At 41.5% G+C, this 432,368-nt stretch overlaps 7 protein-coding genes and 2 long non-coding RNA genes across 64 annotated transcripts; 6 read left to right on the forward strand and 3 right to left on the reverse strand.

Annotated features, from left to right (window-relative positions):
- Nucleotides 1-318: 318 nt before the first annotated feature.
- Nucleotides 319-14,708, reverse strand: TM2D1 (TM2 domain containing 1). 2 transcript variants are annotated; one of them, XM_083509813.1, is made up of 7 exons: nt 14,432-14,708; nt 13,104-13,177; nt 12,501-12,609; nt 11,325-11,416; nt 8,581-8,654; nt 3,915-4,033; nt 319-1,189 (listed from the first exon to the last, which is right to left on the reverse strand). In XM_083509813.1, the coding sequence occupies exons 1-6, from the start codon at nt 14,590-14,592 to the stop codon at nt 3,923-3,925; spliced, it is 621 nt and encodes a 206-aa protein (XP_083365939.1). In that variant the 5' UTR covers nt 14,593-14,708; the 3' UTR covers nt 319-1,189; nt 3,915-3,922. The 2 variants fall into 2 exon arrangements, with proteins under 2 accessions (XP_083365939.1, XP_083365938.1); XM_083509812.1 differs by having other exon boundaries at nt 13,104-13,173; nt 14,428-14,708.
- Nucleotides 14,709-15,177: 469 nt separating this feature from the next.
- On the forward strand, nt 15,178-169,956 carry PATJ (PATJ crumbs cell polarity complex component). 29 transcript variants are annotated; one of them, XM_083510248.1, is made up of 46 exons: nt 15,182-15,483; nt 16,357-16,537; nt 18,470-18,525; nt 18,616-18,782; nt 19,342-19,536; nt 20,487-20,626; nt 22,093-22,288; nt 22,777-22,905; nt 26,456-26,677; nt 29,653-29,743; nt 29,879-29,967; nt 31,133-31,274; nt 32,529-32,669; nt 37,226-37,302; nt 39,679-39,735; nt 40,785-40,919; nt 42,669-42,836; nt 45,820-45,945; nt 63,773-63,982; nt 66,850-66,969; nt 68,764-69,114; nt 70,040-70,127; nt 70,314-70,446; nt 71,210-71,281; nt 74,618-74,795; nt 75,629-75,739; nt 76,875-76,946; nt 83,043-83,157; nt 108,355-108,551; nt 115,564-115,655; nt 126,010-126,082; nt 129,506-129,598; nt 134,414-134,485; nt 136,104-136,218; nt 136,978-137,108; nt 142,703-142,786; nt 149,283-149,476; nt 150,713-150,860; nt 151,065-151,151; nt 152,553-152,670; nt 153,760-153,800; nt 154,478-154,600; nt 156,839-156,943; nt 160,741-160,844; nt 165,460-165,583; nt 167,864-169,956. In XM_083510248.1, the coding sequence occupies exons 3-46, from the start codon at nt 18,504-18,506 to the stop codon at nt 168,008-168,010; spliced, it is 5,595 nt and encodes a 1,864-aa protein (XP_083366374.1). In that variant the 5' UTR covers nt 15,182-15,483; nt 16,357-16,537; nt 18,470-18,503; the 3' UTR covers nt 168,011-169,956. The 29 variants fall into 29 exon arrangements, with proteins under 29 accessions (XP_083366354.1, XP_083366374.1, XP_083366378.1 ...); XM_083510252.1 differs by having other exon boundaries at nt 83,046-83,157; XM_083510228.1 differs by lacking the exon at nt 129,506-129,598 and having other exon boundaries at nt 15,178-15,483.
- A 9,316-nt stretch (nt 169,957-179,272) lies between these two features.
- On the forward strand, nt 179,273-190,958 carry LOC310710046. Its single transcript, XR_014527757.1, has 4 exons — nt 179,273-179,453; nt 186,021-186,093; nt 186,246-186,389; nt 190,846-190,958. It is a non-coding gene; the product is annotated as an uncharacterized lncRNA (long non-coding RNA).
- Nucleotides 189,534-249,824, reverse strand: KANK4 (KN motif and ankyrin repeat domains 4). Of its 7 annotated transcripts, XM_083510260.1 has the most exons (11): nt 249,706-249,824; nt 241,981-242,049; nt 213,967-214,053; nt 209,287-211,290; nt 206,714-206,825; nt 203,301-203,525; nt 201,635-201,722; nt 200,159-200,378; nt 196,366-196,508; nt 195,207-195,407; nt 189,534-192,005 (listed from the first exon to the last, which is right to left on the reverse strand). In XM_083510260.1, the coding sequence occupies exons 3-11, from the start codon at nt 213,980-213,982 to the stop codon at nt 191,904-191,906; spliced, it is 3,111 nt and encodes a 1,036-aa protein (XP_083366386.1). In that variant the 5' UTR covers nt 213,983-214,053; nt 241,981-242,049; nt 249,706-249,824; the 3' UTR covers nt 189,534-191,903. The 7 variants fall into 7 exon arrangements, with proteins under 7 accessions (XP_083366386.1, XP_083366384.1, XP_083366388.1 ...); XM_083510258.1 differs by lacking the exons at nt 241,981-242,049; nt 249,706-249,824 and adding an exon at nt 231,009-231,571; XM_083510262.1 differs by lacking the exons at nt 241,981-242,049; nt 249,706-249,824 and adding an exon at nt 231,009-231,545 and having other exon boundaries at nt 209,287-211,287.
- A 1,074-nt stretch (nt 249,825-250,898) lies between these two features.
- Nucleotides 250,899-265,384, forward strand: USP1 (ubiquitin specific peptidase 1). The gene is made up of 9 exons (XM_083510286.1): nt 250,899-251,368; nt 252,328-252,560; nt 254,097-254,226; nt 256,200-256,295; nt 257,188-257,348; nt 257,876-258,573; nt 259,741-259,911; nt 262,008-262,209; nt 264,325-265,384. The coding sequence occupies exons 2-9, from the start codon at nt 252,391-252,393 to the stop codon at nt 265,043-265,045; spliced, it is 2,349 nt and encodes a 782-aa protein (XP_083366412.1). The 5' UTR covers nt 250,899-251,368; nt 252,328-252,390; the 3' UTR covers nt 265,046-265,384.
- Nucleotides 265,385-266,562: 1,178 nt separating this feature from the next.
- DOCK7 (dedicator of cytokinesis 7) lies at nt 266,563-384,161 on the reverse strand. Of its 18 annotated transcripts, XM_083510205.1 has the most exons (53): nt 384,047-384,161; nt 383,636-383,708; nt 373,478-374,764; nt 365,392-365,497; nt 351,516-351,691; nt 350,656-350,724; nt 347,678-347,807; nt 347,353-347,565; nt 346,565-346,650; nt 343,435-343,501; nt 341,518-341,667; nt 338,500-338,580; nt 338,103-338,268; nt 336,782-336,924; nt 334,011-334,104; nt 332,642-332,804; nt 314,489-314,606; nt 313,459-313,529; nt 311,509-311,647; nt 310,455-310,556; nt 310,148-310,234; nt 309,730-309,961; nt 308,520-308,684; nt 307,704-307,873; nt 305,503-305,595; nt 303,886-303,975; nt 301,784-301,879; nt 300,423-300,563; nt 300,141-300,254; nt 299,336-299,506; nt 298,050-298,189; nt 296,420-296,589; nt 295,067-295,221; nt 293,995-294,177; nt 292,903-293,038; nt 291,501-291,597; nt 290,771-290,788; nt 287,321-287,417; nt 286,976-287,110; nt 286,560-286,712; nt 285,716-285,874; nt 284,870-284,970; nt 284,587-284,779; nt 283,867-284,010; nt 282,574-282,705; nt 280,795-280,809; nt 272,512-272,646; nt 270,979-271,068; nt 270,227-270,463; nt 269,559-269,702; nt 268,557-268,663; nt 267,394-267,561; nt 266,563-267,062 (listed from the first exon to the last, which is right to left on the reverse strand). In XM_083510205.1, the coding sequence occupies exons 3-53, from the start codon at nt 373,513-373,515 to the stop codon at nt 267,020-267,022; spliced, it is 6,423 nt and encodes a 2,140-aa protein (XP_083366331.1). In that variant the 5' UTR covers nt 373,516-374,764; nt 383,636-383,708; nt 384,047-384,161; the 3' UTR covers nt 266,563-267,019. The 18 variants fall into 18 exon arrangements, 17 of the variants coding, with proteins under 17 accessions (XP_083366331.1, XP_083366333.1, XP_083366336.1 ...); XR_014527730.1 differs by lacking the exons at nt 383,636-383,708; nt 384,047-384,161 and adding an exon at nt 278,197-279,722 and having other exon boundaries at nt 373,478-374,746; XM_083510207.1 differs by lacking the exon at nt 305,503-305,595.
- Nucleotides 287,424-290,485, forward strand: LOC310710053. The gene is made up of 2 exons (XR_014527765.1): nt 287,424-289,066; nt 289,688-290,485. It is a non-coding gene; the product is annotated as an uncharacterized lncRNA (long non-coding RNA).
- Nucleotides 316,736-328,453, forward strand: ANGPTL3 (angiopoietin like 3). The gene is made up of 7 exons (XM_083510363.1): nt 316,736-317,375; nt 320,136-320,246; nt 320,862-320,973; nt 321,634-321,747; nt 322,346-322,441; nt 326,111-326,383; nt 328,219-328,453. Exons 1-7 carry the CDS (start codon nt 316,887-316,889, stop codon nt 328,401-328,403), a joined length of 1,380 nt encoding a protein of 459 aa, XP_083366489.1. The 5' UTR covers nt 316,736-316,886; the 3' UTR covers nt 328,404-328,453.
- Nucleotides 384,162-384,285: 124 nt separating the features above from the next.
- On the forward strand, nt 384,286-409,308 carry ATG4C (autophagy related 4C cysteine peptidase). Of its 4 annotated transcripts, XM_083510365.1 has the most exons (12): nt 384,302-384,534; nt 385,172-385,236; nt 388,148-388,278; nt 390,330-390,413; nt 391,557-391,790; nt 392,819-393,149; nt 395,254-395,324; nt 397,373-397,509; nt 399,177-399,255; nt 399,964-400,040; nt 403,113-403,232; nt 406,698-409,308. In XM_083510365.1, the coding sequence occupies exons 3-12, from the start codon at nt 388,203-388,205 to the stop codon at nt 406,866-406,868; spliced, it is 1,380 nt and encodes a 459-aa protein (XP_083366491.1). In that variant the 5' UTR covers nt 384,302-384,534; nt 385,172-385,236; nt 388,148-388,202; the 3' UTR covers nt 406,869-409,308. The 4 variants fall into 4 exon arrangements, with proteins under 4 accessions (XP_083366490.1, XP_083366492.1, XP_083366491.1 ...); XM_083510364.1 differs by lacking the exon at nt 385,172-385,236 and having other exon boundaries at nt 384,286-384,534; XM_083510366.1 differs by lacking the exons at nt 385,172-385,236; nt 403,113-403,232; nt 406,698-409,308 and adding an exon at nt 401,989-403,093 and having other exon boundaries at nt 384,301-384,534.
- The last annotated feature ends 23,060 nt before the right edge of the window (nt 409,309-432,368 follow it).

Genomic DNA, 432,368 nt, shown 5'->3' on the forward strand with positions numbered 1-432,368 from the left:
GAATAAGAGAACAGACACTGCTTCCATAAGTAAAACTATGAAGTCAGTAACTGAGCTCACTCTTTCAGCAACTCGTTTAACAAGTGCTGATGTAGGCTTAGAGACACAGTGCATTCCCCTCTTATTTTAGCTCTTATGAAGTGGACCTGACTTTAAACAACAGTTAAGACTTTCCAGGTGGCAACAAAGCTGACAAAAGTGAAATTGCCAACGGTAGTTGTGCTGAAATATTAAGAGACTTTTTATACCTCTCTTCATACTGGGAAAAGCAAAAATGCTTTATGGTTGGAAGAAGTGACAGAAAGAAGACAAGGGAAATGACAGCAATGACCATTGTTTATATTCCTCACAAACAGCAAGATGAAAATGCTACAAACATTTAGCTCTGAATTGGGGAGAGGGACAGTGATGTAAGTGTTCCTAGGGAACAATATTCTTATTCTGTTGAAGGAGGTGAGCCAAGACACTTAAGCTCCAGAGAACCTTTAACACAGGAAGCTATTTATCATAACAAGCTTGGTTGAGACTGCTCCCCATACTGAACCAATTAGAGTAGCTTATTTCGTCATACTTCATAACTTGCAATGATAGGTTTCCAAGCCTGGCACAGTGCAGTAATTGAATTTTGATCAAACACACATGGCCCATAACCCACTATGTGAAACTTTCAGAGCAGTTCGCAGCTTTTAAATATCCAGTCAACTTGTTGCCAAAAGTACAGGATGTACTTGATGCAAGGGAGGGAGAGAATGAATGAGCTGGAACTTGGTACATCTGTAAAACAACATTTTTTTGTCTGACTTTTCCTCTTGCTTTTAAAGAGCAGTCAGGAAAGGGATGCTGAATCTGAGGTCATTTCTTCCTGCCTTTACTTTTATGTTCGCACATGCACTTTTCAGAGTTTTTATGCAATTTGTATTAAGTCCATTGTGCAGTAATTCATGATGCATTTTCCATAATTTATGTCCATTGTTTATTCTTATTTAACAAAATAATTTAAAAGGAAAGTCACTGTCCTATTATTGTCGGGGCTATGGTTATTGTCAAAACCATGGCCTGTGTATGATGAAGCTGTCTTCTGCTTTTTGGCATGGGCAGAGATGACGAGACAACTGATGACACAGATGCTTCCATCAAATCATGTCCTTTGAAGGCAGACCCCTTCCATTAGTTATTGTTCAGCTGAACTCTGGAAGAAATCAAAGTATTAAATGATTAATTCCTGTCAGTGGGAAAGCATGAGTGGTTCCATAGCTTCCATGAATGAAAGACAGTTTGTGAAGCTGCCTCTTGTCCCACAGGAACCCAGAGCACAATAGTAGCCTCTTGAGTCCCCTTTGCAACAGCACAGTCAAACACACATCCCCCTCAAAGCCTGAACAACAGCTGCCCCCCATTTGCAGCAAGAATGGAGCTTGGATTTTCTTCACTTTTGTTCTCCTTTCTGCTCCCTTTCATAGGACTAAATTTCTATACGGCTGGTTATAGGATAGACATGAGCTGCATCTTCTCTTCCAACCACACCTTTTATCTATGTTCATTCCCAGCGCTTGTCATCAGGATACTACTGTAGGACACAGCTGCTGCTGGAGCCCCATGGGTGGCAGCTAGGTTAGCTGACTTCTCAGCTTCTTCCTCTTTGCTCTACGTCAGTCTATAGTTTAAAGCAGGGATAACCACTGTGGTGTCTCCAGATATTGCTGGACTCTAGTGAGCATGACCAATGGCCAGGGATGACATGAGCTGTAGTCTGGTAACATCTGGAGGTACATGCTGACAAACTCTGACTTAAAGTATAGCTAAGCACATTAAACTATTGCATACACTAGAGATAAACACCAGTAGCAGCAAAATGCATATGTGAGCTAGTAGACAGCTGTAAATCACCTACTTCTTGTCACCTGGTTGTGAACCAGCAAGGAAATAAACACATTTCAATGGCAAACTTTTATACACTGGAAAACAATGCAAATGAATGGTATCCTTGGTACGATTTGTAATTGCAGGATACAAATACATTCTGATCGCTTGAAGTTGCAAACTTGCATGCCTGCAAACTTACAATACAGAAGTTTAATATGGAAATCATTGAATATGATCCTGAGAAATATCTGTCGGCTGTTTTCAACTTTATTCGGAAACCACATGGCACCAACTGAGCCAAAGAACTCACTGGCTTAGCACAAATGAGCAAATGTGTGGGTTCCTGGTGAAATCAGTCACTGTGCTCCTCCCCAGTCATTTTGCTCCTGCCATAAGCTGCGGTCTGGCTTAGGGTGCCATCTGAACCTGGGCTCATGATTTAGCTCTCCCCGACAAACCATGAGCTGTAAAAACCATAGGACAAACCTTAGTTTCAGTTTGTGATTTGTCTAGAGACAGCTAAGTCATGAGCTTGAGTTTGAATGCTAAGCCAAACCACAGCTTAGCACAGTAGCAAAACAAGTAGGGAGGAACAAAGTGGCCATGATCTCTTCCCTGGGAGCTGGCACATTTTTATAAAGCCATGCTGTGCCGTAACATGATATGTGAACCAGACCACCGGGTGGTACATGAGTCCCATGTGTGTTTTCAAGCCTTCTCCCTATTTCATATAAAATGTGCCTTTTCTCAGTGCATAAGACAGACCTGTCAGGAACATAGGATGTCACTCTAGAAAACTAGAATTTTTATGGCTAGTTTGCTTCAGTTGTCCCATGCGCCTGTTTGAGGGTAAAGGTACCACGAGGATATGAAAGTTAGCGGTACCAGCATGCTCAGTTAAAGGATCTCAGGTGACTTGGGTGGCAAGGATACCTGCTTGAGATCTTTAACTGACAAACTTTCCTTGAGAGCTGCTGCCAGAGTAGACAATATTTGTGAAGATGAACCAATGCCAGTTCATCTATATGCCAGTTTCACGCATATAAACAGCTCCATTTGTGATTGCAGAAAATATATATAGGGTTTGAAGGTCTAGAGGCAGCCAAGTCATGAGCCCTTTCAGTTGCCACACATATACATGTGTTGGAGTGAAAGCCAGGGTATTGGCATATTAATTATGAAACTAAATCAAATTCAGAGCACAGCCATTTTCCATGCTATTTCTTAATTTTACTTTTGCTAGTGGGAAAACTTAAAAATGAACATGATCCCAATTTGATTGCTGTGTTACTGAACAATTCAGTTGTACATTTAAAGTACATGTTGCAAACTTCTTCAAAATGGGATTTATATAGTAATTATACTAATGGAAGATAATCTTTGAAATTGTTGAATAGTCTAGAAACTTGATGCATCAACACAGCAGCAGACAATACTATATAGGCTTTCCTTGTAGGCTAAACACAGACAGGATCAGTGCTGAGCTTATAACCTGATCTTTGCAATGCACTTGTTTCAATAGGCATAAGGTATTTGGTTATGGGGTTTGGCTCCACCTACAGGAAAGAGGAGGCAAAATGTGGGGTAACTAAACATTGCTTTTGCCAAAAACTGCATCTTGCTGTCTTTTCAAGTGAGATCCACCAATATTGGCTTGGTTCACTGTGGAGAAGGTAATGAACAGCCTCCTCTGCCACTGTTAAGAAGAGAATCACATAGTTTCTACCTTCTGCAAACCACAACACAAATGAGAGTTTGGAGTCTTTGCACTGCTGTGTGTTCTTATCATAGGTGAGGGGAAGTTGCATGTGATGGGTGAATGCAGTTTTGAACACTAAAAAGAGATACTCTTGCATTAGTTACAAAATTCCCAAGAATTTGTAGGGGGTTGGTTACAAAAAGATCATGGAACTGTGCAGTTATTCTGGTTTTCTGTTACATGACAGGAAACAAGCATTCGACTCCTCTGTGCCGTGCATACTTCATTTTACAAGAGTAATAGTTATTAATCAATTAATGAATTTTTAACATACCCAAATCAAGGCACTTACTGGCATGTTTAAGGGTATATTTGTGGTTTTCTGAATGTCTCATTAGAAATACTCAGTCTGGTAAGTCTTGCTCCATAATAATCTATGATGTAACTAGAGCCATCAGAAGGTCCAACGATCTAAAAGAGAATGCATTACAATATATATATATATTTAAAATCATTTTGAACAAAAATAAAACAAAATACGATTTTGAACAGTATATATGAAAAGGAATCTATTAAAACCATTACCCTAGCCCAGCAAGACATAAAACCTCTAATTAGAGCTAAAACTACTTATTAGAGCTTATTATTCCAAAACAAATATGACTGGAATTCTCTTTTAAATGTTTGTTGGGTGACTCATTTATATACTCTCCCTGCCCAGAACCCAAGAATGTTTACAGGCAGTCACCCATCCAGGCACTAACCAGACTGAGACCTGCTTAGTTTCAGTCAGGTGGTGGGCGCATGAATCTTTAGGTGCAGCTGGGACTTAGAAGCAAACAAAAGCCACAAGATTCCTACAGGAGAATATGCAGTAGCATGTATAAATTGTTATAACACTGCTGACATTTTCTGAAGTTTCAACAATAGGGTGGAAATCACACTACCTTTACATGTGAAGACCGACACATATATTTCCACAAACATCTGTGTTTAGGAAATTCAGAAACACTGTTTTGTGTTTAAAAGAACCAGCTCTTCAAGTGTCAAGCACAATCAAATGTTTTTACTAAGCAACAGTTTCAGCAACCATTTAAGGCCATTTAGGAAGTAAATACATAGTGCCAAAATAATCTGGAAACATTCCCTTTGGTAAACATCCTTCTCATCCTCAACTTTCTTTAATTTAATATAAAAGCTGACCCAACTGAAAATCCGATCTTTGCATTAAAATGTTTAATTGGCAGGTGTTTACAATTCATCCCAGAAACCTCACAAATTCATTTATGATGGCAACATGGAATTTCAAGCACATTGTTGTAATGGATTGAGTTCAGTATTATATAGGATAGGCTCATAATTACAGTTCCCCCTCCCATGCTGTGAAATTATGTTCTAGCAGTTTTAATGTCACATCAGTTTTACCTAAATGCTAACATAGCTGAACAGAGAAGCTGAGAGGAGCCTGAATGGGTAAATTTAAATCAGGGAGTTTAATGTCTGTAATTCTATATTGTATAAAACTTCCACAAACATGTATTTCTTCCTTTGTAATGGCAAACTGAGAAAAGTGTCAATACATGAAATTATTCTGCCAAAACTCCTCTTGAATCCATGAGTATTATATTTCTGGCGTACAATAATTTTAAACCTTTAAGGTTATTTTTAATCATTAGCTGGCAGGTCCAAAACTCATCTATTCTAAGCCCCACTGCTGAAAAAACCAAACCCCACAAACCCTTCCTGTATTTTCAGCCAGAGAACTGTAATCGCTGGCAGCTAACGTCCAAAAATTAATAACATACCTTCCAAGTGTCAGAAACAGAGTGGAAATGTCTGTAACTATGCTTCATAGCAACCTAATTGTTTGGTCCTGAAGTTTAAGTTCTGACACCCCAGGTTTCCTTACAGCTATACCTACCCTACTAGTATTACACCTCTATGTTTTATGATATTGTGGTTCAAGAAGAGGTGTGGAATTTGAGGGTAGAGCAAATCCCTTCAAATGAATTGAAGTTGTTTCTATTTTAGCTGTAAGCCACCTTGAGTCCTTGTCAGGAAAAAAGGCAAAGTATATATATTAAAATAATAGTATTATAATACGTTGTTTGTCTTAAAAAATTTAACAACATGGGTGGACCTGGTTGGTTTTTGAACTTATGTACTGGGTTCTGGGGGGCTGTACAGGAGCAGATCATATGAACGAAAGTTTGGTTCCAGTAAACCATGATTATTATTATGCCTAGGTCAAATATTTTAATGAGAAAGCATAATTGGATACAGGGATAATTCTTCCTACAATTCTAACTTTGAGATAAACACTGTGATGGGCCCTATATCTTCCTTTGAAGATATGAGTCTGGATGGTTGACAGCTCTCTGATAGCAGCACCAACGGGACTGCAGATGAGCAAATTATGGTTCTCCCAATTCTAATTAAAAACAAGGAAACAGAGAGGATTTATCACTGTGATCCATTCAAATCTGTGCTGGAACAATACAGATTTTTTTGTTTAATTGGGACTGGAATAAAATATTACTTCCAAAATATTACTTCCATTCTTTTGGGGTACCTTTTGATTGTACAAGTTTCCTGTTCAGAGTTTAAGAGTTACCTATTTCTCTGTTAATTAAACCAGGAAGCAACTGTTCAAGGAAAAATGCCCCAGTTACAAACTATGGCATGAAAGGGGAGTGTAAGATATGAACTGGGTACTCAAGTTTGTAGTGAGTGATGTCTTCACCCATTTTCCACTAATTGCCCACGTGTGTGCCTTTGTACTATATTCTTGTTACATTACAAGATTATTTTTATGTTAACGAATGTTTTCTTCCCTGTTTAGAGATAGAAGCCTTTGTTTGGGGCAATTAGTTTGAGAAAGGAGAGTACAATCTTAGCTAGAAACCAGGTGGTTTCAAGGATCTTCTTCCAGGCTTGGGCAGAATTTATAACATAGTTCTGATAAGGAAAGCTGAAAGACTCAGAGTTGAAAGTAAAGGAAGAGGCACAAATTTTAAATATTGGGTCAAGGCCTAAAGTAATTAAAGAGTAATTTTAATGAGCAAAGTATTCGGATTGTGTCAGGAGATTTGAAATGAGAGGGGTTCTATTATTAGTGAAACCCATAAAGAAGTGGACTTTACCAAGGATGGGGCTTCTCTCTCTCTCTCTCTCTCTCTCTCTCTCTCTCCTGTTAGTTTCTTACATTTAACTTAATTGGCACCCCCCTCCTCAACAGCACATTCCCTGCAGGCATGCTGGCTTGGTGGTGTGGGGAGATGGAGAGTAGGTTGTCTGTTTGCTAAGATGAGGAAATGTGCTTCCAGGAGTAGCTTCATAGTTTTTCTAGGGTTTTTCCTTTTACATTCTATTTTTTATTTTCCCTAAACCTTATGAATTATTTTAGCTCAATATTTCCAACAGAAACCAGTAGCCCTCACCATAGCAATTCTTGTAGATATAAACCTTTGCTTAATATTTTCCAAATTTAAAGTCATTTATTTGCTCATTATTCCTTAAAGCCCTTAATTCTGTCTCAATATTTGGGAAACACATATCTATGTATCATACATTTAATCTACTTGCTTTAAAATCTTAAGTAACTTTTTGTATATTGTTTCAGAATACCTTTGTAATAAAGTGAAACTTTCCTACTGTTTTTGAGTTAGCTAGACTGCAGCGAGGGTGTTAGGATAACTGCTTTCTTATATTTTATTTTTCATTTATAATTTCTTGTTTTAATACAAACACTTCCTATTTCTTCTCTTCAGCATTTGTAGTAGCCCCATTATTACATCTATTGTAGTATGATCACTTTTATGTAACTTTCTGTTTATTCATATCATGCTTTTGTCATTTTAAATGGATATTTACAATTTCTCACAATGTTCCAGTTATTTAGTCTTAATACATTTTTAAATTTACTTTCTTTTTGTGTGGTTCTGGCTCTTCAGTCATATAGAAATATGCTCCGTGGAGCATATTAATGCAGATTGAATATAGAACCTATTATTCATACTTGCTATTACATGTCGACCAAGAGAGCATGAGGTCAAGAAATAGTGAACATCAGTCAGATAGGTAAAGGTTAAGTCAACATTTTTAGCCGGCTGTTCAAGCTGAAATACGTGAAGGCTAAATCAGCTCATATGATTTGGCAGTGCTTGGTTTAGATCACATAGCAAAACATGCATTTTGAGACTAGCAGATACTGTGGCTTTATCTTTGTGGTTCTCAACTATATACAGACAACTCCCTATTTATGCAGGGGTTGCATTCCAAGGCACTGTGCGTGTTGGCGGGATGCAAGTAAGTCCGCCCTATCCCCTTCCAGTGCTGAAAATGGTGTGCGCATCAGCAGTTGCGCATGGCTTGAATGTGTGCAAATGGGAGAGTTGCCTGTATGTAACATAGGTTTTAAGTAAAAATTAGGTGACATGGGTCTATAAGCTGACTAATACTACAACAATGGAAAGCAAAGTCCTCCCAGTTATGGAAGATTGGCCTCAGAATATAATAATCTGAATATGTAATCTTGAATAAATAAAAGAAATCTGAAATCTAGGAACCTGTCTCACACACTTTTCTGGACTGCCAAGCCTCATATATTTTATTAGTGTTTTTCCCTCCTCTGCACCCGCCTCCCAAATGATTTCACTTTTCCCAGCAGTGACTAAGGTATGGAAAAATTGTGTTCCAGGGGCCTCTTTCAGAAATGATACAAATATTTCATTGTTATATAACTCCTACTATTCAAAAATAAATTAAATGTTAATAAACTAGAGCTGCTGGAATAAAAAAAAAGTAAAACACATTCTTTAAGAAATAGAACAGCCCTATAGCAAACTGCTTTTGAAACTGAGGAAAGTTTTAAAAGCAGTTATTGACATGGCATGGGAATCAGCTGTTCAGATGGGGGGAAAGGAGAATTCTGCTGGGCTAGCACAAGTCCCTTGCGGAAATCTAAGTAGCTTTTTGGATCCTAGCCAATGTCTTTTATTCTGATGTTGCAAGCTTACCTGCATGGAAATCAGAATGAAGTCTATTAAACTACCGATTCCACAAAATCCTACTGTGCAGAACTTTAATAAACCTGTGAATTAAGTGACAATCATACATTGAAGAGCATAAAAAGGTTTAGAGTGTTAGTTTTTAGACAACGATATATTTTCCTTCATAAAACATCTTTCAATTCCTTAGCAGCCCTTGAGTGTTATCCTGAAGAAGAATATGTGTAGCCAAGAAGTCATTTTTCAGTGCTTACTTTACACATACACCCCACCCCACCCCACCCAAATAGAATTTTTGTAGGGAGAGATGTGGCTTTGACTGGTACACTACAATTAGCAAAATACGGTGGGTAACTTGGAATGGCCACAAACAAACACAGGGTGATCTCCAACTAAGTAAAGAGTTAGACCCATTGAAATCAATAGACTTAAGTGACTTAAATTCATTGATGTTCATTGGTCAACTCCAAGTATGACAGTAGATATCACCCCCAGGCTGTAAATTTAGACAGCTACATGTAAATGACTTCAGTACAGAAAGTATAAGGGGGAAAGAAAACCCTCTAAACTAGCCGCTCTGAGCCTGGCCTTGGCTGGGGAGGGCGGGGTATAAATAAAAATTATTATTATTGTTGTTGTTGTTGTTATTATTATTATTATTATTATTATTATTATTATTAAACTGATTGGTCGGGACTTGCTCCCTGATATTATGGAAGCTGGCCGTTGAGAATTTTATATTTATCTAATGCTAGGAGTCCGTTTGATGCTATGGTCAGGTCCCTATCCAAACAGCTTCCAATCCAAGACAAAAGTGATAAAAAAGAACAGTGTTAATATAGTAGCAATGTTGTTGTAATTTAGGAAAGATTTGGAACAAACTACATTTGCTTACATGGGAGAGCAGAATGTTTGTAAGCATTGTAATAATACACTGGAGTCCCAGAACTGTCTATTTGTCTAACATGAAGAAGAATGACAGACTTAATGGGTTGTTATTCCATTGGGAAAAACCAAAATGACACTCTATAATCTGAATGGGTTTCACTCCAAATGGGTACATGAGGATTGCTACACTTATAAAAATATGGGCAAATAAATAATTAAAACATCTTTAGCCAAGCATATAAAAGCACAGGCACCACTCCTGCCAACAGTGTCTCAAAACAGCAAGGCCAGCTACTACCAAAATATTTACTGGCAACAGGGAAAAAATGCAAAAATAACAGAAAAGCAACATGTGCCAATTCTTTAAAAGATACTTGTCTTCTACCTCTATAGCACTTTCTACTGAGGCAACAGTCAGGGAAGTCTTCCTGTAGAGCTGTTTACATTTTAGGGACCTGACAGGCGCCTTATATGCCCAAGTACTGATGTCTGGCAGTACATTTCATGCCAAGACAGAAAAGCTTTTCTAATGTGGAGTCATTTTGTGAAGACAAAAACCATGATAAAATGGCTCTAAGAGATTTTTTTTATGATTCCACACAAGTTAATATCTCTGAAATGTCTACTAACCTATTTTCTAAGCCTATGATATTCACATGTGAATGAATTCTGTTTTTAAATAAACGTTTCTTGGACTGATAGATATTTTCCTAGATCCTTCTCAGTTTTGTTGTGTATGTTTGATAGGGTGCTGCCAATCATTTTGATTGCTGGTATCAATTGGGACAACACTGATTTATCCTGACTTCATCTCAAGCCATGAAGAATCCTAGAAGGAACATACACACACACACTTGCTCCATCAACTCCTTTTAACTCCTTGACCTTAGTGAAGCATATGAGTGGGTGTTGTCAATCACATTGGCTGTTTTTGTTGTCTTTTACCCTGATTCTTTTCAAAAGTCCTATTTATTTGGATAAATGAGTATACAACCATAGCCTCAACACACTAAACTCAGTGGCATTTACTCCTAAGCAAGCATGCATAGTATCAGGCAGCTTGTTATACTAAAACCATGATTATTTTTTTACCAAGTTATGGATGTTTTCAGACAAAGCCTAAGCCAAATGACTTCTACCAGATCACATTGAGGATCAAATACCAACTCATGTTTCTTAGTAACCACAGTATTAAGACTGTGGAATACTCTAATTTTACAGGGTATACAGCCAAGAAGGGTATCAAAATGACAAAAGTAGTTTAAATTTGGGAGCAGGGAAGAAAGGAGACAAGAAAGAGGATATTTAAAGCTATGTGATTAATGTAGATCCCTATGAGGATTATAGGCAAGATTGAGGGGCATATCATGTGAGTAAGTTTTCAGTGTGGTCAAGGGCAGGACAGACTAAGGGGCTAATGCCTGACTGAGAATTCTCTTAAGAAAGGCTGCTGAGGGCAAGAGGAAAAAGCCCAAGCATTTATTAAGTTCTCTTTTTGCTCTTTGATACACAGATGCCTAGGAAGCAGGCATGGCTTGTAAACATGGAATTCAATGGAGAAGCTTCACAATGTGATCTGAAATGACAGGCTTGTGAAAAATACTTACTTTTAAAATATGGTAGTTGATTTGACTAGCCTACCAACTGAGTTTTAATGCTTATTCATCATATACATGGCATAAATTTAGGTCACAAATTGTACTTATCATTACTTCACATTCTAGCTGTGATCAAAAATACACATACATCATAATCTTCAGTGTAATCATCTTTGTTTGCAGTATGAATGGCACCTGCTCTTAATACTGCCTTGATGCATAGTGAGCCATAGCGGTGGCCTAATACTAAGAAGATAAATCACTCACCTAATGCAGGATACCCTAGATAAAACCTATCTGCTCCCAGCCATCCAAGAAATAAAGACAGAGCCACTGCTACTTTGTAGGAGTAACCATTTCTAGAAACAGGAGAGAAATGTGGGTGAAAACAATTTGTTAAATCAAACCACCTTGCCCCAGTGAGCAATCTGACCGCTAAATTCTGAACTAGCTGAAGTTTCTGAGCTGTCCTCAGAGGCAGCCCCCCTCCCTATAAAATCTAACCTATATGTTATCAGAGATAGACAACAGAAGTTAGGCTACCTCTACCAAGATAAGGGTGCATTTGGGCCAGCAGCCGAAGCTGATGGAAGGCACTCCATGCCACTGAGGCCACCTGAGCCTCAAGGAACAGCAATGGAAGCTGTTCTACCTGCTCCTTCAGAGAGAGTGTAACCCCATCAAGAGCAGGCAACCTCTCATACATCCAGTCTAAGGAGTCACCCACTTAGCAGTGTCTAAGTCTCTGGATTGAGCTCCAGTTTCTTGGCTCTCATCCAGTCCATTAACAAGGCAAGACCTTAGTCCAGCATATCCACTGCCACACCTGCAAATGTAAAGGAGAAGTAGAGCTGTGGGTTCTTAGCATATTGCTCACAACATACTCCAAACCTCTGGACGACCCCACTCAGTAGTTTCATGTATACATTAAAACAACATGGGGGATAAAATCAAACCCTAAGGACCGCAAAATGAAGCATCCACAGAGCCAAACAACGCTCTCCAAGCATCACCCTCTGAGAACAACCATCCAAGTAGGACTGGAACCACCACAAAACAGTGCCACCCACTCACAACGTAGACAGCCACTCCAGAAGGATACCATGGTTGATGGTATTGAAAGTCACTGAGAAGTAAAGGAGAATAAACAGGGACATATTTTCCCTGTCTCTCCCCTGACAGAGGTAATCATACAAGGCGACCCAAGCAGTTTCTGTGCCAAAACTGGGCCTGAACCTCTTAGATGTGAAGCAGTTTTACTACAATTTCTTAAAACTGACGTGTTACTCCTCTACACTCCTGTCATAGAGCTGAGAAGGAAGAGGGCTAAATCACACTTCAGACTAAGGAGGTGGCTGAAGTATATGAACAATTTTATAATTAATTTAGCCAAGCTTTACAACAAGTGGTGGCATTATATATTGAACAAAAATATTCACTTACACGTTTCGACACTCTATAGGCTTGTAAAATCCAATTTCCTTTCCAGTAAATTGGGTTTCATTCCCAAAGAAATTCTTGCAAGTAATATTTGGTGCTGGAAGACAGCCGACTGCGGGCAAAAAAAAAAAAAGCATTCTGCACTAAACTCCAGGGAAAGGCCTCCAGGGAAAGAACAAGTGAAATAAATATATGCATGTTTTTATCAAGACAGCTAATACTACACATAGAAGAATGCAACTGTACTACAGATTTAATATAAAATATTTTCTGGAAAAAGTGGAAATATACAAGTTAAGTTTTCTGAATTAACATTATAAAGTAATGACTAGCATGATAAAATAGTTGAACAAATTTCTTTGCACCTATGACACTAGACTATCAAGGTGCATAGAAGGTTGTGGACCAAAGATGTTGACATACCGCTGTAAATAAATACACCAATTATGCATTCAATTATAAATTGTGCCATACGCAGTGTTACTGATCACCACTATACATGATCAATATGGGGGTGCGGGAACTAGTGTTTATCATGAACAGCATTTAGTCAAATAATATGCACCAGTAGCTAGACTAAAAGCATTCTATTGCCATACTCCTTACCATATGCAGTGTGATTTGTACAGTTCAAAGGTTCTTGTGTTTCATTGTCTATTTTAGGATCTTCACAAATATATGTTTGAACAATTAAGGAAAACAAATATAAACTGAACTCCCATGTTAAGTGTTCAACAATAACAACACAGTAAATTACGATAAAATGTTTTATCTGCCTAAGATTTTACAGGCGGAAGTGGCCTGTTTTCCTTCTTATTACTAATATTTTGGGTATATAAACATATAAACTTTGCATTTGAAAAACGAAGTGCTTAACTAGGCTTTACAAGAGACACAGAGTTTCCTGGTATTTATCTATCTCTTCCTAATAATGCGAGACAAACAAAATGGAAGAGATCAGACAATCATATAATGGTTTAAATAAGCCAAAATCTAAGGAAGATTTTTGCTTATACCCAGACAGCCCTTTATATGAACTATAATTAAACCTATTCAGTATAGTTTCCCATTTTATCCAATCCAGCAAATAGCAGTTAGCAGTTTCATAACAAATTAAGATGCTATTAAACTATGGTTTAAAAATATGTTATTTAAAACATAGTTTAACATCCTGGCTTTCTTGCTCTGCTAAAACAATTAAATGTTGTACTTTTATCCACAACAAAATATGACCCAGGAGCCGCAGATAGGCGGCCCAATTGTTTAGAACAGGTGTGGGGAACCTGTGGATCTCTAGATGTTGCTAGACCATCCCTGACCACTGGCTGTGCTGGCTGAGGCTAACAGGAGTTGGAGTCCAACAACATCTGAAAAGCCAAACTCTCCATTCGTGAACTAGACTTTTTTCTGCTTAATTTTATTAGCATTCCTTTAGTCCAACACATCACAGATTCAAATAAAGTGATTGTACTACATGTTACCCCAAAACCATTTCAAAGACATATTAGCACAGCGACAGGCAAAAGAGGAGTCACTACTCTTAGCCCTTCCCCTACTTAGGGGGTCCTTTACCTTTTACTTAGGTTAAATATTTTTTCTACACCTGTTCACTGCCTGATGTCAGATAGCCTTGCTTGATGAGGTCACTTCATGAGGTTTAAACATGTATTTCCCCCCATATCTTGCCACTTTGCAGCTGCCACTTTTTTGTGTATGGCAGAGCTACTGTGCCCCTTAAGACTACAAAAGATTCAACAGGTGTAGCTTCTGCCCAGCATGCAGCTGAAGTGGTTCGAAGGCCTCACCGGGTGTTTGAAATCGCAGGAGCTCTGCCGGGAAAGGGGGCAGCCCCACGGCCCTCCCCAACCCATTGCAAGGCCCATCACCATGGCAACCAGGCGCTGCTGGGTGCCCTCTGCACAGCTTCAGGATATTGGCCGACTCTCAGGTCTTCGCACTTCAGAGAAGAGTCGCCGCCCGCCGCGCCCTGCGCCGCGAGACAAGCCAAGCACAAGGTTCCCAAGGACCAGAGCGCGATCACGCCGCCTTTTTTCCTCTTGTTCCCTGACAGCGGCATCTCCTGCCAGGCGGCCATGTTGGAAAACGAGCCCCCTGGTCAGCTGACGTTTTCGCCCTATCTAGTAGCGTCGACGCTTCTCCCGAAGGGCCGGCGGGCCTCGAAATGGGGCGGAAGAAGCGACGCTGTTCTTTCAGGGAAGCCTTCATTTTCCCATAGCAAAGATGGCTCCCGCCCGCTTTCCTCCCCGGTAAACGGACAGGCGGCGAAATGGGAAGCCGGGTGCCTTTTGCAAAGATGGATGCTTTTCTAACAAAGCTGCGAGAGGAAGCTCGGCTGCCCTTACTTAAGATGGATCCTTTTGAAGCGCGGAAACTTGACTAAAGTGTTCAGCCCCATCCCAATCTCAAAACGAAAGCGCGTGCGGTGGTCAGAGGTTGATAGGATCATAAAATAAAGGTGAATGTAGAGTATGAACAAAGGATAAAGCCAAGCTCACAAATTAATGCCTGTGTCATGTTATTTATTCAACTTATATCCCACCCTTCCTCCCGAACAGGGTTTCCCAAACTTGGGTCTCAAGCTGTTTTTTTGGACTACAACTCCCATCATCCCTGGGCGCTGGTCCTGCTAGTTAGGGATGATGGGAGTTGTAGTCCAAAAACAGCTGGCGACCCAGTTTAGGAAACCCTGCTCCCGAAGAAGCCCAGGGAGGCATAGAATCTCTTCCGATCTCGTTGATAGGTTCCTCTCGCTTCCATCCACAGTCTCAACCTCTAAAGGCTGCATAAAATAAAATAAAAAGCTAACGGGGTTCTGGGGTCTTTCACCGAAATTAAGCAGTTTCACACGCACACGCAAAACGGATATTTGTATATCATAATAAGAAAAAGCTTCACCTGCTGAAAATTTCTGTTAGGTATTTTTTAGGTCCAAAGGGGTGAAGAGGTTCACTGGCAACAGAGATTGGTAAGCATGCATTTAAATGTTTTAAACTAATTTTATAGAATAGAGAAGAGTATTGTGTGGTAACTAAGGTTGCAGTCCTAACCATGTCTATTCAGAAGTAAGCCCTACTGAATTCAATGGGGCTTTCTCAAAGGTAAGTAAATTTAGGATTGCAACCCCACTTCCCTGCTTCTGGTTTCACTGCCACTGGAGGCTCAGGTGCTACGGACCCTTTTAGACCGAGATGACTTGCCACCGTACTCCATGCTCTACCAGATTGGATTGTGTCCATGTGCTCTACCTGGGGTTGCCCTGGTGAAGGGCAGGTAATAAATAACAGCAAAACAATACTTTGCTAAGAAGATTCTTATAACTAACGTGAACTATCCTGGAGCTGAGAATGCATCTCTGAGACACTTGGTTGCCTGCAACTTCATTATTTCCTGTCCGTTTAGGAAAAGTTTAAAAACTATTTATCCCGAGTTCTAATAATAAGTAAAAGCCAAATATGACTTGTGTTTGTTTTTTTCAACTTAAAAAACCCATAAACTGACTCATTTCTTCATGCTTGGGGCTGAGCATATTGCTGGTTTCATAAACAGTTACTGCTAAACCAGCTGGATTCTCTTTCGCCACTGCCGCGTATTCACACGTGTCGGGAATTAATGGCGCGCTGGCGCCTCTCGCTTATCTCCCCTTCATCTTGCTTCTCTTTCACGCCCCCCTCAACCCCTGGATTATTTCCTTCTATGTCTCTCCCCACTTCTTTATGTGCCTTCCCCGGTGCCTTCACCGCGGCCCTTGGGCTTGTTGGTTCACACCGCGCGGAAATCAAGTGGGGCGAAACCTCGCCGCCTGCTGCCTGCCGCTCTCTCTGCCTTCCTTCCCCTCCAGATCCGGACTCTCCCGGCGTTGCTTTCCTTGCCTAAGGCACGGCTCCCCCTTGCTGCCAGCTTCCTGTGTTGCAGGTGAGGCGCGGCTCCAATCCAGGCTCTCGCTTCCGCCCAGGTAAGAGCGAGTGGAAGATCCGAAAGAGGCAGCCGTGGCAGAGCTCTCCTCCCTCTGCAGAGACCAGGTAAGAGGGGGTCCAGGAACAGGCAACCCTCTCCTCGCCCCCTGTCATTTGCGGGAAAGAGAAGCAGCGCGCAGCCGCTGGAAAAGCAACCGGCGGGGCATTTACAGGGCGCCCTCCACTTACTTCCTGGATGTTTCTAAGTTTCGTCGAAAACACTTGTCGCACTTCGGGCTGGGCTGCTTTGCAGAGCCCTGAGCTGGGATTTAAATCTCTGTGGGGTTTGTTCCCAGTTCGTGCTTTCCTTCTAATTATCCAAGGCTAAAAATATTTAATAACAACAATAAAAAGATGGAAATTCTATTTTTAACTGCAAGCTTCCACACCTACTGGACTTCCTTGTTTTGGCCGTGGCGAGGGGTTTTGATTATTGCATGGTGGTGGCCGCTTTGGGAGTTGTCCTGTTTAAAGTTTGAACATAAACAGTTTAAAACCTAAGAAAGGGTGGAGGAGAAGCGGTGAAAAGCTATTTTCGGCCTGGTTGTAGCTCTCAGTCATGGCGCAACAGGTCCCACACCTTGGCCCCTGACTAGCTGCTGCACCTTGCTTGAGTAGTTCCTGCCTCTCCATGTCTTTACACAGCCTCTCTGGTGGGGCTTGTGAGGCCACCCACAGGTTGAGAGTGGACACACCTGTACTGACCTCACACCACCTGTTTCTGAGGTCTAGCAGCCACCTCTGCTGGTGGAATTTGAGCTTTGTGTCTCTCTGAGGACAAGGGGCCCATCTTCCCTGTGCTGCACCACTGTCTACAGTGGGCAGTGGCAACAGCACCGACGTTGTCTTTCTACCTCTAGGGCTCAGAGAGTTGCCTGCCGATGGCAGTTGTGTCTCACTCTCCTGACAAAGTGAGCAAGTGGAGCGGCAAGGAGCCTCCCCCCTTCTCTTTCTTGGTGACCCTTTTTGTGTTGCGCCTTCCTCTAGTTGCCCCTTTCTCTGTGGCTGGTGGCACAGGGAGGGTTAGGTCCAGCAGGGCTTCCCAGGGTGAGCGCTGCTTCACATCTCCTGTCATTTGTGAACTGCCTTTGGGCAGCTTCGTGGAAGAGACTGGGCCAAGTGGGTCTGTCCAGAGAGAGAGAGAGAGAACCTAAGCTGTTGCTGCCTCTGCCTGCTCTTGGCAGTAAGCAGATAGGATTGGATGCAGCAGGCATGGCTCTGCTAAGACATTTGCCGCCTAAGGCAGAACAGCAAAGTGTGCCCTCCCGCAATCCATGCACATAGTAGCCACAGCCAGTTAAGTTTATTTTGCCACTCAAGGCAGAACAATCCCCAAAACCCCTCTCACCTTCCCTGGCAATAAAATGCAATAGTAATAAATTAAATAATCATATGAAGCCTTTTTGTGACACCCCAAACCAGCTGCCTAATTCTGCTGCCAATGATAGGGCTGGCTGCTGTAGCACCACTTGGAAGAGTGCCAAAGCAGGGAGGCCAACAGTAATCCAATGTGAATTTAAACTCGCATAATGGGAGAATATGGCAGGGGTGTAAATTTTTGAATTTGCTGGGTCCCTTTTATGTTTATGTGTAGCAGGAAGCTAAATAGCCACATGGATAATTCTTCTCAGCATTGTTTGTGTTATGCTAAATAATAATACATATTGGATAATGCGTATTGTTTTGTGGCTGGGGAATTTTTTTTCTTTTAAATGCTTTAGGCTGCAATCCTGACCCCTGTTGTCTGGAAGTAAGCCCCACTGAATTCAATAGGACTTGCGTATTAATGGATATGGTTAAGATTGTGCTGTTAGTGAAGAAACTGTATTTATCACAATAGTAATCCCCCCATGAACTCCAAACATTTTGATTGAATGTGGGATTTTAAAAAGCAGCTTTTGAGAATGGTTACAGGTATTATGTGCGTGTGTGACATCTTTGCTCCACAAAGAAACATGTTGACCTCAACTTAACTTGTACTTTTATTTTAAAATGCAGATTATTTTGACTACTGCAGCACAGATAAGCCAACATGCCAGAAAATCCTGTTGCAGGTAGGCATCTCTGGAAAAGAATCTCTTGGTCAAATAATCAAATATTTCAAAGCAGGTGTTTAATGTGTGATGTTTTATGGAATCCCACAGATAAGCAGCAGGTGCTGCGGATTCTGGAGCGTCTGCTATTGAAGCTACACGAGAGAGGAGACACTTCACAGATCGATAATCTGGCTTTCCTGTACAATACACTCAAGAACCCCTTGTTTAATCATATGCTGACTCTTCAGCAGTCAATCAAGCAACTGAAAGAACAAGTAAGTTAAAGACTGTGAAGTTTAGCAATGCTGGTGGTTATGTTTGAGGGATGAATTAATGAAATATTCATCGCTGACAATGTTGTTTTACACTATATATCTGCTTGGGGTGAATGCTGATCTTTTGTCACTTCTATGGTAAATTTGTCATCATTGTAATCTATCATGGATTTACTAAATCTTTCACTAATTGCCTTCAGACAATTACGTTCTATGTCTGGGTTTTCTGCCTCAAGCAGAGGGTTGGATCCTGCCCTGGGCTCCTTTTGCAGGAAGGGTGGGATAGAAATTCAGTAACTAAAATAGATAATAAACAGATGACCACAAGGCCCGCCCCCCACTCTGTGATTTGTTACTAATATTATACAAAGGTTTAACATCAGAGGCCAAACTTCCGGCTATCGTGCCTTGAACCTAACATCTGAAGTTTTCCTAGAGGTTTTCCTACATTTGGCCACTCCTGAGATAAATAAGAAGCGCTCAATGCATTGACTCACAAATTAACTGGCTGAAGAAACAATTCTTTGTGCAAACAAATGTCTTCCCTTGCTATCTACAGCTCGCTTACATGCCTCCAAATCGTTCAGTGGATTTTGATTTTACCAGGAGAGGTTTGCTGGTGTTCGACGCGGATCAAAATTCTCTTGCTAATGGAAACCTTTATATGACTTGCAACCAAAACAATCAGATGACTCCTCTAGTTCCAAAGGCTGGAGTTGATGAGTTTAATTTGGCAATCCAGAGGATGGCAAAGGTATGGCACAACACCATTGGCAGACTAAATATATATTGCTCATCCCATTAAGTCCAAATGTTTCTGGTTTTAAAGTTTTACATTTGTACAGCAAAGCATGCAAGTGTATTTTTTTTTTGGGGGGGTGCATTATAATTGTATAATGGTAAGTAATAGAAAGCCCATGTTCTAAGTATTTTTTGAGCAGGTTATTGCCAGACCTTGAATTTGTGGCATTTTCTTCGATTCTTGCATGCATTCAATGTTCTTTTTGTAAAAACTCAGGAAGTGTGTAGTCATCATCATCATCAGCGCTTTTTTTCTAAAAAAATGTTTAGGTGTACTCTCATTTTGACTCAAGAAAATCACCATTTTATAGTTCAAATCGGGAAAAATAAATACAGTAAATTGACAAAATTACAAAGATTGACAAAATGTTTAGGGGTGTGCGTACCCCCAGGAAAAAAGCACTGATAATAATAATATTGATACCCCACCGATCTGGCTGGGTTTCCCCAGCCGCTCTGGGCAGCTTATCTAAAAACATAATAAAAGCATTAAAGAACTCCTGATACAGAGCTGCCTTCAGATGTCTTCTAAAAGTTGTGTAATTCTTTATCTTCTTGACATCTGAAGGGTGGGCATTCCACGGGGAGGGCACCACTACTGAGAAGGTCCTCTGTCTGGTTCCCTGTCACTTTGCTTCTTGCAGTGAGAGAACCAGCGGAAGACCCTCGGTGGAGGACCTCAATGTCCGGGCTAAGCGATAAGGGTGGGGACTAGTTTAGTGGTTAATTCCACTATTCTATGTAAGGTTTTTATTTTGTAATGACATCAAGTTGAAGCCATACATGAAATTTGGTTCTCAATAGGCTTTGCTTGTTTAGTAGGTTTTTTTTGGGGGGGGGATGTATTTTAAGATAAATGAATAGAATATTGTAAGTTAATTGCTTCTATTTTTCATTTATTAGGGCAGGCAAATAGAAAATATTGCAATAGAGAAGCCATTTAATGGAGGCCTTGGATTTAGTGTGGTTGCTCTTAAAAACCAAAGTCTTGGAGAACCCGGTATCTTTGTCAAGGAAGTTCAGCCAGGAAGCATAGCAGCCAGGTGAGATTCTTGTTTCATATTGTCAAAGCTCATAAAAATAACACGAATTGAATAAAGGGTATGACATTCTTCATGCTGTTCTTTAAAACCATTGTTCTTAAATACTATTGGCATTGCCAGGACCCTAGAGTTGCAAGACAGCCAAGAGTTGTCTTGTCAAATCTCCTTGTTGTAAGGCAGGACATCTTGCCCACCAGCCTGCCACAGATTAGTGCAGTGTTTCCCAACCTTTTTTGGGCAAAGGCACACTTGTTTCATGAAAAAAATCTCGAGGCACACCACCATGCCAGATGGGGAAAGGTCACTTTTTACTTATGTAAAAAAAAAATAGAAAAATAGTAACAGCATAGAAGGTAATGGTTAGGCTAGCATCCCTCTTCCAAATATGCTAGGTTTTTATTTGCAGGGACTGTTCTACATGGGAAAGCATTCAGCACTGTCATTCTCCCATCTGCCATCTGAATTGGTACTATTCTGGGTCAACTTACTCTGCTGCGTGTGTAGATGAAAATGGCACCAAGTGTGGGGGAGGGGGCAGAACAGGTTTCAGATACAGGATATTAAGCATACACATACTTCAGATTGAACTGGTTGCTTGCTTTGCAAGTTTTCATTTCCCAAATGACTGCCTTGGCAAGCGCAATACCTACCAGGCTCAACGCCGGTCTCGCGCTGCCGCTTCCCGCGCTCTCAAGGACCCGGGAGGAGGAAGGCGTGAAGGGAATCCCGAAGGCGCGAAAACCTCGCACATGCGCAGGCCTTCCGCCTGCGACAGCCCAGTAGGCCGGCCGAAGCGAGCGGCGATGGGATGTGGGAGGGAGCTCGCTTGCCGCCCCGCGTGTGCCTATGTGGGGCACGTTACAGCCCCGTGACGTCAGCGCCATGCAGGCAGCCAGGCAGGCAGACGGCGAGAGCCCCGCGCTGGGCGGCCTCTCCTTGCCGCCGCCGCCCCGCCTCTCGCTGCCCGACTCGCCCGCCTCCCTCCCATGGCACACCAGGTAACGTCTCGTGGCACACTAGTGTGCCGCGGAACACCGGTTGGGAAACACTGGATTAGCGGATGTGAACTGGACACCACAGTGCACTAGAAGCAGAGTACAGGGGAAGTATGGACAGCTGCCTGCCAAAGGTGGCTCTGTATAATGAAAGCAGATAAGCCAATACTTATAATAATGTTGAGCATTCATTTTAGACTTGAGCAGCCAAGGAGCCCCATCATGATTCCTGTGATTCAGAAGGTGGGCGCTGAGATATAGTGGTCACTTTAATGAATTTATGAACAAGTATGATACAAACTAGGGACAACTCATGCTATTCTCACTATGCTGCACCAGCCAACCACAATACTATTAGAGAAGGCAGTTCTGTATCCCCCCACATATCTGTGGGGGGTGTTTGTGTCCTTGAAAACCTGTTATGAAGATGCTGGCATGCTCTTCTCAAGCATTTTGTTTGCTTTATCCAAGGGATCAAAGATTAAAGGAGAATGACCAAATACTGGCCATTAATCACACCCTGTTGGATCAGAACATTTCCCATCAACAGGCCATTATATTGCTCCAGCAAGCCACAGGTTCCTTACATTTGATTGTGGCCAGGGAGCCAACCCAGAGAAGCAGTCGGACCTCAACCTCCTTAAGTGATGTTAATTCACTTGAAATGGTAAGTTACAGCTTTGCCAGAATTGAGTTTTGAATTACAAACATCTTAAAACACATTGTACAGTGTTTACAATGCTCGACAAATTGCACTGGGGCATTTAACTCCGTATGATTAGTGTCTTTGTCTTCTACACAGATATAATGTAGATCAAACTAAATATGCAATAAAAAAACATATTCCTAGATGTATGTGTCAACTTGCAACTCTCTTGGAACAACCTTGCAACTTCAAATAGAGTTGAAAAAATAAAAAAATTGCTTTGTAGGAAGTAACTAGCTAGTAACCCATTGAGTTCAAATGCTATCTCCTGTGTTGTTCTATAAACTTTTTGTGTGCTGTGCATTCTTTTTTTTAATGTTTATTAAATTTCTATACCACCCTTCATCCAAAGATCATAGGACAGCTTACAATATAAAAACATAACCATACACACTATTGCAGCCCAAAAGTATCATGATAAACAGACTTTCATCTTCTGTCTCTTCCAGATCAATTGGGGCCATGTTGAGGAAGTAGAGCTGGTTAACGATGGCTCAGGATTGGGTTTCGGAATTGTAGGAGGAAAGTCAAGTGGCGTAGTGGTGAGGACTGTTGTCCCTGGAGGTCTGGCAGATAAGGTAACTGGTTTGTACTCTGTCCTTCTTTAAAACAAAACATCCAATAGTTATCAGTTGGAATTTCAAAGCAAGCTAAGGTGTTGTATTTTAAAGAGTGGCAGCTGCTGGTGGTGGCTGATTGATGCAACCGGTTGGAGACCCCTTGCCTAGCTTAACCTGCACTTCCTTTCACTAGACACTGGAGAAAGATGGCAGAGTTATACTCATCTCTTTCCATTTCTACCTCACTCCTGCTGTTAGCAAAGTGAGTGGCAAGCACAATCCTAGCCGTGCTGCTCATTCCATTGTGGGGAGAGGACAGTAATTGGGCAGAAGTGCTGACTCCAGTCCGTGGCCTTTATTTCCACATGCCTATAATGATCAAAGGGACGCGGGTGGCGCTGTGGGTAAAACCTCAGTGCCTAGGACTTGCCGATCGTATGGTCGGCGGTTCGAATCCCCGCGGCAGGGTGAGCTCCCGTCGTTCGGTCCCATCTCCTGCCCACCTAGCAGTTCAAAAGCACCCCTAAGTGCAAGTAGATAAATAGGTACCGCTTTATAGCGGGAAGGTAAACGGCGTTTCCGTGCGCTGCGCTGGTGCTGGCTCGCCAGAGCAGCTTCGTCACGCTGGCCATGTGACCCGGAAGTGTTTGCGGACAGCGCTGGCTCCCGGCCTCTAGAGCGAGATGAGCACGCAACCCCAGAGTCGGTCACGACTGGCCCGTACGGGCAGGGGTACCTTTACCTTTACTTATAATGATCAAAGAAGACTGATATTATTCAAGACTCAAGAGTCAGCATCTATAAAAGCAAAACTAAAGCTTGGGCAAGGATAACTAATTTTAAATGTTGACAGTGTCTGTGTTCCAAGTCAGATGAATGGTTTTTCAAGTATGCCACAGTAAGAAGGGGAATTTAGAAAACATGTGCACCATTTGGATCTAAAGATCAGTAATATGTTAACCATTAGACTTAAAGCATTGAAGAGCAGCAACACAAAGCTGTATTCATGCATTATGCCAAACTCAATTAATCACTACATGTACTAACAGCAGTGAGTTTGCTCCCATCCTCCCTATTTGTCTTCCTAACTATTATTATTAATATTAATTAAATTTCTATACCACCCTTCAAAGATAACAGGGTGGTTTACAATATAAATATAACTATCCCCCACCCTCTATTCACAGAGGTTTCCTAGCCAATCAGATTTTGATTCTATCAACCTAATTTGCAGCACACAACACAATAGTTTACTTAGAAACTGGAAGTTGGTTGGGATATTGCTGTGAATGTGTGCGGCCGAGGCTTACCAGTTGTTCAAAACTAAGTTTTGGTGTTGTTTGTGAATGCAGCAAGGAAGTCTATAAATGAATCATATTTGTTTTGGTGCCTACGGAACTAATACAACTCTCCGGACTTTGCAAATCTGGAGCGTTCATGCTTGAGATTCCCGAAATAATAAGTATGAGTTCAAATAGGAATACTATTTAATTATGACATGAAAATTTCAGTAATTTTAGTGGCTTACATAGTTCCCTGCATCTCCCATTTTTATCTTCACAACAACCCTGTGAGGTAGATCAGGCAAAAAATAGGATACAGGTCTCCCTAGCTTGATTATGCCAGGAAGATACCTACATGATCATAGAGTTGTGAATCTTCATGCAACAACCCAAATTGCTTTACAGGCTGTGGGTTTTGGAGTCAGCTGACTGTGCGCTCTTGATAGAAATTGAGACCCTATTTTTTTTAGAAATTATGAACCTCTTGTGCTTCCATGTCCATCAGCTGGCACTAAAGGATGCTACACCTTTTGGGATTGGCGTTTCAATGCAACTTTGACTAAAACTTGCTGCCTCTAACCTTGTGGATACAAAGAGGGCTCTGTTTCATTTTATTAATATTAATGTACGGAAAAGAGACAGATTATAGGATGTGTTCCAATTCATAATATAAATGAAAGTTGGGAGACTTGAAGAGTTGAAATTTTAAAAGTTGGCTGTTCTGCCCCCTCTACAAAACTGTCTGTTATAATGAATGCTTTTCTCTTGTGCTTTTGGAACACCTGTTTTGCTGTAAGGAACAAAATGTTTTGGCATCCAAAAGCATATGTCATACTGTCTTAATTTGCAGCAGTCTTGAGTGACTAAGAATAGGGGTACAGTACAAAAAGGAGAGTAATTGTGTTAAATTTGGAAAGAAAAGGAGGAAGAGATAATGGCCACATCCAAACCCTGGCATAGGGTGAACATGTTGACTCCCAAGGAGAGGATTGCACTTTCTTTGCTCATTTGTGGACTTTTTACCTCAGCCAGCCAGCCAAGCCAAAGTTTGGCTTAGTGTGTCATCTGAACGAGTGTTTGTGGTTAAGGTCTCTCTTCCTTACCCATGATTTGTAGCCAAGGTTTGTCCTGTGGTTACGGAGAAGAGACCTGAGTAACAATCCCAGGTTCAGACAACATGCTAAGAAAATCTTTGGCTTAGCTGCTGTTCCATGCTGCGCTAAGAAGCCCCCAGAGAGGAACAAAGCAGGTGTGAGCTCCTTAGTGGAAGCCAGCACGGTCCCAGGAAGCCATACTGTGTCTTGCCTTGACATGAAAAAAGGCCACTGACTGGAAGAGCCAGCACTGATATTGAGACATTGTTTGCTTGGGGAGTTTACTTTGGCAAATAGCTGCTCACACAAACAATCTGTTCCACATGGGCAGTGTAATAGCAGAGGACCAGCTCATGGGAGATCACACCAGCTACTTCTGTGACAATCTCTGATTCTTGCATGCATCCATCTTGCAGAAGTAACCACTCTATACTTGTCTGAGCCGCTCTTCTGGTGTTCTGGAGCTCATGTGTGGATGGTTGTTCATGTAAAGTCTGAAAAATGACATATCCACTAAATCTGAATTATGAACCTTTGCAGAAGCCAAAATGTTCACTTATGAGGGGAAAGCGTATCTGATTTTTTCTGTCAAATTCTCCATGCATGCCTGGCGGTCTATGGACTTGGGTTTGGTGCTTTGTCTTGAGACATTATCTGAAATGTTTTACTCGCAAAAAAATGATGGTTTAAGACTCACTCCTATAATTTATTTACTTTTCCCGAGAGTGATCTTGCTTGTAAATATAGTTTGGTGGAAAGTATGTAGAATTCCTTAAAAATAAATGGTCTTGCAATGTGCATGTGGCGTTTAAGATACTTTTTTTCTAGAAGCACTAAATCCAAACCCCTCCATTTGCTTTTCTGTTCAATAGACCAGTTTCTTTTGGAAGTTGCAAAACTACAAATATTTTTCTGTAGTAGTTTCTTAATCCCCGCCCCCTTGCCCTTATGAAATAACCAAAGTAGTGGCTGATGGTGCAGTAGGTTTAAAAGAAATTTGATATTTAATATTTGACTTTTTCTTTTCAAAGTAGCATTTGGTTTAGCATTGTTTCATTTGATAGCATTTTGCACGGTCTGGAGGCATTTTGGGGGGCGGGAATATGCAGTTATAGTTTGGCAGTGCCTAATTATACTTTAGTTGCAAATTTTAAAACTATGCAAAAGTAAAGCCATGTTTGCTACTCAAAGGATGGCAGACTCAGAACTGGTGATCACATCTTGGAAATTGGTGGGACAAACGTGCAAGGAATGAGTAGCGAACAAGTGGCTCAAGTGTTACGAAACTGTGGGAACCGTGTCAAGATGGTTGTTGCAAGAGACCCCACTTGTGAAGTAACAGTGACACCGCCGACCCCTGTAGCCCAGCCTGTTGGTATGCTGTCTCCTTTTCATGACAGGCGATTTGGAATGGTGAGTATCTTTGCAGTTCTTCCACGAGTTGCATTCTGCAAATACATGATTGAAAACTCTGTATAGATCACAAGATTTCAAGGCTATAATTGCCTTCTCAAGGTGCATCTCTGCAAATGTTCCAAAAATAGTCACTACCACCTCCACCATCACTCACCTTCACTGTAGAAATCCACAGACTCTCTTGCTAGATTATTTACTACTTCCCTATAGCTGAGCTCCCTTCATTTTCTAGAGCTGTTCCTTCTGCCTCAACTGGACATGATTTCTTTGAAGTGGATGCCCTTGTTAGGGAAGGCCTTCCCCTGAGAGGCTCACCTAGCCCTGATAACGGCTGTTTTATATTTGTTGGGCAAAATCCTTATTCTCTCAGGTTTAATGTTCTTTAAAGTATTGTTAGATTCCCTTTTATTTAATAGCCTCATCTTTTGTTGTTAATCTTATAAACCTATTTGTGATGACCAAATTATGCGGGATAATCTGTTCTACCTGAATAGCTCATTATACTTGTGACCTATGTATATATAGGTGTATATATAAATATACATGGGGGGGGGGGAATCTGACCCTCCTTACATATTTGGTTTATAGCCTATCTAAAGGTTTGGGAAAGTTAATAAAATGTTAAAAATCAGACTACTTAATTAAATTCATCTAACCTCATGGTTCCCAATGTGGGGCACACGCCCCACAGGGGGGCAATTAGATTCTTAAGGGGGGCAATTCGAGAATGAGTTATTAACAGTGAATGGCCTTTTAGGCTTCCTCCATGTGGATAGGAGTTCACTTTTTGAATAATGAGAATTATATGTCACAGTAAGGGGGCATCAGGATTTTAGAGATTCTTATGGCCAAAAAAAGTTGGGAACCACTGATCTAACCCCTATTGACAGTCCCCCAACAGAGCTGCTTAACCTCACCTACCAAAAACAATGCAAATGATGGTATTCAGACTTTAGGAATAGATCCAAACTTAGTCATAATGCTTAGAGAGTAGACCCATTAAAAGAAATGGGACCTAAGTTACTCATGAATGATGTAGGACTGGCGTCACATTGATTTCAGTGGGTCTAATCTAAGCACGATAAAGTCTGGATCCAGCCCTTTATTTAGAAATTTATCCAAAGGGAGGTTTGGCACTTGACACAGCCCTCTGTTTTAAGTTCCAGGGGTAATGTAATGATGTGCTAGAGTCCTTGTAGCCTACACTAATACATTTGCTGCTAAAAATGCATCTTACAAATATGGTTTTAACAAATCTTTAATTTTTGTCACATTAAAGTGTTTTGTTTAAACAAAAGCCCTTCTCAGTTTTGAGTAATTAAAATAAACTAATGCTACTCAAAGTATGCAGGAGGTCTTGAAATGTAAGCAAAGCTGTGCTCGTATTCCATCTGTTGCTACTGTGCTTTTTAGGCGTGGAATATTTTCAGAGATCTCTCTCCTGCCCTGTGGTTTTTTTTCACTGCTGCTGCTTCTGTTCCTTCTCAACTACTACAGTGAGATATTTGGGGACATGGCTCTTAGAAACATGGGTTTGTATTGTGGGCCCTGCTGCCCCACAGTTAGACAGAATGAGATAGCAGGCCACTGCTTTGGGGAGACATGAAAGGGACAGCAAATTGCTATGTAATTGTCCACTCATTATTATGACAATTTTTACTGTCAGGGATGGGGAAAGCTGCATGTGGGGTTTTCTGCCTCAGGTGCCAAAATAGATTTGCTGGTTGGCCTTGGGTACTATGAACATGCCTCCTGGCTAGGGAAGAAGCATTTGCGGCTCCATTTAGGGCTGTAAAATACTGGTATATTGGGGGTGGCCCTGGCTGAGGTGATTTCAGTTTTTGTACTCTGATTCCAAATGCATTTTAAGTCTAATGATGCCTCTGGAGAATAATGAAACATTATTCAGATGAAAGGAGAGAAGGTGTAATCTCGGCCCCAGTGCCATTCTTCTGACTTAATCACCTTAACCTCAAGGAACTCCGTGGTGGACCCAAATCAGTTGCTTGCTAGAGATGGAGTTTGTTGAGACTCACTGCAGCCTCTTCATGCAATATGATTGCTTTCCGGCGTGGACTGAGAAGTTCAAGGGAGCCAGGGTGAGGCAGCTGGTTTGGGATGTCATGTCAGGCAGCAAATTTGTACGCCATCCAGGTTTATTGCATTTTTACTGCCAGGGGAGGAGGAAGAGGCATCAATAACTTCTTGACTTTGTGCCCATGCTGCTGTAGCCTTGAGATAGTCTTCTGGATCAACATGTTGGACGTTTCCTAATACCAGGACCTTACATATATGATTAGTTAGAAGATACCTAACTACTTTAATTGAATTGCACTGTCACTTTGTTCTAGGCTGTTAGTGGCAGTGTGGCCTTGCGGTTGATTATTTTCTTCCATCTTTGCCCTCACTTCATCTTGGACATATCACATTCTTGCTTATCCATTAAATTAAATCATATTGTCCCATATATGTATGTAACCACTCTTTTACAGCTATTTTCACCTTTTGTATCCTGCTTTGGACAAACTCGTGTGCCTTTCTAAGGTGGCAAAATGCCTTACTGCGTTCGCCACCTCAATTTTCCGTTGGCGAATTGCATATTTGAAATTACTCCTGTGCGAAAAGCAAATGTCAGAATTTATCATGGCTCCTTAAAAACCTGGAAGAGTATTGGATCCTTTGACTATTGCATAGGCCTGAGCTAAGTCCCACTCCTTTGACAATCTGCTGCAGCCACTGGTAGGAGCAACATGAACACTTTAGAATAATTCATTTCAGTACTGAAGCTATGAAAATAGCAAACCTCTTGTGGACTGAGATTGCAAAAGCATATTGCCCTTGGATTCTGGGACCGAAGAAGCATCCTGTTGGGAGATGAGTTATGGGAATTCATGGCAGAAGCTGGAGAAGTGCTTAATACAGATGTTTATAATCTAAAACTTCAAGCTTCAAAACATGCTTTTATTTCCTAGGAAAATGAAATTCATGAAGTTCAGTTGACTAAGAAGGATGGACAGAGTCTTGGTATAACAATTGTTGGCTATTCAGGAGTTTCTGATACAGGTGAGTTATATGACATTTTCTCTTTTGCTACAGAAAGCCCACAAAATGGACTCTTTCCTGGAATCTGTAAAATTTCAACGCATTCGAAATGCAGAATTAACAAGTAACAGTGTTCTTTTTCTTTTCTTTAAGCAGAATCTTCAGGGATTTTTGTCAAAAACATAATACCTGACAGTGCTGCGGAACACAGCGGTCAAATAAAAGTCCATGACAGAATTATTGCTGTAAGTTTAAGTCTTATTTTTGCAGGCTGTAGAATCATACTTTGCAAAACATTACTGGTGTAAGATCTGAGAATGTTAGGCATAAAATAATCTGTTCCAGATTATTTGCTGTCTGATAATCCCCTTCACATGCCGTCCATCAAATGCTAGTGACTTTTCCCTTATGTAAAGCTTCCCTGCCAGCAAAGTACATTCAAGACCTATGTAGTCTGTGCTGTCCACATGACTGCATCAGTCACATGCAGCTCCCTCCCACCACTCCCTGGTGGCTGCAGCTGCATACAAATGGCATGACCACTGACCGCAAGTTCACCTCTGCAGAAAATGCAATGTGTGTGATAGTATAGGATAATGGCTTGGATCCTCACGTTCCTTCTGTGAAAGGAACAGAACTCATATTTATAGAAAGGTACCTTTTTTTTGACTCCCTCTTTCCACTGCCGTTTCTTGACAGTCTAATCTGGGGGTTGAAGGACTCTGGGAAATGCTATAGAGTATGGTGTAGAGGAATGCAGATAGATGGGAAGCTGACAGATGTCAACTTTTCCCTTGCCTGTGTACAGTAGTACCTCAGGTTAAGTACTTAATTCGTTCCGGAGGTCCGTTCTTAACCTGAAACTGTTCTTAACCTGAAGCACCACTAGCTAATGGGGCCTCGCGCTGCCGCAGCACGATTTCTGTTTTCATCCTGAAGCAAAGTTCTTAACCGGAGGTACTATTTCTGGGTTAGTGGAGTCTGTAACCTGAAGCGCATGTAACCCGAAGCGTATGTAACCCGAGGTACCACTGTACTTTTATTTAAAAAATCCAGAACTCTTAGTTGCAAGGATCCCATATAATCTGAGAATGTGTTCACTCATGCACACAGTCTCGCAACTGACCAATTTGTGTTGTGTTGTGTTATGTTGTGAACTCCCCTGTGATGAAGGGTGGTAAATAAATTTAATAAATAAGCAAATAAATTGCTTTTTCGTGTCTGGGTTGATAGGGAGCCCTGTTGAGCTTAAGTCATGTTATTTAATGTGAGCAATCAGGCTCATCTTCGGATTTTAGAAATGCCCTGTAATGAGCCTTAAAACTGGTGTTATCATTCAAGAAACTTGCTTTCTGACATGGATTTCCATTTAGAAACCAATTGTATGTGTCATACATGTCTATGTATTAGGTCGATGGGATCAACATTCAGAATTATACCAACCAAGAGGTGGTGGAGGCATTGCGAAATACAGGCCCGATTGTACACCTGGCGTTGCTTCGAAAGAAACCATTGTTTCCTGCTTTCTCTTCAGAAAAAGGCTTAGGCAGAGGTAAAGCTCTTCTTTAACTATACCTAATGTTCTTCTAAGCCAATGCAAATCCCTTGGCATTTATTTCACTGAACACCTTGGCATTTTTGTACTGGTGGTACAGTCTTATTTATTTACATGACTGGTCATTCCTGCAGAACCAGTTCATCCTGGTCATGTTCTTCCACTCTTCTGAGTACATTCTTAAAGGTTTTATGTGGGACTTCACTTGAGGGTAACCACGGTTACTACAGATTGCAGCAGTAACTCAGATCATATGCCAGTTTATACACACACACAACTTTATTTTTTCATAACAAACAAACAAACAAACAAACAAAAAGAAACATCAATAACAACCCAAGTTCTTGTGTTCAGGAGGTGTGGAGGCAGCCTGCCTTTGAAGGAGCCACGTTTGCAGCTTGGGAGATGCTCATGGATTCAGCTCTGTCACTGGAGACTCAGGTGCCCTCAGGGGCTAGGAGTATTTAAAGCCCTAAACAACTCGGGGCCCTACAAACCTGAAAGTCTCATTCTCTACAGAGCCCCTCAGGTGCTAAGATTGGCTGTGTGGTGGGGCCCTCTTAGTATTTGCTCTGCCCTCAGAAGTGGTGGTGGTTCAGGAGAAGGCATTCTGTGTGGCGGAACTTGTTCCCCACAAAGGTTAATCTGGTAGCTTTATTGTATAACTTCCGGCAAATGCTGAAGACACAACTCTTTACCTTGTCTTTTGACACTGGAAGTTTTGGGGTTTTTAGGAGCTACCTTTTGTGATTGTAAGCTATTTTAAACTGTTTTAATAGTGTGTTTTAACATTGTAACTTGCTCTGGTACCTTGGAGTGAAGGGTAGGTAATAAACAACAAAAGCAACATACTCCAGTACTGAGAACATCATTGGTAATCTGTTAGTTTTGGGGCCTTTCAGAAATTAAAACATAAACAACAGAGCTCTCAAAATGCTATAATGTGGTCCAACTAACTATATTTACTGTGCTAAATATAAGGTACTGATTACTGTGGAACCATTTATCTTCCTACAACAATGTTATTTTTTTCTTTTCAATCATAAGCATTCTAATAATTTCTAATAAATTCTGGAATAAATAATTTCTAATAAATTCTACTCTTTTAAGAACTTCTTGGGGTGAACAAGCCCATTTCTTTACTATTTTGGTAGGTAGAGTAGAGAGAGCTTGCTATCTAAAAGGTTATATAAGTACACTTCTTGCATACGATCCTTGGATTACGCAATTGACTGGAAACTTTTGGAACAGTTGCAGTGCAGCCAAATATGCCAACCTTATCCTTGGCTGGTGTCGTGGAGACTGAGACTACCGTAGATAGTGATAACGAGGAACTTCTAAAGCAAAAAGACAACTCTGAAAATGAGAGGAAGCAAAAACGACATGCAGTTGGTAAGTGATATATCTTTGGAGGAGACTTTTGCTACACTAACCTTCTGTTTGCCAACCATATCATATATGGTCTTTAAGTAGTAGTAGGACAAATGAGTGTCAATAGAGGGGGATATTGAGCAATTAATTTTAGTAGCAGCCTAATTTGGCCTAATAACAGCAGGATATTTTTTGTTGTTGCACATTAAAAACTGGGTCTATTGTTTTTGAAGCTTTGTATCTGTACAGGAGACGCATTATGCTGCAGTTATAGAATTGCTGGAACCCTTGTTTTCTGCTGCAGCTGACAAGTTGTGATGACTTCGTCAGTTTTCACCGTATTGGGGCATTCACAGGCTAATTGGAATGATTTTAAAAGAAAATAAGTGGTCTGTGGCATGCGATTCTACATCTGTAGGCTTGTCATTTCGTAAAATTTTATTTTATTACAGAAGGGTAAAAACCATTTAGGATACAGGAATGTAAAAGTGTTTTCACACTGGTAAATATATTCACTTACCTTTCGTGCTTGAGAGCTAAAAGCAGTCATTTCATTTCAAACATGGTTGATACTAAAACACTGTCTATAAAAGTTCACCCTGGAGCAGAATTTAATGGCCAAATTAAATTCCAAAAATAGGTGCTTATATTGGAAATGCTGACAGGCACTTAATTATAATAGCACTAAACTAAAACGCCCCTAATTTAATGCCCTGTCTAAACTCTAGAAACGCCTTTCAAACTTAATGTAAAAAGTGTGTTTTATAAAATGTCTTTTTTCTCTAGGTCTGATTGTGCTAAGCTTTAATTCAAATTCCTGAATAGATTTAAACAGTGGTGTGCCCTAACAGCTACAATGATGTTGGTACAGTCAGTGAAATATAATTTAATATGATGTTTGCATGAAACCCTTTATTGGGTTCTAGCCGAGTACCTGAGCATCTGTATGATGCATTGGTTAGAATGATAGAATTGTAGATTGGGAGAGACCCCAAGGATCATCTAGTCCAGCCTCCTGCAATGCAGGATTCCTGCCCACAGCTGTCCCTGGATGGGCTCGAACCACCAACCTTCTGGTTAACAGTCAGATGCACTGACCCATTGTGCCACAGACTGCACTTTGCCTCTGATCCTGTAGGTCTAAAATCCCTTTGAAGCCATCCAATTGGTGGCAATTACTACACCCTGTGGGATCAAATTTCAAAGTTTAAGTATGTGCTGTGTGAAGAAATACTTCAATTTGTCTGTCCTGAATCTTCTACCGTTCAGCTTCTCTGAATGACCCCAAGATCTGGTCCAGAAAAGTTATCTGACCCCATAGTGGACTGCACCATTATTTCAGAGCATCTTGGTTGGGGAGTCTTGACAGGTGTTCCAATGGTTTAACTCCTGTCTGGCCATATTCAGAATGTGGTTGAAAGAGACGCTAGTTCAACTCCATGTGCATTGACCTACGGTGTCATAAGGCTTGGTGTTACAGACAATGTTTTATTAAGAGCTACATGAAGCCACATAAGTGTAGATAGGCATGCAATTTAAGGATGCTTACCTAGAGAGACTTTGCAACCGTATGTCTTCAGTTATATGTTTCCATATTTCAGAGCGTTGTGTACACAAAGCTTCAATGGCAGCTAGCTTACAATTCATTTAATAAAACTGCACACATGTTCTTCCAAAAGTTTACATAGGGCTGTGTAGGAAAGATAACACTGCCTTCAAAGGAACTTGCTTTCATAAAAATGAATCCCATGCAAGATTCTTGATACAGAATCTTGATATAGTTCAGTAAAAGAAATAATCTTAAATTTCACTGTGGCCTCGCAGAGATCTTTTGTTTATTTATCTTGGACACTCAGGGTCATGCAAAAGGCACAATGGAGTCTTAGAAGCTCAGTGCATCTGAATAAATTATTACCAGGTAGCAAAGGTAAAACTAGCCTGTGTCATTTGGGAGGCCTCCAAAATGACACTTTGCTCAAATGTTTGAAGGATTATCAGTGAAGATGAAATGCATGCAATCCAATCCCTATGTGTGTTTTTGCCTGGAAGTGAGTTCTGTGGGATTTACTTTCAAATACATGATTTCTACCTTGATATCTTAGGATGTCATTAAACACTATACACTGACATGCTGTGGTGGTTCTCTGTTTCTAATGAAAGCAAAACCCATTCTCTTAAGTTAAAGACTCAAGACAAGACTGGCTGATTTTCTGTTCAAACAGATCATTCCTGCAGTAGTTCTATTTAATGTGACATTGTATGTTTTAAAAACATAAATAACAAAATAATGCATGTGGTTTTAGATGGAAAAGCATTAAAGTAAGTGCAGTATGCATTAGGATTTCAGGAACATGGAGTGCGGCTCATATGTAATGTCCTGTTACTTGTCCCAAATGGTAACAAAATAAGCCATAAAATAAAATAGCTTGCGGTAAACTTATCCTCCTGTTGGTGCCACTGTTACTTGAACTTTTCTGTCTGCCTGTGGGAGTTTTTGACTTCTGCAAGTTAAATATTACTTAGGGAAGGAACTTTTTATAAGTACGCTGAGCTTCTGGCTGGGGTCAAATGCAGGGCAGCCAGCCATTTTTATGTTGTCTAGCCATGTCAAATTGTCTTACATGGCTGTAATACCGCTCTGGTTGCATAAGTAAGAAAGCTGAAAAGATATAAATGTCAAGATAGCCAAGTTCCCATGGAAGGCTGGTTCAGAACTGAAGCTGAAGTTCACATGGCTCACTGGCCTGATTAAGCTAAGCAAGGCTTTTATAATAAGAACTCTAGGCCTGCCTAGTCCATCACCCTGTTCTCACTGTGGTCAGTCACAGTGGCGTAGCGTGGGGGGTGCAGGGGGGGCCGGCCGCACCGGGCGCAACATCTGGGGGGGGGGCGCTCGCACTCGCAGCTCTCTGCCCCCTGCTAAAATCCATGGGTTAGGGGGCGCAAATTACTTGCCTTGCCCCGGGTGCTGACAACCCATGCTACGCCACTGGTCAGTCAGATTCCTATGACCAGCTTGCTAGCAGGACCTGAACAGAGCCCTGCTCTCCCCTTTTAGGATTCTCCGCAACTGGTATTCAGAGGTACTTCCTCTTACAGTGGAGGTAGAACACATCAGTTGCTAGCCTCTTCCATGAATTTGCTCAGTCCTTTTTTTAAAGCCATCCAAGTTGCTGGTCATCACTCTTGTAGTAGCAAATTCTATACTTTTAACTATGTGCTGTGTGAAGAGGTTTTATTTTGTGTGCCCTGAATTTCACAGCATTCTGCTTCATTGGATGGCACAGCTTCTAGCTTTATGGGAGAGGAAGAAAAATGTTTATCTGCCTATTTTCTCCGTACCATGCATAACCTTATGCACCTTCCCCATGTTCCCCTTATGTACCTTCCCCCTCCCGAAAGTCCCCTTTCCTCAAAATGGATTTGCTCCAACCTCTTGATAACACTGGGAAACAAATTTTTTGTAGCACTGATACCTGCAGTTGTTCTAACCTAATTTTGACGTGCTGATTTCATATCTGAAGTTGGTTTTGTTCTTGAAGAAGCCATGGTCTGATCTGAAAAATACAAATGTTTAGGTTACAAAACTATAAAAATAAAAATTAAGTTTGCAAAACATTACCATGTGGTTAGGGTAGATCAACGTGTCAGTATCCACTTATCCCCAGTGTAAATATGACATATTGGCAAAAGTCGGAAGTTGAAAGATAACTATAGCACATACATGAAAATCAATTTCAGATTTGAAATCAGCATTGAAAGAACATGTAAGAATAGTTGGAAAATCTCATGCAACAGAAAATGGAAAAAAAATTGTTCCCCAGTGTAATTCTTGTTGCTCTTTTCTGCACGTTTCCCATCAATGCAATATCCTTTTTGAGGTGAGGCAACCAGAACCGTATGTTGCTACGTCTGCCAAATGTATAAAGTTCGTGAGTGCATTCTGTTGATGTAGTCCTTGATGAGGAGTTGCTTCAAGTGAATGATGGCCCAGTCAGCTTTTATAAATGTCAACTGGTCCTTCTAAGTTAATTAAACTGAACTTTGCAGCCAAGTATGATCAATTGATGCAGCGAAACAATGCAGCGCCCATGTCTCATTGACAAAACAATTGCTGTCCTTACTTTAGAAACAAAGCAAACGGCTTTGGATGATGCTTTGTTCGCCTGCAATGTTCTGCTCTACAGGGCAGAATTCTACAGTTTTCCTGTATGCAGGGTTAGCAGCGGCAGCTTACTGGCTTACCAAAACTGCATGTCGCAGCTGCTTACACAGATTGGGGAGGGCCAAGACTGCAGGGACCTTGGCAGGAGCAGGAATGGCAGTGGAGCCAATCCAGTGCTCCTGCTGCTATTTTTGCAGCTGCAAAGCTCCCTGCTGCCTTCTCCCTCCCCCCCTCGGCATCAGTACACAGTGTTGGGAAGCTAGGAGTGCACTGCCCTCCCCACTACTGTCCCAGGGTAACACTCTTCTTGTACATGGATGTAGGTATAGATATGTTGGTGCTTTATTAATGTGCAATGGGGGGGGGATGCATTTCTCAAGATCTGGTCTTAAATTTTAATTGTTGCATCTAGGGAAAGCTCCAGAATTGCCAGAAAACAAATTAAAATCCAAGTGGGAAAAACTGCTGGGACCTGACTTTGAAGTTACGGTATGCGTTTGTTTCTGTGTTTCTGTGATATATATTTAGTGTAAGTTTAATATTCTTTACAAATAAACGAGAGTGATTATCTTCTGCATTTCTAGCTACAAGTTAAAAAAAGCAACCCCCCAAACACTCAAGGTTGTAAACAAAACACAACATTTAGAATGTTGAGTAAAACGTTATTACCAAAGACGTGAATGGTGTGAAATATACCAATAGAAGATGCAACAACAGCAATCAAAGTTCAAACAGCGATACCGGAAGATGTTCACTAGTAAAGGGAAGGCTTTGTTTCAGTGATGTAGTCAAGGGGGGACTGTAGGAGAATGCACCTCTAGGAATATTTTTCACAGCAGGAGTGATGGCATTGTCTGCCAAAGTGCCAGGGAGTTTGATGGTGCCAGATGATCTTCCTTTAGAAGGGTGTTGCTTCTTGGCACCACAATTTAAAAGGTCCAGGTCTTTTCTGCCACCACCCTTCCGTAATTCCCCCAATCGTGGCTGTCAGGCAGATTCGTACGTATGGAGGAAATTCTTGCAATCCAAGGCTATGTAGAGTTTTAAATGTCAAAAGCACTTCAAATTGAACTGAGATGCAAATTGATTGCCAGTGCAGGCGATAAAGAATTGGAGTTGTCTTAACCCCATCTGATCAATTCAAACTATTTCTCAGTGCTGCTAGCTACCCACTAGATATTTCTCCTTTTATTTAAATGATCAACTAAGAGCTTTCTCTTCCAATAAATAATGCTCTATAGTTGATTGGACTATTTGAAAGCAATTAAGGTGACCCCATGATAATCAGGTTTTGTCTACCCTTTTTAAATATATATATGAAACTAGTCAATTATTTTTCTAACCCCATGACTGGAGGTAGACAGTAGTTTTGTAAGTAGCTTTTTGAAACTATACAAAAACTTATTTTACTTGATGAGGAAGTGGCATCATTAATTTAATTATCAGTATTATATCTGCCTTACAAATATTCTGGGCACTTTACAGATTATTAAAACAATGCACAATGTTAAAGTGCTGTTATTATCTAAATTTCTGAAGTAAAATAGTCTTGTCTGAAAATGAGCAGCAAGAGGTCCCAGCAGACATCTCTCTTCAGCGCTGTTTCAGATTTTGGTGACACAGCTGAAAAGGCCCTGTCCCACCTGTGTTTCTGATGGTGGGGGGGGGGTAGGGTCTGATGAGCAAAGTGTACAGTACAATGCACCGTGATATCTCTCATTTAATCTCCGCGCATTTAGGCTCTAATGCAATTTAATCTCTACGCAAGCAAGCTCTCAAGTAAAAGTGTGTGTGAATTCAGTTTCAACCACCGCTGGCAATGCATTGACATTCCAGAATTACTGCTGGTATGATTGTTTGTTTCAAGGTGGTTTAAAAGAAATTGTTATTATATCCTTATTTTACATGGGATCCCTGGTCGTCCCTCATCCAAGGAGCTGACTAGATCTACACCTGTTTCGTGTTAGCAGTGCTGAACCTTCAGATGTGCCCAAACCATTAAAACGACCTGTAGGGTCATATTCTTATGTTTATAGGAGCAGCACAACTGTATCCATACACCACTGTCCTAGTAATATACATGTAGAATAATCCACACTCTCTCTCCTCTCCACAAAGGGGCATTGCTATGATTTATCTATTTTACATCTGTTGTACACTTACCGTATTTTTCGCTCTATAGGACGCACTTTTTCCCCTTCAAAAATGAAGGGGAAATGTGTGTGCGTCCTATGGAGCGAAGACGCCATAGCCCGGCGACCCTCTCCCGGCTGGAGAGGTAACGCGGGGCTATGGCAGGAGCCTCCATAGGCGCGCGTCACCTCTCCAGCCGGTAGAGCGCGCGCGGGGCTAAAGAAGCCATAGCCCCGCGACTCTCTCCCAGCTGGAGAAGTGACGCGTGACTATGGCAGCAGCCTCTCTACTGCGCCTTTCCGCTGCTCCCTGACCTGCTCTTTGGGGCTGGTGGTGGGCTTCCCCCCGCCAGCCCCAAAGAGCAGGTCGAAAGGAACCTGAAGCCTGGAGAGCGAGAGGGGTCGGTGCGCACCGACCCCTCTCGCTCTCCAGGCTTCCAAGGTAGCCGCCTGAACGCACCTTAAAGGGCACCTTGTTTTAGAGCGGGAAAACAAGAGGGGGGAAATTCTCCCACTCTCTGCGCAGCGCCTCCTGCCGCTTCACTGAAAGGGCGCTGGGCAGAGAGCGGAAGAATTTTTTTCCCTTGTTCTCCCCCCTCTAAAACAAGGTGCGTCCTATTGTCCGGTGTGTCCTATGGTGCGAAAAATACGGTACTTTGTTTAGATCACTGACTTTGAAATAAATATAATGCTTTAATGAGTACCCATGGAATTTCTCCTTTTTAATCTTTAGGTTTCAACTGTGGACATGCCAATCACAGATGATGCTGAGCTACAGAAATATTCAAAGGTATTGAGTTGTCCCTTTTTCTATTTCTGTAACACGTTGGGAGTGTAAATAGATATAGTGAACCACCCACTTAGAACTTACTATATTTGAAAGTTTGGGCAAATTCCGGGATTGTATCTCTCTTTATGTGCTGGACGTGAATTTGTCCCAACAAGCTATTCTGTCCTTCCTTTTTCAAATGATAGTCTGTGCAGAATTAAATATATTGGTTAGATGTCAAGTACTGTATTTAGCAGCTTTGCTCTTTGAAATGCTTTGTGCCGATGTCTTGGCTTATTGATTGCTAGGACAGGAGTTGTTGAAGAATGCAAGCCAGAAACATTTTTTTTGTAAATCAAACCTTCACCTTGACTACCAGCTGGGAGCAACACAGGCTGCAGTGTAGACTTTACTGTAAGAAGCTACACGAAGTTAGTATGCAATCTGCAAATGGACAGACCAATGCCAACTCGCTTTGCTGGATTTCATTTGACCAGCTACATCTCATCAGCCTAAATAAACATATAACTTTCTTGATCATCTGAGATTTTCAGGTGATGGGCACTGGCTTCTGCTTTTGGTTTTCTGCCACTTGGCCATCTTGTCCAAACCTGGAGCTGTGGGAAACATTTATTATGGTTATTTGAAACAAACCTCCTTCAGAAACCAGAGTTGGATTGTTTGAATCTCACAATATTAACCACATTTTGTCGACTCCTCCTTCTGGCTGCATGGGAGGAGGAGAGGGGAAGGTCGAGCATGTAAACCCAGGTGGAGGCTCACGTTTCACTGAACCATAGTTTAATGTGATGTCTGAATGCAGCCATTAGACATTAAGCAGTAAAACTGCTGAAGCTATAGATAACACTGCAGAGGTGTGGTCTATGACCCTTGTTTTGAGTTATTTAAATCTCAGTTCTCCAAATCTATCAGTTGACTTCTGTCATCTAGCATGTTCCCAAGAGGCCCTGTCCCTAGAGATCCAAGTCGCTGGAAAAGCTGATAAAATATCATACCTTTTGGTTTTTTACCAGCTGCTACTTACTCACACACTGCTTTGTTTTCAACAGCTCCTACCTATTCACACAATGAGACTGGGGGTGGAACTGGATACATTTGAAGGACATCATTATATATCTTCAATAGCTCCTGATGGTCCGATTGCCAAACTTGGTTTATTGCAGTTGGAGGATGAACTTCTAGAGGTAAAGTTTGTAGACAATACATTGTATGTAGCCGTGATATTTAGTCACATTCCAGTGTTTTACTTGTGTTCATGTGGGTGAGACTCATCAGAGTACCTTTCTACATAGCTACAAAGAGTATTAACAGAAATTAAAGCTATGAGGGGAGGGGAGGAAAGTATGTGCTTAACTCTGGCAGTCTTAGGCCTTTGGGTTTTCCATCTGAGATGCAAGCAGTTCCTCCTTTAAATCATTTAATGCGCTATGTCACAAACTCATGCCCATCAATGCAGTTTGTTTTTCCTTTTGTGACATTCATTATAGGAAATGCTGAGTGCCAAAGGTTTAAAGGACATGGGGGGGGGAGAAATATATTGAGAATCAACCAGAACTGTAGTATGGAAGTAATAAAGCCTTGCTATGATTTAATTGTTAGTGAATTATTGTTATATAAGCCTGGATTCTGTCTATACATTACTTATCCAAATCCACAACTATGTCCAGAGCTTGTGAAACATTTCTTTCATCCCACTTCTCCAGTTTTGAGTTTTTTCAAAAAATAAACTGGCCTCTTGGTTAAAATATACCCCCTGTTAGCCTAGAGCACATGTTAAAAATTAACCAGGTTATGCACTCCATTAAATAAAAGCTGTAATGGGCAGAAAAAAGTAACAAACTCACAATGAAAACAGCGCTGCCAAACCACTGATATAGCAATCGAGAGACAGGCTGTTGGAATTAATAAGATATGCAAGAGAATGCCCATTGACTAAATAGGAGTCAGTCCATAACTACCATTCCTCCTCTTTGCTGTCCTTCTCAAGACCATTGTTTTGTTTGGAAATTGGCCACTTAGTAATAAGGAAGGAATAAAATGTGTAGAATGAATATGATTCAGAATTATGACATACAGAGAAGGGGCATTGCAATCCTATTCAGATGTGTTTCACCCTGTGAGGAAGGTGTATATGAGTCTTAATTTTGAAAAGAGGATTGGCTACAAATGTGATAATATATATAAATAAATGTTTGAGACTGCTTTAAGAGTTTTGCTTTGAACTGGTGTGCTGGAACTGGAGGTGAGGCTCAGTCAGGGGTGTGAAACCTTTTTCAACCCAAGGATTTCATTCCTTTTGGTGGGTGGAGGAACACATGGCAGTGGTGGATGGGGCCAGGGGCAAACGTGGATGGAACGAAAGTGTGATGCTTAGCCCGTAGGCTACCTTCCAGCCACACAGAAGTCAGAGGTACCTGCACCATCTACTCCAACCTTACGAGTGGGAAGAATTGTCACATATGATTCAAGGACATGTTGCCAGCCAGACAAAAAGGCTCAAGTAAGGCCGAGAGCAGAGCTGATGTTGTCAGGGAAGAAGAGGCGTGGCCTGGGCAGGTGGTGGTGTTAGAGTCCCCAGGGTCAGATTGAGAGACTGGGGGAAGGAGGTACATTTGGCCACTGGGCCTGAGGTCTCCCACCCCTGAGATAAAAGCAACTGATTACTTACTCCTTTCATGCATGCAAACACACACACACACACACACACACACACACAGAGGGAGAGGGAGAGTAAGAAAAATAAAATTAAACCATAATGCATCACAGCCTGGAAGGACCAAAAGGGCAAAGATCCAACTCAAAAGGGATAATAAGTATTAATTCATACACATATTCCCTTTACAAATATTTATTTAAAAAAATAAAAGTATGATTTAGGGTGGAACCAGATCAGTTGTCTTCAAGTCCATGTACGTTCTCATTTCTTGTCATAGGTAAATGGTGTTCAGCTCTATGGAAAATCCCGCCGTGAGGCAGTTTCTTTTCTTAAGGAAGTGCCTCCTCCATTTACCCTGGTTAGTTGCCGGCGCCTGTTTGATGATGGGACAGAATCCTTTGTGGATGAGCCCACAGCCATTATTGCTTGCTCTCCAGAACCAAAGGTAAAGCAATAACATTTTTAAACATGAAAAGAAAAGGGGAAGGGGGTGCCAACATATGTACCTTGAGTTTTGGAAGATAATGGGTTGGATCCAGATGTGGCCCCATTGTATTCAGTAGGATTTAAATTAGTCATGACTTAAGCTAGAAATATACCTTCTAGTAACTCTCCTTGCCTAAGTGGTAACGGCTGGGGTAGTTGCAGTTGAAAAATGTAGTGGTCTAAAATTGTAACTACTTCTTATTGGCCCTCTAGGCTCAACTAGGAACCAGGTACTTTTCAGAATGCAGTCGTACCTTGGTTTTCAAATTCCTTGATACTCAGACGTTTTGGCTCCCGAGCGCCGCAAACCCAGAAGTGAGTGTTCTGGTTTGCGAATGTTTTTTGGAAGCCGAACATCTGACGTGGCTTCCACTGCTTCTGATTGAGTGCAAGAAGCTCCTGCAGCCAATCGGAAGCCACACTTTGGTTTCTGAACTGTTTTGTAAGTTGAACGGACTAAATTTGACAATCAAGGTACGACTGTATAGAAGTGTTTGCAAGACAGGACAGGGATTGACAAATCAATAGTAGGAATGGAAGAAAGATGATGTGGGAGAGGAAGGAAATGGAGGTACTGTTGAAGCACTATAAACTCATCAAGGACAATAGTAGGTCAACCAAAACAGTCTAGACCTGAGAAAGTGGTTGAAGGGTTCTAGTTTTCTGCTTCATTTCCCTCTAATTCCATTCTATCCTGGTTTTAAAACTCTTGTGACTTCCCTTTCCTGCAAAAGCCCTGTTAATTGTAGTGTTTTGTAAGCAGACAGAGGGGAAACCAAACACTGATGTCAGGATCCAAAGTGTAAATGACTGGTGATTTTTTAAAGTTCCATTTAGGTGACAGTGACAGCCCCATCCAAAAAGTGAGGAGACCCTTTATAAGAGCATTTCAGGAAGCTCAGGAGCTACTACTGGAAGAGAGAGCAAGCACAGAAGCATTTTGCTACTCCCACACGGGCTTTGCTGGATCACAGCCTGCAGTTCCAAACATTCCACCAGGGGAGTCATATATCTTCTGTGCATAGTGCAGAAAATGATAGTCACAGCCTCTTTTCTTTTTTGCCTTTTCTCAGTGAACAATGAATCTGATCAGAATCTGAAATTCAGGCTTCAATGCCTTGAATTTTATGAAGCTGAGTGTGTGCTTTTGAACCAAAGCTACAACGGTACTTTAACAAATGCATCTTCCCTGAGAGATATTTCATGTTTGTGACTTTACTACTTTCACTGTAATTGGAAACTCCTAGTGGCTTTATCTAGGCAGGTAGCTGGAAACATCATTGTACTAATGATACAAGGTATGTAAATCAATGGGCCGACATGCTGACGGTGTACATCCCATTCATCATTCTTCAGTTTAATAAGGGAGCAAAAGCTTTGAATTATACCTAGTCTCAGCTTCCCCATTAGCTGATTACTTCCATCTTGTGAACAAAGGACCTGATGCAAACTGGAAGAATACAGTTTGAGTTTAAATTTTTTTCCAGAAGTACAGACCTTGTCTTTCAGTGTTCTGTAATAAAGTAAACTTTTGCTTCTGGCTCCATGGCTCCATAATGATGTATCTTCTTGATGTACCAGTGTCCTGCTTTGGATAGCTTCGTGATTAAGTTAAATGTTCCATTTAACTGGCAGTGCAGTGCCAATATACTTCTACGAGTTTATCAGTGGCCACTCAGATCTTTTAAAACAATGGTTTTAAATTGTATAAATTGTATAAATTTATTTGTCTCTGAGTAATACCACAGAATATGCTTTCTGACTCTATTTACCTTGTTCTTATTATGCGAACATCCCTGAAATGCTGTGATGAAGGGCAGTGTATAAATTTAATTAATAATAATAATAATTGTGTTACGTCTAAGTCAGGGATTGTAGTTTGTTTCGCTTCTAATAAATCACAGATAATAAGCTAAGAACGAAACCTTGGCTACAGATCGCAGTTTATCTGGAGCAAAGCCAAAAGCGACCCCGAGCTCAAATGTAGCACTAAGCTAGGGATTGTGGTTTGTTTCTATGCAGTATGAGTGGGGAGGAGCAAAACAGGCACAATTAATTCATGCATGGGTACTGTTATGCTTTTTGGCTTACCAAGCCTTGGTGAGGTCTTCCTTTTTTGACCCTGTACAGTGGTACCTCGGGTTAAGTACTTAATTCGTTCCGGAGGTCCGTATTTAACCTGAAACTGTTCTTAACCTGAAGCACCACTTTAGCTAATGGGGCCTCCTGCTGCTGCTGTGCCCCCAGAGCACGATTTCTGTTCTCATCCTGAAGCAAAGTTCTTAACCTGAAGCACTATTTCTGGGTTAGCGGAGTATGTAACCTGAAGCGTATGTAACCCGAGGTACCACTGTACATGTTAAGTCTACCTTCACGTATACAGACTTTTGGTAATGGGACCTCTTTCAGATTTTCAGTGTATGGAGTCATAGCATTGCCTTTCAGAATCTCCAACTAGAAGTGCCCTTGTTTTTCCACTGAAAGCCTTGTGGGATCATGCGGCTGAATATTTTATGGCCTTGTTCCTTTGTGCTTTTGCCCTTACTATTTAAAACTATGAATTTTGGATCGTTCAAAGCACTTTACAGATAGTAATCCTTGCAACAATCCTATAGAGAAAGATGGCATGCAAGATACAGTGGCCACCTACAGGGTTCCTGGCAAAGTTAAGTGTTGACCCAGGAGCCTCCAAGATCACAGGCCATACTCTTAGCTTCGTTTGCATACCAGGTTTATTTTATTTTTTGCTTTCCTCTCTGTGCCCTTTTACTTTTATGCATCTAATGCGACCATTGAAGGTTAGCGACCTTAGCTCAAGTGAACTGAGCCAATATCTAGTTTCACAGAATGATTTAAATTCTAGTCCAGGCACCCTCTTCAGCTTCCATATGATGGATAAATTTATCAACAGGGGGAAAAAAGCTTTATATCTTATTTCTCAGGTGAAACAAGGGGAGGAAGAAGAAGAGGAAGAGGTGGAGCTAGAACTTTGGTCTTCCGAAGTCAATGTCATTGAACTTGTAAAAGACACTAAGATGGGCTTAGGATTCAGCATTTTGGACTACCAGGTATGCTGTGCATTCGTGATGATTAATTGCCTTCGATCCTTATTGCATTTACGGTTGTTCCTTAGTATTCCCTTTACGTTTTGTTGACATGATCTTTGCATCTTAGCAAAGAGCTGAGTTGGTTCTTTTGCAGTTTTTGTTTTTAGTCTCAAGAACTTTCTGTGTAGATACATGAGCTGTTTTTAAATAGCTAATAAAAACTACTATCCATTGTTATGGATTGGTGTGGTGAAATAATAATAGGAAGAAGAAGCAGAAGAAGAAGAAGCCATGATTTAATAAACAACAATAATAATCTCTAAGAAGCATGCTTTGGCTTCTATTTCTAGTTCAGAAGGGTGCAGTATGTGCTTCTTGGTCTGCCTCTTGCCTACTGCCTAATCTTACATGGTCCACAATATTCCCTCCCACTGATCAGCTGTGCTGAGCACTGGGGAAAAATGGGTGATGCTATAAATGAACATCAACTTTTCTCTGCAGTCCTGCTTCCTTTTCTCCTCCCTCTCTCAGTTGTTCACTTCCGCTGTTAATGAGCCGGACTGGATTACTTCGCACAATTTATAACTCAATCTGAAAAATTGCTTTATTCACAATTAAAAGACTGGGATGTCTTTATCCAAGTAGTTTTTTTCCAGTATTGTTTAGGGACATCAGGCCTCAGAAAGAACCCCTTACTTGAAACTTTGCAGAGCTGTTGCAAATCATGATATATATCACTGGGCTATACAGGCCAATGGCTTGACTCAGTGCAAAGTAACTTTGTTTGGTCATTGCAAAGCAGGGTATTACATTAGCTTCAAAAATTGCTATTATTGCTGCTGTATGAATACTATTACATAGTTCAATAGCAAACTCAAAAGTTTTGAACTGGATTATTTATTTCCTGTTCCGAGGAATATTGTGTTATTTTTTTTATGGAAAGAATAACAAGCCAAAGGAAAGCTTTGTGTTATTTAGGAGAAAATCCTGAGGACAATAATAGAATTTCAGAACTGGAAATGGCGACATCAAGTTTGAACATCATGGCGAAACAGACTCCCTTTTAGAAATCTGTAGCAAAGAATGTTCTGGTAATTACAGAAAGCTTGTGCACAGTCTCCATAAAAGCTCAATTTTGTCAGCGTAAAATGAAAGTTGTTGCATTTTGAAAATAGTTGAAACTAAAATTTGTCTGAGCAAAGTTTACCAGGAATAGAAAATAGTGTATGCTGCTGATGTCATCAATATGATATTTTTAAAGGCTCCAACTAAGGAATGTAGTTACCGGTAACTCTTTGCCGTAACACATTGCATATATGAGTGCTGTCTAAATGTTTTTGTTTAATAAGACAAATATGTCAAAGGATATAGAAATCTATAATACTTTTACAAAATAAGACACAAACTGGGGATGGATTCAAGACAAATACTTGAGACGTGCTTGTGAAAACTTTTTTTCCCCCCTTGACATATTTTATGTTTAGGAGGGGGTCCCAAATGTTTACAGTATAGCTACCTACTATCCTTTGCAGAGGGCAATAATATGCAGACTTGCTTTTATATTTTTGTATGATCAGAATTAATGGAGGCTTTAATAACAGTTTTTATTTACTTACCGATGCAAATACATTGGCAAGGAATAGGATGCAGCTAAATTTGAATTATTTGAAATGGGCTGTAAGCCATTTAATTTTAGATCTTCCATCATTTTAAGATATTGGTTTATAAAGTGCAGTGTGTCCTTGCTGAGCTACTAAGCTTTTTATGGTGCATATCTATTAATGAGGTATATTCAGTCACAGTAACTCTTTTGATAGGCCATGGGGGAGGGGGGCAAATTAATATATGCAACTAGAATTGGCCCTTCTATAACAGACTGGAGTGACCCGTGGAAAACTAAATTATTGCCTTAGCCCAGGAATGGCTAACCTGTGGCCCTGTAGTTGTTGTTGGACTATAGCTCCCATCATCACTCACCACTAGCTATGGTTGCTGGGACTGGTAGGAGCTGAGAGTCCAACATTTTGAAGGATCACATGTTTTCCATCTCTGACCTAGCCCGTGCTAACCTGACCTCTGTAGTATTTTGCACTTGCTTCTCCACTTCCATCAATCTGTAAGCCAGCCTTCATCAACACAGTGTTCTGGACTATAAAACAGGGGCTGATGGGAGTTGTAGTCCAAGAGAAGGCATCTAATAGGCAAAGGCTCTCTAAGTCTACCCTATGATACCACCTTGGGTGTATATATTGGATAATGCACATAATAGCTTCTCTCAAAAAATTACAGGCACTGCTTTTCTCTCTCCTTCTCAGCCATATTCTTACAAATGCTGTTTAATGTATTTTTTATTAACCTCTTCTCTTTCTTCCTCCCCCTGGTCTGTAACCAAGGTTGCTTCCACACAAGGGCCCTTTGGCGCTGCTGAGGCACTACCGTTTTTGCAATCAGCTGGAAGTCTTGGTAGCAGTAGACCATAGATGCTTCTTGGAAATTGGAATGATTGGAGGGTAGGGATTTCCCTGAGTCAGGGCTCTGAATAAAATGTTTCTTTTCCAGCTTCTAGGGACTATTGGAGGAGATGCTATATGAATGCAGTCACAGTGATTCTCATGACTGCATAGCTGGGGCGGGGATGGGGGAACATGGCTAATGGCTAATCAGTGAAAACAAAATGAAACTACTGGGTGGAAATTATTCAATGTTAGACACTATTCCTGGTGTATCCTTGCAGCCATATCCTTGCTGTAGATGTTTATGTTACCTCCAGATTAGATGTTGTAATTGCTCTATGTGGAGCCACATTTGAAATTCAGCAGCATAGCTTTTGACTGTTATTACCTGCTCTAAGCATGTTTAATGTTACAAGCTACTCAGCTGATTACTAGTCTCAATTCAAGATGGCGGTTAAAGTACTGAGCATTCAGATTTGGGATAATTCAGGGAGCAGCTCTGTTATGAATAGCCCATGTTTTCAAGAGGGTACACAGTACTGGCACCTCTTTGTTGTTGTTAAAAAGTGTGACACTTCCTGTAACAACTTCATTGTTAGTACCAACACCTATTTTTCTATTAAAAAGCAATCTTTGACCACCTAATGAGATCCTATGATAGATGTATTTGCCTTCAGATACCAGATTGATATCCGCTAGGAGCAGGGCTGCCCACACAATTTCAACGTGTTTTCCATGCCAGCTAGCTCAATTGCAACATTTAGATATTGAGTTGATGTTGCTGATTGGTCAGGAATTTGAAGTCTGAAGGGCTATGAAGTATTATATTCTGCTTCTGTTTTCAGCAGCGCTTTTATTTTTAGTGGTTTTAGTATTGCTATGGTTGTTTAATATAAAAACATGGCAAAACATAAAATGTTTAATTTATTTATGCTACACTGTAGCCGTTGGTCTTTTGGGCACTCCTTGTAAGCTGTAACTTGGCTGGCTCGTTCTGACTTTTCCGCACAAGTACAGACATGCACTCAGCCAAAGACTGTTTTGTCTGTACGCTGTGGTGTTTGTGTGAACTGGGCCATCATATCAGACAAAGTTAGACAGAAGGAAGGGTGGCTACAGAGAAACTGCCCAAATGGAAAGGGTGGACCATATGTTTTGCCTCTAAAGCTTACTGGAAAAAATATCTGCTCTTTCCAGCAGCATTTGCAATATATCATTATATATTAAAGTGAGTAAATGGCATCCGTTGTGACATTTGTATGGCCGATAACTTAATTTAAAAGTTTTATACTGTGTGAGATAATTAATGAGCTCTAATATCTCTTTGCTGTAATTACATAATAAATCACACACAGTAAAACTCACTTTTGCAAAGCAGGACAGAGGTTTATTACTGGGAGAACAAAGGCCATATCTGAGGCTTTCTGTATTTCTGGAATTCTTAGCCGTTCCTCACTCGTCTGCCTTTTCCAGTATTCTGCTCTTAACTGTGAGCAATACCAGATGAGCTTTTGGAAGGCGAAGGGAATCCCAAAATGGGTGGTTTGGGAATAATTTGCCTGTAGGCTTTAGTTTTATAGGGATGTCAGAAAGAATCTGCAGTTGTTTTTCCCCCATTTTGCATAAACATTTGAAACGTTCTTATGGTTTAGGGTGTAATTTTAGTTGCTGGACAGTTGGCTGTCCAGCATGTTATGTGCATGACCTCCAAAGCTTCACACAGGGGAAAATGAGGACTTGCCTGCAATGTGCCTATTCCTGTGGCAAGGATTGTTTTCCTGAAGGCTCTTTGCTCTCCGGCATTATTCATTTGCTTAGCAAATTTATTGGGGTGGGGATAAAGTCGAGAGCACGATAGTGGTTCTTTTGGCAAAAGAAATAATGGTAAATATAGGATACTATCAATTCAAAATACAGTGGTACCTCTGGTTATGTACTTAATTCGTTCCGGAGGTCTGTTCTGAACCTGAAACCGTCCTTAACCTGAGGTACCACTTTAGCTAATGGGGCCTCCTGCTGCCGCCGCACAATTTCTGTTCTCATCCTGAGGTAAACCCGAGGTACCACTGTACACCTTGGAATCAGCAGTGTGTGAAGTGGCAGGCTATGTACTGCATGGTACCTTAGGGTTTCATGCATGTGCCATTACTGACATGTTCGCCCAGCTGGGGATGCAACCAGCTACCCACTCAAAGGGTTTCACTTCTAGAGATAAGGATGCTACCATTTCATACTGTGTTTTAAAAAGAAAAAAGAAACAAAACATTCTCCCTTAAGGGAGAATGATGTACCAGGGGCAGGGATTAAAAAACAGGGGATGTTCCTGATAAATAAGGGGTAGTTGGAGGAGAGGTGTATGTGCTCTCCTTTGTATTGGATCATTTTTTTCAGAGAACTCCCTTTCTATATCAGTACTCTGGGTCCTTCATGACCTCTAGGAGGAAAGAAGATTGCTTTGGCATAATTCTGGATTCATCGCTGTCATGGAGGCATGGGTGATCTCCATGCCATGGAATGTTTTCTACCTGCTTAGGCTGGTGACCCAACTCTGCCTCTGTGTGGGTGAAAATACCTTGCCAGAGATTGGCAGGGCTCTGATGAATGGGTGGCAAAGACAAGGGTGGTGGAGGAGGCTGACCCAGGAGAAGAGGCCAATGATTTATGAGGTTTGGTGCCACCTGTGAGGCAGGAGCCAGGGTGGGAGGAAAAGGAAATGCCCAAGCAGTGTGAGGGAGGGAAGGGGGTGCAGGGCATGTCAGAAGCAGTGGTCTGCGGTGTAGGAGTAGGAGGACTAGACTAGTCCCCAAAATGTTCCCCTGGCACATCCTTCCAAAAGCCTGGGAAGCTTCTGTCCCCCCCTTAGGGAGGGAGGTGCAATGGTTTTGGAAAAATGACCTTGCAGGCTAAATTTGAGCCCATGCTGTGCCTAATTAGGCCTGTAGCCCTATGCCTGGATTGTAGTATTTTCAATGGGAACAGTTTTAACATCTTCGAGCTTGTGATTTGCTTTTAGCTGATGGTTTCTTCACTGTTTATTTATGTTGACTGATGTATTTTAAAAGTTTTATGTTGTTTCTTTGGCATGTTTTTGTCTATATAACATAAATTGCTTTGGAGGCATTATTTGTGTTAGGTGACCTATAAATTTTAATTTAATCTACTGAACCAATAGGCCAGTTGATAACTCAGGATTTTTGTGGTGTTGCAAGATGCAGCACAAACCTACATCTGCTGGTTCCCCCATGCCTGGTAATTAAATGTGGGATGGTGTTAAATCTAATATTCTGGCCAAATTCTAGGTTGAGTAATATTCTCTGGCTCCCTTATTTTTTCTCTCCACCATTCTGTTTGGATGAGTAGCTCACCTCCTAACTAACTTTTATGTAGTGTTGCTGGCGAATTCATAGATGACTTCATTTTACTTGATCTGTAGACTTAAAGTTATTTTTCATATGAAGTTCATAAAGGGCTTTGGACAGAAGGTGCTGTAGAAATGGATGCTATTTGCCAACAGTATGCAAGTGTTTTGCTTATTAGTAATCTTGGTAAAAATCTATTATTTACCATACATTCCACAAAATGGAGTCTATGAAAGAAAACAAGTCTCTAATGAGCAAACCTCAAAAATTAGAAGTTTGGAAATCAGATATGATGCAGAGTGGAGTTTCAATCTCTGGTCAAGAATAAGATTATAGAACTGGAAAGATAAATGAGCTTTTTTATAAATATACTTTGACCGCACAAATGTGATATGTAGTGCTCTTACTGTGTGTATGGTTTGGCAAGTTTTCACTTAGTTTCCAGCCTAAAATTCTAACGATTTTCCCTAGTCTACAATTTTAACAGCTTCACATTTGTTTTTATTCAATTTCTGTCCGATCAGATATGTTAAAGGCACTATCCTTAATGTATGGAAAACTAAGCTCTGTGGAAAATGCATTTAGCTGTAGGATTAATGGTAAAGCCAGGTATATTATCAAATCATTCAACATAATACAACACCAATCAATAATACTTGAAACACTGCTGGGCTTGTTTCTATCACTGACTAAACTAAAGATGGTGGGGATTGAACCTGGAACTTTTCTGCATGCAAAATTATTAATAGGCTGATTTATGTTTTTTAATGCTCTTTGGTAAGATCCTCTATCCCTTGCTCTGCCCAAGTTCCAGCTTTAAATCTCTTTGTTAACCACACAGTTCTCTAACATCTTTGCCCTTATATAATTGGGATGCGGGTGGCACTGTGGTTTAAACCACTGCGCCGCTTGGGCTTGCCAGTCGGAAGGTCAGCGGTTCGAATCCCCATGATGGGATGAGCTCCCGTTGCTCAGACCCAGCTCCTGCCAACCTAGCAGTTCAAAAGCACGCAGTGCAAGTAGATAAACAGGTACCGCTCCTGCGGGAAGGTAAACGGCATTTCCTTGCGTTGCCTTGGCTTTGCCAGAAGCAGCTTAGTCATGCTGACCACATGACCTGGAAAAACTGTCAGCGGAAGCGGACAAACGCCAGCTCCCCTGGCTTGTAAAACGAGATGAGCGCCGCAACCCCAGAGTCGTTCGCGACTGGACTTAACTGTCACAGGTACCTTTACCTAATTATTAGCATAAGGAGCAGAGGTGCCATTAAAGCATGGAAGCCAGTCTCGTTCACACCATACATTTAAAACCACCATTTTAACAGTCATGGCTTCCCCCAAAGAATCCTGGGAATTCTAATTAGTTAAGGGTCCTGGCTTCACAATCCCAGCACCCTTAACAAAGTACAATTCCCAGGTTTCTCCAGGACTTTTAAAGTTGTGTAATGGAGCTTTAAAAGTATGGTGTTAACCTTTATCCTTTTTCAGTGGTTGATTTGTTGCTTCCATTCCCCCCCCCAGTCAGTCTGTCCTGTCTATCTGCACTTGTTGCTACTAGATGCACATCAGGGATGCAATGTTCTTGGGATCTTAGGCTGGTTCTACTAATTTGGTAACTTGGGCAGTATCTTTTTCTTCCTAGGCTTCCTCAAGTGAATAATATCAAAAAGGATATAAAACTCAGAGCCAAGGTTTGGCTACTAACTAATGGATCAGTAGTTGAAACAAGCGTTCTTCTTTCCCTTGTTAACGTTCCAGGTTTTATAGTGTCCGCGGCTGGCTTTAGGTTTGCAATGTCAAAAATCTCATCCACTGGTTTTAGATTTGTATAAAATTCTACAAGGACAGCTGGCCTGAGATTTTTCAGGTCTGCAGGGGGGAGGGGCAGAAAAATGCCCAGGATAGGATATGGAATATCACCAAAGGAAGTTCTGGCCCGAAGGGAGCACACAGCTTGGATGGAGGAAAGGCGCAGGTGGTTTTAGAAAAGCCTGTTTGAAAGGATGGCTGGAAGATATTCAGGAATTGATTCTAGACAGAAGAAATGGATTGAGTGGAAAGCGATTTTATTCTTGAGGTATGAAAATAGCCCTGATTTAGCTTGAGTAAACTGGCTTTTGATCAGGGTGGCCGGTGAATGTTGGATCAAATCCACTTCATGAATCTCATGTTCCAGCTTGGTTTAGTCATGCCTATCCTGGCAAATACCCCAGGTACTTTTTCTTCCACCTTTCAGAAACAATCTAGCAAATATGTGACGGCTGTTTTAATCATTACATGCCCTCTGTGGAGAGGGCGGCAACATCCAGGTGCCCATTGGGCCTGGTGGGGCAGAGGGCATGTCACCAAATGATAGGCAGAACCTATCAAAGCTGGAACAAAATGGTTCCACAAACCCATTCCACGTTTGGCAGAGTGGTAGGATTTGGAGAGAAGTAACTTCCCCAAGAAACTATGTACAGGCTGCGGTCCTATACAGGCATCTCTTCACTTGTGCACGATTGTGTATATAATTAAATAATTAAATAGTTTAATCCATACCTGGAAATGGAATGAGAGAGCTGGAGAGAGGCTGAAGAGATAGCCTGAAGAGGACTTCAGTGAGGGCAGAGAAGAGTCTGGAGGCACAGCAGGGCTTTTTCTTCAGGCCCCTCAGCCTCCCCACCTGGTAGCGCAGCAGCAGCAGCACTCCTGCCGGCCCCAGAGTTTCAATTCCAGTTGTGGATATTTTTTGTACAGTATTATTATTATTTTGGAGAGCAGTATTTTGGAGAGGGAGTGGCAGAGGTCATTTAAAGGGTGTTAAGAGGGTGTTCCCCACTTATGCGCATCACGCACCGGAACGTAACACCCACATAAGTGGGGAGTTGCTTATACATGCTTACATAAGAGTAAGCCCCAAGGAACTCAATTGAACCTACTTCTGAATAGTCCTGCAGAGAATTGCTCTGTATAGCCCATGAATACCTCACTTTCTCAGGTTGAAAAGAAAACCAGGTTCCCACTTCTATACAACAATTAAAGTTGCAGAAGCCACCTGCCTAGTTTTGCATCTGACCATCCTCTGTCTCTTACGTTTGCTCAGTTCATGCTTTCACTTGCCCCCCTCCCTTTCTAAGATTGCAGACTTTATGCATCTTTACATGGAAATAAGCCCCAGTGAGCTTGGTGGGATTTCTCCCCCAACAGATAGATATATAAGACAGGGTTGGGGAACCATTTTGGCTCCTTGGGTCAGATCCTTACCAACATCTGACGTGCACACCAAATCTGACACGTGGCAAGGCTCCCCACCTGTCAGTCATGTGACATCATTGTAATGAAACATAACTGACAGACGGTTTTGCTCTGATCTTAAAAGGGAAGTGGGAGGTGGCTTGCAAATCTCATGTCAATCTCAAAGACTGACAGATATCACTTTGATTTGCTGGTGTTCCATGCAGCTACTGCTTGCTATATATAAACACTCACACGTAGGCAAGCTCTGCAGAATAAGTTATGGCAATAATCCAACACTATCATGCCACTACTTAATACTTCACTTGTGTTGTACTTGGGACTATTGGTAACATGAACAGCAGTTTTAAACCACACATTTTTTGGTGAAAATCAAATACGTTGGTCCTCTGAATGAATGAATTTGGGGATTTCATTCGGCAAATGTACATGGTTAACAATCTCTCCCATAGCAAACCAGTCCAAATGATTACCAGATTAAAATAGCATTTGAACATCTGCCACAGGAACACCAATAATTCTATTGTTGCTGCTTTGACACCAGTTAAATATGATTTCCGAAAGCATCTGTAGTTGGGCCAAGTGGGATTGCCAATCTTGGCAAGGATTAGGCTCCTGTTCCTGAGGAGTTGCTTTAAAGTACAGCGTGTCTCCTTGGATATCCTTTTTTACTTTAGTATATATACTTCTTTCAGTTAGAAGGTCTTTGGTTTGAGAAGAGGGTGGATGAAGAAAATTTGAAAAGGTTATTTCAACCCCACAAATCGAAACTGGATTTTAGGCCACCAAGTGAAGAAAGGAAAGAAAGAAAAAATGTTAGGACTAGGCAATGATTTTTGCCAATTCTCCCTGCAGTTATTTTTCTTCTTCTTTGTGTAGTTTCTTTCTCTGGATCTTTACTGACATTTTCTACAACAGAAGTCTTGATTAATGCCAGATGTATAGAAGCGTATGAAATTCATTGCTGTACTCGCCACTGCAGATCAATAAATACCCATGTTTTATTTTCCAAACGCTGCCTTCCACTACTCCTAAAACACCCTTCAGTTTAACAACTTGAATACATTTATGCAATTTAGGGTTGTATCACTGTCATGGTGGTAAATCATATTCTTATATTCTTATCTAGAGGGGCTGGCTTCTGTTCACCTTGTGGGTTTTGGGGTCTGCCTCTCCCCCCCTCTCTCATTCCAAACTTTTGGAGAAGAGTAGGCTTCGTTGGAATTCCCTGTAATTTGTATTTCAGATCTGTTGTCTTCAGTGTGAGGGCTTCTTGTTTGCTTGTTTGTTTTCGTGACAGGCAGCAGGATAGACATTTTTGTAGATCTGTGTCTGATTGAAACTGTTCCTACAAAGTCATCTTCCATAAAACAATCTTTCAGTAAGAGTGGTGAAGAGATCTACTACTTCAGGATAGACCTTGCCCTTGTTTATTCCATGTAACTTGCTTTTGAAGAAGCAACAGCAAAAACAAAGTTGGCCAATGAGGGAATTAAGGATGCAGCTTACTGGCTGGATCCAGTTTTCCTGCCCCAGATATATATGATATATCCAGATATATCCTCCTCCAAGGCCTCTATATGGTTACTGCTCAGAGTCTTATACCTTGGGTCTAACTCATGCTTGTCAACTGTCCTGCTTTGAGCGGGACATCCTGGAATTTCAGGAGCCATTCTGGCTTTTGATTATCTACTGAGATGTTTGTTTTGGCTTCCGCAAGGGCGCAGCCCCAAAATACACCTGTTTGGGGGGGGGGGCTGTGAGCCCTGAAAGATGTGTGTCCCTATTTCCCTATGTGGCATGTTGGAGGGCATGCTACCTTGAGAGGGGCTATGCACTGACGATCATTGCACATATCTCATGGAACACCATTGGAGGATCAGTGTGCTATTTTTTAGCTGTATTTTATTTGGTCTGCCTTCATGCAGTTAACTCTGCATGTAAGCAGGAGCTGCTGGAATTCACTGTACACAGCAGCTACCACAGAAGTCTTTATGCAAACCAGTCCTTACTTTGGGTAATTTTGATAGGTTGTATTCAGTGTAGCACTAAGCAAACTGTTTTGTCACTGCAAGTATTTCTCCTTGCACATTCTTCCCCCCTCCCTACAACATGTTCCCTAAATCTGTTCTGGGGTTTCCCCCAAGCCTCTGGAGCAGATTTGGGAATTGCATGGGGGTTGTGCAGGGGGAGGAAATTCCATTGCACTAGTGCTAATCCTTGCGCAAGAGCAACAATTTAATTGAATATCACCCAGAGACTTCAGGTGGCTTTGTTTGTACAGTGGTACCTCGGGTTAAGAACTTAATTCGTTCTGAAGGTCCGTTCTTAACCTGAAACTGTTCTTAACCTGAGGTACCACTTTTGTTAATGGGGCCTCTTGCTGCTGCCACACCGCCACCGCGCAATTTCTGTTCTCATCCTGAAGCAAAGTTCTTAACCCTAGGTACTGTTTCTGGGTTAGTGGAGTCTGTAACCTGAAGCGTCTGTAACCTGAGGTACCACTGTAATCCATTTGTTCCCTGCCTTTTGTCTAAGGAACTCAGGGCAACATAAAAGGTTCTCTCTTGCAACAGCCAATGTGGAGTAGGTAATGACTCTTCCAATGTTAGAGGTGCACTTAGTGGAGACCTGGGAGAGGAGCTTTTCAATCCAGGTACCCATATAATGGGACTCCTTTTCCAGAAAGATTCAGTCAGCAATTTCTCTCATGATTTTGAGATGGTCTGTTAAGACTGCTTTATTTTGCCCGACTCTGGCTCCCTGTTGTGCTGATGGTGATTTTCTTGTGTTGACCTTGTTTTAATGACTCTGTGTCATGCTCTCAGATTTTTATTGTTAGATTTCGGTACTTTGCAATATGACCTAGCTGCTACAGAGCTTTGACTACCTATATATCTCCCTTCCGCACAGGCTCTGTGATGAGGACTGCAGATCCTCAGCCACAGAACTGATGTTCAAAACAACTTTTGGAGTGACCACCTTGAATTTCCTAGCAATTCAGGATGTGGTCACTTGCAATATTGTGATTTGCAGGTGCTTTTGCAAGACTACTTCACATGTAAAAACTAAAATTGCCTCATGGTGCTCCAGCCCTGTGTCAGTGCTGAATTGGTAACATTATAGAGTTTAAAGGTTTCTATGAAGAAAGGGTAGGAGCTTTGTGAATAAAATGGAAAATACGCAACAGGGTTTGAAGAAATAACTTCATAGTTTAATTCTCTAAATGATGTTTTGCAAAATGTAATGCATTTTGTGAGCTGTGATGTGTGTTTCTCTTGGCTCTGCAGTGCAAAATGTGTGGCTTACACAAACTGACCCTAACAAAAGTGTTCTGGTGGTAACTTAAAATGGTACAGACAAATGACTCTGAAAATGTATTTGTTTTGGTGCCTGTTAGCTGTTCTGTTCAGTGTTAGTTCTGATATATTTATATTTGGGTATTTTTGTGGCAGCAGGTATTTTGTGACTTCATTATGCCAACTTTCCTCAGAAAGCTGATTTGTCTGAACCCGGAGTCGAAGGAGTGCCAAAGCTAATATAGTTGGAAAGCAAATGGCGAGAACTGACTTATCTGTGGCATTTTCTTACATGTGCTTCTTAAAATGGCATGTGGTACTTGTTCTCAGTGAACGAGAACTTGTTCTCAGTGAAGGTGTAGTTACAGAATACAGTGGTACCTCGGGTTAAGAACTTAATTCGTTCCGGAGGTCTGTTCTTAACCTGAAACTGTTCTTAACCTGAGGTACTACTTTAGCTAATGAGGCCTCCCGCTGTGGCAGCACGATTTCTGTTCTCACCCTGAAGCAAAGTTCTTAACCTGAAGCACTATTTCTGGGTTAGCAGAGTCTGTAACCTGAAGTGTCTGTAACCTGAAGCGTTGGAAACCTGAGGTACCACTGTAATTAGGTGCTGCCAACTGTTCCGGGTCCTGGGCTTACTGGGGCAATTCAACATAGTAAAGATCAGTGCTATTTTTTTCTGGAAAAAGAGATGCTGGAACTCACCACAAACACCTCCCTTGTTCTCTTATAATAACAATGGCTCCCACCTGAAAGGTGCCGGAACTCCACCCTGTTGAGTTCTGGCTGAAAAAAAGTACTGGTTAAAGAGAGATACTGATGATTCCCAATAAAAAATGGAGGGCACAATTGCTGGGGCTCTATCAGAGTTTGTTCCCCACACTGGGGGTGACTGGGAATAGAGTCACGATCAGATAAAGTTCACCTTCTCCTCCATTGCCCTTCAAGGATCTTGAGTCTTCCCCAGAGACGTTTAGCTATTGAAGCTGCAGTCATTGCTACTCTTTCCACTTCCATGTGAGCTGGGTTTCCTAGTTGGGATAACATTAAAGCAATCTTCATTCTCAGAGTTTCCGGCTCCACCCTTGGACCCAGTTGGCGGTGGCCACAATGCTCCATCACCAATTGCACCATACCCTAGCAGAGCCCTCTAGGTTCCTTTTCCTATTCCTTCTGTTGCCTTCTCTCTTTATTACACCTTTCTACCTTTCTTCCACTGCTCATCTTGATATCCTTTCATGCTTAACTCCTTCACTGGCCTGTGCCTGAGCCCACCAAGGTCCATCCATCTTGTTTTGATTTCTCCTGCACTGCCTTGAGCTGTCACTGAGGCCCCTTCACTTGCAGTTTCCTAACCTTATGGTCCACTGTCCTTTCGTAATAATGAAAAATCTTAATCTGATGGCTAAACAAATAAATCCTCCCCCTGCACACATACACGCTTTTTGGCTAAGAGCATCAGATGCATTTAGTGATGGATCTTGTTGCTGGTCTGTAAGTGCCCTCTGTTGGCCAATGCTGAAATATCTACTTTAGGTCTAATAAATCCATCTTATTGTTATGGCTCCTGGGCACCTGATATTGATAATAATAATAATAATAATAATAATAATAATAATAATAATAATAATAATAATAATAAATTTATTATTTATACCCCGCCCATCTGTCTGAGTTTCCCCAGATATTAGTCCTACACAAAACCTGCCACCAGGTTCAGAAAGAAAATGAAATCTGGTACATAATAAGCACTGGTAACTGCAGAACATGCCACTGTGCTCTAAGACCTTTTTATTTGCTTTTGAAACTATTTGGGAATAATAAGTGAGATATAGGCTTGAAGGACCAAAGTAATAACTTTTTGGAAACTTTTTGGGTGGCTCGACTTTTCATACCAAGTGGGCCACAAGAGTAAAAAAAGGGGGGGAAAGGGAAAAAAATTAAAGGACCCTTGAACGGTTAAGTCCAGTCAAAGGCGATTATGGCACGCATCTTGCTTTCAGGCTGAGGGAGCCGGAATTTCTTCACAGACAGCTTTCCAGGTCATGTGGCCAGCATGACTAAACCACTTCTGGCTCAACAGAACACCGTGATGGAAGCCAGAGTTCACGGAAATGTCGTTTACCTTCCCACCGCAGTGGTACCTATTTATCTACTTGCACTTTGGGCATGCTTTCAAACTGCTAGGTTGGCAGAAGCTGGGACAGAGTGACAGAAGCTCACTCCATCACAGGGATTTGAACTGCCGACCTTCTGATCGGCAAGCCCAAGAGGCTCAGTGGTTTAGACCACAGCGCCACCTGCGTCAGCATGGAACCTATGGACTGCACGTTGCTTTGTTGCGTGGGGGTGATGGGGGGAAGGTGGGCCAAAATGTAAAGCCCTCTCCCGGCCCTTGTGCTACCTTCCAAAAGCTGGCTAAGTGAGGTGCTGGCAGGGTCCTAGAGGCCTCCCACCTTCTCCCCAAATCTGGAAAACAGCTAAATAGGCTTTGGAAATGAGGCAGGGGGACTCTACTTACCTGGCTTTGGAAAGGCTAAAGGGGTGTCTGTGTGTGTGAAATGTTGTTGGGGGCTGCTAAAAAAGGCATTGAGGGCCGCATGTCAGACCACCCTGATTTAGATTGTGCTCTGAATGCAAATTCTTCATTTTTAATAATGGAGTGTTCTTGTTTTGTGTATATATTTATTAATTTAATACATTAACACCCTGTGGGTGAAAAACTGGGGTATTTGAACAAAAATGTGGCTTTTGAATCTTTTATTGCTTGCTTTATAAAATAAACTAGATTTGTAGGTTTTTCTCCTTCAGCAACTATATTGCCATCCAAACCTTTTGGGGGACAGACCAGTTTCTCTGTGCAGCAATATGCCGTTTCTAGCTGATTGATCTTTCCCATTATGTAGCTTCTCTTCTCTTCCTATACAAGAGCTCCCTCTGCTTGAGAATGGTAGCGTAGTTATAGCAAATGCATTCTTCATTTTATCCCCTGAATATTTGTATGCTTCAATTCTGCTCTTAATTAGATTTATTATTATTATTTTATTTTTGGAGAGGGTAGATAATTGCTGACTCACCTCAGAACTAATAGAATTTGGCTTCCACATCCCTTTACTGTCTCTTTATCCTGAAATAATAACTATAAAAGGGGCAGTTTTTGTTGAAATTAGGTTCTTGGAAAACTATGCTGAAGTCAAGATGCTGTTGCTTATTATACCTTGGTCTTTCCACGGAATAAAAGAACCACTCTCTGTTTATTCCTGTCACATTGGTGAATGTCTGTGTCTACTGTTGGGTGTCTTGATTTGGTTCCCCAAAATATTATCTGTTTGCCATGTGTCCTTTCTGGCGGAGATGACAATGTACAGTATTGTAGAATATCTGAGTAGCCTTGCCTGCCATGTTTTTCTTCCAGTTCTTCTTCTTTTTAGTCATATCCACATTTCCTTGTTGAAATGCATGTGCTCTGACACTAGTCTTTGCGCTCTTTCTCCCCTCCCTTCGTGACATTCTTATTATCATTTGGCAAACCTTGTCATTTTGCTGCTTTTCCTTCCAGAATTTTTCAACTCTGTGGCCCAAATAGTAATGGAAGCCTTCTGTAGATGTACATATATATATATATATATATATATATATATATATATATATATATGCAGGTTTAGGTGTCTTCGGGTGTCTTCCCATGTAAGAGTTGGGGTGTCTAGGCGACGTTTCGACGAGGTCTCACTCGTCATCTTCAGGCTGGTGCTTTCGGCTTCTTGTTACTGGAACAGAGCAGGATCTCAGTGTTTGAGTTCCTATAAATACTGTTGAGGGGGTGTGGTGTATAGCCTCCAACGTTCTGGGCAGAGAGGAAGTTCCCAGGTTAGTGTGCCTTTTCTTCTTTTGTTCCTTAATTACTTGAGGGATATCTTGAGTGATTTCTTGAGTGATATTCTGAGTACCACTTAGGTGGGTCATTAGGTGTGGATTAGTTGCTAAAGCTTTCGTGTCTTGACCTCTTGAGCTTGTGAAGAGTTTTTCTGAGAAGATGGCTGTACTGCACTTAGTTGTGCTCTGGCTTGGCTTCGTGTATAGGGGCGAGCTGTGGTTTTGTGCCCTGTGCCAGCCAGATCTGTGTAGGGATTGCAGGGGGGTGCAGCATCCGGAGGTGCCACTATGGTTTGGCTACTGGATGGTGTCTGTAATTTATCTGTGGAGAGGGTCTGGGTTTGGGTCTGGTGTGGTTGATTGGTGATGGCGTTCTGTGTGCCTCTGGTTCTGGTGTCGGTTTTTGTGGGGAGGGCTAATTTCCAGATGTCTGGCAGGCGGGACGTGTCGTCACGCTTGTTCATGTTGTGAGGGTGTTTCTCTATCTCGATGGCTTCCATGATTATTCTCTTGTGGTGATGTTCCATGTTAAAGAGCAATTTGGAATCTGCAAAATTAATTTCGTGTCCTGTTTCTTTCATGTGTTGGAAAAGAGAGGAGGTTTTTTCTTCTTTTTTGACGGCATTCTTGTGTTCTGCGATACGTGCATTTATTCGTCTGTTTGTTTGTCCAATGTACGTGGCTGGGCAGACTTTGCAGGGTATTTCATAGACCCCTTGGTTTTCCAACTGGATTTTATCTTTGGGGTTTCTGAGGATATTGGCTATTTTTTGGTTGGTGCAAAAGGCTGTTTTGATATTGTGTTTATGGAGGATTTTGCTAATTTTATCTGTAGTGCCCTTGATATAAGGAAGGAGGGCCATGCCATTGTTTTCTTCTGTGTCTTGGTTTTTGGGGGGTGTTTCTTTTTGGATTAGCTTCGTAACCCTGTTTTGCTGGTATCCATTGGCGATTAACACATTTGAGAGATTCTGTAACTCAGTTGTCAAGTGGTCTTTGTCAGCCAGGCGTTTGGTTCTGGAGATGAGAGTCTTGGCTACGGAGTTTATTTGTGCAGGGTGGTGGTGTGATTGTGCATGTAAGTAGCGGTTGGTGTGTGTTTTTTTCCGGTAGATAGTGTGTCCTAGTGAGCCATCAGGTTTTTTGTAGATTAGGACGTCAAGGAAGGGAAGTTGGTTGTTGGCTTCTATTTCCATAGTGAATTGTATTTTGGGGTGTAGGCTGTTGAGATGTGTGAGGAAGCTATCAAGTAATTAAGGAACAAAAGAAGAAAAGGCACACTAACCTGGGAACTTCCTCTCTGCCCAGAACGTTGGAGGCTATACACCACACCCCCTCAACAGTATTTATAGGAACTCAAACACTGAGATCCTGCTCTGTTCCAGTAACAAGAAGCCGAAAGCACCAGCCTGAAGATGACGAGTGAGACCTCGTCGAAACGTCGCCTAGACACCCCAACTCTTACACGGGAAGACACCCGAAGACACCTAAACCTGCATTCCTGTACCCGTGAAAATCTACGAAAGCAAATATATATATATATATATATATATATATGTTGCTTGTATGGAAGCAATCCTTCTATCTATATTTAAAAATGACAGTTTCTTTTGCTTATTTTTCAGGACCCCTTAGATCCAACCAAGGCAGCATTTGTGGTCAGTTCACTGGTGCCAAATGGAGTGGCTGAGCGTGGTGGCGAACTCTTCCCTGGTGACCGTCTGGTCTTTGTAAATGACATGTGTTTGCACAATACTACTCTGGCAGAAGCTGTAGAGGTGTTGAAATCTGTGCCACCAGGAAAAGTTCACCTTGGGATCTGTAAACCTTTGATGGTAAGGGTTGGTCATCTTATGTTATGTAACCTCCCAAATTCAGCAAAACTAGTTTGAGTGGAGTTTCCTATGCAACCCAGCTGGGGCTTGCAAGAAGCAGACCAGACCTGACCCACTAAGTTCTTGGAGCATGGCATATCTTATGAAGCGGTGTGCTGAAGGTCAAAGAAACATTTTTCTTTTATATTCTTGGAGTGAGAGTTGGAGTCTTGTTGTATACTAAAGACTTGTTTGGATTTCTGTCTCCCATTTATTTTAGAACTCACCCTGTTAGCTGCAATGCAGTTTGAAAATTCAGTAAAATATACAACTTAGATCCATTGATTTCAGTGGCTCTAATCTGGGTTTGACTTAGTTCAGTGCCTCGCAGCGTGAGTGATTTTAAAGCACAGCAGCAGCCAGGCAAGATAAAATTGCAGGCAGTAATGAAATCAAAGTCGTGTACAAACAGGAATGTCTTAACCAGTCTCCTTAATTAAAAGAGGATGCCACTGTTGAGAACTTTATGTTTAGGATAGCACATGATTTTGGATTAATAGGATTCAAAATTCTGACTTTCTCCAGGCAAGATTTTTTTTTTAAATGGCCTTTCTTGTCATCATGCAGTCTTGTCCACTTTTACTGAGCTATTTGTTCTGAATCTTTTATGTAGCACAAGTACTTCTGGTGTAGGATGTCTCATGCAGTCTTTTTCTCCTGTGACACAGGGCAATTTGGGTTAATCTGTTCAAGAATAGAGAGAGTGCATTGCTGCACAGATTACTGGCATAATGTTCACTCTCTGATGATCAAATAAACCACTTTGCTCCTCCATTTGCACCAGCACAAAATGGAGCTAGGAACTCATAGTTCGCCATAGCTTCCCATTACATTCAAGCTGAGAAACTGTGAGTAATGGCTTCCAAACCAGCCAGGATACGGAGCCAGCTTTAAGCCATTGCTTGTTCCAATCACACTTTCCCAGCTCGGATATAATGGAAAGATATGTGATACAGTGGAAGGATAAAGTGCACATTGGTACAAAAAGTATTAACTTGACCTACATATATATAGTTCTGGACTGTGAACTGGCGGTAAATGACCAGGGAAGCTCAGAAGGTTGGCCCAGTGTGCTATAGCTATGAAAAAGGCAAAATCAGTGTTAGGGATCCTTAGGAAATAAAATTGTCAGTATAGTACTCTGCTATTATACAAATCTGTTGTCTGACTGTACTTGGCACTGTGTACAGTTCTGATTGCTGCACCTCCAAAAGGATATTGCAGAGCTTGAAAAGGTTCAGAACACAGAGCTTAGACCAGTTCCCTATGAGGACAGGTTGCATTATTTGGGGCTTTTTAGTTTAGAAGAAAGGGTGATAAGCACCTAGGAACTTATGAAATTGCCTTATATTGAGTCAGCTCATTGGTCCCTCTAGTTCAGTGCTGACTCTCAGCAGCCCACCAGAATTCATCCCAACTCTGCCTGGGGAATGAATCTAGGACATTCTGCGTCCAAAGCAGATGCTCTACCACTAAGCTGCAGCCCTTTCTGAACACCTTGGCTACCATTTTCATAGAATCATAGAGTTGGAAGAGACCACAAGGGCCATCGAGTCCAACCCCCAAGACTACAGTTTTCTACAGTTTCCCCCCCAAGACTAGTAGTGGGCAGTGTTATAAATGCCAGAAAATAGACAGTGTAAGGCTGTCAAATTAATACGGCTCTGAATACCAGTTGTACATCACAATATAAATAAATAAGGTGACTGCCTCTGCTCTCGTGTCCTGCTTGTGGACTTCCCATAGGCATCTAGTTGGCCACTGTGAGAAGAGGATGCTAGACCAGATGGGCTTTTGGGGGCTCTTATCATTTAAATGTGGCCAATGTCAGTACAGTCATACCTCAGGTTGAATGTGCTTTGGGATGAGTGCGTTCGAGTTGCGCTCCGTGGCAACCCGGAAGTAACGGAGTGCGTTACTTCCAGGTTTTGCCGCTTGCACAAAAGTGGCAAAAAGCAATGTGTGCGTGCGCAGACGTGCGGTCGCTGGTTACGTTTGCTTCTAGATGCGAATGGGCCCCCAAAACGGATCCCGTTCGCATCTAGAGGTACCACTGTATATGCATATTGTTTATTGGTTACTTACTGGCTTTATTGTTCTGAGTACATCTTCTATGTTCTTCATCCATATGGCTGTTTATAAAGGCTCTGATATGATTGGTTCTGGATTTGATGGTTTTTAACAAGCTGCACCTTATTATATAAGCTAGATATAGGAAACTAGTAATATGTATGTGTGTATAAGAATACAGAAAAATATAGTGGAATGTGAGGAAAACAGCAAAAACAAACAAACCAATAAGCCAAGCATATGGGCAAGATAAAAATGGTACCCAAACCCTTATGTTGCACTAATTTTATTTCTTATACTTTGGTTTATTGCTTTCAGTAAGTTACTACATAAATAAAGTTAGGAAAAACAGCAGGGCAGTTTCTAAGCTCATCATCATCTATGATTTTCACTGGCCTAAGCAAAACATATTTACATAGCTTTAACTTTTTAATCAAGTGTTTTAAAAGTTTGTAATGCAGTCAAGTGATCCTGGAATAACTGATGTTGTAGACTGCCTAAGCTAAATACTGATGGACCTTGTCAGTCCCCTGGATAGGAGACCACCGAGAGCCCAAGTATAAACAGGACATTTAACATTTTACAATAAAATTTGTACTCTGTACTTTTCGTATGACTTGTGTCTCTTGAGTTTACTTTCTGCATTCCTCTGGCTTACTTTTCAGCTGTGCCCCTCTGCAAGCTAGTTTCTTGCCATTCTCTTTCTCAAAAAGTTTGGCCATTTATATTTTCCTGATTAGTGTCTTATTTTTTTAAAGGGAGGAAATAATCAGCAGGGGACCTCTTCTACTGTGGATCCCAAGGGTATTGCCAAAAGTTTTGTATTTCAAGAACCAATCAATGATATGAACTCATCAAAATGCCTTGAAGTTCCAAAGGTATTTATTGACTGTTTCTTTTGTTAAATTTAAAGTAGTGGTGCATAGAGATTTTTTTTAAAAAAATGGTGGGGAGCACGAAATGTTTCCTGCTTCTATCAGGAACTGAACCTTTTCTCTAGATCAACTCTGTTGTTGTTGTTGTTGTTGTTGTTTAGTCGTGTCCAACTCTTCGTGACCCCATGGACCAGAGCACGCCAGGCACTCCTGTCTTCCACTGCCTCCCGCAGTTTGGTCAAACTCATGTTGGTAGCTTCAAGAACACTGTCCAACCATCTCGTCCTCTGCCGTCCCCTTCTCCTTGTGCCCTCACTCTTTCCCAACATCAGGGTCTTTTCCAGGGAGTTTTCTCTTCTCATGAGGTGGCAAAAGTATTGGAGCCTCAGCTTCACAATCTATCCTTCCAGTGAGCACTCAGGGCTGATTTCCTTAAGAATGGATACGTTTGATCTTCTTGCAGTCCATGAGACTCTCAAGAGTCTCCTCCAGCACCATAATTCAAAAGCATCAATTCTTCGGCGATCAGCCTTCTTTATGGTCCAGCTCTCACTTCCATACATCACTACTGGGAAAACCATAGCTTTACTGTACACATCCCTAAATAATCTACTCCGATCAATTCCACTATTCCAGAGCAAGCAATTTTTGGGATGTGAAATTTATGTATTCCTGGTGTATGTTCAGAATGAAAAAAAGGCTTGGCCATCCAGTGTTCTTCATAATGTTCTCGTGAATGTTGTTGTAGGTATAACACTAGGCCTTGAGGGTAAATTTACTGTGAGGTAAATTGAATTGCCTTGTGCTTCTTTTCCATATACAGTAGTCTCTTTCTGTCCCTGCAGCATAGTATATTAATTGGAACCCCACCTCCTTTTGATCTGGCCCCCAACTTCATTTTATAGACTAAAACAGCCAGGTGAAAAGCTGGCTCAAGGCCTTCCTGAAGTAACAGCATGAGAAGACTGGTAGGAGCATCTGGGAAATAAGGGATATCCCCATCACTGCTCCATTCTACTCCTCAAGTTGCTCTCAGCATTCTGTTGATAGAGTATATGTGCATATGAGAAGAATAGTAGAACACAAATGAGCACCTTTTTTGGCTACATATAGGTTAACAATTTGCAGTGAGCCCCTCAGGCAAAATAGGCCTCCTTCTTGCTCCCGTGCCCCATAGCCTTATGTGTTGCAGCATATTCTGACTTACTTGCTATTAATACTATGGCCCTGGTCCTACATCATAACCAAATATTTGCGCTCATTACTTTCTCCTCTGTTCACGTGCTTCTGTTTCCCTTCCTCATTTTTATAGCAGCTGTAGTTTGCTGTGACATCCAGAGTGGAATACTTCCATTCCAGCCATAGTTTTCAGCCTCTGAACAGAAATGGAAACGTTTAATTTAATCTGGCATTAAAAGCAAGGAACCTAGGGGGACCTACTTCCAAGTAAACATGCATGGAGTTGTGCTGCAGTCCCATCAAATTCCACATGTCCCTGGAATTCGCCAAAGCTTGCTTTCATTACAAATTCAGCCAATAGAAGAACTTCTGTACTTCAGTTATTTTTAATACAAAATAATGTTTTATGTATGTGTTTTATTGTACAGTTTCATTTTTCTAATATTGTGAAATTGTTTTATAGATTCCCCCCCCCCCCAAGATAGGCAATAGTTGTAAAATCTAAAATGTTCCCAGGATGCAACTATGATAAACAGTAATTCTCCACCCTCCTTCTTTTAAAAGGGCTACTGCAAATCTCTACTTTCATTTTTGTATTATTATTATTATTTAATGCAGGACTTCAGAGCTGAATCTTTCTCTAGAGAGGAACTTGTGGATGAACCGATCCTGCATTTGGGGAGGCAGTTTCAGCTTGCACAGAATGAGATGGATGCTGATAAGGAGTCTTGGGAAATGCATGAGTTTTTGAAGCCTGCAGAGGCTCATCTTGGTGAAGAACGGGAGATGCTGGTGGATGATGAGTATGATGTGGATCAGGATTATTTTGGCTATATGCCACCAGCTGTAAAAGAGCCGGCTCCATCTACTGAGATCCACGCTGAAACTGGAAGGCATTGGGCAAAGGAGCTAGAGCCTCCTACCATGGAAGAACTAAGTTCTGACATGGGCCTTGGTGCTGCTAAAGAGGTACATCTTCCTTTTTTCTTTGCATATACAGTAGCAAGAAAAGTAGAAACAAGTTTTAATTTGAAGTATGAGGATGGGATAGGGACGCGGGTGGCGCTGTGGGTTAAACCACAGAGCCTAGGACTTGCCAATCAGAAGGTCGGCAGTTCGAATCCTCGCAACAGGGTGAGCTCCCGTTGCTCGGTCCCTGCTCCTGCCCACCTAGCAGTTCGAAAGCACATCAAAGTGCAAGTAGATAAATAGGTACCGCTCCAGTAGAAGGTAAACGGCGTTTCCGTGCGCTGCTCTGGTTTGCCAGAAGCGGCTTAGTCCTGCTGGCCACATGACCCGGAAGCTGTACGCCGGCTCCCTCGGCCAATAAAGTGAGATGAGCGTCGCAACCCCAGAGTCAGTCACGACTGGACCTAATGGTCAGGGGTCCCATTACCTTTATGAGGATGGGATGCCCCCTGTTCGTTACGGATATTGCTGGGGAATTTTCTGTTTGAGGGCAAACTCAGATATCTAAATCAGGGATGGTGAGCACAATTCCCTTCCAGGTGCTGCTGGACTTCATCTCCCATCATATTAGCTGGGGCAGATGGGAAATGGAGTCCATCTGCATCTGGAGGGACACAGGTTTAACTAGCACAGATTGAAGCGGTTGATTATTTAGACAATTAGGAATTTTCGCAATAAAGAGGCTTACATGATATTCTGCAAGCGTAATGCTACAAAGTGTAAACAATGTCAGCTGCAATAACTGTGGTTTTGGGCAGCAGGGTTCAATTAATGGTCACATCTTATGTTCATAAGAACATGTTATTGAATTAATTTTAAAAGTTAAGTTTCCAGTAAACTCAGCGTCTCTCTGCAACATAGTGCAATGTCAGCAAATTTTCAAATTTGAATTGCCTGGTTTTTCTCTCTCCCATTTTCACAGAAGGCTAAAGAAAATGGAATTAACAGTTCAGGGTTCCCTGGAGCATCAGAGTACAGCCAACCAAATACTATCTTGGATGGTCATGGAATGAGTAAGTTATCATCAAATAAATAAATAAATAAATAAATAAAAATCAGCTGGATTTATCTTTCTGCCTTTATCGCATTTAATTAATGCAAGATAAGTCAGGCTAAACATAAGATGACTTTGGTCACTATACCTTTTTGTTCTCAACGTCCGCATCAATGAACGATAACTGATCTCTTAATTGTGCCAGGTGCCAAGATGCAAAATGACACGAAAGCTCCTCTATGTGTTGATGATGATCTTGAGAGAAATAACCTGAAGACTGAAAATTGTGACCATTCCAGTGCCATGGATTCTGCCTCTCTACAACTAGGGCTGCCAAGGTATGGAAGAGACTCTCAACTTAAAAATGCTTGCTTATTGTCATGGAAGGTATAGGAGACACATCACTCACAAAGCTGTGCAAAAAAACTTTGTTGTCTGTCTTAAAGAATACAAGAGCAGAACAGCAATGGGAAACTCCTGACTCCATCCAGATACAAGCAAGTCCCATGTCACCAAGTAATTACACTGTAGGCCTGTTCAGACATTGTTCCTGAGCACATGATCCATGGACAGGGATGGGCATGCTATCCATATCTCCATCGCATAAAGCCCCATACGCTTAGTCTGTGGCTATCCCTGTGTTGAGTGGCAAAGGTCTGCAGGAAGATTTACTGTTATTCACTTGAACATGAGTAGAACCCTCCACACAATTGTGTGAGGTGTGTGTATATTTGAATATACTTTGAATATTCACATGTTCAGACAAATACTTGAACATCTCCTGTATACAGTGACACTATGCACACCCTTATTTTGCCTGAACTGAAATAAATAACAAGGCAGAACTATTTTCTTCAATGGTTTTAGCTTTATTAAAGAGGACCTGGATTTCTCACCCTGTTGTGCAAAGCCAGAGTGTGCTCACTTCCAAGAGCATGGAAAAATGTAACTATTAACTGATAAAAGATGTATCTGTTTTGTCCGCTGAATATCTGTTGTAAGCGAAGATAAGGTGGTAAAGGTGTGTGAAGCATAAAGAATGAATGTTAGGAAGCAGAAAAGTGTGGGAAGCTAAATTTTATTTTTATTTTACTTATTTAGTGAATTGCCTGAGAGAGAAGAAGGAGAAGGAGAAGAAACTCCAGTTTTCAGTCACTGGGGAACACCGCAAACGTATGTTGATAAATGTTTCAACATTTCTCCTGCCTTAGAAATTATTTGAGGCCTTTTGGCGTGGAGTATATGCTTGCCTTAACTTTTCATCTTTTGCCAGTGACTGTTTGCTTGACCGTTTAGTTAATCCATTCATGAATAGCACTGAGGTAGTTGTGATTCCAGCTTTGCTAAATACTACGGATACAATTAATGCTTAGCAGATGTCCTGCTGAAAAAGCTTTATTATATCAATCCTGTTGTTTTTAGAAACTTGCCAGTTTTCCATTGTAGTTAAATTATCAACGAATGTTGGTTCACCTGTGTATTCCTACATGCAGGTTTTGCTATCTAGGCATACCACTTGCATTCAAAGCTCCTGGTAGTCACAAACCTCTAAATGAGGGCAAGTTCACACATTAGGGTTTTTTTGTGTCTGTGTCCCTAAGGTGTAGGCCCTTAAAACACATGTATTGTGTATCCAGATATGTAGAATACTGAGATGTATTTTGATTAGGCTCTTAGCTTATCATTGCTTTTATTTTTGAAGTTTTTAAATAGTTGTTTTTACTGATAATCTCATTGTTTTATACTTCTTATCAACTGCTGTGAGGTTTTTCTTATAGTTAAGCAGTATATATATATTATTAAATAAGTACGTATTGTAAAAGGTAAAAAAAGTAAAGGATGGTTAAGTCCAGTCAAAGGCGACTATGGTGTTGCAGCGCTGATCTCACTTTCAGGCCAAGGGAGCCAGCGTTTGTCCACAGACATATTTCTGGCTCATGTGAACAATATGACTAAACATCTTCTGGCACAACAAAACACCGTAACGGAAGCCAGAGCCCATGGAAATGCCATTTACCTTCCCGCCACAGCAGTACCTACTTATCTACTTGCACTGGCATGCTATCAAATTGGTAGGTTGACAGAAGCTGAGACAGAGCAACAGGAACTCACCCGTCATGTAGATTCAAACCAGTGACCTACTGATTGGCAAGCCCAAGAGGCTCAGTGGTTTAGACCACAGCACCACCCGCATCCCTATAAATATTGTAGAGGTCCATTCATCATTAGCTATAACTCTCTATTGAGCTTACACTCTCAGTGGTGAACTGTATTTTGTGAAGTGGCTCTATAGCAATGCTTGCCCAGGGCTAGATCTAGACACATCAAAGAAGTGTTTCAGTTAAACACGTTGTTAACTTTGTATGAGAAATCAGGTTGGAAAAAACGGGCCTCCACAGCACCATCTGGTTTCACAGTGTTATTATAATGCTTATACAATGCGTACGGGATGCGGGTGGCACGGTGGCTAAACCACAGAGCCTAGGGCTTGCTGATCAGAAGGTTGGCGGTTCGAATCCCCGTGACAGGGTGACCTCCCGTTGCTTGGTCCCTGCTCCTGCCAACCTAGCAGTTCAAAAGCATGTCAAAGTGCAAGTAGATAAATAGGTACCACTCCAGCGGGAAGGTAAATGGTGTTTCCGTGCGCTGCTCTTTTTCGCCAGAAGCGGCTTGGTCATGCTGGCCACATGACCCAGAAGCTGTACACTGGCTCCCTCGGCCAATAAAGCGAGATGAGTGCCGCAACCCCAGAGTCGTCCGCGACTGGACCTAATGGTCAGGGGTCCCTTTACCTTTATACAATGCATATTAAGTGCTTTTTCTTTTCCAGTGTAGCTGAGTCCCAGCACTATTTAAAGTAGCTTTACATCCAGCTGCTGCAAGAAGAGAAGAGATGTGTGTGCATGCATGCTGGGCTTTTTGTGTCATGCACTTATTGGGATACTTATGAGTCTATCTACTAAATCCCCAAAATTTGAGGGAATCTATAAAACCCCGAGGGCCTGACAGGAAGTGCTGTTGAAAGAGGACTGGAGATAAAAACAATGACAAAATGCACATGGTTCTGAAAGATCTGTACCTCTGCATCTGAGTGGCAAAAACAGATTATTATTATTATTATGCCTAGTTTGCCTTTCAATCTGTGTGGATTTGCTAGTGTTTCACAAAGCAACATATGCCTGCCAACTTACCCGAGTTCATTTCACCTGGATGTTGAATGACGAGTTCTAGGAAAGGAAGTAGGGAACAGACTTTAAAGATACCCAGTGGCATAGTTAAAATGATAAACTAGTTGATGATGGCAACTGGACAGCAGTTTTTCTTTCTGGGCTTCCCAGCATATGGCCTGCATGCTGAATGCAGCTGGCAAAGAGCTGAAGTGCAGGGTTGTGTGTGCATGTATGAGCTCCCTAGTGGTTTAGCTGGAGTTCTCAAGCGCATCAATCACAACTTCCATTGGAAACCCAAGACCTGCAGTCTGTGCTTGGATGCAAGTCTTTCTATTGGCAGTATGGACCAGTGGAATAACTTTAATCTAACTGGCTTTTGTCAGTACATCAGATTCTGTTCTGGCAATATATATTTTTTACTTTAAATGTAACCCTACTAGGTGTGTGGTGTGGTGTGGTGTGGTGTGGTGTGGTGTGGTGTGGTGTGGTGTGGTGTGGTGGTGATGAGGGTTCTCCGAAGTATGGATATAATAAAAGTGTAAGGTCTAGATTTGTTAGGCATTGTTGACTATTGTAAGACAAGCAAATCCGGCACACAAAGAATGGGTTTCATTTGGACTGCAATAGAAGTGGACTGCTTTTTTATATATATCCAGAAGGTTACAGAGCAGTTTCTAAACTAATATATGGGATAAAAGCCAATTGGAGCTGGGGAGTAAGATGCTAAATAAGAACATAAATATAGTGGGTATATCAGTAACCTGGTAGAATGAGAGAATCAGTGGGACAGAGTTATCCCTGAATGCAAACTCTATGGAAAGGAGAGAGAAGGGCATATTGGGTATGCTGTTACTATAGCGAAGAGTGGAAATAATGCAATACACAGAAGACTTAAGAGGGAGTAGGTTGCTGTACTAGGTGAATATTTTGATCTGATCAAGCAGGGTTCTTCTTGTTTCACTTTCTCATGATAAAATGCAGGAACATTTCCTTTAAATTAGTTTCCAGCAAGCAAATTCAGTTGTTGCTGTCATCTGGCTTTTCTGTTGTTCGTAGGACAGGGGTTGTAGCATCATCTCTTATAACATCAGGCCTTCTGGAATCACTGAGTGGGTTGAGTTCCCTGCTTTTGCATGTTTCATCAGAAGGATACTGAGACTGCTTTTCAGCAATTTCCACCAGGCTATAACATAACATACAAATCGCTTCTCGTTTTAAAAGGCTTATGTTACACCTTACAAAGAACAATATGTTTAGATTAGCATCAGGACTGCAGAGTGAAACAAAAATCACGTAACTGAACCCTCTCATGTTCAAAGGATTGTCTTACTCTCTACAGTGTTGAAATTTTTCGAGAACCCCATGTGCCACTTGGCATCAGTATTGTTGGCGGACATACAGTTATAAAACGCTTAAAGAATGGAGAAGAACTTAAAGGTATATTTATCAAGCAAGTCTTGGAAGACAGCCCAGCAGGCCGAACAAAAGCTCTCAAAACTGGGGATAAAATACTTGAGGTAAGTTCAGACAAACATCTGTATCTTTAAAAAGTTGAGTCTGTACACACCTGTCTTAGCTGTATGTGTTCAAGCATTAAATGCATATTTTGAACTGGAAATCAAATCAGCCTTAATTGTAAGTAGACATAGTAAACATTCATTTGTGAGTTCAAGATGTATGAATTCAAGATGTGTAAGCTGAGTGTTCTGTATTTGCACACGTTGTTAATATCTGAAGGGTGGGTTTGCCCACATCTCCACATGGAGATGTGTGTGCTCCTTAAGCCTATGGGAGAGAATGCAGAAGTCCCACTGGAGGTGTTAATACTATGCATAAATACAGGAAGTGCAATTTAATACAGGATTCCTGTGTTCATGCTTTCTGTATATGTGCATATCACTAGTGACTGAAACTACTCAGACTCGCCAAGTCCAATTTCTGACACGAAGGCAGATTCTCAAATATGCATTACTTCCTTCCTCAAAATGAATCCATGTGAAACATGCCACTTTGTCAACGAGAAGAAATCAACCATAAGGAAAGAATGTCTTAGCAACGCAACCACAGTTGAGGAAGAGAGCCATGTGTTGCCAGGTTCCTGTCCAGCTACTGTTTCTATGCATTTTCTTATGCCTGCATGTCTTAAGACAATTATTTGTCATAGACTGAGTACCGTGCTGATTTGATTAAGGACAATTTTGAATCACTCATTTAGTTAAATATATTTGCTATAGTAAACCTCTTGGTGACCTTTTTTTGGGCGCTTAATTTTTACTGGCTGAGAGCTTCTGTTGCATCTTGTACTGTGAACAGTGCAGAAGAGCATCTAAATAGGCTTCTTGCTCTGCAGGTGTCCGGAACAGACCTGCAGAATGCAACCCATGAAGAAGCTGTGGAAGCCATAAAAAATGCAGGCAACCCCATAGTGTTTGTTGTTCAGAGTTTGTCTACTCTTCCAAGGGTAAGTTTCGTTCCCTGCTGTTGAAGGTGTGTGTGTTTTTAAAACAAAAACCTGCATCCTTTTTTTTTTTTTTTAGTTTCCTTCTCATGTTGTCCTAGAACCGAAGGGTTCAAGGTAGATGGCAACCTTCAAATACAAATTCAGCCAAACAAATACAGCATCAGAATGTAAAATCACCCCATACCTACTTCCAGCAGTTAGGAGGTAGCCCAAGACTTGAATGAGTCTCTAGCACAGAGGTGTGGAACCTCTGGGTTTCCTCAAACTAGGAGACAACTTCCAACATTCCTAATGGACATTGTGACTGTGGGCTGCTGGGAACTGGAGCCCAACATCTGAAGGATGACAGATTCCCTATCCTGGCTCTAGTGGAACACAGTTTTCTTTGTGTGTTTGGTACACAGTTTGTATAGTCAAGAGTGCTCACATTTGCTCTTCAAGAAATCCAGCTTCCGATTAACCAACTGTATTCTGAACTATCACTCATTTTTCTGTACCTCCAGAATAATGATTTTGATCCCAGGTCACCCTTCCATGAATGGGAGGGTTCCTTCCATCGGCAGGAGGACTTTCAACCTCCTTGTAGGAGAGCTTTGATTTTCTTGTAACAAAACTGAGCTCTGTTCTGGTACTGAAAACAAACTACTGGACTGAATGTATGCTCCGGTGAACCCTTTCCTTAGTTCTATAGTGCCTCCATCCCTTGCCTTTGTTTTGCATTTGGCTCTGCTTGGTGGATTCCAGGGTTTGCGGGAACAAAGTATATCCCTTGAGCCTAAAGTCTTTCCAATATGTACTAAACAGAAAATTTGTTTTCCGAGTACCAATCTTGCATAGCCGACAAAGGGTTTCCCCAAGCCTGCTGATATCTCCCTCTTTTGTGTGGATCATGCAATTTTGTAGAGTAAAACTTTAGGGGCGGGGATTTAAAGGCGCAAGGTAGCTGCCAAATGAGGACTGAGCATGCTGAGTTGGGGTGGAATGGGAAGCCAGATGGGGAGGGAGTGATTTGTAATATCCTGCAAGACAAGATGGCTGTCTAGAATCCTGAACAGGAGCTTCTCACTTTGTTATAGGCCCCCAATTGTATGGAATAAATGTATAAACAATGTATTTCTTTTAATGTATTCAGCAGATAGTTTCCATTGTGAACCCCAAGAAAAATAAGGACCACAAAGTTCAAGACCCAGAGGGAGACTGTGGAAAGGTATTGCAGATGCTATCTCTCACTTACAAAATAAACTTCGCGTAGCAATGCATAATACAGAAGGTAGTTTTTTTCCATTTTAAGACACAGGGAGAAATTCCTTTAAACACAAGGATAATATCTAGAGATTTTGTGTGCCTGTGTGTAGATTTGCTTGTATATTTGGAAAGGCAAATAAAAATATGTATTTTATAGTTGCAATTGACCTTTACTGCTATTCATAATGTCATGCAAAAAAATGAGATAACATTAAAAGCAATAACTCAGTAGCGGCTTAATTAAAAAAGAAATGTGGATTAATGTTCATATTTGAGTGAGTCACAAAAAACCAGTTTTGCTGAAGAGGGGGAGGTGTCTATATTCAAGCCATTTGCAACTCAATCCTATGCATGCAAGTCCCACTGCGATCAGTAGGTGTTACTCCTAGGTAAGTGTAGGGTTCCAGTCTTAAATAAATTTTTGCCTTTTCAGTTAAATGTTCAGAGTGAACCAAGAAAATGCATGGGCTGATTTTTAGGCTCATAATTTGACCAATGTAAATAAGTCTGTAGATTTGACTCCAACTAGTTTTTAACTCTAGAGGGTTTGTGTGTGTGTTTCCCATTGGGGGAAAAACAGGGATGGCTAGATCAGTCCCAACATTTTATGCACTCCAGCTGCCATCACAGGGAACTATACCAGTCCTCAGAGTACGTTTTGGGATTCATAACCTGCTCCATCTGCCTTAGAGTGGACAACACAAGCTAATATCTGACCAAGCAGAATAAAAACGGATTCAGATTAAAATAGTGTTGAAATTTCGTGGCTGATTTTCATTCTCTGTAGCAGCTCATCTGAAAAAAAGAAGAAGAAAAAAACCCCATCCATTTGCAGTGTATTACCCTTTTAACCTTCTAGATTCCCGATCGCTGCATTTTTACAGTTCAAGAGCCGAGTTCACTAATCCTCCTGAAAGCTGTGAAAGATATCTCTTTCTTTGCTACTATAACTCTGTAAAATGAAATGCATGTACACCTTTTCATGTAGGCGATCAAGATATAAAATAAAACATAACAATTTAAGACATACTCTGCTTGCCTACCAATAATGGATTTTTTTCCCTTTGGAGATTTCTGTATCAGAGCTGCATCAGAAAATCAGAATATTGAACTATTGTGTGTTGAGCCTATGGGCCATGTTTGGTTTCAGCCCAGATTATCATTGCTAATTACTTGAGTCACTAGTGATTTTCTTCCTCTTTGTATTTTTAGAACATGAAAATCATTTTTTGGTAATAACATATTTGCTATATTTGACAGCTCATTCACAAATGCAAAGGTTTAAGTGCATGGGAGCTGGTAGAATCCATACACTCAAAGCTTGCTTAGTGGTTATGCTCCGCTTTGTTTTTGGCAGGGGAGGAAGTTAGTGGAAGATTGAGAAGCCACACCCCAGTAGATGGTCTAGTGGTGGCAACTGGTCTCTGTCTTTCTCTCCCTCTCTTTTAAAGTATGCATGCAGTTCTAGTGTATATAACGTTTGTAGCCAGGATGTGTTTATATAAATAACTGTAATATCCAATTTAGGATAACATCCACTACATCTGATCAAGTAGACTCTGGGCCATGAAAACTTACACCGTAATCAATTTGTTAGTCTTTAAGGTGCCACAAATTATTTTTTTCTGTTTAGTGCAACAGACTAATGCAGTTATCCCTTTGGAAAGTCCCTAAAATGGTAACTCAGGATTCTTTGATTTTAGGTTAACAAGCTAACAAACTTAACAAACTAGTAGATAAACTATTCCTGTGTTTACAGTGAGCTGGTAAAGATGAAAAGGCAATCAAACTATTGCTGGGATTGTTCCAATAGAACTGGCATACATAATGAATGAACATTTTGAAATTACTAGTAGCCAGAATCCTATTTACACGACCCACTCCAGCAGAGAGAGTTAAATGTGTCACATTCCTAGGCACCGGCAGTAGTATTTTTCCAGTCTAGGCTGCAATGAAATCAGCCATGCTTGTTCAAGGTGATGATTTCATCCTTTGCCTCTGGGCTTTGGCTCATTGTAAATACAGAAAGTGATCCAAGACATTTCATTCGACAAGCTATTAACAGCCAGAGATAAGTACAGATTAATTTGTATGTTTACCTCGTATTGTAGATAGCAGAAAGCTATGTGAGCCTAGGCTATGGAGGTAGATTTAATGCCACAGGTGAAAAGACATATATCCTGGTTCTTCATCTTCTGAAGACAGAAGCATTTAAAAAGTAGATTATACAGAGAGGGAGGGAGGGAGGGAGGGAGAGAACTAGATATCCAATTGCTAACAAAGTAGTTCCATTAGTGCAAGGACTTCTGGCTGTGCAATGGGACTCCTCTCTTTTCTCTCCCTGCCTCCCCATCTGTTCTGTCCCCACCCCCCAGCTTCCAGAACAGATTTGGGGGAGGGTACAGTAGTTGTGTGGGGGGAGAGAGTGGAATTTGCATTGCCTAAATGGAAATACAAACTAACGGGAAAAATTAGACTTCAAAGAGACCATAAGTTTTTGGAGGATTGGGAAAAATTTAGAGAGTATTTGAAAACTACCGTATTTTTTGCACCATAACACTCACTTTTTTCCTCCTAGAAAATAAGGGGAAATGTCTGTGCGTGTTATGGAGCGAATGCCTACGGGTGGCGGGGGGGATCTGCTGCAGTCGTGAGCAGAGGATCCATGGTTCCCCTTCCTTTCCTCCTTCGTGGTTACAAAGCATGGATCCACATGGATCCTCAGGATTTTTGCATTGGGCTACTCCAAACTCACTGTCAGATCACATGTCTGTGGCCACAGCATGAACCACAAAAATCATATATCCACTATTTCGTTTAGAATATTTTTTTCCTTGTTTTCCTCCTCTAAAAACTACGTGCGTGTTATGGTCTGGTGCGTGTTATAGAGCGAAAAATACGGTATATGTGAGGAGAATACAACGCTAGTGTGTTTTAAAGAGGCTTTGTGAAAAGTGAGGAATATCGCAAAAATGTAAATAAGGATATAAAGAAATTACTTAAAGGTGATACTATATATTAAGAAATGTGTAAATAGGAGAATTATTATGGATGACTGTCAGAGGAGTGGAGGGAGGTTCTACAAACTAAAATACGTGATGTGGAAAATGGAAAGATGGAAGTTTTTATAGAAAATGTAATAAAAAATATTTGCAAAAAAATAATAATTGTTTCTATGCAGAGCATGGGCTCTGCTACTAATTTACAACCATTCCCTGTAGGTAAGAGAATAATTGGCACTTACCCATGTATATTAATAGGCTAGTACATTGAAGCTCCCCAGCCTTCACATAAGATTTCAAATGTGACCACAGGTAAATAGATAGCGTCAGTGGTGATGCTAGACATCAATTCAGGGGCCCTGATTTCTATTGAGGAGGCTCTGAACTAGGCCCTGTGCCACCTCTCATGCCCCATTTCAATTGTGGCATCACCTGCAGTGCCCCTGACTCTCTGTGCCCAAGGGGGACCGAACTGGTTGTGCTCCCCTAAATCCACCTGTGCTCCAGGAATCTTTGATTTCAGACACACACATTCATCACTTGATGCTACCATCCCTGATACCTCTGTAGGAAATTTCAGGGCATGAGAGGCTACACTGAGAAGATATTTTCTGCCTGATCACTAAAGAAAGTCCATGGATCATTGCTCAGTTTCTATCTACATTGTGTACATCAAATCCATGTCCTTATAGCAATGCCAACTTCCCCTTTCAACATTTGGGTATTCCCAAGCTGCCAGTTAAGAAAGCAATTTTATTGTGAAGATGCTTCTCAAGCATTCCCCCCCCCCCCAAATCAAGTTTTAAATTATCTTCCATGAGCCTTGCGGGTAGAAGTTGTACTGTTAAATTATGCAGTATTCCTGGCTGTTCATAACAGGAGCAAAATGTGGTTGTTCTGCTAATGGTTTCTTTTTTTTATTATTGTAAGCAGTAAGCATTCCTCTCCATCACTTAAGTTCTAATAGGGCACACGGGCACATAGGATTTGATTAAAGGCTAATGGCATACATGAGTTTTGGAGATGGCATATGATTAGAGATCTCACTGACAAAATCCTACTGTGCTGAGTCTTGTGCGCTAAAATAGAAGTCAAGTATATGTATAATAATGCATGTTACAATAGGCTCCTAGTCACAGTCCTGAAGGATCAGCTTTGCACTAAAGCTTATATAAAGTCATGAGAATCTGTTAGTTAGGTTTTTATCTGGATTTTCCATTGGTACACCCAACTCAACTAACAAATTATAACTGCACAAAGTAAGTATTTATTAGAATAGCAGCCCATTGACCCAACCATCACTCTGGGCTGGAGCTCCTTCGGTTTTCAAATGGAGTTTACCCTGTAGAGCCAAACAGGAGTTACAGCCTGGTGAGGAGAAATTTCAAGGTGGAAAAAAATGGAACCTGCCATTGTAACTCATTATAACTTGAGACTCCCAAATGCATTTTAGTTTTAAGTACATGAGATACCATTTATCCTTAAAATTCTGTTGGGCTTTGGTAGCAGATATCCTTGCACTCTACCCAAGCAGTCTTATTTTCTTCTAACGCCTGAACTTCTTTATATTGCTCATGTGATTGAATGGTTTTCATTTTAGAGAATGTTCAGCTTTGCTTGTATTTTTGTTGCTATGAAGCTTTTTTTAACAACAAGGTAACATTACTTTGGTTGGGACGCAGGTGCGCTGTGGGTTAAACCACAGAGCCTAGGACTTGCCGATCAGAAGGTCGGCGGTTCGAATCCCCGTGACGGGGTGAGCTCCTGTTGCTCGGTCCCTGCTCCTGCCAACCTAGCAGTTCGAAAGCACGTCAAAGTGCAAGTAGATAAATAGGTACCGCTCCGGCGGGAAGGTAAACGGTGTTTCCATGCACTGCTCTGGTTCGCCAGAAGCGGCTTAGTCATGCTGGGCACATGACCCAGAAGCTGTACGCCGGCTCCTTCGGCCAATAAAACGAGATGAGCGCCGCAACCCCAGAGTCGATCACGACTGGACCTAATGGTCAGGGGTCCCTTTACCTTTTAACATTACTTTGGTTTAGTACCTGCTTTTATTTTTAGCTGAATGAAATTTGTTTTATATATATACACACAAGAAAAAACCACAAGCTGATTTAGAATCATATGTATATTAATATAAATGCCGATGTTTCATACAAGATTGTGACATCCTTCAAGATGTTGCTTTTATTACAGGCGTTGGCAGGAGGTGGGGGTGGGGATCTTTCAAAAAAATGGCATGTGGACCTTTGGTAATCATTCTCTCCTGTAGAAAAAGGATTTTCCGGCCATTTGCGTTGCTCTCATGACATCTGGTACTTACCATTTGTTTACTAAAGTGCACCAAGCTATTAGCATTGTGATTGCATGAGATGCAATTGAGCATAATTCAGTAAAACTGTGCAGCTAAAGAATGATTCAGTTACTTGGAGCCAAGGAAACAGATGCTTGGATGCGTTTGCTGCAGTACTCCTGAGCTCCTTTCTTTGGGACTGATATGCACCACTATATGCATCATTATCGAAAATGCCTTTATTTATGTGAGGTAATGGAATTTTATTGAAAGTTTTGTAATGTATAGCGTATCTGAAATGGAGATGAGCTCCAAGTAAAATATTGTAAGCTATAATGCCTGTAGAGCATTATCAAAACAGCACATCAAAAAACAGATTTGTTTTTAAAAGGATTAAGGTTCTTGTCAAAAAAGGGGGGGATGTTTTTAATTGATGTTGTCAGCTAAGTAAGGTAAACCTTGCTGCTATCATGGTTTTGGTATGTATATTGATAATGAAGTCCTTTAGCGGGGTGGGGTAGTGGTGTTCGTTCAGAACACGCTATGAAATCCATGTTCTGCATTTTCTGCTCTTTGGTTCGGATTTAGAAACATAGTGTGTGGGGTGTGTGTTGTTTTTAAAGCAGTCAAAAATTTCACTGAACCTGAAGCTTCTGAAACTTTTAAATCCAAGATATGCTTCCATAAGTGATTTCTTGAACTGAAGAAGGAAGCAACTCTGAAGGTTTTCTCCATAATGTGCTGAGCTTCCCTTCTCTTTCAGAAGAAAAGTGAAACTCCACCGCCCATGAAATTGCCACCTCCTTACAAAGAAAAGTCCCGCTCTGAAGAGACAGAGGAAGAGGAGGAGGAGGAAGAAGATGACACTTACACAGATGGTGAGTTGTCTTACTTAGTTTTACTAGAGCGACTGAATTTCTGAATAGGTTTGCTCTGTATAGAATGGTGCCTTCTAAAACAGCATTGTTGTGTGGTAAGCACATTGTAGAACGGCAGTTAAATGTTGCCAAAGGGAGTGGCCATAGCTCTGTGGTGGAGCATCTACTTTGCATGCAGAAAGTCTCAGGTTCAATCCCTGGTAAGGTTGGGAGAGGCTCCTTTCTAAAACCTTGGAGAGCTGCTGCCAGTCAGTGTAGACAGTGCTGAGCTAGATGGACCAGTGGTCTGACTCTGTATAAGGCAGCTTCCTGTGTTCCCATGATACTCTTTATTTGAATGTGAAAAAAAAATATATTTTTCACTAAGCTCATGAAAACGGAATTGGTCCTCTGAGGTAGATGGTATCCATAGATTAATATCAAACGTAGGCTTTAGTTTCTCTTATTTATGTAGCCAGTGCTGAGGATTGTTTCACTGAATGTCAGATCTTGCAGATTTTAGCTCGCTCTGGTACCAAGAAAAAATCAGGGAGTGCTTCCTACTTGTTTATTTGTTTTGTGTGGGAAAGCAAGCAAGCAGCAGGGGACATAGTGTGAGTCTCTTGCTATAACAAATGACTGTTTTTACTTAATCGTTTTGCATTTGTGGGGTGGGAAGAGAATTGTAGGATTGGAAGGAGTGATGGTGGATGGCTTAGGTATGTGTTGTAGGAAACTCTGTATTGGCCATTTCCCTGCATTCACTCAAAAGCTCCAGCAGCTGCTGTGTGGGGCAGGGTGGGTTGATCTGAGCCATCTGCAGTTTCAGAGTTGTTGTCAGCATCCATCTACCTCAGGAGACAATGGAGGAGCGCACCTTTAGGATTAAAGTCAAGCCGTTGCAGAGTTACAGTGCCTGCTGTGGAGTATTTGCAGAAAATGTGTGTGGCTCTGCTCCCAACAAGCCCTTTGCCTAGCTTAAATTCAAAATATATTGAATTCAGGAAAAAATGCTCCTGCTGTTGTTTTTCGCTTGCTTTTTTGTGAGTTTGTCAGTAAATTTCTAAAATGAAAAGTTTGGGCTCAGACTTTGCCTATTGGGACATAATATTGACGGATTCCACATCCTGCCCCAAATCTGGAAAATACAGGGTGGCGACTATTTTGCACGGGGATTCTGTTCCTAACTCCCATGTGTGTCAGAGGAGCACGTATAATCCTGCCATGTTCTGCATCACGTTCTGCCCTCTTCTGGGTCCAAAACGACCCACACGTCCACGGTTGTGCATCAATTGGATGTATGGAAAATATTTGCCACCTGTAATAATAACCAAAGATCACATTGTTAAAAATATAAAGAAACTTGTAACAAATTCATTGCATATATTGCCAACGAGCCCACGTGGGGAGGCAGTTGATCTGTTGACTGACAAGGACGTCAAAAGTATGCTAAAGGAGGAAAAGGAGTTTGACGTTGACTGACTTGTTTGCTTCGGTCTTCACAGCAGAAGATGCATGGTAGATCCCTTTCTAACTTTCTGAGGAAGCAAGCGATGATCACCAACTCCAATGACTTCAGAAAAAGATTAACAAATTCCTGGCAGACAAGGCTATCAATGGTTACTAGCCATGAAGGCTTTGTTTTGCCTCCAATGTTGGAGTATTCCTTTGAAAACCTGTTACTGAGTATCACAAGTGGAGAGTGCTGTTGCACACAGGTCCTGTTCGCAGATTTCCCAGAGGCATCTGGCTGGCCACTGTGAGAACAGGATACTGGTCTAGATAGGCTTTTCTTATCAGACTGCAGTTCCCATCATCTCTGACCTTGCGTCATACTGCTGGTTTTGACTGGAGTTGGAGGAGGTTCACATGGTCCTTCTTTTAGAGCAGGCATGGCCAAACTTGGCCCTCCAGATGTTTTGGGACTACAACTCCCATCATCCCTAGCTAACAGGACCAGTGGTCAGGGATTGTGGGAATTGTAGTCCCAAAACATCTGGAGGGCCAAGTTTGGCCATGCCTGCTTTAGAGGGTCAAGCAGTACCATGTGACTTATAAGGCTTATTTTCTGGTCAAACTAGTTTCCATTTTGCTAGTGGTGCACACGTTGAATCCCTATGCTAGGTTCCGAACCCACAGCAGATTCAAATCTTGACACAGTTTTGGATGAATTCCCATCTGCATGTTCTTTAAACCACCTCAGGTGGCCTAATAATAAGCCCATTCTTAGATATGTTTTGTTTTGCGGAAGAAATCTATAAAACCATGTTCTTCTGTACATGACACAATACAATAGTATGTATATTTTGCTATATGTTTATATGGATTTGACCAATTTGACCATGTATTAGTTCACAGACACTTGACTTGCATTGACTGTGTGGTAATGTTATTGAAGAGTGTATCTCCAATTCTTCCTTTCTTTGGACAAGTAGGACTCAAAAGGGGAAGGGGAAAATAATTTGATCGATGGAAAAAATAGCAGTATATATAGCTATCCTAAAGTGAACAGGAGTCTGTAGTTAAACACTACCTCTCCAATAGATGTCACTGCAGTCACCAGCAAACATTGCTGAACCTGATGTGGACAAGGCAAAATAACTTTAGAAACCTCTCTGAAAAATACAGACTTTCGATATTTAATTTTTGTTCAGTTATTGGATTTTCTTAACGTACTACAAAATGTTTCATTCTCTCAATAGTGACACAAAAGCAGGGTTGTAAGCAAGGAGCTTGGGTTTTAATTTTGATGCTGTGCATTTATCTTCATGTGACGGATTTTTGGAAGCAATTTTTTGTTGGCATTGTTCCTATTCTTTCTTTCAATGACCTTTCCCATCATAATGACCTTAAAGGGCGGTGGAATACAAGAATATATTCCTGTCCAATCATGTAAGATTTCATCAAGCATGCACTGTCACGGTCTCTGTAGTGTGACATGACTAAAGTACCAGTGCACAGATTTTTACAGCTGCTGAGGCAGTGTTGGAACCCTTAAAATGTCGTCCCCTAAAACTATTTGGAGAGTTGTAACCAATAACAACATTTTGGCTCTTTCCCTGTTAATACACTGAGCAGATGGTATGTCAATGAATGTACACATGCCCATGTATTTTGGGATGGGGGGGCAGGGAATCCTAGAAAACGTTCTTCAGATTCTCCCCCTGCATTTAGAGCAAATAATATATAGGAAATCTCAGTGCTGAATGACTGTTATGCAGGCTTGTGATTAAATTTAACTGCTATGAAAAAGCAATATTTTAAAAATGATTTAAATGTCTCACTTTTCCTGCATTTTACTGACAAGGAATTAAATGCCTTATAATCCGCAGGGCAATGATAAGAATTTGGACTGGATCAATGTCAAGAGAGCAGATAGTTTTGTTTCTGGGTTGCAGACATGATCCTCTGCTGCATCTCCCATTTAATGCGAAAACCGAAAGGTAATACTTATGAAACTCTGCTAGGCTGACAGGCGTTCATTGATGATTGGAACCAGAAACATGCATTTCTAAAGGCATGTGACTGGATGTCATAAACCATTTTGCTGTAATTAAGAGCGGGTCATTTAGAATCACATCAGCTGTGTAGCTAGCTGAGGAGGAAAGGGGCAGCATTGTGTATAAATTGACTTGTGTTTCGGGACAGGGATGCCATTCGAATATTAGTGATTTCCAGCAGTGCAACAACACAGCAGCAGCAGCAGCACTAGCAGCAGTAGAGCGTCAGTGGGTCAGATGTGGGAAGCCAGGGATTTTCTTTCCCCTGCTGCATAGTTGTGCCGGCAGTTTTGCTGACAGGCGTCACTATTTGGCTTGTGGGCAAGCCTGAAATTAAGTATAATTGATCACATCTCACAATAGAAAGAGGACTGACAGCTTGCCCTTAAGGCGAGGGAAATCTCTCTGTCAGGCCCAAGGTCGTCAGAAGAAAGACGAGCTCCGAGTCTCTTTCTGTCTATGTGTGTGATGAGGATTTGAGCTGCTCTCAGCATCTGAATGTTTGTCAGGAATGCAGATACCTTGAAGTGCATAGCGATACAGCAATGGTACAAGGGGGTTTCCCAGGTACGTAGCAAAGTATCTATCTATATTGTACTTATTTTCAGCAGCTTGTTTTCTGTATTTAATAATGAGTGGGAATTAGTAAATGAGAATAACAGCATTTTATCTTTTCTTTTCTGAGTTACTTGCATGTAGCAAGGATTGATGGCTAGATGAATTCTGGTGTTGTTGTTGTTTTTTAAAAATGCATTTGGCTAAGTTTTAAGTTTGAAACCATTGATGAAATCTATTTGAGTCAAAACTGAGAGCATCATAAATCTTTCACAGTTGCTTATAATGATCAAACTTACTTATTTGTAACCAAACTGCATTTTTAAAATGTGAGTGCAGATGGTGGTCCTTATGTATTTTGCCTTTGTTTAGAATACAATTTTAAAAGCTGCTGTTGAAATAACCAGCATTCAGCATTTTCATTGTGTAAGGGCAACAGCATGCAAGTAAACAAACAAACAAACAAACAAACAGGCTATTTCCAAAAAGTGTAGCTATACTATAACGTTATTTCTTACTTGTTGGGAGGTGTGATATACTCTCCCTAGCCACATATATCGTGAGTAGGTTTCAAACATTTTGTATGAACTCCCACGTGTGTGTGTGTGTGTGTGTGTGTAAAATGCACACATACACAAAAGTCTCGGGTCTAAATATGTTACTCTATAAAAGACATGACAGTAATAGTTTGGTATTTTTGACACCTCTCTTTTTTCTTCAACCATTCCTTTGCCAAACACTGCATATATGGAACTTGAAGCTCTTTATTCTGTATACAAAGAGGTAGCTTTGGGTAGCTACAAAGGAGGAATCTCTTAGGGAAGCAGCATCACCGAGGAACACTTAGCATCACTGCAGTGACTTGCAATTAGAGAGATGACATAACAGGTGGCGAGGAGAGGGGGGTTGTGTGGGCATTTGCCTGATCAGGGATAAATTATAATATCCCACTAATGCATTCCAGAGGCTGCTTTGAAATGTAAGCTGAATGCATGGCCCCAAACAGCATCTTTTTAGCAGTACCTGTTACAAATAACACTATGGCACTGCAGAAGGAGTAAGAAACATCTGATCTAGCCAACCGGCACAGCTATGAAAATTCTATTACAAAATTTTTGCTGCATGTCTGTTTTTGAATCTGGAACTTTTGTAAATGTGAACAGTATATAATCTGTTCAAGGCAGGGAAACTTAATACCTGCCCAGCACCTTACTGTGTTCTGCAAAACCCGTTGCAGAATATTGTCTGTAATTGCAGAAATTTGCACATTATCTCTCTGTTCATGCTTTTATATTTCCTCTGAAGCTGCTGCTGCTGCTGGTGTTGTTCAGAGGCAGGTTAACAGATGGGGTTAGTGAAGACCCCTATACTAGACACCACAAGCTGGGGATAACAATGGCCTCATCTTTTATGGGATACAGCTTCATAGAGGCAAATGGCATAGCATAAGCTCAGCGTCCCATTTCTGACAGCCCCACAGAACAGTTAGCTCAGCCCAGGTTGCTGAGTCGTGTTGGGAAATCACCACAGCTGTGAAAAACTCATGTGATTCCACCAAGGGGGTCCCTCACCCGTGCCCAACACAACTGGGACATAACACTGTTGCCAGTGGTGTGATGGGGTGATCCGTATCCACAACCTTAAGGAGGCATCACCTGCAAATTCCATACATTTAAGGATCACACCTGTTGACAAACAAAATATTTGTTTTTGTTAACAAATAAAGATGACCCCCAACCCCCCCCCCAAAGCACAACCCCTGTGATGAAGCAAAAACCCTGTGACCATGGTTGCTAACACTGGGTCCGGAGAAATTCTGGACTACTTTACTCAGTACATGTTGCACCATGTTTTAGAAGAAGTAGGGATGGGTGCCTGGGGAAACAACAGCTGCCCCATTTCCTCTTTACCAGATCATCTGGAGGAGTGAAGTTCCCTCCATGGTCTACTTGGGCAGAGGAAGCTGATCCCTTAGGGCAAATGGGTCAATGTCCCAGCAACCTCAGCCTTCTCTCAGCCAGCCTCCACCTGCCTCTCTTCTTCCTTAAGCTAAGTCCAGAAGGTGGCACTGCCTTTCAGCATCCTTCTCTTGCTCAGTCTCAGTGTTGCCCCTTGCAGAATTCAGCAGGGAGCAGGAGGCGGAAGATGGGGACAAAACTAAGAATTAGTTGGCTCCACCTGCCGTTAGCTTTGGCGCCACCTGCTATTTGGGCTCTCTGTCTTCTGCCCCACCAGTCCCAATGTGTATCAGCCACCCCTGGAACCTGGGTCCCTCTCTCTCTACCAGCTCTCTTCCGATTGGTTAGGAGAGAAACATAGAGGCCAGCTGATAGGAAAGGCTGCACAGGCAGTCAATGCCCCAGCTGCGAGCACAAAGAATGCAACCTAGGTTTCTTTAACAATTCCGTATCTTGTATCTCCAGTAGTGAGTAGATGGGTGGCTGTTGCATTGCTTACTCTCTCTTTTTTCTTGGCCAACGGTCAGAGAGGTAGTAGTCCAAGAACATCTGATAAACCACCAGTTCCCCAACCCTGCTTTAAGCAGTGCTAATAATTCCTATAGCATTGCAGTGGGAGAGAGCCATGTCTATATGGCAGGTTCCTGTAATGTTGGTTGAGCATGGTGGCGTGCAGCTGGGAGCATCCACAGAAAAGAAAGTTCCTCTTGGTCCCCAGGATGCTTGCAATGAGAATCTGATCATGGAGACTTCAAAGCCTGTGGTGGTTCTGCAGCCATGCATATGGTCACTGGAACTCCTGCAAATTATTACAGTAATCTGTTTGTGGACTGTAAGTATGAGAGGTGTAAGCATGTTTCCCAGAATAAGCTCTGTGCAGTCAATTTCCAATAGATAGTGTACACACTCCTCAAAATTCATTTCAAGGGAGAAATAGTACAAGTACTGTGATGTTTTGGTAGTTCAAACATTTCACTTTACTTAGGAGTTTATTGTTCTGACCCAGGCAAATCATTAGTGATTGTTCTATGCCTGAAATACAGGTTACTGTCTGCAATCAAACTGATTGAAATAGTTTCATATTCAGGGCTAGACGTCCTTACAGGGCTGTCCTATGCAGGTTTATTCAGAAGCAAGTCCACTCAGTTCAATGTGTATGGCATTGCAGATATACATTGGGGGAAGAATGAAAGTAGCATTAAGCAGAATGAGCTAGAATCCAAAAAGCATTACGGTAGGACCATGCAGTCTTGTGTGCTAAGTACTTTTCTTGGGTTTGTTCCTCTAGAGATGTTCATATGCACCTCCCTTCAGTGGAGGCTGATCCACTGGGGCCAGTGGAGAACTGCTCCACCATCCTCAGCCACCCGCCACCTGCCAGCCTCTCTGCTTACAACTAGTCCGGGCTTTATCTGCCTCTAGCTGTGGCTGCATCTACTGTTGGTCTCCCTGCCTTCTGCCTTACCAGTCCCCATGGGCACCCACTAATCCCCTTTCTAAGAACTTATTTTTAAAGCTGAATAGCAGGTCTACTTTTCTGAGGCAATTACTCTTTTAGCTTTTCCTCCTTTTGTGAACTTTTTGGCACTGTATTTTTATTTTTTAGTCAGGGGAACAGGGAGTTCTTCAGAACATTAGACACAATGCACTTCTTGTTCGATTTGTTGATCACAACTGAAACAAAACTGAAACAAAAATTATAATCTGCCCAAAGCTAAAACTTTCTTAAGATTCCTCCTTAATAAGCCATTAAGATGTGTTCCACCTATTCAGCTGTGCAATAAGATATGACAAATAAAATGTATGCTTCACATTTTCTTGGAAGTGAAAAGGTTTGGAAGTGAATGCACCTGACCCTTATAGTGTTTGTTACTGGGCTTGTGGGCTTAGTTTAATCAAATAATGGATTCTACTACAACAGTGCTGGCATTTAGTTTTAATTTTTAGACCTGATGCAATGAATAAGGTGGTGTAGTTTTTGATTGTGTATGTTTTATTTTATGTTTGACCATTTTTCCTTACACAAATCTGCTCTAGTGCTGTTGTTTAGAACACACAGAATATACTGTTATGCTGTCCAACATCTTCTTATGTATAGTTCTGGAAAGATGACATATGTTGAGGGAGAGTTATGCTAATATTAGAGGGAGATCTTTCAAGTGTGCCTCAAAACATTGCTTTTTTCTCCCAGTGATGTACCACAATGATTTCAACTCTTCCATTTATAATTAGCGACTGAAATGGCTTTTATCTGACAGCAGAAAAACTTTTATGCCAAAACTGATCATTGCTCCCATCGTATTATGTTCACATAATTTAATAAGCTATGTTATTTCTGCCTGCATGTTGTCACTTGAGTCAAGACAGTGATCAGAAGTAGAATTTTCAATATGCAAATAAGTTAATAATGAATTCTAATTCTCAGCTGCCTGGCTTTTGGTGGTTTAAATAAAAGAAAACTTATTTAAAAACATTTCAAGTCAAAATTGTTCTAATATGCATTAGACTATAAGATGTGGCCCTCCCAGAGCCGAAGGGATGCGACAAACATGAAATCCGAATTAATAAAGAATATTGCCGCCCGAGCTTTAATCGGTTTAGATCAAAGCTTCCTTAAAATAGCTAGGTGAGGATTTGTACAATAGATGGTCCCTTTGTCCCTGTAGAGGAAGGACAAGGAGCCCATGGATCTTTAGAACACAACATCACCCAGAATCGCATGAAAACAAGAATTAGGTTGAAATCTCACAAGAATTCAGATAGGCTGGATACATGGCCTGATTAAGGTTGGCCCCTACCTTGAGAAGTGGCAATTGGATAATAGGGAGGCAGGTATTTCCCTTATATGTATTGTGGGTGCTGGTTCATTAGGGCCAGTGGGGTACTGCTCCACCAACTTATTCTGCCTTAACCTGCCTGATTTATGTTCACTCTAGGCTGGCAGCACTGACTGCCAACTTCCTTAATCTCAGTTGTTACCATTGTAGAACTCTGCAGGAGGGGAAACTAGATTTTCTTAGCTCTACCTGTTATTGGCTCGAGCTCTGCTTATCATTGACACTGGCTCCACCTACCATTGGCCTCCCTGGCTTCCCCTTACTAAGTCCCATTGGGAACTTGCCTCCACTGCTGGTTGCCCTTCATGAGGGCTGAGGAGAAATTTTCCATGCTGCCTAAAATCTGGCATGTTTTCTGCTTTTTATGCCATTCATCTTAATTTTATTAGCACAGATTGCCTTTTGGACTGATACAGCTGAACATTTTACTAATTAAACAAAACCTGTTAAGCAAAACTCCCAGCAGCATTTTGTGTGGATTGGTGTGCCTTAAAACCGTACCTTGGATTTGCCTTGGGAAAACTTTTTCTGCTTGCTCGTCTGTCCCCTTTCCTCACGTTTTTAAAATTCCTCCTCCTTGAAGGAATCCAAAATTTCAGTGGTGAAGCATGAAATGATACACTGTGGCCTGGGCTATTAAAAGAGAGGGTTCTTTTTAACCTTAAACAGCAGCAGCATGAAGTATTGGTGCTTTTGCTTTAGCATTCATTTGGGAAAGCATAAAATGAAAATGTGCTGCTGAGCTGTTAATAGCTTTCCTTTCAATATTATTGAGGGATTTGTATCTCTTTTGGTGCTTCAGATGCTGGCAGGTATGTGTAGGCTACCCTGAGCAAATGAAAAGCAAAATTGCATTAAACACATGGCATGTTCTGCCATTAAAATTGGTTCCACAGGTTGTTGTTTTTTTGCGCTTTTAGTCAAAAGCCTTTCATCAAGTATTTTGAGGAGCATCTTTTCTGAAAACAATTAGAAGTAATGATGGAGCTACACAGGGGATCAGTTCCTGGATGTAACCTATACAATAACAAAGGTCATATTGCAAATTTGTACAGCTCAGTATTTTGGGAAGTGTCATGTTTATGTTTTTCAGCGTGATGGGTTACCTGCATTACAGCAGAATTAAAGAGTGATTTCAGTGCAGAAAGACAATCTGATACTAGATTGTGAGAGTGCTGCTGGATCAGAGCAAAGTCCTAGCTAATCTTGCAACTTGTTTCTTTTAAGAAAAACCAGCCAGATGCTTCTGAGAAGCCCACAAGCAGGGCATGAAAACACTCCTTGCGGTTCATCCCACATCACAAGCATATAGATGCATGCTGCCTCATAACCTGATGTTTACAGTGGGCTATTTTGGCTAATAGCTTTTCTAATATCTATTTACTTCAGTGTATAAACCTGCCCTTAATGAAACAGATCCCTGGGCCGGTTAGAGGAGAATACCAAACAATTAAAACTTTTTAAAACGGTCATTTTATAAGCAGTAGTGCAGTGTACAACACTAATGCAGCTGGTGAAGCACACATCTAATAAATGGTCGTATCGTCTCCTCTCCTCAAAACATCTGGCTAAAAGTCTTCACCACAGAGAAGGGCCTTTCTTTGATTTCTTTGTGGGGCACCACTAGGTTCAAAGAACATCTAGCTTAGGACATGCATTATACCCTGAGCTCCATTTCCTCCTGTGTAGACTCCATGTTGAAGAGAAACAAGTGGCAAATTGCTTGCTTCTCTTCAGCCTAACTTCCAACTATGGTTGGTGAGGGTTTATGCCTCTGTGTTATTGTCTGCTACCAACATGCACATCAGGGCATGTTCCAGTTGGACTGTCCCTTCTGCACGAGAGAGATGTGGTGTTTAAAGTGTTGGTCTACCACCAGGGGGACCGTGATACTTTGTCAGATAGCTCACTGGGTGACCTTGGGGAAGCTGTGAATTATTGAACCAGTTTCTGGAGGTGGTTATAGGATGGACAAGGGTTATAGGATGAGACTTAATCCAGTTAGGGCAGTGGGTAGGGAAACTATCTTAAGTTGACTGGAGGTTTACAAGTGGTTTTAACTAGTGTTTTACTCCTCCTAAATGAACTAAGTTGTACACTGTATGGAAATCTTCCTGGACTCAGTGCTAACTGGGGAAGCTCAGGTAGTGTCCAGGAATACCTTTCTCTAGTTTAGTCTGGTACACCAGCTGCAGACCTATCTGGAGTAATCTGACTTTGCCTCCGCCTGTGATGTCCAGTGTGGCCTAGTGTAATGCACTCTATATCCGACTTTGAATTTGAGATGGTGTGGGATGAAGCCACCCAGTACTGGGGTTGGGGGTTAGGCATTCATTCCTCAATTTAAAATGCTGGTTTTAACCTTTTAAAGCCTTCAACAGTTTGAGTCTGAGCTAATGGAAGCATCATCTTTATCCATATTATAACCACCCTGCCCTTTTAAGATTCACAAAAAGGGGCTTTCTCACATGACCGCCTTTGAAACAGATTGCTGGGCCTCATACCTGTGGAATGCACTCCCATCTAGGGTCTGCCAGGCCTGGTTATTACAGGCCACTAGGAAGCCTCTAAAGATGCATTTGTATTTCTTGAGTTACATTTCATTAGACTGCTAATGGCTCTTAGTAGCACTTTGGGGCTAGATATTATATATATATATACTTGTTTTAATTAATTTTGTAGGTTTTTTGTGTGTCTTTCATTCTTTGCCATAAACTGCCCTTAAAGGTAGCCTGAAATAGTTTAAAATACTAATACAGTGGTACCTTGGTTTAAGAACAGCTTAGTTTATGAACAACTTGGATTAAGAACACTGCAAACCTGGAAGCAAGTGTTTTGGTTTGTGAACTTTGCCTTGGAAGCAGAACATGTTTCGCTTTCTGTTGAGTGTGTTCCATTTGTAAATTGAGTCCCCCCGCTGCTATGGGAAAGCACGCCTTGGTTTAAGAACGGACTTCCGGAACGGATTAAGTTCGTAAACCAAGGTACCACTGTAAATGCATCACCATTGTTGCCTTACACGCTTGCTGATGCTCTGTGGAGAAAGAGAAAAATTATGACAAAATCTATACTTTCCGCTATTGTGTAGTACTGCCATGGCTTTGGACCATGGCTTTGTATCCTGTCTTGGACCGTCTCAGACTATTTGTATAGAGAGGATACTGACTGCTTGGTGCTCTCTGAGCAAAACAAAGAGCTCTGCAGCATGAGGAGCACTGCAATGCACTGGTTTTCATTTGCTTAAGTTCTCAATTCTCAACAAATGGGACTTTGCGGAACATGTAGTCCTATGCAATAGTAAGGGATGTGTCTAGTTATTTGTGATGAAGTTTCATTCATTAAAAAGTAATTCTGGTAACAATAATATTGTGGTACCTTGGCATTGAGGACACCTTGACCTACATAGGGCTTATTGAGTGATTACGCCAGAACGCACTGAGATTTCTCAAGGATGACAGACATGGGTCATTAGAAGTTATACTGCTTGGCAGATGGGTATGTCTGCCCTATTGTTGTCTTTTTACATGGTCAGAAATGTTTACTCCTGGTGAAGTGTTCATAGATATTTCCCCAGGGGCAATTGCTATGACACAAAGCAATGACCAAACCCTTTCTGATTTCACAGAAATATAGACATAACATTGGTAAAATTGGGCCCTTTTTGGTTGATCAAAAATCTAAACTGCATAGGATAAAATAGTCTGTAATGTCAATTAGTAATTTAAAGATAATACAAACTGTTGACTTACAGAGAACCCTTCGTTTTATTTTCATCCTATTTCTTGGCATCTCCTTAGTCCCCCAAGACAGCTCACAACATCAATTTAATTCAGTATGCAATTGCTTTGGATGGTCCTTGTGCTCTGAATATGTAATCTTACGTGTTGAAGATTTCTGTGCAATTCAGAATCTCGTTTTCTCCTTAAAACTACTCATTGGTGAATTAAATAGCTTAATACCTCTGTCTCTACAAAGTGATGATGAATTGTAGGAATCATATATGGGCTCTCACTGTTTAATTTGGGAGGATTTTGCATTTCTAGCTCTTAAGAATGTATTTGAACTTTTGGGGCAACCGTGTATGTGTGTCTTTTTGTTCAAAATACTCCTCCTCTCAGCTCAATTCTGCCCTTGGAACTGCTTATCCAGCTGCTTATGTCATTAATGCAGGATTTTATCGGGGGAAGGGGGATGTCTTCATCATTCTCATATTTAATCAGTGCTGTCAGGATGGTGATCAACAATCAGCCTGCTCTGTTTCTTTCCTAATCTACCTAAAGCCTCTGTCCCTTTATTAGCAGTGAGGAAGTGGATAAGAAACATGTAGGCAGCTCTTTTCCCAATGTGTACAGTATGGTGTAGTGGTTAAGAGTGGTAGACTCGTAATCTGGTGAACTGGGTTTGATTCCCCACTCCTCCACATGCAGCTGCTGGGTGACCTTGGGCTAGTCATACTTCTCTGAAGTCTCTCAGCCCCACCCACCTCACAGGGTGTCTGTTGTGGGGGAAGAAGGGAAAGGAGATTGTTAGCTGCTTTGAGACTCCTTAGGGTAGTGATAAAGCAGGATATCAAATCCAAACTCTTCTTCTTCTTCCCAATTCCCTTATTTTAAAGTATGTAGCACTGCAGGGTTTTTTGATGGTGTGGAAGCTCTCTACACTCAGCAGTTGTTACTCTGCATGAATAACTAAATGCCCAGAGGAGATGGGATCAAAGGGTAGGTGTGACTCCTTCTTCATGCAGGAAATCTAGACAGACCACCCCCAAGAATTGGTTGTCTAGTCTTCAGAAAGGTAATAGTTAGATTGTTGAACTGCTCCTATAGTCAAGAAGGTTGCCTGTACCACGCAGATGTTGTGGTTAACTGAGTGGGTTAATGCCTAAATAACTTAACTTAAGCTCATTAGCTCTAATCCTGCCCTCTAGGACAGTAGAGAATGTGGGTTGTACCCATGGTTATTTCTACTTGGACTGGACCATTGAAGTTATTAGGCAGGACTAACTTAGGTCTATGCATTTCAGTGAGTCTGCTCTTGAATGGAACTTAGTTGGCTACAACTGTTGTGACACTCCCTGGGATATTTGAAGAATGCTGTCATGACTGTGATCCCACCCTTCAGTCTTCTTTGCTCCAGGCTAAACATACACAGCTCCTTCAAACCTGCCTCATAGGATTTGCTTTCCATACTGCTGATCATCTTCATTGACCAGTTCATTTTGTCATTCTTAAAACACAGCACCCAGAGCATTCTTGCATTGTGACAGTTGTGTTGATGCTCACAAGCAGCCAGCTGAACAGCTAAATATGTAGGAGATAGCAGCCCTCCTTAGGAAAGGAAACGTGGTGGAAGCGGGTAGTCGTGATGATGAGCGTGCTGCTTCTTGTATTTTCTGTCACCTTCCAAGTCACAAATGGTGACTGCCTTCAAGCCTGCCTGGCTTAGGTCTTTCAAAGCTTGCAATGGCATCCAGAGGATGCATTATTCCTGGTTCTGAATTTTGTCCTCAGATGTCTTAGAAGTCTGGTGCCAGGCAGCTGACCTGTTTGCAAGAGCAGCAAAGGCCCACTGGCATTTGACCAGGTGGCATCAAAGAGGCAAGAAAGGCAGAACTGTTAGGAAGCAGACGAGATGGTGTTCACAACCCCATTAAGCAGACAGGCCTTTCGTGAAATACAGAGCCACCAAACACTCTCTGGTTTGTGTCCCTGATGAGAACAGTGAAGAAAGTATAATGTCTTAATTTCAGGGTCGTGGATTTGAGTCCACGTTGGGCAAAATATTCCTGCATTGCAGGGGGTTGGACTAGCAACATGGGTAGGCAAACTAAGGCCCGGGGGCCAGATCTGGCCCAATCGTCTTCTGAATCAGGCCCACGGACAGTCCTGGAATCAGCGTGTTTTTACATGAGTGGAATGTGTCCTTTTATTTAAAATGCATCTCTGGGTTATTTGTGGGGCATAGCAATTCGTTCAATTCCCCCCCCCCCAAAAAAAATAATAATCCGGCCCCCCACAAGGTCTGAGGGACAGTGTACCAGGCCCCCTGCTGAAAAGGTTTGCTGACCCCGGGTCACTAGCTGTGATCCTTGTGGTCCCTTCCAATTCTACAATTCTATGATTCTGTGACATTTCCCACCTCCCCACCCTGCAGCTTCTAGCTTTCATGCTAAGGGAAATACATTGGGTCACAGTGCCCTGTTACACTGCAATCCTGCAAAGCTCAGAGAAGTGAGAATCAAACTCTTGTCAGCTTCTTGTCCATCTCAAGAACGTTTCATCAAGCTACTAGCACTGGCGGAGGAACGGGGGTGGGGAGTGCACTGCCCCCGGCACCATTGGGGAAGGGGGTACCATCACGGCCACCGCCCCGGACATACGCTGCACACCCTCCCACAATGCCAGGTGCTATGCCCCCGCAGGCGCCACGCCCCCAGGACGCACACCACGCCCTGGGGATGCGTGCCAGCCACGCCCCTGTCTGCTCTCCACCCCCGGTGCCAGAGCATTCAGCTTCACCACTGGCTACTAGGCAAAAGTATCCTGGATATATGTTGTTTTTTTAGTAACTTCCAAGCATTTGCTGATTTTATATTTGGGAACAACTCATGAGCCTTTGTGGGAGGACAAGTGGTTCCATTATATTTTCTGTTTTACATTCTTGTATGCTACTTGTATGTTCAAGTCACAGGGGTCCATCTGTCCTTTTTTAATTGAGGTGCAGAAATCTCGTGGTGTGTATTCAGTGAGTGGGAGGAGAGCAACATAAATTGCCTTTTCTTGGGTTAGTTACTTCTTTTGATAGTTGTCAAGATTTTTTAATTCAAATTTTGTGTTATCCTAAGATAAGGTTCTAGGAGATATTAGGAAAGATGAACAGTTCTGTTTCTCATTGTTTCGGTGCTAAGGAAATTCTAAACCCCAATTTGTTAAATTGCATCTTTTTAATATGCTCCATTTAGGGACTTGTAAGCTATAATCAGAGAATTAGATGCACTGGCTTCACAGCCCTGTGATTAGCCCTGTGCTCATTTCAAAGAAGTGAAACTAAGAAAGGTATGAATCATTTGATACGCAAGATTGGTCCTGTAATTGTGCATGCAAGCCACACATTGAAGGTGGATAAATACTGAATGAAGAACGTGAAATAGCAGTGCTGTGATTCCATGCCCCTTGTCTCTCTGCATGGAGGCCTGGTTATTGAGGCAGACATGTCAGCCCACTTATGCTCATTAACATAGGTCAGAAAATTTCATAAATTAATACATCTTACCTTAACTTACCTCCAGCCCATTGATATTAGAGAATTTTATTGTGGTCAAGTAGGATTCATTCATTTCCCTCAAATGCAAATTAGAGTGATCTAATGAGATGATACAAAATTTGGGGAGGGGCAGAGCGGTATCACATGGATAAATAGAGCTCCAGCTACTATGCCATTATCTTCTTTCAGTCTTTAATAGTAGTCAAGAATGCCATCTTGCATAGCAAATGTCTATCGTAATCCAAAAGCACAATTCTTGGTGATTGTTCCCTTTTCAGGAGCTTGGATAGAGTAAGGAAAAGTAGGAAACTCTTGGAGCTGCCTGGCTTTTAGGCGTATTCGTGATTTAAAATTGTGCCTTCCACATTCCTGATCCCAGCTGAGCACAACTGTAAAAAAGAGAATATAATACAGTCTAAAGAATTTAAGCCCATGAGGGCTTTCAGTGTGGGCAGGTACCCAAGAAGTTAGTTAGTTAGTTAGTTAGTTAGTTAGTTAGTTAGTTAGTTATTATAAAAAAGGTAAGTCTCTAGCCCTCCTGGATAGAAAGTTACTATGCAAAATGTGCAAGTACCTTCTAGGCAATTGTGTGAAACAAAAGTGATGTGGCCGCCTTGTATATTATTCCTGGTACTGAAGAATGCTCCCTGTTGCTACTAGGCAGCAAAAGCATCACTGTGTGTATGATCTCCATAACTGGGACTAGCAGGACATAGCTGACTTCCCATGGTAAGCATTAGTTTGTCATGGGTGGTTGTCTTATGCCCCACTCCCTGTGGTAGCCATTTTGTGTTACATCCCCTGTATGGCAGCCATTTTGTGGCTGGCATCCCCAGATCTGCATCAGAGTTCAAACTGGGACCAGTAGTCCAAAAAGGTTAGTGACCTTGGTCTAAAGTCTTGCTATTCTAACTAATCATAATAAAACACAACTGTTTGGTGTGTTGTTGTTTTTTAAAAACATGCTGCACTTGTCCAACTGCTGCAAAAGCCTTATCTTGAAAGCAGTTCAACAAATACCAGAGAACTTAATTTTATCTTTTGTTTGAGAGATCATGTGACTTGGATGTCAACATCACAGTCATCCTTTACATATATTTTTGGAAGTAAGTCCCAGTCAACTCAAAAGCTTTTCATCAGGCTACAAAAGTCTTGCTGCCGTTGTTGCTAAACATTTAACATTTAAGTTATTTTGTCAGAATCAGGATTTATTTAACTATTGTAAGGCTTTAAAAGTTATGTTTGGCATTCACTTGTTTTCTGCTTCTGAGCTATTAAGGCACATTCAGAAATCTATATTTTTATTACGTGTTTCAGGGTTAAACAAGGCAACATGAAGCACAGACTGTAGATTAACCCAGCAAATAGACGCAGAAAATGTTAAGAGCAGCACAGTAACCTCTTTTGTTTTTCTTCCATGTTTGCTCTTCAGAAACATAATTACCTGTCAATAAAACTGTGAATCAATGCATGAAGGGAGGAGAACACCTTTTGCTCGTGTTTATCTTTTGAGAATGTTTGCTATTCCCAAATGTGATGCTTTAGAAAATGATGCTTCAGTGTCTGACAAAATACTTCTTTTGCACAATTTGTCAGTTGACGTTCATGTAAGCCATACCATTGACTAGATATTAAATAGCTCTAATAGCGCTAAGCAAAACAAAACAAATCACTCAATATCCTTTCTGCAATGTAACAACAGAATTGCAATTGCCTTGTGTAAAGTATCTGGTAATGAAAACAGATAATGGAATTCTTTGCAAAAACAGGTACTAATTGGCTTTCCATTGCTTAAGCAGAATTCTTAAAAAAAAAAAAAAATTATACCGCCGAAAGAGGAAAAGGAAGCAAAAATGAGAATGATGGGATTTGAAAGTTGTCTGCAATGCATTTGTTTAGGCAGTAGATATTTGTACAGAATGATTGCCTGATAATGTGATCCATGGTAAGATCTAAAACCAGCAAGCTACCCTAGGGTTAGACAAAGTCCGCAGGAAAATCCAGATGATCTTTGTCTGTTGATTGCATAACTAACACAATGCATTGGCAGGGGGCAGAACCTCAGTTAGCTATGTATTTTTATTGACTGGGGGGGGGCAGCTGCCCCTTCCTGGCTATGCTCATGACATCATGACAGCCCCAGGATTTGCTTGCACTCTGACCTGTAATTTAGAGGACAGAGTTGTCCTTCAAGAGGTATCTAAGTGTTATGTACTGAAGTTCTCACCCTGGGCCAGCAGGGGGATACTGTAGATAGTTTTCACTCAGGTCCACATATGCAAATAAGGGATTGAAAGTGACATTCAGTGATTGGATAGTTACAGAAAATAGTTACAGTTGCATTGTAGTGGAGCTCTATATAAGCAGGCTGACTGAACCCTTCAGTTCAGTTCTGTTCTGGCCTGTGAATAAACAAGAGCTGTTTGAAGAATCGCTGTGTTGTCTGATATGTTCACCCACAACTTAACATTAAGCACTGGTAAGAGGAGGAGCTTGTTGCAGTCCAGACCTTTCATTATTCTAAATTAGAAGCATTTAGCTCCAGCTGGAAGAAACATTACTTTTAAAAGGGAAGCAGCTTGTCAGCATGCATAATGCAATCTTCATACTAGGCCTGCATATATCAAGGTTTCAAGAGCATGCTAAGTTTATAGTTCCCTGCCTCATCCTGCTAATCCACTCTTGCTCTGTGTAACATCTAGCCTGATAAAGAGTTTTTCAACTCAAAAGTCCACTCACTATTTTGCATCATTTTTGTTGGTCCTACTAAAGTTACTGTCCAGGGTGCAGGTTTTGGAGGGTTCTTTCCTTATGGACCAATGTAGCTTTGTTTTTGTAACTAGTATAGTCCTTCACACAAGTGCTTAATCAATTTTTTCTTTGGGAGGGGGGAGAAAGAAATCTTATTTGTGTGCAGATTTCTACACATTGCATACTACTGCGATATACACAAGTTTGATATGTGCTGGCTGAGTGAGTGAGGAAATGGCCAGAAAGCGGTTTCAGTTTTCCTTCTGATTGCTCGAGTCCTATCTCAGTGAGCAGAGTGTCTACCTGCAGCTTTCCCTTGGTTTACACTTCCTCATTCCGTATGCATTGCCTTTCTTGCCCCTGCAGATTAGAATGCCAGTACCTGCATTCTACTCCACTACTTTCCTATGCCATTGTGTGAATATCAGGCTCTGTCCTCTGTGCTTGCTGCCTCCCAGACTATGAAATAGAGCGGGATGGCTAAAAGAAACTTGAGGATTGGATAGGAGCAGGGAGTACAGGGAGAAGCGGGCAGGGGACTATTTTTTTTCTCATTTATTTATGCCATCCAACTTTTTTTTCTGATACTGGGCAAATAGAAAAAATAAGCTAGCCATGCCCTGCTTCTTTCAGGTGTGTAAATGTATTAGCAGCATCCGTCTATTTTTTCTTTAATTTTTCCAAGGCTTATCTTAGACGGAACATTAGGCTTGTGTTGAAACATTTGTACATATTTTGCCTGTTCAATAGAGTATTGAATTCAGACTCCACACCAGAGTTCATAAGCAAACTAGTTTATTAACATCATTATATACAAGTCCATAGCTGAGTTCTTAATACAGGCTTTCAGTGGTGTTTGTTGAATTCAAGCACATAGAATTAAATGTGCGTTGCTCACTGACGTACAACCAAATACCCCCTCCCCCAAACACATACTATTATTTATTAAATTAAGTGTCACAGAAGGTCCCCTAATATAACTTTGTATGTAACACATTTTAATCAAGGCAGTTAGATCAATTGTGTCATGCTGTGTGGTGAGTTATTAGCTAGAGAAATAGCAAGTGATACACATAAATGCATTTTGAATCCAACTTCAAGTTACAATTTTTTAAAAAATGAAGAAAAATCCTACTCCTGTAGTCTTGGCTTTCCCTCCAAGATGTTTCAATGGAAGCAGTAATTCCATTGAGGTAAGATGCAGCTGAGGTCTTTCCAAAGTTCAGGAGAAAATACATGTTATTTTTAGCACTATGTTCACAGCAGCCCTGATCCAGCAATGTAGCCCATTGTCTCTTAACTGTATGAACCTTCCAATTCCTTAAGATCTGTTTTGAGAACCATTTCCAAGTGCTTTCCCAAAAGACAGATGATGATGATCAAAGATGCTGGTATCTTGATAGCGGCACCTCAGTTGTGGAAAGCTCCTAAAAAAAACCCCACGCCGGCGGTATATTTGATTTTTTTAACTTTTAGGTGCTGTGTAAAAATGCTGCTAAGTTTCCCAAGCTTTTTATTAGAGAATTCCATTGCTGTATCAACGGTTACTATACCCACAGTTTACTGTTACTGCTTTTATGATTCTTTTCTTTTCTTTTCGTTTCATTTTTAATTGCCGCTGCTGTTAATTATTGTGTTGTTGGCAGCCTTGTCAACATTTTGTAAGTTGAAAGGTGGGATATTATTTAAATAAAACAATATCTGATCAGCACTTAATATTTCAGGGGAAGAGTCACTAGCCTTGCCATGCTGCTGTTTCAGCCTTGTTGTTTGGGGAGATGTGGCTGGATAGATCCTTCTGCATGGAAGTTGTATGCCAGGAATTTTAAATATTTCAAAAACAAAAACAAAGTTTTCCAAAACAGCAGAACAGATTTGGGGAGAAGAGGTTGAAAAAAGCAAGAACGAGCAGTTGAATAGGAAAAAAACAAGAGGCATCAAACAGATAGATGTGGTATGTTTGCCATGATGCTTCAGAGTTAAGTTAGCACATCAATAAATCACATGGGCACCAATGACATTTACGCGCTCACACACACCAGACAAACAAACAAACAGCCAAATCGCAGAGGTGTGTAGGGAAGTGGTAAGACATTGCTAGCAATACGAAAAGTTCACCCCAGTGCATTTTGTCTCTGTTCCTGGTACCAGCATATATCCCACTCAGGAAACGGGCTCCCACAATATTAAAATCTGTTAAAATCTGGCCTGAAGGTGCTATTCACCAGCTGCAGGACTGTTTTGAGAGAACCAATTGGGATATTTTCGATAGTTCAGACCTGGAGGAGCACACGGCGGCAGTTCTGTGCTATATCAATCACTGCACAGACACTGTCACAGTAAATAAATCCATCCGGTTTTACCCCAATCAGAAACCCTGGATGAATAGAGAGGTCCAGTGCCTGTTGCGGGAAAGGAACAGGGCTTTCAGGTCAGGCGAGGTGCAGCTTTACAGTGTAGCAAGAGCAAACTTGAGGAGGGGTATTCGACGGGCAAAATTGGATTATAGGCTGAGGATTGAGGATAATTTAAGGAGCAACAACACAAGACAGATGTGGCAGGGGATTCAGCATATTACCAACTACAAACCTAACCTTGGTGCTGTCGACGGTGACCCCTTGCTGGCAGAGGAGCTTAACCTCTTCTTTGCTCGCTTCGAGAAGGAGCCACCTGAGACGCCGGTATTACAGCCACCAGCCCATAGGGGCCCCTCATTCACGGTAGAGGAACATGAGGTGAGACAGGTTTTGAGGATGGCGAATCCGAGGAAGGCGGCTGGACCTGATGGCATCACTGGAAAGGTGTTGAAGGGCTGTGCGGATCAGCTGGCGAGGGTCTTTACTAAGATCTTCAATAAGTCCTTACACCAGTCTATTGTCCCACCCTGCCTGAAGTCGTCAACTATTGTCCCTCTGCCTAAAAAATCCACAATCAGTAGTTTGAATGACTATAGACCAGTTGCACTGACTCCAATCATCATGAAGTGTTTTGAGAAACTGGTGCGCCGTCACATTATTTCCTGTCTTCCATCAACTTTTGACAACTACCAGTTTGCATACAGAGCAAATAGATCCACAGAAGACGCCATCAATACCACTCTCCATGCTGCTCTGTCCCATCTGGAGCAGCCGGGGAGTTATGTGAGGCTGCTGTTTGTGGATTTTAGCTCTGCTTTTAACACTATCCTCCCCAATAGACTGGTGTCCAAGCTAGAGGCGATTGGACTCTCCAACTCCACCTGTCTCTGGGTTTTGGATTTTTTGTCAGAACGTTCCCAGAGGGTTAGAGTAGGGTCACACATGTCCACAGCCCTTAGCCTTAACACCGGCTCACCACAGGGTTGTGTGTTGAGTCCCCTGCTCTACACTCTCTATACGTATGACTGTACAGCCATCTATTCCAGCAACAAAATCATCAAGTTTGCTGATGACACTACGGTGGTAGGGCTCATTTCATGAGGGGATGAGTCCGCCTATCGGGACGAGGTGGAGCGGCTCTGTGTTTGGTGTGGAGAGAACAATCTGGCTCTTAATACGGCTAAGACCAAGGAATTGGTGGTGGATTACAGGAAAAAAAAGGCGGACATTCAGCCCTTGTATATCAACGGGGAACGGGTGGAGAGGGTGGCGGAATTCAGGTTTTTGGGAGTAGCTATCGATCAGGGCATGACTTGGAGCGCACATACCACTGCTCTGGTGAAGAAGGCCCAGCAGAGAATTTATTTCCTCAGACTTTTAAAGAAGAACAATCTGAGTGAGAGACTGCTGGTGTCCTTCTACCGAGGCTCCATAGAGAGCATTCTTACATACTGTATTTGTGCTTGGTTCTCCAGTTGTACAGCTAGGGAGAGGAAGGTGCTCCAGAAGGTCATAACCACAGCCCAAAGGATTATTGGTCATCCTCTCCCATCTTTGGAAGAACTGTACGGTTCCCGTTGTCTTAGGAAAGCAAATAACATCCTGCAGGATTCATCTCACCCGGGACACGGTCTGTTTGCACTACTGCCTTCTGGCAGGAGATATAGAAACATCAAGTCAAAGACAAATAGACTGAAAAACAGTTTCTATCCAAGAGCTGTGGCCTTTTTGAATGCTGTAACTCGATAGTGTGACCTGGGAGTTTGATGGGTGTGGTGTGGGTGTGGCTGGAATGTGGTTTGTTTGGTTGTTGTTGTTGTTTCGCTTTTGTTGTTTTAAGGGATGGCATCCAATTTCGTTGCACTTTGTGCAATGTTGCACTTGTGTAATGACAATAAAGAATCTATTCTATTCTATTCTATTCTATTCTATTCTATTCTATTCTATTCTATTCTATTTTCATGGTCTAGTCACTAGACTCTAGTGCACAGTTGTATTCTACATACGGATTACGAGAGCAATAGATATACTAGGTAGAGGAATACCTGAATCCCACACCCCAAATGACAAAGTCATGTCATTTGAGTTCTGAACAAGCACAATAAAGCCACTGGGATTTAGGGAAACGTCTTGAACAAATGAGCAACAACTGCACAGCCTATGGCAAGGCCTTTTATAAGCAATTGACAACCTGAGCACTTTTGCACGTATAGAAGGGTAGGGGACAAGAAGAAATAAGTGGAAGGCATTCAACTGATCCTTGTGTCTTGGTCCACATTCAGCCTGCGAGATCTTCCACACTCTTTGTAGTACAGATGAGTGCAGACATTGGGTTTCTTCTTTCCCATTTCTTTCCAGGGGCCCATCATCTGGTATCGTTCACTGTGACAGTGTACTATTTATCTTAATTTCCTTCCATTCAGTAGACTAAACAGTGAGGAGCAAGAAATGCCTTTCTCATTAGGGGGTGAGCTGTCCCATGCTTCCAGCGGTTTCACGCCTGCATCTGTCCATTTGGTCATTAAAATAAGCTTACTCTTTCCAAGTTTCATATCCTATATGATTGACCTAATCATCCATTTAAGAAAAATGTAGCAAACTCTCAAAATTGATAGCCATCTTAGTAGCTGTTCTGAGCTGATACAGCTAAGTACAGGTTGCAAACCTAAATAGAGGTGGAATCTACACATATAAAAACCGTTCTTTTTAAATGTATTTTTTTAAAAAAAATACATTGAATTTTCCATAAGGCTCACCATTACCATCTAGTGTCATATTGTATATTGCGCTTAAAACGTTTTATTTGCAGCTGAATAGCTGAGTCCTAAGTCCCATTTCAAATCTTGCCACTGTCACTGGATGATCTTAGGCATGCCACTAGATGTTCAGTATTATTCTTCCCCCAACACACACTTATGAGCAGTATCGGGATAACTGCAATGGCCTACAGAATACAGCAATTGCAATAATTTTACTTATAAAATCCTTTATCCCAACTTTTGGTTCTTAAAAGTAGCCTTGAGGGGACCGATTAAACAAACAAACAAAACAAACCACAACATATAATCTTAAAAGTCATTAAAACATAATCAACCAGTGTGTGTGAGAGAGAGGCATCTGAATATCTAAACCATTGCATAAAAGCATTTATTTATGTATGCATTTATTTACATAGTTGGCTTGCAATCGCTGCAGGCCTGCCAAAACAGAAGAGCCACAGTGTATCCTGACACAAACGCACACCCTCACACCTTCTTCCAATGTAAACACACACACACACGAAAATAGAAATACTAGCTGCTCCATACCATGTTATTTCATAGTAAGCAAGTTGTTCTTGTTTTTTAAGGACAAATTTTGCTTTCTCTAGGCACGAATGGATGCAAAATAGGTGGTGTGATAATTTCAGGTTGTAAATGCAGAATTAGTTTTCAACTATTGAAACATTGTCCTGTGGTTTGATAGCAATGTCCGTCCTTTAATTTGATAGTTACTCCTCTGTCGAGCTGTTCTTTGGTCTGCTGTTGCTATAGAAACATTTACTGTTCACAGTTAACATTGTACAGCACCGCTAACCTAGTCTCCCAGTGGAACAGTTGTACCTCTGACAGCGATGCAGGCTTAATGTACAGTTCTATATTTATGATCTCATTTCTTTCCTTTGAATGGATTAATTGCTTTCACCTTGTGCTGTTACTGGATGCCACTTTCAAACAATAGTTCAGACTGGGCTTTTTTTAAAAAAGAAACCAGGACTTAAAATGTTGTGGAACAAAGCACTCCTGTGGTATAAAATACAAGGCATATTGGGGTCAGCATGGGCTGATGCAGTACATAAAGGGGACAGTATGCAGAATTCATCCATAATATGCTACCTTTTTAGTATTGCGTGACTAAATTGCAAAACTAGAAGCTCAGGAAACAAATGGAACAAACCAATGAGTTGCACTGAAATTACTTCCCTAAGTATTGTGTGTTTGTCTCTCTTCTTTAATAGAAAAAATCAGGCAAAGATATGCAGATCTGCCCGGGGAATTGCACATTATTGAACTTGAAAAGGACAAGAATGGACTTGGACTCAGCCTGGCTGGCAACAAGGACAGGTCTCGCATGAGCATCTTTGTCGTGGGCATCAGTACAGATGGCCCTGCAGGGAAAGATGGAAGATTACACACTGGAGATGAACTTTTAGAGGTAAGAGTAATCAAAGGAACCCACTGTTGAATTCAAACTAATAATGCAACAGAATTGCCACCCCCACTTCAAAGAAGTGATTCAGATCCTATGACTCAGCCCAGTTTTTTTAAGATTGGTCTTTCAAGAGACTGAATCCTATGAAACATTTTCACATATGTGGAGCCACTTATAATAATTCTTCCAGAAAAGAATCTTTTATTTGGAGCGGCTATTGTACATACAACTTGACTTCAACTGGTCCAGTGATTTGAAGGCTTAGTAAGCAAGCTAAAGTGTGGTGTATTTAGATGGGGGCTACTGTTGGTCAAAGAGGAAGGGAATGCCATAAGATTTCATTGATTGTACATCCAGTGGCCAGAGAGAGGTGCGCCCATTCTATGCAGCCCCATAGTTACATAGGATTTCAAAAGAAAAGTCAAATTAATTGCAAGAGTTTAAAAAAGCTGTTGGCTGTGAGTGTGAGCTGACAAATTCATGGCTAAGAGCATAGGAATGTGCCTTATACCAAGTGAGATTATTTGTTCACCTACACCTGTATTGTCGACCCCAGGGGTGGTAAGCCTCCAGCCTGTGGGCTAGATTCGGCTCATATAGCTGTTTTTGGCTAGCCACACCTACTTGTCACTCATGTGACATCATATGACACCAAGTAAACCCTGTTTGGGATGGTCACAGCTACCAGGGAAGAATTGTTTGATGTTTTATTGTGTTTTTATGTGTGTTGGGGGCCACCCAGAGTGGCTAGGGTGGCCCAGCCAGATGGGTGGGATATAAATAAAATATTATTATTATTATTTGGGAAGGTGCAAGTGTTTGCTGGCAGTGGGGCTTGCATTTGACACTGTTTAAATTCAGGGCCAAATGCAAGTCTTGCTTTTGGGTGGAGCCAATCCATGCCAAAGGCAGTGGGGACATGCAGTCAGCACAGAATTTAGACAGCACTGAATGCAATTCCCACTGCTAATAAACAATTAGGAGCTTATGACCAGAAGTGCAGTCCCAACTTCCTTTGCAATGGGATCTGCATTTGCTGCTGTTTCAATTCACTAAAGGCAAGTCCGCATGTTTTTGTCCAGTGGGCTTAAATCCATCTAATATCATATGACAGGTGCCCTCAGAGGATTTGACCCGCTGGACAAAGGTTCCCCAACCTTCTGACTCTGACTTTTACTAGCTCTCCTGGGCCTCCAGCAGGTTTTTCCCAACCTTGTTGCTTGAGCCTCTTAACAGGAAATGCCAAAGATTTCACTTAGGACCTTCTGCATACAAAGCCTGCCTGCTTCCACTGAGCTAGGTCTCTCCCACCTTAGCCACAAACTCACTAGATGGACTTAGACAAACCATTCTTCTCTCATCTTCAGTCCCCATCTGCCCAGAAGCCTAATGCTAACCTACCTTACTGGGCCATTGTAAGCATTACTGGGGTAATATATGTGAGGTAGTGTGAATACTTGCATGTACCCCATGAATAGGAAGTAAATAGTAGTTATAGTTGAAGAAGATGATGATGATACAAGAACGTTATATCTCACAGTAATAATTTGTATTTTTAATGCAGTATTTCCTACTTGGTGACTTCACAGCTTTGGCAAAATAAAAAAGGATGCCTGAGGAAATGCGAAAACAATCTAAACATTTGTCAGTGCCTAGGGATCCTCTAATTACATGCTTCTGACATAATGTGTAGATTTGTTTTGATGTAAAATATTGTTGCCTTTCTCTCTGCTGGAATGAAAAACTATTAAAAGTCTGTTTCACTCATGAAAATGTGACAGGCAAATTTGGCATCTCCTTCAATTCTTGTGATGTTTCATATTTCAACAGGATGAGATTCTCTCACTATAAGGTTTAAACTCTGGACAGATATAACATTGTCTTCATACCCAGAACAGAGGAGAAGACTGACCATTACTCACATGTACTTTTAAAATTAACTAAATAGAGCCAAATCTTAAAATTGCTTATCCCCCAATATTATTTTTTTGTTAGTGGGGGCAAAAAACGTGATCAGTTAGGTAAGGAGAAGACAGTTTGTAGCAGGGATTAATATGAGGCTCAGTTCGAGACCTATTTTACTGTGCAGTTAAAGCTGAGGTATACAAAATGATAATAATAGAGAAGTGGAGGCTTAAATGTCTTCTCCTGACCATGTTCCCCTGGAACTGAGGGTGAAGAGTTTCCATGTGAGAATCATTGTCTGTGGTAGGTACAAATTCCTCTCAGCTTATAAATGAATAAGTGATTCATCTAGATCAGCAGTGAGCAACCTGTGGTCCTCTAGAGATTGTTGGACTCCATCTGCCCCAGGCAGCATGGTTAATTGTTAGGGATGATGGGAGTTGCAGGTTCTCTGTCCCTGATCTAGTCAAAGGTTGCATGCTGTAAAGAGGATTCATTTATTATTATTAATTAGTATTCTTGGCTTAATTGAGGAACCCAAACGCCCAGGTCCATGTTGCTTAGATCTGTTTTCACACAATGAACCAGAAACTGGTGGCAGCACTGAATGAAGCCTACTAGACAAGAATAAGAATTTACACTGGCATCAGTTATCTCACACTACCTTAGGCTTTTCAAACCAATCAGTCATGAGAGAATAGGAATTCTGATTGATGAACCCAAAGGCACATCTATTCAGATACTCATCAGGATGCTCATCAGCAGGAGACTGTATAGTTTTGAATTCCATCTGAACAATTCGGGAGCTTTGCCCTGCAATGCAGAGGGAAACCTAGTTGTTTGTTCAGTTTTTAGAACCTGAACCATTTTAGAATGATATCTCCTCTGCTGAAAGTGAGTAATAACAGAAAGATTTAGCATATTGACCAAACACCTCATTCAGATTGATTGCTGAACTTGGGGTGCTGCAGGCCCTACTTTCTTGGAAATCCAGCATTTGTAATCCACTTTCAACACCAAACTTCCTGACATTTCAGCTGCTGTTGTGCATTTCTGTATCAGCTGGATTTTAATAGATAAGTTATCACCATGGTATAGGAACATGCTGAGTACAAATCATTTTGAGAAGGACTTCTTTTGACAAAGAGGCTGAATATGTTCTGTTTGTAAGGAAGTAACTAGACAGGGTAATAAAAAAAATGTAGAAATTATTTTGACCAGCCTTACATTTTTAAAAAAATAAAGCATACTGCTTTTAAATCCAGTTAATTATATTTGGCTTATCTGTTGAGCTTGTATAATATTAATTTTTGCTGGCAGAACTGCTTGTTGTCTTTCAGCTGGAATGGTCACACTAATGAAATGTGATCAACTTAAAACATAGGTGTGCTGCATACTCTTGGAAAATAAAGACAAAGAAAACAATCATGGGGGGAAGGGGAATCTGTGGCCCTATAGATGTTGTCCGGACCCCCAATTCCCATGAGCCACAGCCAGCACAGCCAATTATCAGGGAAGGGAAGGGACCATAACTCAGTGGTAGAGCATCTCCTTTGCATTCAGAAAGCCTCAGGTTTAATTCATGGTGTAATCAGGTAAGGGTATCTGGTATCCCACCTGATACACTGCAGAGCCACTAGCAGGTACGCAATATTGAGACAGGATGGACCAATGATCTAGTTCAGCTTAAGGCAGCTTCCTATGTTCCTCTCAGAAGTCAATAAGTTTTCTTGAGTTCTCAGCCTAAATGGAGTGGGGGCTTTTTAAAAAAGGAAGAAGAAAAATATCATTTTCCTCTGGAGACAATTCTCCAGCCCAATCCCCTTCCACATCCTGACACGTAAGCTGTAATTTCCTCTTCCTTAAATTTCACTCGTTAGTTTTCATTACCTTCTGTACCTCGTCCACCTTCTGCGAAATATTTATGATGTCACCCTCCCACCACTAAGAAATTGCTGCCTGTTAAGGCTTTCCTTGTGTTAAATGTTATTTTAGGCTTTGTTAATAATTTAGCCACTCTAGTTCCCTAGTTGGTAGTTCCATTTATTTATCTTACTCTCCCATGAGCTTTGCTCTTCCTCCATGACCTCCCTCCCGTTTATCTGTGTTTCTTGTAATGAGCCTAGAGCAGCAGATTTTGTCATTACAGTAAGTCATGGTTCTTTCCTATCCCTACACAAAAGCTATGCAATTGGAGGTTTTTATTAGTTTGTGGGAAGGGGAGAGAAGCCACAGGTTGGGTTTGTGTTTATGATTTATAAAGTTACTGTTAAAAATCAGTAGATTTGCTTATTATTACTATGCTTGTATCCCATCTATCCTCCAAGGAGCTATAGTGATATACAGTTTTCTTCTGTGTTATCCTCACAAAAGCCCAGTGAGGTAGGAAAGGCTGAGAGACGGTGACTGGCCCAAGAATAACTCTGTAAACTTCATGGCTGAGTGGGGATTTGAACCGAGGTCTTTCAGGTCCCAGCCTGGCAGTCTAACCAATAACCCGCACTGGTTGCATTCTACAAGCATAGATCAATACTTATGGTTGTTACTGGAAATGTCTGCACCCCGAAATCCAACACTGAGGCACTCAACAGCTGTGTTGAGTTGCCAACTTATGACTGTCCAGTAGTGCCAGCTCAGAGCAACTGTTAGAGCTTGAATAGACTGAGCACTGGTATGATCTAGCAGGTAGGTGTTACCTTGCTGTTCATGGGATATTCATGGCATGGGTAGATGGTAGAGGGTTTCTAACTTAATTTGGAAAATGGACTGTAGTACACAGCTTAGCAATTTGTGGCCACGCATTCCAGCTGGTGACAATTGGAGAAAAACAGTTAAGTTGCCTAAATGCACAAGATTTGTAAGGGAAAGCTCAATCTTGCTTCATGCGGAGGGCTGCCTTCTTCACATGGAGACAGACTTCTGTGACAGTAGGCAGATGGAGGTTAGCACTGCCTGTTTTCGCCCTTCATGCATTTTTGCACAATATCTTCCTAAAATGCAGTTGTGCTTTAAAAAGACTCCTGTAGAATACTGATCTGAGCTTCTGAAAGGGAAAAAGAGTAATGTAAAGTAAAAGTCTGATATGGTTTGACACTGTAATAGGTTCACAGGAAATGTGATTTCTACTGCCTCAATTCTACAGTGTGTGCAGTTTCTATCTCTCTTTCATTCTGTAGCTTTGTTTGAAGTGGTAGACAATGCAAACTATGTTAATGCCACTAAACGTAACTCCCAAGGTTGTTGTGGCATAATTGTTCCAATTGATAACCAGCCTTGCCCACATGGATAGCTAATGCCAGACTAAAAATGCAGAATGTGAATATAAAATACATAATAAAATGAAAACAAACGAATAAGTCTCCTCCCATAAACACGTTTAACATTTAGAATGTTTTCTCTGGTTGAAGAGATTTTTTTTCGCCTGGCACCCAAAGATATATAATTAAGGCACCAGGTGAGCCTCCCTGGGGAGCGCATTCCACAAATGAGGAGCTATGGCAGAAAAGGCCCATTTTGCTACCCTTGGACCTCTCATGGGAGAGGCATGATTGTAGGATCCAGGTCAGTTCATATGGGTAGGGCTGGTCCTTGAGGTATTTTGGTTCTGAACCGTTTAAGGCTTTATAGGTCAAAACCAGCACTTTGTTGGGTTCAGAAACTAATTGTCAGCCAGTGCTTCTTTCTTCTTCTTTGGTGTTCACTTGTAGCGGAGTAAGATTGTCTTCCATGAATACGGTCTTAAAAGTGTGTCCGTAGGTGATTGTGGAGGCCAATTCTGGATCCACACGTCCTTCCACAGTGGGGACATAGGTTTCTGGGTGGGAGTTCATCACAGTGAGGGTTTGCCAACCATGCCTTCCTCTTAGATCATTTCTCCCTTTTGTCCTGAGTTTGAGGATCTTCAATGTCCATGACACCTTTGGTATAGGCTGTTCTCCAATTGGAGTGCTCACAGGCCAGTGTTTCCTAATTGTTGGTGTTTATACTACATTTTTTTATGGTTTGCCTTGAGAGAGTCTTTAAAACTCTTTTGTGACCACCAGCATTACACTTTCCATTTTTAAGCTCAGAATAGAGTAGTTGCTTTGGAAGACAATAATCAGACATCCGAACAACATGACCAGTCCAACGAAGTTGATGTTGAAGAATCATTGCTTTGACACTAGTGATCTTTGCTTCTTCCAGTACACTGGTATTAGTTCGCCTGTCTTCCCAAGTGATGTGTAAAAATTTTCAGAGACACCATTGATGGAATCTTTTGAGGAGTTCCATGTTTCAAAAGTGAACAGTAAGGTTGGTAGTGCCAGTGCAGTTAAGCTAGGAGCAGTATAATATGCTCAAACCGTCTTGCCCCAGTGTGCAGCCTGGCCACCAAATTCTGCATCAGCTGAAGTTTCTGAACCATCTTTAGAGCCAGCCCCACATATAACAAGTTGCAGTAATCTAACCTAGAGGTTACTAGAGCATAGACAACAGTAGTTAGGCTATTCTTGTCCAGATAGGGGCACAGCTGGGCCACCTGAGCCTCAAGCTGACAGCAAAGGATACAGAAGTACCCCCAAGCCACATACCCACTCCTTCAGAGGGAGTGTAACCCCACTAAGAGCAGGCAACCTCCCATCCATCTGGTCTAGGGAACTGGCCACTAACAGTGTCTCAGTCTCTGGATTGAGCTTCAGTAGGACCAGAACCAAATGCAAAATGATGCCACCCAGCCATAACTCAGACAGCCGCTCCAGAAGGATTTCATGGTCAATGGTATCAAAAGCCGCTGAGAGATTGAGGAGAGTAAGAGACACATTTCTCCTGGCCATCTCCCAACAGAGGTCAAAGCAATTTCTGTGCCAAAACTGGGCCTAAACCCTGTTGGAAATGGACCTAGAAAATTAGCTTCCTCCAAGAGCAATCAAGGAAAATCAAGCAACACAAACAATCCCTCCTTGCCTATTTCTTTCACTTTCTCCTTTCTTGCTATTGAAGATAAGCTTCATAAAAGAAGGTTAGGATATTCCCTTCAGAGTTATTGATGGTGTAATAAAATTAGAAAACAATACTTAACCTTTTGTTACTGTTTAATTTGTAACTGTCTCAAATATTCTTCATAAAACAGATAAATAACCAGATCTTGTATGGAAGAAGTCACCAGAATGCTTCTGCAATCATTAAGACGGCACCATCAAAGGTCAAGCTGGTATTTATACGGTAAGAATGGCATAGTCATTAACTCTTGTGCTCATCATTAGTGGCCTGAACTTGGGGGAGCTGCAAAATGAGAAAGATTCAGTATTCAAATGAAATTGAGGGCTGCTGAAGTGTGCTCCATTTGTCACACAGTTCCCTTTCTTTCATTTTCCCCCCATGATGTAACCTCTCATTCTGGTGGTGCCCTCATCTGAGTCTACTGAAAACTGATATGTCAATGCCTCGAAATTAAATTACTTTCACATTTTAGCAAGTCATGGAAGACCAGTGTGATAGATTAGAACAGAGCACAAGGTGGTTTGGTAGAAGGCAATCCAAGTAAACAGAGCAAGCTCTTCTTCAGTTTAACGGAAGATCAGACAATATTAAACTAACTGGATATTGTGTAACTTCCTTGAGCAATTCAGGATCCAAGTAGGAAGGGAAAACAACTAAATGAAAGCAGACTCTCGCCTTTTTCATATGTATTTCATGACTGCAAAAGCAGGAAATTCTTCTCATATAAGCCAAGCCTGATTCAGAGGTGGTGAAGCTGTGGCTCTCCATATATCACTGGACTCCAACTTGAATCGTTCCTCACCTTTGACCACACTGGCTTGGGTTAATGGGAGTAGGAGCATGGCTATATCTGGACAGCTACAACTCCTTAATCCACTGGTCTAGGCCATATGTCTGGCTTGCTGTGCGGAAATAGAGAGATCCTGGAACTGGAAACGACATGAAAATAGCCTGACACCATGAGGGAGGCGGAATTATCTAAACCTAATTCAGTACACAGTTGCTCCAGTTTGGAACAGAAATGGGGAACCTGCAGCCTTTTGCCTAATTTCCTGTGATTGGGGGGAGCCCAGGGGACAGAAAGTGGGAGGGAGAGGAGAAATGAGGTTGGGGAAATGAAGAAGGTAGAAGGAGAATGGTAAAGCCCTCTGTGGTTAGTTCAGGCCTCTGGCAGTAACCAAAGTCCCTCCCTCATCAGCCCATTGGACTTGAAAGAAGGGGGAGAGAGAAGTCAGATGGAGAGAAGAAAAGGGAAGGGGGCTCTGCCTACTGCAGCCATGTGGCCCCTGACTTTAGCCCTAAAGGGAATGTAGCATTCAAGAGAAAAAAGGCTCCTCACCCCCAGTCTGGGGGTCTGAAATCCACAAGGACAATTTGTGTGCATGCCATTTATTTGCCTTTGTTGCCATATTTTGATTATTACATATATCCATTCAGTTAAAGGCAAGGCAATCAATGTACTCTAGCCAGCAGGTATAGTGTGTTCAAAAGAAGGTTTCCATTTCCATGGCCTCAGCTGGATGGGGAATTGTGTGCATAAACAGGTCCTGTGCAGGCGGCTAACCTTTCAAATCAGGTAGTTGGGGTTGTACACATGGAGACCTTTCAGAAAGACCCCGCCAATCAGCTGTTCAAGGAGAGGCGCAGGGGGCTCGTTTTTTAATGGTTCCCTCCTGCTTCTCCTTCCTTGCCAAGAATCCGGCTGGTGGCATTTTAACCTTTTGAAAGAGCTCCTTACAGGTGGATCTGCTACTCTCATTTATGCAAGCTCAGTTGGGTTGGTGCATTAATGCCTATGCTGCTGGGGGGTCCCAGAAGTGATAAGAGAGCACAGGAGGCCATTGCCTAGCAACTGAATGACCAGGTTTGGTTTTTTAATTTGTGTATATTACACAAGCAGAAAGGAGGAAAGACAAGGTAGCATTGGCATGATACGAGAGAAAGCAGGTGCGAGAAGAGAAAGGCCTGCTGACCTTAGGAGTACATCTCTCTTTAGCTCTTGCCCTTGCCATTCCAGTCCCTGGGCAGCTCTTTAAAGCAAGGAAAATAATTCAAGCTGGCAACAAACAGGAAAGCCAGCATTTCCTCATGGGCGTCCTGTCCCGTTTCCCCACCTGAGGCAAAATGGGAGTTGCCCCTCCTGCCCCTCTGCCATGCCCCACTTCCGCTGCTACTGTGTCCCAGCTCTCACTGTATTCGGTGGGAGCCAGGGTGCTCCTCATAGTGTTGCCACTCACTCAGCTTCTCCACCCAGGGGTGGGGAAGATGAGCAGCAACGCTGCATGCCAGAAGTTCTCTTGAACTTCCACCGCTTGAGGCAGGTTCTTCACCCCACGCCATGGGTTCTAGGAGTGGGGAATCTGAGGCCTGGTAGCCAAATGTGGCTCTCTAGGCTTCTATCTGGCCCTCTCCTCCACACAGGCCTCCTCCCCAAGCCACGCAAGGAATGTGTCCTTGCTTGTCTGGATGGAGAGGCGCATATTTATAAACCTCTGACTTTTCAGTGGCTGTATAATCACTTACCCTGTCTGCTTTTTTGTCACCCATCAATAGCATGTGGCCCTCAGAAAGTTGCCCCCAAGGGGATGTGGCTTTTTGGCTGAAAAGGATTTCCCCATCCCTGCTCTACAGGATTGGAATCCAGCTTCGTTACTAAAGCCATGTTTTGCTTTTACTGCTACAATACGCTTTGCTGACTGTGTGTTCAGTTCAGCTTTTCGCATATTGCCTAATTAGATTTTAGACCTATGGCTGGGACTATTGTTTTATTTGATCTTTTAAGAAGGTAGAGTGCCCAGCAGATTTTTAGGTGAAGAAAAAAGTATTTGTGACATGTTGGTTTGGATGTAATGATGCCCTGGTGCAAGTGAAAGATGCTTGTGTTTGTGTGGAAATGGAGAAGGAGAGAGAAGAGCAGGGGGTCTCCATTTTCTACCAATTTTTGAAAGTGACAAACCCTGTGTTGAATCAAACACCATTCTGAAGGGTCTCACTGACCCTCAGGAGAGGTGTTCCAGGAAGATGAGGGAATGCAATTAGACAGGAAAGTCCGTTCTGCTATGTGAGAACACCACTAGCAATTCTTAGGATCCATGTTATTATTATTTGGCCTTTGCTGATAGTGTGACTTGGGGACAAATGGCAAACTAGTTGGTTGATTTATTGCAAGGAAGACCACTTGAGGACTTTTGTCATCACTTTGGCTGGTAGCTAAACAGCTCACATTGCAGACGGGATGCCTCATCAGTGGAATGCAAATAGGTCGGCTGCCACGGGGTAAAGGTAGGCAGCGGACAAGCATGATGCTATTACCTGATAGATGTGGGAAGCATTTTTTGAAGCATAGTTTTGTATATGATCTGGTATGACATTTTGAAAGAGACTGGGGAAAGAAATTAGACTATACATGAGAGGCATGGGAATATGGTGTATGGAGAAGAAACTGAGAGGTGAAATATTGTAGGATGTATAGAGGACTTAAGTTCGCTAGGAACACCAGCCAGCCAAACAATTAAGCATGTCCTTTAATCTCTCCCAGACCTTACTTTTGGCTGATCTATATCACCGCAGGCATGAACTTACTAAAAGGCTTCACTTTACTCTGCCCTTATCACATCTGTAAGGCAGGGATATTAATACTGGCTTAGCTTACAGTGTTGATGTAAACACCATTGGGACAATTTTGTGAGGAGGCTATCGCTGTATGTAAAAAAACAACACCTTTTTTAAAGCAAGCTTTGATGTCCTGTGGCAACCAACTACAGAATTAACATGGAAATGTGTTTCCCAGTTTTAGGATTTGAAACTATCACTTGTTCAGATTCTCTCTTCTTAGTTGGATATTATGGAATGGTTTCCCCCTCAAGGCAAACAGATTTAGTTTGGCTGTGGCATGTGCCAGTGACTGTTAAAATCTGTTGCCTATGCAGTTAACAGTATGATTTTCTATTACATATTCAGCCAATTATCAGATTTTGCAGTACAGTATTCTGAAAACCATCATGGACCAGCTATTTCTGTAGATGCTTGTCAATTTTTAATGCGTATTTTATACGTTTCACGCTGGTTTGTAGCCAGAGTGGTAGCCTCATCCCCATCTCAGAATTGGGTTCATCTATACTGGTGATCAAGAGTGAAAATGAAACCATCTCCATCCTTGGTTTCTTGTGTAGTATAGGTCAGGGGGAAATTGACATCCGGGGGAGGAGGATTTCTTTTCTTTTTGGCATTTTTGTAAAAAAAAAAAAAAGCTGAAAAATTTTGGAGGTTTCCTAAAAAACGCAACAACCTTTGGGGTTTCCTGGTTTTTACTTTTTGAAATATGGCAACCCTATGAATACTGAAGTTTGATTCTGGTACCCACTATTTGTTACTGACCCTCCTTTCTAAGAAATATAAGCAGTGACTAAATCTATGCTCCAAATACATTATAAGTGAAAATCAACCTTAGAGTCACTGTGACTGGATCTTAATGTCTCGATAAGTTTGACCATATGTGACTATGGTTGGAGAGCAGACCCAGTAAAATGAAAAATTAGTTGTTATCCTTGGCAGTGCATGGCAACCAGAGGAGATTAATGATCTTGCTTTCAGCCTCTTACTTTTCTCAGTTACTGAAATTAAATGTCGTGTACAGCAGCTCACTCTCCATTACTTAATTGCATTTGAAAATGTGTCTGGGAAAAGCTGCTCAGACGATAGAAAAATCATATATGAAACTGGATCCAAGTGGGGTTGGCGATTGCCCTGCTCTTCAAAAGATTGGATTGGTTTATTTAAATAAATATAAAATGGGGCCAATGATAAAGAATGGCTAGTCTTGCATAGGAATTGCGGTTCTCTTTTCCTCCCTTTCAATTATTTAGACAAGAGTCTAACAGATACTTGAATTTTACATATATATAATATCAGTGCTTTTTTTCTTTAAAAAATGTTTACTCTCATTTTGACTCAGGAAAATTCAAAATTCAAATTTTATAGTTCAAATTGGGGGAAAATAAATACACTAAATGGACAAAAGTACAAAGATTCACAAAATGTTTAGGGGTATGCGTACCCCCAGAAAAAGCACCATATAATATTATATATTATACACACACATATATAAATAGCCTTTTAGCCCTAATGAGGGCCCTCAACATAAACATAAACTTTAAATTTAAAAATAAATTGGGTTAAGAACAGAACATAAAATATTTTAAAACTAGGAGGAGTGGAATCAAACCTTTATATATCAAAAGGTGGGGGGGGGAGTTTTGTCCTACTTGCCTTAAAAGTAAAGCAGTTCATAAGCTGTGATGAATTAGATCTCTTAAGAACCCCTCTCGCTACTGATGGTATAACTCAGGAAGTTTTAGGAAAGGAAGGAGGCAGCTGCAGTGGCTAAGGTCGTGGCAGGGGGATTTCAGTTTTCTCCCTGACTCAGGAAGGGCATTTCACCAGTTTTGGGGTTTTAGCTGCTCTGGAAAGAGAGTGAATCTGCACGTTGGAGCCACATGTATTCTCAGCTTGATTAAATCAGCACTATAAAAATTGATAATAGTCACTTGAGTTCAGGTTGCCTCTACCATTACAAATTTCAGGTACGAAAAGTACTTTTTGTGAATGACAGGTCTGAAGGAGGCCTAAGGACCATTGTGTGTGGTTATTTGTTCCATTTTGTATACTTGTGTGTATTAAAATGGTGTGTACTTGGTTAGCCCCAAGGTTTTGTTTTGTTTTTTGTAAACCACAAAACTCTGATCTTAAAAGAAACTCTTTTCCTAATGTCTTCGGTACCTTAAGCTTATTAAAGCATGGGATTGCCACTCTTCCTTGTTTTGCTTGTTTAGATAGATGAAGCATCTATCTATTTTAACAGCTGTTAAAATGTAACTTTGAAAAATGTGACATGAATTGATAAATTCCAAGAGAATACATGGAAATCTTAGGATTTAAATAATAACAAACCAACTATTGTAGATAATTAACAATGTATTCATTATACAGATACGTATGGTCTAAAATACTGAACCACAGGGTATAATAATAGCTGGCACTTGTGATGATAAAATAGGCAAATGAGATACAGTTAAATTTGAGAATATAGGCACTTGGATGCAGAGATCTGTAAAGCAGAGCTCCAGCAATAGATCGAAGGGGTTAGGGGAGAAGTTGAAAAATCTGCTCTGGAGAATTGACATACCATCTGCAACGGTGCAGGATGTGGCCTGGGGACTGAGAGGAGGAAGAGGAATTAGTAAAAAGTGCCTCCACCATCCCTTCTGTCGGCAGAAGCCTCTACCAGAAAAATCCTAGTCGCTTCTGCAAACAGAAGGGACATTGCCATTAACTGAAGGATTCTTTCTATTTGTGGAGGATCTCCACTGGATCCAGTTCGAATTTTAGTTCCTCCTATTTTCTGCTCTGTGGCAGGCCACCTGCTTTGTTTGCAGAATATTTCCGGGTCCTATCACTGGCATCTTCAGGTAGGGCTGGAATTTACCATCTGAAATCCTTGAGAGCTGCTGTCAATCAATGTAGATAATACTGAGGTAAATAGAACAATGGTCTGACTTTGTATAAAGCAGCTTCCTGTGTTCCTGTACTTCTGAAATAAACCCTATATATTCCATTGTATTATGATCCTTTAGCTGACATGCATATTCACACACTTTTCCTAGCATATTTCTTTAAATGAATTAAAACCTGGGACTTTTTGATGGGGGCTTTTCACACTTCCACCTGGAGATAAACTATAGCATTTGGTGTCTGTGATCATCATTTTACACATGGGAGTCACAAACTGATTATGAACTTGAGAAACTATAGTACTACTGGGAATTGAAAGGCTGTGGCAGATGGTTGCGTTTGTGCTGAGTTTTTATTGTCATGCAGTGTAATTCCAACATTGTGTTCAGGCCCCCTCACTGGCCTGCTTTATCGTGAAAGCGAGGTTGCCATTACTTTCCATTGTAAAATAAATATATTCTGTTTTACAGCTGCTGAGATGGTAGTACAAAAGTCCATTTATTTATTTTCTGTGGTGCCGTTTAAAACAAGCCATTACTTTTGAAGCAACCTCCTTTGAAGCAGGACTAAAGTTGTGTTGAATATGTACGGTCACAGCAGGAACAGATTATGTGCGGCAACCTCTTTTCACCTAGTTTTCTTTCTTTCTTTTTCTCTTACCTCAGAGAGAGTGGCTTTATATGAATAAAAATTACCATCTCTTTCTAAAATTGCCTGTGGTGCAGATTTAATGGTGATGAGGAAAGGCAGGTGGCAGAGGTGTGCTTAAAAATTGCTCAAAACAATGTCCAGGATCCAAAGGGCACTTGAGGGTGGAGTTACTATGCATCATAGTGCATCATAGGGAGCCAGTGTGGTGTAGTGGTTAAGAGCGGTAGTCTCGTAATCTGGGGAACCGGGTTCGATTCCCTGCTCCTCCACATGCAGCTGCTGGGTGACCTTGGGCCAGTCACACTTCTTTGAAGTCTCTCAGCCCCACTCATCCCACAGAGTGTTTGTTGTGGGGGAGGAAGGGAAAGGAGAATGTTAGCCGCTTTGAGACTCCTGAAGGGGAGTGAAAGGCGGGATATCAAATCCAAACTCTTCTTCTTCTTCTTCTTCATGCCCTACACAGGACTTCTTTTGGAAATGGCAACCCTGTATTGCATTGTCACATCATGCGTTTCTCTGTACTCAGTATCATTCCTTTCAGGACTGGGGAAACAACTTGTGTAAGCCTTCCTAAACATTACTGTGCAAAGGTGCTGCACTGATATCTAGTTGCCCCCTGAGGCACAAGCTTTTCCCCCAGCCTTTAAACTGCAGCTCTTCACACTCCTTCCCTAAGATTAGGAGAGGCTGGGGAAAGGGAATAGCTTTGCTGTATGTGCAGAACTCACCACAAAGCCTTCTTGCTGCCTAAATCAAAAGAGAGGACTTTTATAGAATGTCTGAACTTGTTTCACTGCTTACAGATCTCCTCATTAGAGGCTGCATCAAGTGCTGCGGATGCTTTATGCTGATTTCCTTGTTACTTGTGCTGATTAGCTGTTTTATATATTTTTTTTAAAAAATTAAACCCAACAACTGGCAGAACCTAAATTGGCACCAGACAGAAATTACCAGGGGTTATGGAGCTTTTAGATATGCTGATTAATTCTCATCAGCAGGAGCTACATCATAATTGGTTTGTATGCTTGGGAAAACAAAAGGAGCTAGAAAATTGCTGTTTAACATGCTAGACTGTTTTAAAGGGAGGTTCTTGGAAATGTGAAGTACAGCTGAGTATCATTTATCTGTAAGAATATTCTGTGGACTTCTGTATGCATTGTTCAAATATTGTCATTTCTGGATGCCCAGCCCATCAAGTTTTGTGCTAAACAAGAATATGAGAGGTTGAAAGTAGAATATTGATGGCCTTAATCAGAAACTGTTTCTATCAACTATATTAGTACATCACTACAATGCTTCCCCCCCCCAAAAAAAAATGTTTACGGGTACTCTCATTTTCCTACTCATATTGAAATACTGCCCCTCATGAGATTCACAAAATGTTTTGGGGTATGTGTACCTCTGCATCCCCCCCCCCCGAAAAAGGCACTGCATCACTAGTTATTTGAAGAAAATGCATCAGTCCTTGTTAGGCCACTTGCGGGGGCTTAACTTGGCAATCCAGTGTGGTATAGTAGTTAAAGTGTCAGACTAGGACGTGGGAGACCAGGGTTCAAATCCCTCACTCAGTCAGGCAACCTTGGGCCCATCACAGTCTCTCAGCCTATCTGAGCTTGCAGAGTTGTTGTGAGGATGAAATGGAGGGGGGAGAAAACTATGTACCCCCCCCCTTGAGTTCCTTCAAGGAAAGATGAGATATAAATGTAGCAGCAGCAGTAGTAATCCTTTTAATTTACAAAGTTGTATACTTCATTTAAAATATTTTTATATGTTCTTCATTACAAATACAAATCCAGAGGGACTTACAAATCAAAACAAATCCAGATGCATCGCACTAGTACTATAAACAATGTGGATAGTTACAACCAGTCAAATAAAAAAATATATCAGTGCTGGTACTTTAGGCCGCCAAAAACTTGGCCATGTCTTCAGCAAGAATCGAAAGGTTAAAGAATAGGCCTCATCCATATCTCAGAGGGCAAGGAGTTCCAAACTAGGTGCCACCACTGAGAAGGCTTTCTTCCCATGTTGCCATATAGCTCAGCTAAGAAGGGTTCCCCAGCAGGTCTTAACAAGCAGGCAAGTATAAACAGGATAAGGAATTCTCCCAGGTGTCTATTCCCCAGATTGTATAGGGTTTTGTAAGTCAATAGGAGTACCTTGAAGTGGTAACATATAGAGAGTATATTTTCTTTCAGAATTGGTATTGCGTATTTGTGACAGGACACCCCAGATAAAAGTGTAACCACCATATTTTGCACTATCTGAAGCTTTCTTCAAGAACAGCCCCACGCAAAGCACCTCCAGTCTTGAGGTCTCTTCTTTCACTGTGAGCTTCTGGAAATCACAAGCGGGGTGTCTGCTGTTGACCTCAGATCCTGCCTTTTGACTTCCCATAGGCATCTGGTTGGCCATGATGAGCCATGGGCCTGGTCCAGCAGGCTCTTCTTACGTTCTTATGTACTTTGGCAAGGCCAAATGTGGTAAAAGGCACTTCTTGCTGCAAAGGACACTTGAGCCTCCAGTGATAATGGCTCTGATGGCACTCCCAGGTCACATGCCAGTTCCTTCAGCGAGAGTGCAACCTGTCCAGAACAGAAAACCTCCCCAATTTCCAGACCTATATCTTATCAGGATTTATATTCAACTTATTGGCCCCCCTGTGACCCACCTCTGTATCTAATCACCAGTCCAAGACCTGCACAGCCTCAACTGGCTTAGTTGTACAGAGAAAGATAGCTGGGTATCATCAGCATACTGATCACACCTCTCTCCAAACCCTCCAATGTGCACTTCCAACAGCTGCAAATAGATGTTGATATAAACAATTACCGTACAGAAAATTGATGGGAGCATAGCGTTCTATGTAAACGTTACAAGAGAGAGCAGTATTGAAAGCATGGTTGGAAATAGCCATTGGCAGGAAACATAAGCAGGAAATTGATGTGCCTCTAGGTAGGCCTGTTAAAACAGTGTGCTGGCCAGCCCCACTGGGCAATAGCCCTAATCATGCTATAAGTGGTGCTGGGTTATTTGCATGCAATTTAAAATATGGAAGCTTTCCAAATTACAACGCATTTCCAATGTGGTTCTTAGTGCTAAACTTCTTGCCCCCTTGTTTTAAGCAAAATAAAGAGACAGATGCATTATTTGGTCAGTATCTAAATGCCTTACATTTTTACAGGGCTATGTATTTTATTGTGCTGAAGGTGCATTTTTCTTGCTCTTGCTAAATGGATCTGGATCTGGTCAGTGCATAGTTGGGAGCCCACCCTGAAATTCTCTGTATGCCACCTTAAAGGAGGATTATAAACGCAAGAGATAACTAAAATAACCAATAAGAGAAAATGAAGATGTTTTTGCAGTTTGTCTAATGTATTGATTCCCTCTCTTCTCTCCTTTGCTCGCTTTTCAGCAATGATGATGCATTTAACCAGATGGCTGTTGCTCCTTTCCCATTACCCTCCAGCTCCCAGTCTTCCATTGAGGTAAGATACTTTCTGATTAGTGTTTCCTAAATGAAAGCAATTAATCATAATTAGCAGATTAATATAAACCATGGCATTCATCTAATTAAACTCTACAAAAAAAACATTCAGCAGAAGGCCAACAGAGCATGAATTCCCCTTCATAATGCAATAGCTAGCATGGTTCACTGTTGTGCACGTCTGTTTGCATTTTTTCAGTGATGCAAAATCAGCTCTATTTAAGTTTGAAACATTAAACACAGAGATGAACTATGCTGAAAACCTGATACCTGAAGCACTTTTCTCTCCCAAAACCAAGGACGGAGCACTCCAGTTCACACAGGGGCACCTTCAGTGTTTTTTGGAGTGACATCCTTGGGTCTTGTTGATGTATATGTGTGTGTTAAAGAGCATAATGAGAACAAAGGGGCTCACTGTGTAGGTCAGCACAACCTCTTTATATGAAGTTCTGAGACAAATAGGCAGCAAATTCAAATGATACAGTATAGGTGTTGTGGACTCCAAGCATCTACCTTGTCCTCTCACAGCTGCATTCTGTAGAAGCTCCTCATAAACAATTGTCTTGTCCATCAATACCACCTGGGCATTGAGTCTAGGAACACATACCTTCTGAGACCAGCGCTCCAGAAAGGGCCAAAGCCTCCATAACATTGTGCCTTCAGAAACTGTTCCAGCTAGGCAGCCCAGCAAGATACTATGGCTGATGATATCAAAAGCTACAAAAAGGTTCAGGAGAACTCACAGGATTGCACTCCCGCTGTACATTCCCCTATGTAAGTTATCCATCAAGTTGACAGCCATATCTTTCCTAACTCAGTTGGAAGGCAGGCTAAAACAGATCCAAATAATAATGAGTTTCGTTCAAGACTGTCTGGAGTTAAAAGGCTGCTACTCTCTGCAATACCTTTCTCAAAAATTGTAAATTAGTCACCAGGCAAACACTTGAATCCAAACTCTCCAGCTCCAAATTAGGGTCTAATTATCACTTTTAATGGATCATGCCATCTATTAAAACAGGAACCTTCTATCACATTGTTAGAGTCAACATGACATTGGAGATAGAGAAATATCAACAGTGGTATTCCGTTGCATGCCAGAGCATCAGGTAGAACTTTTCATCTTGTGCAGAATTGAGTGTGAATTTTCAAGGACAATGGAAAGAGTTTCACTTGTACTTATTCCTATCCAAACGTAACAACTATCGTCAACAATAGAACATTCTTCTTCTGGGCTTAATGAATATTAACAATTCATGGATTCATGGAGTGGATCCAGAGGTAGACCTTGCATATGTCCATAGAAAATGCAGCTGTTGCATGTGCCTACAAGCCCTCTAGGGATGTGGGTGGCGCTGTGGGTTAAACCACAGAGCCTAGGGCTTGCCAATTAGAAAGTTGGCGGTTTGAATCCCTGCAACGGGGTGAGCTCCCGTTGCTTGGTTCCTGCTCCTGCCAACCTAGCAGTTCGAAAGCACATCAAAGTGCAAGTAGATAAATAGGTACCGCCAGAAGGTAAATGGCATTTCCATGCGCTGCTCTGGTTTGCCAGAAGCGGCTTAGTCATGCTGGCCACATGACCCGGAAGCTGTACGCCGGCTTCCTCAGCCAGTAAAGCGAGATGAGCGCCGCGACCCCAGAGTCGTCCGTGACTGGACCTAATGGTCAGGGGTCCCTTTACCTTTTACCTTTACAAGCCCTCTGTCTCCAAATAGTGCCATCCACAGCACAATCCAGACAATTGGAAAGCCAGGGAAAAACCTAGGTACACAGCAAATAATTCAAGAAAATGTCCCAAGCTACAAACTGCAGGTCACGTTTTGACCTCTTCATACAACTACATCTGGTCTTATGCCAACTTCACATTTGAACCTCATTGAGTTGCCTTTGGGAAAACCACCATTTTGGACAATGGCCAGTTTCTTCCAGCATCCATTGAAAACAAAACAGTATCTGACTCATAGAGAAAGTAGGTTTCTAGAGTCAGGAAACCCTGGGATTGCTGCCAAACTTATTTGGAAGCCAGGCCAAAAAGATAGTGTATGTATATTGGTGAAATATCATAATATGGAATTCCAGAAGTTTGATAATGAGCATCTATTATTTGCCTTTTGTTTTGACTTGCAAGCCCAATGATTATGCATGGTTACTTTATAAATAAGAGAAAATGGTGTCATTGGTCCATGCCCTCTTCAAATACACTTGTTCTCATTTTTATTATAGAGTTGATTTTCTATCATAACCCAGGAGTAGTGTGTCACTTTCTGGATAATTACTGCTTCCCTGATTTTTTGATTTTATTTTTTGTTGCTGAATTGATGTTCCCTGGTATTTAGTCAAATATTTCCTTCTATTATCCAGTTCTTCTGCTTTAGTTTCTTTGTGATTTCTCACTCTATACCATTTTTTTTTCAACTTTGTGTGTCTTTTATACCCAAACAACATTATTCTGGTAATGACTTGGTGAAATACCTAACATTATGCAGTTGCATAGTTTAATCATGTTGCAGTACACCAACGGTTTTTAAAATGTTACTAAAGATGTGGGGTGTGCTGGTGTTCTGTGCCCTGTGTGTGTGTGCAGCAGAGCAGATTTCACAGGGATAACTCTAGAAAGTCTGGCTTTGAAGGCTATGGATACTTTCCAGTTAACTTGAATGGAAGATTTCATCTTCTGAAAACCTGTTATTTTTCATCTCTGTTATTTATAAGCTGCCTTTCAACCAAAATTGGTTCCCAAGGTAGTTTACAGAATTTTAAAAACTTACATATATTTAAAACCAACAATAGAACTTCAGGCAGAAAACTAAACCATAACAGCCAGTTAACCATTGCTGTTTTATTAAGAGTTTGAGAGTGCACAGAGTGTGGTTCATTTGATGCATGTTCAGGATCTGGGATTTATTAAACTTCCCGGGAATCTCAGCTTCCTTCCTTCCTTCCTTCCTTCCTTCCTTCCTTCCTTCCTTTCTTTCTTTCTTTCTTTCTTTCTTTCTTTCTTTCTTTCTTTCTTTCTACTGAGACACATTTCTAACTGTTGTGCTGGTGAAAATGTACTGTATGTGTGTTCTCTGCAAAGGAGTGAAAAACCAAAATACTCAGTGTTTTGTACCTTATTCTCTTCCTACTGCTGTTTTTGGTTCGTAACCTCTATACAGCATGCTTTTTGTGGGAAATGTGCCATCTAAGCCAAGGCTGAGATTGCATTGAAGTGACAGAAAACAAGAGTGATCTGAATGGTCATATGTGGATATTTGTGTTTCCAGAGCCTTGTGGACTATAGCCCAGATGACCAGTTGAACACTGTTCATGAAAGCAAGGCTGATTTGTTGAGTCTCCCTCCAAAGAAATATATTCTGTAGTTTTATTGTTAAAATCTTAAGTGAAATTCACATTCCTAAATTGAAAAACAAAACTTTTTCACCAGGACCACAGTACCACCGAATCTGCAAGTGGTGAAGAAGATACCAGTTGGGAATTTCTTACAAAAAGCTCAACGGATGATGTGTACACTAAACTAGTAAGCATGCGCTGCAAGAAATATGCAAATTTCTTTACAGAGTCAAGGTTCCAGTAGGGGGGGAAAAACTTGAAAAGGAAAGAGAAGCAGGAAATGACATTGGTGCAGTTTTGCACACTGTACAGACCAGCCCCAAACAACAGAGAAACTATAATTGAATTTTGGTGCCCTATATGTGTGTTAGAATTGAACCTTGGATTCTCATATTGGGACGGGGCAAACAATCAAAACCATAATACTTTTGGTGAGTGTAAATTAGACAGGGTAAAATGATGTCAAGCTGGCACAGAACCATGCATGGCATTGAGGACCATAGCTGTTTAGAGATCTTGCTAAGTCCCTCTTTATTTCCACTCACTCAGATTTGTATTTTCAAATGTATAGCTATAACTGCTAGAGCTAAAAACTTGACATTTGAAAAAGTTAGTGAACTGTGAGATTCTCAAGATGATAATTCAGTCTCAATTCTGAATTCAAAAAATGAATTCTGCTGTTCTGAAACTCACATCATCTCAACCCCCACCACACACCCCTCTGCTAATGAGATCTAGCATAAAGTTCCTAGTAGTGGTTTGATAATGCCGTTTATTCCCTGTGGAGAATGTTAGAGAAGAGAGAGAGGCCTGTTGACGGGCCCTTCTGCATGTCCAATGCGGTAATCTTGAGAGGCTTTCCTTCAAGTGCTTCTGCCAACTGAGGTGAAGTGGTTGGTTACCAGAGTGAGAACCTCCTCAGTGGTGGCACCCTATTTGTGGCATTCCCTGCCTGCCCAAAGAGGCCTGGCTGATGTCAGTATTGCTATCCTTTCAATGCCAGGCACTTGTGCACTCTCAGGCTTTTAAATGTATTTGTCTTTTTAAGGTATTGTTGTTTATATTTTATTTATTCGCTTTATTATCTCATTTTTGTGAACTGCCCCAGAAAATTTGCTGAAGAGTAAAATACAAATATTTTGAATAGATGAATTCACCCACCTGGCAGTCAGGAAGAGTGGCACACATCTGTTCTCTGGTAATACTGAGGAAATACATTTTTACATGGATGCTTGAGTGCCTCAGCTGTTCAGCATGCCAATATATTTCAACTGCTTTCTATGTCAAAGCAACTTAAGGCAACCCAATCATGCTAGGCATACAGTTATGGGTATTTTGTATTTATGATTTAAAAGAATAGTATAAAATTCTTGAGATTTCAGGAAGCCTTTGTATGTCAGTGTTCTTTCATGTATTTATTACAGCTATTTATATCCCATTTTTGAGTCTGCAAATCCTTTGACTGCTGCTTATAAGCAACACCAATGTGTATTTTGAGAAGGGGAGGGGTGAGGAATGAGCAGTATCACCATAGAGCAAATTATAAGGAGGATTCCTAGTAGGCAGCTGGTGGTAGACAGCCTCATAAAAGGAGGAAACAGTCCAGCTGCAACAGGAACGGGTTCCTGATATTATCTCTGGCTGCCTCCCTTGCTTTTCTGGAATCCTTCCCACAGGTAAGTTGACAGTAGATGGCTCTGTGGGGGAAGGTGCAATCCAGCGGGAACTGCAGCATGCATTTAATGTTGTCCCTCCCCACAGGCCAGTTTGTGCCAGTTGCCCACGTAGCTGGAGCAGCCTGTGGAGACTTCTTCACCTCTCTGTCAAGCTCTCTTCCCGTTTGACAGATTTTGATCCAAAGGGTTTAAGGCCACCCTCGAGCAGGACATTGGTTGCTTGCACTGTGGCACACAATGTATGAGAAACTGATTGACGTGTCAGTCTCTAAATACCTTGATGAGACTAAAATGAGAATAAGTTGGAGAGAGTAGAGAGCAAGCCATTTCAACACACCCCTGCTTTTAATTTGTCAAAAACCCTTTTTGAGACTAGTAATAGGTCACTGTTGCAAGTCTTCAGCTACCTTCTGCATACTAAAGTTTTCTGCAAATGGAAGTGGTTAAAGTACAGCAAAATGCTTTGGATTTATTTCCTCAGCATATCAAATATCCTAATATTCAATCTATAAAAGTACTCTTATAGAGCAGCTAACAATAGACACAAAACGATTAAAATTATGGCAGCACATCTGACCATAGACTGGTAAAACTGGAGTTAAAACTGATGCCTGGGAGACTTCTGTGTTTTAAAAGCTTTACCTGGCACGAGAAAAGGATGTCAAGCTGCTCACCACTCTGGAAAAAAATCAAAATCCAGGGTGAAAAGACCCTCCCTCTGGTCTACATTTGTTTTACCTTTGACAGCAAAAAGGGACTCCAGAAATGAGAGTTAGGCTAATAGCTACAGTACAAATGCCTAGAAATTCACTATGTAGGCTGGTTTTTCTGTTTTCTTCCTCTGCACACAGCCTATTTTGCATTACTATTCGAATGTCGCCTTCTGAGTGGCTATATTCAGACATAACATTAAATTTTAAAAAATCAGTTCCCAATCTTGAACATTTTTGTCATAATATGTTAGTCTTTTATCCATAATCATAATGGGAAAATATGATGGAATCGAGGATCACAAAGGTGGGCTTCAGGAAGCAGTAATTTATGTGAAGCTGGACTTTTCCATTGTTGGCTTGGGAAAGTAAAAGTTCCCTCCATGCTGGTGCAGCTTGGACTTTGCATAGGTGGGTTGTAGGAGCTCTATGCTCATAGACGCTTGAAGAAGACAATAGAATGCTTGAGGAATTTGACTCTACAAAAAAAATTGATCTGATTTGCACCTCTCAGATGTGCAGATCAGAACTTAAGTATTTTTTATGTCGTTCTTCCCTGAATTTTATGAAACAGTTTTCAGCTGAAACACACATACTCACACACACAGTGATAACATTTTTTTGATGCATTTATCACAAAGTGTTTTGATTGCATACATACTTAATTACAAATGTTGTGCAGTTGTTGTTTTATTTGCAGAGAAATGTGGAATTGGGATTGAATGGATTTGGGGCTGAACACAGACAAGCAGAAACAGATCAGAAATATAATGATCTATTTATCCCTAGCAGCTATTAGAAAAAGTCCCTTGCAGGCTTGGGGAACCTTATGGCCTTCCAGATGTTAGACTCTGACTCCTATCAGCCAAGTCACCATAGCCAATTATCAGGGTTGATGGAAGTTGCCAAAGGTTTCTCCACCCTGGTCTGCTGCTAGTCTAAGGCATCTGTTCTTGGGTCCTTTAAATTGTAAGCGATCACCTTCAAAAGGACCCTGAACTTGTACATGCAGAGACAAATGCAACTGCAGCTTTCATTCACAGTTTATATGATACTAGAAGAAATGCTGTGTTATGTATTAAAAGTGACCCAAGAAAATGTTTTGTTACATTTTGAAGGGTATACCTTTGGTGCATTGCACAATAAGCAAGTGATTTTAAACCTTCCGTGTTGACTTAACAGGGAAATGGCATGAGTGATAGCTCCAGTGTGGTTTTTAGATGTGTGTTTTTACTTTGCTTCACTATACATACAGGGTAATCAAATGTTCTGTTCAGCAGGAGGCTTTTTCAACTTGATCACTATTAAAGCTGAAAGGTGCTTGTCCTTGAATCTGCCCTACTGTCAAGCATCAGCTGAAGTTGATGGCTTCAAAGGAGAGATTCATACTAATATTTCCCGATATTTCTGTGACAAATAAAATACTGATGAGCACACAAATCCAGTGGGGTGTTTTTATTTTTCAGCAGCATAATCTGTCTCTTTAAAATAAAACCATGTGTAATACAGTATTGGAGGACGCAGCTGGCAGTGTGTGGGAAATAAATGTTTGAAGGATGTTTTCCTCGTGGCATCTTTGCAGTATTTCAGCTCAGCCATTCCTCATAATACTAAACATCAATTTTTACCTTATCTGCTTTGTCCCACTGTTATGATATTTTTTAAAAGCAGGTGAAAAATAATGCTTTCGTTGGCAGGACTTTGGTTTGAATAAGCATACTGTATTCAAAGTCTGGAAGTTATGCTATGGTGTCTCACGTTGTGCTTCAAAAATGGGTGCAATTTGCTTATTTTGTGAAATAAGGAAAGCCTACTATACACAAGCTACTACAAAATTGCTATCCCTTGAACGTTGGAAGTCTACCTCAGCCTCCTTTAATGTCTGATATTTCACCAAACATTTTTTACAAGCTTATTTTCTGGACCATAAGGGATAAATGGGTGTTTCTGTTATTCTTCTGCAAAAGGTAATATCTTAGAATGACAAAAACAAAATTCACTTATTAAAGGTGTAACTGCAGAAGCACAGAAAATATCACAAACATGGTTATCACATTTAATCAGACAAATTAGTTATATTTAGGTTTGAAGAATTAAAGGTAGCATTTTTTGCAGTTCATCTTAAGTTGTGCATTCTTGTCCTTATTGAGGCATCTGCATTATAAGCATTTTGTGGTAGTTTTCCTACAGACACAGTAGCTATCTAGTTAGGGTACTTGGCTGTGTTCCCAAAGAGTAAACTGGATTTTGATTGGTCTCACCCTAAATGGCCTTTTCTCAGTTTGGCCTGCTGTCTAAGAAAATGATGACAAGGTAGGCCTTCAGGGGGACTTAAATGTAGTAAGAGAGGTCTAATCTTAAATGAGCCACATGAAAAAGTAAGCAATATATTCCTAATTCTATATGATACTAAGCTTCACCTGAAGAGCGTTTAACACGGACCAGTAATCTATGTGGTCTACATGTGCATTGAACTGTGAATTGAGTATTTCAGTTTGGGACGATTTATTTCAGGGAATGAGGGCTGCGATAAAACAGGTTACACTTGAAAGTGTGTATCTTTGCACAGGTCTTTGCTTTCAGATAAACCTTTAATTTGGGGGTTGTTTTTGATAGGATGTCGGTGGCAAGCTTGACAAGCAGGTGATAGAGAACCAGCAAATAACAGCAGAGCAACCTACAGAAAATGTATGTATTATACTCCAAATGGTTTCTTATTCATTTATTTTATCATTATTAACAATTTATTATTATTCTTATTATGTATATGTGCGTCTGGTTTAACATGTTTCTCAAGGTGATTTACAAACTTAAATGTAAAAATGAGAGAGAGAAAAAAACAATGGAAGAGAAGGTTTTAAAAAATTACAAACAAACACCTAAGGCGAATATATTTTTATCCACTTAGCTACAAGCCTCCATCTTATTAGGATTAAGACTGTTATCCCTCTTTCAACCAACCTCTGCATCTAGACCTCAATCCAGGGCCTTCTCAGTCCTTCCTTATTCAGGTGTCAACAGAGAAATAGTGTTTGGTAACATCCATGTACTGATAACACCTTACTCCAATTTTCCTTTTGACAGCTCTCAATGACTTCATCTCGTTCTTAAATAGCACTGGAGACAATGCAGTGCTCCATGGCACCACATAGGTCAAAAGCCAGTGGGGGTGGTGAAATAGGAGATAAGGTTGCAACTGTTGCAGAACCATGGCCCCAATCTCTCATAGATGGTCCAGGAAGATGCCCTCCAAAGCTGGTATGAGGTTGAGGAGGAGCTGCAGCATAGTGCTCCTTTTCCCTCTCCCTCATCCATCCATGTAACGAAGGCTGATTCAATCCCAAATCTGGATTTGAAACCAGATTAAAATGTCCCCAAATAATGACTGCAATCCTCTTGAGTAGGACCTTGCACTCAAAGGCCATATTTACAGCTGGACAGTAGTTGTTTGCTATTTAGTTCAGGGTGAGTTTTCCTTTCAGGGAAATGCAAGACATTTATCACACCCTGGGCTCACCCATTCATGCCCCTTCATGCCCCTTCCATCTAGCTTTAATGAGCCAAGAAAGGCAAGGGTGAAGAGGGCACATCCTTGGGCGCTTACTCCCAAGCATCTGGTCAGTGTCATCAGGCTGCAAAACCCAAAGCTGATACCACAAAGCACAGCTGACTCAGAGCTGCATCAGTTACGGCATCTAGCTCACTACAGAGGTGAACAACTTCTTCCTCAAAATGCCCAGCAAGCAAATCACAGAGGGTTTCTGGGGTGTCCTGGGCTCCATCACCAATATAAATGTCAAGACTTAAGAACCGTCCTGACAAGCTCCATTGCAAATGGTTGAAAGACATGGCAACAGAAGCAATGAAATGGCCCCTCTTTGTTGCTTTTACTACCACACAGTAGGTACAGTTGTGGGCTCTTGTAGCAGACCTCTTTTAGCTCAGAAAAAGTACACTTTTATTTAGTTTATAATAGCAAGCTTTTAAATGACCTTGTAAAACAGCCAGAAATAATAATGGAAAACATGGAATTGTTGTAAAACACTTTCAAGATTTTACCAAAGCTCTTAAACTTTATGGTAAATAATGTTTCAGTAGTATGTTCTCTGACCGAAATTTTTGAAATTGCAGCATCAGAGGTAAGTAGATTATTACTTCTAAAGTTGTTAGATGTTATTTTACGCTCCCCACTTCTGATCTATATAAAAGATCTCTCTGTACTGTAGTTTCAACTTCTTGTTTGGGTTTTAGGAGGCTTAACAGTTCAATGTCTTTGATTTATCCCCCCCCCCCTTTTCCCTTCCAGTTTCGTAACCAATTAAAGCAATCAAAGTCTTCAGCAGTAATCCCTATCAGTTTACACAAGATATCCTTGGCTCCGGCACCTTCTTATTCTCCAGAGACAGAGTTCACCAGCAGAAGTATGAACTTCTTACTTCTATCTGAAGAATACCTTTCATTCAATACCAAGCTTTTTAGCATGATAATAGCATGCAGTGTTTTCTTTTCTTTTAATTTAAAAGTCTAGATTAACAGCTACAGTGCCGTTTACTTTTACATGCAATTGATTTAATGTATTTTTTCTTAGAACATTTCATGTAACAAACCTGTTTTATCTACCACCTCCTTCTGCTGCATGGAAAGACCAGGCGTTGCTGTCCTCCTTCACTCATAAGGATGATGCATGAGCAATATAACTGCTGAGATCAGGGCTCAGAAATCTCAGCCATGCTAATTCTGCAATCACCAAAATTCCATAATGTATTAATAAATAACAGAGGTTGCTACAGCTGAGAATTGTGAACTTCTGTCACACTGCTTGTATGAATAAACCAATATTATGAGTAAATAAACTTGTCAACAGCAGTGAAAAGCAAGATCTTGACTGCCCTTCAGGTAGCAGAAGATCCAGAAGAGGATCTGATGTGTGAGTGTGAGCGAGCATGTGTGTGCAGCTAGATATAACGAGTGCCCTAGCTTATCAGAATGGTGTGTCACCTTCCCTAAACGTTAACTTGCATGTGAATTGTGAAATTGCATCCAAAGCAGCAGACCTCAAATCACAAGAATTTGATGCAGGTGCACACCAAATTTCGACACTGAGTTTATTCCTCTGCAGCTTCTTTCTTTGTTTGGCAATGGTGCTTTTGTTCACTGGTACATTTTATCATTTGTTGCAGGTGGCTTTCCGCTTCCTCTGGTGGATCCAGCGACATGCCCAATAGTTCCTGGACAAGAAATGACTCTGGAAATCTCCAAGGGGCGATCAGGCCTTGGTCTCAGTATTGTAGGAGGAAAGGATACACCACTTGTAAGTTGTTTGGTGGTTTTGGAATACTATTTCAAGTTTTGCATGAATCTCAAAGCTACTCCATTTTTGGTACAATGAAAGAAAGAAATGTGGAAATTCCATAATACATGTTTGACATGTACGCTTGGGTGTTCCTTTAACAAAGGACACTGGTGGATACTAATATAGCCACAAATTTAATGAAAGCATGTCATGACCAATATGTATGAGTACATGTATGATCACCTTCTTATAGTCTAAGCATTCTCTGTTGTGCATGTCTTTAAAACACAAGAAGCTGCTATTTTACTTATTGCTTATATATTTAGCTTATTTCCCACCAATTAAAAATGAATTCAATGTGAATAAAAAATGGTAATTTAGGTAGATACAGTAAGCCTTTAATGTTCTATGCATTATGAGTAATGCAGAGATCACTCCAGCTTAGCTTTTCCTTCTTCACAAATCTTTGACTTGCTGTTACACCTGAACTAATTCAATTTTGGTTACTTTTGCTCCAAACAAGCATTTTAGTTGCATTTTAGTAAGTCAAGAATAGACCTTCTCTTCAGTAAATGGTTTGTTTGAAGCAAACAAAACAGAATTCTATTACAAATACAGAATTAGCAGAAATTTCAGTGTGAAAAGTTATAGAAAATGAAGAATACACTCCATTTGATTGGGGTCTTTCAGCAAATATGGCTAGGAAAGCAACAGCTATAATTAAAATGTATATGAGAGAAAGCAGCAGTCAATATACCAAATCACATAACCTCATTTCCTTGCCATCCTCTTCGTAAGAGCATTAGAAGATTGCTGCTGGAGCAGACCAAAGACCCAGAGCCTAGCGTCCTGTTCCTACACTGGCCAGCCACATGCTTATGGAAAGCCCACCCAAAAAAGGGATGAAGGCAATAATTCTTTCCTGCTGCGATTCACTAGCAAGTGGTGTTCAGAGTCATGCTGCCTCTGATCTTGGAGATAGTATATAGCCATCATGAGTATTAGCCTTTGACAGCCTTATCCTCTATGAATTTGTCTAATCCCCTTAAATCTATCTAAGTTGTGCATAAATTCCCTTAACGCAGCATAGCTTAACCTTAACTGTACACACTATGCACTTAGCTTGATCTGCTGTTGCATATTTGATGCTTCCTTTTTCTGATGAATGTTGAGTACCAGACATGTGCGCTTAGATTTTCTCTTAAGTATATGGTTAAAAGATAGGGGCAGGAGACTAAATATAATAGCTTTTTTCACCAAAGATAAGCTTTTGAAAGTGTGAACTTCAGTATCAGTGTCAAAATTGCATAAAATCACTGGAGGTGTAAAAACATACGTAGGTTCTTATTAGAAATATGTGAAAACTGTTCCCATGGATTAACAGATTTCTTCATTGAAAAATCCCTTTTTGAAAGTTTGACTTTTATTGTCAAAATGCAGATTGAGAGTTCCTATCTTTGGATGATATTACTTGGGTATCGTTGGGCTTTTTACAAAATAATCATGCTTTGTACAGGAGAAATGAAATTTCTACCAGCTTCCTGTCTGCTGCCTCCTTGCTCTCCACAGGCATGTCTCAGTAGACTGGAAAAATATGGTTTTATTTTTTGCCCATTGTTACGTCATAAAGCTACAGTTTAGCAATTTTCATCCTTTTGAGACCAGGGGCCAACCCTCAGTCCAAACAAGCATTTGGGCACCAACTTCTTAATTTTTTAAAAAAAATCATTCATTTGTATGATAGGAATGCTGTAGCTACGAGCCATTTTAGGTCAAGCTGCAACCTGGTATTTGGCCTGATTCACCTGTTGAAGACTGAAGTATAGTTTGTACAACAGTGAATCCATACAGCTATCATTAGGCTGTAGGACTGGATCTTACAACCTTCATATAACAAGGGAGGTCTGAAAAGCTGGTTGTAAGAGAAATCCTTCTCCTGCTTTGTGGCCATTCCAGCTGCATTTTTCACTATTCTTGTGAAAATTATACAGTTATGGGAGCATGCTTAATAAAATTTAAACTGCTTTTTTATTTCGGTAAATGCATTAGCAATTTGACCACACACCTTCTTCCTGTATGCAGCCTTAAGCATTTTTTTCATTCACCAGTAATTTGTACTGCAAATGAATCCAGTGTTCTGTAAATATATGATCACTCATTGCATAGAAACAAACCAGAAGTTTGACATGAGACCGTGACTTTTTGCTAAAGCAGAGTGGTTGTAAATACTGTTAGTGGGACTGCAAAGAAAGAAGCTTCAAAAAAACCCAACTCCATCCATATCTTTATCACAATACTTGCTTTCAGGCAAGGATATTAATATTTCCTTTTTCTGTTGTTGGTGTTTGGTAACAGAAAATGAATAAAAAGAAGTTAAAAAAAGAAAAAGAAAACAGCATTGCATAGAAACAAACCAGAAGTTTGACATGAGACCTTGACTTTTTGCTAAAGCAGAGTGGTTGTAAATACTGTTAGTGGGACTGCAAAGAAGGAAGCTTCAAAAAAAAACCAACTCCATCCATATCTTTATCACAATACTTGCTTTCAGGCAAGGATATTAATATTTTCTTCCTCCTCCATGTCTCTCTCACTTCATGTCACCTTGCCCTGAGTGATGTAGTGCTATTTCATTTAAATGTTTTTTAAAACTGAGCACATTCTGTGACCTCCTGCTGACTGCTCTTCCTGTGATGAATAACTTTATACAGAAAGCAAATTCCATGTTACTGAATAAATGAAACCTGTTCATTTTCATTAGAATTAGCTCTGAAAGCCACTCTGGAGCATTATTTTGGGTAGATTTTACTGTTCCTATCACATGCTTATGTGCTTAAGACTCAGTAAAAACTTGCTAAAACATATTTATAAATCACTATTTCGTTGAAAAGATCAAAGCAGGTAACAAAAATACATAAACCCATACAGTAAAAACCATATAAAGAGGTTAAAACAGACATCAATTAACTATTGTGGAAAGATTTATTCTTAATTGCCTGCGTAGGACTAGCAGTGGCTGGGGCAACCCAGTCAGATGGGCAGCAAATAAAATAATAATAATAATAATAATAATAATAATAATAATAATAATAGCAGCAGAATACAGAAGTTGTCAGCTGGCCTTTAAAAGTTGAAACAGAAACTACCTGCTTAATCTTTCTTGGTAAAGCTTTCCACCGGTAGAGCCAGTTTCCATTGGGAGAGCCATTATATCCTAGTTATAAAGGCTTTGGGTCTTCTTGTTGTCAAATTAGCCTTTCCAGCTCGGGGAGTGACCAACAGTGCTCCTGCAGATTATCTCCACAATCAAACTAGGATATAATGGTTCAGGTGATGTAAATTATGTAAATCAATGCAAGGACCATGAGCCTGTCTCAGTAGTAGATGAGCAGCCTGTGCAACTTCCAAATCAGACCCATGGGCAGCCCCACATAGAACGCATTACAGTAATCCAGTATTGAGGTTATCACTGCATGGACCAAAGTGGCCAGGGTATCTCTGTCCAGGAATGGCTTTAGCTGGTCAACGAGGCAAAGCTGGTAAAAGTCGCTCCTAGTCACCGAGGACATTTGGACCTCTGGTAACAACGATGTAAGTAGGAGTACCCCCAAAGCAGCACACCTGCTCCTTCAGAGGGAGTGCAGCCCCACCCAGAACAGGTACCTTGTATAGTTCCCAAATGTGGGAACCACCCAAAGAGCCTCCTTCTTCAAGCATAGTTTATCAGCCCTCATGCATTCAGATGCCAATCCAGAGCTTTCACACCCTTTCCTGATTCCAATGTTATGGAGAAATAGAGCTTTGTGACATGAGCATTCTGGTTGTCAAGAATCTTTTTTCTACCTGTTGTACCAAGGATGGGACACAGACAGCACTCTCAATTTATGACCTCATAGGCACTCCCTAGTCTTAGAAGCAGTGCTCTTATTGATGCAAGCTAGAACGATGTTGACCTTGTCATGACACAGCATGCTTTTGATTGATGCTCAGTTCTTTGCTCATTATAACCCCTAAACCAACGTCAGAAATGTGGCTGCCTAGACATTTATTCCTATTTTATACTTGTCCCTGCATTTCTTCCCATATTCTTTCTTCCTGCCAAATTTAACCTTCTGTTGCTATCTGCACAGCTCTCCGGTTTTTAAATACAGTTTTTGAATTCTTAGCTTATCCTCCAGAGTATGTGCATCCTTCTCAATTTTGTATGGCTGGTTGTTAAAACTGATAGCTTGGGAATATTCCGTGGGAGTATGTGGCATTCCATTTCAAAACAAATGGCATTGCTGGTGAAATGATAAAAAATGTGCTGTTTGAAGTGTTCCCCCCTCCTTTTGGGGGGGGGGTGTCTACTGCTGACAATAAGTGTATATCACTGAAACATTCCCTAAAGCAACATCTGCTGCTGCTTATATTTTCCAGCCTTGGTAATAAAGTTAATATATTTTTCAAATTCATTTATTGTGGTGGATTTAACTTGCAGCCACGCTGTACAAGGCTGAACACCCCTGTGAAGGCCTTAAAACAGCCATTACTCATAACACCATGGTTTTAAATTATATATTATAAGTTTATATTAAATTATAAAAGTTAAGCATGTAGGACTGAAAATGCAAGTTGACTTGGAGTTCAGATTTCACTCATGCCTAGCTGTGTATAATATGGTGGAAGTATTACACAGAATAATTAGCAAAATTATGGCTAATGTTAGCCAAAATCTGGATTCTTGCACTGAAAAGAGGAAGAAACCCCCTTTTACCTTAGTGGCTGTGGCAGATATAATGCTGTAATAAAAATACACAAGCGTGTTAAAAATACATGTAAAAATGTCCAGTCATTGGTGCTGCCAAAATGCTCAGAAATAGTAATAATAATAATAATAATAATAATAATAATAATAATAATAATTTATACCCCGCCCATCTGGCTGAGTTTCCCCAGCCACTCTGGGCAGCTAAATACCACCCAAAACATATTGGTCTGATGCTGAAATGCTGATAAAGTTGGTGTCAGACGGGCCTCTCTGGGGAGAGCATTCCATAGACAAGGAACTACTTTAGGGGAGAAATGTTATTTCATTGTCACCCACTGGATCTCCTTTGCACAAAGAGCCTCAGATGACAATCCTAAGGTCTGAAATAATGTCAAAACCAGCACTGCAAATTAGACCCAGAAACAAATTGGCAACCAGTGCTGCTAATCACAGTACACCTTGAGGCTATAGAACTGCATGTTCCATTCAAAGTGAATTGCCCATCCTCTTTCAACAATATTAACCCTGATTAAAACTTACTGACCAGGTTTCCACCTTAACAAATACATGAAAGCATGGTATGAAGCTGGTTAAAGTTGCCCACTATGTGGTTATAGTTGTTCTGGGGAAATGTGTGCCTCTGTGAGTGATCTTGCAACACGCTCGGTATTTTGCCACAATGGTTAAGAGATCATCAGCGTAATATATGTGGCTGGGGCAACACAGTCAGATGGGTGGGGTACATGAAAATGACGATGATAGGAAAGGTCACAGTATTTTCATGTCAGTTCTGCATTCTGGACTGTGGTCTCGGAACTTACTTTTAATATATAAGCATTGATACTGAGATTATGTGTTCCCTTAGGATGCTATTGTAATACATGAAGTTTATGAAGAAGGAGCAGCTGCTAGAGATGGCCGACTTTGGGCTGGTGATCAAATCCTTGAGGTAAGATTCATTATTTAACTCTGCAAATATTTCTATGTTCCATACAAAACCAATATTTTAAGAGGGAAAACCATGCATTGTACAAGAAACATGGCTGAAATAATCAACTTCTAAATCAACTTCTAATCTAAATAATAATAGATAATGTGGATTTGATCTACTTCTGCATCTACTTAAAATGTTGAGATCCATACGCATCTATTGATCAGATTTCTTTAACATTTTGTATTTTAAAAAATACATATGTATATTTATCATATCGCAAATATATAAAATACAGGCTAAAACATATGAATGCAAATTATGAACATATTGTAAACATACATTTCATTGCCAAACAACTTTTTGCTTTTCATCAGATATGCAACAGCATTCTCATGTTCGATTTAAAAATTTAGACAGTAGGCATTAGTGTCATGAGATGATAAATGTTATATTACGTGTCACCATATGTCACAAAATTATTTCTATTTACCATCTTTCTTTTTGATGAGCTGTCAGTTTAGCCACTGATAACAAATCCCGAACTTTATTTAACCAGCCCATTTTAATTTAAGTACAGTGGTACCTCAGGTTAAGTACTTAATTCATTCCAGAGGTCCGTACTTAACCTGAAACTGTTCTTAACCTGAAGCACCACCCTAGCTAATGGGGCCTCCTGCTGCTGCCGCGCCGCCAGAGCCCGATTTCTGTTCTCATCCTCAATCAAAGTTCTTAACCTGAAGCACTATTTCTGGGTTAGCGGAGTCTGTAACCTGAAGCGTATGTAACCTGAAGCATATGTAACTCGAGGTACCACTGTATTTAAAACTGTACTTAAAATCTTGTATCTATTAACTGAAATTAACAGAAGCTGTTTTTATCTTCTGTAACTCATCTTCATAGCAACTGAGAGTGTGTGTTTTTTACAAGCCACTTTATGAACATTACTGATTTTTCATGTGTCTTGCATTAAGATGTCAGGTAAGGAAGGGTTAAGAAAAAAGCTGGCGTTTGATTGTAGCTTAGAAAAGAAGTCCATTCATGATGGTTGCAGAGTGGATAGAAGTACCTCACTGTCAAGTCAAGAGAAATTCCCAGTCCACCTATTAGGGCTTCCATGTAAGGAGGTTAGAAAAACATTGAGGGCTGCTTGGGAATTACTCTTAACAGCTCTTTCACCGAATGTTTCTTGTTTTGGCTGCTATTCTTAAATAACAGCTGTGTATCACAGTAATGTGTCATTAATAGCAGAATGGACATATCAACCAATAGATTGTTAATGGACCATACAGGAAACATGTCTGCAGACCCAGGTGCAAAAAGCGTGTGCATATGGCATGGCGCAGGGCCAGCCAAGGGTAGAAATAAGACACAGGACATCAGTATTGAATTGAAACTGGCCACAACTTTTATTGATTACAGCTGTAAGTAGGCTTTGATGAAGGCAATGGGTATCAAACAACTCTCCTACTGGTTGATTAAAAAAACCCACCTAGATCGAGAGTCACCCTATGCCATACATCAAATTAGAGTGAACCCATTAGGGCCGTCACCTGGAAGGGTGCTATGGTCCATCAGTGGCCATGTGGACTCCCAGTTCGCTTTGGTAGGGTATACAGTAAGCTAGTGATCCAACCCAATGACTCACCTGCCCAAAGTTATGATGACTGCTCTGAGGGAGGCATAATCCCACAGCCCGGGCAGTTGTCTGCAGGAACAAAATTATTCCCTGCTCCCAAATTCAGCGATTGATTATTCCATAGCAAGGTCCACCCCACCCCCAACCTGCTCGCTCAACTTTGGGTGGACTAATCAGAAACAAGGCAGGTGGATGCGAAATCCTGCAATGATCTGAGCAGGGAGGCCTATAACTTACAGTGGTACCTTGACTGTTGAACGTATTCCATTCCGGAAAACCGTTCAACTTCCGAAACATTCGACAACTGCGGCGCAAAGGGCGGTTGGCAAAGTCAATGGAGAAAAAAAGAAAAACATACAGCAGAAACTGTTTGACTTCCAGGGCGCGTTCAAAAATGGAAGCAATTACTTTTGGGTTTTTGACGTGTGAAAACCAAAACATTTGGCTTCCGAGACGCTTGAAAACAGAGGTACCACTGTATAATGAATAGGCAAGCCTGATTGAAGCCAGAACGGCTGCCGCAAGCACACCCCTCAGCTCACTATGATTGGCCCATTTAAATGGGTGCACCAAGCGGTGTGGCCCTGTGGAGAGGCTCTGGTGTCCCCCAATGGCCACATTGTGCAAAATTTGGCCCCAAGACTGGGCCGTATCAGACCACAAACTGCCACTCCCCTGGAGTCTCAGGTATGCGGCCATTGCATGCCCTGGTGCTTGGTACAGTTTGTGGCCATTAGAACTCATCTAAGAATTTAGTGTACAGCACTACATTCATTTAAGTTTTATTGATTTGCCTTGTCAAAGCCAGGCATATGAGCATGGATGTCTGTATGCACATGAACACGCACACATCCATGATGTACATACACACCCATGCCTCACCCCATACTTTCTGGTTACAGTACTTATAGGTAGCATGTCTTTTTATTTTTCTCTGAATTCACAAGTTGCGTGTGCATGTGCATATTTCTTTTCACAGTGCATGTTTGCACTGAGATCTTGCAGGTTGTCAGGTGTATGTCTGAGGGACGCGGGTGGCACTGTGGGTAAAAGCCTCAGTGCCTAGGACTTGCCGATTGAAAGGTCGGCGGTTCAAATCCCTGCGGCGGGGTGCGCTCCCGTTGCTCGGTCCCAGCGCCTGCCAACCTAGCAGTTCGAAAGCACCCCTGGGTGCAAGTAGATAAATAGGGACTGCTTACTGGCGGGAAGGTAAATGGTGTTTCCGTGTGCTGCGCTGGCTCGCCAGATGCAGCTTTGTCACGCTGGCCACGTGACCCGGACGTGTCTCCGGACAGCGCTGGCCCCCAGCCTCTTAAGTGAGATGAGCGCACAACCCTAGAGTCTGTCAAGACTTGCCTGCACAGGCAGGGGTACCTTTACCTTTACCTTTAGGTGTATGTCTAATTGCTGCAGTTCACACATACTAAAGTCTTCAGCAAACACTGGCCCTCCATCTCTCTATACTGCAGAGAGCAAGATCAGCGCAGGCTGAGCAGGCTTTGTGGCTCATTTTATGATGAAGGCTAAAGTTATTTTTGTACGGAAGAGGTTCAACAATAAAATCGGTTATTGGGTTTCTGTTGCATATTCTCCACTGTTTCCAAGAGAAATCATGTAATCAGTGGCATTGCGGTCCTGGGATGAAAACAGGGGATGAGACACCTGGATAATAACTGGCAACATTTCAAGGTGAAATCAAGTGCTAGTCATCTAAAGGAAGCCAACATCCACGTGCCTTATAAAAATAAGGTTCTTAATTTTGCCTGGTAGGCAAGAGGGTGGTGACCGATAGGCCAAAAGATTTGGAAAGATTTATGTTTGGAAAGATTTATTTTAAATGCATCATCAGAAAACCGGTGAATGCATTTTGGTTTATAAAAAGTATAAGCTTAATAGTATCAAGGGCACATTATACATGAATGAATTATTGAGAAAGGAAAATACTATTACATACAATATGAAGCTTACAATATGCAAGATTAAAGTTATCTACAATTTAACCATTGCTGAGGGCTGCAGTGCTCCACCAAAACTCCACTAGTTAAAGTTTACTGCATAATCCCATCTATCCTAACTACATGGCCTTTGAGTTTAAGAGAAGAACATAGCTACCAGACCAGAGTGAAATTCCGGGAATCAGGCTCTTGGGGGCTTTGATGCATGTTACTAGTTATCACTTTGGTGTCCAGGGTAAATCAAACAGAAAATTAGTCCAGGTAAAAACTAAAGAAAATGTTTAAAAATAAAATAGTGAACCTGACTCTGTTCATTAAACTGAAATGTTTTAACTGTAGCATTAGTTTTAAGAGCAATTTAAAGTTGCAGTGGTGGTCTGGTGTGCCATCTATTGGAATCTAGAAAAATTATTCTCTTATGATTCAAATTATTGAATTGCCTAAATCTTAACAGAAAAAGAACACTGGTTTCGAATAATGGCTAAACAGCTATTGGTATATGAGTTCTAACATGTTTACAAAAAAGAAGAGTCTTAGCCCTCCACATTGTAAGCAGATATTAAGTCTACATCCCTCTATTTTGGTGGCTAGTGTAAAGAACAATGGGAAATTTGCATTTTCAATGTGGTCTCAGAATGGTATGTGGAATTTCTAAGGCATCAGCTAGGGTTAAATAGACAAGTCTATTTCTGTCCAGTTTCAGTTTTGCTGACACAGAATCATAGGTCCATTCTGTCCAGTTGTGTGGATTTTTTAAAAGAATACATATAAAGTGTGCATTTAAATTGTATCCATTTTATATGCACTTTCTATGTAAGGGTAAAGGGGACCCCTGACCATTAGATCCAGTCGTGACTGACTCTGGGGTTGTGGCGCTCATCTTGCTTTATTGGCCGAGGGAGCATGACTAAGCCGCTTCTGGCGAACCAGAGCAGCGCACGGAAACACTGTTTACCTTCCCGCTGGAGCAGTACCTATTTATCTACTTGCACTTTGACGTGCTTTCGAACTGCTAGGTTGGCAGGAGCAGGGACCGAGCAACGGGATTTGAACTGCTGACCTTCTGATCGGCAAGTCCTAGGCTCTGTGGTTTAACCCACAGCGCCACCCGCGTCCTCACTTTCTATGTAAAATACACTTTTTCAATACATTCTCCCCATGAAATATCCTTTTTTGTGAACATTCTTTGCATACTGAAACCACATCACAAAATCTAGAGAAGTTCACAATCTAACTGGAAGTTGTGTTCTGATCAGTGACCAAGTTTGGGAATGTTTGAATGGGCTGGTCCACTGTGAAAAGTGGACCAATCAAAACCATCTTCCATCCCTGTGACCATTTTTTTTTAAAGCAGGTAAATCATTGTTGCTTAAATTTATTACCCACCCTGGGATCTTAGGATGGAGGGTGGGTGATTGATGGTGATAATTACTCTATATTTCAAAAAGGAGTCTACTGAATAGACTTCAGACATGCTGATTTTGTACTATAAAATGCTAGGAAATTTTCCCATAGAACTCGTAACGGGATCCATGGATGATATGTTCCCTAATGTATGCTTAAAAATTCTTACTTCATCAGAAACTAAAAATGGATGCTATGTATGTACATGACCAAACATTTTTAAAAATGGTTATGCTTCAGATAAGGTAAACATAAAGGTAACTGACCACATTACAGAGTACAGTGGTACCTCGCAAGACGAATGCCTCGCAAGACGAAAGAGTTTTCCGTTTTTTGAGTCGTTCCGCAAGACGAATTTCCCTATGGGCTTGCTTCGCAAGATGAAACGTCTTGCGAGTTCTTGCGAGTTTGTTTCCTTTTTCTTAAAGCTGCTAAGCCGTTAATAGCCGCTAAGCCGCTAATAGCCGCTAAGCCGCTAATAGCCGTGCTTCTCAAGACGAAAAAACCGCAAGACGAAGAGACTCGCGGAATGGAATAATTTCGTCTTGCAAGGCACCACTGTACTGTTATAAACTGGGGGAGGGGGCAAGGATCCCCTAAACTCCTGGCTGCTAGATTCTCCCCATAATTCCTGGATTTATTAAAAGTTGGAATTAATCAAGGTTTTATTAAACTGTGCCAAACTCCGCTGGATTCATCTTATGCTAATGAGCCAGGCCAGCCTGGGATAGCCAGCTGAGTGTGGGTTATAAGAGGAACCAAGATATTAATGTCTGAGCTATTGACCCATCCAGAAAGCTGTTAGGAGGGTGAAGACTATGCCAGACCAGGAGGGGTGGAGCCCCTCCTCCAGCTGTGTGTTAGTGGGAAGAGACAGTGAGGGTTTAAAGGGTGTAGGATTTCAGTTTGGATGATGTAAGCTTAACGGGAGAAATGTGAGTTTTGCAAGCTGGGTGGGGGCCAGAGCTCAAGGTGGGCTGTCTTGTTTTATACTGCAAAGAGGGTCAGACACAATGTTTGGGATCTGAGGGTGCAACAGTGGAAGGAACAGGACCCTATTGGGATATGAATGCTCTGCACTCTCCATCTAAGCACAGGTTGTGTATATGTGTAAATAACCACAGATTCTGCTGTGCCTCATTGTCCAAAAGGAAACACATACCTGGTGCCTTGCAGCGTTTGGAGATCAGGGTGGCATGTGACAATAGTATGCTAGAGGACACCTGGCCTCTTCTAACCTTGCTTCTCTATAATTGCAACCTAAAATGAAATAATACAATGAATTGTATTAATCAGTGAACAAGAATGACTAGACTAGTTCTGGGATTTTGCAGTGGGACTCTTTCAGACCTCCTGGCTACATGATTTTGATCATGAAATGCTGCTAAAGTGTTGCTTCCTTTATTCATATGACTTCTTTAACGATAGAAATTGTGATTTGTTCTGAAGTATTACTTTGCTAGACTAATTAAAATCCAATAAGCAAAGAATATAATATGCTTCTGTTTTATTCTAGGTTAATGGCATAGACTTGAGGAATGCCAGCCATGAAGATGCTATAACAGCCTTGAGACAGACGCCTCAGAAAGTACAACTGGTTGTGTATAGAGATGAAGCTCATTATAAAGATGAAGAGAATTTGGAAATTTTCCATGTAGACTTACAAAGGAAAATGGGCAGAGGCTTAGGGCTAAGCATTGTTGGGAAACGGTAAGGGTTACACTTAATCATAGCTCTGTGTGCAGAACATTACAGAGCCTTGTCTTCTCTTAAACTGAAGATCCCTCCACAGAATAAGCTGCAAAGATTATGTGCTCTTTCAGAACAGGTGCAATATTTGTAATGGTTGTTACACCTTTAGTTTTTCTACAAGTAGAAAGGTGAAACATGCAATTAGATGCATTATACCTGAATCTGATTTTCCTTTTACATTTAGGAGGACAAACGTAGTACCTGAGAGCTACTGTAGTGTAATGACAGCTGCCAGTCAGAATGTCACCTCAGCTTCTGACTCACGAGGCAACCTTAGGCAAGCTGTTAACTCTCTCAACACCCTATCTAAAATATGGAAGTAATAATGTTGACCGCCGTATATCAATTTCTGAGAGTACACTGATAGCAAGAATGATTTAGCCACATAAGAAAACCAGTGTTTTCATTTTAAGACGAGTGTGTGGTCTGATGAACAAGCATTAAGAGGAATAGTTTAGTCGGTAGACAACATGAGACTCTTAATCTCAGAGCTGTGGGTTCGAGCCCCACACTGAGCAACAGTGGGTTGGCCTAGGCGATGCTTATGGTCCCTTCCAACTCTATAATTCTGTGATTCAAGTAGCTGCTCCTTAAAACTCAAGACAGGATTTGCATTGTGTTGCTTGTCCTGGGTAAAGGTAAAGGGACCCCTGACCATTAGGTCCAATCGTGACTGACTCTGGGGTGATGGCACTCATCTTGCTTTATTGGCCGAGGGAGCCGGCGTACAGCTTCCGGGTCATGTGGCCAGCAGGACTAAGCCACTTCTGGCAAACCAGAGCAGTGCATGGAAATGCCGTTTACCTTCCCGCCAGAGTATTTATCTACTTGCACTTTCACGTGCTTTCGAACTGCTAGGTTGGCAGGAGCTTGTCCTGGTTAGCAATATCTAAATGCCTATATTCCTAGGAATTGTATGTACCTTTTAACAATTATTTATTTGCTTGTTACAGTTATATCCTATTGGTTAATAATAATAAAATCCACAACAGAAAATTACCAGTATACATAGCACATTAAGCAGTAGTACAACCATAACAATAAAATAAGAACAGATAAAAAGTCTAGAAAGGGGGGGTATCATTAGATATCTAGACTAAAATGCAGAGCAACAGAGAACATACAATGTGCAAATTGTTTTTAGAAAATATTTTTAGTGGTGCAGCAATGCCTGTGTTTCTTTTCAACTGTTAGAAATGGAAATGGAGTATTTATCTCTGACGTTGTAAAAGGAGGAGCCGCTGACCTTGATGGGAGGCTAATTCAAGGGGATCAGATCTTGTCTGTCAATGGGGAGGATGTAAGGCATGCTTCACAAGAGGTGGTTGCTACAATTCTTAAGGTAAGTGCATAGTGTATTCTTGAGCACTAAATCATGTTTGCAAGGCTTCTGGAAACTGATTTTTTTTTTTTTTTTACATTACCATGTGGTTGTGGTTTAGGCAAAAGTATGATTGTTTGCATGGGGCTGGGGGTAATATATCTAGGGGGGAAATTAAAAAGCCACCAGGGTGTAAATCCTGTATGTTTCTTTGCATATCCAAAGTGTGCCCAAGGGCTTGTACAACTAGAGATTGGACGACTGAAAGCTGGATCTTGGCTGTCATCACGGAAGACATCTCAAAACAGTCAGGTTAGTGGCAGATGGTGCATTAATAAGAAATGGGAAGCTGATGATATAAAACTCAGGATGTGAAGATTTGACCTTGTAATTCTGGAAATTGGTCTTACAACCCAGCTATAGTCGTAACCCAGAGAGTCAAGCTTGTTGTTTCAATATTTTGGGTGACCCAGATGTCTGTGTATTAACCATTGGACAATACCTTAAGAGACAGAAAATGGCTTGGCATTCCATTTCATAATACATGGGCAATTTTACTGTGCACTTGTACTTTTAAAAAATGAAATCAATAATTGCACCGACAGGCTGAGAACAATAGATTTTGTTTTCACTTTTATCTTGCCCTTCGGTCCACTTGGAGCCACCAATGTGTCTAGCAAGCTTTTCAGCAATAAAATATGTGGGAAACAGTTGAAAAAAGTCATGTATCAACATTATGCAAATAACATGTGCCAATAATAAAGAAAAGGCTGTATTGTATTCTGACTTAAGAGAGCTGGCCAGCAATCGCTAGGATTTTCACAGGAAAGCATGGAGATTGTTAACTAAGTCATTTATCACCAGTTCCTGTTTCCGCTTGCTGTCATTTTCCAGTCTGTGTGCCCTTCTGTCGCAGACACCCAGGTGCCAAGCTCTCATTTTGTTTCACCTGAACTGCTGCACTGCAACCTTCCCAGTCAACATGTGTATTATTCCTTTGCCTTATTCCCTGCTAGTTTGAAGAGAACTCTAGAGAGCTGACAGCTACTGCTAATGAATTCTCCATGCACCCTGAGGAGCACTAATCCAGATTCTGCAGAAATTTCATTAGCACTCTGTGGCCTAAAAATCTGTTTAGCTAGAGGAGGTTTTCAATTTTTTCACACACAAGACTGCACAGCTAAAACTTGGCAGCTGGGCACCAGATTTGGTTGGCGAATGAAATGTTTCGGTGAAACACTCTTGCTGTATTAGAACACATAGGAGTTCTAACCTCTCAAAGCTTTCCTGGAGTTAAGAAGCCAAGCAGAATTGTGTTGTCTGACTACCATCCAGTCTCTTTGAACCTTTTTTAAACACACAGATGTTGGGCATCCATATGTAAAAGAAAAACAAGTGCTTCCATGTGATCATGTGACTTATCTGTTTAACATTAGTGTCAGCAGCTGTCTGTTAGTAGCACAGTCTGTCAGTGCTTCTGGAAGTTCTCATCCAATGTTGTAGTGAGGGGAGCAGGTTGCAGATATTATTTATTCATTCTTTAGTGAGGCCATGGATGGATACTGGACAAGAAAAGCTCTGATAACTTCCATTTTGGATTTCTGTAATACATTGTGTGGGGGATGGCCTTCCAGAGGACTGGAAGCCTCTGCAGGTACAAAATACAACTTGGTTCCTTCCTTCATCCTTACCGGTTTTGCCTTTGCATTTCAGATAAGCCAACACAGTGCTCATAGCCACTTTCACCCTACATTTGCTCCAGTTATCTCCACTTTACAGAATTTTGTCAGCACTAAGAGGTCGTCTGCTGATTCCTCTCACAGAAACTCAGGTATGGGACAGAACCTGCAAGCCAATACAACCCTGTGAATTATGCTGAATGTTCACTGCCATCTTATTCTGTTCATTTATAAAACCTAGTTAGGTATTTACTTCTGTATGTAGCAAGGAAGCAATTCTTAGCAATAACTCCTAAATATCAAATAGTCCTGTGAAATATGGAGCAGATGATTAGGAGTTTTTAATGTGCTAATTACAGTTTCTCACATTGTATTTGAAGTGGCCCAGGTCCTGTTTTTCCTTTTTTGAGTCCACTTTGTGCAACATCTAAAGTTGGCTGCTACCTACTAAGGTTCAGGGCCCAATAAACTACTTAATTTGTAACTTAATTGGCAACTTAATTGGCAACTGGCATATCCAACTCATTTCTAAATACTGAAGGAAAAGCCCAAACAGACTTTAATTTTTCAGCTATATGGTTCCCCCCCCCCCAATATATCTGCAATTAATTCTAGTTATGAACGTTTTAGTGTATGTAGTTAAGCATTGAAAGGTATTTATTTGGGGTGTGCACTCGCCAAAATATAAGGTAGCAGACTTTATGCACTCAGCAAGAGCTACTACGCTTGCACATTTCACCCATCGTCAAGAAAACCTATAGCTCATTTTTAATCTCCCAATAGTGATCAGGGCGGAGAGCAAAACAGACCCCAAACTACATTGGTCAGCCTACGAAGCACTTCAGATCAGGGCTTGCTGTTTTCCAAAGCACTGAATTAGGTTCCAAGGCTTGCAGTTGCACACCCCTAGTATTTATGTCATTTGCAAGAAACCTAATAAAGCAAAAGTTAGGCAAAGGACACCCATATTGTATCACCATCTCTGGGCAAAGATATGCAACAGTCACCTTGTGTCTATTGGGGGTATACACTTGAAAACACTTCAGTGGATAATGGGTTCCCCACTTCCATGTTCGGTGAATGGCAGGCACTAAGTCCTTTTCCAGTTGCATAATGTATTTCTTGCTCTGGCATAAACAAGCTTTTCATCAGTGATAATTTTGAAACGGCAACCAGGGACTATAATCTCCTGATGGCATTATCTCTTAATTACAGAAGCTAATTGTTCATTTCTTTATTAGTTGGGACAGATATGAGCCCGAGGACTGTGGAAATAACAAGAGTGAGTGGCTTTTCTTACTTTTCAAAGCATTTAGTTCTTATTTTAAGTGAAAGGAGCTACATACGGTTCTTTCTGTGTGTAAAAGTTAGCCGCGTTTGTTTCTTTAAAAAAAACAAACCCAAAACATTTCTATATTTGTTTCTAAAAAAAATAAATGTTCAGTTTTTATTTGCAGATTTTTATTTTTTTTAATGAGAGGTGATGAACTCACTTTGGGCTGTATGTGAACATGGGACCAAAACAGAGTTTGGCCATTTTGCTGAGCCATCCTTAGTAAAATTATATTAATACCTACTAGTGGTGTAGCAGTCAGATTGTATAGTTTTATTTGTTGTGGCCTTTGTATGTGATGTATGTGCCATCATCTTGCCGCAGTTTATGTGCATGAGTTGCTACCAAATTAAGGGTTCTGTGGATCAATAGGAGTCTCATATAAAAGAACCAGTGACTACCTTTAGGTTGTGTCTTACTTCTCCAATTGAACAGGCTTTCCATACACACATAAGGATTATCTCCTGTACTTAGTTGTTGCTAAATCAATATTGAATGATGCACAGGAAATTGCTAGAAATTTCGCATCACTGTCATGCTTGGTTTTATTAATTACTAAGGCCCATGTGTTAAATGTCTTGAATGATGTCAACACAAATAGTTATGTTGCCAACCTCTCTGTTAAGGGTCCAAATGATGCTCTTGGTATCAGTATAGCTGGGGGCAAAGGAAGCCCATTGGGAGACATTCCAATTTTCATCGCCATGATTCAAGCCAGTGGAGTAGCAGCACGTACACACAAACTAAAAGTAAGTGAAAAAGATAAAATTATCCATATATATTGTCTTTATTTTCTTGTTGCTGATTTTATTCCCCCCCCCCCCCAAGAAAACTGCAAGGGTTATATATTGTTGGATATACTCTGACAGGCATTTCCATTCTATTTCTAATTGTGAAATGTGCTTCTTTCTTTTGATTAGCAAAACCACCTGTGTCAACTACTGTGAGTGATTGCATAACAGTAATAATAGAAAATTGCCTTTTAAATGGACTCTGGTTTCTGGAACCAAGGGTGTGAGTCATGTCATGCAGTCTGCCATTTCAACAAAGCAAGGAAGCTGAAAGAACACAAATTGTCTCTATGAATTTCCTTAAAACCCATATGGATTGTCTTGTGCTAGATCCACTGGCCTGGCTTGTGCTTCACATTAAACCATAGTTCAAAGCAAACTGTGATGTCATGTGAACAAGCAGTTTGCTGGTGCACACTGCTCAGAATTTCCCATCGTGTTGCACCCGTGATCCTGCACTGCAGGCACAGCAAAGCCAAAGCCTGGCTTGTCATGTCACATGGACCAGGACTCATGTTTCCTCCAAACAAAACACAAGTATTGTTCTTGGCTTACTGCTTGTGATTTGGCAGTTTGTTTCACTCACATTAAATTATAGTTAGTTTTAAACTCTGGTTTAAGATGATCTGCAAACTGGGCCATTGTCTGTCTTCTATGTACCTTCCTCTCTGCCTAACTCTAAGAAATATGATTGCTATTTGACCAAGTATTTGGTGATTGAGAAGCCACTTCAGACACTTAAAATGTGCTCAACACTATGTTATTTGACTTTCCTGATGAAACGTGTGTGTAGAGAACTTAAATTGTGACCCGGGACATCCACGGGTACAGCCATAGGTTCAGAGCAATTATTTCTGTCATTGCCACCATGTATTTTTCAGCTTCTGCAATCATAGGAACTCTTTCCAAGTCACAGCAGCTGTTTTGGCAAACATCCCAAGCCATGGCACAGAATACACTGGGTGGCAAAGATCCTGAATGTCTTACTTGGCCCTAAATGTTTAGGGTATTCAGTAAAGCTATGCATAGAAATAACCTCTTTATTTTAAAAAAAGAAATGTCTCCCGTGGAAATCCGAAGCATGTTTTGATTGCCTGAAATGGCTCCGAGATTTAGTGCCTACTATTTGGTTAATAGTACCATTTTATTTTTATTTTTGAAAGTAGAATATCTCTGTAGCTTTTGTATCAATATACTTAACTGTAGTGATGTAAAGATGCAAGTATAAGTACCACAAAGATTATGGTTGCCTAAAAACAGCAAGATAAGATATAAGTGCCTTCTTTCCTGAACTGTTCATGCACTCTCGCTAAAAGAAAAAGAGCTTGCAGAGAGGCATTTCAACTGTTTACTATACAGCCCTGGAATTCTTCCCACTCAGAAAACAACAACAACTTATCCTGGGAACATGGGGAGCCATATTGTGTGCACCACTGGTACACATATGTACCCTACAGCGATTTCCATGATAGCAGTAGTACTCTACTCTGTACCACATGTCAGGGATGAATTTGTGTATAGGAAGAAGATTGTATGGGGACACAAGCTGCCTTTTCACTGTGTGAACTGGCCTCAAGACTGAACTTCATCTGGATCTGCTGTAAGACTGTTTGGGTCGACCTGCTTCTTTAGGTGAATGCTAGAACTCTGTGTGGAGGTGATGAGGCCAGTGATAACTGTCATGCCATATATGTCACGCTTTATTTGAGACAAATGGAAAATTAAACAGGCTGTTGCAGAAAATTAATACTAAACCCTATATCTTCAGTAGTAAGTATTGGTTCCTATGTACCCCATTGACATCTGTGGTCACAGATATACTATCTACCAGAGATCATGTGATTTCTCCCATGACGCTGCATATAGAAAGAATGTGCTCTTGTGCACCGCATGCATGTGCTTGGACTGCTATAGGCTTTTGCTACTTAGGATGTGTTTTGGTGTAATTCTCTGCTTCCAAAATTTATCAGTGAAGTAGGAGCTCTTTGTTTGTGTTCTACTACTTCCAGGAGGAGTGTTTTATCCTCCCTATGAAAAGTACTCAATGATCAAAACATAGCAGATCTCTATTGTCTTTCTATAACCGGGAAGCATGAGTATGCAGAGTCAGAACTTGCAAGAAACGTTGAGCTTTCTTCCAATTTTCCTTAATGCCAGCAATTTTTCTGTAGCTATTGTACTTTTTTTCCCTTTTAGGTTGGCGATCGGATTGTCAGTATTAATGGGCAGCCTTTGGATGGGCTGTCTCACGCTGATGCAGTTAATCTACTGAAGAATGCTTTCGGGAGCATTATCCTGCAGGTATGATGATAAATTGAACATGCGGCTGCACAAGGATAGATAAATGGTGTTTTTAAAGAAAAGGCTGAGCATCAGTGGCGCAAGGCATCACAGCACGGCAAGGCTCTTGCTGATTTGAATTATGCAAGATGAAAGCAAGAAATTATTTCATTCAAGAGTGCTTTATTCTTGTCCATTCACACTGCGAACATGATCTTATAAAACTGAGGGGGAGAGGGAACGACTTCTTCCTGTACATGAAAAATCATCTAGGCTTTCAGTTTCTGTCACTTTTTAAACAAAACCAAATTCCCTCCTCTTGCTACATAGGTTTGATGGAGCTGCCCATCATGTTAACCTTATTTGTTCTTCAAAGCAGGAGGGGGCACAAGAAATAGCATTGCTTCTTTTGAACTGCTATATATGGCTGGTTATCAACCAAGTGGCAGTACTTGGATAGTACAATTGATCTATCATCTTAATTTGGCAGGAGGAAGGGAAAAGGTGTGTTATCTAGTAAGATGCACTCCCTTCGTGTTTGTATGGAAAAGCATTTATTTTCTTAGCAGAGCTAATGAACATGCTTACAGCTCATCTAAAAATAAATAAATGGGCATGCTCTTAATAAAACTAAACTTATTTCACAGTGTTGCCGTGATAAAGGGGTTGAAGGGGTTGGGTCATACACATTGCCCTAAGGAAGGAAATAATGGGGCAGGGAGTTAAACGCTTTTAAATACCACACCACCACCCACTCCCAGATTTAAGCAATTCACACAAGCGTTCATTCTCAGCAATAACCCATATGGAGGTGGAACCATAAATATTATGAATGCATAGCAAAACAGAAGAAAGTCAAATTTCTAATTCACTGGTGCCACTCCACAAGAAAGAGGAATGCAAAACCACAAATTCCAGGAGGAATATAAATGGGATTTAAAAACATCCCTAATCTGCCCCTGTTCTAGTTCTTGTCTTATCTGTAAATGCCTTTGCTAGTGCAATAAATGGTAAACTGACAAAATTAAAGCTGCTATCTGAGGTTATGTTAGACTCACTCCATATAGTGAATGCTGCCATGATTGTAGCCAAAATGGGGCCCACTGGAGAAGGAGATCTATCAGGATTCTCAGGGAAACCCAAATGTTTGCAGAACTTTACAGAATATTTTTTTAAAAAAATGTAAGGGGCAAAACTCCATTTAAGAAAAGAGCCCAAAGAGGGCTTTACATGCTCAGTAGCCATGCAATGTAGAATGTTAGTTGGAAAAGAAAAATGGAAGTGACTTTGGGGGAGCATATCCATATCTGCTTTATGTAGATTTTGTTGAAGTTAATCTGATAAGGTAAGGCCTGCCTGTGCTCAGGGCAATAGGTTCTAATAATAGTAACAGGTTCTAAGCAAGATTTTAAAATATTGAAACTTGGCAAATTAACAAAAATAATTTTGTTAGATACAGCCAATCTAATGCAACTGAGGTCGCCATTATCACCACATGAACAAGCCCAGAATAAAAATCCCAGCCGAAGTTGGATGGTGAACTTTATGAGCAGATGCCATAGTTGTTAATAAACAGTGAAGTGACATTTGTTTGCATCTTTGAAAGTTAATAGAAAATAGCACTGACATGAGCTGGGCGTATGACCATACTACTGCTGTCAACCAGAAGTATTGTGATTATACCTACACTGTCCCCAAAATAAGAACAGTATTATTTTAGAATGGCAGGAAACCAGATTCTATGGGGATGCAAGATTAAATATACTTGCTCATGACATGTCTGTTACTCATTACATGTCTGTTATATCAACACTTCCAGAAAAGCAGATTGTTCAGTTGTTCATCTTTTAAAAGGCTACCTCTCCCCCCTGCAGTATGGTTCTTATTTAATAACAATTGACCTACAAAAATAATACAATGCACATATTTTAATTGATTGATTGTTATTTATTCACTTTCAATTTTTGCATTAAATATGCATTAAAATTAAAATTTCTACCAAAAAAAATCTTTTTTTGTAGAAAAGACATTTAAGAGTCATTGTGCAACTTGTCTTGTTTACGTTCCTGTATCCAAACAGATCAGCAAAAAAATGGATGTGATGAATAGGAAATGGTTATATTTCATTTTAAATAACTGTACTTCTCATTTGCCCATTGATGAATCCACACCACAGAAGTGAACTCATCCTATCAATTTGATAATCATGAGTGACACATCATTAAGTAATTCTATTATCTGCTAAACCACCTCATAGTCACTGGCTATGAAAGGTCAGATAATTGTATCCACCGGTGTGGAAAGCTTTATAGTCGATATATCCTGGGGCAGGATGGCAAAGGAGTTTGTTAATGCTGTTTGCAAATGGGAGATTAGGATCCTGGGGGAATATTTCATCCCTCCTTGCTGTTTGGATGCTGCTAGTTAATTTAATCAGCTGTCTGCAGGTGTAGTAATAAGATAAGGGGAAGCTTTTTGCAAGGTTGTTGAACTTTGATATGCTCTTACTGCCAGCCACAGATGGCTGAATATAGATATGTCCTCCTGCCAGGTTTTGCTGTTGTTTTTAACCACAAAGCACGAGCATTTTAGCTGTTTTCCCTTTCTACTGGAAAATTATAGTATTATTCTACCTTATGAGTAAGGCAGGACAAGCATATAAAATATTATCTGCTGTTTAATCAATACACTGTGATTCTGAAATCTGGACCATTTATGTTAAGAACACTGAGGGTTAGGATATCAAAACTGGAATATGCCACTAGATTTCTTCTCTTACGTGACCCAACTTCACTCAGAGGAGAATGTAGCCTTTTATTAGCTGACTCAGTAATATTAATTGGGTGAAAAGACATGCTGGCTTCTTTTAGAGATGGGCATGTTTCACCATTCTTGCATTGGTTCATCTTATAAATGAACCGACCTATTACTCCCCAGTTGGTAATTAGCTCAATTTATGGCCAAACCAATCCAAGTTTTCATGGAAGCAGCCTTCAGCAAAACAACACAGATGCAAAAGAGTAAAATTTGGAGGGGAGGCAAAGAAAACCCCCAGAGAGGACTTTTGGCCAAGACAATCTCCTGTAGGAATGGTCATTTGACACCCAGCTCCCTGTAGTTAGATAATTTTCTAATGCTGTTCCTCTTCTTCGAGGTAAGCATTATTGAGCCCCTTCTTGATTTGCTAATTTTTGTGTCCAAAAATAGCATGTGCAAAAAGCTTAATTCATCCTTGCAATGAATACAGGTAAGGCAAAAGGGGTAGGAGTTTAATATGTTCATCTACTTGCCTTCCAAGTCTAGAAAAAAATAAGCACCATACATGTGTGCATTTATACAGGCTGCAGTCCTATAGATGCTTAACTGGAAGTAAATCTCATTTAACTTGGGGGATTTACTTCTGGGCAAACATACCTTCTTTTCTTTTGAAAAGCTGAATAGGGCTAAATCTAGACACAACAAAAAGTGTTTCTGGAAAACATGTTGTAAACTTCATAACGTTGGCTAACCGTGGGACTCCACAGCGCCATCTGGTGTCACAGTGTTATAACACATATAAAACACTTTTTCTTTACTAATGTAGCTGAGTCCCAGGTTATATAAATGGCTTTCATTAGCCGCCTCTCTAGGCACAAATGATGTCTTTATCCACTTAGCTTTAACAATGCTACAGTCTTGAGTGCTTCCACAATTCACTCATCAGTTAAAGTTCCCTTTTAATTAGGAAAAGTGGCTTTCTAAGAATACAGAATTTGCTGCTTGATAATATGCTAGCTAAGATATATGTTTAGATTTGTCACTTTCACTTTGTCTTGCAGGTTGTAGCTGACACCAACATCAGTGCCATCGCCAGCCAGCTAGAGAGCATGACTGCTAGCACTAATTTTAGCCCACCTACAGAAAACCATCCTGAAGACCCAGAGTAAGTTGTGCTGATACTTAAATTTTCTAGAGGAAGCAAAACACTGCCCTGAAGAAGTTGAGAATGCTCAGTTTAATGGCATTGATATTTGGATTTGCGATCAGTTTTAACAAATTACTTTGGACTTTGAGCATGCATTATAATTTGTCCCTTGCTTTCTATAGCTAAAAGGTTTTTAAGTTGCCATAACAATTTGAGCTTCCATAACTCCAAAATTTTGAATTCCATGCTGTTGTCAAAAATTGCCATTAGTTAGGTGCAGCAGATGGTATGGCTGCTAGTGAAACTGGTTGAATGGTTTAGCTGGGGTGATTTCATTATGGTATGTTGAGAATCAGAAAGTATTTGAGGTGTTGGTGTCTAAATCTTGGTTTTCCCCCATGTTGTCTGAAATAATGGAGATGCATATAAATGGATTGTAGAGGGGGGTGGATTGTAGCTTAATACTGTACACATTGTGAGATTTTCCAAATTCGGTGGGATGAAAGATTTATGCTACAATCTATATACCATCTTACTTGGAAGTAATCAAACTTAGTGGGGCTTACATTTGAATAGACATGTACAGTATCAGTCTTCATGCATAAATCTAATAGATTGTCATACCAAGGGCAAATGATTCTTTTCTCTGTAGTCAAGATCCACAAATGCACTGGAGTTTTCCCTGTAAAATGCCACCCTGTCCATTTGATTGAAATAATTAGGGAGTCCAATTGTGTTTTATAAGCTGGTCTCCAACCGTAATAAATTATCTACTTCTATTCTATTCTACTTAGGGAGTCTTTTTCCTTAATGTACCTCTTGCCTTATGCATCTTACTTTTGCTGCTTCCTTGTGAAATCTTTCAGTCTGAATAATGTCAGGGTTGTATTTATCCAGTGATTCTGAATAGGTATTGCACAATGACGAATTTTTCATACAACATGTGATCTCTAGACCTTGTGAAAGGAGTGGAGGGGAGGAGTACCGTATTTTTTGCCCTATAGGACGCACCTAGTTTTCAGGGGGGGAATCAAAGGAAAAAATATTATCCCCCCCCCCCCCGCAGCTCTGGGAGCAGTGGACAGGCTGCACGCAGCCTGTGCGCTACTCCAAGACCTTCTCCCTGCTTTTCCCCCACCTGGAATTCCCCCACCTCCCGCAAAAGCCCACAGGAGCCCCACGTGACTCCTGTGGGCTTTTCGACCAGGAGGGAGAAGGGACTGAAACGGCCAGTCAGTCCCTTCTCCCTCCTTGGGGAAAGGACCCCAAGAGCGGCACGCTCTTTAAAGGGTGCGCGGCTCCTGCGGGCTTTTCTAGGAGGTGGGGGAATTCCCCCACCTCCTAGAAAAGCGGCGGAGCCCCTTTAAAGAGCGCACGGCTTTTGCCTGCTTTTGCGGGAGGTGGGGGAATTCCCCCATCTCCCGCAAAAGCCCGCAGGAGGGAGAAGGGACTGACTCGGCCAGTCAGTCCCTTCTCCCTCCTTGGGGAAAAGCCCCCAAGAGCCGCTTGCTCTTTAAAGGGTGCGCGGCTCCTGCAGGCTTTTCTAGGAGGTGGGGGAATCCCCCCCCCTCGTAGAAAAGCCAGCAGAAGCCGCGGAGCCCCTTTAAAGAGCGCGCTGCTTTTGCGGGAGGTGGGGGAATTTCCCCATCTCCCGCAAAAGCCCAAAGGAGGGTTGGGGAGTAGCGGGAAGGCATCGCACACCTTCCTGCTGCCCCCCATCCTCTGGGGCTGGCAATGGGGGAAGCGCTGCTTTCCCCACCGCCAGCCTCAAACCCGGGTTGGAGAGTAGTGGGAAGGCGTCACGCTCCTTCCTGCTGCCCCCCATCCTCTGGGGCTGGCGATGGAGGAAGCGCTGCTTTCCCCACCACCAGCCTCGAAGCCGGGTTGGAGAGTAGCGGCAAGGCGTCGTGCGCCTTCCCGCTGCCCCCCATCCTCTGGGGCTGGCGATAGGGGAAGCGCTGCTTTCCCCCACCGCCAGCCTCAAAGAGCAGACTCTCCTGGCTTCAGCAGAAGCACGCGAAGCCTCCGGAGCGCAGGCTTCGGAGGCTTCGCGTTGCTATCGCTGAAGCCAAGGAGTCTGCATTCGCCCCATAAGACGCACACACATTTCCCCTTCATTTTTAGAGGGGGAAAAGTGCGTCTTATAGGGCAAAAAATACGGTATATCAGCAAGAGAAAGAGAAAATCAGTGGGGTTTTCAGTTGCATTGCGGGGTGGGTGGGTTGGACCTCAGTCTCCTACCTTGCTTCTTGCCCTTCTTCATGACTAAAAGAAGCCCTATAAATTAGACATATAAGCAACTATGCAATTTCCTACATGGTATGGGTTGTACCATTCTCCTTTTCTTAGTATAGACTTTGGGTAGGGGTCGCTGCTCTTTTTAGAACTTGGGTAGGGAGTATCCTGCCTGTATGTCAGTAGACCCAATGATACATCCCATCTCTATTATTTTAGGAACAAGGGTTAGATATGCTTTTGTTGTTCAAGAGCACCTGTTGAAATGCTTGGCTGTCCTCAGCCTCTTCCCTTGATAGATTATGTAAACATTTTTGTTTTCAGCTGCTAGTCTTGAATATAATTGCTAATAACACAAAAATATGCAAATGTGAATCTTCCAGGCTGCCAGAAGATTTGGAGGGTTTTATTATTATTATTATTCTGATTGACTTGTGACAACCAATCCTCCTGAGTTTCCTCCACTGATGTGTTGTCATGTTGATTCTGCTCCTATCTGGCTACGTTTTCGCTTGAGCTGAGTTATGACAACTACAATTCCAGATGATCTGCCCTTAGAGAAATTAAATGAAGAACAGCTTTGCCCACTCTTCCTGAAAAAGCTTCTAGATGCATGCTCCATAAAGTTTCTCTTTGGCTTTACTTTTAGTCTTTTCTCCCCTTTGATTCATGATAACACCAGTCACCAAAACTCAAGTTCAGATTACTCTTTGCATCTGTTTCATTGAATGGTGCTGGGTTATTTCTTATCAAATGACTCCCCAGTCTTCTTGTAAACATTCCAATTCAGCAATTGGTGTTTTATCTATTTCCTTAAAAGGGGGGGGGGCTCATTTCTGCTGTTGGTTCCATTGCAAGTCAGATGCACATCTCAAAACTTCAAGATTTGTGGCTTGCTGAGCTCCTCTCCAAAGGGGGCTGCCCTGGTATTATTCTCTTCCACATTGGTCGTGGTTAAACAAATACAGTGGTGCCTCGCAAGACGAAAAGAATCCGTTCCGCGAGTCTCTTCGTCTTGCGGTTTTTTTGTCTTGCGAAGCAGATTAGCACTATTAGCGGTCTTAGCGGATCAGCTGATAAGCGGCTTAGCGGATCAGCTGATAAGCGGCTTAGCGGCTTGGGAAAAAGGGGGGGGGAAAAAACCCCGCAGGAACTCGCAAGACATTTTCATCTTGCGAAGCAAGCCCATAGGAAATTCGTCTTGCGAAGCACCTCCAAAACGGAAAACCCTTTCATCTAGCGGGTTTTCCGTCTTGCGAGGCATTCGTCTTGCGGGGCACCACTGTATTGGGACTGTCTTCTCTCATCTGTAGCTGCCATCATTAGTAGCTTCACTTCTTAGATAGTGAGCTTCATTTTAAAATACATATACTGTGGAATCACAGGGCCACAAACATCTTTCATACAACCACTTTCCTTCCAGCCTGGATGTTCTGAGTAGCAATTCACTTCAATACCATTCAACAATCTATAGGTTAGTCCTTGCCTGCTGTAAGCAGAGCACAGGATTCTGCTAGATATAATTGTTTTCAAAGGTACATGCATCAAGCAAAGCAAATCACTTATGCACTCCTGCTATCCTAGTGTTGCCAACTTTTTGTGAGCTTTCTTCATGCCATGGTTCTCCTCTGTGAACAACTAAAAACATCAGTTTCTAGTTTTCACTGATGAGAAAAAGTTCAACTGGCCAATGCCTACCTCTTATGCTGCTGTCAAAAGCATATGGAGTCAGAGGTGGAGGAAACCTTAACAGCTCTATTATAGGTCAACACTAGGCACTTCCTGAGGCCCATACTTCCTGAGGGAAACTCAGCAAGATGGGTGGGGTATAAATTTACTATTAATATTATTATTATTATTTTCTCCAGCAAGGAACCCAGTGTCAACCTCCTCAGCCTCCTTGATGTCATTGTCTGTTTATTTGCCCCCTCACAGCATGTAAGCAGTGAGAAGACTGAGGAGGTAGACCAGTATCCTTCACATGCCTTTGTTAGAGTGGAACTTTGGGAAGTTGAGAGGATTAGGCCCAGAGGGAAAGTGTAGTGCAAAGGATTGGACAGTATTGCCATCAGTGAGAAGGAGGGGTCTCACTGAGGACATATTTACAAAGGTCCTTCAAAAACCTAGAGCCAGCACTAGTCTCACATAGCTAATTCGTGAGAAAGCCCAGTAGCTCAGTGGTGGAGCGTATCCTTTGTGTACACAAGATCTGAATTTCAGACCTTGGCCTTTCCAATATCAGTGCTTGGAAAGGCTCTTCTGCCTGATACCCTGTAGAGCTACTGCCAACTAGATCAATACACACCATTGATCTGACAGTGTGCAGCCGTTTCAATTAGGTTACCTTTCCACTTATTAAATAAGCTCTGTTTTAAGTGGCATTTGCTGTGTTTTCCAGATCACCTCAGCCTAAGATTATTGTGTTGGAGAAAGGCTCAGATGGATTGGGATTTAGTATTGTAGGGGGCTATGGAAGTCCCCATGGAGACCTCCCTATTTATGTCAAGACCATTTTTGCAAAGGTAATCGACAAGAAAAGATGAACCTATGCATGTATCTTCGCTGCTTCAAAATACATTTGTAACAACTAATTTCATTTTAATTTGATCAAAGCCACTCTTTGATTGGGGAAAGTGGGGGGCAGTCTGTGAGTTTCCATATCTTGGAAAATTGGAACTACACCCCCAGCAGGCTGTTGCTAAAAAAATTTGAAAGTTGTCTATTGACTAGGTGAATGGATGTCATCAACTGTGTACACACCATACATTTAAAGCACATACCCTCCTCCAAGAGTCCTGAGAACCATAGTTTAGCTCTCACAGAGCTACAGCCCACTCCCCACCCTTAACAACGTACAGTTCTTAGCAGGAAAGGTTCTTGAAATGTAAGGTGTGTTTACAGTCATCCTTAAAGTTCAGCTTTTATCACATCAGAAAGGTGTTGGGCTCTCAAGCTCTCATTTTTGGAATGAAGACAAGTCCTTTTCCTTAGATGCTGAAGGCCCCTTTAAAAGCACCAGCCTGAGGTCCAATTCGCAATTAATGTGTGATAACATGTCAAGCTTTTTTAAATAGCAGCTGTGGGGAGGAGCTGATCAGAATTGAGATCTCAGCGCATGGGAAAGGGAGGCTTAACTCTGGTACCAGTGCAAATCCCTTCCTGAGCTACTGGAGCTACTGTTACCAGGAGAGAAGTTTACACAGCTGCTATTTTGATTTTTCAAAGCCATGCATTTTAATTACAGCCGTGCATTTATCGTCACTCCTAGTTCACCATGATACCTCTGGTATCAGGTGTATCCTTTGTTCCTCTCCCACTTAAAGATTCAAATAAGTGTTCACGTACCTGTTTCTGGGTGTTTTACTCTTTGTTGATCTGGTGTATCATATTCTTTGTTCATTGCATTATTTTCCGTATTTTCATGTTTCTTACTCCCAACTGAACAGTTTTGGGCATTATATGACAAGGTTGCATCAAATTTTATGCACAGCCTGTTGTGCATATCTTGTTTCAATCTTTGCTTAGATGTGCAGAATCTGAAATGCGAAACAGACATTAAAAAAAAAGATGTCTCTGTCAAGAAATTATAAACGGACAGGCATGTGGAATATTGGAGAGCTGAGAACATATAAAAATGCCCACAATCAGTTTTTTTAAGAAAGAAAAAACTTAAAAGGGGAGTATTAGAAAATGGAACACTATTTGCAATCTGGTTAACACAGCTTCAGGTACTTAGTTTAGACATTAATTTAAAAAAAAAAAATCAGGAGTCCTGCCATGGCCACCTGGAATGCTATGCTTGAGGGGGGCTCCTGTTGTGACCTAGCAACTCAGCAATTCACCCAGCAACTGACACAAATAGTATACATCAGTTATCTCATCTTGCAAAGCTGGCAACACTGACCTACTTGGCCAGCATTGTGTTAGTTTAAAAAAAAAGTGGGGCAATTTTACATCATCAGTTCACATTTTCAACAAGCTGTGTGTCTGTGATTTGAAGCCGTGTGTGCAAATCTTTATCTTATGATGCATGACTTATTCCTTCCAGAGTTCTTATGTGGGCTATCAGTACACATCTTTTGAAAAGTGGTGCTTCTGCTAACAGCAGCCTGCTGAGTAATAGTTCAGCAAAGGAAGTCGCCCTCACCCTTCCCTAAAAGCAGAGGGCCAGCCACTGTGTGGCCGATAGCAATCTCTGGAAAGCTAATTCAGCAGCACAAGATGCGGGGTGTGAATCTCAAAAGGACAACTTTATGGAAACTTGGTACTCGTTTAGGCAATATGCAAGAACTAGCCCACACAGTGAGAGGCTCCCAGAACTGCATCAGGCCTTCTGGAAAGATCTCATTTCCAAACACTGCATGGCCCAGTTGGCAGCCAACCAGGTCTAGAGCAATTAATGTGTGCCTCTATACCATTGATGGCATATGGGACACATACACCTACATGTGCACTTGATTTCCTCTTCAATCTCTTTATTACAGTCAGTAATCAGTATTCAGTTGATTTGATCTGGTTCTGTTTGGTTTTATCAAAAAAGAACAAAAATGGCAGGGAGTACTATTGACACGCCTAATCTTGGAGGTGGGGGCAGTCTGGTCTAGAGCAGAATCTTCTCTCCACCCCTTTTCCTCCTCATCTGTGAAGTGTTAATGGCCACAAATGCTCCAAGAAGCATTAATAATGTTAATGGAATGTCACCATTGAGGGTGGTTTGTGTATGTCTCTTTTTATTCTTCTTTAATTAAGCCCCTTCAAATTGCTTGGCCTCTGATGTGCCATTTCTGGTTTTTTTTTTTCAGGGAGCAGCTGCAGATGACAGCAGACTGAAGCGTGGCGATCAGATTTTAGCAGTTAATGGAGAGACTCTGGAAGGCGTGACTCATGAGCAAGCTGTAGCAATTCTGAAGCGCCAGAAAGGGACTGTAACACTAACAGTGTTGTCATGAGATTTTGCTGCAAATTCAATCTGGGCTGGATGCAATTTATTTCTGAGCATTGCTAGAGCTGCTATAAAACAATCCTGTGTGGGATGAAAACCCAACTCTGTCTAAATTTAGCACACCATTAATCATGTCGCCTGTGCTGTTTACATCCATTGTAGATGTTCGTTTTGCCTAGTTATTGAAACTAATTGTGAAATCCTTAAGCCCACCCACCCCCATTCATCCCTGGTTTCCTTTGAATGTGCTTCCTGGCTCCTGCTTTGCCCAGAACTGCCATCAACCAATAGGAAGTAAAGTCACTGAAACAAAAATTAGCTTATACACAAGAAAGAAATTAGCTTATTGTTGGATCCCATCTCATGCACAGAGATAACTACAGAGTGGCTTTTCATTTCATTCATGGTTTACTTACGTTCATTCTTCCTTTTTTCAGCCATTCCAGAAAACATTAAAAATGTAATTCAATTACTGCTGTTCTAAATGATGAAATATCAGATTCTCCCATGGGAAATTAATTGTAAACTGTGTTCTAATCATGAAATGTCAACCCTCCCTGTCTAATCTCTCTGGATAGATATTTGTAAGTTAGTGGCAATCATGACAAGTCAATTTCAGCCTCTCCTTAGTTTGTGTGTGCCATTGTTTTAAAGGCTGGCTCCCAAAAATTATTGAGATGGATTGGCATGAGCCTTTTGAAGGGGCTGTCTCGAGGGAGCTGGTTCAGTGATAGGGATGGTTTGTACAGTATAAAGCTTAATTGCACAGAGGCAGAAGGAAGCACCTTAACGTGAAATAGGGCTACGTATTATTTATAATGACAATATAGCAAAAGAAACCTAGTGGCTCAAGTTAAATTTATGTAGTACAATGTCATTGTCAGTAAACAAAGTGACAATTTTCTATCTAAAGCCTGCAATTTCTGTAGAATGTATGTAAACTGTATGATACAATTAGAATGCAATAACATTCATGTTGATTGTATATGTGCTCAAAGGTGACACAGTAATCAAAGAAAATGTGATTTTGTCTCGTTAAGATTATTGTCTTTGTTTTATGTGCTATGTTTGGATATAGCTAATCACAAAGTGCTTTAAGCTACTGGAATACTTTCATGGGTGTTCCTTGAATAGTGCCTGGAAGAAGATTTTAAAGGATTTCTACACCTCAGTGTGCAGATTAATGCTAGTAATATTTCTAAGAAATGCTAAGAAAATGTCCCAGGAAGAAAACTGAAGAACACTTTAAAGGCTGGAGGCATTCTCTTTGATAACATATGCTGAAGTTCACACTGCACACCCATAATTAAACTTGAAAAAGCATTTTAGACTTGTTTAAGGATTGTGACCAAAATCTGTTGATCGTTCTAGTTTAGTTTTGACCAAAAATGTGTAATTTGACAGTTCCCAACCATTCTTTTGAATTTGACCCCAGCTTTTGCCCTTTTATGCATATGTTTCTGATATAAAGAATGATGATCTTCTATAACCGAGATATTTTGCACTCCCTGTGGCTCAAGGCAGAGATCACATGATTGCTGCTTGTAATTTGCACTCTTCTGTGTGCCACATATAGTACTGCCAAAAACTGCATTGCAACCTGCAACTGAGCTGGTAGGGAAGTAAGTGCTATATGTAAAAGATAAAAAGGCACAATCTGCTAGGAAGGTCTCCTTGCTTTGAGCCCCGTTGAGATGAATGGGAACTGTCTGAACATGGTGTGAGCAGGGCTTAAGGCAGGAAAACCTCCCAATGGATTGTGCCTCAATTCTTTTAATGAAACCTGCATTATGCTTCTTCTTTTTTTAGTATATGGGCTTTTGGTTTGTTTAATAATGCTGATTTCTGTGATATGGGCGGGAGGTAACAAAACATATAGTTCATTTATGTATGGCAGTAAAATAAAATGTTTTACGACTTCCAAAGATTTGAAATAAAATTCACTTGCAAAAAGTTGGAGGAGTACTGGAGCAGAGTCAATATTGCACCAATGCACAGAAGCCTAACTTTATCTTAGAAGAGAAAAGATACATCCCAGATGACATTTTTCCTGGAACAAACGCTTAAAAATGAGTATCATTTGGGAGCATGGGCTAAGGACTGTTGATTCTTAGCAATTTTGTCCCTTGCTAAGTTGTAATTTTTTTTACTTGTTACCCGCACTTCACACTAAGGTCCCAGGGTGGGTTATAGCATTAAAACACAAGATTAAAAACAATATTGTATCAAGTTGTTATAGCAGGCCTGTGAGGGCGTCAGAGCAAGGCTCTCTTGGCCAGGCCTTAAACCACTTGCAATCTAGCCATCAACTTTCCCATTTCATTGCTTGCAGGTCTCTGCCATACCAAGGTGATCTACATGCTCCACAGTGAAAGCGAGGCCAGTCACATGTCACGTGTTCAGCATAACTTGCCATCCCACAGTGAGACAAGAGCCTCAACAGGAGTGCCAGCCACATTAGCTGGGAAATCCCCCAGGGCATTCAGGAATCCATCCATCTTTGAGGGTAGACCATCTCAGTGGATCCCCCACCATTGCAGAGTAGGATAGCTATATTCAGCCCAAATCTCATCATGGGATTGTCCACCCTCAACACAGCAAGAATATAGTGGTACCTCGGTTTAAGAACAGCCCTGTTTACGAACTACTTGGTATAAAAACTCCGCAAAACCAGAAGTAGTGTTCTGGTTAGCGAACTTAACCTCGGTCTACGAACAGAAGCCGAAAGGTGGAAGGGCACCGGTGGCAGGAGGCCTCATTAGGGAAAGCGCACCTCGGTTTAAGAACAGACTTCCCGAACGGATTAAGTTCATAAACCGAGATACCAATGTGTTATCAATCTGTTCTAGGGCATATCTAGTCACATATGCTGGACCCTTGGAAATTACACTGAAAACAGAAGAAAGCTAAAACTGCTTTGTAGGCAAATGTTATCTTGCAGCCAATGGCAATAGGAACAGTTTAATGCAGAACAGATTAAGCATGTAATCTGTTGAAATAAGGCCTCTGGCCAATTTCAAGATCAGCAATATGACTCCTCATTAGGTAATAAGCATGGCCCCCCCTCAAGGAACTTCTGCCTGCTGAAATATCTCAGAGACCAGGTGTATAATGTTAAAAGCATCCAATCTTGATAGTTTTTCTGAGCAGCAGGATCCACCAGTGCCCATTTTAAAATTCATTTTTCAAGTGCTAAAACCGCTGTTCATGTGACCAAGTGGGGCTGCCCTTTAGAGTGACACTGGCATGCTCTTTCAACAGTCACACCTATATAGCATATGTTCCAGCTATCCATATCCTTATGTTGGCTTTTGGAACTGCTTTTGCAGGAAAACAAAATATTTGTATGAGCTGGTGAAATTGCTACTCGCCCTGTGCTTTCTGCTGATTAAACAGGGGGGGGGGGTAGCTAAGAGTGTGCCTGTTTTTCCTACAGCCTTACAAGTCCTACACCTACAAGCAGTTTGATAGAAGGAACGGAACAATACAAATCAAGAAAAGATAAGGAGGATGGCAAGAATTTCATTGCCAGGAAGCAATTATTTCCACTATGTGGCTTCAGAAGCAGAAGCTTGCGTTGCAAGCCCCAAGTTTATATCAAAGGAAGACTCGGTGCCATTTGAGGGGCATATCATAGGCTCTCCAAGCTGAGTTCCTGCTTCAAAAACACACCCTTAGAGATATTTTCCACATTGACCTACCTCTCTTTAAGATCACAAAGTGGGACGACTTCTCTATTATCTTCAACTTCTTATTGTTAAAGCAATCTTATTCTATGAAATTGAGTTGGAAGAGCATGCTCAGCTGAGACAATTTTATCTGTCTTTATAGCTCTGTGCTTTCGCATTCTTGCCAGATAAGCAGGAAATCTACCCATAACTCTCCGGTTATGAGCCATTAATGTTCTCTGCGGGTCTATCCTCTCTATCTTGGAAAGCAGGTAAAAAGTGAATATATTATTACTGCAGCGCAAAATGGTCTTGGAAAGATATATTTCTTTACTGGCAAATCAAATATAATCACCGCTGCCAGGAACCCTGCCAATAAGCCCATTGCTTTACAATTAAAGTGTTGGAGGTTTGCAAGTTCCATGTGGACAGATTACGGTGGCCATATTTCCATATTGCCAGTCCCCCAAGGCAACCACGCAAAAGGCAAACTCTTCGACCAGTCAATCCTTTAGGACCAAGGTGGCAAGTGAAGAAAAAAGGACTCTCACCAATGCCATCTTGGCTGCGGATGCAGTGATGAAAATAAATCGGGGGCCACCTCTAACCGTCCCCTAGCCCTGGCGCATCTGCCAGAGCAGCACACAGGAGCAAGACTCCACAAGGGCTGCCTAACCGAACTATAGCTTAGGGCCCCACTCTCTTGGCGGCCCCCCAAAAAATTAAAGGAAAAAACTGGATGTACATTTCTAAAAAACAAATAAAAACCTACATATAGCAACAGTGTTTTGTGTTGTGTAGGCTCCTATGATGTGAGTAACGTGCCCCGCCTGCTAGCCTGCTCCCTAAAATATCACTGGTTTGCTCATTTCTATATAAAGGTTGCCTACATTCTGCATGGACTGGTTGTGTGGCAACATGTGCAAATGGCTTTAGATACCAATTAGGTCCATAAATTACCATATAGCATATATTGAACACAAAAAACAGTGACAATTTGTTGTTGACAAAGGACAGCTGGACATATAAAGGGCCCCATTACCTTCAGTAGCTTAGGGCCTCATCAAACCTAAATCCAGCCCTGGCTGCCTCACATTGCCGCAGTGGCAGTTGGCCACGAGGAGCTCTCTGACAGGTGATGGAGGGAGTCTCCCTTCTCCTCTGCAGCTGAAAATGGGTCAGAGGGTGAAAACACAAATGTCCCACGGTGCCAACGGGGCAAAGCAAGGGAAAACGCCTGGTGCCCTTCCTCAGAGAAGAAGGAGCGACCCCTGGCCGAGAGGGCGATAGCCTGGTGATGTGGAGGTGTCTGGCACTAAAACCCAATGCAGCGAGTGAGAGGAGTGGGGTCGGCAGACGAAGGAGCCTCTGGCTTTGTCTCACAGACAAGAAGCGGCACTTGCCCTCCCAAGTGGAGAGGGAGGCAACAGCTGCCCCCACAAGGTGTGTCTCAGCGCTCCTTGCTCCCCTGCCCCCTCTTCACTCCCTCTTTCACGCATTCCTCCTTGTTGAGCTTTTTCTGGTAATATCTCCCCCCAAAGTTAAAGTTTGGGGGGATTTTAAAAGCATTTTTAATGCTTTAAATGGCCCTACTTGCCATATGTCTGGGTTTTACGGACATTCTGTCAATTTAGCAAAAATCCACCCGGATGCCATTTTTCAGCCCGATTCCCAGATGTGTCTGGGAAACTCCAGATGTATTGCAGCCATAGGATGGATGCACTTAAAATTATTTTAGGATTATATTCAAGAGCAGCAAGTGTTGCCTGAAGTCACTAGGTTTCCCACAAATATCTAATTGGAGGATAGAATTGTTTCAGTAATATACAAAAAGTGGCATAATCAGTGAACTGGTATAGGTCTTGTATGTTTGGTGCCCTCTAGTGCCAGGTATCCATTATGAAAATTTGTGCATTGAATTTATTCAGTACAGAGCAGAGGCTCTTAGAAAACAATGAAGTGAGCTTCAGTCCCCTTACCTCTAGGTACCTCAGGCCTGGTCAGTGTGGTGTGGCTTCCTTAATATCAACCATGACCCAACAGACACTTTGTGACTAGCAGCTGATGTGCTTTTATTGACTAATATGGTATCAGGTTTGGGCAGTAACTAGAAGCATCCCACCTTTGCAGCTGTCATTACCCCTGCATAACAGCAGCTGCTTTGGCCTTTGTCAGGGAACTGACATCAGAGGCACGGGAGAAGGAGAGGGTCTCTGATTCTGCAGGAGAAGGTCCCAGCGCTAGGGGGAGACTCAGCTGGGAAGAAGGGGAAGAGAATGAGTGTAACACCAGGGATCCAGGAGAGCAACGGGACAGGGAGGTGCAGGGGCTCCAGGACTCTTCGTTGGAAGTTAGTGAGGAGAGCCCAAGCACCCCACTACCCACGCCCACCCTGCGCAGGAGACTCCCACGCAGTGAGAGGCGGAGACGATTAGGCGTCAAACAACTCTTATGTTGGCAACGCTTTAAGAAACGCCCACAGACAGATTCTACGAGTGACTAAGGGCAGCCACGCTTAGATGGGCAGTGCAGTCCGGATGGTTTAACCAGGCAATCTAATACTCAAACGGAGCAGGATTACGCACGAGTAACTCCCAACCACTACAGCCTTCAATTCAGTTTTTGTAAAGATCAGTATATGACCATTTTAAATGAATGAATAAATGAATAATATTACATTAATTCAATAAGCAAGAGTGGCTCATATGCAGGCTGGATACATCCCACAAACATTGTTATTATTATTATTAGGATGTGGGTGGTGCTGTGGTCTAAACCACTGAACCTCTTGGGCTTGCCAATCAGAAGGTCAGCAGTTCGAATCCGTGCAACAGGGCAAGCTCCCATTGCTCTGTCTCAGCTCCTGCCAATCTAGCAGTTCAAAACCATGCCAGTGCAAGTAGATAAATAGGTACCACTGTGGCGGAAAGGTAAATGGCATTTCAATGTGCTCTGGTTTCTGTCACGGTACTCTGTGCGCCAGTAGTGGTTTAGTCATGCTGGCCACATGACCCAGAAAGCTGTAAGTGGACCAACACAAACTCCCTCGGACTGAAAAGCAAGATGAACACCGCTACCCCATAGTCGCCTTTGACTAGTTTTAACCATCCAGGGGTCCTTTACATTATTTATTAGTATTATTATTATCAATCATCATCATCATCTGGCACTTTCAGCTATCTCAGATGCTATTCACAGTGTGATATAAAAAATTGCCTTTCCCCCCCTCAGGTTTTGAAAATGAAACTGTTTAAAAGCAAAATATATGTGTCACTTTCAAGTTCTCGCTGACCACCATACTGCCTCTTGAAGAGATTTATTGCAAAACACACTTGTGCCTCAGACACTGCCCAGGCCTCAAACCTTGTAGTGTTCTGTGAAGGCCTTATTGTTAGGCAGTGCTGGCTTTTATTATAGAGCCATATGTGAGGGTGTTGAACTTGGGTTTTGCCCGTAATGAGCATCCATTAAAAACTCTTACCAAAAAATGGGGGCAGGGGAGTGCTTACTCTGATCTGCTTCTAGACATGCCCAGCAAAAGGAAGCATGTTTTGAGTTATTTAGGACAAAAACCCTAAAGTATGCTGTTGTGCACACCAGAGAGGAGGCAGCGATGCCTTAGCCCACTGCACATTACCTGTTTGGCATTTCTACACCCAAAACACACCCAAACTCTGCTTCATTAAGCTGCCTTCTGCACATATGCTGTCATCAGTGCTATTATTCTAGAAAAATAGCCTCGGTCCAGTTTACCTGAAGGAGCGTCTCCACCTCCATCATTCTGCCCAGACACTGAGGTCCAGCACCGAAGGCCTTTTGGCGGTTCCCTCGCTGCGAGAAGCCAAGCTACAGGGAACCAGACAGAGGGCCTTCTCAGTAGTGGCCCCCGCCCTGTGGAACGCCCTCCCACCAGATGTCAAAGAAAAAAATAACTACCAAACTTTTAGAAGATATCTAAAAGTTTAGGGAAGCTTTTAATGTTTAATAGGTTATTGTATTTTAGTGTTTGTTGGAAGCCGCCCAGAGTGGCTGGGGAAACCCAGCCAGATGGGCAGGGTATAAATAATAAATTATTATTATTGTTATTATTATTATTATTAGAGGTGCCGGAACTCACCATGAGTGCCTCCCTTGTTCATTTACAGTGGCAATGGTGCCCACCTGAGAGATGCCGCCAGAACTGAGTTCTGGAGAGTTCCGGCTGGAAAAAAGCAGTGGCTGTGATTCACACATTCACAATGGCTGTCTCAAATTTACACACCTCAGCTTAACTGCGCAGTAAATGTGGCTTACGTTTTCCTTTCTGATTGAAGCTTCTTTGAGGGGAAACGCATCAAGCAGCCGTGAAACTACAAGGCGGCTCTGAAACACTGAGTAATGTCATGGGTACATGGCTTTGAAAGCCAGCAGTGGGAGCATGCTTGACCCAAAGTAAATGGCAAAGTGTACATAGACAGAGACTAACAGCAAAGCAAGGGCATTCTTGGTGATGGTGCCCTTGTGAAACGCTCTACCAAGGAGAACAATCAATTCCTCTTGCCCTTTAGGAAATGTGTTTGCGGTTGGCTGCGGAGCTGGAGTGTTGTTTTTTACGGAGTGTCAGTTGGCCTCTGTATGGGTTGTATGGATAGCAATTGCTAGGTTTTAGTGCCTGGGAAAAGTGGTTCTTGATTATTTCATATTTGAATTACTTTTACTGAAAATTGCCTGAACAGTGCTGCAAGAACCTACTGGCATATTTTATTTTAACAAGTATATTCTGCTTTTTGCCATGAAGGTCTCAAAGCAGCTTACACAACAATATCTATTTACCAAATAAATACAATTAACTGGATTGAGAAATCTGGAAGGCGCTATGAATAAATACTAAATCAGACTGGTACTGCCTAACAGTCAAAGGTATGCATTTGGGTGCATAAACTTTATCCATAATTGAACATAATTTCAACATAATTGTGGATAGCAGGTTTTTGTCAGTTGGAATAATAAGATGTTGTTTTCCCAGGCCATTTAACCAAATGTGTGAACAGAAAGGAATTCAACAAATGTCGGATTCCAGCAGAATGCCAGCTAAAATTTAGTGAGAATGCTCTTTCAAAACAATCCTCCTGTAAGACGGAGGAATTGCATTTTCTGTTGTCAAACATTGATTGGTGTTTTGTTCGTTCTTGTTCTCTTCATTGAATTCCATGCTTAGCAAATGGCTGTGGAAAGTTGATGTGTGTGGGGGCTTTTATGTGAGACACTGAACTGAAACATGAACAAAAAGTTCTACTATGGACCTTTAAATTTTAAACCCCAAATATAGTTTGGAACCAGGCTACCAGGAGAACCACCCAATACAAACCTGCCTGGGAACATAAGAACATAAGGGCCTGTTGTATCAGGCCAATGGCTCATCTAGTCCAGCTTCCATTCCTCGCAGTGGCCCTCCAGATGCTTGTGCGAAACCCGCAAGCAGGAGCTAAAAACTTTTCCCTCCTGTGGTTTCCAGAAACTGGTATTCAGAAACATATTGCCACCAGCCATGGAAACACAGCATTAAGATCTGTTTCAGAGAGAGCCCATGCACAGTAGACGGGGCCTTTTCGGTGGTGGCCTCTGAGATATGGAACTTCCTCTCCACTGATGGGTACGCAGTCCCACTTTTAGCTAGTTTTTAAAACTTATTTTGGATTGCTTTAAATTATATTTCCTACATTTCCAGATGGTTTAAGGTGACTGAGCCATTCTATGCTGCTGTTTTGTTTTTTTGAATTAACTTTTTATTTTTTAAAAAATGATGCAGCTGCCTTTATTAGGAAAATAGGAAGCTGACATACGGAGTCAGCTCATTTCCCCACCTAGCCAAGTATTGTCTACCCTGGTTGAAGATACTTGCACCCCAGTATGGTTCCGCTTTATCACATACACAGCACAGCAGGACAATGACCTCCCCCCCACACACAAAAAGCATACAAATCAATATGGCTAACCGGACCCAACAACCTACCCCCCTACTTACAAACAAGTCTCACTGCAATCAACTGAACTCTACCAACCAAGCTCAGGACCCCCTAATCTCTAGCAATAGCAACAAAAATAAATAAATATATGAACAAAGGACCTGCCTGTGTGAAGCTGACACAAACCCCTACACTAACACTAGCCAACACAACAACAACAAACAATACCCCCATCTCTCTCCCCACAACTGCAAGATATCTATGACAAAAGTGTCTCTCACTAAACGTAAATGAACTGTGAAAAAGACTCTTTGAATGGAAAGTGGACACAATAGATGTACCTTTCCCTGTTTGTTTTGTAGCACACACAAAAAATCCTTAATAAAAAAATAATAATTAAAAAACGAAACAGAACTGTAGAGCTGGAAGGTACCACAAGGCTCATCTAGTCTAACCTTCTGCAGTGCAGGAGTTCTCCAGGGTTTCAAAGAGAAAGCTTTCCTGACCTACCTAGAGGTGCTAGGGGTTAAACCTAGGATCATTTTGCATGAAAATTTTACTGTTCTCTTATAATGTTTGGTATTCCCCCCCCCAATATATTTTGTGATCATATAAGTAACGTTGTAAGGGCTATGCCTAAAGAGGCTGCATATAACTGTATAGATAGAAATCCATATCCTGTTAAGACTGCAATCCTAGAATGATTTTGTGGGAGTAAGTCTCATTGAATCAAATGGGGCTCCTTTTTAGTAGACCAGCATAGGCTTGCACTGCAATAACCTTTTAGCCCTGCATCTCATTCTTCGGAAATTTCAGTAGGTGGAGCAATAGACAACATTTTACACAACATGCACCATTTAGTACAGACAAGCCACACAAAACAATTGCATACAAAAAGCATCCTCGGCCTGGTGAATTAAACGGATAAACTGAAATCATAGTTTTTCTTCTTCTTGGACTAGTGTTTGCTGGTCAAATTGTATGAAGACTGCACATGCTTACCAAAATTAAACAATGCCACCCTGGGGTTTTCTTCACCCTCTAATTTGATGACAGGTTTTAGTGGACTTGAAAGCTTGCACACTCCTTTTGTGTGCAATTTGATAGGCCTCATGCAGATTTTGGACTTTTTATTATTGGCCAACACAGCTACCTTTGCTTTTTACCAAAGAAGTTCAATAAAAATAAGAATTCAGCCCCTTTGCCTGGCTCATTCTGTTGACAAAGACCAAAGCACCAAGTTTTAGCTTATTTAAAATCTGTGTCAATAACGCTTTAGTTTAGTAACCAAAGTGCACATCAACATGACACTATTTGTGGAGATTGGATGTTCTTTTTCAGGATTATGAACTATGAAGATTAAGAAGCCCTGGCCTACCTGGCAGCAAGTCCAACATCCAAAGGTCCGGAAACACAGTCCAGGGTCAATCCAAGTAGCCAAATCTGAAGCCCAGCAGTCAGGATACAGCCCAGAGTTAAACCCAAAGCACAGTCCCAAGCCAATGTCTATCAACAGGGGCAGCAGAGCAAACACAGCACCTCAGCTCTGCTTCCCTCTTTGTATGCTGATTGCAGCATCTGTGTTTGATGAGGCTTGTGACCTTCACCTGTTCTGAGTCTACTCAAGCTGAGGAATCACATAGCGAGCCCCACCTGGCCAGCTAGGCTGCCCCAGCCTCCTAGAGAGTCTCTGCTGCTGCTGCTGCTGCTGCTGCTCCCTACGCTTCAGAGCCTGGCTTGTTTGTGGAGACAGGGGCCCCTCTGACTCTGGTGATGGGTCTTGCTGCTCTGGTTCCTGTGCATTGACCTCCGTCCCTTCACCATCGCCTGTCACCCTGTGAGTACTTCCTTCCCAAACCATCTGGAATAGCTCAGTCGGTAGAGCATAAGACTCTTAATCTCAGGTTTGTGGGTTCAAGTCCCATGTAGGGCAAAAGATTCCTGCATCGCAGGGCGTTGGACTAGATGATTCTCATGCTCCCTTCCAACTCTACAGTTCTATTATTTTCCCATCCTCTGCTTGCCCCAGTGTGTCCCAGTCCTGGCTACATCCCTCCCCCCCCCCCCCAAAAAAAAACAGCTACAGGGGATGGGATTGTTGTGAAAATTCTGGGTGGGTATTCACAACAGCACAATTCAGAAATAGCTAAGTGACTAGGTCCAAATGGTTTCAATGGATCTCAGTCTCATCTGACTTTTTCTCAATTGTCCTCATAGAGTATATCAGCCAACCTTGGGTGGTGCAGAGTCTCTACATTATATACGTAATGCTTGGGAACAATCAACTCATAACTCCACAATGTGGTTAGGCTACTTCCGCAATAGTTATTGTTTTGCTCCGAATCAGTTTATTAATGAAAAGGGGGGACCCTTTGGAAATGTGTTTTAGCTGCATGATGTGTTGTCAAAGTGCATGTTCAGTTTTCACTTTCGAGGACTTCCCCTTCCCTCTTGCACAGTGGACAGCTTTATTCTTCTTCAACAATTTAGATGATGATGTCAGCTGCAGACTTAGATTTTTTAAAAACAAAATCCTGCTGACTAAATACATTTCTGCGCTGTAAGCCAATAAACATTGATTTCTGCAGATGGGAGAAGCCAAGAGATATTAAATGATAACATTTTGTTCGTGATTCTGTGATAGGACCTGGAGAGATTTATAATTATTACCTCTCCGTCTCACTATTATCTTATTTAAGACCCCAGTGTGTGGTGTCGTTGCCAGGCAGCATCCACCATCCTGAGATATTTTCATCATTGCTATTGACCTCTTTAGATCTTGAAAAACATTAATAACCTCCTTTTTCCTGGATGGTCTCATGATCTTGGCATGGACCCTGACTTTGGTATGAACCTTATATTGTATGCATTCAGGTGCCGATTAGAGGCAATCGTTGCTCCACTTTTTATTATAAGATGAGGCTTGCTTCCACATGCATGAAAATTATTTGATGTATAAGTTCAGGAAGAGGACCCGTAGCACAGTGCCAGAGCAAAGTACTTGGTTTCTTGCCAAGGTTCAATCCTTGGTGGCGATGGCAGGATCTGCCAATTTCGGTTCTCTCAGTTTCTCAATCTTAAATTCAGTTTTCCACATTTCTACTTCAGTTTCCAAAGCGTTTTGATTAAAAAAAATCCTCAGCATTTTAGTGCTAATTTCTCCTGATAAACACATTTTTGTATCCAGTTTTGACTAATGTGCACATTTTTGCAAGCATCGTCTCCTAATGTATTGCATTTTTGTATGTTATTATCACTAATGCAAAAAAATTTATGCACATGCATCCCTAGTACATTATATGCATTCCTGTAAACACCGTTTGGCTGGGAAACTGCATCAGAAAATTTGGATAAGTACAAATTTCAAAGGTTGGCTGTGCAAGTTTGACAGATTTGGCTTTAAATGCAAACTGTATGGAATTATTCCCCCTTCACTAGTATGTAGCTGAGCCACAGGACGGAAGACTTGGTGACCTGCTTAAAGGAAGTGGAGGCCAAGGATGGGCAATCTTTTTTTCCCCCTTCTTCTGTCAAGAGCCAAGCGTCCTTGGTGGTAATCTATCAGAGACTACATGCTAGTGGTGGGTGGAGCCAGACCTGAAAGTGGGTGTGCCCTCTCTCCCTCCCTCTGTACTCAGCAAAATGCCAAGGGAGGGTCACTCTTGCTGAGGGTCTGAACTGATTCTTTGTAGAGGATTTTTGAAATTAGCCCAAGTCATATGAAATTAGGCTGAGGGCCACAACATGCCCACCTCCAGTGTAGGCCTTGCTGTGATGGATGAACCGATGGTCTGCCTCAAGATAAGGGAGCTTTGTATGTCCATGTGATGTCACGTCACCTGGTCACTAAGCGCTTGATGACTTACCAAGTCATCATGTATGAATTGTCTCCAGTTGAAGACACCATGTTTGTGGTGTTGTGGTGCACAGGACCTGCTTGTGGTAGTATAGCTTTAGGAGGTTCACACACAGACACTTGCCATCTGCCGCTTGATATGGCAGTCATCAAGTGGAAAGAAGCTCACTTTATAATCAAGAATATCTGTGTGTTTTCTGTCTGTTTGTGGATGCCAAGACTCTCATTTATGTGATACGGCCCTACAAAAGAACTGGCTAAATTGTGAACTGAAGTAGAAAAAAACCACCAGATGCTGTATCGTCCTATTCTATCAATGGGCCTTGACGCACAAAGCCACTGGCAAGGATTGCGGCTTGAGCATTGCAGTTGCTTAGGTGGTGCTAGAAAGTTGTTTCTCCTCCCCTGTCATTTTTGCTGTTATTTCCTGAGTGGAAAGAATGCTGTTGTTATGCTTTAAAATACACTGGGAAGAGAAGGGGCCAGTTTCTGTTGTTTATTTTTAAGTCAGAGGCCCTGCCATTCTTGCCTTTTCCGTGGAGTCTAAGACTCAGGGAGACCGCAGAATAAGCCGTGGATTGGACGTTTGCATTCTTGGCATATCTTTGAGTTTATATCATGACAGCTTGCTGGAGGAGAGCTCTTCCATTTCAGTCTGCCCCCAACCACCCTGCCTGCTTTTAATGAGGGCGTCTGGTGCTTCCACCCCTAACCCCTTTCAGCAAAGCAGATAGGGGGACCTTCTGGACAATGTGGCTGAAATGTGTTCTGTTCATCTCAGGGCTGTTTCACATGAGACATTTTGTACTCAGTTTTAGGATATCCAAGAATGCATACATGTTGTGTCAGCTACGAAGTGTGCATGTATAAATGAAAGGTTTTCTTTTCAAAATATTGGCAAGTGATAAGCTGCTTGTGGTGATTTCGAAGCGAAGTAGAGCAGCCCATAGCTATGACCTTGGCTGCATACACACCATACACCCCATCCTGCAAGAATTCTGGGAAATGTAGTTTCCCCCCTCACTGAGTTACAGTTCCCATCACCCTTGACAAACTACTTTCCCCATTACAGTGGTACCTCAGGTTAAGTACTTAATTCGTTCCAGAGGTCCGTATTTAACCTGAAACTGTTCTTAACCTGAAGCACCACTTTAGCTCATGGGGCCTCCCGCTGCTGCCGCGCCGCCAGAGCATGATTTCTGTTCTCATCCTGAAGCAAAGTTCTTAACCTGAAGCACTATTTCTGGGTACAGTGGTATCTCGGGTTACAGACGCACCAGGTTACAAATGCTTCAGGTTACAGAGTCCACTAACCCGGAAGTAGTACCTCGGGTTAAGAACTTTACCTCAGGATGAGAACAGAAATCGTGTGGTGGCAGCAGTGGGAGGCCCCATTAGCTAAAGTGGTACCTCAGGTTAAGAACAGTTTCAGGTTAAGAATGGACCTCCAGAACGAATTAAGTCCTTAACCCGGGGTACCACTGTATTCTTTTGTGTGAGGGGCAGTAAATATGCTTTAAATTTATGGTGTACACACATCCTTATCAAAATGGATGTTAATACGTATAACTTTCCTTCCTAAAAGGAAAAAAAATACGCAAGACAGGACACTATATCTCTGTGTACAAACAACACACACACCATACAATTTTAAAGTCTAAGAAAAAACCATTTTAATTACCAGAACATTGCAGATGATGAGAGGTACATTTTATTACCTTCTTTCTGTGCTTTTCCCAATAAACACTCTCATCCACAAAAGGAGGTATTGACAGACTTTGGGTGAAGGAGCAGGGCTTTTTTTCAGCCGGAACTCAGTTCCGGCACCTCTCAGGTGGGTGCCATTGCCATTATAAGAGAACTAGGGAGCCATTCTTGGTGAGTTCCAGCACCTCTTTTTTCTATAAAAATAGCACTTTGCAGGAGTGCAAATAATATTTAGAAAAGCACCTCAAGGGAGGCATACATCCCCTCTCATGAAAGCAGACCAAGGAGCCCAGTTGCCACAAAATGCTGATTGGCTGTTGGAGGTAGAGGGGTGTGTGTGGGTGTGTGTGGGTGTGGGTGGGTGTGTGCGTGTGGGTGTGCGCACGCGCTGAGGGATAGATGCAAAATCACAATGGGGAGGGCGATGGAACAGAGTACTTGGGAAGAGGGCAAGTTCCAGTTAACAAGCCATAACAGGAAGACTTCACAGTGCAACATTTTGTTGCAAGTACTACTTGTTTTGTGACCAGTCCAGCGCCAGAGATCTGCACATAAACAGAACTGAATGTTCCTATTTCAGTACTTACTATACAGATGTGCATCTGGGTGGATATAATATATCTCCATTGCTTTCAGTGGAAGGCACTGTCAGCATCCTGTTTAAATGTGCCTACCTACCAACCATCTACATTCTTGTGCAACTAGTCACCTATTTGTCTCTGTACATGGTTTCGTTATTGGATCAAGGTATTTGCTATCTGTCACAGTTACGATTCTGTAACATTTAGAATGGTAGAATTCTGAGGGTCATCTGGTCCAATCTCAACTAAGAGCATCAATGACAGAGGGCCACCCAACCTCTGCTTGAAAACCTCTATGGAAGGAGAGTCCACCACCTCCCAAGGGACTCTCTCCCACTATCAAACAGCTCTGTCAGGAAAAAAAAAATAATTCTTTCCAGTAGCACCTTAAAGACCAACTAAGTTAGTTCTTGGTATGAGCTTTCGTGTGCATGCACACTTCTTCAGATACCACACTTCTTCAGATACTTCTTCAGGTATCTGAAGAAGTGTGCATGCACACGAAAGCTCATACCAAGAACTAACTTAGTTGGTCTTTAAGGTGCTACTGGAAGGAATTTTTTTATTTTGACTATGGCAGACCAACACGGCTACCTATCTGTAACTCTGTCAGAAAGTTATTCCTGATGTCTAGTTGAAGCCTCCTTTCTTGTAACTTGAATCCATTGGTTCGAATCCTACTCTCCAGAACAGGAGAAGACAAGCTTCCTCCATCTTTCATGTGACAGCCCTTTAGATATTTGTAAGCATGGAACAGATGTATAAATTAATGTGTAATTCTGACAGTGTGGCTATTATTAATCCGCAGTACGTAATGTTGTTGCTGAGCCATTTGAACTGGTGAAGGCTATGTGGTGAGCAAGTCATCATAAAGATACATTTAAAACTGATAAATTACTTCTGCTCCTCACTGCACAGAGAAGTTAATCTACAGGACTGATGGGCCTATAAATAATCTTCAATGAGCTCCTTCCCATTCAGTGTCTAAATTGTTGTTGCTATACAGCACAGTATTAAACTATATTTCTTTAGGAATCAACAGCCTTGGCAACAGAACTTGCCAAACTTGAGTGTTTACACTGTCTTAAGACAATAACTGGGATTTTAGACAGTTCTTTTCAGTTCTTTTCAAACATTAAATCAAACTAAGTAAACGATGTGTAGAAAAATACTTTAGGTTAGCGCTTCTCTAGATAACAAAAGGCTAAATAGTATCTCTGAAGTGCAAATAAAAACTGCATATGTAAGATCAATATAAAGAATTCTAGCATCTCCAGTTGACATCCACAGAGTTCCCTTGTTCTCTTGGAATGGCACTGGCGCCCACCTGATAGGTGCCAGAACTGAGTTCCTGGGAGTTGCCCCTGAAAAAGCCCTGGTTACAATATTAGGTTGCGCTACAATATTAGGCTTACATAATGCAAAATTGAAGGAGGCCATTCAGATGTTGTTAATCATCATATTATAGACTGCATAATTTTATATGAATGCAAATGCTATAATTCTATTTGATGCCCACAGGCATTTCAGAGTATAATAAATAACCAGGATGGCAAGAAGTATATTTTAAATACTTTTACTACCGTATTTTTTGCTCTATAACACACACCCGACCATAACACGCACGTAGTTTTTAGAGGAGGAAAATCCGTAGGCATGCCACCCGTAGGCATTTCCTCCATAACACGCACAGACATTTCTCCTTACTTTCTAGGAGGAAAAAAGTGAGTGTCATGGTGCAAAAAATACGGTAATTGCTTCCTGAAAATATCTGAAAACAAGCAAATGCTACATTTTTCACATGGACAGAACACGGAATTCACTTGTAGATTCCGGTTTTAGAACACTAAAGTAAAATTTGAAAGCTTGCATTAGATGTCCCTTAGCTTGTGAAATGCAAACATTAAGATATGATTTTAGAATTCTAGCACTCGAACAAGTACAGGCACATTCAAAAAGGGGCCAGCAATGGATAACTTTCTATTGCAACATGAAGCTTGTTGTTTTTTACATCAAACATGTGTATAACCACAGGGTCTTGATGAGAGACTAGGTTTTAATGCTTTTGTTTTCGGGAATCAGTCCTGTAGGTTTTTAAAAAATAGAATTGTGCCCGGTGGGTACATTTTAGGTTCGTAGGCCTTTGCAGAATTAATATTTATTTAGAGATGGCAACCACACTATATTTAGCTATTATATATAGGGATGCAATCAGATGGATTCTTTATATTTAAATTTGAATTTATTTTTTTCCCTTTAGTGACTCTAGAGAAATTGCATCAGAAGTTCGCTATCAGTGGGTTTTGACAGAGGAATTTGGCTACTATTCACAAGTTTGTGGTTGGTGGACTGTAAACAGAGTGCCGCATATTCATCTGCAAGCAAGGAATTTATTTATCTGAATAAAGTGAACGATAGTGTATTTTGAATTGTCAGTCACTTTTACTAACCGTGAATTTGGCTTTCCTTTTTTTTACCATTCCAGAGGAAATGGAAGACATTGCTAGAACTTGAACTTCCATTTCTTGAATGGAGCAAGGCTTTCCTTCTTCCTCCTTCTATCTGCAGTGACCTTGGGCTCCCTGAAAATCTGCTCTTGAGGGCTGGCAGGTGCATCTGGAACAGCATGGTAGGTTGCATAGGGGGGATTCAAAGCAGAGGGTGCAGGGAGATTACAAAAAACCTGGGGACCCATCCTTGCATGAACAGAAGCAACTTCCACTCATACATCTTCATCATTAGAATCGAGCCATTGGCAGCATTCATCCATCATAACCAGAACAAATAGATGTTGTTTTTCTATTTTCATGTTTCCAGTAAATAAGGGTGAACCAAAATGGACCAATGAACTGAGTTTCTACCAGGATTTAACAGTCAGATATGCTGTGCAAATTCATAGACTCCTGATCAACCTGGAACCAGCTTGATGTTGATGTTTCACTTTTGTGAAGTGAAGCCACCATTGGTCCATCCAGCTGACTGGGGGCATCTGTCCAGGGTTTCCAGCAGGAGTGTCTCCTGGCCTTAGCTGGAGAGGGGAGGGATTGAATCTGGCACCTTCTGCTTTCAAAGCATGTGAGCTACCATTGAGCCGTGGCCTTTCCAAACATGGCATTTTCAGCACTGTTTTGTTTTTACATAGCATACTTTTTCATTTATCTGACGGCATTATATAGTTTTATGAATTGTAGGTTTTAACCAACAAAGTTCTGCTCAGAATGGATCCCAGTTAGTCATGCCCACTAATTTCAGTGGGTCTACTCAAGAGTACAATTGAAGCTCGATAAAACCCTATGCCTTTAATCAGACTCCGAGTAGACCCATTCACAAATTTGCCATTTGTGAATTTGAGAGGATCTTCGATTCTCTCTCTAGTTTATTCATTATGAAATGGAATATCACTTTAGCTGCCTCTCTGTCTCATTTTTTTTGCTTGACTGTGTTGGATCCTCATATGGTGTTTGTAGGCTATATCCAGCTTTGTGGGTCCCAGGTTTTGTATGTGCCTCCTACCAGAAGCCCAGGCCTTGCTATTGATAATGGAATGTGAGGTGGAATGACCTTCTGTTGCTTTAATGATTACAACAGACTTGTGTGTCTCTGTGTGTTTTTCCTGGAGGACAGTAATGAAAGGAATGCTCAGTTTGAGCCCTTAAAAAAAGGGCAAGGCATGAAGTCCTGTTTTCTTGAGGGTATTTGGGAGTTGTGCAACTGAGGTCTTATGTGAAGAGTCAAATATTTTTGCCCCTGAGCAACAGAATCAACTGCAACCATTAGCTCCATACTTGGTGCTGAAACAAGTATTTTTTGTGGGATCACTTCCGACTGAAGGTGTGGAGGAAAGTGAAGAAAGAAGAGGTAAATAAGGGGCAGGGTGGTGCAGATGGAAAAGTCCATTCAGTTGTCAAGAGCATTTTAATTTTCTTACAAGTTCTTTGTAGAGATTGTGTGACTAATGGAAGCCTGTTTTATTTTTAATGAGGGCTGTTTAATAAGAGTCTTAATTTTTTAAAAGCATCTCTTCTCTCTGCTTTGGTCACCATTATTTTACCTCAGAATGCACCACATATAAGTTTATTTCGACAGCTCAGCTGGATTCTCAAATTGATTTTGTGCTTCTTTCAGCCCTACAGAGCTGGACCATTAATTGATTACCTCTCAAAGCCCGTGACTGCTTTTATCAAACCTGGCATTACTTAACTATTTTATAAAGTTTCCCATCAATGCAATCACGACAGACTTACACAGATTTAAAAAGAGGCTCTGTCAACTTGTTATATGACTAATTTTAATAGTAATGTACAACAAAGTTCACACAAGTCTCATTCTATTTTTCCTGGAAGGTTACTATAAATGATAGTGTCGGTTCATTTAAAGCATTGAAAGCCGGACGCAAAACAGTTTTAAAAAACCCCAAATTACTTTCAAGGTTTATTGTAGATGGGAGCTCCTTTGTTGTGTGTGTGTCTGTGATCCACACTCAAGCTGCTCAAATGTGATGTGTCTCACTTTGCAGCATCCCCTCTCCATCCCATTGCTGCTAAAAATAAATTTCTGCCTATTTTCTTACAGAAGCTGTACCTTAACAGGTGCATGCATGCAGAATCGAACAAGTGTAGCTTTGTTGCATTTATGACTACCATGCCAAGAGAGCTAATGTCATGACAGAGAAAAATAGAGACCCTGTTGTGAAAGTATTCATTTTTTAAAAGTCGGATAGAATTGCTAGGTACATGTCAAATCCCAACATATGTAATACTGGTTGGGTTTGCAAGTAATGTCCTGCGATGACAGTGAATGGTGCTAAGCCTTGGGGTTGAAAGTCTTCCAATCTCCCCTTTCACATGGCAGAGGATTTGCCACTTACAGTTTTATCCTAACCATTGTTCGTTGTGATGTTCAAACCTGGGAAACTATTATTTGTCAAGTTTCAGATCTGTTAATAAGGCAACCTATACAGGTTATGGATTTGTCAAAAATATAGTTTGAAAACAAGCCACTCTCTGAAAGTATAGCTTGATTCCGAACTGCTCTCACTAAACATAGTATTAAAAAGCCTTTGCAGTTCTCTGGGTTTGAATGTCACAGGGAACAATGTTTACTTTAAAATAAGAAGTAGCTCCTCTTCTGGTATGAGAGATATGAGGGACAAGCACACAGTGGCGTAGCGTGGGGGGTGCAGGGGGGGCCGGCCGCACCGGGCGCAACATCTGGGGGGGGGCGCGCTCGCAGCTCTCTGCCCCCTGCTAAAATCCACGGGTTAGGGGGCGCAAATTACTTGCCTTGCCCCGGGTGCTGACAACCCACGCTACGCCACTGCAAGCACACAAAGCTGAGGTTGTGATTGCCACAACACATGCACATAATGGGAAACCATAATTTCCCATTATATCTGGACCCAGCCACTGAGTACCATAAATGGCTTTGTTACAGGGCCAAATTACTTATGATGCAAGAGATCAATGATCAGGACCACTGCATTTTGTTTAATCATTCAAAACAGCCAATTTGATCAGGGAAATAGTGCTGAGGGAAGCTCCTCAGTGCTGCCTTTTTCTCCTCAGAAAAGCCCTAATGCTTCCTGCACATGACCACATCATGCTTGCTATGAAGACATCATGAGATTTTCTTTAGCTTTGCCCTAAAGAAATGTGTGCATGCACTGAGAGCTCTGCGACTTTCTTCTTTGAAGAAAAGAACCCTATGCTTCATCCCACACTGTTAATGTAACACACCTGATTTTCAAACGTAGTTCGCCATGCAGCAAAGAAGACTATTTTACAGTTCCATTTATTTGCTTAAAATGATGGGTCATTGCAAAACATTGCTCATAGCAGAGACAGCCCAAATAGTTAAGCAAGAGTGATCTGACATGCACGCACCCGAGTTTAACTAGTTTTCAGCATAACATTTGCAGGATAAATTTGAGGCAGAGAAGCTAAGCAGATGCATATTACAGCAAGTTAATGAGGATGAACTTTAAATTATCACTTTGACAAAGCTGCTGTTCAAAAGAGAAGGCTGCACTGGAAATGAGGAACTGGTTGCACCGTTTCTGGATTATGGAAGGTATTTTTGTTATTCATTGTGGTTGAGCAATGGGAATTTGAGGGAGATCTTCGTATGTGTGCATTGTAGTGAGTTCTGGAAGGCTGCCAGAGCCCACAGAAGAACTCTGCCTACCCTGTGGGTGGAAGGTTACTCAATAAATGAAACAATATGGCAGATAAATTAGCACAACAGATTTCAATCTCCCAAGTTTGGGATTTCCAGCATTTCAGCCTGATGAAACAGATGTTTGCCCAAAAGGCACCTTCCATATGAAGCCATAATCAGAAATAGCTCTACAGAACCTAATTATGAAAATATCTTAAACAATAATAATTCTCATGAGGAAGTTTATGATCAAGTCATTTTGTTCTACATACTTAGCTAGGTAAAAAAATGAAAAAGCACACTGTATCTTAATTGTGCCCAAACTTCCAGTGAGAAATATACTTCAAAGCTTTCTCTTGGCTGGTTAATTCAAATTCAATTAAAAAAAATGTAAGAAAGCCATATATATGATAATTCCAAAGGGATAAAAAACAAGATGGTTGTGCTTTGTGAATATACAGGAAGTAATGTGTGTGTGTTTGGATCCAATACATTCAACTATTTCTGTAAATAATTAGCTATGACTTCTTGCATCAGAGCCATAGAAACCAAACACAACCAAGATATATATTGTACATAATCTAGCCAATCTATATTTGTAGCTGTATGCTGAGTAAATGTTGACTGCCGGTACTTATAGAAATCAATAGTAATAAATAGCACAGTACAACTTACAAGTTAACTGAGACATGCGTTAAGATAGCTGGTTACAAACAACACTCATTATCTAAAGTTACTCCAAAAAAGTATTGCTTTACTGCTGTGCTTGTAGACAAACTGGAAACATCATGTGCTTTAAGAGATATATGCTGGACTTTCATTTGAAAAGCAATATCTGTTTTCACAGCCCAACCCAAAGATGTGGTACCAATGCCAAATCAATGACTATGTGATGCTGTCGTGCTGTGTATTCTTCTTCTTTGTCTCAGAACATCTGCTATCCACAGTGGTGGGCGACAAGGAGAAACAGATAGGGCGGTGATGCAAGGTCAAATATTGCATAAAATGAGACACTCCTGGAGAAGCATGGCGTAATGGCAACAGCACAGTTGGATCCAAAGTTCTGTCGATGAAGTTCTGCTCATGCAATGGGGATCTCTTGAGTCTCAACTCTCAAGTTCTGCTGCGGTTGTCAAAGCCCCTTTGACAAACACATCCAAAGTAATGTCTCTTGTAATGACTGCTGAGGTACTAATTTGTGCCCTTGTACTGGGATCAGGCCCAGACCATAGCCGTAGCCCAACAGCAACCATCAGTGCTACTGCATTCTGAGTTGTCCCTGATGTGATGCTCTGATGCAGCAGGGGGAAAGGCTGGTACTTTCTTACAGAGCAATCAATGGGCTGTGCAGCAACAACAGGCTTAGAACAAAAATAAGTGAATCAGAGGAAGATTTACTGGGCAGGAAGGAAGACTTCCTAGTGTTACCTTATTCACAAGGTACAGAGAATATATTTGAAGTTAGTACAAGCTGACACAGCATCAGGCTATCAATAAATTTAAAGTATCTCAGAATTGCTCCGTATTACTTGTACCTTCACTGAACCTGGGCAGCTTTGGTGTGGTGGTGATGTCATACCTGAAAGCACATTATCCTTTATGCCCTTGGTCTTCGAAAATGTAGAACTATGCCCAGGGCCAACCTAGTTGCTTCCCTGTAGTTATTCAAGCTTTGAGAAACAAAAAAAGATAAGCTCAAAGCTGAAGAAGAGACAAGACAACTTGACTTGTGGAAGTAATTACTATTAAGAAAAGGCAAAGAAATAATCTAACCATTATTTGTGCCACTGGTCAGAGGTTAAGGCTATAAAAGCAGGTTTAAGGGAGTGACTCATTCATTAGAAATGTATGCAAATAGCTGACATAGTTCTGCCTTTCCGTAAGGAGAGAAATCAGCAGTTATCAGCTATGATCATGGGCATATAAATTGGTTACAGAGCTGGGTAAAATAATGAGTCTTTTGTTATCGGTTTCCCATTCCATCACTTTATGTATTCAGAGACCGACTGTGCTGTATGTGGCTCCGAAGGAACTCTGCAATTTCCGTGTGGGCAGATTTCAAAGCTATTGACAAAGCAGAATTACCAGCCTACATGAAGGAGAGAAAAAAAGGAGATTATTATTATGCCAGCACTCTACGTTTAGACTTAACGTATTTTTCCGTGTATTAGACGAAGTTTTTTGACTCAAAAATCATGTCAAAAAACTGGACTTGTCTTATACATGGATAGTGGCATGGGGGGGGTAAGCTGCGGGCTGCCAGTCATCTGGTTGGTGGGCGTGCAACTCCCCCCCCCATGCATCAGTGGGAAGTGCGTGTTTCCCGCAATGGCGTGGAGGGGAAGCTGCCAGCCATCTCCCCTCATTTTCTTTAAATTTAGTCCCCCCAAATAGGGGGCGGCTTATACATGGGGGTGTTTTATACACAGAAAAATACGGTAAGTCTAAAGCTGTACATACTGTTAAATAAAGAGAAGAAACCACCACCCACATTTATAACAACAGAGCACTTTCTCCAAAGGAGCAAGCACATTATTTTTTCTAAGCTATGCCTACACACTGCCCAGGCTTACGCCCAGAGAGGTCACTTTGGTGCTGCTAATGCAGCAAAAACAATGTGGAAAGCAGCAATTAAGATTTATTGCTCCCTGCAGCCACAGCAGGCGCTGTGATTCTCCAGTGGTTTGACTTCACCTCTAGAGGTGCACTCCATTGTCTCCTGAGACAGATGGATGCCAACAATGGCAGACTTTGACATAAAGACTCCCAGCCCATTGGGTGAGATTTCGTAGCAATTATGAATCAGCATCTTTCAATGGCAGCCTTCCGGATTAGGCATTTGAAGTATTGCAAACAATCACATTTCACTTTATTGACCCTACTTTTTGGCAGACAGAACACAAGGCAAGTCTCATTTTGCAGAAAACAAACAAAAACCAAATACAAAAACCCCCAGGTCTTCTAACAGTACAGCAGAGTGAATTGCTCATTAACAGAGCAGGTCCTTTATAATAGCATATTAGCACTAAATTTCATGTGGAATCAACACGATGTTGATGGTCTCCAGTTGCATCCGTGTACATGCAGTTAAAAGCTTATTGTAAGTCACAGCCCTGCTTCAAGAGTTGTTTGGCTTGGAAATTCTGCTTAAATACCAGGCCGTTTCACTGTGAGGCAAAGCTTGATGGGACACATCTGGATCCAATTAATTATAGCATTTTCTCTAGTTTCTGCCAGCATAAGTAAACCTTTCTTCCTGTGATATAAACTAAACAATGGAAAGAGATAAACTGCTGCAGATTTAGTCTACCTGGGGTACTTTTCATATGATTTGAATTCACGCCACATCAGATCAACTCAGGATAAATTACCTAGAGATCAGCTTGGTAGGTTTTGACTGACACTTCCCTAATAATCTATTGGTCGGGTGAAGAACCTATGGCCAACTGGGCATACTTGCTCAGGTCGATGGAAACTGCAGTCAACATCTGCAGGGACATAGGTTCTTCATCCCTAATCTAAACATTAAAAAGCCTAAATTCCCAGTTGAATTTTATTAACATGGCAGGGCAGCCACCCGCAAAATACAGAAGGAAGTGAAAGCCAGACTGGTTCACATTGACCTAGACTTTGATTCAAATTCTTGCTAAGCCACAGAATTTCAGAGACAATGGATGTTCTGAAAGCCCTGTAAAAATACAGGAATAGAGAGCCTATCTGTTGCTGTTAGTATTTATTAAAAACTTCCTCAAATGACCAAAGTGTTCTTTTTTAAGCCTACACTAATTTAAAGAAGTGGCTGTTAAGTAGTAGTCACAACAGGAGAACTGTGGCCATGTTGCGGAAGTAGAAGGGAGACCAGTACACACAAAATAAATCTTAAACAGGCCACTTCTTTTGTTGAAAGGGCATACAAACCAACTGGGTCAGGGAGGTCAACCAAACCAACTTGCTGTATAACCACAAGTTGGCTGTGTAAATCATCCATAGGGCAAGCTGAAAACTAACACAAATTGACTCTTCTCAAAACTGAGACCTCAATGTTCAGTATTTATTGAATAGTGGGTAAAAGGAGAATAATTTGAAACTCCCTGCTTGAGTCTTGAAGAATCTAAAGAACCCCTAGAGCCATTTTAAGCCCATCTCACACCCCTTAGGTTGAAAATAATATGTTTATGCCATATTGCTACTCACATTAATTAAGATTGATCTAAAATTGCTCTATCCAGTTTGGATAAAATTTGCTGTATCCTCAGCTCTGTGCCCAAGAGTTGTGGCAAACAGAGTACAGTGGTACCTCGGGTTAAGAACTTAATTCATTCTGGAGGTCTGTTTTTAACCTGAAACTGTTCTTAACCTAAGGTACCACTTTAGCTAATGGGGCCTCCCGCTGCCGCCGCACGATTTCTGTTCTCATCCTGAAGCAAAGTTCTTAACCCAAGGTACTATTTCTGGGATAGCGGAGTCTGTGACCTGAAGCATCTGTAACCCGAGGTACCACGTATCTTGGCTAAAAATAGGCCAATCATTGACAGAGGTATTTTCTTTCACAGCCCTGCAAGGAAACAGCAGCTAGCAACAGCTCATGAGGTTAGGTTTTAAGTGTGAGTGGGAAAAACTGGAATGCCATTGGCAAGGGTAGGAGGAAAGGCAGGCACAAGCTTATAAATGCGAGGAGATCCAGTCCCAATAGCAACTTAATTGGTTGACCTATAGACAAGTGCACAGCTTGGCAAATAATAATAAATGGTATCATCCCTCAGTAAACCTCTGCCTGTGTGTGAGGCAGCACCCTGTTAACCTTTGCTCAGTTTATAAGGAAAATGAGACAGGAATCTCATTTGCCTTTTAAGGAACAGTAAATTTCACCTTGAAATTTGTATTCCCAGACCAGAGCATGCGTCCCTGTACATCAGTCTTGTTGTATCATGTGCTTTGTAGTCAACAGTCACTACATACATTGTTCTCAAGCAGTTTTTGCTCACTGTTGTACTGCACCATGGGATCCGTAAACACCATAATGCTGTGTCACAGTGAGCAAAAGTTAGGTTAGGAACTACACTGTTTAACAAGGACCCTTGTACAGATCTGACAGTCAAGTCAAGAGCAGCTCTGTCAGAAGAAACCTGAATTTCTATAAGGTTGCTAGCAATTTCAGGAAAAAACCTCATTATTGGTTCCCAAATTTTATGTTAAAACTCGTTTGAGATAGTATTTAACAGCATGCTTAGTTTTAACATGGTTTGAAATTGCGGGTCCTTATAATTTGGCAAGCATTTATTTCTCTCACCTTGTCAATCAATGCAGCATCACAACTTGGATGGGTCAAGAGAAGCTTCACAATTTCGATGTTACCATACTGAGAAGCAACCATCAGTGGTGACAAACCAGCATCATCCTGAAGGTTTACATCAGCGCCACATGACAACAAGGCTTTCACCATATCTTCTCTATCATGGCTCACCCCCAGAATTAAGGCAGTCTGGCCTCCCTAGAAAAGAATCAGAAGCAAGAGAGAGAGAGAGAATTAGTTTTTGTATACTATTTCTTATTCTCTCAGTGAAGAAAATCACCAACATTTGTAGCCCGATCTTTAAGGAGGAAAATGGTCCAAGATGGCGAAGGATATAAGGAAGACATGAAAACATGGTGCACTCCGATTCTTTAGTGAATGTTGTACTCCCATCTCTTCATTCTCTCAAAGCTATTTTTTGTGTGTTGCCCAATCTCTGACGAAGCTTCAGAGTTGTGGCTGCCATTTTGTTAAATTATGGGAAGGAAAAAGATTAGAAAAAAAGCTCATAATCTCCCTGTTGATAAATATATGTAGCCACTCTAAGATAGCAATGTAAGATAAGCCGATGAAATTTTGTTGGTCTGTAGATATGAGCAAAATAATTTAGCCAAGTCTGATACAGGAGACCCTGTTTACAGCACCAACCCTCTGAAGCAGATTTTGAGGGTAAGCAGAGGTCTGGAAAAGAGGATTAGATGAATTCATGGAGGACAGGGATACCAATGGCTACTGAGATCTTATGATGAAGGACTGTGTGTAAATCAAATACATGCATACTAGCCATGATGACTACGCTCGCCTCCACAATTGGAGGCAGCAATGCTTCTGATCAGATGCTGGAAACCATGGGAGGGGAACAAGCTGTTGTGCTCAAATCCTGCTGGGTTTCCCACAGGCAAATGTTCAACCACCGTGAGATGAGGATGCTGGACTGCATCAGCCACTGGTCTGATCCATCAGGCTCTTCTTATGTTTTATGTACTATTACAAATATTGTGGCATCTTGATCATGTAAGCAAAGACTGACATTTCAGCACGATAGCATTAAAGTAATGTTTTATGAGTCCAGATACCCACGATCACTTTTTTTATATAAAAAAGCCTTTTGGTGTCTGTGACTCAAAACAAAATGTAGCGACACATTTCAGCATACCTGACTTGCCCGTATATTAACATTGCCTTCTTTCAAGAGCTTCGTGACCACATCCATTTCTTCATCGGTTTCTGCTGATGCAAGTGGTGTGATCATTACTGCTGTATATCCAGCTTTGTTTTGATGGTCCACATCACAGACACCTAAACAAGAGGCAACATTTTTCATCTATCTATATGTACCAGGAGTCAAAGAAGCGCAAGACACGTGAAGCAATATTCTTATTTAATTTACTTGTATCTCAGAGATCAGCCTTCACCAATGCGTAATCCTCCAGATTACAATCAGCTCCACAATGAATGGAAATTAGCTTGCTAGGGCTGATGAGAGCTGTCCTCCAAAACATTTGGAGGACACCGGGCTGGCAAAAGGTTGCCATAGACAGTGCCTTACAGTGCAATCCTATATGTGTCTACTTAGAAGTATGCCCCATTGTTTTCACTGGTATTTATTCCCATGTAAATGCGTACAGGATTGCAGCCTTAAACACATAAATATTTATCACGAATCTGTTTGGTAAAAAGACAATCAGCAACAGATTGTACAGATAACTGTGAAGACCAAGACTTTGATTCATGTTCCTTAGGCTTTGGGATGTATTTTCCAGAGCTAAGCAAGCTTCCTGTTAGAGCAAAGACTCTGGAAACAAAATATGGAGAGGTTACGGCGACAGAAGGGAACACACTTCTTGCATTTTCTACAGCTTCTCAGAATATAGTCAGGACCATGCATGCCTTCTGTAACCACGACCCCGTTTGCACAATTTGTTATGCTGGAATAATGATGATTCCACTCCCTTCAGCTTTTGACTCGTTTGGACAGTTTAAGGGAAAAGACTCAAAAGCTCAAATGGGATAAATGGCAAAATCAGGGGCTCAATTCAGCTCATTGTCACACCAGAACAAGGTCCATTCTACATTCACTGACAACACTGGCTGGGGGGGGGGAGAGGTCATTGGGCCACTCATGAAGCAATTTCACCAATACTTTACTGATAACTGCATCAGAAAAGATCCCTACGCCAGTCTCGGAAGGGGGAAATTGGTCCTAACAACACTTTCCTCTCATCCCTAGAGAAATTTGGTGGCCTGTATATGACCCAAGACAGTTTATAAGGGGATAGGCGTGAAATACCTTGGTTATGGAGAATGATATTTTATTCAATATGCTTTGTACTAAATATGTACACTATGTGTTGGATTTGCTAGAAAGGCATATGGGAACAGGAGCTGGCTACCTTGGGAGAAAAAGGGAAATACACATTGATTAGCCCTAGCCACAGATTGCTCACGTGGAGGGCATTAGCATGATTACTTGGGGTGGGGTTGTGCCCTTCACGCTGCCATTGATGTTGCTTCCTCTTCCTCAAATAGCCATGTGCGTCACCCACACTTGTCTGAAGAGAAACCACAGTATTCAAGTTCTTGCTCCTGTGTGGGGCCTCTGCATTATCAGGACACCAGAACAAGCAGGTTCTGGTGTCCTGAACAGCCTCTGTTCATGCAGAGGCCCTACACACACCTAGGGCAATGCACGGTTGCTTCTGGAAGAATTCCTCAGGGCAGGGCTAAAAGCATTCCCCGCCCCTGGTTCCATGGGTGATGCCCAGCAGGCAAGTATAATGCATGAATAAGGCTATTGTGTCTGGCTTATGATGAGAGTTTTCCTCAAACTCCTTGGCATTAGACCTTGGCTGTCTTAACTTCAAAGGAAGATGTAGGTGTGCAAAAGGAAATAGGTGACTAAAGGATGGAAAAGAAACTGGAAGAAAGAAGTTCAATGGTAGAGCACATACTTCGCATGTATAAAGTCCCAGGTTCAGTGTCTTCTCCAAACAAAAGATCTCAAGCAGCCGGGTTGGCAAAGACCTCTGTTTGGAGAGTTGCGCCCAGGCAGAGCAGACAGTACCAAGTTTTTTCTTAAGGTTTGCATCATTGCTAGAACTCCAGGGCATGCTATTATTTTCCTTCTTTCATAGACTTGAAATGAGTTAGTATTTAAAACTCAGTGTGTAGCTTTGAATATAATTGCCCGGGGGCATCTACCAAGAGAACAAAACAACCTTGTTTCAATATTCTGGGGTGGCTTGGAAGTCTTAGTGCAACAATTGATTTATAGACACATATGATAATATGCCATTCTTCTAACATTTTACAGGTTGTCATGCCAACCAGGAAATCAAAGAGCTTCTTTCTTCTTGCTGGAAAATACATGCATGTTTACTGGATAAAAATCTTGTAGGACATTTTACTCTTTCACATCTGACCTGACAGGCCAACCGTTTAGAATGCAGTTTTTATTGCTGAACTCTAGCTTCCCATTTCAGTTTAAAAGTAGCAATCCTCGATTATGAAGTACAGTCATGCCTACTGTGAATGTTACAGCATAGAATATTTCACAGTCCCCGTCCCCCCCGAATTTTGGGTGAGGGGATGTGAAGAAGAGCCTGTGTTGGAGCCCTAACTCTGGTATGCTCTCGCGCCTTAGAGGTCTGTAATTTTCTACCACAATTTTTGGGTTTCAGGTGTCAACTGAAAACACTTTTGTAACTCTTTTGCAATCTGATGAATAGAAGATTACTTCCTTAGCAGCAATGCATGCATCTGTGTTTCAATTACTTGCTATAGTAGGTGTTGTTGTTTTTAGTTTGTACACGTTTTTAGCTATGTTTGGATGCATTTTGCCTAGATATTTTTTTTTAATGTACATCACCCCGAGTTCTTTTTGAGGAAGGTTGCATCTATAAGTATCCTAAATAAATAAACAAACAGAAGTCAGCCACATCTATATTTGAGGGCTGATTGACCCTTTATATAGTAAATATACCTACCACATATATAATTTAGATCTAACTGCGTAAATGGCGGGACGCAGGTGGCACTGTGGGTTAAACCACAGAGCATAGGACTTGCTAATCAGAAGGTTGGCGGTTCGAATCCTCGTGACGGGGTGAGCTCCCGTTGCTCGGTCCCTGCTCCTGCAAACCTAGCAGTTCGAAAGCACGCCAGTGCAAGTAGATAAATAGGTATCGCTCGGGCGGGAAGGTAAACGGCGTTTCCATGCGCTGCTCTGGTTCGCCATAAGCGGCTTAGTCACACTGGCCACATGACCCAGAAGCCGTACGCTGGCTCCCTCAGCCAATAAAGTGAGATGAGCGCCGCAACCCCAGAGTCGGCCACGACTGGACCTAATGGTCAGGGGTCCCTTTACCTTTACGTAAATGGAAATACAGTGCATCTCAGCATAGTGTGACCTGTGTGCCTGCTCAGTGTGCTATCTAGGGGCTAACTGTTGACGGGCAATTTCAAGGCCCTGTTATCCTTTCCTCTAACACTCTGTCTTTCAACCCAATTTCGGTTGAACAGGCCTTCAAACAGAAGACTCCTTCAGGAATGCTTCCAAGCTTATGCCGGCCATTAAGAAGCTATCCTTCTGTAATCACCAAATTCTGATTTTACATTTTTATATGGTTTTATGTATGATCGTTGTCAATCATTATGATATTTTAAAAGGATTAATGGTATATAAATATTTTTATACACCAAAGGAAAATAAGCAGAGAGCAGTAAATCAGGATACAATGCTAGCTCCCCCTTTGCTACGAAGTGTGGACAAGATCAAAGCATAATGCAGGGAAGCCAGAGAGAAGATTACTGCAATTAAGGGAAAAGAAAACAAGTACCCAGTTGGGCCGTAAGAACTGAGATTGAAAAAGCAGTTTCAGGGAGAGTGTTGAAAGCAGAACAAATGGACATAATTTTCAGCTCCGAAAAAGCAATTAAGGGATTCTTACCTGTCTCTAAAAGAAGCTTCACAATCCGAAAGTTGGAATGAGAAACACTGTAATGAAGTGCTGTGTTGCCATTCCCATCAGCCAAGTTCACAATTATATTCTCTAACTGTGGATGAATTGCCTCAACCTCTTGGAGGTAAGCTGCCACAATTTCAGGGCTGGAGGATTTCCTGCTTGAGATTCGGAACCACTCCTGGCAGATGGTGCTTAAAACGTGCCTCTAAAAAAGAGACCGACAGCTGATTTAGTCCAACAATGAGGGTATTCCAAACTCTTTAACAACGTTTTTGTGCTTGAAACTCACAGCCAAACCATTAGTGCCTCCCATTCACCTCTAGGGACCAAGAACGTTCTCAGATTTCAGTCCATATAGTAACTTACTGCTCTAGGTAAAAACTTCCTCCATGGAACAGCACTGTGAGATGCCAAGATGAGATGATAGCTCTTGCCAGAGCACCTCTGCTAGATCTGATAGGAGAGTTCAACAACATCTGGATGGCTGCATGCTCCCCAGCCTTGTTGAATCTTAATTCTATTATAGTTTAATGTGCTGTTCCACTGCTTGGGCAGGCTGCAAAAAGCAATCTATAACTGAGACATAATAAATAAATCTATGCATATTTAAACTTGCCTTGTTATGAAATCCTGCTATGGTAGCAGACCAGCACAACATCTTTTCAGTAGCTACTGGACTGATTTGAGTTTTGAGAGATGCAGTGTTGTGGCCAACTAAGTGTAGACCCATTGAAATTCATGAACTGAAGCTAGTCATATCCATTAATATAAATGGGCTTACTCTAAGAATAGCTAATGTTGAATACAACCCAGTTAGTAACACTGGATACAATCTAGCAAAGAGCATTAATACACAATGCTGCACACTCCAAATGAATGGGAGCCAACCATGTAGTACAGAGAGGGCTAAAATCTAGAAGCCCACAGGTTCAAGCTCAGTCTCCTTAGATGCCTACAGATGTAACCTTTTCCCCCCAAGTTCTATCCTGACATCTGCTTTGTGATGATAAATGCAATGGGTTTAAGATGTGGAAAGGTTTTATTATGGTTGATCGCTGCAAATGAATAAACTATATAAAACAAACTTTATTTGGGGAAATGTGTCTTTTACTTCCCTACACCATTTATCAAAACTAGCATTTCATTAATTTAGATTTTGAAAATAGGGAATTCGAAGTTAACCATAACACATCAGTGAAAAGCTGGTGCTAGTATGCCAGGGACAGCTCGGTCAGTAGAGCATGAGACTCTTAATCTCAGGGTTGTGGGTCTCAGCCCCACATTAGGCAAGAGATTCCTGCATTGCAGGGGAATGGACCAGATGACCCTCATGGTCCCTTCCAACTTTACAATTCTATTATTCTCTGAGTTGACCATTAACCAAAAATTATCACTGAGAAGGTTCTTAAATTAAGCTGAAACAGAGAGGTGCTCAAAATACAACAGGAAAAACATCAGTACCAGTAATTTGTCCTTTGTGGTTCTTATTTCTGGCAGGTGTTTGCTCAGGATCTGGCATCCTTTCAGAAAATCTGTAGAGGGTTTAAATCTGAAAACGAAAAACATCTTTGTGGATTCACTGTAAAAATAAAATGTGCAAAAACACAGCTTCTTCTCTTTTTTAAGAACAAGATTAGGAAAAATAAATGAATACTGATGGGGCAAGGACCTTATAGCAAAACTGCTCCTCTGCCCCCTACTACTATTCAATAACTCTCTTTTTTATATGCAACTACAGTGGTACCTCGGGTTACAGACGCATCAAGTTACAGACGCTTCAGGTTACAAACTCCGCTAACCCAGAAATAGTACCTCAGGTTAAGAACTTTGCTTCTGGATGAGAACAGAAATCGCGCAGCAGCGGTGCGGCGGCAGTGGGAGGCCCCATTAGCTAAAGTGCTGCTTCAGGTTAAGAACAGTTTCAGGTTAAGAACGGACCTCCAGAATGAATTAAGTTCTTAACCCGAGGTACCAAAGTATATAATTGAAAGGAGGCTAATGGGCTGCCCACTTCCTTATAAACCATGTATTGAAAAGGTACTGGCCACAAGGCAATACATTGTTAACTTAAGACACTAGATTTAAGAATGGTTCATTTTGTGGTCATTATTTCTGGTATGTAGTGTGGGCAGTATTAGCTTAGAACACTGGTAATTTCCAGCTCATCAAGGCCTTCCCCACCCCCAAGGCAAAGCCTTTCCCCACAGAACGACAGGCCAACCAAGGGGTGTTGTGGGAATAAAATGAGGAGGGGGAGAGTTCCTTGAAGGAAAGAAGGGATATAAATGTAATAAATACAGGTTACTTGAGAAACTACCCTGTTTCTTATATACCCAAAAGGTTACTGTGTTTTGCATTAGTGTTTCTCTTTCAAGTCTCCAAACTACCAGAAACCCACTCCACTGTAACTCAGAGCAGGGCCTCCCGTGTGGCCGCCCGTTGTGTTCAACTGTGTCCCTGTTGACATACATCAGGGGTCCATTATTTGTACTTTCTGGAAACAACTGATAGCATTTTTGTTTCAACAAGCTCTTGCAGCTCTCTTAGGTGTACATTTTGTGTTGCTTTTAAACCAATCCTTTGTAGTGGTTGTTTCGGTTTTAAAATTTATTTTTAGCTGGGCTTTTTTGTTTGTTATGTTTGTAAATCACTTTGAAAAACAAGCAGAAAATGATTCATAAATGAATAATCATAATACCTTGTCTTCAGTGTTAATTCAAATGCCTTATAGCTCATAACAACTTGGATTTTATTAATGTTTCTCTCAAATACATTATTACACCTGCTGAAAGCAGAATGGAACAGAAACGACCTCTGATTGTCTGCAGGAATTGTACATGTTCACATTACGTTCCAGCAGCTTTGCTGAAACACCAGCTGCATCAAGCACTTCTTACCCCTAAACTGTGCCAGCTGGTCATTACAAAAGCAACTGTTTAGGAATTGGGGCCCGAGTTTGATTTTCCCTCTTCCCTCCCTGTTTGTGTGTGTGTGTGATTTTTTTATTTATTTAGATTTTAAGCTTGCAGGCAGGGGCTGTTAATTGATTCCATGTAAGCCACTCTGGGAGCTTTTAAAGCTAAAAAATGGGGTACAAATGCTCTAAATAAATAACAAGAACCATTACCTGTCTGCCTTGTGCTGTGTGCTTGGTCGTGTGGTTCCCTCTTGCACTTCGGGGTCTTCTTTCCTTGCGTAATGGGCAGTTCCAGAAGCTCTTTGTTCACTTTCATTGCCATCTTCACCCCATCTATGCTCATCATTGCCACACTTTCTCTCAGTCTCACTATCTGAATTCCCTTCTGAGGAGCTTTCTTCACAACTGGAATCTTCACTGGATGTGGTTTCGTAACTGGATGAGGACAGCAGGCATTATTCAGCGTTCCTTCTGTCCGAGAACCAGAGAGCTATAAGCAAAATTGGCGGGCCCTAGGCCCAAAACCCTCTTAAATTTGAAATCCCAGGCTGTGCAAGCCAGGGATTTTTATTTTTATTTGCTGGGACATAAGTAATCTCAGAAGCATGCAAGTTTTTGCTAATTCAAAAGGAATTGGCCTCTTGTAGGAATGGTGGTTTCAATAACAATATTATTGCTTGCTTTCTAACTACCATGACGTGACTCATTCATAATAATACTTTTATGGCTCTGTGCCATAAATGTGAGATTGAGGTGAGGTGACATTGCATAATTTCCAGAATGGGGATTATAGGCACTGATGCCAAGGGAAGAACCTGGCATACAATTCTACATGACAACTATGCACATGTCATTGACATCTTTCTCACTGCAAGACTAATATTTAAAACCAATAGCAAAGCAATATTGGTGTCTTAACAACTCTTAGCTTTCTGATTTATGTCCCCAGCTATGACACACATGTTTAATGCTTCCATTACAATTAGGAGCATATATCTGAATTCTACTTTACATTGTTTTGGAAAGTATTGTCCCTAATTCAGGGAATGATCCACAAACTTGCGCTCTACTAAGAGCTCCCCAGCCTTTTCACTCTAAGCTCCAACACATTTGAAGACCTGCTTCCACATCGCCCAGCAGCTGTGAAATAACAGTTAAAGCAGCCACAACAGCTCCTGGACAGAACTGGAAGCAGATAGCCACTGTACCTAGGGATGAGGGATATATGTAGTGTTGTTCACATTTTAATGCAAAAATATGTCATTTTCACCTCTATAAACAATACAGTACACAAATCAAAATGCAGCTATCCACCAAATTTGTGCTTCTTTGAATTCTGCTGTTCAGTTCTCCAACTATATGTGTACAAAAATGCATATATTTGGGAAAGCACATGGAAATACTTATATTACTGAAAATAGCACACCAAAAATGCCTTATATTAGGGGAAATTGTATACCAAAATGTGTGTATTGGGAGAAATACACAATAAAATGCTGGTTTACTATTGTTTTTAATTGCACACTGATGCAGAAATGTGGAGAACTGTCCCTTAAGGCTGGAAAAATGAGAAACTGAAAGAAATCAAAATTAAAGATTCATTCATCTCTATCTGTACCTGGCTGGTGAGACTGTTATAAGTGGCCAAAGGTTGTGTTGGAGATTGTTGCATGGCTATTATGTCAAAAAACAAGCCACTGGGTTTGCTAAGGTTTGGCTAGGTATTCTGTTAGTACTACAGATTGGGGGCCATCCCCTTCAGGATGAATTACATTGCTTTTTCATTTTATTCAAATACATTTTCTCCCATGTAGAACTTAAAACATTTTACTAGCATTAGTGCATTTTCAAAGTAAAATGATAAAGTTACCACCTATATATCAAAGCACTTAGAAGCCAATGGTGACTGTTTGCTAAATCACTTCTAAGGGTTGTCCCTTTAAAACTACTTTACCAGATGCTTAGGGAAGAAAAGGTGTTAGTCCTCACTCTCAAGATTTTGACCTGAGATGGGGAGGATAGACTATGAAATATACAGGGCACAGACACCAAACAAGTATTGTAATATTTGTAGTGAAGTTTGGGCAGGTACAGATGCCCATGTGGACATGGACTGATAGCAACATGTAGACATGCTAATAATCTGTTTTAATGATTTGTGATATATTTTGCATTTTATGAATGTCGTATCATTGATATTGAGCTGTTCACTTTTTTTTTAAAAAAAATGGTAGTATAGAAGTTTTTTGCAAATAAATTAATGTATTTAAACACATGGCCACAAGCTACCTTTGATTCCAATATTCCACCTTTCAAGGAAGTTGCAAGCGATTGCAGCATTAATCTACAGCTACAAATGTCCGGCTTCCTACATGGTTTCTGTCATGGCTCTGTGAGTTTACAAGCAACTACTACACAGCAAACAGCCAGTCCACTTGGATTTGGAACTGGTGAGGAGAGATGCGCTAGGCAGATGGCAGAAGATCTGGTTTACAGGGAAGGTGGGCGAAGTTGATGAATATTTCTTAAAACCAACTTGCCTTTTGCACCAGAAACCAAGAGCTGTGGCGTTGCCTAGATACAGTGGTACCTCAGGATGCGAACGGGATCCGTTCTGGAGTCCCGTTAGCATTCTGAAGCAAACGCAACCTGTGTGTGCGGGTTGCGTTTTGCCGCTTCCGTGCATGCGTGACATTATTTTGACCATCTGCGCATGCGCGTGACGAAACCCAGAAGTAACGTGCTTTGTTACGTCCGGGTCGCCATGGAGTGCAACCCGATAATACTTAATTTGAAGCACATTTATCCCGAGGTATGACTGTATATGGAAGCTTAAATTAGCACAGTGCCTTTACACCACAGCCAACCATGGCAGTAGTTATTTAAGATTGTGTGCCAAACAACATTCTAGTAATGGGAAGCTGAGTCTTCTGAATAAAAGGTTCACTGGCATTTTTTTTAAAGTCTATTTGTAAAAGAGAGTAAAAAAATATCTAAGTTCAGATAGTTTTGTTCTTTCTACAGAAATCGAGAGAACTCCAAATTGCAAGCTAGTTCCAATGATTTCCTGGCTTTTGGTGTCACTGCTTACTGTATGTCTGTTTCCTAGCCTACTCACTCAGTGCAAAGGTTACCATTCCTTTTGTGAAGTTTGTGGTGATTTTCAGCTTTCGTTTATATTAGCGTAGTACTTTTCAATACTTCTGCTAACAACCTATGTCATGGGTAGTCAAACTAAGGCCTGGGGGCCGGATGCGGCCCAATCACCTCAATCCGGCCTGCGGACGGTCTGGGAATCAACATTTTTTTATGAGTCGAATGTTTCCTTTTGTTTAAAATGCATCTCTGGGTTATTGGTGGGGCATAGAAATTTTTTTTTTTCCTTCCAAAATATAGTCCAGCCCCCCCCATGGTCTGAGGGACGGTGGATCAGCCCCCTGCTGGAAAACTTTGCTCACCCCTGATACATCCTAATGCTTCCTCCAGCCTTTTGCAGCAATCTCGCCAACATCAGAATGGAGAAGGAATGAATGTGTTTAATACATCAATCTTTTCTTTTGGCATACATTAAAAAGTAGCATTATAAATGACAAGGCAGTTTTGCTTCTTCCATTGATGCTTACCCACCATTTACCCCAACAAACTGAAGGTTCTTTTTGGTGCCGTTACCTCCTGCATGGAAACCAGTGTCCTTCTTTTTCATTATAGATTTAAGGCTTGTGCTTGGAGAAATTTCTAATACAAATATTGAAAACATAGAACATCAGAAATGTTGTAACAGAGTTGTCTTACTTAACTATATAACATACCTTTAACAAACTGAACATGGTAAATAAGTCCCCCTATCTATTGAAAGGCTGATCCCAACACCTCGCAACTCCTACAGCAGTGGCTTTTAATATATATATACACACACACACACACACACTGCTTGATTGTAAAAACAAAAACTCAAAAGCGGTTCACAACGTGGCTGTTTTTAAGAGGCCTATATTGTCTGTTAGTTCTTCTGTTTGATTGCTTCATAGACTTACCTACCCTACCCTGGTTGGGGAAGGGGGGGGACACCAGTGGTTGGTATGATGCAGCAGCCAGAGAAGACTCCCCCAATCCTGGGTGCCAATATGTTGTTGGATGCCAGTTTCCATCAGTACGGTCAATAGTCAGGCATTATGGGAGTTGAAGGCACAGATCCCTCAACCCAGCTTTATGGCCCAACACTGAGCAATGTCACATGCATAACTGCAATAACATTTATTTATTCATCATTACAAAGACCCATCCCCTTCCCAAGCTACAGCCATTTTGTTGGTGCTTCTATTTTGTTGAGTGTGAAGATGGAATTGACGGTCAGTGGAGTTAAGGGAAGGTGATAGAATAATGTGAAGGATGGAGCAAAAGAATAGGGGTACGTCAGTTCTCCTTCGCTGTGCAAGAGGGCAACAGGAATTTGTAGAAGTGGATAGGACTTTTTCTCAACCACCTTGGGGTCCTTGTTGGTGTTTGTGGAGGACATTCCCATTAGGTTTCCAACATTGCCTGGGCCCATTTTATATGTCCGTGATGCTCAACTCATTATGAAATGTAGTGTTCAGAGGAAAACAAGACAAAGGGAAGATGAAGACAGTGTGGAGAATAGCAGATGGCTCAGTTGCCTCAAGAAACTTAAAATGGAGGCCAATGATGACTCTGCTCTGTTGATACTGCTGTTTAAATATAAAGCTTATATATGTCAGTCACCAACTATCATTGATTTGACTCAAGATGAGGCATTGGTATCAGTGTTTGCCCAGATACTGTTGTCATCAGTTTGTGGCTGTGGTATATGGAATGGCAACTCTGAGACACTTTGCAATATCAGTGTATGGTTGGCATACCTTCCGACTCCACCCTCTAACTAGACTTCCAGTCTGAGCTAGCTGAACTGGTTCAGCTTAAATGTCATCAACTTGGGTCGCTTGGGATTCAGTGAACATAGGACTCCATTGCTTCCATGACATAAAAAGAGAGGATGAGGATTGAGGGTGGATTTAATGTTTTCCAACTGAATGGAAACAAGTGCTGTGCATTTTGAAGAAGGCACAACTGTAATGGGTCGTTTCAAAAGATTGATAGCTTGGATTAGTCTGTTAGGTTGATTTGGCCCTAGAAACTGAATGGATCCCAAAACATTCTTGTGGGCATACTTTGTGCTACTCTGCTGATCACAGGATAGAATCATAGAGCTGGAAGAGATATCAAGGGTTATCTGGTCCAACTCCCTGCAATGCAGGAATCTCAACACATGGGTCTCCCATCCAATATGAAACCATACTGGATCCTTCTTAGCTTTGCCAATGTGTTTGTAGTTTTATAAATTGTGAAATGGCTCAAAAGAGTTGTGTCCAAGAGTTCTCTATAACTAATGTGGGAATAGACAACTTTACGGAATGAGGAACTGAGCTTGTTGAAAGAGGACAGGTGACATTAATGGCACTTACCTTATGACAGAGCTGACTAGTTGCAGTTGTGCCACAGCAATGGCAACTTTTTCCTCCACCGCATCAGATATCATATAAATGGCTGATAAATTCTACAAAGAGGTTCATCCATGGTTTTTCCCACCCTCAGTAAGTGATGTGAATGGCAAAGAAATGAAAAAAAGGGAACTATGTTGATACAGCAATGTGAATATTTGCTGTTCTGGGTTTGGGCTGAAAAAACTGGTTGACTCTATTCATAGAAGCCCTATGCACCTTCTTATGAGCAACATGGAACTAGATTGTAGAAGTGCTTTTCACAAACCTATTCCAGCCATCCCTGTTCATCAGTTGAGAGGATGTCATCCATGCCTGTCCATACCCATTATCTCTTACTATCACTATGAAATTGGTTGTATTAATATGATGCCATGCATTTAAGTGATGCTGGATGATATTTTTTAAGACATAAAAAATGAATTTGGTTTCTAAACTTTCATATTTCCTTAACTGCCACATTAAGTCCTGTTTACATTAAAATAGTGCTTTTCAACAACATGGAAATGTCACAAGAATATTTCTTTTAGTTTCCCTTGTTTGTTTTGGTAAAATGAACATTTTTATTATTATTTTGAAGTAGCAAACATGTTTATTTCATTCAAAATATCTCAGGTGATATTCCTGACTAGCTGCAATGTAAGTGGAAAGGAAAGAATGGCTTTGCCAATATTATTTACCCAACTGTTGATACTGTGTGTTGGAATTTTCCTTGTCTGTCGGCGTTTGTGTTGAGTAGGCAGAGAGCAGCAAGTTCAAGGAATTAACAAGCTGGTTCTGGATGGAGCTGAGCTTTGAGGCGGGCTGCTTAATGGCACTGGCGAGTTCTGGGTACCCGTGTTCTAGGCATGTCCACTGCTCTTGCAACAGATCCTGGATTTTTTTAACGTATTGGCCTACGATGGGATCTGCAGGCGAATTCTTTGGTTCTGGTTGGGTTTCCTCCTCATTCAGCTCCTGCTTAAAATCTTCTTCAAAAAGGCCTTCATTTCCTCCTGCCTTTGAGCCAACCACCTCAACACCTGAGCAGCTTTCTTCACCAGCAGCAGAGAACTGTGTGTCATAGTTGCACACTCCCTTCTGGTAGTTGTCATTATCAATGTGTTCATCAATCTTCAGTTCATTGCAACTTAGCTCAAGAGGGGAACGATCATTTTCCTGTTTCATTTCTTTCTGCCTCTGGAAAGATGGACGGTCTTTTTCTCCAACATCAACACTTGTCATCTCATGGTGGACATGGAACAGCTTCCTATGCCCTTCCTTTATCTGCAGATTCTTATTATCAATTTCACAGGCATCACACCCTATTGATTCCATAGGCACAGTGATGCTTACATTAACCCCTTTGTCAGATGCCTCCTTAGCTGCCCGTTCGGTATTCACAGCAGCATCATGGTACTGGAGGGCAATTTTGTCCTGCTTGCACGGTCTAATTTCTTTGGTACTCTCCCCACAGAGTTTCTCTTCCAGTTGAGCTTTGGAACTTGCCAACATTTCAATGCTCCTCTCCTTGGCCTTGATTTCCTTATCCTGCTGCTTCAAGACTACTCGAATCTGCTCAAGTTCTTCTGTCTTGTTGTTCAGCTGTTCCTCCAGAATAGCAATATGCTGCTTTAAGGCCGTTATCTTGCTAGGTTCTTCAGAGAGCAAAGGCTTGAGGTTTATGTTTTCTTTCATCTCTCCAGTGCCAGGACTTGTAACTTCATCCCCCTCCGGTAGTCCTGCTGTAACTGTCTCAGTTATGGTGAGCTCTATGTCTTCCTGGGTCTGGCTCTCAGGGCTGTATTCCAAGGCTCTGAAAGTGGTCAATTCACTTTGGATGGATGGCTGACAAACATCTGTCTCCGTTGCATCACATTCCTCTTCTCCGCTCTCAGCAACTGCAAGCAGTTCCTGAGATACTAAATGCTGGCTTTGCCATGAGGCACTGGGTTGTATTCTCTCCTTTGTAAGCTCTGGTTGTCCCTGGTCTAGCACAAGCTTAGCTGTTGCTTGTTGCCTCGTAAGCTTCTCAGTATCGTGGATGGCCTGACTGATTTGCTCCTTTACATTTTTCAGATTTTCAGGAGATCCTTTGGACCAATCTGAATCCAGTGTTCCCTTTACAGGACTAAAATCAAATTCCAAGCCTTTCCCGTCAGAAGACGGAAGGAATGCCAACGGTGGAAAAGCTTCTGGCTGCGTTTCTACTTCTGAATCCTGGCTTGGTGGCAGCGTGGCAGGCATACTAGATGCCCTCAAAAGCTGAGGCCTCCCTCTACAGATGCCAGTCTCCTCTTCAAGGTGCGTGGCATCTTGCTTGACAGTCTCTATTAAAAGGGCCTTTTTTCTGTAGCTTGGCTCACTTGAACGGGTGGCTAAGGGCAACGAGTCAGTCGATGTGACAACAGGGCTGCTTTCCTCTGCCCCTAAGGAGGCCTTCCTCTGTGTAAGGAAGCTCTTGTTTGGGGCTGAGGAGTAGGCCCTTGATCCATTTTCTGGAAGGCTGAAATTGCGAGGCAGCGTGCTGAATTTTGGGTGCTTTGCCTTCCTGTGAATAGGAATCCTCTTGATAGTATTTCCTTTCTCAATGTCATCTACGTACTTCAGGAAGTCAAGATCTAAGTGGAAGCCATAGGGTGTTTCAAGAGAATAGGGGCTTTGGGGTGGATCTTTATCCTCTGGTTTGGACACCCATTCATCTGCTGACATAAAATTAAAAAATTAAAACAACTGTAATATCAAGAAAGTCTGATGTCTGAAACCACTTATAATTCCTACCTCACACCCCTGATAGAAGTCTTTAGCCACTTAATTCTCATAATGGAAAAAGACAATCTGCTAAGGTCACTCTAACCTAACTAACTAGAAATTACAAGGGCATGATGCAACCTGAAGTGACGCAGCCATGTGCTTGAAAAAAGGAATCAACACAGTCTCCTTAGAAGACTGTGGTAGCTCAATGGCACAGCACCAGGTTGGACTGGGAAAAGTCCCTGCATGACACTCTGGCAGGCCTCTGCCAGTCAGAGTAGACCAAACAGAGTAGCTAGATGGAATAATGGTCTGACTCAGTATAATGCAGCTTCCTGTGTTCCTCCTTTTCTGGCTGGCCATCTGGTCATAACACAGAGTCCTACAGACTCAGCCACTTTCTGACCTAGTGCCCAAGGAGCTCCACTCACAAGCATCCAGTTCTGCATGGCATAATGTACATACCAAGGGAAGGCGGGGAAAGGAGGGAAGAGGGCTTCTTTTAGCCCTGTGCCCATCTCTTCCAGAGCACATCACAGTGACTATATGGAAATGCATAGTTTCCCATTCGCTGTGTTTCATCAGCATAACCCTCTACCATTAGGATGGGGAGTTGTGAATAAAGGATATGAAAGAAACAGATGAATGCCAGATAAGGCGGTCCCAATATTCTATGGTGAGGTCCCTATGGACTTCCCCAAACCCTCTCCCAGCTGTCTCTAAGGCTGCAACAGCATAGAGCCACTGCAGTATTGCTGAAAATCAGCCTATATCAGCATGCATACTCCCCCCCCTTTTTTATTGAAATGCTGGCTGTAACTCCAGGCACAACTGCAAGGCAGTTTCACTAAATCACTGTGCAGTTAGCCTCTATCCAAAAGGCAAAAAGAGGGGGGAAACATGGCTGGCAATTTGTCATCTGAGACATCTCTGTACAGTCAGCTTAGATATATAGTCCCGAAGAGGCATGGGCAAATGTATAATCTTGTTTTCAAGGGCTGAATCATGTAATTGTACCACCGAAAGTCATCAAGAATTTGCTAAATAATCACTCTACTTGGTAATTATGTAAATGACAGCTTTTGCAATCCACACAACATATTTGCTTTAAAGTCTGCATGATCCTAATGTATAATAAACCTTTACCATTACACTCAGCATCACTAATATATTCAGCACTGGCTTTCAAACCATGTCAAATGCTTTAAGACATGCATACAAGGTTGATCTGGAAAAGAGCAAACTGAACAGATTGGTTCCTGGGAGTCAGCCTTGGTCTCCCTTAAATATATATAAAAAAATGCCTCTGTGTGCACACAAGTTCCCAGGCTAAGAGCTTGGTGCTTTTGCACAAAACCAGACAGAAGGGAATCAGGAAAAGCAGCTATCTTCTTGAGTGGAGCTCAAAGCGCTACTCTTGCTCAACAGACCTCATGGCTCAGTTTACTTTTCATGCTTAGGTATGTATAAGACCCATGAGCAAAAAGTGAGGAGTGGCCCGAATACATGTTGTCTCAGGCAACCATATACTGATTCAGGGGCAAACAAGATGTGACATTATTGACATTGTTTGGCCTTCCATGGTAGCCAGCAATGACAGTCAGCACTGTGGTGTGTAAGGAAGGCTTTTTATCCTTTGACCCCACCACTGTCTGGGTCTGAATTGGGACTCCCTAAATTGCTGTTCACAGTTCGAGGAAAGTTGACCCTTGGCACCAAATGATTTGAACAACATGGCATGTATTTTGGCCTTAAGAGTACAGGACCACGTAGGCCAGTTCTGCCTGCTCTGAAGTGCGACAGCTCTCCGATATCTGTGGTAGAGGTCTTTTTCAGCCCTGCTACCTCAGTCTTCATAACCAGAAATGTCTGGGATTGCAGCTGGGAACTTACGCTTGCAAAACATGCACTCTCCCACTGAGCAAAGGCCTCTCTCCAATGGAGAAAGTTATCCCCCAGCCCCAAAGTACTGAAATACTCCTCCTGCTTCCTCTTATTTTTAAGGGGTGGTGCTGTGGTCTAAACCACCGAGCCTCTTGGGCTTGCCAATCAGAAGGTCAGTAGTTTGAATCCGCATTACGGGGTGAGCTCCCATTGCTCTGTCCCAGCTTCTGCCAGCCTAGCAGTTCAAAAGCATACCAGTGCAAGTAGATAAATAGGTACTGCTACTGCAGGAAGGTAAGCGGCATTTCTGTGTGCTCTGGCACTCATCATGGTCCTCCGTGTGCCAGTAGTGATTTAGTCATGCTGGCCACATGACCTGGAAAACTGTCTGTGGACAAACACCGACTCCCTCGGCCTGAAAAGTGAGATGAGCACCGCACCCCATAGTCACCTTTGACTGGACTTTAAACCATCCAGGGGTCCTTTACCTTTAGGGGGAAAGGCCATCAGCTTCTCTCTGCAGGCATAAGGTCCAGAAGCAGACCCCTCCTGCAAGAACCCTATTTTCCCTTTGCACTTACAGATTTTGAACAGAGATTGGGTGAGTATTCAAAACTGGGGCCTGAACATTTTTAAAAGTCTAATTCAAAAAGCATGAGTTCTTTAATCGTTTAGCAATTAACAGAAAAATGAACAGTATAAAGTTTCTGCCTTTCAATTAAGGTTAAATTCTGTATCCATACCATCTGTATTCTCCATAATGATGACTGCTGTCCAGACCACAGATGTCAAGCCATTAGTGAAACATCATCTGAAGACATGTAGTCCACCTTAAAAAAAGAGGAGGGGGTGGAAACTGTTAAACAATACAATTATAGTTATTTCAAGACCTAAGCATCACACTTCCTTTCGATTACTTCTTTATGTACAAACTGCTCACTTCACCAGAATAATCTATTTTTAAACACAGAGCTATTAAGACAGTTTCCGTCTGCATGGAGTGAAATTATTATCCTTTGAGTCCTTATCCAGTAAGCACTTCCAGGCATCTTTTAAATCAATGTTTTCTCTTCTAACTGTAACAGTTCCTGCTCTGAAGACACGGGCATATCGCTATCAGATCATTTTTCACTGCTAAGTAACAACACACAAGACCAAAGGAAATTCAGAAAGAAATTGGGGAGGTAAAGGGAGGGGAAGATGGAGGAGAGGAAGAAACACTGAGGAGATGCATGTTGAGTAGAAGTTGAGGTGATAAGTAATCACTCATCTTATTACTGTTGGAAGCATTGATTACTCTGGGACATGGCCTATAATTAATGTGCTGTGTACTACAGCTTTCCTAGTTTAAAAAGCAAGGTGGGGGGGCCGGAAGAGAAACTAATTATAGACATGACAAGATATTGCCAGGGTCCTTCCCTAGGGTTCTACCTCAAGCAGCTGATTATAGACACCTCTAAAGGGCAGCAAACTGACAGATATTTCAAATTCCCATTTATAGATGAACATCCATGGATATGTATTAGCTAATATGAAAGCTGATGTAGGTAGTTTTGGAGAATAACTAGCCCCTTTTTTGTATGTGTTAATAGATAGGTCTGGATACAAAAAAACAGTTCACACATCACAGTAAATCATAATTCAGCCTTTGCTAACTTGATGCCTTCCCAATGTTTTGGATTACAATTCCCATCAGTTGTGCTGGCTGGCGCTGATGGGAACTGTAGTCCAGAAGATCTGAAGGTTGGAGAAGGCTGCCAGGTTTGGGGGAAATAAGCAAGCAAGCAAGCAACAACAACATATGAATCAGTCCTTAGACATGACCATTACTGCTTACATTCTTGTTTTTCTGCTAACAAAGCACACATACCCATGTCAATACAACAGACTGTGGCTAACCCTGACTTTTGCCATAAAACAAGCCCCCATGCTTGTCAACGATTATTCAAAAGATTTAGAAAAGCTTCTGTGGTGTTGTCTCTGCTTAGTAGCCATGTTTTCAGCAGTACTGCTAGGTTCCATAAGTCATATACATCAGTAGAAATAAGTTTCTGTGCAGGATTATCTGAACAGTGTGTCAGTAGAACAGTACCAGGAAACCTTCAGTTTAAACTCTAGACAATCATTGTGTAAGCACAAGTGACATCTTTAATTTTAGTGGACATATCCATTTGAAAATATGTTCTATAAAATAAGTATATATACAGAAAAGGATATAACAAAGATGTAGAATATGTGTATCAATTAGATGTGGAAATTGTCAACATCAAGCAGGCTTTCTTTATTTGCCTTTGCTTCACATTCACAAGGACATGGTTTATAAAGACAGCTGTGGTTTGCTTTATATTTGCGTCAACTGAAGAACAACAGGTAAACTGAATCTAAAAATCCAAAACATTCAACACCATGTCAAACTACAGTAGAATCCTGTGCATGTTTACTCAGAAGTAAGCACCGTATTATTCATTGTTACTAACTCTCACCTATGCACATACAGGATTAAGTTCCACTGAGCTGGCCGCAATGGTTTGCCACTTCCGAACTGACAATGCATAGAGTCACTAAGATCAATGCCTGTTGCATTCACTGCAAGGAAGGACCCTTTGATCATTAAGAAGCATTTAAAAACAGTATTTTGAAACCAAGATCATTTCTCCCCAGTGAGATGACAAGTTAATGCATTCTCGTTAAGAGCTATTGCAACAGCTTTCTGATACTGCCTATCATTTGCAACTGCATTGCAGCAATTTAACTCGGCATTTCATTATTGGAGTTCAAACTGGCAGTTAACAGAAGTATTTGGCCAGGTTACCTTCATATCCTCCCAGCTGCCAAATCAAAAGGAAGAAAAGAAACCCAGACAAGCCTTCTCTTTCTAGGAAGCGCTCCAAACACTCCTGAAAAGTCCAGAGTTACACTGGCAAAACATGTAGTCACTCCAGCTGCTAAAGAGTTGGTCAGCTGACTAATGACCTTGCTTGAAAAGCAAATACAACCTTTGCTGTGATAACACAGAAGGATGCAAATAGAAGTCGTGTTCAGGCATGGTAAAAACATGGCATTTGCAAGAATCTTCATATACTTTCCAAAGAAGGATTGTCTTATTTTTGAAGCTCCAAGAGAAACAAAACATCTGATTAACTCCCAAGAGGAAATGCCTGAACCAAGTTGTGAAAGAATTATCATATTTTTTTTTTTGAAAGGATTATTTAAAAGGCTGCCAATAATTAACAGTGGCAGAAACATAAAAATTATTTTGGGTAAGACAAGCAAAGCCTGGTTCTACCTCATATCACAAACCTTCCCAAACAGAAACATGATTATATTGTGCATTAATATTCCCTCAGAATTCAGACACTGTGGATTTCAGTAAGTTTTATAGTCTAATAAAAAGTTATGGATTGCAGCCTTAATTAAATGTTCAACTTAGTGTCTGATTTACTTGTAGTCTGCAAGTATTGCTAAAAGGGCAAGTTTTATTTTCTGAATTAAGAACAATGATAGATGCCACATTGATCTGCCTTGTAGCTGTAGGTCTTATGTAGGTAGAAAAGTTTGTTTTAACAGCTGCATGGCAGGGTTAGGGTTAGGGAGCTTATCCCAGCATGGAACTGTTTCACCTGCTGGGCTTCTGCCTAATACACTGCTGTCAAAAGGTACAGGACAGCAGGCAGAAAAAAATGCCAAGTAATGGCATAGGAAAGTAAAAGCAGCCCTGCTGGAAAAGGCTATAGCTCAGTGGAAGAAGGGCAATACAGTGGTACCTTGGTTGTCAAAATGATCCATTCCGGGAGTCAGTTTGACTTCTGGAACTGTTTGAAAACCAAGGCGTGGCTTCCGATTGGCTGCAGGAGCTTTCTGCACTCAATCGGAAGCCGCGTTGGATGTTTGGCTTCCAAAAAAGTTCGCAAAGCGGAAAACTCACTTCTAGGTTTGCGGCGTTCGGGAGCCAAAATGTCCAAGTACCAAGGCATTTGACAACCAAGGTCCGACTGTAGCTTATTGTTGCAAGATAGGTTGTGCACTCAGAAGGCCCCAGATCCTATCCCCAGCATCTCCTGGTAAGGCAGGGAATGTCCATTACTTGAAGCCCTGGAAAGCTGCTGCCAGTTGGTGTAGACAGTACTGTACTGAGCTAGATGGGCCAAAGGACTCACTATGTATAAGGCGGCTTCCTGCGTTCCTACGGATCAAGCCAAAGGTCCATCTAGCCCAGCTTTCCGTTCTCACAGCAGTGAAGCAGATGGCTATGAGCTCTCTCTTGCTTGTGATCCCCAGAAACTAGTATTTAGAGGTAATATATAGCCATCGTGGCTAGTAGCCATTGATGCCTTGGGAAAGCAATACAGTGTGTTCATCACTGCTGGGACTGGGACCCTTCCCCTCTCACAGATGTTATTAGAAGACACTACCTCATGTGTGAGAAAGAAAATGCAACTTGTGAGGCAAATGATCATCACTGCCTCCTCCACCTGGTCCTGCTGTACAGCTCCTCTCTTTGAAGGAACTAAATGCACCTTTCAAAAAAACAAAACAAACAAACTGGGAGGGAAAGGGGTTCTAGTGCAGTTTTCAGTCATGGCTGGTTGCTTTTAACCTTTTCAAAGACACAGATAAATTGGTTTTCATTTTCGTTTCTATTTGTTTCTCTCCCCCGCCCCCCAATCTTCAGTTTGGTTCTCCCCGTTTCCACCTTAGTTTGCAAACTTCTTTTAACTACTGTATGAAAATTCATGTGCATTTTCCTATGCATTTCACCTAGCATTACTCTGCAATTTTGCCTAAAATATACATTTTGTTTCCAATCAGCTTCCCCCCAATTTTGGGACATTATTTTCACTAAAATAAGCATTTTGTGCGCACCTTTCCTTAACATATGCCTTTTTCGGGGGGATGCATGTTGGGTTGGACAACTGCACTGCAAAAAATTAGAGAAGTAGAAATTTTGAAGGATAGGTGTGTTTTGCTGTGTACAGTAAGCCCACCACTTACGTGGGGGTTACGTTCTGGGGATCATGCCTAAAGCTAAAACACATTGGGTTCAATGGTGAGTGGGATTGCCAAAGTCTCTCCCCCCCCCCCATGCCACCCCCTTTCACTTTTTTACTTTTTGCCAAGAGCATAAAGTTGAATGTGCACACGTTAAATGTGCATAAGTTGTGGGCTTACTGTATTTTATTTGGGAATTGCAAACTGGGTAGGTTACCTAAACAAATTTCCCTGCTATCCCTACTGGCCAATGCTACAGACAAGACAGCTGTCTGGACTAGATGGGGACAAGTGATCTCAACCTTTGTACAACGCAGAGGTTGGCTTTCAGCCCCAAATATCAAAGCCTGCATCTTAAGTGACAGCTTTCTGCTCCAACAAAAAACCAACCCATAGGAGGCAAATTGGAGATAAGACAGGCACACTTGCTCCAGAACCTGAACACAAGGCAATGGGCGTAAGGGTGGGGCACTGATCCCCAATACACAAAGCCACTTTCTGAAGCCACAATTATCTGCTTGTTCAGAAAACCATTTCACCGGAAGCAAACTTGTGATGGCAAAAGACAACTTGCGCCAGAACCTGAGCACAAGGCAGAAAGGAACGTGCAAAACCATCCCTTCAAAGCAACAGAAACCCATTTCACAGGAGGTAAAATGGTGAAGCTAAAATAACTTGTCCCAGAACCCAAGTCCAATGGCAGAGATGGGCTCTGATCTCCAACACACAAATACAATCACAGTATCTCTCTATCTCTCTCATGATCACCCCCAAACTCTGTTTCTCACATACCCAACTGCCAAACTCCCTGATGCCAAACAAACAAAATCAAGTTTGTTCATGCTACTAAATAAAAGTAACAACCACATTTGCATTTTAAAGTCACACTGACTACACTTTTGGGGGTTGTTTTTTTAAATAGTGTGAATGGAAAGCAAAGTGAAACAGCTTTGATTGTCTTATGCTACAACATCATGGGTGATTCTGAGTGTTAACGGATGCCACAGCAAAGATGGTTGTTTGCGTAGAAGTGAATTGGGAGCCCAAGAGTTTATTCAATGCACTGACCACCATACGTTGCTGGTTTCAGCTTTCAACAGCCCCAGCCAGCATGGCCAAGTGCTGGGCTGGGGGAAGCTGCAGTCTATAACAGTACCTGGAAGGCACCATACCTAGTAGAGATGCTAAATAATAACAGCAGTGTCCCATTCTGAAGAGGTTATTTTGGCTGAGGCTTCATATCTTCCTTGTTATACCATCAGTCTACAGAGAACCAGTGAAGACATTGAATCTGTGCAGAAGGACCAGAAAAATCAGCAATGCATCTGTTGTCATTACTGAGCATTCAGCAAGATTGATTTTATACCTCAGCTGCAGTTCAATGAGTAGCATCTGTAAGAGCAGGCAGAAGTGGGAGGAAAGCCCTTTCCAGAGTGATCCTGTGGTTTAAGGAGACCCACTTAAAACCCTGCTGACTAGTTGTTCACTAGCCACCTCTTGACTAGTTGTAAGCAAGGAGGCAGGCAGGCAGGTGGGGTGGAGAGTTGGCTGAGGTTGGTGGGGCAGGGTCCCCATTAACTCTGCCAGTGATGGCAGCTGTCGCTTACAGCAGTGAGAGGTAGTAGGGAGAAAGGGGTACTGTGCCACACTGCTGCCCCTGAGCAAGAGTGGGCTCTGCCAAACCACAAAACAGGCCAGATTAACAAAATCAAGGAAAACATGAACATGCCTTATCTGAGACCCAAGTTGGACGAAAGACCTGACTATTGGCAACGGAGCTTTGTGTGAGGAAACTGAACAAACAACGTCAAAGTGTCACCACACCGCTTCCAAGATGCAAAGCACACTCAAGTCAGCTGCCAGTTTTTGAGGCTTATTGTTGGGGTCGGTGGGGGAGATCTCATTAGAAGGGGAAAGATTTCATAATAGCTAATAAAACTCGCCAAGGTCTAGATAATGCTTCGATTGTGATCTGAGAGAATATTGCAACAGGAGGTGTGCCAGAGTTCTGTCAAAAGGCTTTCGAGGTGAAACTGAACCCACAACGTTCCGATTTGGTTATCCAGTCATGTCCTACTTATTTTAAAAGTACTGTACACCTCTTTTGGATCACGAAAAGGTCATGGGGGCAGGAAGAGGAGGGTTAAGCACCTCCTCCTTTGGTGCCGCTGCTCCAATTAAAATTTGAGCCCTCAAAATTGCTTTGTAGTAGTACAAATGAAAGCAACAAGGGGAATGGCTCTCTCAAGGCATATTGTCATTTTGGATTGAAATTCTAGATGTATTGAAATGTACTGTTGGCCTAATGTAGTCCATCTGGCTACAGGAGCTGAGGTTCAGGGATCCTACAAGAGGAATGTTATAGCTGGACAGGCTCTAGGAAGAAATCTTAGGCGCCTGGAAACACAGCTACCTCAGCCTTTACCCACTTTAATCTGACCTCTCGCCTAGTCCATCCACGATTCCTTGATCTTCTTTCCCTACTGTGAATTCTGCAAGGAGATACACACACAGCACCAAGTGTGAGTGCACATTTGCAGATTGATCATTGTCTATTTTGCGAGATGAATTACTTAAGTAAAAAAACCAAACCCACACAAACAAATAGAAAGCCAGCTGCCAAAACACTTGACGTTTAAAACTAAACTCAGCAATCCTAACCTGGCCTAAATGGCCGACTGAGCTTTAGGCTGGGTCAGGTAGACCCGTCCCATGGAGGATTAAGATGCTGAATCAACAAATTCCCTTCAGGAGCAGGATTGCGGCATCTCAACAGGAGCTAATTATGAACTCCTTCCTTGTGGGCATCAACTAGTGAGCTGGCAGTGGAAGGACCCCATGGTCTCCTTTATGCTAACCATGCCTTCTGTCATGAAATAGCATTTACGCCCTCATCGTCCTTTGCCAGCTATCCTTGTGTGATCTAGCATCTTCTGTTTAAAGGCTCTCCAAAGAGCTGGTCTAGGTAGGTGGTCCAGATGAACACAGAGCAGCAAAGCAGAATTGTCAGCAAAAGCCACCTATCAAATGTAAATGCAGACTCTGGGGGAATATATGCAGTACATACTTTTGAAATCTGTTTGGATATACAGATGTGTACATAATGAGTTTTCAATCTGTCAAGTGAAGAACAGGGAGAAGAATTAGTTATGCAGGAAAGGACTCAAATGATACAGGATGCATGAAAAATGCACACACTAAGACTAAAGATGGGATTTCATGCAAAGAAGCAAAGTGTTGAGAGCTAGTTTAGGCTTTACAGAAATCTAAAATTGCTGCCTCTAGCCATGTACATTGACTTCAGTGACTACAATTAAAAGCTTGAACTACATGACATTGTGTTACTTCTGTCTGCCTGAACATTTATTGACCTTAACATTTGGGGGGAAATTAATGATTCCCTCCCTTATTCTCATCATGCTATATTTTGCTCAACTAAACTACTTATTATACAGCAAAGGGTTGACTATTAGAATATACCATTATATGATTTACATATGGGCCTGGATAGAAAACTGAATGCTTTTTGGTTCCAGTACCTTAAAGGATTATTAGGTTCAACTGACTGCACTGGCCAACAATAACTAGTTTACTTCTACAGATGCTGCATATTCACAGCTATAGAAAATTCACAGAATACCAGACTATTCGCTGTGATGTGTACATGCACCTAGAATTCCGAGGGGGAGGAATGACAGCACAGCATTCAGATAGTAATTTCCCATGCCCTGTGGAAATAGCAAGTACTTTTTCCCAGGGACGCTGCTGTACACTACATGGGGAGACAGCTGTGTGAGATGCTTTCGTGTTTCCATTGGCTGAATGATGGAGGAGCAGCACAGGCTGAAATTCTGCATTGGCATTTGATTAATCACCCTTTTATGTGCTATCCAATAATATGTGCAGAAACATGACAAAATAAAAGATTTAAAACATTTAAATGAAAATATTTTCTCTCTGTATAATAAAAATGTAAGAATGTCATCATGAAGTCTCCATTGGATGATCTGTAGTGCCGCATCACAATCCTGGGTTTGCATGAAGTCTGGGAACAAAAGTCTGGGAAATTAAAGCCACTCACACTCACCCATCAGGCTTGAGAACCTAGGCCAATATTCTCAGTAAATAACACAGTGCAAGACCTAGATATCCCACTGCATCCAGAAACCATTATGTTGTCAGTTAGCCCAACCATCCTCTCTCATTTGAGCAGCTGTTGTTCAAACCAAGACCTGCAGTGAAGCATCATTTCCTCCCAAGCATGTGGGAGAGAGAGCTGGGCCACTCTGCACTATCTGCCATTTTAGAATCCTACATTTCAAGTCCTGCCCACCCGCTTCCATACAGCAGCATTTTACTGGTCAAATACTGTTCTGGAGCCAGGCAGAGAAAGGTTCTCCAAAGCCTTTAGTATACAGAACTGGAGGCTGGGGCTTTTTATTTATATACTGCTTCATTGCCAAGGTGGTTTGTAAGCAGCTTACAAGTATAAGACCAATGACAAAACACACATAACAGTCTCTCATCTCTGCCGTGCAAAACTGCTTGACTGACTGACAGCTGTTGCAATCCTTTCAAAGAGGAAGGCTGTCAGCACTGGAGTGAGGGGATATCTCATCTTCTTAACAGTTGGAAGCCTTTACACACTTACACACACACACACACACACACGCCAATCCTGTGCCTGCCAGGATCTGACTGTAAAAAGGCATATATCTACCAGCTGTAATGATAAACTCAAACCTCTCAGGTGTTTTGACAGAACTTTGCACATACTTTGCTTTTAAAATCAGATCTCCGTTTCAGTCAAGTGGAACCGTGACATTGCTGGGAGGATCACTAATAATATAAGAGCTGTTTTCTAAAGGCAGTATCAGGTATTCAGGAATATGAAGCAAATCCTTTGGTGCAGAACAACCTCCTCTGGAGCATTTGGATTCAACTTCACAGTGCTGGTCCTTTTTTTTAAACTTCTTATCCATGTAGGAAAGTTTTAATTAAATCCTGAGAGGCAAAGAAGTGTACAAACAATGCAGAGGTCAGTCAGCCCGCAACTGAAATTTGCAAAGAGATCATATTTTTCTTTTTCTCTTTAAACGACTTCTGATTTTGAATGCTGTGATAGCTACTATCTTGTCTCCCATCAAAAGAAAGTATTTTCTAAGGGATATGAACTGTTGCTTGGCATTTTCTCCACAGGAGTTCATCTTCTCTCTTGAGTTGAAAATTTGCAATCAGCGTAATGAAAGCTTTATTTGTCCTTTTAAGCTAGTGATAGGGAACTTTTCCAGCTCCAGGTCTGTATTCCCTGATGGGCAATCTTCTGAGGGGCATATCCTAGTGGTAGGTGTGGTCAAAAGCGGGGAAGGCAGTGTCTGTGGCATTATTACAGGTAAGATATGTTCAAGCCTGGGGGGGGGGGGGAAACAACAACCCCACAATTAAGGGCATGTATTGGGAGCAGTGAGGGATATGGCCTGGGGCAGAGGGACGGCCTGGGCAGTCAGGAGGGCTGGATTTGGCCCCCAGGCCTAGAGTTCCCCACCCCTACAATAAGCTAACATGAGAGATGGATTTGGTTTTTAAAAACTTATTTATAGATTTACTGAGTAATCTTATGTATAGGTAAAGGTAAAGGTACCCCTGCCCGTACGGGCCAGTCGTGTCCGACTCTAGGGTTGTGCACCCATCTCACTTAAGAGGCCGGGGGCCAGCGCTGTCCGAAGACACTTCCGGGTCACGTGGCCAGCGTGACAAAGCTGCACTGGTGAGCCAGCACCAGCACAGCACAAGGAAACGCCGTTTACCTTCCCGCTAGAAAGCGGTACCTATTTATCTACTTGCACTTAGGGGTGCTTTCGAACTGCTAGGTGGGCAGGAGCTGGGACCGAAAGACGGGAGCTCACCCCGCCGTGGGGATTCGAACCGCCGACCATGCGATCGGCAAGTCCTAGGCACTGAGGTTTTACCCACAGCGCCACCCGTGTCCCATAATCTTATGTATACTTATCGAAAATTAAAACTCATCTGTTCAATGGGACATTGGTGAGGGGGTTTTGGGAGGGGGTTATTTATTTATCTATTAGATGTATATACCACACTTCATCATAAGTTCTCAGGGTGGTTCACATAATAATTTTGATTAGTTTCATAAATATGAAAACACATAGGGTGTTATTCAGCTAAGGTTTACTCACAGCAGACCCACTGAAATTAAAGGAGCATGACTAAGCTAGGGGCATTAATTTTAATAGGTCTACTCTGTATAAAAGGTAGTTTGAATACCACTCATATGATATTGCAAAACAAACACAGCGTTTCAGAGACTTTAGGCACATTAGTTAAAGCTTCTGCCCATTATAATTTCACCAGTGTTTCAACTTGAGAGTATTTTTATACAGAGCATACACCACAAATTATTCCTTTCTTTTGCCACATAAGGTTAAATACACCACCTCTAATGTTCCAGTTAAACTCTAGACTAACAAAACTCTTGGAGGCATAGAAGGGTTCCTGAATTTGAGACTCCCCCAGCACTGCATGGACTTCGTGCTTTATTAACCCATGAAATAAATTTCCTTGGGCAAAGATGCCCTTTAGTTTCTGCCATTATAAGGAGATTAAACAAAATTAAATAAATCAGATAAGCTGTGAGCAATTATTCCATACAAAGTTCTGCGTTAGAAGGCTCACTCTCCTTGACTAATACTGTTCTGAAGTTCCTTGGACTCAGTGCAACAGCTGAGTTGGACTCTAGAGCAAAGGTGACTTGAGAAACTTCCCTCCTATGGCCCCTACTGATATACTAGAGAAGTAAAGGTTTAGAAAGAAACCTCCTTACAGTTATCAGGCAGCTCCTGCAAGATGCTTTCACATGGCTATCCTTTGCCCTGTGTACCGTTTTGAGTACCGTTTTGAGTACTGAACTGTTTGGAAATTAGTCATGAAACATCTGTCACAGCCATGTGCCAGATGGGACACTGATAGTGAGAAGCAAACAATGGAAGAGATTTCCAAGGAATGGAACTGGTGTTGCTGTGATCGGCTACTGCCTGTGTGCTTACTTCCACACTCCTATTCAACCCACACATTTGCAGCATGTGCAACCTGCACCATGAGACTCCTCAGTTGCGACTAGTGACTACACTATTAAACATGACAAGCCAGAGATTTTAAAAAATCAGCCCCTGGTGATAAGCTATATTTATCACAGGGCACTCCTTAAATTTCTAAATCGTTGTTGTTGTTTGTCTATGGACCTTATGAGACTTGGATAAACAAAGCTGGCTGCTGTGTAATTAACTCGGAATACTTTAATGCGAACTCAATTACTTTCAAAATAATTGGCAAAACCTCCACTGAGTCCACAGGCAGTTAAATAGCCATTTAACAAGGTGGCAGTAATGACTATACACAGCCATCCATTTTTGACTTAAAATGCCATTTTCTCCTTATACGTAGGGCTGCTTTGATTGAATGTCTTCTGAGCAGATTCTCAGGCATATAATGCCCCTCTCCAAAATTCTGAGGGGGAAGTGTGGCTAAATGCTTTGTAGAAACAAACAAACCAAACCAACCAACCAACCCCTGACCTATCTCCCATTAGGATATAGTTTGCAGAATCATTTCTATATTTCATTATGTTGCATCCTTTAACAGGTTCTGGCAAAGAGAAAAAGCAAGGCATTTTCTAAAGAGTAAATCATTAACCCACTGAAGTCAACGACAAAGCTCCCATTGACTTCTCTGGGATAAGAACTTGGACGTCAGACAAAGGCAACCTTGCCTCTCCCAAACTAGCTTATCCTTTAGTCATATGTAGCCTTGAGTGCAGGTCAACACCTCCCAACACACCAAATGCTGGGAGAATTATGTTTTTACAAAGCTAGACAAAAATGCTATTTTGTTCACACTGTGAATTGATGGCACAGCAGAAGTTCTGTTATGCAGACAACTGGAGAACAAAGTCTATAATAAATATGCAACATTGAGTGGTTTCCAATGAGCTTGTTTTGTGTGGTTGATACTTAGATTCTGCTGTCCATCATGCACATTGTTCTATGTCCTACATATGGCAATCCAGCAAAGTTAAGACCAACAGGTAGAACAGCCTTCTGACCTTGGGCTCTCCCCCCCCCCCAATGTTTCTAGCTACAGCTTCCATCATCCTGGCTGCTGGCTTGGGCTGAGGGGGACTGGAGTCCCAAATATCTGGTGGGCACCAAGTTGGGGAACACTTGTCTGGAATGATCCTCTGTCTGTCCCCATAAACCTTAGGTACAGTATGTGAACACCTTTGCAGACGTGGCGCCTGCTTTCTATGAAAATTAGTGGTTTGATGGGTATGACTTCATAATTTCCATATTGTGATCGTGGAACAAGACAAAAGCAGAAAGGCATATTCATCATGTGGAATAGTGGAGGTTGAGGGGGTGGGGAAACAGGCCTGCAAACCTTAACCGTGTGTGTTTGTTTTTTAAGGAGTCACTTGTGACCCAAAAAAGTCTCCACAGATAGTTCAGCCTAGACCTGCGAAGTTATTAAAAACTGAAATGAGTGTTTGATTTAACATGGGCATTTTTTATAACCTCTGCGAATAGGTTTTGAGAATCTAACACCTGTTTCTGCAATCAGCATTTAAATGCTAAGGTGCCTCCATTTGAGCCGGTGCTATCACACAGGTTTTAGACTAATTTGTGACCAGAATTAAGTGCCTCGTCTTTAGCTCGCCCTACATGTTTCATGATGATTAATGGCCCAATTGGTTTGGGATGGGAGCCACATATATCCTGCTCTGCCAAGTGGAGACTGCCACTTAAGGAGGCTGCGCTTTGCTTATTCTTTATCGGTATTCGACTCACCAGCCGACATTTCCTTGTCTTGTAACCAAAATGGTGTCAAACAGACATCACCAAGAGATAAAGGTTAAAAGACAAAACCCAGCCCACACCAAATATCAGCAAAGGTCACTTCCTAATGACCGTCCTCACTGAACATTCGTTCTGATGTGTTTACAGTAATGTTATATGACACATGACAAAGCCTGTGTGGTGTAGTGGTTAAAGTGTTGGACAAGGACCTGGGAGACCAGGGTTCAAATCCCCCCTCAGCCATGAAGCTCACTGGATGACCTTGGGCCAGTCATTGCCTCTCAGCTGACCTACTTCCCAGGGTTGTTGTGGGGAGTTAATTGCAGAGGGGGAGAACCAGGTATGCCACCTTGAGCTCCTAGAATTGTATCAGGGGGAACACTGTACCAGGGAGAATATGAAAACAAGGCAGTGAAGAAGAAAAAAATATTGATTTGTAAGCATACTCTTAATCTCTTAATTCTGAGAAATTTCTTAATTCCCCAGAATTATGTTGGTCCTACACAATGCTTTGAAGTAAATTGTTTATTCCCTCATTTGGCAGATAACCGCACCTAAATATTTTGGCTGAACAGGCTCTCATAGGCCCGAGAGTGTGGGAGGTAAACCTTTCGTAGGAATCTGAATTTCTCAACTCTGAACTCTACAGAATGTAGTGACCCAATTCGGACTTGGTGTGCTTCAGTTCTGCTCTCCTCAGTTTGTTCACACCCACCCAGGCTCACTTGTACAAACAAGTCTCTATGCAATCTAACCAAACTACTTCTCTCACAAACAAGAGAAAGGAGGGGGGAATGGTACAGTCATTCCACTTCTAAACGCTGCAATATAGCAATGAAAGGCAGCGAGACAAGTACTCTCTATTCATAAGCATGCATTTAGGTTTTGGACTACAGATTATTTGCCAGCTATATTTTTATGAAGCCGTTTTGAGTCCTGTGGAGACTTCTTGACTTCAGAGAAGGAATGGAAGAGTGGAACCTGATTCTGCGGAGGGACCCAGTGGTCTGGGAGGTGCTGACCCATATCGTGAAGAGGCACTTGTTCAGAGAAAGCACACACCCAAGCGTTGAGGGAGAGCCGCCTAACTAGGCCTCAGCTCCACTTGCGGCCAGTGAAGTGCTTCCCACCCCCAAGGAAGCCCCTGAGCCTAGAGTGGATAGTGAGCTGTCAACTGCTCCCATCTCCAAGAATGCATCACTGGTTGCACCAGCGCAAATGGACCCAGCCTTCTGACAGAAGTGCCCGCTTGCTGGCCTGATCCCATGCCTCAGTATGTAAAACACATAAATGGCTGTGCCTACCCCACTCTCCAAAAGCAGAGCTCAGGAGGCATGCCAAGAGATGGGATGGTGTCTTTGTAATTTATGACAATCTTTGTAACTTAGAACTCTGATTTAAGCGGCGGATTTGCACACCTTGTAATCAGTTTTAGAAACTGAGCTATGAAAGCTAGGAGCTAAATGGCACCCTAAACCTGGGTTATGGGCGCAACAACGGAATGTCTAGGCACACTTTTTTTATATAACAAGAATACAAAGCTGAAAATGAACTGCAGCTAAAATATTATGTTCACTTTTCACATGGTCTAGTCCTTCCCCTACCCACCCCCCCTAATATTCTTAGGAGGGTCTCTTCTCCAGTCTTCAGAGAGTAGCTGGAAGCGGGGAGGCAGAAAAAGGTCCTCCTTTCCTTCCACTCTGCAGTTTTATTCTGAAATCTTAAACACAGTACTGCGCCCAGAGCTCAGAAACTGCTCGCATTAATGAAATTCCCTGTCGCAAAATGCTCCTAGAACAATGGGAGTTTCAAAACACTGCTGGTAACCTGACCTATGTTTGGACTGTGCAGCGCGGCCATCTTTGGAATAACACCCTTAGTAGTAACCAAGCCACGAGTCCCAAGTCCTGGTTGACTAGTGGGAGCCTGGACAGTCTGGAACAACAGCACTAAATCAAGGGTGGGGAACCTCATGCCCAGAGGCCAATGTGGCCCACCAGACCTATCGCTGTAGCCCTCGGGAATCTTCCCAGGCCGTGTCTCCTGTCAGGCCTCATACAGTCTCCACAGGCCAGGTGCTTACCAGCCCTACAATAAACCCTCTTTGAGTGCTTTTGCCTGGCTGGGATGCATCCCTGAACTGCGCATATGCCTATTGCTTGGGAGATACGTGTATACGGGTGTGAGTATAGAAATACCTGAATTTCACATAGCTGGAATGCAGCCTATGGCAGAAAGATAAGAGTCACATCCAGTGTTCCATCTACTTTTATCTCGAAACAGGCCCTCAAGCTGGACAGAGCGGCTTGCAGGACCATATGCAGCCCTCAGGCCTGAGTTTAGCCGCCCTTGCTTTAAAAGGTAAAATATCTGGAAACTCAAGGAAGCTTTTCCTTCTCCTGCAGCAATAGCTAGCTATTTAAGAACATCTTTTTTTGTTTTCCTTCCGTATTCCATTCTTTAAAAGGAAGCGTGTGCTTCCCTTGCCCCACCAGTGCAGGAGCGCACATCTCTGGTTTCAACAATAAATAAATTAGTAAAAGAGGAATCAGGCTTCCGCGAAACAGCCGTAATACTAAGAGGAAACTTGCCATCCCTCTGCACATCTGCAGAATACATTAGGCTGGGAAAAGAAACCCCTTGGTTTTGGACAAAGGAGTTAAAAAGAGAACCGGAAGGGAATTGTGAATCCCTTGGCACCTATCTGTTCTTTGTATGAAGTATCAGGTATGTAAGTCGCTCTCTGCCCCTGGAACAGGTAACCTATACGTTAACATAAATAAATGCCAGGATGCTATCAGGAGGGAAGAACTGAGGAGGCGTGTCTGACCATCAATAGTTGTAAGAGTTTGCTATCCACGAATGAATCCAATCACACAATACCTGTGCTTTCAATTCAAATAAAACAGCAATTACATCAAGGGAAGGGGATTGTGAGGTTGTTTCTGACATGTCTATGATTCTATGTCAAAAATTAGGACATGTGATGTAGCCCCGACTCTAGAAATTATTTAAATCAGATACTCTTCTGGAGCCTTCCCAACACAAAATCACTGGTATTCTAAATACAACAGAACCTGCGCATCTCCTCACAACTAGACACTTTAAAGACACATAAGTCAAATGGGTGGGGTGACTTGCTGAGGAGAAAGCACTCTGTGCTTGCTCAGGAGCACTCTTTCTATCTTTCTCCTTTCATGCCTCTGAGATCTGAGTCCCTACTCTGTTTAAACCGATCGGGAGGAGAACCCGAATCGAACCAGCAGACAAACGAGCTGAGCAAGGTAAAAAAGAAAGGCACCGACAACGGGAGATCTGCTGAACTCAGCAAGTGACAAGGAGGACCCATCAGTGGCGCTGAGCTGCGCTTCTCTTAAAGCGCCGGGCTTTTCCTGTCCTTGGTTTTCAACACGGCAGGGACAGATTACATTTCTTCCCTTTGAGCATGATCCTGTAGGGGGCAGCCGCTCCATGCCAGGAAGCGAGCACTTTGGGAAGCAGCAAACTGCCCAAGGAAAAAGAGTCCTTATCATCACCATTCATCATGATGATGATGATAATTATAATAATAACAATAATAATATAATAGAGCCTCAGTTCGCATTTCTCCGGATAAACCGACTCGAAGCTGCGTTCTCGCGCTGCGCAGCTTCAGTCCCGCCACCATCGACTCTCCCCCAAATTTCTTCGCCGCACCCACACCCCCTTTGAGCCTCTTGCTCTCTCTCTCCCATCCTTATTTCTGGCCAGCCTGTTCTAAGATCGGAAGATCCCGGTCTCTTGGCGATCGAGCCCCGGGAGCAAAATGTTTTTTAAAGTCCCATTGGTCCTTTGCAATGGGGAGGCAGCAGCAACGGCAGCCCAGACCTTGAGCTCTGCCGGCGCGGAAGCGAAGGCGCACAAAGAAGGAGGCAAGTTTCCTTTACCTGGGCCCCGTGGCTGGGACTGCAGCTGGCCGGAGTGAGCCCCCCCCGGCCGCGCCGAGGTGGTGTCCGCCCGGGGCTCCTTTGCCCTCCTGCGCCGGTCGGGGTTGGGGCGGCTGCTGCTCCTGCAGCTCCCTTCCCTGGGCCGGCTGCACAGCGCTCTCTGGAGTCCGGCGAGGTGCTGGAGAAGCAAGCGGGGCTTCTTTGCAGAGTTTATGAGCCTCCTCGCTCGCTGCAGGGGAAAATCTGCCCACAATGCTCTGGCGTTGCAAAAGAGAGAGGGAGACGCTGCCCCCTCCCCTGCGCTGCTTCGGCTGGCGCGCACAGAGAGCCACCTCTCGTGATCACGTTAAAAGGAAGCATTCGAGTGTCCTATATGTGTGCACGCATCTCCTTCGTGGCCGTTGGGCTTACGTGTGCTTATTTCGAAGTGAGCCCCGCGAAAAGCCGTGAGAGCAAAGGTAGTTAGGGCAGAGTTATTGGGGCGGGGCGGGCTTCGCAGATCGTTCCCTCTGACCTTTCCTTTTCTTTCTAGCACTTCTTGCCCGCCCTTCTTCACCCCAAGGACTTCAGGGTCGCCTCTTCATTCCTCGCATTTTTAACCCTGTTCCAACAACAACCTTGTGATGTAGGGCAGGCAGAGAGACGGTGACCGAGCCAAGGTCATCCAGTGGTTTTTGCGCCTAAGGGGGTTTGAACCGCATTGCTGCCCTTTCTTCCTGCTCGTTTTCAAAGTGCATTCTGGAGATAATTTCTATCTAGAGGCTGTAATTTGCATGCAAAGGTTCGGAATACTTCAAACGGTGACCGTGACTGCAGACTTTAATTGCAGCAAACAGAGCTCTATTGTGATCCAGAAGTCAATTGTCTGGAATACAGTGCTGGGGTTCATTCTTGGAAGGTGTAATAAATATAATGACAATGCTTTTGAGCATGAACAGTGCCCATATCTAGGTCCACCTCCTTTGGGATTTTCACACACCTTTTCATATAGTATGTGAACTGGCTTCTTGCCAGCAACAGTGGAAATTAAACCAGCTAATATCTTTTATGGGACAAACATCTTTTGGCATCTAAGTACTGTATGCAAGTTTTGAAGTTACAGAAGGCTTCAGCAAACAAGATTTTTCTCATGTTGTATATATATATTCCATCTGAAACAATATGCTCACGGATAAGCGCTTCTTAGAACAATAGTGCCTTAACCGTGTCACTACCAGCTTCAAAGCTCATAATCCGGCCAGAGCAGGGAAACTTGATATCGGTGTATGTAAATATTTGGAGAGGATAAAATATGTCTGAGAAAATTTCAAATCTCACCTTTATACATGGATATGTTTCCAATAGGCAGGAGTCCATGCTCAGCCATGAAGCTCATTGGGTGACTACGTCCAGTGTCCTTTTTGCAGCCAAAAGTACTTCACAGGGTTATTGTGAGGATCTCTCTCTCTCTCTCTCTCTCTCTCTCTCTCTCTCTCTGTGTGTGTGTGTGTGTCATTGTGCAGGAATAATGGGATATGTACAGAACACAATGTACTTTTTTCAAGATTTGTTTTTTTAAAAAACTGAGTTAGGTTGCAGTCCTGTACACATTATACTTTGAAGTGTGTCCTATTGAATGTAGTAGGATTGGCTTCTGAGTAGACAGACACAGGACAATGCTCTAAGTACATTGTTGTCAAGCTGGGGTTTGCACATGCTAAAAGCGCATTCAAAGCACATTATTTCCCTCAAATAATTTTGGGCACTGTTGTTTGTTATGTGTTTCTGCTAATTGTAACCCTGACTGCGTTCAGTCCACACTTACTTCATTATCCTGAAATTATCCTTACCTGATAATTTCCAGGTTTAATGTAATCTTTCCAGGATCTAAATGCCACTTCTGGGAATCTAGTGGAAGTTTGACACTTTTTTCTGTGTTATTTGATCCGTTTGCAACCTTGTTAACTTGGAAAATCCTTGAAGTTTTGCAGTGCAGTATCACATGATGAAAGTTGGGGAGGTATTCTAACGTTGCATTCTTTCCTGCCATTTAAAACTTAGTCTGACATGGTAAATCAGAAAACCACAGTTCCGTAACTCAACAGGTACTGTAGTGTAAAAAGAACATGAGAAATCAAGACAGAAGCTCTAGCGTTATAGCCAATCTGAATGCAGCATTCCAGCAACCCTTAACAAACTACAATGCCCAGAATTCTTTGAGGAAGTGGGTTTTGAATGTGCTTTAAAGGTGTAGTTTGCACACAGCCATTCACTGATGAATGTTGCAGAATAAAACTACAATGGATGCTGACCCTACACTAGGAATATGCTTCTACTGTGGTTATGACCAATTAAGTATATGACTATTCTTATTTATTTTATATATATATGAAAATGTATAAACTGCTTGTTCATAAAAATATCCCAGAATACAGTAGAATGCCCAAAGAAGCCTGTGAAACAACAAGCTTTGTTAATACATGGTAGGTGAAGTAGCACCATCCATTTCAAGGAAGCTTTCATAGAATTGCATGACCCATGTAAGGTCACAGTATTGTCATTTCATAAGTGTTGTGCCATGTAGCAGAAAAGTGGTTGGTGCAAAAGCTTAATGCCATGGTGTATTAGCCCAGCACATCTTTGGGCCCCAATACATGCATGCTATGACTAGGAAGCTTAGGGCCAGCACATGCAGCTGCCATTGTGGTGAGCAATGGGCCATCTGAACTCCCTCTCCATGTGCCGAACTAGAATTCCAGAAGTCATTGCAAGACAGTCCTCTCAATGTTGAGGAAATATCCAGATATTTGCCTAGCTATGTCCTTTCTCCATGAGCAGAGGGGAGAAGAGAGCTACCACAGATCTTTTCAGTGGCCAGTACCAAACTGTGAGGGGGCGGGGTGGGGTCCTATAAAATGGCCCACACATTTTCCAAGCATCTTTGGATGCCCTCTAGTCTGTCTACCCTTTCAAGTAGCCTCTAGGCTTTAACAGACTGGAACACGGACCCAAGCTATCATTGCCAAACATATGACAAGTAGGAAACATCTTGAGATAGTTGCCTCTTGCCATTTCTAAATCAGTGATTATTTCAGCTGCTGCTGCTTTTGGGTTGTCTGGGAGGGGTGGCTAACACCCCAGAGGACAGGATCACACTTCAAAACGACCTTGACAGATTAGAGAACTGGGCAAAAGCAAACAAGATGAATTTTAACTGGGAGAAATGTAAAGTATTGCACTTGGGCAAAAAAAATGAGAGGCACAAATACAAGATGGGTGACACCTGGCTTGAGAGCAGTACATGTGAAAAGGATCTAGGAGTCTTGGTTGACCACAAACTTGACATGAGCCAACAGTGTGACGCGGCAGCTAAAAAAGCCAATGCAATTCTGGGCTGCATCAATAGGAGCATAGCATCTAGATCAAGGGAAGTAATAGTGCCACTGTATTCTGCTCTGGTCAGACCTCACCTGGAGTACTGTGTCCAGTTCTGGGCACCACAATTCAAGAAGGACACTGACAAACTGGAACGTGTCCAGAGGAGGGCAACCAAAATGGTCAAAGGCCTGGAAACGATGCCTTATGAGGAACGGCTAAGGGAGCTGGGCATGTTTAGCCTGGAGAAGAGGAGGTTAAGGGGTGATATGATAGCCATGTTCAAATATATAAAAGGATGTCACATAGAGGAGGGAGAAAGGTTGTTTTCTGCTGCTCCAGAGAAGCGGACACGGAGCAATGGATCCAAACTACAAGAAATAAGATTCCACCTAAACATTAGGAAGAACTTCCTGACAGTAAGAGCTGTTCGACAGTGGAATTTGCTGCCAAGGAGTGTGGTGGAGTCTCCTACTTTGGAGGTCTTTAAGCAGAGGCTTGACAACCATATGTCAGGAGTGCTCTGATGGTGTTTCCTGCTTGGCAGGGGGTTGGACTCGATGGCCCTTGTGGTCTCTTCCAACTCTATGATTCTATGATTCTATGTTTTGTGATATGGTTCAAACACACAGAAAACACTTTTTAAAAAAATCTGTCCTATTGCCAGGCAATAGTACACACTTAAATAAATCAGAATATGAAAACAAGCACTGTTTGCACCCAACACAACACACGGTTCACACACTTACACTGAGAATCTGACAAGACATGGCCTTGCTTGGGCTTGTGTTGTTCCAGCAATGCAAATGAGACTGTTAGGTATGCACTCTGTTTTGCTCTTTGGCCTTCTGTCTGCTCCTGGACAGGAGACACTTGGCAGTCGTATAGCAGTGCTCTCATTAATGCAAGATCAGGTTCCCAGACACACCAAGTCCCACTCATCAATCTTTCTCCTTATACTGAAACCAGCAATGCAATGCTACTCCGGTGCTAAGAGCAAGATGCCCTAGAAGGGGCAAATTCATCCTTCCCAACTTGTTTCTCAGCAATAAACTATTTATGGCTAAAAATACGTTTTCTTTTCTCTTCTGCAAATGTGCTCCTGAGTCAATCCACCCAAGATAGTTTCACAAGATATACAGCATTAGTTGGCCCAGTTATGCAACAAAGGTACTATTTCCTAGACTTAGGTGTTGCTGGTGTTCTTGCAAATTGAACATGTGAGGTTAGATTGCTATGCAAGCTGCAGGAATCAAAGAGCAAAGCTTAATAAAACAGAAACCAAAGATAGTAGAACCTGAGGCTCTTGAGCCTACAACCCTCAGATTGTCATGAACTGGCAGGACGATGGTGAGGAGGAGGAGGAGGAGGAGGAGGAGGAGGAATATCCTGGCGAGGGATGAGGCTGGGACTGGGACAAACCAGAGCAAGCAGGGGATAGGGAAGGAAGGACTTTACTCACAAGGTGATGTAGGACGGCAAGGGGATGGCTGTCAGTGCACAGGAACCGGAGCAGCAGGACCCATCATGAACACTGGGCTCTGAGGTGTAGGGAGCAGCAGGAGTGGCGCTGTAAGAGGCTGAGGTAGGCAGTAGCCCACAGCCCAGCTCCCTAGTTGGCCAGGTGGGGCTCGCTAACTCTGGGAGGAAGTGTGTGATAGGCTCAGAACAGGTGAGGGTCACCTGCCTCATCAAGCCCAGATGCTGCGATGCTGCAATCAGCATGCAAAGTGCAAAGAAGGAAGCAGAGCTGAGGTGCTGTGTCTGCTTAGCTGCCCATGTTGAGGCACTTTGGCTTGGATGCTCCTGGATTTCTCTGGGGTTCTGCTTTGGGTTTGACTGAACTGTATGGTGATTGTGGAACTTCACACTTGGCTACTTGGACCTGGACTGTGTTTCCTGGACTTTGGACTTGGCTTGTGTGGCTGCATGACCCCCGGATTTTGGACTTAGGATGCAACATTTTGACTTGCTGCCAGGTAGGTCAGGGGTTCAAGACACAGATTAAGAGTCTGATGCTTTACCGACTGAGCTATCATTATGCTTTTTAAAAAATGCAAGAAAGTGAGAGTTTAGGATTGAGAATAAAGTAGCCATTTGCACTAGTTTGCAGAGGACAGGGTTGTTACTGAAGGATTGTCTGACCCAAGTCTGGTTTAAATATAATTCATCAGAAAAAAAAGGAGAGCAGGGTCATTGAAGTTGTCCATCAACAGCTGGCACCTAGACAACAAACTGAACAGGCAGGCAGTCTCTCTCTCTCTCTCTCTCTCTCTCTCTCTCTCTCTCTCTCTCTCATGGTAGATGCTAATTGTATTCAAATCTGTGTCTTTTTTTCCCTTAGACATAAATGACCACCCTAAGTATTATATTCAGAAAGAGAAGAAATATTGTCAGTTTGGGAGTAAATCATACAGGGGTTTACTTACAACAGAGAATAACTTGGGATATTCATGTGTTGTTGTTTTTAAAAATTAAAATTAAAAAGCTGTTTCCTTCATTTTTCAAGCTATGAGCAATACACTTGCAATGACCAATGAGCATTTTTCAATTTTTTAAATATACAGCCAATTCCAGATGCTTCAGAGGTAGTATGCAATATAATTTGTGTGGTTTATCTCCAGCTTTTGGCTATCTGAGATTTATATTTATTCAAGGATAAGATCAGAGGATTTGAGCCACCACCTCTGCTGCTTGGTGAATGTGCAAAAAAGGAAAAAGATTATAATCTGAAATGTTAATGGAGAAAACAAAAAGTGAACATTGCTTGAGAAGGTATAGTGGATGTTTCATACATCTCAAGCTGGCTGGATTTAACACTGATTTTCACTTCTAGTCTGGAGAAATAACAGCAGCAGAGGTGTAAATTTGAACTGAAGCACTGACAAATATTTGACATCAATAACATTTTCTGACTACACCTACAGTTACTCAGGTTTAGCTGCTGTAAGGCTGTATATGCAATACTGGCTTAAAATGCAGCTAGCCCTTTATTTCACAATTTGGTTGGGGGCAGAGAATGCATCCATACTCCCAACATAAGATTGTGAAGCTCTGTACACACAGTTAGCTACAATCCACATCTGTCATGGAAAATACTGTGTTCTGATGAATTTCCCCCCAAACCAGCTTTGATCTGATTTGAAAACTTCAGCCATATAAGGACATCCATACCCATTCTCTACCCACTGGTGTGGGCAGTATTAAGTAGTGGGTGGACATAGCAGACGACACAGAGATTTCTCCATGTAGTTCTTTATAAGTAAGCTGGGACTGAAGTGAACAGCAAACAGCTCAGCCGGCCTGCTTTTATAGGCAGCCGGCTGTCAACATTGTACCAACAGCAGCCCAGAGTTTCCCGCCTAAATTAGCTTACCTGGACCTGAGTGAAAACTATATACACAATACCCCCTGGTGGCTAGGGTGAGTACTTCAATACATAACAGGCAAACATCAGGTGACTTAGAAATACAACCATACTGACTTCACTGTGTTTTTAGCCAGTAATGTGTGCACAGTCAGCATTTCAAAATAAACTACAGGGTAGATACAGGATAGCTATGGGTTGTGGTTAACATTGATTTTTAATTTTTAAAAAATATTATTTATTTATTAAACTTCTATACCACCCCTCATCCAAAGATCACAAGAACACAAAAATGCATACCATAGTAATCAACAAAAACAAGATCCCTTCTCTCCCCCCTCCCAATTTAAAAGGCCCTAGATTGTTTAATTAGTCAAAGGCCTGAGAGAAGAAGAATGTTTTTGCCTGGCGCTTAAAATTAGGGTTGCCATATGTCCTCTTTTTCATGGGTATGTAAAATGAGAGTCACCATAGCGATCCAGATCTAAAAGTAGAAGTCAGCAAAGGTGTCCCTCTTTTTTTACTCTTCAAAATATGGCAACCCTACCTAAATATACGTAACGAAGCTGCCAGGTGAGCCTCCCTTGGGAGAGCATTCCACAAGTGAGGAGCCACCACAGAAAAGGCCCGTTCTTGTGTTTCCACCCTCCAGACTTCTTGTGGAAGAGGCACACAAAGAAGGGCTTCGGATGATGGCCACAGTTTCTGAGTCAGTTCATATGAGGAGAGGCTGCAAAGTAAATGGGTATGTGTAGCACAGCCTAATTGTCCTTATTTTTCAACGTCCTCAAGGGCAGATTCTCAGGCATCCTTTTCCAATATAGAAGAAAGATGGGAAGAATAATGCGAGTGATTATTTTTCTTCTGAAACATGCATTGAGAACTTGCCATGTTGAGCAGATGGGGCAGAGAGCGGGAAGGGTGGTGGCAGTACAGTACACCTTCTCACAAGGCCATCCTTACCTTATATTTTATGATAGTTCTAAGATGAGTATTAATCCATGAGTCAGATAAAGCAGTATTTCATCAAACAATGCTAGCAGGCAATGCAATGTGAATTGGAGGTTAAGGCTGAGTCCCACGCCTGCACTTAGGCAGTATTTCACCTTTAATGAGATTACCTTCCAAGACCCCTGGGGCCTAAAGAAATTAGTAGCATTTAGTGATCTTCTTCAGCGATAGCTCTGTCTTTTGAAAATTAAAATTGATTCTTATTGTCTTGACATGTGAAGATCCAGAATGTGCACTTTGACCTTGTATGTCTAGGGGAGCTGACAGCAGATGTGGAAGCAAAAGCTCTTATATCACCATGAGCAGATTGTGTGTCTCAGGGCCCCAAACGCAGAGGAGGGTGATAGAAAATGGGTACGCTCTACCAGGTTCTAGGGGAGCGCAGCTTGGGCTGCAAGCCCATTACTGTGAAGAGAAAAATTGAGGCTCAATGGTAAACCTTGCTTGAGAATAAGTATTCAAATTCCCCCCACCCCGTATTTCCAGCATCTTAGCTGGCGGAGAGAGGAGAAGGAAGTTTAAAAAAGAAAGGAAAGGAAGTGGGATGAGGCTGGATGTTTTGAATGTGGGAGGAAAAAGGGAAGGAAGTGGGTTGGTTTGGATAGATTGTGCATAAAAAGAAGTAGGGTCCATCTGTTAAAAAGTGGGATGGCCTGCTGTTGTCCTTCAAGCATTGCCTGCATCCGTATGGGGTGTCCAGCTCTTGTGAGATTGTCTGGAGCCAATTTGCTTGCACGATATGCAACCAACGCAGACATGGCCAGCTACGAATATAATATCAGGCAGTCAGAAATGCAAAGAGCACAAGTAATGGGAACTAAAATAGACTAATCAATCCTTCCGTTTTTCAAATAGACCAGGATTGGAAGGGTGCCTTTGTCTGTTTAACTGCTGTTTTTGTTCCACACAATCATTTTCCTCTATAATGCACTGACATGAAGAATGTGCTTTTCCCATCACAAATGCAGTTAGGAGCAAACCTGATCTATTTTTGCTTTAAAAGTTGTGTTTGAGGGCCATTCAAATCAAAGTCGGGTAGGTTATAAAAAGAAAGAAAGCCAAAATAATATACACTGAAAAGAGAGCTTCTGACTATCATATTTAGAGCTAATACTTTTTCTTACTCCACGTCACGTTGGCAGGTAACCCTGAAGGATTTTCAGTTTGACTTGCTTATTTGAATATCTGGTAATATTTAATTTGTAGGATAATGTTTTCTTGGCACATCTGTGTTCTCTCTCTGACTCTGGAAGACTGTGGTCTGTATGTGTAAGTGGATTTAGGAGGAACTAGTGCCCCAGTCTTGTTAGAGAGATACTTCCAACAATCCAGTCTTGTGTGAAAACATTCACAAGCCAACTCTCAAAAGACCAGAAACTGTCTAACTTTATTTATTCTAGGTAAGCCTTGCAATCAATAATTTTATTTTTCCTTCCGCTTGTGGACTTGGATAGCTTTTAAAGCATTGTGAAGTTCTTCATGTAAACTTACTGCCAAACCAATTTACCTGGAGTTGCCAAGCTTTAAAAACCATGTGAGCTGTTGTGTGTATACACCAAATGTGTATACATCACACATTATATGTGTATATACCATATATTTAAAGCACATTACCCTGAAAAAGAATGCCAAGAACTGTAGTTTACCCCTCACAGAGTCATCAGCACCCTTAAACTACGGTTCCCAAGATTTATGAGGTATTTGCTTTAAATGTGTGTAATGTATACAGCCATCAGCCATGTAAACACCATACAAATAGTGCTATGCACTTAGAAGAACGCAGTGTAACTCTGGAATGTGAGGGTTCTTTCCTATACAGTTGTACCTTGGATACTGAACGCTTTCCAATTCAAACGTTTTGGCTCCTGAACGCCGCAAACCCGGAAATGAGTGTTCCAGTTTGCAAACGTTCGTTGGAACCCAAACATCCGACACAGCTTCCGATTGGCTGCAGGACTTTCGAGGTACAACTGTATTTGCAACCCTCAGCCTCCAAACTTTTGCATATACTTCAGTGGGATTAATTCAGAGCAAGTGTTTCAATGCTATGTTTTAAAATCCTTCTTTTAGGAAAAATGAGTTTATATTTCTCCCAAAGTCATTTTCAATTGCCTTTGTTTTAGTTCCATTTTCCAGCTCGCAATTTATTTTCATCTGGTGCTCAGCGTGCAAAGGTTTAAGATTAAGGCTGTGCATATTTCCGTCTAAAAACAGAATGAAAAATTAAGCAATATTTTGCAGGCAGACGTAGCTATTGATAGATGTCTCGGAGAAATTGGAAACCAGCATGCTGTACCTCAGCCAGACAGAGTGATATTTATATTTGTTATAAAAAGCTATTTCATGAGGAGCATGTATTAAACTGAGCACATGGCTATACCGTTCAGAATTGGCTGAAGAATCTGAAGTGCAGTTATAACGAAGTCCCACTAATTTCAGTAGAACTTTCACCAGTTAAAATGCATTTAAGATGACACATTGTGAGCTGCAACCTTAAATGTACTTGTTAGGGAGTAAAGCATGGCCGATAATCGGGGATAATGGGAGTTATAGCCCAACAACATCTGGCCACAGCTTTCCCATTCCTGCCCTAGTCTAAGAGTCATGGCTAGCTACCAATACTTTGGTCAATGCTTTCCTATCTTTGTGCTTTTTTACATTATAGTTTATAAATACAAAACCAACAGCTTATAAAGTACGTGGAGAATAACAGTAGCAAATACAAAAAGATGTATGACAAAAAGAGCAGAAGGAAAAACTAGTGTTACTGTCTTCTCTTGCTTCCTTGAGTGGTGAGAAGTTCCAGGGGCAGCACTATGGGATTCATTTTAATTTTGACAAGAGACCACTGCAGACAAATGGTGCCTTTGTAGTATTCCTTCCAATTATAAATATACAAGCACAACACAGTGGAGGCAGACAGGTGCTCCTTTAGTGGGCAACACAGCTGCTAATTCTGCATGATTCCCAGAGAGCAGCTGCTGCTGCTGCTGCTGCTGCCCTCTCCAAGGCTGCAACACCTCTGCTTAGCTAACTCCAGCTGCCTCTTCTCAAAATTCTAACTGGAAAATGCTTTATTTTACCTAGCACAGTCCTTGCACTGCGCTGTCTCCGATTCCAACCCAATTGGGGATTTTCCCATTCAGGGAACCATCCACTGGTACTGAGAACTGTTAAGGTTCTTAAGTCTCTGACAACTACTATGTGACAGTTCAGACAACTCATCGTGGGAAAACTCACCTAACGTCATTGCCCCTTCCAAACGAGGCTTGGCTGCCATTACTGAAATGGATCACACTTGCAAGTTTCCTGAGGAAAAGAAAATTAGACAAGTTAACAAGAATTAAGAGCACACAGGATAAATAATATATTTAGAAATGCGTCTCTCTTCCTTCAGGTCAGATTCCCTTTAGTGAATGAAAGACAGCATGTACCCCTTCCACAAAGCCGTTGCCCCAAACTCAGGTACATGCTTGCACAAGATCGATTTTTCTTCAGATAGCAAGCTTCTGTTCTGTCACTCACCAACATAAATTAGAATTTCTCCGACAATGGGCTCTCCTCATTATGTCATCAAATTTCTAAAATGGAATTTCACTAACAAGTAAGGTTCTGGAGGTCCATTCTTAACCCTGAAACTGTTCTTAACCTGAAGTACCACTTTAGCTAATGGGGCCTCCCGTTGCGTCACCACACAATTTCTGTTCTCATCCTGAAGCAAAGTTCTTAAATGAAAGTACTATTTCTGGGTTAGCGGAGTCTGTAACCTGAAGCATCTGTAACCTGAAGCGTCTGTAAGCTGAGGTACCACTGTACAGGCATTCAGCAATCAACTTGTTTTTTCCCCTCTCAGCTGATCTTGACTATACAAATGCTTGGCATTTAAAACCTGCAGGACATTTATTCCTAAGTTCTGTAATGTAGCCTCAAGCCCAACCCTTCTGCTGTAGAGAGGTTATAAAAAATAATAACCCTTCTAAAAAAAACCACCACTGCAAAAATACATTTCCTCCTATTGGTCACAAAAAGTTTTATTTGTCTGTGAATTCTGCTTAGGCTTCCTTTCAAAATGCCAGTGTAGTTCCAGGTGTGTTTTTTTAGATGTTACTTTCCCAACAGCATCTTTTGTCATTGTTGACAGGTACGTTTATTTTTGTTCTAATAGAGGAATTCTCACCAGTCTCAAATATGAGGATTCAGAAAGATGATGATGATAATAATAATTTATTATTTATACCCCATCCATGTGCCTGGGTTTCCCCAGCCACTCTGGGCGGCTTCCAACAAAGTATTAAAATACAGTAATCCAGTAATAAAATACAGTAAAGATAGCGTACGCTATTCAAATTATTAAAAATCTGTTTATGGTCAGCCAACGCTATTTACTTGATGACTTGTACTTCTGTTTGTGGAACAAATTTGTGTTAGTAGAGACTCCTGCTTAGGGTTGCCATATTCCCAAAAGTGAAATGGGGAGAAATGTGACTCTAGGCATATATTCATGAAAGTTCCAGTAAAATTGTTTCCCATTAAGGTGATTATTTGCGGGGGTCTTTCTATCCTAGGCCCAGAAATGGGGGGTGGGGAGAAAAATGTTCCTTATTACTGGCAATAAAGAGTCAAGGTGCACCAGGATTTCTTCACATTGTGAACTCTCAGCTGTCGTGTGTAGGGAATTCCAGAAGCATCTCCATCACTCAGAAAGCAGAACCCTGACTGGCAGTGGGCCAGGATCCAAAACTAATTCCTTAAGCCAGGTTGCCTTTTCACTTGCTTCTTTTGAAACAGCAGCCCCTAATACCACATGACAAACTACATTTAAAATTGAAGGGTCTTGCTGAAACAGTGTGTGCTACTACATCGGGATAAGATTGAATCTCGGAACCAAACTATTGAATGCACTTGCATTGTCTGAAACATGGTGGTGCTCTATTTTTTTGTTATCATCTTTTCTGTTTAGTTCAAGCTATACGATTGGGTTAGCTTGCTTGTATCATTTTATACTATGTTTCATTTAAGTTGTTAAATTACATTAGTGTTGTATTGTTTTTATACAAATCCAGGTTAGTTTTTTGTATTTATTGATAATATGTTTATGTACTTCTGTTTCTAATACATTCTTGGAATCAATTTTATTGTTTATATGTTGTGAGCCACTTTGGGCACAGTTTTGTAGAAAAGTGGAATATAAATAAACAGATGATGATGATGATAAGTTGTTTAAAGGAAGAGGTGTCCACTGGCTTAGAATAATGTACTAGCCCTTTAGATCCTGGTCACGGCTGCATACCCTCCAACATTTCTCCAATGAAAATAGGGGCATCCCATTCCACAATGTTAATTTTACTATTTATACCAGCACATCTTACAGAGTTGCCCCAGCCACTCTGGACAGCTTCCAGCATATATAAAAACATAATAAAACACTTTAAAAACTTCCCTATACAGGATTGCCTTCAGATGGCTCAGGGCTTAGAAAATTCCATACCCTCCAACATTTATCCAATGAAAATAGGGACATCCTAAGGAAAAGTGGGACATTCTGAGATCAAATCAGAAACCGGGACGGCTTCTCAAAATCAAGGATGTCCCTGGAAAATAGGGACACTTGGAGGGTCTGTGGCTGTTAGAGCAATCCTATACATGACTATACTGTACGCAAAACTCAGAGAAACCAAACCTACATAATTTGCCCATTCCTGGCTATCATGCACTTGATTCGTCTGAGAGATTACTGAGAAAATGTGTGTATCTTTTTTTGATGTACAACTGAAGTGTGCCTCTAATTTACTTTAATGCGAGGACTATGCTGCAGTTAGGGACGCGGGTGGCACTGTGGGTTAAACCGCAGAGCCTAGGACTTGCCGATCGGAAGGTCGGCAGTTCAAATCCCTGCAACGGGGTGAGCTCCCGTTGCTCAGTCCCTGCTCCTGCTAACCTAGCAGTTTGAAAGCACGTCAAAGTGCAAGTAGATAAATAGGTACCACTCCGGCGGGAAGGTAAATGGCGTTTCCGTGCACTGCTCTGGTTCGCCAGAAGCGGCTTAGTCATGCTGGCCACATGACCCGGAAGCTATATGCCGGCTCCCTCGGCCAATAAAGCAAGATGAGCGCCGCAACCCCAGAGTTGGCCACGACTGGACCTAATGATCAGGGGTCCCTTTACCTTTTTATGCTGCAGTTATCCAGTTTGAAAAATGCTGTTCTGTAGTATTAGTACAGTATTGCAAATTAGGCAAGTGCCCTTACTATTTTGTTTTACCACCATGCATACTATTTAACAGCTGGTTCTTGTCTTATAAATTGTAGACCGTTACATGAAACAAAACTTCCTGCATTAGCAGAACTCTAGGAGCAAAACAATCTGAAGGCATTTGATCAGAAATTAGGCTACTCTGCCAAAGACAAATGGATTTTGTCACTCTGGCACTTCAGGAAAATCAGAGCATTTTGCAGTCTTTCCAGCTGTGCGGTCTCTACCTAGTGTTGAGGCCTCAGAAGGGAGGTTAATAAAGGAACATATGGTATGTGTACAATTTGCACAGTGTCCACCATAATTTTGACAATGCAGGAAGCCTATTAGATTTATAGGTTTAATGTTGAAATACCCTGGGGCCGAAGTAGGATTTTAAATAGGCTGGGGTTTCCATGGTTTATGTGAAGCAGAGAAATAACTAAAGGTTGCAGGAGACTCTTGCAGGGGTAATGCTTTGTAATGGAGACTCCTTTCAGCTCCTTAAAGATTCTGCCTCCCGGAAAGCTGTGCTTTTCAAGTGCTGTGTGTGGTTATTTTTGGCAAAGTATATGGGGAGCTTTTGGTTTTCCAAGTGCAGTTATTTTTGCAGACTGCAGTTATAAAGTTTATAGAATTAGAGCTGGTTTAATCTTATCCATCCATACATTTTTCATTGCACATACCGTAAGCAGGTTTGCTCCCTCCACCACCTGCTTTCTGATGCTGTGCAACAATTTCTGCTTGTGCAATGGGACTCCCCACGCATGCATCACACCCTCCTCAGAGTGTTAGGGGAACTCCTAGAACCGATTGAGGGGATACACAAGCAAAAATCCTTGCCCTGTTAGAATGAGTGACTTAGCACTACATGGGATTCCACCCTATTTGTATACAGTGGTACCTCGGGTTATATACGCTTCAGGTTACAGACTCCGCTAACCCAGAAATAGTGCTTCAGGTTAAGAACTTTGCTTCAGGATGAGAACAGAAATTGTGCTCCGGCGGCGCGGCAGCAGCAGGAGACCCCATTAGCTAAAGTGGTGCTTCAGGTTAAGAACAGTTTCAGGTTAAGTACGGACCTCCGGAACGAATTAAGTACTTAACCCGAGGTACCACTGTATTTTATCAGGAATAATTTCATATCTGAAAATGCTGATACTTTTTTTATATTTCAACTGAAACCTCTGTCCTGCAGCTTCTAGTGTGCTAGGCTTAGGAAAGCCAAATGAACTTTTTTACACAGGACAAGCCCTCTATTTGAAAGACTGTCAGGGGATAGTTTTCTATTTGAAAGGTTCTCTAGCCCAAATGTGGTTTAAAGATAATTATAAGAAGGGAAGCCTTAGTGGTTAGCACCTGGACAGCCGTGGTGACATGTACTCTGTTTCTATTACAGAAATTATTTCTGCATTTGCATCTCTCAATAAGTAAATTGGTACATGCAAATTGTATTCGAAACTACATCTTTTGGGGTGATGTGTACTCTGTCTCCATTGATTCTGGAATAAGATATATGCATGCAACCTGAATGAACACATGTGAAACTAACATAGACCAGAAATAGATTGATATGTCTACCTCTATTGCACACAATTGTATATGTTACCATTGGTACTACCTTCTTACTTAAGTATATCACCTTGAAGCAAGTTTTAGGGTTTACTCTGAATCTTTTTTTCCTAACTAAACTGCAAATACAAGGTCAAGAAACCCCTGATAAACCTTTACTTTTTAAAAGTATTTACCTTTTCTACAAACCGCACCCAAGGTAAGCATTTTAGTTCTTAGCTTCTATATTTAAAAAATGAAATTGACACTCAGGATCAGTCTTACATTGTGTAGCATGATGGTATGTGAATCTGATGTATCTGTTTCATATTGAATATGAAATATTTACAAAGCTACATCCTCATCTTATGGGGGATTTCATTTTCCTTATATAAATCCTGTCAGTGAAAAGGAGTTGCAAAAAACAGAAGCCCTTATAAGAAACAATGTCTGTGTAATATGAAAGCCATCTTATGAGTAAAGTGGGGGGAAGCATAACTCAGGGCTTCTGAAGATGTGTGTGTGTGTGTGTGTGTGTGTGTGTGTGTGTGGTCCATCTTAAATGGAACAAGCCTGTGTTCCCCAGATGTTCACTTTGTCTTGCCTTTGACAGGTTTACAATACTGTATTTAGTTCTTTTTTCTATTGTAAAATAAAGGTGCCATTTCATCACTCCGTTGTGTTGTATAGAACTCTTTAAAAGCACAGAATGTCAGAGAAGTCACTGAAGACCTTCAGCAACCCATGTTCTGAAAGGAATAACTTATCTCTTCCAGAACTCCAGAGGGCCAATTCACTATTTACACAGTGTTTTTCCCAGTGAGCATTCTAGGGTTATCTAATGCACAGCCTGTGACTATCCAGTCCCAAAAGTTTTTTTGGGGGGGTGACTCCTCAATTTGTCATTTAAAAAATGCTGCAACAACAACAGCAATAATGATGATGATGCAGCTGCTTCAGTGGGTTATATGTTGTGATGCCAAGAACACTCCAAAAAAAGTCTGTGTTTTTGTTAAAGTGCTGAATGCTCCTATATGTCCCATGCTGTGATGTCAAGTTTTTTTTTGTGGCCCTCCAAGGCCCCCACCCTAACTTGTCTATTAAATTGTTTCTTTCTGAATGCTCTCATGTGCTTGCCCTGTTTTGATGCCAAAATTACATTTACTGACCACTCCTGTGTCCCCTGCAATGATTCTGATACTATAACTTTTTAATGACTACCCCTTCTTCCTCCACCTCCTCCTTTGGTGATCACTCATAGCCGAGTAAGATTGTCCTCCAAGAACATGGTCTTAACAGTGAGTCCTTAAGTGACTCTGGAGGCCAATTCTAGATCCACATGTCCTTCCACAGTGGGTACATAGGTTTCCAGGCAAGAGTTGAGGGTTTGCCAAATGTGCCTTCCTCTTAGCTCATTTCTCCTTTTTGCCCTGAGTTCATGCTTCCTCGAAGTACATGACACCTTTGGTAAAGGCTGTTCTCCAATTGGAGCACTTGCAGGCTAGTGTTTCCCAGTTATCAGTGCTTATGTTACATTTTTTTAGATGTGCCTTGAGAGCGTCTTTAAACCTCTTTTGTTGTCCACCAGTATTTCGCTTTCCATTCTTGAGTTGGGAATAGATTAGTTGCTTTGGAAGACAATAATCAGGCAGCCACACAACATGACCAGTTCAACAAAGTAGTTGTTGAAGAATCATTGCTTCAACAATGGTGATATTTGTTTCTTCCAGTACACTGGCATTAGTTCAGCTGTCTTCCCACCCAAGTGATGTGTTAATTTTTCGGAGACACAGTTGATGGAATCTTTCGAGGAGCTGGAGATGGCGTTTCTAAGTGGTTCATGTTTCACGAGCGTACAGTAAAGTTGGTAGCACATTAGCTTTGTATGACTACCCCAATCCCCTCATGAGTGTATCATTTAAAAACAATGAATTCCTATGTTCCAACCATACAAGTATTTATATGCCACTCCCAATCCATGCCGAATGGTAGCAAAATTCCAGAGGGTTCCAGGTGCTCATCCAGGGTTGTGATCCATGCTGTCAGTGTATGTTAGGTATGAATGAGAAAAAAGAAAGTAAGTCCTGAGATGCAGGGTAGATACCCCCTTTCAACTTTCCCTGTTCCACAACATTTAGTTCCAGTAAAAAAATAATAATAGTAAGCTGAGGGACATAGTGTGATGATTCTGGCTGCGGTTTTAAATACAGTACACACACAATATGAGCACCATCTAGTGGACACAGTGAATATCTGTTTAAACAAACTCCCATATCCAGTTCCTACCTTTTTGTCTTTGATATACTGTACCATTCTTCCTATTCAAGGAACCCCTCACAAAGGATATACTATTTTCTCGATGCATGATATTGGAGTTTACACTTGTCAGAAATGACTGGGTCATAAAAGACACCCCCCAAAAAAAACCCCAACAACCCAAACTAGGGGCCCATTAGATTCATGTTTTGCTTAAAATGGAACAAAACAGGTTATGACTACACATCACGTGTTCTAACACTAAGCAGCTTTCCTCATCCTGGTGCCCTCCAGTTTGCTGAGGTTGATGCGACTTGTAGTCCAAGACATCTGGAATACACCAGGTTGGGGAAGGCTGCCCTAGACCAAAGTAATTTCATCAATGCATCAAAGCAAAGGGATTTTCAGTTGGTGCTCCAGTGCTCCAGTTATCAGATTCACCTGCCGTCCCTTAATTTGGCAAAATACAAGCCCAAGTCAAAATTTTGAAAATACAGTGGTACCTCGGGTTACATACGCTTCAGGTTACAGACTCCGCTAACCCAGAGAACAGAAATCGTGTGGCGGCAGCGGGAGGCCCCATTAGCTAAATTGGTGCTTCAGGTTAAGAACAGTTTCAGGTTAAGAACGGACCTCCGGAACAAATTAAGTACTTAACCTGAGGTACCACTGTAGTATAAGGCAGTGTTATCTGATAACTTTCTATTTACCTTTTGAAAAGGCTTTCCTATTCAATTCTGATATCAGTCCCCACCCGAACCTATGTTGATCAAACTATTCTGTTGATCTTCGCACTATTATATCAACTGTTTGCCCCAGCAACGTTCCTCACTAAAGTTTCTATGCCTTAACAGTCTGCATGGCACAGAAATGGCCAACTGAACATTCCCCACAACAAGGCTGTGAAAGGGAAATACTGGGACTTACTATACATTCGTTTTCTTTAGGGGATGAAGGGTATCCTTGGATATATGGGATCCAATGCCATCCACCTGAGAGTTCTCAAATAACTCAAATGTGAAATTGCTGATCTTCTAAAAGGTGAGAAGATTGTGGGTCTTCGATTCTAAACACTTATAAAACATCCTGCCAATCCAACTTCAAATACAGGTCAGGACACTGTTATCTCCCTATTGCTGGGGCCTGAATGTTGAGACCTGTGAGGGAATGGCTAGTCACAAACAAAATCCGATTAATACTGAAGATTAATTCCTGAGACCGAAAGAGAAATTTACAACAATCCTGCAAAGTAGTACAGTGTTGAAGTCCCTCCGACTCCCTGGTGGTAGAAAGGCAAGGCTGGGTGAACGGCTTGCGAAGCTGATCGTAGCAGCAGCCCCGGTGGAAGGAGGGAGTAGCTGTCTGCACTGGAGGCAAGTTGTGTAATCAAAGCCATCGCCCTAATCCTGTTTTCCTCCTTCTTCCCTGACCCAAAGCAGTTTTATGAGGGCATATTCCAGCCCACGGGGATCTTTTCAGTCTTACTACTACCAATGTGTCGGCTTCCTTTCACAAGTTTCCGTTAAGGAAAGAGTGGTTTGATCTCTTTTTTTAATTGTTGCGAAGGAGTAATTTTAGCCTTAGGCCAGGTATTTGGCAATGCCGACTGGGGCTGATAGGAGTTGCAACATTTGTAGGACAGCAGATTTGCCAAGTTGGTGACTCCCAGCTCCTCCTCACTGCTTATTTTCTGATCATTACTGGTTTGCCTTTCCAGCACCCCAGGGCGCAGCAAATTACTGTAGTCAATTGCATTGCAGATGCTCTTGTGTCAATTTGATGCAGATACTTCTCGCCTTCACTTCCGAGAAGCCCAAAACGAGCATTAAAAGTCAAAACGGAAATCGCCAGCGCGTGTGAATCTACACTTTTTTTAATAGATCTACGACTCCACCGAGTTTCCCCTTTCGCGCCTTTTTCTCTCCCCTACGTTCCTTCAGGCCTCTGCGTCCCAGCAACCGTTACACTGTCACTTTTAAAAGAGCACTCTGCTTTTCTTTTGGCCTTGGGGGTAAAGTGATTGGCTAGTCAAAGCAGGCTGCGATTGGTCAAGCGACGGAGCAGGGTGGGGCCGATTCGTATTTCCTTTTCTTCCATCCGTCTCCTCTTGGCGGCGGGCTTTAAGCTTTCCAGCCAGGCCTCTACCGTTGCACGCGCGCGTTTCCGCGAGGACCCTTCCGAGCTGTCCAAGCCACCCGCCTGAGCCCAAAAGAACGAGGGAGGCAGGGAGGCAGCGATTTTGCTTGCACCAGAAGCGGGGGCGAGCCCCAAACCAACTAGGGAGGCAGTTTGCCGAACTTTTCACCGCCTCAGCGGGCGGTGACCGTGGCTATTATCAAACCGGCATCCGTTCAGGACAACCCCCGAGTCGCCGGGCGCGAGAAACGCGGTGGGGGAACGAGGGGTCCTGGCGGTGTGCAAAACGCGCCAAGTTTCCCGTCGTGGGCGGGTGGGTGTGTGACTGAGCTTGGAGGGACCCCAGATCCCCTCAGTCTATAGAGCAGCTGGGGAAGGGGCTATTCCGGGGCAGCGCCCTCCCGCGCCTCGCCCACGGGGACCTGGCCAGGACGAGAAGATGTAGCGGCGGCGGGTGAGGAGATGCGGCGGCCGCGCCACCATGAGCGAGCGGGCGGGGGCGCGCGTTTCTTTCCAGGCGACGGGGGGGGGCAACTCTGCCTGCTCTTTACCGCCGCCTCGTTCCCCGGGGGGGGGGGGGGTTCCGAGGGAACGACTGCGGGCCGCTGCTGGTTCTCTGTCGCTTCGAGCCGCAGCCCTGCCTGCCTGCCTGAGTGGAGCTTCAGGGAATATTCCTTTTCACCCTTGAGACGGAAATTAGTTGTGAAGTGGAAGGCACGCTACGGAACTCTCCGCTGCTTTTTTTTATTTGGTCTGTCACGGGCGGAGCCAGGCTTCGTGTGGAAAGGGGGGGGGATGCAGAACCTCAGTTAAGTATTTTTATTGATTTTGGGGGTAGTTGCCCTTCCCCCCCTTTCCCTTGGCTCCGCCCGTGGCGTCTGTGCAGGGGGAGCGGGTCTGCCTGCTGCCCTCCTATGGAAGGTTTTCTCGGCTTTCGGTTTTCATCCTTTTCGCATCAAGTGCCGGGCCGAGAGTATTTTGGGGGGGTCGTTTCTCGAGCTGCCCTCAAAACTTAGGGCGGGGCGGAGGGGGAGATGCCTCGGGGTTGTGTACCGGAAAAGTAACGACATCTCGACGTTCTTAAGTCAAGTACCTGGGGCGATTTGGGGCTTCACTCTCCAGTAAATAGGATTTCCGCCCTGGCCGGTAGCGTCAGATTCCTGCACTGTTTCGCTTCTCCTTAACAACCCAAAAAAACAGTTCAGAAGCCGCCGGCTTTTAATGTCTAGGTCAAAGGGAACTTTGTATTAAGCGGTCGCAGTTTTGAGTTGCATCGCGCGCTAATCAAAGCGCAGTTGTGTTTCCCGGCCCACTTCGGCGTGTGCTCCAGTTGCTCTTGTGAAGCTGTGTCGTCACAATGCACGCTGCCGCTTACAAAACATACAAACGTGGTGTTTTATATGCTTTTGACAGGCATGACTACAGGTTGCAGTTTTGTTGCGTTCGTCCGTCGGAGTTCTCTGGTGAGGGGGGAAAATGCCAGGCGTGCTGCCCAGTGACAGTAGCGGGCTTTCAAGAGGCACCCCCACGAAAAGAAGCAGACTTTCACTGAAGTTCTTTCAGAAAAGGGAAACAAAAAGAGCTCTGGATTTTGCAGAATCGGCAGAAAATGAGCAAAAGACTTCAGAATATGAATGTTCTGAAATGTATGTAAGCATTTATTTTTCAGTAACTCATCACAATGTGCAGAGAACTTTTAAAGGCATTTTGGTGGATCTTCATTTCTATATTTGTGTTACAGTGTATGCTTAAAGTTCTGTATCTTACTCTATCAGTTATGCAAAATCTTACTGGCTGTTCTTAATTACTGTAACTACACATATTTGCATTGGCTTATGTATATCCCAGCCTTCAGTTGGCTTTTAATGTTTTCTAACAGAAGACTAAGACTTTCTAACAGAAGACTGTTAACATAACTGAAATCAGTTTGATTACTGGCATTCTATCTTGGTGACAATTTGTTTTGTATATAGGTAGCATTACGTACATTCTATGCTAATTGAGGGTAGAACAGGCATAATACAACCCAAGTTTAAGTTTTCAAAACTCCATTGAGCCCAGTGGAAGAGATTTAGGAATGTACTAGACCTTGAACTTTTTTCTGTCAAAGGACTTAGCAGAGTTGGATAGAGAGCAGAGTTGGATACATAGCCTGCTTTGGGTGGAATAACAAAAAGTGAACTGTTTGTTTAAAACATTAAATTTGGTAGAAAGGTTTTAAAGGATACAGGCCTAAGGATATGTAATGGGAAGTAAGAACTACTGTATTCTGTGTGATTAACTTCTACACACAAGATTGTGCTGCACACCTTCATTCTTGATTGCAGGTTTCTTACACTTTAGCAGGTTGTTTCCATATGAGAAAATACTTTATTTTTTTAAAAAAATAGATTAAGGTGTCAAAATGGAAAACTAATTCAATAGGCTGCACTAGGAATAAACTCTAAATCCTGGTCTAATTATGACCATACAGTATATTGTTGGCCTAATACTTCTGTGAAAACGGGAGCTTGTGTGGGATAATAATACTTTAGCCACTGAAAAATTCCTGGCCAGAAAGAAATCTGTTATGTTGTCAAGGAAAACACAAGAGTTATCAATACCATTTTTGTACTTATAATTTTTGTACTTTAATTATCTTATTGTACAGTTAGAGGTGGCTAATTCGTTATTTTTGGAGTGTGATTTTTATGTGGTACCTCAATAGTGGTACTCACCCCGTCGTGGGGATTCAAACTGTAAACCTACTGATCAGCAAGCCCAAGAGGCTCAGTGGTATAGACCACAGTGTCACCTGCGTCCCTTGCTCTGTCCCAGCTCCTGCCAACTTAGCAGTTCGAAATCACACCAGTGCGAGTAGATAAATAGGTACCTCTGCGGCAGGAAGGTAAACGACGTTTCCGTGTTCTGTTGTGCCAGAAGCGTTTTAGTCATGCTGGCCACATGACCCAGAAAGCTGTCTGTGGACAAACGCCGGCTCCCTCGGACTGAAAGCGAGATGAGCGCCACAACCCCATAGTTGCCTTTAACTTGACTTAACTGTCATGGGGTTCTTTACCGTTTACCTTACTACATATAGCAGGGATTAAGAAACAGTATTTTAGTAAAAAGTCAATTTCTAAATTTAGAAGACATCTTGCACGTGTGTATTTTGGAATAAAATATCTTTTTTTGTATGACAGTGACCAGGTAGTTCCTGCAACACAGCCTCTTTCACCGTCCCCTATCTGCTGTGAGAAGAAAGACAACATGCTACCTTTTGTGGGCTTGAACAATCTTGGTAACACATGTTATCTTAACAGTATACTTCAGGTAAGTTCATAACAGGTTAAAAATATAGTGTTGTCTAATTTTGTGTGAATTAAGGGAATTAAAAGCTTACTTGGTAGGTATTTACGTGTGCTGCATGGAGGAAGCAACAGAGGAAAGAGGCTGTAGAGAGCAAGATTTTTACCTTTGTCTTATTGTAGACCCATTGCACAATATTAAAATTTATTTCATTCCATATATATTCCATCTTTTGTCATGGAACCCACGGCAGCATACTGGTGGTTCCCAGGAGTTGGTGCAGGCACTGACCAGGTTTCAGGACATGCTCATAAGTTGGGCAATTTGCTTTTTGTTATAATCATCCTTTTCCATCTTATGTCCTGATGGACATAAGTTGTGTAACAAATACATTGTACAAACATTGAAGGTATGTGGCAGGCTGTAGGATATTGTTTTCTTAGTATGGTTTGCAAAATATTAAAATGAGGTGTATTTGAAGAGGCTGTACTATGAGTATAATCCATAAAAAGTCAAGCCATTGTCTTTTAACTTCACATTTTCAGAGGAAGTGCTTTAAAAATACTTGCTTTACCTAGCTCAAAGGGAAAACAAGGAAAACTAAACATGAAAACAACATTAAAACCATAGTACTGATAAAACCTGCAGTAGCTTGACCCACTATGCCTCCTTTGTCCAAACATCTACTAGATCAAAACAGTTTCACCTGCCTATTGATAACCAGGCCTTGTCAGGAGATTGGAGTTCCAAAATCGAAGCAGAATGATTGAGAAAACTTGGATACACAAGCTATGTAGCATAGCTTTATTTCTGTTTGAGTTTGTTTGGTTTTTTGTAATGGATGTAACCTTAAAAAAATAAAAATAATATGAGAACTTTGAAGCCAGTATATGGCATTTAGAAATAATACTCAAACAACATGAATGAAACAGTGGGGCAGGGGGAAAGTTCTTAAGAACCAATGTACTGTAAAACACTTAAAAAAAATAACAGTATAGGGTGGTACCTCTAGATACGAACGGGATCCGTTCCGAAGCCCTGTTCGCATCCTGAAGTAAACGTAAGACGCGAGTGCCCAGGTCGCATTTCGCTGCTTCCACGCATGCACGTGACGTCATTTTGAGTGTCTGCGTGAGCGGCGAAACCCGGAAGTAATGCACTCCGTTATGTCCGGGTCGCCATGGAGTGCAACTCGAAAATATTCATCCCGAAGCTACTTCAGCCCGAGGTATGACTAATCAGATTTCAGAATAATCAGATATCGTTATGACCACCTGTCTTTTACTATTAACACCTTATATACTCAGCAATTTATTAAGGCCTGACACTCGTTCATCATAGAGGCATATGTTTAAGATTTATATTGACAGTTTGGTTCTGTCTTATTTTGCAACAGATATATATTTAGACTTATTCACTTCTGTTTATCTACAGTTACATCTGTTGATGCCAACTTCTAAATTTGTATCCTATTCCTCCAAGGAACTCAAAGTGGCACATGCATTGGGTCATCCTACATTTATTATCTGCAAGTTTGGGTCAAACTGCACAATCAAATCAATGGCTTAATAAACTAGTTTATTAATGAGTGGCATAACCCTTCCATGCCCTTTTGTTCTACCCACTGAGCAAATGCCTAAGCAGTTCAATATTCTGTTCATAAAAATAGGTTTCTGTTATACATGAGCCTGGAAACCTATGGTTAATGACTTGTGAGGATATTAAGCTACGGTTTGAAGTTAGCTTATTATCTTGGCTTGATTGCAAAGGTGTTATATATACCCATAAGCCACGATATAATTTTTTGTGAATCAGGCCATCTAGCGGTTGGTCCAAGGTCAACCGGTGTCCTTCATGACTTAGCAGGGATTTGAAAGCAGGCCTCCCTGATCTAAGCGAAATACTCATTCTGCTACATCACACAAATAAATAGCTAAATATGTGTTTCACGAATTCTGTTTTCCTTCATTGTACTGCATGCCTTGTTCCTATTTTAGGTGCTTTATTTTTGCCCTGGCTTTAAGACTGGAGTGAAACAACTATTTAATATAATTACAAACAAGAAGGAAAGCTTAAAAGGTGACACTGATGAGGTGAGAACATACTATCTATTATTGGGCATATTGTACATAACAAAAGTTAGTATATCATGAGTTCAATATAAACAAATCCTTCCATTGGAAGAAAGTTTATTTTGAAAGATGTCACTTCTGTAGCAGGGTAAGTTAGACTCGGCATGCCTTTAGAGGTGATAGCCCCATTAGCACAAAGCAGTTTGCATTGAAACCACTTGCTATAAGGCTGGACGGTGGGTGGAAACTCAGTTTTAAGTGGTTTGGATGCAAACCACTTTTATGTAATGGAGCAAGCCCCTCTGAAAGAGCACTAAACCTCCATCAGCTTATTGATGCTAACAGGTAGCCCTACTTGCAAAGGCGTTTTAGGGAACTCATTTTAGGATCCTGATTGTTCCATAGTAGCTGTCTATACCTGGTGTCTTATGTGATGTCAGATGTGGGGCAGGCGAACATGGTTTGCAGGAAATGACCTTGTGGGTAAAAGTAGGACATCTGAATGCTGGTTGTTCCTCACCCTTGTTTTAAGACTAGTCAAATGTGTTCCAGGATAGACAGATGATGCCTTATATGGTATCTTTTTATATGGTATGGCATAGAATTAGGACTGAAGCACAATGAAGATTCATTTGTTAATGTACTTCTATAGTCACTTTCAGACAGTAAAAGGGTCATTTAATTGAATTCAGTCTTTGGCATTAAGTAAATAACAACCTAATATCGGTACAATGATGATAACATTGATACATTTGAAATTTTGTATCACAGAATCATAATAGCTTGAGCTGATGTGCAAAATGAAATTAAACACATCAATATTATGAAAAAGGATTATAAAATTATGTAACTAGCTAAAAAGGCAAGAAAATTAACTTTCAAATGCAAACACTTATTTTCTCTGTCTTTGTAGGGGGGAAGTAAAGAAGATTCTCTTGCAAGCTATGAATTGGTCTGCAGTTTACACTCTTTGATTGTTTCAGTTGAACAGCTTCAGGCCAGCTTTCTCTTAAATTCTGATAAATACACAGATGAACTTGCAACTCAGCCAAGAAGACTACTAAATACGCTTAGGTACAAAAGATGTGTTTCTAACTATTTCTGAAGCAAATGATATGGAATATTGTAATTTTCTACAGAAAGACAGCCTTTTAAGTTTATTGAATTATTCCTATTCACAAATATGTTCTCCAGCATCTTCTTACAGTAGATGTGTTCATTTCTAGTCACTTTATAATGTGAGATAGCTCAGCAACAATGCAGATTGAACCTGATCTGTGATCTCAAATCAGTCAAATTTAAATGACTAATAGGCAAAAATAGTAAATTATCTGTAATATACTAGTTTTACAAAAATATATCTCCATAATTCTAAATACATAATAGCCTGCAAAACTGAGAACTTCATGAAGCTGTACATCTACCTCATTTTAATTTTGGATCCCCCAAACATAGCGTAGTAACTTGAATTGTACTTAAAATGTGTTCCCAAGAAGGGCACCTGCCAAATTTGGTTATGCTCATGAATCCCTGTCTAAACTGTGTCATTAAGCTATTTTTTGACTGTGTATATTAGGTAATGTGTTGCATTTTTTTTAAAGGGAACTGAACCCCATGTATGAGGGATACTTGCAACATGATGCCCAAGAAGTATTGCAGTGTATATTGGGACATATCCAAGAAACATGTCAGCTGTTGAAGGAACAACTGAAACCCAGATCACTAGAAGAGCCCACAGCTGAACTAAAGAAAACTACTAATCAGGATATTGGCAGTACTGGTATTGTTGAGGAAGATGTTAGTTTGATCTCTGAGCAAGCTATTGAGGACAGTGAAGATAAAACTAACGGAAATGCAAAAAGAAAAAATGATACAGAGGATGGCAATGAAAAGAAAAAATCCAAAGTTTCCAAAGAGAAAAATGGAATAGAAGAGAATCAGAGACGGACCAGGTCAAAGAGAAAAGCCCTGGAGGAAAAACTAGAAAATCAATCTGAAGCAACCATTAAGCATTGCATTGAAAATGAAAATACAAAACCAACCCATAAAAAATCCAGACTTCGATTAAATTGGTTAAAATCTTCAAGCAAGCAACCTAGCATTCTGTCCAAATTTTGTAGTTTGGGAAAGCTGACAACAAACTTGGGGTTCAAAGAGCCTGTTAAAGAAATAGAAAACTCTGGATTCACAGACAGTTTCCACAAGTGTGAAAATGGCAGCCAAGGAACGGAAGACTATTGTGATCCATCATCTATTGAAAGCACTGTCGAAAAAGAAATTGAAAAACGATGCCAGAGAGGTTAGTCTTATGAGTAACTTGTGTGTGTGCCCAGTTTGCTGAGATCACCTGGCCACATTTTTGTGTTTTCATTAGTGGTAGAAGAGATGGAACAAGTCACATGAATTGCCTCCTTGGCTTGGCTCTTTTTTCTTTTTTACCACAGTCGAGCTATGAGGGCTGTACATATTTTGTGGCTTATATAATATACAGTTGTATATTATATACCAGGGAATAAGCATCATTTAACTCAATGGGCTTACTTCTGAGTAAACATTTTAGGATAGCGCTGTAAACCTAGGAGCAAGACTACTAACCCAACCATGTTTCATGGCTGGGTTTTGTGTCTCACTTTCTCCTGACATTAACTATGCATGGTGGGACACAGGGTGGAAAGAGATTGAGATATGTTTAGTTCCAGCAGTGTAGCTTTCTTGTAGGGCAAAGCAAAGATGGCTGATACTTGCTCTAAGCAAGCAGAACAGTGGCATATTGCAGGGCTGGGTTAACTAGATTTGAGTTGGCAAATATAACAAGCCAAAATGTAATACAGCGAAGGTCAGTGTTTTAACATTTCTAATACTTCTGGATTTAACTTAATGAAAATTAAATCAATAGTTTTTGTATTCTTTAAAACAAAAACTGAAAATACTGGGATTTCTTTGTAGGGGTAGATTGGTAAAGTTCTTTTTTAGATGTAAGAAGCTGCCTAGAATGGTTAAGCCTGTATGCTAAAAGATCTTTTATCTTGCCCTATGGAAAACCATTTCCTGCATAATGAATGATTCTTCTTCTCATACTCCTTTTTGAGTAAACATGCTTAGGGGTGTGCTGGTTGTATCTGAAAGATAGGACTGCAATGACATTAGTGAGTTCAATGTCAAGAATGTACCCCCAGTGTAGTGCCTAATAATTGAAGTTCCTAATAAGAACTACATTGTTCATATGGCGTGGGATCTAAAGAGATCCAAAGAGCTGTGGATGGAACTTCCTGCCTTGGTATACAGTTTTTGAACTATACTTTGGAGCATTTCCTCTTGCTGCTTCAGCTGCTCAAAGATACGGGATTTGGAGAAGTAGTGTCATATGCAGTACGAGGAGCTGCAGTAAGATGATGAAATTCAGAGAACTCTGTTAATATCTATTCAGGAAATAGTTTAACCTAATCTGGTATGTGCTTTACCTTAGGTTCAGAGTTAGCTGTCTTCGATTTAGTGGAGAGACTCTTCCAGGGTCAGTTGGTATTACGAACACGATGTTTAGAGTGTGAGAGTTTCACTGAGAGAAGAGAAGACTTTCAAGATATTAGTGTGCCAGTGCAAAAAGAAGAGTTCTCAAAAACAGAAGAGAATTCTGAAAGTAAGTATAAACCACAGTAAATTTTAAGTATATCTGTGATTCACATGCCTGTGTTTGGTAGGAGTATGCATACTTTACTTGCCAACTGTAGTTAAATTCTGGGTGTACATTTCTATATATAGTTTTATTATTTTTTAAGTTGTATCTGTTACGATATTGAAGCAATGCAGCCGCGAGCTACTGCTAGCTTGAAAGCAAAACATAATGGGAATATTGGGACTGTTCCGTGGGAAACAGAGGGACAGTCAATTCACAGTGCAGAGGGCACTGGAATTAGCTCAGAGTGTAATATGAGCTGTACAGGAAGTACAGGAGGAGTTTGTCTCTCGGCTGTTGGAGTTTGAAGAGAGCAGTCACGTTTTCTGTAACGCTGCAAAGACAGAAATAAAGGCATGTAAATACGTTTCTGTCTATCTCTTTCCCCTGCCTGGGGGGGCAGGAAAGAGGGGGGGGTGTTCTCATGCTGAGAAGGATCGCCTATTGCGACCTAGCCTGTATCCTGCTGGGGAATGCAGACAGGGAGGTCATCAGGAGATCAAGCCGGGTGCCTGGAGAGTTGCCAGTTTCTCCTGATAAAGGCTTGATTCCCAACAGTATCCTGACAACTTGTCACCTGATGGGTGCTGACAGACATTACCTTCTAAAGTACATATGCAACCATTTTCTTGGAAACAGCTTTTTCCCAGCTTACACTTGATGCCAAGGGTGGGGCAGGTGGGCATGGTTTGGGGAAAACAGTACTGTGAGTGAAGTTAGGATCCCTGCTGGGCCTAATCAGGCCCATGGGCTGGAGTTCCCCTTCTGTGCTGTAGATCAGCTAGTGAACACTCTGCTTGATGAAGGAAATTCAGAGCTACAGCTTTCCCCCAGCAGAGATTGCTATTCAGCTCTCAAGAGCAAGGGCCCCTTCCCAGTAATTTTGTTCCACTGTCAAGCTTAAATGTACAGTAATCTTGTAACTTAAGGTCACTACTTTAGGAAACAAGTCTTTGCCCTCTTCTGTATGACAGCCCTACAAGTATCTGGTTGGTTTGTTACATTTTTCTTAGAATGTTTTCATCTGCTGATTTGGTTGCATTTATGTGCTTTTTAATTTTTTCCATGGCATTAATAAAATGTAAGCTACCTTGGAAGATGCAGATGCATTAGAAGGATACGGCATAAGTTTTCTAAATAAATATGTCTTTTCTCCAGGTGAAACATACCTAGTTTCTCCAACTTTTTCTCATAGGCTTTGTTTTCCATATTTCATTATCCTCCACTGAACCAATTCCAATTTGTTTATATGCCCTTTAAAAGCACAACACCCAAAACTGGACATAGTACCTCAAATGTACAGAATAAGGTGACACTGTTATTTAGAAACTAAGATTCTTTGAATACAGCCCCAAAATTGCATTAGCCTTTTTGCAGTTTCACCACACTGATCAAACCTTCTGAGAGAAGAAATAGGTGTGTGCCAGAGGGGTGGTTGTGTGAATGTGCTCAGTATGGTATTTCAGTTGATGGCTATTGTTATCCTATAAAACAGGCATAGGCAAACTCGGCCCTCCAGATGTTTTGAGACTACAGTTCCCATCATCCCTGACCACTGGTCCTGTTAGCTAGGGATGATGGTAGTTGTAATCCCAAAACATCTGGAGGGCCAAGTTTGCCTATGCCTGCTATAAAATGTCCCCATTCTGGTTGCTTAGAAATGTGTGATCATACCAGTCTGTAACGTGCTGAAATGAAGCATGGCAATCTACGTAAGACACATACTTCCTATAATACAGGTCTTAGTTATATGGAAGGGTGCATGGCTCTAGGATTCTGCAGGTTTCTAGGATGGTGTTAAACCCCTTCCCCACCTTAAAGAAACTGCCTTCTGTTTGGTTGTGCTGAAGTATGGAGATTAGGAATTGGCTTTGGAGAGTCATGAGATCACAGCAGAACATAAGCTTTGGAACCCTGATGTGTAATTCTCTAGGATTCTGGCACTTTTAAAAACATTTGCTCACATGTCCTGCACTCATATTATCGTGGTCAACAACCTGATTTGTATTTAACTGCTTACAGTATTGGGCAAACTAAATATAAGCAACTTTCTTTTGTAGTTTCTCCAGATCCCAAAACAGAAGTGAAGACTCTGAAGTGGGCAATTTCCCAGTTTGCTTCAGTGGAGAGGATTGTGGGAGAAGATAAATATTTCTGTGAAAACTGTCGTCATTACACAGAAGCTGAACGCAGTCTTCTGTTTGACAAAATGCCTGAAGTTATAACCATCCACTTGAAGTGCTTCGCAGCTAGAGGATTAGAGTGAGTATAGTGAATAAACCACATTGAACAACCTGACTACTGGAAGTAAAACTGCACAAATATAAAATAATAAAATGGAACCCACATCAAGTGAATTTAACTTCTGGAAAGAAGAGCATGAACTATATTGTTAGGTATCCCAAAATATACTGTTGAGATTGTGCTTCCCATGGAATTTGCACAGTAGCTCAGTTCCTCTAAGCATGAAGGGGGAGAGAGCAATGGGACATATCCTGCAGCTTCTTACATCCTTACAACAAAGATATACACTCATGGGGATCTTGTGTGATCAGTGTTTCTGAATGCAGGGAGGGAAGATACATATAGGTGCACAAAGACTTCCAGAAATGGTGTGCCTAAAATTATTTGTTCTTGCCACTACTTTTGAAATAAAAAAAATTTAGTCAGACCATATGGGGTGTTAAAAGTTTCCAGCTCTTTCCAAATTATATGCATGCAAATATCCCTCCTATGGCAAGATCTGCCAGCACAAGCAGCTCAGGATGCAGAAGATCTCCCAATCCTAGTTTAGTTTAGCCTGGTGTAAGTTGCTTAACCCGCTTGAGCTGAAGCTGGTGTTTGTCCTCAAAATGGGGTGTAATGGGGCAGGACTAGGGAAGGCTGGATTCTAAGCTCATACAGCTCAGTCACATGACCTGGCAACCTACTGTAGAACACTTATTTTTAAAAGGCTTGTTTTCCCTCAACCAGGTTTGGCAGGAGCAGCCCTGCTGCTTAATGGAGTTTGCATCTGGTGTAATTTTACAGTGGCTTAATTTACATCAGCATGCTTCCAGAGGATTGCTCCCTTAGTGTGCATGTACCTTTAAGCAAAGTCCTCCTTCTGAAATAAAAGTCATGTGCTTCATTGTCATTACTTTGGTCACAGTCAAGTACTTTCTTGTAACTCACGCTTTGTTGGGAAAGCAGCCAATATTAAATTCTACTCACCTGGTGATGAATATTTTCTTCAACAGGTAGACCGTGCTAAAGCAGACCTAAATACTACAAAGTGTACAGTTGTCTAGAGAAATAAAAATAAATTAGGCAATAGTACAATAATAGTATTTTATGTAAGTGTGCCTAAACTAGCAAGCACCCCATTAGCAAGGAAAGACTGCTGGGTAGCTTCCTTGATTACTTCTAGGCACGGTGAGAATCAATTGTCTTGGCTTACTTGCCATTATTTTTTCACTAGTTGCAAACTCTCAAAAGACTTAAGTGATAAAGATCTATCCACTAATTAATGTGTGTTAGAATATGTATCCTATTCTTCCCACTGTTTCTTGTATCTCATGGAAGGTCTTAACAAATATTTTAAAACAAGTATCTCTTCCACTGTAGTCCCACATTAAATCTATTTAGGTCATGTTCATAATACATAAAATATATTGCCAAATAAACCCTGTTCTTAATTTTCCACTATTGTATGGCTTTTCTTGCTATTTAAACACCAATCAGCATATAATTATAGACTATCTTTTGTAAGCTTTCAAACATTAGATACCTCAGGCAAAAACCAGTGGATTGTAATAAAAACAAGGCAACCAACAGTTCCTGCTTTTATTTTACTGGAAGTTTAAGTGTAAATTAAAGGCATATCTGAAATTGAATTATCTATTGAGTGGATTCTCTCAACTGTCCCCAATATGAATTTCACTGTTGCGAAACATGAAATTATTTTACAATTTGTAAGTGCAAAGAGATGGGGGGAAATTAGCTGGTGTCTTGTTGTAATGCTTATTCAGAAATACCTATGCAAATTGCTTACCTATTGGGCTGTCTTTTGAAATGCCTAATTGTAAAAAAAAAAAATTACCTTTGTAATAGTTTAAAAAATGAAAAAAGTTGCTGTTGTTCAGTCACTTGATTTGTTACAGCAAGAAATTAAGTACAGTATCTTAATATGTTGGAGATCTAAAAGCTAAGCACTAGAGTACCTCATTTTGGTTCAAGGTTTGCAATATTACTTGGTGATAATGCAAATTTAAGAGAATCCACGTTTAAGAGTGACTGATATCCTAGAGCAAAAGGAAAGCAAACTAGCTGAATTTTAAAATTTAAAAGAGCTGTGCAAAGTGACAACATAATCTATTTATTACATTTCTCCCCAAGGTTTGATTGTTACGGTGGGCTGTCCAAGATAAATACTCCTTTACAGACACCTCTCAAGCTGTCTTTGGATGACTGGAGCATAAACCCAGGCAACGAAATATATGGACTGTTTGCTGTAGTGATGCACAGCGGTATTACAATCAGCAGTGGGCACTACACAGCCTCTGTTAAAATTACAGATTTGGATAGCTTGGAATTGGACAAGGACAATTTAACAAGTGATCCATTTTGTAAAATTCACCCAGAGCCACTGAATGAAGAAGAAGCAAGAGCTGTCACTGAAGACTATGACAACGGTGAGGTCTCCTTTAGAGTCAGTGGAAGTGCTCAGCCTAACAAAGGACTGAACAAAAAGAATATAGAAGCTGTGGGGCTTCTTGGAGGACAAAAAAGCAAGCTGAACTGTGATTTGCCAAGCAACAAAGCAACCCATTCTGAGATGATGGCTAACATAGTCACTGAAACTAAAAATGCAGAGCATAGCCATGCTAAAGGAGTTGCGGAGTTTGAACGCTGTGAGCAAACTGATCCTGCTATTGGACTAGAAAATAAAGCAATGCATATAATGCAGAGCTTGAAAGAGTATGAGGGGAAGTGGCTACTTTTTGATGATTCCGAAGTGAAAGTTACAGAGGAAAAAGACTTTCTCAACCTTCTGTCCCCCATTTCCTCATCTACATCTACTCCTTACCTGCTGTTTTATAAGAAAATTGTAGAGTGAGGTTGTATTTTAACTATGTAAATAAGTTTAGCACCTGATCAGCACTGAAGAGCACCTATGAAGCTACAGAATGATTCACCAGACTAAGATTCTGTAAAAATGAGATGATTTTTTTAAAGTGGGTAATTATCTTTATAGATTATATACAGATCATAGCAATACAAACCTGTATATATAGTCTGTTGAATAAAATGCTTTAAGAGCACAGTAGCATTTAAAGGTGGTTCTAATTTCGTCACACTACTCATATTCGCTCTCTTTAAAAATAAAGTTATTTGTACTCATATTCTAGAGTGTATAGTTGATATAAATAAATCCAATTGCTTTTGCAAACAAAAATTTTTTTCTTTATTTCTAAAGCCACAAGACCTGAAAAAGCAATTGCTTCTTTTGTGCCCTTACCCTTCTCCATTGTTCCTCATATAGTCAAAATATGTGGTGGGATGCTCATCTCAGTTTCAAGGTAGGAATGCATACATGACTTGGTGTTTCAGTTTTATTTCTGAGTTCAGGTTAAGCTATTTTAGTATAAATATTTAAACTACTGAAATTTTTCTTTAAAAGATAAGCATAGCTAGGTACCAATACAGAGGGTTCCAGTTTCTATGGACCACTTCACATTTTAGGCATGCAGTACTTTTGAAGGCAACAAATGCATGGGTTGCATAAGAGAGGTTTGATTGGTTGGTACTTTCTATTGAATGTACATGTGATGCTAAAACTAGGTTTGCTTTTGTGTAATCTGTGAACTGAATTTTCAATGTACTCCACTTACCTTAACACTATTCTAACAGTAGTGGCTTTTACAGATTTCATCCCTTTCAAATATGATTTGTAATTGAACACAAGGTGGACTAAAGGTATTTTTGGCTAAAGGCAGTTACAACAGTTTCCAGTATGATGGTATAGTTTTCGAAGAGAATCATAAAATTTTGCAGTAGGCATATCTACTGAGAAGTTAGTCACTGCTTTAGAGTTTTTTCTCTGTATTAAGTGGTTTACAAATGTTCGTCAATCAACTGAATTGAATTGGGGCTTACTCTCAAAATAAGGGGTTAGGATTGCAGCCTTGATGCTGAACTAGCAGTTTGCAAAAAACAGGCATCACTGAAGCGGTAGTAGTGTTATGTAATGAATACATCATGTGAACACCCAGTCTACTTTATACAAGTTCTTCCTTCCTGTGCAGCATCCTTTGCTGAAGCCAGCTTAGCCTTGCAACAGGAATGAAAGAGACGAGCTACTTATCACCTCATGTCTGCTTGAAAGCCAAAAGTCCCTGCTTCACTTTCAGTGACCCAAAACAGTATTTGAAACTGGAAATTAGCGCTTTAGAAATAGGTTGGCTTTTGTGGACCCACATATCTCCAAGGTCATCCCAGCATTTTGAGGCACAAGCCCAATGTAACCATAGCCACGTGACACAAAAGTTTAAAAATGAAAGCATTTTGTACTTACCTTTCTCTAGGATCTTTTTTCACACAAAGATGAATTTTAAAAGCTGGCACACCAAGAAATAAAGTGTAAACATTCAAATATTTAATGGTACCATTAAAATAAACACTGCATTAAAAATGGTTTAAATGCATTTGCAAATGCTCCTAATATAAAATAAATATATGAACTAAAACAAAAACAAATTTAACATTAAAGAATGCTATAAATAATGGTTGATGCATTTGGAGTACCTCTGAATATTAAAAAATGTCTTAAAAAACAGTTGTGTTTACAGTCTCACCAGTAGTTTGTATACTGCTGCCATGGGGTTAAAAAAGGTTTGAAGTCTATATAATAATTCAGAAGGGAAATTTGGCCACTTAACACTTCCATGTAAATTGGTAAAATGTATGCATGGTGTCCTGAACAAAGTCCAAAGTTTTATTTCCAAATAAAACTTATAAAAAATTCCCGGTGTTGATGACACTGCACTCGTTTGTTCAGTACCTTAAAATTCTTAAGTGTATTTTAAGGTGCTCAGATGTCCATTTTGCGAAGGCTCATTCTGCTGAAGGAATCTCTGGGGAGGAAAAAACAATGTGATAAGCTACTTCCCAAGCTGAACACCAGAGTCTGGCGGTGAGTAATATTCTGCTACACAAAGTGTTTGCATGTGAAGCTATAAAATTAACTAGTTCTCCTATCGGGTGACTAGAAGCCTAAGGCTTCTAGTCTTCTTAAGGGTGAGAAAGAGGGCTTGGGGCCACAGATATAGGGGTGTTAGTAAAGTAATTGTAATGATTTTATATCACTACAGATAGGAACTTTCAATTTGCCTTCCCATGTACTTTTCCTATCCAGGAGACCTTTTAAAGAAACATTATCAAGAGATGTTAACATATAAGAATTACCTGTGGCAAGCAGCAGGAAGAACCGTCTTGTATAATTGGGGAATTTTTCTATTGATCAGGGGCTGAAGTGCTTCCTTGAGACGGTGGTAATTTCTTTCAAGCTCCCGCTGATACTCTTTTTGATCTGGACCAATCAGGCTCTTGTTCTTGCGCAGTGCATCTTCACACCTAGAAAATAAAAAAATTCAGACAATAGGAAAGTGACCATAGTCTACCCTCTTGGAGCCAGCCAGCAGCATTGTATCTGTCTCCTTTGCGTACACTCCTTGGGTCACAACACTAATTGCACTTATTTGGAAACATCCGAAACTTCCAACGCAGAGTGACTGCAATGCCAAAATTGGCTTTCACACAATAAACATCTGTCTTTCTGTTCCTTGGAGTAGATGTCTCCAAGTCATCCTAGAAATCTGATTTCTCTAAAACTGTCTAACAGTATTTAAAAAGAAATGAAGCTACTGCTTCTATACCAAAGCAGCTGGCTATACATGGTTCTCCAACATGTATATAAATGGTAAATACAAAGCACTGTCAGGTTTTCTGTGTTTCCTTGTTTAACAGCAGGAAAGTGCTCACCGTACATGTCCAGAATGCCCCTTGCTTAGAAAAGAAAAAAGGGGACTGCTCCTGAAAGTGCGTCAGCATTCATGGATCAAGGCCAAGACGTGCTGGAAGAACATCAGTGCCACCTAATAATGCCAAATCTGTTGTACGCCTTAGTTGTGCTTTTTTGAGGAATGTAGGATAAAGTTTCAAGGAATTTTCTAAATTATGCAGAAATGAATTAAGAAGCAATATACAGTATCTCAGAAGTCAGACACCTTGCAACTCGAACGTTTTGGCTCCTGAACGCCGCAAACCCGGAAGTGAGCGTTCTGGTTTGCGAACAATCTTTTGGAACTTGAATGTCCGACACAGCTTCCGATTGGCTACAGGAGATTCCTGCAGCCAATTGAAAGCCATGCCTTGGTTTCCGAATGTTTTGGAAGTCGAACGGATTCTGTTCGACTTCCGATGTACGACTGTACATCGGGGCTGCATGGTGAGAAGGGACTAAAGTAAGTAATCAGACCTGCCACAAGACAATTGATCAACATATCTATCATGATCTTTTTTAGGACAATTAAAATGGGGAAAAAGAGATGTTCATTGAAACACAATACCTTTTTGTGAAGTCTTTGAAACAAAGCCGTAGTTTATTATGGTGACGGAAGAGCTTAGGATCGTTGGGTATCTCTGATAAGAAAACCTGTGCAACCTCTAGTGGTCCCTTTAAAGAAGAGGCAGGTAGTGAGATACTTCTGCAGGGCTGGCTACTGGAATCATTTCACATACATGGAAGACTCCATAGAATTTCTTTAGGCTGTCTCCCCACTAGGACCACACTCCACAACCTCCCTTCTCTTCCTCTCTACGTGGACATTTATGCAACTGTCAAGGAGAAGGCAGAGCTGCACAAGGATTGCTTTCAAATGTTGCCTATAGCAGCTCTAAGGATGCATACAAACAGATCTCAAATTAGGACCCACCACACTCTCATTAAATATGTGTGGCTCCCTCCACACAATGCAGTTGACAGTACTTAGCAAAGATTCAAATACTGATTCGGTCTGACGCCTACCCCTACTTGTTGGTGGGCACTGACCTCTAGTTTTTAGGTATCACATAGACATGTTTACCTAGGAATAAGTCCCATTGAACTCAACAGGGCTTTCTTCGGAGCAAACATGTATTATGTACTGCTATTCAGTGAAATGTCTGCCTTTAAAAAAAAAGTGAATCTTTTTTTAGAGATGTTCTGTCCTGGGAAGGGGAGATTACTACATCACATGTTCCATTCAATCAAAAGTGTGCACCTCTTGCTTCTGCTGTTAACTCACAGAACCACTTTGCTTCAGAGAGTAAAACTTGGCGAATGTGCTTCTACACACTCAAATTACTTGCATTTGTACACACTCTGTTAGCCACTACTTCAATAATACTGTCCTCTTAGTTCTTCAATACAAAACAAGTTATTTATATACACTATTATTACTGTTTATATGCAATATATGTTCAGAACCCATTTTTGACAATGTTTTTTAAAATAAGCAAGTCTTAATGGTTGTACTCATGGACCTTTGCGATCAAGACACTGACAGGACCTACAGGTTCTGTATCCTTACCTGATTTACCGTTGTGCCTACTGAACCTTGAAGCACCATCTGGAGCATTTTGGGATCTGCTGGATCTTGATGTGTTGCAAAAGCCAACTCTTGGGTTTTCTTTTGCATATCCTCAATGGCGACTTCAATTGGTGTCAAAATGATCTAAGGAAACGAACACAGGAAAATTTAAGAAGAGCATCAGGGATTTCCCTTTTCATTGTGATTACGAGAAAATTTAATTTAGACTCCTAAATAAAGGGAGAATCAGAATTGTAGAGTTGGAAGGGACCCATCTAGTCCAACCCCCTGCAGTGCAGGGATATGCAACTGTCCCATATCATGCAGGGAATCAAACCTGCAACCTTGGTGTAACCAACTGAGCTATACAGGTGTGTTGATTTTTCTTTTTCCCAGTTGCTAGATGCAAAGTACTACCGAAAAAATTAGAGCAGTTTCCCAGCAATAGTAATCATCAGTATCAAAACCTTACACCTGAAATAAAAGCTCCTCCTCTCAGGCTTTTGCAGTAAAAGCAGCTTTGTAAATGCATCTAAAACATATGCCAATCAATAATCAGCAAGCTGAAACTTTACTGAGCGCATTATTTTTTATGTTAATCATTCCCCCTCTATTTCTGGCATTTCTGCCTCTTAAATTTACAGTTACCATCCCTGTTCAGGGCTCACCTCCTCCTTGTGAATGACATTAATCCGGGTTTTAATGTAAGGGAATGCATGTGATGTCGTGAGGATGGTCTTCCTCTTGAACTGTTCATGCAGCTCACCATGAGCTCTGCCATCCAACGTAAAGGGTGTGCAGTACATGAATCGCCGCAAGTTGTAGTTTTTGTCAAAATAGGTTATCCGGTCCTTCATTTCGTACGTGTCAAAGTAAGGCTCCACGTAAGTTATCTGTATATAGGCCTGGGGCAGAAAAACAGACTAGTAGGAATACACTGCAGAATAGTCACCAGCCAACTAGCAACCGCGCATGGCCCTCATTCACTCGTGACGCTGCTCCTGCTGCAGAATTTTTATGTTTGTGAGCGAGCAGCAAGGGGCATCAACCAAGAGACAGAACAAGGCCTACACCAGTGGAAAGCACAAGCTTGCTGCCATTTTGTCCTCCGCACTCTGAACTTAAATCTGAGAGCCAGTTGCAAAGATACAAAAGTCGGTGAAAGCAGACAACTCTTGCCTCAGTCTCCCTGGTGAAAATTGTCTAAAAACTGATACCTGATACCTGTATCTAGACTGAGAGAGGCGTGTGGATAAGGTCAGGGAGATCCTGAGATAAATGGCCCTAGTGCAGCATCATCTTAGCCACTCAATTTATTTTCTGGAACCATAGTGTGTAGCTATGCACAAGCCAGGAACAGGGGCACTTCTCACACTAGATACAGGAATGTCCAACTTGATACTTATTTTTAGCTTCTTACCTTGTTGGCATCTAATTTACATTTGTCGACAGGGTTAGAGTCCTTAATCACTTCGACAACATCTTCACCAAACCTTTCTCCATAAAAACCCTGAAAATGATCAACAAGATATTGTAAAGTGCAATCTGGAGCAAAGTTTTAAAGGAAGGGTTGGCACATAATGTTAGCAGAATCACATGAAAAACAGGACTATGGCTGTGGTGTGGGCTATGCCTGCATAACTTTGGGGAACAATTTTTTGGGGGGGCAGGAAAAATAATAACGTGGGGGGGGGAGTCTGCCTCTAAGTATTTTGTCAATGTGGACAAATCCCATCATTTTATCATACACTGGACAGTGTGTGCAGCAAAACAAGTTTAAAAGACCACACATTACACACTAACACACACACTAAGCCAAGATATGAGTGAGCTTTGTTCCCAGAGTGCAACTGTTTTGTTCTTTCATTCATGAGTGTAACGATTTAGTCTTAATTAACAGTAGTTAATAAACTATATATGTAACTCTCTTCAAGCTGAGAAACTATAGTTAATGATTCCTAAACATGCCAGGGTCCTAAGCCAATGTTAAACCAAGGCTTTGTATTCTGGCTTGTTTGGAAGCTCGAAACCATCAGTTCCCAGTTGGAATGTAAGGGGAAACTATAGCTAACTGAAACTTCCTGACTTGCACGAAGCAAAAGGTGAAGCCGCCGTCTGTGGGTGCATGAGGCTCATTCACATCTCAGCTTATTAAGCCAAGGTATGGTTGTCTGAATGCAACCCCATGGCTGAGAACTGGGCTAATCTTGGTACAAGATAAACCTGAGCCTACATTTACCTTGTGGAGGTTTAAAAAGTAAAGTAAACAGGGCTCCTATCTTTGATTGCTCTTTGTGAATGATTGGAAATTACTTGGCCTGAAGGGTCCCTTTCACCCATGTACTGAGCCACAATCCTATTCATGGCTGTCTTGCATATGTGAATGCTACAGCTTATGTGGACAGGACCAAAGGTCAGGTGAACACAGGTTTTTGTTTGTTTGTTTGTTTTGTTTTTTTGCAGGGGGGGGAAATAAAGTAATCCCTGAACTTGACTCTTTTTATAATTACAATTACAATTATTTATTACTTATACCCCACCCATCCAACTGGGTTGCCCCAGCCACTTTGGCCAGCCCTCCAACACATTAAGACATCAAACATAAAAAGCTTCCTGATAAAGGGCTGCCTTCATAAAGTTGTGTAATTATTTACTTATTTGACATCTGACGGGAAGGCATTCCACAGGGAAAGGGCCACTACCAAGAAGGCTCTCTGCATGGTTCCCTGTAACCTCAATTCTCATGATGAGGGAACCACCAGAAGGCCCTCGGAACTGCACTTCAGGGCCTGGGCTGAACGATGGGGGTGGAGATGCTCCTTCAGGTATACAGGGCCGAGGGCTTTAAAGGTCAGCACCAACACTTTGAATTGCATTTGGAAACATACTGGGAGCTCCCTGAAAGCCCATGTAACTACAGGATTGTATTTTAGACTTGCCGAGACCATCTCACCTCTAAGCGATGAGAAATTTCAGCCAATTTTGTTATGGCCGGTTCCTTGTAAACGAACTCTTGTTCATCGAGGTCTCCAAATTTAGACCCATAAAAACCAACACGGAAGTATGTACCAAACATCCGCTTACCATCCTAGGTGCAGAAAAACGAATAGCATTTCAATACAAAAGCCCCGTCACATCTTTTCATTGCTTTTAACACTCCCTTTGAACACAATGCCATGCAGGAACAAACAAACCAACAAGTCGGACTAAAGAGAATTGTAAACCAGTTACAGCAAAAAAAGGGGGGGCACACTAAAATTTAAACCACACACTTACGAGATTTATGGGAAAGCTAGCCTCAATCATGCAATGGGATAAAAATCAGTAGCTCGGCATAAGAACGGGACCACTTTAGCTAGCCTAATAGGTTTAGAAAGCAATGCTGGCAATAGTCAAGAAAGCAACCTTACAGAAAGGAACACTGTCGTGGCTATTTGCTTTCTTGACACTGGTGGAGCAGCACAGATTTACCACTGGTTAGGTTGGTGTCACTCTGAGTTTGGACCAAGCCAAATTTCCAACACCTAGCGGGTTCGGATCACTCAAGAATCATTAGGGATTCTTGCTGGACTTCACAGTTTACTTGCATGCTTCCGTTCTCTGGGACTGTGGCCTAAAATATGGCATGGACTATGTCATCACCAGAGCAGAATGCTGAAATAATAAATGTGGGGAATAATTGGTGTTATCTAATTTGCTCTTTGCAGCTCATCATTTAAGAAAATGGGAATAAAATGGGTTTAAGGGGTGGAGACGGTGCCTTGGATAGAATAACTTTCCCCCGCATTTGGTGTGTGGACTGTGAGAGACTGCACAGTGGTATAGCATTATATTGTCACCACATCATGCCCTCTCGTGGTTTCTTCTATATGTGATGGCATCAGTGTGATTAGTGCTATGGAAACTAGACTACCGTATGTTTCATTCTGTTCTCTAATAGAGATGAAAGCAGGATCAGGTGGCAACCACTAAACTTTCCTGTAGCCACAGTCCATGAGAACATATTTCGCATGCTGCTGTAAAATGTTAGTGCCACTGGGATCTCTTGTTTTTCCAATGGTACAATTTGCAGAACAAACACTGTAAAGGAGACCTGGTATCGCATCTCCATGCAACTGTATGGATCACTCTGACAATTCACAAATTTTCGAATGCCAATCCATCCTTTCTGCTAGGAAAGCCTCCCAGCTTCCTCTCCCACTTTTCTTTTGGGAGTCTTTGAGATGCAGAGTCGTGTCTCAACTCTCAACCTATTCACACCCCCTCTATAGTAGGGGAAGTGACTTCCCAGCGATTCAAAACAGACAAGTTGTTTTGAGCACATAATTTCTGGGGTGAACCATAGTGCTAAACTGCATTCTTCTGGCATATACAGATGCTCCTGTATTAAGATTCCAAGCAGCTGCTTCCATTTGGCTCAGTGGTAAACTGAGCCGTCTGAACACACCCAACACTTGTGGCAATAAAACTGGGAGGTGGTGCACACTTATGTGGAAGGCAAAAATGTAAACTGAAAGATAAGAGAGCAGCAAATTGTTTGAAATGGAAGCCACCAAATCTGCAGTTTCTTTCCACCAAGTCACAACTGAAAGAATTCACACTGCATGCACATAGTCACAAATATAAGCTGAGAAAAGTACTCCAAATGTTCACCTTTACTCTCATGGCACAGTTATGCTGCAGCACTCAGAATTATATATAAAAAAGGAGCAATGTGATGCACTAGCTGTTGAACTTTGCATCCCACCCTATCCTTGGTGTCTCTGGGCCAGTAACACGTTTCAAAAGATGCTTAACAGGAAAAAAGAAGAGGATTAAAATAGATAAACAAAGCCTTCCTCACTAGCTTCCAATTCTAGCTTGAACAGAAAGGATGGACAGCGATTTGGGATAATGCTCTGGGGCCTGGGCCCGGGGGAAACATCATCCAGGGAGACCGTGCAAGAAGAAATTGTCCACCTATGTTAACGGTCAGGATGGGCACACAAAAGAGAAACAAAAGCTCTAAGAACATACAAGGATAAAACTCTTTAGGGCCTCGTAAGTCATAATCTGCGTCTCTAATTGTTACTGAAATATCAAAATGTTGGTGTAGGTCTGGGAGCAACAGTAACCCATTCCTATCAAGTGGTAGTAATCCTCATCTTCATCATTCCCAGGTGACGATGAATCCCCAGGTCTCAGGTAGCGTGCATTATTACTACAGTCAAACTTGGAGAGCACAAAGACATTTCTTGTGGTTGTTATTTTGTAACCTGAGAAAAAAAGTGCACATTCTCTAAATGGAGTTATCAAGTACAGTGGAAGCTTGGTTCCCGAACGGTTTAGTTGCCGAACAAATTGCCCTCCAAACGCTGCAAACCCAGAAGTGTTCCGGTTTGCAAATGTTTTTCGGAAGTCGAACATCCGACGCGGCTTCTGCTTGAGTGCAGGAAGCTCCTGCAGCCAACTGGAACCTGCACCTTGGTTTTCGAATGGTTTCAGGAGTCAAACAGGCTCCCGGAACAGATTAAGTTCAAGAACCAAGGTACCACCGTACTCTTTGGGTCCACCAGTCCAGCAAAAGTCTGCAGACTTTATGTATTGCATTTATATGCCACTTTTCCCTCCAAGGAGCTCCAGGCTAAAAGGCAGAGAATGGCCCAGAGTCACCCAGTGAGCTTCATGGCCAAATGGGGATTTAAACCTGATCTTCCAGGTCTGATATTTCTGACCCTCCCAGATCATAGAGCCTACCAATCAACTCAGTCTTTTCTGGATTCAGCTTCAAACACCTTCTCCACATCCCTCCCTATATCCTGGACAGACACTGCCAAACCAGAATTTTAGCACCCAGGTTGATTAGAGAAATAAATAATGCCATCAGGACACTCCATTTTCATGATGTTGCCCCATACATCCAGCAGAATAGGATGACAGAGTAAAATGCTACTGGACCTTATAGAAAAGGTCCTGAGAAGATGAGGAGTCACCACCCCTTACCATTCTCTGACTGCCTAGCCTGGACTACTGAAGAGCAGTCCTGCGAACACCTGCCTATGCTTGCAATAACGCCAACCTCTCATGTGACATTGCTCTTCAATGACAGGTAATCTGCTGTGGCCATAAACAAAGATTCTGATAGTTAACTAGATTGGTCAATACCCAGGACAGAAACTGGAACAGGCCCATGAACTGCCCAAGGGAGGTGGAAACAGCTAACGGACTACTTACACGACCCTAAGGAAAAAGTAGAAGTTGCAGAATGGGCAGGAAGTCAGTGTTGGGAAGACTACAGATTAATTTCCCCAGTCTTGGAATAGTAGCACAGACAACTTCAGTCTGTGTTAATCCCAACTGGCCTATATAAAAACAAGGTTGACTCAAGTAAGCTACCAGAGTTGACGTCCCTCAGCATATCCTCTATACCAGGGGTCTGCAACCCGCGGCTCCGGAGCCGCATGTGGCTCTTTTACACCTTTGCCGCGGCTCCGGGGCGGATACTAGCGAGGGGAGGAGGCGCATTGTGCGCCCCGAGACTCCCCACTGTGGCGGGCGCTGTACTGGCTGTGACGTCGCATGGGGGCGGTGCGTGCGTTAGTCACGCACCGTCCCGACGTCACCTTCCCGCCCGCTGTCAGATCGTGGCTCCGGAGATATATTTGTTTTAAATGTCGCAATGGTTTTGCGGCTCCCAGTTTTTTTCCCCTTCGGAAACGGGTCCAAGTGGCTCTTTTTGTCTTAAAGGTTGCAGACCCCTGCTCTATACCAGTGGATGGTATCAAGTTTTCCATGAAAATTGAGAAAGACCCTCAAACACATTTCAGCCACTCTGATGTCCTCTCTAAGTTAAGTGCCTGGGTTGCATTTAAGCTTATATTCATAATTATATGTGTATCCTACAACTGTGGAACATTCTTCTCTCTCTCTCTGAACACTGGTACCTTAAGTCTTTCATCCACATAAATGCACTTACTGTTATTCTCAATGACAATCCAAAGCATTAGAAGTCACTCAGGGCCACTGTGTACATGATGTTTCTTGGACAGTGATATTGCTTCCATTTGCAGGGGAAAGGCATGTACACTGACCGCCATTGGCAGAAAACACACATACTTAGCTTGGCACATGCAGTGGGAATCACAGCTGCTTCTGAACACACACAACATGTGGCAAAATAGACAACACGTGCATAATTCACTTATGAATTATGTGCATCATAAGAACCTTGTAGGAAAGTGTAAAGTATGCAATGTTCCGTAAAAGCGACAATGAACTTGATAAAAAAGACTGAAGGACAACAGGTAATTTTATGGCTGACAGTGCTTGTCCACACATGAGCAGGCACCTTCTAAATCTCTGCAACTCTCTCTAGGCTTTTAGAGAACCCAACTTGCTCTCCTGGAGACTCCCCCTCCACATATGCCACAAACTTTAGGGTTCTCCTTGATTTTTGTAATAGGAAAAGTAAGCTGTTTGGCTTAGGCAGCATTGTCTGCTAATTGCGCTAACTTCCATTAATAATCTTGGCAACATCATGAGACACTTAAGGAAACTTATGTAATGAATCAAAAGTACTATTACGACAGGAGTTTCAAATAAATAAGCATCATTCTAAGCTTTAACAATGGTCACCTAAGACAAATTAGGAGGTGGTGTTTATAACGAAGGTTCTTTCCATTTAGCTTCCATTAATTTGTGGGGAGGGGAATGGGGGGGTGTTGATGGATCAATGCCTAGGAAGATTTTGGGGAAATGTCAACCCAGAGCATGCTGGAATGTGTGCAACACAAGAACCAAAGCACGAAGTTCCATTAACAACAGGCAAAAGATGGGGACATCAATAACATCATATGTCATCATGTTATTGTTCCAAGTGTGTTCTGAATACATGAAGGCTCTATAATTTTGCCCAAAGGTTTTCGCAGAAATCAAAACCCTTGCTTTCAAGCAAACAAAACAAATTAAAACTCCATGGTCTTTGTTTCTGAGAGGTGCTAAAATGCAGTTATGAGAAAGGAAGTTATTATAAAGCATTTAAATCTATTATTTTGAGAAAAATAATAGCTCCTTGGTAGGCAAAGAGAATGAAGGTGAACACTGTAGAGTCATTACAGAACTGGCAGAGCAGGTATAACAGCCGTCATGACTTATGAAGGGTTCATAATATGTTGTTATGCATGGTAAATATCTGTTGGGTACAAAGTTTTAAGAGGCTCCTTCTGCACATGAACCAAAACCTTTGCCAACTGGATTTACTTAGCCAAAACCAACAAAAATTGTCGCCGAATTTGGCCCTGCTGTTATCCACAGGGAAGTGCAAATAGGCCCAAGGCCGTCTGATCAGAGTCAATAATGCCACATTTTTCATTGCAGTGAAATGGCTAACCCAGCATTTGAATTCGTAACATCAGAGTTGAAGAAGCCAAAAGGCCTACTTAAGTTCAACCCCCTTTCCATGAGGAAAAACCACTCCTCCACGAACATTTAACTTTAGGAGTTAGCTGGGAAGTTTTTTCCATACAAACCTAATTGGGATTGATTTGTGTGGCGTTTCATAAACCCCTGAGCTGGCACAAGTCATTGGTAAAATGAAATTATTGGGGGATGCCATGGGAGTTTTAAAAAAAAAATCACCAACAACTTAGTAGGAACTTACCACAACAGACAATAGTAAAAGTGGGGAGTAGGATCAGCAACCAGGGCAATAGAGGAGAAAACAGAAAGTATTTTGATTAGGGAAAATCCAAAACAAATAAGCAGCATTTGGCAGCAAATAAACAAAACAAAAAAAGTATTTTAAAAACTGGAACTGGGTAAATAACATGCAATGGGTATTAAAAGGCCACACAGAAGGAAAATGTCCAGCAAGAGGAAAGTTCAAGTGCAAAGCAGTGGACAAGAACATAAACCATGGGTGTGTTTTACCATGCAATAGAACATTACTGAATAATGTTAAAATTGTAACTGATGACAGGATATACTTCAGGGGTCGATTTAGCATCACACACATTGATCAGAAAAGATGCTCGCAGGCTGTCGTCCCATTAATGGAACAGCCACAAACTGCCTTTTGCCATGGTTTTGTGCCAATTTTAACACCGCCAGGGAAACCCTTCGGGGGAGGTGAATCATGGTGCAGTTGACAGAAGCAACCAAACTGTATGGGTGCCACTTCAAGCAAGCGCTTGAGCTAAATGGAGAGTCTGTGTGACATGAACTTTGCCTTTCGGTTAAAGTGGGCATTGTAAAAGGCTGCACATGCTTGGGCCAGCTCCCAGGTGGTACAAAAATGCACACCGGCTCCAAAACTGATTTTGGGTCCCCAAGCCTCTCGTTGCAGATGGCGGGTCATGGAATTAGCACTCTTGATATGACATGCCTTGATGACGTTTTGACTTGTCTGTAATTGCTCTTCTGAACCAAAGCTCTAAACAAGAGAGCCGGACTCTTATCTGATAGAGCAACATAATCAGAGAAAATCAGAAGCAAAAATCAGCACTTGTACAGCTTTTGGGGAGGTGGAATCCAAAAACTATTCACATATTTACTAACAACAACAAGAGAATGCAAAACACACATATTTCAGCTACGTACCAAATTCTTAAAATTCCTTACAAAATTGGTCTGCGTTGGTGTATATAAAGTATATGTATTTGGAAACATTTCTATTGTTTTTAAATGAGGATGGAGGTTTGATTGGGACATATTAGACACAACTGTAAGGAAATTAGAAGGAAATTAGAGGTACTCCCACTGAAATCAGAAGGGCTTACCTACTTAAGTGCCCTGTATCACCAATTATTTCAACGGGAATCTGATTTTGGATGAGTTCACACAGAGCTTTATGCCATGGTTAACATAAGCCGGGGTTTCTAAACAAAAAGCACACCATGGCTTATTAGCATAATTTGCTTGTGGTTAATAAACCATGATTAAGCTGCTGGGCGGGGTTCAGGCGAGAAAATTAAACCATGATTTATTAAACCATGTCTTAGTGTTATGTGCAAACCATGCCACTCTCAAGAATGTGCCTGTCCTGCGACAAAAAATGAAGGTGTCCGCCTTCAAACTTATCTATTTAGTGTCTTGGATATTTGTTGCAGTATTTTCCATTATAACTATTTCTCAACAGACAGCCATCTTAGGCCGTTGCAGCAAAAAGAACCAAGAATCTTGAGACGTCTGAAAAATAAATGTGCAAGTCTTTAAGGGGCATGATCATCTAAAAGGCAGTTGGGCTGGAAATTTGCTCAGTATGATGGGCCATATTAGAACCATATCAGTAACTTCCAAAAAGCTAATCAAATAACACAAAAGGGGTCTTTCTGCTTTTTATCAAAGTCTAACCACAAATCTCAAAGGCAGAATTCTAAGGTTTCGGAAGGTAGTGGACTGTCCAGGAAGCAAGGGAACTGTACAACCTCTAAGCTTGCTTCATGAAGCTTAGGAAATCTTTTCAGCAAAACAAAGGCTGAGGCAGAGTCCCTATTTCATATAATTATCTGAAAACCCTCCCACAATGCCAGATGAAACTGGCATTCTTATACAAGCCAGGGCAAGGTTGGTGGATTGTATCTCCCACAAGATCTTCAAGGATTATTTTCATGGTTTGGGTCCAGACATACATCAGAATCAGCTGTATTAGGTCACTGAACAGCTGCAGAGGAATTTGAATTTTGTACATCTCAGAATCAAAACAAAGGACTCTATCTTGGCACCCAGTTGAAGACCATTGACCTAATTCTTAAGAGATTTGAGAGCTGGGACTAAACTCAAGTTCATTTCACTCTTGCTCAGAGCTTAATGTAGCAAAAGACTATTAATACTACAGTTATACGTTAGGATACGAGTGAACGTCTTTCTAACGGGAAACAGTTTTTTGCATTCAAGGTCTTTGAGCATTAGAACTTAAATCGACCCCTGTGTTGGGGGGTGAAAATATGGTAGGAAGAAATGGTATTCTGTGTCAATATTGATGAGAAATGGAATACAAAAATAACAAACTAGTGATGGTAAAAAGTGGCTCATTCACCAAAGAACCTCATTAGTGTCATAATACAAATGCATTCATGCACTACCTAAATTGTCTAAAATGACCACAACAGTTTGACTGGTATTTCTTTGGTTAATTAATTCAGGTCAATAGCAGACAGCAACAGAAATACCCACAGCTAGCACATGTGGGCAAAGCATTGGCAAGAGTCATCATCAGACCAATCTATTAGTGTTCTTTACTAACTAAAACATTACCTACCTCCCAGCCAGTACTCTGTGTAATAAAAAGTAAAACAAAAAAACAAAAAACAAAAAGGTATGTCACAGGAACAAGACCAGCTCCTTTTCAAAGGCCAAAACACAACCATCAACAATAAGGTGCTATCCACTTGAAATGGCTTAGCTGCCACACATTTAAGTTAGCCTTTCGTTTCATAGCCCAGAATCAATATTAAGTATGAAGAAGCTCCATTATTGGGCTCTGGAAATCGAACGTAAATGCAAATCCTCTGGCAATCGGAAATTATTACATTGTATTCACCATTTCAGCCTGAAGTTCAGCCACTGAAACCCAGGTTAGTCCTGCTGGAGGAATTTAGTTTTTGAGCTGAACGGCATGCTGTGGAACACAATTGCAGTTCCCAAGTAATGAATGGCAATTCTCATTTTGTGTCATTGTTGTTTATATCCATAAAGCAAAATGCAAACCATTCTTCATTTGTGCTTGAGTTCCAGTTAAAAATAATCATATAGCATAACCAGTTGTCCAAACAGTATCTCCCTGCTAAATTCAGGAAGTAAAAATGTAACCAAAATGGAAAATAATAGCCTCAATCTAGCAGAACCTCTGGAGGCCCTGCGCAGATGCAAATGCCCTCATTTATCAGTATATGGCCAACAGCTGGCTGCAATTTTGTGCCCAGGCACCCACTGTTCAGCTTCAAATCCTGGTTTCAAATGATTAAGGGGGCATGCTTAACATTAGCTTTCATGTTAATTAACCATGGTTAAATTCAGCTGGCGTTAGCCTGAACTGTCTGGGAATGTGCCTTAAGTTTTGCTTAGAGTCTAATCTGATCCCAGCTGCTGTGGTGCCAACTTGCCCTTGATTTGGCCCCCACATACCATAGAAAATTTAGCTGTTGCATTCATCAACATGGAAGAAGCAGGACCGCATTGAGTCACATGCTCTTCTCTCGGTATCCACGTGTGCTGCATGAATGTCTGCAGAGAGGGGTCCTTTGTCTCTATAACTATACATGCGAAAACCCCGTCCCACCCCAACATTCGTGCTGTAGATGCAGACAACATGGCAGGGCACAGACTGGACTGTGTGAGATGGGAGAGGGCTGCTTGCAGCAGCCTCACTTCTTCTTCCCTTGCTGATGAACATGGGAGCTTTAATGCCCCCACTGGGCTCTTCTCTTGGCCCATGGAGCCATCTTTCAGTGACACTTCCAGCCCACTTCTCCACACCCAAAAGTAGGGTCATTCATCACTACGCAGCCTCTACAATGCAGGTCATGGTTTGCACAAGCAGAGAGATGTTGCAGCACCAAAAAAGAGATACCTGCCAAATAGGTAGCTCAAAATGCAAAAGAGTAAAATTAAATCCCCAGGCTGTCCATCTATGTATAGCTTTGGGCTGCAATATTATACCTGCTTACTTACAGCTAAGTAACTCAATGGGAGTAAACAGGATTGCAGTATGAAAACACCTTAACTACAGTTTCACATGTTGTGAAGTCAGTCTCTAGCCTGGAAAACACAAGTAGAGAATGAATTTGTAGCACACTACATGATAGTGACCTGACTTAGGTGAAAGGCTCTGGAAAAATTAGGACTGATCTGATCGCTCTCTTTGCCTAGTTTTGCTGATTTTTTACACTTTGCAATATTGTCCACAAGGTCTCCATATTTTGAATGCTTTGATGACCTGGAAAATAACTGCCATTGAGGTTTCAATGTAACTTGAAGGGAAAATGACACAAATACTTTTAAGGATCTCTGCGCTGCAAGCAAGAGCCCAAGTCATTACCTGATGAACTATTTTGGTGAATGCTTCCTGGAGTTTACCGTGAATTGTGGCAAGCTTCTTGGCATCTCTGTTAGCTTCATGAATTGGAATGAGGATTTTGTAAACCTCGTTGACTGCTTCGTACATGCCAGCCTACAAAACAGTGTCAATGTCAGGCGGGTCTATCGATCCATCAAAAAAACAGACATGCAGCAGCCTGAGTACAACATGTTATTAAAATGCTTATATTACAATAATGAAATTAAAACACTTGCTTGGGATTATTTGGTTACTGAGATGGAACAAGTAATGCATGATATAAGTATCAGTCGTGTGTTAGACCTGTGCAAATGTACATTTTGCCAAAAGTTTGCAAGACTCCATGCATCAAAGGCCAATTTAAACTAGATGAATACTGATTTAAGACTCCCAGCTCATGTGCTGGTCCATGTGTGAAGGAAGCAGCTAACAGCCTATGTAGCAGCTGTGCTGGGATGCCAGCATGTTTGCTTCAGTCCATGGAATGAGAGCCTTTTTAAAGATTATATAAAACTGTGTTCCAATCCACAGACAGAAGTTTCCTAACACTACAGTCAAGGCCAACCTTGATGACACAGAAATTTGAGGAACTGTAGTGCTGAACAAGGTTTCATAGCAACTTCTGAATGCACATTCCAGTTGGATCCTGATTTAGCACAGCATGTTGGAGAACCAGCTTAGCCATGATCCCAATGGCACAAAATATGTGGGCTGGTTTGCAAGCAACTTGAGTCAATGCTGCTGCCACTTAAACGACTGAATTCAGTGCAGCTGAGCAGCTGAAATGCAAATACTGAAGTTTCTATACTTTTCATTGTGCATTTGAGTTGCACCCAGTGTTTACTGACATGCAGAACGGGTGGAAAACTATTTTCCGGCCTGCATTCCCACCTGGAAATTCCCTATTCCAGCTGTGAGTGTGGCCAGAGACAAAAGTGGGCGAAACAACTGATGTGATTCTCACCTGTGTATGCTAGGCTGTATTCAAGCCAGAGGTTTCTATGTCCACATCCCTCCCTCTCTCTCCATTCAAACAAACAAGAGGATTTATCGCAGCTCAAGAACACTTGAGAAGAATGCCGAGCAGAGCAGGTGAGAGGTGGGGTCCAGGGGGAGGGGCCATGTTATGAGAAGGGGCGTGGCCTGGGGATAATCCAGAGGTCTGCATTTGGCCCTCAGGCCTGTGGTTCCCCACCCCAATGCAGGACACTGATCGTATATACTATGCAACCATAAGGGAGTACTGTACTAGATACATGTATTAAACTCTTCTACCATGGAGAAAGAGGCTGCAGCTTGCTCCAGCAATCCAACCAGACCTGCTTCAGTAAAATACTTTCCAGAGCATATTCCTTCTTCATCTGGTGATACGACATCATCAGAAACTGCAGATTCTTCCAGGACGTTTGAGGAGATGTTCTGAGGAAATATATAACGTTTACTTTCAGCAGTTACAGTTCCAGAGACACTGGAAAAACAACTATTTAAAATTCATTCATCACCAGGTTCAGGCAATGCTTTGCTGCAAAGTCTGAAACCAAAGTAGCTTCCATTCTGCCAAAGTCCTACTCTAATGGAACATAGTAACATGTAATTAAACTTTGGTTTTTTGTTTTTGCTCTGCAGAATGTTAATTTGAAATATAGGTTTACCCACAAGGTGTTCTTTTTCGGGGGGAAAGCCACTGTACCAAAGACCTATCCTCTTTGAGAAGAAACATGAAACCAAACTACTTTAGGAATTATTGGGCAAGTAAATAAGTATGGCAAATTCCTTTGTACATGGCCGAAATTAATAACAGAAAGAGCTTTTAGCTAATGTGCCTCCAATGTATTGTACCAGCAGCCAAAGTGGAGAAATGCAATTCTATCACATGAATTTTTGGGAAATGTTCTTTTAATATAAACAACGCTATGTTTTCTGGGGGGCTTACATCATTGCTTTGTGAAAAGGCAAGAAGCCCAGCTTTGCGGTTTTGTAAACAAAGAGCATTACCTGAAATGTAACGCATCCTACGGGGAGATATTTCCGATCCTCAAGCATGCTCAAGTATTCAGCCACGAGTCCTGCAGAGTGGACCAAACATTGTGCGGACTCTGCATGATTGCTTCTCTCTGAGTGTTTCCCAGCCATGTTCTGTAGCCAAGTGAGTCGTAGGTCTGGGGAATTCTGGTATCCCTTGGCAATTCTAGTTTTCAAAAACCCAGGAGAGTCACATCAGTGTACGTTTACTTACTCACATTTTCTTAAGACGGCAGAATATCCAGTGAAACTGTACCTGTACATCAAGTCCACCAGCATCTCTGGGTCTTCTTGGTGCTCCTTCATCTTAACTGTATCAGACAGGATCATATGGAGGTTGAACACAAGATCTTGGACCTGAAATGGGAGGGAATGAAACAAATATTCTGCGCAAAACAAGTATTTGTTGGTTACTTCGAATCTGTGTGGCAGGAATTCAAATGCGAAAATCGCTTGCCATTGTTCATTTTTTAAAAAATGAATCCTGCCAGGGAGACATCATGTTCCCCTCCATCATTTCTAATTTTGCATTTGTCACCAGTCAATATTTGTTAATTCTGTGTTCATTCATTCATCCAGCAAAGTTGGACTGAATTATTTGAGTGGATGAGCAGTTTCTTAGAAATGTCGAGTCAGACTTCATTTTTTGTTGTTGTTCATTTCACCATTTAATCTGTCTGATTTAGAACTTTAACACAATTATCTATTGTTATTTTATGTGAGGCATTTTTAGACCAACTTTCATCAGATTGGATTTCAGAGTGATGCAGAGCAACACAAATACAAAAGAAACCCTCACCACAAAAAACAAAAACAAACTAGGGCTATCCAATCTGATGCCCCACAGATGTTGCTGGACTTCAACTCCCATCAGCCCCAGTCAGCACATCCATTGGTCAAGGATTATGGGACCTGAAGCCCCCCCCCCATCTGATTACATTTTCATGTATCACTCCATGTTCACATTCAGGTTTTGCATCATCAGGAATTCCAATATGGGTCAACATCCTACTGAGTCTAAAAGCAAGTAAGCTGAAAATTGTGGGTCTTAAGGAAATAAAATAACCCATACTTATCTATGTCAAGTACTATTTCTCCTAACCTGATCAGGGAACGTTGTTTCCCTTAGTTCCAGGTCCTCTTCAGCATAGGTCAAAATGGTTTTCAGAGAACGTCTCAGAAACTCCTCATTAAAATTCTGAGATGTTCCTACTAAAGATGAGAGTGACATGGTCACCTGCATTTTCACTCTGGCAAAGTTCTGAAACAAACAAGCAAAAAATTTTTACTGTGCCAATAACGTCAGGTGACAACACCAGCTTAATAGGCATCGCAGTCCCAAACCAAAAAGTACAGCAAACATTTGATTTTCCTGAAGGGGTCTGGCCAGAACTCCATCCATCAAAATGATTAATTTATAGCTGAGTTGTTTAACTCCAGATTAAAGTGTTCTCCTTTAAAGACGACACAAGCCTTTTGGTCCATGTGTGACTATTCAGATTTAAAATATATGACCCTCAAAAAAATCAGTGCTCCTCACTTGTCTTCTCTTGCACCAGTTTGGATTGGCATTGCACCCCATGCTTGCAGAAACACTATACCAGGGGTGGGTATCTTCAGGCCTGAGGCATCAATGTGGCCCTCCAGCCCTCTCTATCTGGTCCTCCAAACTCCCCCGCCCCCGGCCCTCACTGGCCCTGCATCACCCTCTGCATATTTTGGCTTGGATGGAATGTGTCCTTGTGTCTGGATGGAGGACAGAAAGGGATGTGCAAGTGTGTGCAAAAGCTAGCCTACTGTACAAATCTAAAAATTAGATTTGTTGCTCCACCCACTTTTGCCTCTCACCCTGCCCACCACTGGCATGCGGCTCTCAAAATGCTGTCCAGAAGAAAATGTGGCCCTTTGACTGCAAAAGGGCTTTCCCACCCCAGTGCTATACTTACATTCCCAATCTCAAAGTTCTGCCTCATGAGGAGGTACAGGGAGGCGCTGGCATGCGAGCGTATGGTGCCGATGCTACTGCTACAGTGGCGCAGGAGTCGGAGGCATAAGTCTGCACACTGCTCCGTCTCCTCTTCAAAGAGCAGTTCTGGGAACTAGAAGGACAGCGTGAGAGACAAGCATTCAGCAGTCGTGGCTGCACCCCAAACGCCAACACAATGTTGAATTAATTGCACCACAATCATCGTGGGCTCAACTTGACCCAGCTGCATGCCCGCTCCCAGTAAAGGAGGCCATCATCAGCCGCAGTTTGCTGGCCACCACTGTGGAGGTCCAACACTTTCCAAATCAGAAAACAAGTTGAATACTGAAGTGAAATTGTAACTCCATGCTGCCCTCCCATCCTCAGGACACTCACCTTTGACACCAAGGCCCTCTGCGTAGCAAAGCAATGCTGCAGGTAAAGAGCGCTCTGGTTGCAAGCCATGCTGTGCAAAAGAACCTTCAGCACTCCGCCAAGAATGCTTTCCTTGGACTCGGTCACGGAGACTGTCTGTAACCAAAGACAATGGAAAAAAGAGAGGAAGTCAGCTTTAGGGCTGTTGCAGACAGAGGTCACAGCAAAGGGAACATGTGCAATGGAGAGAGAATGGCCACTTCAGAATACACTTTCTACAGGGGGCATTGCTAGTCTTGCTCACTATCCCTTCTTCAGGCATTCAGAGCACCGGGAAGGTTGTAAAATGGCCTTTATCATCCTCACCTGGACTACTATCTCCAAAGTATCCAAAATGATCAGATTTGCTTCCGTTGCCAAGTTGCCATCGATAAGAGCCTCGTGTTCTATCTCAGCCCGTGATCTAAAAAAGCATTAAAAATAAAATTTCTTTGGAGAAGCGAGGAAAAGAAACTTTTTGTTGCAGCTGGAAAAATAAGATTGCTTATCAGATAATCACCATGCTCTAACAGAACACTTTAGCAGCAGGAACCACCAAAAACAGGCTCAATACAAAAGCAGGGATGGGGAATCTCTGGCCCTCCAGATGTTATCAGACTCCAGCGCCTATCAGAGCCCAGGCAACATGGCCAATGGTCAAGGGCCTCTGCCTGTGATCCCAGAGATCCACCGCCAATCAAAGCAGATATTACTGGGCTGGATGGACCAATGGCTTACATGATATAAGAACTTTAAGATGAAATAAAGCTAATAATGCTTGCAACAAAATGAGGAGCAGAGTAATAAAAGATAAAGAGAAAAAGGAAACCACATTAGCATGTTCGTGATAAGCTTGGGAGTACAGTGAGAGAAAAATAGCAGTGGGGGACCCATGGCACTCCCAGTGTTGTTGGACTACAACTCCCATCATTCCTAACTGTTGGCCACAGTGGCTGGATCCTATGGGAGTTGGGATCCACTGACATACAAAGGACCACAGGTTCCCCATCACTTGCTTAAGGAGATGTTACGTTAACAGCTGAGATAGTGTGTGTGTGTGTGTTTGTATTTTATAAGAATCTGATGAGACGCTTGAAGATAAACTGAAACCACTGCACTATTAAAAAATTTCAGTGGGATTGTTGCACTTGCTAAGTTTGTAGGAAATTATAGTCTCCCAAATCTTATCAAACCACTTCTATTCAGAAGGTTGCTTGGGTCCCTACTGTGCTACCAGGCAAAAGCCTACTAAAACAGAAGAGACTTTCAACAACATTTTGTGATGTGGAATGGGGCAGCTCTTCAAAGAAAAATAGCCCACTGGATGGGCAAACAGAGACAAGGTCTCAGGAAGCCCTCTTCTCTCGAGAAACCAAGAGATTTTTCTTCCATGAAAAATATATGATCTATGGCTCCTCCTGGACATGTCTGAGTTGGCACAACTGAAGTAGTTCTTTGAATCCTAACTAACACGATTTGTATATATCCTCCCTTTCATAAAGGGTCTTTCCCTGCTAATGGTGCCCACTGTTTCTTCATGAAAGCCAAAGGATTAAAATTACAAAGTGTGCTGCAGAAACACAGTTTGCTAAGGGAAACTAGGGCTACACTGAAGAAAATGAGTATCTTTTTATTCATCTTTACATAAGTGAAGACAGCATGGCACTTTATGATGTGAACACATGGTGGCGCTAAGAGAATAAATTTCTGGAGAACATTACTAGGTAGTAGGTACCAGTGGAAATGTCTATGTGATGTATGAAACGTCCTGCTGATGTCCTGCTGTGCTATAATGCACCATACATGCTTCCCAAAAGCCGGCAATGATCTGTCATAAATGGTAGCAGTACATGCTACTGTATGCACCAATCTGGAGCAGGCAATATGCACTGCTAGCAACAGACCAACCAACATCATTTTTACTGGTGCGGTGGGCGGGGGCACATTGTTGGAAAAGTGGAATTTAGTCCTAATTATTCCACTTGACTTCCACTGTAGTATGTGTTGGAAGCTGGCCAGAGTGGCTGGGGCAACCCAGCCAAATGGGCAGGGAATGATAATAAACTAATAATAGTAATAATTCAATTGGTCAATACCATAGCTGTCAAGTGTCCCTTATTTGAAGGGACAGTCCCTTATTCCAGCGCTATGTCCCGCTGCTGTCCCTTATTGATGGATGTCCCTTAAATGTCCCTTAAATGATGTCCCTTAAATTTCAAAGGAAGCAGCTCCTCTCCCTCCCTCCCTCCCTGCTGGCCAGGGAGGAGGGAGGCTCCAACTGTGTTGCTTGGCTGTGTTGCTCACCCAATAAGAAGTCTAAGAACGACTGGGGGGTGGAGCTTGCATGCCTTGTGCGTGGCTAGTTAATGCAAGCTGAGAGGGTTTTTGAATGCTGGACGCCATTTTGTTGCATGTGCTGCTGCAAACATTGCAGTGCAAAGCCAGGCCAGGGAGCCATCTTAAGTTGAGGCTGCATAGGCCTTGTGGTGCATGTGATTCAGATTCTATTCAGTTGAACCTCTGGTTACAAAGTTGGTTGGACAGTGTTCTCGAAGCTACCAGCATGAGTTTGACCAGACTGCAGGAGGACAAGAAGACTGGAGTGCCTGGAACAGGTGAGGCTGCTGGTCCCTTATTTTGGCTGCTGGTCCCTTATTTTCAAGGCTGCTGGTCCCTTATTTTCAAATCTGTAAGTTGACAGCTATGGTCAATACTAGCTGCCTGCTAAAAATCCTACTAGGAGCACCAAGCTCCTCCTTCCCTCTAGGGGGGTGTGTGTGTGTGTGTGCGTGCGTGCAAGGGCAACTTCTATTGCAGTCCTTACATGAAGAGAAATCTTCTGTAGAGCCTGGAGATGGCAGGGCTTGTACCTGGGACCTTACTACATGCAAAGCATATGCACTACCACGGAGTCACACCTTTCCCACATTTTACCACATTTATTTCTGAGCCGGACAGAGCCTTTGGCAGAAAAGGAGAAAGCTGTCCAGGAGCCCAAAACACGGTGATGCATCAGCAGGCTGGACTGAGATCTTGCACAAGAATGAACATCTCCTGGGCTAAATCTGTTTTAAGGGCACTGTCCATACACTCACACTGTGCTAGGCAAAACTGAATTGTACAGAAGGCAGTGAATGTCCTGGTCTTGCAGGTGCTGCAAAGGCTTTGAAAAGGAGAGTGCTCTAGAATTCTTAAAAGGAGATCTACAGATCTCTATTCCTGCCTACAGTTTATACGCCATGTGACCTTCTTGCATTTCGGCTGGTGGACCCTTTAACCAAACACCTCCAGAATTTTTACCGGGATCAAATTAAGACTACATCAAAAAGATGTAATGTTAATTGGACTGTCAGGGAACTGCAATTTTCACACCAAAATTCAGATGTGCCCAGCACTATGGGGGGAAAAGGGACACCCTGTAGCAGCATATACACACACACCCTCACACTTCACAGCCACGTCATGTTGCAAAAAACAAACAAACCCACAGACCTTCTGCAAAGCACCTCAGTCAAACAAAACCTGCACTCAGAGCCTTATTAGAAGACAAAAAGCATGCCAAGCAAAGCTGCAACCGTAAGTCCTACACCTAACCAACACCCCACCCCAACCATTTCAAACCCCAGCAGGCACTCGTACAACAAAAGGAACCACTGAAGTCACAGGCAGGCATACAAAGCTGCTGCCAAGCGCCAAAAGCCAGAATTGCAATAGCAAAAGTACAAACGCACAACAGGGGGGGAAATTAAATACAGCAGTACACCAGTGCTACAGTACCTGGCTGGTTTGTGGCTTCTAAAAACACAGCACATGTGGGGAAAATAATCAAAGTGATTGATTAGGGCAGGAGAGGAGTCAGCTTGGAGAACTCCAGAATGCTCTAATGGAGTAAGTGACCGATGGCACACATGCAATTACACCTAGTTACTCTTGGCTGCAACTTAAAGCACCCTATAGCCGTCTTATCAGTGCATTGGTCATCTTCCCTTACAGCACAATCCTATACAAGTCTAGTCAGGAGCAAGTCCCATTGAGTTTAATGACACTTACTACCAGGGAAATGGGTGTAGGATTGCAACCTCTTTTTCTTTTAAATAAACAACACATGTGTGTGACAGCAGTGTTCTTATGAGGTTAGTCCTATCTCAGTTCAGGTCCAGACCTGCTCATACTGTGAGGAGCAAGGAGCAAGGCAGTCCCTATCTTGGCCAACTGGCCATTTCAACATTAAAATGTTTGGGTACCAGGCAGAGGGCCTTCTCGGTAGTGGCACCAGCCCTGTAGAACGCCCTCCCACCAGATGTCAAAGAGAAAAATAACTACCAAACTTTTAGAAGACATCTGAAGGCAGCCCTGTTTAGGGAAGCTTTTAATGTTTAATAGGTTATTGTATTTTAGTGTTCTGTTGGAAGCCGCCCAGAGTGGCTGGGGAAACCCAGCCTGATGGGCGGGGTATGAATAATAAATTATTATTATTATATTATTATTATGGGTAAGGTAGCATTACTTGTCAAGTTTTTCCGTGTTCTGTCGCCAGTGAGTCATATCCTTTCTCCATCTCAGGTTCTCTTGACTTCCAAAGGCACTCCCGGAAGGACTTCTTTCTGCCAAGCAAAGGTTTTAAAAAATTGCTTTTAACTTTTTTATCTTTGACTGCTGCGTTTGATGAATTAAATGAGGTATCATGACTACATCCTTCACACACAATGAATGGTTAACCTCACATTAAATGATTATTGCACTTCAAAATTAATTATCATCAGTGTTGACTAATCCTTTCAATACGAAAAGGAACCAGCTTCCAAGCAAACATGTGAGTAAATCAACACTATCTACCAAAAGAGGAGAAGGAAACCTTTTTCAACTGGAGGGCTACATTCCTTCTTAAACACCCTTCCAGGGGCCACACACCAGGGGTGGACCAGGGGCCTGAGAAAAAAAGGGAGCCGGACAACAGATGTAACATTTCCCTTTGTACATTAGGCTACATTTCAGTCACACGCACACAAAATGTGGAGGAGAGACACTGGTTTTACACATACACACCCCCATCCAAATACAGTGATACCTCAGGTTACATACGCTTCAGGTTACATACGCTTCAGGTTACAGACTCCGCTAACCCAGAAATATTACCTCAGGTTAAGAACTTTGCTTTAGGATGAGAACAGAAATCATGCTCCGGCAGCGCAGCGGCAGCAGGAGGCCCCATTAGCTAAAGTGGTGCTTCAGGTTTCGGGTTAAGAACGGACCTCTGGAATGAATTAAGTACTTAACCCGAGGTACCACTGTAGTAAGAGGAACCATCAAAATGCAAGGACACTCAAAGAAGTGCGGAGTACGGTCAGTGAGAGCCAGGGTCCTGAACGGGGCATCACCTGGAGGGAGCCTTGAGGGCCAAATATACAGGTTTGAAGAGCTATATTTGGCCCTCGAGTCTGAGGTTCCCCACCTTTGTTCTGTAATATCTCATTAACACTATCAGGATAGTTTACTATTCATAAATTCAAGACTAGCTCAGTATTAAGGAATGTTGCATCACTGACTCCAGAGGGCTCCACTGCAGAGGGCTCAGTACAACCAATGTTTCCCCTGCTCTGTCAGAGTAAAGGACTGCTGGCATGGGGCAGCTTTCATGAAAAGCAGACAGAATCACTGCTCCTATACAGGACTCAGTTGGAGGCCGACTGCTGCTGAAGCAACATCCAAGCTCTGCCTCTTTCTGGCATTCAGCCTGAGCCTGAACAAGGCAGATTTGCTTTGCTTGGCCTGGCTTGTCACTGCAGAGGTCAATGCTTGCCGGAGGACTGCGGCCCCTCTCCCTGTCATTCACACAAAGCTGCCTTAGCACAGTGCATGAAGGGGCCTCCCATTTCAGCCCCTTCGGTCAGGGGAAAGCGTCAACTTACCCAGCTGTCCCCTGCTTCGCCGTACCATTTCTTGCCTCGCCCCAATGCTGCCAAGTATAGCTTCTTCAAGCTTCGCTCTCATGTCTTTTGACTTCTTAAACGTCAGGCTGTTCATTCTTTCAAACACTTTCTTACCCTGAACAGTTCACAAGAAAGAGGACAGAACATGAAACAAGAGTCAGTCCTTTTTAAAAACAAAGAAAGTCCATTATAATTTAATACACAAATAAAGCAAATTATTTAGGCAGCTTCCTATATCTAACACAGAATTTGCAGTATCCACAAATTCTACTTCTAATCTTTCTTTTGGGAGAAGCTAAGACAGTTAAACTTGCTACAAAGTGGTATATATTTCTAGCGTTCAGGGCTTCTTTTTCAGTCGGAACTTGCCGGAACTCAGTTCTGGCACTTCTCAGGTGGGACGCCACTGTCATTCTAAAAGAATGAGGGAAGCATTCATGGTAAGTTCTGGCACCTCGTTTTCCAAGAAAAATAGCACTGGTAGTGTTGAATCATCCTATGTTTGCTTTCTTGCCTATCCTTGGCTAACTAGAGAACTGTGAATCATGGAGAAATTTGAATCAATCAGTTGTTCCTTCAGCAAAGCAGAGAAAGACCCTTCCGAGCAAACAGGGAGGAGATGGTACTAACTCATTGGCTCTCAAGAATGTTCAGTGGGTACAATCCCAAGCAAGGATTGTATGCTGAGCAAAGCAGGGCAAAGACTCCAGAAGCTCAAAAACAGGAATTTAGTTTCCCTTTCTGATGGGAATTTGGTTTGGTGGAGACTTAAAGGGTGAGAAACACGAAGGAAACATTGTTAGAAGATCTACTTTTAACTGAGTACTGGTTGTGTGGTTCTGAATTCAGCGGCAACCATTTTGTGTGAGGGTGCTGTTCCTGACCCTTGCACATGTTGGCGGAGCATGAATAAGCCTACCTCGCCCTGCCCCATTTTCCGGCCACTTCTAGGCTAGCAGTGACGAGCATGTGCATGATCGCACATCAATCGGACACATGTACACTGCTTTCTGCCTGTACCGCTTCACTTCTCTGAAAAACATGAGCGTAATTGTCTTGCTGCTACTATACCTTGTATTCGAAGCAAGAAACACAGAGGTAGAGCAAATCCAGTAAACGATTAAGCTGCAGCACAGAAAGGTCCGTGAACCATTTTTGTAGGACACTTTCATCAGCGTTCTTCAGGACCCACAAGAGGCAGATCAGAAGGTTCCGACTTGACTCGGCTGAAAATGTTGAATGCTGCCTATTTGTCTGAAGGCACAGGAAGAACTAGTTAGAATCAGGACCACTTCTTCTGCTTGGAATATTACTCAACCAGCTACTCTTCTGTTCTTCTGGAAGGAGTCTGGTTGAATTTATTTTAACTATTAATTATTATTATTTGTATGTTTTATTGTGCTTTAAATATTCTATGGGGAAGCCAAATTATATAAATATTAACATTATTGTAATTATTACACTGTTTTTAAGTACTGGCATAGCCATGAAGTGGATCACTGTGAACTATATATCACTTCAATTCTATCTATCTATCTATCTATCTATCTATCTATCTATCATCTGCTTTCTTAAGAAATATATTTAAAAATGGAATAGAAATACATTTAAAATTAATTAATTAAATAGTTTAGTTAGTTTGCTACATTTAAACCATTGCTTCACACTGCTATCCTGAAGTGATTTGCAATAATGAAGTATAAAACACAAGATTTTTTTTTTTTTTTAAAAATATAAAATGCTAAGCCATCTAAAGGAGCACACAATATCCACACAGGATAGACATCAGTAGGCACCAAAATACTCAAACTGATTGAACAGGCCTAATGCAAGTCCTCTGAATTTTAACTAAAAATACATTCCCCCCCCCATGTGTTTCACAATGGAGAAGCGAGGTTTTAAATCTTGATGTGCAGCCAAAGAGTTTATTATTACACCACTATCTCCCAGGAACAGAGATAATTTTGCTGCAGCGCAATCTATCCGTCACCTCCTCCCACCCACCCTCTATGTTCCAAGAGAGAGTAGTGCTGCCATCTGTTCTGTGATCAGGACTGCCACCCACTCTTGCTGCCTTGCAAACACGGGACATGCACATTTGTCTGTTCACGGGCGTTCTAGAGGAAAAAACACTTCTCTGTACCGATGATGTTAGGAGAAAACTGCTGGGACGGGTGAGTTGCGGGACGGAGGTTCCTGCAATAGCCATGGCAACCGTCTGGCTTATCATGCTTCCACCCTCGCTCTCATAGTCCTCCATTGCTGTGCAGCTTGGCCGTCCGCGCTGGTTGTGGTTTTCTGTAGAGAAACAAGCCAGTCCCAATGAAGCACCACAGCAACAAGGCTATCCCACTCCGCTACCACCCTCCCAAATTTGTCCCCTAAGTATTGTTTAACTTGGAGGCTAAGCAGTAATAACGCCTTTCACACTGGACTGCAAGCAAGCAAGTAAAGCTATGTTCAAGGTACACTCATAAATTATCTGGATGTAAGTGTAGCATTGCCTCTTTCCCCAGGTTCAGGATATCAACCATGAAAACAGTTTGCTAGGGGAAACATATGAACCTGCCTCCTTCTACAGTCCAGCACTGTAGGTTTGTTGTCAGGAGTTGGTATTGTCAGGCAGCTGCCAAGGCTCACATTCTAGCTGGTGTCCCACTGTGACCCCTAGAGATCCCTAGTTCCCCTCCTCTTCCTTGTTGCTGTTGCCTGTTCCCCTGGCCTCCTCAGAGCAAGGAGAAGGAAAAGTATACTCCTGGGCTATGATACAAACTGGGCCCAGAGATCTAAGGGAATGGACACAGTGGCAGGAAAGTGGACTTCTTGCTCAAGGGCCTTTCAAAATCTGGGACCAACACCGATTCCATACAGAAAATTTATAAGGTTAGGTGTGCTTAGCTTAAACAGCAGAACTGTATCTTGTACTCTCAGACTGTTAAAATACTGGCGTACAGACAAACCCAACATTTCAGTCAGTGAGCCCAATCAATTATCATCTTGTATGAGGCCCACTATCCACTAAATATCTTTTTCAGCAAGGCTTTGAGAGGATCTGATTAATTGGCCCAGATCTGACTGCATCTGCCATTACAGCTCAATTGCTGTGGGTTTTATTTTTGTTGTGCTTTATTACTGATGTGACTGTATTCCAACTTGACATTACATTTTGATGAAAAGGGGGGGGGGTGTTAGAAACCTTTTAAATAAAATAAGTAAGAACTCAACATGAGATAGCAACAGGTCAGTGGAGAAGACATTGGCACACATCCTGTTCTGTGTAGCTTTGGGACTACGTGCAAAATTTGATTGCTGATGCAAACTCCTGAAGATTTAAGGACTCATTTCCTGGATGTCACTTAGGAATCCCTTGATTTGTTTGTTTGTTTTAAGTTACTTGTTCAAGTGAAAGACAGCACTCAGGCAGCAGCACAACATGTCTGGCAGTTAATCTGCCATTTTTCTTAATGCAAAAGGGGAAAAAAAGCATACAAAATACCTGTGAAATCATACAGCTGGGGCACACTCTCCATGATCACACCAATCAGAGGCAGGTACAGTGTAGCCACCCGGGCCTTTACCTGTGGGTCAGAGTACCGTGGGTCGGAGTCATGGCTGGACAGCAAGTTGTGTACCATGTTGATGACTTTCTTATGCAATCCAAACAAACTGTTAAGATACGAGTAGGGTTGGAAGGATTAGTTAATAGTTTTAGAGCAGATAAGACTTGGTAAACACACACCTACACCAACACGCTTACTGATACCGCATTTGTCTGTGTGTGCAGTGTGTCTTACAGTTGCACACCTGTATTAAAAGATGCCAGCGTTTTGTCACCTGCAGTAAAGTGGTAAATGAATCACGGTCATGGAGATGGCAATTTCACGGCCCCTGGTTTAACCACTGAAACAGGATTTGTTCATATGCAAACCCTTTAACATTAGCCAAGTGGCCCTCAAATGTGTATTTAGCTCCTACCACCTTTGCAGCAGCTGAAGGTGTGAACCAGTTTTACAGAGGCTTCTCTCCTGTCTCCACACAGATCAATGGAGCAAATGCTTTTCAGTCAACTGGCATAGTGAAAGTAATGGGTCAATAAGCAGAAGGACGACCAATGGTAGTTCCCCCAAAGCCCAGTCAATGGGAGCAGGGGCTGCTTATAGATGCCCCTACTGTTCCTTTTTCTCCTGCCAGCTATACATGGTTGCTATGGCTCCCTTAACACTTCCTGCCTCTTTGCTCCATTTTGTAAATTTCTTATCAGACTTCTGCATCTTTGCCTTAGTTGCTGCATCCAGAGTCCCTGGTGGCCACAACAACTTGAGATGATCCGGAGGTGCGGCTTGCAACCTAAATATCCACGTGCTGGAGACTACACACATGCAAAGAGGTGCTTTTATTTACAAGGCACTACAACAGGCTGCCTGGAAAATCGGAAACCATGTTAAAAACACAGACCACCTATTTGCCAGATGGGGTTATCTATAACATAAATGTAAGCCAATTACAGAGTTGCAAATCTGCCTGCAGATTTGAGGGCAGGGACCACACACCCCTGTGTAGATGGGGTTAACGGAAACGGTTGGATTTTTAATAACCTGCATGAACACAATTAGTTTCAAAGCAGAAATTAGTGTCCAGGTCTTTGGCAATTAAATATTAGTACTACCATGCTTTGGCTGTGATCCAGAGCTCCATGCATCAATAGGGTTCTCATTGACTCTATGGGTTGTAACCTGCTGAAATCAATAAACCTAAATTAGCCATGTCCATCAGCTTCAGTGGGTCTATGCTCAGTAGAACTAGAACTGAATTCAATCTTGTGGTAGATGGAACACCATGAAAGTGACTATGCTTATGGAGAAGCCCACGCTCTCACTCTGTATACACATGGTTGCCTCATAATACTGATATAAAAAGGCTGCTCTGGTAGGAAAGATCTTTGGATAGCAATCAAAGCAGAGGTGCTGATCTGGAGAGCAGCTGGGACTTGCGGAAGAACCTGTTTCCTTCCTTTTCCCTCTAATATAACATTTGAACGCAGCCCTGCCTAAGGCAGAATTCTGTTTGTGAAACATTAGATCTCCTTTGAATTATTCCATCCCGCCCAAAAGAATTGTAAAACTCACCCTTCTGCGTCAGGATCTAAAATGACAGTCAGCTCAGTAAGCACCAGGCCTGACAAGTAGTGCTGCTGGCGGAAAGGCACGGACAGTTCAAACATATTTGCAATCTTCTGGTCCTGGACGTTCGTCGAGAAACCAGAACTCTGTTATGGAAACATTTGTTAAGTTTTACTGTATGTATTTCAGACTGCAACGTGTCGACTGCATTGTCCTCCGGACAGGTTACATTTTATGAACAAACCATTTGGTAATCCTATAAATGTGGCTGGAGCAACCGTAAACAAGAGTCTTGTATAACATACTTAAGACTTTTATTTACAGAACTCCGAAAGACTCCACATGCACTTTGCTAAGCTCTCACAAACACTGCTCTCTATTTTTCTGTATTTCCAGTAAGTGAAGCCAGAATTTTCCCAATTCATGAGCTACACCTCTGAATATAGAATCACAACCCTATGATAAAGTTTTTTCCATCCTCCTCCTCCTGCTCCTCCTAACAACTTAAATACAAAGTCAAGGAGCATGAAATATACAAGCTGTATACAGTTACACACAGCTTAAATTATCTTCAGTACATATAGTATACCTGCTGTGAGTTACGTTTTACTGTTCCAATAATGTGCGGTATTAAAATGTGCAATATAGATTTGCTTTCCGTTCACCTTATTTAATTTGTATGTAACAGGTAAGCTTGGTCATGAATTGCACGCGGTTCACAGTCTTTCAAAAATTGGAATTATCTAAGCTCTACAGCATTTTGCATAGAGCATGTATGTTGCAACAACCACAGGAGACAAATTCCCTCTATTTTCTGGGGAAAAAAATAATTATTGTTTTTAAGTGCAAGGCTTATAATAAGAGTAAATCTGTCTTCTTCTTCTTCTTACCCAATAGTTGATCACAACGGGACACGACAACCACAAGTGGCAAAAGGTGACTGGCTCTTAATTATCATGGTGGACACTGACCTTAGGATGCTTGGTGAGTGCTGTACCATCTAGTCCTCTGCCAGTCAACCTGGCTGGCTTTATCCAGTAAAGATAGAGGTGCTATGTGCAAAAATGGTGCTTGCCTTTCCCTAGGAGACTCTCTATTCTCCTGGTTGTCCAGCACCCATATAATTTAAAGCACTTTCCTCAGTCAGTCTGGATGCTGATTACACAAATGAGCACCAAAGGATAACCTACATTCAAAGCAGAAAAGGTACCCCATTCTACAAGTGCTGCCACCACTCACTGGGTTGTTCTTCCCACAAGGCAAGCAATGTCTTTTCTAGGCACCCTGCTCACCTGAGATGTTGCGGAAGACACGGAAGGTGACGGGGATGCCGGGGGTGTCAACAGGCTGCATGGTAAATTCAGAGTAACGTAGTGTTCATGGCTGCAGACGATGCGGAGGAAATCCAACCTCAAGGACACAAGGGTGCTCGGGTTGGGTAAGGAATAAAGCTTGGATGACACCTTGTAAAGACGGGGAAAGCACAGTTAAAGAGTTACAGGCCACAAGAAGCCACTGCCACACAGAAATTACAGCTACAATTAATCCTGCTAGACTGATGACTGGCAGCAGCCACAAGGACCACATAACACGCCCTAAAAGACCTACATTGGCTCCCAGTACATTTCTGAGCACAATTCAAAGTGCTGATGCTGACCTTTAAAGCCCCACACAGTTTCAGCCCTGTATACCTGAAGGAGCATCTCCACCCCCATTGTTCAGCCCGGACACTGAGGTCCAGCTCCAAGGGCCTTTTGGTGGTTCCTTCACTAAGAGAAGTGAAGCTACAGAAAACCAGATAGAAGATATTTTGGTAGTCGCACCACCCATTCTGTAGAATGCCCTCCCATCAGATGTCAAACTGGCCCAGTGCCCTGGCCTCCCCTGAAAATGCCATTGAACCAGCCTCAAATTGACAACTGAAAGTGAAGCTCCTGTCACTCCACCAGTCATGCTCTTACGAATTCTGCTCCAGAGATGAACTTTCCTTCTGCTCCTACCCTCCTTCTTTCCCCTTCCCTGCTGCAGTCTCCAAAGATTCTCTGCTTTCACCTCATGCCAACCCATCCCCACCTCTTTTTTATCCGGAGACTTTACCTGTTTGTAGTACACCTTAGTAAGGCTGAAGACAAATCCTCTGTCCATAACAGTGAGTAGATCGTTTAGGAAGAAGGCTAAGCTAGTGTTGAGCCTTTCAATCATTTCAGCATCCTACATTGGGGTGGGGCAGAAGGGAATGAAAGGAAAGGAACAGAGATAAACACTGAGGCTTCATGCTAAGGCCCTCATCCAAGAATCTGTCTTGCATCATCTGGAAGTTATCGTTCAGAATCAGCGGTTAAAATTTTGACAAGAGCACGGCTGAACTTCTTCCATTACCTTCTGAAACCGGGAGACTATATCACTGGCAATTGTGCTGACCAGAGCAGCTATGTCATCCATGAAGCGCTCCGGAAAACGATTCTTCCTTGGAGCATCGAGTTTGTCAGCAAAATACAAATGATGCACCATACTTTTTACCTGGAGGGAACATATATTATAAGTTGCAGTCAGTTGCAAGGGGAGAGGGTGGGGAGGAAAAAAAAATCAGCCATGGATAGATAGCACTGTGATTTGATGCCTTTCTTTAACACAAACCAGTCACAGCAATAGCTACAGATCCATCCTGTTTGGTGAGGGGCAGAATTTTCACCTCTAAACATTTCCTGGTGTTTCAAGTGGGGCAAAATACATCCTGTCCTCTCCTTTCAAATTTCCTTTTTGTGCGTGTGCCTGCTCCCAGCCCAAGCTGCTGCTGCGTCTTCTGAGCTATGCTTTCCCTTTTTATTTCTTCTTAAAATTACACAGTAAGTAGGGCCATAGCTCAAGGGTACAGCATCCCATTTGCATGCAGAAGGTCCCAGGTTTAATCCCCAGTATCCCCAGCTAGGGCTTGGTATGTACCCAGTCTGGAATCCTGGAGAACTGCTGCCAGTCAGTGTATGCAATACTGAGCTAGATAGACCAAAGGTCTGACTCAGTATAAGGCAAACTTCCTACATGGTGAAGTCAAAGCCCCACATGGACAATCAGAAGACCTGTTCCCTGCCTTGCCACAATGAAAGAGTGAGCAATGAAACCGGTGCTGGATCCAAATTTTGCGGGGCCCTTGAATAAGAGGCTTTCAGTGGTATCTCCTTCCTGAGTGGCCTTTCTTCTCACCACCACCGTCACTGCTCTCCATTCACTCCTCCTCTCACTCTGGGCCCAATCTGAAGCACTGGCCAGAAGGAAGATGAAGGCTCATGGCACTGCCCACTCGGGGGGAAACAAGTGAACATAAACAGATAGTAGATAACAGGGGCTGGGCAATAGGCCCTCTCCTGGAATGTAGTTCTTGGTGGCACCTAACCATGCTGACCACCATCACCCACAGCACCCTGAACGAAATGGCTGCAGCACAGAAGGCCAAGTCATGGAGCATTCTCACAGCTGCCTTCGCAATGGGGATGCCCCCACAAACATTTCTCTACACTCCTCTGAGCCCCTTCTCATCACTGAGGGGATTCTGCAAAACTGTTTTTGAGAAGCCGTCTGCCACCCTCCCCTCCAAAGTCCTGTCTCATCTCTAATTCACACTACCTAGCGGAATTATTCAAGGGCATTTCAAGCGTTGCACTAGCACAAGCACCTGGGAAATCAGTGGAATTAAGGTGAAGCAGGAGAGAGAGAAAATGAAGCAGATTTCCTTGTTCTCTTACCATAAGTTCAAAGAAGAACCATGCTTGCTGGAGAGCTGCCTCACGTACACTCCCACTGCAGACAACCCACTGTAAGGCCAGTTCTTCATGAAAAAGCTAGCCAGATTCAAATTCACATTCGGTATCAGTTGCATGACAATTTTCAAACACACAATCCATTAAAAAAAAACCCACAACAGTAACAATGGACACACAGGGTTGGTGTGGACATAATACTAAAGCATTATTAGACTTAAGAGAACAAGTCTAGCTTCCCTTAGCTAATATGATCCCTCCCCAATGCAGATATATAGAGGAATCTGGAAGCTTTTGATTCTGTTTTTATTATTATAATTAAGCAAAGCTTGTTGTGTCATTCTAACATGGATGAACTGTGGTTAAGTCTTAACTATGGTTGATAGAAACAAATATGAAGTTGGCTTCTTTTCCCTAACCATAGTTAAGATTAACCAGTTTAAGGTTTGAATGATGTATTAAACTGTACTTAATCTAAAAAGTGGAAGCTTCTAGTCTCCTCTTCACAGGTATAGTGGAGAAGTGGAGAGTCCAGGGGGAGGCCAAGCTCATTCTCATAAAGCTAAATCATGGTTAAGCATTTATGTCTGAACACAGTCACAGTGAAGGATGAGAGTAAGCAAAACAATGAGTGTGAAGGGAACAGCAATGGTAAATGTGCTTTGATGAAATACTTGGGGAACAACATCAGACCACAGTGTGTACTGTGTGTGAGAAATATTTCACATCACCTTGGTCCAGAATTTTATTATCAGTGTTGTTGTTTTTTTAAAAAAAAATCACTCTCTTTCCCTCAAAATGCTTGCTTTAGTTTTAAACATTTTGCCTAGCCTTTTCTTAACAGAATCAAGAAAAGGAGAACCTCGACGGTACACAGGATGATACCTTATCAAAGCAAATTTTAATTTGCTCTGTGATTCTGGCAAAGATGATAAACATAAGGCACTGGCTGAATAAATCATCACGAGCTTCTCTCTTCTGGTTCGTGAATTGTTGCCTTCCCTCTTGTTTTTCTTCTCTTGGCACCACAAAGGGGCATAAACAGCTAATTATGTAGGGATGTTTTGCTGTTTTGTTGAATCAGGCTTTCATAAGGAAGTAGTTTATTCCTAAGACTGGGGGAGGTGAGAGGGACACTGCTGGAGTGAACATAATCATGCTATCACAGTTGCTTCTGACAACATGCTCCTCTCTCTCATTTTGATCTTGCCAGAGGGGCGTAAGACAGAACAGCAGAGGTTGGCTGGCCATTTGACATGTATGATTTAGTTGAGATTCCTGCATTGCAGGGAGTTGGACTAGATGACCCTCAGGGTCCCCTTCCAATTCTACAATTCTGTTATTCTATGAAACCATGAGACCCCTGCAACATTAGAACAAACACTTCCCTCAGAGGTGTTAAAAATGCAATTTATGCTTTGGCATGTAGGTAGAGTGCTGCTGAAGCTAAATGTAAGATACAGTTCTGAAGCACAAACAGCCTCCCGGAAGAAGATAGGAGGCAGAGGAGGGAAACAGTTCATCCCTGGAGGGTGCTTGACAGGAAGGAGCTCCTGTTTGTTCCTCCCCTACCTTCCGTTGCGGTAGGTGGAAAAGACCTGCTTGGGGAGGTTCCTAGCAGGCTAAAAGTTTAGCAGTGCTATTATCTCTTCCCCTCCCTTAGAAGAAGTAAAGAATGAATGGGAAGGATGATGGAAAAGATGGCAGGAGTTTTTTCTGGCTCTCTTTATTCGCTCCAAAACTTATGAAAAACCAAGACAGAAAATGGCCAGTGGGAGCCACTGCAGAGCCCACATTTCTTGCGCATCTGCTTAAATCTTTGTACTATTCTTGAGAGAATTGTTTAAAATTGGAGAGCGGAACTCTTTTGAAACCATAAGTGGATCTTCTGAAACATTTTATGACAGCCTGAAGCCCTGGCGTTTAAGAAGAACTGAGCAACCTTGGCTCTAAGCTGACTCAGCACTCTCAAAATCAAGACACAAAGGCAGGGAACCCACTAAAGTGTGATGGCTTTAATGGTTTATAATGACTTAAAACTTCCCTGCCTTCCATACAATGTTTAAATTGTCTTCACTAAAATCTACCTTTTTAGTTGGCAACCGTCCTGTTAATGTTTGTAAGAAACTTGACGTCTCTGTGTGCGAAGACATACGATTACAACTTCGGTCTGTAGCCTACAGAGTGGGAAATGAATGAATGATGACAGCACATTAAAGTTGGTTGCGGGTGACATTTGCAGTTTGGGGGCTACGCACATCAACAAAGTAAACAGAAACATCCAGGTATCAAATTCTTTTGTGCATCTAGTCAAATAAAGGCCCAGTCCAGACAATCATTTGAGGAATCATAAGTCAAGATTTATGAAGCTGGGAATGAGTGCAGGGGGCAAGCATCCTTCCCCTCCACCTCCATCCAATTTGGGCATTGAAACCATTGAACGAACATCCACATTGTGGAATTCTGGCTTAATGTTCATTAGCAAATCGGATCTAAGTCAGGATATGATCTAATTCCGGCTTATTTTCCTTGTTCGTTAACTGACATTAAGTCAGAGTTCCTCGGTTTTGATGCAAAAACCAGGATTTTTACACCAAAGCTGTCATGCAGCATGAGGAGAAGAGGGGAGAGTAGGGGAGCTTGACCCTGACTTCATAAGCCATGGCTTACAAAGTCTCAAATGCAATAATCAAGTGCAAAGTTTTTGCATAAAGGTATGTATTGTTGCAAAGCACGAAACTGGTGTGTAGCAGCATTATAGTCTGTTGACGTGTATATTAAGAAAGCAGTATACTTTAAGATATCAGCGCCATTCCTTCCAGCTTAAACAAATGTGGGGTTCTTACCTCCAAAGTATAATCCAATACCAATGGTTATTGCACTAAACGTGACTTTTTTGATTCTTAAATCTGGTTTTAATTTTGACGGCTTTTTGACTAGAATGATGTTCATTTCTATCAGATTTGTTTGGGGTTGAAAAATGTTGTTTTGCTTTTGTAGATAAAGCTGAGAGGTATGTTCAACTGACTTCAACCCATTCATTTGTTGGTACAAATATCCAATAAATCAATAATCATGCAGTGTTAAGAAGCAAGCAGCTAAGGTTATAGTGTCAAGACCCTACACATTTCATACTTTGCAACAAAGGTATCTCTTATGACACCCCCCACAGTATCCAAATGTTATTAGCTGAGATTAAGATCTAACATATACAACAATGCTGTTTTAATTGAAGTCACCAATTCACATGACAAAAGGAGGAGGGGTGGATGAGGAAGAAAAATGCATTATGAAAATGGTAAAAAGGAAAAGTGGCATGTTACCAAAACAACAACAACAACAACAACTTATATTTGGGGCAGGGGATTCTTTGTACATGTTTCCATTAGGAATATGTGTCACCTAACATTCAGAACTTTTGTAGAGGTAGATTATAAAGAAAGGGAGAAAGGAAATTAAATTATATAGCATCATCATTTCACAAACCCAAAAACAACTGAAATACAAAGCGAGGACAAACAGTGGTGGCAAGTGGGTGGTTTTTCATGCAGTGTGGCGGTGGTGGGGGTGGGGAATGAGGACATGGAACTCTTCAAAATAGATAAAGGCAAGTCAAGAAGACCACAGTGTAAACTTGGGGGGATAAGATGTTCTATAAGGTAATATTAGCCAAGGCAAGAAGAAAGCTCTAATGTAGACACCACCTGTGTAGTCTCTGCACTTGGACTGGGGTTGGATCCCCATGGGGCAGCTTTTGGAGCACCAGTGTTTACCCAGGAATTGGAGCGGTCTAAGCCCTGGGCATATAACAGAAAGCAGCAGGGAAAGGAAAGAAATGTTACATGTTGCATGCCACACAGTACAGGAAAACGCAGAGAAAATCAATTCCTTCAAAGAAACCCAGAGTGTATTCCATACAATTAGTACTGTTAAAACTAACTACGTTTCAGTCCAACGGGTTATTTCTCTCATTTCCTCATCACACACGCGCTCACATGCTAAAAATATGGATGTCTTCAATAAAGGGCATCTTATCAAATTTCCCTACTTTTTATTGATTTTTAAATATATATAAGAAAATCACTCTCATAAATATGTGTATGATGCTGTAACTATAGGCCCAGATCCAAATAAAGTCAGTCACACTGAAATTAGTGGAACTTATAAATGAGTTGCAGTTAAACTTGTCTTATAAATTTCAATGAGATTTAAGAGCAGCTAATTTTGCCTGAATTTGGGTCATTGATTACATCTTAAAGAAACCATTTTTGTGGGTTTTTAAACAAATACAAGAACCATTAAACATTTATCCAGCAGTACATCTAATGATGTTTGTTGTAGCCATTGACTTTAGACATAAACTTACATATTCAATGTTCAAACGTATTACTTAACATAACCTCTCCACTGAGACTATTGAGCGGTTGGTATTTTATCTTATTACTTCAAAGAAAGTAGCCTCATTAGGCCTCTCTTCACCAGCTCAGAGTAATGAAACCTGTCCACATACATTTCTGGGCACACAAAAATCGGTATCTGCACACAGATGCACCCAAATTACTGTTTCAAAAGTTTCCTAGTCTCCTGCAAATTGCTACAGCCATCCTGTTGGCATTTTATACTTGGACCAAAGGTCCCTGAACCAAACATTGGCAGATAAATAATGAATAAACAATCCAGGTCTCAGAGTCAAAATTTATAAACCATGAAGCAATATGAAAGCACTCTTAGGAGTTTAGAAACTTGCAGTAAATAAAGTTCAACAAGCTGGGGCAAGAACAGTCCTGCAATCAAAATTTCTGTGAGATGCAGTTTGTGGTTGGTTGGTGTTCCACCTGCCTTTTAAAAATCCATTGGCCAGTCTGAGTGCCAATCATGTCCTTGTATTGTATTCCTCCTTCCACTCCCCCAGCTCCCACCTCAGACTCCCTCACCCCCTGGGTGCAGGGCAGGAACTGGAATAATCCAATCCATAATTTGGACCCAATCTATATTTTTTTCTAAAGCAAAACAGGATTTCAGAAGCATAGCAAAAAGCCCCAAATCAGATTTTGGTCGGGAAAGAAATCATGACACTTCCAAAGCAAAATTGAGGGTTTCCACTGATTTTGATGTGCCCAGAGTTTTACAATATCTCTGCCAGGCTGTCGCATTACTCCTTCCAGCTTATTAAAAAGCAGAATATGTTTCTGTAAGAAAGCTTCTATCCATTTTTATTGCCAAATTACTCAAGGCCAGGCAGCTCACATAAAACTTATCATATCCAAGGTAAATTCCATGTGCACATCACTCCCTCAGGCATTTCACAAAAAGGTCAAGGTGGTTTAATTAGCAAGACCATCAAATGGATACTTAAATATTCTGAGCTCTCCCAGTCAAAGCCTTTAATGTTTAATAAGAACAACACGTGTCGCTTTTTGGGGTGAAATGGTTTTTTTTAAAATCATTCAAAAATTATTAAATTCCTTGGTGCTTCCATTTCCATCTTGCCCTTTTATACAAACGGGGTGATGACTTAAAAAAATAAAGTGCCTTCGATTGATTTTTCATGTAACTGGGTGTAAAACGCTTTTAAAGTGGCTCATAAAATAATTTGGACCGAAAGGAAAAAGTAAAGGTCAGAAATTCACAATGAAAGAGTCTGCTCTTTCGTTGCCTTTGTCCTTGTACAGGTAGAGCACCTTGAAAAGTAACCTGCTTACGACTGCAAACACCCTTTGAGCGCTGCCTTCCTGAACAAGCAAGGACATCACGGCACATTTTAAAGTACAGGCTGCATCCAATTGAGGGCAGATAACACTGCCTGGACCTCAGTGGGGTTTGAAAATGTAAGAGATTAACTACCTGAATAGGGTTTAGGAATTAAAAATAATGGGCTATCACCCTCAGCTAAGTGCAATCCTACCTTACTCCCGATGATTGATCGGACTTCATCATCAGGTGAGGTTGGAGTGCCAGAGATATCTGGGTTGCTGTTGCTAAGGCTCCTGGAGCGATTCAAGTTTAGGCTTGCTGGTCTGACAGCAGAACGAGCCATGGTGGCGTAATGGACTGATCCTCCCAAGCCACCTGAACCTAAAACAACGAAGCACAATATAACTCAACAAGGCAGCATGAGGCAGAATACCGCATACCAAACCAACACTAGTTCCACTTCAAGTACCAGTCATTTCCACAGCTTCCTCAATGGCGCTGTTGGCAGATCCCTTGGGTTCAAGTCATCCTTTGTGTTGCCTTCACTTCCCATCGGTCTCTGAAAATGATTGCCTTTGAAGCTTTCAAAGGAGGAACTGGAAGCCTCAGCTGGTATGGAATTCATACACTGCCTTCATCAAGATGCCTGCACTTACTCAGTGGTGAGGAAAAGAGCCTGAACAGACGAGCCTTGATTCAACAAACAACAATGGAAGGGGGATCTTCCGACACCACCCACTCCAGCTGAAGCTGCTTGTATCCCATAGAAATATGTTCCTTGAGGTTGTGGGACCACTCAGCATGGGTGGACAGGAGATGGAGAGCAACTGTGGGGAGGTGGAAACTGGGAAGCATTAGGGACTCTGGTGCATCCAAGCGATGGTTGTGTGCACCGCCCTTTTTGCCAACTAACTCACATGCTCTCTTGCTAAAACTAGACTCAGCCTCTGACAAACCCCAAGACAACTAACACCTGGAGAAGCATGCCCCGCAGTTCCAACCTTTACCCCCCAAAAAGAGAACTTACCTGAAGATGGCGAATTGGGAGAGGTGTTTGGCAAGCGAAAAACATAATAAATATATGAGGTGAGGAGGTTGTTTCTGCCATGCTGGTCTTGGTTTCCTTCAAGGTTTTTGTGGAGTCTGTTTACAATAGAGGCCATGGCTTCAAAAGACGCTTGACCCAGATTTACTAAAAATAAATAAATCAAGCAGTTCAGCATTTATCAATATAGGTAACCTCACTATCACAACAGCTTTTTTTTTTTAAAGCTAAGACCACATTCATTTCTCATGAAAAACCTTTCCAGAGTAGCTTAAGTATTATGAAATTTAACCCTTAGTGGGGAGAGCAAACACTTGATTTATTAAGTCTTTCTAGGATGCTGAATAGTTTATATAGCATAAATTATAAGTTCCAACAAGGAATTGGGTAAGAAATGGTTCAGGCAACATGCCAACCAGAAAGAGTGGAATCCAAATTGGTGCACTGTGGCCACAAAAAAGTTTTAGATGCAGCAGAGGTGTTTGCTAACGGAATAGAAAGAGAGATAATTTTTGTCATTTCTTCCTTCCTCTATACTTCCCCCCATTCCACCTTCCACCCTGTTTTGGAAGATCTCTCAACTGCCTGAAGCCGATTTTTTTAAGGTGCTAGGAGTGGCAAAAGGAAAGAAATTGCCTCTCCTCCTCGTCCATTAATGGACACCCCCACTGATCAAAGGACACCAACTAGATATCACTAACTGTTGCAGTCAAAATGTTTAGCTCCCTTCCATTTCAATCCTCTACCACAGCTAACAAGTATACATAAGGGATACATATGAAAAGGTATTGAGATGGATGGGGAAGTGTAACATGTATCATAACTGGCCAAATATAATACATTGTTGTCCCTGGGATGACTTCATAGTAATTTCAATTATCTGCACTACAGTACAAAGGAAAAGGCACTGAACGTCAAGCCAGCTCTGGCATACTCTACTGAGAGTAACACAGAAACACACACATGGTGAACGCCAAACATCTCCTAATTCCATTCATTGAGACTTCCAATCAATGATGCCCCCCCCCCAAATGTTACAGGTGAACAATGAAAACATCCTTGAGCATGTCCACGAAGAACAAAACGTCAACATGTGATTATGGCAGTTTAAAGTGTGGATGAATTAATGCAGCAGGGAGGGTTCTCTCCAAGGTCTATCATGTTTTTAAAAACCCAAGCATAAATAAAATACCTATTTGGCCAGCAATGATAGGAGGTCGTACAACCAAGAGGATCAGCTTGTCAAGCAAGAGATGGAGAAATCGCACCACAGGCTCCAACTGAGAGGAATTCAGTGCCGAAATACTGCTCTTCAGTTCGTTCTCCAAGTTGTTTTCCATAATTCTCATGTCGCCTATCCGCACAGGGAACATGTGTTCATCCAGGGCATGAACAAGGGCAAAGAACTTGTCAAGGTAAGGGTCCTGCATAGACAAAAGTCCCAACAAAATATACTAAGCCGCATTACTTCAAAAGCGAGTTATATCTTCTATCTAAACAAAAAATACATTTTTTTTCTGTGAGAGAGAGAGAGATAGGAAAAATTATATCCATTCGTATCTAGATTGGACTGAAGCCTTTCTCATGTAGGGACTGCTATGAATACATACCTGTGTATGAATAGATGACACAGCAACTATTTCTACATTAAAAACTCCCTTATGGTTATCTACCCACTTCATTCCAGGCAGGGGCACCTGAGGGTGGGAGGAAGCAAATAATAAAAGCATTCAGGAGTCTGATTACAATGACAAAGCAGAAATAGCAATTACAGATAGGTCTAGCAAAAGCAGGCATTCCATTCAGTATTAGACATGGAAGATATGAACATCTTTTAAAGCTTGCTGTCTCAGAAAGGGATCAGAGTATTTCAGATGACTACTGCTTAAACTGTCATTAGCACAAGGAACTACTGACCTCTGGAGAGAGCACAGAGTATGCCTGGGGTGGTTTCTCTAGCGAAACAGGGAGAAGGAACTGACCGGTTTTCAACCGTCCATTCTGAAGCATTGGTATCCACTGTTAACGGGGGAAAGAAGGCAAAATATCTCATTTGTACACAGGGTATGTCCAATTCATCCAATGTAATAATAATAAAACTTATCTGAAGGTACAGGATAAGAACAACACACTATCAGAATCACAAGGATTTGGGTTCAAGACTGCATGGACTTTGTGTTGAGTGGTATAGGCTCCAATTGTTACCCTAAAACAGGGTTGCAGGCCACAATCCCAGAGGCCCCCAGGTTCTCCCTAGGCCATGCCCCCTTTCCCCAGGCAGTGCCCCTCAGTGGCCTTGCCCTGCATCCTTCTTAAATGCCTTTGCCTTGCTCATATTAGTCTCTGAATGGTGATAATGCCTGTATGGTGCTCTGATTTTTGCTGTGCTGGAATGGAGTCTACTGAACAAAGGCAAGAAACATCTGTTGCTCCAGAAACATTTGGCCCTGGCCCCACCTGCCCCATGCATGCGCCCCCCAGAAGGCTGTCCATGAGGTAACGTGGCCCTTGGTTTGAAACAGGTTCCCTACCGTTGCTCTAAAAGGAAGAGGCGGAGGGAAATATAAGACTAGGAAATGGAAAGCATGAAAGGAACGTTTCAAACTAAAGTGGGAACACAAAGGTTCATTTTTATAGAACGAAACTCAGAATAAACCCAAACTGTATTATTTGCAATCCACAAGAATATATCTTTCTGTCCACCGCCAGCTTGCCTCTGTTCTTGTTCCCAATTCTGAGTACCACAGTGGGTGGTCACTTTCAACCTAGTCACACGACGCTGAGCTCTCAGTGACATCAAAGAGTCAGAAATTACTAGAATACAGAAATAACCTGAACCAAACAAAATAAAAAAAAATCTGTGGCTCTCCTCCTCCCTTCCTGTTCCCAGATGAAAAATGAAAGGAGTGGGGAGTAAAAGGGAGAGAGAGGATTTGTGGGATAAATGGTTTGTTTCTCTGTGTGCTTTTACCGTGTATCCAACAGGCGTCTCCAGAGGAGTATTTTGTTTTTGTTGGCAACTGACATGATAAAAAGTGAAAAGCAGGTGGTGGTGGTCAGTTAAAGTAGCAGGGAGTTTAATCTTGATTTCTTCGTGAAAATCAGGAGATCTGTTTTGAGATAAAAAAATTCATCTGTAAGTATAAAGCTCTAGAAGCCTAGAATACAACCATGCTTAACTGCCTGCCGCTCTTCTGCATTTAAATAGAATCTTCTGGTGTGAGAAGCATAAAGAAAAAAAGAAGAATTCATAATTCCCACTTAGTTCCTTAATTCAAGAAAACCAAATTCTGGAAGACCTTCAGGTGAATTTAGCATTTCTAAGATAAGAGGCAAATCTTGGTTTAATGATACAGGAATGCTATTCTTTAAATATTTAATGGCCTGCTTGTTCTCTCTTAGCAAGTTACAGACAGGGAGGCAAGCTTGAGAAACGGTAAACCACTACAGTACTTAAAAAAACCAAAAAACACTGCATTACAGTAAGATAAATGTACTCATGACTCAGCAAACATCAGAAGTGCTTTGAGCACCTTCAAAACATATCACAGCACTCTGGAAAATTCCTTGCCCTGCTCCCCAACAGCATCAGCTACGAGCTCAAGGAAGAGAGCTGGACCTTGTATGTGATGAACACCACTTTGGAGACAGTGTAAATGTTCAGAAATGCAGTGCAAAATAAATGAACCCAAACTCTTATTGGAGCCGAGCCAGTCTCAGATTGTGCAGATGAGCACCTTTGAAGCCCTCCCCTGCTCCCAGTGGGGAGGGACAGGGTCCTGGGAGCCTCCAATTTTTGTTGGCTGCTCAGCCCTGGCTACCTAAACCCACCAACATTTACTGACCCTTTTTTCTAAGTGTTTTGCTAGAAAACTTGGCATGCCACCAGGATCAAGCTGCATTTGATTTAAAAGTCAAAAGAATGACAAATCCCCGAAAAAGCCAAATAACATATAAATGAGATTTGGACACTTTAAACCTTAATAGGATTTGGGCACTTTGGCCTCAGTCCTAAACCACTTTTACCCTTCATTGGGCTCCATCCAATATATTCCACTATTAATAGCTTGAAGAGGAAGACAAAAAATCTGGACATAATTACAAGAAAAAAATATTCCTAACAAACTAAATAAACCTTAAACCCAAATAAACTGAGCATTGGGTCAAGTTCCATTTATGAATGGAATGTCTACCAATTGCAGGATTTAATTTTTAGATGTACTGAATATCTGATTCAATAAATAAACAAGCAAGCAAGCTCAGTGCCTTTTGAAAGACAGACCATATTGCAAGGTTATCTGTTGCCAGGACTTTTTGAATTTGGCATTCCAAAGCGTAAATTTCAATGAAACAAAAATGTCAGATTCTTCATCCAAAATATATTGTGCATGATAGTACAATACTCATATTTTAAAAGTTTATATATATATACACCATCCTAATGGGTAGCTTTTCTGTATTTAGTCACAGCTTTTGCTTACAAACAACACAGTGAAAGCATTTGTGCCAAGGTGGTGGTTGGTTTCATGAAACGGAGAGCACCTGAGAAAAAAATCCTACATAAAGACTGCTGCAGTGTTCATGTATTTGACATGCCATGCTTCCCATAGGATTCTTAAAGAAGTCTAAATGCCATGTTTTGCACCAGCTGCCAATCAATACACATAGTGATAAAACCATTATCAAAAAATGGCATCTCTATAAGGTACGGGTCGAATATATGTATGTATCCCACATTACATTGTCCATAGACCAAGAGGACTGCAGAATCATCAAGGCCTTTGTCACTGTTTTGCTTTATACTTATAATCAAAAGCACCATGCACCTAGCTATTGGTACACTATTGTAACCACTACTGTCTTGCTTCCAGTTGTAATTGCATTATGCACATAGTGTCACGTGACCTCTTTTACATTTTACCTGTTATGATACACAACAGCTGTATATGCTTCTTTCGAAAATTCCGCACAGCTGGATTTCCCAAATATTACCTGCAAAAGGAAATAAAACAAGACAATTTAACATTGCTTTTGAGTTCTAGAAGTTAGGCTAAGAGCCAAGAGCCTTTACCAATATCAGTGAAATGTCGGTCAATTTTGCCAAGGCAAAATGAACACCAGAACCTCTACTGGTAAGACTACATTTTATATAATTATGATGCACGTCAGTTTAAACAATGATTACAAATGGAAAACAGGCAGGAGGTGATTTGGCTGGAATGATGGTTGCTACAATTTCATGAGAGAGGCGATTCCATTTCTCTGCTGCACATTAAGCAATGTTGGTTGTATGAGCATCGTAGAAAAGAAATGGCAATAACTACATAAGCACAAGCCCAAACGCACCATGAAGTTTGAAAGGTTAGATTAGGCTTGTGTAGGGGCTCATGATTATGGCTATCCAGAAAAGAGTTTTCTCAGCAATGGCCACTCAATTGTGAGACTTTCCAGTTGAGGGTCCTTTACAATGTATAAAAGACCTTTGAAGACAGCTCTTTCCTCACCAGCTGTTAGCGGGTAACATTATCTTGAGGATTTTGTGCTGTGGGTCCTTGGATTTTAATGCTGCTTTTCTCATTTGAAATGCATGGAGCATTTTTTTCTCCAATTCTTATCTTTTATTTGTATATTCTAATGTGTGTAAAACAATCTTAGATGCTGTGGAAGCCACTTTGTAGCGAAGACTTCTGAAAAAGTGGGGTATAAATTTATTCAATTAGTAAATAAATTGGAGGACACAAGATGTCATAAAATAACATGTCATGAATATTTAAATTTAATATGAACTGTGCTCTATTCTTGCTGGGCCTGCAGAAAGGGTAGGAAGCAACATTGAGTCCAAAGCAGACTACTCAGGCTAGATCTACAGAACGCCACATGTAGCAGGCAGCCAACACCTGAAAAACAATTAGGGCACAAAAGTCAAAAGCAAACACACACACACACCATACCGGCATTGCGTTACTTGGATCCTCTCCAAACATAAATTGGACTTTTACAGTGATATTCCGAGCAGATCCTTGACGGTTGGCAAAGTTAAGGCTTTGAGGATAGACATACAGAAGGTTTCTGTAAAAAATAAATGAATATTACATAATGAATACTGCATCATACAACAATGAAGATATACCAAAGTGTCTTGGGCATCAGTTATAAACTTTGGAGCAATGTAGCAGTGTGTTGTGTGAGGCCAACGATGCACATTATTGCATCTTTTCTGCCTGCTTTCTTACACTTCTGAAACATAAAAAATGCAAAGAGAAATCATGTAAGAGAAGTAGCCTGCAAACAGCAAGGGAAAACGAGAGTCAGAATGCATTATTTCTCAATATATCTTTGCCCATTTTGACATGACGCGTCTAAGTTTTACCATTTGGCTTTTCACAAACTCCCAAACACAAAACATCACTGAGTCACTTGCTACAGATCCTCCACCAATGGTTTGGCATATACCATATTCCAGGCATAGGCAAACTCAGCCCTCCAGATGTTTTGGGACTACAACTTCCATCATCCCTAGCTAACAGGACCAGTGGTCAGGGATGTTGGAAGTTGTAGTCCCAAACCATCTGGAGGGCCGAGTTTGCCTACGCCTGCCATATTCCATATTCCACTGAGCCACAACTTCCCTGACTCACCACGACACTTCATTCTCAATGGGTTGCTTCCAAAGGCTCATATTCTCCAAATAGACAGAATCTCCCTCTGTCAGAGGAAGGAACCTTCTGTTGTCAGTAGCAGATATACCTTTGAATCAAACCCAATAGACTTTGCATTGTTCTTGTGCTACACAGAATGGTGGACTATAGAGCCACATTATCTTTCTGCATTCCATACACTGCAGCAAGCTGAAGTGAGCAGACAGGGCATTCTTTCTGTTTCAAAGGAAGACCTTCATGCTGAATTAAGCGCCGGAATTTCATCCCCATTGGTCATCTGGCTTAATCAATGTTCTCTTTATTATTTCTGCAGGCGGCTGCTGAAATACTTCTTTTTCCCCCTTTTTTGTGGCTCTCCTAAATTACCTCATTCTGGCATGAATACATTTGCTCCTCAACGTGCTTTTTCAAATAAAAATGGATATGAAAATTTACTTTAAAATGTACTTTTCTCATAAAACTTTCATTAAGTGTTATTAGTAGCTTAAGAGAGGGATTTAAATGTATTTGCAAAGCCAAGCTGTGTGATCCCTATATTAAGAACAGTGTTCTTCTGGGGACTCATATTGGTACTGGCCATTTTTTTAAAAAGGACTTATGCCCTTTGCACTCTTCTTTGGTGATATTTTCTCTTAAGTACAGGTGAGGAACCTTTCAATCCAAAGTGAAACTGTTTCGGTTAGAAGGTTAAAAGTTTCCCCTTCTGTTCAACATGCATCTATTTGCTTTAAAAAGCTCAGCAAATAGAATCCTGCCCTGGGGTTAACAGTGTTGCAAGAGGAAAAGAAACGAAGAGTTAAAACCCCACAACTTGCATCCAATAGGACAAACTTTCTCGTGACGATCCTGGAAGTGATCCTCTTTCTTCCTTGTCTTTGCAATGAATTATCTCTTTAAAACCCTACACTCCTCATATAGCAGTCTGCCAGTGCATGGTATATTTGGTCATAGGTATGACCTTCTTATAGTGTACTCCTACACATGAACTTTTCAGAGTCTTATAAATCCCTTACAGCTTTATATCCCCTTTGGGGTTCAATGGTGTCCTATGGAGGGAGGGAGTATGGAGGGAATCACTTCTGCTTGAACAACATGGTGGCCCCCTTCCTAATTTGCATATATGCTCCCTTTTCAGCCTTTACTATGATCCACACGGATGCCAACCACCAAGAAGGAATGATGGGTCAAACAAGGAGAGATCAGTAGTCTCAGGCTCCCCAGGCAGCCAGGGCAAAAGAAGGCTATGCACCGCTGAAGGAGATCAAGGTGGAGGCTCAGTACCATGCTCAGTACTCCTGTAGCTGAGGCCAAAACATACAAGTTGTCTCAGCAAGGTCCTTGAGCAACTGGTCAAATTTTATAGAAGGGCTAGGTAGTCACTGATACTGACTAGAAGCCTCATCACTTAAGCACTGCCTGCAGCTGATCTCTCCTCACAGCTGATCAAAAAAAAGGTCCGTGTCATAAATGGCTAGTCAGGTTGGTCTGTTTGTTTCGATGTCCAAAAAGCCTAACAAGGACACAGGTTACACTCATTTAAGTTTAATGATCAACTACCTCAACTTGACTTTTCAGGTCTGAGCAGCATATATTTATAGGCAAACTAAGTTGCAAGGACTATCACATAGCAAGGCTAACAGCAGCTTGGAAAAGCTTTTCTTTTCCAAAGGCTATCATAAGCAGAAAGAAAATGAAAATAATACTAGTATTACTCTTTGTAATTTCTCTAGTTGTTGCAACAAGAATAGATGGAGATGAGTTTTCCTTTGTTCCAGAATCTCCTGAGCCAAGGTTTGCTATGCTACATGATGTGCAATTACTAGCCAACGGGCTGCTCCAGCTTGGGCGTGGCCTTAAAGATTTTGCCATCAAGACCAAAGGCCAAATGGATGACATCTTTCAGAAACTTCACCTTTTTGATCAATCTTTTAATGAAATCTCGAAACAAGCCAATGAGATAAAAGAAGACGAGGAACAGCTAAAAAACACTACTTCTATGTTGCAAGTCAATAACGAAGAGATAAGGAACATCTCTGTGGAGCTGAATTCCAAGATAGAAATACTTTCACGGGAGAAGATTCAACTTCAGGATAAAGTAGGGAAGCTGGAAGAAAAAATAACCAAATTGTTTCAGACCCAGATTGAAAATCAGGAGCCCGAAGAAATTGCAGCCCTTAAAGTAAGTAGCAGGTATGGAATAGATTTAATATTTCCAAAGTTACCTGAAATGGTTTCCAGGCTACTAATGGAATCCAAAGCTCCAAAGTCAATTATGACCTTGTTGCACTAATATCAGTGATGTAAAATATACTTTACCTAGTGGCTGTTTCATACAGTTTTGCTTTGTTTCCAGTGATCAGTAAAATTAAGATGCTAAAATGTTTTTAAAAATTAAGATGCTAAATTAGATCACTCTTTGGGGAAGGAATAGCCAAAAATTCCTTTGCAAATCAAGCCAATTTGTGTTCAAGTACAAGTGTATTGGAAAGTACAGTACAGTATAGGAAAATGTTCTGATGCCTTAGAGCAGTACTCTCCAGATGTTGCTAGACATCACATTGACTACTGGCTATGCTTGCTGGGGCTGATGGCAGTTAGGAGACCAACAATATCTGCAGGCACCATGTTGGATACCCCTGCTATGATGATAATAATTTTATTATTTATACCCCGCCCATCTGGCTGGGTTTTCCAGTGCAAACATTTTCCAGTGCAAACTGCCCTTGTTTATGCACAGGAATGTTTTCCACTTCAAACATTTCCAGGAAAGCCACATCACTGCATTTTGAGGAATGAAATGAACGTAGCTATCAAGAAAGCAACAACTGGTTCTCTACTGTAAATTTGTTCCTAAATGTTTGTTGTGCATTTATGTAAAATGTATCCTGTGGTACAAGGATACTTCATGACTTTTTCTTCTTTAATTAGTTTTTTGGAGGAGGATAGTTTTGGATCAACAGCAAACTGCACGGAATATCTAGGGAACTAAACAATGGCTCACATATGCTCTGTGCTTTACCAAAAAGCAACCAGAATGAGATGAATTATTTTAACAAAAGCCAGGGATGGTCAGTGTTCTAAACATGTAAGCCACATGCTTTTGCGCCTAGAATTTTTTTTCTGGAAAGTCCATAAAGGAAGATAATCAGAGTACCCTGGTGGCTGGAACCGCTTCCCTTTCATAACATAAGACTATGACATAGGAAAGCCTCATTTATTTTTAAATATTGTACTTTTCACAGCTTGTCCTTACAAAATTTAAAACAGACTGCTGCTTTAAAAATAATAATTCCACAATCAACACAACGAGTAACTCAGCTGCAACTGATAATGTATCAACCAAGTGCCAAAAGCAACATCAGCAAAGCGGCAAAAGATCACGAAATAATTTAAGCAAAAAGCCTAGAAAAATGAAATGGTGTTCAGCTGCTGCCCAAACAATAAATGCACAAGCACAAAGCATACATTTTGGGGGCAGGATGTTTCCAAGATATGGCAAAACTACTAAGAGCAGTTGGAGCAGGGCCTCTCTGATGACAGTTCACTGAGTAACTTTGTACAAGATGGTCAGGTTTGTATGAGTTGTTGTTGCTGCTGAAGTAGAAGGAAATGGCTTATGAATTCAGCCAGCCAGCCAGGGGAAAGGAAATAGAAGACAATCGGGACTCAAAGGGTAGGAATGAATTAAGAGTTTCTCCACGATGGCCAGCAGTGGTGTACACACCAGTACGAGAAGGGTGCATCAGGTGGATTCTCAAAGACTGAATTCCTTAAACTTCCCTTTGGATATCAAAGGTCCTTTCCAGCAAAATGACTGCTTTTTTAGGGGGTGAGATGGGGTGGGATGCCGAAACAGATAATAAAAGCAAGTCCCTGACAGCAGCTTTGCTTCAGTTCCAAGAAACCAGCTCTTAATCCATTGCTTTTTTAGGGTAGAGTACAGGATCCATAGATTATGAAGCAAAACAGGATTATTGCATGATTTGACTATACAAAACCATCCCTCCAAATAAGATTGAGGATATACCTTCTACTTCTGTTTAGCATGGTAAGACAACAGCCTTTGGTGAAATTGGCTTGCACTGAGAGGTGCCCTTCTCCTAGCAGAAAGCCTCCTGCAAGGACCCTAAATCCAAAGAAGCTCTTCTATCAGCAATATTTTACACAAAATCTCTTTTTGTAGCCTACTAGAGCACATATGGGACGTGGGTGATACTGTGGTCTAAACCACAGAGCCTAGGGCTTGCCGAGCAAAAGGTGGGCGGTTTGAATCCCCGCGACCGGGTGAGCTCCCATTGCTCGGTCCCAGCTCCTGCCCACCTAGCAGTCCAAAAGCACGTCAAGTGCAAGTAGATAAATAGGTACTGCTCCAGCGGGAAGGTAAACAGCGTTTCTGTGTGCTGCTCTGGTTCGCCAGAAGCGGCTTAGTCATGCCGGCCACATGACCCAGAAGCTGTCTGTGAACAAATGCCGGCTCCCTCGGCCTACAGAGCGAGATGAGCGCGCAACCCCAGAGTCATCTGCGATGGGCCTAACGGTCAGGGGTACCTTTACCTTTAGAGCACATATACTACAAATCCAAATCAGGGGTGGAAAACCTGCGACCCTTCAGATGTTGGTGAACTTACTCACCAACCGCTTTGAGGGGTTTTTCTACAATAAAGCAGTATATACATTTTATGAAATAAACTTCAACATCCCTCAGCCACAGCCAGCATGGCTGATGCAAGTTGTAGTCCACCAAAATCTGGAAGGCCACAAATTTCCTATGCCTGGATCCTCTGTACTCTGCATATTTCTCATACTGTAAAACACTGACTCCACACTGAAATACATCAGCCAGAGCTTGATCAAGAGTTCATGGACCTGCACTATTAAATTTTCTCCTTCTGCTTCATGGTCCTTTGAAACCAAGCCACTGTTTATGCTCTCCCTGCAGAACTTCGTCGAGCAGCAGGACAACCACCTCAGATCCCTTCTCAAAAGAGTTCAAGCGCAGCACGTTCAAATTGGCAAACAACAGGAACAAATAGAAGACCTGGAAGAGAAGGTAACATTGCTGCTTTACCAATGACCTCCTCCAAATCAGGGCAGTCTTTTCAGGGATATTAGGTGAGTTTTGAGACAGCTGGGAACTGAGAAAGAGGTAAAGGGTGCAGAAATTGGGAGAAATAAAGAACTGATGGAAAAAGTACAAACTACTGAATAAATAGCAAAGTGGACAGGGAATAACTCATCTTACACAATGATTTAATAATTTCAATACATTTCCATCATGCTCTAAGATAATTTGTGGACACTATGTGTCTTTGCTGTGTATTCCCAATGTAGCTCCAGGATTGGAATGGAAAAATAACATTTCCTCGTATTTCAACTTGAAAAATTCCGAAAACACTTCCTTCAGCTAACCATCTTTACCACTCTTGTGGTAAAAGAAATTGGGCACGCCCCACACATGACTGTAGAAAGGTATTGGGGAGGGGGAGTGCTTCATTCTCAGGAATTCTCTTGTAAAGATAAGAGGTCTCTACCATCAGTAAACCACTTCTCTCCATTTTGTTATCTCAATATATCTGAGCTCCAAAATATCAGTAGATGAATGATGAACTTTACTAACTTTACTAACAAAAAACAGACTAATAATAATAATTCTCTGTCTCCCCAGCTAAGCAGCCCTGGTTTTCAAGACAACACACAGACTTTATTCCCCTTGAGAGAAGAAAATGAAACAAGGCAAACTAAACTTAATACAACAGCTAAAGTTCAAGATTACAAAGGTAACTGCCCCTGTGGAAGAAGAAGGAAACAAGTAATCCTTGTGTACAATGTCATCTGTGAATACTGTTCTAGTATACATTTTTCTATGGGTATACATCTTTGAATGCCACACTGTTAAATTCTCTTTATTACTGTTGTTGGAAAAACAAGTGTGGCCTTCCACAACATGTTGCAGTGTATCCTCCTTCTGAAAAAGGAAAGCTCCTATTCAGGCTTCCAGTCATCCATTCCCTACAAGTAGGACATTCTACTCTTTCTCCTCCCCACTCCCTGCTCAATTATTTTTTCAACTGTCGCTGTTCATTCTGTTGTTAACAAACATGCTCATTTGGATGCTTTGATGGCGTCTGTCCATTTAGGTTTGTTTTATTTTTAAAAGCTTATTTCTGAAAGCCACAAGTTTTCCCCAAGCATGCCAATACTTCCTTCTTGTTTCTCAGCAGCCATTTTGGTTGCCATTTTGTCAGCGCTCACCAACTGGATGGGATAATGTGACATATTAAAAATAATAATAATAATAATCAAAGGAATGATTCACAGCATTCTTTATCATCCATCATCATCACAGCACAATACTGAGTGCATTTCAGTGTGCCTTAAACTCACCCCGAACGACTTTAGTCATGCATTTGTAACTTTTAAAATCTTGTTGTTCTTAGGAAATGCTACTGATTGCATGTGGATATACAGCAGAGGTGAAAGATCTAGTGGCATTTATTCTATTAAGCCCAGAGGATCTGAGGCTTTTAATGTCTACTGTGAAATCAAAGCAGGTAAGTCCAGCTACACCAGGGACCATCTAATTCTCCTGCTAAAAATCATTATGGACTTCATTTTCTGCCCTGAATGATGTTGAGTGTTCCATTAGTGAAACATAGGAAGTTACCTTATACTGAGTCAGACTATTGGCCCATCTAGCTCAGTATCAGTTTAACTACAGTTGGTCAATAGTTAACTACAATTACCAAATAAAAAAATGGTGCCGTCAGTAGGATCAATTACTGTATTTATGTTCCAACTGGGTCAGGTGAGGAAGCCACGACTGAATAATCATCACAATTAAACCTCTTCCAGCAGTGGACAAGTGGCATGGACAACTTTCACACCCATGCATGAAAATTCCCATGGGAGTAAATTCAATGAATACTTTATAAATATTGTGTGTGCGCGCATGTGCACACCTGTTCCCCCCATATTTAACTGCATTAAATTTTTCTATATTTAACTGCATTAAAAGCATTAATGGGGGGAACAATATGGACTGGGCCTATGTTTGCTGCAGTCCAAAACTAGGGGGGGGGGGCAATAAAGCAGGTAATATTTATAGTTTATAGTTTATAGATAAGTTTATTTGTCTTTTTTCATACACAGAAAGTGCATGGACAGTTATTCAAAACAGATCTGATGGATCACTAGATTTCAACCAAACCTGGGAGAACTATATTAATGGATTTGGCAACCTGGATGGTAAATACATTCTCTTACATTTCCCTAAATAATTGAAGTATTTTTATGTGCTAAAATAGCAGTTGACTGTGGTTTATGAAAACATCAACACATTAAAGTAAGTGAAAAATACCTTTGGGAGAATAAGGGATGATTCGCTTTTGCTATTTTGGGCATGTTTTAAACAGGTTAGCTTTCTTCACCCCCATTGTTTTGGTTTGAATTGGTGCACAGTAAACAGCTTGAGATTCAATCTACCCTTGGACTAACCCACAGAGCCTCAAAGGCAGGATGTCCCTCTAAAGACCAGTTTGCTAAAAGCACATGCAAGATGGGTTAACAGAAAATAAGTTAATCAGAATGAATAACCTGTCAAAACTGGGTTTTATGGATAGATCCTAATATACCTACCATTCAGATGTTTAAAATACATACACAATGTAGATTAAGAAAAATATACCCTGCACTTTAGATACATATCCACCTTCATGTTTACATTTACAGAACATTTTTGCTTAGGGCTTAAAACTGTTGACTGAGTCTATCAGGCATTTGACTGATGCAGATGACCTGTACAACACCAAATTGAGATGTACAGTTCATGTGGATGAATCCAAGAATTTAGTTGATTTATGGACTGCTTGACAATCCCAGTCACCACCTTCTTCTATCCTGTCCTCACCCCACTATAACCATGTAATACAAGGAGAGTCTTGCATGGCAACCGCTGCAGTTCCATGCAATGCAATGCAAGATGGGCAAGGCTCAACCTGCCCATTTCACAGAATCACCCTCTTCAGTTTTCACAATTTACTGCACCCTTTTGCAGGCACAAGACTTCCCTCTGTGTTCTTAGTGTGAAGCTTTTCCCTGGCACTGGCAAAGCAGCACTGGCAGCTGCTGTGCTATTATCAAGAGGTAGTGCCTGCTTTTGTTACTTCAAAAACTTTCCAAGTTGAGTGAGTGAGGAAGTATGTAAGGAGGCAGTTTCTAGGTGTCTAAAATACTGTATTAAAGCACTAAAGATCTGTAAACATAGCAACGCAGACAAAAATATATTTCTATATCTCAATGTTTTTTGCAGAAAATATTGGACCAAATGAGGCCAGAAAATACTCAAGAACCTTTACAGCATATTAGAATTAAACTTCATAATATACAGTAGAAAAGCTGCCATGTAGTGACTGATACAACAGGCGGTTTTCATGCATATCACACAATGAATAGCACTGGGTCAACATAAAGCTCAATGGGTTTCCGCTGAAACAAAATCCTGGTTTCTAAACTTAACCAGCCAATCATCCCATCAGAGGACCAGGCAGAAAGAAACCACCCTTATTTGCACTGGTTAATCATCCACTTGGGACACCAAGGTGCAGGCTAACAGACATATCATCCAGCACACTTTGCTAAAGGTATGTTCCAAGCTGCTTCTACAGAGGTGCTAAAGGGGTGCAAGAATTGAAGTGGCAACCCTGTTTGGCCACCAGGACAGGGAGCAACATATATTAGCAATTATCCTGTAATCACTTAGTGAAGTCCTGAAATATTTTGGTCCATAAGTAGTTTGATTGGCTTCATTATCATTACTCGCAAAACCGTAATTTCAAGACTGCAAAGTCAATTTTATACACCTAGAACTGGACTAAACTAACCTGGTGCACTAGTGGAAGCCAGTGAAAGAACTCATGGTGCAACGGGCCTCCTCCTCAATCTGCTCTGGGGGGGCGGGGGTCAGGAAAAGTCCCAGAATAGTGTGCAAGCAGAGGAGAGGGGAGATTCTGCCTGGAATGCAGAAATGTTTGCGCTAACAGAACAGTTGTAATAGCAAGGTCTTCAATTCCACCCCTAGCATCTAGGGATGTCTCAAAACATCTATTCTTCTATTACTTACATGAAGTTGAATAATACAGTCAAATCACTGGCCCATCCAGCAATGGCTCTCCAAGATCTCAGGCAAAGAGCCATTTCCTACTATTGCCATCTGAGATCCTTGTTACTAAAAACTCCTGGGGAGTGAACTCAGGATGTTAGAGATGCTAAGGAAATGCTGTTATCAGTAAATTATGGGGTTTTCTATCTGTTATTTGATATGTAAAGCAGACATGTCTAACATCAAAGACTCTCTTCTTAAACCAGACTGTATTGGATTCCGACCAAATGTTACTGGATTCCAACTCCCATCAGTCCCAGACATCATCCAGCAACATCTGGCGGGCCAGGGGTTTCCCATCCCTGCCCTAAAATTCATTACATAGAAAATATTTCCACAAAATGTGGCCCACCATGAGTTTGATGGTTTGCAGTTCACTTGAACTCATGGACAGTTTGTTCCAAAGAGAGGTAGGGGAAATCCAAATAAATTTAGCATATGCAAAAATGTCTGAACGATCACAAGGTCTTCTTAAGGAAAAACTGCACATGTAGATTAGCTCAAAAAGTCGTTAAGTGCCATCTCCCCATTTCCTCCCAGCTGGGACCTGTGTTATATAATTTGCATTGAAGACACAAACAAGCTCTGTGCAACTTCATTTCCTCCTAACAGCTACAAATTGTTTTGGCATTCCCATAGCTTGTTACAGGTATTTTCAGTCCTTCTTATATTAATTGGAAACTATGGTAGCTCCATTTATGACATAAGATTGGATTGTCTATGCTGTATGAAAGTCCCCGCAACAATATTGTTCTCAATATGATATTTTGCATTTTTTGTTTTTACAATAATGGTCTTCATTAAAAAATACTGCCCCCTAAATAACGCTCAAGCACCTGGTTCACATGACACAGGAAGCCAAGCTGTGGTTCAAGAGTGAATCTTCCTTTTTTTAAAAAAAAAGAGTTCATAAGGTGAAGTTTTCAATACTTTTGAAATTGGAGCTTTAAGAAGTGCTGACTTGGGGAGAAAGTTGATAATTCTTTCCCACAGCAGCAAAATCAAAGTTGAAACTGAGATTTCATCATTACATTGTATAAAGTTTGCCTGGTGGTGAAATCTGAAACATAAATGCAAAATTACATGTTTGTTTTAAAAGGGTACGTTTTATCTTTTCCGCTATTTCTTGTTCAAATGTCCTCTCATTTACCTTTGCCAACTTGGAATGACTCCATTGGCCCAACTTTAGTGAAAAAATGCCTTAATGTAGTTATTCTGGAAAAAAGGTAGAAGAAAATACAACTATTTTTTTAAAGTAGAATCCAATGTACACTTACTTCTAAGAAAACATGCTTAGTTTTGCACTCCATGTAATTCACTTAGAATGTTCAATTTAAATGTGCTGTGGTAAATGACACTACCTAAACGCCTATTAAGAGTGCATTCCTTTCTCATGGCTGACACTCCATTTCCATTGCAATTAAATTTTATATATGCCACTCGCTTCACTTATCAGAGAGATTCATTCACACACTTTTGTTAAGTATGCCTTGCATTATCCCTGGCAGACTCTGGCAAGCTGCAAAGTTCCATTCCGTTCATATTTAGTTTTAGTTTCCTGTTTTAATTGATCATTAGTGCATAATCTAAAAGTTGTAAACAAAAAAGAGATATCTCCAAGAGAGATTATCTGAAAAGTTCAAGGGTTCCCAAGACTCAGGTTGTCTGCTTAATTAACCGAATTAGTAACTCTAACTTGCTTATGTCTTGCCATCAGCCTACCCTAATAGTTCGGTCTGTGCAACTTGTATTTTCAGGAGAATTTTGGCTGGGCCTACAAAAGATCTATTCCATTGTAAACCAAGGTGACCACATCCTGCGTATTGAGCTGGAAGACTCAAGAGCTAACCAACGTTATATTGAATACACATTCACCATGGGAGGTTCAGAAACAGACTACACTGCTCTTCTCTCCAGGATTACTGGGAATATCCCTAATGTTCTGCCTGAACAGAAAGAAGTGAAGTTCTCTACAAAAGATCACAACAGCAACACTGAAAGAAAAGTCAACTGTCCAGAAAACAACTCAGGTAGTCTTTTTTGTACAAGCTGCTGCTTTAGTTTTTCTCATAAATCGGGGGGGGGGGGGAATACATTGTGGAAGATATAGCTGAAACTTTGTCTACAAAACTTATATATTCCCTGTTCTGAAAAATGAAGCATTAGGAACCAGAAGCAAATTCTGAAGAACAACTGGGTATGTTGGGTGAAACACTGCACATCTAAGTGGTCTATCATGTTTAGAAACAAACTTATCTGCACTCAGAAAGCTAGCATGTCATAGACACTACCTTTTTTGCCTCAATATGGTATTTTATAAATGTATATTTAATATAGAGGAGTATCCAGTTGTGTCAAGGGGACGCGGGTGGCGCTGTGGGTAAAACCTCAACGCCTAGGACTTGCCGATCGCATGGTCGGCGTTTCGCATCCCTGCGGCGGGGTGCGCTCCCGGCGTTCGGTCCCAGCGCCTGCCAACCTAGCAGTTCGAAAGCACCCCCGGGTGCAAGTAGATAAATAGGGACCACTTACCAGCGGGAAGGTAAACGGCGTTCCGTGTGCTGCGCTGGCTCGCCAGATGCAGCTTGTCACGCTGGCCACGTGACCCAGAAGTGTCTGCGGACAGCGCTGGCTCCTGGCCTATAGAGTGAGATGAGCGCACAACCCTAGAGTCTGGCAAGACTGGCCCGTACGGGCAGGGGTACCTTTACCTTTTTATCCAGTTGTGTAATTTTCCACATGCATTCTGTACTATCTTGGAAGGCTACATCTCATCAATCTCTGAACATGTGAATCACCCTCTAGAGCACGGATGGATAAGCCCTCCAGATGTTGGTGTAACTCCCATCCTCTCTATTGGCCATGCTGGGTGGGGCTGCTGGGTTTTGGAGACCAACAACATCTGCAGTGGCACGGGTTCCCCCATCCTTGCTCTAGAGTTTCTCTCCCATATATTTCTAGTCCCCAACTGAACATCAGGCAGAACTTTAGGAAACAGAAATAGAACTAAAAAGTGAAGTGATCTGGCAAAAATCTAAAAAGAGAGAGCATAGCACACAGGAATAACAAACTGGTGATATGATTTCCTGTAGAGCACCTCTAAGTAAATCCACAAGAAGTGCTGGTGTTCTATACACTTTCTTCTTAAACCAGGCAAAAACGTTATTCTGAAATTCCCTTTTCTGCCCCCTCCAATGTGGAAAATTCAAATTTGCAGCATGAATCAGTAAGTTATTTTAATTCATTTGCAGTTCAATCCTATTTATTTTACTTTCTCTAATAAATGTAGATAACTATGAAACCGTATAAAGTTCACTTCTGAGCGTCAGTTTTACAGAGAATATAAGTGTTTGAGATAGATAGGAGTGCTGTGGGGGGTTTTAAATCTGACACTGGGTAATTAAGTTAAAACAGAATGAGTTCTTTTTAAAAAAAGAGAGGTGGCATTTCCAGGTAGAGCTGAGAATATCTTCTACTGAAATGCTGGAGAGGTAATGCCAATGTAGACAACTCAGCATAGGACAGCTTCCTATGTTCCTAGAGAGAGGGGTGGTGGAAATTGAGGATTTGTGACCCAATCTGGAGGATGTGATGACAAGCTTCATAGATGTACAGTTCTTCCGAGTTCCCTTCCCCCCGATAAGCAACTCCTCATACCAGGCAGCTACTGTTGATGCTACCAAGGATTTTGAGAAGTGACATCAAACACGGCATGAGAAGAAATGTGAGAAATCCGCCTCCACACATGGAAGCCACTTCTAGTGCCTAAAAGGGGGGGGGGTCTATGAACCACACCCTTAGTCCTTATGATTGTACTACAGTGTTGTCGCTATCAATTAAATGGTGCTTATAATTTCATCTTCAGGTGGTTGGTGGCATACGGCATGTGAAGAAACAAACTTGAATGGAAAATATATCAAGTCAAGTTCAAGAGGAAAACTGGAAAGGAAAAAGAGAGTGCTCTATTGGAAGCCTCAGAAAGGAAGGCCCTATTTTATCAAATCAACCAAACTGATGATACATTCTACAGATTTTGAAAATTTTGACTGAGCATCACCATTTGGAGTCTATCTAATAAAGCACATTATACCTTTGTTAGAGCCAAGTGAAGGCACTTTTCAGTACTCGGGCGAAAGAATTCCATTGTACCTTAATGATATATTTTTTGTTTCTGTGGCCGCCATATACAAAAAAACAGTATGGTCAAACGATGGGCAGAGTAATGGAAATTGAGAAATGCAGCCAGTTTTTTAGGATTGTTGCTGGCTCTAGAAACCCACTGCTAGCAAGCTTTCCTTAGCTTTCCTAAGGATAGCTATATCTGAAGATGTTTACCATACCAGTGGGAAGGAAGAAGGGAAGGGAAAAGCTTGCCCCAGGTAGGGCTTGAGCTTCCCTACCTTCCCTCCTTTCTCTCAACAGCAGAACTTGTACTACAGGGGAGTTAGGAGAAGCCAACATTACAGGGAAGAAGCGTGGCAAGGAGAAATCTTAGGGCTGAAAGGAAATATGATGCACAGGACAGCAGCTCACCAGCTCACCTGATTTTCCTAGCCTGGACCAGCCTGTATCACCATAGAAGAGAATTCAGTCACTTCATTTTGATGGCAGAAAATAAGCTACTGCTTTCAGGACACATTTAGGGGGCCATAACCTACTACCGTGGATCTCAATGTCACCATAGGCATGGGGGAAGGCGTTGCCCTTTAGAGGAAAATGTCACTGTTCTCTGTTCAAATCAACAGCTTTCATGGATCTCTATGGAATGAAATAAACAGGGTGCAATGCAGTTCACAGCTTAGGGGGAGCAAGACCTGTCTCTCTGAATGAAGGCTGAAGTCGTTTGTATGAAGAAGAACAGACATGCTTTTTACTACACAACACCTGTGACCTACTATAGCTGGTGCACACCTCTACCTATATAAGAGTTTCCACTGAACTGGATGGCACAAAATAAATCTGGATTTCATTCAAGTGAAGTGTAAAATTTGATTCTTGCCTAGTAGCTGCCCCCACCCCAGTGACATAGAAAAGTGCACCCCCTTAACTTCTCCTCTATAGAAGAATGTCTGCCATTCAACCCTCCAGAATTTAGGACATCACTGTGGTGATCGTAGCCTCCCACAATTCCTTGCACTAGCCTCTGCTGAGAGAAGGGAAAGGAAATGAGCTAAGCCATGTGGACAAGAATCAATGAGCTCGAGCGAAGTATTAGGGTTGTGTTCTCCCCTTTCCTCCTACCATGTAGTTGGGAGGACTTCTGTCAAGTTTGATTTCTCTTTTACATGTTACACTTAATGCATGGCATGCAGCTGTGTCTGTTTCTTCTTCTGAAATCTAGTATTTAACCCTTTGAATTTCATTGCTGAAGACACAGTGAAGTATCTCTCCCAGCTGCTGTGGAGTACCTCAAATAAAGTGTCATATTGCAAATTTATATTAGATCTGCTGCAGGCCTCAAAGCTTTGAAAATCTTTACGCTGATCCTCTGCTTGGATCAATGACATTTGCTGAATAAACAAATCTGATATCATTTACATTAGCAAACTCATGACCCATTTCTAATAATAAGGAATTTTTCGCTTTTTAGTAATGTAAAATAAAGATCCACATCCATCACTTTTAGAAATAGATTTCCCTCATCAGTGGCTCACCACCGCTCCAAGAAAAAGCAAAGTATCTTTCATCCCAGTTATACAACAAGGCCCTCTAAAGATTACATGACTGTATTATACATATATTATTTGGTAGCACCGTGTCCTTGGGAAGACTTTTACCTGCCTTGATTTATTGCACACTCCCTGATGGTTGGCTGACCACAATTATTATCCCTCTGCCCTAATCCCTAAAAATATACTTAGTTGAAAAGAGACATGGAATTGCCTTCCAAATTCTCTTCCTGATTTGGCATTGAAGTTAATTAAATTTCTCCTTGAGAAACAAGAAATTTGGCCTGTTCCCAGAAGAACAGTCAGGTTTTAGAGAAAGCTGTTTCTGCGATAAAAGAATTTTCAGTTATTCATACGTGATGGCTAAATACAGTTTTCAGAAATATAACTCTTTCCAGCCTTCATCTACTGAATAAAATTAAGCCTCTCAACATAAAACCAAATTTGGGAGAAATCACTTTTCAGCTCAGTTAAGCTGTTGAGGGTTGTTGCTTGTTTGTTTTTTGGCCTAGAGTTTTGTGCTGCAGTAAATCAGATTTGGAGAACCTCTTCGATTCCAACTTCCAATATTGTTAGACTCCCAATTTCCATTGGGCTAGTCAGCATGACCAACGGTCAAGAATACTGTTATGTATTTATATTGGTTCTTGTATTGTAAACCACCCTGTGATCTTAGGATCTGAAGGGTGGTATAGAATTATTTATTTTTATTTTTATTATTAATGGAAGCTGAAATCCAACCACATCTGGAGGGCCATAGCTTCCCCATCCCTGCTGTAAATTATGCAGCAAAGCTTTTGGAAGCACGTCAGCTCTGGAGTGGCTTAATAACCTTGGTTACAAAAGGATATCATCCCAATGTAAAGAGACAATTATAGATGGTAACTTCACAGTGCCTAACAAACTGAAGTTCAGTCTTGATTTTTATAGCATCAATAACCAAAACGGATGGTGGCATGCCATGAAATCGTGTGCTTTACCCTGCTCTTATGATATACCTCCATCCAGGCATTCTTGCAAATGGCATCAAACCAGACCAGACCAGGCCATGGAGACATCTCCTATGTGCAAGTGGCTAAATGTGCAAGTGGTTAAATGTTAATCAGGCCTCAGTTTTCTTATTACAAGCAGTTCCCCAAATGAAGAAAGCTTCTTCAGACTACTCTAGCACTAGATTAGCTAAACAGAAAACAGAAGGACTTCCAAGGAAGGAGTCAGATGATTGCGGAGTGTATCGATTCTGAAAGTTCGGTGGGAGCAACTGTGAAAGGAAAGAAGCGCTCTCCAAGATGGAATCAGATACTTGTCTAGAGAGCTAATATATTGGGAAGGAAATGTCCATATTACACAGCATTATAGACCTTGAGCTTGTTTGGAGGTTCTAGCAGGGGAGCGCAGCTATCGTATACCCTTGACCGAAGAACGGTACACTCCTTCTTTCTGGGATGGTCGTCCTCTTCCACCGAGCGCGCAGCTTCGGGAGGGACGCACATGGAGCGGTGAGGGAGGAAGGGGACACCTGCCTAGCCAGCCACATCAGCCGAATCAACCCTGGCGATCAATGGAGTGACAGGTGTCACAGCCAGATCGCCCTCACATCTAGCATTATAGATACTACTTGAAGGAAGCGTCGATGTCCATATTTTCATATAAACTATCAAGTGGAACACAGCAGTCTTATGCCAAACAATCCAACATCTATTCCACCACTGCAAGGGTGGACACCTGAAAGGGACTCTCAGGATCTATTTATGGACTCTTCTATAGTGCAATGCTATGCACATTTATATGACAACTAAAGTATGTATTCAATGCAGCATTAAGTAACCTCCCATGAGTGTAAGTAATTCCACTTGTGCAACGGGACTGTTCTCCTCTTTCTTCCCCCCCCCCCCCTGCATGCCCCCTAAAACTGTTCTGGGGATTTCTCCAACCCTCTGGGGCAGATTTAGGAAGAGTGGTGGCACACATGGGGGGAAATGGAAAGACAAGTGTAAATTCTTATGCTGATGAGACAGTTACTTAGCCCTGCACTAGGTACAAGCCTGTGTCGTTATAGATTCAACAGGGCTTATTTCCAGATAAGAGCATAAGATTGTAGCCACAGACAGATAAATTAGGAATCTGGATGAATTGTTAAAATATAAAATTCTAAACAGCAATTATGAGAACATGACAGATAAAATTTAGAATTAAACAAAGCAAAGATGAATACAACACTAGGAGAACATTCCTAGAAATAGGAATTGAAAGACTTAGGGCATCTACATTTATTTCATTTTTTACCGGATTGTTTGAACAACAGGATAGCAACCAACTAGTATATCTCATGTAATCCTCTGAATATGCACTAAACTAAGAACTGGTGACTCTAATCAGCTTCCAGAAATATGAAAACAAAATCCAGAGGATACAGGCTATTGTGGATTTACTAAATGAGAAATTAAAAAGCTTCCCCTGAAGGCTCTTTGTTCTCTGAGCAATTACCTGATTACTGAAAGTGTGATTATCCTGAACAGACTCATCAATCTCTGTGTGATCTGCCTCAATCACTGCATCTGGATGAAAGAGAGCACCATGCACTGTGTGAACTAATTAAAATCTAAATTCCACTCTTACCTGTATGTTGTATTTGGAATATAAACATCCCTTGCAGGAAACTCCAGGATCTCTCTTGTTGGTCGTACTCTGCTATCAGGGTAAAGTTTGACTTGCAGCAACTCTGGCGTTAGACAGTAATGTGGGTTTTCTGGGGCTGGAGAAATGTCTATCTTCAATTGAGCTATGAAGAAAAATTAGCAGTGTAACCAGTCTGGTAAGCAACCATTTGCCTGGCTGCCCATGATGAGTAACAATCATCACCAGGTGGTGAATCAGGAAAACTTTACAAAATATGGTCGTTTTTTTCCTTTTAGCCACCAAGTTCTAATGTTGCTTTGCATAGGTAGGCAGGCATCATGATATAGTGACAGTGTTGGGATAATATAGTGTTATCGTTTGTGTGTGTAGTGTTAACATAACAATGTTGCTGCTTAATCACTTAAAAAATATGCAACTTCTAGTTACTAAGTAGAGCTACTGCTTTGGAAAACAAGAAAATAATGTTAACACTCTTCTTTTTATTTATTTATTTTAAAAGCGTGCCTTTAAATATTTTCTTGTTCTGCATTAAAAAAGTAAGTTTCGCTCTTTCTGAAAGACCACTTGCTCGTGTATGTTTTAATAGGAAAACAGGTAGCTGCCTTATGTCGAGTCTGATCACCGGTCCATTAGCAGCCTGTCTGATCACTGGTCTATCTAGCAGCCTGCCACAGCCAGGTGCTAAGTCAGGAAGAAGAGCAGAAATAACTTTCCAAGATCAACACCCAGCCTTGTGTCAAAAGGTTAGTAAAATTGTTTTAAGATCTGATCAGTTTGGGGGCTTTACTTGTAACACCTATTTGAGTTTAATAGTCAAAAGGCAAGAAAGTAAATATTCACAATTCTTTTCCAAAAGAAGGAATTTGGCGTGATAGCAAACAATATACTGGAAGGTTAGGATTGTCAATCCCCAGAAGAGGTTTTACTTGCTTAAGGCATTGTTGGAAAAATAATTGCTGCTATCAAGAATGACTCATAAGGCCTCTCAGACTTTGTTCCTCCTGGGGGCCGAAATCTGAGTCGTTCAGATCCAAAAAAACCCAAGGGAGCCAGCCACATAGACAACAGTTTCAGAGGAATAGTGGGAGAAAACGAGATTAATTTGTAATATTATTTTTCTAGTTCAGCACTGATGAGCTAGGGAAAAACAAGGAATTAGCTCTCTGTCCAATGTTTGAATCTCATGGAAGCTACTCATGTGTTATAAAATGGTTTACTGGACCCACATACAGTACTGTTACTGAAAAACAAAATACTTAAGCAGATACAGAAACAAAATTGAAGCCATGGTTTAGTGGCTACTAAACTAAAAAAGGCCTCAGCCTTCTCAGAAAGATCACCAAAATACCTGTGATAGGCCTCAACCTCCGTAGAACAGAAGATGGCCTTCTCATATCCGCAAGAAACTTATACAGGTCTTCATCACTCAGGCGGTCACCTTCCTATTGTTAATTAAAAATAAAAGCATGCAGTAACTTTCAACTGTGTTCTTAGGTAGAAAAAACCTTTCCTTTTGCATTCTTTATTGCCTTTCATTATATTCCAAGGTTTCAAAGAACTGCCTTTATAATCAAATAACCACTAAAGTGTTGTTCGTGATGATTTGTTTAAATAGCTCTTCTCTGTTTTAAATTATAACATATTCATAGCTAGATGGGATTCTCTTTTTAATTGCAATCAGGAGTAATTACAGTAAGCCTCCAATATATAAAAAAAGGCCATAATGATTTCAGGATGGAGGGAACCACTAATGCTCATTTTATTCTCATTTTATGTTAAGCAAGGCATATAGCTCTGACTTCTCTGTTCAACTGATCAGAGCAACTTCCTTTGACTTAGTAGTTATACTCCTATCTGACCAGGAAGAGAATCAGAACCAGAGCCTACAAATGCACTGCAGAGGCTCTAGCAGCAAAACTAAACTACAGTATTTCTTCCTTTACATTGCAATAATCAGACCACATTACAGAAAGTTTTTATTGGGTGTTCATTGAGACTGCACTGAAGTAAGTGGCCTTAAAAGCTGCAGTATGATATCCATCTTGATTGAAGGTAAGAACACCAACAGTTTTGCTACAGGCCTTTCGTACCCCCTTTGCATGTGAATCATAGGGGAAGGGCCACAGCTCTCTGCTTTGCATGCAGTAGGTCCCAGTTTCAAGCCCCAGCATCTCCAGGTAAGCCTGGTAATGCCCTTTGGAGAGCAGCTGCCAGCCAGTGTAGACCATATGGAGGTAGATGGACCACTAGTATGAAGGCAGCTTCCTATGTGTTCTACATGTAGAAAGGACTTATGCTACTAAAGTCCACCTCAAGGTTGTGCAGCTTCCCCTGGCCCCATCCTATGTTAACTGTAGATGCCTGTAGGCGACAGCTTACATGGGTAGACCTCTATGCAAGCTGTTTCTGTGCACAAATCGGTTTCCCTTGCAGACATCCACACCTAACACATGCATGTTATGGTAGGGCCAAGGACCAAGGTGAACTCACGGCTGGGCCCTGCAGCCCTTTCTATGCATGATGCCTCTTTCTGCATCCAATTTGTTTTCTAGAGACCGGCGCAAAGTGGCAAACTTAAGTGATAATAATGAAGGGCTGCAGTTCCTAGGTTGCTGGGCAGAAATATCTACTCTACCCTTCTCATCAGAAATGAGCTTGTGTCACACTGCCCTGAACCACTGCAGCTTATGCTAGTCAAGTTGCTAATTAGTTTGATATCTGCTAGTAACGGGAAATTGCCCACTGTGAACAATTTCATTCCCTGCAACCTATTAGACAGTGCACATTATTAAAGCGGATTTCCAGTATAATGTACTGTTTAGGGATGGTGGGAATTAGAATATAATGCTGAGAATATAGAATTTAGGTCAAATGTAGTTACTTCAGCAGCTAGCGAGAGTGCTAGTTAAGTAAAAGAGGAAAAATAAAAACCTTGGTTGATATATACTTTATTTAACAGTTGCCAACATGACCTTGGTTTTAAAATACACACACAAATATTCTAGATTTATCTTTCTTAATCCTAGCATGCTGCTTATGGGAATCCTGACCTGACCCAGAATCTCCAAGTCCTTGTTTTATAAATCTCTTAATCTGCCTCCTTGCAAAACCCAAGGTGTAGTGGGAGTATTAATCTGGGTTTTTTCAGATCAGTAGACCAAGGTGCTGACCACCTTTGCTGGTATTGTGGTGTTGACATAAAGAAGCACCAATTTTGCATAATCTATGCAGAGCCTATCTAAAATGTCCTGAAGTGAGCTGGCATATCTTCTCCCGATACCCTTTACTTGTTGCCCATAACATGTAGTTTGAATTTACCTGTAACATGTGGTTTTAATTTATTTGTAACACTGGTTGCACCAGTGTTAGAAACTGAGATATGAAAGCTAGGAGCTAAATGGCACCTTAAACCTAGGTTATGGGTGCAACAACAGAATGTCTAGGTGCTTTTTTTATAACAAGAATATAAAGCTGAAAATGAATGAACTGCAGCTAAAATATTATGTTCATTTTTCACATGGTCTAGTCCTTCCCCTGCTCACTCCCCTAATGTTCTTAAGAGGGCTTCTTCTTCAGTTTTCAGAGAGTAGCTAGAAGTGGGGAGGCAGAAAAAGGTCCTCCTTTCCTTCCAACTCTGCAATTTAAATCTGAAATCTTAGGCACAGTACTATGCCCAGAGCTCAGAAACTGCTTGTGCTAATTTCCCTGTCGCAAAATGCACCTAGAACAATGGGAGTTTCAAACACTGCTTTGCACCAACCCAAGAAACCAACTAAGGGATTCACTGACCCTGGTCATAAACTTCTCTTATTTATTTTGTATTTTTAGCTTGCCCATTCTGAAAGCTCAGTGTTACTTTAAAGCAGCTGAATTGTAATACAATGCGAGATGCAATAAAATTGCAATTTAAAAGCATACTGTATCTAGCACACAGCATTACAACTTCTACAACCAGGAGAAAAGTCATTAAGTGATATCCCACAACCACCAGCAATTTTCAAGTGGTTCACAAAGGGAAAAGTTTGGGAACCACTGGTCTAGGGCTAAAAACTCCCGTGCCAATCCCTAAAGTGTGAAGACAGTGATGTAATGTTACTGTGAGAATGAATCGTGTAATACCTGTTTAAAGAAGTTTGTCACTGTGAGGGTAGCTGGCCTAAAGTTAGTCAGGTTGCAGGCTTCATCCCCACTCGTTGTCCTTTCCAAGGAACGCCTGCCGACAATGCTAGAATTCCTCCTCTCTGACCACGACCCTTTGCGTTCTTTAAGAAGGAAAGCAGGAAAAAAACAGAGCCAAAATAAAGTCAAATAACTACATTTGTTTTAGGAGCCAGCATGTGAAGAGAACGGCAGTTGCTTGAAATCATGAGAAAGGAAAGACGGAATGGGTGGTTAATGCTAAGACAATCGCACTCCTGAGGCATTAGGAAACAATGAAGCACAGCTGAATACTTCTGCTCCTCTCACATCAACCATACCCCAGTGCCTTGTGCCTATTATGAAAGTCTTTATCATGTGGAGAATTATGTTTTTCTCCTACTGCAAAAAATGATGAAGTTGGCAGTTTTGGGAGGGTGGAGGGGATGAGGAAGATGCTGAACAGTGGTTTCAGATGAGCTGAGCGGCTCACAACGATTAATCCACTCCTTTGGAAAATGCTCATCAGCCTGAAACACTCTCTCAGACTTAGTTCTAGAGAGCATAACAGATGGTTTACGAGGAAAATCCTTGAAAGATAAACCTATTTGTTATTACAGGCTTGTCCTTTTTCCTTTCACCCCATTACCGAGGCTTGGGCAAGGGAAAAATAGGCAAAGCAAGCTGATAAACACATATTGTGCACCAGGCCCAAATGCAAACCCTGAGACGTTAAAAAAAAACAAACCAAAGTAACTATTTTGTTGGATCAGAGTAGTGATCCATTGTGGCATCCTTTCTCCAAGGACTGAGCAAAATTCAAGGTGCCACAAAGATGGGGCAAAATAGGGGAGGCTAATGGCAATCCAGGAAAAGCAGCAGCTTTAAACACAATTTAAAAAGAGATAGCAAGAAAGCATGATGGATAAATAAGAGAAGGCTGTAGAAAATACATAGAGCAGAATGGCAGAAGAATGGGACAAGGAAGGAGAGGCGCTGAAAGCAGCAGAGAACATTGGCCCCTGACATTCAATTAGAGAAGACTAAAAAGTTAGGAATGGTGCACATACTACCATCTTCTATAGAACTGTACCACCCCCTGGAACGGGCCACTTTTATTTCGAAGGAAAAGCTGCTAGAAAGCCCTAGTCCAAAACAGAAAGATGTTCTGGATCAAGGCCTGCAGCTGGTTTTTCTTCAAAATAGAAGTAGCCATTTTAAGCACGCTGTTTCAAAAGCATAAATGACATGATTCAGTTTGTGTTAAGATTAAGAATCACTTTGTAATTATCTAGATACCTACCTCCTGCAGCAATTTCCACTTCTGTAGAGTCCCTCTCCAAACTTCCAGCACTGCTGACTATGTTCATTAAATGAATGGCCGTCCATGCAAAAGGCATGCGATATCTGCCAAGCCTTTGGCAAAATTGTTCTGATTGACTTTTCAGTTTTTCTAGCTTTTCCTTGTTCTGCAGAGGTAAAACCCCAAAACTTACAAACTTGAAACATTTCTGAATTTTTTCATACTGCCTCTGCTATAAATAAATGCTGGGATTTCAACAGAAGGAAGTACTGTTTCAATAATGTATGATTTATTTTTTTTTAAAAAAGAGAAACTTGCAACTGTTTTAAGGGCTACAGAACTATTTTTAAAAAGACACCACCTGCATTTAGGTCCAAACCCATTGAAAACTGCTTACCTTTGCTGCATCTGCTTCTTTTAAAATCATATATGGCTCTGCACACTCCCCAATATCTCCCTGCTGTAGTACCTTTTCCAGCTGTGGGGATGGGAAGTGGGATGGGATTGAAGAAGGAAAGGAAGAGGCAAGCATGATGTTGGAGATACGTACACCACACATATACACAATGTACTGACTAGCCAGCACAGTTTAAGCTACCCACCCAGACACCCAATCAGGTAGACTGCCCTTCCTCTGTTGCACCAGCAATATAAACTGCAACTATAAAAGGTAAAGAGAGGCTTCAGCTATGTATGTGCAAGCAATTTCAACTGCATAGTCAGTGCCCCTGCAGAAGTCACAGAGGACCCCCTGCCTAAAGTTTTGGCTTTGGGGCTTTGATTGGTTGAGAGCCAAACCAAGGCATTGTTGTTGGATGTGCCATGCTCTGGAACATCTAATTACAAGTGAGACCAGACAAGGGAAGAAGAAGAAGAAGAAAAATGCAGTGTGGAGTCTTCCTGTTCAGGTTTCCTGCCACTCCATTCCATTCTCCCGACCGAGCAGTTGGCCAGCACTCCGCAGCCACTGAGCATGCTCAATTCTCATTGGTCCAACCGGCCCCCCCCCCCCCGTTTTTGTACTTCTGCAAACCTTGATATTTTCCCAAAGCCTGCTGATACCCCCACCTACATCTTCTGTGCGGATGCTGCCATTGTGGCTACATATAGCTACCCAACTAATTTACTGTTAAATATATGTGGAAATTTAAAAAGGAGACACAGCTAAGCAAGAATTTCTGAAAGTATTATTACTTTCTTCAAGGAGAATTTTGGGGGAAACGTGCAGGGGAACTGTACATTCTCCATAAATGTTTTATTTAGCTGTCTCTCTCTTAGAGAAAGAATCAAGCCTTGAAGCAAGGCAGAGAGTTTATGATGGACAGTTTTACCCAGATTGTTTCTTATCTTTTGGCATTTATATTTCTAAAGATCCTTTTGCACAGCTCAATTCAAATGTCACCAAGAGAGGTTAATAACATGGCATTCATTTAGAGAGGTTTTCTTATCGCATTGCTGGTGGGGAAACCCAGGCTCTGCTATAAACAAGAAAAGTTCACACCCTCATAGATATCCTATGTGGATGAAGCAAGCAAACAAGCTGGAGCAGGAGGCGGGGGGGACGGGGGCGGACAACATTTAGGAAACACGCTTGTTCCCAGCAACTAACCATATTCATATATTCATTCACCCTAATCTGATACAATGATATGGCCATGGAAACATGTTTTTGCATGTGCTCCTCTTGCTGGATCTGGAAATACTTATGCAAAAGGTTGCCGCATGAGCAATGTATAATACTGGATGTCTTCACCTAGCACACAGGCATGTTTCTATGACTCCAAAAAGCATCAAAACAGATGGTCAGCACCATCAGTTTGGACAATACTGATAATCTGTGAGGAGGTGGAAGGTGCTAAATTCAGCCCAAGTTCTACATCTTCTCAATTGGGGTGGGTGGGGGTTAAGGTTGGCTTGGAACCAAAGTCCCTCCTCCCACTCTTTCAAAAGCACAAATGGCACTGCCAAGGCTGACAGTTCCAAACATTTGCTAAGTACAGTGGTACCTCGGGTTACAAACACTTCGGGTTACACTTTGGGTTACAAACTCCGCTAACCCAGAAGTAGTACCTCAGGTTGAGAACTTTGCCCCAGGATGAGAACAGAAATCGCAGGCCGGCGGCAGGGGGAGGCCCCATTAGGGAAAGCGCGCCTCAGGTTAAGAACGGTTTCAGGTTAAGAACGGACCTCCAGAACGATTAAGTTCATAACCCGAGGTACCACTGTATGCAGATCAGCTAACCTCAACATGGTATCCTTCAGATGTTCTGTACTGCAATTCCCATTATCCCTAGGAACCAGGGAAATGGGTTGAGGAAGGTAGCATAGGATGTCATAGCTAGTGTGGTTAGGTTTTGGAAGCAGGAAGTTTTCTATAAAATAATTCTTCTCACACTGCCCAAATCTCATTTGGGCCCAGATTACATTGCAAACAGCCATTTCACAAACTAACTGGCAGGGGAATGATCTAAAAAGGAGCACAATATATGACGGCACCTGGCCTGTGACATATGACAAGCTATTTTTCTGGCTTATTTATCTTGCTCATGTCCTTTTCCTTCTCACCGACTAAAAACTTAGCACTATTTTCAACAAATGACTGCTAGCTAGGCTCATCTCATTGAGTTTACAAGCATTAATGTGCAAGTGCAAGCTCTTTGAGGTAGATTGCATGGTGTTAATCTTTTTCTCTTTTCTTGTAAAAATCAACTACTGTGAATATATGCAGATTCTGGCTTCAGAAGGTATGCAATGAGACGTGTGCAAAATTTGAGAACAGAATCTCCTCTTAACGCTGCTGTCAATGAGGCTTCCCTCTTGCTTCGGCAATTTGGGAAAACGCAACGTGAATCTCAATCTTAACATATTTCCCATGGCATTAGGAAGCTTTTTTCTTCTTCTTCTTCAAAAATTCTATTGCATAGTGACTATCTTAAGTGCCTCCCGCAGGATAAGGCATTGCTCTATATTGCCCTATCTGCTTTCAGAGTTCAGTAATGTTACAAGTCTAAGGCAAGAAAGGTCAAAGCAAGAATTGTTTTCAGACAGAGCCTATATCTTAGTATCAAAAACCAAACTTCTGGAGATAGAACTCTTCAATTTGAGAATGACTAAATTCAGTCAGCAAAAGGAAATGCCAACACTAAGCAGGGTCATTCTGTAATCTGATTTTCACAGGATTTGTAGTTTTCCTTTCAGTTTTCCCTATTGAGGAAGGATAAAATAAACACAGTACTAGCAAAATGCAACCAGGTGATATTTGTTGATGTTTGTGTACAGGCATGGTCCTCACAATAAACGGATTTGTTGTTGTTGTTGTTGTTATATGGGCACAGAAACTTTAGCTTACTCGTGCCAGGAGATAATACACTTTTCCGAGATAAAGATTCATAAAGGAGAAAAAAAAATTTCTTACCTTTATTACCAGAAAGACATCCTGAGAGGGATATGTAATAGAAAAAATGGCTGACCGGGCCAGAGTGGTTATGGCAGCAGGTGGAACATGAGGACGCAGCATCCCTTTCATCTGTTCAGAGTTTAAATCAAAGTAGAAGTTCTCTGAAATCTAAAAGAAAATTATAGCTAATTACACTGAAATATATCCAAAGGCTTCACCAAATTAAAAAATGTAAAAAAAAATGTTAACGGACATATGTTAATTTCACTTTCATGCCAACTGTGGTTAGCTTTTAACAGCAGACAAAAAAACCTGGTAGCTAGCTGAATTGTTCATTTCTTAACAGGCTATATAGCTATTTGTCCCAATATGATTTGGGCTTATTTAAAAATAAACCATCACCACCACCAAAAACAACAACTCTGCAGCCCACCAATGATACCATAGAGAAGTATAACCTTTCAAACAAATAAGCAAGGCAATGGCTTTGAAACCAATATACTCAAAACAGCATGCACAGCCAGGGATCCACTTCTCCACTCGTCACCCTTTCCTTGGTACATGCTTCATTGCCCTCCACCAAGAATGACAAGAGAGCCCCAGACTTCCTCCCTAATTTGGACCTGGATAAGGAGTGGAAAGCATTCCAGTACAGCTTTGCTAATTTGTGATAGCTCAATGCAGCTACGGGGAACATCACCATCCCCCCTCTAGAGGCAACCTAGAGAGAAAGATAGGGATAAAGTTTGGTAGCGGGCACCTCAAATGTTTTGATAGCAGAGGTTTTAGTTATCATGGGGCTTGCCAATTTTCCCTCTCCTTCAGATGATAATTTCCATCTGATCAGAGACCTGATAATCTGAAAATATACTTTAGGGAATTTGGATTTTCGAGAGAGAGAGAGAGAGAGAGAGAGAGAGAGAGAGAGAGAGAGAGATCCTCTTTTTTGGCAAGGATGAATGGTCCTGCTCCAACACCCTTCTCACCTCAGGCCCAAAATAACAGATACTAGCACCCAACAGCTGTCAGGCATGTCAATGAAGCTCTCTCATAAGGAAATATAATTTGGATTGAAGTGGGAACTTTCCATCCATAAATCTAGCTTCTTAAAATGATATTGTGTAGTTCCTCTGCACGCGACTGAGGCAGGAGCAAAGAATTGTGGGAGGCAGGCTGAATCTCCTCAGATTTTCCCTCCTGCCTTGACAGAGGAGTTTGCTCCCCCCCCCCCCACGTCTCACTGTTCCCCTTATATTCAGTTAAGTTTTCTTTCATTATTTCTCTTTGTACTCTTCTTTCTTTGCATTGTGTTACATTGTCTTCATTTGCTTTCACTCTCTTCATGTTTTGTTTTCCTCCACTGAGGCATTTAAAAAACAACAACACAAGCCCTCCCTCTCCGCTTGCTGCTTCTCATTATTTCTTCACTTCCTTGCTGTTTTAAATTGCTTCCTAAACTTTATTTGGTTTTATTTCATTTATTTTTCTATTGAAATAAAAAAAAATATAGAAGTGGAACAAACTCAGGGGCCCATCATGTTTCACTCTCCCTGCTGGAATCAGCTGTTTTTAGTTATGTTCACTGCATTTTGCCTATTTGGGCTGATGTACACCACCCTGTGCTCTTTTAAAAAAAGGGCATTCTAGGAATATCCTAAATACTGTAAATAAATAAACAAAATAATCAGGCAACCTGTAAAATAGTTTACTGTATCCAGCAACCTCCACCATTCTTTACAGGGTTTGCTTTTTATAGTACTTTCAGTTCCTTCTGTTCTGCTTTCTATGTAATTTTGAATAGCAGGGATGAAAAACGCAGTATTCCAGTGAAGACTTCAAGTGCTTTTAAGCAGAGAGCTGCTGTTACCACCTACGTTTTACTGCATGCTGTTCAAACACCATGCAAAGGAAGCAAGCATCAAGCAGATAACTCACCTTTTTCTTTTCCTTAACGTCGTACAATGCCAAACTTGCAAAAATCGGCTCTATTTCAATTTCAAATCTTAAAGGAGAAAGAAAGTTTAGCTCTATTTCTTAGATTTTTTTCAGTTTTATACACAACCAAACAGCAACAATGTTATTTCCTAACTGAAACTGCACTACTGCAGCTGTGTGGCTCCCTAGAAATAACTTTAGGATGCCATAGCTCAGGGGTAAAATACATGCTCTGCATACCAAAAGGACACAGGTTCAATCCCTGCTGTCTCCAAGGTATGACTCAGAAAGATTCCTGTGTGGACCCCTGGAGAGTCACTATCTGTCACTTTCAGCAATACTGCACTAGACAAACCAATTGTCAGAAGATGATGATTTATTTTTTTAAATTTGTATACCACCCTTCCGTCTGAAGATCACAGGGCAGTTCACAACTTCTGGGAAACAGATACTGCTGACTCTACTTAACAGTTGTGCCATCTAGAGGCAGTCCTGCAAAACCCAAACCTGCAACAAGTTCCCTGTTCTGATCCTGCATGGGGCCTAATCAGCAGCACCAGCTGACGTGCCTCATCCGAAATATGCTGGTGTTTAAAACAGGTTGTCAGCCAGTTTGACTGCACACCAGCAGCTTATGCACTTTTGTATATTGCTATTCATAAACCTTTTAAAATCTGCTGTGTATTACGAGATCTCAGGTCATAATCTTAAACAGACTTCTAATGAAATCAGTGGGAGAAGTTGTTTAGCGCTTAGGCGTGAATGGGAATGGACAGCAAACTGGGTCAAAGCCCTACCCTAAGCCCATTATTTGCAACTGTTGAGCTAAACTCAACAGTCCTTCTGCATAAACTGTTTAGGAGCAGGGTGTTAATCACAAATAGCTTTATCTCGTTTAAATGCAGTTCTCCAAAGCTGCCAATACCAGAATTAATGAATTTACTCCACAGAGATCAATGAGATTATGTCTTTTGTATCAATCAGCTGTTCACCATGGCTTCTATCTTTCTATCACTGGCAGCAGAGAACAAAGAACTGTAAGTCTCAAAACTGTCCCTCTCTTGCCACTAATGGTACCTTTTACCAGTTAAATAATGACTATTAGCTAATAAAGATTGCCTTCAAAACACTTCTGCTCAAAAGCAAGTCCCATTCATTTCAATAATTGCTCACCACAATTTTTTGAACAGATGGCAGAACACCCTTGCATTTATGACAACTTTTAGACATTGTGATATACTCTGACCTTGTCTGGGATATTTTTCTCTAACACCTGAAAGAATCTGCTGGTGTATATGACTCTTCACTGTCTTGTTACTGCTAGTTTGTTGATCAATACCTGTAATGTTCTTTGTTCTTTTACAAATGCTATTATTATAGCTAATTATTGTATTTTAATATTTCATTTATAATGGACTTTGTTGAATGATGCAGGACTAAAATCTCAGAGGCAAATAAAACATCAGAATTCAGTTTTGAGTATGTGGGCTTAAAGTACCTAAAACTATAAAAACTATATACATATTTGTCCTTCCAGGCACTAAACACAATTCTCATTCTTTTTTTAAAAAAGAGCGCAAGATAAACATGAACTCTGTACAATAAAGACAAACATCATTTCCTCAGATCTAATATGAAGAGATTTCTGTAAAAGGAAAATCTTAATTAACTGCTGTAATTTGTTTTTCATAAAGCCATTCACTGTACAAGAGTTCTCCTGGGAGCTGGTACATCCTGTAAAAGGCTATGCCATGGAATCATCTGGATTAGTGTCAGGACTTAAAAGCAGCTCTCCTCTAGGAGGCAATTCCAACATATATCTTAGTTACGAGAGGCACTCTAGTCTAACTGGAGCTCCCTAACAAGAAGGGTTGACCTAAGTGAGGACACACAAGATGAATACAGCCATGTGGAAAATCAGTTTTGTGCTTTATTTCTCTAAGGGAATACCAGTAAAATTTTACCTCGTGTTATTAGAGAAGAGTTATAGGCAATGAACCAGCTGCAGGTAACCCTACATTCAGGAGCTCCACTTCATTAAACTTGTTTAACAGGTTTCTCTTCTCCCCAGTGAAAGCTTTGCTAACTGCCTCAAGTCTCAAGTCTTAAAGAGGCAGCCATGGATTTAAAGACTCAACTTTGTCTTACTGAATCAGTTGTCTGACTGGTGGTGTAAAATCTCATCTCAAAAAAAAGGCTACATCAATCATGTTGTTTTTAGCCAATTGTCCTTTGTTTGTGGGATAAAAGCCAGATGTAAACAGGATGAGGGAAGGAATTGTGTCTCTGCTGTGAAGTAAGACTTTGCAGACATTACATCTTTATTATACCAGCTGCATTGGCTGCCTGCGTGTTTCTGGATCAATTGAAAGTGCTAGTGTTGACTTTTAAAGCCCTAAACCGTTTAGGGACAGGTTACATGAAAGATGACCTGAACTCATACGAACTTAGCCAGGCCTTAACATCACCCTCAAAGGTGCTGCCTGTGGGTCTACCATCAAGTTCAATTTGTGGGCCTCCCATCAAAATTGGTGAGCACTAGCAATAGGACCTTTCAAGTGGTGATGATCCCGTTAAATTTTCTCCCAGGGGAAATACATCTGGCCCAATCTTTATTTATTTATTTTAATGGACCTCAAAATTCCACATCCCTTCATTAAATTAGCACTTCACTTCCTTGCACTCAATACCACTTTATTGTATGGGTTTGCTGCCTTGTAGCTCAATCAGTAGAGCATGAGACTCTTAAAGCTCAGAGCTGTGGATCTGACCCCCACATTGGGCAAAAGTTCCCTGCTTTGCAGGGGATTGGACTAAATTACCCTCATAGCCCCTTCCAACTCTACAATTCTATGATTCTATAGTACATACCATTTTACAAAAGCATGACTAGGTTTGAATATTGTGGCAAGCTTATTTTATCATTATTTCCAGTGTTTTTAATGTACGATGGGAATATTTAATTGACTTACTGCCCTCTTTGCACATTAAGGTGCTCAATGTAGAATTTGAAAGATTAATTGTCTCTTGGTAGTTCTATCAGTCCCAATTATCATACAAGGTGCATTGATTTGACAGATCAAATGTAAGCATGCATATTTTTTAAAAAATTAACAACCTTATTACTTACTTTAAAGACAAACACTTTACAAGAAGCCTCTGACCAAAGTGTTCCTTGGGGATTTCAGGGATGCCCAGTCTTTCTATTGGTTCTTCCTGCAATCGGGCACAAATCCAGCAAGTAATGCATGCACTCCTTCCACAAACAAAGTGTATTGTTAAATGGCTAAAGAAGGCAAAGTAGATTTCCTCCCCTCCTATTCAATACAATTTAATCTTCAAGCTTAACAGCGTGTGGCTTTTGCTGCAACTATAAATAACACTGGAGGGGTTTAATTTAGGAGAGCTACTGAATAACGGATTGGAGTTCTGTAAGAAAATTCCTTGGAAAGCGATGATCCAAAAGTCCAGATTTGTGCTTTAATCACATGCTGCTTTGGCAGCAGTCACATGGAAACAAAAGCAAATACAATCTTAGGGTCAATCCCTTTAAAATCTTTGGCTCCTCCACTCCCCTCTACACTTTCTACAAAAGCTGGCAAACACCGCTGTCGAAAGTCTAGGACTCGTATTCAACATTAGTCATAAACAAAGTAGACTCATCAAATTCATTCCACTTAAGACGGCTGTGGCCCCACAGGCCTACAAACCCAACAAGTTATGGCAGATCTTCATGCTATTTTGCCTCTCTCTTCTCCCTCGCCATCTCATTTTAATGACTTCTGAAATTCAAGTTGTTATATATATATATATTCCAACTATAATAGACCAGCACTCACTATCTGGCTACAGAGTTGGACCTGGCACTTGTGTGTGCTTTGTGCTAGTATTAACAGGTCTCAGTTAAGCTCACAATACCTCATCTGGGGCTGGATGCAATGCAAAAAGTTCCTTGTGTCTGTTGGACTTTCTCTGTTCATCATTTTGATGGTCGATTTCTTCATTTGGGGTCCGATCCAGAAGATTTGGAAGCAAAGCATCTGGGAGGGAGTTTTTCAAGTCAAAAATACTGCAAGCCCAACTGCCCCGTGGCGTGTCATCAATTGACATGGACCGTCTTTTAAGATCATCCTGAGATTGAAGAAATTAAACGAAGCATGTAAAGTGAAATATGGAAAATGTCACATGTATTTTTAACACGGTGATTTTTTTTTTAAAGATGCAGGCTTCATAAAGCACCTACTTGTTCATCCTGGTAATTGTTACCATCCGGAGCTTCATCAGACTCAAATATCTGTTTGGGTAGGCCTTTTTGCCTCTCCTTCTGTTTGTCTAATGTGTTGGGATTAAATCCTGTTCCCAGTTTGTGATATCTATCCAAAAACAGATTGTATTAAGCAATGTCTCTCCTCTACAAAACCAAGCAGAAATGATGAGCAACATCTGAAAGCTTAATGTCCTCCCCAGAAAATAATTTTTGCTACTCTTGAAAGCATCATGCTGTACATCAAGTTCTGTAACAGGAATTTTTGAAAACAGCATTTTATCTTCTTTGACTGCAGGTGTTGATTCCAGTGTAGGATATTGAGACTTGCAGCCTTAAAAATCAACTCATACTTGTTACTTTTCCTGCTTGCAATAAGAAATGACTCCTGCTGTGACCATATAATCCTATAAGCATAAGCACCTTTCGATCAGCAATGAAATACTTGAAGTGTACCGCGATGTAGCTAAATGCAAACAATTTGTCCTAGAAGTCTGTATCCTTCACCTCATTAAATCACTAAATATTTTTTATAAGCAATCCAAGTATGACAGCATTTATTTGTTTATTTGCTTGTTTTAGCGTGGCTGCTTTCAAGGTCTCCTTGACCAGTGGTTCCCAATTATCTAACTACTGCGGACCCCCTGTTTTTCAAAAGCCAAGCCATGGACCCTCTACTTTTGAAATTTGTGATACCTCTATGGTAGTTTTTGTTATGTGAATGGTGCCACGGACCTCCTTGGTTCCTTGGACCACCAATTGGGAGCCACTGTCTTTGACTATTATAAAGGCTACTGTATCAATTTGAAGTTTAGTCCATCCGTATTCTATCGTTGCAACTCAGTGGCTTTTAATCAGAATACAGGAAGAGCCCTGCTGGATGAGATCAAAGGCCCATATAATTCTTTTTCTAATGAGATCGACTCACTTTATCCACACCATAAAAAAATGTCTAATCTGTCTACGCAGGCATTGTGCATTACCTGGCTCTAATATTGGTAAATATTATCTGACAAAGGTTGTTGATACTTTAGAGCAGGTGAGGGTAATCTCTGGCCCTCCAGTTGTTGCTGGACTACAACTCCCATCATCCCTGGCTGTGCTTGCTAGGGATGATGGGAGTTGTAGTCCAACAACATCTGGCGCGCCAAAGGTTTCCATGCCTACTATGTATGTTGCTGAATTACAGCTCCCATCTCTCCTGACTATTGGCCATGCTTGATGGGGCTTAATGGAGTTGAAGTCCAATAACATCTGGAGGAAAACAAATTCTCAAATCCTACTCTACTATATAAATCAGAAAGCTCCAAAGGTAAATGTCTAGGAGCCACCATTATTATAGCAGACAATAGTGTCTGTCAGCAGTGCTGGATATATTGGTATGTATATGTTCTGACAATCAAGGCAGTTGCAATATTGTGATCATTCTAGCCTATTATTCTCAGAGTTGCCCATCCCCAAGGTGTTGTTGTTACCATTTTCCCAGAAGCCAAATTAAAATTATTCTTTCTGTATGTGATCTTGATGGGTATGTGAAAACTCTCTGCCCTTCCTCCTCTATTTCAGCTGCACATCTAAAGAGCGTATTACTGGGACTACTAATGACAACTCTTGGGAAATATGTACATTTATTCTGGCCTCCTGAGAAGCTGACAGCACTCTCCTGTCTCACTGCAGTCTCCATTCTGACTGCAAAGAAGGGTGGGTGGCAAAAGGCTTATGGGTGGAACCAGACATGACACGGAGCACAAGGGGTTGCCAAATGGAATAGATTGCCCATAATAGGGCTGTCTGGCTAGGGTTGCCTGATATGCCTGAGAAGGCCCAATAACATTAACATATTTAACATTGCTACTGGATAATTTTACTTTTAAAACATTCCATATTTTATCAGCGTCGCTCTATGTCAGCCTTCACCTTCGTGGTGCCCTTCAGATGTACTGGAGTACAGCTTCCCCTCAGCCCCAGCCAGCATGGAGGGCAAATTTCTCTAGGCAGTATACAAATATTCTGCTCTACTATAAAGGCAGAACCAGATGAGAAACAGTGGCGGCCAAAACTGGCAAGCACCATCTTGTCTACCTCCTTCTGAACCTGACCTGTTAGCCTGGTTTGTTAACTGACATTCAGCCAGAATTACCCCAGTTCAGATATAAAGGGAACTGTGGCTTAACACAAAGCCAGGAATGAAGTGTCAAAGTTGTCACACAAGGGGAGGGGAGGAAGGGTGAGCGAGGAGCCCCCCTCTGCCCCAATGCCTATTCTTGGACTCATAAACCACAGTTCATAAAGTTGTGAATGATAATCTGAACCTGCACACAGAGAAAATGATACTCCTGCACCGTCGAAAGAGGGTTATTTCCTACCGCCTTCCATTTCTTGTTATCAACCTTTTCCACCATTATTATTTTCTTCTTTTTATTCCTCATCTTGGCATTTTCTTTTCTACCTAATTATATAAATCGTTTGAGTAGTTAATAGTGGTTTTACCAAGTGATTACAAAAGCGCTGGGGGGACAAGTGAGCTTGGCATATACTCTAGTCTCACGCAAAAAGGCTCTATTCTGACACGATTTATGAGTCATCCCACTGACTGCTGAACTGCTCCATTGCAAACATCTCACTGCATACGGCAAGCCCTTTCATCTAACTTGCTTCCTATAAGTATCCACAGCAAAAAGGTAGGGGAAAAGAATATGAATAGGTGACTCATACTTTCTCCATTATTCCCTCCAGCGCATTCAGAAAAGTTGTCTCTCCCTTTTCAGGAAGTTATCCTTAAGGGCACCTGCCTAAAAGCGATAACTAAAATAGCAGTACGGTCTTACATTGGCTCTGAATAGTTATTGATAGCTACAGCAACTGCATTCTGAAAATGAGTCTCCCCCCCCCCCCCGCCCAACACACACAGTTGAAGGGCATCTCTTCAAATATATAACTTTAAATACACAACTTACTTTCTGTTCACAATGGCCCAGTCTTCTGTGTAACTTCTTACGCAATCCCTCACGTGAGGGTCCATTTCACTATAGAGAGGGAGAAATAGCTCTAAATGGTCTCTTCAAATCACAAACATCTTATTTCATTTTAGACTGACAGGCCGAACTACCATTTAATACCCCAGTACAGTGGAACCTTGGTTCCTGAATGGCTTAGCTGCCGAACAAATCAGCTCCCAAGCACCGCAAACCTGGAAGTAAGTGTTCCAGTTTGCAAACACTTTTCGGAAGCTGAACATTCAGTGCAGCTTCCGCTTGAGTGCCGGAAGCTCCTGAAGCCAATCAGAAGCCACACCTTGGTTTTTGAATGGTTTCAGGAGTCAAACGGACTCCCGGAATGGATTAAGTTCAGGAACCAAGGTACCACTGTAATAAATACAGCTTGCATTCTGTAAACATCTACTACATTTCCAGTCATCACAAGTGCATACAGGTTGCCCCACTTTCCTTCATTCAATGTTTATTAACGTGCTTCCTCCACCTTTATGCCATAAGTTACATGCGACACAGGGCCTCTGCTTTTTAGACTCGCAGTCAATTCACTGCCTTTCCCTTTGCTTCTCAGCTCAACTGAGAATTTCAAGGGGTACAGTTCCCTTCTCCAAGGCCCCACACTCTGATTCTGCCATCTCTCTGTACCTGTATAACTTGTGCTTCCTTTGCTCTCAAAGCTATCCTGGCTCCAGTGTATAGTTTTGAGTGGTGAAGGAAGAGAAGGATATGGGGATAAAAAAGTCCAACTCCTGTTAATGGCTTCAGCCAGGCCATACCTGCTCAGCTGCAAGCATGGGCCAAGGTCTCTGTTGGCTAGCCCTTACCTCTCTTCAGGTACTGCTGACACAAGCGTTCTGCATTCTCGAGGACTGTAGATAACTTCAATATCGTCAGAAGGAAATTCAAGCAAGTCTCTCAAAGGGCCGCAATCCACTGCAAGTGGATGTGTAAGGAGGTATTCTTCCAAATCCACTGGATCCACAGGCTCAGTAAGAGGCACCTATAAAGATAAAGAAAAGTTATACTAAAGTGTCAACATTTGGCTATTTTAAAATAAATATATCTGTACTTAATTTCCCCGCTCTGCATATTTTGTTTTCCTCTGCAGCTGAAAAATATCAGTATCTAAGACTGCCCAGAAATACACAGGACTGCCAATTTCATTAGATGTTAAGGTTTCCAGGCCAAAATCACAAGTACAGACACATCCAGATGGTAACTGCTTTGTTCCCTCACTGGGAAAAACATTTATCTCCTGTAGTAATAGCCCTCAGTCACCACTCCCACAGAAAACAGCCAGACAGCCATGCAGACCATCAAGTCCTTGCTAGGCTCAACAGTCATCCCCATAAAAGCACATGGACTAGAAGATGGGATATCAATAACAGCAAATTAAAATCTCAGAGCCTGTTCTGAAGAGGCATCATGCAAGCATCTTGCTGAAGCCAACGTGTGGCTCTTGTCAGTGCCTTAATGGAAGAACCCCATGTAAACTGCATTAATTTCAAACATGGAAGAAAAGCAGGATATAAATGTAGTAACTAAAGCAAAAACAAACTGTTCTGCACATATATCCTGCAGAAATTAGTCGTGCTATTTAGCTCATGTGTGGCAAAGGCACAAGTTTTATGCCCTTCAAGATGGTATGCAAGTTGCTTTCCTGTGCTTTCTTGTGTCTCAAAAGACAATGGAGTGTACCTCTGGGGGTGAAGTTTAGCAGCACCGAAGTGCCTTCCCTGGGAGGTGTGTATGGAGGTCCTGAGCTGCCCAGAAAACAAGACACACACACAATTTGGCCTTCCTGGTGTGGCCCTAAGACAAGCAGAGAAATACGTTTGGCACCAGCTTGACTGCAGAAGCTGCTGGAAGGAGGTGTACAAGGCACCAACTTAGGCACTCCCCTCTGGATTTTTGTAGTAGGGTTTACTCCTCAGCCTTTTCTTCATTGGAAGATATCTCACAAGGCAGCAGAGGTTTAGGAGCAGAGTCTTCCTTCTCTTAGATGGGCTACCTTCCCAGGTTGATCAGCCCCAGCTTCCCACTTTCTTGTGAATTTAAGAGATTTTTTAAACTAGTCTACCAGCAGGAACAGTGCAATGTCAGAGCAGAGGATTCAGCAAAAAGTGGATCAGCCTCACCAAATAAAGGGCTTCCAGTGTCAGAGTTTACTCTTCTTATAGAGGCTAATGTGTCTAGTTCCAGGAGTTCTGTCCTCTCCTCCCAAATGTGGTGTGATGTAGCACAGTGGCTAAGAGGAGTGAGATATGAGCTGGGGAGTAGTTGGTTCAGGTCTCAGATCAGCCATGAATTTGCTAGGTGACCTTTCACAGACCATTATCCTCTCAGTCACAGTCCCACCCCTGTCTGCAATCTGGGGGTAATAATACACATATACAGAACTCTTTGAATATTCTCAAGTCTTATTATTATGCCTGGCTCATGATGGATAACGGACCCTGTGAAAGCCAGCACCTAATTTTATTGAAGCTCGCGCCCATCATCATCATAACTTAATGGCTCATTCTGGGGACAGAGGAAACGCGAGCTACAATTATGCAAGGAATCTGGAGATCCTGGTCCAACACTTGGTGTGCACTATAATATCATCTTCTGCCTGGTGAAAGGAAACAGATGGTCCAAACTTCACAGGGGACATGCCAATTGGAACATAATATTCACAGGACAGCTACAGGGTGATTACTCTGCGACCCAGGAATTGGGTCTAGGTATACTTCCACACCAATCTCCCTGAAAATCATTATCGGAAACCCTCATCCAGGTGATATGCCTGGGATGGGAACTTGCATCACCTCCTCAATGGAATAGTCTTCCTAGGGAGATTTGACTGCCACCTACTCATAAATCTAAACAGTGATGGTTTGTTTTTGTTCTTTACTATTGCTTGTTTTATTCACTGCCTTAACCTTTTTAGCTTCGTTGTTGCTTTAATTCTTCGTTTTTGTAAAGTATGTGAGGCACCCTGAAAATATTTCTACTGAAGGGTTTCAAAGAAGTGAATTAAACAAATTTTGTTCACAGGAAAGGCTGTGGCTCAGTGGCAGAGAACATGCTTTTTGAATGCACAAGGTCCCAGGTTCAATCCCCATCTGGGAAAGACCTCCGCCTGAAATGCTAGAGTGCAGCTGCCAGTCAGAGTAGACATTACTAAGTTTGATGGACCGATGGTCAGATTCTTTATAAGGCATCTTCTTATGTTGCACATGCCCAGGTTCTACATTCTGTTCTAAAGCAAACTCTATGGAACTTAAGAAGTACAGTATTACAGAAGTAGGTCAAAAATAATTGCCTTCTTATTCTGAGTCTTTCGTTTTCTTGAAACAAAACAATGCTACACGCAGTCCAATTCTAGAAAATGAGTGCTACAAATGCACTGGTTTTATACTTTTATTTCTGGGGCTGTGTCGCTTTCCATTATACTACAAGCCTAAGCAAAAATCATCAAGGTGACTCAGGAGAGAGACATTTCCACCCTTAGGCATCACCAAGTCATGAAAACCTGAGTACTGCCTTTGCTATGTCAGCATTTAGCAAAGCCTCCAAGGCAACACCTCCATTACTTTCAAAATCAATTCCAAATGCAAAGCAAAGCCTTTGATCTGACCTTCCTTCTCATACAGGGCTGCAAAGTTAAGACTGAATTTGCAAAAGAAAGGGGAAAGGTGATCAAGCAAAATGGTTCAGATTGATAGGCTGGTTATTGAGTGGCTGAAGACTTCAAAATAAACCCTACAAAGCCTAATACACACATAAATAAACAAACAAACAAACAAAGAAACAGTATAAACAATATAGACCTCCTAGTCACAGACAAGTGGTGAATATGGGAAACAGCAATACTCTTCATATGAAGGTGGAATTCTGAAGATAATCACCTTAAGCTAAGAAGGGATGGCTGACCAAACTATGCATAAAGCTTGGTTGCCCCTTAGAAAGTCAGGATTTGGTCCTAGGTCAAGAGGGTTTGATATCCTAATCTGCAACTGTGTTTGAATGTCATGCTAACCATATTGCTCTGGCACGGCTGCAAGGAGCAGATTGGAAGCTTCCATTTTTTTTGCTCCAAACAGACAATTCAAGTTGGCTTGTTTCACACAAACCATACCACACAAACCAGTAGGCACAGTTTGTCAATGGGAATGGGATGGCAGGGAGCACAAACTCAATGCCTGCCTAGCTCCATTCACATTCTGTCAAGCTATAGTTCAGCATGATGTCAAAACGTGGCCTCTGCATTTGCTTACATGAATCAAGACTTTGTGTGACCATATTCTCAAATAAGCAGAGCACTGGTCTCTAAGAGCTTTGAGACAGACAAACACTTTATAGGTGCAGCTTCAGTGCAACACTTTAAAGAGAGAAGAATAGAGGCAATAGTTGCACTCCCATAAGGAGAGAGGTCAGAAGGTCAGGAGTTCTGCAAATACAGTATCTCCGGTTCAATCATGCCAAAGATTAGAATGCTAAAAATACTTTTAGGTACCAATTCTTGGCCATTTGGGAGTAGAGAGTAAGCTGCTGATGTGCTTGAAGTGAAACACATTTGCCCTGCCTCCCAGAAACACTGAATGGATATATTCATTCTGAACTGGTAATATGGTGACCTAAATTTCCTGTGGGATAGATTCTGTTGCCTTTCCCCAAATTCACCATGTGTTTTCAACATCTGAAATGGTCTCTCTCTCTTTTCCCATGCAAAAACATTGTTCCCAACAGGAACACCCTCCCTCTCTCCCCACAACATGTGATCACCATAATCAGCAGCATCCCAGCCCTCTAAATTGCTAGGTTCTGCCGTTTAAGAAAGCTGGAGGGAAAGCACAAATTTGGTGTGCCGCTGTGGTGCTGCAAAGCAAAAGAGTACCCTACACCCCTACGAAGACCTACGTGTTAAACTGTATATGAAAGAAACACAGAGATAATCAGCTACACAGACAGGAAAGAAAATAAATGGGACAAACTTTTAAACTGAGTACAAACTGATGTGGGCAGGGAATGTGCTGTATTTGTTGTTTTTTTTCTTCCTAATCCTCATCTTCACTAAAAGAGGAAAATTCTAATTATAGACTGGCTGCCCCTCCCAGCACACCGTCATCCTTCACAAAATAAAGTATAAATTATCATCATGCGTCACGGTGATCGTTGGGCAACTGTATTTATTATTTCTCCATCAATTTGAATCAATTCCTGCCAAGAAAACCATATATAGGGTGCCTTATTTTACAACAAAATATGGTAGGCGAAGAATGATAGGCAGAGAGCAGTAGAGGCTTGCTCAGCTTCTTACCTGACCTCCCACCACTGCCATTCCTGCAGCGTACTGGGAAGACAAGGGCAAGGGGTGAGGAGGCAGCAAGGCTGGTGGAGTGCAAACGCACCAGCAGAGCCAATCCAGAGCTCCTGCTAGTGTATTTGCATCATGCCAAACTCTCCCCTTCATGCTCCTGATATGCCAGACCAATGGCAGTGACAGGAGGTCATGTAGACAATGCAGCCCCTCCCACCACTGCTGGCTGAAAGATTCTCCAAGGGCACTCAATACTTTATACACTACAATGCACATGTTCTTATGACATTGTACAGACTTCCCTGATCTGATCTGGTACCCTCCAGATGTTTTCAACTACAACTTCCATTACCCCACCCTCACCAGCCAGTATGGCATTGGCCACTGGTGGAAATCGTAGGTCAAAACATCTGGAGAGGACACAGTATATAAAATAGTTCAGCACAGGCCACTGGGTGATACATGACTAAATATGGGCCAGCCACATTCCAAGGCAAATGCACACATTCAATTTTTGATTTGCTTATAGGGAAAGAGAGTATGACTTAAAAAGGCTAGAACAGTCTGTAGAAAGAAAGTACTGGGAGCCAATATAGACATGATTAGAGCAATAATGTTAGAACAATAAGAGTTAAAACAACAATGTTTCTATTTTAGGTGCAGAGTGTTCACAAACATCCTTATTCAAGTAATGTCTTTCCTTTTATGAAATGGAAGTAAAACTGCCAACACATTCCAGGAACTTCATAATGAGAACTGATGTCAACAACGGCTACAGGAGCTCATCAGCATCCAGAATCAGGTAAGGCATTCACATTTTTGTCCCTACACCTCTTCAGTTGACTATTATAGCATGAAGATGTAAACAAACATAAATGTCAAACCCAGAAGCCAACATTAGCCTCGCCATCTGTGCAGTCAGAAATACTGCCTAACACCTGAGTAAACAGGCAAAACATAAATTCTTGGTTATGAAGAGGAACTAGTTTGTGTCAGCTTATTGGCAGATGAAAGACAAACGCATTATTTTAAACTCTGGCTTTTTATGGTGGAGAGGCGGAGAAAGCAAGCTTTGGAAGGTCAACCTATCTCCTTTCTGGCTATAAGGGATTTGTTGGCACCGCCCTCCTGATGAACAGGTTGCCAACTCCTATTAAGAAAACAATGTTATGACCTTTCCTCAATAAGCCATATCAGGACATGGGCTATTGTGCCAGTCAAGCTTTCAAGTGCTTTTTCAAAGGAACATTGGCGAAGGTATCATTATTTTCACTGTAAAAATTGAAAGCCCATATAAAAGCAGAGAAACAGGACTAACGTGTAACAGGCAACAATGCTCCAAGGCAAGCAATATAAGAAGAAAGTTAAATTGATTCTATGAGTTAGATTCTTCCTGTTTCAGTTGCAGGGCCTATTCATACCTACATTTCCTTCTACAAAAAAATCTGGCACACGCTCACCTGTGTGATTTTACAATCAACAGTGCATCTGCTGTCATACATCAGAAAATCCAGCTCTTAGGATACCATCAAAAAAATGCATTTATGAAAGTATGCCAAAAGTTGGCTTTTGAACATCGCAGCAGATGCATGCAACCCTACCAGCCTCACCAAGAGGAAGAATACCTCTATTTTAAAATATTTTCTTTTGTAGCTACTACACACCCAAAGGTCACATGAACATGACCTCAGATAATGAGTTTTGGTCAACAATTCCTCTTAAATATTTTTTCTTCTGTTTCAATCTTTGACATTAGTCATTCTCTTGTTATGCGATTCCAACCACACCCTATTTTTGTTAACATTCTGTCAATGGACCTTGGAGAATAGTTATAGCATCATTAACGTCTGATAATAAACACTTCTGGTGTTTATTATCATCAGTGAGCACAGCAAACATAATTGATCCGTACCAAATATTGTTTCAGATAGGATATAAGTTTTGACAACATTATGATTCTTGCTATGGAAAATAGTTTATTATTTCTGCAAGTAACATTTTATTTTATACATGTTGCTCTTTATAGGGATATTTCAAACAATTGTTATTTGTTTGGTGCATTAACTTCCTGCAATACTATTAAGTATGCTTTGTTTCGCTGGCTAAACATCTAACTCAACAAAACTTTCAGAAACTACAGGAGACAAGGTACCACCCTGCCAGCATACAATTGGGAAAACTGTTAAGGCACACTCTGTAAGAATACATATACCATAAAGCCTTCTGTGGCTCTATCCGTTTGAATCTCAGTACACACTCTGTACAGTGGTACCTTGATTGTTGAATGGCTTGACTCCTGAACGCCTCAAACCCGGAAGTAAGTGTTTATGAATGCAACAGTAAAATCAACTAGTCAAGGTACAGTCACCACAAGGTAAACAAGCTGTGCAAGAATTACAAAATAGAGAAGCAACGGCCATTAAGTTTGGAAATCTGCTAAGCTCCTAAGGCTGAAATCCTACACTTGCTTACCTGAGAGCAAGTCTTAAGACACTAAATAGGACTTATTTCAGAGGAGACATGCATCGGGGTTGAAGAGGGACACCTATCAGGTATAACTGTGCAATAGCCTAGCACTGGAGGTCATGTTGACAGCTAAGATCATGCTGAACTTTAACTGACAACTGATTCCAACTTATTTTCCCCACACATGTATTAGGCAATGGTCACCAGAGCTGTGGAGCCACCCCACCAACACCATTCACTACAGCTTATGTGGATGTGGACAGGGGAGCAACAACATCAGGGCTGTGCAGGCACACCAGATTGGCTCTGTGTGTTTTTCTACAGCTGTATTAAAATAACTGGGAAAGAGCTCCATCAGCTGCACCAGAACAAAGAGCCACTCATCATGACTACCTTTGGCATATTCCAGTAATTGCTATAAACATTCTGCCTTCTTCAGCGGTTCACAGCTCTTATGAGGGAACTGCCATCTTAAAGATATACATATATTATATCTATATAAATGTGCACACAGCCCTTAACTAAAATAAGATACCAGCTTGATAGATTGAGTTTATATAAACTATTATCCTTCACCCGGCTCCGTTGGGAAGCGTGCACAGGTAGAGTTAAGGTTGTCAGTGCTTGCATTATAAAACCCTGTCTCAAATGTTTATAACTGGACTGTTACAAGGACGCTCAAGCGTTTTGTCTTTAAGGCTCTGTTATTCTTCACTGTTATGTCCCCTTACTAGCTCGAAAATAAAACTCTGATTCCTATCGACTTTGTCCTTCCCTGGATGTCAAACACAGTATTTTGCAGTATTTTAGTGCTTCCTTTAGCCAGCCAACACTTGTTTCCATTTGCTCTCCTACCTGCATCCCTGCCGTATCATCTGCTACAACATGAGCAATGTGTTAGCTAAGCATGTCTATCTGTTATTCCATCCATACAACACTGTTGTATTTCCTAGTGCCGTTTCATTTTTAAAGTGTCTTGGGGTTTGATGCACAAGCTATTTTGTCAAGGCGGAACCAAACGTGCTGCAAGTGAATCAAAAGAACAGGTCTAAGAGCCTTTTGTTCTAAGAGCATCTCAAATGCTCCAACCTGCATTCTATTTTCAGTGGCTTTTATTCTGTGCGATCATTACTAATGCATTGTAGCAAAAAAGGGGCATTCACAAAACACTGGAATCTGTGCCAAAAAAATTCGAGGGGGTAAAAATTCATTCTAAACCAAGATTTTTTAAAAAAGAAAATATTTATTTTTAAAAAAACAATTTGTCTTTACTTTTTTAATTTATACCTTATTCACAACTGAGATTTAAATCAAACTCAGTGTTTTCTTAAAGTAAGTTTTAACTGCCCTGCAGCTTTCCAAGTTTCCAAATTGCTATTACAAAAGTCCTGTATGGTGACGTCTACGGTGCGTTATCTTTGATGGAATTTGCACATATCACAAAATCTCCAATATCTAATAACAAACTCTTACTGAAAATGCAAGTATCATCAAACAGTATGTATGAGCATAAGGAACTACCCTATACAGCAGGGGTCAGCAGCCTTTTTCACCGTGGGCCGGTCCACTGTCCCTCAGACCATGTGGTGGGCCGGACTATATTTGGGGAGAGGGGGAAATGAACGAATTCCTATGCCCCACAAATAACCCAGAGATGCTTTTTAAATAAAAGGACACATTCTACTCATGTAAAAACACGCTGATTCCTGGACCGTCTGCGGGCCAGGTTGAGAAGGCGATTGGACCGCATCTGGCCCATGGGCCTTGTGTTGCCTACCCCTGCTATACGGAGTTGGGTTATGCGACTATCTATTCTATTCTAATCCTATGGTGATTGGCAACAGCTCTCTAAAGGTGCCAGGAAAAAGTATTTTCTAGTTCTGCAACCAGAAATCCTTTGAATTTGAAATGCCAAGGATTAAACAGCTAATTGTGAAAGCACCTAAGTGTGTTTTACCCATACAAGGGACCTGTGCTGACACAGAAAAAGAACAAAATTTGGGAGTGGAAATCTTTCTATTTACCAGTGGCTTTCAAACCCCTGAAATCATGTTTCGTTCTCTATTAAAGAACAATAGCAAACATGCCAGTCAAAGAGAAATAACAACAATGGGTGCTTGACCTACTTGGCTCAATCACCAAGACAGCATTTGTACTACCAAACAAAGGAGGGAGGGGGGAAATCTAAGGCATTAGATGAAGAAGATCAAAGTCTGCTCTACTATATTCAAAGACAAATAAAGTTCTTAAGCAGCAGAAGACAGACAGTAAATTTAACCCTACAGCTGCTGGCTACTCATACATTTACAGGAAGGCAAATCAAATTTCAGGTGTTTACTTAAGTGGCCATGTAGCCAAGGCTTGAAAGACACTTGTGCCTATATTATCCGCATAACATTGATAAATGTAAGATATTCAGCTGCTTCCAAATGGGAAAAGGTGTAGCCTTTGAAGCTCTCCCTGGTAAACTCATAGGAGTTACTGTGAAGAAAGGAAACTGGTAACTTATAAGAACCACACTAAAGTGGGGCTGTGGGGATTAACACACAAGAAAAAACATTAATAACCGCTGTTAATATACAGAAGAATGTTCCTGGGTGTGGTGGGATTTCCTGATGCTTTGGTAAATGAACACCTTTTACTGCAGGCTTTTTCTAAGAAAACAAAATGACAGCGGGGAATATGATAAATTTAAGTTGATGAACATCCATTTTCCCTGCCAGAATTCTCGCTTTTTAACTGGATTTGTTTTTCTTAAAGGCATAGATTCTCATGTGCTAAATTCCATTCTCCCTAGAGAAATAAGGGCATCCGAGTTTTTCTACTGAGACTCTGGCCTTGCCTGCACTAAAACAGTAGGACTGAGAAACAAGACAAGTATAATTTGTAATTTTATTTATTAATCACTTCATTAAAAAATTACCTTAGGCAACATACAGATCAAAATACAGGCAGGGACCATTTTAGGCATGTCCAATTGATGTGCGATTGCTAACACACAGGTCCTTTTGGACATGAAAGAGAGGTTAATGGGGGTGCTTAGACATGCTCCACCAATATGCATGGGGGCAGGAACAGAACCCACACATGAAATGGTCACTACCTGTTCAGTAAATTCAGCATTATAATCTTAAACAACCCAAGCAATGCAACGTAAGAAAAAACAAAACACATAAATGAGCCAAAGACCATCACAAAACTAAAAACCGCACAGCCACTATTAACCACAAGGCAATAATGCTAGTAACTTTTCACTTGGGGACTGTTGAAATTCCTCCTCCAGGTCTCCATAAGTATTTCTGGAAGGATGACAGCATTAGACTCAGGCATGTGACAGATCAGGCTTCTCCAACCTGATGCCCTCCACTTTGTTAAAAAACAGCAATTCCCATCTCCCCTGGCCGTTTGTCATGATGGATGGGGTTCAGCTGAATTAAAGTCCAGGTTGGGAAGGTCGACATACAGTGTTGAACTTCAATGGAGAGGAAGATCAGGGTTGCATTCCTGCATATCCATGACACACACTAGTTGACTCTGAGTCAGTCACTATCTCACATGATTGAGCCCTTTGGAAGGCAGCATGGAAGAAAAATGTAACCAGTCATCATTCTCTGGACTGCACATTTACCAGGAGTTTGCCAACCAAACAAGCCATGGAAGTATTGATTGAGGTCTAGGTAAAGGTAAAGGTACCCCTGCCCGTACGGGCCAGTCGTGTCCGACTCTAGGGTTGCGTGCTCATCTCGCTCAAGAGGCCGTGAGCCGGCACCGTCCGAAGACACTTCCGGGTCACGTGGCCAGCGTGACGAAGCTGCAGCTGACGAGCCAGCACCAGCGCAGCACACGGAAACGCCGTTTACCTTCCCGCTATAAAGCAGTCCCTATTTATCTACTTGCACTTAAGGGTGCTTTCGAACTGCTAGGTGGGCAGGAGCTGGAACCGAACGACAGGAGCTCACCCCGTCGTGGGGATTCAAACCGCCGACCATACGATCATACCATAGGCACTGAGGTTTTACCCACAGCGCCACCCGCATCCCTTGATTGAGGTCTAGAAGACTCCAATTCAGTGTGTTATCAAAGCACTTTAATTTTTATTCTGAGCAGCCAACTCATAATTTCGTGCCTTTAGGTTTAACAGTGCTAGTTTCTTGGCAATTTAAAATGGTTGAAGAACTCAGCTGATGAGAAAAGGCTGTCACAATTCCAAAATTCTGAGGCTTTTTTTTTTCCTTCTGAAAATAAAATGTCAAGCAAGGCACAGAGGGAGACAGCCACGGAGGGAAAAACCTGTTCTAGGAGCTGGAAGGAAACTTAGTACGAAGAAAAAAGAAAATATGCCTCCTATTTTTCTCTGGTAGCTCAGGAATGAGGATGCTTGCCTAAAGGTGAAATTAACCGACCTGCTTGTATGCAATGCACACACACACATTGAATATATAACTAATCAGCAAAGATTAAATATGCAGATTGGCTGCATCCTATCTTTCAGCAGTGTTTTGAATGGCAATTTTACAGAGATGGCCGCCAAGAGTGTGTTCATAAGAAGCCTATTTGCATTTAGTGATGCATTTAAACTGGAACTATCTTATACAGATGTGTCTAAGCTGAATGCAAAAAATATTTTACATCAGCGCTGAAAGATTTAGTCCTGATAAGTGCCTTTGTTATTTAATTAATTAATGACCAATCAGCAATGCTTGCATCTCCACAGGTTGCGCTTGATGCAGAAATGCCTAGGGATGTGATCGCTATCTGTCTTGCAGACTTAACTGGGTCTCAAAGTCTCTCTCATCCAGTCAACTGTTCCTTTCTCTATTAGTATAGCTGGTGGAGGTGTATAGAAAGGAGAGCGCGGATACTTTTTCTAGACAGTGCCACAAGATGGCAGAATGAATTCTCACCAGCCCTCTTGATAAATCTTGCTCTAATTCTAGTGCCCCATTGGGCAATGGCAAACGTTCAAAGAAATGCCTCAGAAATGAAAGGAAAGAGTAAGAGTCGTTGACCTTTTCATATTTAAATGAAACAAGATTTAACAAATGCACTACCTTTTATTTAATTTCAACATGACTTTTACATTACCTGTCAGGTGATTTGCAGTCTAGCGTATCACTGCATAGTCAGATAATTCATTAGAGTTACTGCCCTGTCATAGATTGCACGAACTGAGCGTGAATACACAACACAATTGCCAATAATTAAAGGTACTCAGCGTGGGGAGGCAACGGGCTGCAATGCATAACCCTTATGCTGCACTGCTGCCACCTCGTTCATTGGGAATACTTGTAAGTGGGAGTATTCAAGACGTGAACTACAACCTATAACAGCTTGGGATGAGTTTAACAACACTGTTTTCTATTCTCCTAAATCCTCCTTTGCTCTACCTTAATATTTATGGCTGAATATCTCAACAAGAAATGTCAGGGGTACATTAGCTATCTCCTTCTGTTAATTTTCTGAGGAAGTGAGGCAGCAAACCAACAGTGCTCCCATTCTGGAAACTAACAACACTCTCTTGAATATGCAGCTATTTTAAATTTTTAAAATACATCTCCAACTCTTCCTCACAGCCAATCCTGTTTAATCTAAAGTTAGTTCGGAACATCTTGAAGAATCAGCTACTTGTTTTTAATCTTTTTAGATTAATAATATCCAAGAAACATGTACCTATTGTGAAATTTGTGTAGGGATAATTACACAATCAAAAGTTGTTTCCAATATCTTAAATAATCAGTAATCTTTCAGGGCTTTAGAAGAGACTGATGTCATGCATGGGGATTGATAAGGGATTCAGTGTTGTGGCTCACATACTTCCAATTGTGCAAAGCAGCTTTTCCCTTCTCTCCTCTGCAGCTCCCAGCGCATCCTCAAGATTTGCTATAGAGGGCCAGGAAACCCTCTAGAACAGATTTCGGTGCACACTGGGAAAGCTTATGAAAGAGAAGTCTCATTGTGCAAGCAGAACTCCGCTCATGTGATGCTGGATACATCCCTAAGTTTGTAGCCACAAAAATATAGCAAAAACACTTAACCAAGGAAGGGAAGCATCCAGAATTAAGAGAGAGGAAGTCCAACAGGATTTTACCTGCTACTTCTTCCCACTGCAGTCCCTGCAGCTCTCCAAAATTCCGCTGCAGCAGAATTTTGGCTGCAGTAGCAGGAGGAGGGGAATGCCAGAATACAGGGGAGATGCCTTAGAATCTTAGACTTTGCAGAGTTGGAAGGGACCACGAGGGTCAAGTCCAATGCAGAGATATTTTGCCCAGCCTGGGCCTCAAGCCAATGACCCAGAGATTAAAGACTCGTGCTCTACCAACTGAGCTACCCCAGCTGTCTTGAATATGCAGAAGGAACTCTTGAATGCAACCCTTTATATGTATCTCTTAAAAGAGAGCTTTACCTGGCCAATTTTGTATTCTGGACAGTATCCAAGTCTGCAGCCAAGCAAATCCCACATCCTACTACAAGTAGCTGCACCTGGGCAAAAATCCATATTGCTCACCCTAGTTATGCTGCTGTTCCAGGGGACACTACATACACGAAATCTAGCACAAGAACTCACACATCCCAATCTCCTTTGTGTAATTAATAATACATCCAGGCACATTCGTTTCCTAGACATGCCCACCACCTTTGAAGACGAAATTTAGAAACTGGGTACAGATACGCTCCTTTAAGGCACTCAGAAAAGGGCCAAACCTCCTTGCCAATTCCAAGTATTGCAAAAGGGTATGCCCTCGGGTTTTCTTGGACATGCACTTCACACTTGAAGACAGATTTGGGTATCCACACATTCAGCATCCATAGCTAAGAGTGCAATCTAGAAACCAGCAAGCATGCTTGCTCTTACGTATAGGAAAGCCAGATTAAAGCAGTTTGTGTTCTGCACCAGTTCAGCTTTCTTATGAATATAAAAAATTACTTACAGTTGTATGGTGGGAAATGCTGCCTCCAATATTAAGGTTCTTGAGAAGCTGCGGTGATCCACCATATTGTCCTGAAATCTGCTTCCGGACTTCAGCTGCCACAGTTCTAGAATGAAAAGGTAATTTTACTCAAATATGATAGGACACTGCTTTTAGTAACAGCATTTTTAAAAATGCCAATATTTGCAGAGCATCAGGGCTCCATCCATGATACATTGCCATGTAGCCTATGCATGTATTAGATTGTATGTATGCAAGTCAAATTCCATTATTTATTTATTTTGTTAATTTATTCTTTAAAAGTTTTAGATTATCAACTGAACTACATGAACCTGTATCAACCCAAAAAAACTCAGTTTATACCAAGAAGTTAATATGGAAGAAATTAGAGAGGGAAAACAGATGGGGAACAGAAATGTTCTGCTATATTCATTTAAATTTATCAGAGTCTTGAATCATATTAAATGACAGTGCAGCCAGTTTTTCTTTGGTTTAGTTTCTGTTTGTTTTAAAACAATCAGAGTAGCAACCGGAGAGCCCAGCCCATTCTTGTCCTATAGACCTTCCCACTTCTGAAGCTTCCAAGGAGCAACAAGCAATATGGTGAGAGAAATCCTAACTCCCTTTTCCTGATGGAAGGGCTTTGGAAAGAGTTGGAACCACTGTCACATCTGTTCATGGTAGCTGGAAGGCAGGATGAACCCTGATCCCCAGTGCTATTACAATGGTAGCAAGACTGGCTTAACTCTACTGCGTCTCTCAAAATGTCCCATTTTCAGGGCTTTCCATTGGCTCCCACACTCACATTTAGTGGACAACAGAAGGCCAGCTAAGAGAGCTGGGATGAGGGACACCTCTGCCTAATCCAATCCTCCTCCCAAACTGACGTGGCGGAGGTGGAGTGGATTGTTCTTTACAAATTTTCACTTTACCTCATGATTCAGAAAGTAATTTACTTCTGAATGCTAAAGTATTACCTTTCATTAATAACAAGAAGGCAAGGATTATCCTCTTGTTCATGAAATAAATATATGCACTGCAAACTTGCCCTTCTTCTATAGTTTGACCCAAAGCCCTCACTCAGAAAATGTCTGACTACGCAAAGCCCTATGCAGAAACAAGACTAGGCATAAGACCTACGAAGGATTAGTCACCAAGTGACACGGGTCCATAAATTCTTGCACTGCCTCTCCAAACCATCGCTGCTTTAAATCTTAATAATCAGCATACAGACTGCCAGAGTTTGATAGCCTCTTCAGAGTCCATCAGATGTTTGAGAGGAGGCTTTAAAAGCCTTTAAAGCATGAAATTGACAACACCTTCATCACAGGGATCATCAAAGTAGCCAGCAATGTAAAAGAAATGCTAGGCCAGCAGTGGAGGTAATTGTTTGCCAGAAAGAGAATAGACATGAGTGAGTACAGGAGATAAACTGTTAAGAGTAAGAAGTATGTTCATAACACAAGAACTCACGGTTATCCATTGAAATTTTCAGGAGATGCAGGACTGACAAACAGGAGCAATATTTCATTAAAAGCATATTTAAATGTGTAAAATTCACTGTTACAGGATGTCCCTAAAGCTCTTAAACTCAGATGGGTTTAAAATAGGATTTGACAAATCCCTGACTGTGCAGATGGTGGCTGACTGGAGTTAGAGTTCAACATCTGGAGGTCCCCCATCACTGGTTGTTGTGTGGATAATGACTGCATGTTTGAGAAGCACTCTGAACACTTGAAAAAGCTATACAGGAGTTCAGGGTTGTTATTATTATGGACCTATCAGTGGCTATTTCCCCACAGTAACCAAGAAGAACTTCCAAGTTTCAAAGATGGGGTACAGACACAAGAGCAGGGAAGACTGTTGTCTTCACACCCTATATGCAAGCTTCCTGGAGACATCTGATCTGTGGGAAAACAGGATGATGACTAAGATGGGACACAAGGGATCTTCTTGTGTTCTTTATTGCTGTGTCCTCATAGGGAGGGCAGATGTTTCCTTAGCCCCCTGAATAGAACTGTCTGCAACAGCATCGTATTTAGTAACTATAAGGAGTAGATTTTGGTTCATCCAACTCTCCCTATCATATGTTAGATCTTGTTCACAGGCAGACCTCCTTTTCTTTAATAAAGCCTGGCTGTAAACTGAAATTCCATGTATTAAGCAGTGAAGAAAGGTGGTGGCCAATTCTTCTGTATTATTCCTTTAGGTAAGATGGAGAAACTTCAGCCTCCAGGTGTTGAACTACAATGCCCAACAGCCCCAGCCAGCATCACCAATGGTCAGAGATAATGGAAGTTGTGGTCCAACAACATCTGGAGGGCTGTTGGTTCCCCATTCCTGCTCATATACTAAACTAGGCTTCAGACGAAAAGAGAGCTCACTAGCTATGCATTTGGTTGGGACCTCCTCTCATTTTTGCAGTTCAAGGAAGTCAGCAAAATAAGTGGCTTTTTCTCTCATTTTGTGTTATGTCATGCCCCTCACAGCAGCAATTTCATGTTGGGCCACAACCACCCCCCATCCCAGCAGCAGGTATTTTGTGATTGGTACCCTTAGCACTCTCTCAAAATTCAAAATGTGCCCACTGGCCCAAAAAGGTGGGCAACTCCTGAATGAGTTAACTTTACAGCCATAAGAAGAGATGATTTGCCTTAAAAGCACTTTGAGTCTATTAATGGAACATGTGTAACCTTTTCTAGTGGGATGCATATATTCATTTCTAGGAATTCACTGGCAGCAGGGGGAAAAATAAAGCCTCTGGAATTTGTCTACAAATTGTTACCAGGATGCAACCACAATCCTCCGCCAAGAGAAAACGTAGCTTCTAATATTATCAAAGGATGGAACTGTTTATGTTACCAAAGGATATGGAATTAGTTTTCAAAGACTGTCACAAAGGAGAAAAATAATTAACCAAATATTCTACCACATTTGTGATTCAATGAGATAATTATATGTAGAGAGGGGTTTTTTTCTGAAACAAAGGTTCGTTGACAGTATATGAAAAGTCCAGACCAAAAAAGACCAAATGTAAATTTTGGAAACTGCTTTTGAAAGTCTGCAACTGCAGACTTTCAGTGTTTTTAAAAATGAAAAGTGATTAAAAAAGACACCCCTATTGTCCTTATATGCATAATTCAAGTATGTGTACTATGTTTAAAATTATGATTACAGTGGTACCTTGGTACTCAAACGCCTTGGTACTCAAACAACTTGGAACCCAAACACTGCAAACCCAGAAGTAAGTGTTCCTGTTCGTGAACATTTTTCAGAAGCCGAATGTGCTCAGTTTTGAATGTTACGCTGAGGTCTGTTTGTTTTTACTATTTATTTTGTGCTTTGGGGGGGGGGTGTTCATTGCGGGTTGTTTTGTTTTGTGACTATTTGGAACCCAGTTCAGCTACTGATTGACTGTGTGACTGTAGTACATTATTGTTTTCATTTGATGGATCTCATTAGATAGTAAAATCCATGTTAAATTGCTGTTTTATGGGTTGTTTTTAAAAGTTTGGAACGGATTAATCCATTCTGCATTACTTTCTATGGGAAAGCGCAGCTTGGTTTTGGAACACTTCAGTTTTGGAATGGACTTCCGGAACAGATTAAGTTTGGGAACCAAGGTACCACTGTATATTGTTTTTCAGGGACAGCCAACAGTGCCCTCCACATGTTACAGACTACACTCCTCATCATTCCTATTCTATAGCACCCAACTATAAGCTGTTTCTTGTGAAAAGCTCTGACAATGTTGGCCCAATTTGCACCAGCAATATTTTTGCCAAAATACCTTCCCCCATTCCTCAGTTTTGCTCAAAGTCACCCCAACTGAGCTAAAGACACCCATAAGACCTTTGGATTTCTTACCTAGTGTTTTCCAAATTACATTTTCCATATATCCGCAGGCACAGATGTGGCTTTCAAAAGTATGACCAAGTTTTTAAAAAGTTATGTGAAAAGTAGCTCTTAAGAAGTAAAAAAGAAATGTAATAAAGCACTCCTTTTGGTAACATCAGCTGAGCAAGCGGCCAAAAAGAAAAGCAATTCAGGCTTTGTACCGAGCCAACACATAACCAGTTGCAGACTGCAGTGAATCCTTACCACCACTAAAAATCATTGTGAATTTTGCTACTTTCCATAAGAACCAAGAAAGACAGAAAGGCTTTGCATTTTGAACTTTTGTTCAAACCCATTAAAACTGGATTCTGGTAAGAATCTAATTTTACTACCGAGAATATCTACGTATTTTGTGGAATGGTTTAATTGTACAACATGAGCAGCTGTTCACAGCATGAAGAAAACCAGAGGCTATAAATGGCTTGCATGGGGCCTAAGACTTAAAATTTCAACTTCTGAGATATCAATATTTCAAGAACAATGAAAACTTTTCATGGCTTCTAAATGATTGTTTTTAAAACAAAAACAAAAAAACTTGAACAGTTTTCACCAGGAGTCTCAAAGATGTTTTAAGGCACCATATGTAAGAGGGAGATTCAGTGTTGGGACAGAAATCTGTACGTTGGAGGAATCAGGCTTTTAGCGCAGCACCCTCCTATTAGGGCCTACTGAAAACCTTTCTTTTTCAGCAAGCCTTCTATAAAGAAGTTCTTATCCCAGTCTGCATCTGAATTGGATTTGAAAATGCTTTATACTGTATATGTCTTTACTACATATTGATGTATTTTAATTATTAAACACTTCAGGGTGTTTTCATGGGAAGCAATTCATAAATAAATAAAAAATAAAATGCATAAAAATAAATTCCAAAATTGGTTGTAGGGCCTTCTCCCTTCTGATACATCACCACTTCTTATGGATATACCTGAATATATTTCTCTTATTGCTGCTGTTGCAAAAAAAAAAATAAGGAATACACAGGGATCAAATACAGACAGTTCGTCACTTCTGGTCTCTTCCAGCATTTTCCCTTTCCCTATAAACAAAGTTAAGGACAAAAAAGGTTGACACTCTACTTCTCCTCCCCCCCCCCATTTTTCCTTTGGAGTGGTCCTCTGCCATGAATAGATTCAGTCACTGCTGCCAGAGCTTGCCATTCACAAGGGGTGAAAGTAACATTCTTCTGGCTCCTGCCTTCTGAATAGCTACAATTGAACCGGCCAATGTCAATCTGATGCAGTCACTACTTAAGAGAAGAGCGTTAGCAAGAGCACTTGATCAATCACTCAGTGTTCTAATAAGCAAAACAGATTCTTTTCGTTCCCCTGGTGAGGGGTGAAATAAAGTTGCATCACTGCAAACATATTAATTGATTTCAATGGAACTTTCTCTTCGGTATGCATGCTTAGAATTGCAACCTGTGATCCCCAGATTCTCAGACACAGTTATTTCTAGTTGTTGGGGAAGGTGAGGAAGAGAGATTAATAATAATAAATTGCCTGGGAGCCTAAGTGGAAATCTATTTAATTTCAAATGGAACTCACTTGCCTTAACTGTAGAGTTGCTCCCATGGCACAATCAGCTCCCATGGCAAAATGCACCAGGAAGGAAGGTTTTCTTAACTGCATCCTGCCCCCAATCCTTTATCACTATCTGTCTCTCTAATAGGGAACTCAGCTGGGGAGTGTTGTAGCCCAAAGACTATGAGAAACAAGAGACAGATAAAAAAAAATGCTCGGGGGAACCAAACAGTCTGCAGGAATACAGAAGTATTTAGTAAAAGAAAGTAAGTCTAGGGGGGAAATTGGGACAACATTTCCCCCCCCCCCCAAAAAAAGCATCCCAAAGAGAAATGAGCATGCTCAGTAGCCACAGAATATCTGAGGAAGGGGTGGAATAGATGTTTTGGAAGAGGGCATGGTGAACTGAAACAAGTAGAATTTACTCTGCAACATTTTGTTACTTGTAACAGGCATCCTCAAACTCGGCCCTCCAGTGGTTCTGTGACTACAATTCCCATCATCCCTGACCACTGGCCCTATTAGCTAGGGATGGTGGGAGTTGTAGTCCCAAAACAGCTGGAGGGCCGAGTTTGGGGGTGCCTGAATAATATCTAGCAGGGTGGGGAAAGCTAAGGGGGCATAACCCTTTAATCTGGAATTATTACTACTTCCTTGGTCATGAACTGAAAGCCAGTAATGTAGATTAGCATCACCTACCCAAACATACATGCATGTAGGGAGGACTATTATCCTTAAAATCTCCCCATTACTCAATTTACAGCTGTAATCTAGGCCACATGCGCTCTATTCATTTAACACAGGGAACTCTGAGAAGTGTACCTCTGTAAAAGGAAGAAGGGTCTCTGCTAAGGGTTCTGAGAATTGTTCAAAGTACAATTCCCAGGAGAAGCCAGGACTGTTAAAGTGGTATGATGCCGCTTTTAAATGTGGTCTAAAACACACTTAGTAGAGAGAAAGGGATTCACCTCTGAGTAAACATGCAAAGGAATGCACTGTAAATGTGTGCCAGTAGTTCAAAGAAGCACAGATGGAACAGCTCTAAAGTTACTGAGGCAGCACTGTGTATAGGTGGAGTAGTGAACTTCAGCATACAGAATATGGCAATGGCTCCTCTACTCCATATACAGTGGTACCTTGGGTTAAGTACTTAATTTGTTCCGGAGGTCCATACATAACCTGAAACTGTTCTTAACCTGAAGCATCACTTTAGCTAATGGGGCCTCCTGCTGCCGCCGCACCACCGGAGCACGATTTCTGTTCTTATCCTGAAGCAAAGTTCTTAACCTAAAGCACTATTTCTAGGTTAGCAGAGTGTGTAACCTGAAGCGTATGTAACCTGAAGCGTATGTAACCCAAGGTACCACTGTAAATCCCCACCCCAATATACTGCTCATTGCAACACTTTCCTTGGACTAATAATCTAACTTGCAAACTGGACTTCACTAAGTATAACTAAGATGGTACCAACAGACACCTCAGATATATAGAAAGTATTTCCTCATAAAAGAGAAAGTGAAGAATATACAAACTCTTAACCATCTTGCAGGGAAGCTAGCAGGAAATAAAGACATTGACACATTTATAGTCCTTCCAGTTGCTGTGAAGAAAGAACTTAAGGAAAGGGACACTACAATTCCGGGGCAGGTTGACAGTTGAAAGACAGCAAAGAATTTCAGAGGGTTTTGCATCCCCTGAACATCAGGCCTGAATACTGCTCTCCACCTTATTCCGTGGAATGAGAGATGCTTACCATGCTGTATAGCAGACAAGAAAACATCATTGTGTGTTCTGCACATGACCGAGAACCCATCCCAGATTCCCCTTTGTGTATAATGCACGCATCACCAGCTCCCTCAGGCACATACATCACAACCTTGAAGGCAAAGCCGTGGCGCACCTCACCAGATCACAGCACAGTAGGCAGCTTAGAACCACACTCTGACGAACACAATTCACAGGCATAAGGACAAGTGGGAGTCAAATACACCAGCCTGCTACACCAATCCGGGGAACAATGCAAGACAAAAGGGGCCTGCACACGATTCGCCGAATGCAAAGATAAAGAGGGGGGAAAGGACAATGCATGCACAGCTGCTTTTAAGCCAGCGCATAAACGAACGGCATGCTTGGGGTTTGCTCCCGTGCACTTGCAAGCAGCTCACAAAGCACGGCGCAATCACACAATGCAGCCACCTCCCTCCGACGCAGAACCCAGAGTACGGCAAAGCCCTGGGACGACCCTCGCTCGCTTTTTCTGCCAGATCGAGGAGAAACCCCACCAGGCGCCCCGCCCACCCGCCGGGTGCTCGGCAGACAGAAGGTCCCTGCAGATCGGGGTCACGAAGAGAGCGCAACGCCCTTTGCGATAACACGCGAGCGCACAATGCTCCCCGCCCCCGGGCAACGCGGGGCACCCGAGGACCGAGAGGGTGTGACTCCTGGCAGGACCAGGGCCAGCCCGGAGCGCGCAGCAGCAGCACCCGCCGGGCGAGCCCTTCCCCGCCCCAAGAGCACCCCGGCCACCCGCAGGCTGCCTCGGGGAGAGGCGCACGGAGACAGGCGGCATCTTAGGCCCCTGGCGCTTCGCCTGCAGAGCCCAAGTGGCAGCTCCTCCGGCAGCAAAGCCCGCGGGGCCCGCAGCTTGGTCTGCGCGCCGCCCGCCTTACCTGCTGATCTTCTGCGCGAAGGCGCGGCGCTCGGCCATGGTTGCTCAGGATCGACAAAAGCAAAAGCGCTTCCAGCTTCCCTCGCCGCCGCCGCCGCCGCCGCCGCTGGAGAACAAGTCAAAGGAGCCAGGAATGGGCGCCGTAATGCTCAGGAGCGCCGCGCAGCCACACGGCGTTGCGCGTCCCCGCCCGCCGGTGCAAGGCCTCCCTTTCCAAGGGAAAAAAGGAGAATGCGCCTCTCGTCGCGTATATATGGCCCGGCCAAGGCAAACGGGAGGAGGAGAGGCTGAGGAGGGGTGGTCCCGCTCGCCCCCAAATCTCTCGCGGGCGGGGGAGGGGCTGGGATCCGGGCTCATCCCGCCTCGCGGAGGGGACGAGTCATCGAGGGGAAGGGAGGGCGCGCCTCCGCCCAGCTCCAGGGAAAGAGATGGGGCAAAGGGCGGGGGCAGAGCCGTGATTCCACTTCCCAAAGCTGGGAGCCTCCCTCTTGAATTCCTGACCGGGCTTTCGGGCTCCTGCTCCGCCCACAAGGAAGACGGAGGGAGGAAGAGATGCAGGTTTGTGGGGTTGTGGGAACCCGCGTCCGAAAAGAACCTGCGGAGGCGTGGAAGGAGGATTGAGGGGGGATCCTATCATCTTCTCGCCGTCGCCCGTCATTAAAACTGAAATGGTTGGTGCCTGGCGAGTCTTGTGTTATTTTTCCTAGTTGCACGCTATCTCAGGTTTGGGGGTTTTAAGGCTGGAAACTTTAAAACAAGCAGGAATACTGAAGTTTCGTTGGTTGGTTTTTCGCCACTTTCTAAGCTGCGCCTCTTTTCGGAAGCGGCTTTGGTTTTGTGTCATAAGGGCGAGTGCTGCATAATCATAATACAGAGGGGGGAATTACCACGACGCACACTTCAAAATACCCTTCCCAGTTCCCTCTGCCACTTCCCCTTTCTCCGTAGCTTTGCTATTGACCCCACTTATGATAAACTTCTACTTGTTATTCCTGACTTTTCCCAAACCACCCACCGCCTCTTCCTTACATGAAATCGTAGAGTTGGAAGGGGCCACTAGGGTCATCTAGTCCAACCCCCTAGCTCTCTTTCCTCGCCCGACTTTTCATGCTTTTCAAGCTTAGCCTACCATCGCTGAGGACCACGTGAAGTGTTTGGTTACCATTACAGTACCTCTTTGCAGCCTCCCTTCAGTGACTGAAGTCTGATAGAACAGAAAGTGAAAGGGCTCTCTTCTTTATTCCACCGTGGTATTAACTGCCTTCACATCCTTGCTTTCTCCAGAAAGCTGCCCTAGATAACAGAGAAGTTATTGTTATTAAGGTTATATATTTATATTCTACCTTTCTTCCATTATGGAGCTCAAGGTGGTGTACATTGGGTTCCCAGGCAATTTCCGGTGCAAGCACTGATCAGACCCAGGCCTGATTGGGGTCATTTTATTTTAGAATTATGTGATTTGAAGGGGGGAAACAGCCTTTAGGTTCCACCATAAATAGGACTAACAAATACATGCTCTTCTTCATCACTATAAGGGAGAAAAAGGAAAACGGTAGGGGTTGTCCTGTCCCCAAAAATCAATGCAAAGGAATTATCACATTTACTGTCTATAAATCAGTGGTACAGTTAGGGAATTTGGCCTTAATGTTCTTTATGGGTCCTTCTCTGGTAACACTTACTTTACAGTGTGGTAAGCCAGCCATTTGGGAACCCCTTGCTTCCAGCTGTGCAGAAGGGGAGACAGGCGAGTACACTTGCACTGGACCTTGGAGGGCTAAGCCAGCTGGGGGCCTTGCCAAGGACTGGATGCTTTTTTGAGTTTATCACTTGAGTCCAACAGGACTCCCACCCTCAGCATCAGACAAGCTCTGTACAGGCCTGCCCTGCTCATTCTGCTATGTTGGGGCCCTGTACATGTGTCCCAAAGTTCTGCCCTGGTTGGCAGCATCACTGGCATTATCTGAAATGTCAGAGAGCCCACTCCACTGAAACCACAGAAATTCAGTAGCTGCCAGCATGGGCATAGCCAAGGGGAGAGCCTTCTGCCAACCTCGCAGTTGGAAAGCATGCCAGTGCAAGTAGATATATAGGTAAAACAATAGAAATACTTAAGTAACTGAACAATCAAGTCAGTTCTGCCCCCCCTAACAAAAGTCCTGCCCACCCCCCATGGCTGCCACATACAAGGCTCAGGATATCCCTGGAAGTTTAGAATGGTCCTACAGTTTAAAAGGATGGCAAGTAGCTTCGCAGAACAGCAGAAGTGCCTTGTCTTGAATTTTGAGGAGTATCTGGAATTGGTCACCGCAAGAGAGATGGTTATTGCCTGATCTTACATTATCTGGACAAACAACTGCAAAACTAGTATTCCTATATGTGACTTGTACGATTTGTTCAGCTTGTATAAGGTAGCTAGAGGTGCTTCTGATTGTAAAACAGAAGGTTACAATCTGCAGAAAACAACAGATGTTTATTCCATAATGTTATTCCACTATATGAAGTCCATATAATAAACGCTAGGTCTCTGCAGTGTTACTTAGTTTATATATTTGATCTGGTAACAAATTTAAACTTTTTTTCATTAATTGTTAATTACTATTTCATATTCACATTGAAATATCTCACATTTAAAATGTCAGTGCTCAGTTTTCATTAATAAATTGCTTTGAAATGTTGCTTATCTCATTCCCTCTGCTTTGTCATATCCTGTCTTTATTGCTGGGTTTCAGTCCTGCTTTGATTTGACTTGGTATTAACAGCACACACTGAATAATTCCATTAAAGCAGACAGTATTTCACATGGGGATAAATGTCTGAAAAATCAAATTGCTAAAATATGTGGAGTTAGGGACAGGGCTGCCTTCGTTATTTGCTAGTATGAAGCACATATGATTTCAGTACTGTAATGCTGCCAACAATAAAACAAAAAACAGCTATTTCATGCAACACTGCAGTGACTCATTAACGTTGTGTTTATCAAGTATTTTGTCATACTTTGCTATGTATATATGAGTGTGCTGTCCCCACTCTGGGATCTTCTAAATAACCAATACTTTGGCCCATGTGGCCCATGTGAAAACTTAAAAGGCTAACCTTTTTTTTCCTTAGGGAAGTGAAACAAAATTATGCTGTCAGCAGAAAAAATGTGTATTGTTTGTGTAAGTGATCATAGGGTACAAAAATTAATAATCCACAGTCCTCATTTCTAACAAGCTCTTCTGAGACCTGGTCTGCAACAGCCCTGTTTTCAGTCTATTGACTGCCAGATGATTTAGACTACAATCCTAAACACGTCTATATACTCCTGGGAGAATTGATAAACTCAATGGGACTTTTGTTGTATAGGATTGCACTGTTTAGACTACAGTGCAGAATTTGAGGCCCAATGTAACATCCAACTAAGGTGTTATGTTAGTGACAAATTCCAGAAGCTAGCACTATCAGCATGAATTTAGCATAACAGATTCACACAAAGCCTCTTCCAGTAAATTTGAACCAAATAGGTATGTTGGCCAAAGTCTTGTTATAATATATTTTAAGGTGTTCAGGTCGTAACTCACCATATCTGAGAGCTAACATTTTAAAATAAATGTTATATCTTGGAAAAGCAGACTAAACAAAGACGTAGTGGGCAAGATGTAAACTTCTATGCTCACACTGAAACATTCCCTGTTTTCTTTTCTGTCCTTGTTTTCCTCCCATCTTTAAAAACAATCCCTTCATCTGAAATATATGAATAGGAATAAGATATATGCAACTCAGGCCCAGTTTCTTTATACACTGTCTGCAGTGGTTTTCTGAAGAGCTCAGAAGTCTACTTTGCAGGGTTTTTAGTGTGGCTGCCACTATTTTGTGGAACGGTATTCCTGTCAAGATATGATAGGCACTCAATATCTGCACTTTCCTGAAACAATTGAAGACATTTTTGTTTCAACCACATTTCCCAGCTGGATAAATAGGCATTTTGCAAGGGTCTACTTTGTACAGTTTAGGCTTGTTTCAAGTGTATTTATTCTTTATGTATTTTTAACAACTTTTAATTACCTTCAGTGTAAATTGCCTTGAGACGGTTGTTTAGAAGGTGACCAATAAATTATTGTTGTTAAGGGCACATTTACCTGGGAGTAGGTCTCATTGAACCCAGTGGGACTTACTTCTGAGTAGACCTGCTTGTAATTGCACTGTAGCTGTGAAATCAACACTCACTCAGGTGAGTTGTGTTTTAAAATTGCAGCCTAATCTTGCAACTTGTATGTAAATGTAGCTAGTGTCGTATTCATATGTTTGCAGTATATAACAATCACAGTAGTTAAGGAAGAAGAAATTGGTAAATTATTTTTTATGCTTTTAAAATCAAATTACAAAATGTATCAGGCATAATATAATTTTAATACTGCATGCTGAGCACATGGTGAACAATTACATTTCTAGAAGGAAACTATTAATAGTAATATGGGAAGTGCCCAGAATAGGCACTATTAATTAACCTGACTCTTTCTGCTTTTTAAAAAAACCATCTTATTTCTATTTCTAGCCTTCTGAGACTGTAATCTAAATGTATTCATTTTCACCCTCTGTGGAGAAGACAGTTTAATGGAATTGTACATTATTACTTTACTTACAAGCAGATTGCCTTGGCTTCCTTTTCTAGTCATCTAACTATTCTGGCCTTCCTAAGAACCTGAATAGCCACACAGTCTGTTTTCAGTGCTATGACTCAGCCCTGAGAATGTGAAGAGTAACTTTGAGCATGTCCAAAAAAATCCTGTATCTTAACCTGCGTAACCTCAAGCAATGCCTACATCTGGGATTGTAAGAGCACTTGGAGTCACAAGAGGTTATTTACACAGGAGTGCTACCTTTGATGCCCCTCACTGCAGAAATTATGCAGTGCCTAACGCTTTCCCTGTTGCATTTGTCCCCCATCTTGCTTTATCATCTGTGATCTTGGTTTCTAAGGATGAAGATAGATATTGTAAAGTCTGATGGAAGTGGCTTGAACACCCATGTGCTGCATGCTGAGGCATTTGTTTCCAGGGCAGGGAATGTTCATTCCTTATTCATTGCATTTATGGTGTGTCTGTCTTCACTCTGTCCTGACTTCCTGGACAGGCTAATTGCTTGTTTCACGAGTTTAAAACTACAGAATGACCTACCAGACCTGATGCATGTCTTGGTCTTCAATTTGCACTTGCTTACCTGCTAGACTTCTGATGGTTTGCTCAACCTGTTATGTGGGTGAGTGACATTGAAACATTGCCTTCGTTCTTGGCCTGGAACCCCCAGACAAGCAAAATCAAGTGTGTATATCAGTTTTAAATGCAACACATCTCAATAAATCCTGAAGTTGGTGAGTAACATTCATGAGTTGAGGATCTAATAACAATATGACCCTGGCACATGCTGCATTGGAAAAATGCACAGAGAAGTCTCAGGATAAAGCTACCTTTTATTTTTATTTTTTAAAAAATGTTACGAGCACTAAAAATCATTTTTGCAAATTACAATGTAGAGAAATGCTGAGAATCATGGGCAGTAACAAATAGTCTCAGCTTTCTTATCCGATACATGATGAAAACAGCATAAAGAAGTGTATATCAGCCTCTAAAGTACAGAATTTGAATACCTTTTAAATTCTTGCTACTACTGCTCATACTGCTACTACTTCTACTTGTTTACCCAGTGTTCCACAATGTAGATTGAAGGACCTTCTCTATACAACTACTGTAAAAAGCTAAATAAAATCTTTCACCTCACTGAATCTCAACAAGCAAATGGGGAGGGGGGAGTATTTCAGGTTACATTTTCCAATATAGCTGCAGCTCAGTAACAAGCTACTACATCTGTGCCAATGAACTTAAATCATAACAGATGGATGAGGCTAGTAGAAATGTATACATGACCTTGTAAGGAAGACCAACAGATATCACAGACTGTCTGACTCAATTTTTTTCAGTGCATGGAACATTAACCAAAGGAAGTGAAGGAAAAACTGAATTAGTATATGAAAAGGGCCAGAGTTGCCTCCCTGCTCCTCATACGCTTCAAATAACACTATCCACTAAAATTCACATGAACAACAAATCTTGTGTCTCTAGTGCTGACAGGCAGCATTTCTGAGAGCCATAAAGTCCCACATACTTGCCCCACTGTGATTCCCCAGCTACATTCAACCTGCTTTCTAACCATACTCTCTTCCTTATAAAACCTGCTTATCTGCATATGTTTAATTATTTACAGAATTCTTATCTACTATAGCATCAAGTTAATTAGTCCTAAATAATTATTGTTCTGCATTGCTCAAAAAAGGCTGCTATTAGAGCATTTGTCATGTAGGCCCTGTATCACCCAGACTCCTCTTTTTGCTTTATCACTGCATCACTCAGGTACTCTTTTGCATTTCCTCTTAAAGACAATATTTACATAATGGGGGCATATGACAATTAACCTACCGTATTTTTTAATGTATTGGACAAGGTTTTTTACTCAAAAATCATGTCAAAAAAGGGGGTCATCCAATACACAGATGGTGGCATGGGGTGGGGGAGAAGCGGGGGGCTGCCAGCCATGTGGTTGGCGGGAGTGCAGCTTCCCCCGATGCTGCAGCGAGCGGGGAGCGATCTGGGGGGTGTTCCCTGTGCACAGCTGTGTGGAAGGGAGAAGCTGTATGCTGCCAGCCAGCTCATTGGCAGGAATGCAACTTCCCCGGATGCCGCTGCTCTAGGGGGGCACTCCCTGGGTTTTTTCCCGCATGCGCCAGCATCAGGGGAGGTTGCACTCCTGCCCACCGGATGGCTGGCAGAAGCACAAATTCCCCCAATGTCGCTGCGTGCGGGGAAACGATCTAGGGAATGTTTCCTGTCCACAGCTGCCTGGGGAGAGAGGCTCAACAACTTTGGGCCATCTCCCCTAATTTTCTTAAATTTTTATCCCCCAAAATAGGGGGGAGTCTTATACATGGGGGCATCCTATAGACGGAAAAATATGAGATATTATGTGGTGTCTCTGGCAGGAAACCTGTGGGCCTTCAGATGTTGCTGGACTCCAGTTCCCATTATCCCTGAGCACTGGCCATACAGACTGAGGCTGATGGGAGCTGGGAGTCGCACAAATAGGGTGGATTAGAAAACTACATATCTCAGTTGGCAAAGCCCAGGATAAAGAGATGCATATTCTCCATTTGATGGAAAACTATATAATGAAGAAGATGCCAGGCACACCTCTGGGTGGGTGGGAGAATTAATCCTCCTCAATGGAGAGGGAGAGAGGATCAAGGGAAAGCACATGTATACACGAATGCTATTTATTAATTTCATTTAAATACTGCTTTATAGAACTTTTCTGAAGTAAGAGCTTCATTGGCTTCCAGCAACTTCCTATTTGGCTCCGCAGAATTCTAGACAAAACTGTGACTTAGTATTGCTCCTTTTGTTTTCCCATTTCCTCATGTACAGGAAGCTTCTAAACAATTGACTTCTGGCCATTAGCTTCCTATGAGGTTAGTTGTTAATATGAACGTTTATTATATCTGTCACTATCTGGAAATTGAGGAAATGGCTTGCAGCTAATGATCTACGCTTTGGGAGAGACAGAATTTAATATCAAGGTGTGTGTATTTCTTTGTGCATGTGTATGCAGGTGCATGCATGTATATGCTTATTAAATACAGGGAGCACTGCTAGGACATCTAGTTATAGGACCAGCCCAAGACATTTTGACACCTGAGGCGAACCACAAAATGGTGCCTCCACACCAAGGAAGAAAATCTATATTGGGAACAAGGGAGAGAGGAGACCAGTAGCTCCTCCTATTTGCCAAGAGGGTGCTGCAGAGATGCCACTGCAAGGGGCTGCTGAGATGGCAGATCCAGCCTCCAAGGAGTGCACAACAGCTCTTGCCACCACCACGGCAGCAGGTGATGCATTCCTTGGAGGCCGGATCTGCTGCCCCTGTGGTTCCTGCCACCTGAGGTGGTAGCCCCACCTTGCCTCATGAATGGGCCGTCTCTGCCAAATTATAAAACTGTGAATACTGTAGGGCAGAAATGGGAAACTTTTGTCCATCCAGAAGTTATTAGACTCAAACTCACATCAGCCGCAGCCAGCATGGTTAATGGTCAGGGTGAATGAGAGTTGCAGTCCAACAGATGGAGGGCCCATGTTTCCCACCCCGCTTTGTAGTGAAGACTGAGTTTCAAATTAAAAGGGAGAATTAGACCGCAGATAGATGTGAAACATTACGCAAGTATTTATTCAGCTGACGAAAACGACCTGAAAGCAAGTAGTAGCTGTATACTGATATAGCAAAATATCTATGTGAATTCTTAAAATGTTTGCATAATCAGACACTCATCAAAAAGTTCTGTTGTAAAAGGAAGGCAAAAATGACTGCATTTAGATGCAGATAGCACTAAGTGCAGCACTGTGAATAGAAATGAATATATGTCAACAAGGAACATTAAATTAGTGCAATCACTGAATGGGCCACTGACCCTATTTCACTGGAAGAATTTATCCTTTTTAACAGAGTTCCAAAGAACACAATTACATACGTGAATTTGTTCTTTTTGCATTTTAAATGTTTACTGCATTAGTTTATATGTACTATATGTCTTAACGTGGGGTGAAGAACCCTTTTCGGTCTCACACTTCATCATCGATAATCATTTGGGGGCCACATGACAAACTTAGCTGAGAATGAAGGTCACAAGCACGCTGACTTTAAAGACTTTGACTCTTCACAGTAAGAATATAGCTCTTAAAAAACTTGCAAGTTAACACTTTCCTTAATCATTCACTTTCCTTATAATTCAGTTACTTCTTTTATCACAAATCTTGGTCTGCTGATGAGCTACTCCAGCATTTATTTGGCCTTGGTATTTCAATAGTGGACCGGTTATGGTTATCATTACATTTCTATCCTGCAAGTTGAAGGTCTTCAGTCAAGGTGTTTTTTTGGCTATTTCATTGTCATGAGCGATGTTATTTTTGGAAAGGAGGAATTGTTACAAAGTATATAGTTATTTATGTTAACTTTTAAACCAATGGTTACAAAGTAAATGACTGTGCAGTGACTGTAATTGGAGACAAAACAACCTGACTTTGCATTTGCAGGATATTTACCTCTTTCCAAAATTGTGAGTTTCAGTTTCAAAACACAAAAGTGTTCTATAATCAAAACAAAGAAAAAGCCAGTTCTGCAATAGAAGTCTCCCTATGTTAAGTGGAAATGAGAAAGAAATTCCAAAGGTAGCTATTTTAGCTTAAAAGCAGTGAGCAAGCACAAGTGTATCTTTAAATAAGATACACATAGTGCAAAGGTATAATAAAATTTTGGATAAAGATGCCATTAGAAGAATTATAATTAAAATACAGTGCATATTGTAGTAAGGCATTCATATTATTGTGAAGTGGGAAACCTGGCCAAATTGAAATTAAAATTATGTGGGTGCCATGCCTGACTTAGGTTTTTAAAATAATACAGGCAAATGTGGCTTTTATTTGGTTTTATCTTTCAATTAGTACATTGGTTTTCAACTTTTTCTGACCCACTATCAACACATTTCTTGATCTGGAGGCCCATTTCTTGATTCCCCCCCCCCTTTACCATTCATTTGTTAGGTGGTAGTGCTGCTTGAGATCCACCTTACATCATGGCCTGGCAGTGGCTTCTGACCCAGATGAAGACCCATGAACTACTAGTATACACACGCCTGTTTTGCTTTCTGTAACTTACCTTTCTCTCTCAGAAACTTTAAATAAAACAAGCATTCCATTGCTTGGGAGGATCTACATTATGCAAATTATCCACATAGGACCTTACATTAAGAGGGCCATCTGCTGGCGACTAGTTATATCTGCTAAATAGTATCAAGTCCAAATTGTGCCTGAGTCCAAGGCTACTTGGGTCAGTGTAGGTGTAGGACAACTATAAGAAAAGCAAACCTTTCTGTGTGGGTCTTTTCTGATAATATTTTACTTTTATTTTATCATTTTAAAAGTAATTTGTACATTATAATGGTTTTTAATGTATGTGTATGAAATACACCTTAGAGTTGATTGGAGGTTATGTTTTATCTATTTCTACATACTGTACATACATATTTATACATACATTCGTACAGAGCCATTTTTCTAGAAAAAGAGGTGCTGGAACTCACCATGAATGCTTCCCTCATTCTCTTAGAATGGCAATGGTGCCCACCTGAGAGGTGCCGGAACTGAAAAAAAGCCCTGCATACATAAAATATGAAAATGCACTTAATTTTAATACTTAACAGTCACAATGTATTCCTATTTAGAAAATGGATATACTGTATGTTAAGCTGGTAGTTGTTTGCACGGAGAGATAGGCCTACACAACGTTTGCCTGGCTACAGCTTAATCCTCATATAACTTACGGGCTGAAGCAAGCACTCTATGGCTAGTTGCAAAGTATTTTTAGTGTTGTCATTTGCTCTATTAGGAAAATACGCGGTCAAGTTAGAAGGAGCAGAATTTATTTTGTACAGTATTCAGGGGGCACAGAGTGGCTGGGGAACCCAGCCAGATGGGCGGGGTATAAATATTACCATTACCATTATTCATTATCATTATTATTGGCCAAAGAAGAAAATTCTAGGAAACTGAGGTGTCCAACGGTCTCGTTTTCTCTGGGTCTGAACTACCAAAGTTCTTCAAACTTCGGAGACTACATCTCCCAGAGCGCACTTCTTTCTCAGCGCAGGGGCACCCTCTTACGCCACTGGAGCAGTGCATTCTGGGACTTGTAGTGTCTGGGCAGCTAGCAAATAAGAAGAGTCGCAGTTTTGAATTCCCGCCCTCCCGCTCGCGCCGGTGGTGACCCTCTGCTGTGTAGGCAGATTTGGTTTCCTCCTCAGTCCCGGAAGCGGCGCCACTGGGGGATTCGTAACGGCGCCGACTGGCGCTTATGGTAGCCGGAGTGGGTCAAAAGAGTCGGTGGTGAAGATCGGAAAGTTAAAAAAAAAGAAAAAGAGTTTTAAAACAGGAGGGCCTTCCCCCTCCCCTTTCTCGCCTCCTTGTGACTCCGGCGTCCTCGGTGAGCGCGAACTTTAGGGGTCGGGTTGGGGAAAGGAGGACTTCGGGTTCGGGAAAGGAGGACTTCGGGTTCCTCGGGGCCGCTTTCAGTGGGACAAGCATTTCAAGGCAGGGGGACCCTGATGTGCCTTGGGGGTTCCTCTGGAAATCCTTTGGGGTTTGGGAACGGACGGGGAGCAGCCTTGTCTTGTTGAAGAAGGAGGGGATTTTTTAAATGGGACGTTGAGAGACATACACAGCCATCTCTTCCTATATTACCCAGTGATTTTGGGAAATAACGGCCTCTGCTTTTTGAGCTTTATCTAGAGGTTTTGCAATAAGGGCACATCTTGGGTCGTGGCAAAAAAGGGACGTCCCTGAATAAGGTTTCCGCTCGCAAATTTATCTCGTCCCACTTCCCTCAGTTGCTCCATCTGGGTGCTGAGATGCCACAGATTACCATTTTGGTCTGACATCTGTCCAAACAAGGCGTTTCAGGCTACAGCTGTGTAGAGAACTTAGCATTTCAGGGTTCGTTCGTTCGTTTGTTTTTACTTATTTACTCTAAGCCACCAAAGCAACTTTGTTATAGGGTGGCATACAAATGTCATACATAAGTAATAAAATCCCATTCAGTTTGGTTGCTTATTGATACTTAGGCTGCAGCCCTGTACATCTCGGCACATGAGGAACTCGCTTGGAGTTCAGTGGGTGTTACTTCCAGGTATGTGGGTACAGGATTGTCAACTTAGTGGTTTTTTAAACAGCCTTCTAAAAGAAACAGTGTGAATGTGTGCCAACCCCATTTAGGACACCTTGGCAGTGACAGTGCTCTTTTTCATCTCCTGTTAAAGGTATCAATTTATTTATTTACTAATGGCTCAGGTCAGTATGAGGTGAGAATAACCTCTTGTCTTCAGTAAAATCTAAATTGGTTAAAGCTACCTCAGGATAAATTTGTCCTGCTTAATATAGGCATCCCCATCAGACCAGCGTTGCACACCCTTTTGTACTTTTTTTTCTCATGATCTGTATAAATATAGATAAAAATATAGATAAAAACAACACCAAACACACCTACTTATTTCTCTGGCATTTATCCTGAGTCTTTCCCTTCTACATCTAGCCCCAATATTTCTCCTTAACACACACATTCATTCCCCAAGAGAAACCGCTGTCCTCTAAGCTTTCTCCTTATTCTCCATGATCTTAGCCTGCAAATGATCCAGTGCTTTCAAACAACAGTCTTGGAAGCAGCTTTGGGTTTTCTGGTACAGTATCTGAATAAAAATAAGCTTACAGTTTTTGGCTAGCCCTGGTAGCCAAGCCAAAATTGTGGTTTTAAGGACCCTTCCCCTTTCCTTGTCACTTACTTCACCCTGCGCCCCTGCACATAGTCAAGGACTGTCTTCTTTTGTCCCTCCCTAGCTTCAAATCTGGAGCTCAAAAGAGCTGCAAGGAGTTGCGGGTTTGGCTGCTGTATCATACATGATGCCTAGGCATTAAGGAAACTCTTGCTTCACTTTCTTGCTGAAAAGAGGGAAGCGTTCCATTGTTAGCCACTACAGGCTTGTTTCCAATTCTCCAAAACATTGTTGGAAGAGTTGGAAACATTATGCACAAAACCACCCAAATGAATTTAGAATCTTGCTGACTGTCATTAGTATGACAATTGAATAAGCTCTAATGCAGTTTCCTATGTTGTCTCAATAATTTATATTTTGTATGTTCCATATGGGAAGTGTTCCAAGAGTGCTTTGGATTGATAGCTTCTTGTTGCATAAGAAATAAAAATAGTGTGCTTTGAGATTCAATTAGGGCAGGGCTAGATAATGTAATGTAATCTAATGCCCTCTAGATGTTGTTGGATTCAAAATCCCATCATTCCTGGCCATCGGCCATGCTTGGGGCTGACAACAGGGGTATAAATAATAAAACTGTTGTTATTATTCTTCACATCTGGAGGGCACAATATTGGTGACCCTTGATAGGTGCTTGGGCTTATTTTATTCCTGAAATAGCCAGGGAAAACTTTCAGAGTTGCAGGTCAATTTTAGCTTTACAAATGTCCTTGATCTTAAAAAGGCAATGAAAGAAATCAGCCCCCCAGAAGCTGCTATTCTTTAGCCATTTACACTGACATAAAATCTGATGGAGCATATGCAAACTTATCCCTTTCTGAAGTTATGTAAAAACAACCTGTGATTGTTAAAATGAATGCTGATACACTTATTTCCATTCAGCATTGTTTATGTAATGAGATGTCTGTTCAAAATTAAGTACTAATCTTGTGAAGAAATTCTTGCTTTGCTAACCTTGCTTTGTTTGCTTTGCTGTTTTCCAATGCAAATATTTACAGAAGTAGAAAGGAAGGTTAACACTCAACAATAGTTCCTCCATCCATATCCATCCAAAATCTATATCGCAGCAATATCGTTAGTAGCAGCAAAAAGACAAAGGAATAAATTAATATAGTATGTGAACAAGCAAATAGAAACCTGACGTATTATGGTCATTATATAATAACAAACAATGTGATCCATATACAAGCCAGTGAAATTATTTAAACAGTACACTACAAATAGAAAAATTCCCCAATCAATTTGGAGTAAGATTTCCATGATTAAAACTCATTTCATGCTTTTTCAACTAACAGAGAGCATGTATGAATGGCAGCCCTCATTGCCTTCATTCTTTGGTGTTTTTCTTCCTTTCTCATTAATGTCAGTACAATAGACCCAGAAAACATATTATTAAATATATATTTTTTAAATCACCCACTCTATGATATAGAATGTATAATGTAAGGCCACTATACATAATGTAATTGAAATACCTGTTAAGTTCTGTTAAATGCTTTCATGGTAATCTTACATCAAACATCCAATATTATATTTCTTGACTTGGCACAGTATTTGGTGACATTTTGGTTAGCCTGTTAAAGGTATTGCCTTAATACAGATTTTGATTTTTTTTTAATGAGCCAACACATCTGACCTTTACTTGTATTCTTCATTTTATAATTGAAAGCCATGCAACGTATAAATTTTCTAGTGAATTTTTAAAGTAGCTCTTTTGCAAGAATAATCTAACATATTACAGGAGACTTGGTTTTGGTAATTTCTTTTTAAGCATACTCCTCTTTTTGTTTGCAACCCAGATTTCTTCCCATGTAATACATTTTGGACTGGGATAGAACCCAACTCTCTTAAATAGAGCATTAATATTCATGAGCCCAGAGTCCTGCTTCTGAACAGAATAGACATAATATAAAACTGTGTCCCTTTTGCAGCAATTCAAATATTTTTCTCTGTCTTCCAATTAGTGTTTAGGTGTTCTCAGATGTACACCAATGTAGTCTATGTACACAGGACAGTTTACTGTGAAATAGAGAGCATTTGGAGGACATTATGTTTTATTTAGCGTTGGATGATAATTTTACTGTTGTATATTTGGAATAAAATGTTTTTATTATTTATTCATAGAAGTTACAATTGCTTTTCTCTCTGCAAGTGGAGGCTTCTGAGATTTTATTGCTCTTCCTAGTCACAATATGTTTAACCACCTAACAACACAAGCATGCTTAGCTATGCCCTGAGTGTTCATGGATGTGTTTATTCCTTTTCCTTTTGCAGTAGCACAGATTAGTGTCTTTTGAGACAGTGATGGCTTTTCCTCTTCATTCTGAACATGGAGGCCGCAGGGACAGATGAAGTAGAGAAAATAAAATCAAAGTTTATGTCTGCATGGCATAATATGAAATACAGTAAGTGAAACGCGATAAATTGCATTGCTTAAAACAATTAATGGAAGAATGCAACCTCATCTTTGAAAATGGATTGTGCATTGTCTCAAATGACTGAAGCTGGTTTGCTGTTCCCAGTTAATGTTAACTGTTGTTAGTGCTGGTGCAGATGTAAAGCTAATACTACAAGGGAAGGAAGTGGGAATTTGCACAACAGAGAGCATGAGTCGTTTTTTTGAACTCTGAGGCCCAGTGGACTCATTCGGATGTAATGCCTAAGCCATTTCGTATTATGTGAATGAGACTTGGGTTTGTCAACTTCCTCCCCATCTCTCCTCTCTCAGTGCAACTGCAAAAAGGAGATCAGAAGCATTCACTTCTATTTTTAGCTAACCTTTGTTTAGCATTATGTCCAAAGCAAACTATTTTACCTATGGTTTATGTAAACAAGCCAGCTTTAAGCCATGGTTTATGAAGTTGGCTTGTTTTCATAAACCATAGATAAAGTTTAACCACAGTGTCGGGTTTGGGTGTAATGCTAGACTGCCATCGATTGAAAAGAGAGCTTTTGATCTCATTGTGGCAGTGTCAGAGGAGGAAATACATGAACCACAGTTTAGTACTGTTTCTGAATCAAGCCAGTGAGATAGCAATTAGGGTATGTTTAGTGCTAATGAAACATTGTTGCTTTGTCCTTGCTTAAGATCTCAACTGTACGGTTAAAACATAGTTTAGCTGAGTAGTCTTCAACCTTTTCAGACCCAGTGCCCACTTTCAACCCAAATATGTACATGGGAAATAATTTCTTAATTTTTTTACCATATATTTGTATGGTGGTAGTATGACCTGTCTTAAATCAGGCCATGACCTGGTGATCGGTCCCAGCTGAAGACTGATGATTTAGCTTGTGAAACCCAACCTTTCCCTTGGAGGGCATCTGTAGATAGACCTACTTGTCATCTTGCAGGTTGGGAGGTTGATGACGTATGAAACTGCAATAGCCATGATTAAGAAAGTGGCTGTGTGATTTCTCCATTAGTTGACAAATTTTTCCTTCTAGAAATTTCTGCACCTCTTTGGACACCTACTCCTTTGTCACTATTAAAAGAATCACTTGCACTTAAATAGTCAGCAATAGCTGGGGATAAATCAGTGTATTTCCCCATTCTGTAAATTCCCTTTAATCAGATATCTATGACAGATACAAATCTATTCTGATATCATAGTCCACGAGGAAGATGCTAGAAAAGGGGAAGAAGAGGATAGCTTGAGAAAAGAAAATATTTATGAAACTTTCTGCAGAAATAGCCAAAAGAGCAACTGTTGCTTTGTAGTTCCTAATAATTAAAGCTTAAAGAAAGCTTAAAAGATTCTACTAGGTTTTTGTCAGGTTTCTGCTCTCAGTAAAGAGAAACTCAAAAGACATAACTATTTGAAGACTTTTTTTAAAAAAAACCCCACACCAGTCTTTAATTCTGTTGCTGTTTAATTTTTATTGTTTGCCCTGGATTTCTGGTCCCTATTTTTAATGTGCTTTTAGCCTTCAATCTAGCTGTTTTTCAGCCCCATTTAGCCTTTCCTTCCTCTATGCGAGGAGCAGATCAGGGCTGAGTCAGTGTGAGCACCCCCTGCCCACAAGTTCCCATGACCATGTTGAGGACTGAATATGTTTTTGTATTTGATTGCTTTGAGTGTTGCCTTTCAGAGGGATGAAATGGGCTGGATAGAAATGTTGTATGAATGTTTATTTATTTGAAACATTTATATACTACCTGTATCAAACAAGATCGGATTTATTTCTCAATACTGTGTTTCCACTAGTTGTTACTGCTGCTTGGAAAGTGAAACTTTCTATGTATGCTTGTTTTTAAAGTGCAGACATCAACATAAACTATTTAACAAATTTAACATAGGAATAGCCTAAACCCTATTTGCGTTGTACAAAGCAGAGGAACTTGTTTTTAATAAAAGCTGAGACTGCTCATTTTCTTCCTTGCTTTCTGTGAACTTCATTAAAGTTGGCCTGGAGATCATTTCTAAATGTCTTACTTTGCTTTTCTTCTTCTTTATAGGCTGGGTGTTGAAAACAAAAACTTACTTTAGCAGAAATTCTCCTGTCTTTTTGCTGGGAAAATGCTACCATTTCAAGACTGAAGGTATGTGCTGCAAGCATGTAACTTGATCTTCAGTCCAAATGGACATTGATGCATATATATTACTGTTTCCCACTTGCAATAAGTGGCTGCTGGAAAAGTCTTACATTTCATATGTGAAGGATCTTCATAGGACATATTAAAGCTCTGTTTCCTTACACCCAAAGTTGTACACACAGCTACTAACACAATATAGTCTGTGTGAAGCCAGCATATACCTCTCAGATCCTCTCTACTTTGTTAAGGACCTTGATGAGTGCAGTTGGAGGGTTGGGTGAGGCATCCATAGGCCTCAAATTCTTTATAGTGGCTTGTGAGCATGTGCAGACTGGGCAAACAGGGCTTTGTAAAATCCTGTGCCAATTCATTTGTGTCTAGGCAACAATTGTGCTTATATGTCAATTACAGCCCTGCCTTAATGTTAGTTACCGTATTTTCTTCGGTTTTCCTTTCTGCAAAAGTTGTATGCAGGATAATTGTTTCTATAATATGGAAGAATGATATAACAAAAACCAATCTAAACTGGCAACTGTTTCTGTTTGCCTTCTGATTTTTATGTATTTTTTTCTCCCACATTTCCTTTAAATATTCTGACCTGAAGACACTGGCTTTACCTTTACTCTTTATGGAGTGAAGCCTCTAGCTCAGGGGTAGGTAACCTAAGGGCCATGGGCCACAAGCAGCCCACAGGGGTCATTTAACTGACCCACGAACTGCCCCCGAACCGAGCCGCCCACTCGGTGAGTCCCCGCGCACTGTGCTAAACCGGCACAGCGTGGCTCAGGGACTCACTTGTGCAGTGCCGGAAATCATGTCTCCGCATGCTCAGACGCTGAAAATCGCGTCTGTGCAGGTGCAGACACCGGAAATCGCGGCCGTGCGTGCATGTGATCCGGCCCACGGAGGGATCTTCGCTGGAGTGAACCGGCCCAGTCGAGGTAAACTTTGCCGACCCCTTCTCTAGCTGTATATTCATTCCCTAGGGCAAATACCTGTAAGCTCAAGTTACTATTTTTGTTTTATTATTTTGTAGAGATTTCTCACAGTGGGCTTTGTACTGTTCACAGTTCTGATAAATTTTACAAGATTTTGCAGTTGGTCACTTACTTAAAACAAGTACTAGTTTGTTATGTCTCTCTCTTATAGAGTCAAGTGACACGTCACCAAATGGGTCAAATTATGATATAACAGATGAAGGGATTTCAAGAAATGTGGAAGAGTTCCGTAAAGATTTTATTTCCAGAATATGGCTGACATACAGAGAAGAATTTCCTCAAATCAAGGGCTCAGCTTTAACAACAGACTGTGGCTGGGGCTGTACCCTGAGGACTGGTCAGATGCTTCTAGCACAAGGACTTATTCTTCACTTTCTTGGTAGAGGCAAGTTCCCCAGATTTTTGACCTATTCAGTTAACTTTTAGTTTTTTATTTGAGGGAATAGGTAACCAAAGGAATTGGGCCATGTGTGCTTATGAGAATGAAGTGTGTTAGAATTGTAGAGTTTGAAGGGACCATGAGGGTCTTCTATCCCAAACGCCTGCAATGGTGGAATTTATTGCCCAACATGGGGCTCAAACCCACAGCCCTGAGATTAATATTCTCATGTTCTACCAACTGAGCTATCCTGAGTGTTAGCCTTTCAAATTCAGTAGTTACATGCAATGCTTATTAGGTTTTTATTCTGAATGATTTTTAAAGAACAGTGTGGGGGATGTATTGGTGGGTGTTGTGAAACTCTGTAAAAACCATAATTATGCAATCCTTTTCCAAAATGGATGCAACTTTCTAATGCCTGTGTTTGGCAAGCATTATAGTATATGTTTTCTTCCCCCAAAATATGGTGCTCTTCTAATGTTTTTTACCCCAAAGATACCTTGACTTTTGTTTCTTATTTAGCATTTGAGAGGATGTAGCCTGTTCCGAAATCTTTCTAAGGCAATATCTTGTGGCATTGAGTTTCACAAACTAGTTGTAAAATCATTTTGAGGAAATTGCCCATTTAATAATTTTAAATACAGATTAAAACAATTCAGTTTAACTAAAATTTATTCTAACTTATTGGAAACCATGTTTAATTCATGGAAAAATGAAAAATAATTCAATTGAAAAGTTAGCAGTTAAGTTTGGTGTAATTCAATGACATTTATTAATTCATCGATGCCCCTTAATCCTGTTCTGTGTGAAAAGATTTCTATGTTGTGGTGGACCTGTTATAAAATCAGTGTTGTTGTACTTTTATTCGGAAACTCTGAGATCGTCTGGCTGATGCTAAATCTCTGTTGTTTAGTATAGAGAACAGACAACTTTAAGCTTCTTTAAATTTTCACCAGATAATTTAAAACGAATAAAAATTCTTTAAATTGTTTACTAGCAGGCAAACCATTAAATATATGCTGTGTCTGTCACAGACTGGACGTGGCCAGATGCATTTGTCATTGAAAATTCAGACTCTGAATCATGGACAAGTCACACAGTAAAAAAGCTCACTGCATCCCTCGAAGCATCACGTACAGGAGAGAAAGAATTCAGGAACCAGTCAAGCCACCACAAGCAAGCCCCAGGGGGGAACTGGGGGAACAGAGAAAGGAGGGATGAACACTTTCATCGAAAAATAATATCGTGGTTTGGCGATTCCCCACTTGCAAATTTTGGCTTGCATCGCCTAACAGAATATGGAAACAAGTCTGGGAAAATAGCTGGAGATTGGTATGGGCCAGCTGTTGTGGCACACCTTTTGAGGTAAAAACAAACTAAATTGTCTTTCACTAATGTATCCAATGGAGACAGAGCTCATTTTAGCACTGTCTTGAGATTGTCAGCTAATTAGAAAGTAACAATTAAAGCTTTAGCTATATATCCTTGTCATTAGTGCTTCAAATTCATAGGATGTGTTCCAGAAAGAAGAAAAGGAAGGAGCAGTCAATATTTCAAGAATGGTCTCTGTTCAAAGTTTCTTTTATTTCTGAAACATTTCCGTTGGACTATTCTAGACTACAAAGATTTGTTCCAAACCTAGACTTTTCGTAGGGTATCTTGAATGAAATGTTCTAAAAACCTACAACTCTTTTAACCTTGGAACATGCATAACATTATAGACTACTACTTCTTTTTTTTAATACTGTAACCTGGGGGCTGTAATGTACTGATAGTGTAATGAACTGTCAGAGTTTAAAATTGATGTTTTCAGCATTTCTTTGCACACATCAAATTCTTTTGAAATTGTAAGTGTATGGGACTATTAATATTATAATTACATAATAGTAAAAGTAAAGGGTCTGTGACATTCAGCCTAGATTGAAAAAAAGAAAAAAGCTGAAAGTCAGATTTCTCAGTACAGGGTGCCTTTATGTGCCATTTTTTTGGACACCATTGATTTTGTATTTTTATAGTCTTATGTTCTAGGTGGGTCCCAATATGGTCATAAATTGAATCATTAAACCTTCTAAGCACAAGAGGCCAAAGTGCAGATGTAAATTTTTACATTTATATAGATGCAGGAGTCACGTGCTGCTTGTATAGCAAGAATATTCACCTTGAATGAGACTACTGGGAAATAATGCGGTGTCTTGAGAGGTGAAGGTTATTTATGTATCCAGTTGAATTTGCAGAGATAAATAATTGGAATTGACACAGAAAACTTACTAATATTTTCCTAGAATTTCACGTTACACTTTTCAAAAAGGAAGCTTCTAAGGTTTTCGTGTTCAACTTGAATATTTTCTGTAAACCAATACTACCAGAAATTCATCCATTGCATAGCCACCTTATCTATTCATAGTACACCCACTTGGATCCCTCATACAACTTGGAGCTGATTGTTCTACAAAATGTTCTGAGGCCATCAGTAGCTAACCTTTGGGGGCAATAACAGTATGCATACTTGCACAGGAGTATTTCCCACTGAAACTGGTGGGTCTTACTTCTGAGTAAACAGGCTTGTGCATTTAACTTTGGAGCTAAGGTCATACAATGATTATATATACAGATTGGGTTGGATCCAGACTAGTAATGATGCACTGTCCTTGTGCTCCTGGAAAAGCTTTTGCAGAGGGTTGATGGACCCTCCAGAACAGTATGGGATGTGATGGTAGAAGATTCGGGGACAAGGGGAAAATCAGGATGAAGGGTGAAGAAAAGCCTTTGCCCTCTTTTGCCAGCAGAAACCCTCGGCCAGATCCTGTGGAGGGACAACCCATTATGTCTTTGTGTCCTATAACATGCTCCCAAATCTATTTTACCACATGTATATGTGGTTGGTTATGACTGATAGCAGATTTCCACTGTGTGTACTCTTTATCATAACAGGTTTGTAACATGTTGACACATTATAGTGGGCAATTGGCTTTCTTTACACATTTCAACAAAGATGTGTGCAGTTTCCCTAACTCAGATTTTTCAGCATTTCTTCTTTAGTAAAGAAGAACTATACTAAAACGGGGAACTATACTAAAACAGCATAATGAAAAACAGACTGGCATTGTCTTATGATGCTTGTTTTTAAATTGCTTTTGTTTTCCTTGCTTGCCACATTTTGCAGTCTGCGAATTACACTTGTAGTTCAGCTTTGTGGCAGATTAAGGCTGTGCTTTTCAGCGCTTCTGCCTAGTCTATTTCTCCAGAGTAGGTGATTTGAGGATTGTGTCCTAATAAAACTTCTGGAACATTTGCAAAGCTAAGCAGGGTCCGGTGGGGTTTCAGATTGGATGAGGGACCGTGTGTTGAGATTATTTCACTGAAGGGGGTTGGACTAGATGATCCTTGGGATTGCTTCCAACTCTATGGTTATGATTCTGCGCCCTAATTCTGTGCATTGTGAACCTAAAGTAAGCCTGTTTGTATTTAGAAAAGCTGTTGAAGAGTCAAGAGACCCTGAGTTACAAGGAATAACTGTCTACGTTGCTCAAGACTGTACAGGTAAGTGGGTTATATTGGCAGTGTTCTTGACCAATGCTAGAGTTAAATCTTACATTTCTTTGTGATGCTAAAAACATAAGAGTTTGATCCAAACATAGAATTTGATCCATTTTGCAAATGGATAGGAACATTTAAATTTGTACTCCTCATGATAGCTTCCTGATCTCAACATTCCAGAGAACCTACTTATTCTTAACCATTTATTTCTTGGGTGGGGAGGTCCCACAATGCAAAAAGAACCCCACTGACATTCTTCTGGATCAAAGGCTTTACAAACAAAGTTACATATTGCAAAACTTCATATGTAAATAAGATTAATATTAAGCATTGGGGTTAGATTGTAAGCTGCAAAAAGCTTCTTGTTGTTTCACTCTACGGTGTTATTGTATATTGTTGGTGCAGGGTAAATCACAAATGATAATTACTGAATTCCTGGGGATCAATGTTACTGCACTGTCTCTTAAATGTTTGTTTGAGTAGCATTTTCTAATGCTGAAATATGGAAGCCTTTTCTTTTCTAATACGACCAGAGGATTGTGCACTTCTGTAGCATCTGCCGTGAGCAGGTCCTCTGAACTTAGTGACTCCGTGTTTCGAACTCATTCTTCTTTCCCAACATGCACAAACCATTTTAAGTGATATATTAATTCTTTTTCTCTATGGAAAAAAAATTCAGAGTAATTAAAAGTATAGTTTAAGAAAGCCATCTTCTTTCTCCTGTGCTATTAGATCAATGCAAAAAATTAATTTCCTTCTGCCCTGGAGTAATAATGAATGTTTTCACTTTGCATTGAATACTCGAATATATCAGGCAGGCAATAAAGCAAACACAATCGCGGTTTCCTTATTGGACAAAAGCAGCATAAATGCTCTGATTATGTATGTGCTGCTTCCAGGCAAGGTTGGATACTAATGCTTTTGCTGAGTACCAGAGGGAGATGCGTAACACTAGGCTTCTGGTAGAGATGCTGCTGTGTGTGAGCGCCCCAAAGCTGTGATATACCCAGGCTGTAAGAGCATAAGAATAGCCTTCTGGATCAGGCCAGTGGCCCATCTGGTCCAGCATCCTGTTCTCACAGTGGCCAACCAGATGCCTGTGAGAAGCCAGGGCATGGAACGGAGCACAAGGGCAACACACTTCCCTCCCATGGTTTCCAGCAACTGGTATTCAGAAGCGTTGCTACCTCCAGCTCTGGAGGTAAGAGCATAGTCAGCCTGGCTAGTAGCCTTGAATAGCCCACTCTTCCATGCACCTTCCACCCCCTGGAACAGGACAATGTTAGCAGCAGCTAGAAGGTCTGTGGGACATGTCCAAACCAGGTATGCCTATGGTTTGCCTAGGCTCAGCTGCTTCCTTTCTTAGCAAAAGTTATTGCAGATTTAATTACGGCATCAGGTTTCAAGACTATGCCATAATACAGTGTGGTTGTCTTGAAGCTGCCAGAAGACAAATTGCTGTTTATGCTCCAGCAGACTAGCAGAGCCCTCTGGAAATCCCTTGCTTTGACATACCTGCATCAGTGTGGCCTAGGAGGGAGAGATGGCGAGCCTAACCCCATTTGCCTGGGAGTGAACCCCCACTGAATTCAATGCAACACACTACTGAATAGATATGCTGTAAATCAGCAAATTGCTGTTTTCAGTTGGACTCCAAGATGCTCTTGGTGCAGCGCGTGGGTGGACTTCACGCTATATTGACACAGCAATGGAAACCTATTCATGACTAGTGAGCCAAGAAGCTCCAGTCCCATCAGTTCATGTTACAGCAGTTGGGCTTCGTGCAGCACAGGGCTTGTGGCATCTCTGGTTTCTGCCCTTAGGCATGCACACTCACACACTTGTGTTTCCGGTCCTCAGTGGGAGGACACAAGAATCCATGAGGAGGGCCAAACAGTGCCAGTTCCCTCCTATCCCCCTTAGAATCAACAGATAACTTGTTTTTGGGTTGGTTTATTCAGTGTGTATTTGGTTTTGTTTGGCTTATTCAGCATGTGTTTGAAAATGCGTTTTTAAAAATCTCCCTTGCATTTTGTGTTGCCTCATTCAAGTTTACAAGTCCGATGTTATCGATACGCAGTGCTCTTTCGCGGATTCTGAAAAATCGGATGCCAAATCTGTCATCATATTAATTCCTGTGAGGCTGGGAGGAGAAAGAACCAACATGGAATACCTAGAGTTTGTAAAGGTATGAAACGAGTTTCAGTGTCACTTTTCAGAAAGTAACACTAGATGGTATAAAAAGACAGTTAAGGATGGAAATCTTCAATCTATTAAAAGTATTTATGATTTTTACGGTAGTAGATCATAAAGTTTGACTTCAGAAATTTGAAATTTCAGTATGCAGACATAATTGCAGGGCTAGGATATTCAATGTTAAACCAGTTATAACTATTCCACTCCCTAAATGGCTGTCTTGCTGATGCAGTAATTCAGGATAAAGACTGATCTGATTTCACCTGTATTGGTGGTTCATTCAGTGAGCACCCCCATGCATCCTTGATTTTAAAATGTTACCTAGGATCTTCATCTGTTCCCCACACTTAAGCAGCTGATTAGTGGCATTTACATTAACAGTATCCGTTTTCTGTCTCAGTGGTGCTAATAATCAATTTAAGACTGTCATGGAAGCCCTAAAGATGACTATCTCAAATATCAGCAGTAGTGTACCATCCCTTCAGTCTATGCTCTTGTGACCCTTCTTTTCCGTAAAACACTCAGATATCAAAATTAATAAGCATGTTCAGACACTGGGTGGTATAATATCTGCTGCTGTTGTACCCACATTGGCTGTTGTACTATAGACGGTTCATTGTAATCTCTCGGTTTGGAAATTGTCCTATCCTCTTGCCTTTTTTACACACTTCTAGTCCTCCCTCCGTTAAATGTTTTACCTGGGCCTGTAAAAATGCTCTTCTGAATTAATGGAAGCTGTGCCTAAAGGGAAGAAAAGGGGGCCAGCCCTGCTTCTATTTTCACCAAGAAGCAAAGTCTACATGATTACTCAGGGGTTCAGAGGGTGTGCTAAATGAAATAAAATGACAATATGGCAGCTATTTGTTTAGCCTGCTCCAAGTGTGAAGGTTTTAAAGTTAGGATTTCCTTCTCATTTGCTTTCTTGTCAATGTCTGGGAGGACAAGTGTCATGCTCCATGTGGACACACAATGGATAGCAACAGTTGAATGAAAAAGAGGATGGGTTTGATTTTTCTTGTCAAAGTAGTTGTAGACGCCAGGGAACCTGCACAGGTTTTGTCAGGAACATTAGCATGCAGTCCTTTGAAATGTGGACCTTTAGATTCTTTATCCCACAGCAGGCTTAACATCGCTCTCTCAAATGCTCCTTAGTCTCAGACTCGCTCTGAGTGCCAGGCTTGTTTGCTCCTTCCCTCCCCGTTGTGGCTCAGTGCCTAGGTGTTTTCGCCATTGCTGTTACTATTCTGGAATGACTTATCCATGCTTCCTGCAACCCCAAAGTGCCGTGCTTTCTCTGTGCCAAGGTGGGGAGGAGGCCACTTCTTCCCTGGGGCGGCGAGGATGGCTTTGGAAAGTGCAGTCCAAGCAGATCAACCCTTTTGTAGCCTTCTGCTTCCCAGCAGAACACTCTGAGATGGAAGGGGCGGAGCAACCAGAGATGCCAGGGACTGCCAGGCCAAGGGATTCAGGCAGCCCACAGGTTGCTCAGTTCACCTCTGCCTCGCACTTTCTCTGAATGCCTTTCTTAGGTAAATGATACCGCTCTGCTTTCCTCTTGTAAGCAGCTTGTACTGAACAAAATTAGCCAGCATGGAATTAAGTCTACTGTGTGGTAATCCTGCCTCTCTCCCCCACCCCATTTATTTATTGTGATGACAGGGGATTTTGAGTCTTGAATACTGCATTGGTATTATTGGTGGCAAACCTAAGCAGTCATATTACTTTGCTGGATTTCAAGGTTAGTATTTTAATAAGGTATGTCTTTTTCAGTGTGGCATACCTCTTCTCTTCTCTTCTCTCCTCCTCACCCCCTCCCACCCGCCAAGCTTTGGAGTTAATAGAAACCCCCTGGGAAGTGGAATGATTAAAATAGCAAAATGAGTACTTTATTAATCAGACTCACCAAAGTCCAGTCATTTGTCATTTGCCCTATATGGTAATTGGATTCTGTAAAATGTACATTTAATTTTCTTTGTTGCACAAACAAGGCATAATTTATTTGTTTCATCAAACTCTCTGAGCCTTTCACTGCTTACTACCTGGCAGATCTTGGTTATATATTTACCCTTTAGTAGTTTAAATGGTACAGGTTGATGACCAAATGACAAGCAAATATGTTCTTCCTGTCATGATGAGGGAGTACAATGCATTTTTCATATGCAAACTCCTGGAATATAATTGTGTGTTTGTAAAAGTAATTTTATCTCCAAAAATTAAATGACAGTCTCATCACTTTATCAAAATTCTGCTTCTACAAGCATATTTGATTATGCAAAAGTTAATCTGTCCTGCAAAAACCTACGCTTCAGTCAATGAATATCAGCCTGGCAGGCAGTTACTTGCTGGGGGTGTCTTTCCCCCCATGGTTCTGCATAGAAATTGGATTGTAAGCAGTGTAATAATAAGGTGTTTTTTGAATTACTTGTCTTTTGTTTTGTCCTTGTAGATGACAGTTTGATTTACATGGATCCTCATTACTGCCAGTCTTTTGTAGATGTCAGCGTAAAGGATTTCCCCCTCGAGGTAGGATGGATAAAGAGCCAGCACTACTGTTTGCTTCATATATGAACCAAACACTAATTACTTAGATCGTTTCTCTTTCTTTCTTTCTTTCTTTCTTTCTTTCTTTCTTTCTTTCTTTCTTTCAACACAGAATCACAAAAAGGAATAAACTAAAAAACGAACCAAGCCAAATTCATTGTTGATGTTTTGTATACAGTGGAATACATATCCTCCAAATTTGTTTGTGTGTCAGATTTTTGCTTTGAGACAACCAAAGTCTAGTTTTGGTGCTTTTGCAACGGGAGTAGCATAACCTCACTCCTTGTTACTCCCCTCCCACTTACAGGAATGTCAAGTGCTGAGTGTCCAGCTTCACTGTTTTGGGAAGGAGAGTTCTCTCAGTTGTGTGTGTGGTTCATACATGAACAGCTCTATGCTCAGACTAAATGCTGCACATGGGGGGGCCATGACTTTCCCAGGCTTGGTACTGGGGGAAGGGCTGTATCTCTGGCAAGGGATCTGCTTGGCATGCAGAAGGTCCCAGATTCAACCATTGGGATCTCCAGGTAGGGCTGGGAATGTTCCCTGCCTGGAATCTTGACGAGTCTCTGGCAGTCAGTGCAGACAATACTGAAATGTATGGATCAGTGGCCCGACAGTTTCCTAAGTTCCTATGATTTAGATGGCGGCCACACACAAAACATTAGGGAGTGCAGTGCCTCTGCTATGCCCCTGGGACTGTTTACAGAGCTGAAAGCATGTAGATGGAAATAGTTCTGAGATTATGAATGCCTTTACTTGATCTAAGTTGACTTGCAATGCAAACTTATGATACTTGAATGCAACGGAAGGCAGCATCCCACAATGAAGGTGTGTAGCACTCCACTGTGCTATCTGCTTTTTCTCCAGACTTTTACCTTTTCCCATGACAAAGGCTGAACATGGACCATGATGCACAAAGAAAGAAGCACCCCTCCCCCCCAAAAAATTGCTTCACTACTTGCTACCAGCAGCAGCTGGCCCAATTTACAGCTAGTCTGCGTCCCAGGAACCCAGGTCTCAGAAGCACAGGAGTGTTGAACCTGTGGCCATCCAGATACTGAACTCCACAGCTTGGTTAGAGTTGATGGGAACTGTAGTCCAACAACATCTGGCGGGCAGTAGGTTCTCCTCTTGATATTTTTTTAAAGCAAGTTTCCAGACCTCTGTCTAGGGGGTAAACTTGAAATCTGCTTGAGCAACTCACAGACAGGCAGGGCACAACAGCCCCACCCATTTTGTGTTTAAAAAATACTGGCTGCAGTGTGAATCAGAGCTTTTGAGCTAGCACTGATGAAGATCCTAGTCACTCCGATAGTCTGCGCAGCTCATCTACTCAAAAGGGCCTTTTCTCTCACCCCACTTGAGCTGTTTACATTAATTCTGCCCAGTTTAGCCGCTGCCACTCAGGCTCAGGCATTTTTCCATCTGGATTAAATTGTGCAAATACTTTTTAGTTTGTGTGCAATCCTCAGATTTAGTAGTGAATAAAATAGATTTGCACATACATATCCATTGTAGTATTGTTAAAAGGCTTTTAGCAGGTAGCAGTCCTAGATGAGAAGTTAAGGAACAAGAAGTTAGGTTACAGCAGGTTGAGAGAGAAAGGAATAGAGAGATGTCTGTGAATTATAGTTGTCTATAGTTTATGGAAACGATTTCTTATTAAAGTAATATCTGTTTGCTCAGTTCTTCAATAATCATTTTTTAATAACAACAGTGTCTGATTCTTCCTGATGTCCGAGGTAAAATGGCTACCTGAACGTATGTGGCATAACAAGAACATGCCGATTTGGGTGGTCTCACCTTGCAAGAAGCACTTGTTTAACAACTGAATTGTGGATCAGACCTTAATGTTGAGTGCATGTAATAATAATCTGTCCTTGTCTAGGGGTGTCAAAAACTAACAGAAATTGCTTTCTTATTGTAGGTAACAGTTCTGCTAGATTTCTCCATATCATATGTTTTCAGAATTGATAAACTGTCCAGGCTAAGTTGAAAATCAATCCAGTCTGCAGTCAACCTACAGAATCTATTTGTTTGGAAGAGCCTGACCGCTGTTCTATGCATGTAGAGTGTATTTTCTAAGCATTGAGATAAAACTCTGGATGTGCTGCACTGCTTTTCAAATGCTGCTGAGCCATCCCCTTTTGTGTGTGTGTGTGTCTGTTGGGAAACTTCAGGTTAATGTATTATATCACTGAATTTCAAAAATGAGAATTATTTTTCTAAAGTGGATAAAATGTTCTACTGGGTTACTTTTCTCTGTGTTGAAGAAAAGTAGATCTGTTATATTGGAATCTCACTAATAAAAAGTGCATTGCAATGGAAAAGATACATCAGTGGAAAGGCGGTATAATGAATAATGATTTCATCCAGTTCTTCTAAGCCCTTGCAAATTTCTGCAAAACAATAGGGAGGCAGGAGCAGCTATCAGGGAATTGTTACTGCTAGTAGATGCTGGCAGTAGGTCTCCAGGTTTTCAGTAAGTTTTCTTTCCCAGTCTTCCTTGGCAATGCAAGACACTGATCCTGTGGTTATTTGCAGGCAAAGCCCGTGTGCTTGCCTGAAAAAGTCAGTTGGGTCATGAAATGGTCAACTTCTCTTTTTATAAAGTTCCTCCCCTGGAAACAGTCACTTAATATCCTTCATGACTTGCATTTTGCAGATTCAAATGTGCAGAGAAAAGCATGTTTATTACTTTAGAAGTGCCGAAAATAAGGAAGAAACAACACTGTCTTAAAATACCTGCAAATTATATGCCAAATTCCTTTTCTTGCAACACCCATGTTTTTCCACATTGCAGTTGGAGATGATAGGTTTGAAAAAAATTGGAAATTTTGGATTTTTTTGAACATTTAGTTGACTTTAGCAGCTCTCATTTTTACCATGTAAAAGTCCTTTTTGTTAATTGAACTGGTAAAACTCAGTCAGTTTCATGGAAATGTTTTATGAATCGTTCGGAAACAGAACAAGTAATTGTATCTTATATCAATCATTTTCTCTTGTGCTTTTAAAGCATTTAAAAAATCTTTCACCCACTTATAATTACAGTCATTCCACTGCCCTTCTCCAAAGAAGATGTCCTTTAAAAAAATGGATCCTAGCTGCACTATAGGGTTATATTGTCCAAATGTGCAAGCCTTTGAAAGGGCTTCTGAAGAAATAACTAAGGTAAGCATCCAAATGGTGAAACTGATACTTCACCTTGTCATCCTTTACTTTTATATTATTTTATTTTGGAACATCTTAAACATAACTCTTCAAGATATATTATCAAGGCTTGAGCCACTGATATGTAGTGGCAAAGACAAATATATAAGCTCACCAGCAATCTTTTGTGATCCCATTACATCAGCACAATTGAATTGTAAAGTCTAGATAAAGAAACATCTTAAGTAGATGATTCAGTAACTACTTACACAAGAGTATTTTCAGCAGATATGCCTATCAGCAGAGAAAATGGCCTTTCTTAAAAATAATCTGCATCTTAAAAGGCAGTTTTTTGGGAGGGAGGGAATCACTGACCAAGTTTAACTGAATTACATGGGGTAAATGATCTTGCAACACATGCATATGTGTATTGTAGAAGTTAAATTAACTCTGAGATAATTTCCCCCTTCTCAATTATATCAAGACCAAGTATAGGGTTGTCCCACTAGGTGGCAGCATTTAAACGAAAATATTTATGCGGAAAGCTTCAGACACTGAATGATCTTCTACACAAAAAGAATCTTTTAAAAGGCAATCAATTCCTTGCAGATGACTTTAAATGGAAATATTAAATCAAACTAAATTGTGCATTATTATTTGTTAGTGTAAGTATGTTTGTTACATTTACAGATAAAATATTATTACTATGTGTTAGCACCATTTTAAATTTACTGTGAAAGTAAGCACATCCTAGATACAAGCAAACACAGGGTTGTTTATTATATCTGGTATAAACTAAGAAAAAGGAAATAAAATTGTTACATTTAACATATAAAAAGGGAACAGCCACTATATTTGCACAGTAACGCACGCCACTTTCTCTTAATTGTTCGTGCTCACTCCCATCTACTCATCTGTTTGTTTTCATCAAGCTGACATAAATAGTTGCCTTGCTCAAAAGTATGATAGACATTTAAAACTATGGTGGTTTAACAAATTCTTGTCTGAAAGATGGCATAGGAGAAGGCTTTCCTAGTACCACTCTTGCAGCACTTAGGGTGCAGCCCTATGCATATGGTGCAAGTCCCATTGAACTCTGATTTGCACTGTTAAAGCTGCTAGGTATTGTGAAGTGGAAGTGTGAAAGTGAAAAAAATAAAAAGGAAGGATCTAGGAAGAACCTATGTCATATTGACCCGTTGGCCTTGTTTGCATCTAGCAGTGAGCCATGGTCAGAAATAAACCATGGCTTGTCATGAATGAATGACATGCTGGTGCACACTGCTCAGTTTGCATGTAATGCTAAGCCAAGCTTTGTGGTTTGTTTCTCCTGGAGATCCTGGCAGGATGGAGCAGGCACGATTGACCAGCAGGCAGCAGCACACTGCTCATACATAGTAAGCCATAGTTTGCTTCTGGCCATTTTTGCTTCTTTATTTTGCTTGATAATTGAATCTACCTTCTAAACAATTCCTAGATGTTGGAGGCCCAAGCTTTGCTCACATCCTTCACGAAGAGAAAGAGAAAATAGGCTGCAGATTTAATAATCCTAGAAAGTAAAGAGGCATTCTGGAGAGGGGAAGGCTTAGAGAGTGGCTCGTCCCAAGGCTATAGGGTTCATGACAGAAATTGCATTTGAACTAGACTTCTTGGCTCATAGCTCACATTTGTAGCCACTAAATGCATTGCGCTGCTTCTTAAGAATTATGGAGATTAGAATTCTCTGTACAGAAGACTGCCTCAATCAAAATTACTTTTCTTAGGAATCATTTTGATTCTGATTACATTGTATCATTTTTCAGGAATAATTCCCAAATCATTCTTTTGAAAAGAAAGCGCTACATACCTTAGAAGCCAGCCCCTGTATCAGCAGGGAGGTATACTAGTTCTATGTGATTGTTTTCCTAAGTGGGGAATTGTTCAAGCAGTGGTACAGAACCAGATATTTTAAAAGTCTTTCATCTCCTTTGAAATGGTCATGGCTGTGTATTTTTTTCATGTACATGCGTACACCATTTCATTTTGTGAGAATCTGATAATTTGGTGTGAAATTTGATAACATTTTTTTTCTATCTCAAGCAAGTTTCTAGCTCATGGCTTAATGTGAATTCAGAAATATATAGGCAATTTTTGAAGATAGCTGAAAAAGCAGACCAAGGGGGGCTTTCATTGGGTAAATGGGTTTCAGCCTATCAGTGCCCTTCACAGCTCCTGTATCACATTTCGATTTTGTAGGTCCTGAGTGTCAAAGATTAAGAAGGGTAAAAAATTAGTGCAATCATTTCCACAGTTCTGTGGTCTGAGTTTCCTTACATTCCCTTAACAGTCAGTATTTAGGGAATTGTGGTTTATTATATCTAGTGTCCTCCATACAAATTTAGCATGAAGCCACTAGACTAATGTATATCATCCTTGCAAAATTGTGTGTGTGTGAACACATATATTTTCATCTGTAATGGGAAGAAACTCATCAGACACTGTGTAAGTGGGGAGCCGCTTTTACTTAGTCGTGGTGTTGGCTGTCATGTTGCAAGACACCTGTCAATTAGGAGGGGAAGGCCTGCCAGCTAATTTCACAGGCTACCAAACAGCCATCAGAATACCGTGAACTTCTGTTACTGATGTGGGCTGAATTGATCCAATAGCCAAATGATAAAAGGTTGTATCCAATTATCTTGTCCCTTGAGATCTGTTGCCCTGTACCACCTTCCTAAAATGTTCCCCTTTCACATGAGCCTCCTTTTTCCTTTTCTCCTCTGCTCACCACTGATCATGTCTTGGTTCTCCTTGCCCTTCTCTTTCACAATATTATCAGAAGGATGTAATTAAACTGGGATAGAACAGTTTAATGTAATTAAACTGGGATAAAACAGCAGAGCCCAGTAAAAAAATGTGGAATTTGATTTTACTGCAAGCATGATTTTCCCGCTCCTGACTGTTGTTGTTTAATACCTCATTCTGCTTAAAAATTGTTTCGGATTAAATGTGCAATTAGAACTATTTTTGAATTTCTGATTTGACCAGTCCCTCATGTAGATTAATCTGTAGACTAATGTGGCTCTTTAATATGGTGCTGTAACCATATATGTAATTTAGCTGATTAAAATTATAGCAGTTCAAAGAGCTGGTGCGAAGCTTGGTTTTGAACTTGCTAGGTTTTAGATGTTATATGAGAGAGCTGACTGGGTATGATTTGTTTATCATTTGTTTCGCTTTGGGTGTAATTCTACCATGCAAATAAATGGGTGTTCTAGGTACAGATCTAGTGTGCACACATCTCTGATGGGGAGATGTGGCATTGGGAGGTGTGCCACAGACATGAAAAAGATTTATTTGGGATGATTTGCATGCCCTTTGTGCAGTGTTTTCTTCTTGGTGTTAAAAATGAATGCTCAGTTGACAATGTACACATAGTTGGAATAAGAGCAGTGCAATGTTCTTTGTCTTCTAATCAATGTTTTCCTCTGATCCTGTGTTTAATTGTAGATCCTGAAATCCTCATCTAAGGAGAACTACCCTTTGTTTACCTTTGTAAATGGGCATTCTAGAGACTATGATTTTCTGATGAGTCCAGTCCTGGAAGAGAGAACCCTTTTCTCTGAGGATGAAAACAAAAAGTTGAAATGTTTTAGTACTGAGGACTTTGTGTTGCTGTGAGGACATTTTATTGTATTTATTCATTTGAAATATTTATGCCCCATCTTTCCACCTGTCAGGATCAGTAATGTGGCTTATCATTTAATATTAAAAACAACAGATAAAACAGTCAGCTTAACTGAAAACATCAATTCACAGAGAGATAGAAATAAAGCAATACAATTATCCAGGTCTGCTACTGATGATCAGTTTCACCAATGCGTTTTCTAAATCCCAAAAATTTGGGGAGGTGGGGGAAGAACAAAAAAACCCCTCTTGGAAGGGAATCCCACATTCTAGGCACCACAACAAAGAAGACCCTGCTTTGCATAGTTAGTCTCAACATTTCTCAGGGCAGGGGAGTCAGAGCCAAGTTTCTAGCTGTGGCTCAAGTGAAGCCACTGCACCTCCTAGCAGTGAATTCTGGGTGCTGAAGATTCACACATGGGCTAATATGTACTGTACTTTACCTGTCTGAATTGCCTGAGGGAGAAGCAGACAGGTGAAGCAAGTCCTGCCCTGCCCCCCGCATCCCATCTCATTTATGAAGTGGCATCAAGTTGGGATAGTTTAACTATCGTTTGGACAGCCCTTCTTCTCATAGCGAACCCACAGTGGTGCAAGAGGTGGCCCTACCTAAAGCAGATGTATGCTCCTAGTTGTACATCTAGGTGTGGTTTATCAGTTTGCTTTGTGCTTGATGGGAAGCAGCAGTCTTGGTGCGTGTGAAGTCTTGGCATACCTTCTTGCCCTGAAAGCAACACCAAGATCTGTAAAGGCGTTGTTGGCATGGCCTCAGCAGCTGACTTATTCTCTAGACGTTTGGATTTGTCCACCAAGCTCGCCATCCCATAGTCTTACCTGCTGTGACAGTTCCAGAGAACAGTAAGATAGCAATTTCCCTTTGAAAATACATGTGTTGCGTTCTTCAGGTTTCAGATTTTGCCAACGTGTTGTTTTTTTAAAACACACCCTTTGTAAATTCATTATTTTCTTAGATTTTCTTAGATAGTTGATGAATAATGAAATGATGTGCTGGTAAAGGAATAAATCATTGTTTCAGTTCAAATATGGTAGAATATTGAAGGTTATGTGCCAGAGTTACTTTCTCTTTATGGTTTGCAGTGTAATCTAAACATTCCCTATTCAAATCAGTTTTTTGACATTGACACCACATATTTTTGGGGATCCTTGATTCAGAGTATCTGTGGTGAACTTCATTCAACCCACTAAAAAGGCAGCCGGACATGTGAGGTAACTTATATGGCGAGTTTGCAGTATGGATTCAAACCCATTGAGAACAAGTATTTAGGATGTTGTCTTAATTTAAGATTAATGTGGATAAAGAGTCAGCAAATAAAAATATTAGTGTTACTCTGTCTGAACTCCCATAATGTTTAATAACATAATCATGAAGTGCCACTTCCAGTGTGCATCTTGCTCAAATGTGCATCTATTTTAAAAAACAACAACCAGTAATATGGATGCAATTGTGAAAGCTGAGCTATGTAAGTGCATTAAGGTGCTGCTTAGCAATATTACCTTATAATGGCTAGTCATTAAGATCATAGTGGAACCTTAATAAGAAGAGCTAATACAGTATTGGCTTCTCTCACAATTTGAAAAGGTACGTTACCAATAATAATCTGCAACCAATCACAGTAGACACAAACAGTTATTACACGGGTGCTGTGTGTTTTGTTTCCTGTCTCCAAATACAATTTGGATTCTTATAATATTAACACTGTAGCTTGTAAATCAAAGCATATAACTGCAAGGTGAGAAGTTAACAGCAGACACGCAAGGGGGTGATGATCTGGTTTGTGATACCTCTAGCCACTGATGTACATTTAGAAGTACCAGTCACTTAGCATGTAAATCTCTAACAGCAGGCTTAATTTCAGCGCAGCATATTTTAAGTGCACACAAATAATATGGGGAAGAAAACTGTTGCTTTCTTAAATGTGAAAATATTAAATGCTCATGCCTTCATTTAAAAAATGTATCATTATTCCTGGGATGATTTCCCCCCCTGCTTTCTAAAGAAACAAGCTATGTAAAATGGCCTGGCTACTGGTTCTGTTTGTTGTAACCCAACATTCTGCTGCAGTTGTCTTGTCTGAATAATAAGCTTCCTGTACCTCCTTTTTACAAGGATGACAAAAAGGACAGTTCATAGACAAAGCACAAAACCTATTTGAACTGTGCCCAATGCAGCTAGATGGGAAACTTGCAAGTCGAATGATGGCTCATTCAGTGGCAAAATGTTTGGGAAGTCATGCAGTGCAATCTTTTGTGGAAGTAAGTTCCAATGTGTTAAGTGTGGCTTACTCTCTAGTAAGTGGTAAGCAAACCTAATGCACAAACGTTTTATTGGTACATGACAATAATGGTAGTGTATTAATTGTAGTATATCTGTATATACAGTTGTATATTTTTCACTAAACAGTACAAAAGACCATTTGTGCATTTCTGCCTTCTGTGCTTCTAAACTACTAATGTTATTCACATTCCCTTTATACCTTTAGTTGCTTTTTTTTTTTTAGAATGAACTTACCTTTTGCCATTTGACTAGCCCCCAAAAGGAATAAAACTTAACTAGATTGTAGTTTATGAAGGAGCAAAGTTCTCTATGGCAGATCAGTAAGACTTTTAACTTACCGTATATACTTGTGTATAAGCCGAATTTTTCAGCACATTTTTTATGCTGAAAAAGCCCCCCTTGGCTTGTATTCGAATGAGGCGGGTGGCAGTGGTGGAGGAACGAGCGGCCCGAAAGGAGTCCTTTCAGGCTGCTGGTTCTTCCTCCACTGCTGCTGCCACCACCAGGTTTGTGGTGTGGTGAATCAGCTAATACTCAAGTCAATAAGTTTTCCCAGTTTTTTGTGCTAAAATTAGGTGCCCCGGCTTATAATCGGGTCGGTTTATACACTCTATCAAGAAAACGCAACATTCTAAAATATAATTATTTTTTAGAACCATCAAAAGACATTTTTTTCTCTGTCATGTAGAGCACTTGAACTAGACATTGTTTGTCAGCTAGTAGCCAAAACAAGGTGTGCCATACTACTATCTCTTCATAACAAGTGACAAAAGGCCTTGAAATTTTACAAATAATCAGATCACCAAGCTTAATAGCACTGCTATTGGGGTGCGGTTGGTATTAATCTTTTCCATTCTGCTTAATGTTCAAGTTGACTAAACTACTGAAATATTTCTCTGGGTTAGCATACTCCAATGCATTCCCATGTAACTTGGAATGTCAGTTTTGCATCGTGCCACTGCCTGCTCTGGCCCCCGTCCTAGCTTTGGGACATTCACAGATTGTCCTAAAAGTTTGTGTTACAGTACTGACAAGTTAAATTACTAAGTTACTATAAATTAATGTTTTTCAGTAACTACAGGGGACTTTAATTTGAAACCACGTTAATTACATGGTGATTCTCGTTACCTCTGCTGCATTATCTCCTTGAAATCTCTGCAATTAATTTGTGTCGTTACTGTTGTTGCTGCTGCTGCTTTCAAACACAAACCATCCTAGCATTCATTATCACATACCCAGCAGTTTGCCTGGTGTTTTTCTTTTTTTCTTTTTAAAAGGCATCTTATAAATCAACACCCTAGTTTCATGCCATGATATGTTGAATGAAGATGTGGACACACACTAGGATTAAAATGACCAGAACCTTACTGAGAGGCAATAGGCAACATAGCTAAACTCTGTAAGAATAGTGCAAAGGGGAACTCTTAATCTTAGTAGGCCTGACCAGTTTGGGGGAGGCATGGGGGTTCCCAGTGAAAACACTTCTTGCCCATTAAATATAGGCCATAAAGCCTATATAGGCCATAAAGCCTCTCCCAAGGGAGAGAACCAAATTTTTAAACAGGGATCACAACCCTCATTGAAAAGGTTAACTCAGTCTTTGCAGAAAAAGTAGTGCTTCCTGTACAAAGCCACAGGGTTGACAGTAGCCTCAGAAAGATCCTGCCCATATTCATCTTTGCATTTGTTGTCCGCAGATCCTGTGCAGAAGCCCACCTCTTTAATTTAATGTAAACTCCTGGGGGAGTTTTAAAATCCCTGTTATATCCTGAAAACCTTGCCAATCAGTTCCAGCCCTCCCCTTTTGCTTAAGTTATGATCGTCAAGATAAATCATCATGTTGGAACACTGTTCCTCCACCCCCTGCCAGGCTTTTCCATACAGCCAAGGAAGCATTGCTTCACTGCATGCCCTGAATGCTGAACCAATGTGTCTGTGGCCCTCAGCTGCTTTTGGAGGGGACTCTGAATACTACCTTATCTTTTCATATTGTGGACATAGGGAGGAAGAAGAAGAAGAAGAAGAGTTTGGATTTGATATCCCGCCTTTCACTCCCTTTAAGGAGTCTCAAAGCGGCTAACATTCTCCTTTCCCTTCCTCCCCCACAACAAACACTCTGTGAGGTGAGTGGGGCTGAGAGACTTCAAAGAAGTGTGACTGGCCCAAGGTCACTCAGCAGCTGCATGTGGAGGAGCGGAGACACGAACCCGGTTCCCCAGATTACAAGACTACCGCTCTCAACCACTACACCACACTGGCTCTCAGTGAGAATATAGGCTCTCAGGAGAATATAGCACATTGACATCTGATGCAGGAAATCTGTAAACTGGGTTTGTATATATAATACCAGCAAGTGCCCACAAGCACCACTTTGATGTAATCCCACCCCCCATCCAAAGCTGCTTGTGACGGCTACTCCAGCAGTTTTTGCATAAACTTCTTGGAACAGGCCAGTGGCTGCAAGTGTCCTTAATGACACCCTCCTGATCCAAAATTTGAGACCCTGAACGTGGTCTGTCCTACACCCAAAGGTGCAGAGGGCCTGATAACCTGACCAGCAGATAAGAGCACTTCACCTTCACAGTGATGGCTGGTTTGCAAAAACTAAGTAGACAGCCTGCTAATTCTGGAATTCACCAGTGGGTTGGGGGTCCAGAAGAAAAACAACAAATCCCTGTAAGGAGGCCTTTGCAAAACTTGAGCTCTCCAGATGTTTTAGATTACAACAGCCCCAGCCAATCCAGTGTGATAAGAGATGATGGGAATTGTAGTCCAAAACTTCTGGAAGGCATCAGGTTGTCAAAGGTTGTTTTTGGTCTATGCAGCAGGACAGTGCTACAAGTACTCTCAGAAAGTTCTACTAAAGCTGTTAAAATGCCCTTTTTCCATCAAGGATAAGTCAAGCAGTTTTCTACCTAGAGGCATATCCCCTCTGAGTGATGGACCTTTGCTTATAGTCTTTCATGGCCATGACTCGTTACAGGCAGATCCCAAATTTTCTGATTCAGGCAGTTGGTTGAGTAGATCTCAAAGCCAAAGCAATTGTTCCTACAGTGCAGATGCAGGGTGGATTTTTTAAAATCTCCCTGTGTGGAAAGCCTAGATAGGACTTGAGTGTTTGTACCCAGTCTCTCAACTCGACAGGCAAACAAACCTTGAAATGGATCAGTGGACGTGAATCAAAAGGTAGGATTTGCAAATGGTAGCAATCTGAACCCCTTTGCACAGAGCTTTCTGAGCTCCACAGCTTAAACAGTGGGATGTTATTTTTTCGTGCGAATGTGAATGCTTGTTTCAATAGGAACGTGGCCTGGATTTCTCTATCCAGTTTTGGGGAGGTGGGTGGAGTTACTTGCCTAGTAAACAAAGAACAGTAGAATTGATTCTGTCTTCCATTCCCCCCCCCCCTAAAAAAGAAAGATGGTATGAAGCAATAGCAGAGTAATGTTAATTTGTAACTTATTGGTTAGATTACTTGGATTCTCTTTTTAGGGATTGGGGTACATAGCGCACCAGGAATGCACAGCATGACCCCTTGTTCTCAGGATTTTTTTGTCAGCCCTACATGAAAGAGGTTTTGTGCTGGGATGCTCCACTCTGAAGCTGTTCTCTGTTTCGCATGTATTTACAGAGATGTATGAATATTTGATTAATGAGTCATGGTCTCTGGAGAAATTTAATAACTCTACTGCTGTACAAAGCCAGCTCCTTTACTGGTAACACAGCTGCCAAGGGTGTCTGTGACACTGAAGCCCTTTCGGGATCTAATGTATGCTGGGAAGTAAATTCTTTCATTACAAGGCGAGACATTATTCACTCCCCAATTTTGAACTTTTGCAAGCTCACTTTGCTGGCTCTGATTTGTAAAGATTTTCCCTGTGGAAACTAATCTGCGGCATGTGAGCTTTCTTGTTTTGGCAAAAGTTGATGGGGAGGCCAGGTTGCAAAGAGACACATCCTGTCCTCCAGCATGTCAGAGGAAAAGACGTTTCCCTTGTATTCTTGCAACACCTTTACTCTAATCTGAAAGATCACTATCAAATGATGTATGTTAAAAACAAAACAAAAAACAACGCACTTGACCTAGGTTGGCATGCATAAGAGTTCAAAATGAATTTCATAAGCTGCAGCAGGAGAGCTGCTAGCTGGGTCCCTTAGTCTGCATTCCTATACAGTGGTACCTTGGGTTACAGACGCTTCAGGTTACAGACGCTTCAGGTTACAGTCTCCGCTAACCCAGAAATATTACCTTGGGTTAAGAAGTTTGCTTCAGGATGAGAACAGAAATCACGCGGCGGCAGTGGGAGACCCCATTAGCTAAAGTGGTACCTCAGGTTAAGAACAGTTTCAGGTTAAGAACGGACCTCCAGAACGAATTAAGTTCTTAACCTGAGGTACCACTGTACGTCTTTATCTGCGAGTAAGTCCCATTGAACTCAGTTGGGCTTACCTCTGGGCAAACCTGTATAGAATTGTGGGGTTATACATGTGTACTAGAATGTCATTTTCCCCATGCTTCCAGCATAACCCTCTGTGTGTTTACTGAAAACTTCAATGGGTAGCTAGGTGTAGGACTGCAGCTTTTAAGATAATATGCGGGGAAAGAAAACTGAAGCACAATTGCTGTGGTTTGGTGCACATTTGACTGACCCTGGTAAGACAGAGACAAATGGAGCTCATGATATCTGAATAAGGTTGCAATCGGAAAATTCTGTTGTTAATATCGGCCAGGAATGGTGTCAAGGGTTTTAAAAACTATGGGGATCCAGTGTGTTGTAATGGTTAGAGAGTTGGGCTAAGGAACTGAGAGAGCAGGGTTCAAATCTCCCGTAAGCCATGAAGCTTACTGGGTGACCTTGGGCCAGTTGCCATCTCTTAGCCTAACCTACCCCACAAGGTTGTTGTGAGGATGAAATGGGGGGGGGGGCCATGTACACTACCTTGAGTCCCTTGGAAGATAAAGGTGGTATATAAGTGTAATAAATAAATAATAAAACTAAACAGAAAAAGACAGTGTCATCTAGCCTAGTAATTCCATTAAGAGCCTGGTTGGCAACTGTGCTGCATTTATTTCTCCTACCCACCTCCCAGCCAAATCAAACCCACAACCTTGTTAAGATACTTTACTGGGGAGGGTGGAGTGTGTGTGTGTGTGTGTGTGTGTGTGTGTGTGTTTGGGTGGGAGGAACAGCTATTTCGGATTGTTCAGCATAAAATGTGGTAAAGATATGGAAACAAAAAAGAAATAAGTTTAACGACAACTCAGACTTAAGAAATCTGAGAGAAAATTTCATCCGTACCACTTCTCTGTCCTAGGAACCTATGCTTTATTGCTTGTCTTAGCAAAAATCTTAGGTTTTTCTCTCTCCCCCCTCCCAGTTTTGTAGTTTCTGTATGGAGAAGTTAACTGCATTATAATAAAGTTTTATGTCACTGAATTTGTGCGTTTTGGAGGCTAGTTTAAGTTTGCGTGCGCTCTCTCTCACACACACAGAGTGTTTGTACATTTGGACTAAGCTATCATCTAGGGGATGAAAACAATGCAATGTAATCTATTACATGGATCCACTTGACCCGCATGCACATCGTGTCTGTATTTGTCATGTAAATTAATCTTCTCTTAATGAAGGAGTTGGGAATCTGTGGTCTTCCAACTGCTGCTAGACTCCACCTTCCATTAGACCCAGGTCAGGGATGATGGTGGATGCAATTCAGCATTACCTGGGTTGCCTCAGGTTCCTCATCCCTGTTTCAACAGTAGCAAACAGCACACCAGGTCAGACCATTGGTCCATGTAGCTCAGTATGCCTGCACTGACCAGAAGTGAGGATTTCAGTCAGGCTCTTTTCCAACCTTACCTGGAAATGCTTGGGATTGGTTGAACATGGAACCTGGGGGGGGGGGGGAGACGCCTGCAGTGCGCATGTAATCAAAAGCACCAATCTCTGTATTTCTAATTTCAAACTAGTATTGCTCCTTTTTCTTTTTTTTGTATGGAGATTTCCACAGGAAATTATTCACTGCCCATTTTCTCATTCTCCAATTTTATTTCTAATATCTCGGAAAAGGGATCAATTCTCACTTAGAAAGTTAGGTAGAGATTTTAGTGGTGTTACTTCAGCTAAACTACTTGAAATAATGGGAAGAAACACTAGAGGAAAGGAAAAGGAAAAGATAAATTTAGTGCAGAGGCTTTCACGGGGAGTTTTAACTGCAGCTTAGAATTATACATGCTATGCAGAATTTCCTGCAACTCCTTCTCCTTAGGGCCACAATGCATTACAGCAGACGTATAATGAAGCTGCTATAAAATCTCTGGTAATTAAGGGGGATTTGACAGTAATTGCAACAGTGAATCAACTTAATTATTACCTGCTTCAAAGAGAGCTAAACTGATGTTATAATCTAACCTTTCCTACTTTTAAAATGAGAGATTAAACAAGTATGTGTAGCATTTAAGAATTAAATCTGTTGAGATAGAATTCTATTAATATGCTTTTACACACACACACACACACACACACACACACACACAGATATTGCGTATACACAGCTGATGTGAGCAGCAGAGCTATTATCCAACACCCACTGAAACAGCGAACATTTCTTCCTATGTTTAAACAGTTAGGTGTTGTCCAACATCTGTGCTGCAAGCCGTCTCCTTGGCTATTAACAGAGGGACCCATATAAAGCCCTCTGCTATAAAACTGTACCACACAAAGCATACTGAGCCCTCTAGCAGCCTTTAGGAAGAGGTCCAGTGTGATTTCTGGACAGTTTTAAGCACATTGTGCTGAATATGTATTTAAAACAGGGGTGCCAACTCAAATAAAATATTGGGGGGGGCAGGTAAGCCCCACCCCACAGAATCAATAACATGATGTGGTGCACACACACCATTTGAATGGCCATCAACTTGGGGGGGCTGCCCCTCACATATTTTATTGGGGGGGCAAAGACCCTTTAGCCCCTAGGACTTGGCTCTTATGATTTAAAATATAATGCAAAGCCATATAATCATTGAAGATGCAATAGACCTGAGAGTTGCTTTGTAGGTCTTATTAGAATAGATATTTTATGAGGTTTTTCTTTTAATGCAACGGGTCTTATAGACTAAACATATGCCTTGTTCACAAGCGCAGAAAGTTATAGCCATGTTGCTCCAAAGAGAACATGAGGCATGAAATAGGGGAAACCTTTCCCAACCTCGTTTGGTTAAAATTTCTAATTTTTGTTGTACGCATTACACATTTGGATTTTTTTTTAAAAAGCTTTTGACAAATCCTCCCCACCCAACAAGCTCCTGAGTAGAAAGTAGCAATCAGACCATCACACAAATGCACACATCCTTTTTACTTCTACCCTCATTCTTATTTTTATTTTGGAAGTTTCCTGTTTCAAAGTCAAATGTGGCTGCATAGGACTCCCTTGGCAATTGTCCACTTGCATATACATTTAATTTTATAGCACTGTGGTTCCTGTTTTTAGCTGGTTGTCTCTCAGCACTTAGGTCTCACATTGGGTCCTGGTGCCATTTAAATTTAAGTCCAATGTCACCTCCTCTCTGGTTGGTTCCATGACCAACTCTTTGAGGGGATAGTCATTTAGAAAATCTAAAACATCCATGTTGTTCTGACAGGAACACACATTTTCTGAGTCTACGTGAGGGCAATTGAAGTCACCTAGTATTGCAATTTTTTCTCCTTTAGCTCATTCTCCATCATCCTTTAGCAAAAGTGATAAGTTACTTTGGGGGGTCAAGTATTGACACCCGTAGTGAAACTGTGGAGAAATCTGCCCCAGTTAAGACATTTCAAGGTTGTTTGACTCTGTGCTTTCTTTGACATTAATTAATTTCTGCAGAGGGTGTTTCTATTTATTTATATCATCACCTATGCTGTGCACAAGAACTTTTTTCCTTTACCCAACCCTGGAACTCTTAACTGCTTTTCTGACCACCGCAGAAATGGCTGTTCTTTGAATTCTCAGTAATTTCATACATTGTAAGGGATTGAAAATGGGCCTTATATGACATACATAGAAAGATTCATAATGGTTTTCATACTGGACAGTATCTGTGAAGTCTTAACAGAATTAACAGAAGTGTGATGGCCGAGACTATGGGTTAATGCCTAAGTAGTTCTAGAAAACATTTTACCGAACTAAACTCACAATAAAGCAATTAGCTCCTTGAGTAGAGCATCAAGGTCAAACTTCTGTCAAGGTCAACTCTCCTTTTATGTTTGTGTGGTAAATGTAGCTCCCATGAGATTTAGCGTTCATGTCTTACAAAATGGAAGTTTTCTCTGCCCTAGAGAAGAAATAGATTTCCAATGGGTATTGACCAACACATTCTGTCAGAATTCTCCCTTAAACATGTTCAGTAGAAATTACTATGGAGGCATTTCTTTTCAACACTGCCAATATTCAAAGCCATGTTTCTGATTTTTGTCAACTAGTGAGCCATAATCTAAAGGGAACAAAAGTTTTGAATCTATGGCTTGTTAAGAGATGGAGCAAGGACCTAAATACATGTTATGACAGAATGAGTAATCATTTTGTTAGTTTTTTAAATGTTGTACTAGGCATGGGTGAATTGTGGTCAGTACTTGAGGCACATGAGATGGGGAGATTTAACTTCCCTCTTCAGCTGCAGTGTTGCTAAAAATTGCCCCCAATGTGCACTAATGGGTTTCCCCCCAGCCCCACTTATTTCCATATGAGGTGGAGGAGATCACAGCCAGGGAGGGCAGGCTTAAACCTCCTCTCCCCTCAAGCTGCAGTGCTGATCACAGTCCCCACAAACCAGGTGTTTAATTTTGAAAAATGAATGAGATGATTGCCAATAAGGAAATTAGCACAATGTGTAACTTCCTGTGAAGAAAATTAGAATCACAGCATCAGAGAGTTGAAAGGGACCCCAAGAGTCATCTGGTCTAACTTCCTGCAATGCACGAATCCTGCCCACAGACATCCCTGAGTGGGCTTGAACCACCAACCTTCTAGTTAACATCCAGACATAATGCTCTCTTAAAACAAGAAATGGTAGTTTGGTTGTGATATCCTAAAGCATATACAGTACAGTGGTACCTCGGGTTACATACACTTCAGGTTACATACGCTTCAGGTTACAGACTCCACTAACCCAGAAATAGTGCTTCAGGTTAAGAACTTTGCTTCAGGATGAGAACAGAAATTGTGCTCCGGCGGCGCAGTGGCAGCAGGAGGCCCCATTAGCTAAAGTGGTGCTTCAGGTTAATAACAGTTTCAGGTTAAGTACAGACCTCCGGATCGAATTATGTTCTTAACCTGAGGTACCACTGTAGTCTGTATGGAGCAATTCCATACCTTTTCTTCAATATCTTATCTTTGCCTTTCTACACAAGGTTACCTGTTTAGAGAAGACTATTTCTTGTTATGGTGAGGTGCAAAAAGATAGTAAAAGCAAATGCTATTTAAAAACACAGTGTTTTGGGTCTTTTTGTTGTTTTGCAGTTTAATCCTGAATCTATCTATCTATCTATCTATCTATCTATCTATCTATCTATCTATCTATCCCATTGACCTGGTGTAAATCCCTATTTAACCCAATGGGACTCCCCCACCCTGCTCCGCCCCAAGCAGCCATGTATAAATTACACTGTAAGTCTTGCTGTGAATCTTCCTACACCTTTAGTAGTTTCCTGATGCCCATTCAGAATGAGGGCAGGAAGACTTGCCCTAATTACTTTGTTAACAGCATTCTTAACAAGAGTCTAAGAATTTAAAACATATCAGAAAATAATAAGGTCTTCACCTGTTTACTGAAACTCCCCTTGGCGTCATGGTCACCTCGAAGCCAAAAGTAATTGGTATCACAGTGTAATCACATGGGCAACGTGGCCCCTGACTCTTTGGGATAATATTGCCAGCAGGAAAATTGCAACATTTGGAAAAATCAAAATGGTACTGAAGATGCCATCAGATGCAAAAAATCAGATTAAAAACAACAACATGAAAACGACCAGTTCTTAGGAGTTTGTGGGACAGGTAGTGGGCACTTCAGCACCCACTTTGCTTTACTTTGTAAATATTTACTTTATGAACATTGTTTGGAGCTTTGGTACAGTTAACTGCTAGCAGAATATGTGAATAGCTGGAAACCCAGTTCCATGGGGGGGGGGGCTGCCATCTAGGGCTAGCTGTGATAATGGAGGCATTCAGAGAAGTAGATGCTTACAGCTTCAAAATTTATGGACTATATAAATCCCCCCTCCTTTTTTTTTTTTTTTACACAGACTATGATACCAGGCAAAGAAAATATTTCTTTAAAAATTGCTTTTTTAAACACAAGATTTTTGGACTAGGAATAGAAGTCTTTTCTAAAGGAACCGATGCTCATATGTATAAGTGGGGGGAAATAGGCAAACTTTTAACAAATTTTCATGGGTGCCTTTTGCTATTTTTACAGCACATTTTAAAATAAATGAGAGATTAACGTAGGAAGAAGTACTTAAGATGCATGCTCAGTGGCTATTTTTTCATAACGTTTTAATGGGCTCAGGGCTGAGCTCCACTAAAATCTAGATTTATTAGAAACGTTTCATGCATTTCAATGGAGTTTTTCATCATGAATCTGGATATTTTACATTATTTCCATAGAGTTGACCCTTTGGTTCATTAGAAATGCTCCAGTATAATCAATGGACCATTTCTAATGATCCTGGTTTTACAGCAAAGCCAAGGGTCAGTTGTACTGAAAACAATGGTGCTAACCTCTCGGTTTATTAGGAAAATGCTTCCATGTCTCAATGGAGCACCTCTAATAAATCATATAAATAAGTGCCCTGTACTAAAAATTAAAAGAAAAGTGAAGATCCGCTGGTTGTGATCCTTCAGAATCACAGCAAGTTAGAAATTAAGTACCCTACCTCTCCCCTCTAAGGATTTAGCCTGGTGCTGCTTTTGCCCTGAAAGTCCTGTAGCCTTGGAGGCAGATTGGCTTGTAGCTCTGCCTACAGACTTTGACCTCCACCCAGCAGAAAGAGTCTCTCTTGGGGCAGAAGCTTCCTAAAGCTTCCCATCCTCCCCCCTCCCCATCCCAGTGATCCAGGAATGGGACAATTATGTGATGCTCTTCCCAGATGGCTGAGGAGCCCAAATCTAGCTTTTTCCAATGGCTGTTTCCCCAAATATCACAATGTCCTGGAGTGTTGAATTTCCTTTCCAAATTCCCTTCCCTAATTGTGCATGTTCCCACAACAATCTTCATCCCATATTCTCTAGAGCCCAGTTTCCCATTTCTTTTCTCAATAAAAGTGGTAAGTGGTACTGCCTGGAAGTGGATCTAATCTGTAAACATCACTTAACTAATGCTAAACTGTTTGTTCTTATTGCTTCACTTATTGCTTCACTTACAATGCATGCAGATTCACATCTCAGTCACTAAGAGCGGAATTCAACATTGCACTATTATAAATGTTGGCATAGTGGTTAGAGAAATAAGGTAAAGAGATATTAAGTGGACCAGGACCTGGGAGACGAGTGTTCAAGTCCCCACTTGGCCATGACACTCACTGAATGACCTGGGGCGAGTCACTTCCTCTCAGCCTAACCTACAGGGTTGTTGTGGGGGTTAAATGAGGAGGAAAACCATGTACGCCCCCTTGAGCTCCTTGGAGAAAAAGCTGGAATATAAGTACAGTAAATAAACATTCCATCTGTGCATGCATATCAGTTTGCCCAGTGGAATGATTCCTGTCTCTCCCCAGTGCTATTCCGGGGGTTCTCCTGACTTCCCCAGAGCCAATTTCAGGCAGTGTGGCGGGCATATGGAGGGAGGAAGACAGCCTCTTTGCACAAGTGGAAGCAATTGCATAGGGCTTCTGCTGACACGGTTAGTTCGGTGAATCTTGCCTTAAGCATGTTGGCTAGTAAGGGCTGCGAAAGACCCCTGCCTGTGCCTGAGACCTTGGAGACCTGCTGGACTCGATTGACCCATAGTTTGGGGTCAGTATTAGATAGTCCCATGTGTTTCATGTTTGTTTTGTTTAGACCAGTGGTTCCCAGCCATTTTTTGGTTATGTCCCACCTAAGCATTTCTAAAATCCTCATGCCCCCACTTCCTGTGACATATACCGTATTTTTTGCACCATAACACTCACTTTTTTCCTCCTAGAAAGTAAGGGGAAATGTCTGTGTGTGTTATGGAGGGAATGCCTACGGGTGGCATGCCTACGGATTTTCCTCCTCTAAAAACTATGTGCGTGTTATGGTCGGGTGCGTGTTATAGAGCGAAAAATACGGTAATTCTTATTATTCAAAAAGTGAATTCCTATTCACATGGAGGAAGATTAAAGGCCGTTAACTGTTAATAAGTCATTCTCGAATTGCCCTCCTTAAAAATCAAATTGCCCCCATGTGGGGCGCGTGCCCCATATTGGGAACCACAGGTCTAGACCTACCTATGTTGTAAAAATTAAAACACCAGCATTAATGCAAAGTGTGAGTTGCACCAAGCCCACTTTTCCCCTTTGAAGAACAGTAGAATTTTGTTTCAAAAGAAGCTCACTCTGGCCATACAAAAAATCTTCTGGTATCATAGCAGACCTGACTGTGTCTAGACATCCATCCCTTCCTTGGCTGTAGAAATGCATCAATTGATTGGGATTGGAAAGAAAGAGGCAGTCCTCACCAGTTTTGGATGACAATTTAGCAACAACTTTTACTTAACTGTTGCCATCAAGAAATAATTTATCCAAGATTAACAAATAGGGAGGTAGGGAGAGGAGGCTTCCTTCCTTCCTTCCTTCCTTCCTTCCTTCCTTCCTTCCTTCCTTCCTTCCTTCCTTCCTTCCTTCCTTCCTTTCCCTTAGGTCCTGGCATGGCTATCAATGCTGCTCTACCTATGGGGTTATCTGTTAACGCTCAAGACTTCTGCCTGTGGAAAAGCCCTGTACATGGACGTACAATTAAGCTGACACCAGGCTTTCCAGTAGCTATTGAAAAAGTGCTAGGTGGTTCCTATCCCACCCCTTGTTCTCTAACAGAGTGTGCAGGGAGAGGTGAATAACTTTGTCCTCTGTATAATCTCCCCACCCCTTTCTATATCCATGAGAAGGGGTCAGCTTCATTTGTCCACTGAAGATCACTCTGGTCTCCCACAATATGCAAAAGCGTGTTACTTGGAAAATTCTGCAGAAAGATTATGAATGCAGAAGCCCAACTAGATTTCATTGATGAAGAATATCTCTGCTCTTCAAATGGAATATGATCCTGCCCGTTCCTTTGTCCTCTAACTGGCAATGCTGTGTGGAAAGGATACAGGCTGTGTGGGGAAATCTACTTGTCTTGGGTTATATGATAAAGACCACAGTGTGATTTTAAGCCCTTTCCTTCTCTAGAGGCACCAGTAAATGCACCAAGAGGCAGACAATTTCCTTACCCACTCCCATGAGCTACTGCAGTTAATCATGTCAGCCCATGCTGCTGAGTGCTATGTTTAGGGCCTCTGGCTGACAAAGGCAGGAGTTCATCTTATGGTCCCTAGGGCCATCAAGAAGCCCTAAAATGTTCATTTGCGTTGCCTATTGTCTGACCACATCTGTGTGTGCTTTGCAAGTTTTCAGGGTTCACCTTCAAAGAGGCGAAGAGATGCATACAAATCCCCAACACACCAAGTTAATTTAAGGGTGTGGTGGTGGTGTTTTTTGCTTTTGAAGTGGTGACTTGCACAGAGTTTCCTGTGTTAATTTGGTGATCTAATCTGGGCTCAGATTTGCACTTCAGCAACCCAGTGGGTTAGGAGGTAAAGACAAATCAGTGATAAAGACCACACACTCTAGATCACGGGTGTCAAGCACAAGGCCCGCGGGCCGAATCCGGCCCGCCAGACCTCGTCATGTGGCCCTGTAGCCGCCGCCGGCCGCCAGCCTTCACCTTTTATTCTCGCTCTTTTTTTTTTTTGACACAAGAAAGCCGCCTCTTCAGCACATGCGTGGCAGCCTACAAGCCAGAGAACGTCTGCCCTCTAGTGGCGCCGGCCGTTCTACACAGGAAACCTCCACTTTACATGTCCTTTACATAGTCCTACAGATACAACCGGCCCTTTGAGGGTGACCAAACTGCTGATGTGGCCCCCGATGAATTTGAGTTTGACACCCCTGCTCTAGATGGTAACTCGCGTTCATCATTTGCCTTATTGATACACAGACCCTGTTGTTTCCAGCTGAATGAAAATGTTGGAATCTGTATGTGTGAATGGGTGCATGAATAATTCAGATTCTTAATATCTACTAACAGTAATCAGGATCTTTTATTCGGCCAGACTTCTCCATAAGGTAAAGGGACCCCTGACCATTAGGTCCAGTTGTGGCTGACTCTGGGGTTGCGGCGCTCATCTCACTTTATTGGCCGAGGGAGCCGGCGTACAGCTTCCGGGTCATGTGGCCAGCATGACTAAGCTGCTTCTGGCAAACCAGAGCAGCGCACGGAAACACTGTTTACCTTTCCCCAGAGTGGTACCTATTTATCTACTTGCACTTTGACGTGCTTTCGAACTGCTAGACTTCTCCATATTTCATGCCAATTTTATCACCTATGTGCAACTACCTAGAGAGTAGCTCATATGCTTTTTGTCAGTCTGTTACTCAGGTGACAGTGACACATTTCAACATATTTGTCGAAATGATCCAATAACGTGATTCCATGGGGGACTGTGACCCTGGTTGCAAATTTCTGAGGGGGCGCAACCAGCCTCCCCCCTCCCCAAGACAGGCTCCTTCATCGAGGCTGGAGGGAGGCAAGCCAGACCAGGACCAGGTCTTTGGGGCTGGGGTGCCACCTCCTCTTCCTTCTTGTGGTTGGTGAAGGGACATCCGTACATGCCCTGCCCTGGACCGGCTGAGAGGGAGGCAGGATGAGGGCAACGCTGCCCACTGAGGAGGGATGGAGAAAGAGGAAGGCAGAAAAGCACTTCCGCTTCCATGCCCCAAAGGGGACTTTAGATTGCTCTTAGACCAACTGTCAACCACTCACCCACTGCAATCCACCTCTGAACCTAGCAGGAGTTTCAAAAACAGCCACTAACGTGCCACAGGCTCAACTGTACAAGAAATCCATTTGGTATGCCTAGAGAAGCTCTTTGAATCACAGCTATTAGCATTATAGTTATCATATGGATTCATGTAGATGTTACATTTATTTTTGCATATGTGCATATGAGCGTACATGCATACTACCCATTTTATTTTTGTAGGCGCTGGAGGAAATAAGAAAGGTAAAAAAAATAAAAATGCCACGGGTTCATTAGTGTGTTGCATGCAATGTGCATTGGAGCATTAGTGCCCCCCCCCCCCGGTTTTAGACATCATGATAATATATTTCCTAGAAGAATCATTTCACTTCATCATCACACATGGGCTCCTTTTCTAACCATGTTAATTGTTTCTGCATCAAAATCACCGATGATAACTCTTTCCTGTATTGTCATGTTGTCTATAAATATTTAGCAACTGGCTTGCCTTTTTCTGCGCGGCTCCCGCATTTGAGATGCAAAGGTAGCATCTGCTGAAATTGAAAGCGGCCACATTTTTGCGATTGCTTAATTAAATGCCAAAATTTATCTACATTAACAACAAAGTGGTAAAATTTATTGATCAATTCACATGATATAAGTTGACAAATGGCCCGGGCAATTTCCATAATTTTCTACATGTGTTAAAATTTGTAATGGGGGAAAAGAAGAGAGCGGGCGAGAGAGAGCACTATATTAACATTCAATGGGGAATGAAAGTGATGTTTTGTAATAGAAGCTAATGCCCTGCAGCAGTATACTTTGTTTTCCGTGCCCTGTCCAGGCAGAGGCTGTTTGAGTAGTGTACAGATGGGTCTCTGACAGTCCTACAGCTGTTCTCCTAATTGTCCATTAAGTGTTCTATTGATTCCCTGATTCAAAGTACATGTCTTTCAGCTCAACCTATCGTGTGAAGTGGCAGGCACATTCCTTGTAGGATGACAGAGCTGCCTGAAACCTAAAAACGTGGGCTGCCACTTTCAATTGAGCATCCTGCTTTCAAAGGGAAAGGCTTGGTTAAAGGAGCTTTGTAATAGCAGGATGGGATTTTAGTTTCCAAACTTTGAGCATCAATCAATTAAAGCAGCCTTAAGCAAGAGGAGCTTTAATTCCTTGTAAAGGATGTGTCGCTACTGAGGCCTGCCTGATGAAAACATTGGGCAAGCATATTGGCACCCTATTGATAACAAGTTACTAGATTTATTTAACCATATGCAGATCTTCCTCAAATTGTTCTGACGTGAGCCATCAAGGGTATTCTTATTTAACTTGGCGCTCTCTCTCTCTCTTTAATAGCAAAGCCTAGATCATTGCTGATTCCAGATTATGCCACTCAGAAGCCTGTTTAAAATCATCTTTCTTTAATCTGAAAAAGTGAGACATAGGATGCCTATCAGTGGGAAGAACCATAAATCTTCGAAGAAACGAATAGCCCCAGATAAAACTGTAAAGTTATTTAGTTCTCCACAGAAAGAGGTTTATTAATCTAAAATTTCCAGTTCATTGTGCCATGATTTGGTTTTCACACAATATCTCATTTCTGGCAATGTATAAGGCTTGTATCTCAAGCAAAGAGATGATCGCCTCAAATATGAAATAGAGGTGTCATCGGAGCAAATTCCTCCTAAACAAAAGTGAGGCGGGCATTCTTTAAAAGGTTTTGATCACCAATATTAGTTTTTAAATAGCCTTTACTGTTAGGATTGGCTTAATTTCAACATATGTACTTTTGAATGTAAATTTGTGTACGTAAGAATTACTTTGTTGTGTCAATGTTTAAAAGATCTTGTTTATGATTTAACAGTTTATACTTATTTGTGTTGAATGTATATTGCTAGAGGACGTTTTTGTTTCATAGAACATAAAACTTTGAGATGTCAAACTTTTACAGATTAAGGGTTTAAGAGAAATTATTCTTATTCTGCTGAATTATTTCCCGTAAACATTAACATATTATTATTTCATGTCACTTTGTTTTATTGTACATTTTAGCTTTTTCCATACGGGATGCCTAGGTTTGTGGCATTATATCCACCATTATCCACCCTTTTAAACCATGATCTATGTTTTAGGATGTAATTAGATGATATCACCATTGATGTCTCTTATTAATTTATGAGCAGAGGGCGATGTTTATGTTGCAAATTTATTGTAATGTATGATGTTGGTCTTTTGTTTTTGTTTTGCTTTGGTTCTTGTCTGTTTTTTGTAAGTTTTGGCTGTTTTAGATTTGGAGGTTTAAGTACATATATGTTGGTATGGGAAATTGTCGTGTGACGGGCCAATGGCCGTAATAAATATCAATCAATCAATCCACCATTATATCCCCCCCCCAGATGTTAAGTGGTACTATGAACCAGAATTTAAATTTGAACTTTAAACAAAGTTAAGTGTCGAATTTGTTGCCTGATAGCCAGACCTACTGGTTCTTTCAACTCAGTATTATCAACACTGACTGTTAGTGGATTTCAGATGAGAGCTTCTCTCATCTCTACCTGGAGATGCTGGGAGATTGAACCTTGGACCTTCTGCACAGAAAGCAGGTGCTGTACCATTGAGCTAAGCCCTTTTAAAAAGTTCCACATCTTCACCTTGTTTTAGAACTTTACATTTCTAAAGCCCTTGCCAGGCTTTTCAAAAGAAAATCTAAACACGTGAGGGATGGCAACGGCGAGGAGCAATGTAGGTCAAAACACACAGGCTTCATCACCATTTCTGTCACCTTTCAGCTCATGGAAATAGATGTTTTATTTCATGCCTGGAAATAAGGTCTTGGGTTATTCCAGGGCTGGTGGGACATGCACAGCAACGTCTACCATATGGGACATGCAAGCGGCCTTTCCTTTCCCCTTTGGATCTTCTCCACATTTGCAACAAGAACTAAGAAGTAGCAATAGCAGCACAAGTGGAGGTGAGCATCTTATGTGTTGTGAGGAGTCAAGTAGAGATAATACCAGCATTAAAAAAACACCAACCTAATGTGAATTGCATATACTGGAGTCACAACATTCATAAAAATGCACATATCAGTGAGAATAACACTGAGCTTCCTTTTAGGAGAAATTATTTTGCAAAATGTATATATTAGTCAAAATTGCATACCAACTATTAGGAGAAATTTGCGTTAAATGCTGATGAATTTTCATGAGGACATTTCGCCCCAAAAAAGTTCGCAAGCTGGTGTGAAAATGTGGACAACTGAATTTAAGACTTGAAAAATGCAAAACTGAGAGAAAATGAAATCGACAGATTGGCCCATCCCCAATGAGGACTCCCTGAAGAGGGCTATGTTCCCAGTCTATGGTTATATTTAGTATGCATTCCTCATCTATTTAGATCTTGTTCTATTTACATGGTAGGTTTTTGTGTCTCCCAATATGTGATGGTTTTGCATACATTTACACACATTGAGCATATTCCTATTCTCAATTCAGGATTGTATTTTGGCCATCGTGCATGGATTCAAGATATATCCAAAAGGATATATTATTCTTTATTAAATTTGCATACCGCCCTTCATCCATAGATCTCAGGGTGGTTCACAACATAAATTACATTTTAAAAACCGAAAAACACATAATAAAAATAAGAACCACACCAAACCAATAATCCCCATCCCACAACACATTCAAAAGGGCATCAAATGTCAAAGAGATAGGAAAATAATGTTTCTGGTCGTAAGTATAAAAATGTGATGTTCTTTCAAAGTCTATCTAAGATGGTGACAGGATATATACTCTAATACCAGTAAAAACGTTTTGTGAATCTGCTCAAAGAATCAGCACTTTCAAATACACTGTTAGGAGGGTTTTCACACAAGATTTTCAGAAGCTTTCAGGTGTAGACTTTTGTCTTGTTGAATGAACTTCAGCTACACTAAATTTTAAGTAAATTTGTGATGACTGAGCAATATACATTGGCTGAGCTGAAATCCAATAACCCACAGGACAAATTAATTTTCAACAAAAAGGGCAGAAACCTCAAGTGCCACAAGACTATGGAATCTCCGAGTCTCTCTCTGGAGCCATTTTTGCAAATCACTACTGCTATTCATAATCTAAATCAGTCTCCTTTAGCAGCAGAAAGATCTTTTTTCATGACAAAACAGAAGATGACATTCATTAGTGCCTAACATGCATAAGCTACCTGAAATTTATTGGTGCTTTTCTACTTATGTGGCTATGGCTTCCTTTGCCTACTGAAATGGGCAAATTCCAGGTGTAAAACTTAAAACATATAAATTTCCACTTTCCCCAACAACTTCTGGCACTTTCTTCTATTTTAGAAGCTAGTGCTTAGGAGGAGTACTCCAATATTTTCCACTTGTGTGTCTCAGTGATGGGTTGGCAATAGGGAGTGAAGTAATGAATGGTCTCAATGTGTTGGCTGATTCCCCCCCCCCCCAAACACATTATAACCCCTGGTATTGCTTGACCAAACCTTACCTAACACACCTTTGTGATAATAATAACTGGAAAGAAAATGCTCTTCCTAGGGCTCTCAATAGACATGGCTGTTTCTAGTTTAAAACAAGACACAACATTTATGAGCGCTGGAGAAAGAATTTGACTCCTTATTTATGACCAAGAACCAAGAACAATTCAGATGAGTGAAATGACAGTAATCCGCTCATTCCTCTGAAGTACATCCAATTCTCTGAATGTGAGCCATGCAGACAAACCTCAGTACTCTGCTTAGTGTATATCATATGCCTTAAAAAAAACCACACCAAACCAATTTACAGTTAATTTCTATTAGTTAACTACAAGTGGAATCTGGATTTTCAACACTTACTCATGAATATACTGAACGTTCAAGTTACCTACCACACATTCTTTGGTTTCAAATAGAAATGTAGGCCAGTCTTACATACAGAAATAAGTTTAGATTTCATATCCTCTGTAAAAATGGAAGGTGCTTGTTTGGACTACCTGTAGTGGATTGCCACTTGCTATTTTTTAATAAATAAATAAATAAATAAATAAATAAATAAATAAATGTACACCCCATGCTTCTCAGGGTGGTGTATATGGTGTCATCTCACATATCCTAATTCTACTGAAAAAGAGGGCACGCCCGAACCCTGCATTTAAAGTGCATGGCGTCCTGAAAAGAATCCTGGAACTGTTATTTACTCTTCACAGAACTATAATTTCCAGAACCCTCAACAAACTACAGTTCCCAGAATTCTTTAGGGGAAGCCATGTGCTTTAAATGTGTGGTGTGGGTGCAACCTAGCGTGTTGCAACTGCCAACCAGTGAGTTTCATGGCTGAGCAGAGATTGGGACCTAAAACTTGTGGATCCAAATCAAGAATTCCATTCACCATATCACAATGTTCTTGTTACAATGGAGCCTTGGTTTTCGAACGTAATCCGTTCCAGAAGACCGTTTGACTTCTGAAACATTTGAAAACCGAAAATCAAAGAGCTGTTGGCAATTTCAATGGGGGGGGGGGAGAAAAACGCGCCTTGGAAGCCGTTTGATTTCTGTAAAACATTCGAAAACTGGAACACTTACGTTTGGGAGTCAAAACGTTCGGTAATGGAGCCGTTCGAGAACCAAGGTTTGACTGTGTCTGTTTTAGATCAATATGGCAAAATATGATCCAACACTTGATTGGGCTGAGGATGTATGGCATATTTTTATGCCCAGCAGCTGTTCCCAGAATCAGATTCATCCAAGGCCAAAATATCACGTAAAGAGAGAAATCATTCTACCTCTGCATTGAAGCCAGGGGAGATACTGGCATGAAATGTCTATCTGACCTGACTGAGGTCATTTTTTTCTCTTCCCTATATAAAATCCTTCTGATCTTTCCCTCACCGTCAGGAACAAGGACACCATTTTGTAACCAAAGTCTGAAATTGATGAAGACCGTTGGGCAAAGGCTTCCTCTAGCTCTTAATCTCTTTAATGTTAGATGTTCAGTTCTTTGTGAAATATATTTATGAAATATAAAAGTGTGTGCCCTAGTGCCTGACGATAGATCGGCTATGCTTTGTGGTTTGTTCACCCTATAAATGTGGGCAACACTCTTGGCCAATCAAGTGAAGCCCATCCACTGATATATAGTGCTAGGCTGTAGCGCTTAAAAAAGTTGTTAGAGGAACAGGTTCAGGGTTTGGCCACACAGCAATAACAAGGACTTGGCCGAAGGGTCAGTGTTATGCCTGCAAGTCATGTAGGATCAAACCAAACTGTAATATTTGCTTATTATTCACACTTTTAAAGTTTGCAGTAGACCGTGTCACGCCATGGCTTGCCCTTCATCTGAATCTGAACAAAATGGTTCCCTGATAAAGTGGCCCTCACCAATAAATGAATATACAGTGTCATTTTCAAACAGGAAAGGAGCTATTCACAAGTGTAATTTGATCTTTCTCAGGCTGGTCCTTAAGGAACCAAGTCCTTGGGAAGGGTTATTGAGGGGGGGGGCTTTCTGTATCCAGTTCAAACTGTAAGAATACTGGAAGGCCTGGAGCAGCCAATTTACCAGAAAGAGAAGTCACAAAGCCTGGCGATATGCATCCATCCCCTGCCCCACCCTGGTAAAAGTGCCATGACAAAGTCCATAGTGAGCACACTCATTCCCCTCATCCCCCCCGCCCCCGTTTTGCCATGCTATCTGTAGGATTTTGTACCATTATCATAACATATACAGGAAATAATGGGAACCCAAATGCATACCCTCCAACATTTATCTAATGAAAACAGGGACATCCCATTTCATAATTATAAGTTTACTATTTATACCCCACACATCTTACTGGGTTGCCCCAACCATTCTGGGCAGCTTCCAACATATATAAAACATAATAAAACACTAAACATTAAAAAAAACACTTCCCTAGACAGGATTGCCTTCAGGCGGCTCAGGAGTCAGATAACTCCATACCCGCCAACATTTCTCCAATAAAAATAGGAACATCCTAAGGAAAAGTGGGACATTCTGGGATCAAATCAGAAACCAGGGCGGCTTCTCTAAATCAGGGACGTCCCTGGAAAATAGGGACACTTGGAGGGTCTGCAAACAGCATATGAGCTATGGAAATTTGTGACTAGCTAATACTAAGAAAAATGAATAAATTAACGCCATTATCCGGATAGTAGGCAAATGAGATTGCTTGCTCAGTCCTTGTGCCTGTGTAAGCCTGGAGGTGTAAGGTGAATATTGAGCCATCCCATAACGCAAAGTTCCTGGTTTTGATGGACAATCTCCCTTCCCTAGTGAATAAGTGGCACTGGAGGTTGTGTGTGTGTTTACATCTGCTCCACAGAAATGCTGCTGGACAGAGTATGTGAGTTTCATTACTAAGGGAATGTGGGCACAGTTTGATGTTTTCTGTGATACAAACGGCAGTTACCACACCTGTTCCGTTGAATCTGGTGGTTCTCTGCATTTTGGATGGCAATATGATAGCATCCGCCTGTGAAATTATCTCTCGCTCTTCCATTTGTTTTGTTGGCTGCATAGTAGCTGGTCTCTCTTGCAGCTGTATTGTCATGAGACACCCCCCCATCATATCATTCAGCCTAGTTTAGTCAGCAGCCTGGGTACCCAAGCTGGTCAAAATACTTGAGTAACCAAAGACACTAACATTTTAGACTTTTGAAAAATAAAACTGATGAGTAAGGAACAACCCCACATATGGACATAACACGAAAGAGTAAAAACCCAATCCTAGTGTGATTTCATTGGGTTCAGTGCAGTTACACAAGGAACCACATTCCTTCATAAGTTACCTGGGTCTTGTCAGCTTGGACAAAAGAAGCCATTGCAGTAACAGGCATATGGTACAGGGTATGTCTTTAGTGCTTGGGAAATGTGGTACAGGGTATGTCTTTAGCGCTTGGGAAATGTAATGGAAAATGGAGAGAAACAGCAAAAACTAAATACTGCCTATCTATCTATGTATGTATGTAATTGACAAGGGACTGTTTAAAAGTGTTGAAGCACAGCTTTGCTTAGAAAAAAATTCCTCACAGAAATTCACTTGCAGTGAAACAGATTACACCAACCTTTTAAAATGCAGGTGACTGTCTGCAACATATACCTTTCCTTACACTTTGGAAGTGGTTGAGTGAGAGGTCTGATTAAACATGATACAGAAGGAACTTGCAAGTAGCACTGTTTACTAACATT

The sequence above is a fragment of the Podarcis liolepis genome, assembly GCF_965112155.1.
Source record: "Podarcis liolepis genome assembly, chromosome: 6".
Taxonomy (NCBI): domain Eukaryota; kingdom Metazoa; phylum Chordata; class Lepidosauria; order Squamata; family Lacertidae; genus Podarcis; species Podarcis liolepis.

What these genes read in the sequence shown, in the direction of transcription:
- ANGPTL3 (XM_083510363.1), top strand. Translation starts at nt 316,887, where the DNA reads ATGAAAATAATACTAGTATTACTCTTTGTAATTTCTCTAGTTGTTGCA. An exon ending in TAAAGTTCAAGATTACAAAG is followed by an intron (nt 320,974 to 321,633) that starts GTAACTGCCCCT and finishes TGTTGTTCTTAG; the next exon opens with GAAATGCTACTGATTGCATG. An exon ending in TGGATTTGGCAACCTGGATG is followed by an intron (nt 322,442 to 326,110) that starts GTAAATACATTC and finishes TTGTATTTTCAG; the next exon opens with GAGAATTTTGGCTGGGCCTA.
- PATJ (XM_083510224.1), top strand. Translation starts at nt 18,504, where the DNA reads ATGCCAGAAAATCCTGTTGCAG. An exon ending in GACAGAGTTCACCAGCAGAA is followed by an intron (nt 136,219 to 136,977) that starts GTATGAACTTCT and finishes CATTTGTTGCAG; the next exon opens with GTGGCTTTCCGCTTCCTCTG. An exon ending in GAGGAAAGGATACACCACTT is followed by an intron (nt 137,109 to 142,702) that starts GTAAGTTGTTTG and finishes GTGTTCCCTTAG; the next exon opens with GATGCTATTGTAATACATGA.
- KANK4 (XM_083510260.1), bottom strand. An exon ending in CACACAGTATCAACAGTTGG is followed by an intron (nt 206,826 to 209,286) that starts GTAAATAATATT and finishes TATTTGTATTAG; the next exon opens with AAATTTCTCCAAGCACAAGC. An exon ending in TTTGTTGGGGTAAATGGTGG is followed by an intron (nt 203,526 to 206,713) that starts GTAAGCATCAAT and finishes GTCCTCATCCAG; the next exon opens with TTACGAAACCACATCCAGTG.
- DOCK7 (XM_083510205.1), bottom strand. Translation starts at nt 373,515, where the DNA reads ATGGCCGAGCGCCGCGCCTTCGCGCAGAAGATCAGCAG. An exon ending in TGTCTTCCGCAACATCTCAG is followed by an intron (nt 298,190 to 299,335) that starts GTGAGCAGGGTG and finishes TTTCCATAACAG; the next exon opens with AGTTCTGGTTTCTCGACGAA. An exon ending in CCAGCTGTATGATTTCACAG is followed by an intron (nt 295,222 to 296,419) that starts GTATTTTGTATG and finishes GTTTCTCTACAG; the next exon opens with AAAACCACAACCAGCGCGGA.
- ATG4C (XM_083510364.1), top strand. Translation starts at nt 388,203, where the DNA reads ATGGAGGCCGCAGGGACAGATGAAGTAGAGAAAATAAAATCAAAGTTT. An exon ending in ATGGCATAATATGAAATACA is followed by an intron (nt 388,279 to 390,329) that starts GTAAGTGAAACG and finishes TCTTCTTTATAG; the next exon opens with GCTGGGTGTTGAAAACAAAA. An exon ending in TCTTCACTTTCTTGGTAGAG is followed by an intron (nt 391,791 to 392,818) that starts GCAAGTTCCCCA and finishes TGTCTGTCACAG; the next exon opens with ACTGGACGTGGCCAGATGCA.
- TM2D1 (XM_083509813.1), bottom strand. Translation starts at nt 14,592, where the DNA reads ATGGCCGCCTGGCAGGAGATGCCGCTGTCAGGGAACAAGAGGAAAAAA. An exon ending in GAAGACCTGAGAGTCGGCCA is followed by an intron (nt 13,178 to 14,431) that starts ATATCCTGAAGC and finishes AATTGTTCAAAC; the next exon opens with ATATATTTGTGAAGATCCTA. An exon ending in TCTAGGGTATCCTGCATTAG is followed by an intron (nt 8,655 to 11,324) that starts GTGAGTGATTTA and finishes CTTAATTCACAG; the next exon opens with GTTTATTAAAGTTCTGCACA.
- USP1 (XM_083510286.1), top strand. Translation starts at nt 252,391, where the DNA reads ATGCCAGGCGTGCTGCCCAGTGACAGTAGCGGGCTTTCAAGAGGCACC. An exon ending in GAATATGAATGTTCTGAAAT is followed by an intron (nt 252,561 to 254,096) that starts GTATGTAAGCAT and finishes TTTGTATGACAG; the next exon opens with TGACCAGGTAGTTCCTGCAA. An exon ending in AGACTACTAAATACGCTTAG is followed by an intron (nt 257,349 to 257,875) that starts GTACAAAAGATG and finishes TTTTTTTTAAAG; the next exon opens with GGAACTGAACCCCATGTATG.